The following is a 576,716-nucleotide window of genomic DNA, read 5'->3' as shown; positions in this document are numbered from 1 at the left end:
CATTCAAAGTAAACCATGTACTTTTAACCATGAAGCTGTAGCGACTTCTTAGAAGAAGTTTAAACTGTGAGAAGCGGTGAAGCCCCTTGAACATCCCCACAGGGAAATGCAAGAACAGCAGCTAAGACTGCAGCACAAGAAGAAAATTCTTTAGAGAGGCTTCTGGTTGGGTAACCAGATGTTAGATGTGACTTTTCTTGTGGTCTTGGAACGCTGGCCAACCTCCAGACACCATGAGCAATAAGCACCTGACCATCTATGCATGAGCTGCCGAGAGACTCTGACTCCAATTTTGTGATGCTGAGCCCAGAGCTCATCTCCAGGGTATATAAAGGGGAAGCGTGTGACAGAGTTGATTTAAAGAGCCATGGAGATGACTTCCTTAGAGGAGAGTTGTGAGATTGTTGCCAGACTTCACTGCCACTGCCCGTCTCAAGCCGTATGAGGGTGATTTCAAAGGAGCCACTCTAAGACTTAGCAACAGATCTCCAGAAAAATCAAAGTCTAAATGCTGCGCGCAGGCCCAGCAGCCACAGCTCACGGACCCAGCCGCTCCGCGGCATAGTGGGATCTTTGCGGACCGGGGCACGAACCCATATCCGCTGCATCGGCAGGCGGACTCTCAACCACTGCGCCACCAGGGAAGCCCCCTGTGCACCTTTAGATAAACAAATATTTACCACTTACTTAGCCCCGGCAGTAGGCTAATACCTTTTATATAATCAATTCTAATCCTCACCATACCATCTTGTTCAAGTAGGTATTATTTTATCTTCCATGCAGATAAGGACATTAGCTCACAGAATTTTAATGACTGGCCCAAGAATGATGCAATTAGAACTCAACTCCATATTTTTCTGCTCCAGAAAGAACTAGACTTTGGCAAAATCATGATTTGGAAATAATGTGGTACAGATGTTGGGAGGATCATAGTCAAGTTCCAAAAGGCATATTTAGGGATTCATGAAGAATACTTCAAAATATTAACTGAGGAATTAGATGGATAAAGACAGACAGAGGGAGAGAGCTTGGCTCTGGCTAAGAGCCCAGCAGTAGAAACCACCAGACACTATAAATTAAAGCCAACACTTGGACTTGTCCCTGACTGTGGACAAATATCCGTGTGGAGCAGCACGAGAGGGATGGAGTCCGCTTAACCTGATGCCTGTGTTGTTCTACAGGCACTAGTTGGAACTTCAAGATTCGTTCTCTAACAGAGCATAGCAGGGCACACAGTCAAAGGCGCCCACTCCAAACTCAAACTGAGTGCTTCTAAGTGATAGATGAAGGGAGCTTTGAAGGCAGATAAGAAGCAGGGCTTTGCTTTCTTCTCACAGGCTTCTTGCTATTTCAACCATGTGATTGCACTCCACTTTGGAGCCTAGCTGGGGAAAACCATACTGGTCATTGTGTGTTAACAGAGAATTTCATAGACTATATGAACCTTCTCAGTGTTACATGTGATGTTTCTCTATGGTACCCACAGTGGGTGTTCACTGAGAGTAACATTTTCTGCTCCAGCTGCAATTATGAGAGAGTGTGATGTGGGCAGGAAAGGACATTCAGGAGTCCAGCGATACATTTGCAAGTTGTTTCAGTGGCTACCAAACATTTGTGATCCTGGATATAAATCCTACAACAACAAATCTCTTTACCCATGATCTTTATAATCAATGACAGCTGTAACTCAGTACTGTATTTCAGATATGAATTCAAAAAGTATTAATAAGGCACATGAGCCATGCACTAGGTACAGAAATGAACAAAATAGACACAAATCTTGAACTTCACCATCAGCTTTCTGGCTACCAAATAAAATTCAGCAGAATACTAGTCCACTATAGATTTTTCTTGGTAATAATATTAATAGTAAAATTTACAATTACATTTGAGCAACACAATAAAATAGTACTGGATCATAGCCGAAAGTATAAAATAAATATCCATAGTCTATGTTGATATAAATAAATGATTGAATAAATAAATAAGTGGGGGTGAAGAAACAAATCTCCCATGAAGAAGAATTCCAAATAAATTATGTCAATGCTCCACCCTCAAGGACATGGCTGCTCGTAGTGACTTCCTTCCGAAGAACACGGTATGGAAAGGGGATAAAAAAGAGTAACTTTACAGTGGCAAAACCTGACAGACACTACGTCAGCCAGGTGGTCGAGGTTAACACCAACAGGGATGAGTCGTGCCGATAGTACGTACCCTTGCTATGAGGTGATGAAGATGACACTTCACCTCTTCAGTCTTTCCCCGAAACGCATAACCGCAATCTAATTATAACAAATCCCGGATGAGGGACATTCTGCAAAATACTCACCCAGTCCTTCCTAAAGCTGTCAAGGTCATCAAAAATAAGCAAAGTCTGAGAACTGTCACAGTCAAAAGGAGTCTAAAGAGTCATAATGGCTAAATGTTATGCAGTCCCATGGGGTGAGATCCTAGAACAAGGAACAAGAAAAAGGACATTACATAACAACTAAGAAAATGTTAATAAAATGCGGACTTTAGTTAATAATAATGTATTGGCTCATTAATTGTAATAAATGTACCACACCTGTGTAAGATTTAATACTAGAAGAAACTAGGTGGAGGTATATGAGAACTCTATGTACTATCTTCACAGTTTTTTTTAGAAAATCTAAAACTATCCTAAAATAAGTAGTTTATTTAAAAAAATAATTACTTTGAACTCTCTTTATAGTTTCCAAGTTACTTTCATATTCATTAACTTACTTTAACTTCATAAATTCAATGAAGAATTGATCCCTCCATTGTGCCAAGTACTCTTCTAGACACACAGAAACACAGTCCCTAATCCAAAGAGTGTATAATCTAGCATTGAATGTGGATAGGAGGATTGGCCTGGCTAGTGTTATAAATGCCCATTTTACAGGGAACTCTAAACAGTGGCTTAGAGATGCTGAGATTAGCCAAAACTACATAGCTTTTAAGAGTCAGAGCAAGAGCTCAATAGTAGGTGTTACAACTACAACTGTATTTCTTTCCCCATTAAAATAAATTTATAACTGGGGGAAATACTGTTTTACCTGAGAGGCTCCATCATAACATGGATTTCTAAGACCATGTTAGCATGGGTACCAGTTGGTAAAGGTAAGTTTTTTATTTTGTGTCATTGTCCTCTGGGGAGTTGAGTATGGTCTCTCAGGTTCAGACTTCGTACAGTTCTTTTCACTGAAACTTCTTAATTGACATGAAACAAAAAGACTTGAATTTAGTACCATACTCTATGGTCTGTGTATATCAATCCTTTCATCAAATGACATTTCTATCGAGTTGAATTCAGATATGCTCTGGAATTCATTTACTTCAAAAGTCCAAGTGCAGGCTTCCCTGGTGGCGCAGTGGTTGGGAGTCCGCCTGCCAATGCGGGGGACGCGGGTTCATGCCCCGGTCCGGAAGGATCCCACGTGCCGCGGAGCGGCTGGGCCCATGAGCCATGGCCACTGAGCCTGCGCATCCACAGCCTGTGCTCCACAAGGGGAGAGGCCACGGCAGTGAGAGGCCCACGTACCACAAAAAAAAAAAAAAAAAAAAAAGTCCAAGTGCTTAACTTCCAAGTGTTTGTTTTCAATGATGGAAGAGCAGTGTAACATAAAGGAAATACCACTGGCTTGGAATTAGAAGACATAGATTCAAATTACAGCTCTAACATTGACTAGTTTCATTATTTTGATCAAGTTAATATCCTTTCTCAGTAATAATTTCTTCCATCTATAAAATGGGAATAATATCATTTACTTAGAGGTGTTTAAAGTATTAAATAAATGTACGTGTGTGACTTTCCAAGTACAAAACCTGATACAAAGTAGGGGTTCAATAAGCCTTAGTACTGGCAATTTGCTAGGGAATGAGTTGCATGATCCAAGGTGAGGGAGGGAAGAAAAACAAGAGGAATGGGATAAAGATAAGAAAGTCTACATTATAGAATTGTCCAGAAGAAATGCTCATCAGACATGTAGAACACAAATATGTTTTCCCTCCTCCTGCCCAAACTGAGACCTCCTGCTATGTCACAAAAACAGGCTAACAGGATAATTTGAATTGGCATGGATCTCTTGACAAGTGTTGGGATTCTCTGAACACTTGAGGCCCAGAAGATAATCCAGAGTGCTTGAAGATATTTCTGTCAGAACAAGAGCGAGTAATTTCTTACTCATGCCTGACATCTTGGCAAATTGCATAATCCATTGTGCTAATCTAGAGGATGAGCCTTTTGAATAATAACTCTTGTTCTCATGACAGTTCAATACAACTACATCCAAAAGTAGTATCAGAAGGTTGTATAAGTGCTTCCTTTACGTTAAATGTAATTAAATCCCAGACTTTCTACATTATAAATGGTGTTTCTTGATGTTCCTTAAAACTAAAATATACAAAGAGAATAAAATCCCATGTACCTGGTCTTGTGGTGAAGGCCCCTAAACATTGTCTCTGCAGCCTCCAGCTTCTCCCATCTTCTTCACTGTGAGGGAGATGGTCAGCAATGGGAGACGACTTGGAGGGCATCCCTCTCCTTGAAGAGGGTGGGAAAGAGGGCCTCCAAAGGCCTTTTCCTTGCCTCTGATTCCCTGATCCCTGGCAGTTTTCCCTTTAATACATTCTTCTGACCTTTAGCATCTGCTGCATAATGTTTGGACTCTGAAATTTTACTACCCATTTTTCTGTTTGGAAGTTGCTGTATTTAGTTTAAATGTTGAATTTATTCTCTGTATGCAAGTTCTAGAGCTCTAGGCCATGAACATTTTCAAAATAAATCATCTCGATAATAAACGTGAATAATTTCCATTGTAGGTAATGACCTGTGTGGCTGAGGGCTGCCAAGTTGAGCCCCAGATCAACCTCCGGAACTGTTTTGAAGACCTAATATGTACAGTGGCATTACTGGTACTGATCCCAGCCATATGAGGTCAGTGTTTCAATTTTCCTTGTCAGCAGCTTCTTTGGCAGGACAAAGTATGCAAGGTTTGCCAAAGCTAACATATCAGGTAGCTGGGCCTCCAAACAGATGTGTTCCCATTTCCTGTTCTTCTCTCTTTGTCTTTCATTGGCAATTTCTATATGTGTACCAAGCCAAATTGTGATACTTACTCGGATGTGCTCAAAACCCATTGTAGTCCTTGGCCATATGTGACTGAACTTGAGAGTAGAATCTGGCCCATAGTTTGAAGTGGTTGGAAAAATTTAAGGCTCCTTATCCTATGCCTGAATTATCAGTTTAATCTTTTCTAGTGTTATCAGGGAAGCTGAGAGTTAGGGGAGAAAAGGTAGTGGAAATGAGCATTACCTGAACTACCTAAAGTTTTGCAAAGACCTAGATTCATGATATCTAAAGTTTTAGTCCATGCACCAGCTAAATGGCTGCATCAAAATTACCTGATATGGGGTTTCCCTGGTGGCGCAGTGGTTGAGAGTCCGCCTGCCGATGCAGGGCACACGGGTTCGTGCCCCGGTCTGGGAAGATCCCACATGCCGCGGAGCGGCTGGGCCCGTGAGCCATGGCCGCTGAGCCTGTGCGTCCGGAGCCTGTTGCTCCGCAACGGGAGAGGCCATAACAGTGAGAGGCCTGTGTACCGCAAAAAAAAAAAAAGAGCTTTAATCTCTTTTTGCTGAGATAGATGAGGTTCTAATTCCTTAGAGAATTTGTTTTCCTGCTTTTTTTATAGCTGGGAATTTTTCTGCTCACAAAACCTACCTAAAGTCTGTGAATTACAAGCTGCCTTGATCTCCACTGGAGAATATTCAAAGATTCCAAGAACTTCAGTAAGGAAAGATGCTAAGTACTCTTCTGGCAACCAAAATCTACTAAGTAGGTAAAATTTTGAATTTTGTTATGTTGTCATTTAAGAGGTCTTGCATCAAGAAGTCAGTGGTACAATTTCACATTATTTGAATTATGATTCCAACGATCTTATTGTGAACTCAGAGTTCAACTATTATAACCCTTGAAAAATCAAAGAAAAGCAATTTTAAAAAGATGTGTTTCCTTGAATACACCACAAATTGAGAATGGAGTATTATTCACAGCCATCATCAACATAGTAGGAAATAATTACCTTAACTTCAAAAGTGTCACTCACTATCACTGAAAAATTACCTGCTTAAAAGACAAAATAAAGAAACCAGCATTGACAGTTACTACTAAATTCCTCCCCCAGAAAGCTCTAATTTCTAGCTGCCACTAAAAGAGAAAAATGATTACCATACTCTCTTTCTTGCTTGGTAATAGTTTAGAAGTTGATTTTTCAGACAGCTTAGGAAAAATTTGATGAAAAGCCTCATTTTTCATAATTATGTAAACTGTACATAGTGAGCAGAAAAGAGGAAAAATCTTTTATGTGTGAGAATGTCATCAGCAGCAGAAGCCTAGGTATGGATGAATGACTTGGATGGATTTGAATCCCAATCAGTCTAAGGACAGAGAATAAAAAGGTTAAGAGGGAATAGAATAAAGCAACAAGATGCTAATTTGGAAGTTTCAAACGAGACCCAGAGAAAGGCTATAAAATAACAATGGCTTACAATGGGCCAGGCTCTGTTCTAAGCACTTTTCATATTATAAAACTCATGATAAAGACATGAGGCAGGAACTTCTATAAAGCCCATTCTTTAGGTGAGGAAACTGAGGCACAAAAAGGCCAAGTAACTTGTTCAATGTCTCACAGCTATTGTCATGGGTCTCAGATTCCAATGTAAACCCAGGCATTCTGGTTTCGAGTGCAGGCCAAAAATGTTGCATAAAATACTGAGATAGCTCTAGAGACTGACCATATGCAGAGATTTGCAGGAAACAGCCAGCCAGAAGCTGGTTTTACAACACTAAAAACAAAATCTTATTTACAAAAGGGTGATGAAAGAGGGTGCAAGAGAGTGCAGGTGAGAAAGAGGATTTTGTGAGGAAGTTTCTTTGGCAAAATCCATCTTTTGAGCCCCAACCCCTCTTCCTTCAGTAAGATTGATGGGTGGCTCCAGCTCCCTCAAAACAAGTCTAGGGATTGAGAGACGGTTGGGGAGAGGGGTTCAACAAGAACACTCAGAGAGCCATTGTTATTAGGGACACAGGGGACTGAGATCTGACCTTTGTCTCTAGAAATCTGGAAGGCAGCAGAAATAGGCCCAGGACCTGCTTTGACAGTGGGACAAAGGCAAGTTTCTGCAGCTTATTGAAAGTTACTACACTCTTCTCTTAAGGTGGGTCAAAGAATGTGTGATTTTCTTTTCTGTGAAACAGAATGGAGACAGAATCGACTTGGAAAATATATAAATCTGTGTCTGTTTTGTTCATGCTGTTTTCCTAGTACTTAGAATTTGCTTGTCCTAGTGGCTAGGGCAGATTGTTCAATGAGTATTTACTAATTTTATAAATTATTATTTTACTATAAAATATTATTATTTTATAAATTGTCATGATGAAAGAGGGAGAGGGAATGAGAAGGAAGGGAATGGTCCATTTTGACATCCTAACATTCCTTGCCCTTTCCTGTGGTTGAAGACCCAGATTTTCTTTTAGAAATCTATCCCTCTTCCATGACTTGCAGTGTTCCTTGGTGTTTCACTTAGGGAGCTAAGGATAGATGTGTGACCCAAATTAAGCAAGTCAGACTCTGGTTACTGGTATTAGGATTGTTAAAATAAAATATTGCATGGGACATACTAAAAATTATTGGTTGTTTATCTGAAATTCAAATTTAACTTTGTGTCCAGTGTTTTTATTTGCTAAGTCTGGCAACCCTACCTGTAATTTAAGTCATGGTTACTTGGCACAGATAGAAGCCTGATGGAGTCCAGCTACTCCAGTATCCATTAGTTTTTGCCTCCAAGATTCCCTAGCACTACCCAGGCTCTGTCCTGCCTCAAATCTGGTTATTTAGTTATTCCTCCAATTCTTTGTCTATCCCTACTCTTATAGCCTTCCAATATATTTAATTTTTTCCTTACCTTTTTTTGTATCAGATATCTAAATTTGTTTTTTATAGTTTGCAGCAAAAAATCCTGGTTGAAATATCACCAGATATCACCAGCAGAGACACATTGGTGGTCCCATGCTGGAAACAGCCAGGTGTTTTGGCCCCCAAAGAATCTTTAAACTGAATTTATTGCCACTAGGATCTAAGATAGGAATGTTTATATTAAAAAATGGAGACTTCTGGCTTCTCCAAAACCTCCAGTCTGGCAATATGGGGCTGCAATCCTACATGGTAACAACTGTCTGGATTGGACTAGTTGTTCACCTTAAACAGAGCATGTACTTATTTATTTATATTATCTGTCAGGCCCCAAGGGTATTTGAGTATGTAATCCATGATATTTGTAGTGCCCTCATGTTCCGTGGTTTTTTATTGCTTGCCTGATTCAGTTCAGTTTAAGTCAGTAAATCATTTAACACCTAAAGTCATTGGCACTAAGGAGAGTGAAATAAGTTATGGTCCAGACCATCAAAGAGCTTCTTAGTCTAATGAGGGCTACAGACACTTCAAAGTAGAATTTCATATGTGAGATAGTGAAAGAAATAATAGAGGTAAGTACAGAGTGGTATGAGAACCCGTAGAGCATCTCATTCAACCTGGATTACCACGGAAGGTTCTGGAGAAGATGATGCCTCACTGAGTTTAGAAGGATAGAGGAGAAAAGAATTCCTGACAGAAGAGCAGGTTTAATAAAAGGAAGAAGACATGAAGCACCAGGTAGACTATGAATAAGTGCAAGGGCTTTGTTTTGTTTTTTAACAATCGGCAATTTCTGATGCCACAGCCCTGTTTTAACCTCTGGCAATCTCTAACTCCTGTCAGACTAAACTTTAGCCCCAATTTCTATCTTTACTCCTTGCTTATAGGTGTTTCCTCAACCTTGACCCACTCTAGGATGTACTTGTTTCTACCAGTGTTGATTTTCCATTCTGTCTTTGTAGTCACCCTCCAGAGAAGTGTGAGTCCCCTCCTTAAAGAAAAAGTTCATGATGCCACTTCCAGGCCAATGGCTTTTCAGGGGAATCAAGCCAGTATGAGTCAAATTCATCTTCTTTTTTTTTTTTTTTTTTTTTTTGCGGTACGCGGGCCTCTCACTGCTGTGGCCTCTCCCGTTGTGGAGCACAGGCTCCAGACGTGCAGGCCCAGCGGCCATGGCTCACGGGCCCAGCCTCTCCGCGGCATGTGGGATCCTCCCGGACCAGGGCACGAACCCGCGTCCCCTGCATCAGCAGGCGGACTCTCAACCACTGCGCCACCAGGGAAGCCCCATCTTCTTGATCTACCTGACCCTATCTTCAAAACCAGATGAGGGTTCTATGATTTCTCTCCTGGTAGGCAACAAATCTTTTAAAATACCATGCATTTTTTAGTATTAAACTTCATAGATCAGAATCAATAAGATAATGTTACTATAAATTTGCTCCATTTGTTTCTCAACTCTTAGACTCCCCTACTATGATATGGCTGTTCTTAGAAGTATCATGAGGGAAGAGTTTTGTCTTGTTCACTTCTGTATCCACAGTTCTGCAAACAGTAATTGACACATAGTGCTCAATACATACCTATTTAATTAATAAATAAGGTTTGTCATGTACTTAGAAATATATATATATTTGTAGTTCCGCTTGCAAAGCTTTTTAAAATGCAACCAATTCCAATAATCTTTATCAAGCAAATAAAATTAGTATGACTGAATGGTTTAAATACAGACCATAAGCATTCCTTCTTGTTGACATCATCTAAAAGAAAATTTGGTATTGAAATCACAGGCTTACTTTAGAGAAGACAGAGGATCAGTTGCAGAATTATTTTAATCTTTTTGTATGGTGTAGGGATCCAAGCAACTAATATAACTAAATCTTTCTCTTCAAATTGTAAAATATATCAAGTGGTAAGCTGAGAGCTATTTTGTTGTGTTATTTATAAGGTATTTCAAGGAGAGAACCAAATAGACATATTAGCACTTTAGGGAAATAACCTACCCACTTACTTCCCAATAACCTATCTATTTATACCCAATCTTGTTCCAGAAAAGATTGAATGTGGCTTGCAAGGTTACATAAAATACTTAGCACAGATAAAAGCAGAGCAAAAGGAAGAAACAAAGGACATAAAATGCAACCAGGAAGAATACTAAAATGCAAAATGTACATCATGAAGACTCATGATTGCCGCAATTGAGTCATAAATGTGACCCTGAGCATTCTATCAAGTTCATGGGAAAATGCAAACCTGATCAGTTCCTCAATGCACATGGTGCATAACTTAGAAACAGCAATTTATCAGGATTAGTACAATGATTATTGTCCTAAGATCAGACAGGCTCTGTTCAATAATGTTCTTATATATTACTTCAGTGTAGGATGTACTGATGATTGCAGTAGAGAACAATTTAATAAAAGCAGTTCTAAAAGGAGGGAATACTTCCTGGTGACTTGACTCTCCTTATGTACTTACTTGCCATAATAGGCATGAGTAGCTAAGAATTACAGTGTACGTAGCATGCAGTTGCTGGAACAGTCTCTTATGTAGAATATTCCTATTTATTTTTGTTTCCAAATTATCATTTCATTTTTCACACGATATATTTCTAATCATCAAGAACAGAAATAAAATATACTCCTGTATCTTTAACAGTGTTATTCAAGAAAGAACCACCAATAATTTTAACTTATAGGCTTTTATGTTTGCGGCTGTTTAAAGAAAATTATGGTCTTTACCATTTAAAAACTGGGAAATATTCTACTATTTCCTTTCAATTTGTATCAAGTCTGTGGAGTTCAGCACTGCATCAGCCACAGAATTTTAAATATCCTATTGTTACTGTAATTATTTATGACAAAGAAGCATAAAGATTATATTGTTTGACAAAGTCATGATGACTAAGCAAACAACAGAGTTTTTTAAAAGGGAAAATGTGAAATTTTGCTTTTTGATAGATAACTGTTTCACCTTATAAAAGTAAGGTTAAAAAGAAAATAGCTGGGGTTTCCCTGGTGGCGCAGTGGTTGAGAGTCCGCCTGCCGATGCAGGGGACACGGGTTCGTGCCCCGGTCCGGGAAGATCCCACGTGCCGCGGAGCGGGTAGGCCCGTGAGCCATGGCCGCTGAGCCTGCGTGTCTGGAGCCTGTGCTCCGCAACAGGAAAGGCCACAAAAGTGAGAGGCCCGCATACAGCCAAAAAAAAAAAAAAAAAAAAGAAAAGAAAATAGCTTAGTTTTTAAATCAACCATTGGGAGGGGATGGAAATTTTAAATTCCAATTTAACAAGCATTTGTTGTGCAATGTCTATGTGCTAAGCACTGTACTAACGGTTTTCACACATGTATAGCACAGTAAGTATCCTAGCAGCAACCCAGTGATGTAGGTGCTATCACTTGTATTTTACAGATAAAAAGCTGAGGCTCTAATGCTAAGGTCAGTAAACTTTTTCTAAAATGGGACAGAGATTAGTTACTTTAGAGATTGTGGGCCGTTAAGTCTGTGTCACAACTACTCAGATCTGCTGCCATAATGTGAAAGCAGCCATAGACAATACTTAAAACTAATGGGCGTGGCTGTGCTCCAATAAAACTGCGTCCCCAAAACAGATGGCAGGTGCTTGAACCATAGTTTTCACACTGAAAACATTAGTAACTTGCTCTTGAAGTCACTAGCAACTTGCTCAAGATCACTTAGCTAATAAGTAAGGAAATTTGGAATAAAATTCAGATTTTCTGCTTTGAAGCTCAATATTCTTTTTACTCTCCTATAACTTCTTCAGTACCTAGACACCCATTTTAAAATAGTTATTTGTGGACAAGGTTTATTCAATTGTTTTTAATCTAGCCAAAATAATACCCCAGCAAACTTATTAGAAAAGTACTTTTAAATATTAAATCAATATATATATTTTTTTTGTGGGATTAAGAGCAGATTAAACAGTGCAGAAGAAAAAAATCAGTGAACTTGAAAATATAATAACACAACCTTCCAAAATGAGGCAGAGAAAGAAAAACAGGAATGAAAACCAAACAGATGCATAGGACAACATCAAGTAGTCTAACACATTGTAGTTGAAGTCCCAGAAAAAGAAGAGAAAGAAGGTGAGACAAAAACATTTGACTAAGAAATAATAACCAAAAATTTTATAGATGTGTTACAAATTATAAACCTATATTTCCAAGAAACTCAGTAAATCCCAAGGAGTGTATGCATAAAGAAAACATGGTAATAAGTAGAAAATCTTAAAAACAGCCAGAGGAAAAACTTATTATATACAGAAGAAGGAAGATAAGAATTACAACAAACTTCTCATCAGAAACTATCCAAGACAGAAGAAAATTTAGTGACATCCTTAAAATACAAAATTCTTTCAACCTAGAATTCCCTCTAGTTTATTCTAGGTAAAATGAACTTGCAACCTAGAATTCTTTACCCAGAAGAAATTTATTTCAGAAATTAACTGGAAATAAAAACCCTTTTTCAGACAAGCCAAAATGAAGAGAATTCATTGCTTGCAAACCCATAGTAAAAAAAAAAAAATTTTGTGGGGTGCTATTAAAGCAGTGCTTAGAGGGAAATTTAGAGCGTCGAATGTTAAATTTTATCAAGTAGGAATGGTCTAAAGTCAATGATCTGTGATCTATTCCACATTGAGAAATAGAAAAAAAAAAGAGCAAATTAAACTCAAATCAAGCACAAGAAGGAAAATTATAAAGATAAGAATAGAAATCAATGAAATAGAAAACAGAAAAGTTAATACAGAATATCAGTAAAACCAAAAGCTGATTGTTGGATGAGAACAATAAGTTGGATAGACCTCTAGACCACAAATATGGGAGCTAGATATTTTTGTCCTCTTGTCACAAATGAAGAAACCGAGTCTCAGACTGAAGAATTAATGTTCTTGTGGTCATTCACCCATTAAGTGATGGGGTCTTAACTCAAACCCAAGTCTGAGTCTCAATTCCATTTTATTTTCAATAAGTCAGCGATAAATAAGTAGATTATGGACTACAGGGTGGTATGGACAGACAAGTTTTCCCTCCTATTTTCCCTCACACTTAAATGAATGACCAAGCATTAAAAATGAAAATGAAATACTTTTAGTATCTGAAGTTAGACACACTAGCATGGATTACTATTTAGCAGAGAGTAACAGTATTAGTCCATTCCAGAGTCAGGGCATATGGTTGTACAATGGAGGACTCCAGTCAGCACTGTTCACACTATGGTCTACGTGAATGGTTTCCCTGCAGTTGTGCAGCAGGTCACCTTCACAGCCATACCTGGTGGCTGCTCTGGTTCATTCATTAATTAGACAAATATTTATTGAGTGTCTGGTATGTGCTAAGCTCTGGGCTACGTTCTGAGGACACAGAGATTAGTAGGGGTCTTAAAGTTTAGTGGGGAAAATGGGCAAAGGGACAGAAAATGGCAGTACGTTATAGTGAGAGCAGAGTAAAATGGTAACGCTTAGGAGAGACTTCTAACTCAGACAGTAGATGAATATCTGGGATTTGGCTCTATTCTCTCTCCGACTTTGGCTTTTTACTCCTCAACATCAACCCAGGGTTTCTGCTCCACAAAAGTTTTAGTGCACTGATGGTCAAGGCAGGAATGGTTCCTTTTCAGGAAGGTGATGGTGGACTCTTAGAATTATTGGCTCATTATAGAGCTCTTAGGCAAATTAATCTATTAGGTAAATTAATCTAGAAGGCTAACAGATGCAGGTTTCTTTTTAATGTGAAAATTATTAGGCTAACAGACTCTCCGCATTAGGGGCAAAGCTGAGAAGAAACACGGGAAGGGAATGGGATGGAGAAATCTCCTTCTGCCAGAGCTGTAAATCCCCTGAAGGGAGGAGCCATGAGAGTCTTGTTCAGCGCTATAACCGCCTCCCTCCCACACCCAGCATACACACTGGTGCTGGATTGTTCGTGAACATCAAATAAGTGAATGAATGATTGAATGATAGATGCACAAAAGTATTAGCCTGGGAATGTGGACATTTCAGGGATGGGAAAGACTATTCTAAGCAGAGAGAATAGAATATGCAAAAGTATATGCAAAAGAAAAAAAAGGACAAGAAAGTATGATGAGTTCCAGGAACTGATAATAGTCTAGTCTAGCAAGACTTGAGAATAAGGGGATTAAGGAATGAAAGCTAGAGATGACATTCTGCGTCAAAACACTGGTCAATTCGATCCTTTGACATCATGAACTTGTTGAATAAATTGTTTCCCTTTCCATAGACTGGGTTAGCATTCTCTAGCATGTCATAATATCTAGTTAATGAAACATTAAACCACCTTCTATATGTCATTTCAGCTTTTGGGAGTGTCACAACAAACAGATCTACCATTTTGAATATAAGCAAATATAATTATTTGAAACTTATTATGTATTCTAAGTTTTTCCCAACTTAGTAACTTTATCTGAGTTGTCATGGTTGGGAAGCTCATAAAATCAGTCTGTAATTCAGAATATTGTTAATCAGTCTGAAAATTAACATTTTTTTTCTTGTGCTTGCAGCAAAAGCTTCTGAGAGCTTCATTTCAATTAGATTTGTCCAATTATAATAAATGCCTTTAATGAAGATATAAAAGGACAGGAATAAAAGCAAAAAAACAGGAACACTGAAGAGATAGATCTAAAGGGCACCCATTATTCACTTTCTTGTAATTGACCTCAGAATTTACCATCTCCCTTAAAAGAAGGAAATAGGAATTATATATAATGTATTAGTAACAATTGTACTTTGGGAGTTTTTCCAGGTAGTTTACATAAATGGGAAAACAAGTGTATATGAGGTCATGCATTTCCATCTGAATACTTAAGGGTAATAATACTAATTTTAAAGTACACTAGAAAAAAAAGGGTTAATCCTTCCCCATTGCCCTTATATCCCTGTTGCCTTATTCAGGTGTACTTGTGAAAAACTTGCAAGAAGATAAATTGTCAAGGCCAACATTTATTCATTTTAATCTATGAGCACATATTTTAACTGTAAAAAAATTTTTAATTTCTCGGCCTAAATCCTTAATTACCAGGACTAATGTAATTAATACTAATGTAATTAATACAATACTAATGTAATAATACTAATGTAATTAATACAAAGTTAATACTTTGCCAGATCTGGGTTTGTGTGACACACATGTGAGAATATTTCCTGACTAGCTCTTAAGAAGCAATTAAAAATCAGGGTTTCTGGCTGAACTTGTAATCACACAAGTAGCATTAGCTAGAATCAAAGTCTATTTGAAACCTATAAGCACATTTTCTTTTAGCAAATTAGCATATGTTCAAGGATGGAACAGCACATTCTAAGTGCAGAGTCAGGGGAAACTGACAAACTTGTCCGAACTAATAATACTAATCAGTTTTGCTCAATTTTTTGCCATAAGAAAGTCTAGGGGGCTTTCCTGGTGGCACAGTGGTTGAGAGTCCGCCTGCCAATGCAGGCGACACGAGTTCGTGCCCCGGTCCGGGAGGATCCCACATGCCGCGGAGCGGCTGGGCCCGTGAGCCATGGCCGCTGAGGCTGCGCGTCCGGAGCCTGTGCTTCGCAATGGGAGAGGCCACAACAGTGAGAGGCCCGCGAACCGCAAAAAAAAAAAAAGTCTAGGATTTTTAGGGAACTTCGCAAGAGGTCTATGGAATGAATATATGCCTAGTATCTATTAGATTTTTTAGTTCCATGATTTAGTTTAACTCTCAAACCTCTTTGAGTTAGATAGGTTGGTTTTATCATCTTCATTTTGCTGGTAAAGGAAATTAGGGTGAAAAACTTGACCAATGACAGCCAGGAGCAACCAGAATTTGAATTCAAGTCTATCGAACTCCAAAGCCTCTGCTTTATCTTACATATCCACAAAGTGCCAGTCCTATATAAGTTTTTTAAAACATGAAGTTAGTGACTGGGAATATGTAGTCACTTTACTCCTGGTACTCGTACATCAGTAGTTTTCTTTCCTTCAGCATAAAGGCGATACTTTATTGTCACGGGGAAATAGTCTGAAATAACCCGTTTCTGTAGAAAAGTTTATGTAAAGTATTCTGAAGAGAAGAGACCCAGAATTAATATGTTTTTTTCTGTTTATAAAGGTTTGCATTTAAATATCACTCTATAGAAAAAAAATTTACACCTATGTCTCAATATAATCACAAAGGCAGAGAACATTTTCTCCCCTTCAACTCGAATATCAAACATCATCTTGAATATCATACCTTTCTACAGGAATGTAGCTATTGCTATAATAAATTAACCATTAATCCCCTCCCTTATTCCAATTACTGAAAATCTACCTCAACAAAATTCCATTTAAAAAAGAATAAAGTACAGAATGAACTACAGATTTCCTCAGGAAAACTGGGGTGGGGGGTAGAACTACCACGTGGATTTGACGTTTCCTTTTCTTCTAATCTTATTTAGGTATTCTAAAAACACAAGAGTTAGGGAAGCTCAGAGAATGCCACCCAAGGGAAGATTCTGCTTAATGAGAACACAAGAAGGGGAGAATAATGCCTCTAAGATTCCCATTAATAAGGCACCAGTCTATTGGCACCAATATATTACTTCCCAAACTCCATCTCTAACCCTCCAATAACACCTCCTCCTTGTGGCTCTTCCCAACTACTTTACTTCCTACATATTTGGAAATGATTTCAAAGGGAGAGCTATAAATAACGGAAGTACCCCACTTTCTGCCACACCCTTACTAGATGCAGCATAGAGGTTAAACACATGGACTCTGGAACCTTTTGGCTCGGTTTTTGTCTTCCTGTTTTGCCACGGTCTTGAGTATGTTGCATATGCCTCAGTCCCCCATATATAAAATGGGGATAAGAACAGTATCTCCTTCACAGAGTTGTGCTGAGGATTAAACGTAAAACATTTATAGCAATGCCTGGAACAAGAGTACGTTTTCAATCAGTGTTAGCTATTGTTAATATTTTGAAGAAGTTGTAAGTTTAATTCTCCAACTTCACACCAATATAATTATAAAAATTCCATTTATACTTTCAATTTAATTGTGAAAAACCGTGTTTTTGTTCCAGACTTCATCAGACTCTCACTAAATACTCAGGAGAAAATATCCCATCTGTCTCTGAACAATATTTCAAACCTCACTGGTCACTAACCTCCCTCTACTCAAAGTTTTTCCGTGCTTCTACGATTTATGATTATGTGTTTCTAATGAGTCGAAAGACGAGCATTCACAATTTGCCACATTTATTCCCTCCAGCTTTTAATGTGAATAATATTCTCATTTATTTATTAATTCACTTTTAGTCACAACCCACTGAATGGCATGCTAATCTTTCCATGGCTTTTTTTCCCCTATAAATACACATGGCCATTAAAATCAACAACTGTTGTTTTGGTTTCTTTTGAATTATATAAACAATTAGATTTACAGAAGGTAACCCAGTAGTCCCAGTTTTTTGGAGACTTTCTAGATTTAAGCACTGAAAGTCCTGTGTCCAGAGAACTCCTTGATCCCAGACAAACTGGGACAGTTGGTATTTCTACATCATTCATATTGAACAAATGTATTGCAGTTGTCTTTAAAATATTCCAAACCATTAGAAAATGAAGTGCGGTAAAAATGGCATTGGATTTTAGACTCAGAGTTGCAGGTTTCAGATAACATCCTGTTTTGCCTTGCACTCTGTGATTTCAGCAAGTCAGTCAAACATTCAAGGTTGTCATTTATAAAATGAAATTGGAACATTGGTCTTCATTACACTAGGGCTGTTGTGAAGGTCAAATGTAGTAATGGTCATGAAGACAGAATCTTGATGAAGAAAGTTTTACATATGTTATCTTTTCTGATCTTAAAATTTAGTAGTAAATGGTGCTCCTATGAATTCACGATGGTTACTAAAATTCAGAAGTTAAAAGGAAGTATTATACATGAAGTTTTTGTTCTTTCATACAGATATTTCATATCCAGCCATGTCTGTAAGCAACTCTATTTTATGTTTAGTCAATAGTAAGAATTCACATCTCTTCTGGTATTCTAATACTCTGTCATGAGAGTCCCAAAACCCTCCTTTTAACAGTTATAGTACAAATATCTTCTCAGTTCAAAAAGGATAAGTTAGGAGAGATCACTAAGTACTGCTCTCGCCAGTGAACATTTCACAGATACTTATAAAGATGTTTTTCTAGGATGACCATATTTCCATAAACTGGATGATATGCTGGCATGCAACAAGCTTCTGAAAACAGATTTCTGACCGTCCCCTTATGAGTTGTATGACTTTGAGCCAGTTGTGTAGCCTCACTCTGCCTATACCCTGCATCTGTAAAATGGGAGCAATAATAACACCTCCTACCTAGGATTGTCATGAGGACCACATGGTTGGATACAGGAGAAGAGTGTAGAGCATTACCTGGCACAAAGCAAGTATTCTCAAAAGTATTTTACCATTCTTATGCCTTTCAGCCAATCACAGCACTAGGCACTAAGAACAAGCTATTGAATAAAGGTGGTTACTGCCCTCAAGGAGCGTTATGTGAGTATTATAAATGCTTTAGGGGAGGCAGTCCAGGATCATGGTGTCAAGCAAGGCTATCCTAGAGAACACTATGCTTAGTCTCTCCCTTTAACTCAGGAAAGGGGCCTAATCTAAGCTTAGTAGACTCTCCTGTTGAAAACCTTAATTCCAAATCATTTCCAGGTTTTAAATGTGTTTAGTCTTCAATAATTTCTCCCCCCAATTTGAACATCAGGACTTTTGACATTTCAAGTACATACCAGGGTCAATGAAAGTAGCTTCTGTCTATGTCTCAGGGCCTTCTGTTTTGAATATTTGAGTTACTAATTTGATTCCTCAGCGCTCCAAACCAAAAGATTCTTTGTTTTCATCCTAACCTTTTCATAGCTTGTCTCCTGCAAGGAAATGTTGCCAGAACATCAATATTTCCTCCATTAGAAAGCTGAAGAATTGGTTTCCACGTAATTCAGTAAAAATGTGAGTGTAATTGAGGATATCTCACTCAGACAGTTAAGCAGACAATATCCTTTGTCATCATCTGTGGTCATGGTGACAGTTTGGGACAGAACCCCCCACCTCTACCCAGTCTCTTCTGTCACTGCTTTCCCACCCTCTCCTCAGTCCCTCACTAATCCTTCAGTGAGAGTCAACTTTCAGCACACAAGGGGGATGATCAGTGACTTTCTGCTCTGTACAATTATTGAAAGTGTAATTATTATTATAATATCTCCTGCTGAAATGAAGCCCATCATATCTCATTTGGTTTTATTAATTGCTAAACATTTTCTTTAATTCTCTTAACATGGCGCCTACTACTCAGTTTTCTTCATTGGAAAAATAAGTGTCTTAAAGATGGTAATTAGATCTTCTCACTTTCTTCTACCTTGTATATTTATTTATTAAGGGCAAATGGGGATGATTTCTAAGGAGTGTGCAGTGGCTGCAGGGAAGCTTGCAAGGCAGGTGCAACGCTTGGTGCCCATGTCCAGTCTCACACAGTTAGTTGTTCCATTAGCCCCAGCAGTCCATCATTCACCTGAGCCCCACCAGCAGCCAGGCTGCCTTCCTGATTCCCTTCATGGTCCAGTCCAGGTACCAGCAGAAGCATCATCCAAGAATCAGAAGACCATGAAGTTACACAGGCTTGGAATTGGGTCCCTCCAAACAAAAGTGCCTCAACCAGTCAGTTTTCATCTTGTTTAAATTTCTCGTTAGGGCTCTTGAGAGATCCGGGTTCGGCAACGAACCCTGGGTTTATGTTGTGGAGGGTCGCACATTCCTCCCTATGCCCATATGCACTCCTCCTTGCCACATTCCAGACTGCTTTATCATGTTTAGTTCTCCTAATTCATGAAGTTTTTTCTTTCACTATCTTACCAATAAGAGGACTATTTCTTTATTTTGTTTAAACTCCTCACATTCTGGAGGCCAGGATTCAAATCCCATTACTCTGTCTGCCCTTAGATATCAAGAGTAATCAGTTACTGAGTTCTAATGATTCCTATTCCATAGATTTTTATCACATCTTCCCCCTTCTTTTTTTATTTTTTAATTGAAATATAGTTACTGTGCAATATTATATGTTATAGGTGTATAATATAGTGATTAGCAATTTTTAAAGGTTATACTCCATTTATAGTTATTATAAAATATTGGCTATATTCCCGTGTTGTACAATACATCCTTGTAGCTTATTTTCTACCTAATAATTTGTACCTCTTACTCCCGTAGCCCTATCTTGCCCCACCTTCCTTCCCTCTCCCTGCCAGTGACCACTAGTTTGTTCTTTATATCTGCGGGTCTGCTTCCTTTTTGTAATATTCACTAGTTTGTTGTATTATTTAGATTCCATATATATATATATATATATATTTTATCTTCATGCCACAATTCTAATAAGGCCAACAACAATAACTATAGTTTATGAAAGGTCTTCTGTGGGTCAGATATTTTACCCACATTATCTCTAAATCCTTGCCACTTCCCACCATGCAATGAAGGGCTTATTACCTCTACTTGGTTTTTCTGTCTCACTTATTATGATCTGACATCTGCATATTTAATTAATTTATTTACATGTTTATTGGTTGCATCAGCCAACTCGAATGTAAACTCCATGAGGACAAGGGTATTTGTTAGGTTCATTGCTGTATCACTAGTTCCTAGAACTGGTGCCAGGCTGGCAAGGACCAAATCTGTTGCCTATTATTTTCATTTAGAACATAGCAAAGTGTCTGGCATTTATGTGTCACCCAATAAATATTTGTTGAATTAATTAATGAGATCAAGAATGACATACGAGACTCCTTTTCTGCTTCTGCCTAGTTATATTTTATTTTTGGCATTTCATCCCTAATTGGTCCACCTTTCATTTATTTATTCCTCTTAAATTTCAAACTGTTTTGGAAATGTGCTGATACTAATGATATTGATATCATTGCATCAGTCAGGCTTCAATCAGTTAAACAGAACCACTGGAGGAACCCATAATATGAAGAGATTTGTTACAGGGATTTGACCTTCTACAACTGTGGGAGCTGGTTAAGTGATCTTTGTAAGGTTATTGTCTTTGCGTCTGATGTTACAGCTTGAGGTTCGCTCATGAGCCAGTCAGGAAGGGAAGACGGAGATAAAGTGGGAGACAGCCAGAAAGAGCTGGAATTCATAAACACATCCTGGAATCCACGAAGAGAACTGAAACCTGTGTCATTTCCTGTTGCTTCTGACCTTGATGGTGTGGGTATCTGCAGAAATCTAGGCCTTTCATCGTGGAATTAAACACACATACCTGGTCCAGGATTCAGAGGCACTGAAATAGGATCCAAAGGAAGGCGGAGTAGTTGCAGGCCTGGCCACTGCTTCACGGTGATGAGGTGAGCTAGCAGGTATGTGACACGTTGTATAAGTTACGAAATGGCTATGGCTTCACTTCTGCCCTCACATATCCTACAAGGTTCTTTCTTGTGGCCGACCCTGTCTGGAAGTATACAGAAAAGGTAATCTGAGAAATATAGCTCATCCTGGCCAAGTTGACACGTTACGAAACTGCCTCTCATATCTTCAATGAATTGGTCATGACAACTTGTTGCATTCCTGTTTTGGCAGTTGTTAACAATCCCACCCTAATTTAGACTAGAAACTTGAGGAACAATGTTTCCTTCTTTTATAAAGGTACTGATAGTATTACTGAATTCTCATTAACTTCTTGCTGTTCCATGCCACTTAAAATGTAATTGGATATTCATTTAACTTCTCTGTTGGTTAGAAATGCATTTGTCTGCAAATTTGAACCCAAAACAAACAAATAAATAAAGTCATGCCTTAAGTAAAGTAAAAATTTATTTCTTTCTCACAAAAAAAAGTAGGAAGTCTAGAGCTGCTCTGTCCATGATCATCAGAAACCCAGGCTTTTTCTTTCAGTAAGTCTTAGCATCTTCAAAGTTATTTTATGATCCATGAAGCCTGCTAGATCTCCGACCATCACACTTACTTTCCAGGAAAAAATAAAATTCCAAGAGCTTACTTCCCAGATCCCTTGTAGCTTTCTTGAAGCTTTCCTAGAACTTCTGAAAAGCAATTTCCACTTGTATGTCAGAGCTTCAAGAGAAGCTGAGAATTATAGCCCAGAGCTGAGTACATTGCTCAAGGGAAAATGAATGTTGGGAAGCAAACAGCAATATCTGCCACAATTTCCAAGAAGAAATACTCCTGACACAAATCATACTAGCCCAGACAGTGCTTTCTTCCCTAGGGAATGAGGATATCATCAAATATAATGGTGGGCTTTAAAGCAGTTATTTTGTGGGAGGTGACTTCATTTAACATCGTCCACAAATACGTTGGAAGTACTACACGTACAATATGGGTGTTACAAAGAAAGTCCTCCAACTCTTAAGCTGAAGCAGTAGAGATAATACCGAGTCATATGCATGACGTGTTCACTACTTGAAAGCTGTGCGGAGTGCTAGAGCTCAGGCGGACCATGGGCACCCAGCAGCCTTAGGAACTGGAAACTGATTCAAAGAGGGCTGTGGCTGGGTGGCACGTTGAGATCCACATGAAGCCATCGTGATATGAACCAGGTTGTGGAGAGTACAGGGGTTCATTAAATGCCAGTGGGCATTTTTCCAGTTGAGAGAAAGAAGGGGCCCTGAGAAGAAAAATTTAGTAAGAATTCTGAGGACCAGCAGAAATGGAGGAAGCTATGCAGACTTGACTTTGGCCACAGCATTAGTGTCTATTTAATATCACTGCATGTAAACCTGAATTACCCACCTACTAAAGATAGTTATTCATCCACCTGATCAAAAACACTTCATCAAAACGCTTTTTGTCTTCATAATTAAGAATGTTACACCAGACAAAGCAAAACCTTAACGACACCAATATAATGTTCTGTCTTTGCTTTTACTGCCTTCCCCCTCAAGCATTTTAAGAAAAGAGAGAGAGAGAAAGTTGATTTGTCAAAATTTGCTCATCATTTAGCCCTTCTGATTCCTATATATGACATGTAACTACAGTGTAGTGAGACTAACGTCTCACAAACGGGGTGGCATTTATGCAACCCAGGGAATGCCACACCTCCTTCAAAGTGTCGTGGGGAAGAAGGCAGTTATGGTGGCTGCTACGGTTCCAAACATTTTGGGGGCTCATGTTTTAGAATTCAACAGTCTGTGACATTTTTTTGTTCCTTGTTTTTGTGGGGGGTTTTGCCACTCTCGTGTGTGCTTCTTCTTTTTCCATCCTGCTTGGGTAAAGGAGGACCCAAAGAATGAGTCTGTTCTCTATGGTAGGCATTGGGGAGACCCAGAGCATGTGGTTAAGAACACAGGCTCCAGGAACAGAGCATCCAAGTTCAAATCCCAGCTCTGCTCCACGTGAGCTGGACAATCCTGGCTGAGTTTCTTACCATCTCCTTGCCTCAGTTTTCTTACCAGCAAAGTGGGAAAACTAAAACTAGCTCTGCATCATAGGGCCTAAGGCAGGGCTGAGGCTTCAGTTAGAGTTTAAGTAACTTTAGCTGTCAGAATAAAATCCCTGGGAGTAACCAGAAGAGGAATATGGTATTGGTAAACAAATAAGTATGAACTTTAAACTTCTATTTTTACCTCATAAAATATTCTTAAGCAATTAAGTTAAATCTGAACAACCAAGTACTTACAGTTTTTTTTAAAATAAAAATGTAACACCTTTATAATTAATGTCTTAAATCTTTTAAAAATAACGAATTCTCAATAATGTAAAAGGGCTTCCCTGGTGGTGCAGTGGTTAAGAATCCATCTGCCAGTGCAGGGTACACGGGTTTGAGCCCTGGTCCAGGAAGATCCCACATGCTGCGGAGCAACTAAGCCCGTGTGCCACAACTACTGAGCCTGAGCTCTGGAGCCCGCGAGCCACAACTACTGAGCCCTGCACCACAACTACTGAAGCCTGTGTGCCTAGAGCCCATGCTCCTCAACAAGAGAAGGCATCGCAATGAGAAGCCGGCACACCGCAACGAAGAGTAGCCCCCGCTCACTGCAACTAGAGAAAGCCCGTGCACAGCAACAAAGACCCAATGCAGCCAAAAATAAATAAATTTAAAAAATAATAATGTAAAGAAAGAGCAGAATGAGGTATTTCTAAATTAGCATTACTGTTTTGAAGACAAAAGTTATTGAGAAGTTAAAGGCAGTCTCTAGTTCCTCATTAGCTTGCCTTCAGGACTGTGAAGTCTAAGCTCTATGCTTTGGAATGATTTTACTTCCTCTCTTCAATAATCCAATGTACATAAAGTTGTGTCAGTCTGACAGGTCAAATTTCGTTTGAGGGAACAAATTGGAAAAGTAGGATCAGTTATTGGATAGTTTAAAGATCTTCAAATTGTTTAATTGCAGCCTTTACTGAACTTAACTAAATCTATTTTTATTCCCCATTGAGAAGGGAGCGGTTATCCCCAAACCGCCATGTAGAAACAGGACTGCCATCTGCTCTACCTACAAAGCCCCAGTGCAGATGGATCCCTTGGGCTCCATGACCCACTCAGAGCCCAGGACAGCAGACCAATCAAGCATGCTGGCCATGAAACTGTCAACGTGCTCTAGAAATGTTCATTTGCATTTGGAGTTTTGCAGGAGTATGTGAATTCAGACTTGTGGCTGGCTATGGAAAAAATTAGCTTTGACCAAAAGTATGTTTCTTTATTACCAGGATTTGAAAAGTTCAAGTAGGTTCTTGCTTGTCTGTTTAAGCACTCTGTGACTCATGCTCACAGGTAGAATGTTCTGGTGGCTGGCCTTGGCCATGGCTGTTTCCTTCTTCAACAGGATACATTTGCTTTCAGGCAGGATATCCCTGCCTATGCATCGTGTATAACCCCTCTTTCTGATTGTGAGCATTGTAGAAGCAGTACCTGAAAGTAATTTATATCATGAGCTTGAATCAGACAGAAGGGAAACCTTTATTAATGCACAAGCAGAATTCTTTCAAATCCGAGATGAAAGACTGTTTTTGGAGTTGAATGAATTTCAACTACTGATTTTCCTATTATTTGCTTTCTTTCTTCTATTTCAAATTGTTAATCTGATGTGTTGAGAAAGTTTCCTTAAAAAAATTTAAGATGCTCATTATGAGTTAAAGCAAATTGCCCAAGGTCACACAGCTAGTAAGTGAAAGGGGTGTAAAAAAGTAATAAACAGAAACCTCTAAAATAGAGTTGGGAGAGCTCCCCCCACACCCTGTGAGGATAGCAGAGCCCAACAGAGAGAGGAAAGACTCTTCTTTTCTGGCAACAACTCGGCCAATGAAAAGTCATGAGCTCTATGCTTACTGTAACCCTCCCAACTTCTTTTCCCCCTCTATAAAAATGTTCTCCTTCCCTTGCTGTGTGGGGACTTGCATGTGCCTTGCCCTGAATTGTAATTCTCTGCTGATCCTGAATAAGCCCATCTTTGCTGGAAAAATATCTGGCAGTCTATTTGTTTCAGGTCAACAGGGTCAAGGTCTGAGCATAGTAGAGACAAATGAACTCCCTAATGAATAATTAAAGAATAAAAAGAGTTAACATTTCTTGAATTCTTATTCTGTGCTAGGCACCATTCTAAGAAATTTTTATGAATTATGACTTTTATTCTTTACAATTCTATGAGATGCGTGTGATTATTACCCTCCTGTAATATTACCCTGAGAAGAAAATTGAGCAAAGGGAGCTTAAATAACTTATTTAAAGTTACAAAGTTAGTAAATGATGGGGCCAAGATTAGAGCTGACTCCAGAGCCCAGGTTTTTATGATTTGAATGAATGAATAATATAATTAAGTTTTTTAAAACAGAACTAATTACAACACAACTCAGTAGGGAATCATCCACCTAAAAAATTTTTCATAGGAATCACAAGCCTATGAAAATCACCAATCTCAGAAAATGTCTGACACCATTTTTAAGAAACAATAAAAAGTGCCGTCAGCGGTCTCCATTACTAAATTCTCCAAATTGCCACCTGGATTTTCCTAAATTAGAATATTTTGGTACATCATTCCTTCTTATGGCTTGTGCCTTTAAAATAAAATTAATTAAGATTATGATTTGGCCTCTGGGGAAAACTGATTTGCAAGATTTGAAAACAATCATCAAAAAAGAAAATCATCAGAAGGATAACTTCAAGATATTTAAAAATTCCTCCCCCTCAAAACAAATATTCCTTAGCTCTAAGCTCCCCTAAAGGACCAGGAACCAAAAATAAATGGGAACAGTAAAACAAGGAGAGAAAACAGTAAACATCATAAAGACAACTTTGTATTTTCATGGACAACTCTGGAAAGGCAGTTATCTGCTGCCCAACAGCTGTGTGATGTTCTGCAAAAATCTGCCTCTCTGGATTTATGAGGTATAAAAAATGGCCATCATAAGATCTGGAAATGATGAGACCAGTCCTGAAATGACCATGCCAACACTTAGAAAGTGCTGTGGAAGGCAAATAAAAATGATTAAATTTTGTGTGACAGAAGGTACCAGCCATGCAAAGCACCAGCAGCCATTTCCACAGGGAAGCATTCATCATAAATAGGCCATAGATGGTGGGCGGTAGGTGGGCAAAAGGCAGCCTGTATTGCTTTGGTGACTGCGGAGGAAAGGAGGGGTGGTCATATTCTCACTGTAAGTCACCCTGGCTTTTTCCACACATGTCAGATCTTACGACTGACTTTGTCCCAGTCCCACCATGACAGAACATCTCCCCTAGTGCCCTGAGGTCCTCTGTGGATGATAATTACTCCTATTAGTGAGCTCCTACTGTGTTAAGAAGAATTCTAATCACTCTTATCTATCCCCTTATTTAAAACTTAAAAACTCCACAAGTAGGTATTATTACCAACTTCATTGTATACATGAAGAAACCAAGACAAGGAGAAATTAACTGCTCAAGATAAAACAGGGGGCTTCCCTGGTGGCACAGTGGTTTGAGAGTCCGCCTGCCGATGTAGGGGACATGGGTTCGTGCCCCAGTCCGGGAGGATCCCACATGCCGCGGAGCAGCTGGGCCCGTGAGCCATGGCCACTGAGCCTGCATATCCGGAGCCTGTGCTCCACAAAGGGAGAGGCCACAACAGTGAGAGGCCTGCGTACCGAAAAAAAAAAAAAAAAAAAAGATAAAACAGGTAGAATGGAAGAGTGCAGAATTCAAAGACAGACAATCTGACCCCAGATTCCACCCTGTTACCATTTTATAGTAGAGGAGAGCAAACAGCAGCCTACTGGCCCAATCAGCCCACTGCCTGTTATTTTAGTGGCCATAAGCAAAGAATAGTTTTTACATTTTTAAATGGTTGGGGGAAAAAATCAAAAGAAGTATAATATTTTGTGACACATGAAATTCACACGAGTCACATGAAATTCAAATTTGATTGTTCATAAACAAAAGTTTGATTGGAACACAGCCACTCATTCATTTATATACTGCCTATGACTGCTCTCATGCTACAATGGCGGAAGCGAGCAGTTACAACAGAGGTTGGTATGGCCTGCAAAGCCAAAAATATCTATTCTCTGGCCTATTACAGAAAAAGTTTTCCGGCACCTGGTCTATGCAATACTAAGAAAGGGCTGGGGAGGATTCTCCAAGTTTGCCATACCCAAGTGACAACCCGCTGTCCAAGCAAGCCTTCCTTTCCACCTACCGCCATCTATTGATATTTCATTCTCCAATCTTTGCTCTTGTGTGTGAACCTGACACGGTACCACATTTCTGACCTACCACCAGTAGGTTAGCTTATTCTGTCTTGAAATGTATGGACAGAAATGGAAGCATGGCACACCAGCAAAACTGGATGAGGGCATTCTACAAAATGGAACTATTGTAGAAACAAAACCAAGTTTCCAAAATATAATTATTGAGACTTTAAAAACATTTGAGCCAGTGTTCAAGTGGGAAGGGAATGAAGTATTTTTAAATCTCTTATTTGAAATTAATTATATTGCTCCCATCAAATAATGGATGGTTAAACTGTTGAAAAAAAAATTGCTGGTCCCTTCAGCTGATCCAGCCACTCAACTGCCTTCACTGTGGTCCAGCGATTCTCACCTGAGAATAAGAAAATACAAGTGAGTCACTCACTGAAAGCACCTGTTTGCATGAAACAGCAATCAAGGAGGAAAAGGCAGAGGAAAGTAAATTGGAAAGTAAAGCTTCCATGATCACCAAATTTCAAATATTTTAATAAATAAATTAAAATCCATTTTTAATTTAAACATTAGTTTAATAAAACTTGCCCCTGAATATTTCATGCCTGGCTTTTATCTCTCAGGAATCACTATAGCAACAGGACAGGAGCAGGATTTGGCATTTCCTTAACCACAGTCAAGTAGACAACCAATAAAAGAGGTGAACTTTCAACAAAAGAACCATAAAATATACATCATTAGACCAGTAGAGCTCTGGCTTTCTCTTGTGTTAATGTGCATTCCACAAGAACAGAAAGCAAGGAAGTAAATATAATAATTGTCTCCAAAGAGGAGATACTACCCTGTACTCTCAAGGGGATTTATCTGCAGATGTACAGTGGGTTTAAAGGTCCCCAAGAGCTTGATTCTTTGACATCACGTGGGTTGTTCTGCTCTGTTCCCTTATGCAGCTTTTAGCCTCTGCAGTCTCTGCAAGCTAGTGGCCTTACGTGTATGATGCACAAGAACTTGGGCATTTTCCACACTGAGGTAAACCAACACAGGAGACCCAAACAGAGCAGCCTTGTAGGCTGCCAGCAAATGCAGCTTTACAGACGTGATAAAATATCAGGGGCACAATCAGAGGGTCCCACTTCCCTGCCTAGGTCCAGAGGACAGCTTTGTCCAGTGTAGAGAGGAAACCCACTTTTTCCATTTTGGTTCCCTCAAGATGTCGGTGTAGGAGAGGCAATAGGGTAGGACTCTGGGCTACCTGAACCTTAAACATCATTTCTTTTGATTCTCAACAAGAGTCTAAAATAACCTCAAAATCAAACATTTAAAACCAGAACATGTCAATTATTCCAACATCTTCATTTTATAGATGAGGAAACTGAGGCTCAGAGAATTGAAGTAAATTGTCCAGGCTCATTATGGGACACTCAAGTCTTTTATGGGACACTCAAGGCTTTCCTTTCCATTACACATACACCTTGCCTCCCTGCTCTTCCTAGCATGAAGCCAATTATTTTTTCATATGACATTGGATCGCTTCACATTAAACTGAACCTGGTTTTCAAAAAGCTAATGTTGCTTGTTGAAATGTTGTTAAAAGCATGTGTCTAGAATGAGGAGAAGGTATTCCCCTGACTTGTTCTGCCCTGGAGAGGTGGCGAACACTTGCCCTAATCTGAGACCAGCAAGGAAAGTTGCTGCCTGCAGCAGCTCCCACGGAAGGCAATCAATCAGTCAATCGAGTTTCGATCTTTGAAGTACACTGAGCCCTTAAGTAAGCAGATTCAGCTAGAATTTATTAGGGACAGGCATAATGTTGTAGAAATTTTCTTTTTCCAGCTGCATTAGTATTCAGTTACGCACACGCAATAGAGCCTAGGAGAATGCAGCTATTTTGGCAAGGTTCAGTGCGTCTTCAAATATTAGGATGTTGTAGAAAAAAATAGAATGTTTATTCCCAAAGACATTCTCATTACTAGGGAATATGGTAGTGAGTAAGCTGGGACAACCCAGAGCTCTAGAAACATGCTCCACCTTCCCACCCTTTCAGTTTATTACACACATTCTTCCCTCAGCCTGAAATCCTCCCTCCTTCTACTCTCAAGATTCAGGTCCAGGATTGGCTTCTCCATGAGCTTTTCTCATCCTCCAGGCCAAGTTGGTGGCCACGGTTATGTACAACTGAGAAGCTCACTGCATTTCTTCTCATTTCTATTGTTGAACTTACAAGTCATAGTATAACTCAGATTTTGTGCTTGCTTGTCTCGCCCATTGGACCCTGTTCTGCTTATCTTTGCTTCCCACAATCCTTAGAATAAGAAGGTGCACAGTTAACATTTATTTTCTGAAATAGTGTTTTGTGCGGGATATTAACTGAATTTTTTGTAATCTGCACATCTTAGCAGTTCACCATTTTCTCTCCCTAAAAGCATGCCCTTGACGACTTGGACATCTTACTCTTTTGCATACACTTACCTTCCTCTTTCAGTCTTAAATTGATTAAATCATTTGGCTAAGATTCAGAAGTAACCTGAATATTAACACTGGCTGTGATTGCCAAGAGGCTGGAAATTCTACAGAGCTAGTGCATTCGCCCAGGGATGCTGGTATGGTGCGGGCTGCCTATCTTCTCTGCACCAGAGTGGCTTTCAAACCCATTTGACCCATACCCACGGTAAGATGTATATTATATATTATCACCATGTACCTCATACCATCTAGAGCCGGACTTCCAGGTCTGCACCCTGGCTCTGGAATATATCAACTCTCTGTCCTTGTGAAGTTGTTTAACCCCTTGGTTTTCTCACCTGCAAAATGGAGTTGGAAATGAGCTTTATCTCCTAGGATTGTTATGAGAATTAACTGAGTTACTATACATTAAAGTTCTTAGAACAGCGTCTGCCATCATATTATTGCTTATATAAATTAAGTGAAACTAGAAGTTTATGAAATAATACCCATATTATTTGCAATCTAAAATAAATTTGTCCTGAAATTTTAAATTGATTTCACAATTCAGTATTGCATCTCAACTTGCAGTTTGAGGATAACAATGCTTAGCAATTTCATACTCTTTTTAAATACTCATTTGATAGAGCTTGGTAAACATCAGTCATTTGGGAGAATCCCTTTAGAACAGGCAGAGGGACTATAAAGCCTCAGTCAGATGGAGTCATAAGAATGGGCATCCTAGTCTCTCTGACTTACTTCGAGAATTTTTTCAGCTGGATAGAAAGCCCAGAGATAAACCCACACACATACGGTCACCTTATTTTTGATAAAGGAGGCAAGAATATACAATGGAAAAAAGACAGCCTCTTTAGTAAGTGGTGCTGGGGAAACTGGACAGGTACATGTAAAAGAATGAAATTAGAACATTCCCTAACACCATACACAAAAATAAACTCAAAATGGATTAAAGACCTAAATGTAAGGCCAGAAACTATAAAACTCTTAGAGGAAAACATAGGCAGAACACTCTATGACATAAATCACAGCAAGATCCTTTTTGACCCACCTCCTAGAGTAAATGGAAATAAAAACAAAAATAAACAAATGGGACCTAATGAAACTTCAAAGCTTTTGCACAGCAAAGGAAACCATAAACAAGACCAAAAGACACCCTCAGAGTGGAAGAAAATATTTGCAAATGAAGCAACTGACAAAGGATTAATCTCCAAAATTTACAAGCAGCTCATGCAGCTCAACATCAAAAAAACACACAACCCAATCCCAAAATGGGCAAAAGACCTAAATAGACATTTCTCCAAAGAAGATATACAGGGCTTCCCTGGTGGCGCAGTGGTTGAGAGTCCGCCTGCCGAAGCAGGGGACACAGGTTCGTGCCCCGGTCCGGGAAGATCCCACATGCCGCGGAGCAGCTGGGCCCGTGAGCCATGGCTGCTGAGCCTGCAGGTCCGGAGCGTGTGCTCCGCAGTGGGAGAGGCCACAACAGTGAGAGGCCCGCCAAAAAAAAAAAGAAGATATACAGATTGCCAACAAACACATGAAAGGATGCTCAACATCACTAATCATTAGAGGAATGCAAATCAAAACCACAATGAGGTATCACCTCACACCAGTCAGAATGGCCATCATCAAAATACCTACAAACAATAAATGCTGGAGAGGGTGTGGAGAAAAGGGAACCCTCTTGCAGTGTTGGTGGGAATGTAAATTGACACAGCCACTATGGAGAACAGTATGGAGATTCCTTAAAAAACTACAAATAGAACTACCATGTGACCCAGCAATGCCACTACTGGGCATATACCCTGAGAAAACCATAATTCAGAAAGAGTCATGTACCACAATGTTCATTGCAGCTCTGTTTACAATAACCAGGACATGGAAGCAACCTAAGTGTCCATTGACAGATGAATGGATAAAGAAGATGTGGCACATATATACAACGGGATGTTACTCAGCAATAAAAAGAAATGAAATTGAGTTATTTGTAGGGAGATGGATGGACCTAGAGTCTGTCATACAGAGTGAAGTAAGTCAGAAAGAGAAAAGCAAATACCGTATGCTAATGCATATATATAGAATCTAAAAAAAAATGGTTCTGAAGAACCCAGGGGCAGAGCAAGAATAAAGATGCAGACGTAGAGAATGGACTTCAGGACACGGAGAGGGGGAAGGGTAAGCTGGGACGAAATGAGAGAGTGGCATGGACATATATACACTACCAAATGGAAAATAGATAGCTAGTGGGAAGCAGCCACATAGCAGAGGGAGATCACTTGGTGCTTTGTGACCACCTAGAGGGGTGGGATAGGGAGGGTGGGAGGGAGATGCAACAGGGAGGGGATATGGAGATATATGTATATGTGTAGCTGATTCACTTTGTTATAAAGCAGAAACTAACACACCATTGTAAAGCAATTACACTCCAATAAAGATGTTAAATATAAATAAATAAATAGAGTGAGATGCAAAAAATAAATAAAATAAAATATCACTGCCTCTTGAAGAAAACAAAAAAGAATTTGTTCAGCAAAAAAGGAGCTACGCTCTCCACTCCTTTCATCATTAAATAGATTCGAATCCTGTCTTTGCTTTGTCATTTCTTTGTAATACAGATGAGCATCCAGCTTCTGTAGACAGCCCTGCCACTTCTTGAAATCAACAAGAATTTAGCTGGGTACAACTTCGGAGGACCATGCCTCAAAAATCAGCAGATTTGGGCTTCCCTGGTGGTGCAGTGGTTAAGAATCCGCCTGCCAATGCAGGGGTCCCGGGTTCGAGCCCTGACCTGGGAAGATCCCACATGCGGTGGAGCAACTAAGCCCATGCGCCACAACTACTGAGCCTGCGCTCTAGATCCCGCAAGCCACAACTACTGAGCCCATGTGCCGCAACTACTGAAGCCCACGTGCCTAGAGCCTGTGCTCTGCAACAAGAGAAGCCTCCAAAGTGAGAAGCCCGCGCACCGCAACAAAGAGTAGCCCCCGCTCACCTCGACTAGAGAAAGCCTGCGCACAGCAACAAAGACCCAACGCAGCCAAAATAAATAAATACATTTATTTTTTTTTAAATCAGCAGATTTAGAAAACAGTCTTTTTCTTCTCCTCTAAATATAGTAGCCATTAACATTTACTCAGTACACTCTTGTGTGGGCATAGTTCTAATAATTTTAACTCGTGTTACTTCATTTAATCCTAAAAAAACCCCACACACAACCCTACGAGATAGCTACTATTATTATCCTTACTTTACAAATGAAGATATTAATGTGCAGTAAAGTTAAATGACTCACCAAAGTCCCACAGACAATAAGTGAACCGGGATGAAAGACCCAGTCAGTCTGTCAAGAACCATGGGCTTTGTATATGCCTTTGCATTGGGCTCTATGTTTTTCCAAGGGTGGAGGAGTCAGGCACTGCACGTGTGATAGAGTAGCATTCACCATGGGACATCCTCAGGGAGAACGTGGCACCTACTGCTGTCCACTGAGAATTTTCTATGCATGGTAGCTTCCCTACACCCCAGCTGATTGGTCAGGGGCCATTTGTCCAACTCTTTATTGCTTTTTTTCTCTCCTGGACCAAGGAGTCCTTCTGCTTGGTCTTGTGAATTTACTCCATACCATTTCACATAGAATTAGTCACTCCTAACACCTTACAGCTTTAAAAATATGTACATACCTCAATTATAGCAGCTAACACACTGCATTATAATTGGCAGTTTGTATAAGTCACCCCTGCCAGGCTGGGAACTCCTCTATGCTTTTCATATTCACATTTCTATCTGTAGAGTCTGGCAGAGAGCCTGTCAAATAACTGGCACTCAATAAGGCAGCATTTAACAAGTGTGAATGTATGAGCAGGTGGACTGACAAATGAACCTCCACACTGAAGGTGAGAAATCACTCTGCAATGTTGTCCCTTAATTCATTCACCACACTTCTTTCTTGCCATTCTTCTTGGAAAAGTATTTCCCAGAAGACTGAAAGTTTAAGAAACATTGTAACAAAATACTACGGAAGTATCTCACCTTAGAGGAAATTACTATGACAATGTCACAAACTGAAAATTTGTTCCACATTAATGCCTCTTTTTATTTTTTAAAAAATAATTTTCGGTATTGAGGTGGCCTTTGATTCTCTAAGATGCTATACTTTTGATTTTGGCAGATCTTACTCATCTCCTTCAAACAAACCCCTGTTTCCTATCACCGTCACTCCCAACAAGCCGCACCCACCTTCTCCAAGGGTTTGGCCCACCTGTGCGGGGATCCGAAAACATTTCCTCAGGGAGATGCATCCCTTCTGCACATCAGTGCTTGGGTGATTTCATCAGTAACACCAAATAGTCAGCTGCCGCTACAATCTAATAATTAAGTGACCGGATTTTATTCTTAACTACTTACTGTCTTCATTTTCCTTTTTCTTTTTTTTTTAAATATGTACAGTTTCAGTATTCTGTGCTCTCCTTTCTGTCTTAGCATACTATGTAAGCCAACAATTCCTGACAACTAAAACAAGCCATTTTTTTCAACGTTTCGTATCACAATTGTAATTTCGAAGGCATCAGTAAGAATTTCAATTCTACAAATTCCCTCATTCATTATGAACATAATTATGGTGAATGAACAAATGCTTGTATTTTGTTAATTAATTAATAAACAATTATGGAGGCATGAAAACATTTAATGTTATAATTCACATTTACTGGGTTTTAGAAGAATAAGAGAGATACGGCACTAGGATCTCCACAGAGATATATCTTAGCCAAACCACTAAAAAACCCCATTGGATTCAGCAAGACATATTTTATAACTTAGAAATTTTAAAGGTGGTATGTGGTGGTTTAGCAAATTTAATAATACCAGTTTTATTTTCCATGAACACATTGTGTTTATAGAATAATAAATATACTAAACTTTTATTATGTGCCAAGTACTGGACTGAGTGCTTGATATATATTATGTCATTTACTCAGCGTATCTGTTCTATGAATTAAGTTTAAGGCAATCATTTGGGAAAATTAATTCACTCATTCATACAACAAATTCATGTTGTTCACGAACTGCCTTTTCTGTATACTCTATGCATTCTCTCTGCTGCATGCTGGGGGACAAATACATAAAGCAGACTTCACCCTAAATGTGTACAGTTACTTTCTGCTTTGAATTTTTTATATGTAGCCATTATGTAGGTTTCTATGAAAACAAAACATTATGTAAATTTGTATGAAAATGGTGCAATCATTTTGGAAAACATTTTGGTGATTTCTTAAAAATGTAAGCATACACTAAATTTATGTCCCAACAGTTTTCACTCTTGGAATTTGGTAATTCTTATCCAAGAAAAATGGCAGAATGTTTTTACAGACATTGTATTTGCATGCATATTTATAGAAGTTTCACTCATATTAACCAAAACCTGAAAACAAGTGAGATATCCACCAACAGGCGATTGGATAAAATATGATATATCCGTATAGCCATACGATGGAATGTTGTGCAGCAATAAAAGGGAACAAACTACTGATTCAGGCAACAAAATGGGTCAATATAAAAAACATTATGCTGATTTATGTGTGCATAAGAGTGCGTACTATATAATTCCACTTATTTGAAACTCTTCAAAAGATAAATATAGTCTAGAGATAGAAAGCTGAGCAACATTTACCTGAACATAGAATTGTTCGGGGAATACAGAATTGCATGGGAAGGAACACAGGAAACATTTTAGGACGATGGAAGTTTTCTGTATCTTAATTGTGGTCATGGCTACAAAGTTATATGTATTTGCTATAACTCACAAAACTCTACATTTAAAGTGAATTTATTTTATGTAAATAGTACCTCGATAAAATTGATTTTTTAAATGATATATACATATCTGGGAAGCAGTGTTATGTGTCTGCATCTGTGTGTCTGACATAATAAATAAGAGCAGAGGAGGAACTGAAGGTCAAATACAAAGTTGATAGACTTAGTAAGCAAAAAAATCATTTTATTGATAAAGTCTTACACAACCATTTATGTAAGGATACAAATTCGGACTTGAAATTCCTAGCAGCCAGAGTCAGCCATGTTCAGCTTACAAAATGGAATTTTACAATAACTAAATTACAGTAACTTTTTAATATTATATGAATTTTTAAAAATAAATTTAGTGTTCCATAAAACATGCAATAAATCAAAATAATCAGAAGCTCAGAAGTTTTTTCTTTTTATTTATTTATTTATTTTTAATTGAAGTATAGTTGATTTATGAGCTCAGAAGTTTTGATTAAAATTCTTATTCTTCAATCTTTTGTGTAGGTCATGGCACTTTGGGGAAACTTCTGTAACTGGTGTTAACACTTCCTGAACATGCTTCACCCAACCAGATAACAAATGCTACAGACTGCAGAGGGTAAGAAGCTATGTATATATGTTTCTACTTTTTCATTTTAAAATATTTTTAGGTTGACTTCTACTGTACTTCATTTTTAAATCTAAGATCTTATTTTCTCCAGAAATGTGGACACTAGGGAATGGAAAAATAAGAGTATATATGGTTGAGAAATAGAAAGGAAGGGCACTTTTTGCCCAAAATATACAATATTACTGTACAACTTATTTACCTTTCAGGTTCTGTACCTTTTCCAATAAGCCCAAACACAACTTCATAATCCCATTTCATAAAGTATTTTTCTTTGTTGATCAACAGCCAACAGTTTTCTCTAGCTAACATTTAAATTTCAGCGAAAATGAATTTTGACACCTTTTCTATAATGTTTGCCAAATGCTTTCTTTTACTCAAAGCTCTGTGACCAAGCTTACATCTGAACAGGGAAATTTTGAAGGATACTTAGTTCAGTATCTAGGTGACTTAGCATCAAATCCTGAGTTGACTTTGTTTACTACTTCCAGAACCCAAACCTTCTATCCCAGTTCCAGTGACCCAGTCTTCTGTGGTTTCTGTGTCAGAATCTCAACTCGATAGGCTGTACCTCACTCTGCTCTTCTAAATCTAGAAACCTGTATAGTTATATAATTTTTCTCAGGAACCAGAGTCTGTGCTAGTGTTCTGTTGCCAACATTTTCTGTTGTCACCTTTCCAAATCTGGGTGGGTTACCCGCACCTAGTTTACTCACCTCCCTGGCCCTCCCGCAGCCTGGACGCCCACATACCACCACTCCCTCACCTCCAGAGACCAACATTGGTTGGTGTAGCTCAGTGGTTCTTAATCATCACTGTACATACCAAAGGTTAGGCTTCACTTCCTGACTAATTAAATAAGAATATCTGGGAAAGGGACCTAACTATCTATATTTTTTAAAACTCCCCAGACGATTCTGAAATTCAACAAGGGACGGAAAGGGAAAATTCATAATATTGATGCTGTCTTTATTTAAAAAGTTGATATTGTATTCATCATAGACTTTTTTGCATAAACTTTAATTTAAAAAATATTGCATTAAAATATTGATGGTATAAATTACTGAGGTTTTGGGTACCCCCTTAAATTTTGCCCTCTCCTGACCATGGTCTGGGTCCTGCAAACCGCTGACCTAGCTGGATGCTCTACAGTATCTCTGACCCCAGTGCCACTTGACCACAGTACCATAGATATTCTCTTTCGCAGCAATCCCCCACCTGCCAAGCCAAGCTCCAGGTATGATAGTAGAGATGAAAAAGAGTGATAGATACCGAGGAGAGCAAGTCAATTGCTTTTGTCCAGAGCCCCACTCTCTTTCTCAGGTCCTAGTCCAATCTGAGGACATATACCAAAACCCAAAATACTTAGGAGGGCTAAACTGATAGGTAAATTTTTAAAACTTTCTCTAGGTGATTCTGATTCATCATTGCTCCCACCTCCCACACCAGAACCGCTGAGCTAGATCATATAGTACAAGGTTGTTCGAAGTGTGGTCCACAGACAAGCAGCATCAGCATCACCTGGAGTTTATGAGAAATGCGTATACTCAGGTCCCACCCTAGGGCTACTGAGACAGCAATTTGGGGACGGTTTTAACAAGCTCTCCTGGAGATCCAGATGCACGCTAACGTTTGAGAAATGCTGATAGCATAAATAATCATCTTTCTACTAAAGCGTTCATGACAACCAGCTGATAGCCAGCTACTACCTAGACAGCTAAGATCACCTTCAGAGACCAGGGTAGGGCTTTCCTGAATTCCTCTTATGTAGAATTCTTGTAGAATTCCTCTTGTGTAAAATCATGTCAGCCACGGTGTCTCAGGGACAGAGACTTGGCCAAGCAGATGATTTCCTGGGGTAACTAAGAAAGGGAAAGCCAGATACCAAGAGCAAGCTCTCTGGGTGGGAATGCCAAGAGTGGGAAGCAGAAGTGCTAAATCTTTCCCGAAGCTTGAGGGTCAAGTCTGAGGCCAGGCCAAAAAAAAAAAAAAGAGTCCCAGCTTGGAGTCCGAGGGCGTTCTTACAAAGGAGCCTGTAAGTGTGATGCTCATTCTTATTGATGCTAGCCAAGTGGCACACGACTGAGAAGACCTGGCTAAAGGGCAGAGGAAATGGAGCAAAACTGAAAGTGGGCAGTGAGAAGTTCGTGCACCATCTACATGCTATAACCATGACTTAGCAACCTTTTTTCAAAACAGACGCCACTGAACTATTTTCAAAGGATGCATTTCTCTCTAGTTGGAATTACTCAAAAGATATAGAAGTCACAGTTGGTTAGAATTCAAGATATTATTGTGAGAAAAAAAAATCTCAACCCAAAATGTAAAGTGTAATCTAGTTGTACACTATTTCTTTTTTTTTTTTAACATCTTTATTGGGATATAATTGCTTTACAATGGTGTGTTAGTTTCTGCTTTATAACAAAGTGAATCAGCTACACACATACATATAACCCCATTTCCCCTCCCTCTTGCGTCTCCCTCCCACCCTCCCTATCCCACCCCTCTAGGTGGTCACAAAGCACCAAGCTGATCTCCCTGTGCTATGCGGCTGCTTCCCACTAGCTATCTACCTTACGTTTGGTAGTGTATATAAGTCCATGCCTCTCTCTCGCTTTGTCACTGCTTACCCTGCCCCCTCCCCATATCCTCAAGTCTATTCTCTAGTAGGTCTGTGTCTTTATTCCCGTCTTACCCCTAGGTTCTTCATGACATTTTTTTTTTCTTAGATTCCATATATATGTGTTAGCATACGGTATTTGTTTTTCTCTTTCTGACCTACTTCACTCTGTATGACAGACTCTAGGTCCATTTCTGTGCAGCTCTTTACACTTAGGGAGCATTTATTAGATATTATCTGATTGAGTTTTACAAATAAAAAACCTACCTTATGAAATCACAGTTACTTTGAAAATATAATTTTGCAAAGAGCATAAATTAGCTTGAAAACAGACAGGACCATAAGGGACAGGCAAGTCTGGGATGGTGAAAGCAGAAGTTTGTACTCTCTAGAGAGGAAAGAACTAGCTAAAGGGGAGGGAAGGAGGAGCCAGAGCAGAAAGGAGCGCTCATTACTCTGAAAGCTGCCTCGCGGTCACCAGCTCATACGCCTCACAGCCAAAGCAGAACCAGAAAATTACCCCCACAATCCTTGCCACTTTACACAGCTGGGCCTTATATATTCTATCTCCTCCAGTCAGAATATCTTCACTCATCCCACCCTTCAAAAAGAAACTATACTTTTCTTCAAGACTGTTCTCAGATGTGACCTTGCCGCGGAAGCCCTCACTGGCCCCTCCGTCTGTTGTGCCTACTGCCCACAAATGCTTTCCCCTTCACAACCTAAGCCCTCTCAACATATCTATGCATATTTGTAACTGTTCATAAGTCTGCTTCTCCCAATACACCATGACCTATCTGAAGGTAAAAACAAAATGTTATATACTAGATGCCTGGTACATAGGGAGAGCTTAACAATTAAGTGCTAAAAGAATGAAGACTGCAGCAGTCTGCAGCAGTAAATCAGCAGTCGCATTCTGTTACCACAATTGTTATGTTGGGAGAGGAAGAAAGGGGAAAAAAGGCAAATGCTCTCTCAGAAGCAAAAAAAAAAAAAAAAAAAAAAATCACAAGAAAAAACTGAAGAGCTGGGAAATAAAAACTAAGATTCCCTAAGCCCAACAGAGCTCAAAGGAAAGCAGAAGAGCTAATAGGAAGTAGAAGGAAGGCAGCAGATAGGCCCAGAAGCTGAGGCCAATCCTGTTCCTAAGGGGGGCAGGGGAGGGGAGAAGAAGCCTGGAGAAATGGTTTCCCAGCCCCAAGGCAACGAAACTGAAGACTCAGAATGGTGTCCTTACATAGAAATGCTGAAGAATGTGCTAAGATTTGGGGGGAGGTGGAATTGCCAGGGCAGGTAGCACTGTAGTTGTTCTCTCCCCTCATGTTTACTACCCAAGACTTAAAATAAGGTCTCTTCAGAAGGCCTGAAAGCTGACGAAAATCCTGGGGATAATGAGAGGGGACGATGTGCTTTATGAAGTGTGACTTTTGAAGAGGCCTTTCAGATTGGAGGTGGTGGGGTTGGGATGGGGTAGGGAGGCAATGCTTTCACCTGAGAAAGCACTTTTCATTCCAAAATGCAGGGGACTCGACCAGAAACAAGGTGTTCAGAGTAATCTCTGTCCTCTAGGGGAGGGAGAGGAGTAAAGCTGGCACCCAATCTGCTAAACCAGTTGAGGGAACAAACTAGAAGGTGGGCAGAAATCCTATTCAGGGTAAAAGAGTTTGTATTTGGCTGGTACCCTCCACTGTCTCTCTCAGGAACTGCATGTGATACAAGAGTCAAGACTCACAGAGGCCAGGTGTGCAGGATTACTGAGTGAAGCTGGCCTGTGTGACAGAAAAGAGGGAGGAAAAGAGGAGAGGACACATCCTGTCCCCCCACAGACTGCTACTCACAACCACTACTCAGCTTCAGATGATTATTTCTAGCAGGAATATGGACTCTTGGTTGCCAGATCTTTCCATGTTTATGAGAGGCAGAAATCCAGATTTACTATACAATCTCTCAATATTGAAAGGAAGACAGACGATAGTCTACCTTTGAGCCTACATTGTGCAGGCCAAACAGTACATTTCTGAAGCCTGAATCTGAGTCATGGGTCATTAATTTGTAACTCTGGTTGATTTAGAAGGAGAAGTAGATACTCAAGGAGCCCTCGATGGTTCAGAGGGTGGAATTCACTCAATACGATCCAAGCTTCGCCTTCATCCCATTGTTACCTAGCCTTGAACGTGACTCTGATTCCTTCATGGTCCTGTCTACACCGAATCTATTCTTCCATTGACATCTTCTAGAAAAAAGAACATCTAAACTTCTTAGAGTAGAGAATCAACCTGTTCACTCTATAGGGCATTAAGTTAAGGGCTGTTATTCGTTGTCAGTCTGAAATAAAAGCAGACAAACATTAACATTTGGTGTATTCAGTTGGTGCCTGGAGAAGAAAGACATATTTTCTGAGATCCCATTAAAAAGTATAAAGATTTGCCCATGGGCTACTTCAGAGAAATAAAAATCAAGCCGAAGTACACTTTCCTAAAAAAGATTGTTTATTAAGTTTTGTTTCAGAGGCGGTTACCAGAGTGGCCCTGGTTTAGATTTCCACCTAGAGATAAATTGACACAAAACATTGCTGGGGGCTACATGTTGGTTGGCAGTCCACAGGGTGGGTGAAGAGGGGAGAGGCGTCCAGAGCAGTTAGAGAGATCCTAGTAAGTGACGCAGAGCCAGAGGTGAAAAACAAAGTCCACAGATCATATGTGGGTTTAAATTGATGTTCTTAGCTCCAACAGGTTTTTAAAAAATAATCTTCATAAGCCTCAGAAGATTGCAGCTGAAATGGTTTAAAATCCATTTCAACTCATTTTCCATTCATATAATATGAGAGGAGGGAGTCAGTTTCACTGGTTCACTGGAGAAATAGTCTAAGGGTTTCCCTAGTAGGGAAAGAAGTTGATTTCAGCTCAGTCACATATCTCAAGCTTCAAGGGCTGTGTCTGGACTGAGAAGGATTTGCCGCCCCCAAGTCCTATCAAACAGGGAGTGTAAATATATTTCAGGGCTGCCTCAGGTACTGGAGTTGCTGTAGAACTTAGACTCTAAACAACTATAAGACCAGCTGCCTCTGGACCCCTTGCTGGTGATTTCAGCCTTCCAGATTAGAACTGTATCACTAGCACATTTAAAAGTAAATCCTTCAAGGGGAGAAGATTATGAATCAGTGAGGACTGACTGGCATTTGCCATTGTGAGTGTGTGTGTTTGCGCGTGTGTGGGAGGGGGGCGGGGGGAGACAGAGAGCGAGCATGTTCTCATTAGGGGACGATCTACGATTTGACAGGCTCTCTGCTGCTGCTTCTGCTGCTGCTTCTGCTGCGGCTGTATGGTCTGTCATCAGTTGGAAAGGCTGCAAGGGTTTAGAAGAACCGCAGTTCTGAAGACAGAGCACTGCTAAGTAGTCTCCCTGTCAAACAAAGTAGACGAGGTTTTCTGCAGCGTTGGAAACTCACGCTTAATACTGCCTCATCTACCTGGAAAAAGCAGGCAACGCTACAGAGGAAAAGGTAAGAGAAGAAATTGTTCTCTGTTGGGTCTGCAGGGCAGAGGGCATGGGGAGAGGTAGGTTCAAAGCCTTGCTATTTTGTAGCAAAGGGATCTCACCCTTTGAGAGCAGAGGAGGCAGATGCTCATTTTCTGTCAAGCTTGATCATTGAGCCTCTTGGCTTTTTCCCCCCTCGTATCTTTTTCTTCTCCATTGTACTTTTCCCAAGCATCTGAGAGATGCCTTTGTATTTATTTTTCAGGTAGCAGATATTGTTTCTTTTTTTTTTTTCCATTAAGCACTCTTTCAAAACAAGGAGCATTTTCTGTGTCTCTTTTCTTGAGCATTTTTCTCCATTAAGAAAAAAACCGGTCCCTCTTATGGTAAGGTAGTCAAAACAGTTATTCCATCCTACACTAGAGTTGCAATAAAAGGAGTTTCAGGGAGTACATATGAGCCCTATTACTGCGGAAAAATGGGAGGTGAAAGGAGAGGAGAATTACCTGTAAGTGACTGTGACTTGATCAGAATTGGTGATGCTGTGAATGAATATGAATTGTAATTCTTCACAGGGGGAGAGAACCACTGTGATAAAGGCAGGGCACTGGCAAGAAGATGTGTTGAGAAGTGTTTCAGAGAAACCTCAAGCCACTAAAGATGGAAAACGAGACAGTAAGTGAACTGAACCAAACCCAGCTTCAGCCTCGAGCCATGGTGGCCCTAGAATACCAAGTGGTCACCATCTTACTTGTGCTCATTATTTGTGGTCTGGGCATCGTGGGCAACATCATGGTAGTCCTGGTGGTCATGAGAACCAAGCACATGAGGACGCCCACAAACTGCTACCTGGTGAGTCTAGCAGTAGCTGATCTCATGGTCCTGGTGGCCGCAGGCCTCCCCAACATAACGGACAGTATCTATGGTTCCTGGGTTTATGGCTACGTTGGATGCCTCTGCATCACTTACCTCCAGTACTTGGGCATTAATGCATCCTCTTGTTCAATCACAGCATTTACCATTGAGAGGTACATAGCAATCTGTCACCCCATCAAAGCCCAGTTTCTCTGCACATTTTCCAGAGCCAAAAAGATCATCATCTTTGTCTGGGCTTTCACATCCATTTACTGTATGCTGTGGTTCTTCTTGCTGGATCTCAATATTAGCACCTATAAAGATGCTATTGTGGTGTCCTGTGGCTACAAGATCTCCAGGAATTACTACTCACCTATTTACCTAATGGACTTTGGTGTCTTTTATGTTGTTCCAATGATCCTGGCCACTGTCCTCTATGGATTCATAGCTAGGATCCTCTTCTTAAATCCCATTCCTTCAGATCCTAAAGAAAACTCTAAGACATGGAAAAATGACTCAACCCATCAGACCAAGAATTTGAATTCAAAGACCTCTAGTAGATATTTCAACAGCACAGTATCTTCAAGGAAGCAGGTAAGCAAATCTGAACCTCCAAGTCCACAGAGGAAAGGTGGGAGAGAGTTCCCTGTGAGATGGGATCAACTTTGCCCTACTTAGCTAATGGTAAAACTAAAACACAATCATGCAAATGTGTCACAGTGTAAGCTTCTGCTTTACATATTAAATCCACCTCTAAAACAACTGAAAATCTAAAAATAGATGGGAAAATGTTGATAGCACATCAGCAGATACCAGTTCACGTGCTATTAGGATATAAGGAGATATAACAAAAACCCTAGAATTCCACCTTTAAAATGTTTGCGCCTCTCTGGGAAATGTTATCAAAATATTTAGACCATTTCTGGCTTCTATAGGGAGCAGCTGGATATTTTTAAGAATTCTATTGTCTGACAAATATTTGACAAGATAGTTTGAGAAAAGATGAGTCAAAACAGTAATGAAACTGAGAGGGGTTACTGACTTTTTCCTTTTTTTTAGTCTTAGTGGAGAAAGATTCTACTACCTTCTCTTCCACCTCCCTACAAAGTGTCCCAGCATGTAGCAGTTCAAAATGCACTTTGCTCAGGAAATGTTCTAATAAAAGGCTAACACCAGGACTTCCATTTAAAAAAAATTCAATATTATTTGCAACAAATTGAGCTTGGTCTTAGCCTTTGCCTCTCACTGTTGTGGCCTCTCCCGTTGCGGAGCGCAGGCTCCGGACGCGCAGGCTCAGTGGCCCTGGCTCATGGGCCCAGCCGCTCCGCGGCATGTGGGATCCTCCCGGACCGGTGCACGAACCCGTGTCCCCTGCATCGGCAGGCAGATTCTTAACCACTGCGCCACCAGGGAAGCCCATGAGTGTACTTTTTAAAGTAAGCACATGAATCATCCACACTATCACTTCCTAAACTCTAGATCAGCTGAAATATGAAGAACTGTAATTGGACATTGGGCACACAGTGAAATAAGTTACTAGTAAATGTAGGTGTGTTAGACATGCATGAAGTGAATAAGGAGCTGTCACTAGAAAGAAATATATACAACATTTTAAATGATACCATGATACTTGATTTATATAACATTTAGTATTAAAGATGCCCAGGTGATAGAAAAGACTTGAGCAACTAGGGAAGAGTTGAGCAACTATTGCCAGCTCTTAGATTTCTGTTGTTCGAGTCTAGCAGTACTGCCTAATGCAAGGCATATTTACTGGGCCTTGTATTGGGCATCTATTACCCAAAACTTGATTAAGGGAAACTTAGAGAGATCTGTTGGCCATCTGCCAAGACAAACATTAAGAGAGTAAAGAATACAATAAGAGAGTAAAGAATACGTACCTCTCAGTTAGAGACTAAACATGGGGTAATGTCTGTAGCAAAGAAGGTCAAGGACTAGATTCATTCATTAGACTCTAATTTAGATCCTTGTTTTAAATTCTAAAAAATTGTTTGTCTGGTCTAATATCTTCCCTCTCAATTATAGTCATTAGCACCTATCAGCATTAATAATGTGCTTCAAATTGCTAATTGTGTTACACGTTCACACTCTTATTTCAAAGCTGTTACAAATAGGCTGCCCTTATAGAGGCTGAGTGGTAAGAGAAAAAGCCAAAGATTTGAGTCCAAACACCCTGGGCTTTAAAAGGCCAGGGCTCTAATCAAGCTTGGATGTGTGACCTTGGGTAAGCAGAACTCTCTGAGCCTCAGTTTCCTCATCTTTAAAGATAAGGATAAATAACAACCAGGGCTGGTGTGAGGGTTTAATGAAATACCTTATGAAAAACACCTAAAATAGAGTGTTGGTTCATCTGAATGTTTAATTAGTGTCATTCTGAGTTTTTTTAATATGTTGGCAACTGTAAGGGAAATATTTATTCTTTAAAATATGCATTCACCATTTAAACAAAGATCGTTTGTTGAGCAGGTGTGTATATGATATAGCAACTTCTCCAAGGAACTTTTTAATAATTAGGGCATTTGGAATTGTATTCAGAGCATTTGGGGTTGTCACAATAACGTCCCTGTCACTTAGCATCAGGAGCCTGGGATGCCAAATGACCTGAAATGTGCTAGACAGCCCTGCACAATGAAGTTCCCTGTTACAAATGTCAATAACACCCTCCTTGAGTAACAAGGGATGCCATATAAATCAAAAGAAGTGTATTGAAGTAATATGTCATGTAATTCAGTCTTGATTATAGATAGGAGGAGAGTTCAGAGAAAAGAAAGGAAATTGTGGGTCTAGAGGGATCAGAGAAGCCTTCATGGAAGAGGTGGCATTTTAGAAGGCTCTGGAAGGATGAGGATAATTTGGAAAGTAAAAGTCAAGAGGGACAGCACTTTACACAGAGAGGACATGGCTGGGATGAGAATGGTATGGATTTGGAGAAGGGGTCAGGAAGGGGATTTTTATAGTATGTAGTGATTTGGTTGACTAAAATGAAGTCTTTGGGGAACAGCAAAAAGTAAGATTGGATTGATGTGTGTGTGTGGGTGTGGGTGTGAGAGAGAGAGAGAGAGAGAGAGAGAGAGAGAAGGAGAATGAGGGGAAAGGGCTGTAGAGAGTCCCAGCTATCAGGCAGAGCAAGGAGTTTGAACTTAGTGCAGGGACAATGAAGAAAGTGAGTGATGAGCAGGCGGCAGCAATGAGGAAAGTGATGTTTGGGGACAATAAATCTGACAGCTGTGGACCAGGCAGGATTGGAGGCTGAGAGACTTGTGGCAGAGGGACCACTTTGGAAGTTGTTGGTAGTAATTCAGGCATGAAGTAGTACGACTCTCTATCAGGAGAATGTAAAGTAAGATGTGAACCAGAGAGAGCTTTCAAAGAAAGAGAGGGTGAGATGTGAACATATCAGATACAAAGGATGAAGAGGGAACAATTCAATGTGGCTTCAGGGTTCCGAGTCTGGAAGAACAGTAGTGCCTCCAATGAATGGAATGAGAGCCATGAAGGGGAGTCAGTTTTGTCCAGAATCAGTGACCCTTTGATCTGGCTCTTCTCTTCTGAAACGGTTCTTTTCTTAAACCTTCCAAAGGTTCTAATTCCACCTCCTATAACCCAAGGACTATTATTCTAATATTTTCTCTGCATGTTTTTTCTTTCAGGCAATTTTAATGTACATTTTAATAAATATTCTGTCTGGACCAGGTCTTTCTAACCAAGTAATGAAAGTCAAATGTGCATAGCCTAAAAGAACTACTTTTTAAGAAGAAATAAGAGAGTATTTATATGTAAGGGACAAGTGTGGGGTTTTTGTTCGTTCATTTGTTTGCTTTTAACTTATATCCCCTCTGCAGAAAATTCAGACCAGAATCTTTTTTCTTCCTATTATTCAGATTCAATTATGTTTTAGGAAACCAACTAAATATTTGGTAAATTCAATGAAACAAATTACTCAGAATAATGGCTTGGAATTGTGTAGACAAAAGAATTATCTGATTGACGAAATCTTTTGCTTTACAATTGGCTGTGATGATAATGGAGACATGGTTTAAATGGTCACATTTTTCCCATTTCAGCTCTACACACTCCCAAAAGATCTCTCTCTGTTCAGTCAGTTTAGGTGTTCAGCATTGTGTAGATAAAATATCTTTATCATTGACTGCATATATCGAAGGAATTGATTGGATCTTTCAGTATTTTGGAGACACAGAAATATCTTGGTAAAGGACTACACTATGGATAAACACATTCAATTCAAATATATTATTTCCATAGGATACGGGGTATGCAGAATATTTTACAGATCAGGCTATCAGTTTCATTTTCAGTTGAGTCACACTAACACACTTTTTTGTTTGTTTTTTACAGTATATCTGGTGGGAAACTGTGCAACATAGTCCAAGTAGCAACTCCAAAAGTTTATGGCAAAATTTTCATTATGGATTTTGTTTGGCTTAAAAAACCTTTGAAATGCCAAACAGTCTTTGTTTACATAAATTTCTTAAAAGACTTCTACCTTCCTAGAGGAATGTTGGTAGCCCAAGAGACAAAGGCAGCTTTCCTTTTAAAGCAATATATGCCTTTTGTTGCTGTTATTGCTGCTGATGATAGAAAAGCAGTCATGTATTATGGAAAACACAGAAAACTAGGAATAAGAAAAAAGGCATCCTTTACCCCCATCTCGCAAAACCCACAATTTATTAGCATTTAGTCATATTTATTTTCATATTTTCACTTGATCTTTTTTATATCATTATAGTCAATATACAGATATATAATTTTATATGCTGTTTTTACACAAAATGTGAAATTAATCTTCTCAAGGATAGCACAGAGTAAAAGAAAATGGATAAGATTGTGAGTCAGTTTTTCTCAGCCGCAGTTTTCTCATTAATAAAATGATACAATTCCTCATGGAGTTACTCAAATCAGATGAGATGCATCAGACAAAATTTGTGGGGTTTTTTTTTTGTCTCTCCTCCCTCCTGTACCATCAGCCACCCTTCCATCAGTCCTTTACTTCTCAGTGACTTCCATTCCCCTAGGCAGCCTCCTGACTCTGACTCTGAGTAAACCGAGTAGGATGTGCTCATGGAAAATTAAGAATTCTGCCGCAGGTGCGGCAAAAAACAACAAAAAAGAGTGTATTAATGATACTAAACTCTCCAGCATTAGGCCTAAATCAGAGGTTCCTCAAGTTTACTGGGACTGTTTTTGTACTGTTTTCACAGGTCCACCTTTCATTTTTAATTGTTTTATTTGTTCCATTTTTCTGGGTTCAACTATATCCTTAATAGTATAAAGATCTCTTAGATGGGAAAAAAGTGCAATTTTTGTAACTTAGCACAGAGTTATCTAAGTGTGCAATCTTATTTTATTATTAAAGAAAAGTTTTCCATTTTCCAATTCACATCCTATATAAGGAAAAACTACGTATGTCATAAATTGCCTCAGTGAAAGTGCCCTGCAGTTACATGTTTTGTGTCCTGTGGTTAGATGAGCGCACATTGTGTATTCCCAATTTTACGCCTGCAGCTTTGAGACATAATTTCACCAGTAAAGGAATATAAATTTTCCTGTATGCCTACAAAAAGGAAAAACCTGCACTCGTACAGAATTCTTGATTTTACCACACACCAAAAAACACCTTAAAATCAGCTAACCTTGAAAATGACAAAGTATATTTCTTTACGTAGCCTCTTGTGAATTCTTCAAATTGCAGATATTCCAAGTTCCAGACAGATTAAGTCTGGGCTGTTACCATGTTCTTAGTCTCCTTTACTTTTTTTATGAGTTGGGGGAAGGGTGAAAGGTAAAAAGCTAGAGCTAGGTCAACATCAAGCAGAATTTTGCAGTAGGTCACTTTATATTCACTGTCCTCCTCAACTTAATGAAACATTCACTCACAACCCTAAAAGCACCAAGTGCTGTCCTAGGTGGGGGCGCTACTGGGATATAGAAAGACACACTCTTCATCTTCAAGGGGCTCACTATTGGCCATGTACACAAATAATCCTGAGCAGACCACTATGTTCTACAATAGAGAACGAAGCCTCCATGAGGGGAAAAGCAAAATGGCGGAGAATGGAGGAAAGCTCTGTGGAGAACATGGCATTGATCTGGGCCTGTAAAGATGGGCAGAATGTCTAAAAGCAGCAATAAGGAGACAGAGAGAAAAGGAAGAAAGTTCAACAGAAAGAGAGGAATAGATAGGGGAGGGACTGGACACGTTCAAGGAGAGAGTAGTCTAGTATCATTGAAGTGGGGCAATGAAAGTGAACTGTCTACTGAGGGAAGCCTGAACCAGATTGTGGTCCTGCTATATCTAACTCCCATCTCTCCTCCCCATGCCTGACCTTTGTCACTCTACCTACTTACACCCACACCCATGATTACAGCTCCCAACTATGAAAGTCTAGTACACAGCTCTAGCAAAGACATCTTCCTGACCCCTACGCCTAATTGAGTTTTGGACATCGTGTAATTACATCAAATCCAATATGTCTAAAACTAAATCCATTCTTTTTTCCTTTGTAAACCCCTACCTCTTTTTTTCTTTCCTATTTTAGATTCCCAAGCCACAAATCTAGGAGTCCTTCTAAGTTCTTTTCTGTCCTATAGACTCACCCCAAATCCAAGTAATAGTCAAGTGCTAGTGACTCTAGCTGATAACTCATTATTTGACCTACTCCGTCACACTACCATTGTCCTAGTTCACTATTTCTCACCTGCTCTATTTCAGGACACACCTCACCAAGCCTCTCTGACTCCCATTCCTCTGTCCCCCCACATCATTCTGCACATTTCTCACTAGGGGGTTTCTCTAACAAACAGATATGTTATTAAAATGCTTTAAAGTTCCCGGAGGCCTAGAGTTTAAACATCTTAGCATAACAAGTAAGATCCTGGCTCCTTTATATGTTTTTAGCTTCATCACTTATGGCTTTCCTAACTCAGACTTTATGCTCCGGTGATACTGAATTATTTGTAGTTCTCTGAACTTGCTATGTTCTCTCAGCCAGAATACCTTTCATCTGGCAAACTCTCAGTTATCATCCAAGTCTCAGATCAAACGGTGCCCCCCATGCATCCCATCAAGCCTTCCCTGAATGTCTCAGGCAGATCTATGTAACTGGATGCCTAGCTATAACCATGTGTGTTAGGTATTCTACCTATGTGTCCACAGTACATTGCATATACTTCTGGTTTAGTAATTCTTATGTATCATAATTGTTACCTGTTGGTCTTCCCATTGCCACTAACATCTGTAAGAATAGGGCCTGTATCCCTAGTGCCCTCAGCACTGAATTTGGCATGTCACAGGCTCCCAGAAGAGTTTATAGATAGTCGTGTGTTGCAGCCAAAGAGTACAGGCTTTGCAATACAGCAGGTGGCTAGCATTTCTTCCCAAATCTATGTTCAGTGACATCACACTAGTTGCTTAAAATTGGTCATGGTTGGAGTACTAACACTGCAGAAATCAGCAAATATGACATTTCAGGGCCCCTCCCTTTTTTTGTGGAGAGCCAGTTGTTAAATACTGATCAGTACACTTCTCTCTGTGTGTGTATCATACATAATAAATGAAAGTGTAAAAGAGTACATACACAAATACTTTGGAGCTAAGTCAATTCCAACACTCTATTTTGCTCCCTGAAAAATTATTGTTTATTTATTCCATATCCTTCACTGATTTTAATTAAAATTTATTGTCTTTTATTGAATGTCTTTTGAATTCCAAAACAGAAAAACTAGCAACCAGCTAGTGTGATAGTGAGTTTGTTACTAGATAAGACTTTTGAGCAAGATTTCCCTCTTCCAGACAGAACAGACTGACTTAGAAACATGGCGGACTCAAATCATAATTTACTTTTTGTACAGAATCCTGTTGGCTTTCCAAAGAGCCTTTCAGATATCCTCCCCAATGAGACAGCTACATTGGACTGAATGCACAGAGATGCAGAAGGATGGCAACTTAAGGAAGGAAACAGTGTGAGCAGAAGTATTAAGATGAGAATAAATCTATCCGAGCACTCCTATGTTGCTAATTTTCCTAAAACAATTTGCACACATCATCTTCTTTCAAAAAGAAACATCCCCAATCTCCTCTGACTGGCTTTCAAAGCCCTCTAAAATCTGACCTTTTCATCATTTTTCTGGCTTTTTTCATCCATTGTTTCTTTAATTTAATAGACAATTATTGAGCACCAATTTCATGTCAGGCATTACACCAGAAAACCAATAATAATCACTGTCTTATGGGAACTTTTTGTAAAATACAAAAGATCACCATTCAAAAATGGTGATAGTATTGGGGTAGTATTTTTGTTTTTTTCAGATATATACCCAGGAGTGGAATTGCTAGGTCATATGGTAGCTCTATTTTTAGTTTTTTGAGAAACCTCCATACTGTTTTCCACTGTGGCTGCAGCAACTTACATTCCCACCAGCAGTGCACAAGGGTCTCCTTTTCTCTACATCCTCACCAACATTTGTTATTTGTGGTCTTTTTGATGATAGCCGTTCTGACAGGTGTGAAAAAACAAAAACACTAATTTGAAAAGATACATGCACCTCAATGTTCATAGCAGCATTAGTTACAATTGCCAAGATATGGAAGCAACCTAAGCATCCATCAACAGTTGAATGGATAAAGAAGATGTGGTTCATATATACAATGGAATATTACTCAGCCATAAAAAAGAATGAAATCTTGCAATTTGCAGCAACATGGATGGACTTGGAGGGTATTATGCTAAGTGATGTCAGACAGAGAAAGATAAATACTGTATGATATCAGTTATATGTGGAATCTAAAAAGTAAAACAAATCAGTGAATATAACAAAAAAGACATAGACTCACAGATATAGAGAACAATCTAGTGGTTACCAGTGGGGAGAGGAAAAGGGAGTGGGGAAAGTTAGGGTTAGGAGATTAAGAGTTAGAACTATTAGGTATAAAATAATCTACAAAGATATATTTTACAGCACAGGGAATATAGACAATATTTTATAATAACTATAAATAGAGTATAACCTTTAAAAATTGTGAATCACTATATGGTACACCTGTAACTTATATAATATTGTACATCAACTATAATTTTTTTTTAACTTAAAAAAAACACTTGGAAAATACAAAGTTAGGTTGCACAGTGCGTGGAAGAGGCAACAAGGAATGAGTGAACACCATACATAAGGCTGGAGAGCAGGCCCTCAACAGAGAAGAGTCACTTCACTTTAGAAAAACGAGTAGGTGTTCTCCAGGCCAACATGAAACCAGCAGAATTTACGTAGCCAAGCAGAGCCCAGGGTAAGACCTTGGAAGTACCTATGTTCCACTGAAAGCAACTAAATCTGGTTCTAAGGCACCAGGGAACCACTGAAGAACTCTAATAAGGACAGTGGCAAACTGGATTTGACTTTCGGGAACTTCACTCATAAAATTTTACAATGAAGCCAGCTCATAACCAGGGAAACAGAAATGAGGCTTTTGCAATCAGAGCAAAAAGCAAAGACTTGAATTAGGGCGTAAGAGTAGAGAAGTCTAGGAAGGATATACAAGAGTTGAATCAGTGGAATTTAACTACTAATCTGGCAAATGAAAAAGAAGTTCCTAAAGTGAGTCCCAGATTCTCACCTGGAGTGACTGGGCAGGCAGTGGTGTTAGCAAGCATGGCACAGAATACAAGAGGAAGAACAGTCTTAACTATATTTACTCCTTCCGCATAGATGCGGGCGTGTCTCACCAGATTCTCCCATGTATAATAAGCTCATTTGATTTTGCAACCTTGCTCATGTAATTTTTCCCACCTGTAAAGCCCTCCCCACTCTTCATACCTCCCACCTCTCTGAAAAGCTCAAGTTCCCAGCTCAGGCTGCAGTGAGAGCCAGGGGTCCCGTACATTGGACATCTACCTGAAGGCAGAGTCTAGCATGAGCTCTAGAGTCAGAAAAATGTAAGTTCAATTCTACTTCCTATCTCTGTAACTTTGAATACGTTATTTTACTTCTTGATACTTGTTTGCTCAAATGTAACATGGGATACTAATGATACCCACTCATAGGGTTGCTGTGAGGAAATGCTTAGTACATAGTAAGCATTTAAAAATGCTTATTTACTACATTTAAATTATATGCTATAGTTAAAATATTATTTACTCCGCCTTATTCATGAAATAGCAAAAAATACAGACTGGTAATTCCCCAAAACGACAAAGTTTAGAGGTTATAATAGAGATTGATCTTCCAGGCTGATCTAACAGCATATTCATAAGATCAAATTAATATTTCTTGAGCTCTGCTATGTGCCCAGAGAGAAATACATTAAGCACATTAAGTTTATATGAACGAACTCAATATATCTTCACAACAATCCTGAGAAGTAGGAACTAACTGTAGAAGAGAATTTGGAGGCAAATGAATGCAAAGTGACCTGCTGGTTGTAGCAAAGCCAGGATTTTGACCCAGCACACCTGCTCCATTTCAACCACAGGGCAAGAGAAAATCAAATAAAGGTGAAACTGGTGAGGGCTAAAGTAAGTTTCCTGGAGGTGGATGTTTGGGCCGGGTTAAAGAGACTGAGAGGAAAGAGGTCGTTCCAGATAAAGGAGGGAGATGGGAAGGATATGACAGTATTGTCAACAGGAGAAAAAAGCCCAGAATTTTAAAAAGCATTTTCTGTCTGAGGAATAGTAATGAGATTAGTCAGATGTGGGCCAAAAGTTTATGGGAAATAAATTTGGAGGACATGCAGACTGGGGCTGGAACAATGAGACCAGAAAACCAAGCACAGGACCACCACCTGCCTCCCCAAGCCCGTCATCAGGCTGGTGACCAACACCAGGGAAATCACATTCTATAGGGCGCAGCTATCCCAGCCTTGGAGTTTCCCTTCCAATGGGCCCTCGTTAACCTCTGCCGATCCATTTACAGGACCATCACCGGTTCCCTCTTTTCATGCCTATTTCAAAACTTTCTACTCTCCTGAAGTTGTCACACCTGGAATTGTTTTCCCTCTGAAATCTGCCCCCAACATCCAACCTCTCCTCTCTAATGCTACTTCCTTAATTCCAGTCTCATGTCCTCCCTGCACTGTAGACCAGGAGGCTGGTCTCTCTGCCTCGCCAAACTGTTGCATAAGCATTCTAACCAACTTCCCTGCCTCTTAGTTGCCCTCTTCCAATTCATCCCCCAGGGTGCTGCTAGAATCATCTAAAAGGCAAACTTGATAACAGCATCATGCTGCCTGAAGTCTTCCAATATCCTTTTTCCCTATAGGTTTAAATCCAAGGTCATAATCATAGCACACTGGGACATTTATGTTCTGCTCCCCACTTACTTTCTCAAGCTCATCCCCTTTCTGTCCCCCACATACCATTCTACAAGCAGTTTCCTTATCTGGCCACACTCTTTCCTGCCTCCAGGCCAGCTCGTGCCCCCTGCCACAAGCATTCCATACAGATGCAAGAACAAAATGCTACAAATGGGAGGGACAAACACCAATCCCTGCCAGTGGAGAAAAAGGAAGCCTGCTCTGCGTCATGACCTATGAGAGGGTCAAATGAGGGCCTGCGCGCACCGCATTGCTGTAGTAATTTGTTCAAATATCTCTCCCACCAGATTGTGTATCCCACAAGGGCAGAAACATTATCCCATTCATTTCTGTGTCCACAGTGCCTGTCATGGCGCCTAGGGACATACTGATAAATGACTAAACTAGTAAAGACTGGATATAAAGGTAGAATGGTCAAGTATGACTCCAAAGATTTTTTCAGGAGACCAAAAATGGTAAAATTGTTGAAAGAAATGTTAAGGGAAAAGATGTTAAAAACACTGTCAGAAATCTTTAGCTTAAGATGAGGATATGGAAATTTTACATTGTAAGTATTTAGGATTTGGAAAAATTTAGACTGATGAGTAGTCAGAATCAGATATGTGCATTTGTGAACCAGTAGAATCAAGGAAAGAAGGTATGACTAGGGTTGAATTTATTTATTTATTTATTTATCTATCCTTTTTATTGAACTACAGTTGACATACAATGTTGTATTCAATACAGATGTACAACATAGTTATTCAACATTTACATACATTATTAATTGATTACCACTATAAGTCTAGTAACCATCAGTCACCATACAAAGTTGTTACAATATTACAGACTTTATTTCCTATGCTGTACATTACCTCCCTGTAACTTATTTATTTTATAACTGGAAATTTATACCTCTTAATGCTCTTTACTTATTTCACCCGACACCCCACCACCCTACCCTTTGCTAACCACCAGTTTGTTCTCTGTATCTATGAGTCTGTTTCTGTTTTCTTTTGTTTGTTTGTTTTCTTTTTTAGATTTCACACACAAGCATACTTCATTTTTTGCACTTCACAGGTATTGCAATTTTTGCAAATTGAAGTTTTGTGGCAACCCTGGGTTGTTGGATGACGGTTAGCATTTTTTAGCAGTAAAGAATTAATTAAGGTATGTATATTGGTTTCTTTTAGACAAAATGCTATTGCACACTTAATAGACTACAGTGTAGTGTAAACAAATTTTATATGCCCTGGGAAACCAAAAAATACATGTAACTCGCTTTATTGTGATATTCCCTTTATTGCCATGGTCTAGAACCAAGCCCACAATAGCTCTGAGGTATGCCTGTATAAGTGAAGTCATATAGTATTTGTCTTTCTCTGTCCCACTTATTTCATATGGCATAATACCCTCTAGGTCCATCCATGTGTTGCAAATGGCAAGACATCATTCTTTTTTAAGGCTGAGTAATATTCTATTATATATAATAGATACTTTATATATATATATATATATATATATATATATATATATATATATCTCACATCCTCTATCCATTAATCTGTGGATGGATATTTATGTTTCCATATCTTGGCTATTGTAAATAATGCCTCAATGAACATAGGGGTGCATATATCTTTTGGAATTAGTGTTTTTGTTTTCTTCAGATAAATACCCAGAACCAGAAGTGGAATTGCTGGATCATACAGTAATTCTATTTTTAATTTTTTGAGGACCCACCATACTGTCTTCTAAGCTGGCTGAACTAATTTATAATCCCACCAACAGTGCACCAGTGTTCCTTTTTCTCCACATCCTTGACAACACTTGTTATTTTTTTTAATTTATTTATTTACTTATTTATGCTGGCTGTGTTGGGTCTTAATTTCTGTGCGAGGGCTTTCTCTAGTTGCGGCGAGCAGGGGCCACTCTTCAACGCGGTGCGCGGGCCTCTCACTGTCACAGCCTCCCTCGTTACAGAGCACAGGCTCCAGACGCGCAGGCTAAGTAGCTGTGGCTCACGGGCCGAGTTGCCCCGCGGCATGTGGGATCCTCCCAGACCAGGGCTCGAACCCGTGTCCCCTGCATTGTCAGGCAGACTCTCAACCACTGCGCCACCAGGGAAGCCCACCAACACTTGTTATTTGTTGCCTTTTTGATAATAGCCATTGTGACAGGTATGAGGTGATATCTCAATGTGGTTTTGATTTGCATTTCCCTCATATCAGTGCTGTTGAGCTTCTTTTCATGTGCCTGTTGGCCATCTTTATGTCTTCCTTGAAAAATGTCTATTCAGCTTCTCTGTCCATTTTTTTAAATCAGGTTGTTCTGTAAGAACATATATATGTGGTGTAAGAAAATGGTCCAGTTTCATTCTTTTGAATGTAGCTGTCTGGTTCTCCCAACACCATTTATTGAAGGGGCCTTCTTTTCCCCACTGTTTGTTCTTGCCTCTTTTGTCGTAGTTTAATTGACCACATAAGTGTGGGTGCATTTCTGGGCTGTCTATTTTGTTCCACTGGTCTACGTGTCTGTTTTTGTGCCAGTACTATACAGTCTTGATTACTATAGATTTGTAGTATAGTTTGAAATCAGGGAGTGTGATACCTCTAGCTTTCTTCTTGTTTCTTAAGATTGCTTTGGCTATTTGCATTCTGCTGTGGTTCCATACAAATTTTAGGATTATTTGCTTTAGTTCTGTGAAAAATGCCACTGATGTTTTGATAGGAATTGCATTTAATCTGTAGATTACTTTGTATATTTTATCAATATTAATTATTCCAATCCATGAGCACTATATATCTTTCCATTAGTTTGTGTCATCTTCATTTTCTTTCATCAGTGTCTTATAGTTTTCAGAGTAGAGGTCTTTCATCTTCTTGGTTAAACTTATTCCTAAGTATTTTATTCTTTTTGATGCAATTGTAAGTGGGAGTGTTTTTTTTATTTCTCTTTCTGATAGTTTGTTATTAGTGTATAGAAATGCAACAGATTTCTGTATTGATTTTATATCCTGCAACTTTACTGAATTCATTTATTAGTTCTAATAGTTTTGGGGTAAAGTCCTTAGAATTTTCCATATATAGTACCATATAATCTGAAAACAGCAGCAGTTTTAATTCTTTCTTTCTAATTTGATGACTTTTATCTCTTTTCTTGTCTGATAGCTGTGGCTAGGAATTCTAATACTGTGTTGAATAAAAGTAGTTATTGATAGAGGACATCCCTGTCTTGTTCTTGATCTTAGAAGAAAATTTTCAGATTTTTACCATAATGTTAACTGTGGGTTGTCATATATGGCCTTTATTATGTTGAGTAATATTCTCTCTATTTCCACTTTGTTGAGAGCTTTTAGCATGAATGAATGTTGAATTTTGTTAAATGCTTTTTCTGCATTTATCAAGGTGATTATATGATTTTTATTCTTCAATTTGCTTATATGGTATATCATTTTGATTGATTTTTGGATACTGAACCATCATCCTTGCATCCCTATAATAATAAATCCCTCTTAATCATGGTATATGATCCTTTTAATGTACTGTTGAATTCAGTTTGCTACTCCCCCTACCCCACATTGTATGTTTTTTACATTGTATTTTACATATTTTTATTTTGTTTGTTGCTTAACTAATTATTTTATGTATAGATTATTTTTACTACTTTTGTCTTTCAATCTTCATGCTAGCTTTATAGATAGTCGATCCACTACATTTATTGTATGCTTGCCTTTACTAGTAAAATTTTTCCTTTTATAATTTTTTTGTTTCTTGTTATGGCTTTTTCTTTTCTGTTTAAAGAAGTACTTTAACATTTCTTGTAAGACTGGTTTAGTAGTGATGAACTCCTTTAACTTTTGCTTCTCTGGGAAACTATTTATCTCTCTTTCAGTTCTGAATTGTAACCTTGCAAGGTGGAATATTCTTGGTTATAAGTTTTTCTTTCTTTCAGTACTTTGAATACATCATGCCAATCCCTTCTGGCCCATAAAATTTCTTTTGAAAATTTAGCTGCTAGACTTATGGGGAGTCTCTTGTACATAACTAGTTTTTTTCTCTTGCTGATTTTAAGATTCTTTCTTTATCTTTAACTTTTGATAATTTAACTATAATGTGTCTTGGTGTGAGTCTCTTTCAATTCATCTCATTTGGGTGTCTCTGCCTCCTGGATTTGATTGTCTGTTTCCTTTAACAGGTTAGGGAATTTTCAGCCATAATTTCTTCCAGTAGGTTTCTGTCTTTTTCTCTCTCTTTTCTCCTTCTGGGACCCCTATAATGTGAATGTTAGTACACTTGATGTTGTTCCAAAGGTCTCTAAACTATCCTCATTTTTTAAACTATTCTTTTTTCTTTTTGCTCTTCTAATTGGGTAATTTCCATTACCCTGTCTTTCAGAACACTGATCCATTCTTCTGCATCCTCTAAATAGCTGTTTATTCCCTCTAGTGTATTTTTTAGTTCTAGTTAGTTACTAAAAAATACTGATTGGTTCTTTTTTTATAGTTTCTACCTCTTTGTTGAAGTTCTCACTGAGTTCATCCATTCTACTCCTGTTGTAATCATCTTTACAACACTATTACTTTGCACTCTTTATCTGGTAAATTCCTTATCTCTGTTTCATTTAGTTCTTTTTCTGAGGTTTTCTCTTATTCTTTAATTTGGAAGGTATTTCTTTGTCTCCTCATTTTGCCTAACTTTCTGCGTTTGTTTCTGTGTATTATATATATCAGCTATGTCTCCCAGTCTTGAAAGGATGGCCTTATGTAGAAGGTGTTCTGTGGGGCTCAATGGTACGATCTCACCTAGTCAAAAGAAGCAGGTGCTCCAGGGGTATCCCCTGTGTGGGATGTGCATGTCCTCCTACTGTGATAGAGCCATGATAGCTGCAGACCTCTTGGTGGACAGAGTTGGTTCCCAGGCCAGCTAGCTGTGGGGCTTAGCCACAACTGCTGCAGACTCCCTGGTGGACAGGGCTGGTCCCCGTCCCAAATGTCTACAAAACCTGTCTGCAACTGCTGCAGGCATGCTGATATGAGGGCTGGCCCTCAGTGCAGCTGGCTGGGAGGTCCAACCTCGATTGCTGCTGGTACATCGATTTGTAGGGCTGGCTTCCTGTGGCTGAAGCCACTTTGAAGGGGCACTTTGCCAGCTAGAATAGCCTGACAGGTTGGGGAGGACAAGAGCCACTTCAGAGGGGCCAGCCAGGACAGGTGGGTTGAGTGAGGTGGGTCCCAGAGAACACCAGGGTGGGGAGCGCGGTTTTAGCTAGGTTGATGGAGTGTGACAGAAATGGCACTCGCCGGCACTGGGCCAGCTAGGTGAAAGGGAAGTAAAAGAAAATTGGCACCTACCAGTGCTTTCGCCCCCGGAGGAAGTGCCGCCAGATACCTGTGCCTCCGGTGCCTGCCCTTATGTTAGTCAATGATTCTCCTTTGTATATGACCCAGGTTCTTTTCAAGCTGCTGCCTCTGTGCTGGGATTCAGAGGGAACGAGTTTATGTGCAAGCCCTTTAAGAGTGAAATCTCAGTTTTCCACAGCCCTCCAGCTCTCTGGGCCATAAGGCCCTCTGGATTTCAAAGCCAGCTGTTATGGGGGCTCATCTTCCCGGTGCAGGACCCCTGGGCTGAGAAGCCCAGTGTAAGGCTCAGACCCCTAGCTCCTCAGAGGGGAATTCCATGGTTGTGATATCCCTCCCACGTGTGGATCACTGAATTGGGGTCGTGGGTTCTGACTGGACCACATCTCTGCCCCTCTTACCCATCTCGATGTGGCCTTTTCTTTATATCCTTAGTTGTAGAAATGCTGTCCTGCTAGTCTTCAGGTTGTTCTCAGAGACACTTGTTCTCTATATAGTTGTAGTTTGGGTGTGTCCCTGGGAGGAGGTGAGCTCAGGGTCTTCCTACTCCACCATCTTGATCCGGACTCTGGCTAGAGTTGAATTTTTTAAAATAGAAGGACAGACTGACAAAAACCTAGTTCTGGAGGAATGTCTGCATTTAGGAGGCTAGAAGATGACTGGATTCTTTGCTACAGATTAAAAAAAAAAAAACACCACACACAATTTCCCCGTCCTCGAACAGCCAGAGTGTCAAAGGCATAGCCATAGTGGATGATTCCAGTTAGGAGGGAAAGTAAAGAAAGAAGAATGAGCCAGGGAGAGCGAGGAGGTTCGGTTAAATGAATAAGTGGATTTATCTAAAACTGGGGCGTCGTGTCCTTGCCACCAGAGTCAAACACAGCTCTTCAGAGCTGCATGGGAGGCACCTGAAAAGAACTCGAATAAACTAAAAATTAAATTAGCTCTGAAAATTAAACAAGGCTAAATACATGTGCACATGGGATAGGATGAATAATGTAAAACACCTGACATCCATATTTAGTTGAAATAAAAACAGATAATATTATGTTGGAAAAGAAAATATTGCAACCTTTTGTAAACAACACTTTTAGCCAAAAGCTATCTCTCTTGGATAGATTGCCTGAACATAATTTTATAGTAGCTGCAAGTAAGTACAGCATCCTCTGCCTCTCCATTCCGTGCCTTTGTTGTTTGAGTCTTATGTGGATTTATGACTATGGGAGAACTCAGCATACTTTCCTCAGGCAGCAGCTCTTAGCTTTGAAAATAAGGAAGTGACTCAGTGAGCGAGGTGGCATGATCATGAGAATGAAAGAGGAAAGAGAGTAAATGCAGAGCACCCCATCACTTTTCAAAGATCATTTTTAAAGTCAAGCGACCCAAGTGCAGTATTGACACCCTGCCGTGTTTCCTCTGATAAGGGTTCAGCTTTGTGAGTGATTCTACTTGGCAAACATTTGAAATATTATGCATATAGAAAAATCTGGGTGGGAAGAGTGAGAGAAAAGTGTGCACTTTTCTACTGGGAAAGATAGAAAGAAGCTCAGATTCAGGGTGAATTTACAGGAGAAATATTTGACTAGATATTATAAAGTGCTAGAATGGACCACCAGGAATTTCTTTACAAATCAATTAGACAAGTCTCTGAATAAGTTAAGAGCGATCGAGTCACTACTTTTATATAAACCAACTGTAGTGCACAGTGGAGGTATGATCCTGGAATTAAAGATGGCCTTGTTCAGTTATTACAGTCCCTTCCAGTGCATTCTTATATGGAATGGGAAAATAGCGGAAGTAAGGACAAATTCGTACCTACTCATTTATGAGTCAATTGAAAACCTACTATATGTCAGGCACTATATTGGGCACTAGGGTATAAAAATGAAAAAGTCTGAGTTCCTGCTCGCAAAAAGATCACAGTCTAACAGGAAAAAACATGAAAGTAAACTGATCATTAAAGCCATAAAGGAATAAGTATTATCATGGGAAAAAGCACAGATTAGTGTTACCTGACCTAGATGGCTTGGGGAAAGGTGGGCATCAAGAAAGTCTTCTGGAAAAGAAGACTCCTAAATTGAGCCTTGCGAATTAATAGAAGCTTTGTAGGTGAAGAAGGGAAGGAAGATGGTTTATGCAAAGGAGACTCTACCGTTGAAGACCAGGAGTCCAGAAAGAACACAATCAGTCCAAAGAACTGCAAGTAGGTCATTAAGGCTGGGCAACAATAGAGGAGACTAAACCAGGAAATAAAGTCTTAATCTAGGATACTGAGAATTTGGACAATATTCTAAAGGCTATGAAAAGTCACTGGAAGACTGCAAGGCAAGGTGTATTATAATTACATTTGCGCTTGAGGACGATCACTGTTTTCAGTAGGCAAAGGATTAGATCAAAGTCAAGGGCATTAGTTAGGACAGTGCTGCAACCATATGGGCGAGATAATCGGAGTAATTCTGCAAAGGGCTAACATGATGAGGTAAATAGCAGTGAGGATAGAAAGAAGTAGATACATCTGGAATAGAATCAATAGATTTGATATATGCAGATGTGTAGAAAGGGGGAGAGAAAGGACTCAAACACCTGCACCATTGAGAAAAAAAGTGGTATGACAGTTGAGAGTCTGCATTCTGGAATCTCATGCCCATATGAGTACCTGGAACATGAAAATAATAAACGTTATTATTAATTGGAGAGTGCAATTTGCCTAAATGAAGACAATTGGTGGAGGAACATATTTCACGGGGTGGGGGTGAGCATGTTATTCAATTCTGCCTTCGCAGTATTTGAAGTGTCGGTAGGATACACGGGTGCAGTTAGAAATATAGAATTAGAGCCCAGAAGAAACATCTGGCCTGGAGATACAGATCTGAGAACAAATCAGGTTTGTGCAAGACTCCGGATTAAGTATAATTACAGGAAGAAATTTTGTGGAATGGAACGGAAGCCCTGGAGTAGCTAGAATTGTAGGGAGACTGGGATGAACAGCCTATGAAATAAACAGAAGAAATTGCCACGGGCTTCCCTGGTGACGCAGTGGTTGAGAGTCCGCCTGCCTTTGCAGGGGACGCGAGTTCGTGCCCCGGTCCGGGAAGATCCCACATGCCGCGGAGCGGCTGGGCCCGTGAGCCATGGCCGCTGAGCCTGCGCGTCCGGAGCCTGTGCTCCGCAACGGGAGAGGCCACAACAGTGAGAGGCCCGCGTACCGCAAAAAAAAAATTGCCAAAGAGGAAGAAGGAAGAACAGGAGAAGTAGAGTCCCAAAAGCCAGAGGAAGGGACTTTCAATAGTGATCAATAAAGAGGAAAAGATAAGAACTGAAAAAGCACCTAAAACATGCGTTGGTAACCTTTGTGAGTAGCGTTTCCATAAAGTGTAGGGGGGGATAAATCGGATCTCATGGAGTTGGTGAATGAATTTCTAAGCAGAAAAAGACTGGAAAGAGAGTAAGAGTAAACAGCTGTCTTAACAAACTTGATGATGAGAGAGAGAACAATAATGACAGTGAGAAACAGGGCAGGGTATTTATGTTTGTTTTACTTGTATTTTATTTCTTAAGATGAAGAAACCTGAGCCTGTATAAATCCTGATGGGAAAGAGCTGGTAGAGTGGGAGGAATTATTTGTAGATACACAAGTGAGACTGAGTATGGAGAGAGCACCGTTCCTGAGGATGCAACAAGGGATACCATGAAGAGTGTAGGCAAAGCAGTCAGCCTTGGAGAGAAAAGGGTGCCTCCTTGTTTTCCTTGTCAGCAGGGTTGGTCTCTAAATCACTGACCCGTTTACGTCACCTAGCACCTAGCACAGTGCCTGGCACATAGAGGTACCCAATAAATGTTTGTTAAATAAATAAATGGAAAAGTGAGTGAATGAAAGAGGAAATGAATAAGATACAAGGAAAAGAGATGAGGATGACTATGTTGCAGATCAGTTTTAAGTTCTGGGGCAGGAAGTGGTGAGTTCTCACAAGCTGGTCTCTATTTTCTCAGTGATAAGATGGACAATATTGATTGAGAATGAAGGGGCAATGGCAGAGGGAGGGGACATGGCAGTTCGTTGTGGGAAATGGGAAAAGTAGATGACAGGTAGAATGGTAACAGTGTTCAGTCACATTCCTGTTTAGAAAAAATGAACTGGAGCAGTAGTAAATTACAGGCGATCTAATTTCTTAGTGACGTCTGAGTACTTGCAGTGGACCTCCTCTGGGACTTATTCCAGTAAACATCTTCTCCAGCAAATTAGGAAAATCCATCACTTTGTTCGGACAATCAGAGGTCTTTATGCGTGGTGCCCTATTTAGATGAGCCATTTCATTGTCCTCAAGGTTGTTTCCTTTTCTGTTGCAAGTGACACATCCACAATGGGTACAATTTCACATTTAGGACTTCATTCCCCTTCATTGAGGCAAGGATCTTAGGACAAAGGGCCAGATCACATCAGATGTGATGCATTGCCACAGGGCAGGGATTTCTACATTTGCCAAAATTGCCATGGGGAGCCCTGCCTCCAAATGGAGAGGAGCCAGGTGCCTGGATAAACCCCTTACTCAAAAAATATCGTGAATAGGACCAGCTCATGGGCAGTAACTCCCTCCTCACCACCTAGAGCCAGATCTCTCCTTTATCAGCATCCTCAGCTGACATGCCTAGTGTTCAGTCTGTTTTTCCTTCCCCTCAAACATCTTGGCTCTTTCCACTTTATTTTTTTAAATTTTTATTGAAGTATAGTTGATTTACAATGTTGTGTTAGTTTCAGGTGTACAGCAAAATGAATCAGTTATACATATACATATATCCACTCTTCTTTTTTTGATTCTTTTCCCATATAGGTCATTACAGAGTACTGAGTAGAGTTCCCTGTGCTATACAGCAGGTTCTTACTAGTTATCTATTTCATATATAGTAGTATGTATATGTCAATCCCAGTCTCCCAATTTATCCCTCACCCGCCCCCCTTATTCCCTGGTGACCATAAGTTGGTTTTCTACATATGTGACTCTACTTCTGTTTTGTAAGTAAGTTCATTTGTACCCTTTTTTTTTTTAAGATTCCACATATAAGTGATATATGATATTTGTCCACTTTATCTTTAGAGGATTTTGGAAACACACGTAAAAGCAATTAGCCTTGGGACAAAAGCAACACACTCCATTTTGCACACAGTCCTTTACTTTAACTTTGCTCTTGACTCTATCTCAGAGAAAGAGGGTATCATGAGGTGCAGACACCCTTAATAAATAGGGATCCACACGATCAAGGGTGCTTGACCCTTCTTGTCCAAATGCAAAGCATACCAGCTTCCCGTGCCTCACCAAGACTCTTGAGATGCTAAAGGGAAAAGCCAGAGAGGCTCCACGTAGTAACACTTTCTTCTATCAGTGCGACTCTTCACACTTCAGCAGCACGCAGAATATTTCTTTATTCCTCAGGGGAGCTCTCCCATCTCAAGAAGTCTGTGCCAGCCACTCAAAATCCAGTGCAGACCCGAAATTCAGACAGGTGGGAAACTGCTGTTATTCACAGTGGCTCTTAAGCTCATGAATAACAGCTTCTGTTGCTGGCTCCTCCCCAACTCCACCTATTTCCTCAGAATAATTAATCAAAAGAGGTTATTAAATCATACCAGGCTTCTTGTCCCCTTCTAAACATGCTTTAAAATAGAAAATTATCCATGTACTCTGGAACTTTTTTTTTTAAATCATGAAAACTGAGGCACCAAAAGAAAACTCGTGGTCCTATTAAACTCAGCCAAAAGACAGAAATTTCTAGACTATGATGGTATGAATTTTCTCAAATAATCTTTAATGAGCATTATGAAACTCTTGGTAGCATTTAAGGAAGGCACAATAATTTTTGCAAACTGATGTAAATGCAGACCCACCTTCAGATGCTGCTGCTATCTTTTAAAGAGTTACAGAGTAAAGATATTATAACTAGAATTCTACTTATTCAATAAGGCCATCTTCCTGCCTCAACTAAACTGACTCAGTACAATCCCAATATTAAGGGTAGAGTCAAGTTATTTAGTAACATGGAGGAATATAAACTATTCTTTCAAAAACACCAATAATTTGTCATGAAGACAACCTGAAGCATGGTGATTAGCAAGGATAAAATTCACAAAACCGTTCATGGATATGCATACCCTTAATGGCCTGGGCAGTTTCCTGAGTGTTCTTAAAGTGAGCACAAAGATTTGAACCTCTTGACTCGCATGATTTTGTGGGGTTTTCTCGGTCAAATGAATAGTGAACCATTTTTAGCGGTCACCTCAGTCCGCTTACCGGAAAATGCTGAAACTTCCAAGAGATTCTTACAACCCTCCTCAAAGCCTCCCCACCCCAGGTGGAGAGTCACTGTTTAAATATGCTACCTTAGATTCTTCAGTTAAAATCATGCCCCAGGCCACTTGCCTTGTCTTCCTCCCACCAGTGTAACCAAGCAAGTAGTCTGTCCCACTTGCCTAGGTGTCAGTTGTTTATTAACCTTTTTGATAGGTAATATTATTGAGCTTTTGCTACATTGAGCCAGGCATGTTTCTCAGGGATTTTCACATCTCATCTCATTTGTGCCTCTGACATAGACATTATTTTCTCATCTCAGTTTTATAGGTGAGGGGTCTGAGGTTTAGCAACATTAAGCTCAGGGCCCCCAGTCAAAAATAGGAGGGGAAAGAGTTTAATCCTAACATCTGATCTAAGCCCTCTAATAGCAACGCTATACTCTGCTTGCTCACATACCTGTCCACGGTACTAGTACCTCAGAGATTAGGTACAGAGTGGGCCTATCTGCCTAAGAAAAGGGGAACTTCTTGTATATGTGACAGTTAAATTGATTCATTCATTCCACAAAATGTGTTGAACACCTGCTTGAATGATCCAGGCACTGTTTAGACCTTGAGAAACAGAGATGAAAAAATAAGACAAAAATCCCTGTCCCGTAGACCTTACATTCTAAAGGGGGAGTGGGAGGTGGGAATCAGGGAATAAATACACATAATATATAAACAAACACACATAGGGTATCAGATTTTAGAGAAAAATTAAGCAGATAATGAGGATATGAAAACTTGAAATAGGAGGGGTATGCTTTTAAATAGGACAGTCAGAGATATCAAATAAATAGCCCATTTGCAGAGTGCAGTGTTATTTTGATTCTATATGCAGGCATTAGTAAATGTCATTTATAAATCAATGCCTGAAACAACAGGGTTTTTCCCATTGATGAAATGTTAAAACAGGCTGGCTTAACATTAGTCATTTGGCTTTTATGCACAGGAAGTATAGCATTAGTGATACTATTTAATTATATTTCATAAACTTGTATAGCACTTATTCTAAAAGAAAATGAATTTTACGTTCTAATTCAGAACTGAAGTATTTCCCAGCGGTGGGAATAGGGACCTCTAGGTGGGTCAGTGATTGAGAGAGGTTTGTGACAAATGTTCCTTTACCCAAATACAGCTTTAGGCCTCTTCATTTTTGTAAGAGAAAGTCTGACAACCTCTATCTTCCCTTCTCAACTGGGAAAGAAGAGACAGTTGCCTTTTTAGGGACAGGATAAGAGAATTCCATTTTTTTGATGGCAGCCAGAGTGGTTAAAGAGCAGATTGGGACACACTGCCTGGATCAAATCCCAGTTTTACCCCTTGTAAGTGGTATATGGGTTCCCTCATTTGTAAAATGGAGACGATAGTACCTTCCTCACGATACTATTGTAGAGATTAAATGAGCTAATGTGTAAATGAAGCCCTTAGAACAGCACTTGATGCATAGCAAGTAATGAGTGTTTTCTATTATTAGTTTCAAAAATACCTTTCGCCGTTCTAGCATTTGCTATGTCCCAAGACCTAGCATAAGCACTTGATCTACATCATCTCGTGTTTCCACACAAAAACCCTGGGAGGGAGGTAACATTTCTTTCACCATTTCCCTGAAGAGAAAACTGAGCCTCAGAAGTAGTTTCAGTAGCGCCCAAGTCTAACAATTGGTAAGTGGTGGGACCGGGATACCAACACAGAGTGACTGTTGGAAAAGAAGAGTCTTTGACATTAGTAAATTAGGAGGGTTTGATATAAAAACCAAAGGCCTGGCTTGCTTAGGGACAGGAGGACCAACTACCAATCCACATGTAAATGCACCTTCTCCAACTGGCTCCTATACTGGTTTCTGCAACACTCCTGACTTAATCACCCGTGAGAGTGCACCATATCTTCTAGAAAAGTAGCTCCCAGGATTATTGAAAGTACAGTGTTAACATTACATTTTTTAGGTGATGTTTTTTAGAGAGGTAATGCTAACCATGCCTCTGTCATAAGAGAAATCAAATTTTAAATCAAAACTTTGGTTCAGGAGCTAAAAGCCAGCATTATTTGGTTTATGTTTCTCATAAGCTCTGTTGATAATGAAATGAAGAACTTGAAAAAAATTAGTCATAAAATACAACAATAGTTTGAAATACATTATATGCCATTTGTTTTTTTATTTAAAGTGTTCAACTCTTCAGTTGGTTGGCAAACTACAGTCATGGGCCAAATCCTGTTCAACTGCTTGTTTTTCTGAATAAAGTTTTAATGGAACAGAACTATGCCTGGTCATTTATGTGCTGTTTATGGCTGCTTTTGCATTACAATAGCCAGGTTAAGTAGTTGAGACAAAGACTATATGGCCCAAAAAAGCTAAAATATTTACTGTCTCACCCTTTACAGTAAAAGATTGCTGACCTCTGAACTATTCCTATTTAAGAGTTTGTAGGACTTCCCTGGTGGCACAGTGGTTGAGAGTCCGCCTGCCGATGCAGGGGACACGGGTTTGTGCCCCGGCCCGGGAAGATCCCACATGCCGCGGAGCAGCTGGGCCTGTGAGCCATGGCCGCTGAGCCTGCGTGTCCAGAGCCTGTGCTCCGCAATGGGAGAGGCCACAATGGTGAGAGGCCCGCGTACCACAAAAAAAAAAAAAAAAAAAAAGAGTTTGTAAAAATATTATATACTTAGTACAGGCACTGGTAAATGACAAGTGTTCAAAAACAAATGATAAGTACATATTAAATAAATATGTTTGAATTCCACAAAATTACTCAAAACAGAAAAGTTCAAGCTTATCACAGGCAGGCTAAGTTAGCAGCTAGTATATCCCCTGCCTTCACTTGACTCTGTATCTCCTAAAGAAAATGCTTTGCCTGTTACATGGGAGGATCCTTGATTTCAATAGACTCTAAAAATACAAATTTAAGATGCAGAGTGATATCTAGAAAAATAGTTTTCTACAGTTTCATGAGTGACAGAGAAGCCACAGATGACTAAATTTGACAGCAGCAGATAAGAACAGAACAAGAATGGCTGTAAAGTGAGATTTGTATCTTTTGGAGGCAAGCTTTGGTATATATTAACAGAGTACAGTCAACATCCAATAATGGGAAATGAACTCAGCATAAATCACATTGAGTTAGCATCTCTTTAGCTCTTTACATTTCATAAGTTCTTCATAACAATATATCCAACAATTCTTTATTTCTACAAACTATTCCCCAGAAATTTTTCTTCAACATAATTTCAGTCTGATCTATCATGACCCTTCTGGACACTGAATCTTTACACACTGATTTTAATTTTTAACTTCAAGCATTTTTTGATGCCAAACCTTGCCTCAGGGGCTAGAGATAAAAATGTGCACTGCACGTTATTCCCACCATCAAGATCTTATGTACCAGGAAAGAAAACAGACCCAAAATAAGAATGACATTTGCAATTAGGGCTGGAAGTATCAAACAACCACGTGGAATTCCATGGAGGGAGCAAAACTTAGAATAGCATTAGTGAATTGTTTCTTCATTTGTACATTCATTTCTTTCCTGAACATTTATTGCACCTACTCGGTACCAGACCTTCACGTTGTTCCTTGCATGTAAGGTAGAACAGGGATCCTCAAGGAGGCCTCACCATTCTAAGGACAAAAAAGAGACTATAAGCAAAGAACCAAATGAAGCAACAGGATCTCTTCAGAATGTGATTATTAGTACAGAAAAAATAAACAGGAAGAGATGAAAGGAGCTTAGAGAAGGGTTTATACCCACCACTCTCTATTTTTAGAGAGTATTGTTTTCATGTCCTCCTCGCAATTAATCTTCAAACATATATTTTCCTATATTAAATGCAGACATCAAGGCTCCAGAAAGCTTTGAATGGTAATGACTAGTGAAGCTAAAATTTCAAACCAGATCTTCTAAGACCCATGTTTAACACATCAGAAAGTTAAATTCAGTGAAAATGCTGAATTTATGGCTTGCTGAAGGAAAGAAACGTATCTCCCCCATTTTTGGCTGTCTCTGTGGGTTCTTTTGGGACAGCTAGAAAATTAGCTCTGTAACTCCAGATGGACCCAAGCATGGTACGGGCTGTCTCTCCAGGGACAGACACAGGTAGAGAAGGAGTTGGCTGCCTCCCAAGTGCTCTCAGCCCCATGATAAGGGACTTTGTCCAAGACCTTTAGAAGCAAGACAACTAAATGCCCACTAAAAGTTTGGCAGCCCTGAGAGCTTTACTGCTATTTAGAGATTACCTCCCTTCCCCTCCATCATTCATATTCTACATCTTAAAATATTCTCATTGATTTCCCATCCCCTGGTGGGTGAGCAGCTGAGGGATCACTTGTCTGTATTACAGTCTACAGTGTCTCCCGTAAGAGGCCAGAGAAGCACAAGGGAGAGATGAGATTGGGAAATAGCTCCCTCAGAAAGGATCAGTATCTTCATAGATGTGTGATAGCCAGTAACCGGATTCCCACCTCAGAGCCAGCCAAGATGCCTCATTCAGAACTTCTAAGGTCTCATTCCAATGAGAAAAATGATCAAAGGAACTAAACATACCCTAGGTACAAAGGTAAGGAAACCAAAGGAAGACTTATTAAGACAAGCTTTTCCACATGCTTAGCCATTCTCCAATAATTTACCTGGAAGAGCAAACACTCAGAAAAGACTAAATAGGACATTCAGCCCACGGCAGCGTTGTTCCAGCGTGGCTCATGAAAGAATTCAGACTGACATTTCATTTTCTAAATTGAGATGTTATTATAATTTGAATCCCAGGTATGCCAGCTGAGTTTTTCCCTTCCCAGCATGTTTCCAAATATTCTCCTCCTGTGAACAAGAAAACATCCAAGCCACAGGAAGGAAGCCAGCCTTTCATCATGCACAATAATCAGTCTCTGTAACCAGTACCGAAACCTCCACCCTACAGTAGTTGCTAGTGTTGCAGCAAGTTTTGCATCTAATCCTCAAGTCCAGCTGCACATGTTACCTAGCACACAGCTACTTTCTACTCTTAGCAGAAGAACTTGAAATCAGAAACATTCCAAAAATATGTTCTGTCCGGACTTAGTATTGCAGTATGAATGGGAATATCTTTGTTAGGTGCTGAGACATAAACACTGTGTTGAACTAAGAATGAGGCTTTCTTTTTTTTTTTTAACATCATCTCGGCCCTTTTTTTTAATTGGAGTAAAAATTGAAGTAATTTACAATGTTGTGTTAGTTCTGGTGTACAGCAAAGTGATTCTGATAAATATATATATATATATTCCTTTTCATATTCTATTCCATTATGTTTTATTACAAGATATTGAATATAGTTCCCTGTGCTATACAGTAGAACCTTGTTGTTTATCTATGTTATATATAGTAGTTTGTATCTGCTAATCCCAAACTCCTAATTTATCCCTCCCCACCCCTTCCCCCTTTGGTAACCATAAAATTTGCTTTTTATGTCTGTGAGTCTATTTCTGTTTTGTCAATAAGTTCATTTGTATCATATTTTAGATTCCACATGTAAGTGATACACATGGTGTTTGTCTTTCTCTGTCTGGCTTACTTCACTTAGTATGATAATCTCTAGGTCCATCCATGTTCCCGCAAATGGCATTATTTCATCCTTTTTTATGGCTGATTAGTATTCCATTGTGTATATATAGCACATCTTTATCCAATCATCTGTCATTGGACATTTAGGTTGCTTCCATGTCTTGGCTATTGTAAATAGCGCTGCTACGATCAGTGGGGTGCATGTATCTTTTGGAATTAGAGTTTTCGTCTTTTCTGGGATTGCTGGATCATATGGTAACTCTATTTTTATTTTTTTGAGGAAGCTCCGTACTGTTTTCCGTAATGGCTTCACCAATTTACAATCCTACATACAGTGTAGGAAGTTTCCCTTAAGAATTAGTTTTTCATCCTCCCTGCTCCCCTGCACATACAGCCTTCATCAATTCCAACCTTTAAGCAGCACGTTTTATGGGGGTTTTTTTTCTTTTTGGTTTTGCAAACTTCAGGAAAAAAGTATTTCTTCCCCAAATTCAAGGTATTATAGTAAGGAGGATAAGGAGACTTTGGAGTCAAATATACATGTTTATACGTGTTTTTAAACTGTGACTTTATTCCTTAACGTATGACATTTCTCAGCATCAGTCGTACCCTTTGTAAAATGCAGATAAAGTAGGGCTATCATGAAGAAAATGCCAAGCACATTGTCTGGTACATAGTAAGTATTTCATAAATCTTAATTCTCTTTCTCTCCTTCATCTACCAATTCCCATTGCTAGATTGGAATACCTTTCATTTTCATCCAGTTTTCTTCATTCTAGATTGAAACATGTTAAGAAATGCTGCACAGTCCCCATCTAACACAGATTCTCAGAGATTCTCAGAAAGTGAGGCTTACGGCCGGCCACTCAGGGTCTCTCTTACCCTGAGAGGTGTTGGTGTAATTTTACCCTGAACCCTAGCTCTACTAACGGGGACAGCTCAACATTCCATCACTTTTTCTAACGCTTCATGTGTCTGTGCCTCTGCCTGTCTTTGCTCTTGAAAGAAAGTACAAGCTTTGAGGGTTCCTCCCACATCAGAGTTGGGTGCAGAGCTCTGCCCGTTTCCCACAAGAAGTGACCCACACTTGGTATTTTTGGTGACGCTCAGTGATTATTCTGGAGACCTGGACGTGTCACAACAGAAGGGTCACATCGTCTTCTGCACAGAAGTATGCCACCCTGTTACTTCAGTTCTCATCTGTGCTCTTGTATCTTACCAACAGCAGTGGCCACTTGTGGCTCTACTGGCACATGAAGCCCCCCTGAGACACAAGAGTCCAGGTTTCTGTCCCCACATCGTCTCACTCAAGAAACAGCTCTGCTGGACAAGTCCACCTTCCTCAACACCCCTAGAATTGTGAAAAAAATTTTTTTCAATTTCACTGGATATACCACACTTACAAATTTATACTTGAAAAATCTTGTATCACCATTTTTTTCACTTAATCACTACTTCTCCTTCCTCAGCATCACCAAATACAACCACAGTTTCTCTACTGTGAACCTCTGCTAACATTTTTATGGACTTTTTTAATCAGAGTAGAGCCCAGAAAACACTTCAGAATTCTTGCCAGCATAGCTATTCTGAATAGAACATTTAGATATAGTACTTGACAGGTGGAGTCAAGAACCCATGCATTAGCATCCCTGTGTGGCTTCTTGTGAAGAAATCTATAAGTAATCCACGACACAGGATATGACAGTCCACAATCTCTCCACCGTGAGTCACCACTCAGCCTTTATTCACTTTTATTATACTTTAACTGACTTTGAGTTGATTCCAAGCCCTTTTCTGGCCCCATCATTAATTTTTAAATCCCGTCAATGATCTCACACCAGGATATGAAGCACCCCACATTGATTATAACTGTCTTTTTAAAACTGCCTGTGCAGATACTAAGTCAGAACAAAGCAGAACAAGCTGAAAGTGGAAAATTCCAGAGCACCCCAATCAGTGTGGAAGCTTGACTAAATTCAGATTTATATAATTGTCTAGTCAAGTTTTTCCTTCAATTGGCTCAACTGATGTAACAAAATACAAGAGGACATCGATCACATTGATCATAGGCCATCTGAAAGCAAAATATTCCCGGTAGCAGAACACTTTGCTAATATGCAGCAATGCAGGAGAACGTGGATAGTCTCCAACCACAGAATGTATTGTCACCCTTCAAAAAGTGGCATTAGAAGATTAAAGGCTAACTTTTATATCCATTAACCAACAAACTGTGTCCAGAAGGATGTACACTTCTGAAAATGGGGACATTCCAGTCAGAAGTGCAAGAACTAGAGCACTTCGCTAATTTAAAGAGCCCTGCACCCACACAGACCTCCACAATTACATTTTAACATTTGCAAAAAATAAGTATTTACTCAATAATAATTCAGCTGTTAACTGAACATTTATTATATCACAGGCATGCATACAAAGGCCTTCTCCCAACCTGTTATGCAATCCTACAAAAGTTAGTTGTTCATTTACTTTGTTCATGAAGCCAAAAACAGAGCTTTAGCATTATAGAATGTGGGATCCAATATTGGTAAAGAGCCTCTTTACAAACTGAAGTTAGCCTAAGATGCTCTTGATGATCACTCATAAAAGTGGTAAGAGTCCGCCTGCCGATGCAGAGGACACGGGTTCGTGCCCCGGTCCGGGAGGATCCCACATGCCGCGGAGCGGCTGGGCCCGTGAGCTGTGGCCACTGGGCCTGCGCAAAAAAAAGTGGTAAATATTCTTTGAGTACATTTACTGACGTGGTTGTCACTTCCTGTAATATGGCTTTGCCTTTTTAGTTCTAAGAAAGCTTTTTCAGATTGCCCTGAAATTTAGATATTCTGCCCCTAAATGACAGCCAAAGGTTTGCATGGGCCTTGGTACATTTTATTAAGTAATTTTTGTCTGGCTATTCTTTTTAAATCTTCTATAAATTCAGTTTTTAAATTGACAGTACCCCTAAAAAAGGATTTAATTATTTGCTTTCTTCTCAAAGTGGTACCTCTATATCTTTCTATAACTCCATGTCTTCAACAATATTTCAGTTATAATGAACTTTATTTTTTTTTATTTTATTTTTGGCTGCATTGGGTCTTCATTGCTGCACGTGGGCTTTCTCTAATTGCAGCGAGCAGGGACTACTCTTCGTTGCAGTGTGTGGGCTTCTCATTGTGGTGGCTTCTCTTGTTGCAGAGCACGGGCTCTAGGCACACAGGCTTCAGTAGTTGTGGCATGTGGGCTCAGTAATTGTGGCTCGTGGGCTCTAAGCACAGGCTCAGTAGTTGTGGCGCTCGGGCTTAGTTGCTCTGCGGCATGTGGGATCTTCCCAGACCAGGGCTCGAACCGTGTCCGCTGCATTGGCAGGCCGATTCTTGACCAATGTGCCACCAGGGAAGCCCTATAATGAACTTTAAAAAAGAAATAATAGTTGGTCTGGAAACCAGGGTCCTGGGTCTAGAGATGCACTGTGTTCTTAGATAGCCACAGGAAATTAATATAAATTCTAGTAATGTCTTCAACACTTCAAGAAACTTCATCACCTCTCTGAATGCAGCAATTAAGATGATTACCAACAATCACTGTGATTGGAACTCAATCTCTTCCTATAGTTCATCAGCATCTTGAGGGATACATATGTTCCCAGTGTTATTTCCCTTTGCCTGGCCTTATAATCCCCAAATAACAAAATCCCATTATGTGAAAAAGATCACAAACATGTCTGAATATTGTGTTACTATTAATAACATATAAGTTCGATTTTCTCAGAATGTTCAAGCTGGAGAGACTTTTGAGAGGAATCCAGATTGTGTATTTACTGGCTCGGAATATGAGGTTCAGACATAAGTCATGTGACCTGCCCAATCTCCTCAGAACTCAGAGGTGGATTGTGAAACCAAGATGCTGGACACCAATTCCAGCTCCTTCTATGCCCACTGCACTTTGTCCCTCACTAACACACAGAAGGACTATGCCACAGCATTTATCTCCCAGGGGAGAATGTCCAGATAATAGCAGGGCCCATGACCAGGCACAGGGTTTTTTCTGAATCATACATAGAATCAAAACTCAATTTTTTTTTCTGAATCAGTACAAGAATTCCAACTAAATTTCCCAGAGTACTGAGGTATCAACCATTCTCCATGACCTCCTAGGCAGACTAACAAACCAATCTCTGATAATTAATCAAAATGTCCTCAGGTTCTATGTAAGCAGATCCTCATAAATGGCATACTATTAACTGAGCTGTAACCCAAAAAAGAAGTTTCCATTTTATTTTTTTATTCCATTTTATTTTTTATTCTATTTTATTACTTTCACATTTTAAATTTTGTTTGTTTTTTCCCTAGGAAATTGGTATGAAGGATTCCTATTTGCCTTGATACGACAATTTTCTTCTCCCTAATCAGTACTTTCTAAATGTAACACTCCAATTTGGGGCAAAAAATCATATGTGATTCCAGGGCTACCAATGATTCCTGCCGATAATGTTATCCTTTCCAAATACTTCAAAAACATTTTTTTATTGGAGTATAATTGATTCACAATGTTGTGTTAGTTTCTGCTGTACAGCAAAGTGAATCAATTATACATATACATATATCCACTCTTTTTTTTTTTTTTTTTTTTTTTTTTTTTTGCTGTACGCAGGCCTCTCACCGTTGTGGCCTCTCCCGTTGCGGAGCACAGGCTCCGGACATGGCTCACGGGCCCATCCGCTCCGCGGCATGTGGGATCCTCCCGGACCGGGGCACGAACCCGTGTCCGCTGCATTGGCAGGCGGACTCTCAACCACTGCGCCACCAGGGAAGCCCCTATCCACTCTTTTTTACATTCTTTTCCCATATAGGTCATTACCGAGTACTGAGTTCACTGTGCTATACAGTAGGTCCTTATTAATTATCTATTTTATATATAGTAGTGTGTATATGTCAGTCCCAAGCGCCCAATTTATCCCTCCCCCCCACATCCCCCCAGTAACCATGTTTGTTTGTTTTTTACATCTATGACTCTATTTCTGTTTTATAAATAATTTCATTTGTACCATTTTTTTTAGATTCCACATATAAGTGATATCATATATTTGTCTTTCTGTGTCTGACTTACTTCACTCAGTATGACAATATCTAGGTCCATCCATGTGGCTGCAAATGGCATTATTTCATTCTTTCTCATGACTGAGTAATATTCCATTGCATATATGTTACAGCAAATTTGAAGGCTTCAGCTTACCATATATGTTGATTTTTGTAATTATCTAGAAAGAAAACTAGACTTAGAGTTGACAGACCTTAGTTTAATAACTAGCTTTGCTATTTATATGTGAGCTGTATGACCTTATTTCTCTGCTTCTCTGAGCTGTTTCCATTCATCAGTGAGATGGGAATAATAACACCTGTCCTACAGATCTCACTGGGACATGAACAGAAGTTGGTTTAAGGACAATGAAAGTACTTTGTTAATTCCAAGGAATTAAACAATTAACTGCTATCAGGACTCCATTCAGGATTCAGGGTATTGACAAGAAAGTGGCATTTTCTCCCAGATTATCTTGATTGCTTAGATCAAGTGTGGCTAAGAACAAAAAAAGAAAAGAAAAGAAAAGCAGATATTGAAAAAGTAATTTTGTGTCTACACTTGAGAAGAGGCCAACCACACCACTTAGGCACTGGACTCTGTTCCCTATTCAAGAACATAGTTCTTCCAATTGTCTTCTTTCTCTTTCTCCTGGATCATAGGATTTCCCCTGTCTATGGGGATTGTTCCCTAAGCAAACAAACATGCTGTGATGTCTCTCATCTTTAGAAAAATAGACTCTTCATCCCCCTCTGGCAGCCCTTCTGCTTTTCTACTGCTTTTCCCAGAAAAACTCAAAAGATATGTTTATAATCACTATCCACTTTTCCCATCTTCTCTTGAACCCACTCTAAACAGGCTTGCCTGATAAATTAAAGTTTTTATTTGTATAAATAAATAATGCTTTTCTCCAAAACTACTCATTTCCTCTTATTCATGCTATTCTGTCTTGTAGTTGTTCTCCAAGTTACAAGAGTAGCCTAAGAGGGTTGTCCCAAAACTATTTTAGTTTTGTCTTTTACTCTTTATCTTTCTCGAGTCTTGATCTGTAAAATCAGTTAGTACTTTTTACTAGGCATCATTGTAATGATTATCAGAATTATTTCAGAATTACATCAAATATTAAATGTTTAATATTCTTGAATACTTTGTAACTTAAAAAGCAATATGCAACCTGGCAATTCCACTCTTACTTATAGACCCAAGAAAAATAAAAACATACATGCACACAAAAACTTGTACACCAATGTTCATAACAGTATTAATCATTATAGGCAAAAAGTGGAAACCACCCAAATGAGTGGATAAATAAAATGTGGTATATACATAGGATGGAATGTTATTCAGCAATTAAAAGAAATGAAGTACTGATATAAGCCGCGACATGGATGAACGTTAAAAACATTACACTAAGTGAAAGACACTAGTCATACACACAAGACTGCATGATCCCAATTATATGAGATATTCAGATAGGCAAATCTATGGAAACATAAAGTACATTAGTGGTTGCCTAGGGCTGGGGAAGGTGAACAGTGACTGCTCATGGGTATAGGGTTTCTATTCAGGATGATGAAAATGTCCTAAAATTAGATTGTGGTAATGGTTGCACAGCTCTGTGGATATACTAAAAACACCTGAATTGAACACTTTAAGTGGGTGAACTTAATTATATGTAAATTATATCTCAATAAAGCAATGTACAAGGTTAACATCATTAGTCATAAGTCAAGTTGATATCCTGCGCCCCTGATATGTTGCGTTGAAAACGGCAGTTCACCTCTGTGGCCTTCCTCCAAAAAGTCCATAACTTCATTGTAACCATGAGGAAAACATCACCCAAACTCAAGTTGAAAGACATTCTATAAAATGCCTAACCAGTTCTCCTCAAAACTATCAAGACCATCAAACATAAGGAAAGCTAGAGAAACTGTCACAGCCCAGAGGAACCTGAGACGATGTAATGACTAACTATAATGTGGTATCCTGGATAGGATCCTGGAACAGAAAAAGGGCACTAGAGAAAAACTAATGAAGTCTGAATAAAGTATGGAGTTAACTAATTCTGTGTAAGAATAGTCATTAATTGTGACAAAGAAATGCACCATGCTAGCGTAAGGTCTTAGTGATGGGGAGACTTTGGTGTAGGGTATTTGGAAACTCTCTGTATTAACTTTGCAACTTTTCTATAAATCTAACACTATCTTTTTAAAGGTTATATACAAACGTTAGCTAATAGTTTTAGAACTTGTAGTAAAAGTCGTAGTACTAGTACTAGAGATAGTAGTTAGTAAAACGAGGTTCCTCAGCAGCCTAGAATAGAGAAACTAGTTCGCCTCTGGTTTTTTACCGACAGCACACGTAAGCAAAGCTGAGCTTGTGTCCACTCGGGGAAGTGTAATCTCAACCTTAACGGTCAGATAGACTTCTACCCAGTTCATGTCTTTTTTAAAGAAAACTTTAAAGGAAGAAAAGAAATCCTTGAATAGGGTCTTTATCTAGAGATTTTATAGATTACAAAATGATGTTTTGAGGACTGAATTAAACTCTCTTGTGAGAACTATATGGCACTTATTCCACATAATTAAATATCATAAAGAGTAAAATATATATAGTAGGGCTTGATTCTAAAGTTTCCAGCTGATACTCACGAAAAAGATAACCCTTCACCATGGTGGCCAAGGACGGGGCCTGCCCACCTTAGACCCTCCTGTTCCCACCCTGCTCTTCTCAGCCATCCCTGTAAGCAGTTTCTCCAGCTGAACACTATGTTTTAATCAACTGATTTTTATGACCTCTTTTCCTTGCCCTCAATATACTCTGCAAAAATGGCTGCCTACTTCTTCGTTGACTCTTTAGCTGCACGGAGCTGACCCTTTTAGGACTCAACACTCTACATCCCCTTTGGCAGCTGCATCTCCCCTTCTGTCCTAGCAGAAGGAATGCCAAGCACCCCACAGAAAATGATGGATTTTGTTATGATTTCCACAAGCTTCCTAGAGAAAAGAGATCGCTCCACTTCTTTCCATGGTCTGCAGAACTTGCACACTAAATTACTTCTGGTCTTCATGCTATGCCCCGCTATCTCATGCCTCCAGACTGTCACACACACCCGGTCTCTGCAGTAACACTTGTCCTGCCTCTCCTTATCTTCAGACTTCGGCTTAACTACCACTGAGACCGAATCCTCACTCACCAATCCTCAACCTCAAGTCCAGATCGGGGGCTCTCATAGAACCAAAACTTTCCCCTGTCTTAGCATTTGTCACATTGTATCAGATTATAAGATACATGAAGCTATTGGCAATGTGTCTCTGGGTCACTGTCGAATCCTCAACAGCCAAGATGTTGACTGGTACACAGTAGGAATGCCAATGAATCTCCTAGAGTAAATGAGTAAATTAATTCCTTCCCAATCAAAAATATATGGTTATATATATATATATATATATATATGGTAAGATCATTTTCCCCTGAAGATTGTTTCATGCTGTTTCTCAAAGACCTTTAGGTCCTGGGGCAGAGGCGTCTGTAAATAAGCAATCTTTCAACTCATTGTGTATCCCGTGCACTTCCCCAGTAAAAATGTCAATGCCTAAAAACAATGGCCCAACGATATTTTCAAATTTGCATTTTTGTCACTTATTTGGAACCACAACAGAAATAAAACTTCAGCAACCAACAGTGAAATTAATTGGGTATGGAAGACAATCTCTAGGACATTTCCTTTCTAGGTATTTGCTCCTGTATTAAGAACTATTAAAATCCAAGCTATGGCTACACCAAAAACTTGGGAATATTTTAGAAAGTGATTAAGCTCAATCAAAGATATTTGGAATTAACTAAAAATAATTGTAAGTGAGATTGAATGTATTCTCTATTATCCCACTGGAGACATATGTTCCTCCGGGACAGTCTTAGAAACATCACTGCATTTGTTTTATTTTAACACCTCCTTAACATTTAAAAAATGTATATTTCAAACAAAAAGCTGAAGTATATTAAGGACTCATTTTACTAATTAACCAATCTCTATTTAAAAGGGATTTTTAATATTAAAAAATCAAGTGTTTGCAAAAATCCTCTAACAATATGTTGGAGTATTAAAAACCCAGAAAAGGAATACTCGAGGAATGGTGTCTCCTCCAGGATGGAGTATGGAGTGAAGAGGGGTCAGCTCCAAGGGAACCAGGTTCATGAAGCCTCCCCTTCTCTGCAGGTGCAGTAAGTTAATCCTTCCTCAGAACCCTGGACTCATATATATCACAAGGCATATATCACAGTCTGCTTATTTTTAATGTATAAAGTCAGTGACTTCACAATGCATTGATATAAGCAACATGAAAAGAGGAGAGAGCCTTACTGTTCGAATCCCCAACATCTAGAAAAGTCCCTAGGATATGGCAAGTGCTTAATAAATGTTCACTGAATGAAAAAAAAAAACAGAAAAGGATCGTGATTACATATTTTGAAATAATTCTTTCCATGCCTGAATTTATTCAACATTAATTGAGGGCTATCTTATGTCACATACTGTATTAAATACCTGAGGAAAGAGAAATGAATAAACTTTACGCATGTCCTGAAGAAACTCACCATCTATTGGACAGGTGGACAAATATAACTCATTGCAATAAAAAGTTTGGGGAGTGATGCCAATGTATGCATGGGGGCCTGTGGAAGCGCATGGCAGAGATACTAACCTAGAAACAGATTGCTTTTCTTTGAGACAATGAAAGTTGCCCCCTTACATTAATTAAAAAGAGGTAGGTAGATATTATATGTGAATTCAGTGTTTCATCTGAAAATAGTAGGGGAAAATAAACAGATAAAATTCAACCTTTAAGTTCAGAAATTAAGCGGCAATAAGTATGTTGAAATTATACTTAGAATAGATTAAATGTTTTTGGCAACCATGTGGGAGTAACATGGTAGAAATATCATTAATGAAAATGCAAAAGACTTTCACAGGGAGAGCAAAGTATAAAGGAAAGAGCATGGGCTTTGGCTTAAGCAGACTTAGCTCGAATCATGGCTGTCACTTACTAGCCATGTGTCTTTAGACAAATCACATATATCCTCTAAACCTCAATTTCTTCATAGGCAAAAAGGAACCAATACTAGCTTACACACGGAGTTATTAAAAGCATTAAATAAGATTATGTTTACATATCTTTATGATGGGCCATTATAAAAACTCAAATGTGATGCTAGCAATCCAATTGTAAATCAAACCAGGGGCTCAAATATAAGATGCTTAGTCCTTGGCAAGGAGTGAGAGGATGTTGGTAAGTGTGAAGCAGTGACCTGATATCAGAGAACCTGGAGTACGAGGCAGTGGAATCAGGCAGGGATGTGAGTGATGATGGTGACGATGAAGATGATAATTACTATGGCTCCTTCCAAAGCTCAGACTATTTATCACTGAATTAAGCCTTTAGTTTCCTAGGATCAATTAAAGTATTTACTCATAATCTTAAAAGTCAGCTTTGAAAAAGCAGGCTTCCATTAACCTCTTGTCTGAATAGGTCCTCTTTATCTCTGAAAGAAGTCAAGAATCTCTGAAATGTTTTACTTGGTATTATATGAACCAATGTGAAAATCATACCTTCCCACTGAACAACTTCCCTACCCCAGTAAGCCAAATATAAAATGTAATTATCCTACATTCGGTGAGTCAGAAGGACAATGAACAGTGGTCACGCAGGGAACGGTGAGTGAGGTAGAGCTGGTGGGCGTGGGGCACATCCTTAGAGGGTAGGAAGGACTTCAAGAAAGTGATCAAATGGCCCTGGAAGAAGAGCAAACACAGTAGCTTGAGAGTAGGTGGATAGATAGCTCATAGGTGCCATTGCAAAGAAGTTGTAGGAGTTGTTCAAAAAAAGATAGTAGTGGTTCAAAAAACGATAAAGGCTCTGTGTGTCCCTAAGTGAGAAGTCTTACAGCAAATGATATGAGCCACGGAAGAAGGCAGTTACTATAGAATAACAGCAAGAGGGTAGCATTACCCCCACGATGTGGGATTCATGGGGAGTTCCTGGGGTGGACAAGATATGGTTAAGGGTAGGACAGAGCCCCAGTATCAGAAGGAGTGCTAGGAGGGGAACGGAAGGTATTCTAACACAGGAGAGCAAGATGGATTCTATTATCAGGATTAAGTACAAGGAGCTGAATTTATAGTAGATACTAATGACAGAGTGGGTATCTAGCTGTGGAATCCTTATTTCTACACTAAAGAACTTTTAAAAGCCCTGTGTAAAAACAGGATCTCTCTCAATGCCAGAACAAGATAGAGGCTGGTGGAGAGGGCTTTAGGAAAACAGCTGAGAGGTTGGGAAGGATGAAAGAGGAAGTATCAGTTCCTTCTATTTGCAGTAGTTTTCAAGTTCAGAACATCTAGAAAGTCTGGGCTGAGGAAGCTGAAATTTGTCAAACTCTGTAAGAGACTATAGATACTAAAAACTTATTTTAAAATATGTAAAGTGTTGCTGTCGAAGGAAAGGTGAGTAAAGATGGAATTAGACCCTAGGTGTCCTAGTGTTCACCGCAGACACTTTTGGTGCCCTGGGTCACATCCTCTGAGACAGACTGTGGTTTCAGCCATGATTTCATGGCTATTGTGGATGGTTCCTGCTTGCTGAGAACACTGCACTACAGGTATCCAATGTCCCCTGACTGTCTCTCCTCTTCTCTGCCTCAAGGTTCTGTCTAAAGCCCCTAGGAGTTTCCAGGTAGGTGAAACTTGGAAGTACCGTGCATTTAAAGCCCCTAAGGCACCTCTCAACAAAGGGGAGATGGCAGCCAGTAGATAAATGCCTCAGCTTCCCTGTCTCTGGACAGATGATCCCGAAACGCATTACTTGATCCACAGTTGCCCGCAGTGGGAGTTGTCTCAAAAACACACCGTATTTTGGCTTTTCCTCCTCTCTCACACTCTCTTCTATGCCTTTAATCCTGCTTCCTGGGTTCATCTCCCAAATACTGTAAACTGCCTACACTTAAGTCCTTGTCTCAGACTACATCTTGGGAACGAAATGCTGGAGGAGGGCAGAGGCGGAGTCGTTTTATTTTCATGTTTCGGTTCTGTTTTGTTTTAATTTGTGTTTGCTCTGCATTTCTGTTTCTCCACAGGTCACCAAGATGCTGGCAGTGGTTGTCATTCTGTTTGCCCTTTTATGGATGCCCTACAGAACTCTTGTGGTTGTCAACTCATTTCTCTCCAGCCCTTTCCAAGAAAATTGGTTCTTGCTCTTTTGCAGAATTTGCATTTATCTCAACAGTGCCATCAACCCAGTGATTTACAATCTCATGTCCCAGAAATTCCGTGCAGCCTTCAGAAAGCTCTGCAACTGTAAGCAGAAGCCGGTGGAGAAGCCGGCTAACTACAGTGTGGCCCTCAATTACAGCGTCATCAAGGAGTCAGATCATTTCAGCACAGAGCTTGATGACATCACTGTCACTGACACTTACTTGTCTGCCACGAAAGTGTCTTTTGATGACACCTGCTTGGCTTCTGAAATAACCATTAGCCAAAGTTGATTCATGAAGTAGAAGGAAATGGATGATAAAGAAAATGAGAATCTGTGCAGTTATCAACCCAAGAGAGGAAACAGCCAATACTGGTATGAGACGACAGAGCAGATAAAGTCCTCACCAGTGCTCTAACCTGCTGCCCCAAGACACTTTAACCCGTTAGAATGATTCACAGCTTCCTTCTCATGTCAGGAAAATGTATATCATAGAAAAACTGAGCAGATCTGTGGAAGACCCAAATGGTGGAAATTTTCCATTTAATTTGACACTTTATTTTCTGGGGCTGTGAAGTTTAGATAAAATCTAGACATCAGTTTACCTTATTCAAAATAACTTTATCAAATGTATTTTCTCACCCCTCCCAAATTATTTATACATGTGGTAATTTGGCAACATGAAAATTTTTAATGTTTTCATTTAGCATTTCATTTTAATAAAGTACAGTGCTATTTTCATGAATATTTGAAACTACAGGGGAAAATAGAAAAAAAATTTGAGGAGTAAAAATGAGATTTCAGACAAATATATTCACCATATGGAAAAAAAGTCATAATGCTTATAAAATTCTGAGTTGATTTTTATATCTTACAAAGTGTAGACGGTGAGTCACCGTTCAACTTTAATGTAAATAGCCAAACCCCAAAATAGCCAAAATTACTCACTGAGAAGACATGTAGATTTGATATTTAGATAAATCCAGCTCTGTACTCTGCAAGGCGTCTAAACGATGGGTGAGACAGGAGAAATATCAAGATTGAATAACTGTGAAGATACATACTAACATATAATTAATATTGAAAAGTAGCCAAGACAAGACCAAGTATTCAAAATAAGGTTTTACTTCTTCCTCTGAGACTTTTAAGGAAGAAAATCCTATTTGAGCATTTGAGAAGAAAATCCTATAAACTACTGAGCCATGCCAAGCAAATCCTTCTAGCTGAATCTAGCTAAAAGTCTGAAACATTCTCAAAAGCTTACTTGCTATTCTAAGTCAGCCAAAGGCTGACTATTACACTTCCAGCTGAAGACTCCCCACTGAGCATGGTAGCCTATGGATTTCAACATGTCTGCAAGTGTCTTTCCTTCCTGCCTGCTTGTCATTTGTAGGTTCTCTCTCTTTTTTTTTTTTTTCCAAATGCTTGTGACATTTTGTTTACAGATTCTAAATCAAAGCAATGCAAAATTTTGTTGGCTTTATTTCCAATAGAGCTAAAACTAATTTCATCTCATTATTAATATCTCTTTATAGTTATGACTAAGGCCTGCTCTTCTATTCCAGTGATTATTAGAGAGTTGTGAATGTGAATCTGTCAGGTCCTAGTTTAATCCCTTTCAATCGACTCACCTACTAAGATTTGGCCAAGTGTAAAAATCGTCCTTGGTGTCGGTTCAGTAATAACTGACTTTTTTTTTTTTAACATCTTTATTGGGGGTATAATTGCTTTACCATGGTGTGTTAGTTTCTGCTTTATAACAAAGTGAATCAGTTATACATATACATATGTTCCCATATCTCCTCCCTCTTGCATCTCCCTCCTACCCTCCCTATCCCACCCCTCCAGGCGGTCACAAAGCACCGAGCTGATCTCCCTGTGCTATGCGGCTGCTTCCCACTAGCTATCTACCTTACGTTTGGTAGTGTATATATGTCCATATCTCTCTCTCGCTTTGTCACAGCTCACCCTTCCCCCTCCCCATATCTTCAAGTCCGTTCTCTAGTAGGTCTGTGTCTGACTTTTAATGACTGGGTCAAAAAGTACTGTGTACTTCTAAGTGCCCCATAGACTGGCATTTTCCCTTTCCAGGGTATATACTTATCTTGTGGATTTTTCCCTGAAACCTAATTGCTAATGATAATTACCCACATAAACACCTTCTTTACGAAGAATACATCACTCTATTTTTCAAACTTCAGTTTTTAAATGCTGCTTCATGGAGACTCTGCCACCCAGAACCTCAGTCCCGAACATGCTTTGGTGAAAATTGCCCTCATCTGCTCCATGAAAACGTTCTTATCCTGTCACTGTTTCCGTAAACAAATGCAAGCAAACACTTACAGGAAATACACTAAAGGTCTATATGCACGACACTAAGAAAACTATTTTAACTGACTTTTCATCCTGGATTAAATATTAATTTTGGGATCATATAGATAGAGCACTAGAGTGACCCAACCCCAAATCACACATGCACGTATGCAGGTGCATACAGGTACATACACATGGATGCGTAAATTGCTTATCCATGGGGATTGGAATATATTAGATATTTTTCATTATGGAAAAGAACTGATATCATTGAGCATCTACTCTGTCTCAGGCATGCTGGTAGGTACTTAATCAACATTATCTTCATCACAGTCTCACTACAGCTGTGATTTTCTTATGATAAGACCAGGGATCAGGAATTAATTCCCTAAACTGTATAGATATTAGGGAAAGAAAATGAAGAAATGTCTTTCTTTTTTCTTTTTATAAGCCAGCATGCTGATTAAAATTCTTGTGACCTGATGGCTTAAATAATTTAAAAAATATTCTTTGCAGAGTGGTAATATCAGATGTTGAAAAAAATTATGATTAGTTTTATATGTTATACACAGAACACAATATACTCTTCCCACCTTTGGAAATTTAATATATGGGCTCAGTTTTTGTTTTAATGTTTAAAAAGTTATTTGCTAATAATCTGTTAGTTTTAGACCACGTGGGAAATTCAAAAGAACACAGTTCATAGCGTTTCAACTCTAAAGCAAATGCCATTATGAAATTAAATGTTCCCATGCAATATCCAATAGATATTTGGGTTTACACAGCAGAAATATAACTTTTTAAGGTATTCTTTATCACACTGTACTAAATCATAAAATATTGCCATAAATAATCAAAAGTTAACAAACCATCAAATGAAAAATAGATTAAAAATTGCTGACAGAGTGATGTTATTAAGGCCTCCCTTAATAAAATTCCTTGAGCTATTTTATTACTTCCAGTTTCATTAATTGCTGAGTGTCTTTGGTTAGATCTTGGACCTGAGGTAATTAGGTAAAGGGCACAGATCATGAATAAAACAAGCAGACATAAATTTCCTCTTAAGACTTCTCCATCAGTATTATGAGTTTAGTTCTAGAGCTTCACTCCAACACAAATATTCTAAACGCTAAAGAGAAATGAGAAAAGTGAAAACTCTGTAATCACTCTTAAACAGGCCAAATGCACGGAACAGTACACCTTGACAATATACCCAAACACATGGCTGATTTGTGCTAAACAGCTAGTTAAGTCAAAGAAAACTATAGCCATAAAACTTAGGTTAGTGTAACTAAGTCTTAAATAGATACTTGAATTGTTTCATTTTCAGAAGAATGTGTTGGAGTAATAATGACAGTATGTCATAGTAAAGCTGAGTCCACATGGTTATGGACTTACTCTTAAAGAATAAGAGTTACATCATTCCAAACTACGTTAAATCTATAAACATGAGAGAAGAGAGAAAAGATTAACTTTGGGGAGGAAAAGGAGGTTTTAAATAGCTTACCCATGGCTCTATGAATTCTATAAATAATATATGCAACATTATTTATGTCTCCCAAGTGCAGCTCACAAAGGGGTTGGACGATTTGATCATGGAGTAAGGGAACTGGATGTGAATGGTGGAACAGCCACAGACAACCAGTCCATCCAGGCTAAAAGGACATTTATTTAAAATATTTGGAGTCACTTGTTCTCCTTGGAAAAAGCAGAGTATGGACATCTCTAGCAATGTGTTTTCTGTTTATCTGTAGTTGTCCACAGCAAATAACCATCAAAACCAAGATTTGGCTGAGCGAATATAAGTTTTTAGAGTGATGCACATGAAGAAGTCTTACAGCACTCTGTAGTAATAAATATATTTTTCTCTCCTTCCCCACCTCCCCTATCAAACTCTTCTCCCTCCGCAAACATGGTTTTCCTCAGAGCAGCCAGTTTTATGTGACTTTATTCAAGACTAGACCTGGACATGAACTATCTTAAGTGTACTCTCAAATATATGTGATATGTATGTGTGTGTGTGTATATATATATATGTATATATATAGTTGCTCTGAACACTTGTGTGTTTCATAAAATCATGTTCAAATTGTGGAAGAACTGATGCTTCTAAAGTTTCTGTTTATCTCCCAATTTTCATGGTGGGGAGTCATGTGTAGAGTTGAGCTGCTCAATGTTTTTTCCCTCACAGATAAGTGGAAGTCTGGCATTTCAGAGCTGCACTGAGAAACCAATAAAAGAATACTCCATATGTGAAAAACTATTGCAGAAATTTAAGAAAATAAAAGGCTCTCCCCATTCTTAAGGATTTCACAATGCAATGAGGAAAAACTAAATCAATATAATATCATCTCAAGATATAACATTTTGGCAATATTTAGAACATGAATTAGAAACAGAAATGTTTTAAAGAAGCAATTAAGATCGTTCATGTATTATGATTCTATTTTATGAACTATAATTAGAAATATTGATTAATTTTTAACTTCATTGATCACACGGGGGAGAAAGGTCAGATACAGCTCTGTAATATTTTGTTTTTATGTTTAGTCTGTAATCTCAAGTCACTCAGCAGAAAAGCTCATTTACAAGAGTGCCCACTGGGGAATAGTTTTGTTTCTGAGACGGTTAGAACCAAATGGACTACGCTGATATAAACTAAATCTATATGGTTCTGATTTTAATATTCAAGTAATCTCTGTGAAAAGAATTGCCAAGAATGTTTGTAGACAGTGTTGTCAGGCTTGTTTACATTATTCTACACCGAGTACATTTATGGCAAATCCCACATGAGGTGATTGGTTTATATTTTAGAGATTACGTCTGGAAAAATTAAGCTGGATGAAATACTTCAGCTGGGACAGCACATTGTCCGAACTGTCAAATCTGGATCCTGCAAGGGAACAAAAGACAGTTTTATGGCCAATAAACAGCAAATCCACACAATGATCACCTGTATATCCTCGTGGAGGAGCATCTGGGTCAAGTCCGTACTACAGGCTCTCAACTGAAATAATGGAAATAAAAGCATTTTGAATGTTATACAAGTTAAAAGGATGGGATTAAAAACAACGGAGTTGGCTAGAGTTCCTGCAACTTATTGAGCCTCTAAGCAACACCCATAAGTGAATATTTCATTCCTCACAGAATAATGGACTTAATTTTTGTGCATATGGTCGTTCTCTGACTTGTAAGAAAGAGAGAATGAACTTTCTCAAGAATGTTATGAACTGATATTGATAAAGATGGAGACTTTCCAGAACAGAAAAATAAACACAACATGGCGGTAGAATAAGATTGAACTTAACCACAGGTCTGAGTTTAGAAGACAATTAAGAACATTTTCTGTATTCCTGAAATGGCACAAAATGCCCCAGTAAGGAGGCTAAATGTTTACACCTTAGCCAAGAATAATAAATCACTCCCACTTTAATATACATAAGAATTATCTGGAAGCTTATCTTTTTTTTTTTTTTTTTTTTTTTTGCGGTACATGGGCCTCTCACTGTTGTGGCCTCTCCCGGACCGGGGCACGAACCCATCCCCTGCATCGGCAGGTGAACTCTCAACCACTGCGCCACCAGGGAAGCCCTGGAAGCTTATCTTAAAATGCACTTTATTTGACGTTGCCCCAAGATTCTTATTAGGTAATTTTGATCCCTGGAGTCCTCTGACCATACCTTGAAAACCACTGAGTCATAGCCCCCAATGTAGACCTTCAAGGCTCTTTAATATCATAATTCTTTTTTTTTTTAATATCATAATTCTTAATAAACAAACTACATGAAAAACTCCTTGACAGTAAGTCTATTTCATCTTTGTATTCCACAGATTATCTAAACTTGGATGATGTCCCTAAGTATCTGGTAAATGTATGAATAAATCAATGAATTGCAAGCTAATATATTTTTTAATTTTCTGCTAATGTCCAATTTGCCTCTAAATCTTTCTACACAATAAGATAACTAGTTCTATCTGGTTTTTATTTTTCTAAACAGTTCTCCCAGCTCAGTGAAAGGCACTACATTAAGTGTACTAGATGAGGGTCAGAACAATTCCTTACATATGTGTAGTGCTTGACAATTTCAGTAGCACTTCCACATCCTAATTTAATAATTCAAGACTAATGCATTGCCTCTGCCCTCAAGGAGATTACAATCTCATGATAACATATTAACACAGAAACATAAGAAATACAGAATGCATAATTGGAAGCCAAATTGTGTGATTTCAGACTACAAACAATTGAACTCTTCAGAGGAAAAGGGACATCTTTGGTGCCTGGAGTCATTAAGGATAACGTTGTAGAGAACACAGGACTTCTTTCAAGGATACGTTTGATTTAGATAAAGAAAAGACAATACACGTGGGAGAAATAAGACGAGTGAGGTCAGGGAGGTACAAATAAACATTAGAGCAAGGCTTTGGACATTATGGATACGGGTCCAAAGTACGTCCATTTCATGAGAGATTAAGGAAGGCAGCTAGTCCTTTCATATTTGCCACCACCAATAAAACTCCAAGTAAAGAAAAAGTAAAGGAAGTCAAGACCCTACCTGTGCTTATATTTGGTGAGGAAATATTCACCCATACACTGGAATATAGAGTTAAAAAGCATATAGGTCAGCTATATTTACTTTCTAAATATTTCATTTATTATGTATAGAAAATATAGTACACTATTTGTCTTATAAGCATTATAATTCCAAAAGTACTCTTATAGTCTTAATTTTCGAAGTGGAAAATATGTGTATATATACATATACATGTATATCTTTGTTTCTATATCGTATCATCACCATATATTTTAAAGTATTTATACCTGTGTATATTATCCAGGGGTCCTTAACAACCCTGGATTTATCCAATTATGTTAACCATAGAAATCAGAGCTAGCTCAGGGACCTAGGCCTTTCATGAACTTAAGCTTTAAGATTAACTTTGTATTGAAAAGCGAGTAGTGATTAGTTTCAGATTACTTGCGACACCGTGGACTTGCATGTTGCTTTTGATGTGCTCCTGAATGCGTTGGCTTCCTTCTATCAGTTTTAGAAAGTTGTATGCTGACTCATTTCATCACTTGGGAATTAATCACTGTGTCCTTGTGGGACAAGGACTCTTCTTTAAGAAAGTACAGTATCATGTGCTCTGCTGTGGGAAACTGTCTGTACCAATATGTGTATTGTGAGCAATAAAGCATCAAACTGAAAGAACTGGCTCTTTAGTTTCCTTTGTCTTCCAAATTATTTCATTTTGGTGCAACTTGACTCTTAACCACTTGGTCAGAAGAACATCATTTTAATCCAGTGGCACCCAACATGTACCAGTGTGGTTTTTTGAGATGATTATAAGTAACACAGAGATAGACGTTTTCCATTTCAATCATCATTTTAATGTGTATTGGAGCAAATATGACTAGCTCATCAAATTCACGATGTCAATGATGTTAATGAGTTCGCTTGATGTTGATATTAGGTAAGACGAAAAATCATGAGGTTTAAACAAGTGGCTGAAGTGTGGACAGCACTGAAGTAATTGTTTCAGGTGTCTGTCCCTTTTTGAACAATAGCAAAGTAAACCCAGATACTTGTGTGTATCATTGAAAAGCAGATTGCTCCATTACCTTTGTAGTTCCAAGTAATCTCCAACTTACCTGGAATAAGCAAGGCAAAAATACGTGGACTGTAAAGTTCAGCTCTTGTAGAAGTGGATTTGGCTTATTCCTGGGGCCACTGCTCTAGTATACAGACTCTATTTGATAAAGTTCATCTTGCCATGTAAAAGAAAATGCTTGCTTAAGTAAATCTCAAACTTTGCTGGAATGACCTTATTCTTTCATACTTGGAGAACATGAGAAAAATAAAAAATAACATTTGAAGCACTGCAGCATTGAGTGAACAACAGTGGATTCTTTGAATCCTCTTTATTCAAGAATAAAACAACCTTGCCACCACTAACCCTATTTATCTTCCAAAACATTTGTTCTTATATCATGATGGGTAGCACCTTCAGCAATGTCACTTTTCCTCAGCCCCCATCCCAGGTCATTAGTTTAGTGGGGTTTTACCAAATAGCATATTCCTCTTTCCCAAATCTCCTAAAAATGCTATAAAAATCAATGAAGACACGTTTTCATGCACCATGGTCAGTAAAGTGCAACAACTAGCACACTACCTGGCACATAATGGACCCACCAAAAGTATCTGTTAATGGATGTGAATGAATATGTTTAGCAAATGGTTAAATTTAATGGACAGAAAGCATTTTATGCCACAGATAACTACTAAGAGTATAAGTTGCATGTGGACACTGAAAGTCTTAGATCTCCTCAGTCTCAAATACCATCCACTTATTTACACTAACCTTAAACTATGTTCAGCTTCATGATTTAATATTGTTTCCTCTGACATAAAAATCCACCAGGGAATTCCCTGGAGGTCCAGTGGTTAGGACTCTGAGCCTCCAATGCCATGGACCCTGGTTCGATCCCTGGTCGGGGAACTAGGATCCTGCAAGTTGTGCGGTGCTGTCAAAAAATTAAGAAATAAAAATAAATAAATAAAATAAGATAAAAATCCACCAAATGTGATCACTCCATCCACTCCACAAAACTGTGACCTCTGCTGATAGATTTGTTATAAAAGGTGAGATAATATTAGGTGAATCTATGCAAATCAACCAGTGGTAGCAGCCACCTGTGGAGACTTGCATCACGTCTCCTCTTTGGCTTCCGTGATTTCAGCACAGCTGTGGTGGACAGTTCCATGCACATTTCTTCCCTCGCAGCTCCAGCAAACCGAGGTGACTGCTTTGCTGCCTCACAACTTTCTTCAAAGCTGTGGGAAGCCACTCAGCTTGAGCATAGACTTCAAGGGAGTTAATGTCCTTGCGTAATTCTGGATCTCATAGGGAAACATTCTAGGTCATACTTAGATGTTTCTATCTCCATTTTACAAATGCAATGATTATATGCTGAGTTAAATACTTATAAATTACATAAGAGAGATTGAGAAGAAAAAAGATGAATTGAAATGACAGGATCCTTTATGGTAGTATAGAGTAGTATAGAGAAACAACTTTTTTTCTGTGATTCATAAATTTTGTGCTATATTAGAAGTTATTAAATTCTGAAAGAACTTCTTTCAATAAATCCAACACAATATGATACTTGGAAAAGTTATTTTCATTAATCCTTGTTTTATTTCCTTTTAGTTGTTGTTATTATATTTCTTCCCTTCGACTGTTGGGATACTGTCTAAAGATGTTTCTGTACACATCTGTCCAGTCATAGCTAATAGTACTAAGAAGCTAAACAAACAAACAAGTATTTTAATTGTTGCTATTGTCACCTCTTTTTCAGGTTTTTTTTTTTTCAGTTTAAGAGTTAGTCTTTCTTAGACCTTGGAAATTGCCACAACCATGTCACCTGCCATAAAAGCTGAAGACATAAGACGTGATTTTCAAGGTCTGGAGTGTGAGGTAAAAGTTGAAACACTGTTTTAATCAACAATGATGGAGTTTCTCTGAGGGTACCTTGGCAATGGCAGAGTCATTAGAAACTCCTTGAAGTCAACTAGTGTCCATTTTATAATACCTGTGAAGTCATGTAGTAGATGCATGATATATTTTAGTCAACGTATGGTTATATGGATGAAACGAAGAAGGCTGTCTATGGTCAGTTTGGTTTTTTAATTATTTTATGCTTCTCTATATTCTGTAATCTGGCAGTGTGTTTGTGTGTATTTGGGGTTAGGATGGGGCTTTTCTGGTTTATACTACTATATAACAAAATACGAAGCTAACTGATTCAAGTGAGAGACATTCAAAGAGCTCCTTGCAAAAATAATCCCTGCACTTGAATTATGGTTTGACAGTTATGAGCTTTGCTAGTGGTTTTGTTAAGAAGGTTTGCCTAATTTTGCCATTTGACTAATTTAAAAAACCATCTTAATACATTAAGACAGTGAGGGATGAAAACCAGTGGACAAAAGCGCCAGCCTCTCATCTTCTGGTGGAAGATGCTCATCTTTCTGAGCATCTTCAAAAGGTTCTTTAGAAGGTCTTCAGCCTGACCAGCCCCCAGTTTCCATATTGGTAACCCGCTCAAGCCAAATGGTGAACTACAGCTTCTTTCAAATTGAGCATTTGCTAAGTTTACCCACATTTCATATTGTTCTCCTAGGTTATACCTCACACTGTACTTCTGCTCACTGATCGGAAATGGCAATGGATACGATGAGTACGAATTGCTGTCCTTTAATTTCTTATATCAGTTACATGTGTTTGGGATTTTATAAAAATTAATATGACCATGTCTTATTACTGGTATGACATAATCAATAGAGTGGCACTTAGGAGACCCAAAGAGATTGGAACCCAGCACTAAAACTGCTTCCTGCATTTAGCAGGCACTGTGAGAAGGAAGTTGAGGTGAGGGTCCATCCATCTGTGGAAACAGAGAGGGAGTCCAGTCTATTAGGAAAAATGGCATCTACATAATTCAATTTAAGGCAACAAATGGGTAGTGAGCATCTACAACGTGCCAACACCATGACTGGTAGCATACATCTTACACTACATATACTTGATACTGGGAAGTTCATCATAATTGTTTATTGACTTAGACAAGGAGAGCACTTGAAAGAAATTAATGATATTCAGAGATCTAACTGGACAAATATCAATGTAAATAATCAGAGCCATGCTGAAGTGTGGGTGACTTGGTGCTGTGTGGAGCAGTACAGTCACGAGCTGTAAGTGTTTACATAGACCCAGCTGAAGTCACAACTTCTTTGAGAGCCTGGAATGAGACTGAGCTTTCAAAGTGATGTCAAGTGACCCCAGCCCTACAAAGGAGACTGAAGAGACTCAAAGACCAGGCAGACCTGACCAACATTAAGCTCCTATGTTCTCACTTGAACATTGTGATTACTATTCACATGAAGGGGAATTTCAGTGTCTTTTCAGGAATGGGATGAGCAGAAACACATGCTGCCCCAACTATCGATTGTGTATTTCCCAGAGCAAAGCAGGCGCATGTTTGAAGAATTTGATCATCAATGTTTTAAATATTTTAAATACAAGTGTTTATTGGGAAGAGAAAGAACCTCTTAGTTACGAGTTTTAAAATTCTGATTAACCACCAAAGTAGGAATGAAAAATGTCCCAGAAACCAATAAAAATTATTAAAATCTTGTGTATGTGTTTGTGTGTGTGTGTGTGTGTGTGTGTGTGTGTGTGTGTGTATTATAAAAAAATCTATCCCAAGTAACATGACAGACTTTAATTTGGGATCACAAGTAGTGACCCATACAGTTTATAACAGAATAACTGAAAGGATTATTTTGTTTTAGGACATTTTATATGCTGAGGCTTATATAGAGTTTTTAAAAGAAAAAAAAATGTTTTGATCATTATGGTAATGGAGAATAATCCAGGCCTCTAGTATGGTTCTCCAAAAGAAGAGTGTGTCAGGAATTAGACTCTCCAGACTTTTAGAATTCCAGCCAGTGGAAGAAAGGAGTCAACTCAAAGGGAAGATGATCTCAACATTCACCAGCTGCTACAAAGACTGATCAGTCCAGCTTTGGTGAATATCAAATCACAATGTGGGAGCTTACTTTTGAGACTTTAAAGTAGATGTTGGTTGAAATCCCACTAGTACAACTGTTAACTATGTAATCTCAGGGTGACTGTGTAATTTCCCTGAGCATCTATAAAGTGACCAAAACAACATTTAGGTAAATTTAAATAAGAACTGTGTGCAATGTATCTGGCACAGTGACACACACATGAGTCACGAAATAAGGATAGATAACAATAGACATTGTGAGAATTTTTTTTAGAATTTCAGAGGAATTGGAGCTTCCACGTCCAATAAAGTTATCTTTGTGAGCACCGTATAAAGCATAAAGATTACTGGCTCTATTCCCCATCATGGACACAAGGAAGACTACATATCCCAGCCCCTCTGCAGGCAAGTGGTACCATGTGACTAGTTGTGCTAAATGAGCTAGTATGCTACCTCCTTCTCCACCATCTATTTCTCGTAACCGTTCTCATTTTCTTCCCGTTCATTCTCCTCCTGGTCCCTCACGGAGCATTATTAAGGTCAGGATGCTAAAACATCAGCATGGTGCAAGAGTTCATTGATAGAGACTCTTTTTACTCTGATCAGGGACTATTTCCCAGAAAAGATCCTAAGTGTGTATTCAATTTACCACTGTTTTACCCACCAAAAAAGCAATATAAGTCATAAGTTAAATATACAATTTTTAAAATCAAAACCACATAAACATAAAGTTATAATTTTTCTGGTACTATAAATTGAAGAAAATATTCTTATTGTACTGAGGATTGACATCATATATTTAAGGAAGATAGATGGGTGGATGGATAGATAGATGACTGATAGATGACAGATGATAGAGAGATAGCTGAGCCAACCAGATAGGCAGCTATTTGAATATTTAAGCTATTAATGGGTGACAAATTCTTTCTTTAAAATTTTTAAGAGTTACTCTTGGTACCCTTCATCCTCTTACTGTTCTCATTGCAAGTCCACAATCTAGAAGACTCACCAAAACTCCTATGTGTTGCCCTTCCTACATCCCACCCCCTCCATTCTCAGCCCTCTGTTTAAGAAGGCAGCTGACTCATTCCATACACTACCCTTTGCCAAGAGGCAGCTTTCACATTTGTTCTTATCACCCCTAGGAGGATACCACTTTCTACAATCTCCTATTTTGATACAGCACAAAACAAACAGAAAAGTTTTCTCATCAGATTTTAGAAAAAGACGTTAAATGCAAATATGCTGAAACAATGGAAATGAAGCAAAAGAGGATGATCTTGTCTGCCAATAATGTGACATTAACTCAAAGTGCCCTAAGGCAAGAGTGCAGTGTCTCTGTTTCCAAGCAAATTGAAATCCGGTGTCCCAAACAGATAGTTGTGTCTAAAACAGAAGCAAATATATTCTGGATCTTCCTGGGATTCACCGGTCTCTGGATATAAATGAAGTCACAGTAACATTAGTATTATACATAATTTCACTGGCTGGTCAACCCGCCTGCCTAACAACAAGGCCTCAGTCTCCCTTTCAGTTATTTCTTGCAGACCTGGGGGTATATCGCTTTGCTCAGGACCTGTCTTATTTGTCTTCAACTTCAGCCTCTTTATTGAGGCAAAACAACAAGATAGTATCTCCTAGCTGATGTTCTCATCACGACAATGTAGATTTGCCCAAGGAAGCATCTCTTCTGACTTTGAAAGATGTAAAGTGTTAGAGTTGCCCAAACCCCCACCCCCCACAAAAGAACACACACACACAAAACCCAACTGCATTTTTTCCCTTACTCCATGTATAATCCCCTTCTTTCCCCTATTTTATACCATGTTTTGAGATAAGCTTGGCTCTGCATACCACTGCTTATGTTCTGTGTGTAGTAATGATTCCTATAAAAATAAGCTCTTGAAAGGCTGGGGAAAAGCACCATAATAATATCCTTTTCTTCTCCCCCACCTCTCCTCTCAGACACTCATCACAAAACTTTCCAACTCTGGCATCTTTTTCTCCTTTAATACAACTCAGCTCATGAATGTAAATAATGAAGGGCACTGGCCCACCAGAGTGGTGACTAAATCCCAGTTTCGGGTCCGTAAAAATTACAGCTGTATTGAAAACAGATTAAATTTGAGGAACAAAGTAGATGTGCTGGTTTATTTCTTCTTTCTGTAACTTGTAAGAACAAATGGGAAAAAACCCCCAAAACTCAAGGGATCCTTAGCTTACTTCAAATCTTAGTTCAATCCTACCCAAACAAGTAATACTAATGCCAGCTTCAGACATGATCAGTCCTGGCTTCAGATCATATCTCAGCCAGCAGTAGCCTCAAGCATTCAGACAGCTTGAGTGAGGGGCAGAGCCAGAGTGAAACATATATTTCTTTCATCAGACCCTAAATGACTGGAAAGAAAAAAATACTGCTTAGTTTGACCAACTGACACCTGATAAAAGTGGAATTTTGAAATCAAACAGGGAGATCTAGCTCTTAAGATGCTCAAAGCAAATGTATTTGATGATATTTATTCTACTTCCCAGCGGTTGTTTTGTTTGTTTGTTTTTAAATATTTATTTATTTGGCTGCACTGGGTCTTAATTGTGGCATGCGGGATCTTCATTGCCACAAGAGGGATCTTCGGTTGCGGCTTGCCAGATCTTTAGTTGTGGCACGCAAACTCTTGGTTGCACTGTGCAAACTCTTAGTTGTAGCATGTGGGATCTAGTTCCCTGACCAGGGATCAAACCCAGGCCCCCTGCATTGGGAGCACGGAGTCTTAGTCACTGGACCACTAGGGAAGTCCCCCCAGCTGTTGTTTTGAAATCCTATAGACTCTGCACTGAGATCGCAAAGCATTCTACCCAACAAACCTAGAACGGCTGGATTTGTTCAGTGCATTCGGAGGAAAGTCACAGAAGCTACACTCTACTTCCTCACAACCTGTAAACATTAACTGATAGATTCCCGTAATTCAATTTTATGGTGAAAACCTGCATTTTGCTCTCCATGTTTTAGAGACCATCCAATTATCCATTCCCTTCTTTCACAGTGATCTCAGGAGAGAGTGAGGTCTAAATCTTCACCTGCAGGTAAATACAAACTTTCATTAGCAAATGAAGAATGCAAACCAGAAGTTTAATTTTGGTTTGTACATGCAAATCTCAGCCTCAATAAGACCAGAGTCAAATAAGCATCCTTTAAATGGAATCCTGGAAGTCAATTTCCCTCTTTGCATCTTACTTCGCCTGGAGAAATTTCCCCAGCAATTAAAGGTCTTAAATTCATGGAGAGTGACTGTTACACTGATGAAACCACACACGGAGAATTGGGAGACACATGGCAGCATCAAGCCGTGTAATTAAGCAAACTGTCTTTATGCTTTTCTATGAATATGAATGAATGACTAAATGACTGAGCAGCACAGCCTCTTCATTACCGCGAGAGCAGAGGCAGGGGAAGCACCTGGGTCTCCAGGAGCGCTAAGGAGGGCTAGAAGGACTAATAGAGTCAGAAGCCAGTGCCTCTCAAAATGTAGGGTCCAGATGCTTACCAACAGAAGATAAAAATAAATGAAACTTGCAGCTCAGGTGCAGTCGTTGAAACATTAGACTGGGGCAAAAAGGAAATAAAGTAGAATATCAAATATCATCGCTGAAAGGCACCTAGGGAAAGAGTGGGATCTGTGCTCTGAAGGTGGGTGTATGGTCAGGCCACTCAACATGGCTGTTCTCTCGCTCTCTGTAATCCCCTTCTCGACCAGTGCCTGCTTCACCTAAGCCCTAGGCACTTGACTGACTTGCCTAGTACTTGCCCCAGGCCCCAGCTGGTGATTGTTCTCATCAAAGGGGCCGGAAGGGGCGTACCCCTCTGCTGGTTTCCCTGGTAACTAATGAGCCCACCTGCTGTCAATTCCCCCTATAACTAGCAATCTTCGGCGAAGAACGCCAAGAACGCCGCCATGTCCTGTCCGCGGTCAGCTGCACACGGTGGGGTGTCGCTCCAGGACCTTGCTTCAGACACGTAAGTTTCCCCCACGCATTAAACCACTGATGTCTCTGTTGCTGGTTCCAGGCCCCTTCTTGGGTCTTAAAGCTGGGCAAGTACAGGCCTTGCAGGGCCGGTGGGTGCAGCCCAATGGCGGGTTTTCCCTAAGTTTTCAACTTCCCGGCCTCAGCACTGCTCTTCAGCCTTCCCATAACTCCTGCCTTACTCAGAACAATTTAAAACCCTCGTGTGGTCACAGAGAGCTGGGCTGGGGCAAGCTGTCAGTTCCCAAAAAGGCTGAGGAAGAAAGCAGAGAGCCGTGGACTGGGCTCCCTGAAGCACCCCAGTGCCTGGCTGGCGGAATCGGAGCAAGGCCTTGGTCAGGAGTCACCTGGGGGGAGAGCAGAGGAAACACGAAAAGCTGAGGAAGTAGATGTGGGAGGCTAATAGGGCCCAACAGGACACAGCAAGGAAACGGTCAAAGAAGAGGAATGAGGGTCCATTACGCGGGTAGCGTTTGCCCTGAAAAGGAGCAGCTATGTGGTTCTGGCTCGTAATCTCTCTGGTAGACTTAGTGACACGTTCCACAATAGTCCCCATATTCATTTACAGTGATTCTGGATTTCCCCAAGGTCAGTTTGAACAGTTTTTTTAAAATGTTACCAGGAACGTTTAAACTTATGCATTTGGTGTTGTGAGGAAATATTTATAGAAGAGAAAAAAAAGAAACAATCTAAAAGTTCATCGTTAGAAGATTGATTTAGTAAATTATGGTATTCTTATAGATGGAATTCCATGAGACCTTTAAAAAGATATGGAACATTTGTGTAATGATCTGATTTTGCATACATATACATGTGTATAATTTGAATATGTGTTGTTTTATATAAATGTTAACAATCCTTTATAAAGTGCTGAATCACTTGTGCAGCCCCCTTGGTTGTTCAAGTGTAGGAAAGCAGGCACTCTTAGATTAGTGCTTTTTAAACTTGATCAAGTCAGGATCTCAAAAGCGTTACCTAGGAGCCCGGAGGACTTCTGGGGAATAAGGGACCACAGATCCAACACTGTTCCTGAGAACAGAACTTGGTGAGACCCGATGGGGCTTTCTGGGATTGCGCCAGTCAGGTTTCATCGACAAGCAATGCAGCACCTGAAATAAATTTACCTTGACAAAAAAGGGTAGCTATTTCAGCTGTTGATCCAGCCTTAACACCAGGGCCTAAGAGTTTTATGTGGGAGGGCTGATTCTGACACTGTATGTGGCTGATATCGGAAGTTCCTCTGGAACCAGCCCCTTGGGGCAAAGTGGCTGTGCTCTGGGAAAGATTGATTTCACCAAGAGAACAGTCATCTTGGGAATCCAAGTGTGGAATTTGGGTGAAGCAGAGTAGAGAAGATGTATACCCCATCTGCTCTTTCAATTCAAAATTGGCTGCATCCAGCACGTGCCTCAATGGAACAAGTTCTAAGCCACTCTTCCACATCTACTGCTCGCCATGACTGCATGACTCCAACTATATAAAAAGCACCCAGAAGACTGCTCGTCTTCCAGTAAGTACTCGATAAGCAACAGTCCCTTTCCAATTGGGAGCTGATTATTGATCACAAATGTATGTGGAGCTCCTTTTCTTAGAAGTAAGTGGGGTAGAACATTTCCATCCATAGTTCTGAATAAGGTAAGCTCTTCATTGCTCCATGTCACCTTCTCCCACCGTCTCCCTGGGAAATTAGTCATTTGTGTGCATTGTTTATAATTTATATCTAATTATTATGCAGTGTGATAACAATTACGTAAACCACTAAATGAGTCAGGTTAACTTTAAGTTTTGTTTGAGTACAACACAAAATTTTGTGTTCGCAGTTTCATAATTAGCTATTTTCATAATATATCTGTTGGTATGGTTTCAACTGCAGTAACAGAAGCCATGACTCGTCTAGGCTTAAACAATAAGGAACTGTATTATTTCGCATAACACGAAGTATGGCAGTAAACTGCAGGGTGATTTGATTCATGGGCTCAAGCTACAATATCAGAGACCCAGATTTTTCTGTCTTTCTGCTCTGCTGTCTATAGAGTGTTTGCTTTATCCTAATGGTCCTTGTTTTGGTCCTAAGATGGCTGCCAGCAGCGACTATAGCCATGTGGTCTCTTGTTCACATCTAGAAGGAGGGGGAGAGGGAGGGAGGGGAAGAAGGAGGGGGAAGGGGGGGGAAAGAGAGAAATCACTGCTCTCAAGGAAGGAATATGTCTTTCACTTTAAGCTCATTGAGCCAACTAAAGTCAGAAGCCCACTCCTGCATCAGTAATAGTTGCCAGGAGAATTCCATGTGATGATTCCTTTAGGCTAATTATTATCCACACTTGGTACTGGAGATAGTGTCAGTTTCCTCTTACTCATGTGCGCTGTGTGGTGCAGGGACAGAGCTGAGCAAAACCAGGATTTGGGCAGGAAGGAAGAAGGTGTGTTGAAGGGCCGTCAGCCAGCAGTCCTGGGTTTAGTAGTCATGTGGGGAGATTGTTTTCCTGAGGAAGAGGCTGTAGGAAAGAGAAACTATGGACCAAGAACCACCTGGGAGTAGCTTACACATTTTGCAAATTGCAGGGGTTTCTCTTTATTTTGAGCAACTTGGACACATTTCGGAAATTGCAGGGGTTTCTCTTTATTTTGAGCAACTTGGAAGAGCAACTTTCTAAAGGTCTACAGTTATTTCTGTCATCAGTATGCAAGTAGCATGAAAAAGAAAAATGGTTCTGGTCTGAGTTCACAGATAACTTAATTGATGCTAAGAGGGTTGAGCCATAAATCACACTCCTAAATTCAAAACGCCACATTGTATTCACACCAAGGTTTCATTCCGTAACTTTTCCTTCTTTGTGGGTGAGCTCCTCACAATGAGGCTTTCAAATAACCTCCAGAAAATCAGTTGCTGGTGACTCCCCACTGTCAGCCATTCAGACAAGGCTGGATGCACCTGGTCCTGAACCCCCTGTGGGTGCGCAGCCTAGGTTTCCATCCGGGACTCCACTATGTCAGCAGCCTCCAGCATCAAAAACAGAATTAAACCTGAATGACAGAATAACCTGCATATATCTAAGTCTAAGCTGTACTCTGCAGAGAATTGAATAAATGATTGTTCAAGCTAAAATCCATTTCACCGAATGGAAGAATGAATATGATCTGATTAGAGCATAGCCTGTTGAACTCCAAAGGCCAGTTTTTGAGTTTTTTTTTTTTTTTTTGCAATACGCGGGCCTCCCACCGTTGTGGCCTCTCCCGTTGCGGAGCACAGGCTCCGGACGCGCAGGCTCAGCGGCCATGGCTCACGGGCGCAGCCGCTCCGCGGCATGTGGGATCTTCCCGGACCAGGGCACGAACCCCTGTCCCCTGCATCAGCAGGTGGACTCTCAACCACTGCACCACCAGGGAAGCCCCAACGGCCAGTTTTTTTAAATCAGACTTTGCGATCTGAGGCAATGATTTGAGTTTATAAATCCTTCAGATACAAGCTGTCTGCAAGTGTTAGTTCCTGAGAGTTAGCTTAGATTACACATTCTCCGAGTCATCGACCCATGCCACCTGGAGTCAGTGAATTATATAATGAAAGCTCATTTACTAAGGAATAATTTTTTATTGAGCACCTACTATGTGCACTGTGCAAGGTCAAGGCCACCCCCATCCTCCGTTGTGAATTGACACATGCACAGCTACACTGAAATAAGCTTTTTAACCTAGCGATCAGCAAAGTATTTGGAATCACATATAATAAATGGTAAATTCTTCCTGAAGATATCAGGACAGCCATTACAAAGGAGGAAGCATTTAAGAAAGGTCCTTAAAATAGGTAAAATCTTGAGATAGAGAAAAAAACTGAAAAATACATTTTTCAGGAAAGGGAACGTTATGGGCAAAGCACAAAATATGAACAAGCATGAAAATGTCAAAGAATGTTAATGAACAGAAAAATTGCTAAGATTTCAGGAAAGAATGGATAAGTGGTGTAGGAATCAATAAAGGACAGGACTTAGATTCTAAGACACTGAACCCTTATTCCCACTTAACCATCAATCATCGGTAGATTACGAGTGTTACTCTACCTTAACTGAGTCACAAGATGATCCCTGATCACCTTGGGAACACGGAGAGCCCTTGCCCTAGATCCACCAGACGGACACTCATGTCAAAATAAATCGTCATTTTTATAAAGGAGGTTAAGGTATCGTGCTGTCCAATGAGGCATTAATTCATTTGCCAGATCCACTTGGAGACACTGACAGTACAAGTGGCTCCAAGAGGATTTTCAGAAAGGCTGGAAGAAAAAGCCTCTTTGGGCAGGCAGGTCTTTTGTCCCCGACCCATCATAGCATGTTGATAGCTGCCCACCCCATCACTAGCAGTATTAACCCTGTCTGCCTGAAAAATTGACTAACTTCTTGATACAACCTAATTCTTACCATGTGAACTGTTACTTAATTTGACCTGAATGTTTTTCAGATACGTAAAAGCATCCTTCTTTAATACATTACACTGCTTCCCATGATTCCTGGTGTTTGGGCACCAATAAGAAACCATAAATTAGTGTGCTACTTAGCAAGATAAGCAACACAGATTATTCATTCACTGAAGTGCTCTAATTTCATTTTCAGCCATAAAATGAGCATATTAATTCTTGCCTTCCAAATTAGGAATTTATATATATATTTTGTGTGTGGGGTGGGTTTATTGAGGTATAATTGGTGTACATTATAAGTTTGGGTGTCCAACATAGTGATTCACAATTTTTAAAGGTTATATTCCATTTATAGTTATTATAAAATATTGGCTGTATTCCCTGTGCTGTACAATATATTCTTGTAGCTTATTTATTTTATACATGGTAGTTTGTACCTCTCAGTCCCTTACCCCTATCTAGCCCCTCCCTCTTCCTCGCTTCCCACTGGTAACCACTAGTTTGTTCTCTATATCTGTGAATCTGTTTCTGTTTTGTTATATTCACTAGTTTATCTTTAGAGTCTACATGTAAGTGATATCATACAGTATTTCTCTTTCTCTGTCTGACTGATTTTTCTTAGCAGAATACCCTCCATCTACATCCACGTTGTTGCAAATGGCAAATTTTCATTCTTTTCTATGACTGACTAGTATTCCGTTGTATGAATATGTGTATATATCTCACATCTTCTTTATCCATTCATCTGTTAATGGAAACATAGGTTGCTTTCTTGTTTTGGCAAACGTAAATAATGCTGATGTGAACACTGGGGTGCATGTAGTTTTTCAAATTAGTGTTTTCATTTTTTCGTATATATACTCAAGAGTGGAATTTTTATATTAGAACAAAAGGTAGGCTTGCATGGAGTATATAACCCTTCTTATCTTCTCTTTCGATTTGTTCCTGGGATTTTAACTGTAGTGGGTTTTGAGATACCTTGGCTCATATTATTAAACTCTCTCAGGGAGCACTTTCCTTTCTTTTTTTTTTAACACCTTTATAGGAGTGTAATTGCTTTACAATGTTGTGTTAGTTTCTGCTGTATAACAAAATGAATCACATATATGTATACATATATCCCCACATACCCTCCCTCTTATACTCCCTCCCACCCTCCCCATCCCACCCCTCTAGGTGGTCACAAGGCACCGAGCTGATCTCCCCTTGTGATGCAGCTGCTTCCCACTAGCTATCTATTTTATATTTGGTAGTATATATATGTCATTGATACTCTCTCACTTCATCCCAGCTTACCCTTCTGCCTCCCCATGTCCTCAAGTCCATTCTCTATGTCTGCGTCATTATTCCTTTCCTGCCCCTAGGTTCTTCATGAAGCTTTTTTTTCTTTAGATTCAATATATATGTGTTAGCATACGGTATTTGTTTTTCTCTTTTCAACTTAAGTCACTGTGTGACAGACTCCAGTTCCATCCACCTCATTACAAATAACTCAATTTCATTTATTTTTAGGGCTGAGTAATATTCCATTGTATATATGTGCCACATCTTCTTTATCCATTCATCTGTCATGGACACTTAGGTTGCTTCCCTGCCCTGGCTATTGTAAATAGTGCTGCAGTGGACATTGTGGTACATGACTCTTTTTGAATTATGGTTTTCTCAGGGTATATATCCAGTAGTGGGATTGCTGGGTCATATGGCAGTTCTATTTTTAGTTTTTTAAGGAACCTTCATACTGTTCTCCATAGTGGCTGTATCAATTTACATTCCCACCAACAGTGCAAGAGGGCTCCCTTTTCTCCACACCCTCTCCAGCATTTATTGTTTGTAGATTTTTTGATGATGGCCATTCTGACTGGTGTGAGGTGATACCTCATTTTAGTTCTGATTTGCATTTCTGTAATGAATGATTAGTAATGTTGAGCATCCTTTCATGTGTTTGTTGGCAATCTGTATATCTTCTTTGGAGAATTGTCTGTTTAGGTCTTCTGCCCATTTTTGGGTTGGGTTGTTTGTTTTTTTGATATTGAGCTGTGTGAGCTGCTTGTATATTTTGGAGATTAATCCTTTGTCAGTTGCTTCAACTCATTTGTTTTTTCAGCAACTATTGATGTGCCAGCCAGTGAGCCAGGCACCGAAATACAACAGTAAACCAAGGGCTCCCTGTACATGTGTGATGTGATATGTTTCTGGGGGAAGTACCAGGTCCTGTGAGTACACAGAGGAGGGCCATGGAACTTATGAACATATGAAACTTATGTTCAAATTATGTTCTCATTTGTCTTCTGTTACAATATAAATTTTAATTTTTTGATTTTCTTTTCAAGCCAAAATTTATTTAGAAAAGATTAAATTTCTAAGTGATTAGAGTTTTACTATAAATTTCTTTATTTAATTTGATTGCATTATGATCAAATACTCCTTATTATACCCATTTTTAAAATAATTTTTCTATTTAGTTAGTGGACTAGTATATAGTCTCTTTTCTTAGTGAGACTTTCCATATCCATATATACAAAAAATGACTGTATATCTAATAAACATGCAGAGAACTTTGCATCCATGAACTGAAAATATAGTTTGGTAATTATTTATATCTGCTATATACTTTTTTATTCTTTATCAATTAATTTCTAAGAAAAATTTGTTAGATTTTTCTGCAACAGTTGTAGGTATATCCATTTCTTGTATTTCTAATATTTTGCCTTACATATTTTATAGCTATGCATTTAGATGTATATAGGTCATATTTACTTGTTTAATATAAAATCTTTTACTTCTAAAATATGCAATATCTCTTTGTCTCATCTAACACTCTCATCCCAGAAAGATCCATTATAGTAATTCATAGAAATATAATTTTTTCTCTACTAATATTGCCACATTCTCTTTTACTTTGTTAATATTTTCCTAGTACATTTTTTGTATCTTGTTATTTCCAGACTTTCTGTGTCCTGCTTTTTTTTCCTTTGGCTGAGTCCCTTGTAAACAAGAAATGGCTGGATTTTGTTGTGGGTTTTTTTGTTTGTTTTAGTTGTTGTTTTGTCCATGTGTGCTTTGGTAGTATTTCCTAATCCAAAACTTGAGGCATGGGTTATAACATATACATGGTATCTGATACAATAGCAGAAGATGGGAGATTGAGGACTGTTTTTGAAATATGGGGTATTATTGTATACGTGTCATATGGTGTTTGAGGATTTTACCCTAGTAACATATATGACCTCCATCATCTTTAGGATAAGTTGATGCTACGAATTAAAGCATCATCCTTCTCCTATCCTTTAGAGTAGTACCTATCCTTTAGAATAGTACCTATTCTTTAGAATATTCTTTAATATTCACTTTTAGGTATATACTTTTATAGCATACTTATTCTTTAGTGTATAATTTTAGGGGATTTCTAACCAAACGCAAATAAAGCATCAGAAGCCTTGGAAACAGTAAGCCAAGTAAATTACTTTAGGCAGAAATTCTCATGGAAAAGGGCAAGAGAAAATTCCTTTAACTAATGTCTTAATTTCTTAAAGTTTTTATATAAAAGTTTCCTTAATTATCATTAAAAGGGGTTGTTAGTTTCCTTTGCTCTAAAAAACTTAATTCAGAACCAGAACATATATATCCATGGGAATCCATTCTTCATTGGAATTCATTTCATTTCACTTCAGTGCAGTTAGTTTGTATATATGTTGACCCTTCATTCTTTTCCTTTCTGCAAGTGTTTCCACTTTTGGGCTTTTTCTGGTGATCAAACCAGAATGTTTTCCAACTCTTCATGTGGTATGTTATGAATAAACCTCAAAGGCTCTAGTTCAATGGCTAGTGAAATGTTTCCAAATAGAAGAAAGGTAGGTAGTAATCTGTTTCCTCAGGAAGAAAAGGAGAAAAAGAACTGCCAAACAATTTACTGGATAGCATTTCTTTCATTTAGAGAGTATACATCTAAAATTAGAAGGAGTTTTGACTCTTGGCCTAGACCAGACATGCCCCAACCATGGAGAAGATATGGAAGAAACATTGATCCAGGTTCAGAGATGCATGTCCATATTTTACAAACGACTGTGGAATGGCCAGGACTAGTTAATAGGTAAAACGGGAAGGAGGCCATGTTTGTTTTAGCATCATTTTCTGACTAGACATCTGGAGTTCTTTGATATATTTCTATATGTATGTATTTGTAAATGCATATGTAATATTTAATAGAGTGACGTGACCAAAGGAAGGAGAATAAAAGGTGGGGAAGGCCCTGAGGGAGGAAGGTAGGAATTCAGGGAGAAATACAATTTAGATGTATAAGTTTGGCTTATTTAGACATCAGATTGGAATCAAATTTTTAAAGTAATAAAAAACAATTTATAGTTGTTGGAAAAGGACATAGAAGGGAGCAAAGGAAATCAAATTCCTAAAATTACAATGTGAATATACTGAGTAGGGTGTGTTAAGTAATCCTGGATCTTGAACCACTTACATATCCCAAAGATGCTATTTGGGGAGGCAGAGTGATGAAGTGAAAGTGCCCAGTTTTAGAATCGGACACTGAATTTGCCACTTACTTTCAGTGAGCACAACTCTGCATCTCAGGGCTTCCCTCTGTTACTTCGGGTGATCAAAATACAAACTAAATCCAGTTGTTTTAAGGTTGAAATGATGTGTAAAACGGGCCAAGATCATAGAAGTCAATCAATAAACAACTGGCATATTAGTGTTTAATTATTCGGTTTTCTGTGAACCATGAAACAGTAAATAAACTTCAGGTTTTTTCTAAGCTGATTATCGAGTACATGAGATCCCTTCTGAAACACCTTTCATCGGAAAACAGAATTTGACAGTGGCTACCCACGGGGTCCAAGGACCAATGCAAGATGCCTTTCCATCAAAAACACTTTTTGTCCCTGTACTGCATTCCAGGATATTTATAAGGAGACTGTATGAGAGTTGCCCTGGAGTTTGGGAAGCTACAGGGAAAACATTTAAACGACTCTGTAATGAGCACAATGGTTACTCATGTGTCCTTTACAACAAATCTGTGAGATAGGTATTATGTTCCCTATGTTACATATGAGGCAACTGCATTCAGTTGAAGGTAAGTAACTCCAAATTCCCACAGCTCATCAACGGCCAAGCCAGGATTCAAATTAGACCTTACTGCAAAGCCTGCTATCTTTTCATCACATAATAATGCCACTGAGAATCAATCTTGGACAGGTTGGTCTTCTAATTTTCAATGTAACTATAGTTTAGAAGAACAAATACATGTGCACGCCAAGTTTAGAGAACAGAGTTTTGGATGACAGGTAATCAAATGAGAATGACATTCAGAATTGCACTCTGATTGTTTGTCTCAGGAGAATCTTAAAGATCAGTGCTCATAATAGAACAAAAACAATAAAATTGGCATGACGCAACAATATTGGTTTGTTAGCCATGAGAGCTGAATCTAATTCTCTTTTTTTAGTCTTGGAAACTATTTGTGAAACTGCTTGTGACATAGGTTCAAATTCTCTGTTTTCCAGTGAATGTTTTTGCTCCCAATAGTCAATTTCTAGATGCAACAGATGTTTTGTTCTAAATGACTCATTACTCGAAACTTGGAGAAAGTCTTCTGGCAAGTCAGCTTCTTTGCTCTGTCCTGTTAAGATTCAGAAAATTCAACGCATTCCATTTTTATATGGAAAATTTTCGTGTTTTTCCCCCAGTTTTCTCAAGAGGCTGAAAGTTCAGGATGGTGTGTTGCGTCCTGTCATTCATGCACAATGCGTCACTCTTAGCTGTTCATCTTCAGAGGGAATGTTCATAAAATAGCTACCTGATCCTCCTGCCTCCAAACAAGTCTTAATCCATGGCTTATATTAAAATAGCCAGAACTCCCACCATAATGTCCCCTATATTGAAAATTTAGACTATTTCCATTAGAGAGATCACCTAGAGGTTCCCTAGTTCTCCTTCCAGAATGCATAATCTTTGATATTTTTGTATCAGAAATTCTGTTGACTAGTGAAGAGTGGGCCTACAGTATTCCATTTGCAACCTTAAAATATTAGACCTGTTTGGGTGGTATTATGGTGAGTTAGTGTTGATGAAAGGATGGCTAGAGAGCTTCAGGGCTTTGTTGAAGCAAAGGATGAACTACTGCTCAGTAGGAATTCAATTACATGAAGGGTAATTGGATTATCTTTTAATAATAATTAGTAATAATCAGGCACAATTTCTAAAATACTTTATGCTTGGTATATCAAGTGCTATATACAGTATTTATCTCAATACATCATTTTATTTATTTTTATTTTTTTAACATCTTTATTAGAGTATAATTGTTTTACAGTGGTGTATTAGTTTCTGTTTTACAACAAAGTGAATCAGCTATACATATACGTATATCCCCATATCTCCTCCCTCTTGTCAATACATCATTTTAAAATTTAGGTATTATTATTACCATTTTACAGTCTAATACACTGAGACTTGGGAGATTAATTTACCTGAGTTCCCACATGTAGGGAATGACACATCAGTATGTTATTCCAAGTCTGTCTGACCCCTTAAGTTCAGGTTCTCAACCACTACACCATATTACCTAAGAGTCAAGATTTGTGTGTGTGTGTGTGTGTATTTAATTGTTATCCTGTGAACATCACATTCACACTCATACTGCATGTCCCTTAAACAGTTCAAATATCTTAGAAAATGTGGTAAAACTGGAAATTATTTGGTGGTTAAGGCATTAAGACCATTTCTACTACAGTCAGGAGTAGAGTCCACATTAAAGCAACCAAAATTATCTGAATGTTTTTCTTTGTCTAAGCTCTCATTCTTTCCACTATTTTGCCTTTTTACCAGAGTTGAGGTGCAGTGTGTGTTTTTTTAATTCTGCTGCAATAATATATGCAACCTTCATTTTTCAAACATTTTCTGAGCATTTACAACATGCCAGGCACAGTATTAGGCCACAGGGATACATATGTGAACCCTACCCCGTCCATATAAAGAAACTAACAATTGTGGAAATACAGGGCTTGCTCTAAATACTAGATGTTTAAACTTAAACAACACAGCATGCTCTTCTCACCACCACACACACTGATCACTATGCCTACACAGGATTCAGTTGAGCAAGAAACATACAGCAGCATAGCACAGGGAGATCAGCTCCGTGCTCTGTGACCACCTAGAGGGGTGGGATAGGGAGGGTGGGAGGGAGGCTCAAGAGGGAGGGGATATGGGGACGTATGTATGCATATGACTGATTCACTTTGTTATACAACAGAAACTAACACAGTGTTGTGAAGTAATTATACTCCAGTAAAGATCTGTTTTTTAAAAAAGTTTGGTAAATTTCTATGTATCAGGGATGGATTAGTACTGGTGACACAATGGAGAACAAGTTAGACACTGCCCTTACCTTCACAAGGGTACAAATGAATGCATGTGTTTTGAGGAGGTGCTTCAGCAAAGGCACATGATCCAATCTCAAAGGGGGGTGAAGACAGGAGTAGGAGTTAGCTGTACGGATGGAGAGAAGAGAACCAGGCTCTTCAGGCAGCAGGAACACCCTGTGCAAAGGTCCAGAGCTAAGACAGAGCCTTGGGCCAGTGTGTCTGGTGTACAGAATTTGATATGAAAGAGCAAAGCAGGGATCTAATCATGCAATCTGTGCCAGTCATATTGAAGAGTTTGGACTGTATCTTGAGCACAATGTGAAGTCCTTAACAAGTTTTAAGCATAATAAAAAAGGCATGATCAGATCTGCTTTAATAGAAAAATTCTTAAACCTGTCAACTAAAGAATGAATTAGAGGAAATCAGAGATTTACGAAGTCTAGACTAGAGTAGTGGCCATAGGATTAGAGAGAAATCTGTATAGTTCATAGATGTAAATGGGATACAGTCCCCAAGGATTGACATATGATTTGATGTACAAGATGAAGAATGAGGAGAAATCAAGGTTGTCTCCCAGGTTAATGGCTGGGCTGGTGGGAAAGTGTTCAATTCTGAACATTCATTCAACAAACAGTGAGCACAGGCCATAGACCCACATTGTCTTGGGTGCTGGGGCGAAACTGGTGGGCAAAACAATAGAGTCCTTGCTCTGCTGTGGCTTACAGTCTTTTAACATGCTGAGACATTCAAGTGGAAATGTTGGACAGCTGTCCTTAGCGTCCTGGAGAAAGGGCTCTGCTAAGGGGTGTCATTTGAAAGATCCCTCCGCACATGTTCTGAAACTTTACTTGACACCAATGTAGGTCTAATAATCACCAATCTAGGCTCTGGGAATGCAGTTGCAGACAAGATAAAGCCTCTGCTCTGATGGAGGTTGCATTCTAGTGGGAGAAGACAGACAATAAACAAAAACTCTCTGACGTGTCAAGGGGATGTAAATACTATGAAGAAATACAAAGCAGGGTAAGGGGAGAGAGAGTGACAGAGGTGGATGGGGTGATGTCTTAAATAGGAGGGTCAGCTTGTCTCTCCCATAAGGAAGGGAGGGATCATGCCATCCTCCAGAAGAAGAACCTTGCAGACCCAGGGAATAGCAATTACAAACTGAGATGCTCGGCGCATACCAAGCATAGCCAGGAGGCCAATGCAGTTGAAGCTCAGTGAGCAGTGGGAGACAGGGTTGCAGAACCAATGGGGTGCAGGTCCCATAGAGCCTTGTAGACCATGATAAGGACTTTGGACTTTCTTCTTAGTGAGTTGGGAGACCACTGGAGATTTCTGAAAAGAGGGGTGACATGATCTGACTCATATAACTAAGGATCACTGGTTACTGGGTGAAGAAGAGACTTCACACAGGCATAATCCGGATTATTTATATTGGGTAGCTCACTCCAAGTGGTTACCAAATAATTCAATGCTTTCTACCTCTGTCCTTTCCCCTTCCCTCTCTCCCTTTCTAGAGTTGCTTCCCACATAGCATCAACCGTTGTAGTTTAGGGGACTCTTTTGTTGCAGAATTGAACAGGGGTCAGGATGGGGCCCCAGAGATCGCAAGCAGGTCCTACACTGATGTAGGCTTTCAGGCATTAGAGTAAAGGAGACCTTTACAATTCCTTCTATATTAGGCAGGAAGTTCTCTAAAGATAGGGATTCAAGGCAGAAGTCTCTTTCAGAAGTGGGATGACATTCATTTTTGTGGGGGGCAGTATCTGGTCCCTCAGGGACCTGAACACAGCAGTGAGTGGGGGTGGGCTGCACTGCACACAGTAGTGAAGAACACTCCCCATGCTCCGCTGGGAACAGCTAGTGTGGCTGCCTTTCAGGGAGGCTCAGGTCTAACTGAAGTGTGCAAGGGGAACTCCAAATGCCTGAGCTAAGTGGAGAAAACCTAAAAGTGAGAAAGGAAAGAGGCCACACTGTGTTTTGCACTGACTTTGTTCTGCTGCTGTGATGCCCTCAGGGCCAGGGAACGAGCAGCTCTGAATTTGCTTTTAGCATGAGGAAATTCTTGTTCCTACGTGGTTGAAGGTATGTTTGTGTGTGCTTTTTTTTAACCAGGCATCAACATTGTTTGCTTACTGGTACAGTCCCACCAGAATCAAATAGGGTGTTTTTTAAGATTGCTTTTGTACTTTCTCAACCCTTAAAGCATGTAGCCCTTGAGGGTTCTATAAGGATCCCTCACATTTCTAGCTGGAGCTCCATGTTCTTAATCCTGTTACATGTTAAAATCACCAGAGGAGATTTTTTTTAATTGATGTTCCATCAAGAGAAAGAGAAGACAGAAACCACAGACTGGGAGAAAAGATTTTCAAAAGACATATCTGATGAAGGACTATTAAAACATACAAAGAACTCTTAAAACTCAGCAATAAGAACCTGATTTAAAAAAAAAAAAACCCTAATCTAAAAAGAGGCAAAATACCCGAACAGATAGACACCTCACCAAAAAAGATACACAGATGACAAATAAGCATATAGAAAAGATGCTTCACATTTTATGTCATTGGGGAAATACAAATGAAAACAATAATGAGATACTGCGACACACCTATTAGAATGGCTAAAGTCCAGAGCGCTGACAACACCAAATGATGCTGAGGATGTAGAGCAACCGGAACTCTCATTCATTGCTTGTGAGAATGCAAAATGGTACAGCCACTTTGCAAGACAGACAGACAGTTTCTTTCGAAACTAAACCTGCTCTTACCATACGATCCAGCGATTTGCTCCTTAATATTTACCCAAATGAGTTGAAAATTTACATCCACACAAAAACCCGTACACAGATGTTCATACCAGCTTTTTTCTTAACTGCCAAAACTTGGAAGCGATTAAGACGTCTTTCAATAGGTGAATAGATAAAAAACTATACATCTAGCCAATGGAATATCATTCAGCACTAAAAAGAAAAGAGCTATCAAGCCATGAAAAGACATAGAGGAAACTTAAGTGCATATTACTGAGTAAAAGAAACCAATCTGAAAAGACTACGTACAGTATGATTCCAACTATATGACATTTGGAAAAGGCAAAACTATGGAGACAGTAAGCAGATCAGGGATTGCCAGGGGTTAGTGGGGAGAGAGGGATTAATAAGCAGAGCACTGAGTACGTTTAGGGCAGTGATGTATGATTCTGCAATGTTGGATGCATGTCATTAAACATTTGTCCACACCAAGAGTGAACTGTAATGTAAACTGTGGACTTTGATAACAACGTGTCAGTATAGGTTCATCGGTTATAACAAATGTACGTACCACTGTGGCATGGGATGTTGATAGTGGGGATGGCTGTTGGGGGGTGGGCAGGGGTAGCTGGGAACTCTCTGTACTTTCTGCTCAGTTTTGCTGTGAATCTGAAACTGCTTTTTAAAAATTGTCTATTTAAAAGACAAAAAAAAAAAAAAATGATGCCCAGACCCCATCCCCAAAGATTCCAATTTAACTGGTCGAAAGAGGAGCCAGAGTTTAGGTATGATTTCATTGAAGCTCACCAAGCGATCTTGAAGTGCTGCTGGGTTAAGAACCACCATGCCAAGTAAGCACGTCAACCAGGTGTCAGGCAGATAAATAATTTCTGGCTTTTGGCTTCCATGCTGAATTCTAATTAAATTAGTATGTACACAGTTCTTTGTAATTCTCTACCAAAAGGCATTCATAAATTTTTTCCCTCTGCGGTACTAGCAAAATGCCAAGTAATCCTTCAAATGGAGGAAAATAGGAAAACAAAATTTCAAACCGCAAAATTAAAGCTGCAAGTTTATGGTTCATTTATGCCTTGAAATATCATTTATATTTCCTTTTGTCCTCATCCCCCTATAAGGCTTAAAAACCTATCTGTCTGCGTCTTAGCAGTGCTTGAGGCTCTGAAAGTGTATTGCAGCATCCATTTTGTCATCTTACTATCAAAAACGAAGGATATCAGAATAAACAAAAAACAATGATCAATAGTTAAGGAACAAATATAAGTACAGTCATTGATGATGGAGAGATTTTGTTGGCTGGGGTGGTGACTAAGGATAGGGGTGACAGATGGCATGTTTTGATGTGCAAAGGGCATGAGGGTTGTGGATGTCTTTTCTCTTCCAATTAGCCATGTCCTCCGTAAAGGGGGCGTGGGGGTTGGTGGTCTGAGAAATCAGGTCAGATGGTGCTTTGGAAAACTTCAGTAATTTGACAGCTTGGCAGGATGAGTAAATTATTCACAGCTTGCCTTTATGTGCTGTGATGTGGCTTGCCCCAAGCCACTGTACTTCCTTGGACTAAATGCCTTGTACACTCTAAAGAATAACTGACTGTGGACTTTGAAACAAGTACCTTAAGGATGTTCTCATGACAGGAATCTTTTAGGTCATTAAAGTTTCCTGTTACTAATAAAGCCAAAACAACATTATTATAACATTAATAGTAGCTCACATTTATTGAATACCTATTATGTGTCAGGCTTTCTGTTACGCATTTAATATGAATTATTTGATTCTCATAACAACTGTCTGATGTATTGATAGGTGTTATTTTAAGCCCCATTTTACAGATTAAAGAAAGTTTCCTGTGGTCTGACTCCAGGACCAGTCATCACTCAGCTATATTGGTGGGTGTTCTAATGTGTGCAGTGTAGTAATAGACATGATTCAAAGTTGAGGAACATATGTTAATTCTCTTGCAATAGAAATTTATGCCTAAAACAAGTTTCCCCCACCAAGGTGACATAGGCCACAGAGGCAAAAACTGCCCTAGACTGCCAGCAATCAACTAGAAAATCAAGGCACTGTTTCTCAACTTTGTTACATATAAAACTCATCTATAGAACTTTTAAAAAATGAGAAGCATCTCTGGTCCCAGCCTCTGAGATTCTGACTTAATTGATGCAGGGTAGGGCTCAGGCATTGGGATTTTTAAATGCTCACCAGACAGGACCAGCTACATAACTTGCAGGGCCCATTTTCAAATGAAAATATAGGACTCTTGTTTAAATTTAAGAGTGTTAAGATGGCAACAGCAGAGCATTAAATCACGGGGGGAGCCCCTCTTTGGACAAGGCCCGATATAGGTTCACATCCATGAAGCCAGCCCTGCCCCACATGATGCTAATATGCTAAAAACTTTGAAAGCCATCGGACCAAATGTTTCCCTGACCAGACCCCACTCCTGTAGCTTGGGTGGCTTTTCATCATCATTATGGTCATCACATATATTAAGCTGTTTGCAAGCATCCACACAGTAACATTATGAAGGAAAAAAAATTGTAATTACATCCCCATTTTTCAGATGAGCAGACTAAGGCTGTGCTAAGTTATTATTATTTTTTTTTTATTTTTTTTGCGGTATGCGGGCCTCTCACTGTCGTGGCCTCTCCCGTTGCGGAGCACAGGCTCCGGACGCGCAGGCTCAGCGGCCATGGCTCAGGGGCCAGCCGCTCCGCAGCATGTGGGATCTTCCCGGACCAGGGCACGAACCCGTGTCCCCTGCATCGGCAGGCGGACTCTCAACCACTGCACCACGAGGGAAGCCCGCTCAGTTAAATATTGTGCCTGACGTCCCTGAGTCGTCAGTGGCCCTGCCTGAGTTGAGCCCAGACCATGTAGGTTCTGTATCCCACACTCTCAATCATCACTCTACACTGCAGCTCCTTGAGAAAGTAATTTCTTTATAATTCTCTGTGTGCCCCCAGCCCCAAAGAAAAAGGAAGATACTATGAATGAAAACAGATTCATGCCCTAAAAGTCATATCACTTAATTTATTCCCTTGATACACCTGAAGGCGTCTTTGTTTATTGTTTCCTTATATTTTTATTTTGCCGTTGCATTGTGCATGCATTGGCTAGAGTATACAGAGACGTGAAATATACACAGGTAGGAATAGAACTTGTATAAAATTTCACTGATAAAGCTCAGAAAGGGAGTCAGAAGCCCCCAGGGCTTCCCTGACTTGGTGCAGCCCCCACTCTAAAAATGCAAGGAAGATCACGGCCATAAGTAGATGCTCATCCCAGATGAAAAGATAATATATGTTCCATCTCATTATCCACCCCGGGCTGTGTGTGTCACCACTATATCTTATTACAGCACTCATCTCACAGCCCTGCAATTATTTGTTACACGAAGGCCACACTGTAGTCTACTGTAGACCGTGGAATTACAGAAGTGCAGGCGGTGAGGTCTATTCATTTTCGTATCTCCAGCTTTTGACGTGGTATCTGGCACATACTTGGCTTTCAGTGTTTATTAAGTGAATCAATGCAAGCACAAATAAATACCTTTCTTCAAAAAGAGTTAATTGTGAAACTCATACATTCAATGACAATACGAAAATCCTTCAAAGACTGTATTCTCCCCCCTCTTTTAATGACTTCTGCAGCAACTTTCTATAACTTTTTAACATTTCATTTATTTTCACTTATGTTCCTCTGTGGGTTCTAAATAACTCCTTATTTTAACCACTGTCATTTGTATTTTATGGAAATTCTTCAAAGGGTTCACTTGTACAGCTTCAGAGAGTTGTCTTGGGAACTACTATTTATCTTAGCTTTCGGAAGGATTTGGACTCCCAGCAAAACCCTGTGGCCTTGGGAAGTATAAATTCATTACCATCCAAGTTCCTGATGGTGACTGGGGACTAGACTGTTAGGCTACTTTTAGCTCACCTTTCTAATTTTCATCCTCTTTTAGTCATATTCTCTCAGATTTTCTAGTTCTTATACTTGGCAATATAATTTCAAAAGTATCGACTATCACATAAGACAGAAATTTGAATATACATTCATAACAGTCACACAGCATTTTCATTTTATGTTGATTATCCATACAGTGAAACTTTTATTGCAAAGAGATTTGCATATAAAGACAATCTCTGGAATTAGTCATCTGCTTTTCTCAGCAGTTTTCAATCTGTGATGTTGTCTAACATAGAGTCACATACCCCAAACTTAGTCTTTCCATGCAGTGGTCCTTGGTACATAAAACTCTGGGTTATAAATAAGACTTTTTATCCCCAGAGCAACAGCAGCTTCCGTGTCTGTGTTCATCTGCTTCTGTGATTTCAGCATTCACTCTTATGATCTGGCCCTTTAAGATTTTCCATACTTGCCTGTGAGCTTAACATGTCATTTTGGAAGTGTTTTGCTGTGGCAGAGAGACCTCTAATAGTACCTTAGTCCATAATACTGTTAGAAGTAGGTCCTCATTCTATGGTTTTACTTGTGACCAGGATCCTGGTTTTAATTCTTTCCTCCTACCCAATATCTTCCCTTTGTTTTTTTGGACAACTCCTATTCGTCCTTCAAAACCCAGTTTAGAAACAACCTCATATGGAAGCCTTCCTCTACAGAGAACTGATAGCTTCTTCCTGTGTGCTGTTTCTAGAACGATACAATATTCCCTTTTTGTACTTATCACATCATATTGTAATCTGTTTATGTGCCTGTTTTTCTCACTCAAGTGTAAATCCCTTGATGGCAGAGGCCAAATAATATCTATCTTTCTTGCACAGATTCCTAGTATAGCATCTAGCAGAAAATAAAGAAAGGAAATATTACAGAAAGACTTAAATCCTGTTGCTTTCTTAAGATACATTGTAACACAACTGATTGGTCCTTCCACTGCTGACCATGTAAACTTATTCCGGAACAGTCTTCACTTGGCTGTTGTCCAGGGAAGGACGGAGTTGATCTTTATATACTTGATCAACCCCGCTCCAGTGCCTGGATTACCAAAGATAGGACAAGAACAACTAGCAGAGTCAAGGAAGAGTGCTTAGTTCTCTATTTTCTACACACACTCATCCCTATCACAGTAGAGCATCTTTGAAGCTGCTTCTCCAAGTAACTTCAGGAAAATTATATGCTGGTGACACAAAGGCACCACTTCTTTTTTTTGAGGCATAAACTCTGTTCTTCAGAATAGTAGCAGAGGAGGAAGAGCTGGTAGGTTTGCTGCAGGCAAAAGGCATTGGAGGCCCCACAGGAGCTGAGGCACAGGTCATCTTTGGGCCCAGGGTCTAGATCATTCCTCATAGCTCCTGGGAGGGGAAACTTTGAAAGATGTATTTCCAGGATGTGCACCCTGTGGTCTGGAGCTGGGGGGCAGAAGCAGGAAGTGAGTACAGGCCCAGATCTTAGTGAACAGAGTCCAAACCAGAAAGGTCAGGTTCACCATGAAGGTGGAGGAATGAACATGGAGCTGAAACAGAGACACTACCAAAGACTGTGAAATTCAGCAAAAAGTTGGGTAAGGGCAAGAGGTCAAGAGATAACAAAAATAGGCCTGGATTCCCTGGTGGCGCAGGGGCTGAGAGTCCGCCTGCCGATGCAGGGGACGCGGGTTCATGCCCCAGTCCGGGAAGATCCCACATAACGCGGAGTGGCTGGGCCCGTGAGCCATGGCCGCTGAGCCTGCACATCCGGAGCCTGTGCTCCGCAACGGGAGAGGCCACAACAGTGAGAGGCCCGCGTACCACAAAAAAAAAAATAGGCCTGGAGATCTTTCTTTCCCTCCCCTCCCCTCCCCTCCCCCTTCTCCTCCTCCTCCTTTTTCTTTTTCTCCTCTCTCTCTCTGCCTCCCTCCCTCCCACCCCCATCTCTCCCTCTCTTTCTCCCTCTCTGCCTCTCTCTCTGTCCTCCTGCCAGGATTGAGATAAACAAGTTGAAAATATTTCTCATCAGAAATAATGGGTGGGAAGCGCTAATAAAGGCAGCAGGTATTCTTGAGGAGCGTGAACCCTAGAAGACAGGAGATGGCCAAAGGAGGATAACAGACTTCAGTTAGATCCATAATTTCTGCACCCCAAGAGCAACTTAATCACCCACCGGGTAAGGATTGAGAGAGCACAGGTGGCTGTAAATCACAGTAGTTAAAAGTCATGAGCATTGGAAACCATCTACCTGGGATTAAGTTCCGACATTGTCCCTTATTAGCTGCATGACCTTGTGCAAGTTCTCTCTTTCTTCCTTAATTTCATCCTCTCTGCTTCAGTTTCATCCTTTGGAACATGAAAGCAGTTGACCATTGAACAAAGCAGGTTTAAGGGTGCTGACCCTCCACCAGTAGAAAATCCACATATAACTTATAAGTGGTCCTCTGTATCCAAGTTTCTTCTGTATGCGAGATTCCATATCCTCGGATTCAACCAACTGGGAATTGCGTAGTACTGTGGCATTTACTACTGGAAAAAAAAAATCCACTTATAAGTGGACCCATGCAGTTCAAACCACTGTTGTTCAAGGGTCAACTGTATCTACACAAAGGGTTGAGGATTAAAGGAAGTAATTATATAAAGTGCTTAGAAAAATGTCTGAATCACAGGAAGTGCTATGTAAGTTGGCACTATGATTGTGACTCAAAGAGGGTGTTGATGCTACTTATTTAAATTATATGAGAAGGAAGAAGTCCCCCCAATGGAAGCTGGGTGTCTCTTTTGAAAGAGCATGAGATTCAGAATCAGAGGTCAAATCCTCTGTCACTCACTCCTGGAAGTTAATTCTGTGTTCTGGGGCAAGTCTGTTAAACCTCTCTGAGCTTCAGTTTATTAATCTGTAAATAATAATAATAAAAAGTTAATACTTGCCTCAAGGTTACTATGAGAATCAAACTAATGACAGGCTGTAAAGCACTTTTCAAACTATTAAGTGACAAGAAAATGAACTGTAACTTACTCTTGAATTGGAAAAGAAGAGTTATGTGCATAGAAACACAGAAGAAAACTTTGACTCCCACCTTCTCCAAAATAATCTGTAACATTAGTGTAGTTTTATTGCATTTTCTTATCAAATTGTTGATTGCTTTGTCTATAAAGTCTCTCTTTTTGGTACATTTATCCCTCCTAAGCTCTGAGTTCATGGGCCTGTTAAGTAGATCATCACTTTTTATCTTTTGGTAGGAGCACAGCTTCTTCACCTCATCCCCAAAAGTGTATCAGTTGCCCTGTACGTCAGTTCCAGCTCAGCCATGGGGGTGAGAGAAAGAAAAGCAGTCCTTGATATCCAGGAGCTGGCCTTGTACTCCCAGCCAGGCCTTGGTGTTCTGCTGTTGAACATAAACAATTTCACAGAATGTCAATATCAGACAAGGCCACCCTGTGACCAGGATGGATCAAGACAAAAACAGGACCATTCTGTAATCGTGTCTAGACAGACAAAACATGAATACTGTCCGAGGCACAAAAAACTACCTCTCCCAGTTTATATGAGTAACTGCATCTTCTTTACCAATTATGGCTTTGTTCTCTATTTTTCCTCCTCCTAAAAAAGATTTTTTAAGATACTAAGTCACAGAGTTACCCGATTCCTCACAGCATCCAATCAACAGCAAAATTCTGCTTCTTTGAACCCTCCCCAAATCACCTAACACAAGCCCAAATCCTATAAGTTTCACCTAACACGCTTTTACTGCGACACCCCAAGGATTGTCTTCTCCCTCATGTCAATAAGTCATAGATCCAACTTGAACTTCAGGCATGTTCCTGGTGGTGTTTGACTGGAGAGTACTGGCAGGGATGCCTTTAAACTAATGGTCAACAAAGGTGGATACTCACTTTACTACAAAGCTGATGTGTCCATATGCATTAGAGAAAAAGCGAGAGATTAACAGGCAGGCAGGTGGCAAGGAGAGAAGAAAGGAAAGAAGGAAGAGACCTGTTACCCCTAAAAATAGGTTGGAAGAGAGGATGGCTTCCATCCTATGCTCCTGCATATCCACTCCACCCCCACCCCTAGGCCTCACTAAAGGGTGCCCTGAGGCTTGGACCAGGCCCTAGATTCTCTGACAGTTCAGCAGAGAGCTCAGTGACCTGCACCCTCAAACAGATAGCAAACTATCCAGAAACCAAATCTTCTATAGCACTGTGGCACTTAAGTTACTCTTGAGAAAGGTTTACAGTCAATAAATTGTGAAGCATATTTTAGTGTTTGCCTTGTGTGTGTGTGTATGTATGTATGTGTATGTATGTGTGTACGCAGGCATGTGTGTATGCATATACACACAACCATACTCAGGCCAAAGCTTCTAGAAATATGTTGTTTATCTGTATGGGTCTAAAATTCCTTTAGCAAGTATTTCCTGAAGATTTACTGGTTCTCAGGCAATGTGCTAGTTGCTGGGAAAACAGCAGGGAATACGGCAGATATGGTCCTTGTGCAGAAAGAGCTATAATAGTAGGTTTGACACTGCTGTCCTTAGAAAGCCCTCCTTGCAAAGTTGACCCTTGTCTGGCCTCTGAAAACTTGGCTTTCAAGTGTTCCCAGTCAACAGTGAACTGACAAGGGCTAGACTATGGCTAAAGAGTTTATGCTGCACACGTGTTTTCTTTCTGGGAGTCTGGAATTCTGTTATGTGCTATGCAGAGCATGCCTATGGAACCAATGCCCAGTAGGAATCCTGGGTATCATGTCTCTAGTGGGCTTCCCTGGGCAGAAACATCACACACAGTTTGCTGCATTTTCATTGCTGGGGGAAGAGCACATTCTATGTGACCCCTGATGGGATAGAGACAACATAAGGAATTCATGTACATTCATTCATTCAATGTATTATAAATGGGTTCCTCCAGACTCTGCCTGCATCTTTTTGTGTCTCCTTATTACACAGTTGTAATAAATCTTAGCCATGAGTACGTCTATACGAAGAGTCTCTTGTACATTTCTAAGGAATCTCCAAAGGTAGGGGAATCTTGGGAACTCCTACACAGTCCCTCATGCAGTTCGTAATCTACTGTGATTAGAGAGGACAGGTTGGTAAAAGACCCTTACATTACAGTATGAGATTTCTATGATAGCAGAGCTTCAGCTACTATGGAGTACATGGTACTTATCTCAGGACCCTATCCTTACAGGGTCATGAAAAGCTTCCTGGAGAAGTGAAGCTCCCACTGAATCCTGAATAAGGTACTAGCTACATGGGTGCAGTTGATCTTAAGATTCTTTTCCTTTCTCAAATATAATTTCATATAATATCCTTCAGTGTATCTCTGTAAACCATGATTGTCAGGACACCAAAGGCTTAAGGGTAACAGAGGTATGTCCTTTCACAGCAACAGGGTCTTATCTGGTCCAAACTCTCCATGGAAGCAGAAAGTCAATCAGCTGTTGTCTCCAACTGGTTTAGAATCTAAGTTTGGTTTGTCCATAGACACCGATTTTGAACTCTTAATCCTTGGATTTCACATTTTTTCCCTCTGACACACACTCTCCAGACTCTCTAACCTTTGCTCTCTCCTGACTCAGTTTGATCTTCATAGATAAGCAGTAGCTCCTGGTCTTCCCATCTTAGAATAGTAACTTTATTTTAGTTTTATTACTGCCCTCTTCATGCATTAAACTTACAAGACCCTTGCCCCACTATAGAATTGAGATTGAATACTGCTCCTTAAATGATTCATGCCGTATACAGCAAGTCATGTGCATCTTCTAGAATATGTGCAGCACACTGCCCTACTTTTATATTCTAGCCCAGGGCAGATAGTATCTCCTCATGGTCTAAGACAGTGATCTCAAACTGGTGTGCATCAGAATCACCTGGAAGGCTAAAACACAGGTTTCTGGGCCCCACTTTCAATATTGCTGATTTAGTAGGTTCAGTGTGAGGCCAGAAATTGCATCTCTATGAATTCTGGGGTGATGCAGATGTTGTTGGTTTGGGGGCAAACTTTGAGAATGATTGGTCTAAGAATTCAAGGAAGAAGCTACGATGTCTCAAAGATGTGGACATCTGGGGATCAAAAAACAGGCTCAAGGGCTCAGGAGCCCTCTATAAAATTTTTGAGTTTTGTGTATCTTTTTAATAATTATCTGAGGTAAATTATTATCAACTTACTTTAAAACATCCAGATAACCACCTTATTGCTAACTATTGTCGTATGATGTCAGTGCCCATATTTGCGTTTATGATTATAATTACATCTTACACCAAACAGTATTACTTTAATTGTTGCTAATAAGACTGGCTAATGGGATAAGGACTAAATGCATAAAGGGTGCATTGTTATTCAGTGAAGACCAAATGAAATTCTAAGTGCTATTTGAATAGAGATTTAGCAGTAATTGGAATAGAAAAATGTGCTAGAGCAAAAGGATCGGCAGAGTTGAACCATTCCATGGCACAAGAAAGTATATGGGTCAAATTCAAAAGAACTCAGTAGCAGTCAGTGTAATAGTCTCTTCACGAATGCTGCCTTAGTTTCAGGAAAATGTCAGTTGTCACATAAACTCAATATTATTATTATGAATTATATTAGAGTGAAGTATTGTTTGAATCCAGGTAAATGAGTGAATATATCCCATTTCACTGAGATGCTTTGGCATAACTTAGAAATAGCCAGAACCCATAATCTTTTCAGTCTTATCAGTCTTATCATAACCTTATCAGTCAACCTATGGATAAATTGGAGGTCGCCTTTGTGGAGCAAAGGTAGATCTAAACCACTAATTCTACAAACAGGAAGCTTACTATTTCAATCTTAAATTCAAATGCCAGAGAAATCTGATTTTTTAAATTCTATGAGGTGACAAAAACTAAAGAAAAGGAATGGATTTTAAAGAAAGATAAAAAGGAAATACGAATTGCAAACAGATGAGTATGGAAAAATAGGAGAAAAATGGAGAAGAGTGAAAAAATGGAAAAAAGAAAGACAGTAATACAGAGAAAGTCAGCAGAAGTAAATCTGGAAATAAATAATACATCTCTGGAAAGGTCAAAGACGTATTATGCCTTATATTCAATGATAATATAATATCTAATTATTATGACAAGGTTTATACAAGAAACCCATGCATCTTTTTCTTTCTGCTATGCCAGAATCATTCATCAACGTTAACTATGTATAAACTATTCAAACAAGCCTAAAAACCAACGTCAAACTGAGTAAACAAAAGACCTTATTTTAAAAGAGCAGATATATTTAAACAATTTAGCAATTCACAAATGTTGTTGAGGCCTTCCTATGTCTCAGCAATGGTGCTAGGCATTTGACATACAACAGTAAATAAAATGTACATAATCCCCATTTTAATGGAATTCATAGTATTGAGGGGGTTACGGGCAATACATCAGAAATCACTTAGATGGGAGAAACACAAGAAACTATGAAAACGTTAATAGAGACACTTGTCCAGACTTAGAGTGTTGGAAACGCTTCCATTAAGAGGTTGGAAAGGAAAAGATTAACCGCAAGTCTGAAATCTATTTTCTTCCTCTAAGGGATGCCTAGCAAGAGTTGCCACAGTCAAATCCCTTTGTAAACGTGAAGACCTAAGGGTATTTTCTAGGGGGAAGTAGAGGAATCGTTTCTAAGAGATGGTCTGTCAAGTTTGCTTTTTGTCGCTATACTTGGTATTTATAGGTCACTAGGAAGTGTCATGGAACTGTGTATTAACGGGCTATATAAAGGAGCTGTTCCGTAACTGAAACGGCTCCCTTTGTGCATATCCACCAAACACCTCTGAGAACGTCACATGTTCTGATATACATCCCAATATGAGAAGAACAGACTTTGATAGTTTTGTTGATGGGCTCAGACTTTCCCATGTTTCACTTGAGTGCTGTATGCTCCAAATTTGACAATTCAACCTTCAGTGTTGTCTCAGAAATGACAAGTTGTGACTTAAGAAATAAGCGGGAGTTGGCCAGATGAAATCATGGTGAGGGGTGGGGAGGGAAATGGACAAGGGGTGACAGAAAACGATTAAAGCGGAGGAAAGAGCACATTTAGGAGAGGTGAACAAGGTTTGGCTAGAGCAGAGCAAGAGGTGCAGGAAGGCAAATCATAGGAGGCCCTACGGGCCATGTAGAGTCTGTAATTTACCCCAGAGCAATAGTTCACAACTGAAGTGGTTTAAAAATATAAATGACAGGATCTAGTTGATTTTTAGAAAGAACATAGTATAGGGAAGGCATTAGAAAAAGGCAAGAAGACAAGATAAGAAGCTATTAAAATAATGATAATGTATCTAACACTGTAATTAAAAGGTGAAGACTATCACTTCAAAGAATTCACAGACAAATGCAGACCGTGTGCCACATGAAATTTGCAAGCGTGATTTGAGAAGTATTGTTTTCAACAGCTAAAAAACTGGAAACAATCTATCCATCAGCAATGAAATGGATACACATACTGTGGGATATACATGCAAAGTGGAATATTCAGCAATGAAAATGAACACACTGCTGCTGTTCACAGCAATAGAAGTGATCCTCACAGATGTAAATTTGAGCTAAACAAGTCAGACACAAATAAGTCATCCTCCATGATTTCGTTTATATAAAATTTGAAAACAGGTAGAGTATGAGAATTTGGATCAGTGGCGACCTTTGAAGGTGGACTAGTCTCTGGAAGGGGGCTGTGTTCCTGGGGTGCAGGTAATGCTCTATATCTGGATGTAGGTGGTGGTATCACCAGTAATCACTTTGAAGTAAGCCACCAAGCTGTATGCTTTTTCTTTTTTTTTGCACTCTTCTATATGTTTGTTAGGTTTTTATGTCAAAATTACTTAAAACGCATAGATCATAAACCTGAGGTTTATTGCCCAAGGAGAAAGAAGATAAAGCAAACAAGTAAGAAAAAAAGTGTCAAATTTGGAAATTTTTTTCCAAAATAATCTTGAAAGCAGTAACTTTCCATTACAAAAGCCAGGCAATTGAAAGAGAAAATAAATTTTACGTGGCTTGGTTTTCCTGTGGGCAGTTGCTGGTGGACTTCGGGGGGGAATTTTAAAAGCATATCTTTATTGATTAAAAGCAAAGCTTGGAAAAGTCAAAACATAGAGCAGGGAAGAATGTGTGATGGCACAAGAATACCCTTCCTAACACCCAGACAGGTGATCAGAACCTTTTATGGGCTGTGGGGGAAAAGGGAATTTGGCAAGAACTCAAAAAGTAAAGCAGAAGAGTTATATGTGCCTGTGAAACACCCGAGCCTCTGCCACACTTCTCCACCCCGTTCTAATCCCAGACGGCAGACCAGTTTAGAGGAATCATGGGGTACAGGGGACATGGCCTTTCTGCCCAGGGCTTAGCCCAAAGAGACTGCAAACCTCTGAGAGAAGCCCTGCATCCAAACAGCACCAGGCAGTAGAGGAGCAATGGGTATAGGATAGGTGGAGAGAGAAAGCAGACCTGATGCATCCCCCAAGTCTCCTCCAGATCTAAAGCCATAAGGCAAAGGATCTAACAGTTCTTAGGTCCCAAGAGGGGCATAAAAATTAACAGTAGACTGAAAGAAAGCTCAGGACTGACATAAGGCTACCACAGATGGTAGTACCCAGATAACTGAAGGCTGGGGAGGAAATTTACACCGTCAGCAGATACAGCAGTAGCAGATGCTGACCCCACCAGGCACCCATCGGGATGGGTGATGCACATAAACAGATGCCCAGTTTTGAGGACCCAGTTGTTATTCCCTTCACCTGCAAAAAGATGCTCCTTCCAGGGTATGGGGAGAAAAGTGTCTGTTATCTCTAAAGCAGGAATAATTATCCCAACTCATAGTGTTATTGTAAGGATTAAGGAACATTATGAAAGCAGCTGTCACCAAGCAAGAGTCAATAGGTACTAATCCCTTCTCCTGCGGAATGAAAGGATTGGAAGAGACCTCCAGGTGCCTTTTGGACCAATCACCTGTCTTTACAAAGGAAAATTCAGAATACTTAAGGCAAATCATTGTCTGACCTAGTTCTGTACGTTTCGGTCATGGAAAATTCTATAATCTATGCTAGTACACCTCACAGGTACAGTCAACAACACTTCCCAACTCCTTCCTAGCAATTTAAGCCACTTCTCATTAAAACCTTCATGAAAGGAGAGAATAATTAGCTATGTCCTTTTCTGTAACTTTTCTTTCATTGAAAAATTGTCATCAGATCATCACTTAATCTTCCTTTTTATGTAAGCTAAATGACTTCAATTCATTTAAGCTTTCCTCACTGGTTCTGTTTAAGATCTCATTGGTTTTGATTCTCAGCACTAAAAACGTCCTTTAAAATGCGAAGATCAAAACAGAACATGATGCTTTAGTAAGAAGGAAAATTACTTCTCAATTTTTATGACATAAACAACAAGGTTATTTTCTGAAACAACGAACATTGCTAATTTGTAGAAATTTAATATTTGTAAGAGACAACTATGAATTGAATTCTGTTCTGAATGTCGCATCTTTAACAAGAGAGGAAGTTAAGAGGCAGGAAAGGTCAGTGACTTACTCATGGCCAAACCGCCTAGTCACTGCCAGTTAGGGTTAGAGCTGTGATTCTAACTCCAACTGCTCTCTCGCCTGCTGACTTCCTAAATGATTTCCTGAAGATTTGCACGCGCTTAAATGATTTGTCGAAATCACCATTTAAACATTCATACCGGTTAACTTCTGCTTCAGTAAGCAGATTTCAGCTGTGACTCTCCAGTTTCACCTGTCTCTCCAGATGTCAGCATGACGCCTAGCCCTTGACTTCATTTCTCTGATGGATCCAAGAAAAGTCATGAATGTTCAGTTTGTTCAGCTTTTTATTGTTGTAATGATGGGAGTGAAAACTTTCAAGCTCTTTTCTTGCTGGAGCTAAAAATTTATTTACTTTTTGTTGTCCATTTTCTCCCTAACCCTAAGCCCTGTAAAGATAAGATTGTGTCTGTTGCTCACTATTGTCTTTAAGCACCTAGTTCAACTTCCGGTACACAGCAAATACTCAACAAGTACTTGTTAAATGGGTGGGGAAAAAATGAATAACTTAAGTTCAGATACAATTCCAATTTTCTTTCTTCTATGGCACATATGCCTCCCTGATCTCGTTCTGTCATCAGACAGTCTTGTTACCAATTCATATTGTTTGTTTCATAGTGCCCCTTTCACATATTTATAACAGTGGAAGAAATAAATTCTGTATTAATGACAATTCAAGTCATCATTCAGTGCCTTTTAAGGAAAAGGAATTTCATAATCTCTCTCAGTATCCTGTCTATTATCATCATTGGTAGGAATTTTTTCAGGCAGTAATAATTCATTGGATTCAGAATACAGAACCAGGTTTTCCTCTGCAATGTGTAAATAGTTTGTCTCTCTAAATCTGCCTCTGCTACTTTCTGACTTTCAAGTTAGTTGGCAGACTTTCTTCAAATAAAATAAGCCAGGCTTCAGGACTCTGCAGATTGTATAGCTGATCAAAGTTTCAAACTGCTCAGATGCTGAGAGCAAGACATGCTTTCAGGTGTGGCAGAATAATTATCTTGCCTGGTTTGCCACAAGTCAGTAGATATTTAAAGCTCTATTTATAAAGCCTATGAATACAGGAGCCATGAAGAGCCTTCTAAGAAAGGCAGAAAAACCAAAGGTCTCTGTAGTCTTCCATCTAGAAAAAGATTATTTACATGTACATGAATCAGTATGCAACTTACACACTCTCTTACCTCTCATATACACTCCTTACCAAAGCTTGATGTGTTAGCATTCCTCAAGTGAAGCACATAATTTTGTAAGGAGACTTCCTTATGTTACTTGTGGGAGTGCATACTGATACAACCTTTCTGGAGGTTATGTATCAAAAGACTCAAATATTGACCCAGAACTATCTCTTCTAGGAGTAATTTCCAAGGAAATAACTAAGGAAGGATGAGAAGATTTAGCTACAAAGATGTTAATCACATAATGTTTGGAATTGTGGAAAACTGAAAACAACTTAAACATCCAACTATAGTATATTGATTGATTAAATTGTGATTCAATCACACAATGGGACATTCTGCAGCCATTAAAGATTATGTTGTAGAGGTGAATTTATTAATGTGGAAATATGCTATTAATGAGCTGGAGAGCTAAAACTTACATTTTAAAACATCTTGCATTATATAATTTCAAAGATAAATTTATTTAGATAGATAAGGAGAGATAGAAAAAAGATACACTTCAAAATATTGTTATTTCTGAGTGACAGTATATCTCTTTCTTATTGTATTTTCTGATTTTGCTATTATGTGCGTGTATTTTATTTATTTATTTATTTATTTTAGGTTGCCTTGGGTCTGCGTTGCTGCGCGCGGGCTTTCTCTAGTTGCGGCGAGCGGGGGTTACCCTTAGTTGCTGTGCGTGGGCTTCTCATTGCAGTGGCTTCTCTTGTTGCAGAGCACGGACTCTAGGTGCACAGGCTTCAGTAGTTGTGGCACTCAGGCTCAGTAATTGTGGCTCATGGGCTCTAGAGTGCAGGCTCTATAGTTGTTGCACACAGGCTTAGTTGCTCCGTGGCATGTGGAATCTTCTTGGACCAGGGCTCGAACCCATGTCCCCTGCATTGGCAAGTGGATTCTTAACCACTGTGCCACCAGGGAAGCCCGTGCATGTATTTTATGATTTTTTTAAAAGAAGTACTCAATCTATAGTCATTGCCTTAGCACTCTGATTTGGTCATATTGCAGTTTCCTGTTGCTACTATGGTGCCCTTAAAGGACCACCATGTTGCACAACTAGAAAGGATGGCAGTGTTGCTAGAGACCCTGAATATGAGGTCATGGCCATTATCTGTTGAGGAAGAATATTATTAGAACTAACTCTTTTGTCCCTTGTTTTTTCAAAGATGAAGCTAATATATACAGAGCAGAATATAGAGCAGGTTTGGAATATCATACTGAGAAAGCAAAGTCAAGATAACAAAATTTCCGTGGTACAAACAAAGGTGGGGTTGGGACAGAAGTATAAGATGTGGTCTTCAATTGGGGTATAATTTTGAGAGGATCTATTTTTCAGATCCTCAACTTTCAGGGGTACTTTTTCCTATCATCAGGTAGATTCCATTCCCCTACTTCCCTTTTCAAAATAGCCCTTTCTTCTCCCACTTTACATAAGAAAGGCATCCCCATGACTCATCCTGAATCTAATTATGTCATTGTTCTGGGGCATAAAAACATCTAGGGCACCAGCAAAAGACAATTGAAATAGTGTAGAAAGTGTCCTTTGTTGGTTAATCAAGACTCTGTCTTCCTGTTTTCCTTTGTCCTACCCACATTTCTGATAAAACTAAAGTATATGGCATTAGAGATATAGTGGTATGTTGGCCCTTGTAAGAATTTTCCAAAATTACATGTATAATAGAGTAAGCAGTCTTCACCTCTTCCCTTCCCCAGACTCTTTTCAAAGCATACTTTACTCCCTGAGACAGAATCTGAGAACAAAGTGAAGAGAGCATTGTTAAGAAACACTAAAGGCTAAAAATTGCTTTTATAAAGGGACAATTTTTTCAGATATCACAATATTTATAAAAGAAAAGCACCTTTTTGCCAAAGCAGTATAGCTTGGTGATGCTGAGTCTTTTAAGAGTAACTGGAATATTTTCCAAGAGTATTCAATTCTTTCTAGTTATTATGGAGAGTACATCCACAAGTAAAGATTTTATGATTTCTTTTAGATTAATGTGCAATATTCAGTGAGGTCATTAAAGTGTAGTTTATCAAATCAGACCGTAAAATACTTACTCTAATTGTATATTAGTTCATCTTATAAAGTGGTTAATATTTTCTATCCCCTATTACGTAATATATAATTATATGTTAGTTGCCAGGTAAATTTAACAATAAAAATATTTTTCTTTCGTAAGGTCCCTAGAAAAATGCTATCATCATATCAAAAGAGTTCTGAATATTTATATACGATTCTTTATTTAACACTTCCCCAAAACTGATACAATATGTGCTTAAAAACCCATTTAGGTTAAAAACACACCATTAAAAAAAAAAAAAAACCACCATGTCTGATTTATTGTAATCCTCCCAACTACTTATTTTAGCTATCCATCACATTGCATTAATACAAATTAAATAATAAAAAAGTAACACATAGCTTCCAGTTTCTAGTTCTCCATGCAGGGAGCTTGGAAGCCACCACTCCTTTGTAATAACAAGTAAAAAATTGAACAAAGTGAAAAATCAATAAGTCTTCTTACATCTGTAAGAGAAGTGAGGTCACAGGGCAAACTGCTGCCCCCAGAATCATTGAGAGCAACAGGCAAACACAGAGAATCAAAACTTACCAGAGCAGAAACATATGAGCCAAAACCTCCATGGGAGCCAGTGCCAGGGTAGGAAAAGCAGAACTGTAATTGCACATTGCTGGAGGCTTAGAGTAGATGGTCTGAGTGTTAAAAATCACCAGGGAGACACAGTCATAGAGGGGTCTGCCACACTTGTGAGTTTTTCCTGCAGGAGTTTGACCAGGTTTTCACAGTAAATATTTGAGAAAAATCCCCTCATGGAGGGAGAGGAGAATGAACCATTTTGCAATATGTCAAAACACCGTTCTTCATGACAAGAAGAAGGCAGGACAAACTATTTAACCAAAGCCTAATCTTCTGAGGTTTTATCAGAACCTAAATGACCTGGGGAAAAGGAAATACCCAACTCCAGCCAGCTCTAGTCATCCTGTTCTACCTAAGAAGGTGGAGGTAGAATGAGAAGGACTCGGGCAGTTTACAGTCCAGAGGCAGTGAAAGACTGAGAGCTAATCATAGGACTACAGAACATTTCCTTTCCCTGACACCTTACAATCACATTCCTAAAGGCAGTTCCTTTTACCCAGTACCTTTTGTCTGGCTATCAAGAAAAAATTACAGGACATACTAAAAGGCAAATGCCACAATTTGAAAATACAGAGTAAGCATCAGAACCAGACATGGCAGCGATGTTGGAATTATCAGACTAAGAATATAAAACAACTATGATTAATTAAAACGCTAAGAGCTCGAATGGATAAACAGTACCCAAAAATAGATGGACAATGTAAGAAGGCAGATAGAAATCCTAAGAAATAACCAAAAAGAAATGCTAGAGATCAAAAACGACAACAGAAATAAAAAATGCCTTTGTATCAATTTACCTTCCCACCAACAGTGCAAGAGTGTTCCCTTTTCTCCACACCCTCTCCAGCATTTATTGTTTCTAGATTTTTTGATGATGGCCGTTCTGACCTGTGTGAGATGATACCTCATTGTAGTTTTGATTTGCATTTCTCTAATGATTAATGATGTTGAGCATTCTTTCATGTGTTTGTTGGCAGTCTGTATATCTTCTTTGGAGAAATGTCTATTTAGGTCTTCTGCCCATTTTTGGATTGGGTTGTTTGTTTTTTTGTTATTGAGCAGCATGAGCTACTTATAAATTTTGGAGATTAATCCTTACAGCCACTATGGAGAACAGTATGGAGGTTCCCTAAAAAACTAAAAATAGAATTACCATACGACCCAGCAATCCCACTACTGGGCATATACCCTGAGAAAACCATAATTCAAAAAGAGTCATGTACCAAAATGTTCATTGAAGCTCTATTTACAATAGCCAGGACATGGAAGCAGCCTAAGTGTCCATCAACAGATGAATGGATAAAGAAGATGTGGCACATATATACAATGGAATATTACTCAGCCATAAAAAGAAAGGAAATTGAGTTATTTGTAGTGAGGTGGATGGACCTAGAGTCTGTCATACAGAGTGAAGTAAGTCAGAGAAAAACAAATACCATATGCTAACACATATATATGGAATCTAAGAAAAAAAAAAAAGGTCATGAAGAACCTAGGGGTAAGATGGGAATAAAGACACAGACCTACTAGAGAATGGACTTGAGGATATGGGGAGGGGGAAGGGTAAGCTGTGACAAAGCGAGAGAGTGGCATGGACATATATATACTACCAAACGTAAAATAGATAGCTAGTGGGAAGCAGCCTCATAGCACAGGGAGATCAGCTCCGTGGTTTGTGACCACCTAGAGGGGTGGGATAGGGAGGGTGGGAGGGAGGGAGACGCAAGAGGGAAGAGATATGGGAACATACATATACGTATAACTGGTTCACTTTGTTATAAATCAGAAACTAACACACCATTGTAAAGCAATTATACTCCAATAAAGATGTTAAAAAATAAATGCCTTTGATGGACTTATTAGTAGAAAGGACACGACTGAGGAAAGAATCTCTGAGCTTGAGATTCTCCAAAACAAGAGAAATCCCCAAAACTGAAAAGCAAAGAGAACAAAAACTGGGAAAACCAGAACAGGATATCTAGGAACTGTGGGACAACTACAAAAGGTGTAACATATGCTTAATGAGAACACCTGGAGATGAAAAAGAGAAAGAAACAGAATAACTATTTGAAAGAATGATGACTGAGAATTTCTCTGAATGAATATCAGAAAACAAACCCCAGATTCAGGAAGTTCAGAGGATACCAAGAAGAAAAATGACCCCCGAAACTACACCTAGGCATATCATATTCAAACTACAGAAAAGTAAAGAAAAAATCTTGCAAGAAGGAAAAACGTACCTTATTTGCATAGAAGCAAAAATAAAAATTAGATCCAACTTCTCCTCAGAAACCAAGCAAGAAGAGAACGGAATGAAACATTTAAAATGCTGAGAACAGAAAGCCACCAATCTAGAATTCTGTGCCCTGTAAAGTTATCCTTCAAAAGTGAAGGAGGAAAAAAAAAAAGTGAAGGAGAAATAGACTTTCTCCAAAAAACAAAAATTGAGGGAATTTGTTGCCAGGAGACATGCCTTGCAAGAAATGTTAAAATAAGTTCTTTAGTGAGGATAAAAATAATACAGGTCAGAAACTTAAACCTATAAATCATATACATATGTTTATGTAGGTTTATATATAAGTGAAATGAGCAATAATACAAAAGATGAAAGAAAGGAATAAGGATCATTTTGTTGTTATAAGGTACTTACTGTGCCACTCACACTGTAAAATTGCATAGTGTTTTTTGAAAATGGACTTGGATTAGTTGTAAGTGCATATTGCAAACTCAAAGGCAACCACTAAAAAAAAAGTTTTTTTAAAAAAATATAACTGATGGTCTAGGAAAGGAAAGGCAGTCATATGATTAAAAATTTAAAAGGCAGAAAAAGTGTAAGACAAAAAAGGAACAAAGAACAAGGGCTACAAATAGAAAATAATAGCAAATATGGCAGATATTAATCCAAATACATCAATAATTAATTTGAATGACTGATCTAAATGCCTCAATCAAAAGAGGCAGATTGTCAGAGTGAATCAAAAAATAAGACCAAAGGTTATGTTGTCTACAAAAAGCCCATTTTAAATATAAAGACATATAAGTATTAAAAGTAAATGGATAGAGAAAGCTATACCATGCTAACACTAATCGAAAGAAAGCAAGAGTAGCTATATTAATTTCAGACAGAGCAGACTTCAAAGCAAGAAAAGTTATCAAGGATAAAGAGGGACATTACATAATAATAAAGGAGCCAATTTTCCAAGAAGACATAGCAATCCTTAACATTTACTCTTCTAACAAAGTGAAAATTAGATGAGGCAAAAACTGATAGAACTGCGAGGAGAAATAGATGAATCCACTATTATAGTTGTATACTTCAGCACCCCTCTATCCAAAATGGATAGATCAGAAGGCAAACAATCAGTAAGGACATAGTTGAACTCAACAGCATCAATCAACTAGATATAATGACATCTACGGACTATTTCATCCAACAGCAGCAGAGTAGACATTTTTCTCAAGTTCACATGGAACATTCATGAAGATAGACCACATTTCAAGCCATGAAGCACATCTTAACAAATTTTTAAAAATAGAAATCATATACTTTCTTGCTTTCAGGCCACAATGGAATTAAATTAGAAATGTCAATAATATAAAGATATCTAAAAAATCCTAAAATACGTGGCGTCTAAATGACACACTTATAAATAACAAATGTATCAAAGAAGAAATCTCAAGATAAATTGAAAATATTTTGAAACATGACTTATGAAAATGTGTGGAATGTCTCAAAAGCAGTGCTTAGAGGAAATTTATAGCATTGAATGCATATATTAGAAAAAAAGAAAGATCTTACTTTTGATTTAATTTGCTCTTTTTCTAATTTCCTAGGAGAAGAAAAGAAGTAATAAATATTAAAGCAGAAATTAATACAATTGAAAACAGAAGATCAAAAAGCCAGATCTTTGAAAGAATCAATAAAATTGATAAGCTTCTAGCCAGGCTAAACAAGCAAAAGCTAGAGAGAGAGGACACAGATTACTAGTGTGAGAAATGAAAGAGGTGATCACTGCAGACCCCATAGATATAAAAATGATAAAAGGAATACTATGAACAACATTGCCCACAAGTTTAAGAACCTTGATGAAATGGACCAATTCCTTGAAAGATGCAGCCTGCTAAAACACACACACACACACACACACACACACAAATTGACAATTTGAATAGGCCTGTATCTATTAAAGAAATAGAATGAATAATTAATAAACTTACAAAACAAAACACCAAGACCAGATGAGTTCACTGTTGAATTCTGTCAAATATTTAAGAAAAAAATGATACCAGTTCCTTATCCCTTTCAGAAGACAGAAACAGAGGGAATGATTCTTAACCCATTCTATGCAGTCAGTATTATCCTAATACCAAAATCAGATAAGGACATTATAAGAAAAGGAACCACACACCAATATCTCTCATGAAAATGAATACGAATATCCTCAATAAAATATTAGCAAATCAAATCCATCAATGAATAAAAAGAATTATACATCATGAACAAGTGGAATTTATTCCAGGTATGAAAGACTGGAATTGACGAAAATCAGTTAATGTCACAACACTGTAAATCATCTATACTTCAATTTTTAAAAATCAATTAATGTAATCCATCACATCAACAAGCTAAAGGAGAAAAGTCACATGATCATATTAACAGGTGCAGAAAAAGCATTTGACAAAATCCAGCACACATTCATGATAAAAACTCTAAGTAAACTAAGAATAGAAGGCTACTTCTTCATCTTGAGTATATCTATTAAAAACCTATTATCATACATAATGGTGAAAAACTAAGAGCTTTCCTGCCAGGATCAGGAACAAGGCAAGGATGTCCCCTCTCAACACTCCTTTCCTATCACACTAGAAATTCTACCTAATGCAATAAGACAAAAATAATAATAAATTAAAGGATATTTATTGAGAAAAAAGAAAACTGTCCTTGTTCACAGATAACAAGGTTATCTATGTAGAAAATCCAAAAGAATCAACAACAAAACTTCTGGAACTAATAAGCAAGTATAGCAAGGCTTTAGGATAGAAGGTTGATATACAAAAGTCAATTGCTTTTCTATATATAGCAATGAACAAATGGAATTTGAAATTATAAACACAATACCATTTACATCAGCACCCCCAAAGTGAAATACTTACATATCAATCTAACAAAATATGTACAAGATTCACATAAAGAAAACTACAAAACTGATGAAAGAAATCAAAGTGGAGCTAAATAAAAGGAGAAATATTCCATATTCATAGATAGGAAGACTCAGTACTGTAAAGATGTCAGTTCTTCCAATAAAATATTTTAATTTAGATTTATACACGTAGTTTTATTTAAAACAAGTATGATAGGGGATCAATAAAAGAATTTTAAGCATAATATATGTTAATATGAAACTCTGTAGGGGAAGTGGAATAAAATTTAGAGCTAAAGGGTCCCTGGCTGCAGGCTCCTGGGCATCCCAGGTCTAGTGCCTGTGCACTGGTGGGCAGGGCCATGTCCAGGGGTGAATGTGGGATCAGGGGGTCTTGTTAGGTGGGACTGTGTCCCCTCCCATTTAGTTGCGTGGCTTGAGGCATCCCGTTATTGGTGCCTACAAACTGGTGGACAGGGACAGGGCTGGGTTCTGAGGCTACAAGACTAGAGGGAAGATTCCACAATGATGCTTCCCAGCATCAGTGCCCACATGGTAGAACAAGTTTCTCCAAGTTGCTGCCACCAGTGTATATGTCCCCAGGGTGAGCTCCAGTTGCCTCCTGCCTCTCTGCAAGACTTTCCAAGATTAGCGGGTAGGTCTGACCCAGGCTCCTTTTCTTTTCTTTTTCTTTTATACATTCTTTTCCATCATGGTTTATTCCAGGAGATTGGATATAGTTCCCTGTGTTATACAGTAGGACCTTTTGGTTTATCCATTCTAAATGTAATAGTTTGCATCTACTAACCCCAAACTCCAACTCCCAGTCCATCCCTCTCCCTCCCTCCCTCCCTCCCCCCCCCCGCCCCCGCTTGGCAACCATGTGTCTGTTCTCTGTCTGTGAGTCTGTTTCTGTTTTATAGATAGATTCATTTGTGCCGTATTTTAGATTCCACATATAAGTGATATCATATGATATTTGTCTTTCTCTTACTGACTTCACTTAGTATGGTAATCTCTAGTTGCATCCATGTTGCTGCAAATAACATTATTTTGCTCTTTTTTATGGCTGAGTAAATTCCGTTGTATATATGGACCACATCTTCTTTATCCATTCATCTGTCAATGGACATTTAGGTTGTTGCCATGTCTTGGCTATTGTGAATAGTGCTCCTATGAACATAGGAGTGCATGTATCTTTTTGAATTATAATTTTATCCAGGTATATGCCCAGGGGTGGGATTGCTGGATCATATGGTAGTTCTATTTTTAGTTTTCTGAGGCACCTCCATGCTGTTTTCCACAGTGGCTGCAACAACTTACATTCCCACCAACAGTGTAGGAGGGCTCCCTTTTCTCCACACCCTCTCCAGCATTTGTTATTTGTAGACTTTTCAATGACGGCCATTCTGACTGGTGTGAGGTGATACCTCATTGTGGTTTTGATTTGCATATCTCTAATAATTAGTGATGAGCATCTCTTCATGTGCCTACTGGTCCAGGCTCCTTTTAAATCACTGCTTCTGCCCTGGGTCCTGGAACGTGTGAGATTCTGTATGCATCCTTTAACAGTGGAGTCTCTATTTCCCTCGGTCCTCTTGGTCTCCTGAAAGTAAGCCCTGCTGGGCTTTGAAGATATGTGTTCTGGGGTCTTGTCTTCCCAGCACAGGACTCCTAGGCTGGGGAGCCCAATGTGGGGCTCAGACCCCTCACTCCTTGGGGAGAACCTCTGCAATTGTAATTATTCTCCCATTTGTGGGTCACCCACCCAGGGGTGTTAGTCTTGACTATACCATGACTCCAACCCTCCTGCCCATCTCATTGTGGTTCCTTTATGGTATCTTTAGTTGTAGAAGATCTTTTCTTGTAGGTTCCAGTTTTTTTCATCAGTAGTTGTTGTGTAAATAGTAATTTTGGTGTGCGCATGAGAGGAGGTGGGCTCAGGGTCTTTCTGCTCCACCATCTTGGGAACTCCCCTTGATTATCCAATTTTTAATGCATTTTATTAATTCAGTGAATGTTTAGCAAACATCTAGAGTTCAAAAGTGAACAAGACATATGTCTTAGGTCCATGGGTAAGCACTAAAAGATTTTGTGAAAATAGGTGACATGATACATGCAAAAAGCTTTGAGTTTCTAAGGAATAAAAATTCTATATTTCTTGGATAAAAGGCAATTACTATTTTAGTAAGTGCCTGGCACGTTAAGTGTCCTAGGCCCTTTATGTGCTTTATCACACTGACTACTCACTGTAAACATGCATGGTACATACTATCCTTAAGCTATTACTATTTTAAGGTAATAGTATACTTTCAAGTCTCTTGGATAAACATCCCAAAATGGGATTGCTGGATCATATTTTTACTTTTTAATTATTTTTAATTTTTAAAGGAACTCCATACTTTTTTTGTATAGCAGCTGCACCATTTTACATTCCCACCAACAGAGCACAAAGTTTCCAGTTTCTCCACAACCTCACCAACACTGGTTATTTTTTGTGAGGGGGAGGGGATTTTTTTTTTTAATAATAGCCATCCTAAGAGCCGTGGGGTTATATCTCATTGTGGTTTTAATTTGCACTTCCCTGATGATTAGTGATGTCGAGCACTCTTTCATACACCTGATGACCATTTGTATGTCTTCTTTGGAGAAATATCTATCCAAGTCCTTTGCCCATTTTTAAATTGGGTTATTTGGTGTTCTGGGTTTGTTGTTTTTGTTTTTGTTATTGAGTTGCAATAGTTCCTTACGTTTTTTGGATATTAACCCCTTATGTTTTCTTCCATTCTGTAGGTTGCGTTTTTACTCCACTGATTGTTTCTTCTGCTGTGTAGAAGCTTTTTGGTTTCATGTAATCCCACTTGTCTGTTTTCGCTTTTATTGACTGTACTTTTGGTGTCAGATAGAAGAAATCACTGCAAAGACCTGGAGGTGGTTTAGTTTCGGAAATAAGGTGAACTTGCCTAAAACTGGGAGTAAGGAGCACGCCGTCCTTCTTTCCTCCTCTGCTCCTGTTGCTTTTGTGTTTGCTGTCGACCCAGATTGTGGAGACATTTGTTTTTCCATTGGCTATATTAGAAGAGGTTTCAGTGTCCAGTCATTACCTTCATGCGTGATACATACCGGGCATCCACTTTTCAGGTACAAGTACAGATTTTAAGAGGTGGTATTGTTCTACCTCTGGCAGCAGTTGCAACACCTTCCTACTGTAGGCTATTCTGACTGTAGCAATAGTGGTTTGGGCTGAAAACAACAGCTTCCTGATCACAGAAAAGGCAGCAACACTTTTTTTTTTTTTTTTAAGTAGTCATTCCTTGTTTATTGCAGCAAATGTTAGCAACATGCCTTAAGTATAATAGCATTCATCACAATCAAACATTTTGTTGCATACCCAGTACTATAACTGTGCACATTTGGTAGGAAGTGAGAGGGAGTCAAGCCTGTACAGTTTCATAGTGGTCAGGCTTGTGCATAGTTTCAATAATGGCAAAGATAAAATTCCTTTCTTCATGTGTTCTACAAATATTGAGTGCTATGTTCCAGGTGCTGACGTTAAGGAAATAAATAAGATTTATTCACTATCTATGAGGAATCTGAGATACATAAAACAAATAGGGGGCCTCCCTGGTGGCGCAGTGGTTGAGAGTCTGCCTGCCGATGCAGGGGACGCAGGTTCGTGCCCCGGTCCAGGAAGATCCCACATGCCGCGGAGCGGCTGGGCCCGTGAGCCATGGCCGCTGAGCCTGCGCGTCCGGAGCCTGTGCTCCGCAACGGGAGAGGCCACAGCAGTGAGAGGCCCGCGTACCGCAAAAACGAAACAAAACAAAACAAAAAACAAATAGGTAATTACAGTATAAAGGGATAATTGCTAAAATAGAGTTTTGCTTCCTAAGCCAAAGCCAAAGCTCCAAACCACTATGCGTTACCTTGCCACACAGCCCCAAAGAGGTTACACACAGGACAGAGCTGGCAAAAGAAGAGGAAGGTAGAAGAGCATTCCTCTGTACTGATAGGGTAAGAAGGTTAAAAGTACTGTTATAACAGTAAGGCAGCAACACTTCTAAAAGCCGAGCTTGGTGTGGGGCTTTGGGATTCTTTCCTAAAAGCACAACATAGAATGTGTTGCTTTATCCCACCCAACAATTCTTAAGCCATTTGATACCCTAGAATAAAATTCTTCCTACATAAATTTTCAGCCAGAGTAGATTCTAGCTATATAGCTAGAGTAGAATATTTTTTCCACAACTGAATGTCAAGCAATACAGCCATTAACGTTGTTACCTGGATTATAAATATCCTTTTCTCTTTTTCTTTTTTTTTTTTTTTTTTTTTACAGTGGAACAAAATGGTGGGGGAAGGGAGCAAAGGATTCATCTCTGGTCCGTAGGGGTTCTAGTTGTATATGACCTTCACACTTCTACCAGTCTCGCATGACTCTCTCTGTTCCCATATACATGACTATACCCTCCACAGGGTGCCCAGGGGAGACAGCTGGTAGCATGGCCCTCATGGAGATAAATCTACACGTAATAATGGAGAAGCTGTAGAACAGCTATGCTGACTATATTTAGACCTCACGAAGCACAACAGGAGCATTTAAATTGAAGCTGTGAAACCAAAGTTGAAAAGCTGTTTGTTCTAATGTAGTCATTTCATCCAGATATACCACCTGCACATACCCAAGAGGTTCTTGGTGTGTTAGGGATTTTGTGTTTAAACTGTTCGTGGGGTGGGTATAAATGTAGACTGTAGTAGTAGCAATGGATCGTGGGAAGGAGTGGGAGACAGGGCTGGGGGGAGAAGGGACCCGTTAGATAACGGGGCTTGTGTGTGTGGCCTTTATTCTTGCCCTCATCTCTTCATCCCAGCTCCCCCTTTTCCTTCCTCTTTTCTCCCCTATATGCCTGTCTTCACTTCAGATTATACTTCAGCCCCACAGCTCCTTTCTCCCTCTCCACCCCCCATCTTTATCTCTTTTTATTTTCTTCTCAGTCTAAAGAAAAAGGCAAAATAGCAATACAGAAACTTTTGTGCAAAGGATAAAGGAAGCTCCTACTCTACATATAATATCTGATTCTCTTTTCTCCTGTTACATTTAATTATTTTACATCTAAAAATAAATGACACAAATGAAGGTAAAGAAAAAGGAGAAGCATAAATAAGCAAAAGAGAAAGCGGTATTTAAACAGTCTCTACTACTTGCCTCTATAACTAGATGAGAGTACTTGTTTAATTATTGTTATTATTCAAAGTGCACACAGGCTCATTTGGCAGTATTTATTTCATTCCTACTCTGTGTCCACTCTGACAGTGGGTTAACAACTAGATAGAAAGTGATAAATAAGATCCAGTCTCTGCCCTTAATCAGCTAGTAAGACAAACATACTAATATAATTATGCTTAAATGTGATAAGTCAGTACTCCAGGTGGAGCCAGATATCTGAGTCATCTTTAATCCTTCTTGAATCCTTGAACCTTGGAACACTTGAACCTCCCCCATTTCCCCATTTCTTGATAAATAATTCCTTCATTATATTTTCTTGAACCTTCTGAGTAGAGATCATTAGGCTATGATGCTAGTTCATATTATCTCCCTGTTTCCACTCTTGTCCCCCTTTAATCCTTTCTTCACACCGTAGCCCAAGTGGTTGTTCTTAAAATAGAAATGCAATCACATCACTCTCCCACTTAAAACCCTCCAGTGTTTTCCCCATCACACTTTTTAAAAACCTCCTCACCGTGGCCCATAAAGCCCTATAATCCTGGCCTCCCCCGCTTTCTCATTTCTCAGACCCTATTACTGTTATCTTTGGTTCCTTTAACATGCTGATTTCGTTCCCCACCTTGAGGCCTTTGAGTGGCTGCTTCTTCCTTATGGAATGTTCTTCCCCATAATCTTCACATGGCTGGTTCCTTCTTATGTTTCAGATCTCATCTTAAGTGTCATCTCTTCAGTGAGGTCTTCCCAGGACACACCTGATATAAAATAACCTCTCAATAAACCTGCTTCAATCTTCTATATACAATTGTCACTTTTTCGATATTCCTTTTGCGTATTCGTTTGCTTATTGGCACTGCCCTTCGACCATTAAATTATAAGCTGTATCTGGTGGTCTAAAACACAAAAATTGGTTTATTGCATCCAGTTTGAAAGACACTTAGTGGCTCAGAGAATTGACAGAAAGCTGGAGGAGCGGGTTGGGAAATTAGGCTGGAACCCAGAGGCCAAGAACACTAAGCATCAGGAATAAGGATACAGGCCATCACCACCAGACACAGCTATACAACAGTCCTGCCCCTGGACACCCTCGCAGAACCTGGCAATCGCTGCCACTAGATGCATGCATAGCTAATGGGTAGTGACATTGGGTCCCTCAGCTGCTCCACCACAAATAACTTAGGTCTCTTATCATTCAGCTGAGAAAACAAAGGCATCTTCAGGCGGATACAACTATGTATGATATGGTGGATAAAACACTGGATTTGGACTCTCTTACTTACAGCTCTGACTGAGAATATAACCTGGACAGGTCAGCCTCTTCAGATATAGAACAGGGGGCACAAGGGTGTAGATTTGGAAAAACAAATGCTGATGCCCATCAAAGTGCTTTTGCTCTTTGGCTACTACTTCTGTCATTTATGTAATTGAAAAGTTGCTGTCTTCAACCCGGGTGAGTAAACTTCCATCATAAGTCGATATCAATTTGGTTACACTACTACCTGAAATCTAAAACCCTAGTTTTCATATTAGGTTGTAGAATGAAAAAGTTATTAATTAACATAAGACAGCTGCTTCAGTCCCCACTCCTAGAGCTGGTCAAGAGGCAAAAATTGCCTTCTGCCACTACACAGTCCATGTTTCTTTTACCCTCTGCAAGCCCTTCAGCTGCAAAAGGAGTTTTACATGAAAGGGTAACCTTTAGGATCCAAGTACTTGGTGGTTTTGTCGCTTGGGGTTGTTGCTATTTTCCATTGAGCGGAACTGCCAACAGAGGAAAGCTAACAGGCGTTTGAGGGAATCGCCAGGGTTCTAAACATAGTCCTTTTGAAAGATGAGAAGTCATGTTAAATCCTGGGGAATCCTGGAATGTTCCCTCCAGGAAGAGAAAGAAGCCCTTCTAAGAGGTCTATGTACTTATCTTTCCATATCCTCAGTTTTCCAGTTGTGTCTCCAAGTGCCTGATCACCTGGTCAGCCCATTAGCTCCTGCCCACAAGTCAGTTTGGATCTATGATGCAAGCACTGTCTTTCCAGACAAAGTGAGCAATCGGTCTCACCTAAAGTTATGCCTATTGGCTTGATGTATCTACCCTTTCACCACCGTCTTTCGGAGCCTCCCTTAAGTGCAGCTGCAGAGCAACAGCATTCAGCCCTGCCTGGTGCCAGTATCCCAGGCAGGTATATCAGTAAGTCAGGCCCACATGTTTTTCCTCCCTCATGAGTTAGTCCTGGGAATTCTCTGTGAGGCTAAAACTATGCGCTGAGAGAGGGGCAGCAAAGCAATAGAAACAGGTGAGTCTGAACCATCTGCTTATGGAGCTTCCTTGTGCATCTGGACCTCCTCAGATCCAATATCTATTAGCAGTTCCCATTTTACAGTAGAATCTTGCTGATCCCTTTCAGTTTTTATGATTCAGCAATTCACATAACACTAGTTAATAATGTAGTAATGTGCAGTTCTCAGGCATAGTCGCATCGTGTTGCGTGGTCAGACCTCGGCCTCTACCTGAGCCCACTAACAAGCATATGAAGTGGGAAGTAGTATCGCCATTTGCAGAGGTGAAGAAATTTGCACAAAGTTACATGTCTAGCTTAAGTGGCAGAGCTAGGATGCAAAGCCAGAGTCCACACTCTTAATTAATGCAGTCTATTATCTAGTAGTATTTTAATTTGGACTTTGAAAGGTGGCTGAAGTTTGGGCATATAGTATCAGCTTAACATTTATTATTTACATCATCAGTAAGTCCCAGGAAAGGTACTAAATGCTTTTCATTTATTGTCTCATTTAACGCATACAAATCCCCTATGAAGCAGGTACTATTATCATTACAGTTAACCCTTGAACAAAGCAAGGGTTAGGGGCACCCACCCTCCCCTTAGTGGAAAATCCACATAAAACCTTATGGTCAGTCCTCCATATTCACAGTTCTGTGTCCAGGAATTCAACCAACCTCAGACTGTGTAGTGTTGTAGTACGTATTTAGTGAAAAAAAATCCACATGTAAGTGAACCCATGCATTTCAAACGGTGTTCTCCAAGGGTCAACGGTACTTTCTTATGCATGAGGATATTACAATTTAGGTTGAGTAATTTTCTCATATCACACAGCGAGGTAATGGTAAAACAAAGATTTCAACCCATGCAGTCTGACTCCAGATCAACATGATAAACTCTGACAGACAAAGTAGAGTAGGAGAGCATTCAGACAGAAAGACTGCGTAATAGCAGGATGGAGCTAGAGAATTAGGTTGGAGTCAGAGCTACTGAATTAGGAATTACCACCTACTGGGGAGCCCCTAGGTAAAACCAGTAAAATTAATCTGTTTAAGGTCAAAGCTCATGCCCAATTCTCTCACTGCTCTTTGGTTATAGTAGGTCCAGGGTAATCCAGTAGCAGCTGTGAGAAGTGAACAGGACTGAGACAAACACCTTCTGCTGTGGGATGACAGCTCTTTGTGTATGGGAGGTATGCTCTAGATAAGAAGGGACGGTGACAACACCTTTAGCAAATAGTTCCAGACTTAATGGAGCTGGCCACCCATTTGGGATATAATAGCTACTCTTCCTGGTCATTTGTACCATTTTTGACATTGAGACTCAAGGTCCTCCTTTTCTAGAACTTAACGGTGCTTGACCACCGGATCATTTCTGGCTCAAGAATCCTTTGAGCTTCAAATTCTTCCCCGCTTAACCTATAAAACCCACTGATCTTTCTACCCACTCTATGCCTCTTTGAACTTGACCTCTCACTGGCTGTCTGCAACATTGATCCACCAGACCCCTTCTGGTCCTGATTTCTCCTGGTTGATCTCAAACTGCCGGCATTATTTTGGGATATTAATTATGGTGGAAGTAATACAACAGTCTGGAGAAGGAAAACATGTAATACGAGGAGGTCAGATGGGAAATTATTGTCGCTGTTCACATGCAAGGTAAGAGCTGCAACTAGAATGAAAGCATCAACAGGAAGCTGCCAAAGACTTTTTAAAGAAGCAACATTGTCAACTGACTAATGGGTAGAGGTGAGAAGAAATAGGAAGAATTCAGGGGTGAATTTGCAGTTTCCTGTCAGGGTAAGCTGGAGCATGGTACCACTGAAGTGTTAGGTTGGAAGGATGGGGATTCAGCTGTAGACACCTGAGCTTTAATGTGGTCGTTGGACAGCTAAATGTTCACTGGTCAGTTGGGAATGGGGGCGCTGAGCCCAGGAGCGAGCTCAGAGCTGGCAGTTGAGTGGGAAGTGTTTACCTAGTGAAGGTCAGAGAAGCAAGGAGAATGAAAGAGCTCTTCGAGGAAAAAATACGTTACTGTGTAGATTCCCTTTGTGTGTCCAGTAGATAAAACGCCAGCACAGTAGGCCTCATTCTCTTTCTCTCAATTGGTTTCTTTCACTTTTGAGGCTCAGATAAGGTTGTGTGAAAAAAAAGAAACAATTGTTGACAGAGATAGTGAGTGTAAGAAAAAGAATAATACTTGCCCTAAAAAATATTTTTTCCAAAACACCTCAATTCTAAATCTTATTAAAGCACATTTCTGCTTTCTGTTATGATGATGATAGCATGAAAAGCCTCTCGTTTTTAATCCTCTTGTTTTTACAATGACCTTGGTTATATATTATGGTAACAGAATGGAATGATCTAGTTATTCAACCATTTATTCTGGAATGATTATGTACTGTATACATGGATTAATAATTTTTAAAGAACTATAAAATCTCAAACTCTTATGTGTGAGAAAGTATAAGGCATACCATTTCATTTCCCTTTGGTAATTCAAAAGACGCATAGGGAATCTGAATTCATCAGGATCATCACTGAGGCCATAAATTTTCATTGGACTAGGAATGGGTTGTCAAAGCATAGGATTCATTGGATTTGCTGATATTAAAAATTCTAGGCCATCATTTATTCTCTACCTGATTAAAGGAGACAAATGAGTCTGGCCAGAATAATTTCCTGAGTAGGAGCAATAATAAATCCTCTAGAAATGAAATGCATTTATAATGAAGTTAGCTTTCACTATAACAAAGATTTATTTAATATGGTCATTAGAATGCTATCACTTTAAAATTTCATCTTCAGTACCACATTAAACACAATTAAACACAAAAAACCTTAGCAAAAGTCTATGGTTAATTTGTTTGATTGATTGACTGATCATGCACTATCTTTTATTTTTTACACATTTATTGGAGTATAATTGCTTTACAATGGTGGGTTAGTTTCTGCTGTATAACATAGTGAATCAGCTATATGTATACATATATCCCCATATCCCCTCCCTCTTGAGCCTCCCTCCCACCCTCCCTATCCCACCCCTCTAAGCAGTCAGAAAGCACCAAGCTGATCACCCTGTGCTATGCGGCTGCTTCCCACTAGCTATCTATTTTACATTTGGTAGTGTATATAAGTCCATGCCTCTCTCTCACTTTGTCCCAGCTTACCCTTCCCCCTCCCTGTGTCCTCAAGTCCATTCTCTACATCTGCATCTTTATTCCTGTCCTGCCCCTAGGTTCATGAGAACCATTTTTTTTTGATTCCATATATATGTGTTAGCATACAGTATTTTTCTCTTTCTGACTTACTTCACTCTGTATGACAGACTCTAGGTCCATCTACCTCACTACGAATAACTCAATTTCATTTCTTTATATGGCTGAGTAATATTCCATTGTATATATGCGCCACATCTTCTTTATCCATTCATCTGTCAGTGGACACATAGGTTGCTTCCACGTCCTGGCTATTGTAAATAGAGCTGCAATGAACATTGGGGTACATGTCTATTTTTGAATTATGGTTTTCTCAGGGTACATGCCCAGTAGTGGGATTGCTGGGTCGTAGGGTAGTTCTATTTTTAGTTTTTTAAGGAACCTCCATACTCTTCTCCATAGTGGCTGTATCAATTTACATCCCCACCAACTGTGCAAGAGGGTTCCCTTTTCTCCGCACCCTCTGCAGCATTTATCATTTCTAGATTTTTTGATGATGGCCATTCTGACTGGTGTGAGATGATATCTCATTGTAGTTTTGACTTGCATTTCTCTAATGATTAGTGATGTGGAGCATCCTTTCATGTGTTTGTTGGCCATCTGTATATCTTCTTTGGAGAAATGTCTGTTTAGGTCTTCTGCCCATTTTTGGATTGGGTTGTTTGTTGGAAGGAGGAACAAATAGAGCAGGACTTCTGTGCTTTGTTCCTATTTCCTTCAGCATTTCTTCAGTGGTAGCAGTTGCTCTCGTTTCTAGCTTCCTTTGGCACTACCAGAATCAACCCCGTCGTGGCCCCTCAGAGTTACTAGTGGCTGCCACACTGGTGGTGCCCCTCTTCAAAGGTCTGATCAACTCCTCTTGGTCTCTGCTCTGAGCTGCAAGCTAACTCCCACTGGACCCAGTTTTTTCCCTGGCTCCAGGAGGCAATGGTGGAAGGGCTTCTTCCCGGAGACATTACCTCTGGCTTATGTCAGAATCCCCTAGTTGTATTAAATCCCCTCTGTTTGAAATATCGAACACAGTTTCTGTTTTCTGAACTGGCCTTTGGCTAGTAGAGTGATAATGACTATAACCTTGGCATAGACCAAGCCACATAGCTGGTAGAAGCCGGGGATGTTTTTCATCATTCAGCAGACATGTATTGAACATCTATGAATAGACAGGCCCCGTACTCGGCTTGGAGAATAAAAGCTAAGAAATATGCCGTCCCTGCTATCTGGGCAGTAAAGAAAAGGCCTGTCAAGAGCCAACTGTAGATGGGTTAAGTACCTGCAAAATTGCTTTTTAAGGCAGCGTCTCACTTGGCAACCCACAGATCAGTGTCAAGGGGTATACTGTATTATGTTTCTCTTTACTGGTTTTAATTGTTTGGGGCACATGTCCTATTTCTTTAGTTTGTTTTTTAAATTGGAACTATATTCATCTTGACATACATCCTTTTATTCTTACCAAAACACAAGTAATTAAAATATTTTATAATTGCCAAACCATCGGCGAAAGTGGGAAGAGGTTAGAAAATATATGTTCTTGTTCTTTGTTCAAACATCTTTGTTACGACTTGGGGAAATAAGCCAGATTTATATATTTAAAAAAGGGTGGAGAGTGAGGGTAAGATAGAAGCTAGAAACCAGTCATGATAAACGTTTAAATTTTCACAAAATCCTTTACAATTGACTTGAGACTTCATAGGTTAAATAGTGGAGAATTTGCAAAAAAAAAAAAAATTTTTAAGTCTCCTGGTTTAATAAGAGTGAGTGTTTGAAGTAAAATTCCAAATTTTCTCCTATGCCTGAATATGCATGGTGAGACAAGGAAAGGACCTTATTTAGTCACTGTCTTAAATTCTGATCTTGTTTGTTTTGAGACCAGTAACTAATGGCCTCTTCTTTTTTTTCTTCTGTCAGGGAGTGGCCCTGCTGAGGCCATATGTAGGACACTTGCTCTCAAGTGCCAGCAGCTGAACTCAGGCTAACGAAAGCAAAAAGGAGGATGTATGATAAGAATGTTGGGATCTCACCAACACATTGGGTTTCAGGAATATTAGAACCCGGGTCTTGAATTTCTTTAGGACCCGATATTTTCTCTCTTTCCTACATATCAATGTCATTTTTTTTTTCTCTCCTTGTTTTTTCTAACAAAAACTTCCAAGTGTTACAGTGTCCAGCTTCAGCCACCAGAAAGACATTGATGTGTTCTGTTCCCAAGTTCAAAACTATGAGGGAAGAATCTCAGGTCTTAAACCAGCTTGTGACTCATCAGGTGTCACCAGGAGATGGGGTCATTTAAGAATAATTATAGAGCTCAGCTAATAGGGACAGTTAGTAATTATGCCTAAAGACATCAGGAAATGGTAACAAAGGTACATTTCACCCAAGCATTTAGGGATGAGCATGAGTTTGCCTAAAGAAAGGCACACTAAGCATCCTGACTGAAGGAGCCACCTCTGCCAAAGTACTGAGGCCTAGAAGGGTCTGGAGTATCCACAGAGTTGTTTTCAATGTGATCAGAGCATAGGTTGCCTGAAATGGTGCAGAGAGGTTGGAGGCTAGTTTTCAAAAGGTTTTATGTGCTGTCAAGACCCTCATATGCTGTATTAGAGATTAAACTCGGTCTACAAACAACAGGGAGATAAAAGAGGTTTCAGATAAAAGGCTCTCTCAATAGTCTCCGGATTCTAGCCTAAGATTGATTCTTAGCTGGGGGCAGTTGTGTCCCCCGAGAAGACATTTGGCTGTATCTGGAGATGTTTTATATTACATTACGTGGGGAGTGTTCCTGGCACTACGCCAGGGTTGCTGCTAAACGTCCTACAATGCACCAGAAAGCTGCCACAAGGAAGAATTACCCAGTCCAAAATTTCAGTAGTGCTGAGACTGAGACACCCCTGGCCTGAGATCGTGGCTGGGGGACTGTAACGCGTTTGTAAAGATGCTTTCAAAGTGAGTCGGATGTAGGAGTAACACAATGAGAAGGGTCCACCGTGACTCTGAGGTAGCTGTCCCGGGAGCTTAGGTGGCTATTGAAGCAGTTAACTGAGAACAGGTGAAGCAGGGCTTTGTGGAGATGCTAATGACCCATTCGGATAGGTTCCTGTCTGTCAACTGAAAAAAAAAACCCACAGCCTAAAAGTTGAGAATAAGTGTTTTATTTGGTGGACTTACTGAGGGCTATGGCCCAGAATACAGCCTTTCAGATAGCTCTGAGGGACTGTTCCAAAGAGGCAAGGGAAAACCCAGAATATACAGGAGCTTTTGCTTGAAAAAACAAACAAACAAACATGTAGTTGAACATCAAAAATTACTGCTAATCACAGAAAAACTAGACATTTCAAGTTAATGATTTTAGTGTTATTCTGTGTATGGGAAAATGCAAGAGTTGGGGCTTTTTGAAATTATTCCTTTGATATGCACCTTAACTAGGACCACTATCCTGTTTTTCTCCATCCTGAATTCCCCGTGGCGCAAGGGGAATGCTGTCCCAAGGCTGCAATGGCTGATGGCTTTAGGGTCAGCATTCTTTGCTTACTGAAATGGCAGGTGACATTCTTTGTCCACATGTCCCATTGCTATGATGCACCTGCCAGCAAAGTGAAGGTAGGTCATCAGCCAAAGGGGAAATTGCATGCTATTTGATTATATATCATCTCTTGCTGCAGTCATGTAGGGAAACAAAAACTGTTAGTTCTTCAACCTCTACATCAGAATAATAGTAGTGAATGAAGCCCACACAGTGTTTTATTAATTTATTTTTTATTGAAGTATAGTTGAACTACAATGCTGTGTTAATTACTGCTGTATAGCAAAGTGACTCAGTTATACATATGTATACATTCTTTTTCATATTCTTTTCCATTATGGTTTATCACAGGATATTGACTGTAGTTCCCTGTGCTACACAGTAGGACCTTGTTATTTATCCATTCTGTATATACCAGTTTGCATCTGCTAATCCCAAACTCCCAGTCCAACCCTCTCCCACTCCCTCCCCCTTGGCAACCACCAGTCTATTCTCTATGTCCCTGATTCTATTTCATAGATAGGTTCATTTGTGTCATCTTTCAGATTCCACACATAAGCAATATCACATGGTATTTGTCTTCCTCTTTCTGATTTACTTCACTTAGTTTGATAATCTCTAGTCACATCCATGTTGCTGCAAATGGCATTATTTCATTCTTTTTTATGGCTTAGTAGTATTCCAGTGTGTGTGTGTGTGTGTGTGTGTGTGTGTGTGTGTGTGTGTACACACACCACATCTTCTTTATCCATTCATCTGTCAGTGGACATTTAGGCTGCTTCCATTGTAAATAGTGCTGTTTACAATTTAGTGGCTATTGTAAATAGTGCTGCTATGAATATAGGTGTGCATGTATCTATTTGAATTGTAGATTTGTCTGGATATATGCCCAGGAGTGGGATTGCTGGATCCTATGGTAGTTCTATTTTTAGTTTTCTGAGGAACCTCCATACTGTTTTCCACAGTGGCTGTACCAACTTACATTCCCACCGACAGTGTAGGAGGGTTCCCTTTTCTCCACACCTTCTCCAGCATTTGTTATTTGTAGATTTTTTAATGATGGCAGTTCTGACCAATGTGAAGTGTTACCTCATTGTAGTTTTGATTTGCATATCTCTAATAATTAGTGATGTTGAGCATCTTTTCATGTGCCTACTGGCCATCTGTATTTCTTTGGAGAAATGTCTCTTTAGGTCTTCTGACCATTTTTCAGTTGGGTTTGGTTTTTTGTTGTTGAGTTGTATGAGCTGTTCGTGAGCCCATAGAATGTTGATCATCATATGGCTAAATGAAATACTCTTAAATGTTCCATTCAGGGAGATGATATTTAATACCACCAATATATATTTAAATTAATAGTATTTATGCTGTTTCTGCTCACCTGGTTATTATTTCTTGGTTCCCAGACACTTTGAATAATCCCCAACCCCTTGACTGACCCCAGCTGGGAACCTGGTAAATGCAGTCTTTAGGGGTCAACCACTTGTGATGCAGGGCAGGGGAAAGGCAAGGAGTGGCCCCCCCACAGCCGGGCAGGGTAGTTCACTCAGTATTTAATCTGGACAACACTCTCAGTAAGGTATTATCACCCACTTTTACAGTCGAGGAAACTTAACTCATTAAGTGACTTGCCCAAAGTCATAAGGCCCATCAGGGGCAAATCTGGAGGTTTTACCAAAGTCCGTCCTGATCTAAAGCCCCCGCTGCTCTCTCAGCAGAGGGTTGAACATCATAGCTGGACTTCCCAGGCTGTAAATCTTGAACAATTCCAAGGAGGACTGATATCCTCCTGGAATACAAAATAGGGAAATGATTTAAGCCACACAGAAACACTCCTGTAATGCAAGACTACAGGGCCCAAAAGAGCAGCTGTAGACCATGAACCTTCTTACTGAAAAAAAACAAAGGTCCTGGCCTAACTTCTTACATAAATCATTGTTCTGCTTAATGGGGCTGCCGTAAACCTAATAACCTGAAGGGTTTGCAAGCATTTTAATGAAAAATACATTGGCTTTTAGAGGAAACTAATTCGGCCCAGGAGGACAGAGTTTAGATACAGGGAGATTTATCCCTGGTAGTCAACAGTAGGTTCTGTTACCTGGGTGATGTTAACACATTAACACAGATGAGTTTATGCGATAAGCTGCTGCCAGCAGAGAGCAGAACCTGAAGACAAGTGGAAGGGCACAGGAGAAGGGGTTTCTATGGAGGATGACAGGAGGTAAGGGAGAGAGGAGGGAAGATGAGGTGTCTTACAGGGAGATAAAGGCGGAGGGTGGGAGGGAGGGAGACACCAGAGGGAAGAGAGATGGGGATATATGTATATGTATAACTGATTCACTTTGTTATAAAGCAGAAACTAATAAAAAAAAAGAATAGTGGAATTGCTAGGGAAGTTATTGGGTTTGTTGTTTGTTTAGCAGATTTCCTATGTACTGATTAATGTGTATTGCATGACCCTCTGGTTGTCAGTCTGTGTTAGAAAGTTACCTTGTATGGGTTTATAAGGTTAAGTAATGTGGGCAACTCTTCTTCTTGGATGCTTGTAGAACAGGTGTTCACGTATCCTGATCTCCGTAACCCGATGGGTTAATAGGTCTCAGTCCATAGTTTCAAACTATCTTTCCTGGAGCCAAATGAAAGTTCTTTAAATTCTGATTTACAATTTTTTTTTTTTTTTTTTTTTTTGCGGTACGCGGGCCTCTCACTGTTGTGGCCTCTCCCGTTGAGGAGCACAGGCTCCGGACGCGCAGGCTCAGCGGCCATGGCTCACGGGCCCAGCCGCTCTGCGGCATGTGGGAGCTTCCCAGACGGGGGCACGAACCCGTGTCCCCTGCATCGGCAGGCGAACTCTCAACCACTGCGCCACCAGGGAAGCCCTGATTTACAATTTTTTTGTACTCTTTGTGTTAACCATGGAGTTTTTATTGCTTGCTTGTTTGGGTTGTGAAGACAAAACTGGGTTCAGAATTCTCCCGTGGGCTTTGTTTGACCTCCTGTAATCTAGCATCAGGCCTAATTCCCACTCCACAGCTGAGCCATTGGAGAAACTTGCTCTTTTAGCCACAATGATTGCAAAGAGATGGGCACACGAACCAAGTCAAGCCCATCTGAGGCCATTGCTGGGATTCTTCCAATGTAAGCTAATCGCGAAGCTGTTAGGATGTAAAACCGTTGCCAATCACATTACAGCAAATGGAGAAATCCAATGAGCCGGAGGAGAATGAAGCTAGTACGCTGAGGAGGAGAGAGGACCAAGAGGGTGTGTATGTAAATGGTCTTTAAGTTGTAGTTCAAACTCCAAGGCCCAGACAGACCCTGGTTCCTGTAGCTCAGACCCTTCCAACAAGTGCTTCTGTCGCTTACAACCAAAGTCCTTGCTTGTTATGGTTTGTAATGCAGGTGTAAGTCTGGTGATTCCCATATAAGTGAAATTTCCTAAACCCCCTTACAAACCCATCATCTGTGGAAACCACAGCTGCACATGACCCTTCCAAAGACATTAGCTAATTCCTGGGAAGTGTACATCATCCCCACCACACCAGTGACTGGGACCTAGCATCCTTGCGTATTACCTGTACCACACCGTGAACAAAGCACACAATGTGACGGCCTTCACAAAAATCATATTGTGTGGGTTTAGGAAACTGTACTAAAGGTTTGGTGGAGACTGTGTCCTGAGGCACAGCCATGTCATATACCTCAGGGCCTCATTCTCTCTTGGCCTCTTCTCAGCAATACAAAAAACATTTTTAGTCCATTTTTCTCATATGTAGAAATTTACTAACCATTATCTGTTACCTACACATCTTGATATTTCAGTTCAACCCCAAATGTCTTAAGATAATTTCCTCATAAAGTCCTCTTTTAAAGTCTGATTCCAGCTCGAATTTTACCATGTTACATAACATTTTTTCTTGTCTTTGTAAAAAGTAGATACAGTTTTAGATATTTGAGATAACTTATCAGTATATCTAATTTTATATTCTACCTTCTTCACTTCACTTGAGAGCAGATGTGTTTTCCTATGTGAGTATAAACTCTTCAAGACCATATTTAATGTCTTCATGGTATTTTATTATATAAATATATGATAATTTACTTATAATTCCCCTAAATTTTGAGTATTTAGGTAACTTTAGTTTTCACTACTGTAAATGACAGTTCATCTTTATGCATGAATGTTTGTATTTTTTATTCATCTTCTGGAATTGTTCCCAAGAAATGAAATTACAGACTTAGAGGTTATGAAAAATATTAAAGCTCTTAACCAAATTACTCAGTTGCTTTCTCAGGAAGATTATGTAGGTTTAAAATCTCTCTGGCAGTGTATGAAAAGTGCTAGTTTCACTTCATCCCTGTTACCTTGTGTTTGTTTCATTTCATCTTGTATAAAAAATGTGTTCCTTTCGCTTCACCCTTGTTACCTGTGTAAACTTGGCTACCAAGTGTTTAAAGATTTTCTAATTGATAAGTGAAAAATAATCCATCATTATATTTCTTTGATTAACTAGGGAAGCTGAGAAATTTTTATACACGTTTTAGCTTTTTCTTCTTTTGTAAATGGTCTGTTTGTGTCCTTTGCCACTTACATAATAAAAAGCAGAGTCTCCCATCCCACCTCTCTGTCCATCAGAGAAAAACTCTTTTAAAAAAAAATTTATTTATTACTTATTTATTTATTTTTGGCTGCGTTGGGTCTTCGTTGCTACGCGTGGGCTTTCTCTAGTTGCAGCAACCAGGGGCTACTCTTCGTTGTGGTATTCAGGCTTCTCATTGCGGTGGCTTCTCGTTGCAGAGCACGGGCTCTAGGTGCGCAGGCTTCAGTAGTTGTGGCACACAGGCTCAGTAGTTGTGGCTCACGGCCTGTAGAGCGCAGGCATCAGTAGTTGTGGCTCGTGGGCTCTAGAGCACAGGCTTCAGTAGTTGTGGCCCATGGGCTTAGTTGCTCCACGGCATGTGGGATCTTCCTGGACCAGGGCTCAAACCCATGTTTCCTGCATTGGCAGGGGGATTCCTAACCACTGCGCCACCAGGGAAGCTCTAGAAAAACTCTTTTAATGTTACTGTTTGAATTTGTTCTGGTGGTTTTCACCATAACTGTATAATATGCTCAAACTGCCATTTCTTGTAGAAAATATATATCAGCTCCTGAGTATGAAAAAAGGATTTGAATCACATTTTAGAGTTTAGTTTTGTTCCCACTAAAAACAGACCCTGAGACAAGAATTTATGTACAAGTAGTTTATTTGGGAAGGCAATTCTGGGAAGCACAGTGAAGGAGTGAGAAGTGTAACCCAGAAGGGAGAAAAACCAATGAAAGGTGGATTAATGAGTTACCTGGGCAACTGGGCTCAGTATCTCAGGGGACCCTCTAAAAATGGACCACTTGAAGGTGTCTCATTGAAGACAGATTCTCATCCTCATTGGTTGAGGGTTATTCCTGTGCCATCTTCCCTGCACTTTTGGCCTGTCCAGCTTGCAGGCCAATCCCATCCCAGCAGAGAGAAAGAGACATAGGAGGCCACCAGGTCAGTGTGTGCAGGACCTGGCTGTGGTGGCCTCCAGGGTAGGCTACAGGGATTTGGGTAGGACATCACAGCATCCGTTACATTCTTCCTCCTAAAGTATGCTATTCATGCTTCAATTATTTTTTGATTGTTCTGTTGGTTACCTTGATAAGTTAAAATAGACACTCCAGATACTTTTGACATTACCTCTTATGGACTCCCTGCTTTGTGAGATAAGGAGATTAGCACCATGCCCCACTCAACCATTTCTCAACTTTTTCCTCCCTCTTTCTCTATCCCACCCTCTTTCACTACACATTTTTTTTTTTTTTTTTTTTTTTTTTTTTTTTTTTTTTTTTGCGGTACGCGGGCCTCTCACTGTTGTGGCCTCTCCCGTCACGGAGCACAGGCTCCGGACGCGCAGGCTCAGCGGCCATGGCTCACGGGACCAGCCGCTCCATGGCATGTGGGATCTTCCCGGACCAGGGCACAAACCCGTGTCCCCTGCATCGGCAGGCGGACTCTCAACCACTGCGCCACCAGGGAAGCCCTTTCAGCTACACTTCAACAAGGTTGTTAATATTTACGTGTATCTGGCAACCACAGTCAAGCCTTCTTTGTCTTTAGATTGACTCTAAAAATTGAGACCCAATAAACAACATTTCTATACAAACATTGTCATTAAAAACTCAAGTAATGTGTTTGGATTGTGTTTCCTCCATCATGAGTACAATAGCTTGACCTAAGCCACTTGAAGAGGAAATTAAAGTTAACATGCTTAACTTCCTACCACGTATCACTTACCATCACATATGAGCCCTGACTTTCTTCTCCAAATTTTTATTTTGCTCAGGAATTCTATTCATAAGTTTTTCTCTTGCATTATTTGTATTTAGCATACTGTGACTCTGAGCCTTTTCTAAGTTCAAACTGATTTTATTTTAGGAAGCTCTTTCTCTCAGTGCCCTCTGTCTTTTTTTCCCTAAATGGACTATTTGCTCTTACTCTGCGGGACACTGACCTCATGAGACCCTTCTTATTGCTTTATTTGTTGGGCCCACTGTTTTCAGTATTTCATGTGCTTCCCTCTCTTGGTTTATTCTCTCATCTTGTGGGACTACATTTGTACTAAGCAAATATTCAACTCTCTGGGAACTTACATGCAAGAAAGTATGTGTATATTCAGCCCTCACACTGAATGGATAATTTGTTGGATACAAATTTCTAGATTGAAAATAACTTTATGACAGAATTTTTGATGTTTTGCCATTGTTTTCTATTCTCTAGTATAGTTGGCGGCGGGGAGGAAGTATCTGTATGACTTTTAATTCCTTGTAAGTGATGTGGGTTTTTGTCGTTGAAGTTTTTAGGATCATCATCTAATCTTGGTATTCTGAAAGTTCATGGTACGCTCTAGGTGTGGGTCTGTCTTCACTTATTTTCCTGGATACAGGTGGGTCCTTTGGCCTGAAGACTCTTCTTTGGTTCTGGAAAATTTTTTCCTATAATTGTTCCACGGAGCTTCACCACAGCTTTTGCCACTGCAAGTTGTCCATTTTTCTTTAAATCAGATAGGCAGGTTGCTACTGTGGATGTTCTATATTGGGTGTCTTTGTTCCCTTTTCTGACGAGGTCTTCACTCCTGCAGAAAAGTTTTGACTGGAACTCTAGTGAGGAAATTCAGGGTATGTCAGTTAGTATGATACACCTCATTGTGAGCCATCAGAAAACCAGTTGTTAGGCTACAAATCTGCCCAATTTCTAGAATGAGAAATATTTTTCTTGCAAGGTCCAGAATCTTCACTAGAAGTCTTAGTTGTCTCTAGATAATCAGTTTTTTTTTTCTTCCTTCTTAAAAAAAGGCAACAAATGGTTTGCCTTGGAAAATACCATCTGCTTCTGCTCCATGAGCAGGATAGAGAATAGGGACACCTACAGGTACGGTTGACCCATATAGGGACATGTAATTAATCCCTCAGATTTGTCTCGTTCACTGTCCCACTTGCCCAATCTGATCCCACAGCCTCAGTGCGGTTCTCTTTTGGTAAACTGGCTCCTGTATCTTCAGCAGGATTCTCATGGTGTATTACAATTGTCATCTTCTCTAGCTGTTTCATCATCAACCCACTTCCAATTTCTGTTTTCCAGAAATTGTTTCAAAATGTGCTTAATCCGCTATCTTCCTGTTTATTTGAGGGTGATCTTTAGGTTTTTATTATCCATGTGTATGAGCATTTTATATATGAATTTTTGTTATAATTATAGGAAATATTTTTACCAGTTTTACATTTTTATTTTTTTGTTTATACATTGCCTCATTCAAACAGGATTTTAGAGATTGCTTTATATATGTGTGTGTGTGTGTGTGTAGATAACAAAAATAAATAATAAAATAAAAATATTGATGTAAAAATCTATATCTCTAGGTAGGAGACTGTAGACAGCTGTAGGCAGTAGATTAGCGCCCCTCCCACCTCCAAAGATGTCCACATCTTAATCTCCAGAACGTGTGAGTATGTGAGTACAAGGCAAAGACATTATGGCTGCAGATGGAAATAAGGTTATTTAATCAGCTGACTTTAAGATAGGGAGATTATCCTGGATTATCTGGGTAGACCCAGTGTAATCCAAAGGGTACCAAAAAGTGGAAGAGGGAGGCAGAAGAAGACTCAGTGTCAGAGTAAGGCAGCATGAGAAAAGCTGCACCACCATTGCTGGCTCTAAAGATGAGACAGGGTCTGAGTCAAGGAAAGCAGGCAGACTCAACAGGCTGGAAGGGTCAAGGAAACAAATCTTGATTTTAGCCCAGTGAGACCCATTTGGGACTTTTGACCTCCAGAGCTGTTAATGTAAGTTTGTATTGTTTTAAGCTACCAAGTTTGTGATAATTAGTAATTAGTATCCTAATACAACAATAAATATACCAAGTTAAAGAATCTTTTTAGGATTCCTATTGCAGTTAAGATTCTGGAGTTCAGAATGGGTAAAACCAGCTTGGCAGTACTAGTCAGAGAATGCTGTCATTTAGCATATTACTTCCTTCTGGGTGAAAAAAGAATAATAGTGTCAATACATAATAGGTTTTTTTTTAAATGTGATTTTCAATACAATTCTTAGAGGAAATTAGGGAATACAATTGCCAAAAGCTTCTCTTCAAACAACTTAAAGTGCTTATGGCAATGTTGAATTCTCCTGTTTATTAAAAGCAACATTTCCTACTCATCCCATTATATTTGGTGTTTGATGATTGCGAACTGACTTTGGTTTCTAATTTCACATCAGTTTGAAAAGTTGGCATACTTGCCTTCATACTGCTGTCAGACCTGGAATCAGTATTTGTTATCACCAAAGTGAGAACATTTGCTGAGGGACAGATGGCTTGTACCACTCCTTTCTTTAATTTTCTGTAATGATTCAATTCTTATGAATCATCATTCCAGAGTCTTACTAGGAATGCAGTGGAAACCACTAGTTAAATCCCTACCAGAGGAGTTCTTGCATCTCAAAAATCTGTCACTGCAACTGGCTCCAGAGCAGACACTTGGCAAATAGGTCAACAGGCTTTCCTGCTTTGTTAGAATGACTCATGAACACCGGGTGGATCGGGGAGCTTAGCTGGCTGCTATCTTTGTAAAACAAAGTCTTTGGGTAAGTAAACAAGTACTTTTAGCCCAGGATTCAACACAGGTTGAAGTGATACCTTGAGAACTAAAACACATCAAGTGACATTAAAAAAAAAAAAAAAAAAAAACCAGGAGCCAAAACTTGGAGAAAAGAAAGTCAAAAAACTATGAAAAACAGCATTGCCTGAAGGAAGGTTGTTCAAATGGATAGCAGTTTTTCTTCTCATTGTACCAAACTGTAATAATCCTTTTAGGCCTAATTTGGAATTATCATACAGCTGGGGTCAGTCACTCATCATCACTGGGGAAGCCATTAAAAAGCATGCATTTGGAAGGAGTTCAAAAGCACTGCTATGGAAACCACAGTGGAAATTCTCTAGACCCACCCCACCAAGCATGGGGTGAAATCACAAGTTTCTAAATGTTCCCATTGATTTGAATATTTTTAATTACTTTCCCAAAGCCTCTGTCTCTGAAGATATTGAATACTGACAACAGCAAGAAAAAAAGCAAAAGAAAAACAATGAGAAATAAATTGTGTCCCAACTCCATCTGCTTAAAATCTGAGAAATTTAAGACATATATGACTTAAGACATCACCAAGAAGTATGTGGACAAGTCACTACCTGTGTGTGCAAAGCAGATTTAACAAGTGGCTGCTAAAAGCTCACTAGAGTTTATACTTCCTTGTTTCAGATCCAGACTCTGCCACTTACTGGCTGAAGAACTAATGTGTAACTAAGGCAGGCTACTTAACTTCTGTTCCCAGTATCCTCTTCTGTGAAATAATAATAGGGTTGTTGTGAGAAAAGAGTTAATATGTAAAGTGCTAGAACAGTGGCTGGTACATAGTAGGTGCTATTTATGTACTAGTTGTAATTGTTAATGCCTTTAAGAAGTAGGATTTTGAAATGCCTGTGGCTCCTATGAACATTAAGGCAAAGATGTCAACCTGTCATTTAGATAAATGTGTAAGTTTAAGACAGTACTATTAATCTATCTTCTATTTCAAGATTCCACAGTTTTGTTTTTTGTTTTTGAAGGGAGAATTCTGTCTTAACTTGTGAAAAAATTCAAAGAAATTTAAAAGGTTGGACTTAAAAAAGTTTTTTTAAGTATTTTATTGAAGTACAGTTGATTGACAGTGTTGTGTTAATTTCTGCTGTACAGCAAAGTGATTGTTATACACATATATACATTCTTTTTCATATTCTTTTCCATTATGGTTTATCACAGGATATTGAATACAGTTCCTTGTGCTGTAGAGTAGGACCTTGTTGTTTATCTATTCTCTATATAATAGTTTGCATCTGCTAATCCCACACTCCCAATCTGTCCCTCCCCTGCCCCCCCCCACCTCCTTGGCAACCACAAGTCTGTTCTCTATGTCTGTGAGTCTGTTTCTGTTTTGTAGATATGTTCATTTGTGTTGTATTTTAGAGTCCACATATAAGTGATATCATATGGTATTTGTCTCTTTCTGACTTATTTCACTTAGTATGATAATCTCTAGGTCCATCCATGTTGCTCTGCAGATGGCATTATTTCATTCTTTTTTATGGCTGAGTAGTATTCCATTGTATATATATATGTAACACATCTTCTTTATCCATTCTTCTGTCATTCGACATTTAAATTGTTTCCATGTCTTGGCTATTGTGAATAGTGCTGCAGTGAACACTAGGGTGCACGTATCTTTTCAAATTAGAGTTTTCTCTGGATGTATGCCCAGGAGTGAGATTGCAGGATCATGTGGCAACTCTATTTTTAGTTTTTTGAGGAACCTCCATACTGTTTTCCATAGTGGCTGCACCAATTTACATTCCCACCAACAGTGTAGGAGGGTTCCAAAAGGTTGGACTTTTAACATGTCCCAAATTAAAGATGGTGTATTCCTTCTACAACTTACTCCTAATCCTGAATGTGTGATAAAAGGAAAATGTGTACTGTTCTTCCTACTTTTTCTTGTCCTCTAATATGGTCTCTCTGTCCTCTCTTCTTGATTGCCACTGTCATTACTCCAGATCAGTTTCTCATGAGCTCTTGCAGTTTAATGGCCCTCATGCTGGTCTCAGGCCTCCAGTTTCTCCGTTGTCTACATACTTTTACAGATGAAGTATGTTAGACATACTTGTAAGCACTGCTTGAATCTCACTACTCTCCAGCCCCAAACTTCCTATAGTTCCCTCTACAATTTCCTGAAGACAGTAGAAGTGCATGGTGGTAACAGAGGTTCTGCTGAACACTGACGCCTCAGCAAGCCCTCCTACTCTCATAGAAGGTGCTCCCCCAGGCCTATCAGGTAGGGTGCTTAGCAAAGCAACCTTTGTTTTCTTTCTGGGAGCTCCTCCATTAGTCAATGACAGGAAAAAAAAATCTCATTAAACATCAGATATCAAGCTGTCAAAGTCATTTCTTATCTCTTGTATATTTTTTAAGATATAAAACCTTTTGAGGAAACTAGCACACATTGAAAACTAGACACTCTGCATAACATATAACCCTCACCACAACTCTCTGGGGAATGTATTATTGTCTCCATTTTGCATAGTAGGTATTGGGGAAAATCTGATTCTCTAAATCATGTTCGTTTTACCAAACAAAACTCCTTGAAGATCTCTGTTTACATTTTGATCATCCTCAGCACGTAGCAAAATTACCCGAAAACATATAATTGCGACACAAGAAATATTTGAACAATGAACTAATGTACCTGAAGCTTGCTCACACTTGGGAAATGGCTCTCTCTTTGGAGAATATTTAATTATCTCCCACATAGAATAGCTATGATACTGAACACAGCCAGGTTCTAGCCGTTACCACTAACAGATGGATTATAGATATAGATATCTTCATAATTATGCACAACAAAAATCATCTGAAAGCAGTTTCCTCCCATACATAGTGTAAAATAAAGCTGACTAGGTGATTATGAGATCAGGCCCTTTTGTCACCAACCTCTTCTTTCAAACAGTTTTCCAGGTACTCTGCTCAGATGTCAAGCACCTCTCATTATCTAAGACCTTCACCCTCTGCTATAGGAGTGTTAGTTTTTTACAGTGGTTTTGACATAGGATGTTTTAATAAAAAAGAAGTGTCTTTGTTAACAGAGGTATAAACTGGTAAGTCTTTATGTATTAAGGAGATCAACTTAATACACCAGCAGTCAAATGCATTCTCTTAATTTTTTTGTGTTAGTGCTGATAGATTTTGCTATTAGATATTGGGTCTCTCCTGGCAGGTGTACAGCAGATGAGTACGTGAGTGAAGAAGGGAGGAAACTTTGCTGAGGCTGTGGCTGCCATTGGCGGGTGAAGGTTGGGGAGAGACAGAGAGACAGGGACAGAAATGAGAAGGAAGAGGAGAAGCAAAGGAAGGAGGAAGATAGGTAGAGAAAGAGGGGGAGGAAGAAAAGAGAAAGAAAGCCAGAAGTTCTAGATCATGAGAAACTCCAGTGCATGGATGTTTTCACTAATGCTTTTCCCTTATCCAAAGGGCCTTCATAGGTCTCATACCCTTGCATATAATTTGTGATATTTCTTCTAGGCCCCCTGCAATGACTTTCAACTAGACTCTGGACATGTAAGCAATGATTGTTTTCATTATTGGTCTAAGTCATTCATTACCAAAAATATATAAATGATAAACTCAAAGTAAATGGAAATATTATTTTTAAACTATAACATGTTAAGGAAAACTTTACATATCAAAGTTTGCTCTAAGGACAGAACCACTTAGATGGTCCATGGATTTTTGCGGTCTTGAAGTCGGGAGATAGGTTCTGTTTCTAGGATAAAGGGTTAAATACTTGTAATTTTGGAGACTCTGATCCTAAACCAGAAATGTAGTATTCTTTGTGGGTTTTCATAGACTCTATACGTTATCAAGAACAAAAATGCTAATAGGTTTAAATTATTTCTTATAGATCCACTAGTTTTAGATAAAATGTAAATATCAGTAGAATATAACAAAAACACTAAAATAAAGAGGGTGCTTTCATCCAAATAACTCCTCATAATTTTACAGGAAAAGTATTCCAGCTGAGAGCTTTTGGCAAGAGGGGATCACCACTGTATCTAACCAGTTTCCCCCCATAAAATTACATGAACAATTTGATTCTAACAATTTCCCTACCAAAAATCTTTTCAAATTTCTTTAAAAATAAGATACTTCAAGAAGCCAAAGGCAAAAATACCAAAACTGTTTTAAAAATCCATCCATATTTAGCATGGAAGATGACTACAGACTTTCTTTTAGTTCATTTCTCTCATGTTGTTGTTTCTATAATAGTTTTTTATTGAGATGTACTACACAATCCATTTATTTAAAGTATATAAGTCAGTGATTTTTAGTGTACTCACAGAGTTGTGCAGTCACCCCAATCAATTTTAGAACAGTTTCATCATCCCCCGCCCCTGCCCAAAATGTATACCCACTAGTAGCCACTCCCTGTTTCCCCCCAGTCCTTGGCAACCACTAATCTCCTTTATCTCTCTAGGTCTGCCTATTCATAGAAATGGAATTATACAATGTATAGCCCATTGTGACTGGTTTTTTTCACTTAGCATAAGGTTCATACATGTTGTAGCATGTATCAGTATTTCATTCTTTTTATGGCTGAATAATATTCTGTTGTTTGGATATATTGCGTATTATTTATCCATCCATCCATCTGGGTTGTTTATGCTTTTTGGATATTATGAATGTTGCTACCATGAACATAAGTGTACAAGTTTTTATTTCTTTTGGGTATATACCTAGGCATGGGATTGCTGGGTCGTATGGTAACTCTATGTTTAACCTTTTGAGGAACTGTCAGACTGTTTTCCAAAGCAGCTTGCGTTGTTCATAGCTCTTGATTTCTCAATTATTTTTTCTCACACCTGATTCTAACTGGTTTCCTGAAGCACCAGTAATTAACCTCCCAGCAGAACATACTATTACCAACATTGTAGAATAATATGCTTCATACTTTTATTACCCTGTTCCTCCACTAAGATAGCCTCACCGTTCTCATTTTTCCTCTTGTAAGGTATATATTTGCAGGCAGAGAGAAACACTGAATACATATTTTCTATTTAGTAAAGGACCTGAGAATGTAGTTTCCTTGAAAGTTCTTCATTTTGTGACTCCAGTGACTCAATTAATGTTGCATGCTGAACTACATTTTTCCTGGAAAAAAATAAACATGGCAGATGAGGGAGCAATATGGGTAAGTGGAAAGTCTGGGTCATATGGTAGATGTAAGTTTAACATTTTAGAAAATGCTATTTGCCGTTTTCCAAAGTGGTTCTGCCATTTTACACTCCCACTAGCAGTGTATGAGATTTCAGATGCTCCACATCCTTGCCAAAGCTTGGTATGGTCAGTCTTAAATTTGAGGCATTTCAATAGAAGTGTAGTGACATCTCGTGCCTTCATTTTGCAATTTCCTAATAACTAATAATGATGAGCATATTTCCATGGGCTTACTTACAGTTCATATATCTTCTTTAATGTGATGTCGGTTTTAATACCCGACATAAACTTTAAAAAAGTTTATTCATTTGATTATTTTCTTATGAGTTTTGAGGGTTCTTTATTCTGGATACTAGTCCTTTATTAGATATACGCGTGCAGAAGTTTCTCCCAGCCTGTGGCTTGTTTCTCATTTCCTTAAGACTGTCTTTCCAAGAACATGATTTCTTAATTTTGACAAAGTTCAATTTATCAGCTTTCTCTTCAATGGATCTCACATTTTTTGTTACATCCAAGAAATCTTTGCAAGGAGATCTTTGCAAAGATTTCCTTTTATGTTACCTTCTAGAAGTGTCACAGTTTCAGGCTTTACATTTAGATCTGTGATCCATTTTGAGTTCCTTTGGGTATAAGGCTATTAGTTTCATATGGCTACTCTAATAAATTACCATGATATCTGTGACTTAAAACAACAGAAATATATTATCTCATAGTTCTGAGGACAAAAATCTAAAATCAAGGTGTCAGTGGGGCCATCCTCTCTCTCCATGTTCTGGGAGAGATCCATTCCTTGCTTCTTCTCACTTCCGGTGGCTGTCAGCATATTGGGTTGTGGACCCATCACTCCAGTCTCTGCCTCTGTCTTCACATGGCTTCTTCTGTGTGTTTATAATCTCTTTCTCACTTATAAATATACTGTAATTGGATTTAGGGTCTACCTAGATAGTCCAGAATAATCTCTCAATGTAGCTAAAGATCCTTAACGTAATCACTTCTGCAAAGACCCTTTTTCTTTATAAGTTAACATTTACAGGTTATAGGGATTAGAACTTAGTATCTTTGGGTAACCATTATTCAGTCTACCCCAGAGGCAAAAATGGATACCCTTTCTCCACTGCATTGTCTTCACATTTTTGTCTAAATTAATTGACCGTGTATGTCCGTATATGCATCTGTATCTCGACTCTGTTCTGTTCTGTGGATCATCAATTTGTCTATCTTGATGCCAGTACCACATTGTCCATTGACTTGATTACTGTAGCTTTACAATAAGCCTTAAAGTCAGGTGGTGTAAGACCTGTTCGTTGTTTTTGGTCCCTGCTAGGATTGACTGATCACATTGAATCTATAGATTCTGTTGTTATTGGGTAATGTTTTCTGTAAATGTCAATCAGGTCAACTTTGTTGATAGTGTTATTTGAATTTTCTATATCCTTGCTGACTTTCTGTCTACTTATTTTATCAATAATTGAAAGAAGGGTATTCAAATCTCCAGCTATAATTGTTGATTTGCCTGTTTATTGCTGCAGTTTTATCAGTCTTTTTGTATTTGAAACTTTATTTTAGGTGTATAAACATTTAGAATTATGTCCTCTTAAATGACTAATCCCTGTATTATCATGACATAATCTTCTTTATCCTTGGTAGTACTCTTTGGTCTGAAATTGACTTTGTGTGATATTAATATGGCCACTCCAACTAATCTTATACTGGTGGTTTCATATATATGAATATACATACAATGTACATATTATTACAGATGAATACTTTTAAATCAAAATATATATTAAATATATTAAAACTGATCCAATTGTACATGTTAAATGGGCAGTTTATTGTGTGCAAATTATACCTCAATAAAATTTATTTTAAACGTTGATACAGTGATAATATGTACATTTGAAATATTAATAATTATAGATTTTAGATCTAAATGGCCCAGTATATTTTTCTAAATTAAATTTTTTTCAATAATTTTGATTTTTTTTTTTTTGAGAATTGAGTACAGCACTTAACTATAATTGGCAGTCTTTTCAATGTATGCACACACCTCTTTATAGACTTTACATCATTGTGCTGCAAATAGGGTACCAGCTGCCTAGATATCTAGGCCCTTGGATAGCCAAGGTCACTTGTGGCCAAGAGCAGCTTCATTTTTTTGCCCCACTCTGCCATATAATTTTCTGTGTGCCATGAAGTCGGGGTGGGGGAAGGTTAGAAATCTATGATATTGCTGGGAAATAGTATGGATATGTGTGGTAGATTTCAAAGATGGTTCCAATTTTTCACCTCGTCCATTTTCATGTCTTTACCACATAACTTTGCAGAGTACTCCACTCTGACTCTGGGATAAACTCTGTGATTTGCTTTGGCCAATATGATATCAAAAAATGTGACACAAGCAGAAGCTTGAAAAATGCTTGTGCAATTGCTCTTGCCTTCTCGCATTCTGATACATAGCCATAATACATGTTTGGGCTAGTCTGCTGGAGAAAGAGACAGGTGGAACAGAATCTCAGGATGGATGTGGCTAGCAATGGATCCATCATAAGTTGCTTCTCTTGAAACATGACTTGCCTGCTTTTAAACCCAAAATACTTGCTGAAAGCAAAGTGAAAGGGCGGCTCCTTTGATTTCCTTCCCACAGCAGAAACTTTGGAACCCAGGTGATATTCAATCTCAATTTTCTTATTTCCTTTGAGACACTAAGGGGTGTTTCCCTCTTATTTTCTAATAGATGCATTAAAGAGCAGAAAAACATGTTTTTATGAACCAAGACTTTTCGCAGGAGTATCTATTTTCTTAGAAAACAGCACACAAATCTTGTTGTAAATTGCCAATATGTTACAATTTAACTCCATCTTTCTTCAGTGAGAAAAGGAAAAAAAATATGACTTACATATGAGTGTCAGGAAGTTTTCAGGCCCATTAAGAGGGATTTAACCTATTCTCCTAAAAAACACTAATACATAGAATTCTAATATAAAAACATACTGCCGAGCTTCCCTGGTGGCGCAGTGGTTGAGAGTCCGCCTGCCGATGCAGGGGACACAGGTTCGTGCCCCGGTCCGGGAAGATCCCACATGCTGCGGAGCGGCTGGGTCCGTGAGCCATGGCCGCTGAGCCTGCGCGTCCGGAGCCTGTGCTTCGCAACGGGAGAGGCCACAACAGTGAGAGGCCCGCGTACAGCAAAAAACAAAAACAAAAACAAAAACAAAAACATACTGCCAAGTGTCCTTCACATATACCTATTTATACCCGCCCCCCCCCCCCCGCAAGAGGGTAGGAGAGTTCCCATTTTCCTATATCCTGGCCACTATTTACTATTATAAAACTTAAGATTTTTTTACCTATTTCTCTGATTACCTGGAAGACCAGGCATTTAAAAAAAACTGTATTGGCCATCTTTATTTCTTTTCCTATTGACTTTTCTTTCTTTTGCATGCTTTTCTATCGTGTGATTTGTTTCCTTTTTTATTATTAATAGTTCTCTTTGATAGTAGTTCCCTCATATACTATGCACTGGCAAAGATCTCGCAGTCTGTTGCTTATCTTTTACCACTGTTAGTAGAAGAGGGCATAAAGAAATTTTACATTTTGTAATGATCAAATTCATTAATCTTTTCTTTAATTTATTTTTGCTTTCTGGGTCTTAAAGAAGCCTTCTCAACCTTGAGATTATAAACATTTCCTTCTAGTAAGTAAATAGAAATTAAATGTGTATTTGTTTACTCATTCAATGATACCACCTCATGTAATTACTGCTTCATAATATATCTTGGTATCTAGTTGGCTTGGCCGTTTTTGCCTATTTTTCTTTCATACTAATTTTAGAAGGGCTTACTTCTCACTCGTTTATTACTCCAACATCCCAACATTAGGCCTAATTTTTACTAGCTCAACTACTATCACTTGTTCAGTAAGACACAGTACTAAGCAATTAAAATATTCTTCATTATCGTCAATGACTAGTACAATACCAATTTTATTTATTATTTGCCACACATAAACTTACCATTGTTCTTATCTCTAGATAATCACAAATGTTAGAAATACCTGTGCAATGATAATTTAACCTGTAATTTCCATTCTATGTAGAAATGTGATAGTTGTATATTATTTCAAAGCATTATTTAATATTGTTAACCATTCTTAATATTTTTTTTAAAAATCAGTTATTTAACACATATATTAAATACTTATTACACATTAAGACCTGTATCAGGCCCTGGATATAAAATGGTGAAAAGGGATCCCTTAATCAACACTTGAAATTTTGGGGGTTATCCGGAAGAACAAGGCAGAACTAGATAGCAGCCTGTGAAGAAAGGCGGGAATATGACCATGAGGAGGTGGGCAGGCGGGAACTAGACCCAAATGCTGCCAGTCCACAGGTAGCTCCCTAAGCACTTTAACTTCCTTTACTTCACACCACCAAGTGCAGTTCTTACGTGTGCTACAGTGCATTGCTGACCTGTCTTCCTAGTGGGCTGGGGCCAGAAAGAAATGGGATCTCTGGGTCCCATTTGGAAAAGACCCCTTGGAGAGCCCTGCCCCAGCAGCCATTATCCCTGCCTGCCCTAGGATCATCCCTCAGGCCCTTTTTGTTTTTTTTTCTTAATGTGGCAACTGAATTGTGACTCAATTAAATATTCTGCAGATTGTTTTCATAATTATTTTTCACGCTCATTTTTTAAATTGACATACACTATATTAGTTTCAGGTGTACAACATAATGATTTGATATTTATATATATTGCAAAATGATCACCATAGTAAGGATAGTTAACATGTTACTATAGTTACAATTTTTTTTTCTTATAATGAGAACTTTTAAGTTCTACTCTTAGCAGATTTCAAATAAGCAGTGTGGTATTAACTATAGTTGCCATGCTGTACATTACATCCCCATGACTTATGTATTTTATAAATGGAATTTTGTACATTTTGACTCCCTTCACCCATTCAAATCCCCCACCCCACCCCATCCCACCCCCACCGCTGGTAACCACCATTCCGTTCTCTTTATCTATGAGTTCGGTTTTGGTTTGTGTGTGTTTTTAAGATTCCACATAAAAGTGAGATCATTTGTCTTTCTCTGTCTGACTTATATTGCTTAGCATGATGCCCTCAAAATCCATACATGTTTTCATAAATGGCAAGATTTCCTTTTTATTGCTGAATTATATATATATGCCATTATTCACCCATCAATGAGCACTTAGGTTGTTTTTATATCTTGGCTGTTGTTAACATGGGGGCACATATACCTTTTTGAGTTAGTGTTTTTGTTTCCTTCAGATAAATACCCACAGGTAGAACTGATGGATCATATGGTAGTTCTGCTTTTAATTGAGGAGCCTCCATACTGTTTTTCATAGTGGCTGCACCAATTTACATTTCCACCAACAGTGCACAAGGGTTCCCTTTTCTCTGCTTCCTTACCAACACTTGTTATTTCCTGTCTTTTTGATAATAGCCATTCTGATAGGTGCGAGGTGATATCTCATTGTGGTCTTGATTTGCATTTCCCTGTTGATTAGTGATGTTGCACTACTTTTCATGTATCTGTTGACCATCTCTGTGTCTTCTTTTGAAAAATATTCAGATCTTCTCATTTTTTAATTGGATTTTTTTTTTTACTTTTGAGTTGTGTAAGTTATTTATTTGGGATATTAACCCTTTATCAGATATGATTTGCAGATATTCTCTCCCATTCAGTAGGTTGCCTTTTCATTGTGTTGATGGTATCTTTTGCTGTGCTTTTTAGTTTTATGCAATCCCACTTGTTTATTTTTGCTTTTGTTGCCTTTGCTTTTGGTGTCAGATCCAAAAAAAAAAAAGAAAAAAAAAGAAAAATCATTGCTAAGACTGATGTCAAGGAGCTTACTTGCCTATGTTTTCTTCTAGGAGTTTTATGGTTTCAGGTCTTACATTCAAGACTTTAATCCATTTTGAGTTACTGTGTATAGTGTAAGACAGTGGTCTATTTTCATTCGTTTGTGTGTGGATGTCCAGTTTTGCCAAACCATTTATTGAAGAAATTTTCCTTTCCCCTTGGTATATTACTGACTCTTGTCATAAATTAATTGACCATATATATGGGTGGGTTTATTTCTGGGCTGTTTTGTTTCAGTGATCTTTGTGTCTGTTTTTATGCCAATACCATACTGTTTCGATTACCATAGCTCTGTAATACAGTTTGAAATCAGGGAGCATGATGCCTCCACCATTGTTTTTCTTAAGAGACTGCTTTGGATTTTTATAGTCTTTTGTGGTTGCATATAAATTTCAGGTTTGTTCTATTTTTGTGAAAAATCCCATTAGAATTTTAACAGGGATTGCATTAGAGCTGTAGATAGCTTTGAGTAACATTTGCTCCCAATCCGTGAGCATGGGATGCCTTCGTATTTATTTTGTCTTCTTCAGTTTCTTTCACCTCCTTGACTAAATTTATTTGTAAGTATTTTGTTCTTTTTTAATGCAATTGTAAATGGGATTGCTTTATTTCTCTGATGGTTTGTTATTAGTGTATAGGAACTCAACAGATTTTTGTATATTGATTTTTTTTATCTGCAACTTTACCTAATTCATTGGATCTAAGTTTTTTTGGTGGAGTCTTTAGTGTTTAATATATATAGTCATGTCATCTGTGAATAGTGAGTTTTACTTCTTCCTTTCCAACTTGGACACCTTTTGTTTCATCTAATTGCTATGGCTGGGACTTCCAATATTATGTTGAATAAAAGTGCCGAGAGTGGGCATCCTTGTCTTGTTCCTGACCTTAGAGGGAAAGATTTCACTTTTCATCATTGAGTATAATGTTAGCTGTAGGCTTGTCATATACGGCCTTTATTATGTTGCGGTATGTTCCCTCTATACTCACTTTGTTGAGACTTTTTATCATAAATGGATGTTGAAATTTGTCAAATGCTTTTTCTGTATCTAAATTAATGTGATGTATCACGTTCATTGATTAGCAAATATTGAATCATCCTTACATCCCTATAATAAATCCCACTTGATCATGGTGTGTAATCCTTTTGATATATTGTGAATTTGGTTTGCTAATATTTTATTGAGAATTTTAATATCTATGTTCATCAGGGATATTGGCCTGTAAGTTTCTTTACTTGTGGCATTCCTGGTATAGTTTTGGTATCAGGGTAATGCTGGCCACCTCAAATGAGTTTGGATGGGTTCCCTCTTCTGTATATTTGGAAGAGTTTGGGAAGAATTGGTATTAATTCTTTAAATGTTTGGTAGAATTCACCAGTCAAGCCATCTGGTCCTGGTCTTTTGTTTGTTGGGAGGTTTTTTATTACTCCTTACTAGTAATCAGTCTATTAAGATTTTCTATTTCTGCATGATTCAGTCTTGATAGGTTATATGTTTCTAGGAATTTATCCATTTTCTGTGTTACAAAGTTGTTAGCATATAATTGTTCATAGTAGTCCCTTATGATACTTTTCTTTGGTTAATTTTTTGAACTTTATTATCCTCTTCCTGACCCTTCCCACTGGCAACTCTTTTGTTTGTTCTCATATGGGTTCCAGACCTGGTTAAATGTCTTTCTAATAGAGCAACTCCACCTACCCCCCACCTACTTCTTTACTCAAAGAGAAAATTCACCTGGAAACCACTAGAATATCTGTCTTTAACTTAACACTGTATTATCATTAGCCCTGAAAATATGTTATGGTACATAGCTGATGCTTACTAAACGTTGATATAATGAATATTGTTAAATGACTCCATATGAAAAACACAAAATACTATTTATTACTATCATAAATGTTTTATAAATTCCCATTTATAATTTATGATAAAAAAAATCAACAAAACACAAGCTACTACGTTCATAGCACTTGTATATATCTCTTTAGAACATTATTCAAACTGAGTTAAATATTTGTGGAATCCTTGAAACATTTCAAGAAAACATTACTTGGAATCACTGCTCTAGACCTGTTACTCTCTTAACATAGATCAATATGCAAAAATATTTAGGACTAGTTATCCTGATAGGTTTCAATTCAACATTAATCATGTTAAAAATCACATATACAAAGGAAAGAAATTACCATATGTAAATTTGCATATATATATTGTCATATGGTTAATTAAGCACCACATTAATCTGTATTTTTCTTAAATTCCCTAAGAGGGTATTTATGATCTCTGAGGTAAATTTTAAAGAAAATGTAAATGTACTATCACATAACAAAGGCTTTTAATAGTTCACTGTCAAAATAGTCTTGTTTCATTAAATTTTACAATGACACTAAAAAGTTCTGCAAATATCACTGTTTTGTTTTTTGGTTCAGCCATACTTTTTTTTTTTTTCTGTGTTCATGATCTCTTGATGCTTGATAGCTCTCTAGTCCTCTTTCCTAGTACTAACAGAGTTCCATTAGGACTCCACTGTCACTACCAGTTCTCAGGACTTTTCCCAACTTTTTATCTAGCGTCCCAATACTTCTCTCCAGGAAACCGCTTTCTGACATAGTGTTTAGAACATGCATGTAATCCCCATCTTTTTCCTCCTTTTCTGTCTCTCAAACTTATTTTTCCTTCTTTCACTAAAATTTAATTCAGCCAAACCCTTGTCTAGATAGGCAAGAGATATGTTAGGAACAAATGTTTCCTATCTTGTACTCTTTTCTTCATTTTCTGCCTCTTATATTAAAGTCTCAATTCCCCTATTATAATATAAAATTTAACATGAAGTATATATAAGAAGTATACAAAAATGGTATAAAAGTAAACAATTTTCCAGGTAAATGCACACCAAAAGAAATCCAAGGAAATAATATAAGAAGCTAAAATTCATGGCAAAACATATTTAATGTATAAATAAACAGGATTACTTTTTTCTTAACTGTAGAAATGTAAGGAGAACTACCAGGATGAATTATAATTTGTATGGTAGACTGCTACATAAATGGCTCCCAGTGAATCATACCACCTGCTATCTGTATCCTTGTGTACTCCACTCTCACACTGACTCTAGAATTGCTTTGTTCAATGGAAGATGAGCAAATATGATGCAAGTGCAGGCTTGATAAACTCTTGTACATTAGGGCTTGCCCTCTTGTAATGTTTTTTTCTGTCATGGGAAGAAACACGGTCTAGCCTACTGGAGGAGGAAAGGCCATGCAGACCAGAGACAGTCAAGTCAATGAACCATGAAAAATTATAAAACATCCTGTTTTAAGCCACTGAGTTTTGGAGTGGTTTGTTATATGGCAATGGATAAGAGCTACACTTCGTAGAACCTTATCATCTCTCTTTATTTATGTCTGTGGAAGACCAAATGGATAAAAGTTAAATAAAGTTATATTTAATATGAAAAAACACTTAAGGTCTCTCAGCAAACTTTAACAGTACTAGACCTGCTGTACCTGTTATATTTCTCCCTCTACCCCAGCTATTCAGTCCATTTAAAAAGTATTTACAAGAATCAACACTTTAACCATTATCCTATACATTCTATAGGTAAAGAAGTAGAAACTGTATCAGTGAACAAAGAATACATGATAAATATTTTTATTTAAACATGAATTGTACATCTTTCATATAAAAGATGAGATTCTAGCCTGTTTTTAAAAAATTAATTATACTTGCTAATACTATCTTTACATTTTTTACAGAAGCTAATTTTCTCTAAATTTGCAGCTTCATTCCATAGCTTTTATAGACTCATAATCTCGAATATATTTCCAATATCCTTTAAAAAATAAATTCATACAAGATAATTTTAACACAATAAAAACTTAACAGATTACAGCACAACTGCCCAGCCTTCCAGCTACCACTGAATACTTTTCCAGTACAGGGAAGCCAACATGTTGGAGTAATTAATTCTCTGTATTTACCTTTATTAAAAAGAGGTTTTTGGTAGTGAGAACAAATAATCTCTCATTTGTTGCTTGAAAGCCTAAAATAGGATCACTGGTTTCTAGGCTTGCTACTTGCTGCTTAGCAACCTGCCCTACTTGCCTGCCTTCCTTCCTATTGTAAAGTACAGTGGACATGGGAGTGGGCTGACGATAGATGAAAACTCGTCGAAGGCACTCGCAAAGGGCTGCGTAAGAGTAATTTGGAGCACAGGCAAAAAATTTTTTGTCTCTCTTTGATGCTTGGACGTAGCCTGCCAAGAAATATGAGACAAAAAAAAGAGAAAAACTATATATTAAACAGAAGGGGAAAAACAGTGACTTAACATTTAATAGTTCATAAATCTTATTATAAATTGAAAGGATTAAATAAAAATATATATCATAGATACTCAACAGTGGTTAAATTCTGAGCCATTAATGACTAGCCACAATCAGTCTCTCCCAAATGGTGCAAAATTAAAGCATTAATTCCTAAGGAACAAAATAGTGTTTCATCCCTTCAAAAAAAAGCACAATATAGTTCCTATCTAATTTCCATGAATAATTAAAACATTAAAAATCTAACACACTAAAAACATGCCAAAATATCTTTAAATAATAGAGTACATCAATCAGAGATGTGGCATTACAGCATCTTCTTATCAAATAAATGGGAAAATGTTTATAGGATGTATTATAAAGTTATTTTAGGAGTGTGTTATAATGCAGACCCCATCCCCAAAGGTACTAATATGCACAGTGCATTCCCATTATTTCTGTAATGTTAGTGGTATTTTTATACACAAATACCAACACTGTAACAGGATTTGTACTTCACCTCTCAGAAGAAGCAGAGCCTTGAGACCACTACAAATTCAAAGAAAATTCAAGTATCTATTTTAAAAAATTCCATTGGGATATCCCTTGAAAACTAATTAAACTTTGAAATAATCTTTTTAAAAATTATCTTTATAGTCTAAAAGAGCATTTATGTTCTGAAATAAAAACTAGAATCTTCAGATTGGGACATGATTACTGAACATTATAACATGTGAGAGAGGAAATATAACACTAATGTAAATTGAGACCTCATCAAACAATGAATGAGCAAAGGAACCACTGAGCACAGGCAGATCAATGCTGGTTTTTTAATATTAAGCCAGGGCTTGAGGAGGAAAAATTAGAAAGGACACAGACACCTATTTGAGAGCCTAGATTTAGCTCTCCAGGCTAATCTTGACGAAATAATGTATATATAACATCTCAAGACTACACATCTAATGTAATGTTGATTTAACTTAAACTCAAGCATAATAGAATTCCATTATACTAGGGGATTTAGGGATACAAAAGGAATATCTGAAAATTAAGATAAAGCTTTCCCTCTTACTGAAAAAAATAGAATAAAAAATCAGGAATTTTAGTAGAACTAGAAATTATGTGGCTAAATTATTCAAACTTTATTTCAGGTCACAAAAATCCATTTGGAGTCTGAATTACCAGTTTAACAGCCCATATTATTAACTATAAGGGATAATTGAAAAAAATCTCCTCTACAATTAGGGTTGTACATATACAGCAATCACAATGCATAATTTTACTTCCTGCTGGCAGTTTAAAATAACCTTTCAATAAAGCAATAGCTGTGGTCAATTCATATAAAAAATTTCTCCCACACAATACTAATGTATTATTTTATCATTAAATCAATTATTGCGTAAGTCTACAATTATGTAGCTCAAAATGTTTCAACCTCTAGTTTTAAAACCAGTATTTTCCCTTTTATCCTACAGAATAAATTTCATTTCTGCTTATCATCATCTTCCCTAAGTGTTTTCATTATAATGGCTGTTTTTCACATAAGTTCCATGAAAGATGTCTCATAATGTGCTTTACCTTAGAGCAATTCCATGATTACCGAAGACTACTCTGAAGAAACCTGAATACAAGTTCCATGTAGGGTACTGTCAAGCCCCTTGTTCATATTCTGATATTGTATAGCTTAGTTGGAATAAGCAAATAACTGATTAGAATGATTCATGCAGTTAGATAACCACTTTGATTTCTATTCTGTGCTGATCTTCTGCACAAGCATAAAAACAAATTAGTCCTACTGTTCCAAAAGTACTAACATTCATCAACTATGTGCAAGCAACCAAATTATAGCACAAATCAATCCAAGCATACTTAGGACAGCTCAAATTTAAACAAACCCAAAAACTTAAAAAGAATTGACTAATTTTCAATATAAAGGAAAAAGTTGTCAAAGAGCTTGCTTATACCTAAAGCATTGAAAGTTGCGATATGCTCCCACATATCGTCTTGGTTGCCAGAGTGTGGTTGCCAGAGAAGGGCATCAACATCATGGCGCAGACAGAAGCAGGGCATTTCTTTAGGATCCACTATGACAGAGAAAAGGTACTGGTTGCTTCCAAGATTCACCTGAAATAAAAAGTGACAAAAAATCATTTACTCAACAACAAATTAATAATAATACGGATGACAGCTGACACACAGAACTACATGTCAACAACTGTTCTAAACTTTTTACACACCTAAAACTGATTAATAAATCTTCATAATGCTCCTGGGAGAAATGTGCTATTGTTAGGTCTGTCTTAAAGCTGAGGAAAGTGACGCACAAAGAATTTAAGTAACTTGCCCATGGTCAGCCTGGTAGTAAGTTGTGCCGCTGAGATTTGAATCTGGAGTCTATGTTCTTAACCACTACACTATAGTATTTGTCAACTGTTCGTAACTCGTTTACAACATGCTATAAAGCACCAATTTTATAGGCAGAATATTTTTTAAACCACAGAATACAAATATGAAGTTTACAAATGCTAACTTGTGATAATAACTACCAAGAACGACGATAGCTACTATGATTTATGAGCACAATCTATGTGCCAGACACGTTATAAATATTAACATCAATAACCCACAAGGCTATTATCTTCATAGATGGAAGAATATACTTGAGAGAGCTTGAGTAACTTATTCTAGGCTACACAGAAAAATCACAATGCTAGGATTCAAACGCAGATCTGTTTACAAATTATTGACTTTGTATTGTCTATTTACAATAAAATGTCAAGAATGTTCATTATGTTAATAATTTTATTGCAATATTGATGGCTAAAGGAACTCATTTTACTACAGACTCATTAGGTTGAGGCTCATAACTGGATTCCATCTATAGGAATACTTTTTTTTAATGGAAAGAGGTTGCAGTGACATTCTTCATTACAAATGCTGTTTATCAGAGTTAAAAATGCCTAAAAACCAACAAAAATCATATCAAATATAGAAAACATAAAGTATGCATAGCACTTAATAAACAATGAATTGCTTCCATGAGTTTTAGAGCAGACTGGAGAATAAAATGTTGAGTTGAAATTAAAGGTGGAGACCTGACCTGTGTTCAATAGGGAAAGCTGTGAAGTGGCTCTCCCACACAGGCTACTGGTCACAGGAGCATCCAGAGACAGAGCAACCTAATTTGTGTTGCTGCAGCAATGCCAAGGGATAGGGCTTTTGGGTGGGGCCGGTACTTGTTCTCTGCAGAAGGGGAACAGGCTGGCACACAGTGTTCACAGACTATTTCTTCTCTCCCTTTGCTCCTGATAAACACTGGCTAAGTGAGGTTTATTTTCAAAATCACTGCCAACTGACTGGCCTTTCATATTACATTTTACAGTAAGTTTTATTGTCAAATTCAGTTTTTCTGTAGTTTCAACTGTGTTCTCATTACTTTCAGTTTTATACTTTCATAGTTTGTGGATCTGCCCCTCAGAAAGTGGACACATTATTCCTCAAATAAGATTGGGATGCTTTAAATATACTCAAAACTAATTATCTGTAAGTTTTACAAATTATAATACACTAGTCTGATGGAACTAACTGCAAATATAATTTACTGTGAGATAAAACACTCCCTTTAAATGAGATAATTTTTTCTTTATGTAGTAAGAGACTGTGTGATATTCATTTAATAAATTCTAGCCTTCCTATTCTTCATTTTAAAATCAAGTATTCCATACAGATAAATAAAAAAGATTACACCACTTAAGATGTATGATACTTATTAGGTTGGTCAGCAGCCATGTTAGGAAAATTTATAATTCCATTCAAAGGTTGCAAGCTAAGAGTAGACAAAGGAACTGCAGATAAACACTGCTTTTAAGATAACACCTAAAAATGGTTTCATCTTTCTCATGGTAGTTACTGAAACCTCTTGATAATTCTTTATACCTTTTACTACTTTTTCTTGCCTCACTGCATTAGCTAGGAGCTCCAGCATGATGCTGACTAGGAGTAATGAGGGCAAACACCCTTGCCTATCTTTTGCACAGGCTCCGGATGCGCAGGCTCAGCGGCCACGGCGCACGGGCCCAGCCGCTCCGCGGCATGTGGGATCCTCCCAGACCGGGCACGAACCCATGTCCCCTGCCATTGGCAGGCGGACTCCCAACCACTGCGCCACCAGGGAAGCCCGCCTGTTACCAATCTTAGGGGAAAGCATTCTAGTATTTTTACCATGAAATACGATGTTAACACTAGGTTTTTCAAGGAGGCAGTCACCTTCAACTCCTAGTTTGCTAAGCACTTTTATCATAAACAGATACGAAGTTTTGTCAGTTCTTTTTCTGCATCTACTAGAATGGTCAAATATTTTTCTTCTTTAGTCTGATGATACACTGAATTATGTTGATTGATACTTGAATGTTGATGAATCAGCCTCGAATTCCCTGGGTAAACACTACTTGGTCATGATGTATTATCCTTTTTACTTACTGCTGGATTTCATTTACTAATATTTTACTGAGGACTTTTGATCTATATTCATGAGGGATACTGGTGTGGTTTTTAATTTTTTTCCTGTTTTCCTTTCTGTCATGTCTTTGCTATCAGGGTAATGCTGGCCTTATAAAACAAGGTGGGAGGTATTCCTTCCTCTTCTATTTTCTGGAAGTATAGAATTGGTATTGTGTGTTCATTTGGTAGAGCACACCAGTGAAGCATCCTAGGTCTGGAGATTTGTCAGAAGGTTCCTAACAATAAATTCAGTCTCTTTAACAGATATAAGACTATTAAGGTTATCTGTTTCTTTTTCAGTGAACTGTGGTAATGCTTGTCTTTCAAGGAATTAGCTTCACTTAAATTGTCAAATATATGAAAATAGAGTTGTTTATAACATCCCATTATTACACTTTACTGTCTTTTGGACTTGTCCTGACATGTCCATTTTTATTTCTGATATGGTAATTTGTGTTCTTTTTCCTTGGTTACTCTGCCTAGAGACTTACCAATTTTGATCTTTTCATTGGTTTCATTATTTTCAGTTTCACTCATTTCTGCTCTTTGAAAGTTTCCTTCCTCCTACTTGCTTTAGACTTGGTTTGCTCTTCTTTTCCTGGTTTAAGATGGAAGCTTAAATTATAAAATTGAGACACTTTTTCTATTGTAATATAACATGTAATGCCATAAATTTCCTTCTAAGCACTGCTTTAGCTGCATCCCATATGTGCTGTTTCATTTTCGTTCGATTCAAAATATTTCTTACTTCCTTTGTGAGTTCCACTATGACTCATATGTTATTCAGAAATGTATTTAATTTCCAAATACTTGTGGATTTTCCAGATTTTTCTATTATTAATTTCTAATTTAATTCTGTTATGGCCAGAGAACATTCTGTTCATGATTCTTATTCTTTTAAATTTATTGACATTTATTTTATGGCCCAGAATATGGTCTATTTTGGCAAATGTTCCATGTCCCTTCTGGGATTCCAACTAGATGTATAGTAGACCATCTGATATTGCCCACAGCTCTTGGATGCTCTGTTTTTTTGTTTGTTTTTAATCCCACCCCACTTCCAGCCTCTTAGGTTAGTAAAAATTAGCAGAACTGAAATCAGTCTTCAAGGTTACTGATTTTTTTTTCCCCTCAGATGTATTGAGTATACTGATGAGTTTGTTGAAGGCATTCTTCTCTTGTTGCTGTGGGTTTTTTTTTTTTTAAACTTCAAGCATTTTTAATCGACTCTTTTACAGTTTCTCTCTGCTAAAATTCTGTATTAATTTATTCACCTTTTCTACTAGAGGCTTTAACATATTAACCACAGTTATTTTAAATCCTTTGTCTGGCAGTTCCAAAATAGGGGTCATCTCTGAGTCTGGTTTGTTTCCCCTTGTTTCTTGACAGCAGGATATTTTTTACTTCTTTTTGTGTGTTTTACTTCTTTTTGTGTGTCTTGTAACCTTTGACTGAATACTGGATGTAAAAAACTGTAGAGACTGAGGTAAGCAGTATTTATGCCTGGTGATGGACACATTTCTTCTGCTAGGCCATTCGTGTGGGTGGTCATGACAGGGAGGTTGAGAAAGGGCTGATCTGAGCTTGAATTCTGTTGTTGCTATGGTTACCTTCAGTGCATCACCAACTTCAAATTCCTTCAGTGTACTTTGCACTCTGGTGGGGACTGAGATGCTGGAGGATTTTCCCCAACTGCACTGTTCCACCCCTAACTTTAGGCCTTCACCATACATCCGCATTTCAGAGTCTCTCTATGCTCTTACTCCTTCCCTAGTGGTAGATTATTATTGCCTGTTACTTGGTGCTTCTCAGCCTTGATGATGGTGGATGGAAGGATATAGGCAGAGGGTTCTCTTGGTTCAGCTTCAGTAGTGGGCCTTGTGTCCTTGGGTTTGGGCCTTTTTAGTGATACTGCCTCATCTCCAGTGGTAGGAGAATTCTGATAATCTACCCTTGATTTCCTGCCCCTGCCCCAGGCATAGCAGTGGTGTTTTAAAGTTATTTTTATTTTCCCCCGGCTGCCGTGGGTCTTCTTCTGAGCCCTTAGGATAAGATCTAATGCTGTTCCCTCAGCAGTTTAAGGCTTTTGCTACTTAAGGAAAATAAACCAGGCAGGACTTCATTCTTCTTTCACGGCAGAAGATACTTCCCTCCTCCAATGCTGCATCATTCCCCCTGTCCGGCTCCTCCCCTGCTCCCCGTCTTCCGCATCAGGCCCTGGTCAAGGTCCATAAAGAGGATCTGTAAATCCCATGGGTTCTATACTTTCTTGTTAGCCCCCACTAGGCTTTTAGCAGTTTGTTGGATTTTCCTTACCCACTTATATGGCAATCCTTTCTTCTTCCTATGTTCAGATGAACCAGCTCTCCTATCCAGTCTCTCCTTGGTGGTACCTGTTTTTCCCTTGGATTTCAAGCTAGTTGATTGCACTGTAACCTCAGATCGCTGAAAATTTTTTTTTAAGTAATGATTCTACAGATTATCCAGGCTTCTCTTGTTGTTACACTGGGAGTGACACTCTTTCCAGCTTTCCAGACCCTAGACTGAACTGGAAGTCCCCTGCTCACTGTTTACAAACTTGCCTAAAAAGCAAGCCACTTATAATGAGCAGACTGGTGATAGTTCAGTATCCACAAGAGCTTCCATATACTCAAGTAGGCAAACTGTAGGATCCCACGCCCTGGCTTCTACCAGAGTGGATAACTAACTTAAAGGCAAACATCTTTTATCCATTGATTTATGAAATGGTTAGACTGAAGTTTTTTCTTGAACAGGTGCTTCCCATAGGGGATGGTGGCTGGCCAAAAACAGTAAATCCTCTTCTTAAATGCCAAAAATGAACAATAAACACAAACATACAGCCAATAAGAAAGAGAGGCAAAAGACATACCCAGAGAGACTACAGAAAGCAGAAATCATGAGGTAGGAAGTGAATCACAGAGGTATGAGCAGCAGAAGCAAGTAAAGAAGATGGTGATGTGATGATAATGGCGCAGCACTACAGTAGACAGCAAGGGACACTTGACTGATTCTCAGGAGACAAGGAGATTACCTTGTCATCAGAAATATGTGCTATTTTCTAAACAATGTTTCCCTTCTCTTTTAGGTCGAACTTGCAAATGCATTTGTTTACAGAATGACCTTCTATTTCTCTATGAGATCTAAAGAGATTGTTTCCACTATTCCTTATAGTCTCCACATATGTTCACACTAAATATCTGTGACTTGAGGTAATGAGAGGTCTTCTCTGCTCTTTGCAACCTTTGAAAGTCCAGATGAAAGGATTTTGTCCAAAAAAGAAAATCAGAATTAAGGTTACAAACTGAAGCAAACTAGTTTTGCTAATAAGTTAATTAACTGAATGAAAATAAAGTGCAAAAATTAAAAAGTACAATTCAAATTAAGTGCACTTTTTGTATGATGCTATAGAAACAAAAAAACTCAATATAAGGCAAAGAAAATGTTTGAAGAACAAAGACATATCATCATTAATTTGAAGCAGACAAAACAGGGAAATAAGATGTTATTCATTATCTGGCAATTACCTGTAAGAATCAACCTGTGAGAATCAAGAACAAGATGTTCAATTCAAAGTCTTAAAATAGAAAAATCTGCAACCTAGAATACTCTACCCAGCAACATTATCATTTAGAATAGGGGAGATAAAGAATTTCTCAGTCAAGCAAAAACCAAAAGACTAAAGCAATACTAAACCTATCCTAAAAGAAATAGTGAAAGGTCTTCTCTAAATAGAATGGAAGCAAGAAGATACAGGAAAGAGAAGCTCACAATTGGAAAGTAAATCACTTAAATAAGCCAGTATACAGATCAAAAAGAAAAAAAAAAAAAGCTATTTGTGAAAGTGATGATAAACACAAGGGACAGCAAAAGGATAAACATAAAGATGTAAAAGAGGACATCAGAATCATAAAATGTGGGGGAGAGTAAGAAAATGTAATTGTTTTTTTTTTTTAGAATGTGTTTGAGCCTATATGACTATCAGTCTAAAGCAAGCAGCTATTGGAAGGTGTTAACATACTGGAAAAAACACGGTAATCACAAATCAATAACAACAGATTCACAAAAACCAAATAAAGGACACAAGCATAAAATAAAAGGAAATCATCAAACCACAAAAAGAACAACAAAAAGAAACAAAGAAGAAACAGAATCAACTGGAAAACAAAGTTTAAATGGCAATAAATATAGTTATCAATAATTACCTGAAATGTCAATGGACTGAATGCTCCAATCAAAAGACACTGTATGGCAGACTGGATAAATAAACAAGAGCCGTACATTGTGCTGCATACATAAGATCCACTTTAGGGCAAAGGACACACATAGATTGAAAGTGAGGGGATGGAAAAAGATATTTCACGCAAACGGAAATGACAGGAAAGCAGGGGTTGCAATACTCGTATGAGACAAAACAGACTTTAAAACAAAGGCCATAAAAACAAAGAAGGACACTATATAATGATAAAAGGATCAATACAAGAAGAGGACAGAGACCTACTAGAGCATGGACTATGTGGAGAGGGAGGGGTAGGCTGTGACGAGGTGAGAGAGTGGCTTGGACATATATACACTGCCAAGTGTAAAGTGGATAGCTAGTAGGAAGCAGCCGCATAGCACAGGGAGATCAGCAAGGTGGTTTGTGACCACCTAGAGGGGTGGGATAGGGAGGGGTGGGAGGGAGGGAGATGCAGGAGGGAAGAGAAATGGGAACGTGTATATGTATAACTGATTCACTTTGTTATAAAGCAGAAACTAACACACCATTGTAAAGCAATTATACGCCAATAAAGATGTTAAAAAAAAAGGATTTTACACTCTTTACACTCGTCAACATATATGTACCTAATATAGGAGCACCCAAGTATATAAAACAAAAACTAACAGACATAAAGGGAGAAACTGATGGGAATACAATGATAGTAGGAGACTTTAACACCCCACTCACATCAATGGACAGATATTCTAGACAGAAAATCAAGAAGGCAAAGATATCCTAAATGATACAACAGAACAGTTAGAGTTAATTGACATTTTCAGGATTACATCCAAAAAACACAGAATACACATTCTTTTCAAGTGGACATGGAACATTCTCTAAGATTGACCAAATAGGGTGCAAAACAAAATCTGGTATAAAAATTATTTCAAGCATCTTTGACAATGGCATGAAACTAGAAATCAACCATGGAAAAAGAAATGAGAAAAAGATTACATGGAGACCAAACAACATACTAAAAAAGCAACGGGTCAATGAGGAAATTAAAAAATATCTGGAGACAAATGACAATGAAAACACAACCATACAAAATCTATGGGGTGCAGCAAAAGCAGTTCTTAGAGCAGTTCATAGCAATACAGGCCTTTCTCAAAATACTAGGAAAATCTCAAACCGAACCTACCACCTAAAAGAAAAAGAACAAACAAAACCTAAAGTCAGTAGAAGGAAAGAAATAATAAAGATCAGAGAGGAAATAAGAGATTAAAAAACAATAGAAAAAAAATCAATAAAACCAAGAGCTGCTTCTTTGAAAGGTAAACAAAATAAGAAATGAAAAAGGAGAAATCTCAACTGATGCCGCAGAAATACAAAAAAACCATAAAAGAATACTATGAACAATTATATGCCAACAAATTCGACAACCTAGAAGAAATGGACAACTTTCTAGAAACATACAGCCCACCAAAACTGAATCAAGAAGAAACAGACAATTTGAACAGACCAATCATTAGAAGTGAAATAGAATCTGTAATTAAAAAAAATTATCTACAAACAAAAGTCTAGGACCAGATGGCTTCACAGGCGAACTCTACCAAACATACAAAGAACTTTTACCCATCCTTCTCAAACTCTCCCAAAAGACTGAAGAGGAGGGAACACTCCCAAAGCCACTATCATTCTGATAGCAAAAGCAAAGACACCACCAAAAAAGAAAATTACAGGCCAATTTCTTTGATGAATATAGATGCAAAAATTCTCAAAAAAATACTAGCAAACCAAATCCAACAACACATAAAAAAGATCTTACACCATGACCAAGTGGGATTCATCCCAAGTTCACAAGGATGTTCAACATATGTAAGTCAATCAATGTGATATACCACATGGACAAAAGAAAAGATAAAAACCACATGATCATCTCAATAGATGTAGGGAAAGCATTTGACAAAATTCATTCAACATCCATTCATGATAAAGACTCTTACCAAAGTGGGTACAGAGGGAATATATCTCAACATAATAAAAATTATAACAAACCCACAGTCAAAATAATACTCAACAGTGAAAGCTGAAAGCATTCCACAAAAATATGGAAGACAAGGATGCCCACTCTCACCGTTTCTATTCTACATAGTATTGGAAGTTCTAGCCACAGCAGTCAGACAAGAGAAATAAAAGGTATCCAAATTGGAAGAGGGAAAATTGTCACCATATGTAGATGACATGATACTATATATAGAAAACCCTAAAGACGCCACACAAAAAATTAATAGAACTGATAAATGAATTCAGAAAGGTAGCAGGATACAAGATGAACATACAGAAATTGGTTGCATTTCTTTACACCAACAGTGAAATATCAGAAAGGGAAAATAAAAGAAAAAAAAACCTTTTAAAATAGCAACCCCAAAATAAAATACTTAGGAATAAACCTCACCAAGGAGGTGAAAGACTTATATGCTGAGAACTATAAAACATTAACAAAGGAAACTGCAGATTATTCAAAGAAATGGAAAGATACCCCATGCTCTTGGATTGGAATAATTAATATTGTTAAAATGGCCATACTACCCAAAGCAATCGACAGATTTAGTGCAATCTCTATCAAATTACCTATGACATTTTTCACACAACTAGAACAAATAATCCTAAAATTTATATGGAACCATAAAATATCCAGAATTGCCAAAGCAATCCTGACGAAAAAAAAACAAAGCGGGAGGCATAAACCACCCCCCAGACTTCAGACAATACTACAAAGCTACAGTAATCAAAACAGTGTGATACTGGCACATAAAACAGACCTATGGATCAATGGAACAGAATAGAGAGCCCAGAAATAAACCCACATACCTATGACCAATTAATCTTCAACAAAGGAGGCAAAAATATAAAATGGGAAGAAGTCTTTTCAGCAAGTGGTGCTGGGAAAGTTCAACAGTTGCATGTAAATCAATGAAGTTATAACAAACCCTTACACCATGCACAAAAGTAAACTCTTAAAGACTTAAATATAAGACAAGGCACCATAAAACTCCTAGAAGAGATCATGGGCAAAACATTCTCTGACATAAATCATACCAATGTTTTCTTAGGTCAGACTCCCAAGGCAATAGAAATAAGAACAAAAATAAACAAATGGGACCTAATCAAACATAAGTTTTTGCACAACAAAGGATACCATAAACAAAACGAAAAGACAACCTACAGAATGGGAGAAAATATTTGCAAACAATGCAACAGACAAGCGCTTAATTTCCAAAATATACAAGCAGTTCATACAACTTGACAACAAGATAACAATCCAATTGAAAAACGGGCAGAAGACCTAAAGAGACATTTCTCCAAAGAAGAAATACGGATGGCCAATAGACACATGAAATTATGCACAACATCGCTAATTAGTTAGAGAAATGCAAATCAAAACCACAATGAGGTACCACCACATGCTTCTCAGAATGGCCATCATTAAAAAGTCTACAAATAACAAATGCTGGAGAGGGTGTGGAGAAAAGGGAACCCTCCTACACTGTTGGTGGGAATGTAAGTTGGTGCAGCCACTGTGGAAAACAGTATGGAGGTTCCTCAGGAAACTAAAGTACAATTACCATATGATCCAGCAATCCCACTCCTGGGCATATATCCAGATAAAACTGTAATTCAAAAAGATACATGCACCCCTATGTTCACAGAAGCAATATTCACAATAGCCAAGACATGCAAACAACCTAAATGTCCATCAACAGATGAATGGATAAAGAAGATGTGGTATATATATACAATGGAATACTACTCAGCTATAAAAAAGAACGAAATAGGGGCTTCCCTGGTGGCGCAGTGGTTGAGAGTCCGCCTGCTGATGCAGGGGACACGGGTTCCTGCCCCGGTCCGGGAGGATCCCACATGCTGCAGAGCGGCTGGCCCAGTGAGCCATGGCCGCTGAGCCTGCGCGTCTGGAGCCTGTGCTCCACAACGGGAGAGGCCACAATAGTGAGAGGCCCACGTACCACAAAAAAAAGATAAAAAAACGAAATAATGTCATTTGCAGCAACATGGATGCATCTAGAAATTATCATATAAGCGGACAAATACCATATCACTTATATGTGGAATCAAAAAATGGCACAAATGATCCTATTTACGAAAGAGAAACAGACTCACAGACATATAGAACAGACTTGTGGTTGCCAAGAGGGAAGGCAGGTGGGGGAGGGATGGACTGGGAGTTTGGGATTAGTAGATGCAAACTGTTACATATAGAATGGGTAAACAAGAAGGTTCTACTGTATAGCACAGGGAAAATATTCAACATCCTGGGATAAACCACAATAGAAAATAATATAAAAATATATATATAACTGATTCACTTTGTTGTACAGCAGAAATTAACACAACACTGGAAATCAACTATGCTTCAAAAAAAAAAGAACAGATGCCAAAAATCCGACTGAGTTCACAACTTGGTAGCCAAAAGCAAAATGCGACAGCAAATAAGAAAGAAGGAAAAGGATGACTGTTTAGGGCATACACTGTCAAAGGTAAGCATAATACCCAATAGCTTATTAGCAGTGGAAAGAACAAAAACAAACCATGCAGAACCAGAGAAGAAATTTTTAAATGGAGTACACTGAGACTACTTAGCGTGCGAGTAAAGAACCCAACTTAACTTCAAATGCTTCTAATGGTTTTACTATAGACATATACAGCATTGTAATTAATATTCACTCTGATGACATTCGACAATCTATAAAATGTTACTTTCTCTTCAGAATGCTCTACATTAGATTTGGGGCAAATAATAAATTTTAGTAAGATTCCATTAAAAAAAAAGCTCTAAATATAGTTTTAGCACTTAGAAGAAGTAATTTATACTAGACAATTTATTTGGAAAACTCATTCTTTGTTAAAGCCAAATAAATAACCTATTGCCATACGTATCGATAATTACCTTAAATGTAAATGGACTAAATGCTCCCACCAAAAGACACAGATTGGCTGAATGGATACAAAAACAAGACCCATATATTTGCTGTCTACAAGAGACCCACTTCAGACCTAGAGACACATACAGACTGAAAGTAAGGGGATGGAAAAAGATATTACATGCAAATGGAAACCAAAAGAAAGCTGCAGTAGCAATTCTCCTATCAGACAAAATAGACTTTAAAATAAAGACTATTAGGAGAGACAAAGAAGGACACTACATAATGATCAAGAGATCGATCCAAAAAGATATAACAATTGTAAATATTTATGCACCCAACACAGGAGCACCTCAATACATAAGGCAAATACTAACAGGCATAAAAGGGGAAATTGACAGTAACACAATCATATTAGGGGATTTTAACACACCACTTTCACCAATGGACAGATCATCCAAAATGAAAATAAATAAGGAAACACAAGCTTTAAATGATACATTAAACGAGATGGACTTAATTGAACTTTATAGGACACTCCATCCAAAAACAACAGAATACACATCTTTCTCAAGTGCTCATGGAACATTCTCCAGGAGAGATCATATTTTGGGTCACAAATCAAGCCTTGGTAAATTTAAGAAAATTGAAATTGTATCAAGTATCTTTTCCGACAACAACACCATGAGAATAGATATCAATTACAGGAAAAGATCTGTAAAAAATACAAACACATGGAGGCTAAAAGATCTGTAAAAAATACAAACACATGGAGGCTAAACAATACACTACTTAATGACAAAGTGATCACTGAAGAAATCAAAGAGGAAATAAAAAAATACCTAGAAACAAATGACAATGGAGACACAACAACCCAAAACCTATGGGATGCAGCAAAAGCAGTTCTAAGAGGGAAGTTTATAGCAATACAAGCCCACCTTCAGAAACAAGGAAACATCTCGAATAAACAACCTAACCTTGCACCTAAAGCAATTAGAGAAAGAAGAACAAAAAAAACCCAAAGTCAGCAGAAGGAAAGAAATCATAAAAATCAGATCTGAAATAAATGAAAAAGAAATGAAGGAACCGATAGCAAAAGGAGAAGTAACAACTGACACTGCAGAAATACAAAAGATCATGAGAGATTACTACAAGCAACTCTATGCCAATAAAATGGACAACCTGGAAGGAATGGACAAATTCTTAGAAATGCACAACCTGCCAAGACTGAATCAGGACGAAATAGAAAATATGAACAGACCAATTACAAGCACTGTAATTGAAACTGTGATTAAAAATCTTCCAACACTCAAAAGCCCAGGGCCAGATGGCTTCACAGGCGAATTCTATCAAACACTTAGAGAAGAACTAACACCTATCCTCCTCAAACTCTTCCAAAATATAGCAGAGGGAGGAACACTCCCAAATTCCTTCTACAAGGCCACCATCACCTTGATACCAAAACCAGACAAGGATGTCACAGAGAAAACTACAGGCCAATACCACTGATGAACATAGATGCAAAAATCCTCAACAAAATACTAGCAAACAGAATTCAACAGCACATTAAAAGGATCATACACCATGATCAAGTGGGGTTTATTCCAGGAATTCAAGGATTCTTCAATATATGCAAATCAATCAACATGATAAACCATATTAACAAATTGAAGGAGAAAAACCATATGATCATCTCAATAGATGCAGAGAAAACTTTTGGCAAAATGCAACACCCATTTATGATAAAAACCCTGCAGAAAGTAGGCATAGGGGGAACTTTCCTCAACATAATAAAGGCCATATATGACAAACCCACAGCCAACATCATCCTCAGTGGTGAAAAACAAAGCATTTCCACTAAGATCAGGAACAAGACAAGGCTGCCCACTCTCACCACTCTTATTCAATATAGTTTTGGAAGTTTTAGCCACAGCAATCAGAGAAGAAAAGGAAATAAAAGGAATCCAAATCGGAAAAGAAGTAGTAAAGCTGTCACTGTTTGCAGATGACATGATACTATACATAGATGCTACCAGAAAACTAGTAGAGTTAATCAATGAATTTCGTAAAGTTGCAGGATACAAAATTAATGCACAGAAATCTCTTGCATTCCTATACACTAATGATGAAAAATCTGAAAGTGAAATCAAGAAAACACTCCCATTTACCACATTTACCATTGCAACAAAAAGAATAGAATATCTAGGAATAAACCTACCTAAGGAGACAAAAGACCTGTATACAGAAAATTATAAGACACTGATGAAAGAAATTAAAGATGATACAAATAGATGGAGAGATATACCATGTTCTTGGATTGGAAGAATCAACATTGTGAAAATGACTCTACAACCCAAAGTAATCTACAGATTCAATGCAATCCCTATCAAACTACCACTGGCATTTTTCACAGAACTAAAACAAAAAATTTCACAATTTGTATGGAAACACAAAAGGCCCCGAATAGCCAAAGCAATCTTGAGAACGAAAAACGGAGCTGGAGGAATCAGGCTCCCTGACTTCAGACTATACTACAAAGCTACAGTAATCAAGACAGTATGGTACTGGCACAAAAACAGAAAGATAGATCAATGGAATAGGATAGAAAGCCCAGAGATAAACCCATGCACATATGGTCATCTTATCTTTGATAAAGGAGGCAGGAATGTACAGTGGAGAAAGGACAGCCTCTTCAATAAGTGGTGCTGGGAAAACTGGACAGGTACATGTAAAAGTATGAAATTAGCTCATTCCCTAACACCATACACAAAAGTAAGCTCAAAATGGATTAAAGACCTAAATGTAAGGCCAGAAATTATCAAACGCTTAGAGGAAAACATAGGCAGAACACTCTATGACATAAATCACAGCAAGATCCTTTTTGACCCACCTCCTAGAGAAATGGAAATAAAAACAAAAATAAACAAATGGGACCTAATGAAACTTCAAAGCTTTTGCACAGCAAAGAAAACCATAAACAAGACCAAAAGACAACCCTCAGAATGGGAGAAAATATTTGCAAATGAAGCAACTGACAAAGGATTAAACTGACAAAGGATTAATTTCCAAAATTTACAAGCAGCTCATGCAGCTCAATAACAAAAAAACAAACAACCCAATCCAAAAATGGGCAGAAGACCTAAATAGACATTTTTTCCAAAGAAGATATACAGACTGCCAACAAACACATGAAAGAATGCTCAACATCATTAATCATTAGAGAAATGCAAATCAAAACTACAATGAGATATCATCTCCCACCAGTCAAAACGGCCATCATCAAAAAATCTAGAAACAATAAATGCTGGAGAGGGTGTGGAGAAAAGGGAACACTGCTGCACTGCTGGTGGGAATGTGAATTGGTACAGCCACTATGGAGAACAGTATGGAGGTTCCTTAAAAAAACTAAAAATAGAACTACTATATGACCCAGCAATCCCACTACTGGGCATATATCCTGAGAAAACCATAATTCAAAAAGAGTCATGTACCAAAATGTTCACTGCAGCTCTATTTACGATAGCCCGGAGATGGAGACAACCTAAGTGCCCATCATCGGATGAATGGATAAAGAAGATGTGGTATATATATACAATGGAATATTACTCAGCCATAAAAAGAAACAAAATTGAGCTATTTGTAATGAGGTGGATGGACCTAGAGTCTGTCATACAGAGTGAAGTCAGTCAGAAAGAGAAAAACAAATACCGTATGGTAACACATATATATGGAATTTAGGGGAAAAAAATGTCATGAAGAACCTAGGGGTAAGACAGGAATAAGTGCACAGACCTACTGGAGAACGGACTTGAGGATATGGGGAGGGGGAAGGGTGAGCTGTGACAAAGCGAGAGAGAGGCCTGGACATATATACACTACCAAACGTAAGGTAGATAGCTAGTGGGAAGCAGCCGCATAGCACAGGGAGACCAGCTCGGTGCTTTGTGACCGCCTGGATAGGGAGGGTGGGAGGGAGGGAGACACAAGAGGGAAGAGATATGGGAACATATGTATATGTATAACCTATTCACTTTGTTACAAAGCAGAAACACACCATTGTAAAGCAATTATACCCCAATAAAGATGTTAAAAAAATAAACGATTATGTATATATTACAAAAAAAATAACCTATTGCCTTAAAAAAAACCTCCTAAATTCATAAACCCTTTGATAAATAAAATATAACCCCACATTTCTTCTATTCTCATGTTTATCTTTGAAGTACCAGTGAAGATCACAATTAGAGTAAAATATTCTCTAGAGAAAACTTTGGAACATGAATTTCAAGTAGTCGATTGTCTTTTTCTTCTCTTTGTAGAACACTTAGCAATTAAAGACTTCTGAAGATTATATGTCAAAGTGAAGACATTTAGACAACCTTTAATCACTGCTATTACCAAACTGAACTGAAAAGTAGTATTAAGAAAAAGGTTTTATCTATTCATAAATAACTTGTCTGTTGGAGGTCAGATTGAAAAGTTGAAACTTTAACTCCAAATTCATATTCTGTACGTAGAATAAATTACTAAAATTTACTCTGTTCTACTTGTATAAGGAAAAACACTCCCTGGTGTTTCTCCTTTACTCACAATACCACCACACTCAAAACATTTCTGACCCCAGATGTGTAGGTTTTCCACACATCCAGCAATTCTGACACCAGGTGGGTGTCCTACAATTAATTCAGTTCTGACACGATCTACCTGGAGATAGCATCAGATTACACAGGTTAAGGGCTCAGTCCCACAAGACTGAGTACCACTCCCCTGCTCTCCCTACCACCCCACTTCAGATACCAATCACAAATCCCAAGTTGTCACCTGTACTTCCAACTGACTGCTATATATCAAGAATTTCAACGACTCTCCTTGGGTTCAATAATTTGCTAAGATGGCTCACAGAATTCAGGGAAATGCTTATATTTACAAGTTTACCATAAAAGCATATGATAAAGGATAACTATGAACATTCAGATGGAAGAGATGCATAGGGCAAGCTTCTGAGGAAGGGGAACAGAGCTTCCATTCCCTTGCAAGGCACGCCACCCTCTTAGTACCTCCATGTGTTCAGCAACCCAGAAGTTCTACAAACTCTGTCCTTTTGGGATTTTTATGGACATTTCATCACATAGGCATGATCATTAACTCAGTCTCCAGTCCCTCTCCCCTTCCTGGACGTTAGAGGAGGGCTGCTGCTGAAAGTTCCAATCTTGTAATCATGACTTGGTCTTTCTGGTGACCAGCCCCCATCATGAAGCTATCCAGGAGCTCACCAAGAGTACCGCCTCATTAGCATAAAGGACACGCCTATCACCCAGGAAATCCCAAGGGACTTAAGAGCTGTGTCAGGAACTGGGATCAAAGACCAAGCACCAAAATATGCTCCTGGTCTTAGTGCTCTTATCACTTAGGAAATTACAAAGTTTTTAGGACCTCTGTATCAGGAACTGGACAGAGATCAATATATACTTTTTCACAGCTACCTTACTTAATCCTATTGAATCTTCACTACCTGAGAATTCCCATTTTATGGAAGAAGAAACTCAAACTCAAGAGGTTAAGAGATTTAGGTTAAGAAGCTGATAATATGTATATATTCTGTTTGGTCAGTTAAGTTGTGTTGATTAAGTTGTACATGTGTGATATGTCTAAAATTGATGTCTGAAAACTTCAGAAAAGTCTTATAAAATCCTGAGTTACATTTTTGTTTGAATATCCATTCATAAAGTTAACCATATAATTAAAGACGTCCTAATACTCACTAGAGACTGTAGCATAGGAAGATGTCAGATCTTAGCTAAGTGGTGTAAAATGAAATGGGGGGAAATGCACTTACATTTTAAAATAAAAGCCGTAGAAAGAAAATATTACTTAGAAATATGAGGAAAAAACGCTGATTTTTTTTTCATTTTGAAAATTATCAAGTTGGATCTTTACCTGTGTGTATCATAATTAATATCAAATTTCACTGACTATTCTAATGGAGGATATATATATATACATATAAATGTAACAGATAACAGAAACACATACCAGAAAATAGAAGGTGCCGTGAGAAAAAAAAAGAGCAAACAGGTGAGTAGATAATGGGGTTGTGGTTCCTATAGGTTAGTAAGGATGGAAGCTAACATGTGAACAGAGGTGTGAATAAAGTATGGGAACAAATGAGAAAAGGAAGAACATTTCAGGTTCAGACAATAACAAATGCAAACACCCTCAGGGAGAAGCATGTTTAGTACAAGGAATAGCATGAAGGCCAGTGTGGTTTAAGAAAAGTAAGCTGGGGAAAACATGGTAAAAAATGAGAGGCAATAAGTACTGGAGGGCAGTGATTTTTAACTATGGGTTTCAACATTGGTAGCAAAATCAATTTAGTAGATCAAGAAAAGAATTTTCTATTTTACTTCACTAACAATAGTATGGAGTAGAGTACTAAAATATGTCTTGTACAATAAGGATAGTACTGTTTTGTGAAATCTTTGCTTCAGATATGTTCATGTTATATGTGTATCCTGACCTCTCAATTTAAAATATACAAAATACAGTGAGTCATAAGGCTGCTTGTAGACCACAGTGAGGATCCTAGACATTATTCTAAATGTGACAGAAAGCCAGTAAAGGGAGGAAAGAAACAGGGGAATGACAAAATCTAAGCCCTTTACGACGATTACTTTGAACTTCACACAAAGTACTTACTAATTCAAAGGGGAAGATGATAACTTTAAAATAGGGAAATCTGGTGGACACCACGTAATCCAATTTAACACCACAATAGTATGAAAACAGTAGATGTCAACCAAGTACCTCCTAATGTGATACACTGGAAAGGAAACATCATTTATGTAATATTATTCCTGGCAAAAATGCAAAATCAGAATCTGATCTTGAGGAAATACTGGACATAGTCTATAAAAGGTAGAAAATAAAGTCAATGTCATAAGGCTGCATAATTGAATATTCCAAATTAAAGGAGACTACAGACACCACAACTCAATGCAATATGAGACATGGGATTGGACCCTGAATCAGGAAAAGAAATTGCTGTGAAGTACATTATTTGAGCAACTGGTAAAATTTGAATATGGACTCTATATATGAGATGAAAGTATTGATATATACTAACGTTAAATTTCCTGAATTATATTGTGGTTCTACAAGAAAATATCTTCATTTTTGTGAGGTACTGGGGGTAAAAGAGCATGGCATCTTCAACTTACTCCTAAATGTTTAAACAAAAAGAAATGGAGAAACAGAAAAAATTTGGCAAATGTTAATATTATAGTTACTAAGATCTAAGTGAAGGATACTGTTATGGGCTGAGGTGTATCCCCTCCCAAATTCATATGTTGAAGTTCCAATCCTCAGCACCTCAGAATGTGACTATACTTGGAAAGAAGACCTTCAAAAAGGTATTTAAAATGAGGTCATTGGGGTAGGTCCTATTCCAATAGGATTGGTGTCCGAAGAGGAGATTAGGACGCAGATACACAGATGGAAGGCTATGTGAAGACAAATGCAGAAGACAGCTATCTAACAAGCCAAGGAGAGAGGCTCCAGAAGCCAACCCTGCTCAGACTTCTAGCCTTCAGAGCTGTGAGAAAATAAATTTCTGTTGTGTAGCCATCCAGTCTGTGGTACTTTGTTACGGCAAGTCCCAGAAAACTAATATAGGTACATAGTAGTTTGTTATTTTTGTAACTTTTCTGTAAATTTGAATTTTTTTGAAAACACAAAGTCAAAATTTTAAAATGGGTCACTGTGGCTACAAAATATAAAACTGGTTTATAAAAATCAATTGCCGGGGCTTCCCTGGTGGCAAAGTGGTTGAGAGTCCGCCTGCCAATGCAGGGGACACGGGTTCGTGCCCCGGTCCGGGAAGATCCCACATGCCGCGGAGCGGCTGGGCCCGTGGGCCATGGCCGCTGAGCCTGTGCGTCCGGAGCCTGTGCTCTGCAACGGGAGAGGCCACAACAGTGAGAGGCCCGCGTACCGCAAAAAAAAAAAAAAAAAAAAAATCAATTGCCAACTCACTCTGTAAAGTGGGAAATAAAATGGAAACTTCCAAGACTGAATTATAAGGATTAAATGCAGCTGTGTCAATGCTAGTGTTACATGAACAGTTTATATTAATAAGTTATACATTAAGATACACCTTTAAGAAAAATTAGCTAGACAGAGGCTGGGTTACATACTCTATTTTGCAGAGTAATTTGAAATCTCACCTATTCTAGAGTTTACGATTTAAGGTTAAAGGTTTAAGACTGATGTTTCCATGTGTTAAATGTATACCAAATCTTTCTGCTGCCCATCAGATACTCACTGCCTTCAGAGATGTAACATGGACAATCCTATCCTACACAAACAACAAAAATGAAACAAATATTATTTGCCAGTAGGTCTTTTTTCTACTGGTCATTGTTTAACCTCAGAATTCAACGCTGACTACAGGAAGTCACATGTATTGTGGACTCTGTCATCACACACACATACTGTTCTACCTATTAAATTTAAAATTAAGAAATGGCTTCTCTGCAAAGATCACATCCAGGGTACTCTCAGGAAAGCATAATCTAAAGATGAAAGCAAGGGTATAACTGTAAAACTCTTTACTCAAAGAACTCAAAGTGCAAAGAAAGCACCACTCAGTCAGACAAAAGGCTCCCTAAAGACTTAAAGAGTATGCCTCACTAATCCAACAACGGGCTTCTAAATAGCTTAAGGACATTGTTCATCAGCTGAATCTCAACAGAAACTCAAGGTAGAGAAAGGCCTTATCTACAAGATATTGTGGGTGTGGCTTTTGTATAATGGAGTAAATCCTAGTAAGATTAACAGAATCTCCACAAAATTTTAAGAAAATTAAATCAGCAGGAATAACAACAGCTTGGACTGAAATGGACACAGCACAAAATGAAAAGTGGTCCTTAGATTCCCACCCCCACCCCCCACGCTTGCAATTTCTACAAGTTCCAGGAGGTAGGCTATATTCGTTTGCTAACTATACTTAGTTATAGACTGGATGGCTTAAACAACAGAAATTTATTTTCTCACAGTTGTGGAGGCTAGAAGTCTGAGATCAAGGTGTTAGCATCGTTGGTTTCTTCTGAAGCTTTTCTCCTTGGCTTATAGATGGCGCTCCTCTCCCTTTATCTTCACATGGTCCTTCCTATGTGTATCTGTGACCTTATCTCCTCTACTAACAAAGACACCAACCCGTACTGGATTAGGACCCACCATAATGGCCTCATTTTAACTTAATTATCTTTTAAAGGTCTTATCTCCAAATATAGTCACATTCTCAAGGTTAGGATAGGACTAGGGGCTAGGATTCCAACATATGAATTTGGCTGGTATACAATTCAGCCCATAACACAGGCTGAGAAAACTATTAAAGTGCAAACACGTATAAGCCTACCTTGAAGACACTGCAGGTTCGGTTTCAGACCACTGCAACATAGTGAATATCAAAATAAAGCGAGTTTTTTGGTTTCCCAGTGAATATAAAAGTTATGTCTACACTATACTACAGTCTATTAAGCACACAGTAACACTGTGTCTGAAAAAATAAATGTACCTACTTTAAAAAATATTGGGTTGGCCAAAAACTGACTCTTCCTTTCATGGACGACTGATTTCTCTGTAGCATGCAGTGCTGTTTGACAGCAGTTTACCTACAGAACTTCTTTCAAAATTGGAATCAATCCTCTTAAACCCTGCCACTGCTTTATCAACTAAGTAATATTCTACATCCTTTGTTGCCATTTCAGCAGTCTTGACAGCATCTTCACCAGGAGTACGTGACTTGTCACCCATTAAAGTTTTATCATTAGATTGCAGTAATTCAGTTACATCTTCAGGCTCCAGTTCTCTTGCTATTTCCACCATATCTGCAGTGACTTCCTCCACTGAATTCTTAAACCCCTCAAAGTTATCCATGAGGGTTGGAATCAACTTCTTCCAAACTCCTGTTACTGTTCATATTTTGATCTCTTCCCACAAATAATGATGTTTTTAATGGCATCTAGAATGATGCATTCTTTCTAGAAGGTTTTCAATTTACTTTGCCCAGATCCATCAGAGGAATCACTATCTATGGCAGTTACAGCCTTAAAAAGTGTATTTCTTAAATAAGACTTGAAAGTTGAAACAACTTCTTGATCCACAGGCTACAGAATGGATGTTATGTTAACAGGCATGAAAACAACATAAACCTCATCATGCATCTCAACTGGACCTCTTAAGTGACCAGGTACAATGTCAATGAGCAGTAGGTCTCAACAGTGGGCTTAAAATATTCAGTAAACCAAGCTGTAAACAGACGTGCTGTCATCCAGGCTTTGTTGCTTCATTTACAGCCAGAGGAGATCTAGCATAATTCTCAAGGGCCCTAGAATTTTGGGAATGGTAAATAAACACTGGCTTCAACTTAAAGTCACCATCTGCATTCACCCTAACAAGAGAGTCAGCCTATCCTTTGAAGCCAGGCATTGACTACTCTCTAGCTATCTTCTTCCCATATAAGGCTGTTTCACCTTGAAAATCTGTTGTGTAATGTTTAGCTGGGTAACTTGCTGCAGCTTCTACATCAGCACTTGCTTCTTCACCTTGCATTTTTATGTTATGGAGATGGCGTCTTTCCTTAAACCTAATGAACTAATCTCTACTAGTTTCAAACTTTTCTTCTGCAGCTTCCTCATCTTTCTCAGCCTTTATGGAATTGAAGAAAAGTAGGGCCTTGCTTTGGATTAGGTTTTGGTTTAAGGGAATGTTGTCACTGGTCTTATCTTCTATCCAGACCACTAAAACTTTCTCCATGTAATTAGACTGGAGAATTGGACTTCCATTAGACTATAATTAGACATCCATTCATGTGTTCACTGGAGTAGTACTTTTAATTTCCTTCAAGAACATTTTGTTGCGTTCACAACTTGGCTAACTGGCACAAGAGGCCTAGCTTTTAGATTATCTTGGCTTTCGACATGCCTTCCTTACTTAGCTTAATCATTTCGAGCTTTTGATTTAAAGTGATAGACATGCAATTTTTCCTTTCACTTGAACACTTAGATGCTCCTGTAGGGTTATTAATTGGCCTAATTTCAATATTATTGTGTCTCAGAGAATAGGGAGGCCCAAGCAGAGGGAGAGATGGGGGAACAGTAAACACTAATCTGCTAATCAGCAGAGCAATCAGAACACACACCTTTATCTCTTAAGTTTGCCATCTGATATGGGCATGGTTTGTGGGTGCCCCAAAACAGTTACAATGCTAACGTTAAAGATCACTGATCACACATCACCATAACAAACATAATAATGAAAAATCTGAAATACTGTGAGAATCACCAAAATGTGACAAAGAAAGACAAGGTGAGCAAACGCTGTTGGAAAAAAGTTGCTGACAGACTTGCTTGACACACACTTGTGACAAACCTACAATTTGTAAAAACAAAAACATGCAATATCTGAGAACTACAACAAAGCAAAGCATAATAAAGTGAGGTATGCTTGTATTGACAAATTTAGGCTTTTTGGAACACCAGCCATGGTTAGATTTGTACTATAGTGGTAGCTTGTACAGTGCTTGTTGGAAGCTCCAGGTGCCAGTTTCTATAGCTACCATCTTCTTCCCAACCACCAATCTTCACCCAGGAATAGTTACTGCCCTGGCCAGAAGCATGTGCATATCAAAACTGAGGAATTCAGATGCTGAATCTTAAGTTGTCAGTTCTAAAATACCACCTCAATTAAGCATGTTACTAAAAAAAAGAGCCAAGAGTCAACTAGAGGATACTTCTCAACACAGGGTTGCCATAAACCTTCAATTTGTAAAAACTGCAATATCTGCGAAGTGCAATGAAGTAAAGCACAATAAAACGAGGTATGCCTGCAATCTCTCAGGAATAAGGAAAGATGACCTAAAGGGTGGAATCAAGAGCCCAGAGGGCAGAAGAAAGAACCAAGAGCCAGGGAGAAACACTTCCAAATAAGAGTAGGGTTGAGTCTTACTTGAGAAACTTCCAACATTTTGCCTGGCTAGATTTTGGAATTGCTTTGGACCTGTCACCCCTGTGTACCTTCCATATTCCCCCTTTTGTACAGAAATGTGTACCGTGATAATCCTATGCTTATCCCATCATGTTATATTGGATATACTGGTGCAGATAACTAGTCTTTTAGTTCACAGGGCTACAGATCAAGAGCAACTGTACCCAAGGAGCTGTCCTTAAAGGATCCTCATCTATACCCGGACAAGATTTAGGTGATGATATACTTGCCTTTGAGTGAATGCTATATTAGAATATGACTTTAAGAGACCTTTGCAGGGTACCTATTTTGCATGTGAGAAGGCCATAAATCATTGGCAACAATGGGTATGCCAGTGCCCCCAATGCCCATATCAGTGGCTATGATAGCCAGCTACCAAAGTGGCACCCTTTGATCCCTGCCTTCTTTTATTCACAGCCTTATGTCTTTCCCACTCACAATGTACTAGGGTGGGCCTGTGTGGCCAACAGAATAGAAGAAATAACAGTATATCACTACCAAGATCTAGTTATAGAAAACATTACAATTTCCATCTTGGTCACTTCTGTTCTCCCCACAACCCTCCTCAGATCACTCACTCTAAGGGAAGGCAGTGGCCATGTCATGAGCAACCTTATGAAGGGGCTCACATGGCTAGAAGCTGAGGTTTCCTGCCGACAACCACGTGAGTGAGCTTGTAAGTGGATCCTGAAGCCCCTGTCAAGCTTCAGATGACTACAGCCCAGGCCAACACCTTGAGTACAACCATAAGAAATATCCTGAACCCAAACCACCAAGCTAAATGCCTTTCACATTCCCGACCCACAAAAGTATGAGAAAATAAATGTTTCTGTTTTAAATCACTAAGTTCTGGGATAACTGGTTATATAGCAACAGATAACTAATAAACATGTTTTAAATATTAAGACGTGTTGCAGGTTAAGGATGGAAAAAATTTAATCCTATAAATACTAATCACAAGAAAGCTGTTGTGGTTACACTAATATCAAACAGAGTATGTTTCATGACAAGGAGTATTAGCCAGAGATAAAAACAGGCATTTCATAATGATAAAAGGGTCAGTTCATCTAGAGAACAAAAAAAAAAACTTAAATGTGTATGCTCCTAATATTATACAGCTTCAAAATACTTGAATTAAGACTGACAAGACTAAAAATTAAAAGGAGAAACTTTAAAATTCACAATTACAGTTGAAGATTGTAACCCTCCTCACCTGGAAACTGTAGTAAGTAGAGAGAAGGACAAAAGGGATATTAAAAGTTCAACTAACTGAGAGGAGGCAGAGCTGCAGCCACAAACTCTGCTGACTCGGCAGCAACCATGAGGACCACCTGCCCCTGTGAATTCAGAGGCTCAAGAGTGTCAAATGTTGGGTGGAGACAAGATGGTGGAGTAGAGGATGTAAGCTCACCTCCTCTCACAAAAACACCAAAATAACTGCTGAACAACCATCAACAAAAAAACCACTGGAACCTACCAAAAATGATATCCTACATCCAAAGACAAACAAGAAGGCACAACGAGATGGGGGCAGACAGCAGAAGCAAGAAAAACTACAACCCTGCAGCCTACAGAATGGAAACCACAATCACAAGAATTTAGATAAAATGAGACGGCAGAGGAATATGTCCCAGACAAAGGAACAAGATAAAACCCCAGAAGAACAACTAAGTGAAGTGGAGACAGTCAACCCAAAAAAGAATTCAGAATAATGACAGTAAAGATGATCCAAAATATCAGAAAAAGAATGGAGGCACAGACCAAGAAGATACAAGAAATGTTTACCAAAGAGCTAAAAAATATAAAGAACAGAGATGAACAATACAATAACTGAAATTAAAAATACAATAGAAGTAATCTGTAGCAGAATAAATGAGGCAGAAGAACGGATAAGTGAGCTTGAAGACGGAACAGTGGTAATCACTGCCACAGACCAGAATAAAGAAAAACTGAGGACAGTCGAACAGAACTATGGGACAACATTAAACTCACAAACATTCACATTATAGGGGTCTCAAAAGGAGAAGAGAGAAAAAGAACCTGAGAAGATATTTGAAGAGATAATATCTGGAAACTTCACTAACATGGGAAAGGAAACAGGCACCCAAGTCCAGGAAGCACAGAGAGTCCCAGGCAGGATAAACCCAAGAAGGAACTTACTGAGACACATAATAATCAAACTGACAAAAATTAAAAACAAAGAAAAAAAATTAAAAGCAACAAGGGAAAAGCAACAAATAATGTAAAAGAGAAGTCCCATAAGGTTATCAGCTGATTTCTCAGCAGAAACTCTGCAGGCCAGAAGGGAGTGCCACGATAAAGTGATGAAAGGGAAGAACATACAGCCAAGAACACTCTACCCAGCAAGGCTCTCATTCAGACTTGATAGAGATATCAAAAGCTTTACAAACAAGCAAAAGCTAACAGAAGTCAAGACCACCAGACCAGCTTTGCAACAAATGCTAAAGGAACTTCTCTAGGTGGAAAAGAAAAGGCCACAACTAGAAACAATACATTAATAGGATAATACACCATGACCAAGTGGGATTTATCCCAGGGATGCAAGGAGTTTTCAATATCTGCAAATCAATCAGTGTGATAAACCAAAATAACAAATTGAAGAATAAAAACCATATGATCATCTCTGTAGATGCAGAAAAAGCTTTTGACAAAATTCAACACCCATTTATGATAAAATCTCTCCAGAAAGTGGGCACAGAGGGAACATGCCTCAACATAATAAAGGCCATAAATGACAAACCTACAGTTAATATCAATACCCAGTGGTGAAAAGCTGAAAGAATTTCCTCTATGATCAGGAACAAGACAAGGATGTCCACTCTTTCCACTTTTATTCAACATAGTTTTGCAAGTTCTAGCCATGGCAATCAGAAAAGAAAAAGAAATAAAAGAAATCCAAATTGGAAAAGAAGTAAAATTGTCACTGTTTGCAGATGACATGATACTATACATAGAAAATTCTAAAGATGCTACCAGAAAACTACTAGAGCTCATCCATGAATTCGGTAAAGTTGCAGGATACAAAATTAATACACAGAAATCTGTTGCATTTCTACACACTAACAAAGAAAGATCGGAAAGAGAAATTAAAGAAACAATACCACTTACCTTTGCATCAAAAAGAATAAAATACCTAGGAATATACCTACCTAAGGAGATAAAAGACCTGTACTCAGAAAACTATGACACTGATGAAAGAAACTGAAGATGACACAAACAGATGGAAAGATATACCAAAGCCCAGAAATAAACCCACGCACCTATGGTCAATTAATCCACAACAAAGGAGACAAGAATATACAATGGAGAAAAGACAGTCTCTTCAAAAAGTGGTGCTGGGAAAACTGGACAGCTACATGTAAAAGAATGAAATCAGAACATTCCTTAACACCATACACAAAAATAAACTCAAAATGGATTGAAGACCTAAATGTAAGACTGGATACTGTAAAACTCTCAGAGGAAAACATAGGCAGAACACTCTTTGACATAAATTGCAGCAATATCTTTTTTGATACATCTCCTAGAGTAATGGAAATAAAAACAAAAATAAACAAACGGGACCTAATTAAACTCAAAAACTTTTTCACAGCAAAGGAAACCATAAACAAAACGAAAAGACAGCTCAGAGAATGGGAGAAAATATTTGCAAACGATGCAACCGACAAGGGATTAATCTCCAAAATTTACAAACAGCTCATGTGGCTCAATATCAAAAAAACGGGCAGAAGATCTAAATAGACATTTCTCCAAAGAAGACATACAGAGAATTCCCTGGTGGTACAGTGGTTAGGACTTGGCACTTCCACTGCTGGGGGCCTGGGTTCAATCTGTGGTCAGGAAACTAAGGTCCCACAAGCCATGCGGTACAGCCAAAAAAGAAAAAAAAAAAGACATCCAGATGGCTAAGAGGCACATGAAAAGATGCTCAATATTGCTAGTTATTAGAGAAATACAAATCAAACTACAATGAGGTGTCAACCTCACACCAGTCAGAATGGCCATCATCAAAAAGTCTACAAATAATAAATGCTGTAGAGGGTGTGGAGAAACGGGAGCCCTCCTACACTGTTGGTGGGAATGTAAGTTGGTATAGCCACTATGAAGAACAGTATGGAAGTTCCTTAAAAAACTAAAAATAGAGCTATCGTATGATCCAGCAATCCCACTTTCCTGGGTATATCCAGAGAAAACCATGGTTCGAAAGGATACGTGCACCCTAATGTTCATTGCACTGTTGTTTACAATAGCCAATATATGGAAGCAACCTAAATGTCCACTGACAGATGAATGGATAAAGAAAATGTGGTACATATATACAATGGAATATTACTCACCCATTAAAAAGAATGAAATGCCATTTGCAGCAACATGGATGGACCTGGGGATTATCATACTAAGTGAAGTAGGTCAGACACAGAAAGACAAATATCATATGATATCACTTATATGTGGAATCTAAAAAAATGATACAAGTGAACTTATTTACAAAACAGAAACAGACTCACAAACTTATGTTTACCAAAGGGGAAAGGTTGGGGGGGGAGGGATAAATTGGAAGTTTGGGATTAACATATACACACTACTATATTTAAAATAGATAACCAACAAGGACCTACTGTATAGCACAGGGAACTGTACTCAATATTCTATAATAACCTAAATGGGAAAAGAATTTGAAAAATAGACACATGTATATGTGTAACTGAATCACTTTGCTGTACACCTGAAACTAACACAAAACACTGAAAATCAATTATACACCAATATAAAATAAAAATTTTTAAAAAGAAAACCTCAGCTATTGAACCTAATACAACTTGACCAAACAGAAATTGAGGTCACCCAACCACAGCATATACATATTTTCAAGTATATATGGAAAAAATACCTACAGAGACCGTGTATGTACTCGGCTATAAACAAGTGTGCATAAATTTTAAAAGACTGGTTATCCCTAACCACAATGAAGTTAAAGGAGAAATCAGTTTAAAAAAAAAAACCTGTATACACACACACACATCACAAAAATCCCTACATAGTTGGAAATTAAAACACCACCTTATAAATAAGCATGGGTCAAAGAAGAAATCTCAAAGGATATTAGAAAATATGTTAAGCTGAAATAAAATGACATATATGGAATGAAGGTTAAGTGATACTTTGATGGAAATCTATAGCTCTAGATGCATTTATCAGAGGAGAGGTGCTACAAATCAATTACCTATGTTTCCACCTAAGAAACTAGAAAAAGAGGAGTAAATTAAACCCATAATTGGTAAATAGAGGGGCCATTACTACAATCCTACAAACATTAAAAAGACAATGAGAGAGTATTCTGGAGGACTTCTGCAATAATTCAACAACTTGGATGGAATGGATTAATATCCTGAAGGACAACAACGATCAACACAAGCTAAAGAAGAAAGAGAAAATCGGAATGGCTCTGTATCTACTAACAAAGCTAAATTCGTAACTAAAACCCTTCCCACAAAAAATCTCCAGGCACAGGTAATTTCAGTGATAAATTTTACCAAACATTTAAGGAGCAAATAATATCTACCCTATACAAACTCTTTCAGAAAATAAACCTCTCAATTCATAGTATGAGGACAGCATTACTGTTATCTAAAGAAGAAGTTACAGGAAAACCATAGATTAATATCCCTTATGAATATAGAAATAAAAATCCTTAAAATAATGCTCATGTTACAATTTTGTAATTAAATGATAAAACTGAACATATTAACAGAAAGAAGAAAATCCATATAATCAAGCAAATGCCCCAAAAAGCACTTAAATTCAACACACATTCACGATTAAAAAGATAAAAATCTCAGCAAACTAGACTATAAGTGAGTTCCTCAACCTAACATACACGTAAGCCCTAGAACTAACGTCGTATTTGATGGTAAACCACTCAATCCTTCTTCCTAAGACTAGGAATAAGACAAGGATTTCTGCTCCCATCAATGAAATTCAATGCTGCATCTGATGTCCTACCTAGTACAATAAGACAAGACAAAGAAATAAAAGGTGTACTGACTGAAAAGAAATGTTAACTATCTTAATTCACAGGCATTATCCTGTACATAAACATACTGACGTATCTACAAAAAAGCACTGGAACAAGAATTTATAAGTTACAATATAAAGTCACTCAACCTTATTTCTGTGTAAAAGACAAAACAAATTGGGAATTAAAAAAATATACTAATTACAACAGCTTCCAAAATATGAAATACTGGTGTTAAACTTAACACTAAAAGCTTCAAAATATTGCTAGGAAACATTAAGGGAAACCTAAATAAACAGAGACATACAATGTTCATGAGTGACACAACTCAGTATTATTAAGATATCAATTCTCCTCAAGTTGACCTACAAATTAAACACAATCCCAATGACAATCCCAGCAGATGTTTTTGTACAAATTGAAAAGCCGATTGTAAAGTTTTTACAAAAACAAAACCAATTTAGGAAAATAAAAAAAAGATCAAGACTAACCCTATCTGAAATCAAGACTCGCTACATAGCTACAGAATCAAGCCAGTATAGTACTGTCTAAAGAAGGGATCAGCAAACTTTTACTCAAAGGGCCAGATGGCAAATATTTCAGGCCTAAAGGCCATATGGTCTCTGTTAAAACTATTCAACTCTCTTGATGTAGTATATTAGAAGCCACAGACAATATACAAATAAATGTCTATGGTTGTGTTCCAATAAAACTTTTTTACCAATCAGGTGGCTGTAGGTAACCAGTACGGTTACTGACCCTGTTCCAGATATGAACCATTTGTCAAACACGTGTATTACAAATATCTTCTCATTGCAAGAGTTTCCTTTTTCACTCTCATAATGGCATCTTTTGATAAACAGATGTTTTTAATGTTTTTAATTTTGATCCAACTGAACATCTTTTTTTTACAGTTAGTGTTTTACATGTCCTGTTCAAATGATCTCTACCTGCGCCGCAAAAATGTCTGTTTTCCTCTATATGCTTTATTAAATTACTGTTTCATGTTTAGACATGCAATCCATCTGTAATTGATTTTTGCATATGGTGTGATGTAAATGTCAATAAATTATTTTTCCTATGGATATCTAACAGACTAAGAGCCATTTATTTTGACCATCTTTTTCCCCACTATATTGTAGTATTATCCTTGTCACAAATCAGGCTAATTGTATTCCTGTGTTAGGCTTATTGTCCATAATAACAAACAAACAAACTACATTTATTGTCAAGTATCTATAAATTGACAATAATAAATTATTGTCAAGTATCTATAAATTCCCAGATAAGGGAATTTCCCTTATCTGGTGTGTGAGGGGCAATCATCCTGGGGAAAAGGCTGCTGAATAAAGAAAGAAAAGAGCCATAGGTTGTCTGATAAAAGGTCTTCCAACTGGGATTGTCACTTAGGATAGTTTCTGAAAATATCCTTGTCCTTTAAGATTCTAGATGAAAGTTTATTAAATATTCTATCTAAAACAAAAACTTCTGGGCCTTCCCTGGTGGCACAGTGGTTGAGCAGCTGCCTGCTAATGCAGGGGACACGGGTTCGAGCCCTGGTCTGGGAGGATCCCACATGCCGCGGAGCAACTAGGCTCGTGAGCCACAACTACTGAGCCTGTGCATCTGAAGCCTGTGCTCCGCAACAGGAGAGGCCGTGACAGTGAGAGGCCCGCGCACCGCGATGAAGAGTGGCCCCCACTTGCCACAACTAGAGAAAGCCCTCGCACGGAAACGAAGACCCAACACAGCAAAAATTAATTAATTAATTAATAAACTCCTACCCCCAACATCCAAAAAAAAAAAAAAAGCCTTTAAAAAAAAAAAAAAACAAACTTCTAGGAAGAGTTTCTTCCTGTAGAGATGCTCAGTATATATGAACTCATATTCTAAGAAAAAATTCTGTCAGTCAAGTAACAATCTCATTGATATCTCAAGGGAAAGGCTAAATTCTAGTGGATTGAGGGCTTGATAACTGTGTAGAAACTTTAAGAATCAAGAAATATGTGATATGCAACTAAAATTATCTTTCCTTTCAGAGAACAGAAGGTAAAAATGGAATTGAAGACTACTTCAAATAGGTCCGTCACAGGTAATGTCAATAATAACCACTGGCAACAAATAATTGACATTATCCATTATATTCTCATAACCCTGAAAGAAACTGAAGTGCTTTCAGTTGAATCACACTCATTATGACACCAGTATTACTGTGATACCTGAACATTAACTTGCAGGGAGACAGTTATCTTAAGGACTCTTTCATTTCTGCACATCTTTCTAGCAGAAGCACTAATGTGTTCTAGACTACTACTTCAAGGTGTTTTTAAAGCAAACAACTGTGGAAGGTAAACTGTCTCCCTCCAGAGCAAAAGGCAGGCTTTTTTTACTGTCCAGTGGCATGAACATAAGCTCTCTCTCCTGAGCAAGGTCAGCCAAGCTTTCTGGTCATCTGCATATTACACTGTGGGAACTGGGGCACTGGGAATTGGTCCAAATGTTGATACTCTAGCTAATATTACTGCTGTAATAAACTGTCCTTTGTTTCTGACCCAAGAGTCTCATGTCTTTTACCAGCATCTATGAAACTATGGCAGGTAACTTGCTAGTTTATGGGAAAGTTAAAAATCTCAAATGCACTGCGATTTTGGAGAGAAAGATGGGATGCTGATAGAGACATGGCTCTCTTAAAGAAAAAATATGAGGGCCTTATGGTTCAATTTATACAATTTGAGGTAAGTCTGTGGGTACTGGTAGCAAATTCTCTGACCAAATTGTATGGCCAATCAGGCAACAAATGGTCCTCTATTTTACTGCCTGGTAATTAGGAAGACTTGGGGAGAGGGGTGCAGACTGCTTCCAGGGAAGATGGTTCATAGACAGCTGCCTGAATGGTGCTCTGGTTGTTTCTAACTCTTCCAGAAGAGAATACCTCCTCACCAACTTAATGGTGAGCCTCAGGTCCATCCCATAGTAACAACTAGCACTAGGATTTGCCTCCTCCCACTTTCAGGCACTGTTACAGAGATATATACCTACTCTGAGCATGAAGGCAGGGAAATTATTATATAGCTTCATTTCTAATATAGTCAAGTTTGATATAATCAAGTAAATTATAAATTTACCTGAAGGAGCTTAAAAGCTTGAGAACCACTGATTTAGATACTTTCTGATTTTAGATACTTTCTAAATGTACTTCCTTCCTCTATAAACTCTGATCCTTGATATTAATTCTTAATATCTTTTTGAAGGAATTAGTATACTGAATACACGCCATTTCTACTACCTTTCTTAATGACATTAATCTAAAAGAATTATTTCCTGTTTGTACTTCCTCTGCTTACTGTCTCAGTGAGTTTATAAGTTACAAATATTCTTTTCAACTGTTTCATTCTCATGTTTTAAGCAGTAAATGATGAATACCACCTGATATGCAAAATTCACTGTAATTTTTTAAAAACATCCTATCATCTTTTGATTGTTCAAGGCTATATTTAATTTGATCTCTATAAATCAGTGTTGTCTGGCAGTAATAAAATGCAAGGCAAATATATAATTTTAAGTATTGCAGCTCTATTTACAATAGCCCGGAGATGGAAACAACCTAAGTGCCCATCATCGGATGAATGGATAAAGAAGATGTGGCACATATATACAATGGAATATTACTCAGCCATAAAAAGAAACGAAATTGAGCTATTTTTAATGAGGTGGATAGACCTAGAGTCTGTCATACAGAGTGAACTAAGTCAGAAAAAGACAAATACCGTATGCTAACACATATATATGAAATTTAAGAAGAAAAAAAAATGTCATGAAGAACCTAGGGGTAAGACAGGAATAAAGACACAGACCTACTGGAGAACAGACTTGTGGATATGGGGAGGGGGAAGGGTGAGCTGTGACAGGGCGAGAGAGAGTCATGGACATATACACACTAACAAACGTAAGGTAGATAGCTAGTGGGAAGCAGCCGCATGGCACAGGGATATCGGCTCGGTGCTTTGTGACCGCTTGGAGGGGTGGGATAGGGAGGGTGGGAGGGAGGGAGACGCAAGAGGGAAGAGATATGGGAACATATGTATATGTATAACTGATTCACTTTGTTATAAAGCAGAAACTAACACACCATTGTAAAGCAATTATACCCCAATAAAGATGTTAAAAGAAAAAAAAAAGTAAAGAGAAATGGGATATATTCATTTTAATAAATGTATTTTACTTAACCAAACATAACCAACTATCATTTCAACATGAACATTCATATAAAAGTCATTATTAATAATATATTTCACATTCTTTTTTTCATGCTAAGTTTTCAAAATCTGGTTGTGTATTTTACACTTACAGCACATCTCAAACAAACTAGCCACATTTCAAGTGCTCAAAAGCTGTGTGGCTAGTGACTAATATTTTGGATAACACAGCTCTAGAAAAAAGCAAAAATAATTCATCTTCAACTGTATCTAAATTCTGATTTGAGCTTTACACCCCAGTGATCATATCTTATTACTTTTCTCCTTCGCTTCTGAAATTTAATATTTCTCTTTTATTCTGCTGCTACATATATTCATTTAACATTTTACTTTCCAAATGCCAAATTCTAACCCTAATTTACATTTCTTTCAGGGAATTTTATATTTTGGAAAATCTGTCATTTACAATATAAAGTTCTGACCTTTTTGTTACAGTATTTTTTTTTCTTCTAAATTAAGGACATATACTGACCTTTCCATGTACAGGTAATTTCAAATTGTCCAACGTCATGACAAATGAAATCAAGAAGATAAATCTGAAGTAAACATTGCAGAAAGGAGTACGAATTACCCATATAGTACTATCTGATGCCTAAAATGGATGTACCACTGAATATCCACAATATTGGAGCCTCCTTCATTCCCTTCCCCAATGACATGCCAACTGGTATCCTCTTAGGTACACCAAGAAACTATTTTTGAACAAGCTACATTTGACCAGACAGACCTTGACTTTCATACAATACACTGACCTACCAAATCTGTATTTTTTATTTTTACTTTTTTAATTATTATTATTTTTTTGGCCACACCGCACAGCACGTGGGATCTTAGTTCCCCGACCAGGGATCGAACCTGCACCCCCTTCACTGGACCTCCAGGGAAGTCCCCAGATCTGTCTTCAGAAAGAAGATGGACTTAGTACTTAATTGTTGTTCCAGTTATTACCATTCCACTTATTCCCAAACATCAATGTTTATGCATTTTTACTTCACTGAATCTTTGCCTTATATTCATAAAAAATGACTAATGATAGAAAAAGTGCTTACCATTATAAAAAGAAACTTTGGCCTCAAATTTAACTCAGTTGAGATACTGGTTCAAGACAGAAAGATACTAACTCACCTCCTCCCAAGAAGGAGGGGCAAGCATCTAGTTCAACACACATCTGAAATATACTTCAGGGAGAGGAAGTAAGTGCCATCGTTTGCACTCTTCCTCTGCCTCACTTCAGAGCACCAGTAATCTCCCAGAGGGAACCTTGTACACACATCTGGTGCTCTGATTTTTGTGGTTTCTGCCCAGGGGATGCTCACTGATTGCCTGGTTCTGGTAGCCAGTAAGGCTCGCATTCCTGGTGCCATGGGACTATAGCAATTAGAGACAGTTCCTGGCTGACTACCACTACAGGGCTCAACGGAGATGGCAGACCGAAACACACCCCCAGTCTTTCTGTGAAAAAACCCTCTCTGCTTGTCCTAAAGCTTCAGAGTAGTGGTAGGTTTCTGGTGTGACACACACCTAGAGGCTTACTGAGGTGCTGCTGCTCTGTGTGGACAGAGGCCAGTGACTGCCATCTTCGCACATTCCCTGTGCCTTACTCTAAGTCACTGGTATCTCCAGGAAAGGAGCTTGCATACTCATCTGGTGCCTCAATTTTTGCGACTGTCACCCAGGGTATACCTCTAGACCATCTGGCTCTGGTGGACAGTGGGGCTGACTTACGTTTGTGATCCCACAGGACTGTACACATTTGTGTACTTCAAACCCTGATGCCTGAGGGTCTGGCTTCCAACCAGCCTGAATTCAGGTGCTGACCGAGATCGTCCGTTTTGGGACACTAACAGGTCTTGGCACACCCTCAATTACTGGGAGCCAAAAAAAAAAAAAGCTGCTCAGACAATCACAAAGTCTGAGAGGCAACTAAGAACTAGGGGCAGAGTTGAACAATAAGGTTCATCTCCTATATAAGACCACGTCTTTAACTGGGAGAGATGGCTATTTTATTTAACGGATAGAAACCAACACAGCAAGTCAAGGAAAATGAAGAAACAGAAGAATATCTTTCAAAGGAAGCAATAAGATAAAACCTCAGAAAGAGACCTTAATGAAACAGAGATAAGTGATTTAACTGATAAAGAGTTCAAAATAATGGTCATAAAGATGCCCACTGAGCTTGGGAGAAGAATGAACAAAGTGAGAACTTCAACAAAGCTTAGAAAAATAGAAGAGAGTATATATTTATATAAGTATATAAGTAGTAGTATCAACTTCTTCCTCTAAGGAGCTAGAGGCCTCAGGGAATAAGATGTTTACACCGCTCCACCAGGGTCAGCCAGATCTGGTTTGGCACTGCCTGTGAATAAGGTTATTGCTAAATTCTAGGATTTAGTCAGCAGATGGGGCTTTTGTACCCTAATTTGTAAATAATAAATGTTTTATTTTGGTCCCCTTCTGTTACTCCTTGGTTTTAATTTTTAGTATGCTTAAACATAGCAAATAAAGAGAGGTATCATTAACTAGATGCCTCTCAATGACCAACATTAAACTACTTGATCAGTACTACTTAGTAGTGCTATACTAAAATGAAATGAAATTCTTGGAGGAGCTAAGCTTAAACAATAACATTTTACGACATCTAAGATCAGGTGTCTTCTCTATAAAAGTTAGGCAGGAAACAGTACCTAAAAGTTATAGCTCCTAAGACTATAACTTTAGGAAGAAAGGCCAGATTCTTCAAGAATAAATAATCTACAGTTAGTCAGATTGAAGAGTCTTTCATCAGTCACACTTAAGAATGATTTTCTAAAATCTAACCCAAGGAAGTAAGAGTAATTGTGTAATGGCTCTTCACTCACCATTAATGGAGTTATCTATGGGATTATGTCAGAACTAAACAATATCTAAGAAGCAAAACGCCTAAAAAAATCTAACGACTTTGATCATCTGGGCTTTGGATCAATGCCCAGATTGCATAAAATAATATGACCAAGAACTTTGTTTACTCTTCAGTTAGAGGAGTGATTGACAAAGAAGGGAAATATAAAAGTGTATGCAAATTTCTTGAGATCCAAGATGCACCTGAAACAATTTCTGTTTCTATGACTCTCACCAAGAGATCAGTCTAAAAATGTTTTTAAGCAGTTATCAGAATCAGAACCTTTGGTGGGTGTTAGGTACACTGTGGTAAGCAAAATGTCATCTCTGTGCTTTTTAGAAATTATTGGAGTTAGTTAGTTATAGGAGAGCAAAGCAGATGCAGAAATTAATCAGAAGAGTAAGTAATTTTGGTACAAGCTTGAATGATACCTCTTTCTACCCACTGGTCTTATGCCATTCCACCTCATTTGTCTACATAGGTATAATCAAAAAAATGCTCATTTTTATAACACCTTTGAGTATTGTAATACCCAGCCATTAGTTAAAAAAATGTTAAGTATCCAAAAAAAGTTAGGAAAGGACAGTGAGAGGAAAGTCAGATATTAAGTTGTTATATATTACAGGCACAACTACACATAGAAAAACTGCACAGAAAAAAAGCCCACTGAAAGATATCAATATGCAATAGTGCCAAACATACAACATTGTTTAATTAGGGATGACAATATAAAATGATGGCTACTTTAGGGAGTGAAGAAATTTACGTCACAGCCAGTAACTGACAATCAACCTGTCTTTGCAAAATAGTATTTAGTCAATCAATTATCATCTCATCTGAATAACTTTTATTTATTCACAAATTTTTAGAAATATCATTATCAAGAACTTACCACATGAGTAGTTTTTAATGTACTGCCATCAAATCTGCATAAACTGGAGCTCTCTTCAAAGAAAATATCACATTCTTCTAACTCTTGAGCATTACAAGGAGGTTTACCTTTATCTGGATTTGGATTCTTAGACCATAAAAGAAAATAAATAACAACAAGAGAATGAATTTCTTCATACTCAACAATGTTAAGATTACAGCAATAATATTAAATTTCAGACTCATGACCAATAAAAACTTAAAAACAGACACAAAAAAGAGAATGATGGAATCAGCAGAGAAAGATATGAAAACAGCTATTATAAACTTGTTCTATATACTCAGAGATGTAAAGAAAAACAAACACATTGAGAAATATGGAAGATATAAAAAAGAACTAAACTGAAATTCTAGATATGAAAATACAATATCTGAAATGGAAAACACAATATTAGATGGGATTGACAGCCGATTAGACATTGCAGAAGAAAAGACAACCAGTGAGTTGGAGTCTATCTAAAATGTAACAGTCTATCTAAAATAGTAATAGAGTCTATCTAAAAATGAAGCAGAGAAGACAAAAATAAAACACACACAAAAGATGAGAACCCTAGTGACCTGTGGAACAATATCAAATGGTCTAACATATGAGTATTTGGAAGAATGCAAGAAGAATGGAAAAAGTTTTGAAGAAATGATGGCAATTTTTTTCAAATTTGATGAAAACTATAATCCTACAGATTAAAGAAGGTCAAAGAACCCCAAGCATAACAAACATTAAGAAAAAAAAAAACACAGAGCAAGTCACATTACAATGAAATTGCTAAAAATGAGAAAAATGAAATTATTCTCCAAGTAATAAAGAGAAAATCTTAAAAGTGGTTACAGGAGGGAAAAATCACATTACTGACAGAGGAACAAAATTACAAATGACAGCTGACTTCTCATCAGAAACTACACAAGCCAGAAAACAATGGAGTATATTTGAAGTTCTGAAAGGGAAAAAAACCGTCAGCACTGACTTACACCCTTAATAAAAATAGCTTTAAAAGAAGGAACTCAAGTATTTTTGCAGACAAGGAAGACATGTATTTCTGCAGACAAACAAAAGCTGAAAGAATTTATCCAGCAGAACTACATTGCAAGAAATGACAAAAGAAGTTCTTCAGCCAGGAAAAAAATGACACCAGATGGCAATCTGAATCAACACAAAGGAATGTAAAAAAGAGGAAATGACAAATATTTGGATCAATATAAGGCTTTTTCACCCTGCATTTTTAATCTCTTTAAAAGAAAACTGACCGACTAAAGTTAAAATAATAACATATCATCAAGTTTATAACATAGAAATAAAATGACAAAAATAATACAAAGGATGGAATGGAAATATACTGTAAAGTTTTTAAGTTATGAGTTAAGTGATATATTTTGAGGATAGATGGTGATAAGATGAAGATGTTATACTATAAACTCTAGAACAACCACTAAACACACACACAAATATCCACCCAAACAAAAACACAGAGGTATCATGAAAAATATGCCCAAAGTAGAGATAAATGGAATCATTAAAGTAATTTTAATATGTTCACTGTTTGAATGCAAAAATCACTGTTTGGTCTTATAGCCCTCAAAGAGTAAAAAAGGATCACTTAAAAGATAAGTTATACATTCACATGCATATAACAGAAATACAATTCTATAACAACTGATAAAATGTCCACACAACTAGTTTGCCAAAATGCAGTCATGTTACTGAGAACCTAATGTGAAAGGACCAGAGAGTCTGTGAAACTAAATGTCTGGAAGTTACAGACATTATCAAATCTGTCCATTTTCCAGCTGGGACATGGAGCCAGCTAGCTGTGGTTGTCTTCTCCTTTCTAAGTATCAATGGAAACAATTCTGGTTGCAGTGGCTGGCTGAGAAGGTAATTCCAGCAATTAGCTGGGGCCATTTTGTCACAGTATCTCAAGAAGATATACACATCCAGCAGAAAAGAAAGCCCCCAGGTAGCTGTGGCTGTCTTCTCCTTTCTAAGTACCAATGAAACAATTCTGGTTGCAGTGGCTGGCTGAGAAGGTAATTCCAGCAATTAGCTCGGGCCATTTTGTCACAGTGTCTCAAGAAGATATATACATCCAGCAGAAAAGAAAGCACCCTCCCCACTCCTCCCTCCCTTCTCCTTTCAATTACCCATATGTTAGAGATGGGAGGGCAAAAATTAAAAGCTAAGGACTATCAAAGTAGCCAGTATTTAACAGGACAAGATTATAGAGAAAAGGGAATAGCAAGGAGAACCCAAGACTATGCTGCTTTCCTAGAGTTATCTGTTATTTCAAGCTGAGCTGAAAAAGACAAGTGGAAAGCAGAGGATAAGGGGCTAAAAAGCTGAGTTCTGATAATTATCAAAGTGCTTGGGAGACAAAAATTAGAGATCAGGGCCCACACAGGAGGAGAAACCCTGGTAAACATTCCAGACTTTCAGTTGAGATTCATGAAAAGTTCCACCCTAGGACTAAGAACAAACAAAGAATAAACCAGCCATGCAAAAAACTGAAATCCAGCATCAAATCAAATCAATCAGTAACGGGATTAAGAAAACAGGCAGAAAATGTTGGGGATGCAGCTAATGTAGTATTTAGAAGGAAGTGTATAGCATTACATGCTTTCATTAGAAAAGGAGAAAGGTCAAAAATCAATCATCTAAGCTTTCACCTTCAAAAAAGAGCAAAATAAATCTAAAGCAAGCAAAAGAGAGAAATAAATGTAATAACAGTCTGGATGAAATTGGAAACTGAAAAAAAAAAAGGAAAAATAAAGTCAATAGAAATAGATGCCCCAAATAATCCTATAACTATTAAAGAAATTAAATTCATGGTTTAAAACCTTCAAAAAAGAAAACTCCAGTCCAGATAGTTTCACTGGCAATACCTATTAAACATTAAAGAACATATAATGCCAAGTCTACACAATCTCTTCCAGAAATAGAAGATAGCAACACTTCGCTACTCATTTTATGAACTCAGCATTACCCAGATACCAAAAGTAGATAAAGACAGTAAAAAGTCAAAACAAAACAAAAACCATAGGCCCCAATATTCCTCACAAACATAAATGTAAAACTCTTCAATAACATATTAGTAAACCAAACCAGTGATATGTAAAAAAGAATAATAATACATCATGACCATCATGATAAATACTCTTAGCATACTAGGAATAGAAGAAATTTCCTCAAAGTGATAAAAAGAATCCATCATACTTAATAGTGAAAATTCAGTCTTCTCCCCAAGATCATGAATAAGGCAAGAATATCTGCTTTCACTATTCACCATTCCTATTTTACAGTGCATTAGAGGTTCTAATCAATGAAGTAAGGCAAGAAAAAGTATAAAGATTTGAAAAACACAAAACTGCCTTCAGTTAGAGATGACAAGATTCTGTTTTTTATTTTAAAAGTAACAACCACACTAGTGTTTAGGCATAAATAACTTACTCATATATATGAATATTCATTTGAAATCATCAAGTTTAAAAGACAGTTAGTAGCAATTATCTACAATCTCAAAACAAACCCCCACTACTGTCACTATAATTATATCCCCAGAGCCCTATCACAATAAATACTTGCTGAATATTGAATGAACACAGAGCAATGCAGTCTGCATGGCTTGTAACAAGAGGGCTATGAAATCAAAGTTCTAGAGTCATACATATGAATTCCAGGGATTCTTGAAATTTTCCATTATGCTAGAAAATGTGAAACTTGGTTTCTCCATTTTGGTCATGTTTTTTTTTGTCAGAGACATTGACCCTCAATATTCTAATCTTTCCTTTCTACCTTAGGATGCAACTAACCTACAGTACAAATACTTCTTTATATAATCTTCCTCATTGCTATAATTCCAGATGGCAATAAATCAGACATTTTACATTTGCTGATATGTTTTGGTAAAGGAACATAACTGAAGTTCTGGTGTATTGCTGAATTTGTTCAAATTCTTAACATTATCTTAAATGTTATCGGAGTAGGAACATACTCAACAAAAATCTCACAGCTGTATGTTTTATATGTATATACACACACATACACACAAACACCCCTTGTGATATTCTAAGAGCACCCAGAAAATTTCAATGACTACACGTAGATTATTAGCAAGGTAGGGGGTAAAATCATAATTTTTGTCCCTGTCAGCTTTGGTCAGTCAATTCTTCTAAAAGAGAATATAGATATACACAGAGATAGAGTTGACACTTGAACAACATGGGTCTGAACTGGAAAGGTCCACTTAAAATACATACTACAGAAATATATAATACCCAACTGGTTGAATCTGAGGATGTGAGCAGGAGATACAGAGGACCGACTGTAAAGTTATACTTGGATTTTTGAGTGCACAAGGGTTGGTCCCCTAACCACTGCATTGTTCAAGTGTCAACTATATATCTCTTTTTTTCTCTCTGTACATATATTGAGAGAGCGAAAGATACATATATACATACAACCATACATGCACACCCACCCTATATGTACAACATGCCCACACACATATATATATTCACACAGTATAAGGAATATATATTAGAATTTTAAGCCATATTCAAACACTAGTCAGTGATACCTAATCTGTCTCTTACATTAGGAAAAGCAAAATAATGTTTGAAAAACATGGTGTAATCCTCACATAACATACTTCTGGATCCTTGGGAAGTCACACTGCTATTGCAATTGCTTACCAGTTCATCAGAGGTCAAATGCATCAAACGTTCAGCTATTGCAGCACACTGGGCTGAGTCTCTAATAAATTCCCCCTGTTTATCACCGACCACTAGCTCTGGCCATGTCAGTCCTTCATTCTTCTTAATCAAGGAAATCTCCAAGCTAGAAGTTTAAGATGAGAAAAGTAATGTTACATTAAGCAACTATACAAATTATACAACCAATACCAAACAGAAGAATCTTCCACAGAAATTACCCCTCTGATGTCCAGAGGATGTTTTACCAAAAATCATGTTCATTTTCATTCTGCATATGATGGAAAACCTATCATCCAAGGGTAAACAATATAGATCTAATAGACAAGAAGGCACCACTGGAGTGATTGGAAAGAGTAACACCACTCAGAAAGTACTGCTGCAGTTCAGGTGTGCTGTGTGTTACCAATCTTCAGTAATAGAAAAATGCAAGCAGCATGAATCTATGAGCTATTTCACTGGGGAATGGTCGGGGGGGCACATAAAGTTAACTGGAAAGGGCCTATAACTAAAGGTACCTCTTTGTGTGTGGAGCCAACAATTACCTTCATTATCACAAACTAGTAGCCATAATATATTATTAACCTAAATATCAGGAAGGTTAGTTAAATCAATAAAAAAGGACCCATCGGGGAACACTAAGATTAAGGACTGATGCAGCAGAAAAGGGAGAGAGAGCTGACTCAGGGCAGACTGTGGACATGGGATAGGGAGTTGCCCATGTGCCTCTTGAATAGGAAAGGAAATCCAGGTAAGCTGGCTGTTGCTATAATACAGAGAAAAGTGATGTTGGTGGTAGCTGTTTCACAGCAAAGCAACCTTTTCCATGTGCCATCTCTGGTAAACATGGGCCATACTAACCCATGCCCTGGAACACAATTGCAAGGAAACAATTGCAAGAACACGATAGTAACTATTATCGTAATTATCAAATAGAACATGCAAACTTATCAGATATTCTTTTTCAAGGCTATTATCACTACCTCATGAATTAATTACAGTACTTTAAAATTTTCTAAAACTTCTTGTATTTTAAGAGACTATACAAAATAATATCTTTCTTATGTAATGAGTTCCTATCATTAGCATTAAAAACTACCACCATGGTCAATAATGCCCAGATTTAGTTACATTTTCTAAGGAGAAAGCTAATCTTGAATGATGATGATGATGGTGATAATGATGATAATAAAAATAATGACAGCAGCTTATACTTACCTAATGCTTACCGTAAGCTAGGTGCTATCTTAAGTACTTTACATGTTTTAACTCATTTACTGCTCACCACAAACAAATAAAGTAAGCACTATTATCATCTCCATTTTACAAGTAAGAAAAGAAAGCACTGAGAGGTTAAGTAACTTGCCAAGGTCACAAGCTAGTAAAGCAGTCTGGCTCCAAGTCCATGTTCTTCACTACTGCACTATTCTGCCTCTCTGAAAAAATATATGTAAATAACTATTAAAGAACTTGTACCTAGTGACCAGAATGCATTAATACTGTTCTTAGTCAGTTGCTAGCTAAAGAAGTTAGAATTCGTACAGTTTTAGTTATAAAGAATTTATGAACCATCATTAAATTGGCATATCTAGTCAATGTTACTCTTTTAGCACAAATGCATTTCTACATTTTAAAACTAGAATCACATCCTATCATCCAAGCAAAAAGGAACACACAGCCCCATACATAATAAACTACAGATTAGTTAACAAATCCTTCCAAAACTACAAGGAACATTAACTACTGAAAATGAGACGAATAATATAATCAAGTACAAAAAGATCATGTGTTTTTAAACCAATGATACCACCAACACAGCACTGTAATTATCTTTTGTAACATAAAATAGTAATCAAGCACCTCAAATTTAATGAAAAAAGAATACTGGTCTATATTCATGTGTTAAATGCTGAAACTATTTGCATAAGGTCCAGCTCTTCTCCTAAACCTTGGCTGGGTTACTGCTTGATGACTTATATTTAGCAGTATGTTCCAGCTGGTTTGCCAATTTAAAAATGCTATCCTCATCTCTCACACACACTAGTAAGATATGTTTAAATAGAATATATGGAAATATAAAATATTTTTGAAAGAACCTTTCAGATATTGAGTTTTTAAGATAATACATTAAAAAGTATAACGAAGTCACCAAATCTCTCCATTAATAAAATGATTTCAGGGTATCTGCTTAATTTAAAAACAATTTTGAACTAGATATATATTTCTTAGACTAGCAGAATTCAGAGTCACATCAAGACTCACATGGATGGGTAAAATACCACTAACCAAGAATTATATTTAATAAAAATATTTAATTTTAACCCACTTCTGACAAAATTTGACCATTTTAAAAATTAAGTGCCTAACACCATTCATTAACCATCACTGAATTCAATAATTACTAAGACTTGATCTAAAATGAAAGAGACTAATTTTATTAATCCAAATGATTAGGGAATGAAGTATCTGGAACAATAGATTTACAAAGAGGAACGGTAGTTGGGACAGAGGATTATAGTCTTACAAGACACAACCTTTGTTTACCTTTTATTTACATATTCTTTTTACTGAGGTGTAATTTATAGATGCAATTCATGGATTTTAAGTGTAGAATTCATTGTTTGACAAATGCATACGCCCGTATAACCCAATAAAGATAGTGAAACATCCAGGAAGTTCCCTTGTGCATTTTTCCAGTCAATCCTCCTGCACCCTAGAGGTAACCACGGTTCTGATTTGTATCACCATAGATTAGTTCTGCCAGTTCTAGAACTTCACTTATGTGGAATTGCACAGGGCATACTTTTTGTCTCTGGCTTCTTTCAGTCCACGTAACGTTTTTGAGGTTCATATTGCAGAGTAGCATTCCACTAATTAGCAAATTAAAGTTAATAGAAAAATATTATTTCTATTAAAAAGTTTAAAAAGCACAAATTTAAATAAATGACCACTTTCACCTATTTATTATTATTATTGTTTCTGTTATTATTATTATTGTATCCAGAGCTGGTAATGAAAAGCACGCAGTATAATGTAAACAATAACTATAATAGTATTTTTAATCTTAACTACAGTAATTTCATTTTTAATCTATCTTAAGAAAAATAATCAGCAATACTGATGGACCTATTGTAGTATTCCCCTATGATGTAACCACTGCAAAAAGTATAAAAAGAAAACAAGGAAAAAGTGAAATAATAAAAAATAAAATTTTAAATATAAATATAACTATAAAAATACCTATTATTCTCTTTAATTATCCATGTACTGCTTTCATGATCAATAGATGAATAGAGATTTCCTTCCAAAAACCTCTGACCCTTCAGCACAACGTTGACATGATCAGGCAAAAACTGTATTTGAATGTCTTCCTTAGTACAGTCTTCTGGAAGCGATATTGTTACTGTCAAATCATCTTCAGTCTGTTGCCAGTAATACAGAGGTTCTTTTAGGAAAAGAAAAATGCATTATGTAATTAAAAAGCTGAGACTAGGTCATACAAAAGAAAACCTATCTTAGCATATTTTCTAGTGATCGTCTCACAAAAAAATAATTATGAACAAACACACAGAGATGTCCATGGGGAATTTTCACTTAAAGAGTTGTAGCAATTTACTTGACATTTTCCTGTTCCAGGATTACCTCATGCTCCAAGAGATACACATTCATAAAGTACAAATCATAGCAACTCTTTCATCCCGATTCCTTCTCTCCCTGCCTCTCAGTATCCCTACTTCCCTACTTCTCCCTCTTCCTCTTATACACGCACATGCACACACACACACAGTGGATTCCGATTTCAGAAGAATACCAAATATGTCATAAACTCCTGTCTGAAACTTTCACCACAGCCTTGATTTGCCAATGCTGGAGCAATATAGTAACTCTGTGATACAGGAGACTACTGTTATTTGGTGGGATACATGTCCACACAAAAATAAAAGATATTTTCCTTATAAAGGTATTGGCTATTCTACCTCATTCACAACATGAAAGCAATTTCATAGCAAATTCAAGGGCTGTCAGTATATTTTGTCTAAGTTCCCAATAAAAGAATCCTGCCTTCATCACCTTCTCTTAACTCCTCAGCTTGTCTCCTAAAAAGCTACCTACTAAAGAGACACTTTGAGACCCATCATACTATCACCACGGAAGTAGGAAAATAGGGCTTAAATGCAAAATGAATAAATATTTGCTTAATGGCATCCATAAACATTAATCTGTCTATCCACTCATCAGAAAGGAATATAACAGGGCTGTTAGGAACTAGTGCTCCAGAGTTGGCTAGTCCACGGTCTGAATCCTGGTTCAACCATTTAATAATTCTGATACACAACTATACCTCTAATCCTCATTTTTCTAATCTGTAAAACAGTGTAACAGAATATTACACACCTCTTAGGACTGACTGGTGACATTTAAATGAGTTAATGCATGTAAAACATTTAATATCAATTCTGTTACCTAAATATATTATAAACTCTCACTAAATGTGGGTTATTACTCTTTTTATTTTTGTGTGGTTTTATGTTAAAACTTGGGGGGGTACTTGATATGCTGAAAGATATAGCATAAGCATGGTGTGTCTCCTGGAAGGGTCGCTTTTATCTGAAATTAAAATTTTTCTTTTAACAAATATGATAATATAGAAATAAATATAAAACATGCAGGCTTCCCTGGTGGTGCAGCAGTTAAGAATCTGCCTGCCAATGCAGGGGACACAAGTTTGAGCCCTGGTCTGGGAGGATCCCCCATGCTGCGGAGCAACTGGGCCCAGGCACCGCAACTGCTGAGCCTGCACTCTGGAGGCCTGCGAGCCACAACGGCTGAAGCTCACGCGCCTGGAGCCCGTGCTCTGCAACAGGAGAAGGCACCGCAATGAGAAGCCCGCACACCGCAAAGACAAGAGGCCCCTGCTCGCCACTAGAGAAAAGCCCACACGCAGCAACAGAAGACCCAACGCAGCCAAAAATAAAATAAATTAAAAAAAAAATGCATGGGGGGCTTCCCTGGTGGCGCAGTGGTTGAGAGTCCGCCTGCCAATGCAGGGGACACAGGTTCATGCCCCGGTCCGGGAAGATCCCACATGCCGCGGAGCAGCTGGGCCTGTGAGCCATGGCCGCTGAGCCTGTGCGTCCGGAGCCTGTGCTCCACAAGGAGAAAGGCCACAACAGTGAGAGGCCCGCGTACCGCAAAAAAAAAAAAAAAAAAAGCATGAATTTTTAGGATAAAATTGTTACTTCGGGGTAATATCTAACTTGCATCACATTCCTTTAAGTCTCAGATCCTCTATCTTTTGCCTTTCAAAGTACTTTTAATAAAAACTTACTGAAAATGCTTGAAATATAGCTTAAAAGACATACTATAAGCTCTCTAAGAAATGTTTTACTCATCCCTCGTCTCGCACAAACATTAACAAGGCAGTTTATACATAATAATCATGCAATATAGAATTTCTGCCAGATATGGGGATGGGAGGAACCTGCAAAATCACATGAGCTTTTAGTATAGATTAAGGCCATGGACATAGACTAAAGAGAAAGCCAGAATTTTCTTACTCTCCTCTCCATCAAAACTATACAGACACCTAAATAATTTTTTCCATTGTTGGTTGCTTTGAGTACCTTTCTATATCTCTACAGACTGTATTAGGTCTTCAAAGAAAATATCATTATTTATAATATCATGACAATACCAAATGGGTAATAGATAATATCAGTCTTCTTGAAGTTTATAGAAAATGAAACCGGTATACATACTCAAAAGAGTGCTTAAAAGAAAGCATACTAATTAACAAACTATGCATAATTTTTAAAAATTAGAACAATTTTCCTTTCTTATTGTGAAAGTCCAATGATAAAATAAATACAGAAGAAATTTCCCAAGAGAAAGTGGGTACAAGAAAGGGCTATTTATTAGAAAAGAAACAGAAAAATGGAAGGGACTTGTGGTTTACACTAAAAGGGAAAAACGAATTCAGGAGGAACGCAAAATATAGTGTGAGATGTCAACAAAAGAAACACTGGACTAGTGGCTAGTGATTTAAACACATGATGTGTCCCAACTAGCCTGCAAATCTGTCTTGGAACCACATGGTCCTAGCTACTAGGCAGACTGGTTCTAAGGATTAAGGCAGTCTTTCATTCTTCCACAATCGCTCACCAAAGGAGTTCTAAAGCGCATGTGGTCTAGAGATATGGATAGCTGCTCTGGCTAAGCTTTAGGAGAGTTTAACATTATAATTAAGACAAAATAGTAGAATTTATTCAGAAAGGGATCTCACATAAAAACATCACAAGACGCTAAATAAAACGCTACCAAGCACAACCCTTATAATTGGAGTTGTACATGTTTACAAACCTGGAAAAGTATATAAAAATATACTTATAAAAATAGTGAAACTAATTTTTATTTTAAATAATTAAGTTGTTAAAGTAATAAAAAGGGTAGATTCAAAGAGTAATATATATAATTGTTAAATATTGTGAAAATCTCTGTTAAGTAAAATATACTAGTCCCTGGCTATAAATACCACAAATATAAACAGTAATGATTATAGAAAAATGTTCTCTGGAATACTTTTAAAGAATATGTACTCTTTGTATACAAATATAAATTTCTCCTGAAAGACCTTTTTACTCTTTTCATTCTAAAACATTACCTTCATTCATTCACTCATGCATTCATGAATGAATGCAACACTGAGAAAACTTAGTGATTCTACCCCCAAGGAACCTTCTTTCAGTTTAGTATGAAAGATAAGAACGTGTAATTAGGACACCTATAATGAACAGAGGTTAGCTTATTTTTAAAAATTATTATTGACAATACTAATATGCTGGATTTTCAAACACCAACAAGTAGACATTAGTATTTGTTTATTCATTCATTAAGTATTTATTAAATATCTAATCAGGTAAGATAATATATAGGTTTTAAAAACATTTTTGGTAATTACAAAAGTATTAAATTGAACAGTTCACACTACTTAGGTGGTATATTTTATAAAAGACCATTCTGGGAAATATAAAGGAAAATAAAGAAAAATTAAGCACCTATCTTGACCTGGTAAAACTCATAACCTAGCTGGGAGGACAAATCAGATATATTTTACACAGGAGCTCTATGGATATTTGAAGTAAAATTACCTTTGATTTTCTCTGACATGTCTTCATCCTTACTTTCTTCAAGATTTTGACCAACTTGAACAAATGTAAAGGACTTGTAAGAGACAATCATTAGACCATTCCCATTGGGCTCAATAGCGGCATAATGGGGCACTGACTTTCCACGGAGAATATTACGCTTAGTAATTTCATATTTTTTTTTATCTGTAAGAAAATAAAGCATTTTAGAACAAAAAAATTACAAATAAAAAACTATATAATAAAAATATTTGAATATATTTGTATATTAATTCTAATTTAAACTAAATATTTTAAATGTACTATTAAAAAGCACACTATTAGGTACCTTTTTAAAAAGGATAAAAAAAATTTACAACCTAATATTCTGTAAATAAATCCCTATTTTAAAATACTGGGTCTGCACCTCCTAGAGAAATGGAAATAAAAACAAAAATAAACAAATGGGACCTAATGAAACTTAAAAGCTTTTGCACAGCAAAGGAAACCATCAACAAGATGAAAAGACAACCCTCAGAATGGGAGAAAATATTTGCTAATGAAACAACTGACAAAGGATTAATCTCCAAAATTTACCAGCTCATGCAGCTCAATATTAAAAAAACAAAAAACCCAATCCAAAAATGGGCAGAAGACCTAAACAGACATTTTTCCAAAGAAGATATACAGACTGCCAACAAACATATGAAAGGATGCTCAACGTCACTAATCATTAGAGAAATGCAAATCAAAGCTACAATGAGGTATCACCTCACACCAGTCAGAATGGCCATCATCAAAAAATCTACAAACAATAGATGCTGGAGAGGGTGTGGAGAAAAGGGAACCCTCTTGCACTGCTGGTGGGACTGTAAAATAGATACAGCCACTATGGAGAACAGTATGGAGGTCCCTTAAAAAACTAAAAATAGAACTACCATATGACCCAGCAATGCCACTACTGGGCATATACCCTGAGAAAACCATAATTCAAAAAGAGGCATGTACCACAATGTTCACTGCAGCTCCGTTTACAACAGCCAGGACATGGAAGCAACCTAAGTGTCCACTGACAGGTGAATGGATAAAGAAGATGTGGCACATATATACAATGGAATATTACTCAGCCATAAAAAGAAACGAAACTGAGTTATTTGTAGTGAGGTGGATGGACCTAAAGTCTGTCATACCGAGTGAAGTAAGTCAGAAAGAGAAAAACAAATATTGTATGCTAACACATATATATGGAATAAAAAGTAAGTGGTTCTCATGAACCTAGGGGCAGGACAGGAATAAAGATGCAGACATAGAGACTGGACTTGAGGACATGGGGAGGGCGAAGGGTAAGCTGGGATGAAGTTAGAGAGTGGCATGGACATATATATAATACCAAATGTAAAACTGATAGTTAGTGGGAAGCAGCCGTGTAGCACAGGGAGATCAGCTTGGTGCTTTGTGACCACCTAGAGGGTGGGAGGGAGATGCAAGAGGGAGGAGATATGGGGATATATGTATATGTATAGCTGATTCACTTTGATATAAAGCAGAAATTAACACACCATTGTAAAGCAATTATACTCCAATAAAGATGTTAAAAAAAAAATACTGGGTCTGATGAAATCTGTTCTAGATTGTGGTGTCCAAGTGGTAGCCACTGGCCAGAGTAGCTATTTAATTAAAATTAAGTAAAATTTGAAATGCAATGCCTCAGTCACACTAGCCACACTTCAAGTGCTCAAAAGCCACACATGGCTACCTGCTATCACACTGAGTGGCTCACATATAAACACGTCCATTTTGGAAAAATTTCTATTGAAGAGCAGTGCTCTAAATCATAAAAGTGACTGCCTTATCTGAAACATCAACCTCTGAAAAAACTACCCGTTCCTTCACTATAGCCAGCCTGTCTACTTTCTCAGCCAGTATATGATAAGTGTCTTCTGAAAAAAGCTACAAACTGATGATACCAGGAAAAGTGTGGTGTGGACTATTTTCTTCCCATTCTAGCTACTGATAAGGGTTTTTTTTTAAATGAAATATGTTTATGGTAGAAATGATTTTTATACACATTCAGATATAGATCTATTTGCCTACTATAACCAAATATAAATAACTGTACTTGGAATTTTTAAGATATAAATAATTAACTGTATTCTGAGTTTCTGGTAAATTAACTGAATTTATTCTATGAAAATAAGGGGTTTTTGTCTTTGTTTTTTGCTTTAAAAAGTACCCAAACATTTCAGTTGAGTCCGTACCTTTACTTATATTGTTACTGTGGGTAACAAATTTTTATTACAGTGGGTAGTGCTTGTAAGCTTCATAATGAAGTCAAAAATCATAACTCAAAGTCATGAGTTACACATAGTAACACATATACATACATAATAATACAATTTGTTCTAAAACATCTGTCAGTGTTTTTTCTCTAAATCCTCACCTACATTCACACATTCACTTCATACATATTTAGGAATAGACTTTTCATTTCATGAATGAAATAAAAACTCCTATTTTTCCTCCACAGGTACATGCACAGCAAAGAGTCCTAGCTTCCTCTAAAGACCCAAACTTAGACACTGTATATTTTATTGGATGGTTTTTCCCAACATGTGTGGGACAGAAAACAGTAGGTCTCAAGTGAATTATTCCATGGCTAAATGAGTTGGGAAATGCTGGGTCAAAATTAAATTTTTTCTATTCAAAATTTCTAGAAACTTGAATATGCTTAATGTGAAATGGAGATATCGTATGCCCACATTTTCAAACTTACTTGACCATAAAATATAACTTATCAAATGTTCCACTCAAAAGAGTTTAGAAATATAACACTGCTCTGTAATGTTCAGGGAAAATAAAAAGTAACACAATTATGTTAGTAATTCAGGGACAAGAGGAACTGAGATATTAAGAAAAGAAAGTTGTGAGCCAAAGAATGAATTTTATATTTTTAAATCACAAAAAATCAAAAGAATATTTAAAAACATGTAAAAATTATATAAAATTCAAATGTCAGTGTCCATAAACACCAGAATACAGCCTTACTCATTCATTTATGCATTCATCTATGGCTGCTCTTGCACCACAACATCATAGTTGAGTAGTTATGATATAAGTCAAATGGTTACCATCTAGCCCTTTACAGAAACTTTCTAACACGTAATCTAAAGTCTTCAGTTACTGTGTTCCTCCAGAGATAAAACTACAACACTGGAAAGAAAAAACAAATTACATTAAATATTTCGAAGAACAAATCTTGTGTCTATATGTGTGTGTGTGTGTGTGTGTGTGTGTGTGTGTGTGTGTGTGTGTGTGTGTGTGTGTGTGTGTGTGTGTGTGTGTGTATACATACACATACACATATTAACATATACTTTTGTATATATTAAAAATATACACTTAAATTATTCCAAAATTATGTAATAGTGTCTCCTTTTACACAAAAAGGCACATCTGACTATGGAAACACATTATTATTTTTTTATAATCCATACCTAAGGAGAAACTATCTATAAATATTCATTCCACTGGGTGGCAGGTACCAGAATCCTAACACAGTTCCTAAGAAAAAGCAAGTAGCATTTACAGGAACTTCTTTGCATTTCAAAACCTACTAAATTACGGCAACCACTACAGAGAGATCAGATTTTTGTTGTTTTACCTTTACTTTTCTTATTAATAGTGACCCACTCCAAGGAAACATAGAAACCACTTCCTTTCATATCCAATTCCTCTTTCTCTATTCGAAGAAGCAGGGTAGCTATCGAATGTTCTTCAGCTTTCAGCAATGAGATACTGTGAATTATGATAAAAGGATTTCCAAGCTCTTCATTAAACATAATCTACAAAAAAGAAAAAAGATGACACTCACAAAAATGTATTAGATGAATGTATACGGCACAGAGGAAATATACAGAATTCTGACAATCCAACAAATAACTCGGATACTATCCATATTTACTACAAGGATACAAAAATGAAAAAAGCCCTTAAATAAAGCTTACAAGTTTAAATCATATTGCTTGAAGAAAGAACTTTTGGAAAATATCTAATTGTTTAACAGAAAAAACTAATCAGTACTCTTGGCTTAAAAACAAAGAAAACAACAGGGCATCCAAACAGCATCTAAAGGAGAAAGGGAATTAAAAGCAATCTTCTAGAAAAGAATTGTCAAGTTTAAAGAATGTTCTGTACAGGACATGAGCAAGTCAACATGCATTACTGCATCTCTTCCCCTGTCTCATCTCTGATATATTTCTGCTTTCTTCCTCTTAGTTTCTGAATACAGTTCGTGTGTATTTGTGAGTGGGTGTGTGTATGTTTTTTTCCTTTTGTTTTTGGTTTGGTTTGTTTTTGTTTTCTGGAAATTTACAAAGGTAAGAGTCAAAGGAATTAGAGAACAAATCACAAAAACTTTCTTGTTCTTCAAAAACAAAAGAGCCCACTTACATTTAAAAGGTATAATTCCACCAACTCTATTTAAATACTGAAGCTCCTTTTTAAAAAGCGAATCAAAGCATTATGCAAAGACACACAAAATCTTATCAAATTCTTTTTATAAGACAAACACATAATATAAAGGACAATTATATTTTTATTAAATACCAAATAGGAGAGGTTTTAAGACTGATTTCTAAACAAGCTTTTCAAATAAATGAAAAAATAAATAGCTGAATACTAATCTGAGACAAAAATTAGCTTTTTTATTCTTTTTAAACCCATTATCTGGAATCCCCTCATATCAGCTCCTACCTGAAAGCCTTGTAAAGAAAAATGTGCTTTACTCCAATGTTCACAGCAGCACTATTTACAATAGCCAAGACATGGAAGCAATCTAAATGTCTACTGACAGATGAATGGATAAAGAAGATGTGGTATACATACAATGGAATACTACTCAGCCATAAAAAAGAATGAAATAATGCCATCTGCAGCAACATGGATGGACCTAGAGAATATCATACTAAGTGGAGTAAGTCAGACAAATACCATATGACATCACTTATTTGTGGAATCTAAAATATGATACAAATGAACTTACTTACAAAACAGAAACAGACTCAGACACAGAAAACAAATTTATGGCTACCATAGGGGAAGAGGGATAAATTAGGAGTTTGGGATTAGCAGATTCAAACTACTATATATAAAACAGATAAACAACAAGATCCTACTGTATAGCATAGGGAACATATTCAGTATCTTGTAATAAACTATAATGGAAAAGAATATGAAAAAGAATATATATATGTAAAGCTGAATCACTTTGCTGTATACCAGAAACTAACAAAACATTGTAAGTTAACTATACTTCAATAAAAAATAAAAGGGCTTCCCTGATGGTGCAGTGGTTGAGAGTCCGCCTGCTGATGCAGGGGACACGGGTTCGTGCCCCAGTCCGGGAGGATCTCACGTGCCGCAGAGCGGCTGGACTCATGAGCCATGGCCACTGGGCCTGCACGTCCGGAGCCTGTGCTCCGCAGCGGGGGAGGCCACAGCAGTGAGAGGCCCGCTTACCGCAAAAAAAAAAAAAGTAAAAGAAAATTAAAAAAAAAGAAAAGTGTGCTTTAATATCATCATTTTCTCTTTGTGTTTGAGCAACTCTGCCAAAATTATTTGAATAGGAGAGCTTTGAAATCCATTCTAAAGTCTTCCATAAGCAGGGATAAAAAACCAAAAACACCTCAAATACTCAAAACAGAGATGACAGACATGGTTTTTTATAGTTGGTTGACTGGGTTCTGCTTTTGTTTGGGGGACAAGAAGAAATAAACCACAGGGAGAAAAAACTGAAAGTTCTGCCAAGCACAAGTGGCCAGTTTACTGTTTCCTTCTCTTCTTTCTCTCTCATGAGACCAGAGGAGTAGACGTCTGGACTCTTAAAAATTCTTAGGCTGAAGTTTCCAGTCTTCTGAACAAACCTAGCAAATCAACTGTGATATTGTTGATATAGAGCACCCCCATCACATTAGAGGCCACACATTTGGAAACAGGCAGTCTTCCTTGCCTTCTTTTATTTCTCTTTCTACATTTGAGTCATCACCACCACGCTTGCTTGGCCCCCGTAGGCCCTACCATGCCCCCGTCATGCTCACCTTTAGCCTCCTCTCTTACACGAATTCCCCCAAAGTCTCGAAACTCTACTGAGTTATTTCTCTCAAAGCGACCAATATCCCTCAGTATTCCTCCCACCTCAGTAATGCCCAAGTCCCATCCCTTTTCCACTCCCCCAACCTCCCCAGAGAGTGTTGATTTCATTATGATAGTACAAATACTGAAGAGGATGTGGAGTGAATTTAAATTTTTAATTCATTTACAAAATATTATTGAAAGCCTAATATGTGCCAAGGAGATATACACAGCAGAAACCAAATGAAATATAAACCCATATGAATTTCCTTCTGGTGGAATATGTGGTGTTATTTTTAATCTGAAGGTGAACAAGTTCAGTGTGTTTCTTACTACTGAAAACCAACAGAATCCACACGGCTTGATAACAGATAAATTCTCATTCATATCTCTCCTGCCCATCATTCTCCAAATTCCCTCCAACTATTTCAGGTAGCTGTGCTATATACCACATTGCCTCAGCAAGAAAAAAAAAAAAAAAAAAAAAGTTATTACTGGAGGCCAGAACAGAAAATGTCACCATGTCCAATAACTATTTGAAACTGTGACTACAAAGGCCCCCCCTATAAACAGGTTATTGTTGTTCTGATAATTTACTGTGTTTTTTGTTTAGTTTTTTGAACATACTACAATTTGGAAGTATAGCATTTGGTATAACTTAGTAAGAAAGGTAAACCACTAAGGCCTTCTTGGTTTTTCTCAAATAATTAAAGCCTGGTCTTTGTAGGCATCTATTGGTCTAATAAAAATATTTTATAAGATGTAAAATATTAAATTTATATCGCTTTAGCTACCCAGAACGAAAGGCCACCTGCTGAGATTTAGACAGTAGCAATATCACATTGTACTTATTAGCACAACTCAGTGTCATTCTTCTCTACCTTCAAAAACTGTGGCTCTAGAGAAAATAATTCCATATTTATTACTATTAAAATCCTAACACCTGCCCCTCAGATTTAAGTCTGTTACATTGTTTTTAAAAAACTGAAGTAAAAATGACATCTTGGAGACTGGTACGTAACTATAGTTATTTATTCTACAGTATATTTTTCTAAGTTGGGAATACTCTGGTATAGTTACTATTTGACCAGTTTAAACATACCAGACAGTTAGCAGAGTGGTGCAGCAGTGTGCTGGGCCCTTAAACATACCAGCAAATAAAACAAGAGTAGAGGAGAAAAGACATGACAATGCAATTTTCTGGCCAACTCTTCAAGAAGAAGGAGGTGGCAGCATCATTGCTTAGTGTACTGCTTTACACTTATAAAACACTCAATAGGTATTTGCTGAAAAGCAAATGCAATTCTTGACAACTGCACGCACCCCAGATCAAAACAGGAATAGCTAATATATCAGTTTCATAAAAGGTATACATTTTATAATTTAACTTAAAAAGATATCCAAAACATTATATATTATAAAAATCAAGAGGTCACATGTAAACTATCCCTAAAAAAGTGTTATTTCAAAATCATTAAGATCTAATTTGAATATACTTTCCAGACTTTGCTCAGTCTAAAGAAGAAAAAAAAAAACTCACCTCCCATTTTTCAGAAGCACTATTTCCACGTTCACCCGTTCCAATGAGATACAATCTTCCAGTTCCATCTGACAAGGTAACCCAAGTAGAAGATGTGAAATGCATGGATGCGCAAAGGCGATTGTCATATGCTATCAAATCTGTAGGAAGTCGAAACACCTCTCGTGGTTTTCCTAAGGCAGTGTCCTGAAAAGAAGCCAAACATAAATGAATCCCGCCCTCTCCATGACCCATACACACACAGAGTAAATATCTTCAGTGCACTGGTTACGCTCCTCTTCAAGAGTAGGTGCCTAATTCCCCTGCCTTTCAGTGTGAGCTGTCCCATTGACTCACTTCGAAGAAATAAAAGTGATGGTATGTGACTTCTCGGACTCGGTCATAAAAGACTTTACATCTTCTATCTTGCTTTCTCTTGGACTGCACATGGCAGACACACATGAGGAGGAAGTGAGGGCTCCTGACAAAAACCAGCACCCTGTGAGTGAATCATTTTGGGAGTGTACACTTTAGCCCTAGTAAAGCCTTCAGATCACTGCAGTCTTGGCTGACACCTTGGCTACATTCTCTTGAGAAACCCTGGAACAGAACCACCCAGCTAAGCCACTCTGATTTCTCACTGAAACTGTGAGATGACAAACATTTGTTTCAAGTCACTAAGCTCTGAAGTAAGTTGTTACACAGCAATATGGCAGAAAACTAATACAATGCAGTAATCTAGTCTTCATTCTTCTAAGTTTAAAATTAATGATCAGTATTTTTAACTAATTGGAAATACTGCATCATGTTCTAAATGCCGACACGGACATTCCTGTGGTATGAAAATGCTGTATTATGTTATTAACAGCTTGGGTTTTTGTTGACACATTTTTATCATGTATATGTCCTTACAATATGAAGTTGTAAGATGGATTACACATCATTAAAATGTTTTACAAGAAAATATATAAAAAGGGCTACAACTGAGAAAATAAACTTCCTCTCATACACCAAACTGTATTCAATTCAATTAATTTTTTTTAATTAATTAATTCATTTAGTTTTGGCTGTGCTGGGTCTTCGTTTCTGTGCGAGGGCTTTCTCTAGTTGTGGCAAGCGGGGGCCACTCTTCATCGCGGTGCGCGGCTCTCTCACTATCACGGCCTCTCCCGTTGTGGAGCACAGGCTCCAGACGCGCAGGCTCAGTAGTTGTGGCTCACGGGCCTAGTTGCTCCGCGGCATGTGGGATCTTCCCAGACCAGGGCTCGAACCCGTGTCCCCTGCATTGGCAGGCAGATTCTCAACCACTGTGCCACCAGGGAAGCCCTCAATTAATTTTTTATTGTTGCTTTAGTTTTTAGTTAACAGGTTTTCCTGCAGTACAAAAATAATCCTTGATTCGTGTATTTCATTCCCTACTCCTAGAACTGTTTAGATCAATATATGTACATATTAAAAAAAATTAAACTATGTCCTTATTAGGCTCAAGTTTTTTAGTGACCCACTGTTTCTTTCTAAAGCATGCAATTTTCTTTAAAACAGCAACTTTCCTTCTTTCTGTACTCATATTTTACTGATTTACATAATATTGCATTAAATAATGAAAATGCAACGACAAACACAGCTGGCATAAAGTTTTTAGAATGACAAAATCTGGGTATTAGTGATGTAAAGCTCAACTAACAGAAACAGAATTGTAACAGCATAGTACTGAGTAGCCTACTGGCAATAAACATAAGCTTACAGTGGTCTTCAGTCAGTATGTTATTCAAAGAGAATAGAGAATATCAGTTAACCCAGTTAGTTAAGTGAAGGTCAAGTAAGAGAAATTTTACTGCAGGCTGACGTCTACGTAGGCATTTAGAACATGATGTGGTATTTCCAATTATTGTGAAGGAAATGGACTGGTCAACAAATGATAGTGGAACACTAGGGACCTTTAGGGAAAAAATTACACAAAAATATTCCTTACTCCAGATAGATTAATAAAATAAATGTCTTAAGGGAAAAGTAAAATAACTGTGCTAGAAGATTAATAATGTTTTAATAATCTCAAGGTGGAGAAAGCCTTCCTATGTAAATAAAAGACATATAGGAGGTAGAGAGAGAAATACTTGCCACAAATATAAAGCAGTACTAATATCTATAACATACGAAGTACCCTTAAAACTCAACAAGAAAGACAAGGTTATTAAAATTTTTTTAATGGGAAAAGAATATGAACAGGAAAACTATGGCTTTAAAAAAAATGAGCAAAATGCTCAAACTCACTAGTAAAAAAAATATATGATTAAAATAATAAGATATCTCTATTAGCCAGAAAAAAAAATATCAGACTGTTAATGTCTATTCTTGGCTAAGGTGCCCCGTTGGTGGGAACAGAAATAAGTATAGGCTTTCAGCAATGATTATAAATCAAATTTTATCACGCATTATATACCATTTAATATAATTCCACTTCTAGGAATTTATATTATAAGAATACTTGCACATGTACACTAAGATCCATATAATGAGAATGTTTATTTTAATGATGAAAATGAAAAGCTGTGTCAATAAAAACTAAGATACAACCTAGCTATTTATCAACAGTAAGTAAGAAAATAGCAGCCCTTGGCATCCCAGTGCTAGCCTGGTAGTATCACCTAGGCCTTGGTTTTGCTATGAGCTGGTGACACTAACAGCTATGTTCTCCTGATGAACATAAACAACTTCACAGAACATCGTCATCAGACAAGGCCGCTGTGTGACCTCTGTCACCATAACAGAACAAGACAAAAACAGCTTCACCCTGTAATGGTATCTGAACACAGATAAAACATGTACATTGCCAAAGCTACAAACAGGACCCTAATCCATGCCACTATTACTAACCACAGCTTGAGCCTTGGCCCAGTCTTCTTCCCTCCTTCTGGATAAGACTTATTAAGATATCCATCATAGAATTATCCAGTTTCCTAACAGTATCCAATCCAGAGCAAAGCCCCAGTCTCTTAAATCCTCCCCCCAAATCATCTAATATAAGCTCAATCCTACAATAAGTCCTTTCTAACATCTTCTGAGATACCCTATGGTTCCGCATGGTATGCATTCTCCTCTGCTGCGAAAAGTAATAAATCCAATGTGTTCAACTATAGATGTGTACCTGGCATCACTGTCTGGAGAGCATTGGCAGAGGAATGGTTAACTGTGGAATAATCATCCTTTGGAATACCAAATAACTGTTAAATATACTGAAGTAGATTTACAATACATCAAAAAGATCACCAAGATAATAACAGGGAAAAAAGATACAGAATATGTATAAATCCATGTACGTTTAAACAAACACTGCGATATGACAGCACAGAGTAAGCTGTAGACAGACACGTGCTATTCTGTTAATAGCGTTTACTATTAGGAAAATGAGATCAAAGTGCAACTGGTGGTAAGGGAGATTGGGGGTAAAGAAGAATTTTCCATTACTGCTTCAAATACATTGCTTGACTGTTTTTTTTTCCATATTGAATAATTTACGTGTGATATACATAATTAAAGGATGTGAATAAGATAAAATAAAATGGAACTTCTTCCTCAGAATAGTTGTTTCAAAGTAAAAGTTTCTAGTGGTCTCCTCCATTACATGCTCTTCACTATGTCTAATCTAGGGAAGCATTATTAGGAAGCCACTATTCTTCATTTCATATTCAATTATAAAGGTGGCTTTAAGCCATCTTCTTTTAAATACAAGGTTCCACATAACTGAGATTGCTAGGTACCTAATTATCAGATAAATGAGTGCAATATCTAGTAGAATGATTAAGATATTCAAGTCTATAAATGTAAAGCCAAAATTAAATTAAAATTCAAAAGAAAACATACAGTACCTTAAAGTTATATGATAGTTTATGTGAAAGAACCTAAATGTTCCTGATTTTTGAAAACTAATTCTCAAAGAGTACATTTTAATTTTAAATGGACTGTACCAATAAAATATTTTCTTGTGTAAATTAGAGTACTAAATTATTTCTGAATAACCTTCAATAACAGTTTTACAGTGTCCTAATAATAAAGCTTTATGTAATGTGCATCTATAATGTCCTGGTCCCACCCAATCATTTTCTTCCTCCAGCCAAAAAAAAAATTAACGTAACTATGTTCAAACCTGTTGAAAATCATTCTAACATTTCACAGGTGAATTGCAAATGAATTAAAATTTCATTGATAAATGGAGCACTTATTGAATGACTACAATGTACAGTATTGTATTAAATAAGTGCTTTGACTTGTTGCCATCTCATTTAATTATTTCCAAACCCTATGAAGTTGAAATTATTATCCCACTTTAAGAAGACAAAGAACTCTGTGCAAAAAGATTAAATAATTTGCCTGGAATTCCACTGCTAGAAAATGGCAGGGCCAATATTCAAATCTTGGTTGACCACACTCCAAAAGCTGGTCTTTCCTGTATTCCACACTTTCTTGAGAAGAAACCAATTATCAAGTTTTTCTAAACAAATGATACCCCAGAACTCAATGCAACTTATAGAATAACTCCCCATCCCGCCAAAAAAAAAAACCCTAAAAACTACCATATTCAGTTTTTCTTTCAGGCTAATATATTACGCAGTATTTTAATTAGATTTCTGAGTCAACAAAACATAATACAAAAATCTCAATGTCCACATACTGTATATAAATGACACTAAACAGTAAATAAGTACTGTTTTCATAAACTGTACATATTTATGAAAACATCTCAAAACCATTTGGGGATCTCTTAGTTACAACTACAAGGAGACAAGCTCTGAACTAACAAAGCATTTTTCTAATACATGTACATTTACAGAAAACACTATTCAAAAAACTGGTCAAGCTAAATTAAATAAGGATGCCATTTACTAGTATTATTAGACATTGACATTTAAAATTTTGCCCTTTTAAAAGGGAGTGATCTCTTTCTGGAGAAAGGCTTTTATCACTAATAACTATTAATTTTATTTGGAAGAAAAAAAAAAGTCTTCCTTTTTCTGCCCCCACCCTTTTTTTTTTTTTTGCTAAAGCTTTAAGGAAGGGTGTTTTAAATTAATTGCAATTTGACTGAGTAACATCTTTATGTACCACAAAGCTTTCAATAATGCATTAAGCACACACAGTTCCAAGAACTTACTCCACTCGTTTTTCTTTAACCAGGTAAATTACTGGCTCCCTATTAATAAATTCGGCTGTAGAAAATAAGCTAGATTCAGGTCTAGATAAGAACATATTGGCATACAACTGAGCTGGACTAACAAGCAACCTCACAAATGCATGCTTCAAATGGAATCCAGTAACTCTCCTCTCCATCTTTACATGCAATTTAAAGAGGCACCACAAGATGACGCTCTTCTTTAGTAGCAAAAACATGAGTTTTTCAGATAAACGGAAAAATAAATTAGGACAAAATTAATTCCATAAATATTAAGAAACAGAACACATTACTTTAAAATAAGCCCTAATATCATAATAAAATGACAAAATAATAAAGAACCAAATTTTAAAACACAATTTATTTTTCTTTCCTAAGGAATTTTCTACTTCCTAACTGTACTTCCTCCCAATTGACATTTCTCTAAAATTAACAATTGTAAACCACAAGTTAGACTGACTTAGAAGTGTAATGCCTCTATAAACCTGTGTGTTGAACTGCTGCCACCTGCTGGCTCCTGACAAACCTAACGGTCAAGCAACTTGTGGATTTCCTTTCTTGGGCCCTACAGCCTTCATCTTGACCACAATAGTGTTTAGCCCAGATTAACATGGATGGTCATTTTTGTAAATCAGCCACAAGAAAAGAACCTCTCTGGGATTTGTGCATGTGTGCCTTTGACTCAAAAAAAAAAAAAAAAAATCAGACAATAAAATGTATCTTAGAACTGTTTTCTGCTTTAAAAAAAGTCAATGAGTATCGAGCAGCCAATACTCTCCACCTGCCACCACCACAGTTCAAAGAGCAAGTCAATTTCCTTTGTTGCTGATCAGAAAAATAATAACAGATTATTCCAATCTGAAACTATTCCAGTTCCAAAAAGCTCTCCAATTCAAGGAAGCCAGAAAAAAACTTTAATCAAAATCTGACAGATATCAACAAAATCAAAACCAAAAACCAATATAACTTGTGAAAACAAATACAAATATTACAAATGTCAGCAAATAGAAACCAATAATGTATCAAAAGAATAACACACTCTAACCAAAAATAATTTATTCCAGGAACTTAAGGAATTACGAAATTAATTTTAAAACTACAATATATCAATTTAATTCACTACACTGACAAATTAATAAAAGGCACACAATCATTAATAGGTGGGTTCTGAAAAGGCATGCAATAAAATTCAGCAGGCATAATAAAAACATTAAACAGAAACAGAAACTCAAAGAAGCAACTTTAGAACAATAAAAGCTATTTATCTAAAACTGACAATAAGTATTCTCTTAATTTAAAAGCCATTACAATTAAAATCAAAAGCTAAACAGAGATACTTGCAGTCCACATTATTATTCAACATTGTCTCAGAGGTTCTGTCTACTAACCTCAATAAGACAAAAATAAAATGATGCAGGAATGTTATTTCTACTTTCATAAATACTGGAAAAGGAGAGATAAAACCATTTCCTTTTGCTAAGGATGGAACTGTCTATGTACTTTGAAAACCTAAATGGGAGTAGGTAAAAATTACTCAATTGTCAAATAAGGTGACTGCTTATACAACAAATTGTCTTTATCAATAAGCATCTAGGAAAGAAAACAAAAAACTATATTAATGAGAGGCAGAAACCATAAAATATTCAAGAATAAACTTAATAAGCATAAGATCAAGGGAAAACTATAAAACTCTTACTTAAGGACATAAAAGAAGATCTAAATAAATGAAAGGACATACCATGTTCTTGGGTAAAAAAAAAAAAAAGCCAATTCTCCCCAACAAAACAAACTATCCACTCTAGCAAAACACTGGAGATTTCTCTAATGAAAGTTTTAACTAGACTGACTCTGGCCATCAGGCCTAGCTAAGCACAGGGGTAAAGGACACCAATGAAAGAAAACAGAGGAATTAGCAAATCCCCACATATTAAAAGATGAGACTACAAGCTCTTTTCTTTCCTTTGGATCCCAGAAAGCCAAAATCAGGCCTTAATGCTTCTCAGACAAGAAACCAGAGGACTCCTCTCTGAGGACACCTGCCAGCCCAGGAGATATAACTTACAAAAACTAACATTCAGGTCAGGGGATTCTCACTCAAACATACAGTTGTCACTTAACAGTTGGGGAAAAAAACAAAAAAGGTATATATAGGTATATGGTAGGTCTTTTTGATAGAGGGTCTAATAAACTATTTTTAGAGTGGGTATTATATCTTTTTGACTAAATAATTCAAGGACTTTGTAATCCAATTGCTAAAAAGAGAATACATATGAAGTGCTAAAAGAATTCAGGGATGAGAATGACAACTGAGAACTAGGAAAGAATGCACCTTGTAGAAACTTTCCCAGAAGTCATGCATTCTAAATTATAGTTTCCTTATTGCTTTCGAAGAGGAAAAAAAAACACAACTTTCCAATTTTACCAGGAAACTAAACAAATTTAAATGTACAGTATAATTAGGAAGATGTACATTGCTTTGAACATGTACAAACATACAAAAGAGGTTGTTATTTCAATGTTAAGTTCAAATTGGGGAAGAGAGGGAAGGAAGCTGTTCATATTCTACTGTAAATTAATAAGCTGGAAGAGACTTTACTTTGTATACTGCAGCATTCCCAGTGCCTACAATAATGCATAACATATAGCAAGTATTCAATAAACACTTTGAATGTTGAATGAATAGTATTAAATTAGACTATGTGACTGAGTTAGGCTCCATAAGTAAATATTCTTAAAGAATATCCAGATTTTAGATTTGTCTTTCTAAACAAAATATAACGGAATCTTAAAAAAAAAGTAAAATCCCTTAAATTTAAAACACACAATAAAATACTAACTATGCATATGCAGAGTATGGATGTGTATGATCATGTATGGGCAATATAGCACACATGTATGTCTATAGGGCATCTGGCTGTGTGCATATACTATCCAGTATATAGTGTATATAGAGTGTGTGTGTATTTAGTGTCTTTAATGAGTCAACAGACAGGCAAATAGAGACTAAACCAAATAAGGAACTATAACAAATTATTCTAAGGTGTCCACAGAAGCTAGACAATAGGACAGGAAAAGGAATCAAAGACATATTAGTCTTTGCTCTGATTCATGTCAAGTAAGCTATCAAATAAAATTATTTTGAGATAGCCTCACCCACCAGAGGGCAGACAGCAGAAGCAAGAACTATAATCATGCAGCCTGTGGAACAAAAACCACATTCACAGAAAGACAAACAAGATGAAAAGGCAGAGGGCTATGTACCAGATGAAGTAACAAGATAAAACCCCAGAAAAACAACTAAATGAAGTGGAGATAGGCAACCTTCCAGAAAAAGAATTCAGAATAAAGATAGTGAAGATGATCCAGGACCTCAGAAAAGGGCTGGAGGCAAAGATCGAGAACATGCAAGAAATGTTTAACAAAGACCTAGAAGAATTAAAGAACAAAGAAACAGAGATGAACAATACAATAACTGAAATGAAAACTACACTAGAAGGAATCAATAGCAGAGTAACTGAGGCAGAAGAACGGATAAGTGACCTGGCAGACAGAAGGGTGGAATACACTGCTGCGGAACAGAATAAAGAAAAAAGAATGAAAAGAAATGAAGACAGCCTAAGAGACCTCTGGGACAACATCAAACGCAACAACATTCGCATTATAGGGGTCCCAGAAGGAGAAGAGAGAGAGAGGACCTGAGAAAATATTTGAAGAGATTATAGTCGAAAACTTCCCTAACAGGGGAAAAGAAATAGCCACCCAAGTCCAGGAAGCACAGCGAGTCCCATACAGGATAAACCCAAGGAGAAACACACCAAGACACACAGTAATCAAATTGGCAAAAATTAAAGACAAAGAAAAATTACTGAAAGCAGCAAGGGAAAAACGACAAATAACATATAAGGGAACTCCCATAAGGTCAACAGCTGATTTTTCAGCAGAAACTCTACAAGCCACAAGGGAGTGGCATGATATACTTAAGGTGATGAAAGGAAAGAACCTACAACCAAGATTACTCTACAAGGATCTCATTCAGATTTGATGGAGAAATCAAAAGCTTTACAGACAAGCAAAAGCTAAGAGAATTCGGCACCACTAAACCAGCTCTACAACAAATGATAAAGGAACTTCTCTAAGTGGGAAACACAAGAGAAGAAAAGGACCTACAAAAACAAACTCAAAACAATTAAGAACATGGTCATAGGAACATACATATCGATAATTACCTTAAACATAAATGGATTAAATGCTCCAACCAAAAGACACAAGCTTGCTGAATGGATACAAAAACAAGACCCATATAGATGCTGTCTACAAGAGACCCACTTCAGACCTAGGGACACGTACAGACTGAAAGTGAGGGAATGGAAAAAGATATTCCATGCAAATGGAAATCAAAAGAAAGCTGGAGTAGCAATTCTCATATCAGATAAAATACACTTTAAAATAAAGAATGTTACAAGAGACAAGGAAGGACACTACATAATGATCAAGGGATCAATCCAAGAAGATGTAACAATTATAAATATATATGCACCCAACATAGGAGAACCTCAATACATAAGGCAACTGCTAACAGCTATAAAAGGAAATCGACAATAACACAATAATAGTGGGGGACTTTAACACCTCACTTACATCAATGAACAGATCATCCAAAATGAAAATAAATAAGAAAACAGAAACTTTAAATGACACAAGAGACCACATAGATTTAATTGATATTTATAGGACATTCCATCCAAAAACAGCAGATTACACTTTCTTCTCAAGTGTGCACGGAACGTTCTCCAGGATAGATCACATCTTGGGTCACAAATCAAGCCTCAGTAAATTTAAGAAAATTGAAATCATATCAAGCATCTTTTCTGACCACAGCTCTACAAGATTAGAAATGAATTACAGGGAAAAAATGGTAAAAAACACAAAGACGTGGAGGCTAAACAATATGTTACTAAATAACCAACAGGATCACTGAAGAAATCAAAGAGGAAATCAAAACATACCTAGAGACAAATGACAATGAAAACACGACGATCCAAAACCTATGGGATGCAGCAAAAGGAGTTCTAAGAGGGAAGTTTATAGCTATACAAGCCTACCTCAAGAAACAAGAAAAAATTCAGATAAACAATCTAAACTTACACCTAAAGGAACTAGAGAAAGAAGAACAAACAAAACCCAAAGTTAGCAGAAGGAAAGAAATCATAAAGATCAGAGCAGAAATAAATGAAATAGAAACAAAGAAAACAATAGCAAAGATCAATAAAACTAAAAGCTTTATTTTCTCAAAGAACTAAAGTTCTTTGAGAAAATAAACAAAATTGATAAACCATTAGCCAGACTCATCAAGAAAAAGAGGGAGAGGACTCAAATCAGTAAGATTAGAAATGAAAAAGGAGAACTTACAACAGACACCGTCAAAATACAAAGCATACTAAGAGACTACTACAAGCAACTCTATGCCAATAAAATGGACAACCTGGAAGAAATGGACAAATTCTTAGAAAGGTATAACCTTCCAAGACTGAACCAGGAAGAAATAGAAAATATGAACAGACCAATCACAAGTAATGAAATTAACTGTGATTAAAAATCTTCCACAAACAATGGCTTCACAGGTGAATTCTATCAAACATTTAGAGAAGAGCTAACACCCATCCTTCTCAAACTCATCAAAAAAATTGCAGAGGAAGGAACACTCCCAAACACATTCTATGAGGCCACCATCACCCTGATACCAAAACCAGAAAATTTACTACAAAAAAAGAAATTTACGGACCAGTATCACTGATGAATATAGATGCAAAAATCATCAACAAAAGACTAGCAAACAGAATTCAACAACACATTAAAAGGATCATACAAAAAAAAAAAAAAAAAAAAGATCATACACCATGACAAAGTGGAATTTATCCCAGGGATGCAAGGATTCTTCAATATACGGAAATCAATCAATGTGATACACCATATCAACAAATTGAAGAAGAAAAACCATATAATCATCTCAATGAATGCAGAGAAAAGCTTTTGACAAAATTCAACACCCATTTATGATAAAAACTCTCCAGAAAATGGGCACAGAGGGAACGTACCTCAACATAATAAAGGCCATATACGACAAACCCACAGCAAACATCATTCTCAATGGTGAAAAACTGAAAGCATTTCCTCTATGATCAGGAACAAGACAAGGATGTCCACTCTCACCACTATTATTCAACATAGTTGTGGAAGTCCTAGCCATGGCAATCAGAGAAGAAAAATAAATAAAAGGAATAAAATTGGAAAAGAAGAAGTAAAACTGTCACTGTTTGCAGATGACATGATACTATATATAGAGAATCCTAAAGATGCCACCAGAAAACTACTAGAGCTAATCAATGAATTTGGTAAAGTAGCAGGATACAAAATTAATGCACAGAAATCTCTTGCATTCCTATACACTAATGATGAAAAATCTGAAAGGGAAATTAAGGAAACACTCCCATTTACCATTGCAACAAAAAAATTAAAATACATAAGAATAAACTTACCTAGGGAGACAGAAGACCTGTATGCAGAAAACTATAAACACTGATGAAAGAAATTAAACATGATACCAACAGATGGAGAGATATACCATGTTCTTGGATTGGAAGAATCAATACTGTGAAAATGACTATACTACCCAAAGCAATCTACAAATTCAATGCAATCCCTATCAAATTACCAATAGCATTTTTTACGGAACTAGAACAAAAAATCTTAAAATTTATATGGAAACACAAAAGACCCTGAATAGCCAAAGCATTCTTGAGGGAAAAAAACGGAGCTGGAAGAATCAGACTCCCTGACTTCAGACTATATTACAAAGTAATATAGTAATCAAGTAATACAGTAATCAAGTAATCAAGGCAGTAATCAAGACAATATGGTACTAGCACAAAAACAGAAACATAGATCAATGGAACAAGATAGAAAGCCCAGAGATAAACCCACACACCTATGGTCAACTAATCTAAGACAAAGGAGGCAAGGATATACAAGGGAGAAAAGACAGTCTCTTCAATAAGTGGTGCTGGGAAAACTGGACAGTTACATGTAAAAGAATGAAATTAGGACAGTCCCTAACACCATACACAAAAATAGACTCAAAATCGATCAGAGGCCTAAATGTAAGACCGACGCTCTAAAACTCTTAGAGGAAAACATAGGAAGAACACTCTTTGACATAAATCACAGCAAGATCTTTTTGGATCCGCCTCCTAGAGTAACGGAAATAAAAACAAAAATAAACAAATGGGACCTAATGAAACTTCAAAGCTTTTGCACAGCAAAGGAAACCATAAACAAGACAAAAATACAACCCACAGAATGGGAGAAAATACTTGCAAACGAATCAACGGACAAAGGATTAATCTCCAAAATATATAAACAGCTCATGCAGCTCAATTTTAAAGAAACAAACAACCCAATCCAAAAATTGGCAGAAGACCTAAACAGACATTTCTCCAAAGAAGACATACAGATGGCCAAGAAGCACATGAAAAGCTGCTCAACATCACTAATTATTAGAGAAATGCAAATCAAAACTACAATGAGGTATCACCTCACACCAGTTAGAATGGGCATCATCAGAAAATCTACAAACAACAAATGCTGGAGAGGGTGTGGAGAAAAGGGAACCCTCTTGTAGTGTTGGTGGGAATGTAAACTGACACAGCCACTATGGAGAACAGTATGGAAGTTCCTTAAAAAACTAAAAATAGAATTACCATATGATCCAGCAACCCCACTACTAGGCATATACCCTGATAAAACCATAATTCAAAAAGACACATGTACCCCAATGTTCACTGCAGCACTATTTACAATAGCCAGGTCATGGAAGCAACCTAAATGTCCATCGACAGACGAATGGATAAAGAAGATGTGGTATATATATACTATGGAATATTACTCAGCCATAAAAAGGAACAAAATTGGGTCATTTGTTGAGACGTGGATGGATCTAGAGACCGTCATACAGAGTGAAGCAAGTCAGAAAGAGAAAAACAAATATCATATATTAATGCATGTATGTGGAACCTAGAAAAATGGTACAGATGAAGTGGTTTGCAGGGCAGAAGTTGAGACAGATATAGAGAATAAACGTATGGACACCAAGGGGGGAAGCCGCAGGGGGATGGGGGTGGGGTTGGGGGGGGTAATGAATTGGGCGATTGGGACTGACATGTATACACTGATGTGTATAAAACTGATGAGTAATAAGAACCTGCTGTATAAAAAGTAAATAAAATTAAATTAAAAAATTTTAAAAAAAGAAAGCTGTAAATAGTCTCCTCAAAATAAATAAATAAATAAAATAATTTTATTTTCTATGGAAACTCTGCAATAGAAGAAAAATATACTAACCAGTCCACATTGCTTATCTACAGTATTGCAAATGCAGTCATGAACTTTAATTCTAGATTTCCAATCTTTTGATTTAAGTTGGAATTAGTATCCCAAATCATGATTATCAATGAGTGAACTGATAAAACCAAGCTTCTGGCTCTAAAATGTGACCCTATCCACATCCCTCTCCTAGCCATGCATAGTAGTAAACTATTTCCTCTTCCATACTACTTCTGCATCTTATCCTTACTTCCGCTGTGACATTATCAGTTTATTTGTGTGTGTGGCTACAAAGCATGCAGCAGTATTCAATACATGTTTGTTGAAGAAAAATAAATCTTTCTTATTCAGTAAAATTATCTCAACAAACCAGACTCATACTTGTACCTGAAGAATAAAAAGATCCTATCAAGAATGTAAAGCCGGGCTTCCCTGGTGGCGCAGTGGTTGAGAGTCCACCTGCCGATGCAGGGGACACAGGTTCGTGCCCCGGTCCGGAAAGATCCCACATGCCGCGGAGCAGCTAGGCCCGTGAGCCATGGCCGCTGAGCCTGTGCGTCCGGAGCCTGTGCTCCGCAACGGGAGAGGGCACAACAGTGAGAGGCCCGCGTACCACAAAGGGGAAAAAAAAAAAAAAAAAAAAGAATGAAAAGCCAACTCCAAAGAGTAAGAACAAGCTTTAAACAACTGTTATCCATTGTATAAACATACTGATTAAGCCTTCTGCTGGCTGCTAGGATTACAGAAATATAAGAAAGACCCACAGCCTAGACCAAGTGTTGGCAAACTATAGCCCATGAGCCAAATTAGCCTGTTGGTTTTGCAAATGAAGTTTTACTGGAACACAGCCACAATCACTGTTTACATATCGTGAACTGCTGTTTTCACATTACTACAGCAAAACTGAGCACCTGTGACATAAGACTGGTCCATAAACCCTGTAACATTTATTATCTGGCCCCGTGCAGAAGAAGTTTGCCAACCCCTGGCCTAGCAGGAATTCAAAGTCCATGCAGATCTGAGAGCCAATGGTTTGAATATCCCTGGGGGAACAAAGGGAGGACGTCATCAAGCCTCCTAGATGAAACAGTTAGCTGAAACTCAAGTGAAGACTGGGAAGCAACCTGACACACAAGTAAGAGAGAATGTTTCAGGTAGAGTAAATTATGTGGGAAAAGGGCTGGAGGGAAAAGGATACAGAGCATGTTTCAGTAACTGCAAGAGTTTAGTATTGTTAGAATGTAGTGTACAAAGTGGTGAAGGACAAGGCTGGAGAAAAGGGCATTATAAGCTGCATTTGCCAAGGTGAGGAGTTTGTATTTTTTAAACAAATACATCACTTTATGCTTATACTTGCCAGGAAAATCAAAATCAAACAAACACACACACAAAAAAAACCCCACCTCTGGAAGAATATACAAGAAACTAATAAGAAGAAGTTACAGAGGGAAAAGGGGTACTGAACACAGGACAGATAAAACTGGGGTCAGAGAGACTTTACTAAATACCTTTTTAAATTTCTTGTTTTTTAAATCACATGAATGCATTATCTATTCTAAAATCACATACTAATAAGTGTGGATTTTGTCATAAAGGAAATATTTAAGGAATTTAAATGAGAAGTGATAAGATTAAACAAGCAAACTGGATAGATTATTCTGTAGATGCAACACAAAGGAAAGCTGAAAGGAGCAGAGTAGTCAGGAAGCTACTGACAGACCACTGATTACTTAAAGCAAATACATTAACAATGTATTGTGAAGCTTACAACATATGAAGAAGTATAAAATGTATGACAATAGCTCAGAGGATGGAAAAGTAAAAGGAATTATAATATCATAAGATTTTTACATTTTTTTAAAAGTGCAATAACATTAATTGGAGACAAAGTAGGATAAATTAAGGATGAGTACTACAATCTCTACATTAACCATTAAAAATAATAACAATACAAACAGGTTTAAATAAAAAGCTAAAAGAGAAAATTAAGTGGAATTTTAAGAAAGAAAATTTTTAAGAAGAAAAACTGTGATGAATTAAAAAAACAGATAGGAAGAGAGACACAAAGGAACAAAGAGCAGATGGGACAAAATGGAAAGAATTAGCAAACGGTAACATAAACCCAGCCATATCAGTAATGACATTAAATATAAATGTACTAAGCCAATTAAAGGACAAAGATTGTCATTCTGGATAAAAAACAAGACCCAACTATATGCTCTTTACAAGAGATACACTTTAAAAATAACAACACTGACAAATTCAAAGAAAACGGAAAGAAAAAGACAAATACTAATTAAACAAACAAACAAAAAAAGCCAGGACAGCTATATTAATATCAGAAGACTTCAAGACAAATTATTCCCAGAGCCCAGAGATAAAGAGGGATATTTTATAATGTTATAAGGACGTTGCATAACAGACAAAACAATCCTATTGATAAAATGTCTGCACCCAATTAACATACTTAAAAATACATAAAGCAAAAATTAACTAAAAGGAAAAAACAGATAAATCCACTGTCATAGGATTAGCTACTCACATAGAAAAAGCAGTTATATCAATATTGAGATATACAACACATCAGAGTAGTTGCCTATTGGTAGGAGTGTAGGGGAATAAGTAAATTTAAGTAACAGGAATAAGGGGAAAAATTAAAATTGAATTAAACAAAATGAAGTCTTACATAAACTGATGATAGGATTCCATATATTAAAGGTATGTGTACCTCAATTCTCTAGACATTAGATGAAAAGGGAAAATTAAGTAACAAATTTATTGGAAAATCCTAGTATTACAAATTTTTTTCTTACCAGCATCACTGTTAAATTCATAATTCTTCCAAGGTTATCAACATAGTAGACACTGTCTTGATACCATGAATCACAGTGTAGGTAATTATACATTCCAAAAGCATGCATGTGTTCCAGTGTATACTGATCATCTCGAAGTTTTACTTCTGCCACAGCTGAAATATAAGAAAAATAAACAAACATCAAGAGTTCTGCCTCAGATTGTTCTTTTCTGCAGAATGCCAACAAGGCAAAAAAAATCACAGAATACTAATTACCAAGGCCTCAGGACAATTCACTACATTTTTCATTTCAAAAACAATTTCTGGGCCCCTACTAGGCACTGTGCGCAGAGGATAAACAGAGAGTAAAACTGACAAGGCCCCTGCCCTTACAGAACTCAGAATACAGTGGCCAGAGGAGATAGAGCTCTTCATACCACACTCTTTTCTTTTAGGTACCTCTTCCTTGTAATTATAAATAAAAAGAACAGAGAAATCATAAAACTGAAAGATTTCCTGTTTTCTGGGCAAATATTAAGTACACTTTATAAAGTGTGTGCTTTTTAAAATGCTCTACCTCTATCACCTCATTCATTTTTTACCACACATTAAGAAATAAAGAGAATGTTTTTATTATCCCATAAAATAATTATGGAAATAAATGTAAGTGCAAATGGTGACTTCTCTAATGCTATACTACATCTTTCCCAAGAGTACAGAACAAAACAGTGATCATATCTGGAACAGAAACAAGGTTTCTTATTTAAAGAACAGTGTTTTTTCCACTAGGGCACTGGAAGCTTCCATAACTTTATTTTACCTTGTTCTAGCTTTAGTGAGATGTAGTTGGCATATGACATTGTATAAGTTTAAGGTACACAACATAATGATTTGATATATGTATTTATTGTGAAATGATCATCAAAATAAGTTTACTTAACACAGACATCACCTCATAGTTACAACTGTTCTTCTAGTTATAAGAACTTTTAAGATCTACTCTCTTAGCTGCTTCCATAATTTTATGTTTCCTTTTTATTTATTTATTTGCTTATTTATTTTATTTTTGGCTGCATTGGGTCTTCGTTGCTGCGCACGGGCTTTCTCTAGTTGTGGTGAGCGGGGGCTACTCTTCGTGGCGGTGCACGGGCTTCTCACTGCAGTGGCTTCTCTTGTTGCAGAGCACGGGCTCTAGGCGCGCAGGCCTCAGTAGTTGTGGCATGCGGGCTCAGTAGTCGTGGCGCATGGGCTTAGTAGTCGTGGCGCACGGGCTTAGTTGCTCCGTGGCATGTGGGATCTTCCTGGACCAGGGCTCAAACCCTGGCAGATTCTTAACCACTGCGCCACCAGGGAAGTCCTGCTTCCGTAATTTTAAATCTGCCAAGCCTGATCTCTGCCTCCCACTCCTCCTTTCCTTCTATGTAGAGAGAAACTTATAGTTCAGGGCTACCAGTGACCTAGAATTAATTTCTGCTCCAACAGGAGATACATAAGTAGACTATGCTGGGCCAATATTTTACCTTAATTATGAAGCTCACCTTACTGTATTCTGATTGCAAGTATTTTCATCTTTTTTCCCCAAATGCTCACCTGTTCATACTTCTATTACCTGCCTTGAGGCCTGGCTGACTTACATTTATTCATTCATTTATTTACCAAATATTTTAATAGGCACAAATGATACAATGATGAGAAAAGAGCACAGAATCTACCTTCTTAACACTTATGATCCAGTGGGGAAATGGACGTTAGTCAAATAAATAAATATATAATTAAACTGTAATAAATGTTATAAAGGAAAATTATTGGATACTGTGAGAACAAATAACACTGGAAGCTGATCTACTTGGGGAGATTAAAAAAGGCTTTAAAAAATTTGAGCCAAGCTACAAAGGACAAGGTAGAGTTAACTTAAGAAACATCTCTACACACACACACACACACACACACACACACACACTACTTATCACAGGCAAAATGAGAGCAGGCGAAAGTAGAAGGAAACACTTGTGTTCAAAAAACTAAAAGTCAGCCAGACTGGCTGAAATACAGAGCAACATGGAGAACTGCACAAGGAAAGGCAACAGATGAATAAAGCTAGAGAACTGGGCAGAAGCTGGATCACAAAAGGCCTTGCCTTTATTTATCATTGTTGATAAACTCAATGTAATAAGAGCTCATTTAAGAACTTTTAAGCGGGAGAGTAAAGTCCAGATTCGAATGTATAAAATGTTGCTTATAGGGACTTCCCTGGTGGCGCAGTGGTTAAGAATCCACCTGCCAGTGCAGGGGACACGGGTTCGAACCCTGGTCCAGGAAGATTCCACATGCCGCGGAGCAAATAAGCCCACACGCCACAACTACTGAGCCTGTGCTCTACAGCCTGCGAGCCACAACTACTGAGCCTGCATGCCACAACTACTGAAGCCCGCGTGCCTAGAGCCCATGCTCTGCAACAAGAGAAGCCACTGCAATTAGAAGCCCACGCACCGCAATGAAGAGTAGTCCCCGCTTGCCACAACTAGAGAAAGCCCACGCGCAGCAACGAAGACCCAACGCAGCCAAAAATTAAAAAATTAAAAAAAGGTTACTTATAACTACCTATGGAAAACAGACCAGAGCAAAGTAAAGTAAGCCCAGGAAGATCCACCAGGAAGCTACTGCAGTCATCCAGGTAAAGGATGGTTGCAATTTGGAGACCTATCAGAGGTTAAATCATTATAACTTTGTGATGGATTTGATAGAGGCTGAGGAAATTATTACATGACTCAAGGAAGTGTTTATTTTATAAGGAAGTAAAAATACATATTCACTGATTAGAAGGGAAACAATCATTAATTCTTGTTTTTCTAGCACCACTGTGTGGATTTAACTCGACGCTGCAGGAAGTGTACGTGGTAACAGAATGTTCCAAAGCAGTAATATTAGGCAATGATACAACAAATACATTTTCTTCATATTTGTACCAAAGACCCCTGACCAAACCTGAACAAGCCAGAGACTTCTTAGCCCTTTGCCTTGATACAACACCTCGTCTGTAACTGTATTGATTCTGGAAAACCATTATTAGGAAACCATGAAATAGTCTAAGTCTTAGGTTGCTGCATTCTGACAAGATTAATTTATGTAGGTTATTAGGACACAAATGAAGGGCACATTACATACTTGCTATTTTGCAAAAGCTGACAGTGCTCAGAAAAAGGCCACCTCTCTGGCCCCAAATGAGAAAGGAAAAGTTATTGCATTTACCCTGTCAATCAACTTGAGTATAAAAGGGCAGGCAGAGAAAAATGAAAGGAGAAAAGCAATGTCCAGAATGTGACAGAGCTTAACCACTGATGGGGCTCTTTTGTAAAGACTAAGGGAGGGGTGGACAGCAGGGAGTCTCCAATCCAGCTCGATCTTTGATATGACTGAAGAAGAGGAACCTCTTTAACAGAGGGCTAAGAAGCCACTGTAGTAAAATATTTTATTAACATTATCTTACATTAGAAATAAAACAGTTTGCTGAAAAAGCCTTCTCTCTTATTCTATGAAAAAGAACTTAGGGCCTAACAAGAAGGGAATCTCCCTTAATCTTTACCTATATTTCTTATAAAACATGCATGGAACCTCAAAAACCTATAGTTTTTCATTCACAAATTATTTATTGAATGTCTACAACGTGCCAGACATGGTGCTTGGCATTGGGCAAATACTCGTAAATAAAACAGACATGATCCGTGTCCTAATCATGCTAACAATGGTCACAATTACTGCTTCTTGTCCTTTCAAAATACAGTTAGGTTGAACCACATGAAATTGTCAATATTCAACTCTTTTGACACCAACTGAATATGATTCAATCTAATACTTACATAAGCAAAGTACAGTATTTTTTTTAAAGGAGGGGAAGGGCCAAAGAACGTTAACTCACAAAGGTCACTTCTTAGACCATTTATCTTCTAAAAATGATCAGTTAAGTCTTCTGTTCACCTAGTTACTGTGTTTGCTCTTTGCATATAAAGATGTAAAAAAGCAAGAGTACAGGTGTGTATTAGTTCTGAAGCAAAATGTACAGAACAAGGCAGGGCTAGAATTAGCAGCATTGCTCCCACTACTCTTCTATACAATGCTTCTGCACCATAACACAGTGATCTGCTTCTCTTCCCCAAATTTTCCTCCAGAAGAGTAGGCATGAATTTTATAGTAAACTTACATAAATAAGTTACATGGCTCTTCTATCCCTTTATTCCAATTATAGCCTAAACCTTCGCCAGCTTTTATTCTCCCTGCCCTGAAGAAACAGCACAGAGACCACAAAGTACATTAGAAAAAGCACGAGCTGTAGGGTCAGGTTAGCCACTGATGGCTAAGGTTAAGTTACCTAACTTTCTACCCTGATTCCTCACCTGTAATAAAAGTTAATAATACTTACCTGTGAAATTATTGACAAGTTTAAATTATGTGAAGTATTTGCTATGTGACACCTAAGAAAAAGAGTAAGTGTTAATCTCCCGGTTCCTCTTCTCCCTTCCAAGGCTAATTCTCACAGCTGTTTATGATTCCATTCTCTCCTGCCTCTTCTAGGCCTCTCCTCAGGTTATCTCCTCTCCACTGGCCCCTTCTCCTCCACTTAAATATGCTGAAAACTTCCCCACTCTCAAAACACATGAAAAAGATTTCCTCTTCTTCGCTCTGCACTCAAAGCAGAGCTCTCTCCCACCATGTACTTCTCAAACTTCTCTAGAAAACAGTCTACACTCCCATTTTCTCATTACCCTCATTAACCCATTTTAATTTTGTTTCTAGCTCTACTACTCTATAAAATTATTTTTCCCTTAAAAATATACATTGAGCAGCCAAGATGGAATAATAGTAATCAGATTTATCCCTCCCTCAGAAACAACCAGTAAGACAAAATAAAATGAACCAGACAAAATTACATGAAACAATAATTTTCAAGACACAAGACAACAGGCAACAAAGGATAGTGATCATTAAGAGACGAGAAACAAATGAGGTGAGCTCTACTACTGCCCCAGCTTAGTGCCATGAGTGAGTTTCCAGCCCACAGCACAAAGAGGGGAAAGTGAGGTAGAACCTGACCAGCTCCCTGGGTTGAGGAATCTGAGCTGAAAGTCTGGGGAGACCAAGACAGCTACAGTTCATCGGACAGAGTACCAGAGAAGAGAGAGCCATAGAGAGAGAGAACTCCAGAGATCTGCAGAGAGTCTCTCTCAAATATTCAGCAGAGAACTAATGGCATATGTCTGAGCAAACTACCCCAGACTAGGGAAAGAACCATCTGAACGGATTAGAGGGAACAGTGTTGGGTACTCACACAAGGCTAGGAGCTGTCACTGTTCCCACTAGGCAGACCAGAGAAAACTCCGAATTCATAGGCAGAGTACACAGAAAAGTCTTGTCTCAGTGGTGAGGAATAATCAGCCATAGACTGAGCATTGCTCCAGACAAGGCTAAAAAAGCATAAACGCAAGACCTCGTGGAATTAATCTAATTAATCCAAGTAACTCAACTGCATCACAGAACAAAGTTCAAGAAGATTTATAAGGATACAAAAATGTCTTACACTCAGTAGGGTAAAATCCACAACTTTTTGCATCCAAAGATTACCAGGCATGCAAAGAGGAAAGAAAACAAAACCCACAATGAGAATACCCAATCGACAGAAGCCAACACATAACTGACACAGAAGTTATAATTAGCAGAACAAAACATTAAAATGTTTTAAAACATTAAAACATTAAAATGTTTAATGAAACATTAAATTAAAAAAATTAAAATATTTATTAAAGTACATTCCAAATGTTCAAAATGACAACCAGAGACATGAAAGGTATTAAAAATCATTTAAGTCAAACTTCTAGAGATGAAAACTACAATAGCTAAGATGAAAAATACACTAGATGGAATTAATGACAGAATAGACATTGCAAAAAAAAGATTAGTGAAATTAAAGGCATGAAAATAGAAACTATCCAAAATAAAACAGATTTAAGTGACTCCCCTGGTGGTCCAGTGATTAAAACTCCCATGCTTTCACTGCAGGGGGTACAGGTTCAATCTCTGGTCGGGGAACTAAGATCCTGCATGCTGCACAGCAGGGCCAAAAAAACAAACAAAAAAACCCAAAGAAAGATCTAAAAAAAAACAGAAAAAAATAAAAAGAACATTGATGAGCTGGGGTTAACTTCCAGTAATCCAAAAATGGGTAACTAGATTCCTCAAAGGAGAAAACAGAGGAAAAAAAAAAAAAACTGGAAGAAATAATGGCTGAAAACTTTCCAAACTTGATGAAAACTATAAACCCATGGATCTAGGAAGTTCAACAAACCCCAAGCACAAGTATCATGAGGAAAACCACATCAACACACAACATAATCAAACCGCTCTAAACCAATATGAAAGAGAAAAGTCTTAAAAGCAGCCAGAGAAGAAAAAGATATTATGCATAAAAGAACAAAGGCTAACATACAGGGCTTCCCTGGTGGCGCAGTGGTTGTGAGTCTGCCTGCCGATGCAGGGGACACGGGTTCGTGCCCTGGTCCGGGAAGATCCCACATGCCGCGGAGCGGCTGGGCCCGTGAGCCATGGCCCCTGGGCCTGCGCGTCCGGAGCCTGTGCTCCGCAACGGGAGAGGCCAAAACAGTGAGAGGCCCACGTACTGCAAAAAAAAAAAAAAAAAAAAAAAAGCAAAAAAAGGCTAACATACAATTTCTCATCAGAAACAATACAAGTAATAAGACAAGGGTAACATCTTTAAAGTACTGAAAGCAAAAAGCTGTTAACCTAGAATTCCGCACATAGCAAAAGTATCTTTTGAAAATCAAGGCAAAATAAAAATGTTTTCAGACATACAAAAGCTGAAATATTTAATCACCAGAAGACCCACACTGCAAGAAATATTAAAAGTCCTTCAGGTGGAGGAAAATTATACAGATAAAAATATGGATCTACATAAAGGAATGAAGAGCACCAGAAATGTAAATATATAAGATTTTTTTCTCTACTTTTTATTTCTCTTTAAGAGATAATTAACTATTCAAACAAAAATAATAATGTATTACAAGTTTATAGTAATATGTAAAAGTAAAATGCACAACAATAGCATTAAAGAAATGGAAGTATACTTTTGTAAAGTTCTTATACTACACATGAAACAGTACAATACCATTTGAATGCACCATGTAATAATTTAAAGATGTATACTATAAACCCTAAAATAACAAAACAAAGAGCTATAGCTAATAAGCCAACAAATGTGATAAAAATGGATTCATTTAAAAATACTCAATCCAAAAGAAGGCAGAAAAGCAGGAAACTTCCATTCTCCCAAAGACTAAATGGGACCAACAGACTACCAACAGCAAGATGAAAGACCCAAACCTAACAAAATCAATAAACACATTAAATGTAAAGTCTTATCACAAGATAAAGACTATCAGTTTGAATAAAAAAGACCTAACTATTTTTGCCAAAAAGAAATGTATGTTATCAACACAACATTGTAATCAACTATACTGCAATAAAATAAATTTTTAAAAAAGAAAGAAATGCATGTTAAATACTAAGACACAAATAGGTTAAAAGTAAAAGAATGGAAGATATATATGTATACACTATGGTAACGTTAATTAGAAGAAAGCTGAAATGACTATTTTACTATCAAACAGGAGAATTCAGGGCAGACTATCGCCAAGGATATAAAGGTTCTTTCATAATGATAAAGTGGTCAATTTATCAAGAACATAATAATCAATAATGTTTATGCAACATAAAATATATGAAGCAAAAACTGACAGAACTGCAAGGAAGAAGAGAAAAATCCACAATTATAGCCAGGGATTTCAAAATCTCTCTCTCATGCAACAAGAATAAATTCAAAGTAATTATCCTGAGTAAGAGAAGCCAGACAAAAAAGTACATACTGTGTAATTCTATGTATATAATACTTTAGAAAATACAAACGAATCTACAGTGACAGAGCAGTTGTGGCTTAGGGACTGAGAGGGGAGAGGGAGGAACAGAGGGCCAGTTACAGAAAGGCACAAGGGAACTTTTGGGGATGGTAGCTAAGTTTAATATCTTTTTTTTTTTTGCGGTAGGTGGGCCTCTCACTGTTACGGCCTCTCCCTTTGCGGAACCGAGGCTCCGGACGCGCAGGCTCAGCAGCCATGGCTCATGGGTCCAGCCGCTCCGCGGCCTGTGGAATCTTCCCTCCTGGACCGGGGCATGAACCTGTGTCCCCTGCATCGGCAGGCGGACTCTCAACACTGCGCCACCAGGGAAGCCCTAAGTTTAATATCTTGATTGTGGTGATGACTTCATGAGTGTATATGAACACATGTCAAAACTTATCAACCTATACACTTAGATATGTGTAGATTATTGTTATAGCTCAATAAAGCTGTTTAGGTTGTGATATAAAATCTTCTATTATTCATCAGTCATGCTGCAGCTCCAGAGATGAAACACTGAAAAAGACGGACACAGGACCCTGAATACAGAACTAGCAGTCTTAGCAGAGAAATGGATATAGCAGAGAAACACCAAATGCTAAAGTGTGATAAGGTCTATGAAGAATCAGGTACTGTGGAAAAGTACAGATTGTAATTTGTATAGATTCTATAGTATAGATTTTTACTAGATAGTCAAGAAAGGAATCTGAGTAACATGTAAACCAAGATGAAAGAACAGAGTATGAGTTAGCTAGGTGAAATATAGGAGGAAAATATATACGTTTACTTAATGAAGAGTCTAGGGAAAAAATATAAGATAAATGTCCAGAAGTGGAACTGCTGGCTCAAAGGGCAGTTACAATTTTATACAGAAGGTTTTTTTGCTTAGTTCTTTGGAAAAGAAAAAGACAAAGTGACATTTACTGTTTATGTAGCATAGGGGGTTTCAGAACAACTTAATAACATTTAAGACAAGAGAATAAAACTCAAAGCTCCAAGCAACTTGAGACCAGACACCACATCTTCATTCTCACATCCCAATTGGGAAGCTTCACACACCACAGGTGCCCACCAACAGTCTGCTGAATTAACATGAACCCCTTAGGTTGGTTATAAAAGAAATCAAACTGTCAGGAGGAGTAGCTCAATCACACCTCACAATATCTCTAGAAATGGCAGTTTTTAAAAGAATTAACCTCTTCTTCATCCTCCTCCTCAAGTAATTAATTCTTAATGAAAGCTCCTCATGTGAACTGTTGCAAAGCCTCCAAGCTGGTCTCCCCATCTCCATTCCCTTCATCTTCCAAACTCAATCTCCACAGAGCCTAGGAGTGAACCATTCAATCCCCAAACCTGCCACTTCCCTTCCACACTTAAAACCCTAAATGGCACCTCATCACCTCCACCTGTGCATCCCAAACAGAATCTAAGACCAACACTGGTGAAATGAGGGGCGAAAAAGAACAACTCAGTTTTTCATAAAGTTAATGTATTCGATTAAGAGGACTATTTATTGTGAGATTCTGCTTCCTGCTTTTTTGGTGTCAAAATATCCTTTTGTTTATGAAAGGGTGGGTGAGTACGTGACAGTTCTTAAGAAACACCTGCACTTAGCAAATTAAAAAGTTGGTAAATCAATGACAGCTGAGCTTTATTTTTGATTGTAATTGCCCATGGAAAAGTCTGGGAAACACTGACTCACAGGATAAAGTCCAAAAGACAAAACGTGCCCTCACCTAAGTCCTCTCATTTTCCCAGTAGATTTTTTGCTCACGCAATACAGCAATAGTGCCCTGCACACAATCTAATTTTTTCCCTTTGCTCATGCTTCCCATGAATGGAATGACCTCAACAACCTCTCTTCTTCATTCACTCAATGTATTGAGTACCCACTATGCCAAGCACAAGAGAAACACCACTGTATCCATGGAGCTCACAGTCTAGTGGAGGAAACAGATATCAAACAAATGTAGTTATCAATAAAAACTATAAGTACTGCCTTCCAAAGAATGGAATGAAGGAGCCCAAAATCGAAGGCAGGAAGCCTAGTCAGGAAGGTACTATAGTTCAGGTAAGAGATAACAAGGATTTGCACAATGGTAGAGGCATGGAGAAGTCAAGATTTTGAGCTGACTAGATTTGCTGAGAAACAATAGGGGATAAAAGAGAAGAAATACACCAAAGGTGACTCTCGCATGAGCAATTATGTCAACCTGCACTAGTAGTCCCAATTTTTTATGCTTCCCTGGACCTATTATGCCCTTTGGTTTGAGCTTCCCATATTGACTCTAAGCTTGATTATACAACTTGCTTTGGCCAACGGGACAATAGCACACTTACTGCAATCAGAGCTTGAAAAACTCTTCAAGACAAGACTCTTGGAATAACCCTGTGCCAGCATGCTGAAGGATAAAGACCATCTGAAATCATCTTAAACCAGCCTACAGCCAGAGAAACCCCAAACATATGAGGAAGTACAGTAATGACTAGAACCACCTAGCTGACCTGTAGACTTGTAAGCAATAATAACTGCTTACTGTTTTGAGCCACTGAGTTTTGGGGTGGTTTTTTAATGCAAGGCTAACTAACATGGTGGTATCATTCATTTATATGGGGTGGGAGAGAGAAAGGAAGGGAATGAAAAGAAACATCAAGCTCATTTTCTCTTACCCTGATCAACTACCTATTCTTTAAAGCTCAACTTAGATATCAACTTCTTTTGGAAGCTTTCCCAGATGTCCCAGGCTGGTTTGGGAAAGATACTGAAACGTTATCAATATGTTTTGTACATATCCCTATCACTGCCTTACTGTCTTATAATTATTTGCTTACACTTTTCTTCCTAACTAGACAACAGCATTTTTATGTTACTGGCTGTATCATATTCATCTTGATTGTATCAACATGTAACATAAAACAGGCTCTCAACAGAGATTTCTGAACTTATATAATTTATATATTAAATGAATAAACACGTATTTGATTCTATAAAACTTATTAACTCTAGATTATTTCTCAAAGTGTGATCCACTGACAACATGCATCAGAATCAGCAGGGCTGTGTATTAAAAATGCAATCTTTGAGCTCTTTATCATTAACAAAAATGCCATTCTTTACCTTGTAAAAACAAGGATGAATATTCCCGCCACCTACAGATAAACAAAACAAGTAGTAGAAGTGTGGGTACTAAACCAACTTTTCCTCAAATATTTCTCGAGATGTAATCTACGATAGAGTCCTTAATCTGACGGCCCGTAGGTAATTGAAAACGCTCCTAACTGCAATGGAGTTTCTCTTCTAAGAACTGGGTCTCGGCCAGAGGAAACAGAAGCAGAAGGTCCTCCAAAAAGGTGTGACTTCTCAACGCACACGTTTACAGGGAATGCTCCAGGAGGAAAGCCTGCCCTGAGCTCTCTCCGCAGCAGGGGCCAGGCCAGGAACGACAGGCGGGCGGAGCCCAGAAAGCACCCGCATGCAGGACCTCGGAGCACGGGCAGCGGAGCCTAGAGCCGGCCCAGGGTCCCTCTACGGCAGAGCCACTCGAAGGCGGCTCCCTTGGGGGCCGGGGATGGGCATCATTCTCCAGAACCAGCCACTCTGGTCCACCCCTGCCCGGCAGGCCGTGAGGAAGGCCACGGTCGCCTGGCTACCCGGAGTCAGAAAAGAAGAAAATGCGGGAAGCGTCGAGTTTCGGAAGCCAAAAGGAGAAAGGAACATAGTGCTAGGGGGCACCGCCGCTACCCACCTGCGTCAAGCTCCAGCTGGTAACAGGGCAGTGGCTCGAGGGAAAGCTTATAACCCTCGAAGCGGGGATCCAACAGAGGTCTCTTCACCCGCAGGGAGCAATTAGCGGCCACCTCCATCGCCTTCCGGGGTCCTAGCGTGAGAATTAATAAAGTTCGGGTTGAAAGGTCCGCGCTTCACGCATATTACCGTGGCTGGGAGGCGGCGTGCTTCCCATCCCAGAAAACACTGCGGCGTAACATCCCTTCTGGGTAATGTAGTGCCCACGGGGAAGTTGGCTCTGTTGCATATTGGGATATGTAGTTTTTAGGGAACTTAATGCCCGTGTGACAGCAGGATCTGGACTCTCTTACCCAGAGGGCTGAGCGACCAGGAGGCGGCCCGCGCTGGTTAAATTCTCACATTATAGGCAGGGTGGCGAGACCCCGCCCCGGAAATGCGTGTGCTAGCTTTCTGTGTGCTTAGGTGCCCGAGCTACTGAGGGTCTAGGTCCGGGCAGCCGAAGAGTGTGGTAGGTAACGGTCGTCAGCGCAAGGGTCATTTCGTCGCTGGGAAGGGACGGCCCTCGCCCGCGGTGATGGTGGTGAGCTATGCCCGTGGTCCTCAGGGCCGGGACCCGGGCCCAGCCCAGGCTCCTTTCGATGTGCTGTCTTTCGTTAGCTTCCCCGACCCGCGCTCGCGGGCCTGTAGGGCTCTCCGACAGGGCGTGCTACCGGAGTTGGCCTGAAGCCAGTCCTCGCTTTGTTTTCTGGCTCCTCCCCTCCCGCCTCTCCCGCTGTCTCCGCCCTATTCTGTTTTCCCAAAGACTGTCTGAACTGGGAGGGATCCCCTAGCGCCCTTGTTTTACCAGTGAGAAAACTGAGGCCTTTAAGAACTGACTTGTCCAAGGTCACTCTCCGTATTTTGGGGGCCAAGGCGAGATCAAGTTCAGTATTCTGCTAATGGTACGGACTAGACCTTAGTATTATTTTGAAAATGTTAGCCTCCAACTGCAAAAGCAAACATATCCTAGTCACTTCTCAACCTCTCCTTTTTCCTGTTCCATTAAAAAAAAAAAAAAACAACTCTGAAAACTCACTGCCAGTCTTGAGTCTTCATAGAGGCGGCGAGCGAGGTTGGGGACAACAAAAGTAGTCTCAAGTTGGTGACAGATAAGTGGAGTAACGTTACCTTATTCCAAGTTTTACAGTTTATCCTCCCTGTCCTTTTTACACCGTTTTGGTTTTCCGTTTTTACTGAAAACTGAGAATTTTCTAAGTTAAGAATTAATTTGGTATTTGTTTTCTCCTTAACCCAACCAGCAAGCTTTGATAAAGAGCATATACACACACACATACTTAAAGCTAGTTTGGCAGTTGTAATTCTGGGTACATACTAATGGAAAGTAAAGTAAAGCACTTCAGATCCTTACCCAGGAATTTCATTTTTCACAAACTGTGCTTACTCTTCTATTGATATTTAGGTTATATAGCTTCCCCCAAATTTTGAATACAGTTAATTAAGATGCAGAAATGATTAGCAGTCAGTTATTATGTGTGGTTAAAGTATTTTGCGGCTTCTGGGGTCACAGAACCTGAGTTCAAGTCCTGCCTTCACCACTTTTCTATCTCGGTGCCTCAGTTTCCTCATCTGTAAAATACAAACTATGTTAATAGTACTTGCATAAAAGAATAAGATCTGGGAATTAAATGAGATTAAAAACTCAGTGCGTTAGCTCAGTTCCAGGTACATAAGTGTTTAATAAATGTTACAGTAATTGTCATTATCTAGAGACTTATTAATAAAGGGTACATGGGGGAAGAAAATTGTAAAGTCATGATCATGACTTCTTGGGATGCAGTAAATAATATTAGGAGTAAGGACCTTGTTAACACATTGTTGAAATTTATCACCCCTTCAGTTGATAGACAGAATGTTAAATGTGTTGAGGTGCTTGAGAGGATTTAGAAGAAAATGCTTTGTAAGTGTTCTATATCTGAAAATACATGTTGATGTTCAGGTTAGCAAGATGAACAAAGATGCGCAGATGAGAGCAGCAATTAACCAAAAGTTGATAGAAACTGGAGAAAGAGAACGGTAAGTAATCGATTGTGTTAATTAATTACATTTAACATCTTTAAATTACAGTTATAAGAATCTAAAAAGTAACAAAACTGATGTCAGTGGAAATAATTACAGAAAATTGAGATTATCAAAAGCAATTCCTAACATCTGTTAAAAATGCTTAGGTCTGTTCAATATTGCAAGACTTGGAGGGAAGTGGATCATGTACAAAGATGAACAGGAAGTGACTCTCTCTCAAAAAATGTCTAATCTAATGGAGAAGAAAAATACCCAGATAACTACAATTGAAGATAAAATGTTACCCACTTTTTAACAGGGAGACAACATGATGGACCAGTTTCAGTTACCAAGCTCTCTTAACCTCAGAGCAATGTGTGCTATTCCTACTCTCTGAAACATTCTTCTTCCTTCCCCCCATCTTTAACTAATTCTAGCTCATTATCAGGTCTTAATTTAAGTATCATCTCTTCTAGAAATCTGTTAACTCCCAAATACCTTGTTCCATCATAGTATTTAATCACTTTGTATTATAATCACCTCCTTTGCTAGTTTGTATCAATAGAATCTGAGTTCCTTGACAGCAGAAATACTACTGTATACCGAGCATCGTGCCTAGCACATAATTGGCCAGGTAAATATTTGAAGAATGAACAGGTTTGGAAGTACAGAGGAGAGTCTAAGGAATCAAAAAAGGCTTCCAGGAGCAGGGTGATAAATTGTATGAGAGAAATATATATAAGGAACAAGAGGGATCTCTCAGTTCTACCTGGGGATTAAGGTAATCAGTAAAGCTCTCACAGAATAGTAGAAGTGGTACTTCAGCTGGATAAGAAGGATTCGCAGTTCCCCAACCCGGTAAAGGAGAAAGGACAGTCTAGGCAAATGGAACCGAATATGCAAAGTCAAAGAGATTTGTTACAATATGATAATATTCTGGGGAACTGTGCAGTTAAAATGTGAAAGACAGTGGACAGGAGAAATGTGGCTTTTGTATAATCAGAAATCTTTCCATTCACAATGATAAGAAACTGAACTCAGAACTGGCTCAGCCAATTTCCATATAAGATCGTGTGACTAAAAGTCTAGGGCTTGAAGGTGCTTCAGGCACTCAAAAATTGTTGCCAAGAACATGTCTGTCTTTCCGTCTCTCATCTCTGCTTTCCTCTCTGTTGGCTTTATTCTCAAGAAGGCACTACCCACAAGGTGGCAGAAATTAGCAGTTCAAAATTTACATCTCTCCACCTGAGACTACCGTTCTCCTAGTAGTTTCAGCAAAGGACCTAGCTAGATTACCATCCTACTTAAGGTAATAGGCCATTCATAATCAGCGTTGCCTAGGTCACATTTCCATTGCTAGAGCCCTACCCGGATTTCTTACACCGAGAGTTGTGGAGTGTTTTTACTGTCAAAGAAATGGCAGGAAAATAGGTGGTAGTTTGCAAAAACATCTGTTGTTGATTTTATCCTTGGGTGGTGGGAGTCATTAAAAAATTCTAAGAAAGGGACTGACTAGATCATATTTGCACTTTAGGAATGTTATTTTGGCAGTATGGAGGATAGACTTGAAGGGCTAGAGATAAATTGCAGAAGATAATAGGTTAAAAGTGGAAAACAGCAAAAATGGAAAGGAGAACTTACAGGTTTTTTTTTTTTAAGTAAAATCAACAACCCTTGACATGAGGAATGAGGAAGAAGAAAGCCTCTAGAACAGTGCCTTGGGAAACTGAGAGGATAGTATTGCCAATAACGGGTGTAGGGTATTATGTATTACTGTTTTTTTATCTGTTTTCATTCATGCAGCTTAAAGTTACTGAGTTTCTACCATATGCCATGTCCTGTTAGGTGCTGGAGATATAGTAGTGAACAAAATGAAGCCTGTTCTTTTACACAGCTTACATTCTAATGGGAGGAGACAGAAAATAATATGTAATATGTCAGATGGTGATGAGTTCTAGAGGAAAAATAAAGCAGAGAATAATCAGGTGTGTTATTTTGGATAAGAAAAAAAAAGTAGTCTTCACTGAGATCAAAAGGATATGAGGGAGTGAGGGGACTCTTAAGAGCCATGGTCCTGACACAGTAGCTTTCCTGGCGTTTTTTTTTCCTTGTGTGCCTTGTGGGACCTTAGTTCCTGGACCAGGGATGGAACCGAGGCTCCAGCAGTGAAAGCGCCAAGTCCTAACCACTGGACAGCCAGGGAGTTCCCTTGCCTGGCATTTTGAGGAACCCATGGAAACTAATAAGACTGAGTCAGCTGGGTGTAGGAAACAGTAAAGTCAGAGGCATTGCTTCGGAGGGGGCAGACCATGCAGGGTCATTTAGGTTGTAGTAAGGACTTGAAATTGTATTCTGAGTAAATTGGGAAGCCACTGGAGGGTTTTGAGCAGTGAGAGGAGAAGGACGTGTACAAGGGAAGTAGCAGGGGGATGAGTTAGGAGGCTTTGGCAACAGTCCAGTCAAGAGAAGATGGTGGCTTCAACTAGGTAGTAATGGCAGAGGTGGTGAGAAACATTTGGATTTCAGGTATATATTTTAAAACTGGAACCAATAGGATGTGCTTATGGGTTGGACGTTAGTGTTATCAAAATTGCTGAGTGGGGCTTCCCTGGTGGCGCAGTGGTTGAGAGTCCGCCTGCCGATGCAGGGGATGCAGGTTCGTGCCCCGGTCCAGGAGGATCCCACATGCCACGGAGCGGCTGGGCCCGTGAGCCATGGCCGCTGAGCCTGCGTGTCCGGAGCCTGTGCTCCGCAACAGGAGAGGCCACAACAGTGAGAGGCCCGGGTACCGCGAAAAATAATAATAATAAATAAATAAAAATAATTGCTGAGTGAAGGATGCTGCCAAGGTTTCTAGCCTGAGGATCCGGAAGAATGGAGTGGCCAGTCTGACAAGGAGAACAGCTTGAGATGGAAGAAAAGCAAGAGTTGGGTTTTGTCCCTGTTACGATTAAATGACTTAAACATCTAGATGGAAATGTCACATAGTGGATGTTAGGAATACTGAAAAAGAAGCAGTTTGGTTTGGGACTTGACATGTTTAAGCTGAGAAATGAGGTGATTTAGGTTGAAGATTGAGGTTTTATAAGACTAGGTATTGCAGAAGGATAAAATATTTTATTGCACCCATGATGCCATTAGTTGTAATACCCACCAATATTTTTTTAACCTTTAAGAATAAAGAAAATACTGCCAATTAAATTATGATAGGCATGCCAATTACTGACTTGTTAAAATGTGGGAAAGCACAGTCTTAGAATTAATGAAATACCATAGTTAATGTGTAATTTAGAAGGATAATGAGAAAAAGGGAAGGGCAAGTCTGAGATTAGATATATAACGGGGCAATAAGAGAGCTAATGGGTAAGAATTTGTAGTTAAAGAATGGATTTTGGAGTTTGAAGATTTCAAAAGTACAGCTGCTTCAAACTCAACTAATACCCTTCTGAAGTTGTACAAAACCCACAATATTCCTGTTGGTGGAGGGAAGTAGAAAGTGTGTAAGAAGGCCAGAGAGTAGGGTTTCTTAAGAAGAATTGTACCCCATCCACTTCATTGAATTTTACTGATGACAAAAATGAGGCCCAGCATTTAAATGACTTGCATAAGACCAAAGAACTTTTTAGTGGTAGAACCAAGATTAGGCCATGGTTAAAGTTTTATAACTGGAAGTGGGATTTTTAATTGAACAGTTGAAGCTTTGCTTCAAGCATTCCTATCTAAGATATTGTACACTTGAACACTATCGTAGTTTAATTTGGAAACACTTCTTTTTCAACAGCCTCAAAGAGTTGCTGAGAGCTAAATTAATTGAATGTGGCTGGAAGGATCAGTTGAAGGCACACTGTAAAGGTAATCTTTCATTTAGAAGATAAGCTAATTCCATAGCTCTCAACTGTGTTGGTTTGGAATTCATTAGAAAAATTATAGTCAGTATTTTAAGATATATTGAGTGCTCAAGCATAATTTTAAACAAATAGAAAATTGAAGCTTGATGGTAATAGATTACCTCCTCTCAGTGATAATATGTAGACCTATTCCTTAATTTTTAGAAATTTTCTTTGTGTTTCTCTTAAAACAAGTGAGGCAAGATTTCCTCTGGCATGGAATATGGAATCCCACCTTTTTTGCTGTGCCTACTCAAAGTGAAACATTAATTATTCCTAGTCTGTTTTTCTTAACACATTGAGCACTTTACGGTTGGCAGACTTACGGGAATTATATCTCCTATCTTTAACAGTGTTATTTTTGAAAAAATCATCTATAAAAGCTCTTAGAAAATTGCATGTATTTTTAAAACTATAAAATGGGAGCTTGTTAAATTGCAATTAGGTATTGATGATTATGCCATTAGATACAATTACAAGTGTCACTAAGATGAGCCTCCTTCCTTTCTGGCTCAGCTTTTGGTATGCTGGAATTCTGGATATTTATAATGAATTCTCGTATTGGTTTCTACAAATGATAATAGAAACTATTTATATCATTAACCGGAAGAAGGCAATGTGCCAAATTAATAAAAGCATAGACTTTGAGGTCATACAGACCTTCACTGGTAAGACTAGAGCTGGATTTCAAGTCGTGTTTGAATGAGTTATTTAATCTTTAAGCCTCACTTGCCTCACCTCTGAAGTGGGAAAAATGCCCAGCCTGTCAGCTTATCGTGAATATTAAATGATGCAAAGCACCCAGCACATAATAGGGGTCCAATAAGTGTAAACTCCTTTCTCCTTCTTTTGGCCCAGCCTAGAGAAGAGAAAGGAGCAAAGGAGTTGTTCTGTATTTTAATTTGGGGCTGTGAAATTACAAGTTAGACTTAAATTACAGTTTTTTCCCCTCCATACATTCAAGAGCTGATATGATTATCGTGAAATAAGATCTGTGCAGTTGTAAGTTTCCAGTTTTTTACAAATATTAGATTTGAATTTACAGTTCAGATTCATTCTAAGTGTTATAATTATTTTATGTTTTTGATCTGGTGAATACATACTGTGTTTAAGGTTGAAATAAACCTTCATTAGAAAAGAAAAAAAGAAGTGTCCTCTTTTTTTTTTAAAGACCAGTCTGTACTCTAAAAACATGATCTTAACCCTTCCTCTATGAAAATCTTTCTTACAGATAATGATTTTAAATGATATGATTTGTTTTTTGCTTTTGCATAAGAGGTAATTAAAGAAAAAGGACTAGAACACGTTACTGTTGATGACTTGGTGGCTGAAATCACACCAAAAGGCAGAGGTAAGGAATGAATACAAATTGAGTGAAAGAAATTGTGGGCTAAGACATGATTTTTTTTTCTCTCTTTTGCTGGTGCAGCTTTTCTTTCTTTTTACAAGGAAAAGCACCCTTTCCAAAATTATGTGGGTACTTGCATCTCCTCTTTCGGAAGAGTTATAGTTGCCTTACCAACTTTTGTGCATGGTCTTGAGTAACAAACAAGTTAGAGGTGTAAAACGTTTTTGCACTGTTAAAACAGTACACAAATGTAAGTTGATGTGGTTGTTAGAACAGATCATTTTTATAATACAGGATTTTGTAGAGGCAAATATTACCTGAAGCTAGGATTTGTAAACTTTAGCCTGATATTTAATAATTCAGAGCTTTACACCAGCCCCTGAGTCATTGCTCTCTTTCCTTACTAAAAATAAACAAAAATGTCTTCTTGAATGTCTAATTACAAATTTGGTAGCTCCATAACTTCATGGTCAGGGTAATTCATATTTAAGACTCATACTTCAACTACCTTCTTAATTTCTCCCTTTAATACCTTGTTTAGAGAAGCCAAAGGAAAGAGAGGAAGTAGTATATTAACAAACTATTAACAAAATATTTATATGTAATAAGTATTAAGTCAGGAATTACATCATATAATTAAGTGTAACGAGATTACTTTCATCATTTCATTTGAGGAAGTCAGTGGGGGGAGGGAGAGTTGTATTGTAAGTGGAAGCAGGTAAATTAGATGACCCGTTAGTTATTTCCTCACACAGAAATAGTAAAAAGAATTTAAGTGTGAAAAGTAAATGATTTTAAAATTATTACTAGGGAATACTAGTCCCCTGAACTGCTACCATGTGGAAGGAGCGACAACATCTCGTGGTCCTTTCCAGCCATCTTTTTAGGGCTGTTTACAGCTAAACAACATGACTTTTTTGGTCAATCATGTCTCAGGAAAAGGAGAGGGAAAAAGCAGTATTTATTGTTCTCCCCATGGATTTATGTTTTAAAATAAATTTCTGTAATTTCTTTTTCTACTTTTCTTCTGTAATTTATGCTTAATCTGTTAACATTTAAGAACTTAATCTGTTAACAGGGTAGAAATCATCCTTTGCTTCTCCTTCAATACTTGTGTGTTGGACATTTCAATCCGTTGTAGCTCCCTTGCTAGAGAATGAGCAAAAAAGAAAAGAGAAGTAAAAATAAATCTTTTCTTTTATTTTCATAGTGTTATTTTTATTGTCAAGAGAGGTATTTGTTTTTATTTTTTAAATTAACATACAGTAAAATTGACCCTTTTTTAGTGTCAGTTCTATGAACTTTATACACATGTATAGATTCACTCTAAAAAACTCCCTCAAGCTGTTCCTTCATAGTCACACCACATCTCTAACCCCAAGGCAGCTGATCTGTTCTCCATCACCATAATTTTGATTAAAAGTATATTTAACATACATAGTGATCACACTTGCAGTGGACTTGAATTAATTATGTAGTCTTTATTTCTAGGCAGGCTTACAGTAAATTTATAAAGAGGAGTATCTGTATAGTTAATTCCCTATTGTCCTTATTTTTAGTAGCCAAAAAGGGGGAAAATAGTGTAGATTTATTTATTGACATTTAATATTAATTTAAATTTCAAAGAGCAGGGCTTTTTTTCCTTTTTTTTTTTTTTTTTCCATGCCACACGGCTTGCAGGATCTCCGTTTCCCAACCAGGGATTGAACTCGGGCCACACAACAGTGAAAGCCTGGGATCCTAGCCACTAGGCCACCAGAGAACTCCCATTTTCCCATTTTTAGTTTAATATTCTGAGTAGATAATACAGTTACATGGTTCAAAATTTTAAAAATAAGCCTATAACAAATACAGCTACTGTTGAAGCTTTTGCATCTTTGCTCATTCAAGTATATGCATTTATTTCAATACAGTATTGCCAAATTACATTCCCCAAAATGTTTTGTCAGTTTATTCTCCCACCAGCTAATATGAGAGGGCCAGTTTTCCCTCAGTCTTGCCAATATATACATTACTGACCTTTGGATTTTAGCCAGTCTCATTGGTAAAACATGCTATCTGAATGTGGTTTTAATTTTCATTTCTGTTGTGAGGTTAAACTCCTTTTACATTCAAGAACTATATGCCTCTCCTTTTCTTCATCTCCTTTGCTCATTTTTCTGTAAGCCTGCTGATCTTTTTCATATCAAATTGAAGAAATTGTGTAGTAGAGAGATTAGCAGTGTTTTCTCAGTTTTTGTTTTTGTTTATGGTAATTTTGACCAAGCTTATTAAGTTGTTGCATTTGAATCAAATTCATTAATCTTTTACAGCCTCTGTTTAAAAAAGGCCTTTTCTATTCCTAGTTTAAAGAATTTTCACATGTGCAATATATTTTTAGGTATTGGATAATTCATTCAAATAATGAATTGCAAATATACTTTATTTTCTCAAATGTCTTTATTTTTTTATTGAAGCATAAGGGTTACTTTTGAAATTATTTTGTTGGTAGTCCTGAATAAAATACCAAATCTCAAATTGACATATATTAATTGGGATCTTCTTTACTCTTATGTTTTTATTTTTATATTTCAGCCCTGGTACCTGACAGTGTAAAGAAGGAGCTCCTACAAAGAATAAGAACATTCCTTGCTCAGCATGCCAGCCTTTAAGATTGAATTAGATTGTGTTGTTTTGTGGTTTTATTTCTGAAAGTAAAACTTGCCATAAATTAGGAATTGATTTCCCAAAATAAAATCCTTTTTTGTATGATGGTATACAGTTTTCAGTAATGATGTATACAATTGTATTGATTTTTTTCCCTAAATGTGTTATTTTAATAAATATCTCATGAATGAGTTTGAAGTTTCCTTGGATTTTGGAATAAATGGGACTTTATTAATAGTTCACCAGATTTGTTAAGAGAAAAAGTCAAGCAGTGAATATAGTTTAAGTGTTAAGTATGTAAATGTTAAGTAAGCAAATCTCTGTAATAACAGTTGAGGAGAGGTAAGCAGCCTCTTCTGATTGTTTGGATGTAGTGTATGCCTCTTTTGAATTCCTATAATATTTTATAATATATGTCCCACCTTGTACTACAGATATCTTATTTGTTATAAACGCTGAGGGTTAGGACCGGGTCTTACTCATCTTTATGTGCCTTCCTTATTCCTCAAAGAATTTACCATCTTATTGGAAGAGAGAACATTTGCAAACTGGCTCCATACCAAGCTCCTCTCACATACTCTACTCATCTGAACTTTGAAAGCAGAAACTAAATTGCATCCCCACTTACTAAGGTCAAGAAAGAACTTAATGGGAAATAATCTCCACCCATAGCTTTACTCTGACATCAAGATTGGCAAATCCATGGACTTTTGTCTATTCTTATGTGACCTCTGCTGGAAAACAAGAATGTTGACCATCCGGCCACTTGGAACTCTTCCCACTACTCACGTTGTTTATACCTACCACTGGAAGCTCCTTCTGTTTCTTGTGGATACCTTTTGCTGTATGGAACTTTAAATAATGGTGTTTCTTAGTGCTCCCTCTGGGCCCTCTGCCTAATGATATAATTTCCTGGGCAGATACCAGGAAAGTTGGGTCGGACCATGGCTTCAAATACTAACAGGTTGCTAAATGTTAAATTGCATCTCCAACCCAGCCTCCAGATCCATACACTCAACTGCTATGGATCAGCTTCCTTCAATGTTCCATAAACACCTCAAACTGACCCCACCTGAGAGTGATTTTCTTTTTCCTCCAGTAACTGCCCCTACTGTGTGGTGCCTCCCAGACATACAGATTACCTGAGGAGCTTGTTAAAATACTGATTCTGAAGGTAAGGGATACGGCACAGGATTCTGTATTTCAGGCAAGCTTCTCAAACATGCTCGTGCTGCTGATCAAGACCATTTTGAGTGTAGCAAGACTAAATTGTCCCCCTGCCTGCTTAGGCCCTCTTAGTTCAAGCCCAGATTACTTCAGTCGGCTCTTAATATTTCTGCACTCCAGTTGCTCCATGTTTCCTCCAGTATATCTTCCACATTATTGCCTAAGTGACCTTACTAAAATTCAAGCCTGGTCATTTTATTCCCCTACTTGAAATTTCTCAATAACTTCTTAGTTTGCAAGGTAAAATTCAAGCTCTGCCGTACCACCTAGGCCCTTCTTGATCTGCCATTTACTTATTTCTCTGGGTAAAGAGTCCCCAAAAGTACCAAGTTGTTACATCTGTAATACATTGGAAAATCCACGAAAATGGAAAGCCTTTCTACTTACGGCATTCCTACTTGCCCTTCAAAATTTAGCTTGAGTCATTGCCGAAATATTCTGACGTTTCTTGCTCTGGTTTAGATTCCCCACCACTGTTTTTCGGTAAGAAGCACCTGTGCCTAATTTCAACACTGGTTTTCCAACTTCAACATGCATCTCCTGGAGGGAAGGAAACATGACTAATTTTTACTTTGTATGATACTCATTTGTGGGTGAATGGACAAAGGAATATATGAATGCACTAGTGAATGAACATTATAGGAGCACCAAAGAAGGTAACAATTGAGTGTAGCTGAGGAAAGCCTTTATGTTAATTTTTGGTTCATGTCCTAGAGATACAACTTTATATTTCTGATGAATTTATAGTTTAAGTGTAGTCATTGAACCAACTAGACTTAATTATGTAAATTTTGAGTCCAAGATACACACAAAAAAATCATAAAACTACCCCAAAGAATTTTTTGTTTCGCCTCATCTCTTGTAAAGCAATGATCCAAAGTAATGATAGTTATATTCACCATTCTGCTACCGATTATCAAAAAGGAAACAATCTTAAATGGTACATAAATGTTAAAAATGAGTAGTTTTTATTTCATACTACTGTATATGAAAGCGAATCAAAAATTGCTCATAGAAATAACTTTTAATAGCTCAAAAGCAAATATGAGAAAATGGAAAACAAGTTATTATGAAAATATTTTGAAATGGAACAAAAATAGCTGAATCGAAAATATGTAATAGCAATTCAAAATACTAAAGAATCTAGATTTAAAATAATAATGCTGAGAACTCCCCCACCACCTCTAGGGTTTTTTTTGACATCTTAGAAATTATAGTTTGCATCTAGAACACTGATACCTTTTAAATAAACCGACTTTGTGTATATTTTGACTCACATCACTGATTTATGTAAACTAGGAACACATTCTTTAAAAATCTTGCACCCTTTCGTGCTCAATGTTGGAAATTCAATAGAAGATTACTGTTACATGACTGTGCTGGGTGAGTAAAATACTAATTAAGATTACCGTAAGCTTCTCTTGTATAGGATTAAAGAAGATCTAAGTAAATTATTTATGTAATCGCTTTGCTCTGGCATCACAAGTGTATCATTTGGTTGCACAGTGCAAAGCCAGGGCCTGGGTTTTCTGGGGATTGGTAATTGGATATGGGACATTTCATAACTTGAAAAAAGACTCCATCCAACTCAAGAGAATTGTGACAGCTGCTCAGTAGCTGATGTTGGAAATGATCCAATGTGTGTGTGTGTGTTGTGTGTGTGTTAACCCTTCTTGTAAATGGCTATCTCATGTTACTCAGTGACTCCATAAAAACCCCTCATATTTACCATTAGAAACCACACAAAAGTCATTGGATGAATCTTCCAAGAAAACTAAGGTGCAATCAGACAATTTGAACTGTGGTCTCATCTATTATACTGAATTATCAGGTAAGGCTGACTCTTCTGCCTCAGTTTCCTCGTCTGCTCAACAGATCTGATAATGCTGACCTGGAAAGAATGAAAATAATTTTTAAAACTGTAAATATTATTAGGATAATTATAAAAAGCAATCTGGGTAATCAGAAAAAGCAATATGGATTCACATTACTCCTAGGAAAAACTAAAAATATTTATTTACTATGTGTCTTCTAGATTTATTTAGATACATGAATTACACTTGTGTGGAAAATAGCTGCTTTTATTTTTCAGGAATTTATAAATAATATTAATTGCCTGAGAATACCTACAAAAATAAAGACCAGCATAACTTGATCAGAATAGAAAAAAAAATCACTATAATGGCACTTAGCAGGGTGAGTTGAAATTATCTTTTTACCCTCGTTTTACTATGACACAAACTGTATCCCACTTCTCTTTTGATCTTCGGTGTGAAACAGTAAATTCTTGACATGTTCTTTTGAATGAATTAAAAAACCTGTTTATTCCAGACTTCGAATTTATTTGGTTATTCTGCTTATCAACCACCAGGGGGCATTTGAAACCTGTATGTTGATCCTCTCTGGGGCTCACTGAAATGTGTTCTCATTTCAACAGGCCCAAAAGCAGGCCAGTCAGCTTTTTCAAGATGAAAGTGTACTTGAATTAAAGCTTAATATGAGGACCTCAGAATGTGCTTCTAGTATAAATTAAGATGAAGCTACACTGATATGTTATTTTACTGGGATAAGAATAATAATAATGTAGATATTATTTTTCTGGGATCATTTTCTGAAGCCAATTTAGTAATTCAGGCAGCAAATTGATTTAAATAGCATACACCACAACTGAAATGGTTCTATTTCAGCTATTTTATCAAAAAAGAAGCACAGTATGTACATTAATAAATAAAATAATTTCCAGTATATTTTCCGTCATGCTCCTCTCTCAGAACGCCCTTTTAAAAGGTAATAATATTCATATTTTCCTTTTTCTTACTATGTAACTTTGTTAAAAAATATACTATGTGCATAAATAGAGCATTATATAGTTCCAAACCCTGTGGACATTCAGTGAACGTTGGCTTATGATGACAGTGGTGAAGAAAGCCAACAAATGAAGGCAGGCAGAATCTGCACTCATGGTGCAATGTTGCTCATAAAATAGTTTCAAGTACAGCAGCTGGTACTTACCACATCTATAAATGCTTTGGCTTTGTGCCTGGGATCACCAGAATTAAGTGATAATAAATGCCGTTCATTTACTTTATACCTTCGTATTCTAAAATTACTTGTGGAGGGCACAGCTTTGAGAATTTATCCTTCCTAGGCAGCTAGTTGCATCAAAGTTGGGCTTTGGCAGGGTAAGAGGCACTAAATAGAGTAATTGAAATAGAGATGTCCATTAAACCACAGCCTGTGTGACTGGGTGATTTAGGTAGCGATACACATCGTGTCATTTGGGGAGTGTTCAGTGTGGCTAGTACAGTATGTAAGTGAGTGCTCTGGTCTTCTCAGTTCTACCACTATTGTGCTTAAAGACTTCATTAGTCACTTAAATGTTCTACGTGCAGTTGCCTATCAATAACACATCTCCTTTCCGCTAGGGATGCTGGGAGTATAATAAAGTATGGGAATTATGGGCACTCCTCTTCGGAGGTGTGACATAAAGTCAAAGTTATGGTAAAGGACTTCACAAGTCCTTATATATATGCTGTACTTTTCTCCTTGTAACGGTGCTCATAAAACAGTTTTGTGTATGGAGTCTATCTCCCATATTTTACCCCATCCATAAACATCGGGCTTTCAGCAGACTATTTCATGAAAAAGCACTGAGGCTTTCACTGATCAGCTGCATTTCCTATGTTCCTGATACAATTCTTTCACTTTACAGAGACTTTGTAGAGACCTCGTCAGTTAATGACCCCTTTATCATTATTATCCATCACTCCCTTCATGTTCTCTCTTCCCTCCCTACCCGCTTAGATTTGATGGTTTATCATTAGAACTCCTCTACAATTACCCTGAACTTCTCTCTTCTTTTTTTCTAATCTCACACACAGTCGTGCTTAAACCTAGTTACCCTGAGCGCTTCCTCGCTGCGTGCACCTGATCACCTGAACTCTGTTGAGGAAAATCACACAACCCTTCTGTAAGTTCCGCTCTAAAATAACGACATTCTCAAAAACAACTGGCATGAACTTTTCAAAAATGTTAATGTCAAGAAAGAATGAAAGACTAAAAAAAAAAAAAAAGACACAAAGGTCAGGAACCATTCTATGTTAAAAGAGAATGAAGATACATTAGTATTTAAAGCAATGTGTAAATAAAGAAATAAAACAACTATTAAGAACATTATTAGGGTAATTGGAGAACTTTAAACATGAACTGTGGCACTTAAAATTCCTGAATGTTACATTTGTATTCAAGTAGAATGACCTTGTTCCATGGTGAAGCATTTAGGGGTGAAGTGTCACATTGTAACTAACTCTCCAATGGGTTCAACAACAGAAATGTATATATGTTTAATATGGAGAGAGAGAGAAAGAACATGTGAATCTAACAGAAGAGGATGTAAATGCTTATTTCAGATAGGTTTGAAATTTTTCAAAGTAAAATTTTGAGAAGAAGAAATGATCACAAATCTCAATGAACACTTTTCACTGCTTAAGAACTCTCCTACGCTTTTCTAGTATTGAATATATACATTTTCCCACCCCCCTGAAATGCTTATTTCACACTCCTCCCCTGTACTAACAACACTGCCTTATGCTTTATCAAGGGACAGCTGCAATCAGACAAGAACCCAGCATCACCAAAACTTCCAGCCTTCCTGAATCTGCACCCACACATCCAGCCTTTCCTCTGCCTGTGCTCTGTGCTTCTCTCTCTTTCTCAATGATTGATTGCCCTCCTGTGGTTGTCCCCTTCTTCCGTCAGAAGTTTCTCTCTAGCAGCACAGTCACTTAGCGCAGCAGTGTCCCTCTTTTATAAAAACCATGCCTTGATCACAGATCTCCCTCAAGGAACCGCCCCATTTCTCTGCTCCCATTCAAAGCAAGGAAGGCGGCATCACTGAGTTGTCTCTAGGTACTGTCTCCATTTCTTCACCTACCACTCATTCACTCATGGAAATTACATTCCAGTGAAACTATTCATGTCAAGGTCAAGAGAGACTTACTACCTTAATCAACCTCTTGGCAGCACCGTAACAAGTGACCACTCTCCTTCCTCAGACACATTCTTTCCTTGATTTCTGAGCTACAAAACTATCTGACTTTCCGCCTAACTCACAGCTGCTTTCTGTCTTGTTTGCTGACTTCGGCTAGACCTCTAATTGTTAAGAGTTTCTCAAATCCTAATCACGTGATTTAGTTTTTTCTCTATCTGCACTCTCCCTAAATCAAGGGTTCTTAGCTGTTTTTGTGTTACTTTAGCAGTAAAGTGAAGCCTATGAATTCTCTTCCAGAATAATATATTTAAATGCACAAAATAAAATGCTTAGAATTATGCAGGAAAACTATACTAAAATATAAGATATTTCCAAATAAATGCATGATATTCCTCTTTATTAACGCAAAAATAAGGCAATGTATTTCAAACACAGGTAAGCTTCATGTATTATTATTTTAAAATATCAGTGTAAAGGCTTATTCAAGTTATTTATTAACTTGTATAAGAACATTAAATTGTGAGATGGTATTCAACAGGACAACATATATACATCATCTATACATGGTATGTTGGACATTCCATCAATTTCAATTTTTTGTTTTAATGGTTGCAAGTATTGAAACTCTTGATTGGTTAAGATATATATATTTTTGCAAATGGAGTTAAAGCTTCTTTACCTTACTCTGCAAGGCCAAAAATCTTATCTCAAAGAACACCAGAATTCTCAAAGCCTTTTTGTGTTTAACTCTAATAAGATTTGGTTCTAAGATCAAAGGTCATAAGCTAGGACAAAATCTTTTTTAAAAAATTAATTAATTAATTTATTTTTGCTGTGTTGGGTCTTCGTTTCTGTGCAAGGGCTTTCTCTAGTTGGCGGCGAGCGGGGGCCACTCTTCATCGCGGTGCGCGGGCCTCTCACTGTTGCGGCCTCTCTTGTTGCGGAGCCCAAGCTCCAGACGCGCAGGCTCAGCAGTTGTGGCTCACGGGCCTAGTTGCTCCGCGGCCTGTAGGATCTTCCCAGACCAGGGCTTGAACCCGTGTCCCCTGCATTGGCAGGCAGATCCTCAACCACTGTGCCACCAGGGAAGCCCCAAAATCTTTGATAGAGTTTATATCAGGAAGAAAAGGGTTATAGATCTGTGGTTCAGCTTTAATACAATCAAGATAGAAGTAACTTCTGAAGGAGTCCTCAGTAGTTCCTAGGTGTCCATAGATTTCTTTTTTTAGAAAAATTGATAGCCATCTCAGGGTAAAGCACCTTCTCCAGCATTTCAAAGTTTGGAAAGGATGTCAGTCTCTGTTCTGGTGTTCCCAATCAGCTGCTAATCCTAGAGAGCTTACAATTTTTTATTTTAAAGTAGAAACCATAATGGGCTTGAAATGAATGCTATATCTCATTCATATGATTAAAAACTGCCAGGTGAGTCAGCACAAGGATAAATCATTCTTTTCAAGGTATTGAGTGCGGAATTTCTTTTCTTTCAGAAAAACTAAAGCAACTGTCTTTAATTCAAACAAGCCCTTAGGTCTCGTTCTCTGAGAAAGCCAGTAAACTATTTGGTAAAGATGGACTTCCTAACCCGGTCCTCTTATTGACACTCTTAAAAATGCAATGATTCAGAGGAATTATCAGAGGATAATGTTGATGACTTTTCTGATGGTTGGCAAAGCTTCTCCCAAGATTAGAAGAAAAGTTTTAATTCCTGGTGCATGTCTGTGTAAAAAAACAAGAAGTGATGACATCATGAGGTGCTTCCTATTCCATTAAGGTGGCAATACCAGATATATTACCAAGCATTGCTGGGACCAGTCATGTAAGGAGTATAATGCTTTTTTTCCAGTTGAAGTTTTGTTTGGAAAAATAATTTTTAAAAAATAGAGCAATAAAACAACTTTTCACCATTTCCAACATGTCAACAGCCTTGATAGTTTCCAAAGAAACTCACAAAATAAGAATTCTTCTTCCAGGTGCATACTCAAGGGGAATGGTGAGGCTGTTAATTCCTCCATTGCTTGTTTCAAAATGTTAAGATATTTCCATAATTCTACAATGTATCAAAACATTTGACATTAGAACCTTTCCTAGATTTCTGTTGGTTTGAAACCTTGGAAGCTAACCAGGTGAAATTTGAAACTGGCCCCCATACATGGAGGGCAAGGAGAGACTAAAAAAAGAGGCAGATGACTCCAGATTGGTAGGTGGAAGGTTTAATAAATAAGGGAACTTTACATGTGAGGCTTATCTTGGGTGGCTTCAAGACAAGTAGATTTCTGCACCTGCCTCCCCCCACCCCCTTTTTTTAAAGTGTAATATGGAGGCCTTAACGGAGTGCAGTCACATATTCAGTCCAGATGGTCTCAACAACACCTTACTTCTCAAGGCTGCATCCTTGAAAATGGCTCCCACTGTGGGAACAGTGGGCAGAATATATATTCCAAGGACAGGGGTGGGGTTGAGGAGACTGATTGCTTGGGTCCATCTTGAGGGTCATCCAATGGTCATATTCTTGATTCATTGACCTCTTCCAACAATTTCTCTTCTGTTCCAGTCCAAAAACCAACTTGAACATTTTCAGTGCACATGGTTGAACTAAAGTCTCTCTTTAGTTTACAGGATGTTAGAGAAAAGAAATTTGTTAAATGGCAAATCCAAGTTTGGGGAGTATCCTAGCTCTCTGTCTTGAGATTTTCTTGCATGAAAAAGCCTGCTGTTTGCAAGAATTTTTAAAAATAAAAACACTGTGTTGGCACACAAACCATAAAAGAACTAATCGATAAACTGGACTTCATTCAAATTTAAAATTTCTGCCCTGCAAAAGACACTGTCAAGAGAATGAAAAGTTAAGCCACAGACTGGGAGAAAATATTTGCAAAAAAATATTTCCAGTAAAGGATTATAATCCAAAATATACAGGGAACCCGTAAAATTCCACAGTAAGAAAACAAACAACCTGATTTTAAAATGGACCAAAATCCTTAATAGACACCCCACCAGAGATCTATAGATGGCAAATAACATGTGAAAAGATGTTCTACATCATGTGTCATCAGGGAAATGCAGATTAAGACAATAATGACATACCATGACATACCTATTAGAATGGCCAAACTCCAGAACACTGACAATACCAAATGCTGGGGAAGGTTGGAGCAACATCAGGAGCCCTCACTCATTCCCGGTAGGAATGCAAAATGGTAGAGCCACTCTGGAAGATAGTTTGATGGTTTCCTACAAAACCAAACATACTCTTACCACATGATCCAGCAATCACACTCCTTGGTATCTACCCAAGGAGAAGAAAATTATATTCTTATAAAAATCTGCACACAAGGGCTTCCCTGGTGGTGCAGTGGTTAAGAATCCACCTGCCAATGCAGGGTACACGGGTTTGAGCCCTGGTCCGGGAAGATCCCACATGCCGCGGAGCAACTAAGCCCGTGCAGCACAACTACTGAGCCTGTGCTCTAGAGCCCGTGAGCCACAACTACTGAAGCCCACACGCCTAGAGCCCGTGCTCCGCAACAAGAGAAGCCACCACAAGAAGCCCGCGCACCACAACAAAGAGTAGCCCCCGCTCGCCCCAACTAGAGAAAGCCTGCGCGCAACAACAAAGACCCAACGCAGCCAAAAATAAATAAATAAGTTAATTAATTAATTTAAAAAATCTGCACCCAATGTTTACAGCAACTTTATTCATAACTGCCAAAACTTGGAAGCAACCATGATGTCCTTCAGTAGGTGAATGGATAAATAAACCATGGTACATCCAGACAACAGAAGATTATTCGGTGCTCAAAAGAAATGAGCTATCAAGCCATGAAAAGACATAGAAGAAACTTAAATCCATATTACTAAGTGAGAGAAAACAATCTGAAAAGACTGAATACTGTATGATTCAAACTAAATGATACTCTGGAAACGGCAAAACTATAGAGACACTAAAATGGTCAGTGGTTGTCACGGATTTGGGCGAGGGAGGGATGAATAGGAGTGCAGAGGATTTTTAGGGCAGTGAAACTACTCTGTATGAAACTTTAGTGGTGTATACATGTCATTATAAATTTGTCCAAACCCATAGAATGTACAAGGGTGAACCCTGAACTATGGACTTCAGGTGATAATGTATCAATGTAGATTCATCAGTTGTAACAAATGTACCACTCTGATGCGGAATGTTGATAACGGGGCAGGCTTTGCATATGGAGGGGCAGTGGGTATATGGGAAACTTCTGTACCTCCCATTCTATTTTGTGAACTTAAAACTACTCTAAAAATAGTCTATTAAAAAATAACACCACTGTAGCCTTTGTGTACCAACACATTAACTAATGCACAAGTGTCTGAGACAGGAACAGTGTAGTCATGTGTGGTCTTATTGTGGGTCTAATAATTCCCTTAAGTAGCGATGAGTGTAAATGATGTTTTAAGATACCTCCACTGTAATATCATATGAAAATATCTATGCTTTCCTTGGGTGATACTGATGTTGCAGATACTGAATAACAATACTGTGGTTTGTTGTCTACATTAATAATTAAAGGAAATGGAAATTTTCACTTAGAGGAAAGTGAAAATAAAGCTGTAGTTTTTTCCCATCTAAGTTCATGAACATCTGCCCTCAGGGATCTCAGCCATTTTTGTGTTTTTAAATTCCATCTATATGCTGATGAATAACTCCCAAATTTGTTCACTTACTTGACATTTACACTTGGTTTGTAAGAATAGTTAGCATTTGTTGAGAGCTTACGATATGCTAGGGACTATGCTAAACATTTTACACTTACTAAGTCATTTACTTCTCAAAACAACACTAATCAGGTAAGTTCTGTTATTCTCATTTTACATAAAAATGTTCAATAGCTTGTCCAAGGTTTCCCGGCTACTGAGTGGCTGTGTGAAGAATGGAGCCCAGGCACTCTGCCTCCCAAACACGTACTCTTAGCCTCTAAGCAACCCTTCTCCTTATTGGCACCTTGAGCTCAAGTTGGGCAAATCAGGAGTATGGACCTTCTACCCCAGAGCAGAACCTCCTCCAGCCTTTCCACATCATAGTAAGTGGCACCACCATCCACCAGGCATTAACACCCAAAACCTAGAGCATCCCAGGCTTCCCTTACCCTGTGAATCCATTCCAAAAGTTAATAGCAGTGCTATCTCCAACCCATATCCAGGAATCTGCCCCTTTTTTAACAATTCCAGTACTGCCATTCTAGTTCCATCTTCACTATCTCTAGTCTAGACCACCACAATAGCATCCTAAACTGATCTTATTTCCATTCTTGTCTCCAATTTAATCCCTTAACATGTAGCAGCAACAGAGCATTTTCTGAAACATGAATCAGTCAAGTCACCCACCTCCACTTAAAGTTGGACAACTCCTTACTTGAGTCCTAAAAACTTTTCTGATTTGCCCCTGCCTCTCTCTCCAAACTCATCTCGTGCTACCTTCCCCCCAATTTGCTATCACCAGCTACACTGGATTTTTGTTCCTTCCCAGTGTTTTTTTTCTCACTCAACCTTCTTTGCCATTTATTTTAAAAGGGAGGGAAGAGGGCAATAGCGACAAATTACAAACCATCAGCACTTACTTGATCAGGAAATACTGTGGAATGTTTCATAATATAAAGTCAAGATTAACGGCTTTTTGTCTACTTTGAAGCATTTGTTTATTACCCTTTGGCAAAAGCTCAAAGGAGGCTGACTTGTTCTCAGTTCTGTACTAGAAAAAGTTTTCTCAGCTAGGATTACCCTACCATGTAGATAGTTATTTGAGGAAGGGAGGCTTAATAACTTTGTGTCTAAAAAAAACTGGGGGTCAATTTAGCTTTGATATGTAAATTTATGTAGGGTTTTGGAAAAAAGAAGAATTACCAAGTGATTCAGCCCTCTGAGAACACTGCTACCTTATTAAATCATTTTACCCAGTGCTGTGTTTTTCAAAATGGTCTGTCTCATTTTCCAGGGCTTTTAAACAAGTTATACTAAAAAAAACTGGGGGTCAATATAGCTTCCACATGTAAATTTATGTAGGGTTTTGGAAAAAAGAAGAATTACCAAGTGATTCAGCCCTCTGAGAACATCGCTACCTTATTAAATCATTTTACCCAGTGCTGTGTTTTTCAAAATGGTCTGTCTCATTTTCCAGGGCTTTTAAACAAGTTATACTTGTAAAAAGTTTATTTGTTTCTTTCAACTCATATATAATAAAAAGAAATAAGCATGCACAAGAAACTTTTGAGCCACGATACAGGGCTAATTTCTACTATCAGTCCACGTAGCTAGGTACCAATGTGGCTCATTCACTATTACTAATGTTATATTTTTCCAAAATTTGTTCAAGAAAAAGGTACTTGTACTGCTTGCTACAACTATCTAGAGTTCTTCTTTTACATGCCTTTTAATCAAATATTGCATAGTGGTTATAATGTCAGATCTTTTCCATCCTGTCAAATAACAAAATATGAAAATAAGAGAAATAAAGAGAAGAGAATACAAAACCTCCCCTCCCTCCCTCTGAAAGCATGATTTACTGATAAAAATGTTTTCTTAATTAGAATTTTGGAGAGTTGCAAACAACCGTAACTGACTGGCAAACTACAGAACTATGGAAATTTATAGGAAGAATATCTAAAACTTACATTATCATTGGGAAACCTGGCAAATCAAAATGTGGAAAACAGGAAGGAACTAAGGCATTTTCTAGGACTGCAAGGAAAGAACCTCTGAAACAGTGCTTGTGTGAACAATCTGGTCAGGTCACTTCCAAGGCAATAAACAAACTCCAGCATTCACACTCCTTTGTTCCTCTGCTTGAGATTCAAGTTCCAGGGAGAATCTGATTGGCCTACTCTAGGTCACCTCCCCCAACACCACACACACACACCTTGACTCAACAGACTATATCTAATGGGAAAGAGATCATTCCACAAAGGAGAAATTGGGATGATATAAAAAAAAGGGAGAAATAAGAGTGCCCCCCCAAATAACAACTGCCTACTTCAAACAATGGACACAAAAATTCCCAAGGCAGCAATAACCAAAACCAAACCCACAGGCTTGCTCGAGAACAGAGGTTTAATTCTATCAGTAGGTTTTAGAGCCTCTTTACGCCTTAACATCTTTCTAGTTTCCTGACTTTTTATCTGAGAATGCTGCTGCTGACAGTGTCATCTTAATATAGGAAAGCGATTTTAAAGTCTAGTGAGTAAAGCCACTAGCTTTCCCAAAGCTGCCTACTCACTTGCTTGTACCTGCACATTTCACGTAGCTGGAGAAAAAAATGCTACCATTAAAAAAAAAAAAAAAAAATGCTACCATTCTCATTGATTGCACTTCAATTCAAGACCACCACCCTTGGCTCCCTGCAGTGACTATTTTTCCCTGGGCTATTGATTTTCCACCTCTTCTAGCTTATCTTGGCAGGCAGCCCCTAAAAGGATCCCCAATTATCCCTATTCTTTAAGGAATCCACTCCAATCGGGATTTCACCCCCACCACTTTACTAAAACCACTCTTATCAGTTTCCAATAAGCTCCACATTGTTCAATCCAAAGGTGATTCTCCCGTGCTCTTCTTGCTTGACATGGCAGGAACAATTGATGGTTATTACTTCTTCCCACAATACTCTCAAGTGATTTTTCTGCTGCCTCTTTGATCACTCCTCCCCAGTCAGCTTTGCTTGTTTTTCCTCATCTTTCCCATTACTAAATATTGGAGTTTCCCAAGGCGCAGGCTTCTGATGTTTTCATGTTTCCATCTATATTCTACTCTCTAGGTGATTGCATTTGGTCTCACTGTTTTTAAAATATATGCTCATCATTCTCAGATTGATATCTCCAACCTGGATTTCCCCTTGAACTTCAGATTCAAAACCAAACTTGCTATTTTACATCTCACTTGATGTCTAATAGGTCTTAAACTTGATATGTCCAAAATGAGCTCTTCATACACTCACCCAAACCCACCCCTTCAACATTCTTCCCCTGCAGTTAACGGCCCCCGTACTTCTAGGTGTTGAGGCCCAAACCCTTGCAGTCATGTTAGACTCCTATTTTTCCTCTTACCCTCCATACTCCTTGTCAGCAAATCCTGTTAACTCAGCTCTCAAATATATCCATAATCTGACCACTTCCCACTACCAACACTGTTCCCATCCTGGTCCAAGTGACCATTATTCTTGCCTAGATCATTTGCACTAGCCATTTAATTGATCTTGCTGCGTTTGCCCTTGCCCCAGTGCAACAAAATAGCAGTTGGTGTTTCTTTGAAACCATAAGTTAAAGCATGTCACATTTCAGCTCAATATTCTACAGTGAATTCCCATCTCACTCAGAGTCAAATCCGTGATCCTCCATGACCTGCCCCTCTTCTCATTACTTCTCTGACCTCACATCTTATAGCACCTAGCTTGTTCTGGCCACTCTAGCCACTCTGGTTTTCCTGCCCCTTACACACCAGACACATTCCTTCCTCACTCATTGGCATTTGTTCTCCCAGTTGCCTAGAATGCTCTTCTCCCAGATGTCCACGTGGCTAAGCTACTCACTTCAGATATTCAGAACTTTACTCAAAATTCACTTTCTCCACGACAACTTCCTGTTCATCCTATCTAAAACTCCATCACACCCTACACACACACATACACACACTATTCTTCCCTGATTTATTTTTTTCTCTCTAGCATGTATTACTTCCTAACATACTGTATATTTTACTCATTTATTTTGTTTATTGTCTGTTTCCACTAAAAATATAAGTTCCATGGGAACAGAGATTTTTTTAAAAAAATTACTGCCATATTCTTAATGCCTAGTATACTGAATAATTGTTGAAGGCAAACTATTGTTTTGTAGGTACTTCATTTTGTTCACCATCTCTCACAATTAGGTGCAGGTTCAAAATCAGGCTCCAGCACACAGCTCATTTTCCAAGTCAGTGAATTCCTTATTCATTCTAGTTCTGCAAGAATTATCACTTTTTCTTATTATGTTTAAATCGAAGGATCAACAAGTTAAAAATCTGTCTTTTTTTTCATCATAAGGGCAGGCAGGACCATCTATATAATTGTGAGATCCCAAACAAAATGAAAATATAGATTCCCCCTCATTCAAAAAGTATTAAGGATTTCAGGATGGTGACAGCAGAGGACTAAACCAAATGTGGGGCCCTATGAGACTGCACAAGTCATATTCCCATGATGCTGGCCCCATAGGCAGGTTTTTGTTAGAGCTAGATTTTTAAAAAACTTACAAAAGAAGCACATAGATTGGTAGTTAGGATTCTCTTTTCATGTTTCCCCATGTCCATGTTCCATGATAAGTCTGTATTGTAAAGGTTTAAAGATTCTAAAGATGAATACAATTTAAATCATTAGTCATGTAAGCTATGTAACCACTTCTTGTGGTTCCAAGTTGATGTTTTAGTTATACAAATTTCCATCTAGTTATAATTATTTATTGTCACTTATGTTAATTTAAGATTAAAAATCTCACTGCTGTATTTTTCAGGACATTGATTTATCATATAAATACACACTATAATAGAAATGTTAAAGATCCTCATTCATTCAAGAAGAATTGAGTAAAAATCTATAAATGTAAATTACAGTGATTGGCTCTTTAAGAAATTTACGTATTACATGACAGGAAAGCAGGCTATTTGTTGAAATATCAGTTTTCCTAAAGCCAATTAGCCAAATGATCAGTTTGTTGAATGAGTAATTTGCCAAGTTTGCTAAATTAAATGAATGCAGCTTAACATAAATATTTAGCACCTTGAACAAGACTATTTGATTTTGGTTACTGATGGTGAAATATATAGAAAAACTATACACACATTTTTCATATTACAATATGTACTATTCATAATGTCATATTATATATGGATATGTGTATATATTATGTACATATACACATATATAAACGTATGTTTGTATATATATTTGTACATACGTACATATATAGCTAACTTGTTACAAGACTAGGTGTACAGGAAGTAAAAATATCTGGAAGGGACCATTTTAATCTAGAAGGGACCGTGTGGTTAGTACAAGTTAAGTAGAAAAATGAAATAAAACACAATAGGAATAACCATCTTATATATTATGCCATTTGCTGGTGGATGCCATTTGCTGATGGATATACTCGAAGAATTTTGTGAAACAATCTTAAAAATATCAAAAGTTTGGCAAAACAGAAATCAACATAAAAAGGTCCCTAATCGGGCTTCCCTGGTGGCACAGTGGTCCGCCTGCCGATGCAGGGGACACGGGTTCGTGCCCTGGTCCGGGAAGATGCCACATGCCGCGGAGCGGCTGGGTCCGTGAGCCATGGCCACTGAGCCTGCACGTCCGGAGCCTGTGCTCCGCAACGGGAGAGGCCACAACAGTGAGAGGCCCGTGTACTGCAAAAAAAAAAAAAAAAGGTCCCTAATCACTTTATTGATATATCCAAAACTTAAGAAAAGTTTTCCTTTTTGTTATAAATAATATAGATCCTTTCTTTAAAGAAAGTCTACCTATTTCAATAATTCCTGATTAGAAATCATAACTTCAGTATATGTCTGACAAGATTTTTCACCTACTTCTTTTCCATAATACTTTTGAATGACATTTTCTACTTTTTTAATACTAAAAGAATCGTAAATATTCTTTTTAGTATCATTTAGCTTATGTCTTATATTCAATTTAAATTTATAAATTTAAAAGCATGTGCAAAAATCAGGATTTTGAATAAAATTGAATTCACTTTTTAGTGAAGTCATCTAAAATTTAATTTAGATTAATTTAACTTTAATTTGAAAGCACCAGAAATAAATCAAAATTAACCAAACAATTCCATATAGAAATTCCCACATTAATTTTTATTTTGGTTATTGATATTGAAATATATACTTCTACATATTTCACAGCTAATAACCTAAAGTGAATATTTTTGTTAAAGCTGCTTATTATTTCTCTACAACATTGCAATCTTTAAATTTAGTAAATTTGGCAAATAATGAGCAAATTGGCATTCAATTAGCTGATTTTCTGCTAATTGGTCTGCTTCTAGATAGCAGAGTTCGGGAAGGGTGAAAAAAAAACCTGCAGGTATACCAATTTCCAAAAGAAGATGGAAGAGAAAAATATTAGAAGTGACTGGAGAAGCAGGAAGAAACCCAAGGCTATTAGGAGGGATGGAATTTCAAGAAAGATGTCGACAGTGTCACATGCTACAGAGAGTTCCAAAAGAAGTAAGGAAGGTCAGGGTACCTCTGCTGGCACTGCTTTCAGTAGAGTGGTGACAGTCCGTTTGCACAAAATTATAAGACGACTATAATTAACTAAATCTAACAAAAAAAATTTAACCCCAATGAGGTAGATAAAACTTCTGAAGAGCAAGGACTTAATTTTATTTATTTCACTGATTTTAAGTTCTCTCTTCTATTTCTTCTCTCTTCCCGCCCAACCAGAGTTTTCAGACTTAGTAAATAAAAATACAGAATGCCGAATTAAATACGAATTTCAGATAAATAATGAATAGTTTTTAGTATAAGGATGTCCTAAGCATTGCAAGCGTTCGCTAGAAGTCTGCCAAATAGGGGCCAGTGGCGGGCATAAGAGCCCTGGCTCTAGAGTCATTCTGCTTGAGTCCTCGCTGTACACTTAGGTATACAGCCTCGGGCAAGTTACTTAACCTTCGCCTCAGTCTACGGCTTGTAACGATGGGGATCATAATAACAGCGCGTGTTTGGTGACGTGCCCAGAGACCAATAAACCTTAGTATGATTGTCAATAAAAGGGAGAGCACGAAATTATATGAATGGGAAGGGGGAAACTGTGTGGGGTTTGCGTATTAGGTGGACTTTGAGGCTCACCTGGGGATGATTAATAACCAAGGCAGACCGGCAGAGGAAAGTGTACAGGTCCAGAAATGGCCGGGGGCGGGGAGGAGGGAAGAAGAAGAGAGAATAGAAGGAAGGGAGGAAGGAAGGGGGTGAGAGGAGGGGAAGGACGGGAGGGAGGACAGAAAAGGCGAGATTGTCGGCAAACTTGCCTGTTGACCTCTCTCGCCAAGAAAAAGTGGGGCTCTTACACCTGCGGAGGCAGCCGTGGGGCGTTAGCAACCAACTCTGAGTGTGGAGGTTCCATGGTTACTGACGGGCCGGGGCCGGCTGTGTTCCCGGGTGAGGGGTGCGTGCGTCTGCGCGTAAAGCCAGGGGCCGCCCGGGCGGGCGGGGGCGGGGCGGCCCTGGGGCGGCCGAGTCCGCCTGCGCGCGTGGGACGCGGCGGGCGCGCTAGCCAGCAGAGCCGGGGCGCTGGCGGCGGCTGCGAGCGAGCGGCGGGCGTAGGCTCTGCGGAACTGGCGCCGCGATGGGACACCTGTGGCTCTGGGGGACGTGGGCCCTCTGGGGGCTGCTCCTGTGCGTCGCAGACCCCCGCACAGGTAACCCAGTTGGGACTCCAGGGAGGCAAGCCGGAGAGGTCCCTGTAGACACAACCCCCGCTGCCGGGGTCGCGGGAGAGGCTGCACCGTCTGGCACTGGCCCTGGGACGAGGCTGAGCGTGCGGCTGCATGGAGATCCTGGGGACTAGGTTAAGCTCTTGCCACGAGGGTTGCTGCTTGAATTATGGAACCTCACCCCCTCCATCCCTGGTCACTCAGTTGAAAAAGAGACGGAAATTTGGCTGGGGCTTGGGGACGCAACCCAACTCCTCCCTTTTCTCACTCTTCTTGGGTCCCTTCCCCTTTGAAGGGAGGACAGGGTCTCCCAGTAAGATAGGAATGGGTCTTTGTGGCGGGTGTCAGTCATTTCCAAGGGCAGCTGCCCAGGGCCTTCAAAGTAATACCCAAGAGAGGGCTGGGAAGAGACTGATAAGATAAGAAATTGGAGTTGTCCGTGGAGATAACGGGGAGGATGAACCTGAGATAGGTGAGGAACCGCGCTTCTACGAGATAGGATCCAGCTCCCTCGCTGGAGTTTCCTACTCTTGGCTGTGGGCTGCTCGAAGTTACAAATGTGCCTGCAGCATGAGCAGCCTTGCCAAAGACAGACCCACAGCGCAGAGTCATTGGGTCTGGGGGGTAGTCATCTTTATGCTGGAGAGCTTTTGCTATTGTAGGTGAAGTCCACACTAAATTTTTCTCAGGCAGGAATGAACTCAATCATAATTTCTTTACCTTTTTCTCATTCATCCGTTTCAAACAATTTAGGTGGCTTTTCTCTGTGTTCCCACTTAAATTTTTCCACCTATCCTGAGAATTTGTTACTGGATCTAATAATTACCAGATCTGTACAGTTTAAGCAGAAAATAAATCCTTTTAGCCATGATGTAACTTTGAGTTATTTTGAAGCATTAATTTCAGTTCACCAAAGAAGCTGCTCACTCACCCCTGTATTTGCAGAGGCGCCTCTTTGTCTAGAAGTCTAGAAGTCTGTCTTTCCCGTAGTTGGTCCAGTCTAGCTAATTCATGTTTACTCTCCCAGATGCAGCAGGAACACCCTTCTTTCAAGAAGCAGTGTGGATGAAATGCCCTTCTTAGTCACGTGGCCCCTGTGCTCTCTTCTGTCACTCTGGGCTCCCTAAGCTGAGCTTTTGGAAAGTTGGGACTGTCACAGATTTTTATTTTTATTTTTATTTTTTTTTTTAACATCTTTATTGGGGTATAATTACTTTACAATGGTGTGTTAGTTTATGCTTTATAACAAAGTGAATCAGTTATACATATTGTCACAGATTTTTAAATGCCCAGGAACCTAACACTGTTTGTTGAATGAATTAGTGACCTTTACATTAAGAACTCACTGTCATCAGAAGGCTAAAAACGTCCCAGAACTGATCTTCCCTGAAGTCTTACTCTGTCACAGAAAACAATTACTTCTTAAAACACAACATTCCTTTTTTGTACCTAGACTATTCTTTCAATTTACCTGGCTTTGCATTTCTTATGGGCTTTCATAATGACCTATTTCTCCACAGAGCTATTTCTCCAGCGCTGTCTGCTGCTGTGTGGGCTGATAGCTGTAGTTACGGAACTGCAGCTAGCAGAGCACTACATGAAATTAAGGGTCTAATAAATGTTTTATAATATGATAGGTAAGAATAATGAAAATGATCATGTATTATTCCTCTTCTTTGTAGCATGTAAGACAGTGCTTTGCATAAAGCCAGTGAGTATTAACTAAGTTAATGACTGAACTCCCTGTCAAGTCACTGGTTAGTAATAGAACCAAAAATAAAACCTAGGTGTATTTACTTTCTGTCCTATAATCTCCATGATGTTTTTCTTACACCATTGTAATTTGTGGTACAAAATTTGATGCTTGAAATGAAGTACTTGATGCTTTTACTTCTATTGTACTTTAATATCTTTCAGATGGCTCTAAAATAATTCCCAAAGTCACAGAAATAATACCTAAATATGGCAGCATAAATGGAGCAACAAGGCTGACTATCAAAGGAGAAGGTATTGTTGCCTTTTTTTTTTTCATCAGGGTTGAGGTATTTCAAAGGCTGTTTTACATTTAGAGATTTACGGTTTTTTTAAAAAATCCACTAGAGTTGCTCCTCCATTTGGCCAGAGGAGTGAAACTCTATCCTCTTTGACACCTAACAAAACCCCTGAAAGTCTCTATCAACCTGACCATCTGAATTTGTATCATAATTACTTGCTGAACTCCAAGGTCTGGAATATAATGATTGAATTGAAAGAAACCTCTTTAACCCAAGTCTGCAGTTACTTACTTTGTTCTTCATGGGTCTAATAACATTTATCTTTATATTAAATATTACATTTTGGGGGGTTCTGGGAGTAGGATGTTAGTAGGAGGGTATGATAGAGAAATAGAATGGTAATGAATGGAGAAAGACAACTGAAAGCAAAGCTTTGGATCCCTTCTTCTGCCACCCAATCCTTATCATATGCTTCATCAAAACATGGGTTATGTATAACTCTCCTTCCCTCGTCTTGGGATGAAAACAAAGTAGGCAATTAGGGAATATATTTAATAAGCAACTGTTCCTAGGATTAAATAGAAATATGTGGTTCTTTTAGCCATTAGGCCTTTACGATCTAAATGATAGTAGTATTCAGATGCTTACAAATTTTTGAAGGATGGGAAAGAAAAATTTTTTAAGAATATTAATAAAAACTATTATTTAGTCTTTAAAATAAGAAGAACAGTGAGAAGTTTTTGGAATCAGAAAATTGACAAAGCAAGATATTTAATAATTCTGTTGTATGTATTGAAATGTCTTTCAATACTTCTAAGTAAAATTTCTGTAGAATTTAATCTCAATGATATACTTGAAATGGTTTGTGCCTCTAAATTGTGAACAATATGTTTTGGATTAAAGTGTGTTTTTGTTTTTTTAGAGTTAGACACTTGGAGACAATGTGTTTGTTAAAGACTTTTTAAAATGTCTTTATCCATAGCTCCCTTATATTGTATATTGCTGTTAACATTTGGTTAGATAGTGTGTTTGAAAGCTATTGGGTTTCTAACAGAGATTTAAATGCCATGAGAGAAATGTCCAAAACAAACAAACAAACAAAAAAAACAATAAAATTGCTCAGCTATTTCCTTCTGCCTCAAGACCTGCACTTTTTCTGATCCAGGAACCATGGCTTGAGTTTAGGTACATAAACTCAGAGCATCCCTAGTTAGAAATAGGAAAAAACAAAACAAACCATTCCATTCTTAAGGCATTTTGGAAGAACATCCTTATTAACCTAGCTATAATCTTTGCTCTTTGGTGGACTTTCTGAGGCTCAGGAGTAATCCTCTTACTTAGGAAGCACAGAGTGTCACAGTGAATTTCTAGTTTTCCCATCAGTTTGTATTTCTGGATGCTTTTGGCAAAGAATTATAGAATAGTTAAATCCTATTTGAATTGCAGGTACCTGCACCCCACCCTGATGTGTCTTCCCTCTCCTTGCTTTAACCACACACTATAGGGACTGAAATTGTGATACCTTATGTCTTTCTAAGAGGCTGAGTCTAAATACTGTTTGGGGGGCCCATGATATATACAGAATGTGTGTAAAGTAATGGTAATGAATTTACAAAACACACCAGACCTCCAAAGCTACATGAATGTGGTACTTGAACAAAGTTTATTTGGAGGAACTACATTTACATCATCCATCAGTGCTGTGTCTGACCCATGCTCCATGTTTAGAATTGAATACAGAGATAATTTATTAATCACAGAAGAACACTTTCTAAATGGAATTGTAAATGCTGGATCACCTAAATGTTGGTCCCCTATGACTTTAAAATTTTTTATTTTTGTAAAGGCCACGATGAAAATGTAAAATAAATATTTGACTTGAGTTCTCTGAAATTCCACCCTCTGAAAGATCTATTGTTAATGTTTTTGTGTATTCAAATGACTTTTGTCTATTTTCACACCTAATGAAACTTTACAGGCAAAAATTTCCTACTGCATTACTTTGTTCTAAAGGCTATCTTCAGGAGCCAAAGGTAAAATTTTACAATTATGTAAATATTATGTATTATGTATAATTTTACAATTATGCTGCCCAAGTAAAAGCGTTTTGAGGGCTTCCCTGGTGGTGCAGTGGTTGAGAGTCCGCCTGCCGATGCAGGGGACACGGGTTCGTGCCCCGGTCCGGGAAGATCCCACATGCCATGGAGTGGCTGGGCCCGTGAGCCATGGCCGCTGAGCCTGCGCGTCCGGAGCCTGTGCTCCGCAACGGGAGAGGCCACAACAGTGAGGGGCCCACGTACAGTAAAAACAAAAAACAAAAAAAAAGCGTTTTGAGCAGTGGCATGACCGTGGAAATCATTGTATTTCCTTCTAAGATGACTGATTGGATGAGGAGTGTTATCATTTGGTAAGTTCTGGAGTGTTTCTAACTTTATTGTGTTTATTACTTTATATTCATACCTTGTATTTCTCAATTGTCTTCTTTGATATTTATCTTTGTTAAAAAAAAATCTGTGAGCCGGAAGGAATAACTTTTTACTTTTGGTTCTTTTTTTTCTAGCTATTTCCCTATTACAATGTCTAGCACATATATTGTTGTTTAACTGAAGTGGTGAGTTATGTAATTTTTGCAATATTATGGAAAGCATATAGACTTTAGTCGGGTCCGACTGGCTTTCAGCTCCAACTTTGCCACTCCCGCTAGGGGACTGGGACAAGTTTCTTCTCTAAGCCTCAGCTTCCTCATCCGTGAAATGGGATATTAATTCCTACCTGTTGGGTCTATTATGAATATTGAAAAGGATGATGTATCTAAGGCATCTATACATAATATGTGCTCCATAATTTAGAGCTATTTTATATTTGTTATTCTTTTGCATTTATCTTATACAGATGGTTTCATTCTTTAGAAGTTATGCTCCGTCACACTGCACCATTTTTTCCCATTGTTTTGAATGTTATAGCTTTTAAGTAGGTTTATACACTCTCAACCCTGCTTTTTTTTTTTTTTTTTTTTTTTTTTTAACCAGAGAAACCCAAAACAGCCTGCATTGTACATGGCAACTGCTGGCTTTGACAACACATGCATTTTTCGTGATAGCAGCACAGGCTGCTATCAGGAGACCCAGGTTTGGGTGCCTGGCAAGTTCTGTCTCCAGTTTTTCTGCAAAAGGAAAAAAATACATCAACATGTCAGGAATTTCCATCTGAAGCCTCGACCTTTTCTGTTTCCAGGGTACACCCATCCCTTCCTGTAATCTTTGTGCTTTGGAGTACTTCCAGAGTTATCTTCTTTATACCCAATTATTTATTTAGAATTATACTTTTAAATTAAAATTATTTTTTTAAAGGTGATTCCTTTCTATTGCTTTTTAACTCTTTGGAGCTAGCTACAAAATTAGAAATATTTCTGTAGTTTTTTTTTTTCACTAAAATTTATAATGAGAATATTTACAAATCTTATTGATTTGGTTCATATTTTCCTATATATTTTACTCCCAGGAAATATATATATATATATGACATATATATCACATATATATGAGACATATATATGTGTGTGTATATATACATACATACACATATAATATTAAAACAATTCCTAAGCTAAAAACAATATATATCATCTTTTGTTGGCATTATTTTTTTTAATTGGTTTTTTCTTAGGAATGCTGAAGAACAGATCTGCTGTTACCATATCACTGATGTGACATATGCCTAATAGGAAAACAAACACATGTATCACTTCCTGAGCCACGCTACAAGTAAAACTTTCTATTCTTTACTTAGTTGCCAGCAGCCCTTCTGTGTATTCCAAACTCAACGTGAACGCCAAAGATAAGCAGAAATTGGCAAAAGGAAAGAGTGGTTTTACAAATAGCTTGCTTTTCTCTGTTTTCATGTATCTTTTCACAATTCCATTTCAGTAGTAACTGCCTTCCTATATTCAATACTGCAAACTCAATGCAAATATGTTTCACATGTTAAATTGATATGTTTGTACTTTAGCCTATGCTGGATGAGTCCTGTTCGGTTAGGTTTTAAGCTTAGAATAAGAGAGCAGTGTTTATTAAAATCCCTATCTTTTGTTGAGTTTCTGCTTACTTCTTCTATGTATAAAGAATAGGAGAGGAGCTAAGAACATAGGGTCTGGAGGAAGTTACGTTGGATAACTGGAAATAGCTTTGTAATGTGCATTTTTAAATATTACTTTTCTCTGAATATCACAGGGGTGCCAAGCTGGCATCTACAACCTGGGTTCGAATCCTGGCCACCCACTTATTTGTTCTGTTATTTTTTAAAAAACGATATTAATACTGACTAATAATAACTATTTTGTGACTTATTATATAATAAGGATATATATTAATTGAGCTTTTAACCTGTGAGCCAGGTACCATGTTAAGTACTATATATAAATTCTCATTTAGTCTTCCTGATAATTCCTGCTAAGTAGATTATTATGGTCATTTTCCTGGTGAGGAGACTAAGACTGAGAGAGTTTATGTCTAAAACTAATGCTCAAGTTCATACAGCAAGGAATTCACTGGAGCTGGGATTCCAACCCAGGATGTCAGGGTCCAAATGCCCTTTCCTGTACACAACACTGTCACCTAACATGCAGTGTTAACCAGAGCTGTGGCACAGGGCTATGGCATTTGATGAACATTTGGCATAGCGAAGCCCTACTTCCAGTCCTGTGTTAAACCAGGCAGTATTCATGTTGTCTCCTAGACCTTTGTAGAACACTGAAAACGTTCAGTAATTTAAAAAGCCACACCACAAACCTTTGGCAACCCCAGTTCAGCCACTTTAACTAGTAAAGGTTAATGTGAGCACGTGTTGTAGTGGTGATTGTTTTGTTGAAACATACTTGAAAACTACTGACAATTTAAGGTAAATACCTACTATTTATTTTTTTCTAACATTAATAATATAAATACTTAGGATTTAGAGTTTAGTGTACCTCTCTGGGTTAACCTTTTTTTCCTGCTGATTTTATTATTGTACTGTGGGACAATGTGATCTGTAGCTAATTAAGTTATGACAGTTACATAGCTTATACATTTACACTAATGACATGGATGCAGATCTTTTAGTGTAAAAGAAAATGTTTCATAATTTCAAAAATATTTTAGTCATCAATATGGCTATATTGGTTTCTTAATCTTTAGAATTTGTGATATTCAGAGAAAAATAGTATGTAAAAATGCACATATTTTTAGAACTCAGAATTTAGGGATTTTAGATTTTGAAGTAATCTGGGCAAAACATGTTTATTTACTAATTTGACTTTATTCAAAAAATAGTTTATAACCTAGACAACTTTGTAGATTCACTGTGCATACTAGAATAGTATTAAGTACCTTTTTAACGTTTTTATTAGAATACTTAATTTTAGGATTTAATCAATAGAACATTATCCGATTATCTTACTCATAGGTTTTATTTCTTGGGTTTATTTCAGAATTGAATGTGGTTTCAGCAATATAAAATACTTTAAAAATTATTTTATTGAAGTATAGCTGATTTACAATGTTGTGTTAACTTCTGCTGTGCAGTAGAGTGATGCAGTTATACATATATATGTATATATATATTGTTTTTCATATTCTTTTCCATTATGGTTTATCACAGCATATTGAATATAGTTCCCTGTGCTGTATGGTAGGACCTTGTTGTTAAAATACTTTTATGTGGCATAAAAATAATTGATGTTTACTTCCAAATCTAGTTTGAATTTTCATATATTTATAGTAAGATTAAAATAATCTTCTGCTCTGTTTCACATCATCCATTTCTCAGTTTCTGTTGGATCATACCCATCAGCCTGCAAACATACTATTTCACCCACCTGAAAAAAAGCAAAAGCAAAATCATCAACTGTCCCCTTGGTCCACACCACCCCCTTCAGCTACCCCATATCTCTGCTTCCCTTTACAGTAAAACTCTTTTAAAGGTTACCAGTATTGGTACTCTTTACTTATTTTCCTCTATCTTCTCTTGAACCCATACCAAGCAGTCATTTATACATTGCTCACTGAAACAGCATCTTCACCCCTGCCCCCAGTCTATTCTCACCCTGCCCCATTCTATTTTGGGAGCAGCAGCTTGTGAATCTTGAAAAGTTTAAGTTAGCTAATACCACTTCTCTGTTTTAAAGCCTCCAATGTTTCCACACTCATAAAGACAATCTAAATGCCTCCATTTCTAATCTCATCTCCTACTGTTTCTCCTGACTCATACTAATGCAACCACACTTGTTAAGTGTTGAATCCACAAACATGCTCCCACCACAGGGACTTGGAACACCCTGTTCTAACTAAAATCTATTTCCCATAGATATTCTCATGGCTTACTCCTTCTGAAAAGCTTCCATGACCATCTATGACAAGCGCCTTCTTGGCATCACCTCTGATATCATAAATGTTGCAAAGTATTCCCTGGGCTTTTAATTTACTTTCAATGTCAGCCTCCCTGGTAGGCAGAGCTGTGAGTAGTATACATCGTCAGTAACTTTATAAGGAGGAAAAGGTGGTCCAAGGTAAAGATATACATCAGCTCCTGGGCTGCGGCAGATGACTTGACCAGTACAAGATTGGAAAATCAGAAATAAGAAAGTCTTGGAAAGAGACTGGTGAATGCGCTCACGATAGCATGCAAATCTATAGGTCTCAAGTTAATTTCCACAAGAGAGTATCCCCAGCAGAGGAAATGGAACAACTAGGTCGATTGGATGACTTGTTCAGGAGCTCCTCTCCTTGGCCACCTGAGTGCTTGTGCAATGGGCCTCTGAACAGAGGGCCATTGGTGAAGGCTGTGCATGGACCAACACCAGGGACTCCCTTTTACCAACACTAAGCTACCTACCGCTGTTGCTGAATACCTCTTCTGTCAGTAGCAGAGACCAATACTGACTCTCAATGGGGACTGTCCCTCAAGAAGTACACCCAGCCACTCAGTGACAAGTCGACTGCATCACTCTCCTTCCCTCATTGACAAGCAGAGATTCACTGTTTCTGGAACTGACACCTATTCCAGATATGGGTTTTGCCTTCTCTTTCCACCATGCCTCTGCCAGCCTCATCTCCTGAGAGCATACAGAGTCTGAATTACTGCCATGAGATGCCATAAAACAGGGCCTCAGAACAAGGAACATATTTTATAGTGAAAAAGTAGTGATAATGGACACATGACCATGAACCCTGCATCACCCTGAAACATGTGGCCTAATAGAATGATGGAACAGCCTACAAAAGGCAAGACTAAGAACCCAGCTTGGGAACAACATCCTGTGGAGTGGGACGCTGTGCTCCATCGTGTGCCACATGCACTGAGCCAATGGCAGATCCACACTGTTGTCTCCCAACAGATAGAATACATGGAGCTGGGAGTGAAGGGTTATTCCCTGTCATTGTCACTCCCAGTGATCCAAAAATTGAATCTGTGCTTTCTGTCCTTGCAATTTTAGGTTCTGCTGGATTCTGGGTCTGAGTTTCCAGATAGAGGATGCTTCTGCCAGGGGTCCCAATATGGGTTCCACTGAACTGAAACTACCACTACTAACCGATCAGTTTGAATTGAGCAAACATAAGTAGTAGACTGGTAGAGATTGTCCATTCTGATGATTGTGAAGAGGGAGGGTTGCTTTCACCTAATGCAGTTAAGGAGAAGTATGTCTGGAATTCACGGTATTCCTGGAGCATCTCTTGGCTTCCATGTTCAGTGATAACTGTGAATAGGCATAGGTGGCAACCACAACCAAACATGGGCAAGGCAACTTTGGGCTCAGATCCTCAGGACAAAGGTTAGCATCACTCCATTAGCTGAAGTGCTGGCTAATGGTTAGGGAAATTACAATGGGTGATAGAGAGGGGACATGCATATTAATTATAGCCTCAGGACCAGTTGTATTACTGTGCCCTGTTGCATGTCCCACTAACCCTCTTGTATTACATCTTTAGCAGAGCTCTTAGGTGGCTACTGCCTTGTAGACCTGACAATGGCTTGTACTTAAAAGTAGGGTCTGAGCATATCTGTATGGTACAAGGAATCAACTGTGTCAGATACCTTTCTTACTCAGCCTCACATCCTGGTTCCCACCTCTTATTCTAGCCACAGAAGTGGCAAAAAGTTCCCCATGTGCTTTGACTCCATCTGTGCTTCCAGCTCTAGCCTCCAGGTCCCACAGCATGTCTTTGTCCCAGGGCTTCTTTGATGCAGTGACTTGGGACGTTGGAACCCAGATGGCATATACCTATGTGCAGCCTGAAAGTGCAGGAAAAGCCATTTCCCCCACAGGGAGCTGTCAGCTAATGGGACAGGATTTGATGAATAAATGCTTCTTCCCATTGATTCTTTGCTTCTGAGAGGCAGTCTATATTTTCCTTAAAAGTCTTTTCCAGCAAGATTGAACCCCAGCTGTTTTCAGTGGTGTCCAGGTTTTCTTCTTCAGGTTTTCTTCTTTCTTGTCCCTAAGTGATCACCACCCAAATAAACTATCTACTTGCAAGTCCTTACCTCACACTTTGCTTTATAGGTACTCAAGGTAAGGACCCCATGTCTTATAAAATCGTGTTCCCTTTGTCTCCTCTTTCTATGCCCTTTTGCCTGCTGTTTTCATAGCAGTTATCTCCACTAGACATAGCATCTGGTGGTGTATATTTGTATATTGTCTGTTTCTCCACCCCTCCCCACCCTATTACTGGGATATAAGCCATTTGATTACAATGCACTTAACAACCTGACAAATAATAGGTTTTCAAGCATTGCTTTTATGAATAAATTAATTAAAGGCTAATTTTCATGTTTCCAAAGAGGATTACAATCATAGAGGTGAATATGAAATAGATTAATTGCTGACATCAGTACTATTTCTTATTATTTATTCAATGATTCAATACAAAATAAGTGTTGGATCTTTGAAAACAGAGTTCCATTAATAATAATTGAGTGCTTTCATTCTTCCAGGTTTTGCTCAAGCAAACCAGTTTAACTATGGAGTTGATAATGCTGAGTTGGGAAACAGTGTGCAATTAGTTTCTTCTTTCCGATCAATTTCTTGTGATGTAGAAAAAGATTCAAGTCATTCAACTCAAATTACATGCTATACTAGGTATGTTTTAAAGTATCTTTAATAAAATCATTTTCATCATATCAGAACCACAGTTATGCATATTAATATTATAATAGTTTTATCACTCTGGCTATTACAATAATGTTTTTCTGATTATCAGCTATTTTTTTCAACTATTATTTTTGATTTCATGATGTTTAGACTATTTTATACCTTTATTATATTCAGTTATAATACTCTTTCCATATATTGGCATGATCAAAATATATTCTAGGGCTTCCCTGGTGGCGCAGTGGTTGAGAGTCCGCCTGCCGATGCAGGGGACACAGGTTCGTGCCCCGGTTGGGGAAGATTCCACATGCCGTGGAGCGGCTGGGCCCGTGAGCCATGGCCACTGAGCCTGTGCGTCCGGAGCCTCTGGTCCGCAACGGGAGAGGCCACAGCAGTGAGAGGCCCGCGTATGGCAAAAAAAAAAAAAAAATACTATATCCTTTCCCAGGTTATTAGAGCTACTATCATTATTGATCTTTTTTAGAAGATAAATGGCCACTATTAAATTGTGATGATGCTCTTCAAAATATCAAAATTATGCCTTTCTGTCCAGTTTGATTAATTTTGTTCAGAATCTTGACATAGTCATTAAGATTAAAGATGATCATTTTGTAGATTGACATTTCAAGTTCTTTACTATCAGCTCAAATTGATGTTTGTTATTAGCAACTTAGGAGAAAAAAATTAATCATTGTAAATGGCAACTTTCAATACTGAGACAGGTAGCCCATATTTCAGAGGATTCCATCTACATTAGGGTGTTTTTCAGCTTACTTAGGGAGAAACATTATTAAAACTTTTTAAAAAGTAAAGCATAAAATAATTGTACTGAGATATGTTACTATTTTAAATGATTATTATTACACTTGTTTTCCTTTTCAGTAAGCACCAATGCATTAGTCAGAATAAGCATTAGCCTGAGGTCTATGATGTTAGAATTTGCAGTACAGAGTTCAGGATGGAGATCAGCTTTCCATAATATAAAATTGAATTTAATTGTACAACAATTAGAATTTCAGATATTTTTGTTCAAAAATGACATGTACATTAATGCTATACATTAAATAACAGAGTTTTGCATTCCTTATGTGTTCTTCATTTGCTTTCCAGAGCAATGCCAGAAGATTCCTACACTATTAGAGTCAGTGTGGATGGGGTTCCTATTGCAGAAAATAATATCTGCAAAGGTCACATCAACAGCTGGGCCTGCAGCTTCAATGTACGTGGTATCTCCTCTCTAACTTACGTATAATTGATCGTACGCTTTCTTTCTTGTGGAACTGGGTTTTTATTTTTTAATTTTACAGATTGTTATCTATTTCCACATTAAATAATTTACTAGCATGTAGCTAAGTTTAATTTCACCCACTGTTAATTATCTTCTATAGTAATGGAAGCTCTTTTATCATTTCGTGTTTACCTTTTTAAGTAAATTTTATTAATGAATTAAACTTGTATACTTCCAAACTATTTTCTTGTTCATACTATTTTTTCTCTTTCTCCATTTCTGCTCTTAGTTTGATTTTCCTTTTTCTGTTTTCATCAGACTCACCTTCATTTTAAATAGAGACATAACTCTTTTCCCTTTCTTTGTACTTTCTAATGCAATGAGATAAGATGTGACTGCATGCAGCACAGAGCCATTCAAAATTTAGTTACCCTAAATATAGGTGTTCACTATAATAAATTTTCTTCTAAGGACCATCGCATATATTTTAAAAAATTGTATTTATGCTTTAAGTTGTCAATTACCAAGTGCTATAACGTTCCAATGTAAGATGAAATGCTGAAGAAATTAGTTACGACTTCTGTCCTGAAGAAGCGTCTACAGTTCCCAAATATATTGCCAAATATGAATCCCAAATATCTCTGGCTCCCTTCTCTCTCCTTAAATGTGGAGCCATCTTTTGTTTCCTAGAATAAAATGCCAAAATGGCTCCAAAGCAACCTAAATTCAGCAAATCTCAAACTGGACTTCTCGTATTCCTCCTTAACCCTACTTTTTGTCTGGTATTTCTCACACATCTCAAGCTAGAAACCTGTTACATCCTTGGTTTCTCCCTTTCCTTCATCTTCAGCCCCAAACCATGATGATCCTACCCTGCAAATTAGCTCTAAAGTTCGTCGGCCCCTTATCTTCTTTCCTGACATGGCCTTGGTTTTGATTCTGGCCTTGTCATTTCTCACCCATTATCGCTGTAGCCTGTTGGTCTCTCTGTCCTTCTTCATTACACTGTTCACATGCAACATTCAAGACCATGCATGTTATTATTCCTTTCCCCGTTCTAAAGAAGAAACATATTATTTCTAATGTATGTACAAATAATGTTTTATATGATTTATTGTGGTATTTATAATAATAGGCTTCTTAATTAGAAATATATTTATAGCTATTTCTGAATAGTTAAACTATCAATATTATCTATTGATAATTCTTACAATGGAAGATGAGAATTTAGCACCTATATTCTTACATCTATTAACTTGTACTGTGTAACACAACTCGCAAGCTTAGCTTCAAGCAGCAATAATGTATATTGCTTATGTAGCCATGGATCAGCTGTGTGGTTCTTCTGTTCTGGGCAGAGCTACACTGATCTCTGTTGGACTTGCTCGTGTGGCTGTGGTCAGCTGTGCATTAGGTAGGAGGCTTTGCTGCTCTCGGCTAGGTGCTTTCACATTCGGGAGGCCTCAGCTGGAACAACTGAGCTGATTAGGCTTTGTTCTATATAGTGTCTGTACCCTCCAAAAGTAGCCCAGAGTTATTCATATGATGGAGGCAGGGATCCCTCAGGAGAGCGGAAGTATGCAGGGAGCCTTTAGCCCTAGGCTCAGAAATGTCACGCTCCTTGAACCACATTCTAATGGCTGAAACAAGTTCCAAGGCCAGTCCGTATTCAAGCCTCCATCTCTTGATGGGAAGAGCTGCAAAGACATTGCAGGTGAGGATACAGGGTGAGGAAAATTATAGCCATGTTTGAGATGAAACTGCTACCCCTTCCCACCTCCAACACACACAGATATCCTACCACTCCTTCTCTCAATTAGATTTGCCCCAGTTTTGGTTAGATCAATATTCATTAACATGATTATGTCTGTATAAGTAATATTCATAGCTGAAACAAGTACTGTACTGTGACTACGTTTCTCTCTCATACAGTATTTTGTTTTGCTTGGAGTTAATAACTGGGTTTTTATGTGTGTGTAGATATTTGCCTAGTTTTCTGTGTATCAAACTCTGCACCAGAAATATGACATTTTTTCAATGTATTTAAATCATTAGGTAATTTATCAAATCATCTTTGCCTAAAAGACATCACTCCTGAATTCTTCTGTGCTCCTTCTCCAGTCTGGACAGCCTGTTCTCTAGATGTGCTGCACAGCAGTCAATCATCATGGGGTCTCCCTTCACCAGCTTTCTGGGGACTTCCTGCCTCTCTCCCTCATGTCACTACTTGCTCCCTAAATCTTATGTCTTCCTTTTTCTTGATTTACTACTTCCTCATGTTAGTTGAGCAAAGTGTACTTAGAAAATAAACTCCTTCTACTAATAGGTTAAAGTAAAATCCTTCCAATACTAAAACTTCCATGCTACCTCACATTTGGTTGACAGTTTAGTTGGGTATAGAACTCTAGTTTGGAATTTTGAAATCATATCTCCATTGTTTCTTGGTCCTGTGTCTTAAACAACCCATGGTGAAGGATCATCGTTTTAAAAATTTCCAGTCTGTTGTGGCTCAATATTATGTAAAATACAATAAAAATGTCACAGCAACGTCCAGTTGTTTTAAACGTCTCTAAGTGCTTACCCTTACTTTTTGTTCTTATCAGGACCAATAACTTTTGCACACTTTTATTGGGTTGTTTAAAACCCTTTACAAAATTGCATACTTGTAGCATCTAATTCTCATACTATTTTCTGATTTTATCTTTAATACTTTTTATCATTATCCTTGACTGCTGTTATTATTCAGGCTAATTATTCTTAATTTTCAGAACCTTCTCCCTCATTTTCTATTTTCTATAAAATAACTTGCTCTGCCATCTTCATTGATTCTTTTCTTTGTAGATGATATATTAAATTGAAAATCTGTTTCTAATCTAGCTCCTCAAATAATAATAGTAACTAATATGTTGTTTAATATGCACTCTTCAATTATTTTTTGCCACAGATGTAATTTATATGAGTGCACTGTGGCTTAGAGAGATTGATTTACACACAACTTGGTAGTTCCTATAGCTTTTCCCTTACTACCTCTAAAAATGATATTTTGCCCAAAGTCCATTTGACTAGGTATTATATTACTTATTACTTTTACATAGATTCTCCATTAACCATTTCTGAAGTGTGAAAGAATGAGTCTGAAGTCATTCTTAGCCTCAAATTTCAAAAATTTATCTCTTCTTGGAAGTCTGAAAGAAATCTGTCCTTTTACTTTAAGTATCTGGGCATCTTTCTTTTAGGTTATTCCTGAATGAGAATGAGCGGGGGGACAGCTGACATTTAGTGAGAGTCTAATTTGTGTTAGGTTATTTTGCTTATATAATTTTTGTATTCACGTAGAGGCCATCTTTTTCGCCACCAGCAACCTTCCTCCTCCAAAAAATTTCAGTTATTCCTTAAAAATACAGCCCGTGTTTCTGTCCTCTTCTGTTTTTCTGAGGTACCCTTGTGTTTGTGCAGATGGACTGTTCTTGATCTATTTCTAGCTTGTTTTTCTCCTACATTATTTGTTTTTAGGTGTAGATGTTGATCTACATGTATGTAGATCATACATGTAGATGTATGATGTATCCCAGTTACACAATAACTAGATGTATCCCAGTTATTGAGGAAACTTTGTCTATCAGCTCTGCTTTTTGCCTGTTCAGAATTAATTTTGTTTTTCAAATTTCCCTTTTGTGGTAATTATTTCTCATTTTGTCTTTTAAAAAGAAGTTGGCATATGTTTACTTGAATAATAATAGCCAATGTGTCAGGTGGTGTTCTAAGTATATTTTGTATAACTCTAGAAAATTATCGTTAGCTTAGTTACTAAAGCTTACTCTGATGAACTCTTTCCAAGTTTTGCTTCTATGTTTTTGAAAAATGCTTTGTTATTTTTTCTTTATAATCTTAACCCAAAGTAGGCTTTCTTTAATTTTATTCCACCAAATTCTTAAAAGTCTTTACCAGAGAGCCTTATTACTGTGGTTTGACTTACACTGATAACAAAAGGATGATTGAATTTTAAAATTCCAAGTAGAAACACTTTGAAATGAAAGAGGATTTTTAGGGGGTAAGGAAAAGATTTTGAATAATCGGAGTAATATTCTGAACTTTATTTCTCATATATAAAAGGAATATTTTGACAGTCATATTATGGATATTGTTCAAATATAAATAATGTAAGAAGCCGAGATATTTCATAAAACTAGGACCAAAATAGAGATGACTGCTTATCAACAATATTATTTTACAGGCAAAAAGTTTCAGAACCCCAACAATAAGGAGCATCACACCTTTATCTGGAACTCCAGGTCTGTTATATGACAGCTGAAATATCTTTTTTGTTTATAATAGTTAATTAATTTTTAGTACATAAACTTATTATGATACCTAAAAATTTATAAATAGCATTTTCTGATTATAAAACAACTAAAAAATTTTTTTAATGCTTTTTAATAGCTGCATCTGAATCTATTATAATGTATTAGACTTTCTCTCTATTGAGCATTAGTTTGCTTCCAGTGTTTATTATAATAGCTATAGTTATACCAGTTTATAATTCCAACAGGAATATATGAAAATGCCTTTTTCTATAACCTTAACAATTCTAGGTACTCATTTTATTTCAAGAATTTATGTGAAAAATTCTACTCCTATACCTTCTTCTAGGGCGCTGGCCCTGGCTCCACCCGCTCCAAGCCCAGTGGACACTGGGTGCTGGAAGGCAGGAGGCCTTTTCTCCTTTTCTTTTTCTTTTAAAAAAAGAATTTATGTGAAGAATATAGTTGGGTTTTTTTTGAATATTTCCAGTTCTTTGACTTATGTAATTAATTTTGTATTTATTAACCATTTGTATCTCTTCTTTTTATAAATTATTGGTTCATCTCTCTTTTTAAGGCTAGTCATTTTTTTTCATATTAAGTTGCAAGAATTCTTTACATTTTAAGAATATTAACCATATATACGTCATATAGATGGGAAATACGTTTTGAATTTATTATTTGCTTTTAAAATTTATTAGTGATGTTTCTGTCATTCAGACACTTAATTTTTATTATCTAATCTGTAGATCTTAACCTTTGTTATTTCTCCCTTTATTTTTATGCTGTAGAAGATCCCACCATCCCGATTATACAAATATTATATAAATTTTCACTTATTTTTCAAGAGTTTGTATGGTTTTATTGTTTATATTTAATTTTTATTTCACCTAGAATTTATTTCACTTTTTGGCATAAGGTAGGGATCTTATTTACATTTTTTTCAAATAAATCACCCATGACCCAAGCAATATTTATTGAATAATTCATCCTATCTTCCACGAAACACCTCTTTAAGCTATAAATACTTATAGATATCTCTTTAATACTATAATTATTTGTTCATGGTTTATTGTATTAGAACTTTCAGAACAATGCTAAACAATAGTAGTGAACACAAGATGTAAGGGTCTGGATGCTTGTTTTATTGGGAAAACCTCTAAAGTTTTCATATTAAGTGTATGGGTATATGGATAGATAATCTTACACAGAGCTTTTTCTTTGTTTTGTTTTTAGGTACACTAATAACAATCCAGGGCAGAATCTTCACTGATGTCTATGGAAGTAATATAGCACTAAGCTCAAATGGGAAAAATGTTAGGATTTTAAGGTAAGTTTTCGATGTGGAAACGTATTCTTATAATTCATAAATGAGATATGCTATCCCATGAATAATGGGTCCAATGATATTAAAAACCACTACAATGTGATGGGATTAACGAGTGGTTTTCAGCCATATTAGAGGAAGAAAAATAGACTGTTGCCATGATTCATTGACAAAGAAGCAATGGCCAGTATACCTTTCTCTTTTAGTATGACATAATTGCTTATTTTTCTATCATGGATTTTATTTATAGAAGGTACGTGGAAGCAAGTCCAATAGTAATTAAGCTAAAGTCACAGAACTTCATCACTGGAGAATTTTGTTACTTAATCTAACTGCCTCATTTTGTACATATTAAACAAAAACCTCGGAAGCCTGGAAGTCCATCACTTAGTCAAGGTCAGGAGGAGAACACAAGTCTCCTAACAGGCAATTTGGCACTTTTTCTACTGCATGTCATGTATGGGACAGTGCTGAAACTTAAAACTGTCAATAGTTTATTAACAGACTAGGATGTGAATCCTGGTTCCTCCATATACTAACTGTGGACCAGATGGTAACATTGGCTGGTTACCTAACATCAAAAAATACCAGTTTCCACCTTTTGGGTAGGAAACTAGCACTGTCACTAGAGTTATCTTCCTCTAGCATAGGTGGGGTTATCTCAGTCCTGCCTTGAAAGACTGAAAGTCCTGTTCACTTCCTACAGAATCAGTATCATAGCTTTCAAGATGCTTCATGCTTACTGAATACATATGTAAAATGAATAAATGGATAAATAATAACTCAGACAGCACACATACACGTACATATGCATATATAATTTTGTAAAACATGCAACTTGAAAGGTTTTACTAAATGAAATAAAGATAATTTATCTGGCATTCTGTGGAGTAGAACTCTCAGTTAAATCACATTTGTATGAATCTATAATAGTCTAGAAATATTCATGTTGATCTTATAATAAAAGAACTACTAAAATAGAGAAACAAATATTTAACTTTTCATATGGACAGTTTAGTATAACTAAAGATTTTGTGTATTTCCATATAGTTGAGTGTTATGAATGTCTTTTTTAAAAATTGAAGTATAGTTGATTTATAATGTGTTAATTTCTGCTATACAGCAAAGTGACTCAGTTATACATATATATACATTCTTTTTTTATATTCTTTTCATTATGGTTTATCCCAGGACATTGAACATAGTTCCCTGTTACACAGTAGGACCTTGTTGGTCATCCATTCTATATGTAGTAGTTTGCATCTACTAACCCCAAACTCCCAGTCCATCCCTTCCCCACACCCCCTAGTGTTATGAATGTCTTATATTCCAATTCTTAATTTGGGTTCTCTAAGTCATCCTTTCCCTAATGATGGCAGAAAATAGAAAGTTTAACTTTCAAAGTGATTCCTTTTCTTTCTCCACTGTAGTTGAATACAACTACAGTTGAATACAATACAACTAATACAACTACTGTATCTGTTTAATACAAAGGAATGGATAAAAATTATTTCATGAAATCACAGCATCACAGTCAGAAGAGACCTCAGAGGACAGGCTACCCAGCCCCTATACTCTGGTAACCCTGAGATACTATATATAAATAGAAAAAAATTCACACACCTATTAATAGGAGGGACAAAGGTTTTAGAGCTGCATTTATCTCATTTCTACCACATTCATTGTGACACTGGGGCCCTCAAGGCATTTCACTGTGCCTGAATTCTGTTACTAGGAAACAATGGGCCGAGTCCTGGGCAGGACGTCAGGAGACCCAAGTGCTCAAGCTGCTTTTGCTTCTCACAAGTCTTGTCAATTTGGCCAAATCTCCAAATTCAGACCGGGTGCAAATGATAGAGGACATACAAATGACTGAAGGACCTAGTGCCTACTAAGGCACTTTTGGTCTAAGAGATCAGATGAGAAAAAAAGTTAAATATATGTATTTAAGGCCAAATAGGTTAGTATTACCATAGAAAGGCAAACCCAGACCACTTTGGGAATTACGGGGTGCGGTTAAGAGCACACATTGGAGTAGGACTGTCTGGGTTTGAATTCCTGCTCTGTCCCTTACTGGCTGCAGGCTTGGGCAAACTACTTAACCTCCCTGCCTCAGTCTCTTCGTCTGTGAAATGGAAGGGTAATAGTTACTAACCCATAAGGTAGTTGCAAGGACTAAATGTGGTAAGTGCCTGTAAATGTTTGCTGCTAAATGTATAATTTAGTTGCAGTGAGGCAAGAAGTTAGAAAGAGAATATGAATTCATAAATCTCTAAAATGGTTACAGTAATTCAGTTTACTTCTTTACAACCTAATGTAATGATCAAATGAAAGAATTTGTGTGTATATTAAATGTTCAAAGTTCTCTGCAAATAGAAGTCCCTATTTTTTATAGTTGAGGTTTGTATCTGGCCTTATTTTGAGTATGGGATTTGCTGTCCCAGAAACTGGGGGTTTGTTCTGATGGTGCAAAGAATGTGATAGCAGTCAGTTACCTGCAAGCCTCCGATCTCCTTGGGTTCTATCAGCCTTAAAGCAATGGGTTGACCTAGTCAGCTGGGGAAACGTGAAGGCAGATTTTCCTCTCAGCTTCTAATCCTTTGCAGCTTCTTGTTCACATTTCATTGACACTGATGCTGTTAGACATCCTTTTCATCCAGTTACTTTGTGGGACCTCTGCTGTGGGCCTTGTTTAATTCTTATAGTATGAAACTTAACTAGAAAATTATATTTTGTATTTGAATTAATTGAACTTCAGGTGGAAGAGTCCCCATTATCTACATTTTCTATTCCCATAGTATTTATCACTTTCTAACACACCAAATATGTTATTATTATCATGTTTATTGTCATTCTCCCCAAGTTAGAATGTCAGTCCTATAAGGGCAGGGATCTTTGTTCTGTCCACTGATGTGTTCCAGTACCTAGAGCAAAAACTGTAGCATAATAAGTGGTCAATAGGTGTTTGTTGAGTGAATGAATGATGGATAATAATAAGTGATTGGGAAAAAAATATAAGGTAGCAGTAAACTTGGTGGGAGGAGAGCATTTTGAAATAATGTATTAAACACAATTTGATCATTTCCAATAAAATATTTATACAGAGTTTATATTGGAGGAATGCCCTGTGAACTTCTCATACCACAATCTGATAATTTGTAAGTAATTCAAATAATTTTCTTTAGAAAAATAAATAGTAGATACAAACATACTAGATTTAAATAGTAATTTCTAGCAATATTGCATAGCTGAATGCTTTATAACAGTATAGATTGTAATATTTTTATAGTAAATTATCAATCGTTTATATAGTTAGATGTAACCTGATATCTACTATCTCCCGTATAGTATGATATGAACTGCTTTTAGATTATTTTGAGAAAGATGTTTTGAGAAATACCTTTATCAAATAATTGTTTCACTTGGTAATGTTTTAAATTCTTTGAAAGGAATATCAATGGGGATAACCAAATTAATTACAAAATATTTAATTTTCAAATGAAGTTTTATTCAAATAACTTCAACCAAGACTGGGAAGTATTTTCATTTTACAAAAATTTTTGTTGTAGCAACAGTTTCTATCCTGATATATATTCTGAAATTCATAAGATGTTTTTAAGGGAAACACAATATTTTAAAACTTTAGTGTCAATATAAACTTTGAAATTAACATATATATTTTATTAGGTATGGTCTAAAACTAGATCACCCAAATGGAGACATGGGTTCTATGATTTGTAAGACGACTGGAACTTACATTGGTAAGTGTCAGTCGTCATTCTTCATTGTTCTCAGAAATGCCTATTTCCTTGTTTTGTATTCTCTTAGACCTCTCCTGTGGCCTCATCCCTTTTTTTTAAAATTAGCATTTCCTCTTTACCTTGGCTTCTTTTCAGTGTCATGTAAGCATGTATGAATTACCTTTTTCTAAGGTTGACATTGAAGTAAGCTTCTTCAAGTTTCTTTTTTCTTTTCTTCTGTCATCCAGATGATGCCATTACTAATCTACCTGTAGCTTTACTTTTACTCTGGTTTTTTCTCCTTGCTCTATGTACTTCAGACTCATAAACCTTTCAGTTATTGAATGAGCTTTATTCCTTCTGTCTCAGGACCTTTGCAAACTTCCCATCCCGAGAGTTTCAGATAAAATGTCATGTCTTCAAAAAACCCTGATCCCCAGCCTTACATTCTCAAAGTTCGTTCTCCTTCTGATTGATAGCTTTATCACAGTTTTTAGTTCTCTGTGTCATTGCTTTTGACTGACTGTATCCTCCACTTGGCAGTGTGCTCTTTGAGAAGAGCAAACTGTGTGCTCACCCTGCATCTCTCAACCCATAGCTGAGTGTCTGACTCAATTAAATAGCTGTTAAATGAATGAAAGAAAATTGAGGGCAATATGGTTACATATATATTCTTTTCTTCTCCTTCATTCATTATTATATTTTGTCAGGTTTTCCTGGTTATAACCTTGAGATATATTATTTTGTATATCTTAAAATACTAGGTACTTTAAGATATTTCAGTTTTCATTTCTTTGAGGATTAGTAGACGGTTGCATAATTACAGTGTTAATTTTATATTTCTTTTCTTTGTTTTAAATCAGCTTTATAATACAGAGTTATTGTTCTCCTGTGATTGAGAATTTAATTGATTGCATATATTAATTAATTCCAGGTCATCACAATGTCAGCTTCATCTTGGATAGTGATTATGGAAGGTAGGTCATTTTGTAAATAATAATTTTCATAATTAATTCAACTGGGTAAATAAAATAAAAGTGTACATTTACTTTGTGCTATATAGATCCCTAGATTAAAAAATTAATCATTTTCTTCCCCCAAATTAACATTTAAGGGATCTGTAACTCCTGGTCACTCATAATTTGTGCCTCAGACATGGCCTTCCAATTGTTGGGAAATCTAGCATTACCTAAAACAATAACTAAAAAAATCTTTGATTGTGATATTATAAAGTGTTATTTTATGTTTTGTCATCCTTCTTATTTAATTAAAATTGTTTTGATAGCTAAGTAACTAAATTTTGATTTGAACTAATGTAAGAATAAATAAAACCTCATGGTTAATATTACCTGATAATGGTTTTCTCTTAAAGTGTCAGGACAAATAGAGTTTTGAAAGATGGTAGTTATAGCTTTTAATTGTTCATTTTAACACCAATGTTAATAACTTATATTTATGATTTTTAGTAAAACTAAAACTTATTTCCAGTTATCCTAATTTCAGTCAGAAAGACCATCACACGCTTACAGAAATATCAGAATATGCAAGTCTCAAAACATGTTGCAAATGTCATATTATAGATAATAATAATGAACATTTAGTAGCAGGCATGGTGTTAGGCACTTTACATATATTATCTAGTTTAATACTCCCAAAGAACATATAAATTGAATGTTATCATCCACCCCATATTGCACACTGGGAAAATGAGGCTTAGGAACATTAAATAATTTGCCCAAGGATATTCAGCTGGTAGGAAGCAGAGCTAGAATGTGAACCCATGCAGTCTGACTCCAGGGCCTAAGCCTTTTATTCCAGTGCTCTGCCATGACTGATGGAGGGTTTCAGTCACAGAACCACATCTCATCAGTATTTAACATCCTGACTCAGGATTCTCTAACATGGTGGGATCACCCCACTCCTGGAGTATTTGCAAATGTGGGGGGGGTGGCATTTGTTGGCAGTCCCACTAACTATAGCATGCTAATGGCCTTTTATGGGCAGGACCATGATGTGCCAAACCTAAATGAATTATTCTTCCCAAAATGTCATAGCATCTTCCACTGGGAAAATGAACTGGTTGATAGAAATCCAAATAAGTCACAAGATTTAGCCATCCAGTCCTAATATGTCAGTAGTAGACCAATGATAAAATAGGTCTATTGATTTCTTTTTTGTCTCTGAAGAGAGACTCAGTGCTTAGAAGTTTGGAAAGAGTGGCAATATTGTAATCAGAGTAGATGTTATTCCTGTTCATTGTTTACAGACTGCAAGAGAAGGGTGAGATTTGGTCCCTGCATGTATGGAAATGCAGTTGAGTCGGTGAAACCAAATCCATTATCACTGTATTTAGGCATGAGCTAGTTCTAGACACCTAGAGGCAATATGTTTATTACCAAGTTATAAACCTGGGCTGGACACTGTTTTTTTTAAATTGTGGGTCCCCAAAGCACAGGGACTGTATTTTCTTTTTAAAAAAAATTTTTAACAGTTTTTTGGGCTGTGCCACGCAGCTTGCAGGATCTTAATTCCACGACCAGGGATTGACCACAGGCCCTGGCAGTGAAAGCACCAAGTCCTAACCACTGGACCGCCAGAGAATTCCCACTGGACACTTCATTATAGAATAATATATACTGTTCTAAAACCATGAAGAATATTATAATTCAAGATAAGCCAGAGTGGATGATATGTAAACGGTGCTAAGATTTACCTTTATGATTTACATGGGGAAATGACACAGTCCCATGACTTAACTGTGATTTGCTGCAAGGACATGGCCTACTTACATATAATTTGATAAGATTAGACAATAGGATTTTATTGAAAATACTAGAAAAATATGTCAGAAGCAACAATTACTCAGTTTTAAATTATTTCATGAACTATATATGGTTCTTTTATGCTCTCAATGTGTGACTTCTTAGTCCTGAGTCTGTATGAAAGGTACTAATTGCCAAATCCATCATATGTCTCTCAGAGAAATAATTACCCCAAAATAGAACATTTGAGTGATCAAGCTTGAATGTGATTAATAAGTATACATAAGTCAATATGTGGCATTAACATGTCCCCAATTTTCAATTTTAAAAAGTCAGAAAATTTGCACATATACAGGCAAAAATATTGCATAAAATTGTTAATTCTGTGATCTTGACTTATAATCATTTTTTTCCTTTTTAAGTCAATGGATTTCCTTTTGTATTAGTGTCTCAGAATTTAAGAAATTGTGTTTCTATATAAAACAATCTTATGAATTTAAGATAACTGTTAAAAATATGACATTTACTACTTAAGAGCCTAGTTTTAAGATTACATGGCATTTAAAAACATTGTCATTTTATAAGTTATAAAATCCATATTTTACAAATTTCAGGAGTATTCCTGAATATCAGATGAACCAATTAGACAGTATTGTGGCACCCATTCTGTATTTCTTTTTTTTTTTGAAGTTTAGTTGATTTACAATATTGTATGCATTCTGTATTTCTTTTAATAACCAACCTTCTCTCTTCTATTACCCCAAGTTCAAACAACAGCTGTTTCAAACTGATAAGGTTTAGATGAGGCTCGCTTAATTGAGAAATGCCTAGTCATTATCAATGAATTAGTGAAAATCACCTCAGTGTCATACCAAATAAATTACATTCAAATTTTATTTCAGGAGGCAATTTTCCCACCAACTTAAAAAGCAGAGTTAATTTTTCAGATGCAGGATCTGACCCCAGACAACATTGTCGGAACTGGCATCATTTCAGATCTTTGAGAAATCAGCTGAAAAGCTTATAACATAAAAATATAAAATCTAGTATGAACTTCTTAAATAACTAATTTAGCATAAAATATTTTCAGGGGCTCTTTAGCTTTGCAAATGCAAATTATAATGCCTGTGTTAGACTTACAGGGAGTTAACTCTTGGTCTCCACCACAAGATTTGCATTATCCTTTTAGATTCCAGTTCATTGTGTTATAATTAGGGTGAATGGGTTTAGGTCTTAATATTAGAATTTCTTAACTTTTCTAATTATGAATTTAATTGAGGTAATTAAGAGAACAGCATTTAATTTTAGGATCAGATTCCTTCCTTTCCTAATCCTCTAGACTATGGAAGTGCAAGTATGTATCTGTCAAAAATATGAATAGGTTCTGTGTTTATTAAGGGTGACTTAACTCTGGTGGACTGTTGTGAACTTGCTGTCATCCATTTGTATTCTCATGTAAGTTAGTGGCAAGAGAGGAGAACTGTGTAGTATAGTACCCAGGGCTCTGGACTCAAACTGCCTGAGCTCAAATTCTATTTCTGCTACTTACTGTCTTTGTGATCTTGACTAAGATAAAAATTCTCTGAGTTTTACCTACTTCATGGAATATGAAATTGAAAATTTAATAGCGTAATAAATTAAAAGCTTAAAAAATCTTAGCTTAAAAGCTTAAAAATCTTAGCATACCTGATAAGTGTTCAATAATGTTAGTTATTCTGACAGTAAATGGGTTATAAGAGCATAGAGCACTCTGGGGTGGTCATCAGTAGAGCCCAGCTTTTATGAAGGGCAGTCCTCCTGTCTGTTTATTTTTTATGTTAATATAAATTCTTACTTTATTGAAGTATAATTTGCATATAATAAAATGTACATATTTTAAGTGTGCAGTTCAGTGAGTTCTGACAAATATATCTTCATGTATTTGTGTAATCAATAACTAAATCAGGATGTAGAACAATTTTATCCTCCTGAAAAGTTCTTTCCTGCTCCTTTGTAAATTATATGATTTCTATCACTAAAGTAAAAAAAAAAAAAAGAAAGAAACAGTTTCCTAAAATAAAGGTCATTTTTAAAGCAAGAATTTTTACTTTTTTTAAACAGGAGTTTACCACAAAAAATGGCATATTTTGTTTCTTCTCTCAATAAAATTTCAATGTTTCAAACGTATGCAGGTATGTGACCTTTCTGTGTGTGGGGTGGGGGGCGGGAGAAGAGATATTTCATCAAATCAAATACAACAGTGACTGTAAAGTGTACTATATTATGTTACGTAATTCTAAGAAAGGAAACACACCTAAGATGAGGAGTGAAATAGGAAGTCCTGACATTAAGCTACGATCCCGAAAACTACATTTCTGGTGTAAGGTTGATTGAGAAATACACTTATCACTCTAAAAGAGACAGCAGGGAAACTTGTGCATCTCAACTTGGGCTGTTGATCAAGGGAGGAAAAAAAATCTCTGCTGTCAGTTGAAACCACAAACCAGCACTCTCTGAGATTTATGCTGTCAGTGTGGTCCAAAAGAATCCTCAAGCAGATCATAATTTATTTTAATTTAATGAGGTCTAAGGTTGGTAGTGCCCCTAGGCGAGTGTCAGAAGCAAACACAAACCCTTCTGGAAGAATTGTACTTCCTTCCAGGTCTGGGATGATTCAGATTTCAAAGATGTTCAAATGTGAAAAAAATGTATGTCTTGGAATCAATCAAATATCATCTATCCTGGCTTTTTCTAGAAACTTATTTAATGTGAAACTCCTATGTAAAAATACATAGAACTTTGATAGATTGAACTAATAAGGATAAATTTTAATAAGAATCTACCATATGTTATGCACTGGGCTATTTTACCAATATACCTAAGACTTTTATATATAAAGCCACAAGAATTCCAATCATAGTTAATATATTAGTATATGAAAAAAATATAAGATGTTGGCCCATAAATATAAGGAAGATTCATTCTTCAACAGCATAGGCTGTTCTCTTTGCCTTCCTGTTTTCTTTTGGAACCAAACATCTATGCTCAGCCCAGGTTTTCCTTGTTCTCTGGATCCTTCTGTTACCAGTGTCTCTTTAGTACTAGTTACCACTAACGCCTGGTCCCCAGAAGATGTAGGTCTCTGTGAAAGCCATGTTTATAGTCCTCTTTGCAGGATTGCATCAGAGACAAAATAATGAAACACCTGATACTTTCATTTGGTAATCCAGTACCTTCACTGTGTTATGTACTATGGCTAGGCAATTTGGAAAATTGGTAAAAATCAAACATTTGTGTTTATGTGTAATATTCATGACATTGTATTTCTTGTCCTTCCCCTCCCCCTCCCAGAGGTCACTAAGGTTTCACCTTCACAAGGAAGCATTCAAGGCGGCACCATGCTAACAATAAGTGGACGGTTCTTTGATGAGACAGATTTCCCAGTCCGAGTTTTTGTTGGAGGTAATTTTCATGATTTTTAATAAAAGAACCAATCCTTCCTTTTCTTTAATAACATCTAAGAAGAATAACAGTCTTTTCTTAATTAATGCTTAATTTAAAAGCTGTGTATTTTCAGATGGGCATTTGGTTCTGGGGCTTGATGCTTTTTCCCACTGCAATTCTCCAGTGAGGACCACTTCTTGCAGCCTTTATATGACCAAGATTTGGGCTTTGAGGTCAGCACCGAAGGGCACTGCATGGCAGCATCATGGCTGCCATCAACAAATTCCTCACCACACTTAGCGACACACGTACCCTCTATTTAATAGACTCTTAAATTACCTTTTTGAACTGTTATTATTTCTTAAAGGGTTAGGTAATTATGGGAAATTTAAAGTGGTATTTAGGGATACTCTCCTCATCCCCTTGTCATATACGGTGCCTTATCTGGACATCAGTAATTATAGATGATATTGGCCTTAGAAAGAGCATCAATTAATGTGTTATATGTTCACAGCTGCACATCAGGTTTGATTCTCTGGTTATGCATCACTTTTATATGTCTGGTCCAGATCTGTTCAGAGGTAGGGTGCTAGGCAGCTCAAATAGGAAGTTGGGGATGAATGTAACAGTGGGGGTCTTCCCACTCAGTTATGATGACCTTACCTACCTTGACGTGCAGGGGACAGGATGTCCGCCCATGCACCTGGCACGTAATTTTTCTGATAGAGCCCGCTGCTTAGGTACTTTCTGCTTTTAAGGAATCTGCTAATGAGCCAGCCAAGATGTGATTTCAAGAAAAGAAATTCATAGAAAGCAACCTTGTGTAACATTCATATAATGTCTTTCCTATCCCCATGAATCCTTGCTGGCCACCTGCATAGGCCAAAAGATTTTAAACTTTCATATAATATGTTATTCTGATCAGATACTATATTTTAAATATTAGAAGCAGGGACATAAAATATTTTTAATATATATAATATGTTTTACGATCTGATATTATGATACAGCTGATATGCAAAGGTAACATGTTAAATTTTTTTATATTTCATTGCCATTAATGTTACAGCCAGATTTGAGATTTTGAATCCTCAATAATTTCTTGAAAATAATGATCAGTTTTTGTATCTTTGCTCCAAACAAAATGGGTTAAGTTAGTTTAATATACTGTTAAAATGTACTGTTTTCTAGTTCAATGATCTTGCATTCACAAAGCATTCAAAATAGTGAAAGGTTGTGTTGAAGTATCCGTTTTCCAGGCCACCAAACAAAATGTGGCAAAGATACTTTCCTCCATTTCCCTTGCTTCACTGTTCATGGGTTATTTCCGTTTCAGTAAATAGTTAATGAGGGCTGACCTTACATGAGGCACTGTGAGGAATACATGGGGGTCTAAAACGTACACTCTTACTGAAGTCTAATTGTGCTTATGTGTAACAACTGTTATTTAGAATCTTGTCTGTTTTGGTTTCCATCTGTCTGTGGAAATACCACTTACAAGTTATTATTCCTTTTGTTTTCATTTGAAAAAGTTGGACAAAACCACCATTAACCTAAGAGGACCGGGATCATCTGCTTTTGTAAATTCTGAACATCATTGATTTATTCAGAAACTTTCTCCAAGGAACAAAACATAAGGCTTTGCTTTGGACCCAGATAAAATATTTCACAGTGACATCATTTTATCAAATTTCGTATTTTGTTTCTCTGAAATTATGAAATATTCTAACTCAGACTTGTGAGATTTTGCCAGCAAAATGTAGCCTGTGGAAGTATGACAATTGATGAATGCTAAAGCTTTCATGGAGAATATGTAAAAGAAATTAAGACCCTTCAACTTTGCCTCTTGCTTTTGTAACTTAGCTTTAATTGAAAAAGCACTCCAAGATAGACTGATGTGATTTTCATTCTGAAGCTCTGTAGTAACAGTTCTGCCCTTGCTTCTCTGTAGGTCAAGCCTGTGATATTTTGAATGTCACAGAAAACAGCATATGTTGCAAGACACCCCCTAAACCTGATATTCTTAGGACTGTATATCCAGGTAAGTCAACAAAAGGGAGAACGACCATTTCTGTATTTGTGTAAGAGGAATATTATTGACAGATATCTTTAGTGTCTTAGTCCGTTTAGGCTGTTATAACAGAATACCATAGACTGGGTAGCTTATAAACAACATTGATTTCTCACAGTTCTGGAGGATAGGAGTCAAAGGTCAGAGCACTGGCAGATTGGGGATCTGGTGAGGACCTGCTTTCTCACAGATGAGGCCTTCTCAGGGCTAGGGAGAAGAGACCTCTGTGGGCTCTCTTTCATAAGGGCACTTATCCTATTCATTAGGCCCTACCTCCTAATACCATCACATTGGGCATTAGGTTTCAACATCTGAGTTTTGAGGGGACCCAAACATTGAGCCCGTAACATAGTAACAAAAAATATTATTTGAATTTTTTAGAATTTGTAGTGAGAATTATAATAAATTTCTTTCTAGTTTTTATCTTTATACTTTCTGGATTAGGAAATTTTTCTATTAATATAGCTGCATCAAGGCTGCACCAGTGGAGGTAAACCTGGCCTAAATTACTCAGATACCCTATGAAAACTCTATTGATAGAGTATAAGGGTGCCTTTATTTCAGATCAAATGATTATTACTAAATTTTGGTACAGGCTACATGGAAAATTTTAAAATGCTTTATTCCTGGTTAAAAAATAAACGTCAGAGGTTAAATCCTTATTTGTCTAGAATGATTTAGGCATGATCACAGGGATGAGAGAAACGGAACACAAAATTCTTTTCAGATTTTCACCTGTGACCAGTTAAAGTGCACCTGATGGCCTTGATATCTGCAACTAGACCACCGTGATGCTGTGCATGTGTGTGCATGGATTCTGTATCTCATCCTGTGCACTCAGTGAAATCAGTTTATAATTGTGTCATTGATTGGTATTTGAAGCCAAGTAAATTCATTTTATTAACCTCTTAAATGTCCTTGTTTTGAACAATATTTAAAAATTGACCGGTTTAAGAGGAGAATTTTGATATTTATAATTGATTACTTTAAAGAAAGTTGTATATACCAGAGCATGCTGCTGCTATGAAAGGTTGAAGTGCTCAAGCTTTTCTCTCACCAGACTCAGGGGAAGAGTAGTACCCATTATTTTCCAGATTCAGGCACTCCAGACAAGCCTAAGGCTGCTGAACCAAGGCCTGAGCTGATTGTTGTTGTATTTTAAAGAAGAAAAATAAAAAGTGAGACGGCTCATTATGATTAGGAGAAAATTACACTGGCAAGTGTAAGTTCACTTTAATGAGAATGTTCTCTCTCTGATTCTGTCCAAGAAGGAGGAGAAATCCTAGAGCAAAAGTAATGTTAAAAAGAAGAAAAACAAATACTGACAGAAGTGTTAAGGCCAATAGTGTCTGTTCTTTGAGCCATTAATTGAGTAACTTTTATTAGAGAGAATAATCAGGGTGAAGATTTTGTAATCAAATGGTCTGAATCTTGAAGTTTTGAGTCTTGACTATATAAAGCAACATCAGTCATATCAAAAATCATAATTATTATATTATTACTATCTTATGTGAAGCATTCACTAAGTACCAGGTATTTTACATATGTATGATATCTAATCCCCATAGTAGCCTTGTCAATCATAGTATTACTCTCATTTTACATATGTAGAATCTGAGGGACAGATATGTGAAACAATAAATTGCAGACTGTCGTAACAGCAGTCTGTCCTCTGGGTACAGATACACGTAGAGATATGCGTAATTGTTTTGTTTACACACATGCTGTAAAAATGTGAATAGAAATAGAATACCTATAATCACCACCCAAGTAAAAGCCATTGAGGTACTGCATGAAAATTCTGATGAAAGCCTTCTTTTATTTTGTTACGTTCAGGTGGGAGAGGCCTAAAGCTTGAGGTATGGAATACTAGCCGTCCAGTACATCTTGAAGAGATACTCGAATACAATGAAAAAACTCCAGGGTACATGGGTACCAGTTGGGTAGATTCAGCTTCCTATCTTTGGCCTATGGGACAAGATACATTTGTTGCACGCTTCAGTGGATTTTTGGTGGCTCCAGCTTCTGATGTTTATAGATTCTACATCAAAGGTGATGACCGTTATGCTATCTATTTCAGCCAGACTGGACTTCCTGAAGATAAGGTAGGGAAGCCACAGAACACTACTTGATATTATCGAAACACTATGATAACCTTTATACATATCCCATTTATTCTACACCAAAACCAGTGAATATGTTAACGAATTTATGTGGTGGGTTCTTGGCTATTTTAACACATGTGGTATGAACCATAAAGTTGTTAGAAAACCCATTGTCTAAAAGAAAATGCTTTACCATACCTAAGTTTTCTGTAACCAAAAAAGAAAACACATATGTTTCCTTTAAAATGGAAGATTATTTTTATTATGAAAGAATTATGGTCACACATAGGAAATTTGGAGAAGAGTACAAGTATTTCACTATCCTGCTAGATCTGTTTCACTATTACTTGGTCATGAGATTAAAGTCTATTATCTCCTTTTGTCTGTATTTTGTTTCTTACATAAATAGGATCACACATCCAATTTTATAGTCATTTTTGTCATGTATCAGTATTTTCACATATTATTAAATAATTTATATAACACCATTTTTGATGACTAAATAGTATGCTATTGCATGACTTTACTACCTTTCCCCATACTGATAAGTTTTTAACTTACTTCTGATTTTTTATGACCACAAATCTTACTCAATTGAACATTTGTGTTCATTAAATTATTCTGTATTTTATGTTATTTCTTTAGGACAGTTTCACAAATGTGAAACTAATGAATCAAATCATAAGAACATTTTATGAATCACTATATATATGGCAAGGTTGTCTCCCAAACTGGATGAACAAGTTTAAATTCCTGCCTATAACACATGAATTCCAATTTTACCATAGCTTTTCAGCATGTTTCCTTTAAAGACAGTCATTTCTAATGGGAAGCCCAAAGTCTTCTCTTTCTAGTGTGCAGACCCAATTAGTAATCTTTGGCATCTTTCAGACCTCCTTTTAATGATCTCATTTGGATTAAGTCCCTCAAAGTTCTCAGCAGAACAAAAGAATATTTTATTTAACAGTAACAACCTCCTCCCTGTATGGATCTTTAAATTTCCCATTTGCAGTTCTAATTGTGGAAAAGCTATGTTCTGTGTGTGTTCATGGAATAGTGGAGTTGATGTTAGTTAAGGGTGGAAGGGGTGAAGTGAGCTTTGGTAATTTTTTAAAATCCATTTCATCATGAAAAACAGATATTAGAAGAAAAATGTGAAATATTTTCACATTTTTCTGTTCATAAAAGTTCTAAGACTGACAGAAAAAATAAATGATAAATAAATGCTGAACAGGCTTATTAATAAGTTCTTTTCTCCCTCTCTCTCTCTCTCTGTCTCTCTCTGTCTTTTTGGGATAAGGTGAGGATTGCCTATCATTCTTCCAATGCCAACAGTTATTTTTCCAGCCCAACACAAAGATCAGATGACATTCATCTTCAAAAAGGAAAAGAGTAAGGTTTTTTTCTTTTCTTTAAATTATTGTGTAATATTTAAAAACTATAATTTTATATATAAAAATATTTTCAATTTGTTTTATTGGTAGAAGTGATACTAGTTTATTGGTTTAATTTATAATTGGTCATTCTCTATAATTTGCTAAGTTTTGTTTCTATATTTTCAAGCATACTGGCATTCAGCTAACCAGGAAAATTTGAAATCTAAATTATTCCTGTTGCAGAAATTACAATTCTGTGAAATTTACTTAATCCTGCTTTAGTTTCTTATTAGGACCTTTCAGTCAATCCAGCCATCTAATTTCTCTTCTCCTATTTTCTGTATTGCTAGAGAAAAATCACAAAAACCACATGGATTTGTACCATAATTAATATATATTTAATATTCTCTTGATTTATTCCAGACCCTGGACCAGGTACTAGAAATTTAATACAAAGGATATTAAAATATATTCCCTGCCCTTAAGGAGTACTTATTTAGTGCTGAAAGGTCAATTCCAGGGAGAAAATGAGGATATTATTCAAATAGCTAATAATCCCATTCGAAAAGTCAATTCAGGATTCCTAGAAAACAGGGAGGTAAAAGCCGATATATGCAAAATAGCTAAGTTACATGGAGAACATCAAAAGTTTCATTGAAATTTTCTTCCATTTACCATTTGTATCTGTTAGGTTTTGCTGCGTAAGAAACCATTCCCCCAAATTTAGTAGCTTAAAGCAACCCAGTTTTGTGATTAGCTAGGTAGTTCTTTTGATCCTGACTATTTAGTTGGTGATTAATGGTCCAGGATGGCCTCATTCACATATCAGGAGGCTCAGCTGTCCTGATGGGAACTGAGATATCTGGGATGTCTCACTTCACATGGTCTCTCATCTTCAAGGAGGCTAGCCCAGGCTTGTCACAGTGTCCCAGCAGTTAAGAGGGCAATTCCTAATGCACAGGTACTTTTTAAATTCTGCTTGTATCATATTTGCTAATATCCAATTGGCCAAAGCAAATGGCCAAACTTAGATTCAGTGGGTGAAGAAATGCACTTCACTTCTTGATGGGAGGAGTTGTTTTTTTTTTTTCCATTTACCATGTCACCTTTACAGATATCGATTAGATTATGCTCATAGGCAGCACCATGAAGATGTGATGGAGCTGGACAGAGAGGGTTGGGATCAATGGTACCTGAGAGAAATCACACTAAGTGTTCTCACTAAAGTCTTAGGAATAATAAGCTTTCCATTCTTTTTCTCCTCCTCCTTCTATCACTTCTTTCTAAACTTAAGCATTTTCTTTTTTAACCAAGTTCCCTGGGCCAATTCAGAGTAAATGGAGTATCTCGTTAATACCTATTGCTATTAAGTGTCAATACACCTTCAGGCTTTGCCTTGACCTTGGAAAATGAGTTCAGTTTACCTGCTTGGCAAGAGCACAGAGCTTGCGTGAAGGTGACTTGTAATACATCTTGCCCCCGGTATCTGTGCGTCTGCAAACTAGCTTGAAATTTACACTGGCACTTATAATGATGGTTGTGTATTCTGAAATTGAGGCCACGCAGGATGGTTTATTGCACAGTGGTCCCTGGGACCTTTCCAAAGGTAGCTTGGCTTGCCAGTTCATTTTACTCAAATAATATAGCCTTATCTCTAAGTGCATATCGCTTTGGTCACCCCCTTTCTACTTTGAATCCTACCTCAGTGACTAACTTTTAAATAATTTTTCAATCTTTAAGTTCTTTTAGTCTCTGTTATTCATATGATCAAACAGAATAATAATAGATATTTTATAGGATTTTGTGAATATTAAATATAATAATGTCTGTGAAGTGCTCAGTTTAGTGTCTAGCACATAGAAGGTGCCTTAAAATATTTTTAAGCTGCCAGTAAGGATACAGAATTTAATGGTTCTTCTCCGAATCCTGCTCCCTAATTAGTATTGCCCACCTTGATTTGACAGAGCTGGCAAACAGGTTCTCAGGGCAGCCAAAAGCCTGATGTAATCCTCCAGTATCAGTTCTATGAGGGAAATGACCCAGAGCCCCAGCATCCTTGCCAGATGGGAGGTAATAAGTACCCCTCATTCACAGTCTTACATGAACTGTGGATACTTATTCTCCATTTACAAGAGTATCTGTTGAATGATGTGAGGCAATTTAAAGGAACTCCTAGCTGGCCTCTCCAACGATGGGAGCAGTAGTTACACTGACAGAGATTTAGATAGGGAAGCAGTAGCTTTTCACTCACCTGTAACAGCTGATTAGTGAACACCTTATCCTGGATAGGCATTTGGATGATGGGCACGGGGCCTCAGGAATCAAGACTTCCAAAGTTAAGGTGTGAATCTCATCCAGCTTATTAGAGGGCCATCATCAATCTAATCAGTAAAAGTTTTCTGCGGCAGTGTGTTGTTTCCCAAGTTACAAGTGGAGGCAATATTTGAGGAACTTAGAGTAAGAACTTTCATCGATGACATACAACCACTCAGATACAAAATATATGGTATGTCTAGGTCTGCCTGACATTTTCTTACACACGTTAATGTATTTAACCTCTGTGTGTCCTCTGTTTTATGCCAGGAAGATTATGTTATAACCTACAATGTAATTTTGTTTTAAGATCCTTGAAGATAGGGGATAGTATCTTTTTCAATAAATATTTATTGACAAAACTGAATGAATTCATCGTTCTCTTTATCTCTAATGCAGATATCTTACATAATTCATTTTCTTTTAGCAAACTGCTATGAAACTTAATATTTTAATAATTAAAATCAGGGATACTACAATATAAATCATTTAACAAGCAGATGTTTTATATCATATTGAAATTTTATTCATTGAAAGAAAAATTCATGACAAGTGCTCTGGAGAAAAAGTTACATTCTTTAGTTACACTATTTTCCAGATATTACATTGAAATCTTGCTGCAGGAGTACAGACTAAGTGCTTTTGTGGATGTTGGACTGTACCAGTATAGAAATGTCTATACTGAACAACAAACAGAAGATGCAGTGAATGAAGAACAAGTGATCAAATCCCAGTCGACAATTGTCCAGGAAGTACAGGTTTGCTATGATTATAGATCCACTTTGTAGAAAGTAAATGCTCAAATATAGGAGCTCTATTTGGTTATTAATTTTACTAGGTAAGATACTGTTTTGGGGGAAAACAGTCATGGAAAATTACTGCATTGTGCCTTGGAATATCTGTAATTATAAACCAAAGAGTCTGTTATTTGATGACTTACACATTAAAATAGTTTATCATTTGCAATAAGATAGGGCAATGTAGAGGCATTGAATAGCTGACTTATGATGCTTTTAAAATGTATTTTTCCATATAGTAAATATATGCTTTTTTAAATTGGGAAATAGGTTATAACATTGGAAAACTGGGAAACAACTAATGCAACCAATGAAGTGCAGAAGATCATAGTAACCGGCCCATGTGTGGAGGCTAATTTATGTTCACTTTACCAATATAGATTAATCTATAACAAGGAAAAAACTGGTAAGTTGTAAATAATAAGGGAGATTTTATTACTCTTCATGTATAGACAAAATTATAAAAAGGTATTTGCTCTAGTCAAATTCTACTGTCTGAAAAATATAGTTTTAATAGTATGCTAGACAAAGAGGCAAAAAAATATATCATGAAGAAAACTCTTCAGACTGGGATAGAAAATGGCATCAGTAAAAACAGCTTTCAGATATATACTATTATTTTCTTCTGTAAGGATCATGATAAATGCATATCTAAACACACATAAGGAATTTATGTATCTGTGACTCACAGGTGTTAAGTTAATAGGAATTAAGTTCATCATTATAGAGATAGGCATTTCAGTTTCTCAAAAGACCTATGAGACACTAATTTATCTGTTAATGAAGATATTGCATTTCTATATTTTATAAAAACCCAGAAAAAATAATTTTGCTATTTCTGTTAATTGTTTCAATGAGTAAATATTGAAGAGTGCTTGCTGTTTGCCAAATACAATGCTTATTACTATGGGAATATTAAAACAATAAAATATGAGCCCTATCCTCAATAGATCACAGTCCAATTAAGCAGCCAATATTATTGAACTTGAATCAATTTCAGAATGTAATTTCATTAAGTGATAACTGATGGTACAGACTATAGGTACTTAAAAAAATTCAAATATGAGACATCAGTGCTGGCTGTGATAGTGCAGAGATTTCAACTCTTTTTTTTTTTTTTTATTAAAACCCCTAATCATTTGACTTTAATTTTTTGTTAATTCATCGAAAAGTCTGGCTACCTGCTGACGCTTCTGACTTCATACTGCAATCAGCCTTGAATGACCTCTGGTCTATAAAACCGGATGCAGTTCAAGTAATAAGAACACAAAATCCTCAGAGCTATGTTTACATGGTAACCTTTATATCAACTAGAGGTAAGCATGTATTTCATTTTGCAATTCTGTAAAGTTTTTTCTAGGAAATAAGTTTGTATCCTGTGCAACTCCACTGAAAAAGGCAAAACCTGCATAAAATGACAGGGGAAAGTAAATGCATATTCATAGCCTTGATCACCTCCAGGAGAAACAGAAATAAATGGTTAATTTTGTTCTACTGTAATTTAAATTTTAGTTGTACTTCAAGGAGTGTACAACTCCAGTGCATGAGGTATACACGCTATATACTACAAATACACTGTAAGTATAGTAGCCTACTTTACATTTAGCAAAAATTAGTGAAGATATTAATTCTGGAAATGAAATTTAAGCGAATCAGTATTTCTCAGGAGACACTAGTCTGGCTAGATCTTGTTTGATAAAAGGATTCTCTGGTCAAATCCCTGTGGGAAGCTCTGTATACCACAGCTTCTCCTTGAAGGTTGATAGAGCTCATTATAGAATATTAAAATCCCCAAGGACTCCGGCAATGAGCAACAAACAAAAACAACAATAAAAACAAAACAAAAAAAGCAGTGCACCTGTATTTAATACAGCATTTTCCAAAATTATTTGACTTCTTTATCCTTTTCAAGTAATGGCCATTAACTTCTTATTACGTTTTCAAGTCTTACAATTTTTTTCTTTTAAAATTTTCCAGTTTTTCTTCTGCAAGTTTTATAGTTTATTTATTTGTTTATTTTTGGCTGCGTTGGGTCTTTGTTCCTGTGCGTGGGCTTTCTCTAGTTGTGGTGAGCGGGGGCTACTCTTTGTTGCGGTGCGCGGGCTTCTCATTGCGGTGGCTTCTCCTGTTGCAGAGCACGGGCTCCAGGTGCACGGGCTTCAGCAGTTGTGGCTCGCGGGCTCCAGAGCGCAGGCTCAGTAGGTGGCACATTGGCTCAGTTGCTCTGCAGCATGTGGGATCTTCCTGGACCAGGGCTCGAACCCATGTCCCCTGCGTTGGCAGGCGGATTCTAAACCACTGCACCACCAGGGAAGCCCTCAAGTCTCACAATTTCAAGTGTCACATTTTCAAGTCTTAAAGCCAAGTTTAGCAACCAATTTGGGTATTTGGGATATTTAGCTCATGAAATAGGTCCCTGAATATGTGTTTCCTTTCTTTGCACAGTCACTATTTTCCAATTCATATAAGTAAACTGTTACTTCAATGTTTATGTCTCATTTTATGAAGTTGTTAATTTGATTGTTGAGCAGAGAGTAAAGAGTTCTGTTTAACATGAATTGAAGTTCTAAAAATTTCCCAAAGGTTAGATTGTCAAAATGCTATCTAAAGAAGATATGGTTATCTTTGTTCTCTTAGAGAAAGTCAGTAGGATTCCACTGTTAAAGCATCCTCCCAAAGAAGAGAGACATGTGAGGACAAGGCCTTATTTCTTTCAGTGAGATTGTATAAACAAGGTTCGCAGGCATGGGGCTACTTCCTGGAATTCATCTTTGTACTCCATTTGTAACTAAAGAAAATAGCGATTTCCCAGGCTAGCCCTTTATACTAAGATGATGGTACCGGAAGAAAACTTAAATAATTTTTGGAATATTTTATTGCCCATTGATTTTTACCTCATGATCCCAATGCCAACTTTTGTTTATCTTACAAAACTTTTTACACTACAAAAACAGAACCTTAAATATATAGCGCTTTATCTGCTGTTTTGCTGTTTCTACTATGGCTAAATATCAGATTCAAGGATCTGCATCTTCTCCATTTATCTTTTTTCTTGTGATAATACAATTCTAAATAAAACTAGTTTTGTTACCTCTGAGTTTCTATTATGGGTATATCGGTATTTAATTAATTAACTTCTTCAAATTCTGTTTGGTACTTCATTGCAGGAGACTTCGATCTGCTCAGTTATGAAGTATTTGAAGGGAACAATGTCACACTGGCTATTACAGAACAAACCAAAGGAAAACCCAGTTTGGACACATTCACACTGAATTGGGATGGGATCACTTCTAGGCCTCTTATGCCGCAGTCATCAGAAGCTGAAGTATGCTCTGTGTTAGTTTTTTAAACAGAAAGCCACTTAAGCATCAGCCTTCTATAAAAACACATTTTAAGGAGTAGTAATACATCTCCTCCTTGTCATGGTGGGTTGGAGCCAACTCATAGTGAGTGGAGAAGGGAGGAAATATCACAATGACAGAGGGAGTGAGAGGGGAGTTCTTGGATCTGTGCCAACAGGATCCAGGTATCTGCATATGGGGCAGCTGCTCATGAGGAATGTTTGCTTGTGAATTACTGCATTTCAACAACTACCTGTACAATGAGTTTGAGTTAATATTTGTTTGATGACTGAAGATTGTGCACTGTTTCAAGTCCTTAATTCTAAATATCTGTGCTTTATCAGAGAAATATGGTATGGAAATTATAGACCTCATGAATGTGTGCCAGTTCCTATATAATCCAGAGTTATTATTTCTTAAATAATAGTAAGAGATTACAGTATATGTATCTCTTCTTTTGAGAAACAATGCATTGGAGTATATATTTTTTCCAGTTAATTTTGCATTAATTGGGAAAACTATTCATTTGGAATCTGTTTAATTAGGTGCTAATTCATTTAGGTTTGCCTCATTGCTGTCTTTAAAAAGCTACTAAACCAATATGCCTCCCTTATGTAATAACTAAATAAGCTAAGATCAGCCAGTTGGATATAACTATTATCATTCTAAAATAAAAGTCTTGAAACAGTCATTGGATACTGAAATTATCACATATTAACTTGAAATTATTTAGGAAATGACCTCATAATTATGGCTAACATGGGAATAATGAAATTATTTTTTTAATTAGTAGAATTAGTAGTTAAATTAGTAATGTTCTAACTCTTCATAAAGAAGTTACTAAAGCTCATATTGTTAATTTAGTTTCAGGCAGCAGTGGAAGAAATGGTTAGCGCTAAGTGTCCACCACAAATTGCAAATTTTGAAGAAGGATTTGTTGTGAAATACTTCAGAGGTTATGAAACTGATTTTAACCTGGTATGGAATATTTAATGAACTGTGAAATGGACCAGATAAATCATATAAATGTTTGGAATTTTGTCATTTTTTGAATTAGCATTAATTCCTTTAACATTTAAAGTCAAGTTTCAAGTATAATTTTGTCATACATTTATTGGTAAGGTCTGCTCTAGCATCCTCCTGCATTATAAAATGATTCATTTGTAAAAGCACACCTGAATTTTCTTAATCAAGAGAAAGTAGGCAAGGTGGGTAAATGTGAGATCTGTAGTTTTTTTTGTTTGTTTTCTTCATTTAGATGCAGAGTATATTCTTTTTCCTCATTGGCTTCAGAGAATACCATTTGTAGTAGAGCGTTATACAGTAAATTGCTTCCCTTGCTTCTGGTCAGTTAGTACAATGCCTAGTCATTATTTACTTCTTGATGAAATACAAAGATTTTTCTTTGATGTACAATAAATTTAAAATATACTTAACTTCCTAATTCTTATTTTGAAGGCTTGAGGAAGCCAGATATTCACCATTTCCAAATGAATACCATAGGAATAAGAAATATATAGGCTAGTTATTCAATTCAGATCAATACCCCAGAAATGAGTCCTTAAAAATATATATCATGTCATGCTTTATGCAGACAGATTTATTATTGAAGAAAAGGGAAAATCATTTAATGGGTTACGTTTTCAACCTGTTTCAATAAGTATACATGTATTTGGGTTCTCCTATCCTGAATGTAGTACTTGCAGCCAAGACAACTGAACAAGTAGTTTACATTATACTCCTTTTGTACTTCATCTCCCATCATCATCATCATCACAACACACATTCTTGGCTACACTTTACCTTGACTCTTTGAGTTTCCCAGCACCACTCTCTCACGTCCCCACTTCTTTGCACATATTTTACGCTCTCTCTGATGCCCCTTGGCTCCCTTTTCCTATTAAATTACTCCTGTTTATTCTTCAAGGCAATTCATTTGTTACTTCTGCGAGTCATCTGTTTTGATTCTTTTATGTGAGTTAGATGTCTCCTTTCAGCCTTGGTTTTATAATCCTTGGTTCCTTTGTCCCAAACTGGTAGGCTCCTGTGTGTAGGGATAGGGTTCTTCACTACTGGAACCCTGAAGATTAAACAAAAAACAAGCAAATGAACAAAGAAGTAAAAATGTGGCATGGAATGAACACAAAAAATCATTTGTGGAAGGAGTGAATAAATATCCTTAAGGAGTTCATAATATAAGGGGAAAGAGAGGACTTGGGAAATAGTCAAATACAGGTACGAGGGATTATATGAGTATGTATCTAAATGACTGTTATAAGATGAGAGCCTTAGACTTTCAAAGAAGAGAGAAAACATTTCAAGTTAAAGCAGTTTGGGAAGCAGTGGGATCTGAGTTGAAACTTGAATGACTTAGGTGAAGATGTTGGGGAGTAAAGCAGGGCAATAAATCATGTTTTCATTTGAAATATTATTGTTTCTGTAGGAGCATATTAATAGAGGGCAAAAGACAGCTGAAACTGATGCTTACTGTGGTCGTTATTCCCTGAAAAACCCAGCTGTTCTTTTTGACTCAGCAGATGTTAAACCAAACAGACTACCATATGGAAACATTTTATTATTTCCTTATAATCAGGTAAGCTCAACAAAATTATATGCTAATTAAATTTGTAAAATACCTTGGTAATAAAATTTCATGAAGTTTTAAGAGAAGGAAAATTGCTTGTCATGTGAAGTCACATCACGTTGGACAGGCACCATGCTTCAATTCTGTGCTTGTGATTTCCTTGTCTGTTGATACTCAAAAAACGAAATTTTAAGAATACGTAGTACCGTGCACATGTATTCTGCTTTATCTTATAATTTCAGAAAAAAAGCATTATTTGCACACAAATGTAGATACTAAAACAATTTAAAATATATAATCTCATTATTCCTTCATTAATTAAGAAGAAACAAAAATAGATAGCCGTCATAAAGTGATCTTGGGTATCCAGTCATGGAAAAGTAAAGGAGGATCACGAGCAGAGGAGACGGCAGTTTTAGGATAGGTATCTAAGACTAGCAGTCATAGATTTACCCTTTCTCTTGTTTTAAAATTCTCAACTTGTAACACATGTTCTAAAGTTCTAAGTTCTAAATACATCTGGCATTTTTAAGGAGTTGTAGACCATTAAAATTAGTATTTAATAACTATTGTATGGTGACATCTCTAAATGTTCAGCTGCATTCACATCCTAGTTAATCTACCTGAATGTTTCTCTGTCTTCTCTGTGTGTAATGGAGTTTTAAATTCATTGAAGAGTTTAGTTAGAACTGGCCTGAATCCTTATATAGCTCCATGACTAGAGGGAGTGAATTATTTCCATTTTTTTAAGGAAATCATATCTAAGAAAACAATAAAAGAATTAATCATTAATTGTGAGGTCACATCAACTCCTTCCTCTTCTATAAAATCTTCCCCAATTCTGCATCTTATTGTCTGAAATTAATCATTCCTTCCTCTGTGTTCTGATACATTTTGTATAAAAAATGCTCAATAGATATTTATTGGATTGGATTGAATTCATTTGAATTGCTACAAAACAATTTAATGGTAAAATATTGTTACTGATTTTTTTTTAATATTTTCTGTGTAGTTATGTTTAGCATACAAAGGATTCTTGGCAAATTATATTGGTCTAAAATTTCAATACCAAGACACAAGCAAGATTACTAGAAGCACTGATACACAATTTACATATAACTTTGCATATGGAAACAAGTAAGTTACACTATGAATTTGAAATTTTTAAATTATAGTATGTAAACTATGAAGGTAAAATCTGTTTGTTTGTTTGTTTGTTTTTGAGAAATCATGTGCACCATGGATCTAACTGCAATTTTTTCTGCCTTCTACATAAGCTTCCTAACAGAGACATTTGTGCCAAAAATAAATCTATAGATTATGGAAATAAAAATTGGTCTAGTGTCATCATCACCCATGACCATTTAAAAGACAAAACAGTGGTAAACCTTAGAATTTAAATTATATATTATTAAATCTAATAATGTTTCTAGATACTGAAGGAAGGTAGAAAGAAACTGCCTTAGCGCCAGATTATCATTAGACTTTGATCACTGAAAAACAAAATGAATGTGTAAATGGAGAAAATAAAATATTTTGATGAACATACCAAAGTTAAGGGAGAAAAGATATTCTTAAATACTTGGTTTGGTTGCCAAAAGTTAGACACATAAAAATGCAGATAGAGAAATATAATGCGAGAAACTAAATGAGTCTAGAGAAAGCTGTTTAATGACTGTGATTGTCATAACCTCAAGCACAATTTAGTTCTGCAAAATGATTTTTGGTTTTCATTAATTATTATATCTTCTGAAATTTGTCAATCTTGACTTTGAATTTTCATGTACAATACACACAAAAATTTTACATACAATAAAACAATGACGACACATACACATACATACAACTTTTCTATTTTAAAAAGTATTCCTCGGGCTTCCCTGGTGGCGCAGTGGTTGAGGGTCCGCCTGCCGATGCAGGGGACACGGATTTGTGCCCTGATCCGGGAAGATCCCACATACCACGGAGTGGCTAGGCCCGTGAGCCATGGCCGCTGAGCCTGCACGTCCGGAGCCTGTGCTCCACAACAGGAGAGGCCACAACAGTGAGAGGCCCGTGTACCGCAAAGAAAAAAAAAAAGAAAAAAAGTATTCCTCATAAATTTTAAAGTCATGCTTATTGAAGTGTAATTTACATAATGTCATAATTTACTCTAAGTGCATAATTCAGTAAGCATGACAGATGTATACAGTTATGTAATCATTACCCCAGTAAAGATATAGAACATTTCCTCTCCACAATTTTAGAAGGTTTTTTTTCATGTAAAGTTTATGTCATAAAACACCCATGGTATGATTTCCATGTCTTCAAAAATATTTCTAATACGTTTCTTTTGTGTTTTTTTTCTGTCATAGCTACATAAAAAATCTTCTGTATCCTGTATCAATCTATATAGTTTTCATTGTACTTTAATACATATCATTTAAGTTGCTGCCATTCTGTAATATAGAGAGAGGACTTTTCTATTCTCATCATAGGAGTGGGATTATGAACATTCAGAACTGCTGTGTATGGAGCAAGTGTGAGGCAGAGTCAGTGCCTCGGCTTAACTGTTCAGACAGAAGGGAAGAGAAAATGATCCAAAGTTAGAAATAGAACCAAATGATACCCATAAACAAAACAAAACAAAGACAAGAAATAACAGGTAAGATGATGAGGGAGATTAGAATAACTAGATGGAAAGAAAAGGCAGTTTTTTTCTTTTCTGGCTGCACTGCACGGCTTGTGGGATCTTAGTTCCCCAACCAGGGATCGAACCCGTGCTCTCTGCAGTGGAAGTACAAGTCCTAACCACTAGACCACCAGGGAATTCCTGAAAAGGTGGTGTTGATGGGGGAGTTTGCTTCTGGATGGAGAAACTACTTCCAACTCCGCAATTTCAAGCTTCCTGCTTTCTTGATCATCCCACCACTATTTTCAAAATGCAGGGACCAGCTTTCATTCCATACCTTTAGAAATGTGTATACTCCCAAACTCATAGAAATATGTTGGACTATAAGGGGAATCTTATTTGTTAAAGGTTTAAAAAACTTTTCAGATGGATCCCTCATGAGTTGGGGGAAAGGGGTAAAGTGGGGAGACAACCAGAGTTGGGGCCTGTAGATGCTCCCTCGGAGCTAGGTCCCTGAATTCCATCAGGAGAAAACAAGATATGCCCACTGGGTCAGTGACAGAAGCAGTGACAGGCGATGGAACAGACAGGTGGGTGGGAGCACACAGAGCCTGTTGGAACTGTGGGACCTGGACGTGGATATCCTTAGATACATCCCCCTCCTGTGCCCCCAACCCAGCTTTTTAACCTGAAATTTTAAAAGAAGTTTTGCCAGTGCTTATGGCTTTCTCCCTGAAGAAGTGGAATGACCTCTTGTTAAGGGAAGAAGGGAAGTTATAGTCTTCAGCTTTCAAAATAAAATATTGTATTTGATGCATACCCCTCTGGCATCATACCCTGAACATGTGGCCCTAATGCCCTTCAGATTTTCTGATCAGTTGATAAAGTGAGGGCAACTGGGAACCGATTTTAAATATAGGTGTAGAATCTCTAACCATGAGGTAGGTAGCCATAGTTAAAATGTAGATACCCAAGAGATGTTTGTCAAAGAGAATATATTTAAGAAGAGTCTTTCCAAGAATTTTTCAGGACACATTAAAATTCTCCCACTGAATATTCCTTAGATTGTTGGAATAAGCATTAAAAGATACTTATTTGTGTTTTACCCCACGAATAAGATCTAAACATGCTTCCATAGGATGTAAAGAAAGAAAATTTTTTTACATACAGAGACAGAAAGTTCATCAGATACTGAAGTTTGGTAAACTTGGAATGGACTTCAAAGGACAGAGAGCTGAGTGAGCTCTGTGTATGAAGTGGACAGTGTTGGCACGAACTATAAGAAGCTGCTCTCTGAGAAAGTTGCAGGACACTCTTGGGTTTTGTTTTCTAACAAAAACTTAAGAAGTCAAAACCGATTCCCCACCCACCGCCAATGAAAGAAAAGTAATCTTCCTGAATTAATGCTTTAAAAAATGTCCTTTTCCTGGCAGTTCAGATTTCACCCTCCAGTGGCATCTGATTAAACAGTGTATGGCTCCTGTGTTTGCACTTTTGGCATGTTTTATACATTTGATCCATCTTTGTTTTCCACAGAAGATGAAGAGGAAGATAGGCAGAAAGAGAAGCAGAGACAGAGACAGAAAGAGACAGAGGAGTATTGAAGAAAGTGCTGATTCCCCCTCCCCATGCATAAATAGATCTTTTGAAGCTATTGCACAGTTTAATCCAATATATAAAATGGGATCGAAGTTAGCTCCTGGAATGAATGAAGTGAGTGGGAACAATTCTGCAATTCCCTAGGGTAATTGTTGACTCAGAAGAGGCCACAACTACTCTCTGTTGGCCATCACATAGGAAGAAACAATGCCAGGGGTTAAGACAGTCCTCTCCATGTTAATAGGCAAGGAGCATGGAAAGTCTATGCACAGCATGAACGTATCCCACTGCCTCATACCCAGTTTGATTCAAATCGGGTAATCCCATGATGGATCATTATGAAGTGAAAGTCCTTCTTGAAGGGACATCCCTACGTGCCCAAATTGAACAATGGAATCACAATTTTAATTTTGATCACCACCACCTGTATGCATTTCACTCTTCTATTGCAACAGGATTTTGGAAGATTTTACAGATCTCAATTCTTCCATGTTAGTCAAACCATCACTTAACCATATCACTAAGTAGGTCCTTCCTTTAGCCTGCAGTTTTTCTGCTGTGCCGTAATTTGAAGATGCCCTACATTTGATGGAGCTAATGGGCTTCCTTTACCCTAAATGCTACAAGATCTTTCAACAAGAATATCATGAGTTTTAAAAGAGGTTGATTCTCTGATTAAAAACTATTACCAATCAAGGCAACGTAAACTCTCCTAGCTGGTATTTCTAGACCTGCTTTTATGTAGGTCAGACAGTCTACTTAGATCAACTAGGTGTGTTAGCATTAGTTTATTTTCAGTACATTGTTAGTGTCAAAAAGCATTGTTCTATAACCCTCCAGAACCAGTGATGTTTGTAGTTGTAAATCAAGCTTCAAAATCCCAGAAGTAAAATCTGGTTTTCCTTTGGAAAATGGAATTATCTAGCCACAAAAGCACCATGTGCTGTTTAAGTTTTGATATCATTTGTAGTCTCCATTTCTCTTATATAAAGGGTCCTGCTCAGTGTACCATTTTTTCTAAGTAGTTTTTAGAACTTCGGAATCATAATTAGTAGTAGAAGTGTACTTAGAGGCCCAAAATACTTTTTTTAATTTAAGGAGCACTTTAACTTACTGTAGTTATGCGTATAATTTTCTAAAATGCTGTCAGTCTAAGCTTTGATGCACTAGAGGTGGATCCCATGATGAGTTTGTAAACCATGAAGTTTCAAAATGAGAATAGAAGGTTCCCAAACTAGTCAGTTAATCAGTACAGTGGTAGCTGACGCAAAGATTATTGTTGAACTGTATTTAGTTTTTTGAATGGCAGTATTTATCTCTTTATTGCAAACTCCTGTAACCAAATTGCTTATGTAATTTATGAGATTCCAATGCAGTTAATATTTAATGGAAACTCTGAATCTAAATTATACGTTTAAAAGGCACTCTGCAACCATTTGAATCTATAAATAACTTAGCACCTTTTGTCCCTTAGTTATAGGGGACAATGCAACTCCACTGAGCTCTTCCAGAAGTATTATCAAGCTCCAGTTTTGCTTCTTAGTATTGGATTGAAATTGCTGCTCTGTCCCTGGCACCACTAAAATGGTTTGCTTCATTCTTGTGTCTTGTTTCTGTATGCTTTCCACCAAGGTGCATGCTCCTTAGCTTACTTACCTGTCACTACAGAATGTTATTTTACATGCCTATGTCTACTGCCAAGGTTACAAATAAAAGAAAACCTATCTTTTGAATACAACATTAAATCTTTCACTGCCAATGTAAAGTTTCTGCTTGCTGTCCCTTGTGGCTGTTTTTTTGTGCTAATAAAGCTTGCTTATGGTCTTCTTGTGGGAAAAGAAAAACTTTTACTGTTCAAGATTTTAATGCTTTTTATAATGTATTTGTTTACATTGAACATTATAACTGATCTATACACCTAATTAAACAACCATATTTCAGCTGGACCTACACTTGTATAGACCTTCTGGATCTCATACAAACCAAATACACTGGGACCAGTTTTTCTCTTCAGAGGATTAGTTTGCAGAAAGCATCAGAATCACAGTCTTTCTATGTGGATATTGTATACATTGGACAGACATCTACAATTGCAGCATTGGATGGTATATTGTATCATTTCATATCTAAAACCTAAACCTTCTAAACCTACTTTGTACTAAAATCTTATTGTGGACGTTATTTATATTCTGTAGGTTAGATAGAAACATTAATCTCTAAATATTGTTATTCTTTCATCTCAATAATACTATGGTTTAAATCATATTTTTTTTAATGAATAGGACCAGGTGATTATTCTAAAGATAAATGCGTCCTTAATGTAAACTTTGTCATTAAAGCAGGAATTAGTTTTATAGTCCTGGATTCTGTTTACAGGTAAACTGTGGCAAACATTCTAATTTTGCCTTGTTTGATTTTTGAGAAATCAACTACCAAGATAGAGATCTGTTCCTGAAAGGCAGCTGTTGACATTGACGTCTGTCTAGTAAGAATGAGCTGAAACTTTCCGTGGACTTTATCATGATAATTAGTAAAACTGTAAATGAAAACTTTATTTCTCAGAGTTTTAGTATTTTTTCTAGTTATGTTGATAGACTCATATATGTGAGGTATGCTAATAAAATAATAAAAATTAAACTGCAGTCTTTTTAAAAATCAGCCTAACTCCAAACAGTCACCTTAATAAGTGACTGTTACCATATTTCAGAGGAGTTTTGGAATCCTTTCCTTTGGAACAGTTTTCAAGTGCAAGGTCATGGTTCAACTGGCTAAAAACTAAATGTTACTGTACTTTGAGTCACTCTTTTTGAATCCACTATCACCAGACCTATGTTGTGATTGGTGGAGCACATAAGACAGCTGATCTGTGCTGAGATAAAGGTTTTAGTTCCTTCAGCAACATTCATTTCGCACCTACCATGTGGCAGGCAATGTGTCTAGTACCAAAGAAAGAGCAGAGGACCAGGCAGTCCTGGTCCTGCCCTCATGGAACACACATCCTAGTGAGCACCACGTTCAGGGACCTACAACAGAGCAAAACTAACTGGCCCACAGAAGGCTGCATAGAACCCAGAGCTTGGTGGCTTTTCAGTATTTCGTTTTGCCCAATAAGGCTCATATATCTAAAGACTTTAAAGCTTTGTATTCTAGAAGTGAAGGTTTGCCAAGCTTCACAAACTACTTTCCTTAAGATCTTCTTTCTAAAATTTGATTTTAAACAGCTTATTCCATGACACATGGATATTATTTGATGCTTTTCTTTTTAGCAGCACAAGCTATGCAATTTTATCTCCCATTTACTTTGTTTATTTATGTTCTTTAGAAATGCCAAAGAGAAGACTTCCAGCATTAGCAAATAAAGGAATATTTTTAAAGCACTTTCAGGTGAATCAGACCAAAATTAATGGATCAACTATGACCAACCAATATTCTGTCACCATGACATCATGTAATTGCAGTTATAATATACCCATGATGGCTGTGAGCTTTGGGCAGGTAAGCTTAGAATTTTATGAGTAGCTATTTTCAACTTACGAAACATTAGCCTTTACCTAGTAAACTTAAAACATTTTTTTTATGAAGAACTGACACACAGATTAGACATCTTTTAATAGAACAAGACAGTTATTCTAAGGATAAAATGAAGATTTAGAGGCTTGTTGAACTTGAGCGTGAAAATTCACTTTAAACATTAAAAATTTTTTAACGAAATATATTGATGGGGAAAAAAGCAGGAGGAAATAGCCTTAAGAATCAGCTAGTCAGATTTAAGTAGAGTTTTCTCTGTTGAGGTAAAAGAAAAATTTGTGGGCTCTCCCAATAAAGATCTTTGAACAGAGATTATTGAAAGAAAATTTGAGATTCTGCATATGTTTTAAAATTGTTTCTGTTATAAACACCATTTATTTTTTATTTGTATCAAAATTGATACAAAGGGAAAGAGATGGTTTTCCATAATTCCAAAAGGATCTGGACAGTATTTTGTACTGTTTGGGTATAAGATCTGTATTAAATGTTACAATTATGAGGAGTATTCTTACATTTAATTTTTTACAAAAATATACAATTAGTTAATATAATTTCCTACAGCAAACCAAAACCAAGTATAGTAAGTTCAAGACTAAAGGTTAAATAATAATTAAATATTATAATTTGAGTCTCACAGAGAACTTTGTGTTAACAGTTTTATGAGTAAAAAGACTGAAAAACTATAAGTGTTACACGAAAATTGCTTTTACCCTATCCAGGCCCAATGTTTTAGTCTTAGTATATTCAAGATAAATATCTTGTAAATGTTTTTCAGTCTCTTAGCTCTCTAACAAAATGTAATAACAAAATGTAATAACGTATGTGCACATATGTTAAATGTCCAGATTAATGAATTGTTTTAAAAACTGTAACTTTGAGATAATTGTAGATTTATGTGCAGTTGTAAGAAATAATACATAAATATTCCCATACCCTTCACCCATTATCCCCCGATGGTAACATTTATAACTATAGCATAATAGCACAGCCAGAAAATTGACATTGATACAATTTACCAAACTTATTCAGATGTTACCGGTTCTACATGCTTTCATTTGTGTGTGCCTGTGTATGTGTAGTTCTGTACAATTTTTATTGCGTGTGTAGATTCAGCTGACCACCACAGAACAGTTCCATCACAAGGATCCCTCATGATGCCCTTTTATGTAGCCACACCCACCTCCCTCCCTTCAGCACAGTCCTATGTCTGGCAACCACTAATGTCTATAATTTTGGCATTTAACAATGTTGTGGAAAAGGAATCAGACTTTATATAATCATACTAGTGTTTAGCCTTTTGAGATTGGCTTTTTTCACTCAGCATAATTCCCTTGAGACCCCTCCAAGTTGTATGTATCAATAGTTTGTTCATTTTTGTTACTGAGTAACATTTAATGGGATGGATGCACCATAGTCGATTAACCACTTACCCCTTGAAGGACATCTGAGTTGTTTCCAGGTTTTGGGTGTTATGAATAAAGCTGCTATGAACATTCATCTGTAGGTTTCCATGTGATGTAGTTTTCATTTTCTGGGTTAATTGCCCATCAGTGTAATTATGGGTTCATATGGTAAGCACATGTACAGTTTTGTAAGAAACTATCGTACTCTGTTACCAAAGTGGCTGCACCATTTTACATGCCCACCAGCAATGTATGAGTGACCCAGTGTCTGCACAAATTCGCCAGCATTTGGCATTATCACTATTTTTTATTCTAGCCATTCTGATGGGGTATATACTGTTAGCTGATTTTGGTGTTAATTTGCATTTCCTAATGGCTAATAATGTTGAACACCCATATATCCTCTTCTGTGATATCTGTTCGTGCCTTTTGCGCATTTTCTAATTGGACTGTTTTCCTGTTATTGAGTTTTTAAAGGTCTTTATATATCCTAGATATAAGTCCTTTGTCAGGTATGTGGTTTGCATATATTTTCTCCCAGTCTGTACCTTGCCTTTTCATCATCTTCATAAGGTCTTTCATAGAACAACACTCTTAATGAGATCCAGTTTATCAAGTTTTTCCTTTTATGAATGGTGCTTTTGGTTTCAAGTCAAAGAACTCTACTCTTATCCCTAAATCCTGAATATTTTTCTATTTTTGTCCTGAAAGTTTTATAGTTACACATTTTACATTTAAGGCCGTGATCCATTCTGAGTTAACTTTTGTATAAGATGTGAAGTTTTAGGTCCAGGTTCATTTGTTTGCCTATCCCTCCAGTTGCTCGGGCACCATTTATTGAAAAAGCTATCCTTCCTCTGTTGAATTACCTTTGTACCTTTATCAAAAGTCAGTTGGGCATATTTGTGTGGATATATTTCTGGATTCTCTATTCTGTCCCATTGCTCTATGTGTCCATCCTTCCACCGATACCACACCCTTCTGATCACTGTAGCTATGTAGTGAGCCTTAACATTGGGAAGAGTGATTCTTCTCACTTTACTCTTCTTTTGAAAAATTGTTTTAGCTATTCTAGGTCCTGTGTCTTTCCATGTAAATTTTGAAATAGGCTTGTTTATGTCTACAGAAATCTTGCTGGCAATTTGATAAGAATTGCATATAAACCTATAGAGAGAATTGACACCTTTACCATGTTGAGTCTTCCAGTCTATGAACACAGTATGTCTCTCCATTTATTTAGGTCTTCTTTGCTTTTTTCTTGTCCAACGTATTTTGGTCTTCTTTGATTACATCTTGCATTTTGCAATTTCAGGTCAGATTCAGTACATTTTGTTAGATTTGTATGTAAGTATTTCATTTTCTTTGAAGCCATTGTAATGGGTCTTGTATTAATTTCAGTTTCTGCATGCTTGTTATTTATACATAAAAATGTGATTGGTTTTTGTGTATTGATCTTGTATCCTGCAATCTTGCTGAAGTCCATGAATTTTTACAAAGTAAATGCACTCATGTAATCACTACCCAGATCAAGATAAAGAAAATCACTAGACCCCCCCCCAAAAGCTTTCTTTATGCCTTTTCTTTGTCATGAGATTACTTACCCCGCACCCTTAGATAACCACTATTTTGACTTCTACTACCATTAATTAGTTTTGCTTGTTTTTACTTTTTTAAAAAACATTTATTAAATAGTAAAATATTCATTTATTTATTTATTTCCCTTATATTTTTGGCTGCATTGGGTCTTAGTTGCAGCACGCCAGATCTTTGTTGAGGCAAGTAGGATCTTTGGTTACAGCATGAACTCTCTTCATTGTGGCACTCAGGCTTCTCTCTGGTTTCGGTGTGCAGATTTCTCTCTAGTTGTGGCGCAAGGGCTCCAGGGCACGTGAACTCTGTAGTTTGTGGCTCGTGGGCTTTCTCTTTGAAGCACATGAGCTCAATAGTTGTGGCGTGTGGGCTTAGTTGCCCTGTGTCATGTGGGATCCTAGTTCCCCGACTGGGATGGAACCCACATCCCCTGCATTGGAAGGTGGATTCTTTATCACTGGACCACCAGGGAAGTCCCTGTTTTTACTCTTCATATTAATGAATAATACAGTGTGTACTCTTTTGCATCTTCTTTTATTTGATAAGGTGAGATTCATGCTGTTGCGTATAGCTAGCTATAGTTCGTTCTTTTTCATTGCTATACAATATTCCATGGTATTAATATACAACCATTTATCCTTTCTATTGATGGGCTTTTGCACTATTTCCAGTTTGGGGTTATTATAAATAAAGCTGCTCTGAACATTCTTGCATATGTCTTTTGGCACTTACGTTCACTCCTTTATGTGGGCAATAGAGCTTATAATTTTATTTTATTTATTTTTTAAAAATATTTACTTATTTGCTGCACCCGGTCTTAGTTGCTGCACATGGGATCTTCGTTGCCATGTGCAGGATCTTTCATTGGGCATGTGGTATCTAGTCTCCTGACTAGGGATCGAACCCAGGCCCCCTGCATTGAGAGCGCAGAGTCTTAACTGCCAAACCAGCAGGGAAGTCCCCCAGAGCTTATAATTTTAAATTCCACAAAATTAGCAGGGATCAGAAGCAGGAGAATATCATCTTCACTCTTAGAGTTACAATCTATGAATTTTTATTGCACATGTTTCTTCTGTCAGTTGACTGACACTCAACATTAGACAGGTATTTCCTGAGTCTGGATCAGTCACTGTATTGATCATATACTTCCTTTTATTGTTAGTTAGGTTTTCAAGCTTCCATATGTTATTTCTCCAAAAAGGTGTTTAATTTTTTGATAGCCAAGACCGTATCTCATGTTTCTTTGCCTTCCCATTGTGATTAGCATTGTACCTTGAACAGAATGCCTGCTCAATAAATATTTGTTCCTTGAGCGATGGTAGGTGCACTCTGAATTAATGAGGTATTACTGTGGTTCCAGCTGACTGCTGCACAGATGACTGAGTTGACTTGGGCCTCATTATCGCAGCTATATAGGTATAGCCTGTGTTGATTTATGTGACTCTCCTTAACGTTCTGAGGAGTCCTGAATACCTGAGGCTCATTTATGTCATGTCACAGGATTGTATGCCGGTGAAATAGAAATCTGGTTAGCCATTGTTATGTTTAATCATTTTATCAATATTTATTTTGGAAACTAGACAATCACAAACGAGACAGAGAATGAGTCTGTTTACAGAGGAAATAATTGGCCGGGGGAATCAAAGATTCGTATTCAGAGAGTTCAAGCAGCATCTCCACCTCTGAGTGGCAGCTTTGACATTCACGCTTACGGACATATTCTCAAAGGTATATGAAAAAAGTTCATAACTTTGGTCTATGTATCAGTGGGACTGTACTGATCTAGACAACCATCATAAACATTTTGGTGTATTTCTTTTTAATATTATTTCTCTATGTAATTTATAGAGCTGAGATTATGTCAGTAATGTAAAACTAAATTGTTCAGAAAAATGACATTTTCACATTTTCTTCATCACCTCACCAGATATACCAGGTTAAATTCCCAAAAGTTTGTTTCTCTTTTACATCCATAGCTTACTGGTTATCTATAAAGTTAACTGATTTTTTTTTTTTAAGTATTTGAGCCAAGGCTCAATGTCTGAGGTACGTTACTCATGTAATTTTTATTTCTCAGAAATACATAAATGTGTTGCCTAAGTAATATGCAGATTTCATTTTTTCTGTATTTGGAGGAGGACAGTTGGTTTACAAGTGATAAAACACATTTCATGTATGTTAAGGGCGGCCATAGGTTTGTGAATTTTTGACTCCCGCTGTTTGCCATCCTTCTGCGAGTGCAGGTATTCCCGCTGCTGCGTCAGCTGCAGATTTGCAGTTTGCTCTCCAGAGTCTAGAAGAAGTGGGACAAGTCTCAGTTACACGAGAGGGAAGCTGTGCTGGATACTCATGGCACGTCAAGTGGAGAAGCACATGTGGAAGGCAGAATCTGCTGCAGGTTCCCTTACTTTGCCTGGTTTCTGTTTTCTTCTATGTGTTCATTGCTTATTTGCACCCTGCCTCATTCCAAAAAGAAATGGAGACTGTGTGTATTTTAAAACTGCAAGCTATAGCCTAAACAGTAATAAAAGGAAACAGAAGAAGATTGTTGTAAATTAAGTTGACCAGGCATTCTCTTTCATGGAGAGTAGCTGTTGGTGCTTTATTCCTGATCCCTTATGGGAGAATATGCCGGTTAGAAGACCTTTGACAGGGGCAGGAGGGGCACAGGCAGGGGCAGTCTCAGAACTAAATCTGGGTATATGTAAGAGGGGCCAAGCATAACCAGCGTCGCTGTCATTTAATTCTACCACTGTGCACTAGAGCTGTGTTCTAGGACCTTGGATACTTTTCTGGTTTCAAAGATGACCTTTTCAAGTTCATAACAGAGCCACACCTTAAGAGCTCATCTAATTACTTTTGCTTCGAGTGTGGTTGGGGGCAGGGAGGGAAGTCAGGCTCAGAATATGTGACAGAGAAGGGTCTAGAAGAGACTGGGGGCTCAGATATCAAACATCAAAAATACGATGCTTTGTAGTGATGATGAGAGTGTGAGATGCACTCTCATCCTCATGCACTCTTGGTGAGACAGTAAGTTAGTACGAGCTTTTGGAAGGATAATTTAATTGTATCTGAATATAGATACCTTATGATTCAGCAGTCTCAGCTGTGTTACTCTCTTCTACTGAAATAATAATACAAATATGAAATGAAATAGGCACAAAGTTAGTCACTGCAGCATTATTTGTAATAGTAAAAAAACCTAAAAAAAAAAAAAAAAAAAAAAAAAAAAAACCTAGAAACCGAAATTCCCATCAATAGAAAAATGGTTGTTAAAATGATACAAACGGTGGAAATAAATACAGAACTCTACTTATAAAACCAATTTGGGTAAAACAGAGGTGCTGGGGGACAGGAGACTCAAAAAAAGGTATATAAACAATAAACATAGAATATAATGTACCATACATAGATTGTATAGATGTCATAAAGATATGGGGGTTATTTTAAGGAAACATATGGCCAGAAACTAGAATAAGAAAATTCTGCAACTGAGACAGCTCTAGTGACTGATCTCCTCTTGGTCCTCTGCTGGTGCCTGCACACCTACTCCCTTCACTCTTTCCTGACCAGTCTCCTCTGCTTTATTCATCATTTCTGCTCCTGGTCACTTTGGCTCCCACAGGCCCAGCATGGAGACTCCTGTCTCTTTGCTAGACCCTGTATGCATCTGAGGGCTACCATATTGGCAGCACGATTTTGGAATGACCAAATTATACATATTGATCTGATTTGGTTTCATTTTTACCATTGGCAGAAAATATAACTCCGTGAGTGGATGAAAAACCAACAGTAGTTTTGGTAGAGGCGAAAAATGCTAAAGGGGAGAAGTTGACTCTCGGGTGGAAAGAGGACTACATTTTTCAATTATTTAAGAACCATTTATCAAAATGGTCATATTCAGAAAGAGTATAGAATATTTTGAAAAAATCAAATTAAGTAAATTCATGTTCCTTAGACGTATTTTATCCTAAATATTCAAGTTAATTTTAGTCATTTAATTCAAGTTGTAATTGATGCAATATATGATACTGCAATGATGTTAGCAGTTTTTTTCTTGGGTAGATTATGATCATTTTTGAATAGGCTTCTTTTTAAAAAATGTGATTAAATGGCTTTGAATTTTTTTCATCCTTTGGCTTTTCACTTTTAACCATGCTTAAACTTAAAAAGAAAAACTACTGTGATCATATTTATTATAACCTTTCTAGTAAAATAATCTCATCTAAAAATAGATCAATGATTCCAACATTTTTGGAGAAAAGGCTAACGTGATGGTTACAAGGATAAAGGAAGGTGGCTTATTCAGATGGCGCATACTGGGAGACCTACTTCGTACACCCAGCAAACAGCCACAGGTATTTTTGAAAGTTTCCTCATGATGTAATTTTAAATGTATAACTATTTTGTAACACATTAAAGACCTGGTAAAAAGAAGAGATGACATCTTTATTTTTCATGTGACTATTTGTTAACAGATAATCAACTCAATGATATTATTTTGTGACTTTTGGGAAAATTATCTTCCTTATGATAAAAGATTTTAAGCTCTACTGTTAGTATTTGAAAATATATTCTTTCATTTAATCTTTATAGTAACTCTGTAAAGTAATTATTAATGTTACCACTTACTGATGAGGAAATTAAATTGTATGGAGTTTAGGTGACTTTCCCAAGAGCAACCTTTATTTTTCTTCATAGCACTTATCACCCCCAGGGCATAATGTGCATTTTCTTTTTTTTGTAAGTTTATAGCCTTATGCAAGGCTCTCTGTCCTACCTCCACTAGAATATAAGTTCAGTAACAGCAGGGATGTCATCTGTTTTGTTAAATGTGCTTGATACGTTTACAACTGTGCCTGACGTATAATGGACACATTCGCTGAATAAATCAATGAAGTGTCAAAACAGGAAAAGTATAAATAGAATAGACTAATTTTTGGAAACTAACAAACCAGCAAACAAGCAAATTTCCATTACTTTTTCTAAATCCTATGCATAGTCTATTTAAGCATGCTACTCTTGTTACCTCTGTGTTTCTTTATTTGAAGGTTGAAGTCTATGTTAATGAAATCCCAGCTAAATGTTCAGGTGACTGTGGGTTTACATGGGATCCCACAACTACTCCTCAAGTCTGGGCCATAAGCCCTTCCCAAGGTAATCTCTTGCTTTCAAACTTAGAGTATGGGGTGGAAGACAATTAGCAAAAATGTAAACTCTGATAATGATTTTTTTATATTCTAACTAAGGCAAGCAGACAGTTCTACATAGTGAAAAAAATCTATCAGATCAGAAAGCTATGGAAAGATCATTAATTATCTTTGCAAAAAATATCACTGTTGAAGTTGGACTCACTAGTATTCTGCTTCTCCAGTTTCACCAACTTCTAGGAGATATAGTACTAAAATGCCAGTAAAAGAGAGCTGCTGTTTAGTAAAAGAAAATAATTAGGTCCTAGATTTGAGAATAAGAGATAGAAAAATTATTGACAAGAACTCAGTCTAGGGGGACACATTTTAAAATACCCTCATAGTATGTGATTGCTTTAAAAAAAAAACAGATTATATTATGTCTGAACTCCCAAGGATTGAAATAAACAGCACGACCAAGGATTGTAAGGGGTGGCTTTTTTTCAGTCAGAAAGGTAAGCTCAGATACTATAGTCATATATTTAGTCTTGTTGACTAGTATGAAAATTCACCTGCTAATTATAAATCAAACGAAAAGAAAAAACCCATTGAAATCTTTAAAATAACACAACTTAGTGTTGAAAGAATATATTCTTCAGACTTTTTTATAATTCTAGTTCTCTCTAAGCACCATGCTCAGTGTTAGTCCCCTACGAACTTCCCCAGAGGCAATCACAATAATTAATTCTGTGTGTATTCTTCCATGCCATTTTATTTGTTTGATTTTTTTTTTTTTTTTTTGTGGTACGCGGGCCTCTCACTGTTGTGGCCTCTCCCATTGCGGAGCACAGGCTCCGGATGCGCAGACTCAGCAGCCATGGCTCACAGGCCCAGCTGCTCCATGGCATGTGGGATCTTCCCAGACTGGGGCACGAACCCGTGTCCCCTGCATCGGCAGGCGGACTCTCAACCACTGCCCCACCAGGGAAGCCCCGTGCCATTTTAAATACCTTTTGTGTATAACACACATATGGTAATTTTGCCGGTTTTTTAAGTTTACAAATGAGCTATTACATTGTAAATATCATTTGCATCTTTTGTCATTCAGCATTCATTTTGAGAAATATTTATATGGTTTTATGTATATCTAATTCATCACTAAAATACTTCATGGATACACCAATTTATTTGTTCTTCTGTTGATGGACATTTACATCATTTACAAGTTTTTTGTTTTTACACATGTCTCTATTGAGCTTTCTTGTACAAATCTACTATAACATACATGCTAGAGCTTCTTTAGGGTTCATACCTACATGTGGATTAATGGGTATATGTGTATTCAGTTCATTAGGTGACCAAATTACTCCCCAAAGTGGCTGTACCTCCAGTGGGTATGAGAGCACCATATTCCTCACATCTTTGCCAACACTTCATATGATGAGTTTCTAATTTTGGTCAATCTGATGAGTGTAAGAAGTTATCTCATCATTGCTTTAATGTTGTCTATTCCCTGATTAGTAATGCACAGGAATATCTTCTTGTATGTTTCTTGGACATTTAGATTATTTCTTCTTCTGCAAATTGCTTGTTAACATCTTTTATCCGCTTATCAGATTGTCATTTTTCTATCAACTTGCACTGTATATTGTATGTTTGCTGATCCTTTGCACACATATTCTCCCAGTATTTCACTTATGATTTTTTTTAGTATCTTGTTCATGGATACATTTAAATCACTGATTTATTTTAATTTATATATCTTTTCCTTTATGGATAACCATGGCTTTTTGTATCTTATTTAAGAAATCCATCTCTACATTAACGTCATTAAGGTATTCGGTTATGTTTCTTCTAAAATTTTGAAGTTTTGTTTTTCATTCTTAGCTGTTTAAATCCATTTATAATCTGTGTTGTGTGTGATGTTATGGGAGTTGGGTGACCGTGTCATTTATCGATCAAATCTGGATACCTTTAAGAGTGAATGGAGAACATTCAGTATAGGATGCTGGGCCAGCAAGTATAAACCTGGAATAGCCGAGGCACTTTAGGATGGGTATCATCACAGATAAAGTAACCATATCCTATTTCAAATGGAAAGTGTCTACTACACTTATTGTACAGTTTATTCTTTTCTCAGGAGTCTGTGATGGCGGTTCTGTCCTAGTCTAAGTTACCATATGGAAATGTCTGTTTAATTTCTTTGTCATAAGAATGATTTTCCTTTCCTTACAAAATTCTATACTTAGTCAGATAATTCTTTCCACTCATCTCTATAAACACACAGATTCAAAACATGAAGCACTGTGCAGTAATTCAATTGAAAAAAAGTACCATTGCTAAATAAATATGTCTTTTTTCCCTGCTTGCTTATAGGCTTATTGTTTATATCTTTTAGAAGATAGGCTCACTTCTCTCTGAGAAATACCTGATTTCATAACAACAGATTCTATGTTTTGTCGTTTTAATATTGTTATTTAAATTTATCCTTTTCAGGGTCCTATGAAGAAAGCACAATTCTAACCGTATCAGGCTCGGGATTTTCTCCTAGTTCAACTGTATCGGTCTCAGTTGGACCAGCAGGTTGCTCTCTTCTTTCTGTGAATGGTAGATTCTTTTAAAATCATTATTTTTCAGTCTAATTGTTTTTCTCTAAGAGAAAGTAGAATCAAAGAGCAGTGTTATAATACTGATTTTCCTATAGAGTATCTTTGGGGTTATGAAATTGGCAAACTGCTCTGGATAAATACCTTACCTTTTTAATCTTTGGTTATGACTACAGACTAATTCTTTCACTGTGGTACAGTGTCTTTATCCCATAATAGTTTATTTTTATTCTTTTTCCTCATAAAGTGATTACATGAAATCTTTCCTTCTTTAGTGTGTCTCTGGGACACAAAAATACATGAATTGCAGCTCTGATATTGCATGGTCCCCTCTGCCCATGCTTTGAAAATGCCTCATTAGTCATAGCAAGAGGACATAGCCATCTTCCTGGACTTCTAGTCCAAACTTCATAGTCCTCTATGTATTAATGTAGAATTTAAAGATCATATTTTCTATTTATGGAAAAATGAGGACCATAATCATTTGTCTCCCTAAAAATTCTCTTTCATAATCCTAGGTATTTTTATTAATTTTAATAAGTTGGAATTACATAAGCAAATTCACCTTCCATATCATTTTAGTTGTTTTTTGTTTTGTTTTGTTTGCGGTACGTGGGCCTCTCACCGTTGTGGCCTCTCCCGTTGCGGAGCAGAGGCTCCGGACGCACAGGCTCAGCGGCCATGGCTCACGGGCCCAGCCGCTCTGCGGCATGTGGGATCTTCCCGGACCGGGGCACAAACCCGCGTCCCCTGCATCAGCAGGCGGACTCTCAACCACTGCGCCACCAGGGAAGCCCTAAGTTGTTTTTAATTTACATCTTCTATGCATTCTTGAGATCTAATAGTCAGTATTGCACCTGTATTATAAGTGCACATATGCTGTTCTAAATGAAGTGAAGAATGTTTTTCACTTAGTTTTTATCAGTTTTCTTGTTGAAACCTAATATTTTACTCAGTTTGGGACATAAACAATATATTGGACCAAAGGGTTTAGAATTATTCATATAAATGATCTTATAGGTTAGGATTTAAAATTCTTATAGTAACTTTTTTGCCACAGTGTAGTACTCAGGAGCAAATTGTTTACTCCACTTTCACTATTATTTTACCTTACTCTTTTCTAGCCCTGTCTGATTCGTAACATGAGGTAGTTCGTAAAGGTTTTCCTCCCATTAATATATGAGTAGTCTTCCTTAGATATATTTCTTGGAGTATAAAAATGAAGGCCACTGTTTATATTTGAAAATATAAAATTTCAGTAATTTTATCTAACAAAAGCATTTCTTGACCATTTTCTTCTTCTTTTATCACAAGAAAATGAGATCAACTGCCATATTCTGAATGGAAGTGCTGGACGTTTCCCAGTTGCTGTGTCCATAGCTGATGTTGGACTAGCACAGAATACAGAGGAGGAGGAATTACACTTCATTTATCAGAGTCAGATCTCACACATCTGGCCTGCTTCTGGAAGCCTAGCGGGTAATAGTTAATTGTTCCAAACAAAGAAAATTGCATACATTTCCATCATTTATTGAACTGTTTCTAGAACAGGGTGAAGGGCGAGGACTCCAAACCTTCCTCATATAGAACAAAGGAGACTCCTCTTTTAGAAGGCACAGCGACTCAGTGGATGACTAATTCTTTCCTTATGAAGCACAAGTCAGGGTGACTGCTTCTACTTACGTCTTAGGTTATTGAATTAATATCATCAATTATTACATGTGTCTATAACAAGCTCATTAATTATGTCAAGATAAGATTTATTAGTTATTATTCTGCTTACCAGCTGCTCCATTTATAATCACAGTCTCAGTGGAGCTACTAGACCCAGAAAAAGTTCCAGAAACAAATCAGGGAAAGGGATGCTGATGCAGAAGATGGAAAGAAAATAACACATTTTTCCTATCCTGCTTCATTTCCTTTGTGTTTTGTTTGTTTGACCATGCTTAAGTGTGGATTTTGTGCTTTGGGCTTGATCTTTTTGGTGTGTTCTGTTTATATATATGTGTATATATACATATATATATGTGTGTGTATATATATATATATGTTTTTTTGTTTTGTTTCGTTTTGTTTTTTGCGGTACATGGGCCTCTCACTGCTGTGGCCTCTCCCGTTGCGGAGCACAGGCTCTGGACACGCAGGCTCAGCGGCCATGGCTCACGGGCCCAGCCGCTCCGTGGCATGTGGAATCTTCCTTCCAGGACTGGGGCACGAACCCGTGTCCCCTGCATCGGCAGGCGGACTCTCAACCACTGCGCCACCAGGGAAACCCTGTTTTTATATTTTATGTTATTATTATTTTGTTGGGATTTTTTTTTAGTTTTTCTTTTACTTAAAGGTATTAAAATTTGGGATTTTGTATGAGTCTTAATTCACTCTCATTTCCCACTGGTTGAGTAAATAGAAATAGCATAATTTCTCTTTAGGATGAAGACACAAAAACAAATGTTAGTTGCAAATCTGTGTTATTTCATTAAATCACTTAGCCCAACCCCTTTACGGCTCCAGACTCCAGAGCTCAGACTCGGGTATGTGGTGATGATTCTATATATCTCGAGGCTGGTCCTTGATTTATTTGCCAACCTGTCTCTTGGATGATTAGACAATTCTTGAATGATGTTAGATGACTGCCACAGTGTCTTTTTGTTATAGTTAATCTAATGTGTTTTTGTTGTCTTATTTTGTGTTTTTACTTATGAAGGTGGTACTCTTCTGACTGTATCTGGATTTGGCTTTAATGAAAATTCAAAGGTATTAGTCGGCAATGAAACCTGCAATGTAATTGAAGGGAATTTGAATAAGATAACCTGCAGAACACCAAAAGTAAGGCATCTGATTTCAGTCATTTTTCTTCTAAGTCTGAACTTGTATGAATTAAGGAGCATCTCAGTAAAGGGTTAAACAAATGCCTTATTTACCTATAGCAAGTGCAGAGTTTCAGTTATGCTCTTTAACAATTATTTCGTCAACATTTTTTGCCGAGATCCAAATACCAAATATTATCTTCCACATTCTAGATACTTAACATCATTAAGGAAGACATACATATAAACCAATGTTAAATAGTGTGTTCCATTTGAAATGATAGAAGTAGACACAAAATGAAGATAAAATACAGCGGGGAGAGGGTGTCAGGAAGAGTTTCATGGAAAAGTTGATGTCCTATCAGAGGTGGAAGGATGATGAATGGGAGTTGACAAGGTAAATCCAAGGATGAAAAAAATATAGCAGTAATAAATAGTCTAAAAAATTCAGGGAAGCCATTCTAGACATTTTGGGGTTTTTTTAAGGAATACATATTTTAAATATGTTAACATTTCAGTTTGTTGGCAAAACACACACAGTGTAAAGTTTCCCATGGAATATTACATCTCAGGACCAGTCATCGTTCTTTATTTTTTAAAATAGTGTTTAAATTTAAACCAAGACTGTTTTACTTACTATGTGCAAAAGGAGTGAATTCAGTCACTAATATTTAAAAACGTAGTAGATTAAGGGTGGGAATTATTATGTAGTTGATATAGGAGAAGTGAATTTGACCATGTGTTGGACTGAATGGTGGAGATGAGAATCTGGCGGATATACTAAATTAAAGCTTTGTTTAAATTATGTCGTTCAATTAAACACTGAGTGTGCACTAAGTACTAGATGCTAGGAAAATGACTTTTCCTAATTGGGAATTGTATAGGTGCTATATTGGTGAAAGCACCAAATATTTTTCTTAGGTTTTAGTCTTGGATTCTGGAACTATGTCAGCAAAGTTTATAATAATGTCATTTGTCCATGAAGAGGAACAAAAATTACATTCAAGCCTATTTTAAGAGCAAAAAGCTCAAAACTTTAAGTATCGTATGCTTTATTAATTAGAGAATCACTTGTCTAGGGACTTCCCTGGTGGCACAGCGGTTAAGAATCCGCCTGCAAATGCAGGGGACACGGGTTCAAGCCCTGGTCCGGGAAGATCCCACATGCCGCGAAGCAACTAAGCCCATGTGCCACAACTACTGAGCCTGTGCTCTAGAGCCTGCAAGCCACAACTACTGAAGCCCGCGCTCCTAGAACCCGTGCTCCACAACAAGAGAAGCCACCGCAATGAGAAGCCCGCGCACCGCAACAGAGAGTAGCCCCCCCCTTGCTGCAACTAGAGAAAGCCTGTGTGCAGCAAGGAAGACCCAATGCAGCCATAAGTAAATAAATAAATAAATAAATTTATTTTTAAAAAAGAGAGAGAGGCTCACTTGTCCAGAACATCTGAACTATATTGCGGAACCCTGGGAAATCCAATACTATAGATGCATTTGAATTGATCAGAAATACCCACAAAACCACTATATCATATAGCTTTATCTAAAGAATTCAAACATGCAACCTACATTTGACACCACAACTTTCTAAATATCTGATAGTTAACTCTGATTCATGACTTTGAGAAAAAAACATCTTTGGAAGTTTATTTTGAATAATTCTATTTGGTTTTAGCCATTGAACTTCTGTATCTCAACATTTAATATTTTCTAATTGTTTTATTTTTTTCCTCTTATTTCAGAGAATTGAGGGTACAGTTGATATATCAGTTATTACCAGTGGATTTCAAGCCATGGCAAAGAATGCTTATAGCTATAATTGTTTACAGACTCCAGTTATAACTGATTTTAGTCCCAAAGTGCGGACAATACTGGGTAAGAAATTCTTCAATAAGATTAGTCATTTGATATATATGTATGTGTATACCATTTCTAAAAGAGCTTTTGAAGCAGTTTCTCTGCAGTTGTTTCTTAAAGCAACACCTGTCACAGGTTTTCTTTTTTAACCATAAATTGGTCTGTTTATTATATCACTTTGAGCATGTGCAATAATAAGAAAAATATTAATTTTTAAAGTTCTTTGCCATATTTTTCCCTGTTAAACAATTAAACATGAATTTTATCTCCATGTGGCAGCTATCAACTCTTTCATTGATTTTCTTTTACCTCTGAAAGTGTTAGGATTTCCTAAATCCATTGAAACAAGAGATGAGTTGGTTGACTTAATATTCAAATTTTGCGCTAGATAATACATTGACTCTTTTTGTAAAACTTTTCTTTTAAAATAATAGGAGAAGTTAATTTAACAATTAAGGGTTATAACTTTGGAAATGAACTCACACAAAACATGGAGGTCTATGTTGGAGGAAAATCCTGCCAGGTCCTTCACTGGAACTTCACAGATATTAGATGCCTTTTGCCCAAGTTGTCTCCTGGAAAACATGATATCTGTGTAGAAGTCAGAAACTGGGGTTTTGCGTCAACAAGGTATGGTAATGACCATAAACTTTGACAGAGCTGTGGAACACATGGTGCTAATATATTGAGATAGGAAGAGAAATAGTCATTAACCTTATCATATTTCAGTTGCTCTCTTCACCTTTCTACAATTCCTTTTGCAAAAGATTCTGAAAATTTCTCATAACATACAGTATGATGCTTAGGTTTGAGACCAATACCATTCAGATTAGGTTGTAAGATTTCTCTGCAGAACTAGGTTTATGTATATGTCACATGACTTTCATTCATTCTGGAAATACTTATCAAGAAGTTACTGGGGGCAGGCACTTTCTCAGTGCTGGATTTATAGTGGGGAATAAGAGGGATGTGTCCCCCACCTTAATGGTGCCCACAATTTTGTTGGGGAGGCAGATTTCAAACAGATGATTACATCAATAACTGGATTATAAATGAGAAAAAGGCTATGGATAAGAGGTCCCAGGTGCTACAAGAACATATAATAGAGCTAATTTTTCCTGAGGGACTGGGGACTGGAAAGAGTTCTCTGAAAAGGTGACAGGTAAGCCAAGAAACGGGTGGGAGCTGCCAGGTGAAGGAGAGGGTGGAGAGAATCCTCCTCCAACTCTTAACTTTCCTTTAACTAGGTGTTTAGTATTTTCTTCCCTGAAGCTGCTTGTCAGCTGGTAAAATTTTAGTTCTGGCATAAGGAAGTTACTGGTTTAGAGCACTTAGAAAAAGAGAAAACTAGAATTTAGGGATTAAAAAAAGGCAAGTAAAACTGATGACAGAGTAGGAGAGATCATTGTAGAAGAGTCTTGTGGGAGGTGAAGAAAGAAGAGCAACAGTAAACATAAACTTCAGCACTACATCCCCTCTTAGATTCATGGGGCAGAGCTCACATGGTTCTAGAAGAGCTATTGGCTTGTGCTTTGGCTTGATGATATAACGGGCAGAATTAACAGCATACAAAACTGGGTACTTGGGTGGTGGTTCAAAAACTACCAATTCAGTTATGATGAGGAAGTTAGATAAAAATTAACTCAAAAACTCATTTAAGTTATGGTGGGAGCTGGGATGTGGAAGTCAACTCTATATGTCGGGTCAGAAAAGCACTGTACATTTTGATGTCCTCCTAGCAGATACATTGTAATGAAGCAAAATAAATTAAAAACCCTCTCCTTGAAATAGTGGGAAGGGAGATCATGACAGGTTTTCAACAAATATAGAATGATAAATTCAAATTAATTGCACAAAACTTTACTTATATTAAATGTATGGAATTTCATTGCTATTCTTTTTTATAGATAATGCTGCCTTTATGGGGGTTTTTTGGGTTTTTTATGCCTTTATGTTTTATTCTAATAACTAGATAAAATATTTTAAAGGATTTTCTGTATTTCTTGTGACCTCAGTTCTCATAACCATATTTTTCCCATAGTATTTTAAGTTCTTCCATCTCAAATTCTCCTGCCATGGGATTTTCAGAAATGTTATTTTCATATTTAGGGAAATAACTATTATATATGTATATGATCCAACCAAATTGAGGTCATGATAATTATCAGATTATCTAGTTTGAGAAAGTAATGTTTTATTAAATATTCAAGTACTTCCTCTTAAATGAATTAGGTCCTAAGAAGAGTTTAACAACATGACCCCATGGAATGCTCATTGAAATATCTATTAATTTTTCTTTTACAGAGACAAATTAAATGCTTCTATACAGTATATTTTGCAAGTGACCAGCATGTTTCCACAGAAGGGCTCCTTATATGGTGGAACTGAAATCACTATAATGGGTTTGGGATTCAGCACAATACTAGCTGAGAACACTGTGCTTTTGGGTAAGAGTTTCATCCTCACAGGAGGGCTGTTATCATTTTTCTCATCTTAAATGATGTGCTGTAGGTGCTGTGTTATTACACAAATACTCTCAGTCATGGAAGCTTTGTTTTTCTATTAGCATGTAAAAGGTTAAGTGTATTTGGTTAGGTGGTAAAAATAAACTAAATAACTGCTTTTGATTTCAATAAATAATTACCAAATGTTTAATGTGTATAAAACACTTTAAAAAAGGAGAGGTCTCTGTTCTAAAACTAGTCAGTACTCAAACATGATTGCTATCAGAAAAAAGTACCAAAGATCCTACTATGTAATGGGGAGCTTTTGTAGGGCCTTGACTACTTACTAATTATACTTCTTCTCTGTATTTCACAAAAACTATTTGAGAAAATGTTTTTTCCCCCATCCTTTTTCTTTCTAGGGTCCTTTCCTTGCAATGTGACAGCATCGTCAGAAAATGTCATAAAATGTATTGTTCATTCAACAGGGAAAGTATTCAGGATTACCAACAGTGGGGAAGATTCAGGTATCAGACAACATTTATCTGCTGTAAATAATGGAGACATGTTACCTTGGAATTAATTTGATTTTTACTTATAATACTTCAAAGTATTCAGAGAATAATTATTGTTATTTCTTTGTATAAGTTGTTGATAGTTTGTCTAGAATTTATCCACTTGACATAGGGGGCCACATATAGAATGAATCAGCAAGCAGTAGAAGGCTAGGCTTAGGATTTCCAAGTTCAGGAATTGCCACTTGGTTTTACTGCGGTATAGAACCTCCTGAATTACTATAGTTTGTTTTCCATTATGGGTTTCTAAATAAATATTCAAATAGAAATTATATAGATTTTTGCATGCCTCAATGCCTGAGAAAATTTTTGTGTTTAAAGAATTGATCAGAGGGCTTCCCTGGTGGCACAGTGGTTGAGAGTCTGCCTGCCGATGCAGGGGACACGGGTTCGTGCCCCGGTCCGGGAAGATCCCACGTGCCACGGAGCGGCTGGGCTCGTGAGCCACAACTACTGAGCCTGCGCGTCTGGAGCCTGTGCTCCACAACGAGAGAGGCCGCGACAGTGAGAGGCCCGCGTATCACAAAAAAAAAAAAAATTGATCAGAGCTTTTAAAAATATTCCATGTGACATTTCTCAACAACTTGTTTATTGACTCTGATTTTTTTCAAATTGCCTCTCGGTCATCAGTTTTGGAGTTGTGTGGTTTATCTTTTCCTTAGCTTCTCATTATGTTACTTTCCATTATTTCTGTTTATTTTTATTATGTGTTTAAAGTAGACATGTAAAAGTTTTACAATGTTAATTAAAAAGTTTTTTCACTCGTGGCTGTATAAAAAGGAAATATTTTCAAAGATAATTATTAAGAATTTGTACTCCTTTTCCTTTTTTCTTTAAAAATATGACTCAATTCTTGTTCCCAGTACACGGATTAGGTTATGCCTGGTCACCGTCCGTCTTAAATGTGTCTGTGGGAGACACAGTGACATGGCATTGGCAAGCACATCCATATCTCAGGGGAATAGGATATAGAGTTTTCTCTGTCTCCAGTCCTGGAAGTGTAATTTATGATGGCAAAGGATTTACCAATAGAAGAGAAAAATCTGCATCAGGTATGTTTCCACTTTGTTGCGTTTTGCATCATGCTTCTTTTTCCCAGATATAATAAAAAGAAATTTGTTTAGATTTAAAATACTTTTGCATAAATAATATATACAAATACACAAAATGATTTAGCTGGCATTTTATTGCTATAGTAAAAATATTACAAATTTATAAAATATTCCAAATGAATGTCAGCAAGGTATTTTATACATCAGAGATGAGTTCTGATATCAGAAATATCTCTATTCATTCTGGAATAATCAACCAGAAAAATATATTGAAACAAGCAAAATACAAAAATTGAAGTACGTGTTTTAATCATACCAATCTGATAGCAAGTATGAACTTCTGTTGATTGGAATCAGCTTTAAAATCAGTCTTTCTTCTAGGACAACTTAGTGTACAGTGTGCCTTTTAGACTGCCTGTTTTGTTCTACACATGTAGCAGTTTGAACTTTTTACTCATGAACACAAACTGTTTTTCATTGCATGTTGAGTTTTTCTTTAAGATTCTGTGAATTATGCCAGATTTAACATGGTTTCTCTAGAAAAATTAATGCTGGATCTTGCCTTCCTAGAATGTAATTTCATTATACAAGACAGTTCTTTTATAGACATTTTATAGTTGTTTTATAGTCATTTCCGTACTACTTCCTGTTGAAATATCACATGCATGAAAAATAAGAAACCTGTTGCCTGCATGCGCGTTTGAATGATTATTTCAAATTTCTTTTCAAAGATGCATTAATTGCTTGTATTTATTATGTGCAATCTCATTTTATGGTAGGTTCATTTTCTTACCAATTTACTTCACCTGGAATCCATTATTATAGCAGCGGGTATGTTGATGAGGCCCACTCCATTTTTCTCCAAGGAGTCATTAACGTTTTACCAGCTGAAACCAGGCACATTCCCCTGCACCTGTTTGTGGGTGGCACTGAAGCCACATACGCTCAGGGTAAGAAGGTTAAAGGTAGAAACCCTGTCACTTCGGTGACCCAGGGTATATGCAACCTTTCTGGAGTAGGAGGCAGATGACTGGGGCTAACTGTCTCTCACTAGCTGCATGACCCTGAATAGGTCGGGACTGCTCTGAGGCTAGAATTTATTCTATAAAATAAGGGGATCATGTTAATGTTGTCCTGTCAGTCTCCCAGAATCCTTATGTGCCTCAAATGAGATGTTAATGTGAAAAAGTTCTGATACTCTGTAAGTGCCTGAAAATACATTAAAATGTGAGATGATGTTGTTTTATTTTCCCCATAGGGTCTGGCCTTAGACAAATTGAAAAATAAATTAATTTTTTATTCACTCTTTACTGTATCATCTTTGTCCAGGTCTTTCTTTTAACTTTGAACCGCCTGGGTCTCCTCTTGTCATTTGGGAAAAAAAGACTTACCAGAATATAAACCACCATCATCAAAATTAGAGTAATGCAGTCTGAAAACAATTCTTGTTTTAGAATTTTATCCATGACTTACAGGCAATCTTTTGTCTAAAGGAGGACCCATGAATTTGCGCTTGGGAAGCTCTGTGACAGGCTGCCTGGCGACAGAACCCCTGTGTGGCCTGAACAGTACCGGGTTTGCACATTCAGATAGATTGCTCTTTGAGCTTTCAAGTTGTTTTTCACCATCTATAAGCAACATTAGTCCATCCATTGGAACACTAAATGAATTGATAACAATTACTGGACGTGGCTTCAGTAATCTCACATGTGCTAATAAGGTAAGAATATAAAGATCTCCTTTTTACTTCTGTATACACAATGAAAGGAAGATGTTTCATCCATAACCTCGTAGTTTAATTTATGACAGCTTAATTGTGATATAATTCACACACCATACAACTCGCCCATTTAACGTGTACAATTCAGAAGCTTGTGGTATGTTCGTAGACTTGTGCGTCCATCACCACAGTCAATTTTAGAACATTTTCTTTGCCCCAAAAAGGAACCCCACAGTCCTTAGATATTACCCCCAACCCCTCCGTACTTCCTGGCCCTAAACAACCACTAATTTTTCTGTCTCTGTGGATTTGCCTATTGTGAATATTCTTATAAATAGAATCGTACAATATGTGGTCATTTGTGACTAGCTGTATTCACTAAGCATAATGTTTTCAAGGTTGATCCATGATGTACCATGTAGCAGTACTTCATTTCTTTTTATGACTGAATAATATTCCACTGCATAGTGTATACATTTTATTTATCCATTCATTAGTTCATGGACATTTGGGTTGCTTTCACCTTTTTGGCTATTATCAATAATGTAACTATGAACATTTGTGTATGATCATAATTTAAGATTAATCCAAGATATGCCTTAATCAGCCCCCAAATTAATTTCATGAAAAAAAAGTTTGCACTTCATCAATTTTTTTTTAAGTTATTTATTGATTGATTGATTTTTTGGCTGCGTTGGGTCTTTGTTGCTGTGCACGGGCTTTTTCTAGTTGCGGAGAGCGGGGGCTACTCTTCGCTGCGGTGCACGGGCTTCTCATTGCGGTGGCCTCCCTTGTTGTGGAGCATGGGGCTCTAGGCATGCGGGCTTCAGTAGTTGTGGCTCGAGGGCTCTAGAGTTCAGGCTCAGTAGTTGTGGTACACGGGTTTAGTTGCTCCACGGCATGTGGGATCTTCCCGGACCAGGGCTCGAACCCATGTCCCCTCCATTGGCAGGCAGATTCTTAACCACTGCGCCACCAGGGAAGTCCCCAAATTTTTAAATTTAGTTGTTGCTAATACAAAATTTAAATTCACACTAGAGTAATGTATTGACTTGTTTTCATGTTCATTTTATTTTCAGGTTACAATTGGTAGCTATCCCTGTGTTGTAGAAGAAAGTAGTAATAATTCCATTGTGTGTCATATTGACCCTCAAAACTCAATGGATGTTGGCATCAGGGAAATTGTCACAGTAACTGTCTACAATCTGGGCACTGCTATCAACACACTGTCCAGTGAATTTGATAGGCGATTTGTACTTTTGCCAAACATCGACGTGGTATTACCAAATGCAGGGTCAACTACAGGAATGACAAAAGTGACCATAAAAGGCTCTGGATTTGCAGTTCCTTCTGCTGGTGTACAAGTCCTTATGGGTCATTTTCCATGTGAAGTTCTGTCAGTGAATTATACAGCCATTGAATGTGAAACATCTCCTGCTCCGCAGCAGCTTGTGAAGGTAAATCTTCTGATCCACGGAGTGCCTGCCCTGTGTCAAGGGAACTGCAGCTTTTCATACTTAGAAAGCATCACTGCTTTTGTAACAAGAATCTCCCCAAACACCATCAAAGGATCTGTAAAAGTTCTTATTGAAGGAGAAGGTTTTGGCACTATCTTGGAGGACGTTTCTGTTTTCATTGGAAACCAACAGTTTAGAGCAATTGATGTTAATGAAAAGAACATCACTGTTCTTGTGACTCCTCTTCCGGCTGGAATTTATCCTCTTAGTGTTGTGGTGGGAATGAAAGGCTTAGCTCTGGGAAACCTTACTGTTAGCAGCCCCCCAGTAGCATCTGTCACACCAACTTCTGGAAGCATCGGTGGTGGCACTACTTTGATGATCACTGGAAATGGCTTCTATCCAGGCAACACCACAGTCACTGTTGGGGATGAACCTTGCCAAATTATTTCTGTCAATTCCAGTGAAGTCTACTGCCGTACCCCAGCAGGGACAGCTGGAAGGGTCAGTGTAAAGATCTCTGTGAATGCAGTCGCTTATCCACCTCTGTCATTTACGTATGCCTTGGAAGATACTCCACTTCTCAGAGGAGTTACCCCAAGTACAGGTAGGCCAATACCTGCTTTTTTGGTGTCTTGATATACTATGATCAGTAATATTTACTAGCATAGAATTGGAATAATGTTTACAAATGATTTTTAGGATGTGTTTTTAGACAAACCCTCTTAGTCAATACATGGGATTTGAGTTCTGTGTAGTCTCTGTTGTGTGATTATTTTTTGCACATTCTTGGGATAAAATTTTTGGCCAAATTCCCATTTCTGTTTTAAAACAAAATCCTCATTAACTTCACCTAAATTTCAAAATGAGGAAGAAATAGATGGATGCCTGTGGACTAAAATTGGTCATTAATTTATGTCATTAATGTTAATATGACAGGCAATACCTGTTAAAATTCGTAAGTAGTTCATCTTATTAACATTGAGAATTTTTTAGAGTATCTTGTTTCCAGGAAACTACAATGATTATTAACTTATTAATACAACAGAATTCCTTTTAAGGGGGTAATTGGCCCATTCAGGTGGAAAAAATATTATAAAATAGGATTTACTTAATTATTTAATATGACTTGGTCTTCTGAGCTAAGAATAGATTGAGATGTCTTCCTGATCCTTTGTCATTATGTTATGCTGTTTCTGATCATCTTCAAGCTATTGGAATGCTTATCATCTATGTAATGATTTCTGAAGAGGCAGCTATCGTCTAATGGCTGAGAACATGGCCTTAATACCTGGATTCACACCTTGGTTCTTCTACTTTCCAGTGGTGAAACTTTGGACGAGTTTCTTAAAATATCAGTTTCCTTACACATGCAGATACCTTCCTCATAAGGTTAAAAAATCTCATTCATATAATGCAACTTAAAAGTTTCCTTTAATAAAGAACTTATTAAGGGACTTCCCTGGTAGTGCAGTGGATAAGACTCCGTGCTCCAATGCAGGGGGGCCCAGGTTTGATCCCTGGTCAGGGAACTAAATCCCACGCGTATGCCGCAACTAAGAGTTCTCATGCCACAACTAAGGAGGCTGCCTGCCACAACTAAGGAGCCAGCGAGCTGCAACTAAGGAGCCCGTCGGCTGCAACTAAGACCCAGTGCAACCAAATAAATAAATAAATATTTTTAAAAAAATAAATAAAATGAAGAACTTATTAAATGTTGGCCTTTTAAAAAAGTCTTTGTTAATTGTTAATTTACAGTGCCAGGAAATGTATCAGGTTTGGGTAAGATGTATTCTGTGCCTTCAAGAAGTTTGCTATTGAAATTTTCTTTTAGACATCAAGTTTTCTCATTTAGAATTTTAAAAAGCAAATATTAACAGTAGCAATGGCATACTTCCTCCCATATATTTGCAATCATTGCAAATGAAGAACATATTGGCATATGTTCTTTATTTCCATGAACCATTTCTGTCTCATCTCTCTTTGAATGTATCTTTCAAAACAATGTATCTGAAGATAGATGAGACTTGTAGACAAGTGAGAACTGAGCTATTGGGTTGGCCAAAAGGTGCCTTCGGTTTTTAAGTAAAAATAAAAAGCACATTTTTCATTTTCACCAAGAACTTTATTGAACAACGTATTCACCCTTTTGTTCCAACTACTTTTGCCGTTTTTCAGGCAACTCGTAATTCCATCTTCCCAAAACGTTTTGTCTTTTTGAGCAAAGAACTGGTCCAGGTGCCTTTTACAGTCTTCCAGGGAATTGAAATTTTTTCCATTAAGAGAATTTTGTAAAGATCGAAATAAATGGAAATCCAAAGGTGCAATGTCTAGTGAATACAGCAGGTGAATCAGAACTTCCCAGCCAAGCTGTAACAGTTTTTGCCTGGTCATCAAAGAAACATTTGGCCTTGCGTTATCCTGATGGAAAATTATGTGTTTTCTGTTGACTAATTCTGGACGCTTTTCATTGAGTGCTGCTTTCACTTGGGCTAATTGGGAGCAGTACTTGTTGGAATTAATCGTTTGGTTTTCCAGAAGGAGCTCATAATAGAGGACTCCCTTCCATTCCAACCATATACACATCACCTTCTTTGGATGAAGACCGGCCTTTGGTGTGGTCGGTATTGGTTCATTTCACTTGCCCCACGATCTCTTCTGTTTCATATTATTGTACAGTATCCACTTTTCATCGCCCATCACAATTTGTTTTAAAAACAGAACGTTTCTGTGACGTTTCAGTAGACAGCTGCATGTGCAAATATGGTCAAAAAGGTTTTTTTCGCTTAAGTGGAACCCAAACATCAAAGCGATGAACATAACCAAGCTGGTGCAAATGATTTTCAACACTTGATTTGGATATTTTGAGTATGTCAGCTGTCTCCTGGATGGTATAATGTTGTTCTCAATTAATGTCTCAATTTGATCACTATCAACTTCAACTGGTCTCCCCGACCATGGAGCATTGTCCAGAGAGAAAGCTCCAACACGAATCTTCGCAAACCACTTTTGACATATTTGATCAGTCACAGCACCTTCTCCATACACTGCACAAATCTTTTTTTTGCGTTTCAGTTGGCATTTTTACCTTTCTTGAAATAATAAAGTATAATATGCCAAAAATGTTGCTTTTTTTCTTCCATCTTCAATATTAAAATGGCTACACAAAAATTCACCAATTTTGATGTCTTTTTTAAAATGCACGCTGATATGACAGCTGTCACATACAGTCTAACAAAATTGTTTCAAATGAAGTTAAAGACAACTAAGTGCTACTAGAGCCATCTTACGGAAAAAAACGTTCAAACCTTTTGGCCCACCCAATATTTTATTTACTGAAGAGGCAAGGTATACATCACACTTAGAACACTTCCATATGAAAGGTGAAAATACCAGAGAAGATTAAAAACTTCAGACCTGAAAACATTTTTTAATCTTGTATCTTAAAACTATTCGTAACATGAAAGATCTCAATATCTATGGTCTTTAAAATGGCAACTTACATTTCAGTGACACTTACTATGGTCAATTATTTAGTTATTTTCACTGTTACTACTTGAATTAAAAGCAAACTAATACGTGGTGACTCTGCATTTGTAACAAGTTATGTTGATTAATAACTATTCACTTATTATTTAGGTACGTAGGTCTGTGTTTGGATGCTCTGTGAAAAATTCCATGTGTGTAATGCCCTCAATGCTTTTTGTCAAAAGAAGGAAGGAAGAGAACAGAAGGATTGAGATACTTTATTCTATGTACATTTGTTCAAGGCATTAACATCAACATTCATCTTTAAGTCTTTAAATTAATTCCTTGTTTCTGTATTTACTATCTTATACCTAATTATTTATATATCATAATTTGTTTATCAAGTCATATATATTGAAAATATTTGAATTAAGAAAAATAGTCCATTCATCAGAAGAGTTGCAAATATCAGGAAAGTACCAAAAGTTTTAAAAAGTAAACCTCATCCCTAAATATGCTCTAACCCACCACCCACTGCTCAGGCATTCATTCATTCTCCAGACATTCTAGATCTTCTCTCTTTTCCATTAGCCTGAATTATTAGTAACTTACAACTTTCATCTGTAGAATGGACAGATGTGCTAGAAAATAATGAACATTGAGATAAATATCTTATAATCAAGATACCATAGGGTGCAATGAAATTGTAGCCAAAATGTATATGACATGACATGTACTGTTGGTATTTATATTAGTTTTAAAATACTGGATATTATTTTGTTTATGTAAGTACATGGGTATATCTTTAAATGCATGTGCAAGTATTGGAATTTAGGTATATATTTATATTTATATGGTTTGCTTTTTGTTTTTAAGGTCCTCCAGGGACTGAAATTCAGATCAATGGGTCAAATTTTGGTATTGATATCTTGGAAATTTCAGTGATGATAGATAACATTCAGTGTAATGTGACCATGGTCAATGATACTGTATTGCAATGCATTGCTGGAGATCATGCTGGTGGCACTTTTCCTGTTACGATGCATCATAAGACAAAAGGCTCTGCTGTGTCCACAGTCGTCTTTGAGTACCCACTTACTATTCACAATATCCATCCAAGCCAAGGTAGGCATGAATGTACCAGAACCTAGCAATATTTTATATTGTTTCAGTAAACACTTATTTAGAAAGAAACATATTCTTCAAACCCTGCTAAAATGTGTAGTTCCTATAACACACTAACATATTTTTGTTTATGCATCAAATTAACAAGCATGCAAGGGTATCAATCATTTCAAAATATTTGTTTAATGCCTATATTTCTCTTGTGCTGTATAATTTATTTAAAATTTAATATTATTGAAAATGTCCAGGTTTTATTTTGAAATTGTTTTTAAATCATGTTTAGATATCACTGGCCTGTAATTATGTCTATCTAAATAAGTATTTTTTTTCTGTTTGAAAATTATTTTAGTGGTTAAAAACCTTAAGCATAACCAATGTGCTTTTAACTAAAATGGTAGCTTTACATTTGTGTTTTGACTATTCAAATTCTTTGTGACATTTCTTTTAAATAAAATTTTAGTTCCTAGAAGTAGTTCAAATAAATGACCAGATGTGACATTTACTCAGTGAAGGTTTTAAAAAACTACAATCAAAAGAGATTCTGTTGCACTAATATAATATAATATAATATAATATAAATAATTCCAGTTCTGCGAATCTTTTCATTTAATGAAACTTGCTTCCATTTCAGGTGTTAAAATAAAGTTAAATATATGTACAGAGGAGGTTTTCTTTTCATTAACTTTGTCTTTCCCTTTTATATGTCTTCACTAGGGAGCTTCGGTGGTGGTCAAACCATGACTGTGACAGGCACTGGGTTTAATCCACAGAATTCAGTTGTATTAGTTTGTAGCTCCAAATGTGCAGTCGACAGACTGAAATCTAATCGCACAACATTATTATGTGAAGTTCCACCTAGTAATGGTAAGTAGTCAGAAAAAAGAATGGAAGTCTTTGAGAACTGTTGAATTTTATAGAGATCAGTCTGAATTTCTTTTTTCAATTTTTTGTGTTCATTTGGGGCAATTGAATCAATCACCTTTATGAATTTCCTGATTTTAAGCAATTGCTTCAGAATTTTGTTTTCTAGGCTTATAATATTTTCCAAGATTCATGACATTTGGGTTAAACTGAATTGTTTTTAGTAAACTGCAGTTTTTCAGTTTATCACATAAAGAGCATGCCAAACGGAGAACATGTTTTTAGTTCCTATTGGAGTATTAACTTTCCCTTAAAGGGGGGATAGCATAATGGTTATGAGGGTGAACTCTGGTAATTCGTTGCCAAGATTCAAACGCAAGCTGTGTCTTTGGGCAAGTTATTCAAGCTCTCTGTGTCTTTGTTTCCTCTTCTGTAAAATGAAAATGATCACATTAGCCTACTTATTGTGAGGTTTGATAAGTTAATGTATGTGAAGTGGATAGAATGGTATCTGAAACATGATATGTGATTTGCTATTATTATTACTCTTATTTATTTTTACTTAGTGGTTAAAAGCCTGGGCTCTAAGGAGCCCCTGAATTTGTTTTGCCACTAACTGTCACCTCAGCTAAGTAACTTAACTCCTCTCTGTTTCAGTTTGTCCGTCTATTGAATGGAGACAATATTAACCCTAGTTCAGTGGGTTACTGTGAAGTTTAAGTATCTGGTATTTTAAGTACACAGCAGATTTTCATTATCTAACAAAATTTAAGAAGAACTAAAGAGAATAATATAGATGAATAAAGGATATGGTTTATGGACAAACATTTTTTAAAACATTAACAAAATGTGATGAAGCTTTTCTAAACATTTTTGCTTCTTCTGACTTCTTAAAGAATACTGAAGAAAATGTAACACTTTTGTGACTGGGCTTACTTATCATTTCAACATCAGAGTTTGTATTCTGATTTTTTTTTTAATGCAGTAATGCTATAAAGATTTGTCAAGGTTTGTTTACCTTAACAGTAGCTCCGCTTCTTTTTTCAGCGTTTTTGTATTGAGTTTTTGTAGCTTTTCTGTCTGTTACCTCGCTTTCAGCTGTCAGCGTGCTTGCTATTAGCCGTTCTTCCTTCCGTCCTCTCTAATTTGCAGTGTTGAATCCTCTAGCACTGGAAAACCAAACAGGCAGGTTTGTAGAATTGTCTACAATAAGAGGCTCTGAGGGAGGATCTAAGGGTTTTTCCCCTGTTGATAATGTGCGTGAATTTTGTGATGTGTTTGACTATTGCTAGAGATCTTTATTACTTCACATAGAGCCTGTGAAAGTGACTTTGGGAAAAGGAAGATGTTATTTAAAATATTTGGGGGTTTTGGACGTGAATAAGGGCCTAATGGCAGAATCAAACTCAGTTTGATTCCTCTTATCATAGGCAGGGGACCCAAGCAAGCCTGTGAAGTGAGTGTGGTCAATGGGAAGAATTCATCTCAGTCCCCGGCTCCTTTTATATACACCATGTCAATGACTCCACTCATCACTGAAATAGCTCCCAGGAGAGGCAGTACAGCAGGGGGCACCAGACTTACAGTCCTGGGATCAGGCTTCAGGTACTGTCTTCACGTGCATATACATCGGTGAATCTTTCTGGCTCCAGCCGTTATGCCTGCTTTCTCGTGCGCCAGGACAGTGTTTGAATATAGTCATGTAAAGTCTACCCACCTGCTCAAAAGCCACACTACATTTACTGACCACATACTCTGTGTCAGGAACCTTCCTACCCCATAGAAACTTCCTGCCTTACCTTCTTAGGTATTGTTTAATACCATTTTATGGCTAGAAGACTAAAATTAGAGAGGCTAAATAACTTTCCCCAGATCTTAGTAAGTAACATCACAAGTATAAGTCACCTTACTGTTAATGCTTTCCCCAGAATCTCATCTCCAACCATCATCTGCTTCATTGGCTCAATGAAACATCTCTTCATCCATTTCACTGTAACTGTTTAGGTTCCTTCTTCATAAACATATTCATTATTTTGGCTCAAATTTTATGTACTGCCCTATCATCATCCTTCAAGTACATTAAGTTTGACTTCAAAACCCCAGATCATTTAAATCATAGCGGGCAATGTTAATTCCTCAAGTACCTGTAACTACCTTGGACTTGCATTTTTACATGGAGATTAAATTCCAAAGTCTATGAATGTGACAAAAAATGTCACATAGGCAAGATAATCGCTGAAAGTGTCTTACATAGGTGGCTGTTTGGAGACCAATGTAGACTTTCTCAATAATTTGAACCCAAGCAGTTTTTCTCCAGCACTGCAGTACTTGCTAGTTTGTACAGTTTTATTTCCTGACCTCTTAATCGCTTTGTTTACTTTTTTCTCAACGAATATTTTGAAGTTTTGCTACTGAAAAAAAGTGTCAGTCTGCACTTTGATAGCTCATAGGTAAGATCATTAGTTTTACAATAATGCATATGAATAATAGGGTTTGACAATGGGACCTAGACATTTGAGAAAAACACCAATGTTTTGTTTTCCTTTTTTTACTTTACAGTGAAAATATACAGGATGTTCTTGTTACCATAGCTGAAGCCAAATGTGATATTGAGTATTCCAACAAGACATATATCATCTGCATGACAAACGCCCACACTCCTTCAGGGTGGGCTCCAGTGCATGTCAACATCAGAAGCATCGGCATGGCCAAACTGGTAACAGTGCTGTTGGATAGAGTAGTCTCAGCAATAGAAAAACTAGCCTTATGGGAGGTGAAGTAATTGGTAATGGAGTTGCTGGGGTTTTTTTTGGCTGTGTTGGGTCTTTGTTGCTGCGCATGGGCTTTCTCTAGTTGTGGCAGGCGGGGGCTACTCTTCGTTGTGGCACGCGGGCTTCTTATTGTGGTGACTTCTCTTGTTGTGGAGCACAGGCTCTAGGCACGTGGGCTCAGTAGTTGTGGCTCGTGGGCTTTAGAGCTCAGGCTCAGTAGTTGTGGTGCACGGGCTTAGTTGCTCCACGCCATGTGGGATCTTCCTGGTTCAGAGATTGAACCCGTGTCCCCTGCATTGGCAGGCGGATCCTTAACCACTGCGCCACCAGAGAAGTCCCATTAATGGACCTTTTACTTTGTTAATGTCTCCAAAAAATAACTAAGATGTGACTATAATAAATTTAAGGTAGGTTATTTTTTTTTGCTTGCTACTAAAATTTTATTATTTCAGATTTCTAATTATTCTGGATTGCAGGGTAATTGGTAATAGCTTTTTTAGTTTTTTATTATTGTGAAATTAATCAACAGGCAGCTCTAACATATTTAAAGTAGGTTATACTTAATGAAAATGTTCATTGTTTTAGATTTCTTCATTTTGAGGAATTAAATGAAGAATTGTGATAAAACCTCTAAATTTAAAAGTCTCTCATTTCTATTACAGGATAATGCTGACTTTCTATATGTTGATGCTTGGTCCTCCAACTTCTCGTGGGGAGGAGCATCGCCCCCAGAGGAAGGCTCACTAGTTGTTATTACAAAAGGACAGACTATTTTGCTGGATCAGAATACTCCTATCCTGAAAATGTTGCTTATTCAGGGTAAATTTCGAAAATCTGTTTATTAGACTCTGCCTGTGAAATGGTTCTGTGAAGTTAATTTAATCAAAATTCATGATTATGAACATCCATAGTTGTATCAGGTTTTGAATACAGAGTTTAGTACTGAGTTCTTTAAATTGAGTATTATAATCCATTTGTGGTTATGATTTTTTTTATTGCGTTGCAACCAGAATCTTTTAATGAAATAGAATAGAAAATATCTGAGTGGGGGCTTCCCTGGTGGCGCAGTGGTTGAGAGTCTGCCTGCCGATGCAGGGGACATGGGTTCGTGCCCCAGTCCGGGAAGATCCCACATGCTGCGGAACGGCTGGGCCCGTGGGCCATGGCCGCTGAGCCTGCGCGTCCAGAGCCTGTTTCTCCACAACGGGAGAGGCCGCAGCAGTGAGAGACCCGTGTACCGCAAAAAAAAAAAAAAAAAGAAAATATCTGAGTGTACTGCATCTTTTATATGGGTAAGCGTCTTTTAAAGTCAAGTGTTTCATGAAACTTTTGTTTCAATAACCGTGTGTGTGTGTGTGTGTGTATGTATATGCCAATGAACATGGAGTGGATTACAACAGTAACAAGGTATTTCCCATTTAGAAAAACACTAGTATAGTGGGTCCTAGGGGTTATAAAAATCATAGAGGTTTGTTAAATTCTATACTAATGACCCCCCTGACTCCTCTTGGATGCCAGGTTGTGATTTAACCTTTGCCTGTGAACCTGCTTTCAACTGTTACACGAAGTTCTCTCTGCTTCTTAATATCCTATTTTTAATACAGCAAGCTAAATAACCAGAACTGTGACAATTGTGTGTAAAAGAAACAATAATTGGCGAGAGTAAAACACTTGAGGCTTTAGTATATAAACTTTGCCATAATGGTTTTAGCTGTTCATAGGCCTTTGCGCTTTGTTTTTGTTTTAACTTCTGGGACGACAGCAGTGTTTCAGTTATTTGAAGTTATTAACTACTGAACCTTTGGACAGGTAAAGTTTCACTGTCCACAAATTTACATCAGTCTCTTAAAAAATGTATCTCAGCACATTCTTTAATAATGCTAATCAGGCTATAGCTGTTGCTAGTGCAAATTAGTGGATAAAAGTTCAGACCTAATGTTGGCATTACAATAGTTTATGAAAAGTGTTTTTCTTTTATTTTAATTTTTGGTTCTTAATTTATATTTTGAGGTCCTGTGTTTGTAGAACTAGAATTCATGTAGCTGCATTATTTAATAACATTTAAAATAACAAATGATCAAGGGGGAATAATCTGCCCTGGGGTTTGATTTCCTAGCAGCTCCTTGGGTCTTGTCTGAAGTTGTTGTGTTTTTTTTTTGCGGTATGCGGGCCTCTCACTGCTGTGGCCTCTCCCGTTGTGGAGCACAGGCTCCGGACGCGCAGGCTCAGCGGCCATGGCTCACGGGCCCAGCTGCTCCACGGCATGTGGGATCCTCCAGGACCGGGGCACGAACCCGTGTCCCCTGCATCGGCAGGCGGACTCTCAACCACTGCGCCACCAGGGAAGCCCTTGTCTGAAGTTTTTATACTTCATGTTGCCAAAGAGCTGAAGTAAAGTGACATGCATAGTGACAGCAGATAGGAATAAGAAGTTAAATTTTAGTGTATAATTTAAGAAATAGCTTTTAATAAGACTATTCCTTGTGATATATTTCAAAATTGTATGGTTTTTAGGTGGAACTCTAATATTTGATGAAGCTGACATTGAACTTCAGGCAGAAAATATTCTAATTACAGATGGAGGCGTTCTTCAGGTATACGAGAGAACTTGATCTGTATTCATTGCTAACCTCTCCATTTCTTTTTAAAATATTATGTGTAAAATGGACAGTTAATTACGCTAAACTCTCACTAGTTTATCTTTGTGTAGGTCTCTGTTCTTAGCATAAAATCTTTTTTCTGGATTTTAAAAGTTCCCTAGAATACTTTTGTGCTTTTAATGGGAAGATAAAGCATATTTTCATAGAGCAGAATTGTAAATAGAGCAGAAAAAAAAATTAGCTCTGAGATGTGGCTAAAATCAATCAGTATACTTTCCAAAGGTCTGGCATCGTATATTTAGCTGACTGGAAAATGTAAGGTTTATCTTTTGGAGGAAAGATACTGAGAATGGAACAGTTGATTCTCAAAAGAGAGGGGAGAAAAGAAAAGAATTTCCTTTTGAATGATTAGAGTTGTGGATAATGAGTTTTACTTTCTGAATGATGCTTGTGAAATCCCTTGCAGATTGGGACGGAAGCCTCCCCATTTCAACACAAGGCGGTCATTACCTTGCATGGGCACCTGCGATCTCCTGAGCTCCCGGTATATGGCGCCAAGACGCTGGCTGTGCGGGAGGGAATGCTGGATCTGCATGGTACGGGCCGAAAGGATTCAAGGAACTGGTCCAGGAGAGACTAGCCAGGAAGCCAGAGATAATCCTCCTGATAACTCTCTTTAAATGAAACCTTGCCAAACTTCTCCTGTCTTTACGTGTTCCCTCTTTACCCCTCTTTGTCTCTTCCCTCCTTTATCCAGGTTAGGTCAACCCCTACAGACCACCAAGACTCACAACCAAGGTCACTCCTAGGACGCCCTTCCTTCACATCCTTTGCCTAATTTAGCACTTGAAACAGTTCATACTGATTGTTTTCTTTATTCATCTATCTAAACAAAAAGGCATTAAGTCTAGAAGCAGAAATTATAACTTCTTATATTTGTATTTTAAAATGGGCTCTTTCTAAAATATAACTATAAATTTATATTTGCACTGTTCTATAACTATATGTACTGTGGAAAATTATCAGCAAATAAAAATGATAATGATCATGTTTGAGGTATCAGTGTAGCATTATTTAAAGGAAGCATGGTGTGAATCCTTTTTATATGAAGTCTTCTATATTGCAATAATCTACCTCTTTTATAAGTTTAGAGTATATAAGGATGATACCCCACTATGATCATAAATGTCCTACATTATGCTAAATCTATACACTAATAGAATTTTCAGAAATTTATACATTTCATTTGTCTCCAGATTATCAATTTAAGCAATTCCTATCAACAATGACAAAGATAATAGGCCTCTGCCCATTTTAACAGTAGTATCACACAATTTATATTGAGTTCATTTAAAGATTATCATAAATGGGATATGTCATTGCAGAAGGATTTTTTAAAAACGTATAGACCTATACATGTTATTACAAACCTGATTATTACTTTTATAAAGCAAGCACTCTAAATGTTTCTTTTTTGAGAAAGGTATAAGATGCTAAGGTAAAATGAACGTTCTCAAAATTGATTCAATCCAGGCAAAGATTAAAATGCATGAAACTCTCAATAGCCAAGAAAACACATCTGAGGAAATTCTCGGTTTGTATGTTGGCTCCAGGTCTGCCTGTTCCTGTGATTTGGACTCATTTGGCTCATACTGCAAAGGCAGGGGAAAGGACTTTGATTTTACACGAAGCAGTAACGTGGAAACCAGGAGATGAGATTGTAATTGCAAGCACAGGACACAGGTATGATGTCTTCTGGACCCGCTAATTTCGATTTAGAATAGAGACTTTTTTAAACTATGTAAACAAGGGATGATTCAGAAGGTCCACAACTATTTAATTTAAATTTGAAACCTAGAATGAAGAAGCGTGAACAGCCGAATATGTATTTGACAAATATTAACATTGGGTTGACCCCCAGTGTGTTGAGTTTCCACTGACTGAATTTACCATGAGAAAAAGTATGAATATATACTAATAAAAGATTTTAGTCATTTTCACGGTTAAGTTCCCATGTAAGATTTCGTTTGACAAAAGCATTCTGCTATTAAGTCAGTTGAAAACCTCTGAGTGAGAGCTTTAGCTAAATACATCAACGCATGCAAACATGTAAATGAGCTTCTTTGTTTGGCGCCACCAAATGACACGTTTGAAGGAAGCTAGTGAACTCTTTCTCATCTTACAGTCTTGGCAGTGGCTCTCATGGAGCAAAATTGTTAGTAATGATTGAATAAAAGGGAGGAAGGAAATTATAGTATGAGTGATGATTAACGTGACCTTTTACATGTCTGACATTCTACAGTCGAGGCTGCTTATAACCCTTAATTTGTTTAATTATATATTTTAGCAAATAAGAAATAAAACGAACAAAACTAACACAGCTACACCAAGAATACTGGTGGGGAGAGGAAGCAAGAGGAGCCTTATTTTTGCTTTATTGTTCAAATTATAAGCAATAGCAAAATTGGATCTAGTCGATGCTCATCAGGGAACAAATAGTAATTTATGACAAGAAACAGCTAAATTATGTTAAGATTGTGACTCAGTATAGAATTAGAATTCAAGGTGGCATTTTGGGTTTGTCATTTTCCAAGTTAAAAATAGACTTGCAGACATTAGGAAGTGTTAAATATATACTTAGCTTTATAAGTGCCCTTTTTTTCTCTGCCCTCGGAATTGCATAATGGCAAAATTAAAAAGCAGCATAATGACAGGGCTTACAAATAGAATAGAAAGTCCTCATTTATAGCTTTTCTGGATGAAATAAAAGAGTAAGTTTAGAACTTAGTTTAGGGATATTTCATTTTAAGAAACAAGAATTGAGGAGTTTCCCATCAAATCTAACTCATTGTTCACTATTTAATTCATAAGTCCCATTTCAGAGTTTGTAATGTAGGTGGTTAAGAATACTAATTCTAGGGACTTCCCTGGTGGCGCAGTGGTTGAGAGTCTGCCTGCCGATGCAGGGGACACGGGTTCGTGCCCCGGTCCGGGAAGATCCCACATGCCACAGAGCGGCTGGACCCGTGAGCCATGGCCGCTGAGCCTGCGCGTCCGGAGCCTGTGCTCCGCAACGGGAGAGGCCACAACAGTGAGAGGCCCGCGTACTGCAAAAAAAAAACAAAAAAAAACCCGAAAAGAGTACTACTTCTAAAGTCAGTCTGCCTGGGTCCAACCCCCGGCAATACCACTTACTAGGCCTGAGGTCATGTTATTTCACCTCTCTGTGCTTCTCTAAAATTGGAATGCTGTTAGTATGTATCTCAGAATTACTGTAAGGACTAAGTGAGTTAATATGTGTAAAACAGAGCAGAACTTGACTCAAAGTTAGTGCTAGATAAGTGTTAGATATTATTACAAAGGAAGAAAAGGTGCATTTAGGTGCATATAACATATAAAAATACTTTTTTAGAATCTTCTTTTGTTTTTTCTGTTTTGTTTTTGTTTTTTTGGCTGCATTGGGTCTTCGTTGCTGCGTGTGGGCTTTCTCTAGTTGCAGCGAGGGGGGCTACTCTTCATTGTGGTGCACGGGTTTCTCATTGTGGTGGCTTCTCTTGTTGTGGAGCATGGGCTCTAGGCACGCGGGCTTCAGTAGTTGTGGCACGTGGGCTCAGTAGTTGTCGCTCACGGGCTCTAGAGCTCAGGCTCAGTAGTTGAGGTGCACGGGCTTAGTTGCTCCACACCATGTGGGATCTTCCCGGACCAGGGATCGAACCTATGTCCCCTGCATTGGCAGGCAGATTCTAAACCACTGCACCATGAGGGAACTCCCTGGAACCTTCTTTTCTAAAGAAATCTCTGTTATCTGAATTCAAGAGAATTCAGGAGAGGCCAGTCCAAATCACCTGAGGGATCTTGTACTATTGATACACCCTCTCTCAAGCATCCTTAATCTTCACCTCCCCCTGCCCTCTCTCCCTACAATTCCTTCCCTGGGTCTTTTGGAATTATGGGTTTCCCCATCCACCCACCATCTTGGAAAAAAAAATAATAATAACTTTGGTCTCCTGTCTCTTGTAGCTTCTCTCTCTCTTTCTCTCTGTAAATTATTGAACTGCTTAAATATTATGCCCATTTCTTCCATTTCATTCTCACTATCCATGTTTTCCCTTTAAATCCTACAGTCTAATTTTGATCCTCATAAAAACTTTCCTAGTGACCTTCTGACTATCATCATTCTTCGCTTCCTGCATATCACCAGGTTCTCTTGGTCCTTCCCTTGAAATACCTCTTCCACCAGCTTTCCATGCACTCAGTTTAATTTAGACTCTCAGCCCCTCACCCTGGAATATTCCATCATCTTCCTATTTGGGCTCCATTCCTCTACCTTCTTACTTCAGGAATTCATTCTGCATTGATTTATTCAGTCAGGGAAAAACTGTGATTGAATTGTGACACGTACTGGACCAAGTGCTCAGCATACAGAATGATTTAACGGGTGTCTTACCTAGAGGAGCAGACAGGTATGGGAAGGACAGAGAAGTAAATGGGTGGTAGGACTGCAGTGTGGTGACCGTGAGTGCTGATGGGGCCTCACGCAGAGCTTACTGGGAGTCCAGAAGAAGAGTTGAGAAAGGTGAGAGAGGTGCCTTTCAACGTGTTTCACATGCGACATTGTTATTTAAACTGGTAGTTAAAGGAGGAAAAAGATTTGCCAAGGGAGAGAGGAATCAAAAAGGAATGTCAGGAAGATACAGAGGTAACTCCTCTAAGGGCACCTCTGTCAACAGCACCAATCACGCTTTAGTAGATAATACACAATCAGCTATAGAAACACATGTCTCTCTGAAGTCAGGGGCACTTTCTGCTTGGTATCCCCAATACTTTGCTCTGTGCCTAGAAAACAGGATGGACACTCAATAAGTCTTTGTTGGAAGGACTCAGTACATGAATGTGTATATTATAGGTTTGGCCAGTCCTTTTGCTGGAACTTGGTATGTGTTGAAGGAATGGGTAGAAATGAGAACTCCTGAGCTCACCTCAGTCGTTTCTTTTCCCTGCTCAGGAACCTCCAATGGATTCCCTCTGTAAGGGTTTCTCAGTCTCAGCACTATTGACATTTTGGACCAGATAATTCTTTGTTGTGTATCATAGGACATTTGGGTACATCCTTGGCCACTACCTTCCAGTAGCAACATAGCACCCCCAACAAGTTGCGACAACCGAAAATGTGTCCAGGCATTACCAAATGTCCCCTGGAGGGATGAAAGCATCCCTGATTGACAACCACTGAGTGTGATCCTCAAAGTTATAAATGAATAGTACTTTTGAATACTTTATAGAATTAGTCCAGTTCTGTGAACAAGTATAGCACTTGGAAAATATTTATTTAATTGAAATGCATCTGTAAAATTTATTCAGTTACTCTAAGAAAGAGTAAAATACCATCTTGGAATTCCTCTTCAGAATATTGTATGACATAAAAACTTTTCCTGTTTTACAGATGAGTGTTCAGAATAGCATAAAACAAATACAGCAAAACACTGTTATGTTAATTTATATTAATTTTGAGAGTTTTTGGTTCAAATTTTTACAGACACAGCCAACAAGAGAATGAAAAAAGGACCATTGCATCTGTATCTGCTGGTGGCAGGAACATAACGCTAACTAATCCGCTGAATTACACACACTTAGGAATCACTGTCACCCTCCCTGATGGAACTCTGTTTGAAGCAAGGGCAGAAATTGGAATTCTTACAAGAAATATTTTAATAAGAGGATCTGACAACGTGGAGTGGAATAACAAAATTCCAGCATGCCCTGATGGATTTGACACAGGTAGTCTTAGCAGCCTTAGTGTGTCGCCTAAAATGTTTATAGACACTGCAAAAATATTCCCTGTGTGCAAAATCAGCCCCTGCTGAGAACTAATGGACTTGGTTATGCTCTAGCAATAAATAATCCCCAAATCTTAGTGATTAAAAATGATAAAGGTTTATTTCTCATTGATGCTACACGTGTCCAATATGGGTCAACAGGGGGGCTCTGCTCATTGTTATTTTCCAGGATCTAGGCTGATGGAGACTTAATCTCAACATGGGTTTCCATGATCTCTGAGACAGGAGGTGAGAAGGCTGGAGAGTTAAGCACCAGCAGTTTGTTACTTTGGTCCTGAAGTGACATGTGTCCCTTCTTCTCAGGTGTCAATAGTTGGAACTGGTTCCGTGGCTATAATTAAGTTACCACAGTTCTCATATATATTATATATATATGTATTTATAAAACTGTGTATAACCATATAAATGTATGTGTGTAGTTAAGAAGCACAGTGCATTTCACAAGTCTCTTTTAAATATTTTATGTAATCACTACTACCATTACAATCCCATAAGTACTTGAATAATAGCTGATACAGCTTAGATATAGCCTTTTCTTCGATGGGAAGCATAAGACAAAGCTTACTGATCAATGTCAAAAGACCTGCGTTCTGATTCCATTTCATCTGCGTGGTCTCACGATGTCCATTGTGAAACCTAGTTTCATCCTGTTTAAAATAAAAATACTTCCTGTTCTGCCAACCTACTATAGTTGTAAGAATTAAGTGAGATAATGCATGTTCTAATCTTGTACCAGTGTAAGATCGTATTAGCTATGTTAATCCCAAATCTTGGGGAAAATAAATTCAACGATAATAAAACAAAATACCTGAGTACTTTAGGGGTTGCAAAGGTGAACAAGACAAGGCACTTACCTTCCTTACTATGCAGAGGAGGAGATAATGTGAATGCAAATAATTATGTTCCAGGGTGAGGTTAAAATTGTATGTGAATAAAAAGATATAATTAGGTATGAGAAACAGTCTTTATATAATTAGAGGATTTTGACACGGTTTTTCTTTATGATATCTTAAAAAATATTTTTAAAGGTGAATTTGCTACACAGACATGTCTACAAGGAAGGTTTGGAGAAGAAATAGGAAGTGACCAGTTTGGTGGATGCATTATGTTTCATGCTCCGATACCTGGTGCTAACATGGTAACTGGAAGAATAGAATACGTAGAGGTAAGAGGCATTATCGTTAGCGCTTTGTCCAAAGTTTTCCATACGATGAATGTGAATTGAGCACCTGCTTTTTGCCAGATGCTACTTATAATCTGGTAGAGGAGACATAAACAGATGATTTTAATACATCCAATTATTCATTCACGTAATCATGCCAAATTTTTGTTTCTCTGTTTTTATCACACCCCACATCAAATTCATTAACAAGGTCTATCCACTCTGCCCACAAAATACTGTATCCTGAATGTACTGTTTTTCTACCTTTTTCACCTGGTCCCTAACCCAAGCCACCATCACCTCTCACCTGGTCTACTGTGCTTTTCTCCTAACTGGTCTTCCTGCTTTCACCCTATCTGCAGTGAAGTCTCCACACGACAGCCAAAGTCCAATTTTTAAATGTGAATCGGATCTTGCTACACACTGTTCAGAGCTCTTCAGTGGCTTCCTATTACACCTAAAACAAAAAGTCCAAGCCTTTTCCAAAGGATCCACGTGATCTGACCCCTTGCTGGCCTCTATCTTGTGTGATCTACCCTTGGCGCCTGCCATGCCAGCCACATAGACCTCCCTGTGTCTCTTGCCCATGTCAGGCACACTCCTGTCTCAGGTTCTTTGCACTTGCTCTTCATCCTGCTTGGAATGCTCCTCCACCAGGTGCTTAAATGGTTCACACTCATTTCAGTCAGGTCTCTTCTCAAATGTTATCTCTTCAGAGAGGATGTTCCTCACCACTTTTATTTGAAATAGCTGCCCAAACACCTGTTTTTCTTTATTAACTCATAACTCCTGATATATTTTTAATTTGTTTTTTATCTCTTCCTCTAGAACATAAACTCAGTTAGTTCAGATATTTTTGTCCTTCTGGTTTTCTGCTGATTCCTCTGTAGCTGGAACAGTACTTAGCCTATAGCAGATTCTCAATTGACTATTAACTGAACAAATATATAAATAAAAGAATAAATATGCAAGTTATGCCCAAGAGGTCAGGAGCTCCTCTGTATCTTATTCATGTTCAGCCTATATAATCTGGGTTTAGCACAGTTTCTATCAAGTATTCAGTAAAAGGAAGGAATGGAGGAAGGGTGGGAAGGAAGGTCAGTAAAATCCATAAATCCATTAAATTTGGAAGAGCTCACTCACCTGCAGTGAGGGTGGCAGAGTCAATGACTGCATACTGTAAAAAATAAACCTTCTCCTAGGTTATGTTACACACATGTAACATCTGGATATGGAGTGAGGTTGCCAGTGTCGATCTGTATAATAAATATTATTAATAGTTAATTTTTATTTTTAGATGAATGAAAATAAATAAATGCCCTACCATTTATTTCCAAACCTTATGAGATCATATTCCACACACACACACAAGCACACGCACACGCACACACACACACACACACACACACACACACACACAGAGGCATCTTCTGTATTAGCTTATTAGATCGTAGACCTATTGAAAATATAGCAGAGTGGTTAATAAGAGCACCAACTCTATAATTAGACCAGTGAGTTTAAATGAAACTTTGTGACCATGAACAAGATACTCTAAATTTCACTTTCTTCATCTGTAAAATGAAGCTTATGGTAAGTGGCTACTTCCTAAGATTGTGGTAAAGACTGTGACCATGCATATAAGACATTTAGCAGAATATCTGGCACATGGTAAACATTCAAGAAATGTTTCTTATTATTAAAAAAGAATCAAAGTAAAGGAGAAAAAGAAGTCTTTTACGAGGTATTTTGCTGAACACGAAAGTTTCATAATAGCAAGGTGAAAAGCAGAAGAGTTGAAGATGGTTTTTGTTCATTCATTCATTTGATAACAAGTATGGGCTGTTATAGATTGAATAAAACAAGGTGGGTTGGGGATCAGACAACACTTTTTAATGATAAACAGGAATAATATGGGAGATATAAATGCATTAATAATAATTAATGTAAAAGTGGATATTATTTTGAAACAAGAAAGTATGAGCCAGGCAAACTCTGAGTCTGTGTATATCACTAAATAGCTGTGATTTCTGGGCTTGACAGATATTCCATGCTGGACAGGCATTCCGGTTGGGGCGATATCCAATACATTGGCACCTGCTTGGAGATTTACAGTTTAAATCTTATGTAAGAGGCTGTGCAATTCACCAGACCTATAACAGAGCTGTTACTATCCATAACACACATCACCTTCTGGTTGAGAGGAATATTATATACGATATCAGGGGGGGAGCATTTTTTATAGAAGATGGTATTGAACATGGCAATATCCTGCAATACAACTTGGCAGTATTTGTACAGCAAAGTACTAGTCTTCTGAATGACGACGTGACTCCAGCTGCATTTTGGGTAACCAATCCGAACAACACCATACGACACAATGCAGCTGCTGGTGGCACTCACTTTGGCTTTTGGTACCGAATGAACAACCACCCTGATGGGCCATCTTATGACCGAAACATTTGCCAAAAAAGAGTTCCTCTTGGAGAATTCTTTAATAACACTGTTCATTCTCAAGGTTGGTTTGGATTGTGGATATTTGAAGAATATTTCCCCATGCAGACAGGATCTTGTACTTCTACAGTGCCAGAGCCTGCAATATTTAATTCACTCACTACTTGGAATTGTCAAAAAGGAGCTGAATGGGTCAATGGAGGTGCACTTCAGTTTCATAACTTCGTGATGGTCAATAATTATGAGGCTGGAATTGAAACGAAGAGGATCCTGGCTCCTTATGTTGGAGGATGGGGTGAAGCCATTGGAGCAGTGATTAAAAATGCCAAAATAGTTGGTCATGTTGATGAACTGGGAATGGGGTCTGCATTTTGCACAATGAAAGGCCTGGTTCTCCCATTTAGTGAAGGGTTGACTGTATCTTCCGTACACTTCATGAACTTTGACCGTCCCAGCTGTGCAGCTTTGGGAGTGACGTCCATCACTGGCGTTTGTAATGAGAGATGTGGAGGCTGGAGTGCAAAATTCATTGACATCCAATATTCTCACACAACAAACAAGGCTGGCTTTCGATGGGAACATGAAGCGGTACTGATTGATGTTGATGGTTCACTTACAGGTAATGTGATGTTTTAATTTCCGATAAAATACTTTGGAAATATATATTTTTGTTTGTGTCAACACAGAGAGTTGAATTGTCAAAGCAGACTCAGATGAATCACAGATCTTAACTGGTGCCGAACTTTCCTAATGACTTAAGGATGTAGGTCAACACTAGGCATAGATGAGATATCCTTTTCTAGCAAAGTCTCAAACGATCAGATGCAGCCTCCAAATATGTCCCTTTTCTCCTGCATTTGCACTTTGGTTTTGAATTAACAGCAGATTTTGAGCAATATTTATGGAATATTGATCACAATAGGAAGCCATTTCATTTGAGAATACCTCCATTTTGTACTCAGTTAATTACGCAGAGGAAACTGCTTTTACATGGCTACCCAGATTCTCCAGCCAGTCATGCCCAATAAATGTATAAATTCCAGGTTTATTTACATAAGCAACAGACTGGATGTATCCTGCTCAAGTACCTTAGAGGGAAGTAATAAGTCACAGGCCTGCTGTTAGCCTTTTTCTTTCCAATCTAAATTCTGAATTTGGAATTGATTCAAAGAATATGGGAACTCTAGTACAAAATCCAACATTCTTTGTAGGTTAAATCTTTTCTACCATTTTAAGTTCAGAGTAAGTCAAATCCTTTTGTAAATAATCATGGTTTCTAGAATTTAGCATTTTTATAAAATTTTAATGATAATGACTTGGCAAAATCAGATAGGAAATGTGTCTGTGTGTGTGTGTATCATTCTGCATAATACTTTATAAGAGAGAGACAATTGACAAGTAAAGCTACAGATATTTGAAAGCCTTTGAAAGATGGAAGGTTCATCTCAATATTCAAACAGACTGAATTCTCAACTACAGTTGTTGACTTGTCTCCTGTTCTAACTGTGGCTTTAAGAGGGAGAACATTTAGATGGTTCTAATATTCAGAGCTTTGTGTGACCTTTATTCACTTACTTAATTCAGCTTAGATTCTTAAGTTTGTTGACAGTCCATTGGTTGAGAGCACAAGCTCTGTGGTCAAACTGCCTGGATTTGCATCCTTCCGTGAGTCCTTGACCAAGTTACTTATCCCACATCCCATCCCCTTCCTTGGCTCTCATGGGTGCTTCAGATCCCATTTTTCAGCTGTGTCCATGATAAGCTCCCAGACAGAAGAGTCCACTGCAAAGCCTTTGTAGAGGTCCCCTTACCCCATGCCAAAAAAACCCCCAGGAACCTAGACTTTTAGATTGTATTTGTGGCACTATGGGTTATAGTAAATGTATGTTTTAGACAGTTTAGCTTTTTAGTTTTCTAACATGAAATAGGAAGTCAGCTGTTTGTGTTCATTTCCTAGGTCACAAAGGACACACCGTCATTCCACACAGCTCATTGCTGGACCCTTCTCACTGCAGTCAAGAAGCCGAGTGGAGCATAGGATTCCCTGGGTCTGTCTGTGACGCCTCGGTCAGCTTCCACCGGCTGGCATTCAACAAGCCTTCTCCGGTGTCTCTGCTTGAAAAGGATGTGGTTCTCTCAGACTCCTTCGGTAAGTAGAACACAGTCATTTAAACCACTCATTTAAATATGTTTTCCTCAATTTTCATCATCATCTTCTTGAGAACACTGGGAAAAGCATAATATTTATATCAGTCAGAAACCAGGCAGGAAACAAATATCACATCCCAAAATGGGCTTGTGAGGAGTATTGAATAAACGCCTGGACCAGCATGACATTCTGCTGATTAAGGAACCTCCAGCCAATATTATGACAGACAGCAGGAAAGTTGACATAGCTTTAGGATCAAGACAGTAAAAATATACCATTTTTTCTGCCACTGAAAGCAAATTATTTTGATTATCTTTGCTGATTGAAATAGGATGGGGGGAGCATCTGCTAGGTCAATAGCTGCACAGAGACTGTTGATTTACTGATTTGTTTCAGAAAAGCTAATGTACCTGGAACACCAGATGGGCTTGACATAATTGCCTGACTAGATTGCATTAATTTACTGTCATTATTCATGATGCATCTGGCATATGCACCAGCCAGACAAGCAAGTTAAATGGGGATATAGTAGTAACCCTGATTCTCACGTCTCAGATTTTTCACTGTGGCGTTAATATCTGCATTTTCCCCCCTCAAGGTTTTAGAATTGCTTTTCTTTTGTCTTCGTAACAGAGTGGGCGAGCATGGTTCCTAGAGTGTTCACTCAGTCCTTCCTGTGTGATTTTCCCTCCCTCCATTAGGAATTCTTCCAGTTACTAAGTATAACTATTCTCATCACATCTGACCTGGCCTGCCCTGATTGGCTCAGATCTTTATATCATTCCATCCATCCATTCATCCACACATCCATCATCTGTCTATGAATTATTAGTTAAAATATCTATCTACAATTAATCCACTCTCATATCACTGTTCTGACAGACTGCAGATTTTGGAAAATAGGAAAGGCATTGATGAACCAAACATTTGCTATCAGATGATTCTCAAATACAGTTTTCTACATTTTCTGCATAAATCTAAATGATGTAGCTTCTTGATGACAGCGTTCCCAAATTTCCACATTTAATCATATTTACAAGGTAGAACCTTGCAATTTGAAACTAAAATTATGTATCTCAATATAGGCCAAGTGAATTTTGAAAACGTGTAGCATAATTATACCAGCCATACTGTAACTGCTAAAATTATAGCTGGGTCAAATCCATCAGGACATGCTGGGGCTTTGGTATTCCACTCCATGTCATCAGGTCCTCTTGGAAGGATATTTCTTGTGAGAATTTCAACTTCTGCCCTTCTTCCAAACAAAGTTCTATGCCTATTCCCACTATACATTTTGGAACTGGAGGAATAACCATAAGATGAGCCGGTGGCCTCAGTGGACCAGGCATGAGACTGAGCAAAGACTCATTCTAGGGCCTGGCCTCCATAAGCTGCCACTCCAGCTGGTAGACCATGGTGGCATTAGGGTGTCTGAGGGTTAGTATCAGTTCAGAGCCAGAAGCTAACAACTCTTGGAAGGTCTGGAGAGTTTCCTCTCCTTAGTATGCAGTAGCCTGATAAATGGCCACAGATTTCTCCCACTCAGTGGAGCTGCTTCCAGTCTGTGAATTGGCTTGGATCTAGGAAATAGGTAAGAGGTAGCAGATTTCCACTTGGGTAAGTTGAATTAGATTTCTGTCCTCCAAGATCTATATAACTTTTCTGCCTGCATATGCCAAAGGTCACCTTAGTATGCTACCCACTATTCTCCTGGGGGAGCCTCTTTGCATTGCAGTGACAGAGCCTCAAGAGGGCATGTTTCACCCAGCAAGCACTTTTAAGTCTTTGCAGTGTCAATTCTGCCAATAGCCGAGGGACCAAAGAAGTCACCCAGTATCCACAGAGCAGGGAAGTCTATCCTGCCCTCAAGGAGGGGAGAGGAGTGGATATTTGCTGAATAATCCAAATTATCATGGTTCTTCTCTTACTCTGCAGGTCTTTTTAAACTGTGAGTTTTTAGTGCCTCTGATCATGGGCTTTTCAAAACTTAATGCTAATTCATAAGCCAAAGAATTTGTTCCTGGGCTTCCCTGGTGGCGCAGTGGTTGAGAGTCCGCCTGCCGATGCAGGGGACACGGGTTCGTGCCCCGGTCAGGGAAGATCCCACATGCCGCGGAGCGGCTGGGCACGTGAGCCATGGCCACTGAGCCTGCGTGTCCGGAGCCTGTGCTCCGCAACGGGAGAGGCCACAACAGTGAGAGGCCCGCGAACCCAAAAAAAGAAAAAAAAAGAATTTGTTCCTCCTTTATATTGAAATTTGTTTTGCCTTATCCCCAAAGGAAAAGAATGACAGTTTATTTTGTAATCTTGCGCCTAGCTTCTTCCACCTAACTTTGTAAGGGAAGAGGTTGCAAATTTAACATAAAATTCAATCAGAGATGAAAAGAAAGAGAGAAGGGAGAGGAAAGAACAGAATTAATTCATTAATCACAGATGTTTTTCTTTATATTGTGAGAGATCTTTTCAGATCTTCAACTGAAGTTGTCAGGCATTCTCTCAAATTAAATTTTTTCCCATTACAGGTAGTTCAGGTTCCAAGTTCATCATTCACAAAATTTAGGGTCTCATGGCCAGTGTTAGAGGTAGGTCTACTTTAGTCTAGTTCCTTAAGGGCTCTGAATCAAAGCTTTGTATTCATACTTGCTAGGCTGATTTTGATTAACACAACCCATATAGGAGAATCTAATAAAGTTCAGGACTTATATTTGCATATTTTGCAGATCAAGGATTCTGAAGAACTAAGTTCTTAAAAGAATAGAAATGGAATTATATTTTAGATCGATGTATTTTAAAAATTGCATTGATATATTTAAGCACTTTTGTCTTAGTGGTCATTATTGTCATCATAGTTCAGTTTTTTTGGTTTGTTTTTTTTTTTTGTGGTACGCGGGCCTCTCACTGTTGTGGCCCCTCCCGTTGCGGAGCACAGGCTCCGGAAGCGCAGGCTCAGCAGCCATGGCTCACGGGCCCAGCCGCTCCGCGGCATGTGGGATCCTCCCAGACCGGGGCACGAACCCGTGTCCCCTGCATCGGCAGGCGGACTCTCAACCACTGCGCCACCAGGGAAGCCCCATAGTTCAGTTTTATTTTTCCCTAAGGAATAAAGGCTCCATCTCAATTCAGAACTCCAAGTGAGAAAGCATTTTATGTTTCAGTTAAGTGTGATATTGAACAGTGGGGCCTTCAGGTAAACAAAGACATTTAGAACATAAGTAATGAAATACTATACTGACCTCTTTAGAGACTTCCATAGACTAGAGTAATATTTACCTTTGCGCTTGTTCATAAGAGAAGGAATTTTCTAGATGTAGAGATTACTGTGATTTGTTTTATGTTCTATAGGCACAAGCATTGTTCCCTTTCAGAAGAAACGACTGACTCATATGTCTGGATGGATGGCTCTGATTCCAAATGCAAAGCACATTAACTGGTATTTTAAAAGTGTAGATCACATAACCAACATTTCCTATACGTCAACATTCTATGGATTTAAGGTAAGCAAAGAGTTGCATAATCCATCTTCTAATAATTTTGATTACATATTACTCTAAAGCAGCCCACACACTCATCCGTACACCAACCGTGAGGCCCAGAATGCCCTTGCCTCACATATTGACCTGGTAAAGTCTGCACACTTTCTATTACCCATCCTAAATCTCAGAAGCAAGCCAAAAAAAAAACCCCTCCTTTCAGAATCAGAAGTAAGCCATCTTTCTGCCACATCCCTGTAGTACTAAGCTTGTGCCCTGTTATTATTACCATGATAATAACTAACATTTATTCAGTGCTTATGATGTTTTGGGCACCAGTTAAAGGCTTTATTATTTGTATTCTGAAATATAGCAAATACAGAAAATAACAGGCCGAGTCCTATATTCCCACCACCTAGCTCTATCTGAATCTAACCTTCTGTGACTATGTACTTCAGATTTTTTTAAGAAATACACATTTTTAGGTGAAGTGGAAGTCCTCTGTATGGCTTACTCTGAAATCAGTCTCCACTCTTCACTGCTAAGGGTCACCTGAATTGGGTGTTTTCATCCCTGTTCATATTCTTCTACTTGTACCATACATGGGCAGCAAAAAAAACAATACCTAGCACTGTTTCAAATGTTTTGAAACATTATAGAAATTAAATATTCTCTGAATGTATACATATATATGTATGTGTATGTGTGTATATATATATATATAGAGAGAGAGAGAGAGAGAGAGAGAGAGAGGGAGAAAGAAAGACTTTCATTGCCTTAGTGATAGAGTTAGCGTTATTACCATAGACAGGTAAAACGTGAATAACCAAAATATAAATGCAAGATGAAAACCAAACTAAAACCAAAAGTTAAGTTTTAATATGGGGTTAATTAATTAATGTCATCAAAATTAGCATATAAAACAAGTCACTTTTTTGCAAACTTTCATAGGAACAAGACTATGTAATCATATCTCATAACTTCACTCAAAATGCTGATATGTTTAATATCATTGATATGAGGAATGGCTCTTCAAATCCATTGAATTGGAATACTAGCAAGAATGGAGACTGGCACCTTGAAGCAAACACTAGTACTCTATATTACCTGGGTATGTATTCAATAGGCAAAAGTGATTGTTTTATCTATTGCTTCATCTAAAGGAGGAGAAAAATTGCTTAATGGGCAAATGTGTTATATAGTGCCTTGTATATAGCAGGATTCAATAAATGTTTGTTGAATTAAAGAATGGAGACTAAATTCACCCTGGAAGAGGCTTGAGTTGAATTAAGAACTTACATTTTATGTTTGGAGGTAGCACCAACGCTCATAATTGACCCCAACATTTATTTCACAAAATTAGAGGAAATGAGTACAATGAACTGTCATATATTTTGTTTCCATTTTTATTATTTAATTATTTTTGGAAAATAAAAATATTTAAGAGTACAGTTTAATCGAGTTCTAAAATATTTGTTTTTGTCAAGGTATTTTGACTCTGCTTCTTAATCAGACATGTGCATTTTGTCAGAATTTTTTCATACCTATTCCATACATTTGAATTATACCAAGTTACTCTCCAAAGAATATTTTCAAATTGCCATATTTTGTTTACATTCAAGTACTTTGATCATCATGTTAGTTTAAACTGCTTTTACTTCACTTTCAGTGTCAGGAAAAAATGACCTTCATCAGAGCCAGTCCATTTCTGGGACCCTGGATCCTGATGTGAAGGATGTTGTTATTAATTTCCAAGCTTACTGCTGTGTTCTCCAAGATTGCTTTCCTGTACATCCTCCATCAAGAAAACCAATTCCCAGGAAGCGACCAGCCACATATAAGTATACAGGCCTTTTGTTCGTTAATATACTTCAATAGTTCTTGACAGCATCCTTTTCATATGTCATCCTGGCTGAGACACTGGTGCCCTCCTCCTGCACAGTAGGTCCCAAAGCACTTCCACACTCATTGCTTCACTTGAGCCTTACAACCACCCTGATGACAAAATGGAAAAAAATCTCACAAAAATTATGTGTGAAAGTTACTGGGAATCTCATACTTGCAGAACGTTAGATCTGGATTTTTAGACCAACTCCCTTATTATATAGGTGAGAGAGCTGAAGCCTGAAGACGTTAAGTGAATTACCTGAGATCACAAACTTCCAACAGCACCAGAAACTATGTCCTCATTGATCCAATGCTTTCTTAGCAGGTGGCATCTCTTTCTCTAGAATAACTTTTTGTGTCTGTGTATGTGAGTGTTTTTATTTTTATTTATTTTTTTAAATAAATTTATTTATGTTATTTATTTTTGGCTGTTTTGGGTCTTCGTTGCTGCATGGCAGGCTTTCTCTAGTTGTGGCGAGCGGGGGCTACTCTTCTTTGTGGTGTGCGGGCTTCTCATTACAGTGGCTTCTCTTGTTGTGGAGCACGGGTTCTAGGCACATGGGCTCAGTAGTTGTGGCTCACGGGCTCTAGAGTGCAGGCTCAGTAGTTGTGGCGCATGGGCTTAGTTGCTTCGCAGCATGTGGGATCTTCCCGGACCAGGGATCGAACCCGGGCTGACTGCATTGGCAGGCGGATTCTTAACCACTGTGCCACCAGGGAAGTCCCTATTTTTTATTGAAGGATAGGTGATTTACAGTGTTGTGTTAGTTTCTGGTGTACAGCAAAGTGATTCAGTTACATATATATACATTTTTCAGATTCTTTTCCATTATAGATTATTACAAGATATTGACTGTAGTTCCTTGTGCATACTTGTTTTTCTATTTTATATATGGTAGCTTGTATGTGACAATCCCAAACTCTTCATTTATCCCTCCCCACCCCCTTTCCCTTTTGGTAACCATAAGTTTGTTTTCTATGCCTGTGAGTCTGCTTCTGTTTTTTTGTTTTCTTTTAATTTTTTAAAAATTTTGGCTGCGTTGTGTCTTCATTGCTGCACATAGACTTTCCCTAGTTGCAGCAAGCGGGGGGCCACTCTTCGCTGCGGTGTGCGGGCTTCTCATTGCTGTGGCTTCTCTTGTTGCGGAGCACGGGCTTTAGGTGCACAGGCCTCAGCAGTTGTGGCACACGGGATCAGTAGCTGTGGCTCGTGAGCTCTAGAGCGCAGGCTCAGCAGCTGTGGCACACGGGCCCAGCCGCTCCATGGCATGTGGGATCCTCCCAGACCAGGGCTCAAACCCGTGTCACCTGCATTGGCAGGCGGATTCTCAACCACTGTGCCACCAGGGAAGCCCTGCTTCTGTTTCATAAATAAGTTCATTTGTATCATATTTTAAATAGAATAACAGTCTTGGTCAAGTCTCATAATACAACTTATTTAATTTTATTTCAAATATTCAATTTCCTAAATATATATTAAGTCTTGTAGTTAAAAATAATTTTTCTGTCTTTGAAACTTATAAAGTCCTTTACCTTTATTTCTCATATGCAACATAACTTTCTACTTTATATTATAGTAATTACCATACATGATGGTACTAGTACACAACAGTACTAGTCTTTAAGACCCTTAAAGGCATGATCCTGATTTGATGTATATTTGTGTCCCTTATGGGCAAATAATAACCATAAAAATAACGATGGTGATGATAAAAGTTAACAGTTAGGGGGCATGTAAGAGCCCACTCCTGTGCATCAAGTACAAATCAATATTATTTATTAAGTGAATTACGATTTCAGAATATACAGATTCTGCGATAACATTGCACAAAAGAATAATAATTGAATTTGTTTATATGTTCATTCAACCATTAAAAAATAGCACCTGCTATGTGCCAGGCACTGTGCTGAGCTCTGAGATTCAGTTGTGAGCAACATAGATGTGGTCCCTGCCCCCATAACACTCACATTCTGTCCGAAGAGACAGATGCCAACACAAGCAAACAAACAAAAAAGTAAACAGAAAATAAAGCACATGCGTTTGAGTTGTGATAGAGGTTGTAAAGGGAATGGATAAGGGGCTGGGACAGAAGACAACATGGCAGGGGCCTCCTTTGGGTGGATGGTTAGGAAGAGCCTCTCAAAGGAGGGGATATTCTAGCTGAGACCCAAAGGGTGAGTAAGAGCTGGCTGTATGAAGGTTGGGTTCGAGGCCAAGGGGACAGCTTGGGCAGAGGCCCTGATGTGGGGACGAGTGCGGCATATCCAAGAACTGAGAGGAAATCTGCATGGCTGGACCCTTGTGAGCAGGAGAGAGTGGCCTGGCCATAGCATTGGAAATAGGTGGACATCAGACCATTCAGGTCATGCAGGCAGTTAGTGTTAAGAAATATGAGAAGCCTTTAAATGTTTCAGCTGATAAGTGACGTTACATTTTGAAAAGGCCACTTTTACTACTCTGTGTAACAGAGGGACAGTAGAGAAAGCAGGGAGGCTCATAAAAAGAGTCTAGAGAACTTCAGAAGAAATATGGGCCATAAAGGTTATTGGCCAAAAAGTCCTAGATAGTCTAAGGTAGATAAAATTATTCAATATTTACTTAATAATTATTATGACTCATTAATAGATTTAGATTGGTCTAGACCAGGATGTGATAGAGGTATGTGTTGATACACTACATGTATATGTCATAGGATAGGTGTTTTTCCTCTCACAATATGAGCTCTGCTCGCTGGAAATAGCTATAATTGGAATTATTAATTGGTATTTTGCAAATAGCTATCAGTGAAAACAAACAGAATCTTGATCCAAAACTGGTACCTCAGGACTAGAATATACAGGTCTAGCTACACAACACACAAATGCTTAGTTTAAGAAGTACTGGGCTTTTTTGATCGTAACAGTGGGCAATTAGTAGAAGAGTGTATAACATGTGGTATAGTGCTGCTGGGGATAAGAATGAAAGGCTTGAGAAAAGCTAGGTGAACTCAACTATTGAATCTGCACAATCCTGATCAATTTATTTATTTAGATAGTTACAACCTTTAAACAAACCTTCACTGAGATTGCGTCATGAAAAATGTATTACTGTGAATCTAAATAATCCTAAATGATCGTTTAATTGCTAACCTCTCTTTTAAATCCATGAAGACAAAATTTTTATGACAGGATTTTTGATCAACAGAGTTTTTAGTAATACAGCTCAGTAATTCAAATGTGTGATAAAAATATACTTTTAATGAAACAAACTGTATTGGTTATTTGTAAAATTCCTGCATTAGTATCATAGAATTTTGAAACATTTTTACTAGTTCAGGAGAGCAACCCCTGTGAACATTTTTAAATGGGAAAATGCAGTCAACTTTATAATAACATTCTTTGTAACAATTTGCACTGAGATAGTTTCAAGCAGGCATAGTGATGGAAAGTGGAGGCCGTCTCTCTTCCAACTGTGCTTTCCATATTTATTTCAATGTAACGTAACCTTCTTTCTGGTTATAGACCTGCCGTCCTGCCCACAGCCCAGCGGCTTGCCCTCGTTGACCCATCCTTGCCTATTCACAGACCATTCTTCCAGCCTTCCCTTCATAGAATCTAGGCAACTATATACCCTCCTGTCCCTTTCCCTATGAAATAGCGCCATATGTAAGGGTCTTTAAATGGACAAAGGATGCATTTTTCACTTTTCCACCATGTGAAATCTTATAAGGAAGTTAAGTTATTAACATTTTAGAGAAAATTAGGGTATCACAATAAGGATTTAGTAGGAGAAAATGTGATTCGGATTGTGGGTGGAAAGGAAGTTTTCTTCAATGGAGAAAAAACTATATATGTAATTGTGTGTGTTGAGTACCTTACTAATAGCGTACATTAGCTTGTCTATTTACTGAAATTACAAACTATCCAATTTGCATTCTGTCATCCCAAAAACATCTAGTATAGTGCTACACTCTAAGGAGATGCTCATTAAATAGACAGAGATAAAACTTAATGGAAGTACTTCTTTTCTCTTTTCAGCTTATGGTCAAATGATTCTTTTTGGCAGTCATCTCGAGAAAATAATTACACCATACCTCACCCAGGAGCAAATGTTGTTATTCCTGAAGGTAAATGCATAAATGTAAATAAATAAAATGCTGTGTTTATACCACAATAGTTAGCAGTTAGGGTAGATACCTTTATGCAGCAAGAGAAAGAGAAAGAGAAAATGTGAAGAGATGGATTCAGTTGTTGTATCCTGGATGTCAGACGTCGCTTCTGGGTTTTATGTGGATTTAAACCTGAATATTAAGAATAATGGATTTTCTGAGAGAGAGGAGAATTAGTCATTGTGTGGAAAAAGGCTCACCAACTTCAAAATTAGGACTCACTGATAGGGCTGTCAGTGTTTTATCTATAGGCTATAGTCTATGGATTATGTTATATTCCTTATATTAAAGTCTTGTTTTATAGGAACATGGATTGTGGCAGACACAGATATTCCACCAATGGAAAGACTCGTTATTTGGGGGGTTCTAGAATTGGAAGATAAACATAATGTGGGAGCTGCAGAGTCTTCTTATAGAAAAGTTGTTTTGAATGCTACCTACATATTACTGCAGGTAAGAGTGACAGTCTTATAATTTATACCCTTATTAGCCAAATGCTAAAATGTTGGAGATTTACTAGGCAAATTATAAGAAAGCATATGCACCTGATGTGATTAAAACACAACTGGCTCTACCCCATGAAATGCAAGCCTAAGTTCAATATATTTCTGCTCTCCTTTAAATATTAATGACACATTCCTAAAGCAGTAATTATCATGCTACTTTTTAGTGTGAGGTTTGCTCCATTTCAATCCTTTAGAATATTTGTATTATTATTAGGTAAATTTAAACTCACAGCTTGCTGCAACTAACAGAGAATCCACTGGAGTTCTGAGGAAAAAAAATTAAAAGATTTCAAGCCTTTTTTTTAAGAAAGCAAACAGTATTTCTTAAAATGAATGGATGTAGGTGGGATTATGAAAACCAGGAGCAGACTAATAAAAATATTTCAGGTGTTTGGAATAATCACCTCATTCTCTCATAAATCTCAGATGGTCTTGAACATGTAATAGTTTAGTCAATTTAATTGTTCTGTCAGTCTGTTATTGGTATTCATTTAAAAGAATAGCTTAACCAAAAAGGTATTAAGCACCACTAAAGAATAAGTGGGAGCCTTTCTTTCATAAAACTAGGCCTTTAATGCTTTAAAGGTGTTAGATACAGAGCTTAGAGGTAAATTAATGCTACAATTGAATCCTTACCTCACTGTTTAATAGTTTGGTAACAGGTTACATTATCTGACTTCTTTCTGCATCAGTTTTCTCACCTATGAAATGAGAATAGTAATTCCAATTCATGGGTTTAGTGTAAAGGTTAAATGATATAAAATATGTAAAACCTTGCATGTTATGCCTGGCATAGAATCAGCAAGCATTTAGTAATAGCAATTTTTATTAATAGTGATGGCTCATGAATAACATAGCTTAGATATAAATAGGAGAGTATATTTTATATATGCCGCATTATTTTAAAGTACAGTGTGATCTGTTCAAACAGCACTAGTTTAGGTTTTAGGAGGTCTCAGTTTCAGGTCCAGTTCTGACAGTAAGTAGATGTTGAATTTGACCTTGGAAAAATCATTTAAACTGCCCATCCCAAAGTGGATGGGTTAAATTAAGGTCACTTCTAGTTACAGTACTGTTCTTTGTAAAACAAAAATTCATTCATTTTTACTAGGGGAGGCTGCCAGTCTTCCTAATTCCTTTCTTATGGGGAAATTTCTCCTGCTCAGTTTTGAAGTATTAACAATTTTCTGCTTCACTGCAGGGAGGTAGATTAATTGGTGGCTGGGAAGATAACCCTTTTAAAGGAGAATTACAGATTGTTCTTAGAGGGAATCATTCTACTCCAGAGTGGGCTCTTCCAGAAGGACCAAATCAAGGATCAAAGGTCCTAGGTATGTGTTTCCAGATACCAAAAGAGTCATGTTAGTTTTGCAAATCCACTTTAAAACGTGTAGCACTGAAAGACTTGTTATGAGTTCATGATGTTATGGTTTCAGAAGTTTTTACAGACATTGATTTGTAGTAAGAGGTTATAAAAGTTGCTGAGGTTTTAAAAAATTAAATCATGTCACATTAAAATAGATACAGATGTGCATATTTCCAAAATGTAACTTATTGCAACACTAACATTAGTGAATCACTCCATATGTATATTGTTTCTCTAATCTGGTTTTCTTCGTAATCTTTCTTTTATATAAGCAAAAATATTTTTCATATTTTAGTACTTTTCCCCTAAAAGGTAACTTTCTTATGCATTATTCCTACACAGTATTAAAAATCTGTGGATCAGTTGGCTCTGCTGTTGATCTCGGGTGTTGAAGCAGGGCTTTGGTTCCCCGCCAGTGATTGAGGTTGTGTCGCAGTGGTGAGAGCACCAAACCCTAGCCACTACACCAGTGGTCAGTGACAAGGCCCTGGCCCTACAGCTTTACAGAAAAAGAATTCCCACAAAGACGGAAAGTAGTGAAACAAGTAAAGTGTTATTAAGAGAAAAAAAGAGTACAGTACTTTTGGATAGACACACGGGTGAACTCAGAGAGAGAGTCGTACCCTCGTGGCAGTTTGAATCACTTTTATGGGGCATTTCTTCCCTGTTTCCTTTGACCAATCATTTTGATTTGCCTGGTTCAGAGTCCGTATTTGGTGTATCTCAGGATTTTCCCATGTGTGCGCGTGCATCTCTTAGCCAAGATGGATTCTACCGAAGAGGCCTATGGGTAGTGAGCATTAGTTGCCATCACTTAGAATCACTCCCTTTTGACCTCCAAGGAGCCTTTCTGCTCATGTGTAGTCGGGGAGGTCTCCTGACTTCAAGAATGAAGAATATGTGGTCTCTTATCTTCTATCTGGGCAGGACCCAGCCTCCTCTCTCAATTGTCCTGTTATTCCCACCGCGGAGTATCCGTCCACAAGGAATGAACTCAAACCATTTGTCCTGGGGGCCCTTATGTCTCCTGCCTCGCTATCAGTTATCCAGTCATAACTGTTGCTAAGTTTTAATTTTCCGGTTGCATTTGTGTGGCTGTACATATTCCTATTCGAGCCTAGAAATCAAAGGACCTGAGAGGGTTTAATTTGGTCCTAATAAATAACTGCTTTTATTAATACCACTGCACATTTATTTAAAAGACACATAAATGTGCTTCAGTTGCTCCCATGTACAATTTCTAAAACAGTGACAATAAAAAAGGGGATTAAAAAGTGGCTTAAAATTGAATTAGCTCTTGTGAGACAGACAAATTCAAATCTTAAAGAAAAATTTCCTGAGGCAAACAAATTCAGTCTTAAAAAATTTTTGTTTGCTTTTATGTGTTTATTTTTTTATTTCAAAAATAACATTTCTAGCAACACAGAACCATATCAAGAGAAAACATACATCTTCTACTCTCCCCTTGAGGAAACTAACATTAGCAATTTTTACATGTGTTTTTCGTGCTTTTTATCTATGCCTGTATTCATATTACATAAAATGACTTGTGGTGCCTTATACAAAAACATGGTCAAACTAAATATATTACCGTGCAATTTTCTTGTTAACATATTATGAATATCTTTCCAGATTGATACTTAACATGTAACACTCTTCATTTTTATAGCATATTACACTACAGTATTAGTAATATATTCTAATTTACTCCTTCATTCTTATAATGATATACATTTGGATTAATTCTAGTTTTTCTAATATTTCCAAATAGTGTTGTATTAAACATCCTCATTGATGTATCCTTGTATACTAATTCAATTTATAGAGACCAGATTCCTAGAAGTAGGGCAAAGGGCCAAAGCCTTCTTATATAGCTCTGAGCAGATAACCCCAATTCTTTCCATTCATTCTAAAATGTTCAGTCGCTTATTAAAATATATCTACTAACTGTTTCATTTTATACTAGCACGTAACTCAGTTCTATGCAGTGAATAAATAGGAGTGTGTTTTTTTCCTGTAGGGGTGTTTGGTGAGCTGGATCTTCATGGAATTCCACGTTCGATATATAAAACTAAGCTCTCAGAAACCGCAGAGGCAGGTTCCAAAGTCCTCTCTCTGATGGATGCTGTGGATTGGCAGGTAGAGGAATTACTATGTGGTGGAAAGTGAAAACACGCCATGGGTCAACTTAAGGTTTCTTCTTTATTCCAATGGACATTTATTTTGTCACATGATTAACCAGAAGAGAAACGTATGTTTTGCAATTAGCTTGCACTCAGAAAGCTGACTTGATAGCAGGCATTTAAAAATTGTGGTGTCAAAGGTTCTTCAGAACATATAAAGAACATTATGTATATATTAGTTATGAAAGGAAAATATAAAAGTTTGGGGGTAAAAAATATTTATTTACAAATTCTTGCAAAACAGAAAAAAGAATTATTTTAAATACCTTTTATTGTTATCTTGGTTATCTCTTTACTTCTAATTTGTGATTTTACATGTTAAGCATTTGGGAAGAAAACAAATCCTGATGCCCAGTGATATTCAAAACATGCCTGAGTTAAATAAGAGATTTTGGTAAAATATGAATGGTGGCAATTCCGATCTCTACTAGACTCCCAGGCTTGCATAGGCCACAGACTCACATGTTTTACAAATACTCTTTTTAATGCAAAAGGGTCAAGGAAATAGATGGATTACTTTTCCGGGCTCTCAGATTTCAGCCAGTTCCTTTCTGCTGAGAATAAGCTATAAGGTCACAGAACAAAGTGAGGCTTAGTCTGAGTAAATGAATACAAATCATCAAAACATATGGGGTTGGCTCTCTTAATGTAGTGTAAAATCAGTAAATAGAAGGAGGATTTGTTGAGAGTTATTATAAGCTACTTACAATATATTCATATTTGTGATAGTTGAGGTGTGATTACGTTTTAAAAGGTGATTAAATGATTTAAATATCCCTATTATTCATCCAATTATCATTTATTAGTATTTATCCAGTTAATATTTTCTGCATATTATTTATATAATTAATATTTAGCCTAATGTCAGACATTTTCTAGGCATAGAGGATTCATTTGTGAAGAAATTGGTCAAACTATAGGGGAAATTGCATTGAAGTGGGAGAGGCAGACACTAAATGAACAGATAAATGTGTGTTATTTCAGATTATAATCTTTGTGATGAAGGAAATAAAACAGGGATGATAGAGACTGCCATGGTAGAGGGTGGCAGATAACATTAAATAGAGTGGCCAGAGAAAGCCTCTCTCAAGGGTATGACAGGGTTCAGGACATGCTACCCCAAAATATGAATAGTTTAAGGGAAGAAATTTCTGCACGTGCAGGAAGGACTTTCTGGCTTTCCCCTGAAGCAGGTCACAAAACCTTCATGTGAGAGTTGCCCTCCTTATACCCAGAGGAAAGAGACATCCTCAGCTCTGAAGACAAAGTGACACAGAGAAGAATCTGAATGGCCAACCCTTGCTGTTTCTCCCAGTTTCCTACACTTAGCTCATACCCTATCACAATTTTCCTCTACTCTCCACTCTTCCATAAAAATGCTCAGGTTTAACCATTTCTTCAGGGCTTCATTTCCCGTGTCATGTAAAATTTATATTGAATAAATCTATATGCTTTTCTCTTGTTAATGACTTTTGTTACAGGGGTCCCAGCTGAGAACTTGGAAGGGTAGAGGAAAAAGTTCTTTTTCGTCCCCTGCAAGTACTTTTGAGCAGAGACTTGGTTGACAAAGAGGAGCTTGTCATATATGATATACAGAGATTCTAAGACTTGACCGTGCTCTGTCACTTATCTCTGCCTTTCTTACCCTTCAGGAATATCCAGTGATAGTTAACTGTGTAAAAAAAAAAAAAATCTGGGGGAAATTTTTTAAGTCTTAAGGGTATTATCCTGAGCAATTTTTAATAAAAATATGAATGTATTTGCTTTGATATATCTAATTTTAAAAATGTATATCACCTGTGATTTTATTAAGTGACTGAATTCAACTTAAGGAAATGTTGAGATAATTCAAAATATAGAATTCTTGCTATCAAACAAAAGCATATTTATTTTAGAGACCTAAATGTATGATTTGTTCTCGCTGATAATACCATGGTTGTAACCAATGTAAGTTAAATTAGAATTATTTAATAGTTATTAAGAAATATAAACCTATTTTTTAAAAATTGTTCTTGAATTTGGCACTTGAATTTTTCTAAGGAAGGAGAAGAGATTGTGATAACAACCACAAGCTATGATTTCCACCAGACTGAAATTAGAAGTATCGTTAAAATCCTGCATGATCACAAAATTCTCATTCTCAATGATACCCTTTCCTATACTCACTTTGGTAAGTGGCTGTTCTTTAACCAAATAGATATATAATTTAAATGTCTCGAAATATTCACAGTTTAGTGCTCTCCTCTGTAATTACAGTCATTTGATGAAACATCTCAGATTTTTAGAGGAGCATTTCACTTAGATTGGCACTGGTACCCAAAGGATGCTACTGTTTGTGTGTTGGCTGCAAAGAGTCCCTGCTGTGTGTATTAATTCATTCAGCAAATATTCAGCAGTGACCATTACATTCTACGGGATAAGGCTGACACTTTCTGTTTTAGGCAAGCTTCCAGAGATTCTTACGCACACTGAAATTTGAGCACCCTTGATCCAAGAGCATCTTTGTCCTGATTTGTTTCATTGACACATTCCTCAGCGGTAACTGCACTTAGACAAGCTGCAGCAAAATGGTAAAACTCTAATTCTCAAGGAAAGAAGGAATTAATCAGAATCGGCTGAAGATGATCTTTCAACTTGTAGGATCAGGGCTTTCCCAGCACCCCAGCCTTTCCCCATTTCACATGCTACCTTCATCTGAATCCCAGGAAGTGGAAGCTGACAGGAGTGTAACGTTAGAAAAGCCATTCAGATACTTCTGATGCTCCTGAGAACTACAGCTAAGGTGGCATTATGCACTGGTGGATATCAGACCTGCATGAAAAAGAAACTTAAAAGAACTTTTTAAAGCAGTATTTTGATAGAAGCACGTGTCTGTCATTCTATATCACATATTTTTTCTTTAAATCAAAAGAAAAAGGTTTCTTTGAAGAACACTTTAATCGTAAAACAGTGTTTGAAGTTCAACAGTATAGATTCTTTCATTTAAAGTACCAAACACTTCTCTCTGCTTGAAATGTACCTGCTTGTCTTAAAGTTTTGGGTAAGACTTCTAGAAATGTAGAATGTAATTTAGGTTCTGTTTTTTAAAATTTTATTTATTTATTTTTGGCTGTGTTGGGTCTTTGCTGCTGCACGCTGGCTTTCTCCAGCTGCAGTGAGCAGGGGCCACTCTTCATTGCGGCGTGTGGGCCTCTCACTACGGTGGCCTCTCCTGCTGCAGAGCACGGGCTCCAGGCGTGTGGGCTTCAGTAGTTGTGGCACGGGGGCTCAGCAGCTGTGGCTCGCGGGCTCCAGAGCGCAGGCTCAGCCGCCGTGGCGCACTGGCCTAGTTGCTCCACAGCACGTGAGATCTTCCCGGAGCAGGGCTCAAACCCGCGTCCCCTGCATTGGCAGGCGGACTCCCAACCACTGCGCCACCAGGGAAGCCCCTAGGTTCTGTTTTAAAATTATTAAGATGTAAATGTACAGACTATGTTTGATATACTACTACATATTTATAAAGAATTGTAGTTGGTACAAAATATGTCACAGGAAAAGAGGAACAAACCAAGGTTTAGGCATCAGGAGAGGTAATACCTACGTATTGCTGACTGTCTACATGGCCCTGGGCAAGTTCATTTACTTCTCTATCTCATTTCCTCATCTGTTAAAATTACAGTAAGCTTCCCAACTTGTCTCGAAGAGTGTTTTTGTGTATAATTTGAAGTGTTTGCAAAACACCTATGAAGCAGTGAGTTTGTAAGTGCTGATTATAATAACCTTTTTGCTGTAAATAGGAGAAATACATTTGATTATATTTATTTTATAAATAAAAAGGTATAATTTCCAACTGCCATCTGTGTACATTTAAGCGTGTAACTCTAATCAATTCACGTATTTGTGTTGACTTCTGGCATATTAGAAAGTTACGTGGTCTGTGAGCTGCAAAGAAACTAATAAAGACAGGTATTTCTTAGTGTTGGTAGTAATCTAACTGTCCTTCCGCTGCAGCTGGAAGATACCTTGTTCCTGAAACCGGTCAGAGCTACACGTTAGCAGCTGATGTTGGGATACTGAATAGGAACATCAAAATACTTGGTGAGGATTATCCAGGTTGGCTGAAGGAATCTTTTGGTGCACGCGTCCTAGTCAGCTCATTCACTGAAAATATGGTGACATTTAAAGGTTAGTACAAATTCAGTTTATTTTTCTAAATGAAATGTAGCAGGGTCTCTTCCGTGTTTAGTTCTTAAATAATCCTCACTCCTTTACAGGATCATTTGTGTTAAAAAACAAAATCCAACTGAGGAAATTTTAAAGATCTTACTGGCTTTATTCAAGGATTCATGAATTGGGCAGCATGCAATCTAACTGATACAAAGGAGCGTCAAAGAGCTGTGCAAAATTAAAGACTTTTATAGGCAGAAGGGAGCAGGAACAAGGTAGTTTTACTAGGCAGAAAAGAGGATTGGTTATTGCAAGGTTACTTCCCGTGTAGGGGGCAGAGGTTTATCAGGCAGATTACCTAACCAATGCTGATCAGGCAATTCGTGATGGACCGGTTTAAGGTTCCATTTCAGGAGAACTGAAACTGTAATTAAGTTTGTTTGATGATGGAGGGTTTAGCAAAAGTGACTCCATTTTGGGCCTGATGTCTTGTTTTTAACACATTGAAAAATAAAGGCTTGAGAGGGATGATGCAGTCAGGTACCACCCTCCAGAACCAAATTCCTAACATTATTCTACTAATTTTATCTTTAGAGGCAAAATAATTATCAAATTAACAAGGACCTTAGGTAACAGCTAGCCCAACCTTGCCCTCAAACAGAAATCGTTTCATAACAAGCGCACTGATCTGTTATTTTTGTTTGAAGGAAATTTTCAAATACATTTCAAAGATAGAGAAATGTATAATATAATGCTTATCATCACCAATTACCACAGGTATCAACTTTGGCCAGTCTTGTTTGATCTCTGAGCCCACCGACTTTCTTCAAGCCCACGGATTATTTTGAAGCAGCAAGCATATATTTTTTAAGATATATTTGACATATAACATTGTGTAAGTTTAAGGTCTACAATGTGTTGATTTGATACACTTATATATTACAATATGATTACCACAGTAGCATTAGCAACATCTCTATCATGTCATATAGTTATTATTTTTGTGTGTGTGTGGTGAAAACAATTAAGAGCTAGTCTCTTAGCAACTTTGAAGTTTATAATATGGTATTTTTACTGTATCCCTAAGTTGTACATTATATCTCCAGGACTATTTATCTACTAGTTACAAGTTTATACCCTTAAACAGCTCCCTATTTCTCCCACCCCACAGGTCCTGATAACCACCTTTCTACTCTCTATTTTTATGAGTTCAGCTTTTTTAGATTCCACATATAAATGAGATCATACAGCATTTATCTTTCTGTCTCTGACTTATCTCACTTAGCATAATTCCTTCAAAGTCCGTCCATGTTGTCCCAAATGACAGGATTTCCTTCTTTCTCACTCATGGCTGAATGATATGATATATGTATACACACAGTGGAATGTTTTAGATAGATAGATAGATAGGGAGGTATCTCACATCTTTATCCATTCATCCATTAATGGACATTTAGGTTGTTTCTATATCTTGGCTATTATGAATGAAGCAACCATGTATTACTTCATCTAGAAATATTTCAGTGTGTAAATCTAAAAGACTTCTTTAAAAACATCTCTAAGAATCAGATTTTAAAATGTTAGTAATAATGTCTAAACATCAAATGATTGTTCAGAATCCTCCAGTTCATTCCTTCTTTCCCTTCCTTCCTCCCTCCTTCCCGCCTCCCCTTTCCCCTCCCCCTCCTCTTTCCTTCTTTCTTTCCTTTCCTTCCTTTCTTTCTTTCCTTCTTTCTCTTTCACTGTCTTTGTTCATCGGGGTCTAAATAAAATCCATGTTGCAATTGGTTATGAATCTTAAATCTCTAATTCATTTCTCTTTCCTTGCAATTTATTTATAAAAGAAGTTAAGTCATCTGTCCTATAGTGTTTCCAATAGTCTGAATTTAGTGATGCATCCCTAGAATTTAACTAGTCCCTGCCTCCCTTGTATTTTCTATGCATAAGTAGCAAATTTAGAACTAGCAAATTGACCAGACTGGGACTCAGTTTTTAGGCAATAATTCCTCATAGTTGGTTGTTATTTTTCCATTAATAGGCATATAATGTACGATTGTTTTTCCTTTTGGGATGTTAGCAGTTATTATCATCGCCTGGATCTATTGAATCACTGAGGTTTAAAATGGTGATATTTTAATTCTACTATTCCCTCCTCATTTATAATCTCAAATATTTCTCTAAAGAGAAGCTTCCCCAGACCACTGTTTGACTACCCTGAAGGATAGTTTAGATAGAAAAAATGTTGATTCTTTCCTCTTATTAACTAGTTTTCAAAACAATGAGTTGGTTGCCAAGCATCCTCCAAAGGTAACAAGGGGTTTTTGTTTTGTTTTGTTTTGTTATTAGTATCATTATTAGTTCCATGGATTTAAACATATTTGTTATGTTCTAATCCATTGTGAACGTTACCCTTATTGATACTGAAAATGCCCTCTCGTTGACCTTCAGAACCTTTTCATGTTGGTGCCTAAGCCCTCCGCCTTATGACGGTTTTTTTTTAATTACAAATTTATGTATGTATGTATGTATGTATTTATTTATTTATTTTTGGCCACGTTGGGTCTTCATTGCTGTGCACGGGCTTTCTCTAGTTGTGGCGAGCAGTGGCTACTCTTTGTTGCAGTGTGCGGGCTTCTCATTGTGGTGGCTTCTCTTGTTGTGGAGCACGGGCTCTAGGCACGTGGGCTTCAGTAGTTGTGGTGCGTGGGCTCAGTAGTGGTGGCACAGGGGCTTAGTTGCTCTGAGGCATGTGGGATCTTCCCAGACCAGGGATTGAACCCATGTCCCCTGCACTGGCAGGTGGATTCTTAACCACTGCGCCACCAGGGAAGTCCCTGACTGTTTTGGGTTTTTTTTTTTAGCTTCTTCACTTTCTGATATGACAAGCACATGTTATAATTTTTTTTTTTTTTCCTTGCTGAGACTGGGAGTAAGTTCTTCCTCCAAGTAACCCTGGTTCTTTTTATTGGAAGCTGGTGTTTCAATCTCACAATCTGGGTACCAGGAGTAATCCTCTATTCTTGACTTGAATTGTTTCAGCAGGAGCTCACTTGGTTACAATACTGCCTATTCCATTTTGCAACAGCTCTCATTTTAGAAAATCTTTATATTGAGCAAGCAGCTGTGCCACTATAACTTCTACCTATTGGTCATAATCTGCCAACAGAAGCTTAACTGACGAGGAGAATAGTAATGAGGATCATAAAGTAATACAAGATTCCAGACACTGTGCTAAGCACTTAACACATATTATGTCATTCAGTCCTCATAGTATTATGGCATAAATATTGTCCTCTTTTTAAAGATAAAGAATTAGATGATTAGAGGGATGAAATTACTCTGATCTTGGATACTTAAAGTCCCATGATGGACCCTATTCACATGTCAACCTTTCCTTGCTCCAATAAATTATTTTGTGATGTAAGTAAAGAAAAAGGATCTATAGCTTTTGTAGGTCCAGGGTCAGTAGTAATCATTTCTTCTCTGTATCTATCTTATTAATCTTATGTTCTCCACCATACACCTAATCGCTGGCTCATGGATTTCCAGACAGGCTTTTCCCTTCTAGTGTAAAATAACTCTTCTCCAATGTATTTTATTAGATATCAGTTTTTGAAACAAGGAATACCCTCTACTGTATTTTTACCAGCCATGAATCTCTGTGCCTCAGTTTCCTTGTATAGAAGACAGGAATTATAAAAGTTCCGAAGTCACAGATGTTGTGTGAGAATTAAACCACACATTGCCTGTTAAGCACTTAGTACAGAGCTTGGCACAGAGTCATGGCTCATGGATTGTTATTGCTGTTCTTAATAATCTATGAAATTGCCTTTTGTCACTTCAGTGGCACTTACGACAAACTCGATCAGCAGATACTTGGCAATGCATATTCTGGAAAAAATTATGTAAAGATTATGTCCTTAACAGCTCTTTAGAGCATCAAAATTGAAATGTCAGGTAAATTATAACTTGTGCCTCATGCCATGCATTCTCAACAGGGACTGTATCACTACCAATAGGTGAAAATTGACTCTTGGGGGAAAAAAAAACCAGTTTGTGGTCCTCCAAAGGGCCTCCATACCTTGACAGATATGTAGTATATCTGTGGTATTAAAATGTCATGGAGAGGGAACGCTATTCAGAAAGAGAAATGTCTGAAAAGGTTCTTGTGAGGGGCAGTAAAAACACAAATTCAGAAACATTGCCTTATTTGGATTAAAAGGGCAAAGAAAAATGAATACAATTTTCATGAAAAAGTTGAAAACAAATTTGTCATTTGGAAAATTACAAAAACTTTAGCAGTTTTTCAAAAATTTTTATTCAGCTTCAAGGAAAAAAAATGTGTAACTCTTTTCCCCACTAGGAAATGCAAGAATAAGTAATGTGGAATTTTATCACAGCGGTCAAGAGGGCTTCAGGGATAGCACGGATCCAAGATACGCTGTAACATTTCTTAACCTGGGACAGGTTTGTACTTTATTTTAATTTTTGCATATACCCAAAATTAAGTATTTTGATTTGATTTTCATTTAACTTTACTAAATGCCCATATCTTAGAATTGCTAAGACTATAATCTAATATAATAAAACTTTCTTAGATGTATTTCCCATTAACATTTTTAGACTACAACAGTATTTGATGCCAACCATTTCATGCATTATTTAAGGTCAGTAAAAAAAAAAAAACGGAAAATGGAGCATAAAAGGTGAAAGAATTGAAGATCTATAATAGTATTTCACATTTCTACTTTACTTTACAATGACGAAAAATATTTCCAAACAGTTACTATTAAACAAAGTGAGTGTTGCTTAAATTTCTCAAATGAAAAGCATGTCTGTATATCCATGCCTCTGTCAAAAGTGGGAAAATAAATATGCTTAGAGGGCTGCTGATTTAAGAAAAAATGAGAAAGAGCATATTTCTTATATAGAATTTGAAAAAGAATAGATACATGTATAACTGAATCACTTTGCTGTACACCTGAAACTAACAGAACATTGTTAATCAACTATGCTCCAATATAAAATAAAAATATGAAAAGTAAATAAATAAAATAAGATTAAAAATATATATATTATGGAGGGGAGATAAATTGGGAGTCTGCGATTAATATATGACACTACTATACATAAAATAACAAGGACCTACTGTATAGCACAGGGAACTATACTCAATATTCTTGTAATAACCTATAATGGAAAAGAATCTGGAAAAGAATAGATATATATGTATAACTGAATCACTTTGCTTACACTTGAAACTGACACAACGTGGTAAATCAACTATATGTCAATAAAGATAAATAAATAAAAATTTTAAATCATGTAGGTTTGGAATTGAAACCCCTAAACTACTTATTGACTGTTTCCTACAGACATTTGAATTGTAACCCCTGCCTTGAGTATCGACTTCTGTGGTTAAAACAAAAAATCCCTGCTCATCATATAATAAACTGTTATGAAAAATAATTTTTAGTTCCTTAGCATTTTATAGGTAATGATAGAAATATAAATGCATAGAAAAGCACTTGAGAATTTTTATTCACATTTAAAATAAGCATTTCTTTTTTGCTCTTTTTAATCATAAACCGAAGGTATATGGACATTTCCCAGCATTAAAAGGTCTGCTGGGAAGTCATCTTCTTTCATGGAATGTAAATTGAGTATTTTGTTTATCAAGATTTGTTTTCTGAAAACACCTACTTCAAATTTTTTTCTTTAAATATCCTTTAACTTTGTTTTTAAAATGTTCACTGAATCCTGATGTTTTATAGATTCAAGAACGTGGCTCAGCTTATATTCAAGGCTGTGCTTTTCACAGTGGCTTTTCCCCTGCAGTTGGTGTATTTGGGACAGATGGATTGGACATAGATGATAACGTGATTCACTTTACAGTGGGGGAAGGTAATATGATAATATTTCAGTCCAATAACATGTCTTCTGAGACAGCCTTGTCTGCAAACTCTAGAGCCAGGGTGTCCAATTGATCTTTCTTCAAGAATGGAAATAAAGGGTCTATGTTTGTGCTAACATGGTAATTACTAAACTGCATGTGGCCATTCAACACTTGAAATGTGGCTAATGTGACTGAGAAACTGGATTTTTAATTTTAATGGTACTTAATTATGTTACTTTACATTTAAGTAGTCACATGTGGCTATGGCTGTCATATTGGACAGTACAGCTCTAGAAGAATTATTTACCAGACCATGATCTTATGTGAGTTATTTAATCACCAATAGTTTAAATTCCTGACTTTTAACATACTTCTCACATATAAAACAAAAAGATTATTCACAAATAAAGATAATTTTTTAAAAATATATATTTGATTTGATTTAGGGGGTTGTCCTTTCTTGAATATCAGTCTAAAGCATAATACAAATTCATTTAAGGTGTATAAAATTTGTGTGTATATTTGTTAAAATCTAAGGTGGAGCCTGTGAACCCACATATTTAACAAAAGATTTTAATTCAGGTAGTCTATTAAAGAGGTAGAGTATCAAAGAGTTCAGAGGGTTCACTCTAAAATCAAAAGGGTTTGTTTGTCAGGTTCAAATGAGAAAACTAATTTCACGGAAGAAATGAAAGACATTCCCTATAGTACTCATTTGGGGGAATTTTCTTTTTTTCCAGGCATGAGAATATGGGGGGATGCCAACAGAGTCCGAGGAAACTTGGTTACACTTTCAGTTTGGCCAGGAACCTATCAGAACAGAAAAGACTTGAGCTCAACTCTCTGGCATGCAGCAATTGAGGTAGTGTGAACAAATTTAAAATTATAAGTAGACAAAATTATAATTTGTAATTCTCTTATTGAAGATTATAATTTCTGTAGAATTTGTAAATCTCAAAATGTCATTGAAAATGATTTCTTCCTTAGATAAAGATTGTGGATAAAGTGAGCTGATTAAAGGAGTGAATGAACTTTCTTTAAAGATGTTGTGAGCTCCAGTAGCCATTGGATTTTTCTCTGTGTTGACGTCCATTGGTTTAAATAGTTCTCTTATTTACTTGCTTCTCCAACATTAATTATTGCTTTCAAGTTCCATTACAGGGTCTCTCTGCTTCTAATTGACTGAATGCCTTACACATTTTACTATTTAACTCTGAATTTAAATGCAAAATTATAATGATAGACTATAAAATCTCTAAAATCCATTTCTCATCTAAAACTCTTATGATTCTATATGCAAGGTTATTTACTCTTATTGGATATTACTAATTGGACCTTTCTTGTTTCCCATGAAGTTTCTTCAATTACTATAGGTATTTATTTAGATGTAGAGTGAGATTGTAAGCAAGAAAATAGAAAGTACAGAGAGGATTTAGAGGAAAGATAGCTTCCTCTTGTTTTTATCTTACTTACTTATACCATAGGAAAGAAAAGGAATTTAAAAAGCTCTCTTTGAAAGATAGGGTAAGGATTGAATTTTGTTTTTGTACAACTATTAATAATTACCTTAAAGCAAAATCTGAAAGCCTGGAACTTAATATACATTTATAAGGTAATAATGTTCTCTTTTTGTCTATTTATAGATGTTAGAATTGAATCAAATGCCAATTCCAAATCTTTAAAGTTATCTATATCTTTTGAAAGGCATTTTTTTTAGTTTTATGAATTCCATTTGACTCTATTTTTATCATAATCTTTAAAAATAAGGCTGTTTAACATGCTTTAAATAAGTGAGATTTGGACCGTTTTGCTGATTCTATGTAGGCAAGAACTAAACCTTCTGTGCTCCATACTTTTCATTTTCTACCACTCTGATTTGGCTCATAAAATAAATTTGTTTAGTAATTACCTACTTGTTCTAACCCAGTTTTTTATTATAGCAGATTTTCTTTAATGAATGCCTCTACTGAATTTTATGGTCCACTGTAATTGCCTTAGTTGTCTTTTTCTTAATAAATCAAATTGGTAACAGAATATAACCAAAAAAGAGTGATAAAATTTTTGTAGCCTTGTTATAATACTGGAATTTTGTCTATGGCTTGTTAATATTCAACCACGTCCAGTGGATTCTGTGACAGAAATGAAAAGTAATCTCTTTAATTTAATGAAGAGTATAATGAAGTCTAAAGTATAGTATCTAGTGGTAGGTTTACACCAAGAAGCTAAGGTAATTTCAGTACTTCATTTGTATTATAAATTTGAATGGGGTGAATGTGAATTAAATTTTTACTCCTGGAAGTATCGTCATAATTAGTTTTCCAGTGTATGTTGCATACCTGCTCTCATTGCATAATTGTGTAAGAGCCTGACCCAAAGCATTTTCTTTATCGTTATACTAGATAAATAGAGGGACCAATACAGTCTTACAAAATAACGTAGTGGCTGGATTTGGAAGGGCAGGATATCGCATCAATGGTGAACCTTGCTCAAGTAAGTCTTTGGCATAGAGTCACTAAAATTAGGAAATAACTTGTCCAAATTTGTTCGAAACAAATAATTATTGCTTGTGAGTTGAAAAGTAATATTGCTTCTTCCTGGGCACTGAAAGAACTCAACAAACTAAATTATTTCCATATAATATTGGGTTTAAAGAAAAAATTAAAACCAATTTTCTTCTCATCCTTCACCCCTATCACCCTTCTCCAGCAGCCCCAGGATGCCACGCTCTTCCCTGGCCCTAGGACACTGCAGCCCCAGGTCCTCTCTTGAGACCCTGTCCCCATCCTCACCCTTTTGAGACCGGGCCTTGCTGCTCCCCAGGCCTCCCCTTCACAGTCACTGCCTCAGGGAGGTCCCTGAGCCCCAGGCTGAGGAAGGTGACCAGCCCTGTCCTTGTGATACCCTCATGTCCTTCTGTCCAATCCCATGCCACTAGCTGTGCCTGCCACAGCGTGTTTGCATTCCTGATCCCACTGGACATGAGCTCTTCCTTGACAAGGGTATCTTTATTCTATCCCTGTGACTGTAGAGGAGATGAGAAGGAAAGAGAAAATCAGAGGGATAACCAGGGAGACAGAGTGAGCCAGAGAGTGTAAGGGAGAAAAAGAGGGGGTAAAGTAGAGAATGGTGGACAGTTGGGTCTGATGGACTTGGGAAGACACGACAAGAGTGAGAGAGAGTAGTCCGGGCGAGAAGCAGTGGGATGAAAATAAACAAAAGGGATCAGCAGAGAGATGGGGGAGGACAGAATAGGATAAGGTGTGTTGACTAATAGTATCAAGGGAATAAAAGAAGGATAGATCCTTTAAAAACAGGCTTTTAAGATAACTATTTTCCATGTTTATGATCCAAAAACTCTTAACAACAGCTTCAGTGCTTGTTTGATGGTACTGAACAGTGATTATCTTATCCCACCATCACTTTCCCAAAAGCAACTTGTAAGCATAGAGATACATGCCTATAGGGATATGTCACTACTTCATGCTTCCGCTTTAAAGGAATACATGCTCACTATTCATATGATAAAGCCTGCAAGCATGAAAAAAATCAAAGGACATGAACAGAGGGTTCTCAGACACATTTCTATCAGATTAGTAAAAATCAAGAATTAACTGAACAACTGCTCTCCTGACAAGGCTGTAGGGAAATAGTAACATTTACACTTTGCTGGTTGAAGGACAAAATGATATAACCCCTACAAAGGGGAATCTGGCAATAGCTACCAAAATTATAGAGGCATTTACCTTTAACTCAGCATTTCTACTTCCTGTAATCTAACAGTTGCCTCTACAGCAGTTAGAAAAAGAGTTGTGAACAAGGTTATTCATCACAGCGTTGGCCTGTACTGGCAGAAAATGGAAAGCTACCCTGTGTCCAGTTCCTGTGGGCTAGTTGTATAAAGTCAAACACTGGAACACTGGGCCCCTCTAAAAAAAAGAAGGAGAAAAGATGCATACTAGGTATTAATATGGAGAAATCACCAGAACATTCTAAAATGATAAGTGGAGGTTACTTAGAAAGGGAACAAAAGAATATGTATGGTATATGCATTTACATAAAGAAACACTGAAAGTGTAAAAGCAAAAAGTCATTGAAGGTGAGTAGGAACAGGGTGACTGGTCACTTATTACTGTATAACTTTCTATAAACTCTTGACTTTTAAACCAGATAACTTAATTATTGAATCAAAAAAGTCAAAGAATGCTAGACCTGCTGGCTTTACCTCTTGGGAAACTTAGCTAAAGGAAATGGAATTTTCTCTGAAAAACGTATAGCCCTTCTACAGTTGATTTTTTCAATCTCTATAGGTATTTTTGAAATTCTTTGAATAAGCATTTTTTTCTGTAAATTCAAAAATTGTTGGACTTCAGCTAACTTTTTTCTTGTACAAAGTACATTTTGAAGGAATAAAACAACTTCGCCACAGATATAACTGATTCCTCGATGTATGTTCTTTTTAAATATTTTAGTTCCCAACAGCTTAAAGTAGCTTTTCTTTGACTTAAATTTTTAAAATATAGGGCTTCCCTGGTGGCACAGTGGTTGAGAGTCCGCCTGCCAATGCAGGGGACACAGGTTCGTGCCCTGGTCTGGGAAGATCCCATACGCCGCAGAGCGGCTGGGCCCGTGAGCCATGGCCGCTGAGCCTGCGCATCCGGAGCCTGTGCTCCGCAACGGGAGAGGCCACAACAGTGAGAGGCCCGCATACCACAAAATATGACCTGTGAATGTGAATATTTACTAATATGTATAATGCCACGTAATGCATTTTTCACTGAATATATTGATCTTCCTAAATAATCGGGAGTGTTTATAAGGAGCAACTGAAATATGAGGCGTCACAGAGGAACTGAGGGTTTAAGTTCCCGGAATGGGACATCAATTTACACAGTTCATCTCCCTAACAAGGGACAGGCTGGGATGCTGGGAAGGGAGCTCTGCCACACGTGGGTCCAAAGGTGGAGCCATCCTTGTCCATGGGGCTGCATTGTGCAGAACCAAGGTGTAGCCATGCAGACAGCTTCTGAGGGAGGAAACAATAGAAACCAGGCCGACGACCATAGGTGAAATGTCAATCTCAAAGGACACTAGGAAGAAGGGAAAAGCAATCGAAGATGGAGGAAGTCAGATCCCGGGGAACTTGGACAAGAGAACTGGTACAAAGTACAGTTTAGGAGGCAGTGCTGCTCTTTATGGGGAATCCTCAAATTTATGCATGGTTGGGACGAGTTTTTAAGGCCACTGATCTGATTTGTACATAAGTAAAACTTTCGTGAAAATCCACTTTAATTATCCTGTATATTAATAATGGGTATAGCTTCCATTTATTGAGGCACTTTATGTGGGTTATTTCATTTCATTTTGAAACAACCCTGAATTAGACATTATAATTTTTTATATATGAGGAAACTTAAGTTATAAAATGCTAAGCAACTTTCCCAAGATCATGCATACATTAATTCAAGAAGTATTTGATGAGCACCTACCTCTGCATTACTTTCTAGGCTCTAAGAATCTGGCCACGAAGGAGCTAGACAGTTTCTTCTTTCATGAAGCTTACGTTCTTATAGGAGAGAGGAGATGAATAATTCACAAATAAGTAGTAATTAAATATCAAAGTGAAAAAAATTTTAATTGCCATGTTAAGTGACTGAGGTGCTAACTATGAATCCGGTAGTCAGAGAAGGCCTTCTAAGGAAGTGACACTTAACTTGAAAATGGGCTGACCAGAAGGAACCCGTAACATTTATAGACAGCAAGTGGTATCATTGTGTTTTTCAAGTTTAGCCTTGTTTGAATTCAAACTTCATAATCTTTCTAAAGAAATTCATGTTTAATCAGATATAATAAGTTAAGGGTGCTAGCACAAAAGTAAACTTTTGCAAATGAATATACAATTATTCTGAGTAACATTGAAGAGACAAATTAGATAAGAGAAATACTAAATAGAATAAACTGTAAGTAGCTGAACCATACAAATATTTGATCATGTTATTAAAATTTGCATCAGACTCATATATTTAACTTTTAAAAGAATTTCAACTTTAACTGATACTGCTTATAACTCTATGACTTGATTCATAATGTTAATTTACTGGTTCCATATTTCCTTCAAAGGTCAGTCTTATTCTCTGGAAAAGTGGTTTGACAATGAAGCCCATGGAGGTTTATTTGGTATCTATATGAACCAAGATGGCCTTCCTGGATGCTCTCTTATACAGGGATTTACCATTTGGGCATGCTGGGATTACGGAATTTATTTTCAGGTAAATGGATCCCAAAACAGTGATTGTTTATTTTCTTTTATGATTATATTTCATACGATGTAACCTCCAAGTTCTGTTACAGACCACGGAGAGTGTGCGTATCTATAACGTGACCCTGGTTGACAATGGAATGGCCATTTCTTCAATGATTTACACGCCACCTGCTGTATCTCACAGAATTTCCAGTAAAACAGTGCAGATTAAGGTAAGAATTGAACGCAGCCACACAAAGCAGAAAGAGCAACTCTGACAAGGGTAGAATTCTTGAATACAGATGATTTTCTTGACCTCTTTGCCCTACTAGCCACACCTCCTGCCTCTGTGCTCATTGCCTTCTGCCAAGAAGCTCTCCGTCCTTCCCTCTCCCCACTCCTTCCCTCAGCTCTTCTTGCTTATCACCTGCTAATCTTGCCACAATTAGTTAAGTTTTCACTATCTCTATGAAGTCTTTCCTGAACCAGCTTAGGTAGTTTTGACACTCCCTCCTCTTTTTGTTCCTACTTGCCTTGCACATATTCCTATCATGGAAACATAACATCTCTTTAAATATAATTATTTACATGCCTGTCTCCCCCCTCTGACTTTGAATGTCATCCACTTGGGGCAAAAATCACATCTTTTTTAACTTGGTTTAATGAATGATCCACTTCTCAAAGTTATACAGGTTGTGTTTTGCTACAGTGGCATTCATTACTATTCATTATTATGTTTTCTTTTAAGAAAAGTTATTATTAAAGCTTACTGTTTGAACTTTTTTTTAAAATAGAACTCATTAATTGTTGGAAGTAGCCCTGAATTTAATTGCTCTGATGTCCTAACTAATGATGATCCCAATATTGAACTTTCTGCTGCCCATCGAAGTTCTAGACCTCCCTCAGGTAAAGATTTTAGAACTTTTAATTTTGGGGTTCATATGAGTGCATATTCAAATTTCATTAACTTTCTTCTTTTTATAAAAGGTGGGAGAAGTGGGATTTGCTGGCCTACCTTTGCTTCAGCACATAACATGGCACCGCGGAAACCCCATGCAGGGATCATGAGTTACAATGCCATCAGTGGTCTTTTGGACATCTCAGGCAAGTTTAAACATAGTCTTTGAAAGTCTACTCAGTTAAGTTCTGTAAAGAATACGTAGACTATAACTAGTGATGTTTCATTGTTAGTTAAAAAAAATAATGATTAAATTAATCTGCTCAATACGACAAGCAAAGAAACCAGACATCAGAGTCAATTTCAAGAATAGTTCCCTGGCAACATTCATACATATAAAAGAACTGACATTTCATTTTCTTTTTAAAACAACAGAAAAAGCACTGGTCTAGTGATTTAATATTAATTAGTTTCTCTAAATCGTAAAGCCCTTTTATATAATTAGGGTTATATTTTATTAGAAGCTTTTATGACTGCAGAAATTTTAGTTCATAGAACTTAAATGTTTTGCCAAACTCCCACAGCTGCTGGCAGAACTAGGATCAGAATCAAGATCTCTTGACTTAAAATCTGCTGCTTTTTCACTGAACCAGGCTGCATCCTTAAAAATGTAAAATAATTAAAATAGATGTAGTAAACATACCAAGTATTTTCGCTTTGCCCATTAAATACGCTGAGCCATTCTCTATTTCAGTTTAGCAAATCTCCCTTTCATGATAACTTTAACCAGTGTCACCTGAAAGAAAGCAGTTCAATAAATTAGACATCTAAGTTTTGACATATTATTTCTCATAACTTTAATTCCCAGAAATGCAGAACAAATTATCATTTTTTAGTGTTACTTGTAATGATACCCCTGCCAAAAATTATTTAACATGCTACATAGGTTTAGGACCAATAAAGGAGATCTACACAGGGAACAAACCGCATCTATTACTATAGTATTTTATTGATACTCATCTACAGGCTTATATTCATGTGTATACAATATTTTCTTAGGAGAAAATACAGTCAAGCAGGGTAGTATATAGCATATAACTAATTTAAGAATTTTTTGGACTCCCTTTTTGCTGTTTTCAGTTTTGAGTTACTGGATTTTAAGTGCAAAAGGGATCGTTTTTTGATCTAATCAGTTTTATCTTTTGGCCACATAATATATGCAATAAGACCAGGAGAGCAATAATATTTCAGTTAGCCTTTGCTGCATAACAAACCATCCCCCAAATTCAAAGCCTCTAAACAACCGTTTATGAGCTCATGATTCTGTAGATTGGCAATTTGGGTTTTGTTCAGCTCTGTGATTCTTCCGCTAATCTTACCTGGGATTATTCACTGAGCTGCCATCACTTTACAAGATGTGTAGGGGCTGGTTAGTCTGGGACAGTCTCACTTCTGTGTCTGGTGGCTGGTGCTGGCCCTTGATGGGGTAATGAGAGTGCCAAATGTCTCCTAGGCATATTCACATGCTGGTAATCACAGAATTCCCCAAGAACACCAAGAGAGAGTGAGCCCTAATATGCGAGCACTTTTCAGATCTGTTTATACTACAATTGCTCTTGTCCCATTGTCCAATGCAAATCACAGAGAAAATATGCCAAGCTCAGAGAAAATATGGGAGAGGACTACTCAGTGGTGTGGATACAGTCCACAAATAGTGGTGGACTTATCTGCCACATAAGGTAAGAGTTCCATGTTCAAGGTAATGTTAAATGATGTGTTTGGTGGAATATACATGAAATGAAACTGATTTTACCCTTTCTCTATAGGAAATAATTGTGTTTCTATTATTTATGTTTTAGGTTCCACATTTGTTGGATTTAAAAATGTTTGTTCAGGTGAAACTAATGTGATATTCATTACTAACCCTTTAAATGAGGATTTACAGCATCCAATCCATGTGAAGAACATACAGCTGGTTGACACTACTGAACAATCAAAAATATTTATACATAGACCCGATATAAGGTAAAATATATGATAACTCAGTTTCTTCTTTTCTGTCATCACAGTTTTCCATTGTTTTCTTCCCCTGCCATGGATCTGAGAAAGTTGCTAAATTTAAAGTAACTGTTTATGTCTATGAAATTTCAATCAGCATTATGAAAATTAAGAGTATTTAACATATCTGTGTCTTCAGGTAAGTTGAAGAAGCTAGGCCTTAATATGTATATTTTCTCATACTTTTTTTTCCCATGTATCGTACATAGCACCATCATTAAACATAAAAGATAGAGAATGGGTCAGAAGTATATTTGTACATTAATATCTCTCCATTAATAGTCATTAGGAATGAAAGTCATGTCTATCATTTCTTCCCTTTCCCTTCCCTCTTTTGTCTCCTTTTGCTTTACAAATATCTTATTATATGCACCCCAACATGTACTTGGAAATTAAATGGGAATCATTATAATCAGTGTGACTAAAAATATGCAGAAACTTTGAACAGTGATTTTTTTTTCAATCACAGAGGTTAGTTGGTGTCAGGATATTTCTAGAAGCTGAACCACGTAGATTCTAAGTCTTGAAAGAATATAGCCAATAACTGCTACTCTTCAAAAAATTTACATATAAGACAATATTGGAGGAAAGAAAGTTTCCATTAGAGCTCTTTGACCATTTTCAGTATAGAGAGAAGACAAGAAATAATGCTAATTAAATATGCATCTCTTCAGAGAAATGCAGTGTTTCATAAATAGTTTGACTTCATCTGATCTTATTTTGATGACAACCCCATACCTCCTCATTTAATAATTGTTGAACTGCAGTGTTTTTTGGCTCAGTAGAGCTTCTCCCCACTAGAAAGCTGTTACCTCCTATTTAGTTATCATTGAATCTTTCAGATTTAATATATAATTTTAACATCTACGTCATAAAGAAAATATTACATTTAAAAATATGTCTTTGAGTCCTGTGCTTTTATTGGGATACTGTTAGCACAATCCCAGATCTCTTTTACTGAGTAGCTCACCCAGTCCCCAGATGCTCTAAATGTTGGCCAATAATGACCTACATTTGCCTGCTTTTCCGGAAGATTGCTCTTAGCCAAACAGGAATAGCTGTGAGAGGCTAAAACTCTCCCTACCACTGCCTTCTTGTAGTCCACAAAAAATGACGAATTTATACAGGAGGACGGAAGGCCAGCCCCCTTGTCTCAAAGTGGAACAGCTCTGGGTGTAGTTCGTGATCAAGAGATTCTCCTGGGATCAGATTGAAGCTAGTCTATAGACCATAGTCATCTCCCTTTTCTTTCCCTTGCCCTATATGGCTTCTCTCCTTCCCTTTTCTCTCCTTCCCTTATTGAGGACTCCCTTAAAAACTCACTTGAACAAAAATCCACATCTCAGGCTCTGTTTCTTTGTAACCTGAAGTAAGACAGAGCCCTAAACCATAATGTAAGAGTGCCACTGGGCAGTCTATTCACAGACTTGCTCACAAAAACACTCTGCACACACTTGAACACAAAGAACACATGACCCACAGAAATATTTACTCAAATCATCTCCAAAACTAATACAGTAGAGTAAGGGATAAGTTATAGCTTCATGTCTTTCTTTGCAAAAATCTCAGATCTATTAGATAGTATTTTGCTGCTATAACTGTAGAATGAATTTCTGTTTCCCCATGGTGTATATCATATAGTGTAAGTATGCTGTATACTATATATAATATACAATGTATAGTACATTGCAAATTAAGCAGCCATTTTATTATTATAACCAGTTAACAGTCAACACTCCAGGTAGTTCAGAACGAAGGCAGAATACCATCTACGATTGAACTGCATGATGAGTTTATAGTATTTCATCTCTTACAGTTCAGGTGTCTACAGAATTGTTATTAAAATATATAGCATAAAAATCATAATTTAAGTATATCTGTTTGTATATATATATAGGCAAAAGTCTACAAGAATATATACTAATCTGTAATTGGTGATGAGCCTAAGAGCTTATGATAGAAAGGCGAAGGGGACTGAACTTATATTAAGTATTTAGATTATTTTATAAAAAGCATATGATACATTTATAAATATTACAGACCCATTAAAAAAAGAGAAAGAAGGGAAAAATATAAAGACTTCCCTGCTAACACAAGGATTTTGTATGTCTGCACAACTGAGTAATTTACCTGCTCTTTGGGCAACGTTAGTATATTTTGAGCAATGCACAAATATGAAATCTATCATTTGACAAAGTATGGAATAGCAAAATGGAATTCTAATTTTATTTCCCACAGGTACAATTTGTCCTTTTGAAATGTTAATGGATTCATAATAGTAGACCAAATCAACACAATGGAAAATCAGGCCTCATTACAATGCTAATTACATATGCTACTTGGTCCCACTTTGAATCCTTTCTGAAATAAGATTCAATCAATTAATTTTTTTGATACTCTTATCAAATGCGCAAGTATATTCAAATGCTCTCTAGAGACAGGGAGGTATACCAAATCTAAGTATTCATGCATTTCACCTTTTCTTCACAGTAAGGTGAATCCATCTGATTGTGTAGACATGGTTTGTGATGCCAAAAGGAAATCTTTTCTTAGAGATATGGATGGCTCCTTTCTGGGGAAATCTGGTTCAGTGATACCTGAAGCAGAATATGAATGGAATGGAAATAGCCAATTTGGAATTGGAGACTATAGAATTCCTAATGTGATGCTCACATTCCCAAATGGAAGTAGAATTCCTGTCACTGAGAAAGCACCTTATAAAGGTTTGTTGGATCTGATTCTGTTAGTCCTCTGGTTCATGAAACAAAATATATCTTTTATTTTTAATGATTGATGTACTCAACTAATTTATATTTTCTACTTATTAATGTTATGTAACAAGCAAAAGATAGTATGTGGAAGCTTTTGTAAGGAGATTCTGTTTCATTTCAAAATGTGTATTCCTGTGTTTCTAGGAATCATTAGAGATTCAACCTGTAAGTACATTCCAGAATGGCAGAGCTATCGGTGCTTTGGGATGGAATATGCAATGATGGTTATTGAAAGCCTGGATTCCGACGCAGAAACTCGCAGACTCTCCCCAGTAGCTGTAGTGAGCAATGGTTATGTTGATCTCATTAATGGTAGGTATTCAATGTAAGCAAACTAGGGTTACTCAAGGCATTCACTATTTACTGCATTCATGGACGTGTCTCATAAATTATCTGTCACGTAAAACTAGTAAACATAGGGATTTCCTTGCCTTCTGTTTGTAAGATCTATGTGCAGGAGGGAGACTTGACTCTTCAGTAGTCCCCCACATTAGAAAGCCAGGACAATTACTCCAAATAGACCATTAGAAAAAGAAGAGGACATATGTATATGTATAACTGATTCACTTTGTTATAAAGCAGAAACTAACACACCATTGTAAAGCAATTATACTCCAATAAAGATGTTAAAAAAATAAAAAAATAAAATAAAATGCATTAATATCAAAAAAAAGAAAAGAATAAGAAGAGGAGGAAAGTTATTCCTTGAGTAATCTTTATAGGTATGAAGGTGGCATAAATATATTTAAGAAAAAATTGATCCAAGAGTCTGCAAAAAAAAACAATTTTCTTTACATAAATTTAAAAAATGATAATATGATATTTGGAATACTTGAGAATGAATATTCTCAGCCTGCTTGTTTTTCATTCTCATGAATACTTGGAAGAATTAATCTTGAATCAGTGTGTTGTGGGGTTTTTTTGTTTGGTTGGCTTTGGTCTTTCTCATTCCTAATTCCTTTGACTTGTCATGACTATCTTGTCAAGCTCCACAGTCTAGGTCTCTTCCATTCTGGTCCTTGGTGGCTGTAGCCCAAGGAGAGGCAATGGTCTCCATGAGTCTTGTCATCCAAGACTTTTTGAATAAATAGGTGAACTTCTAAAAGTTACTGAAAACAGAGGGCAGGGACTCATTGTCTATTCCTGAAGTGCCACTGGGGGCTCAAAGATTAGTCCCTAGTCAGGCTTAGAGTCTTTGAAGTGCTGAAGAGGCACATAACCTGGATCTGAAAGGTCTGTCCTGACGATGTCACAACATGTACTAAAATATTCTAAGATTCCCAAAATAGTCAATACCCTACAAGTTCATTTCTTTTTAACTCGTTGAAGAGAATAGAAGGAACTAAATCAGAAGTGTCTCAAAGTTACATGATTTTAAGTCACTCCCCACTTCTGCCCCAACATGCAGTCTGCCTGGTTTCTATGACCTATGATCAACCCAATTTCAAATGCTGCCTTTCAGATCTTATAAAGCAGAGACTGTGGGAAGAATGTTAGACCAGTCGGTGAATAATGAAGATGTTTTCGAATTGCTCTGTTTTATATGGTGGAGAAAGGTTTCGTTCTGTTTTTTACATTTTCCTTTTCTGAAAGGCCATATGAGTTTTCCATTTACAATAGTGATATGACATTTCTCTTTTAAATAAATTTAAATTTTTAAGATGTCTCAATTTAATGAGAATGTAATTTAATGATAATGTAAACGATAGAAGCATGGCAAAAATTATGTAGGTGTTAGAAGGATTATTGAAGCTTGGGATGCACTATACTAGGTGGAAAGAAAAATTCCCAAGATAAAATTTGTACATACCACTCGAGTTTCCCTTTAAATTTTAGTACTCAATTTTATTTTTAAAATATGGCTTTTATCACTCTAAATTTTTCATTTTATACATAGAAATTTCTATTTTCAAAACCCACAATGAAGGTTTCTTCAAAAGTGGGATTTATATTTTGGATAATAAAGGATAGGTTATGCTCTACTTAAGCTTCAGAAGTTTATATTGGTTTAAAATTCAATCAAACTTCATTTATAAATATTGATAATAATTCCAAGCAAGCTAGGAAATTAAGCAAAGCTTATGAATAAATACATCAAGAAAATTCATCATTCCATGTCTCACTCACTGTTTTATACTTTAAAACTGAGTGAAATAGAGACGTTTTCTATAGCAGTCATGTTACATGTGTTCTGGAAATGTCTGGATTCAGGTGCAAAGCATCCACTTTCTTTTGGTTTTCTAGAAGGTTTAATGGAGTGTTATTTCTCAGATTGCTTCAGTTATTTAATGACGTTGGCCCTCCAATAGTACCTATAATCACAGTCTTTAACAAAAATTTATTAATATAACAGTGGAGGAAGGTTAAAGGCAATAAAAAACCACAAAAGAGTTTGTTGAATTTACAAATTAATGAACAAATGAGTGAAGGACATAATTAATAAATCAGTGGTTCAGACATACAAATGTCCCTGTTTTCTGTGTACAGGCTTTATTTTTAACAAATTATCTCTGTTATAGCATAGTTCTCAGCAAAGAGTCTGAGAAAGTTGGTTCCCCACCCAAAGTCACATTTGTTAAACAGGAGAAAGCACCAAGCATTTTCTTCCTCTCCATGGGGCCTGGACTTAAATGATTATTAAAGTAGAGATACAAGTAAATCTATTTCCTTCAATGACCTTCCAGCACAAATCCTCAACATAGACCCTTCTGACCCTGGGCAGTCTAAAAGTAAGGATAGTAGAGAGGGAGTTGCTTCCCTGCCTTCCTTTTTAAGGCAAGGTTTGAGAAATAGCTTAGATCACTGAATGGATGGGTGGATGGATAATGGCTGTAAATGCTGAACTTGACCACTGCAATTTATTTTTAATACAATTACTCTTCTGGCTTTGCACTAATAATATTCATAGCACAGAACATGAACTTTCATTTGTTTGGATGTAGGCCCACAGGATCATGGCTGGTGTGCCGGGTACACATGCCAGAGAAGATTGTCCCTGTTTCATAGCATCGTGGCTCTGGGCAAATCTTATGAGGTCTACTTCACTGGCACTAGTCCCCAGAATCTTCGACTGATGTTACTTAATGTTGACCATGACAAGGTAAGGCAAGATAGAAATTATTTCTTAAGAGTAATTGGTTTCAGGTGCACAGGCAAGTGATTGATTCAGTTATACTAATACATGTATCTATCTGAAACTAACACAACATTGTTAACTACACTCCAATATAAAATAAAATTTTTTTAAATAAAAAAAATTATTGATAGCTATGTGAAAAAATAAAACATAAAAATTATCTGTTTCATTTATTGACTGTCAAGAAATGCACTTTGTCATTCAGTAATTCTATGAAGATTATTTCTGTTCAATTATTTGAAGTAATAAATTTTTTTAAATCTAAAAAAGAAAAAGAGTTATTGGTGTTATGTGCATATATTTCTATCCGCTAAGGACTTCATCTCCTTCCCTGTCCTCTGGAACATCGTCAGCCTTACAGCTCATTTTCAAGGACCAGTAGGGTACCATAAAAATACTGTGAGTCCAGACAGTTTTCATCAGCCTGAGAGCACATATGAATTCCAAACACCGCTCCCCATATGCACTTGTTTGTGCTTCTGCATTTGAGGGGTAACAGTGATTTCTGACTTGTGTGATTAGCAAGCACACCTGAACCTTTACATAAAAATAGCATGCATCTAAAACTGGTCACTCGGGATTATATTTTCATTCTTCCATGCTGCTATTATTATATATGTCAGAAATACACCTTTGGAATTTACTTCAGAGATCACAGCACATTATCTGAAGTATCTTCAATAATGTCAACTCTGCTATAAACGGAATTCAGCCGGGATGATTAACTTTATATACGCTATGTCAGTGGAAAAAGAGTATGAGGTCAAGCAGAAGTCTCATAATATAGATTTTCTTTTCTAAGAGTATGAGATTTGAAAGTCCCAGAGTAGAACGTGAAGAAAGGACACTGATAAGAGGAAGCAGAGAGAGGAGTAAGGAAAGGAGACACCTGAGAACGGCGATAGCAGTTCCATCCTCTCAGCTGCTCAAGATAAAACCTTGGAGTCAGTCTTTTTGTGTGTGTGTGTGGTACGCAGGCCTCCCACTGCTGTGGCCTCTCCCGTTGCGGAGCACAGGCTCCGGACACACAGGCTCAGCGGCCGTGGCTCACGGGCCCAGCTGCTCCGCGCCATGTGAGATCTTCCCGGACCGGGGCACGAACCCGTGTCCCCTGCATCAGCAGGCGGACTCTCGACCACTGCGCCACCAGGGAAGCCCTGGAATCACTCTTGATCCCTCTCTTTCTCTCACATTCCTCATCTAGTCCATCTGCAAATCCTGTTGAGTCTTCCTTCAAAATAACCAGAATCACCATCACGTCCAGCACTACCATCTGGTTTGAGCCAACATTATCTCTTCCCTGGATTAAGGCAGTTGCTTCCCAACTCCTCCTCCTGCTCTGCCTTTGTTCCCTCTGCTGTCTGTTCTCACCTCATTAGCCACCGAGATACCTTCAAGACATAAGTCAGAGCACGCCATTCCTATGCCCCAAACCCTGCAATAATTTCCCTGTTGGCCTTTGCACAAGAGCCAGAGTCCTCACAATGGCCTACAAGGCACCCTGAGACTCTCCCCCAACCCTTAGCTCTCTGACTTCTTCTACTCCTCCAGCCATACTGGGCTCCTTGCTGTTCCTCAATATACCAGACATGCTATCACCGGGGCCTACGCTTCCAATGGTAGTCTGCCTGGAATATTCTACTCTGGGTGGCTGACTCCCCCACCTCGTCAACTCCCATTCTCCTCCGTAGGCCTACCCTGACCACCCCTCCCTGCCTGGCTCACCCAATTACTCAGACTCTGATCTACCTTTTCTTTTTTTCCATAGCACTTATCACCTTCTAACATGCTTCATACTTTAATTTTTATTTTTTCTTTTATTTATTGTCTCTCCTTATTCTAGAATGTAAGCTCAAATAGGGCAGAGACTTTTGAGAGTTCCTAAAGTAGTGAATGAAAGAGAATATTTTTAATTTTAAAAATAAAAATGGTAACTCTGAAGTAACGTGACTGTTAATATTCTGAGCCTCTGCAAACAATCTCAAAAGAAGATTCCAAAACTACCTGTAGCTTATTAGATTCCTTATAAATTCCTCCCCACCTTTGCAAAAGCTAAGTCTCCTCACTTTATGATTATACCTGATAGCATGAAATGTGGGGAATGAACATGAAAAATGACCAAAATTTAATGAGGATAGTTTTTTGACTGACTTTTTTTTAGTCTTATTATCAAAATCAGAGATAAGCATTTTTTTCAACATTAAGTGCCTAATTGTGTGTGGTTGCATTGTACAGAGCACTGCTAACTCTCCTGTTTCCCCTGCCCCTAGAGTTGAAAGCCTGTATTGAACATTATCTTTTAAAGGAACCCTCTCTTTAATTTAGAGATTGTCCTCTAATATTTTTTTCTTACATTACATTCTTTTCTATGAATGGTTGAATGTAAATCTGTTTAAAATTTTTAACTCAATATGTATCCTGAATCCATAAAAGTTAGTTTTAATATTCTCCAGAAGGCATGTATAAAGGATATTTTTTAAGTGCTAAATTCTAAATACTCTGTTTCATTGTTCTCTTAAGATGCAAAAATGTTGTTTATTTTTAACAGGTTGTTCTGGTGGGAATTTTTTTCCCCACACGTCAACGTTTGGATGTCTATGTGAACAATTCATTGGTCTGCCCCCAGAATACAGTATGGAACTCCCAAAAGAAACACTGTGAACTTAATCGACATGTGTATACAGGTATTTCCTCAGAAAAATACAGCATACCTTGTATATGTATACTTAATTATGCATAACATTCTTTATAATGTTTCATTATAATATTTTTAGTTCCTTAGCCCTTGACAAATATAAGAGAAAATAAATTTTTACCCGTGGTCCACCAAACACTAAAATGTGTTCATTTATAACATGTGTGTCCTGAAAGATCACTCCAGATGGAATTCTTACCTATCTGCACACATGCAGATAGAAGTTTGTGCATGTGACGGATATTCCTTTGCCTCCTGAGAACATTTACATTCTGCACATTTAGTTCACTTATTCCTGCGTACAGGAGAGATTTTTTTGCTTAAAATTTTCACCCTATCTCTGCTTTACTTCTGTTTCATAGAGGTCAGAACCTAAGTTCATTGGCAGTCACCAGAAGTATTGCCAAGAAAGCTAGCATAACCTTAGTTGAGCCCCATGAGGTAAATATTATGACGTAAACTCTGGATTTAAAGGAAATATATGGAAGAAGCTAACTTACCCATTTACCAGTGTTGCGAGACCAGGATTTATCTCTATTCATTGAATTTTTTTATTAAACAGGTACTAATAAGGCCAATCCATTCCTTTCCACATGTGCTACTTATCATCATTTTTTAGCTGTGCCCCATAATCCTGGCTAACGATTACATAAATGTGTGCTGTAGATCATAATATAAGCTTGACGGGAGAGTGTGAATGGATACCCATATTCATTACCATCTGTGAAGCAAGTCCTACTTCTACTAATAATATGAACATCTGATATTTCCAGAGACATTACTATGTGTCAGGCACTGTTCTAAGTGCTTTGTATATAATAACTAACGGTTACTATATCCTAATAACACTTTGAGGTAGGCGCAGATGAGTAAACTGAGACACAAGGGAGTGAAGTAGTTTGCCAAGCTTTCTGTCTTAGCTTGGGCTGCCATAACAAAATGCCGTAAACTAGATGGCTTAAAAACAAATTTCTTTTCTCATGGTTCTGGAGGCTGCTAGTACGAGATCAGGGTACCAGTATGGTCTGGTTCCAGTGAGAGCACCCCTCCTGACTTGCAGGTGGCTGCCTTCTCACTGTGTTCTCAGGTGGCAGAGATAGAAAGTGAGGGAGAGAGAGAGAGAGAGTGCTCTGGTGTCTCTTCTTATAAGGGCATTAATTCATCATGAAGTCCCCTCCCCACCCTCATGACTTCATCTAAACCTAATTATTTCGCCAAGGCCCCCATTTCCAAATACTGTGACATTGGGGGTTATGGCTATAGCACATGAATTTTGGGGGGGCACAGTTCAGTCCAGAGCAGTATCGAAGGTGGTAGGGGCAGAGCAAGGTACCGATCACAGAGAGTCTAGCTCTAGAACCCACGCACTTAGCTATTATGCTACATTGCCTCTTTAGAAGCTAAGAGAGTGTGTTATTTTTACTTACAAATGATTGCACGTATTTACAGCTTAATTTTCATAAATTTTAACTCTTTTTTTTAAAACGGTGCTTTTGGTACAAAGTACTCTATCGTTCAAGTCAAGAAAATAAAAATTATCTCAACAGGCAGAATTTAATACAAGGAACTGGTTACACAAGTCTGCAAAACAACACCACCACTGCCCTTTTAGAATTATTTTTTTCTGAAATAGCATTGCTTTTAGATAAACATTTTTCTTTGATACTTGGAATGGAAAATAATATCCCTGTATTATGAATCTATACCTATCTTTTTAGATTACCCAAAATGTTTATTATTATCTATATCTCTGATTCCTTCCATTACTGTGAAGACATGAGAAAGTTAGCTTGGATAAGTGGTGTATGCACCTGTAACAGTAGTTTGAGAGCAGCTTCAATTTATAATACAAAAACACATTTTTCAGATTCACAGAATGTTTAAGCCAAATTGCATCTAGAACTTATACTAGAAGATATTTTTTAAAATGTAGTAATAATGAAATGGCTTCTTAATGCCATTGCCATGAATATCTATTACATTAATAAGAAATTACCTCTTTTTTCTAAGATTCTAATTTCTTTTTCTTAGTAAGCCTCACCATGAAATGTGGTAAGAAGCTACATGTCACATTCCAGTCTTACTATACTGTCAGACTTTGGGCCCAATATGTGTTTGTGGATTTATTATTTCTTGGATGTTGTTTATACTCTGCCCTGAAATCAGTAATATTTATTCATTACATACATATATATGTATATATAATCTCAATCACTTTTACAAAATTCAGTGCCCTAGTAGAATTTGTTTTGTGTTGACCGTTTTCAGGCTGAAATGTAAACTTCTTTTATTGATGTAAAAGCCTTCTGAGATGTTTTAGTATATACTTCATTTGTATTACATACTTTTGTCCTTAGTAAAAATAGAAGCACTGAATCATTTTTCCTTAAGAGATAGCACTGCATAAACTAGATGGCTGTTAAACTTACATTTTTAAATTACCAAATGCCTTTGGTCAAGGCTTTAAAATTCTGAAAATATAAATAGTGTTACAACATAGGCTCCTGGTTCATAATTAGATTTTATTTCTCATTTGTACGTGTCTATAGCTAATTGTTTTTTAAAATAAATTTCATGTATAATTATTAATGGTATTATTTTTAAAATTGACTTTAATTTTGCATGTCAGTTCTATAAGTGTTTTTGTTTTTAATATGCACATTTTCCTATGAAAGAATGATAATGTTGAACTTTTTTGAAATTTCCTAGATTTAAACAAATATTAAATACTGCATGGTAATTATGATAATGTAAATAAATTTAACTGTGCTATTTTGGCTTTTTTCGTTCATAGAGCAATTCCTTCCTAACCTGAATTCCACTGTCCTTGGTGAAAACTACTTTGACAGAACGTACCAGATGCTTTACCTTTTGGTTAAAGGAACTATACCTGTTGAAATCCACACCACCTCAGTCATATATGTCTCTTTCCAATTACCTGCTGTAACAGAAGATGACTTTTACAGTTCTCATAATCTGGTTAGAAATCTTGCCTTGTTCCTAAAGATATCAAGTGACAAAATCCGTGTCAGCAAAGTAATACGAGGGGAGAGTCTGCGAAGGAAGAGATCCACGGGACTCACAGTTGAACTGGAGATTGGAGATTCTCCCCCTCAGTTCATAACCAGTGACACTACAGGTATGAAAAGTAGACATTTGAGACAGAGTAATGTAATTCAAAACCACATCCATAAATAACCCTATCAAGGCTTGGTAAACCGGGCCTCAGGAAATCCCACCAACCCCACATCCTGAACCCTATAAGGGCCTAGAGACCCTTCTCCCTGCTCTACTCCCAAACTATTTTTAATTATGAAGGAACTTCAACCTCTGTTTTGTTATTGTAGCAGTTAATTACTTCAAAAGAAGGATTTGACCTAACATAAAAGATCCTAGAGGTGACCTAAGGGAGTGACCTTATAGCTGAGAGATTAAGGGTGAAAGGAGCTGGTCAGTGAAAAGTGGGAGGTGAGAGGCTGGAGGCTGAGGAAGTAGTTGGTGAGTTTGGTACATTTGAAGAACTGGAGTGGACCCAATATGTCTGCAGCAAAGGCATCAGGAAGGACAAGCTGCCAGAGACAAGGCTGAGAAGGAGGCAGATGCTAGATTGTGGGAAACCACAAGAAGTTCTCCCCTTTGTAAGCGAAGAGAAGGACAGTGGATGTTTTCCTAAGGGACATAATAGATGATTCTGAGAGGTCGAGTGGTGGGTTAGATTTCCAGAGTAAAGTCACATATTTATACTAACAAGTGCAAATGTACCAGAATATGTTGTCTTTAATTTCTATGATTGACCTAATCAGCCTTACCAGCCATCACCCCTTTCTCTGTCCCTCACTCCTCATACCCTATTTCCTTTTTTAAAAAATTTATTTATTTATTTATTTTTGGCTGCATTGGGTCTTCGTTGCTGCGCGTGGGCTTTCTCTAGTTGTGACGAGCAGGGGCTACTCTTCGTTGCAGTTTGCGGGCTTCTCATTGAGGTGGCTTTTCTTGTTGCAGAGCACAGGCTCTAGGTGCATGGGCTTCAGTAGTTGTGGCATGTGGGCTCAGTAGTTGTGGCTCACAGGCTCTAGAGCACAGGCTCAGTATTTGTGGTGCACAGGCTTAGTTCCTCCACGGCATGTGGGATCTTCCCAGATCAGGAATCGAACCTGTGTCCCCTGCATTGGCAGGCGGATTCTTAACCACTGCGCCACCTGGGAAGTCCCTCATACCCTATTTTCTAGGTATCAGAGATAAAAATAAGCTCAGCTATCCCATCAGAGGAAATTTTGTTGGCTTAAATTATGATTTCCTTAAGGTGACTCAGTTTGGTTGGGCATTTGGGTAAATGTTCAACCCTTCAGATTTTCTTCCTCTCCATCTGTTCAAGTTGGTATCTGAATACCAAGGGGCTTTCCTGACCTCAGGCCCTCTTGTTGCCCTCTTGTCTTCATAGTCTTTGCGACAACATAGGTGGTCTTCTCTGCTCTGTATCAGCCTCTCTTGTGGTGCAACTGAACTTTTCTGGCCTCTTGACATGGAATTGCATCCCCAGCTGCTAATTCCCAACTGTACCGTTGTCTCTAGTGGTCAAGCACAAGTACTCTCACCTAGGCATACCCCTCTCCAAGAAGACGAGATCTGGGTCTCTGTCAGAGGAATATTACCATCCAGCTAATGAAGCTTAAGATAAAAGACCCTTTACTTGTACAAGTCCTGGGAGGGGCTTTAACTTTCAAGGCCCTGGGAGAAGGGTCCACTTAATAATGTGGTCAAATAATTGACTATTACTATAAAAGTTGCACAAATAAGACTTGTTCATAAAGAGAGCCTCCACACTGTATAAATTTCAGACTCAGAAAATCCTGATCTACCCTATTCCTGTCCAGCATCTTTTTCATTAAACTCCCAGGCTCTCTTATGTGTAAACTTATGTACTGGGTGAAGTTCTCATCTTCTGCCACTGGGGGTCATCACTCATTTCTCCAGGAGGTTTGCTTCTGAGCTTTAACCCCATGCATCTGCCACATTGCTGTTCTGGAATTCTACCAGTTAGGCAGGCAGTAGGTTCTTCCCTTGTGGCGATAAACCTGTGAAAAGTCTTGCGTGAATGGAATGAGGTGCTCATCAACTCTCTTTGTTGAAGGAAACAGGAAGCATAGGCTTGTGCTGCAACCAGATCTTACAGTGATGTTCTCTGCCCAGTCACAGGTTACTTTCCTTCGTCAAACTTGTATTTCCTTGTAGCTACAGAATCAGGGCTTTGGGCTCAACATAGTCTGTTAATTTAGTCTATGAGTTGTAGCAGGTCCATGCCATATATATAGATTGCTCACTGACCCTTAGAAATCTCTGGTAAACTCTTATTCAAACATAGTTTTGGAAGTTTTAGCCACAGCAATCAGAGAAGAAAAAGAAATAAAAAGAATACAAATCGGAAAAGAAGAAGTAAAGCTGTCACTGTTTGCAGATGACATGATACTATACATAGAGAATCCTAAAGATGCTACCAGAAAAATACTAGAGCTAATCAATGAATTTGGTAAAGTAGAAGGATACAAAATTAATGCACAGAAATCTCTGGCATTCTTATACACTAATGATGAAAAATCTGAAAGTGAAATCAAGAAAATACTCCCATTTACAATTGCAACAAAAAGAATAAAATATCTAGGAATAAACCTACCTAAGGAGACAAAAGAACTGTATGCAGAAAATTATAAGACTCTGATGAAAGAAATTAAAGATGATATAAATAGATGGAGAGATATAGCATGTTCTTGGATTGGAAGAATCAACATTGTGAAAATGACTCTACTACCCAAAGCAATCTACAGATTCAATGCAATCCCTATCAAACTACCATTGGCATTTTTCACAGAACTAGAACAAAATATTTCACAATTTGTATGGAAACACAAAAGACCCTAAATAGCCAAAGCAATCTTTTTTTTTTTGCGGTACGCGGGCCTCTCACTGTTGTGGCCTCTCCCGTTGCGGAGCACAGGCTCCGGACGCACAGGCTCAGTGGCCATAGCTCACGGGCCCAGCCGCTCTGCGGCATGTGGGATCTTCCTGGACCGGGCCACGAACCCGTGTCCCCTGCATCGGCAGGTGGACTCTCAAGCACTGCGCCACCAGGGAAGCCCCCAAAGCAATCTTGAGAACGAAAAATGGAGCTGGAGGAGTCAGGCTCCCTGACTTCAGACTATACTACAAAGCTACAGTAATCAAGACAGTATGGTACTGACACAAAAACAGAAATATAGATCAATGGAACAAGATAGAAAGCCCAGAGATAAACCCACACACATATGGTCACCTTATCTTTGATAAAGGAGGCAGGAATGTACAGTGGAGAAAGGACAGCCTTTTCAATAAGTGGTGCTGGGAAAACTGGACAGGTACATGTAAAAGTATGAAATTAGAACACTCCCTAACACCATACACAAAAATAAACTCAAAATGGATTAAAGACCTGAATGTAAGGCCAGACACTATCAAACTCTTAGAGGAAAACGTAGGCAGAACACTCCATGACATAAATCACAGCAAGATCCTTTTTGACCCACATCCTAGAGAAATGGAAATAAAAACAAAAGTAAACAAATGGGACCTAATGAAACTTCAAAGTTTTTGCACAGCGAAGGAAACCATAAACAAGACCAAAAGACAACCCTCAGTATGAGAGAAAATATTTGCAAATGAAGGAACTGACAAAAGATTAATCTCCAAAATTTACAAGCAGCTCATGCAGCTTAATAACAAAAAACAAACAACCCAATCCAAAAATGGGCAGAAGACCTAAATAGACATTTCTCCAAAGAAGATATACAGACTGCCAACAAACACATGAAAGAATGCTCAACATCATTAATCATTAGAGAAATGCAAATCAAAACTACAATGAGGTATCATCTCACACCAGTCAGAATGGACATCATCAAAAAATCTAGAAACAATAAATGCTGGAGAGGGTGTGGAGAAAAGGGAACACTCTTGCACTGTTGGTGGGAATGTAAATTGATACAGCCACTATGGAGAACAGTATGGAGGTTCCTTAAAAACCTACAAATAGAACAACCATACGACCCAGCAATCCCACTACTGGGCATATACCCTGAGAAAACCATAATTCAAAGAGTCATGTACCAAAATGTTCATTGCAGCTCTATTTACAATAGCTAGGACATGGAAGCAACCTAAGTGTCCATCAACAGATGAATGGATAAAGAAGTTGTGGCACATATATACAATGGAATATTACTCAGCCATAAAAAGAAGCGAAAGTGAGTTATTTGTAGTGAGGTGGATGGACCTAGAATCTGTCATACAGAGTGAAGTTAAGTCAGAAAGAGAAAAACAAATACCGTATGCTAACACATATATATGGAATCTAAGAAAAAAAAAAATGTCATGAAGAACCTAGGGGTAAGACGGGAATAAAGACACAGACCTACTAGAGCATGGACTTGAGGATATGGGGAGGGGGAAGGGTAAGCTGTGACAAAGTGAGAGAGTGGCATGGACATATATACACTACCAAACGTAAAATAGATAGCTAGTGGGAAGCAGCCGCATGGTACAGGGATATCGGCTCGGTGCTTTGTGACCGCCTGGAGGGGTGGGATAGGGAGGGTGTGAGGGAGGGAGACGCAAGGGGGAAGAGATATGGAAACATATGTATATGTGTAACTGATTCACTTTGTTATAAAGCAGAAACTAACACACCATTGTAAAGCAATTATACCCCAATAAAGATGTTAAAAAAAAAAAAAAAAGAAATCCCTGGTAAGCCCTTACATGTATTGGAGTCCAGTATTTACCACACTAGCCACTCAGATGTCCAAAGAAACTGTGATTTATTTCCTATATGTGATCTAAACTGCTTCACACACAACTTCTCCCACTCTCTACTCCCTTAAAGCAGTTTTTTCTTGTTAGATTTGTCCAGATATAGGCATAATACAGTCTAAGAACATGGAAATAGGGGCAGGAGGAAGGACAGATCAATGGCCTGTTTCCCAGACTTAGATTGAGGTAGGGTTTGAGGTCTTGAGGAGAGGCCTACAACCTGGCAAGGGGTGACATCACAGCAAAGTATTGGGAAGTGGCAAGAAAGATGTGCATGTATTCATAGTAATACTCCTAACTCCCCACAGCCTTCACATAGTGTCAGGAGATCCAGAAGTTCCCAGATGTCCTAGAAAGCAGTTACTTAAGTACTGAGGGGACCTCTGGTTAAAGAGTCATGTCAGGAATAAGAGCTCTTCAAGTTAAGGTCTTTGGTTTCTAGAAGGCAGTCGGCAGAAATGGATGCCTTCACACATCCAATGGTCAGAGAGAACCTGTTAGTGCAGCCTGGTCAGACTGGCCACCCTGCACCGAAAACCAGTGAGGAGAGGTGGCAGTAGTAGTGTATGGACGTGAAGCTCCTTTGTACTGCTGCTACGTGAGCCCGCCTACCTGGGAGGCCATCTTGCAGGAGGAGAGTGTGTGGAGGGAGTGGCGGGGGGAGCCCGCTAGACTGCCATTTACCCCAAAGAGTCTGAATCAACCGAAGAGACCTTTCCAAGGGACAGGGACTGAAATTCCCCAAGGGTGTGATTTTCAAAGTGTCACGTGAAACCTGCTGCCCAAGAGCGTTGCCTCCTTCTTCCCGAGCGCACTAAGCTTCAGGGCTTAGCCTTCATGGAAGAAACTCAATGATTGAAGTCCGTAAGGCATGACTCTGGATGTAGAAGGTGCTAGAATCGTAGGAACAGTACACCAAAACATCCTGGCTGCGGTTTCTTAAACGATCACTCTGACTACACTGTATGGAACGGAGTGCAAGAGGGAGAGAATGGACACAAGAAAGCCAGTTCAAAAGCTGTTTTAGTATCTCTGCTGCTGATGGGTTAACTAGGATTTGCGCAGTGGAGGCAGATTTAGAGATTGAGAACTGATTAAATGGTGTGCGAGAGAGGTGAAGTAGAAGAAGGGTTCAAGCAAGAGTTCCAGGCTTCTGACAAAAGGAGTACAGCGTGTAGAGGTGTCCCTTCATAACATAAGGAGTGTTAGGGGGGCAGTAGGTTTAAGAGGAACTGCCAAGCTAGAAAAAGGGAACAGAAACTACCTACCATGTTAGAATTAACCTTGAAAATTGTCAATGTCCAGAGCAAATAACAATTTTTTGTTAGTAATTTAATGCTAACGTTAGCAACTGATTAATTCATACTATAAATTCGATGATGTTAATTATCCTTCCATTCCACAATTAACATTCTATTTTTAAAAAGTGATATGCGATGATAGACATACATGATAGTACTTCACTTCTAAACAAAAGATGACATAGGAAAGTAGTTTTCTCAGCATGCTCTCACTCATTTTTCTTGAATTTATTTTATCTACCTTTGTTTTTTCTTTAATTCCAGCTTAAGAAACATATTCTACTGAGTTTTTTATTTTCCTGACCTCCTTAGTATGACTTAGGCATGTTTAGCTCATGTACAGTTAGAGAGCTGTAAAATTCTATAATTTGGATGGAGCAAGCAGCACAAACAAAAACGAAAGTGAGATATTCTCACATGCTCCCACTATTCCATATTCTTATAATCCTCATGTCATAACACTGTTTCCTCATAGGTCACATGCTGTTATCTGAACTCCAAGAAACTGCTGCTTCTCTTGGACAAGCTGTAATTTTAGGAAAAACCAGTAGTATCCTTGGATTTAATATCTCTTCCATGTCTATTACCAGTCCTATCCCCAGCCCAAGTGATTCTGGCTGGATTAAGGTAAGAAAATGTGACTAGAAAAATGCATTTTAGCTATTTAAAACGTTGCTTATTTCTTATTTTAACTTTTTCTATTTCAATACAATAATTTAGAGGGCATGTCTTTCTAATTTATTGTTGATTTTTTTTTTTACAGTATTACTAAAATGATAAAGTAGTTGAAAAAGGAGCATATCTTCTAAAAATTATGTATTGGTATAAAATGTACTTTGCTTTGACTATTTACAACAATGCTTCATAAGTTTGCTCTAGAGGAAATATTATAATAATATTGACTTAATGTATTAAACATACTTTTAAATAAACAATGATATAACATTTAGCCTGGCTAAGATGAGTTTGCTACTGAATGTAGTTTATCATATGAAAACCACTTCATCACTCATGACCATTTACAGGTGGCTGCCCAACCGGTTGAAAGGTTTGCATTTCCTGTTCATCATGTGGCCTTTTTGTCCTCGCTGTCAGTGATCACTCAGCCGGTGGCAACACAGCTGGGACAGCCATTTTCTCAGCAACCTTCCGTAAAGGCAGTAGATTCTGATGTAAGTTATAACTCAAAGATTTATTTAAGTGGAAGAATTAAGCTATAAATTCTGGAGGGTGAACCGACTTCACTAATCCTGGTAGACTGGCAACCTAAGGATTGCACTGCGTTTTCCAACTTGGACTAATATCTATGACTATCACCTTTTACTGTTTTAAAAATGTTTCTTTTCAGTGAACTTGCTCCACTGCCCAAACTCTTTGTGCAGGAAAAGGAGCTTCTATAGATCTAAAATTTGAAATGAGGCATTAAAAAAAATAAAGTTCCAAATATCTTTCTTAAAAAAAGCATGGGAACAGGACAATTGTTATAATTCTCTACTATTGTTTTCTTTAGGGTAATTGTGTATCAGTTGGGATTACTTCACTGACTTTGAAGGCCGTACTAAAGGACTCCAGTAATAACCAAATCAGTGGTCTTAGTGGAAACACAACAATTCCATTTAGCAGCTGTTGGGCCAACTACACAGATCTTACTCTTCTTAGAACAGGTGAGTGTACTATTTTGGTTCCTCACATATATACCCAACTTTGGGACAATTATAATTTGCTTTTAATGAGCAAAGCAGTCTATACTACACTGGTCAATAAATTATAGAAATCAAAATGTCTGGCTTACAAAAATACATTTAATATGCAAAACAAAGTGAAAAATAAAATAAGCAATTAAGGGAATTAAAACAGGTAACTTGGGCTTCCCTGGTGGTGCAATGGTTAAGAATCCGCCTGCCAATGCAGGGGACACGGGTTCGAGCCCTGGTCCGGGAAGATCCCACATGCCGTGGAGCAGCTAAGCCCGTGTGCCACAGCTACTGAGCCGGTGCTCTACAGCCCGCGAGCCACAACTACTGAGCCTATGTGCCACAACTACTGAAGCCCGCGTGCCTAGAGCCCGTGCTCTGCAACAAGAGAAGCCACCGCAATGAGAAGCCCACACACCACAATGAACAGTAGCCCCTGCTTGCTGCAACTAGAGAAAGCCCGTGCGCAGCAACAAAGACCCACCACGGCCAAAGATAAATAAATAAAATAAAATAAACAGGTAACTTGAGGATGTACATCAAAATTATATCATGATTCGTATTTTCTTCTTTATCCACGTGTGTACTTTTCTAAATTTTCTCACTATGTGTGTATTACATTTATAATAAGAAAACTTAATATGTAGATTTTTCAAATTCAAGAAAAGAAAGGATAATATAGTGTCATATAATTTTAATGGCCCATGCAGGAGTTCAGAGTTGGGCTGGAAGGTGGGTTCTAGTCTTTCTGAAAGCCAATGCAAAGGAGAAAACATGAGCATTACCATGATTCACAGTCCTCTGCAGATAGACCAGTTTCTGTGGAGAATCACAACTTGCTCTGAGGTCAGAGCAGATGTCTCCTATGAGTTCTCATGAAGTATACTCATGATATCGCCAACACGTAAATACGTGATATCTTCAACAGTAAATACAGTCATAACTTCCACAGTGAGGTTTCTTATATTATCTTCATGTGGATTGATGGCATAACTCCAACTGGTAATTGGAGTAGATTCTCCAATTCTCCAAAAGCCTTTCTACCAAGGCAAAAATATGTCCACAAAACAGGTCTCTACTGATGATAGATTATTCAGTATCGAAAAGAATGAAATACACCATGAGAGAAAACAGCCTTATGATGATGCTTACCCATGGAAGGCAGAAAAAGCAGGTCATCAAGGACAACACAGAGCCACTGGATCAACCTCCTCTGAAGTTCAAACAGTCCCCAGATTTAACAAATTTGACCTAATCATTAAATAGCTACAAACTGAAAAAAAAAGAGAAGAATGAAATAGACTCCTTGTACTGGAGACAGGCCTCCATTAATCTGTTTACCTCAACCTTTATAGGCCCTAACTCCTGCAGAAGTTTTATGGTGGTCCTCACTCTTCTAACCACTGTTATTTCAAACACACACACACTACAGGTCAGAATAAAAGCCAAAGTAAAGAGTAAGAGAAGTCAAAGAATATCTAACAATAATCTGGGGGTTTTTTTTCCATAAGAACTAAATATCAAAAGCCAAAATCATTCCAAAAGAATTTTTTTCTTATTTGTTGTTTCCTCGTGCTTTGATGATGCCCTACACCAGAAAAGTTTGATCTGCCTACTGGGCAACAATATCTCAACCTAGAGTTTGATGGGAATCCAGTGGCAATGAGTTCAACATTGTGCTCTGGGACAAGTACCTGAAGTGTCCAGTAAGCCTGGTGACTAAGGACAGAGCCTAATTCGTTAACAGTCAGCCTAAATGGCGGTAGGACTGGGAGCCTTTTATGGGAAATGAGGAACTTGACAAGAACCCTGCCTGAGAGAAGGTTACCCACCTCCCCAGGAAGGTGGACTCAAGAGGTGCGCAGTGACAAAGACCCAACCTGAGGATCAAGGTCTCCAAACTACCACTTCCAAAGGCAATGTTCCACAGTAACGAGGGTCACTGGAGTGCTGAAGCAGTAATGTAGGTTTTGACGTTTTTATGATAAAAAATAGTGCTCTCCTTTTATCCAGTATATTTTCTTTAAGAGTTCAAAGCTTCCCTTGGAGTGTCTATCTTATTTGCTATGGAGAACAGTCATTGTTTCTAATTCCCTTCCTTCCTTCCTGCCTTCCTTCCTTCCTTCCTTCCTTCCTTCCTTCCTTCCTTATTTCTTGCTTTCTGTCTTGCTTTTTTTCCATCAAGTGTAGGGTTTCAGTTCTCTGGTTGTGTATAGTAAGGAAGGTCAAATATAGTCATCTCTTTATTATTTTTAAATCAATTAGCCGGTTTTTAGATTAACTGTAAAACTGCAGTAACAACAAAGCAAATGAATAAAGCGTCTTGTAACACTTTCTAGTAGGTATCCCACTCAATTACTGCACTGTGGGAAATCCCCTTGCAGATTAGGTGAGCCTGACCGTGTGGTACCACACCCTCTTCTACTTATAACTCCATACAGAGCAAGGCAGGGGCCACTGGGTAGAGAAGGCATGGGTCTCACACAGAAAATAAAAATGTGAGAATTAGGTAAGAAAAAAGTGCAAGAAGAAAATAAACAGCTGAGACTGCATCTTTTGAGCAATCTGGATTCAAATAATATTACTAAAGGATAATAACATTGGGGACACGTTTATTTAGCGACCTATGTGATACACAGCGCTTGTTTCAGTTTCTAATGCTACTTAACAAACCAGCCCTAAATCTGATGGCTCAAAACAACAACGATTTCATTTGCTCACAATAACGAGGGTCAGGAATTTGGGATGGTTCACCTCTGTTGGATGATGTCTGGGCCTTCAGCTGGGATGGCTTGCTTGGAGTCGTGTCACTGAGGTTTTGATCTTGGATTTTGGCCGAGTTCTTCACTTCTCCTCCATGGAATGGCCTCTCCACTAGCCTACCTTGGCATTCTTCACAATACTGCAGGAGAAAAAAACATAAAAACAAAGCAAAAATATCTAAATTCTTCACACATCAAAATCTTTAAGAAAATACATACCTGCCACAAAAATTCAGTTTTTTCAAACTGAAAAAAAGGAAAGACTTAAAAACACCATTGTCATGAATTGTAACAGTGGCAGAATATTCTACGGAACAATGTCTATCCACCTTGAAAGTTATAGAACGCATTCCTATAGAAAGCACAATGTGGTCAATACATTGTCTCCTGAAAAAGAAAAGACGAATGAAAACAGAAATTATTTTTTTTTAAGATAATAGAAAAAAAACAGAAGAATGAAAACTTTGGAATTATGCCAAGTATGGCACCTTCTGCTCTGTATGGTAACTACTTTTTTTTTTTTTTTGGCAGTTCATTTTATTTTATTTTTTTTACATCTTTATTGGAGTATAATTGCTTTACAATGTTGTGTTAGTTTCTGCTGTATAACAAACTGAATCAGCTACATGTATATATATATTCCCTCCCTCCCTATCCCACCCCTCTAGGTGGTCACAAAGCACGGAGCTGATCTCCCTGTGCTCTGCAGCTGCTTCCCACTAGCTATCTATTTTACAGTAACCACTATTAATGATAGCAGTAGTCCAAGAAGAAATTACGTCATGGAAAAATATATTGGTTAACTGATATTCAAAACTATGGGAAGATTTAACATATGGATTAAGAAATATTTAGATGCGTGTTTCACACTCTAAATATATCTAGCATGTGTTTCCTCAAGCTTGTCTACCTTGGGTAAAAGGAAAGGGATCACTATCTTGCAACACGCAAATAGCATCTGACTTAAAGCAAATGTGGAAAACAGTTAAAAATTGCTGAGTCTAAGTCGAGGGCATATGGGTGTTTGTGGTACCATGCTTTCAACTCTTACGTTTGAAGTTTTTCAAAATAAAAAGTTCAGTATCCATCCCCACCTACCCCAACTGAGGCTGCAGCTTCTTCACTTCTCAGTCAAGTGTATGGGGATCAGACAGACGTTCAGCACCCTCACCTCCCTTCCCTACTGTCCTTCATTTCAAACAGCCTCTGGGCACTAGGAAAGAACCCCTAAGAAGTAGGTACTGATGCTGCAGAAAGAAAATCTACCCAGAGTCCTCATGCCCATAGTTGTTGGGCAGATAGAACTCTTCTGACTCTGAGACCCTCTCTACACTTGTTTATACTTTAATTTATTTGACTCAGTTTCCAAAAATACTTCGTTAAGGGTTACACAGTATTTGTAATGTAAGTCGATGAAAACCCAACTGGAATTGTACGAAAACAAACAAATAATAAAAGGAAGTCAGACACTGTGATGATTTTTTTTTGCCCTAGGAAAAAATTTTAAGATTGAATTTATCCTGGATGACATCGTTCAGGTGGAGTCCAGGACTTTCAGCCTAGCCGCGCAGTCTGTGTCTAGCAGTGGCAGTAGCGGCAGTGGCAGTGGCAGTAGCGGCAGCGGCGGCGGCGGTGGCAGTAGCGGCAGCGGCAGTGGCAGTAGCGGCAGTAGCAGCAGCAACAACAAAGTGTCTACTGTGGGCACAGCTGCCCAGATAGTGACTACAGTAGTTAGCTGTCTGGTGGGAAGAGTGTTGCTCTTGGAAATATTTACGACTGCAGTTTTGATTTTGAACTGAATTCTCGGTAAGCACAGTTCACTTTTTCTATGTTTGTCTACACATACTGAGGTACCAGAAAATGTTTACTAAATAAAGACTGAGTGCAGCATAGCACCACAGACAGAGAGACACGATCTCAGCCATTGAGAAAGTTAGAGCTTCGATGGTAGAGACAAGACCACCCTATGGAAATGTTATTCACACTGTAGGATGGCGTATAAGAGTGCGGGGAATGAGAAATGCAGGTTACATCGGACTCTTTCAGTTGCAAAGGGCAGAAGCTCAGCTCCAATTGGTAGCTCCAAGCTCAGCAATAAAGTGAACTCACTTAATTGAGAAGTCCAGAAGTAGTCTGATTTCTGCCACAGTGAGAACCAAGGGCTCAAATGACATCATCTAGAACCTGTGTCTCTCCGTCTCTCAACTCCATTCTTCTTGGTGGCAGATTCACTCCCAGGCAGACTCTTCGTCAGGCGCCCCAACCCTCATGGTACAGGTACCACCAGCATCTTCATGTTTACAGTCTACTGGCCCAACAGCTAATCCAGAAAGAGCAAACCTCTTTCCCAGCACTTCAGCAAAAGTCCCAAAGCTATGTCATTGACCTGGCTTGGGCCACATACCCATTCCTGAACCATTCGCTGTGGCCACGAGTTGCCGTGAATTTGAGATGGGGTAATAATTTAGAAGAATACTGAAGTATTTCAGTAGTAGAAGCCAAGACTAGATTTTAAATTTAAAAATAAAGAAGGTCAGGATGAAAGGAAACAATAAGGCTGGTTCTGGGAGTAGCAGAACGACTGGAGGCTGGGGCTTCAGGAAGAAATAATCTGTTCTTCCTTCCTCATGGTAGAAACTAATTAGAAACCAGCTGTCAAGGGAGAAGGACGGTTTGAAGAGACCCAGCCCTGGCCTCTTAAAACTAATATAGCAGGGTGGGTTTGGAGCTGAGGGACGAAAGGTAAAGACCAACACACAGTTATTGTATTTTAATGCCTGTTTTCCTGTCTCCAGAATTCTAATAAAAGTAAAACTTGTTGTCTATTTTATAATAGCGTGATAGGTATTGCTTAAGTTCATTTGTTTCTTCCCAGAAGCATTAAAATATAAGGTATAAGTACTCCTTATTATATATTTGTTCATTTTGTGTTTCCTCATTAAATGCATTTTTTTTCCTAATTATCTTCACTGACTTTCTTCCTACTCGTACTTGACAACTTTGGGATTTTACAAAATTCAGAAAATTCTATTTTCAAGTCATTAGTAAATGATATTCTTCTTAGTGTTTTTTAGGACATTTTTTCCAGATAAAAAGTTAATCAACAGCTTCCCCTTTGCTACTAAATAATCTATCATTCTTCAGTTAAGACATAAGAAGACTTAAACACTATTGTCTTAGTCCTTTCAGGTTGCTATAACAAAATACCAAAGACTGAGTGGCTTAAAAACAACAGAAATTTATTTCTCACAGTTCTGGAGGCTGAAGTCTGAGGTCAGGGTGCCAGCATGGTCAAATGAGGCCCCTCTTCTGGGTTGCAGACTTGTCACTGTATCTTTACATGGTGTAAGGCGGGGGTTCTGTGGGGTTGCTTATAAAAATACTTATCCCACTCATGAGGGCTCCACCCTCAAGACCTAAGCACCTGCCAAAGGCTCTACCTCCTAATACCATCACATTGGACATTAGGCTTTAAAACATATGAATTTGGGGGTGGGGCATGTTCAAATCATAGCCCATTGATGAAATGAAATTATGGGTTTTTTATAACTTTGCATTCTGAATTAACAGTATTTTACTTTTAAGAGAGTTATGAAATTACACTAAATAAAATGACAAAACTTGAATGTGAAAAATACAATATATAAGCACCACTATTCTCTCTCCATGTTACCACACAAAAGCACATTAAATTGGTAAACTCTGAAATACTAAGTTTTGCCTTATTAACCATACCATGAAATATTAGAAAAAGTTAAAATTAATAAAACATACTTTAAAATCACACTATATTTTCTTAAAAATATTTGTATTGTTTTCGCTTTTCAGGAAGCGACTGAAGTGCTATTCTGAAGAACAGGTTGAAAACACAAATACAAGAACTGCTTATTTAAGAAGTATTTTGTTGCACAATAAAAAGTCTGTAGCATTTTCAAGAAAATATACTAAAAATATTTTTCTAATATATAAAATGTATTACTTAGTTTTAATCACAAAAATCAAATTTCTTCAAAATACAAATTTCTTTTGATTCCTTATGATCGTATGTACTTATTTCATCAAAAAAAAAAAAACTTTTAGAAATCTTTGATTTGTAAGCAGATATACCACCTCCAAGTTGCTGTACCAACAAATCATGAAATACTTTAAATAGTTGAAAGAGCTTTCGAGTTTTGACTTAACTTCTTTAGATCAGATTGGAAGCATTCTGAATTTTTGTATGTACCGGGGGATCTGCTTTTCTCTATCCATTCATAAGACTCTAATTTTCATAGATCTAAGCCATTTTCATTTCTAAGGATTTTGGAGAAATGAGATTGTTTTAGACGATCTCATTTCAGATTGTCTAAGTTGCTGTTTTTCAGATCCACAGGAATTCTAGATTATCCTAGATTTCTGGGCCTGCCAACACTGGCCAGTCGTCTAAGAAGAGTTTCATTGGTGTCCCTTGTTTGAACAAGTCCAGACTCCTCTGCTTACCCCTCCTTCCCACTCAAAACTGTCACTACTAAGAGTGTGACCTCCTGCAACCCAAGGCTACACCAGAAGAGATACTTATTTTCAAGAGGATAAAATTAGGGAATGCAAAAAAAAAGCCACAAATTAATGTAGCTAAACTAACCAAAAGCTCTCATACTATAAAAATTGGAAAGAAAAGTTGAAAAAGAAAAATTGAAATAGGAAAGTCTAAAGGAAATGCTATATTTAGAGGAATAACCCCAATCAAAGCTTTGTGGCCATGTCCTGAGCAAGTAGAGTTGGTATTCACAAAAGTTACCTTCCAGCAAGTGACACTCAGGAAGCATTTGGAACAGCTGAGAGAATTCAACGAAACCCAGAGCTTTTTCTACTGTGTACCGTTTCCTAGAATGCTCGCCCCAGGTCATTGTTAACCTTGCTTAACAAAAAATTATTAACATTTACCATGTAGTAAATCCAAATATCTTTGTAGATATTTGGCATTTTGTTCAGTCAAACAAACATCTATTTAACATTTGCTAGATACCAGGCATTCTAGTGAGACTGCAAGGAATAAGATGCTGTCTTCACCTTCCAAGGATCTACAAGGTAGTTGAGGAAATAGTGGTGGAAAAGGTGATACACAAAACACAGAGATACAGTATCGTATGTGAGAGAAAGAGACATAGGGTGCTGTAGGGGCACAGAGGAGGGGCACGAGCATCCTGTGAGGATGGAGATGGACGAGGGACAGATTGCAGAAGAATATGATGCCTGAGATGAGTGGTAAGGAATAAAGCATGAGATTAGCCAAGGAAGAGTGTCCTGACAGAAGGTGTGGGGGTGAGAACTAAGGCTGAAATACCATTAGATAGTGAGTTCCTTGAAGGCAGTAAGGCTCTTCCTTAGTAAGCATTTCTCTTGCCCTCTTACGAAATGTCTGGCACTAGTAGACGCAGACTCACTGTTGAGTGGATGAATGAAGCATGGAGCACGGGGGAATCAAGAAGCCGTCTCGTTACTGGAGCACCAGTACACTCCCTCCAGTGGGAACAGCTTTCATGTCCAGAGAGCACAAATTAGTCCACACCACTGGTTAATTGAGGACTCTCATACTTCCCTCCGTTCCAACCTTAGAGGTATGGGGAGGAGGACAGAGAGACCCAACAAGAAAGACTTAAAAATCAAGTTTTCTAATGCAAATTCAGTTTACTCTCCATTTCAGGACATTTCCTTTCACTGAGAAAACTAAATTCCAAGAACTACAATTGTAGCATCTATGGAACAAATTCCTACATTCGGTTTCTGGGAGATGCAAAAATATTCTTCACATCTGAACACTGTGAAAGCCACAAAATTGGCCACTATCTGTAGTCCTTCCTTACCTCAAGTTTTAATTCAGTCCACTGGAAACTTCTTGTCAGAAATTTTCCATTGGGGCTTCCCTGGTGGCGCAGTGGTTGAGAGTCCGCCTGCCGATGCAGGGGACGCGGGTTCGTGCCCCGGTCCGGGAAGGAAGATTCCACATGCCGCGGAGCGGCTGGGCCCGTGAGCCATGGCCGCTGAGCCTGCGTGTCCGGAGCCTGTGCTCCGCAACGGGAGAGGCCACAACAGTGAGAGGCCCGCGTACCGCAAAAAAAAAAAAAAAAATTCCATAGATTTTTAATAAAGAACTTTTCAAACGTAACAGAGCAAGGGCTTGTGGGCCTGCAGCACAAAAAGCCAAACTCTGACAGGGGATGTTTGCTGCAAAGTAAGGATTTATTTGCAGGGTGCCAAGCAAAGAGAAAGGGCAGCTCAAAAGACTCCCAAACTCCCTTATGGCTTTCAAACAAGTGTTAGGGGAGAGGGTCTTAGGATGCCTGATCAGCTCCAGGACATTCTGGCTCATTGGTTGGTGGGGAGGTGATGTTTCCGGAATCTCATTGGTCGGTGGCTCCAGTCAGTCTGGGGTGTATGTGCTTGTAGTCAGCACGTAGTCACCATCCTCCACTGGGTGGGGGGTGGGGGTCTTAGTTTTTACTAAACAACTCATAGATATGCATCTGATTGTTATTTATATTCCTTCAGCAGGAACTAGGGGTCGAGTCTTGTGACTCTTGTTCTAATGATCAACCGCTCCAGTCTGCTCTTTGGAACTTAGTAAAGGCCTAGGAGACTAAAGCCTTTTTTCTGCAAATAAGAAATGGGGGACATGGAGGGACTTTTGTACCTGGGAAGGCCCCACAGGGTCCTGCTTGGTTTCAGTTCCCCTTTTTCTTTGATACTTCTCCATCCTGAGGGGAACAGGGATGGGACAAGAAAGGGAATAAGGTTTTAGATAGATTAACCATAAACTTCGCAGGGGAGCTCGGTTTTAAGGGGACTGGGTTTCACTAATACAAGTCATTTGAGAATAAAAGGAATTTCTAAATTTTTGCTTCTTAGCCACAGACTTTGTTAAAAAGTTCCTGATTTAACTTCTTTAGGTTTCTGGCTGTCTGCTTTTAAAATTTTTCTAAACTTATTATAGTACATACCCATAATTATTTATGCCAGATAAATTACAATTTTAACTACTAGTTTTTTTTTTTTTTACAGCTTTATTGGAGTATAATTGCTTTACAATGGTGTGTTAGTTTCTGCTTTATAACAAAGTGAATCAGTGGTACATATACACATGTTCCCATATCTCTTCCCTCTTGCGTCTCCCTCCCTCCCACCCTCCCTATCCCACCCCTCCAGGCGGTCACAAAGCACCGAGCTGATCTCCCTGTGCTATGCGGCTGCTTCCCACTAGCTATCTATTTTACGTTTGGTATTAACTACTAGTTTTTAAAATGCCTAATTGTTAAAAATCCGTGGGCAATATGGCTTCACATAGCCTTCATTCACAAGCTGGCCACTTTTTTTTTTTTTTAATAATGTTTCTCTGAACAATCCTGCCTTAGAAATTTGTGTTTAAATTTTTAAAAATACTTCTAAACGGAACAAGTGGGTATTTAGCTATTGAGCAAGTCATTTAAAAATACTTTGTGTGTTAGTACTGTTTCTCCAGGATCTGAAAGATTCATAAAGTAAATATGATGTTCCCATTTTGGTCAATATAAGGAAGAGAGAATAAAGAGGTAGTAAGAATATCTTCCTGTATTTCTGATAAGTAAAACGTTTATGTCTTGTACTATTGTCTCTACTCTTTTCTCAGCTGCATCACCTTCTGATCATTGCAATGATTTCTAGGTGGTCTACCTACTTTTACCTCTTCTCCATTTTATCCTGAAGAGTGCTAGCTAAAATACTACTAGTACTACTACTAATAGTAATAACAATAACAATAATTAAAGATTTACCACATCTTTACTACATTGAGTGTTCTACGTGGACTCTTTCCTTACATTTATGCTATGAAGATATTATCCCCTTTTCCAGATGAGGAAACAATACATAAAAAGATTAAATTAAATGCCCCAGTTCACAGAGCTTTTAATGGTAAAGGCTGGGATTCAAATCTAACTCCAGATCTCAGCTCCAACATTTAATTGCCTCCCACTTTTCCCCAAGCAGGAGAAAGTGTTTCACTGTGAAGAGAGTTTTCAGAAAAACATATTTAGGTCCAAATTCATGTTCAAATTCTAGTTTAAATTTTACCACCTCTATGCCCTCAGGCAAGTTCTTAGTCTCCTTTATTTTCAGTATCTTCACCTATAAAATGTGGGAAATATCTACCTTGCAATGTGGTATTTGAGGACCGATTATCATATATAAGGCACCTAACCCAGTGCCCAACAGGTGGTAAGCTCTCAGTAAAAGGTAGCCACTCCTGTTATTGTTATAACCATAATGTTGCCTATATTATGTCATTCGCTGGCCCATAAACCATTAGGCTCCTTATTGTACCAGAACAGTACCTAGCATGTAATGAACACAATGTGAGTGTTAATTATTAGAAACACTGGCCAGGTACAGGGCCATGAAGAACAAAGACTTTCTCAGCAGTGAGTGCAGCGAAAAATGACCAATTTGTGTACAGTGAGGTTTTTGTTTTGTTTTGTTTTGTTTGTGGTACGCGGGCTTCTCACGGTTGTGGCCTCTCCCGTTGCGGAGCACAGGCTCCGGACACACAGGCTCAGCGGCCATGGCTCACGGGCCCAGCCGCTTCACGACATGTGGGATCTTCCTGGACCGGGGCACGAACCCGTGTCCCCTGCATCGGCAGGTGGACCACTGCGCCACCAGGGAAGCCCTGTACAGTGAGTTTTTATAAACAATATTGTGGCATATTCTAGGGACTTTCCTTAAAAGATGGCTATCATGCATCCCTTTGCCCTTCTGCATCCTTTCCTGTCTTTCCTGCCTAATGGAGCAAGACGTCTCCTTGCACCAGGAAAACAAATGCCAGCCCCTTTGGGGAGGGTATAGAGAACTCAGGTAAAAAGAGTTTGGGCCCCTGACCATACCAGCCTTTGCTGTTTCAGGGTTTCATTGCTACTCTGCCAGAGTCCTAAGCCTAACTGATACATCTCCTGGTTTCATCAGATTCCTGAGGTGGCAAAACATGGAAGGAACAAGAGCATAGGGAATTCATCCTTTCTACAGGGGAAGGTGGGCAGAGGCAATGCCAGGGCAAGGAAATTGTTTCAAATAGCTCATACTTTTTTTTTTTTTTGGCTGTGTTGGGTCTTGGTTGCTGCACGAGGGGTTTCTCTAGTTGCGGTGAGCGGGGGCTACTCTTTGTTGCGGTGCGTGGGCTTCTCACTGCGGTGGCTTCTCTTGTTGTGGAGCACAGGCCCTAGGCGTGTGGGCTTCAGTATTTGCACCTCGCAGGTTCTAGAGCGTAGGCTCAGTAGTCATGGCGGCACGGGTTTATTTGCTCTGTATCATGTGGGATCTTCCCGGACCAGGGCTCGAATCCGTGTCCCCTGCATTGGCAGGCAGATTCTTAACCACTGTACCACCAGGGAAGTCCCAGCTCATACACTTTTGAAGTTATTATCTGTATCCTCCAAAACAGAGATGCTTAAACCTTGATCTGAATCCATGTGTATTTGGTTTGGGAAACCCCTCAGAAACCATTGGAGGGGAACTTCTCAGGTGGCCCAGTGGTTAAGAATCCACCTGCCAACGCAGAGGACACGGGTTTGATCCCTGGTCCGGGAAGATCCCACATGCCGTGGAGCACCTAAGCCCATGTGCCACAACTACTGAGCCTGTGCTCTAGAGCCCACCAGCCACAACTACTGAGCCCACTTGCTGCAACTACTGAAGCCCGCGTGCCTAGAGCCTGTGCTCTGCAACAAGAGAAGCCACCGCAATGAGAAGCCCGCGCACCGCAACGAAGAGCAGTCCCGGCTCGCCGCAACTAGAGGAAGCCCGTGCACAGAAACAAAGACCCAACACAGCCAAAAATAAATAACTAAATTTAAAAACATTAAAAAAAAAAAAAAAGAAACCATTGGAGGGTCACACCCTTCTTCCATTCTCATCAGTGGACATTTTCAGCTTCCTCAGGTTGCCACCAGCTGACAAGAAGTGTTCAATCTCTAGTGAAAGAAACATAAAGATTTATCCCTGCCAACTTTGCCTCCTCAGAGAGTAGCTACAGGCACAATGTGTAAGACCAAAAAAGAAGGGGCCTGCTGTCAGCGTTATAGTAGGTATTGATACTCGAATACTTGTGGGCAGTCTGCCCAGCTACAAACCTCTTACCACATTAGTTGCAGGCTCTGATACACTACTCTAGTTATTATGATCAGATCATGCTAAAATTAGAAAGCTCTTTAGGAAAAACTGTTCTTCCAAGAATTCTGTTTACCCCTGACAAGCTGATTTTATTAGGGAAATTCCTTTCAGTTAAGGGCTGTGTGTTCTATTGATTCCTCTAACATGCTTAGCACACACTGTGCCCATGGTAAGTGTTGAGTAAACTGTTTAATTAAGCAAGTGAATAGACAGCATGGTGAAACTTTTCCTCTATGAGATTTTTGAGATAAAGAAACCCTACCAAAATATAACAGAAATTGCACTTTACCTTGACTTACTGCCTTAACATTTCAAATAGCAGTGTATAAAATTCACACCCAGTTAGAGACCACTAGTTACGATTGCCATGGTAATGGGCTCTGTGCCTGTGAGCAGAAAAAAATAATTCCTTTTGGGCAGGATACTTATGAGTGTGTCTGGCTATGTGGCAAGATATTTTCCTTTGGTTTTTCTTGAGAGTAATGTATGTATTTAAGCAGATGATCCTTTATACATGTAAATTCTCCCTAGGAAGAGAGAAAATAAATAAGTTCTTTATACTGAAAACTTCTAGGATGATTATAATATGGATTTAATTCTCACTTATAAAGGGTTTAATTTCAAATAAAAATTAGAGCAAGGAATACATATTTCACTGTGAGGAGGTAATTTTCACTGTATGAAATGTACATCTTATACAGACAAATACCTTTAACAAGAATTGCTGATATGTCTAATATTGTAAAGGGCCAGAGGTGGTCAGAGAATGATCCAAGAGCAGCACTTTGAAATTAAGAGATTAAAAAGCAACAGTCAAGGGACTTCCCCGGCGGTCCAGTGGGTAAGACTCCTTGCTTCCACTGCAGGGGCCGTGGGATCGATCCCTGGTCGGGGAACTAAGATCCCACAAACTGCGCAGCCAAAAAAACCAAAAGCAAAAATCGAGACAGTATCCTCCTAAGTGAATTTGCATTAATGGACAACAACAAATCTCTATTTTGAACAGGAGCATTAGCATGAAGAAGTATGTGCTTGAAAAATATTTCTATTAATCATGCAGTGATGTACTGAGCTGAACTAGAGGATCAAAGATGATTATGATAATCCTGGTGTGCTAAAATAATAGACACTGAGAAGAAACAATGGACGAAATTTGGCAACAGATAGTATTTTGAGAAAAATATCCAGTGAGTAGTGAGAAACAGCATGAAGAGGGAAGGGTAGGGCTGTAGGTGCTTTTGTTCTAATAGCTGCTCTTTCACCCTATATCTTTAAAGCAAAGAGGCAAAGGAGGTGGGGGGTGAACTCAGAGCACAGCTTCAAAGTTGAGTGTTCCTTCCTCTTTTCCCCTTTTTAACGTGTTACTAATAAATATGTCTATTTCTGCTTGCTGATGACACAAAATTCACCTCTGTTTTCCTTAGAAGCACTATTCCTTGTTGTGAGCTAAAAGAAGATTCAGGGACTTGAAGAGGATAAACCTGTACATCTAAGAGCTTTCATTGATTTTATTGCTTTGTTTCCAACACATTTCCATGTACATTATGCCACTTACTTTGCCAAATAAATCCATAAGGCAGGAATTATTAGCCTGATTTTGCAGGTGAGAAAAGGCTCAAACTTGTTCAAGATCAAAGCCATAATGTCCATCATGCTATAGCTGAATGGAGTAGGCTTTCATTGTTGATTCAGTGTTGCTTTAAGTTTTCAATTCACATGTTAGTCATGTTATAAACTGTTATGTTATATTGGTTGAATGAATCATATTTACTGTTAGAAATTGTAAATGGCATTAGATTGCCAGGTCCACTCAGATCAAGTCTACTTATAATATAGCTGAATTATATTATAGCTCTGATAACAATATGGACAGTGCCAAGAGGTATTACACTGCTGAACGTCACTACTGAAACATAATAATGAAGAGTTCACCCCATTTTTTCATATGAATCCATTTCTGAAAATAAGACATGGATTATTTTTCTCCATTCCTATCCAGGCATCTTCTGAAGGGACTTGGTTAACTCTTAATTATTCTTAAGCCTTGAGTCTTCCTGTATTTAGCAATAAAAATTACTACTAATTGAAGATATGCTATAGAAATAATGATGAAACATATTTATTTAAATCCTTCACAGAATGTTAATTTTCTTTTAATAGAAAAGAAATTAAAAAGCTGCTTCAGGGTTTTTGGTTTCTCTATTAAGCAATTGATCCTAACTATTAAATGGTGATTATGGATATTAAGAAATAAATTATAGTTTTCCATAACATTAAAATGTACTATTTTGAAAGCAAGCAAAATTCTCTAGAAAAGAAAGATCAATAAATCAATCCATTAAAATTATCACCAGATAATCCTTTGCTTTCAAATGTATCTGTTCAAAACTGTCACTCTATAAGCTACAAGGCTTTGTTTTGCTTGATCAAGAAATTAATGTGACTTTACGATCCGTATTCAACCGTGAACAGCTGCTCATCAATAAAAAGCCATTAATGTCCAAGTCAGAACAGCAGGTCTAAGATTGTGCTTAAGGAAAAAACCATCCCTTCAGTGAAAAGCCAGGGAACTGAGTTGGGAAAGACCTGGAAGCCCTGGGCTGTGTTTGCAAGCTCTGCCCTACCTCCCAGGCAGGGATGGGAGGTCAGTTGACAAGACACTACTCAGAGCCAGCTGGAGAATTCAGAACAAGGAAGCCTATCCAGGCTTTGAACTGGGAGAGTAAGTGGTGTGTTGGAAGCTGATAGAATGAAAATAATCAAGCTGGTGATTGGGGATTGGGCAGGCAAATTAGAAGACTTAAAGTGGGCAAAATGGTCCTGACACAGAGCAGGTATAATTAACTGTACCCCATGAAAAAGAGGCAATCCAAAAAGAAATATTTCATATATCAGGTTCTATCCCTTACGCCCCTCCCACTTGACATTTGGTGGTCCTCCTCCCCACTCCACCCAAGCCTTGGGCAGAGAACAGGACTGCAAATTGCACACTGCCAAGAGTGGTCCCCAAGCAAGACCCCAAATTATTGGCACTTATGATCCCCAATTGTGGGATTACTACTCAACAACTAAAGATGATTTTTATTTTATTATTTTTTTTTTGCGTTACACGGGCCTCTCACTGTTGTGGCCTCTCCCGTTGCGGAGCACAGGCTCCGGACGCGCAGGCTCAGCGGCCATGGCTTACGGGTCTAGCCGCTCCGCGGCATGTGGGATCTTCCCAGACAGGGGCACGAACCCGTGTCCGCTGCATCGGGCAGGCGGACTCTCAACCACTGCGCCACCAGGGAAGCCCTAAAGATGATTTTTAAGTATTCTTTTATAGGTATTTTTAAAGTAAATTTTAAGTTTGCAGTCTTTAGCAAGCTTTCTGTTTGTTTTGTTGTTGTGCTGGAAAACAAGTATTCACTATTTGTTTCTGGAAAAATATGTACCTTTTGTTTCATTTGCAAATGGAAAATTTAATAAAGAAAACTGAGGAATAATTAAAAAAGAAAAGGAAGAAAAGACCATAGGGATATAATAAATAACTTGAAGCAAAGATACACATCACTAAGGAAAAGCATTTTGAAAACATGCTCATATCAAGATGTAAACTAGCCTGGATTTTTGATTTTGGGAATCAAAAAAAAATTCTAGAAATTTTGAATTATTGGAATTTAGGCATTTGAAGAGTTTAAGGGCTAGAACAGGTGTTTAAGGGATTGTGGAGGGTCAAGTGGACTTAGGGAGCTGTAGTTACTGGGAATGATTTAGTAGTAATGTAGTACTAGTAGCAGGCAGTAACAGCTCTTATTTAAGAATGCTTGCTATGCACCAGGGTCTGCCCTAAGAGCTTTGTAAGCATTGCCATGAAGTAGGCACTATTATGGCCACTTTACTGATGAGGAAACTGAAGTTTAGGGATATAATAACTTATCCAAGGTTACACAGAATAATTCCAGAGCAAAGTAATAAACATTCTTTTTCTTCCCCTCCTGAGGATAAACAAGTTAAATTATTAATAGAAATGTGGTAGAGACTGGGGTGGGGGGAGGGTGTGGAGGTACTGGAAATTTAAGTGGGTAGGTAAGTGCTGGTCAGGGTGACAGAACGAAGGTAGTTGTAGCCAAAAAAGAGGTTTAAAAAAAAAAAGTCTGGTTGAGGAACAATTTGCATGAACAGCTTTCAGTCTTTGACCAACATAAACTTCTAACCTCCCTCACCAGTCACTTTACAACAGTGGAGCAGATACTTTTCTGAGGGCCCCTTACCAACAATAGCAAAGGATCCTAGCCTTTCAACAGCATACAGGATGAAAAGAAACAAAAAACAATCAGGCTTCAAAGACAGAACCATAGAAAAAGAACACCTTAATTTGGAAGAGTGGCTAGCTCGGTAAGCCAGGAACAAATGCAGGGACACGGTGAAGTAACACTTTTTAACTTCCAGTTAAAGGAAATTCAATCAAAAATTACCAGCAGGAGCCTAAATTCTGAATTAAACTCAGCGCTTCGCACCCCTAAAGTTGTGGAATGATTGAGATCTGGCCAGATCCATCATTTTGAGACAGCTACGGCTCCCTCATTTTTTGCAATCTAAACACGTATTTCTCTTGGTCCCATCTGGTAGGGGGATTCTGTGGATTTAAGGAAAGGAGGCATGGTTGGAGCGGAGGCACTGTGTATAGAAACTAGAGCAACACGGGACGAGCCCAGACACTCAGCAAAAAAAGTCTATATAGCTAGCAACGGTCACAAAAACCCTACTCCTGACCAAGCCCAGGCAGCTGCCACGCCGGCCTCCGCCACTCACCCCGCCCCCCAACGCTCATTGGCTCTCAGCCCCGAAGCCGGACCCGCAGCCTCTCGCCTATTGGGCCAGACAGGACCTGGGGCGGGGTGCGGAAACAAGAGTTTGGGACTACTGAGAGCCGCCTTCGAGGGCTAAGGAGAGGCAGGAGGTGGGACTGGGGGAGGGTTTCCAGACGAGGGGGCGACTATGGCAGCTGCGCGGCGGCAGCGGCGGCTGAGACGGAGCGCGCGCCCAGCTTTGAATGAGCGGGGCTGGGACTGAACCGGCGGAGCGCAAGCTCGAGGAAGCGACCGGCAGCGCGCGTGCGCGCGCCCTGTGTGCGCGCGCAGCCCGCGGCAGCTCGGAGCCTCCGCCGGGCGGGCGGGGAGGGGGAGGGGCAGGTGAGTGTGTGCGGCTCGCGCGCCCTCGAGGGGCTTCCCTCCCCCACCCCCATCCCGATCCGGACCGGGGTCTTGGCGGGGGGGGTGTCCTCTGCCCTTCCCCAGTTAGCCCTCGTCTCTGCCCCGCACTTCCCGCCCTCCCACCTTCCTTTTCGGCCCTCCACCCGGTTTCCCCCCACCGAGGCCGACTGCCACTCTGTGGTACTGTTTCCGGGTCAGGCTGACCTCTGGGGTGAGGGAACCGCGACCCCGAGCGGGCCCCGGGCGTGCAGCCCTCACCATGCGGGCTGACGCGTGGGAGACCGTGCTGCGGGGCTCCAACCGGAATTCCCGGGTCCCCAGATTCGTCCCCCACAGGGAAATTTGTCCGTTCTTCCTGCCCTTCCTCTACAGGCCTTGCTCCTTCCCAAGCAGATTTTTCTAAAATCCAAGTCCCAGTCCACTTGGCACCCACTTGGAGCAATTGAGAGCGTTTTCACCAAACGCCGTACATATGGCGTCGGATTGTGCAACCTGAAAACGCTCCTGTTGTTTTTCGCATCTGTACAGTGGGTATGATTTTTTATTATCAGACAATTTCAAGTGGGTAATCTGAAGTTAAAACATTTTAGTTATGAATCTCGTTCCTTTTGAGCCTTTCAGGAGACTTTACTCTGCCTTTGTAAGAGCCTCAGTGGTATTTGAGGGCCTGACTTTGAGTTGCCTTAGATGGTCCAGTGTTCGCCCGCTCTCACGTTCTACTTCTAGTTCCCCTTCTCTTGCCGCTACCGAACTTTGGTTTTTCAAATTTAAGTGAGGTCAGGTGGTTTTATTTTTGGAACCTTAACCTACTTCAGAGATTTACAGACTTAATTTGAGGATATTCTGTACTGTACTAGATTATATGGTGTTTCAAATTTTGGTATTAAAAACATTCAAAAATATAGTTTTAGAAATACAGCAATTAGTGACTTGTTTAGTGTGTACCAACATAGATTTCGGCTTGGCTTATTTAACAATTTGTGAGATAGTGACTCTACTGAAAAGATCTCGCCAGCAGTTTACATGGAATTACAGGGAGGAAGGATACATTTAATCTTTCAGTTTCTAATGCATTTTTTTTTTAAATTGTAGGTGAATCTTTTTCACTTGACACAGCCAAGCTGTCACTCCTGTTGACTTCCTAGAGATGTCATTTGTCCAAAAGCGCTGAGGGTAGGTTGCTTTATGGTTCTGAACCTTATTTCGGCTATATCTCAAGTTTTTGTATTTTTGTAGTAAGTTTTAAGGAAACTTTAACTTTAAAATTAGATTATATTAGTATTTCTCAGTTCTAGAAAGTATTTCGACAGAGTAAAAATGCAAGTAGCTTAAGATGTGTACTTCTCAGATTGGTGATCTAGAGAGCGTTTCAAAAATCAACTGAGGCAATGAGTGTAAAATTTAAGAAGAGGTTTCTTAAATGGGATGTGGTGTGGGAAGAGCCTGGGCTTTGGGGTCAGTCTCTTTAACTTCTGGGTGAGTGAATGTGAACTTCACTAGCAGTTGAGCGTCATCTGTTAAATGGGAATAGTGAAACTCACCTCCTTTGTTTGTCTTTAGAATTCCAGTGAGGCCATAGAAGGTACATTGTCTAGAACTATATTGAGTGCTCAAGGAATGATAATTTCCCTTCGTTCAACAAATATTTGAGTACCTACAATGTGCTTAGCATTGGCTAAGACCTAGAAATACCAACTGAGCAAGACTGATGGGGCCCTGCCTCCCTAGTTTCTTGCATTGTCACTGGCTTGTGACAGTTGAGCAGCGTACACAGGGTTTCTGTGTACTGGGTCAGTAGTGTTTCCCATCACCTGGGGTAGTATCTGTTACATAGTAGGTGCTAAATATACGTGTGTGTGATACACACACACACACACACACACACACACACACACACACAGAGAGAAATGAATTGGAACATTAAGTAAATATGGGTCCCAAAGAACTGATTCCTGCCTTTAAGTCAGTGTAATTGATAAAATCAAAAATGTTGCTTGATGGTTAACATGATTGCATTTTCCCCCATTTCAGTTGCAATTGGTTGGAAAATTTATCTTGGAAATTATAATACCATCACTGAATTACTAAAAATGTTTATTATTAGTGAGGTATTCTTGGCTTTTGAATTAAATAGACCTAGATTTGAATCTAGATCATTGGGTGTGGGAACATGGAAACATGAGCTTACTCTCTGCTTCAATTCTATGAAAAGAGAGCAATAACATCTATCTCATAAGATGGTTTTATGGTGAGATAATACTTAAGTAGTGCTTGGCACATAGTAGCTAGTCAGTGAATATTAGTTTTTCTCTTTTATTAATCACAAAAGCAACTTTTCCACAGAATGAGGATATTCTTAATTGCTAGGGAGAGAATTCTATTCTGGTGTCAATAATAGTCCCACTTTCTGATTTACTATTGGAACAAAACTTTAAATTTTATTTTTAGTTACCATTAAAGTCATTCAATTTGACAAATACTTATTGAACAATGACACACAGCAATATTTGTGGCAGAGCGATGACCGTTGTTACCAAGCCTTTATATGAAACTTATTCTCAACTCTTCATTCATGTAAATCCTGAGACGGACTCTTTTCCCCAGTCCTTAAATATTAAACGTCTTCTCCCTTCAAAACATCCTGATAGAGTATCTCCTCAACTCTTTCCCCTTTTCTCCCTAATGCCACATGCTCTACGGTCTCTTTTCTAGCTCTTTTTTTGTTTATAATTTTTCTGAAAATTTAGGCTACATCTTCATTTAAGGAAGTTTGCTTTCTTTTGGTTGAGAGTTTTATTTTTGACAAATTAGCTTTAAAATGAAGCTTTTGTTCATCACCTTAATTGTTCACATCATTCTGCTCGTACTGAAGCAATCAAACCTTTCTTTCACGTCTTATTTTGCAAGTAGTAACCGGAGGTAACAGATGAATAAGATCCTCATGGGAAGGATTGTGCAGGATGAATACAGTATATAGAAATAACTATGGTACAAAATAGAAAATACAGGTGCAGTAAGAGAAAAATCCTGCAATTAAAAAGACTTTGCAATAGTTCAGCAAGAAATAATAAAGGCTTATGCTAGGGAGATTGCAGTGGAAATAGGGAAGAATATGGATAGTATTAGGAAATGGAATTAGGTCTTTTTGGCAGTTTGCATGTAAGGGGATAAGAGAAAGGAGTCAAAAACGTTGCATTTTTTGAATCCTTTCAAATTGCTGTTTGGGGATGTTTTGGACAGAAATATTTTAGTTACTTGAACAGTGAAATTGTTAATATTTTCTTCGTTCAGTTTATTTTAGAGTCACGTTCTTTTCATCCTCGCAGTTAGTAGGCCAACTCCAGGCATAGGCATTCAGAAAATCATTCAACGCATATGGCGATACAACTTGCACATGTACAAAATGCATGAGCATTGCTAAGGGAGCCTTTTGGAACTCTTCTTACTGAAAAGAGTCTACTTGCCCTTTACACCCTTCTAACCCTAGAAGTAGAAAGTGTTTTGCCTTTCTTTAGAAGGGATTGGCAATAGTGGCTCTACAGAGCAGTTTAGGATCAGGTACTGCAAGAGTTAACTGCATTTTCCTTGCTTTCTGGTTTTGTTTCGCTTTTATTATTTTTGTTTTGTTTTGAACTTTCATATCAAGGTATAATACACAAGCAGTGTATACAGTAAAATAAACTGGTGTTGCCACCACTCAAATTGAGATACAGACCTTAGTTCCCTCATGCTTCTATACCACCCCCCAATCAGAGGTGAACACCATCTTTTATTATGTAATTTTTAACCAGTCAGTGTAATATCTTACTAGTTGAGAAAATTATTACATGCTCTTTTCAAGACTTTAGGAGGTTATTGCTCATATCTAGTAATTGAAAGCAAAGCAGTGCTCTCTCCTTTAATCCACTTGAAATACTTTTTAAAATAGCATATTAGTACAGTGATGGTATATTTATCCAGGGAGATTTAAATATTTATGTTATATTTAAAATTTCATTGCTTATCTTATATCCATATAAGATAATTTTAAAATAAAAGTCAGCATCTCAGTTTTGCGTAGATGGAACATACAGCTATCTTTTTAATTTGGCTCCATGATCATTATTACTTAAGTTACATTTTGTTCCCTTTTAAGTAAATATGTATAGAACTGAAGTCCAAATATACTGTTGATGTTTTCTTATTTTGGAAAAAAATATTAAATTATGTTTTCTTTTTTTGTTTTATGGAATCACTCTACTCCAAATATTGGTGTTAACCGACTATAATGATTGCTTGGAAACTTTCTACTGATGGCCTAGGAGTAGGATAAGTTTTAGTTGTGACTTTGTTATTGGTTTTTGCCTCACCTTGAACAGAAAAGTTAACTTCAGTGTATCTTAAGTCTGCTGGTTGAGAAAGCTAAGAAGTTGGATGATACATTGATGTATTCAAATTATCCCAACGTAAGAATCATGATTCTAAATGCTTACTCAGTAATTTTCCTCTTTTGACAGATGAAAGGCAAGGAAAAGCTAAAACATAAAATTCCATTGTCAGAAACATCATTCCTCTGTGTGTGTGTGTGTGTGTGTGTGTGTGTGTGTGTATACATACCTGTAATTTCTTGTGACTTGATTTAACATGTGATCTACTCTACCTCTATACTGGAAAAATAGCCATCTCTCATGAATTAACAAATTTTAGTTTCCTTTTACCTCTTGTGTATTTATTTTGAGTCTCTGAATGAGGAAACTTATGGTTACTTAATATATTTAACTCTAACTTATGCCAAAACTCATTTTAAGAAATATTTAAATTAGTGATTGTTAGCATAATATATGTAGTACATATATGGTATAGGTGACTAAAATGTGTAAAGAAATATTTGGAAATAATGACCATGTTTAAAAGGCTAGCAAAATGATACCTGTTTTGCCATTTTTGAGAATTTTTTTTGTCCTCTTGTTGCCATGGCTTTAACTAGTTCCCAGTTCCTTAGCATTTCTTTTATATAAATCATATCTTTTGATTTAATCATAGGGAGGCAGTATGAGTGTGATCTTTTAGGACTCAATCATTAGACTACCTGGGTTCAGATTCCACTTTTGTAACTTAACAGCTCTGTGTCTTCGGGCAGCTTACTTAACCACTCTGTGCCTTGGTTTCCCTATCTAAAATAGGAATAAAATAGTACTTAGCTCCAGTCCTTCATAGGGTTGTTCTGAGCATTAAACGAGTTATTACATGTAAAGCACTAAGAAAGCTTGTATTAGAGTAAGAGTTAGCTATTATGGTATGTTGAAATGCTGCTGTGAAATCAGAGTTCCATTCCTAGAGAAATTCTGTAATATGTTTCTTGTCACTAATTGACTTAGTTTCCTACTGAAAATTGGCTCTCCATAGTTGCAACTAATCAATATAAAATAATGGTCTTAATGACTTCTTTTAAGATTCTAATCAGAATCTGAAAACTCATGACATAATACTGTTTTTTTAATGTCTTACTAGATTGTTTTTACTAGATTTTTGAGCTACAGTTGACACAAAATGAACTGCACATTTTTTAAATGTAAAATTTTATCAGTTTTGATTAATATATACACTCCTGTGAAACCATCACCACAATCAAAATAGTAAGTATATCCAGTACCTCCAGTACTCATGCTCCTTTGTACTCCATCCTTCCCACCCCTTCCTGCCCCATCTCAAGGCACCACTGATCTATTTTCTGTCACTAGAGATTTGTTTGTCTTTTCTAGAGCTTTTTTTTTTTTAATAAATGGGATCATATAGTATATATTCTTTTTTTGTCTGGCTTCTTTTCATTCAGCTTAATTATTTTGAGATATATCCATGCTATTGCTTGCAGTAGTAGTTCATTCTTTTTTATTGTTGAGTAGTGTTCTATTATATGTATATACCACAATTTGTTTATCCATTCACCTGTTGATGTACATTTGGGTTGTTTCCAGTTTGGAGCTATTAAAAATAAAGCTGCTGGGCTTCCCTGCTGGCGCAGTGGTTGAGAGTCCGCCTGCCGATGCAGGGGATACGGGTTCGTGCCCCTGTCCGGGAAGATCCCACATGCCGCGGAGCGGCTAGGCCCGTGAGCCATGGCCGCTGAGCCTGCGCATCCGGAGCCTGCGCATCCGGAGCCTGTGCTCCGCAGCAGGAGGGGCCACGACAGTGAGAGACCCACGTACCGCAAAAAAAAAAAAAATTAAAAATAAAATAAAGCTGCTATTCAAAAACAACACGTTTTTGAATGGGTGTATGGTTTCATTTATCTTGGGTGAATTCCTAAGAGTAGAATGGTTGGGTCATATGCTGCATGTTGGTTTAACTTTGTAAGAAACTGCCAACTGTTTTCCAAAATGGCTGTATCATTTTACCTTCCCACTACCAGTGTATGAGAGTTATGGTTGCTTCACATCCTTGGCAGTACTTGGTATTTTTAATTTGAGCCATTTTAACATGTGTGTAATGGTTTTTAAGTGTTTTTCTTTTTAACATCTTTATTGGAGTATAATTGTTATACAATGTTGTGTTAGTTTCTGCTGTATAACAAAGTGAAAAAAAAATGGAATGCTTCACGAATTTGCATGTCACCTTTGCGCAGGGACCGTGCTAATCTCTGTATCGTTCCAATTTTAGTATATGTGCTGCCAAAGCGAGCACTAAGTGTTGTTTTAATTTGCATTTCTCTGATGATTAATGATGTTGACCATTATTTCAATGTACTTATTTACCATTGTATATCTTCTTTGGTGAAGTGTCTATTCACACCTTTTGCCCAGTTTTTAAAAATTAAGTTGTTTTCTTACTGAGTTTTGAGAGGTTCTTATGTATTCCAGATACAAGTTCTTTATCAGATATATGCTTTGCAAAGATTTTCTTCCAGTCTGTGGCTTGTCTTTTTATTCCCTTAACAGTGTTTTTGAATTGTAGAAGTTTTAAATTTTGATGAAGCCCTGTTTATCCTTTTTTTTTTATGGATTGTGCTTTTGGTGTCGTATCTAAAAAGATATTTGCCTAACCCAGGTCACAAAGATTTTGTCCAATTTTATTTTTCTAGAAGTTTTGTAGTTTTAGTTTTTGTTTTTTTTGTCTGCGTTGGGTCTTCATTGCTGCTCATAGCTTTCTCTAAGTGCAGCAAGCGAGGTCTACTCTTCTTTGTGGTGCTCAAGCTTCTCATTGTGGTGGCTTCTCTTGTTGCAGAGCACAGGCTCTAGGTGCGTGGACTTCAGTAGTTGTGGCATACAGGCTCCGTAGTTGTGGCTTGCGGGCTCTAGAGCACAGTCTCAGTAGTTGTGGCGCATGGGCTTAAGTTGCTCTGTGGCATGTGGGAGCTTCCCGGACCAGGGCTCGAACCCATGTCCCCTTCATTGGCAGGCAGATTCTTAACCACTGTGCCACCAGGGAAGTCCTAGTTTTAGATTTTATATTTATATCTGTGGTCCATTTTGAGTACTTTTTGTAAATGGTGTGAAATATGGATTGAAGGTTTTTGGGTTTTGGTGGCTTTTTCTGGCATATGGGTATCCAGTTTTTCCAGCACTATTAGTCAGAAAGACTGTCCCTTCTCCACTGAATGGCCTTCACATGTTCATAAATTTCAGTTGTTCATATTTTGTGGGTCTATTTCTATACCTTCCATTCTGTTCCATTGATCTATTTATCAGTCTTGACTCCAGTTCTACATCATTTTGATTACTGTAGCTTTATAATGAATCTTGAAATCAGGTAGTATTAGCCCTTCTGCTTTGATTTTTTTCAACATTGTTTTGACCATTATAGGTCCTTTACGTTTCTATATGAATTTTAGAATTAGCTTATCAAATTTTAGAGAAAAAAGCTTGCTGAGATTTTGATTGGGATTTCACTGAATCTGTAGTTCAATTTAGGGAGATTTGATATCTTAACAGTATCAAGTCTTTGAGCCATGAAAGATCTTTAAGTTAATAAGGGTCTTTTAATTTCTCTCATCAATGTTTTATAGTTTCTGATAATAAGTCTTTCATTAGATTTCTCCCTAAGTACTTTATATTTTCTGTACTCTTATAATTTTTAAAAATCTTAGTTTGTGATCATTTGTTGCTAACATAAAAATACAGTTGATTATAGATTCCATTAAATTTTCTACATAGACTATAGATACAGTTTTACTTCTTTCTTTCCAGTCTGAATGCCTTTTATTTCCTTTTCTTGCTTGATTGCACTGGCCAGAACCTCTGCTACGGTGTTAAGCAGAAGTGACAAAAGCAGATGTGCTTATGTTGTTCATAATCTTAGGTGGGAAGTGTCCAGTTTTTCACCACTAAGTCTCATGTTACTATGGGTTTTTCATAGATGTCCTTGGTCAGGTTGAGAAAGTTCCCTTCTATTTCTAGTTGGTTGTTTTTAAGGAGTTTTGTGTCTGTTCATAAGCTACTGGTCTCTAGTTTTCTTTTCTGATAATGTCTTTGGTCTAGATTAGTGTCAGTGTAATGGTAGCCTCAAAGAGTGAGTTGACAAAAAATCCCTCTCCTTCAGTTTTCTGGCACTGTGTGTAGAATTGGTATTACTTCTTAAGTATTTGATAGAATTCATTCATGAAGCCATCTGGGCTTGGGTGATTTTTAACTACAAATTCAATTTCTTTAATAAATACAGAGATTTTCAGGTTATCTGTTTTTTCTTGCTGTGCTTTCATAACTTGTTTCTTTCAAGGAATTTGTCCATTTCATCTTGTCAAATATAGGCATAAAGTTATAATACTTTCTCAATATACTCTTCATATTTGTAGACTCTCTAGTAATGTCACCTCTCTTTTATGATATTGGCATAATTTGTTATTAGGGACATGTATTTTGGGTTCTTATGTACTTTTGATTAACTGACCCCTTTATCACTATGAAATGAACATTTTTATGTCTGCTAATATTATTTTCGCTAAAAATCTACTCTCTGACATTGAAATAGTCAATTTAACTTTCTTTCAATTAGTGTTAGCATGGTATATTTTTCCGTCATCCTTTTGCTTTTAACCTATTTGTGTTTTTATACTTAAAGTACATTTTTTGCATCCTATCTAACAATCTCTGGCTTTAAATTTGCATTTAACGAGATTATTGCTCCAGTTGGGTTTAATTCTATCCTCTTGCTATTTGTTGTTCCATCTAATATTTGTTCCCCTTTACCTTGTTTTCTACTACCTTTTCTATTGAGTATTTTCTATCTTCTCTGTTGGCTTATTAGCTATAACTGGACTTTACCCCTCAGAGAATATGATTTAATTGATTTACTAGGGGTGGGCCCAGTTATCATTATTTCTTTAAATATGTGTGAACTACTGGACTAGATGATCTCTATAGTTCACTTCCAGTTTATTAGCTATGTGCCCATAAGTTATTTGACCTGTCTTAATTTCCTCCTCTACAAAATGGGTATGATAAAATGTATCTATCTAGAAGTTAAAAGTTTTATATATTTTGAATAGTATTAATATGTTCATATGATTCAAATTTCAAAAGGTACAGAAGACTCAGTATATACTGTTTTATACTTTTTTGATTTTTCATTTTTTAATAGAAAAATTATAAATAAGTTGTAAATAGATGATTTAAATACAATTTAAAAAAACATTCTGAGAGTAGTTTGAAAAGGTTTTTTTTCCTCCCAACTATTCAAAACTCTTCAAAACTTTCTTGTCAATATGATTTACATTTTAATTTTTAAATTTACTGTGTTATATTTGTACTTTCTAAAGGAAAGTAAAAAATATGTCTGATTTTTACAGTTCATAGTAGGACTTTTCAGGTTGACTTCAGAACATGAGTATAGCTTATGAAATCACCTTAATGCATTTATTTTTGTGCTTTTTTCCACAGGTTTTGATTCCCACCATGGCTATCACACAGTTTCGGTTATTTAAAGTTTGTACCTGCCTAGCAGCAGTATTCTCATTCCTAAAGAGATTAATATGCAGGTAAAGAAATTTTATGTTCAAATTGACCTGGTTATCTTCTTGCTGATTTTAGATACCTTCATAACTACAAAAAGGCAGGACATACTATATTTAAGCTAAATATCTTGATTGCAATATTCATTTATTAATCTCTAGTATTTTTTATATTTTTTTCAGATTTTTATATATTTTTTCAGATCTAGAAAGTAGAGGTTCAGTTCTTCTCTTTCAAATTCTTACATCTTCCATTAAAATAACATTCTTAGTACTATAGAATTTCAGAGATAAACAAAGTAACTTTCATTGTTGTAATCATCAGGAAGTTTTTATGTACATAATTGTTTTATTATCAGGATATTTTAAGATGGTTAGGTGGAATTAGGCATAGGTATTTCTTTTTTTTTTTTTAATTTATTTTTGGCTGCATTGGGTCTTTGTTGCTGTGCGCAGGCTTTCTCCAGTTGCGGCGAGCGGGGACTACTCTTCTTTGTGGTGCACGGGGCACTCATTGCAGCGGCCTCTCCCGTTGCAGAGCACAGGCTCTAGGCACGCGGGCTTCAGTAGTTGTGGCTTGCAGGCTCTAGAGCGCAGGCTCAGTAGTTGTGGCACACGGACTTAATTGCTCTGCGGCATGTGGGATCCTCCGGAACCAGGGCTCAAGCCCCTGTCCCCTGCATTGGCAGGCAGATTCTTAACCACTGCGCCACCAGGGAAGCCCCCATGGGTATTTCTTTACATATTACATTATGAGTGTTATTTTTCTGTTAAAAAAAAAAAACAAAACACTTTAACAGAGAAACCCCAAACAGAATAGATTTTTTTTGTCTCTTAAATAATATTCCAGAATGTACAGGTAGTCCAGGGTAGATAAGTCCTTCTGCTTCAGTAAGTCATTCAGAGACTCAGATTCCTTCTATTTTGTCATACTACCGGACCCTAGAGCTATAGTTCCTAAACTGTATGCCAAGGTACTTCAGGGCTTGCATTACACTCATGGGGTACTGTAGGATACTTCAGATTTTCCAACAAAACACAATGAATGTGATAGTGTCTATTAAACACTAAACAAACTGTTGGCTCAAGGTAGTTCACATTTGCAACATTAGATCCTGCAGTATGTTTTGATGATGTTCTTGAATATTTGAGATAAGTTTTTGTTTACTTGTATTTTGGGTAACCTATCTTGGCAAAGCTAGGTTGTAATTAAAAGCAAGTACTAAACCAAAATTAATATGGAACAGAAAATAAGGGTGAGTCCAAGGCTTGAGGAGCTGTGCAGTATCCAACAGGCACACACATTCCATTAATAAGTAATTGTGGTTATTAAAGAGTGACATCAACATATTATTTTTTCTTTAAATTCATATGTATTTTTTTCTAATGGCTACTAAGCAGATAGGACATACATAAGTATTAAATTGTTTGGGCCTAACTACTTAATCAGTGGAATTGTTAGGTATTTCTTTTGGCCTAGAAGTACTGTGAAAGAAGTACCGACACAGTAAGAGCAGCATAGAATAAAAAAGGAAATGGAGGGCAATCAGCTCTTTTTTTTAGTGGATATGATTTAGAAGTTGCACACAATTCTGTTCACAGCCTATTATCCAGAGCTTAGCCACCTAGCTGCAAGGGAGGCTAGGAAATGTAATCTCAAGCTAAATGGCCATTTTATAACTACTAAAACTCTGAAGATTAAGTGGCATTGAATTTATTGTTAGAAGTAGCATAGCCAGAAAAAAAACTAGGTTAAAGCAGGATGAGTGTGGGTATTAATGCCAGGAGGCTGGAGGTTAAAAAGAAGTAGTTGTGTTAACAGTGGTGATAAATTATAGGTGCTTTTCTCTTTGCATCTGTTATTTTCTAAAACTTTTGTTGAATATAGATTACTTTTAGTATAAGATACTGCATTTGATTTAAAAATATTAAGGACATTTTTGTTGTCACTATGAACTTCTCTTGTCAACGTAAATATGTTTAGGATTGATTGTATATTCAGTTTTAAAGAAAACTGACCCTTTGTTAGAATAAGCTTTTCTTGTCAGAAAGAACCTAGATCATGTGTTCTAAAATACCAGGTTTACATCATAAATTTAGTAGTAGACTGTATTACTTTTTTTCTTCATCCTTTAAACAAAGTATGATTTCTAAACTTAGCTGATTTTACCAACTAGTTCTAAGCAGATGCTTCATAGATTATTTGAAATGAAGCAAGTGACTAATCATTTATAATAGCTACCATTTTTTAATGTGTTATTAAAAAGCAGGCACAGTCTAGTGTCTAGCTATTTTAAATGTCAGTTAAATCCTTACAACAACCTTGCAAAGGTAGGTTTGAATACCTGCCTTTTACAGATGAGGATACTCAGGCCGAGAGATAGGTAATTCTAACTAGATTCATAATTAATAGAAGTAACATTGAAAACCATGGTTTACACAGATTCCATAGCCCATGCTCTTAACAACTCTGTGACAATACTTATCTTCTTTAATATAGTACTTTTCCCACTAATCCTTAAAACTTGGGTACAGTTTATAGTTCAACCCAGTGATTTTCAAACTTCTTAATAGTTTAATAGTAATCTTAATGAGAAACCAACTATGTAAAGCAAAAGCCAGGCCACCCTGGTTAAAATAGCATAGGTATCTGAGAGCTTCACTTACAGAATTCACAGTACTCTTAGGAGCATGGTTTGAAATCAGTTTGTGTTTTTGTTTTTGGCTTTATATTCTTCCTGAGTTTGACTATAATTCTGAATCCTAAGCCAAAAAGCTGTTGGGTTATCCTGTCCAGTACTTTTAAAATATTTAAAAGATATTTGATACATGCCTTTTCTTTTCATATCTTAACAAATTTTTCTTTTCATATCTTAACAATTGTTAATTATTAAAATAAATAATTCAAAAATTGAAAAAGACCTTCTCTTATAAGCCTTAAGTTACTGTCCGTAGTGCTTTTACCCATGCTTGTTTTGGTAGTTTCTTGAAATAAATTATTTCATTTTTGTTTTAGATCTGGCAGAGGACGGAAATTAAGTGGAGACCAAATAACTTTGCCAACTACAGTTGATTATTCATCCGTTCCTAAGCAGGTAATTTTTTTTTGAATGTTGAATGAATGTTCCAGAACCATATTTTTCAAACTGGATTGCCGACCATTAGTATGTCATGAAATTAATTTGGTAGTCAGGGTCAGGATTTTTATTGTTGTTATTAAATTTTTTTATTCTAAAATTTTTATTTTGTTCTTTAAGATTTTCTGTTACTTTGCTGAGGATTTCTTTTTTTTTTAATTGGTTTTAATAGTGTTTGCTATTGCTTATTGAAGCATTTTTATAATAACTATTTTAAAGTCTTAGATAATTCCAACATTTATATCATCTTGCGGTTTGTGTCTGTTGATTGACTTTTTCCATTCAAGTTGAGATTTCTTCATTGTTCATTTGCAGGTTACTTCATGGTTATGTTGAATATTATGTTTGGGACTCTATCTTATTTAAATACTATAAAGAATGTTATTATTTATTATTTTATCAGGCAATATACCTGGTTAAGGTTAGATTGCAAGTTCCAAGTCTCCTTCTGTGGGCTGTAGTTTTAATGTCAGTTCAATTTTTAAAGCAAAAAAATTTTCTTTTGTTTTGTTGTTTGTATTTTTTTAATGGGTAGAACAGAATGTCCAACTCATAGAATATTTCTTTTAAACTTTTCATCTAGTTTTGGTATGTGGTATAAAATTTGTATTTTCCCATTGGTCAAAAAAGTTTGAATAACCAATGTTTTAGAAAACTCATTTTTCTAATAAATGATGAATTAAATTTAGACAGATGTTGAAGAGTGGACTTCCTGGGATGAAGATGCACCCACAAGTGTAAAGATTGAAGGAGGGAATGGGAATGTTGCAACACAGCAAAATGCTTTAGAACAACTGGAACCTGACTATTTTAAGGACATGACACCAACTATAAGGAAAACCCAGAAAGTATGTTAAAGATTTGTGCTTTTGGAGATAAAACTATTAAACCACTCTTCAGATTCCTATAATTAAAATTAGTATAATTGGTATTTGTTAGAAAGCCTATTTCTAATTAGCAATTGTGTTTTCTGTCATGTTAAAGAAGCTTATATATTCAAGTGACCTGGACACAGATCTAGTAAATTGTACCCCCAAGTCTTTTAAAATTGTGTCTAAGCATTTATAGAAATCCTACTGTATGTCAGATTCTAGACTCCAGTCTCTGCTATGGAGACTAAGCTGAATAAGATACAATTCTAACCTTAAAAGATTAGTTCACAGTTTAGTGATGTCTACAAACTGATAAGTAGTTTCCATTGTTTATAACCATTATCAAACTGATGCAAGGCTCTGAGAACTTAGTGTAATTGTTGTGGGTTTGTGTAGTCATCCACACTTTATTTTATCCCTTTTGAGTTATATAGTTATACATGGACAATCACTTAAAGATGCAGGGAATTATTAGAAAAAGAACAATGGCTGAGTATTTTCCTTTCTTTTTATCAAAATAGTACATGTACATTTGAAAGTTGTTTCTAAATATCTTTCTTTCTTTCCTTTCTTTCCTTTCTTTCTTTGTTGGGTCTTTGTTGCTGCGCGCCGGCTTTCTTAGTTGCGGCGAGCCGGAACTCCTCTTCATTGCGGTGCACGGGCTTCTCATTGCGGTGGCTTCTCTTGTTGCGTAGCATTGGCTCTAGGTGCACGGGCTTCAGTAGTTGTGGCACACGGGCTTAGTTGCTCTGTGGCATGTGGGATCTTCCTGGACCAGGGCTCGAACCCATGTCCCCTGCATTGGCAGGCAGATTCCTAAGCACTGTGCCACCAGGAAAGTCCCTGAAAATTGTTTTTAAATCAAAGAATATAGAAGAGCTTATAATGAAAAGCAATAGGGCTTCCCTGGTGGCTCAGTGGTTGAGAGTGTGCCTGTCGACGCTGGGGACACAGTTCGTGCCCCGGTCCGGGAAGATCCCATATGCCGTGGAGTGGCTGGGCCCATGAGCCATGGCCGCGGAGCCAGTGCTCCGCAACGGAAGAGACCACAACGGTGAGAGGCCCGTGTACTGCAAAACAACAACAACAAAAAAGAAAATCAATAGACTTCTGCCCCATCATTCTTCATACCAGTTCTACTTTCTAAAAGCAGCCACCCGTAACTTTTTCTGTTTGGGCTTCTAGCATTTTTCATCATATCTGTATATAGTATTCTTATATTGCTATGTCTTGATTTACCAATCACAGATATTGTCCACTGACTGCATACTATGGTAAACGGGGGTTTATTTCATATCCTCTTACCCCCTTTTCAAATACGGTAATGTTTTTATTCCAATCTACCTCATCAGTCATCCTGCTGTTTTCAAAAGAAAAAAATACTTAAAGTTCCATTGTTCAATCAAGCATAGAAAATATTTTTTATAAATATACTTATAAAATGAGGACATTATTTATTCCACAATTCTCTAATAGGGTTTTTCACCCTCTTCTACCTTCCAGCCAGTTTCATCTGTATATTTATTTTTAGATTTTCAAGGCTGATAACATTTACATGCTGTAATCATAGTTGTTTTTGTTGAGTTGTCCAAATGCATTAAGTTATATATTTTTCAAGGAGTTTTAAGTGAATTTCTTAGTAGATGAGTACCTTTTATTTTGAAAGTCTATTTTGCTGCTCTTAATAGGAACTCAGTATATTGCAGTAGTACCTGAATAAATTAGTTAGAATGAAAATACTTTTAAGCTACAAAACTAATACTACTGGCCTGAAAGAGTTAATGTATTCATAGATACCCACATACTTAGAGAACTGGTTATACTTCTGGTAGGATATGATACATGTTCTTGTTTAATACAGTGACTAAAAATGCCTAATTATATTTTGGGGGGTCCAGGGAAAGTAGGGAAAGAGGAAAGAGGAAGAGGAAAATTTATTGTTTTAGAAAAAAGTGAAATATAGTTTTTCTTAGTATGCAACTGATTTGTGTGACAGTTGCCTAAGAATTTTGGTGCTCTATATAGACTTTAAAAAAAATTTTTTTACATTGTAAATTTTAAAAGAAGAAAGGTAGAACATATTTTAAATAATTATAAAATGCTTTGGTCAGTTAATTTGTCTGTGTTTATATAGTGATGTGTAAAATGTTCCTATAATTCTCTTTCGATTAATCTTTCAGATCATTATTAAGAAGAGAGAACCATTAAATTTTGGCATCCCAGATGGTAGCACAGGTTTCTCTAGTAGACTAGCAGCTACACAAGATATGCCTTTTATTCATCAATCTGTAAGTATGCTAATGGTATCTAGGCAAGAGCTTTTTTTTCATTTCTATTTTCTTAAAAGAAGAAAAAAATTAAAATGAATTGAACATTGTATTTGTATGACCTTGAAACAGGTGTAGCAGATCAAGAGAGGTTACCAATCCTGTCCTTTTATGAGATTATAAATTATATCAGATATGAAGATCAGGGTCCATTGTACACATAAAAGATAGAGACAAAAATGTTATTGAAAAATATGACCTTTACATTTTTAAGTCTTTTGTCATTTACAGACAGTTCTGGGTGTACTCTGATGCTTTCGCAAAAATGTTCCTATAAAAGGGTTTCATCTTCAAGGAATTCATGGAAAAGACTCTGACAAGTACACGTTTCTGGTAACTGCCTATACTGCTGAACTGAATGAATAAGCATTTTCAGAACTCTAATGGAAAACTGATGAATTCATAAAAGTGCTAACAAAAGATCAAGATGGAAAAAAAATTACATGGGACTGAGTGAACTGATGAGGATGATTATAATTTTTGTGACTTTCTGTTTGAATAAAAATAAAAAAATCCCACAAGGACTCAGAGGCAAAAGATATACAAATCAATTTTCACTGCAAAGTAAAGGACCTGTTACAGTGGAGGATTACTGGACTGAATGTCAATATTGTGACATAGTGTGAGTGTGAGTGTTTGTTAATTGCAGTCGTTGCTTTTGTTGTGGTCATCCATTTGCAATGCTTGGTGTCAGTTTATTTATCTCTTGTAAAAATAAAATACAATGTGTGTGTGTGTGTGTGTGTGTGTGTGTGTGTGTGTGTGTGTGTGTGAAAAATATGACCTTTAAAGAGATTACCACTAAAATTTAACCTTAATAGCAGGTTATTTTTAAGTAAGTTATGAATTGTTTCCCTAGTAGAGTATATTTACATTTAAAGTGTGGTTTAACTTAAAATAGATTTGACTTAAATACAACACTTCTATGGACAAAAGTAGTGAGGAAAGTATATAGCTGTGATTTTCAACCTTGGAGGCTATCAGAATCAACTTTGAACTTTTTTTTTCTTTTTTTTTTTTGTTGATACAGAGATGTCACATTTAATTTATTTGAAACAAATTAAAGGGAAAAATCATTGTGGAAACTCTCCTATAAATGACTGAAATTCTTATATCAAACTAAGTCATTTTTTTATCTGGTGTTGATATGAGAAAACTCTTTTCTCAGTAGAAGTGCTCTATTTCTTAAATTAGCTCCATAAATCTCTACATTCTTTCCAACTGATTAAGACAAGTTCACATTTGGAATATGAGGAGTCTGAAATGGAAGTCGAAGGTACTCAAAAGTATATATATAGTACTTTCTAGACTAAAAGCTTTCCTTAGAACTGCGATATAAAAAGCAGTGACTAAATATATAAAACGATAGCCAGATTACCAATAAGTGTACATCTCAAACACAAACCATTACTTTGCATTTAGGGAAGAAAAATATTAAATTCTTGCATCTTGCTTAATGTTCAATCTGCTTATGTAAGTAGATATTGGTTTTTTGGGTTTTTTTGTTTTATTCAAATAGTCACAAAAATTAAAATCATCCTCATCAGTTCACTCAGTCCCATGTAATTAATTTTTTTTCATCTTGATCTTTTGTTAGCACTTTTATGAATTCATCAGTTTTCCATTAGAGTTCTGAAAATGCTTATTCATTCAGTTCAGCAGTATAGTCAGTTGCCAGAAGCCTGTACTTGTCAGTCTCTTCCATGAATTCCTTGAAGATGAAACCTGTTTATAGGAACATTTTTGCAAAAGCATCAGAGTACACCCAGAACTGTCTGTAAATGACAGAAGACTTAAAAATGACCACGGTTAAAGATTTGATGAAAGTTCATGATAATACAATTGACAAGGAAATTTAGTTATTTCTGAGATATACATTTTAAAGTAATAACTAGGATTATGACTTATAACATTCTACCAGTACATATAAGATTTTTAGGAATTTCATGTAATGTCTGAAACATTTATATTAATATATTTCCATACAAATAACCCAAAGAAAGTTTAGTATTAGTTTTTGTTTTTAATAAATTTATTTATTTTTGGCTGTGTTGGGTCTTCGTTGCTGTGCGCAGGCTTTCTCTGGTTATGGTGAGTGAGGGCTACTCTTCGTTGCGGTGCGCAGGCTTCTCATTGCGGTGGCTTCTCTTGTTACGGAGCACAGACTCTAAGCACGCACGCTTCAGTAGTTGTGACAAGTGGGCTCAGTAGTTGTGGCTTGTGGACTCTAGAGCGCAGGTTCAGTAGTTGTGGTGCACGGACTTAGTTGCTCCGCGGCATGTGGGAATCTTCCTGGACCAGGGCACGAACCTGTGTCCCATGCGTTGGCAGGCAGATTCTTAACCACTGTGCCACCATGGAAGCCATTTTTTAAAAAAAATTTTTAAATTTAATTTTATTTATTTTTTTATGCAGCAGGTTCTTATTAGTCACCAATTTTATACACATCAGTGTGTACATGTCAATCACAATCACCCAATTCAGCACACCACCATCCCCAGGCCCCCACGGCTTTCCCCCCTTGGTGTCCATACGTTTGTTCTCTACATCTGTGTCTCAACTTCTGCCCTGCAAACTGGTTCATCTGTACCATTTTTCTAGGTTCCACATGCATGCATTAATATACAATATTTGTTTTTCTCTTTCTGACTTACTTCACTCTGTGTGACAGTCTCTAGTTCCATCCACGTCTCAACAAATGACTCAATTTTGTTCCTTTTTATGGCTGAGTAATATTCCATTGTATATATGTGCCACTACTTCTTTATCCATTCGTCTGTCGATGGGCATTTAGGTTGCTTCCATGACCTGGCTATTGTAAATAGTACTGCAATGAATATTGGGGTACATGTGTCTTTTTGAATTATGGTTTTCTCTGGGTATATGCCCAGTAGTGGGATTGCTGGATCATATGGTATTCTATTTTTAGTTTTTTAAGGAACCTCCATAATGTTCTCCATAGTGGCTGTATCAATTTACATTCCCACCAACAGTGCAAGAGGGTTCCCTTTTCTCCACATCCTCTCTAGCATTTGTTGTTTGTAGATTTTCTGATGATGCCCATTCTAACTAGTGTGAGGTGATACCTCATTGTAGTTTTGATTTGCATTTCTCGAATAATTAGTGAGGTTGAGCAGCTTTTCATGTGCCTCTTGGGCATCTGTATGTCTTCTTTGGAGAGATGTCTATTTAGGTCTTCTGCCCATTTTTGGATTGGGTTGTTTGTTTCTTTAATATTGAGCTACATGAGCTGTTTATATATCTTGGAGATTAATCCTTTGTCCGTTGATTCGTTTGCAAATATTTTCTCCCATTCTGAAGGTTATCCTTTCGTGTTGTTTATGGTTTCCTTTGCTGTGCAAAAGCTTTGAAGTTTCATTAGGTCCCATTTGTTTATTTTTGTTTTTATTTCCATTACTCCAGGAGGTGGATCAAAAAAGATCTTGCTGTGATTTATGTCAAAGAGTGTTCTTCCTATGTTTTCCTCTAAGAGTTTTATAGTGTCTGGTCTTACATTTAGGTCTCAAATCCATTTTCAGTTTATTTTTGTGTATGGTGTTAGGGAGTGTTCTAATTTCATTCTTTTACATGTAGCTGTCCAGTTTTCCCAGCACCACTTATTGAAGAGACTGTCTTTTTTGCATTGTATATCCTTGCCTCCTCTGTAAAAGATTAGTTGACCATATGTGCCTGGGTTTATCTCTAGGCTTTCTATCTTGTTCCATTGATCTACGTTTCTGTTTTTGTGCCAGTACCATATTGTCTTGATTACTGTAGTTTTGTAGTATAGTCAGAAGTCAGGGAGTCTGATTCCTCCAGCTCCGTTTTTTTCTCTCAAGACTGCTTTAGCTATTCGGCGTCTTTTGTGTCTCCATACAAATTTTAAGATGTTTTGTTCTAGTTCTGTAAAAATGCCATTGGTAATTTGATTGGGTTTGCATTGAATCTGTAGATTGGGTAGTATAGTCATTTTCACAGTATTGATTCTTCCAATCCAAGAACATGGTATATCTCTCCATCTGTTGGTATCATCTTTAATTTCTTTCCTCAGTGTCTTATAGTTTTCTGCATACAGGTCTTTTGTCTCCCTAGGTAGGTTTATTCCTAGGTATTTTATTTTTTTTGTTGCAATGGTAAATGGGAGTGTTTCTTTAATTTCTCTTTCAGATTTTTCATCATTAGTGTATAGGAATGCAAGAGATTTCTGTGCATTAATTTTGTATCCTGCAACTTTATCAGATTCATTGATTAGCTCTAGTAGTTTTCTGGTGGCATTTTTAGGATTCTCCATGTATACTGTCATGTCATCTGCAAACAGTGACAGTTTTACTTCTTTTCCAATTTGTATTCCTTTTATTTCTTTTTCTTCTCTGATTGCTGTGGTAGGACTTCCAAAACTATGTTGAATCATAGTGGTGAGAGTGGACATCCTTGTCTTGTTCCTGATCTTAGAGGAAATGCTTTCAGTTTTTCACCATTGAGAATGATGTTTGCTGTGGGTTTGTCATATATGGCCTTTATTATGTTGAGGTAGGTTCCCTCTATACCCACTTTCTGGAGAGTTTTAATCATAAATGGGTGTTGAATTTTGTCAAAAGCTTTTTCTGTGTCTATTGAGTTGATCATATGGTTTTTATTCTGCAAGTTGTGAATATGGTGTATCACATTGATTGCTTTGTGTATATTGAAGAATCCTTACATCCCTTGGATAAATCACTCTTGATCATGGTGTATGATCCTTTTAATGTGTTCTTGGATTCTGTTTGCTGGTATTTTGTTGAGGATTTTTGCATCTGTATTCATCTGTGATATTGGTCTGTAATTTTCTTTCTTTGTAGTATCTTTGTCTGGTTTTGGTATCAGGGTGATGATGGTGGCCTCATAAAATGAGTTTGGGAATGTTCCTTCCTCTGCAATTTTTTGGAAGAGTTTGAGAAAGATGGGTGTTAGATTTTCTCTAAATGTTTGATAGAATTCACTTGTGAAGCCATCTGGTCCTGGACTTTTGTTTGTTGGAAGACTTTTTTTTTTTTTTTTTTGCGGCACACGGGCCTCTCACTGTTGTGGCCTCTCCCATTGCGGAGCACAGGCTCTGGAGGCGCAGGCTCAGCAGCCATGGCTCGTGGGCCCAGCCACTCTGTGCCTTGTGGGATCTTCCTGGGCTGGGGCACGAACCCATGTCCCCTGCATCGGCAGGCGGACTCTCAACCACTGTGCCACCAGGGAAGCCCTGTTGGAAGATTTTTAATCACAGTTTCCATTTCATTACTTGTGATTGGTCGTTTGTATTTTCTATTTCTTCCTGGTTCAGTCTTGGAAGGTTATACCTTTCTAAGAATTTGTGCATTTCTTCCAGGTTGTCCATTTTATTGGCATACAGTTGCTTGTAGTAGTCTCTTGGGATGCTTTGTATTTCAGTGGTGTCTGTTGTAACTTCTCCTTTTTCATTTCTAATTTTATTGATTTGAGTCCTCTCCCTCTTTTTCTGGATGAGTCTGGCTAATGGTTTATCAATTTTGTTTATCTTCTCAAAGAATCAGCTTTTAGTTTTATTGATCTTTGCTATTGTTTTCTTTGTTTCTATTTCATTTATTTCTGCTCCGATCTTTATGATTTCTTTCCTTCTGCTCACTTTGGGTTTTGTTTGTTCTTCTTTCTCTAGTTCCTTTAGGTGTAAGGTTAGATTGTTTATTTGAGATTTTTCTTGTTTCTTGAGGTAGACTTGTATAGGTATAAACTTCCCTCTTAGAACTGCTTTTGCTGCATCCCATAGGTTTTGGATTGTCGTGTTTTCATTGTCATTTGTCTCTAGGTATTTTTTGATTTTCTCTTTGATTTCTTCAGTGACCTCTTGGTTATTTAGTAACGTATTGTTTAGCCTCCATGTGTTTGTGTTTTTTTACATTTTTTTCCCTGTAATTGATTTCTAATCTCATAGTGTTGTGGTCAGAAAAGATGCTTGATATGATTTCAATTTTCTTAAATTTTCTGAGGCTTGATTTGTGACCCAAGATGTGATCTATCCTGGAGAATCCCGTGTGCACTTGAGAAGAAAGTGTAATCTGCTATTTTTGGATGGAATGTCCTATAAATATCAATTAATTCTATCTGGTCTGTTGTGTCATTTAAAGCTTCTGTTTCCTTATTTATTTTCATTTTGGATGATCTGTCCATGGTGTAAGTGAAGACCCCCACTATTATTGTGTTACTGTCGATTTCCTCTTTAATAGCTGTTAGCAGTTGCCTTATATATTGAGGTGCTCCTATGTTGGGTGCATATATATTTATAATTGTTATATCTTCTTCTTGGATTGATCCTTCGATCATTATGTAGTGTTCTTCCTTGTCTCTTGTAACATTCTTTATTTTAATGTCTATTTTATCTGATATGAGTATTGTTACTCCAGCTTTCTTTTGATTTCCATTTGCATGGAATATCTTTTTCCATCCCCTCACTTTCAGTCTGTATGTGTCCCTAGGTCTGAAGTGGGTCTCTTGTAGACAGCATATAGATGGGTCTTGTTTTTGTATCCATTCAGCAAGCCTGTGTCTTTTGGTTGGAGCATTTAATCCATTCACATTTAAGGTAATTATCGATATGTATGTTCCTATGACCATTTTCTTAATTGTTTTGGGTTTGTTTTTGTAGGTTCTTTTCTTCTCTTGTGTTTCCCACTTAGAGAAGTTCCTTTAGCATTTGTTGTAGAGCTGGTTTGGTGGTGCTGAATTCTCTTAGCTTTTGCTTGTCTGTAAAGCTTTTGATTTCTCCATCGAATCTGAATGAGATCCTTGCCAGGTAGAGTAATCTTGGTTGTAGGTTCTTCCCCTTCATCACTTTAAGTATATCATGCCACTGTCTTCTGGCTTGTAGAGTTTCTGCTGAGAAATCAGCTGTTAACCTTATGGGAGTTCCCTTGTAGGTTATTTTGTCATTTTTCCCTTGCTGCTTGCAATAATTTTTCTTTGTCTTTAATTTTTGCCAATTTGCTTACTATGTGTCTTGGTGTGCTTCTCCTTTGGTTTATCCTGTATGGGACTCTCTGCGCTTCCTGGACTTGGGTGTCTATTTCCTTTCCCATGTTAGGGAAGTTTTCGACTATAATCTCTTCAAATATTTTCTTTGGTCCTTTCTCTCTCTCTTCTCCTTCTGGGAACCCTATAATGCGAATGTTGTTGCGTTTAATGTTGTCCCAGAGGTCTCTTAGGCTGTCATCATTTCTTTTCATTCTCTTTTCTTTATTCTGTTCCACAGCAGTGAATTCCATCATTCTGTCTTCCAGGTCACTTATCGGTTCTTCTGCCTCAGTTATTCTGCTATTGATTCCTTCTAGTGTAGTTTTCATTTCAGTTATTGTATTGTTCATCTCTGTTTGTTTGTTCTTTAATTCTTCTAGGTCTTTGTTAAACATTTCTTGCACCTTCTCGATCTTTGCCTCCATTCTTTTTCCGAGGTCCTGGATCATCTTCACTATCATTATTCTGAATCCTTTTTCTGGAAGGTTGCCTGTCTCCACTTCATTTAGTCATTTTTCTGGGGGTTTATCTTGTTCCTTCATCTGGTACATAGCCCTCTGCCTTTTCATCTTGTCTCTTTCTGTGAATGTGTTTTTGTCCCACAGGCTGCAGGATTGTAGTTCTTCTTGCTTCTGCTGTCTGCCCTCTGGTGGATGAGGCTATCTAAGAGGCTTGTGTAAGTTTTTTGATGGGAGGGACTGGTGGTGGGTAGAGCTGACTGTTCCTCTGGTGGGCAGAGCTCAGTAAAACTTTAATCCACTTGACTGTTGAAGGGTGTGGCTGGGTTCCCTCCCTGTTGGGTTTTTGGCCTGAGGCAACCCAACACTGGAGCCTACCTGGGCTCTTTGGTGGGGCTAATGACAGACTCTTGGAGGGTTCACGCCAAGGAGTACTTCCCAGAACTTCTGCTGCCAGTGTCCTTGTCCCCACGGTGACACACAGCCTCCCGCCACCTCTGCAGGAGACCCTCCAACACTAGCAGGTAGGTCTGGTTCAGTCTCCCCTGGGTTCACTGCTCCTTCCCCTGTGTCCCGATGCACACACTACTTTGTGTGTGCCCTCCAAGAGTGCAGTCTCTGTTTCCCCCAGTCCTGTCAAAGTCCTGCAATCAGATCCCACTAGTCTTCAAAGTCTGATTCTCTAGGAGTTCCTTCTCCCGTTGCCGGACCCCCAGGTTGGGAAGCCTGACGTGGGGCTCAGAACCTTCACTCCAGTGGGTGGACTTCTGTGGTATAAGTGTTCTTCAGTCTGTGAGTCACCCACCCAGCAGTTATGGGATTTGATTTTACTGTGATTGCGCCCCTCCTACCGTCTCATTGTGACTTCTCCTTTGTCTTTGGATGTGGGGTATCTTTTTTGGTGAGTTCCAGTGTCTTCTTGTCGATGATTGTCCCTTTGAACTTTTTAAAACATACCACTGTCCAGACCCCTCCCCAGACCCTAGCTTTTAAGTATGTTTTGATTGATTAATTATTGATTAGTAATTATTGACTGCTTGATTACATTAGTTATCCATTGTTGTATAACAACCTCACACTTAGTGGCTTGAACAACAATAAATATTTTTTTTATCTCATAGTTTCTGTGGATTAGGAATCCACAGAATTCCTAATTCTGTGATAGCTCTTTTTATACTAAGGATATTAACTCTTTTCTGTCATCGTTTACAATTTTCACTTTATTATCGGCTTTATAATTTAGTTTGGATGTTTTTAATGGGCAGATGTATTTAGTTTTTAATGTAGCAAATCTGTTAATTAAAACTTTTTCTTTACTTCGAAGACCGTCTCTACTAAAGGATCAGTTACTCTTTTTTTTATGGTCATAGTCATTTCACCTTTTTTGTATCTAAATGTTTTATAAACTAAAAGTCAAACACCTCAGTGGAAAAATGGATAAATTTACAAATAAGAAATAGACATACCTGATAACATGAAGAAAAGTTTGATCTTATTAGTTCTCAAAGAAATTCAAAGTAAATTAACAAGACACCATTTAAAATCTTAACATATTAGCAAAGATAGAAAAGAAGGCAATTACCTACTCGTATTGACAAAAATGCAAGGAAACAAGACTTCCACCTACTGCTGTCAGGAGAATAAGTTGGTATAACTTTTCAAGAGAGTCATTCAGTGACTTTGAAAATCCTTTTCTTTGATTTAGCTAGTTTACTTTTAGAAATTTACATTAAACATACAATCAGAAATTTTTTAAAAAAATTTTTTAACAGTGGATTGTATCTCATTTATGGTTAAGAGCAGAAAATTCAACACTTTTTATTTCGGTTTTAGGTCTAAGTGCTCAAAAGAGAATATAATAAATCTGTTCACAGCTTGGTGCCAGTTATTTTATGCATGTAATTATTTCCCCACCAACTAAACATTCTAGAATGAGCATTTTCATTGTTTGTGGAAGGAAAAAGTGAACTTTTAGAGGTCTGGCCTGGGGAATAGTAGAAGGTAGTGTGGCCAGCCTGATGGTATCAAGTAAGACAGGCAAAAGGAAGCACGATATAGAAGTACTCCAATAAATAGTAAATTTTGCCTGACTTGTCATTTTTCCCTGGGACCCAGACAGTAACTGCCACTGAAAAATCTAGAAAATTACTTGTGCTTAAATGGAGATGACTGTGCTAGTTTGGAGACGTTGGTTCTTCCAGTTCATCTCCCCAGCACAGAGTAGTCCAGTCAAGCATCTCTAATCCAGCCTGGGATCAGTCTGTCTCTTCTCTTTCCTCCACCCCCCACTCCTTCTTCTTATTGAAAAGAGAGATAACAGAGAGAACAAATGTTCTATTCTTGTCTATTCCAAACTAAAGTAGGCAAAAAAAGAAAAGTTAATATAAAAGGAGTATCGTTTAAAACATAAAATAGGAAGAAACCTGGACTTGCCAGGACTGTTGAGTATGGAAGATCATGCGTCTCAGGAAATCCCTCAGTTCCAGGCAAACCAGGGGCAACCATTTGAGCCTATATAGGATGTGTTAAGAAAGTGGAGAAGATACAGGGCAATGACAAGGTCTGAGTTATGCTTTAAAAGATACTCTTCTTGGGCTTCCCTGGTTGCGCAGTGGTTAGGAATCTGCCTCCCAATGCAGGGCACATGGGTTCGAGCCCTGGTCCGGGAAAATCTCACATGCCACAGAGCAGCTAAGCCCGTGCACCACAACTGCTGAGCCTGTGCTGTAGAACCCGCGAGCAACAACTACTGAAGCCCACGCACCTAGAGCCCGTGCTTCGCAACAGGAGAAGTCACCACAATGAGAAGCCCACGCATCACAACAATGAGTGGTCCCCGCTCACTGCAACTAAGAAAGCCGCGCGCACAGCAATGAAGACCCAACACAGCCAAAAAATAAATAAATAAATAATAAATTCTTTTAAACAAAAATACTGTCTTGACCACTGAGTGGAAAAAGGATGGCTCTTGACCATTGTAATTTTGCTTTGTTTTGTTTTATTGTAGCCTGAATTAGGTGACTTGGATACCTGGCAGGAAAATACCAATGCATGGGAAGAAGAGGAAGATGCGGCCTGGCAAGCCGAAGAAGTTCTGAGGTATTTGAGTAATATTCACACTGCAGCCTGAGTAGAAGAACTGGTTTTGTCCATGTCGCATTTAAGGTCAAGAAAGCTTATTCTGCCAAATGTTGTATTTTTCGTCATTCTCATTTGAACCTTGATAATATGGGATAGTTTTTTTTGTATTTCAGACTACATATGCTATTTTATATGATTAAAACCTCACAGAAACCAACAATTTAAAGCAATATAGATACAAAAGAATAATTTATTAATGGAGAATGAAACCTTTTACATATATACACGATATTGAACTATATGCTTTATACTTCATTCCCTATAAAATATATTTATCTCTTGAAATGTCCTGCCGTGAAATGTGAGTCACAACAATGTATGTTCTCTAGGTCAGAAGTTATACCTTTAGTTTTGTTTCCCCGTGGTCTGGCATAGTGCCAGCACTGCTCATTTGAATAGAGCAGTGAATAGCACTGCTATTTGAAAATAACTTGTATTTTACTCTACATTTGTATGTGTACTTCAATTTATGTACTTGAAAGCCCTGAGGTAGATAAGATAAGTCATATACTTACTGCCTGCTCTACAGAAAATATTATTCTGGAGGTTTTCAAGTTTGTTTTTGTTGGTTATGTTCTTATTTTTTTGTTTTTGTGAGCAGTAACTCAATTCTTGCTACTACCACATTAGGTCAAAAAGAAAATTTACCTTGAGAGAGTCTGTGACTCATCACTGATGAAAACTCAGATATGTAAATGTATCTAAATTACTTTTGCATTTTTCAAGATGATAAAGTAAAATATAGCAATGTGTTTTTTTCAAATATGGCTTTTATAATTGGGATAGAAAATGAATTACTCTTGGGCTTCCCTGGTGGCGCAGTGGTTGAGAGTCCGCCTGCCGATGCAGGGGACGCGGGTTCGTGCCCCGGTCCGGGAAGATCCCACATGCCGCGGAGGGGCTAGGCCCGTGAGCCATGGCCGCTGAGCCTGCGCGTCCGGAGTCTGTGCTCCGCAATGGGAGAGGCCACAACAGTTAGGCCCGCGTATCGAAAAAAAAGAAAATGAATTACTCTTTATTTGACTATCTTAACGAAACAACTGATTTCATTTTTGTGTTGTCCTTTCCTCTCTTTACCAATAAATTATAATTACCTTGAACAACCAGCAGAGGGTGTAGTTAAATAACTGGGAGTTAAGGCTGACCTCTTTTTGATCTTGTGCTTACTGTTTTCAGCATTTTTTTTTTTAAACAGGAAGGGGTCACATTAGTAAATTTGTGAGAGTTTAAAATATTTAGTTCCTGCTTGATAATTATTCAGTATAAAGGAAATAGTTTTAAAATTGTAAACATTTATGTTGCATGGATTTCAAGAAAGGTGTCACTTGTTTTTTCATTTTTTATTTTTTACTCTGTTTCTTTTGGATAAATCATAGATACAGAAGTCTGGGTATTTTAGAACATTTTGGGGATTCTAGTGATGATTGGTGTCATCAACCACAAGGATGATAAAGGAAGGAGCTATTCATTTTGAATCCAGTAATCTTAATGCCAACACTGTAGAGTTTATGAGTTCACAAGTAGCTGAACATTCACTGTACAAAAACCTTTTCTTTTTCACCCTATCTTCTTGCACCCTGAACAAAACAAAACCAAAAAACTCAAACTTAGTGCTTTTGATATGACAGCTTGGGAGAGGGATCCTATTAGTCAGTAATAGACATGTTTCTTGCTTCAGGTTGCATAAGTAGAGCCAAAAACACTTCCATATGTTGTTACCGCCCTCAGGATAACACTGAGAATTTTAAAAGTGTATCCATAATCCATAGCCTCTAACCTAGCCTGTTCCCCATTGCCACTTTAAATACTGCCAGTACTATGATCAGTATCATTAAGGAAAAAGATTCTGGTACCTTAGTGATTCCAGACATGTATCTGGACAGGAAAAATATATTTTGTCTGCATTAATGTCTAAGTTGCCTCTTGTACCAGAAATATTAATTGCTGATGTTTATATATCAGCTAGTAACTAGGTCAAAGCTCAATTATCTTATGTTTGTAACCTAGCCAGCCCTTTTTAATTCTTTTTCTCTTTCTTTTTTTGCCACAGACATTTTGATGTTTTTAGTGCAGATATCAGTTTTGCTTGAAAGTGAGCAGAGCTATTGAAAAGTAGATTTTTTAAAACTATTCTTTTGAAATTTTAGTTAATTGATAGTGATGGTCAAAATGTTGCCTAAACTAAGGCTCTCTACTGTCTTGAATTTTGGTCATCCATACCTCTGCTTACTCCCATTTGTAAGTATGATTGAGAAGTGTATATACATTTCACTCACTATAGCCAGCTTTGAGCTGTCCCATATATGGGTAATCCACACTAGATTTTTCTCTGTATAATCCAGTGTTGCCTATCTGCTGCCCAGCTGTGCCCTACAGCTTCCTTCCTCAGCCTTGTGTGCTTCTTGACTTACTTTCTCATATCCTAAACCTTCAGACCCAGGACCAACTTCTGTTCTTCTTTCTCCTATTTCATCACCACACTCCTACTCCCACTTCCCATACAAATCAATAAGATAGAGCACTTAGATGTGGAATCTAAAATATGACACAAATGAACCTATCTACGAAACAGAAACAGACTCACAGACATAGAGAACAGACTTGTGGTTGCCGGGCGGGGGTGGGGGTGGATTGAGACTTGGAGGTTAGCAGATGCAAACTACCATATATAGAACGGATAAATGACAAGGTCCGACTGTATAGTATACAGACTATATTCAATATCCTGTGATAAACCATAATTGAAAAGAATATTTTAAAAAATGTGTATATATGCATAAATGAATCACTTTACCATACAGTGGAAATTAACAGAACATTGTAAATCAACTCTACTTCAATTTAAAAAAATCAATAAATATAGAGGGGTTTAGTGATTCTAGATCAGTGGAGTTAGGGAGGGACTGGGGGAAGGTATTTCATAATGTGTAATTAGTAAATACCCACCATTCTGCCCCTTCATTAGTAGAGCTAGTCAAATCTTTAAATAGATTTCTAGCTTCTAGTTGGAAGTCATGTCTTAGGTTTCCATTTTCTCTTTGCTTTGTGCTCTGTACATCTGTGTTCTTGACATCCTTTAGCTGACTATTTTTAACTATTATAATAACAGTATTTAATCCTAAATATCAGGCTTTTCTGAATGGTACCAAAAAGAAGGTGTGGTCCAATGGAAGTAGTGTTTTAGTGAAAATAATCTAAAGAAGAGGGATCAGGAGATGTGGGTTCTTAACCTTAATCTTATAATTTTGGACATTTCACTTAACCTGAATGCCCCATTTTACTTTTTTTTTTTTTTTTTTGTGATATGCGGGCCTCTCATGTTGTGGCCTCTCCCGTTGCGGAGCACAGGCTCCGGACGCGCAGGCTCAGCAGCCATGGCTCATGGGCCCAGCCGCTCCGCGGCATGTGGGATCTTCCTGGACCGGGGCACGAACCCGTGTCCCCTGCATCAGCAGGCGGACTCTCAACCACTGCGCCACCAGGGAAGCCCCCATTTTACTTATTTTTAAACCAGAGATAATACCTTTTTTATTTTGTAAGTCATGTTCTAAAGATTAAAAAAATATATACTGTTTTTGAAAATCTTTGAAATTTCAAAGCAGTGAGAAGAATGAAGACTTTTTAACCTTAAATTTGATGATAATAAAAGGGCAGTGCTGTTTCTTTCTGGAATTTATTCACCATTTTACCTGTGTGGTGTTTTCTAAAAGTAAAAATACGAATATGTTTCTTTTCAGGCAGCAGAAGATAGCAGACAGAGAAAAGAGAGCAGCAGAACAACAAAGGAAGAAAATGGAAAAGGAAGCACAGCGGCTAATGAAGAAGGAACAAAACAAAATTGGTGTGAAACTTTCATAACAAAATGTCCTTCAGATGCATAGTGCCAGTGGGAGAAATATGAGCTCCACAACCCAAGCAACATTTGTATGGAGCTAAGAGTATTTCCAGAATACAAATACTCTGCTGGATTTTGATGCATTCATCAGGCCATACAGGACACCAGGATTCTCTCAAAGTCCCTTGAACTCTTGGTGATTGAGACTCAAAGAACACAAAAGACTTGTGAGACAATATTTTCTTCAACATGTTCCAACTGTAAGACCATTGTTTGCTGTAGGTAAATTATTACAAATGAAATATATCAGTACCTCTTCAAGCTAGTGTTTCTAGCTGATTAAATGGGTGTAAATTTTATGGTGGGAAAGAACTCTGCTGTCTATAATGCTTTCCTTCATTGTGCATAATGATAAAATAAATAATTTTAAATATTCTTTTGTTTCCATGATTACCTGACCTAAATCAGACAGACTTGCAGAGCTTTAACTTCTTATTTTTGTTGTCAGAAGCTGGTATTGGCACACATTTCCTTTAACTTGAACTGGTATTCATTAGGGATCTAGTAATTTCAGTTTTCAAGAAAATGACATTAAATGCAATAATTTTATTTAGTACAAACATTTTGTACATCATTGTTTTCTTTTAGATGGTGTTGTTATACATATTTGTCATTTATATTACATGTATAAACATATTGAAAATCAGTTAAAATGGCAAATTTGTTTTACATTATTATAACTTGTGAGTTTTAAAAGCTAGTATTAGTAGTTTTTCCCTGTCATTGTAGATTTTAAGATGTTATGGTATCTTTAAGTACCTTAGTTCCTCCCCACCAAAAGGTATTAATTTACAAATGCATATAGCCTTCAGTTTTACTATTTCAAAGCTTTTAGATAATTTCTGTATCAGTTTTATATATCTGACATAATACAGGTTACCTATGTTGTTGACTAAGGTAACATTATTGATTTATTAAAACAAGATAGGAATAATAACACTTCTATTTTCAGATGTTGACTAGCTCCAAAATAGTTTTCAGGAAATAGATATAGACTGTGTTCATAGGGAAAAATGTAGATTTGATAGTTTAAAATCTCATTAATTTTGTCTCCACAATTAAAATACATCCAGCCTGACCTTCTATGGCTTTAGAATTTAATATTTTTACTTTCTTAAAAGCTGTTGCCCAAATGAACATTTTGTGGATTTTGAAAATGTCGTAAATACTCTACAGGCCAAATACTGCTAATTTATTTGAATTAAAGTGATATTTCATGGTAAAATCACAAACTATACAATGAGCTAAGTTCTTACGCCTAAGCTTCCAGACTAAATGCAATTTATTTTTTATTTTTAAAAAATTTTTATTGGAGTACAGTTGATTTACAGTGTGTTAGTTTCAGGTGTACAGCAAAGTGGAATCGGTTGAAATTTAACTTTGATAAAAGAACTTCCTGTTATAGCCCCAAGCTATATTTTCAGTTATGTTTATTAGAGAGTTTTTGCCAGTAAACTCCCAATTAAATAGAATTAGACTCAAATTTTTAATAAAAAATGAATTATCTTATGTCATTTGTATTTATTTTAGTTATTATAGGAATGCTACATGCTTTCTCTAAATTGGGGGTTCGAAAGGATAATTTCTCCTTTAGTACAATCAGTCTTACTGTTTTTCCCCCATAGTTTTTTTTTCTTTTTTTTCCCCCATAGTTATTGAAGTCTGCTTTGGTCATGATTTTCATGTGTGAGATTTTGTTTTTTGTTTGGTTTTTTATTTTTGTTTATTTAGAAATAAAGACTGGATAGAAATTATAGTCTGTATAGATTAATTAGGAAGAAAGAGATTTTTCTCATGGAAAGAATAGATATGAATTCTTGAATTTTTTGACCTCTGTTGGTATGTAAACTAAACTCCTGTATTAAATTGGTTATATTGTTCCAAAAGAAGTCATGGAGTTAAATACATATGATAAATCCTTTAGTAGCAAACTGGCTCCTTTAGCTTCTAAATTTATGGTTTCTTAATTTTAGCAAAGGATTATCAGTTTTAGAAGCTTATTAGTAAAAGTGAAAAAGAAATATGGATAGGCATAGACAGAATTAGTGCAGTGCTACCCATCATCTGAATTGTGCATTTCATGTACTGAGATAACAAATAATCAAAAACATGTGAAACTTATTCTGTGTTTTTTATATATATATTTCATGGTTTCTAGCCATCTCCTTTTATTAAGCTTTAGCTAGGGATATCCTCTAATTGAATCCTGGCTCTTTTTTAGTAGCATCTTTAATTGAGTCAATATTCAGCATCTGAATTCCTCAGTTTCAACATGTACTCGCCTCTGGCCAGGGCAGTGACTGTTCCTGGATGAAGATTGGTGGTTGGGAAGAAGGTGGTAGCTCTAGAAACTGGCATCTGGATTGATCTTCAACACCACTCTACAAGCTTATCACTAGAGTATAAATTTAACCACGGCCAATGTTCCAAAAACCCTAAACTTTGTCAATACAGGTAGGTATACCTTGTTTTATTGCACTTTGCTTTGTTGTGCTTTGCAGATACTGTATTTTTAACAAATTGAAGGTTTGTGGCAACCCTGTGTTGAGCAAGTTTATCAGCACCAATTTTCCAACAGCCTTTGCTCACTTCTTTACATTTTGGTATTTTCACAGTATTTCAAACTTTTTCATTATTGTATTTGTTATGGTGATCAGTGATTTTTAATTTACTATTGTTTTTGGGGTGTGAACCATACCCATATAAGATACGACAGTGAACTTAATTGATAAATGTTGTATGTGTTCTGCCTGCTTCACCAACTAGCCCTTCCCCCGTCTTTGTCCCTCTCCTCCCACCTCCCTATTCTCTGAGACACGGCAATATTGAAACTAGGCAAATTTAAAACCCTACGATGGCCTCTAAGTGTTCAAAAGAAAGGAAGAGTCATACATCTCTTACTTTAAATCAAAAAGCTAGAAATGATTAAGTTGTGAGGAATGCATGTTGAAAGTTGAGATAGGCCCAAACTAGGCCTCTTGTGCCGAACAGCCAAGTTGTGAATGTAAAGGAAAAGTTCTTGAAGGAAATTTAAAGTGCTACTCCAGGGACCATACAGATAAGAAAGCTTTATTGCTAACATGGAGAAAGTTTTAGTGGTCTGGATAGAAGATCAAACTACCCACAACATTCCTTTAATCCAGAAGCCTTATCCAGAGCAAGGCCCTAACTCTCTTCAATTCTGTGAGGGCTGAGAGGTGAGGCAGTGGTAGAAGAAAAGTTTGAAGCTAGCAGAGATTTGTCCATGAGGTTTAAGGAAGAAGTTATTTCCCTAACAAATGTGCAAGGTTAAGCAGCAAGTGCTAATGTAGAAGTTGCAGAATGTCATCCAGAAGATCTAGCTAAGATTATTCATGAAGATGGCTGCAGTAAACAACAGATTTTCAATGTAGGTGAAACAGGTTTACATGAGAAGAAGTTGCCATGTAGGACTTTCGTATGTAGAGAGAAATCAATGCCTGGCTTCAAATCTTCAAGAGACAGGCTGACTCTCTCGTTAGGGGCTAATGCAGCTGGTGACTTTAAGTTGAAGCCAATGCTTATTTACCATTCCCCAAATCCTAGGATCTTCAAGAATTATGCTAAATCTACTCTGCCTGTGCTCTACAAATGGAACAACAAAGGATTGATAACAGCATGTCGGTTTACAATATGGTTTACTGAATATTTTAAGCCAACTGTTGAGACCTACTGCTCAAAAAAAAAAAAAAGATTCCTTTCAAAATATTCCTGCTTATGGACAATGCTCCAGCTCTGATGGAGATGTACAATGAGAGTCATATTGTTTTCTAGCCTGCTAACACAGCATCCATTCTGCAGCTCTTGCATCAAGGGAGTAATTTCGATTTTCAAGTCTTATTATTTAAGAAATACAATTTGTAAGGCCATAGCTGCCATTGATAGTTATTCCTCAGGTGGATCTGGGCAAAGTCAATTAAAAACCGTATGGAAAGGATTCACCATTCTAGATGCCATTAGGAGCATTCATGATTCATGGGGAAAGGTCAAAATATCAACATAAAAGCATTTGGGAGACGTTGCTTAAAACCCTCATGGATGACTTTAAGGGGTTCAAGACTTCAGTGGAGGAAGTCACTGCAGATGTGGAAATAGCAAGAGAACTAGAATTAGAAGTGGAGCCTGAAGATGTGACTGAATTGCTGCAATCTCATGATAAAGCTAAATGGATCTGGAGTTACTTCTTACGGAAGAGCCAAAGAAAGTGGTTTCTTGAGATGGAATCTGCTCCTGGTGAAGATGCTGTGAAGATTGTTGAAGTGGCAGCAGAGGATGTAGAATATCACATACACTTAATTGATAAAGCAGCACCAGGGTTTGGGAGGAGGGACTCCAATTTTGAGAAAAGTTCTACTGTGGGTGAAATGCTATCAAACAGCGCTGCATGCTACAGAGAAATAATTCCTAGAAAGGAAGAGTCAATCAGTGCATCAAATTTCATTGTTATCTTTAAGAAATTTTCACAGCCACCCCAGCCTTTAGCAACCACCAACCTAATCAGTCAGCAGCCATCAACATGGAGGCAAGACCCTCCACCAGAAAAAGATTATGACTCACTGAAGGCTCAGATGATGGTTAGCATATTTAGCAATAAAGAATTTTTAAGTTGAGGTATGTACACTTTTTTGACATAATGCTATTGCACACTTAATGGACTACAGTATAGTATAAACGTAACTTTTCTATGCACTGGGAAACCAAAGCATTCCTGTGACTTGGTTTGTTGCAGTATTTGCTTTATTGTGCTCATCTGGATGATGTATTTACTAAAGGCATGCTCTGGGCCACATAGAGCTAACATTTACATTTTCTTCAATCCTTTGTAGTTCAGCTTTGAGATAACCTACTGAAACGATTTTCACACTCCTTAGCCTCTTGTTCAGAGGAAATCTTTCATAAGTGTGTCAGCGAATACAGCAGTTACCAAGGTGGGTGCTTCTGGCTGAAGTCAAATTGGGAGGTTGGGGTGCTCTAGGACCTGCAGATGGCTGCAGGTGAAGGAGCTTCTCCCCTCTCTTACAGGTGAATGGAGGGCTGACGAAGATGGTGGATCCATTAAGAGCTCATTTTAGTAGCTAATAACTTAATCAACTTGTTTTTCCCATTATGCAGATTTTTAAAATTTAAGTTGTTCTCTCCTAATATCAAAGACAGCTTTTTTTCCTTTGTGTAATTTACTTCCATTTTCTTTAATACAACCAAGGCTGTTTCAAGGTTACATCAACAGCTAGTAACTTTCTTTCACTTTGCTTTCTTTTTTAAAAATTATTATTTATTTATGTTTTATTTTGGCTGTTCCAGGTCTTAGTTGCGGCACGCGGAATCTTCCTTGCAGCCTGTGGGATCTTTAGTTTCGGCATGGGACTTCTTACTTGCGGCATATGGACTTCAGTTGCAGCATGCATGAGAGATCTAGTTCCGTGACCAGGGATCGAACCCGGGCCCCCTGCATTGGGAGCATGGAGTCTTACCCACTGGACCTCCAGGGAAGTCCCTCTTTTACTTTGCTTTCTTTTTTTTTTTTTTTTCCCTTAAATTTGTGTATTCATTTATTTTATTTTTGGCTGTGTTGGGTCTTCGTTGCTGTGCGTAGGCTTCTCATTGCCGTGGCTTCTCTTGTTGCGGAGCACGGGCTCTGGGCGCATGGGCTTCAGTAGTTGTGGCTCGTGGGCTCTAGAGCGCAGGCTCAGTAGTTGTGGCACACAGGCTTAGTTGCTCCGCGGCATGTGGGATCTTCCCGGACCAGGGCTCAAACCCGTGTCCCCTGCACTGGCAGGCAGATTCTTAACCACTGTGCCACCAGGGAAGTCCCTACTTTGCTTGCTATCTTTTATTTTCAGTGTCCCTTAGTCGTGGCCATTGGACTGCTCAGTAACTAGAGTAAGTTTTGAGAGTAGTATGCTTTTTCACCAGAAGCCTCAATCTCCTAAGCTGGAAAGAGACACTATTCTAGAAGACCCCTCATCCTCCACCCCATACGACAGATTTCTACCCTTGCATAACTGCTGTTGCAACTGCTAATCCACAATCAGGAGTGTTACAGAGAAACTCACTAGCAGTCTTTGACCACCCAAGACAATCTCAGCCTTTCCCTTCAGGGAACTTCCATGGCTATTTTTGCAGGGACCTTGCCTATATACTGCTCTGATCCATCAATTTTGAGAGCTTCTCAGAGTTCTCCAGCTGCTGCAGAGATGGGGCAGTATTAAACAAATCGCCTGTGATTGCAAATCTTTTGAATGGTGGTGGTGGTTTTAAGGGTTAACTGAGACTGAGTGTTCATTATAGTGCCTGGCAACATATATAAGTGCTCAACAACGGTAGTTGTGAGCCCCTGCACACACTTCCTTATGAGCCCCTGCACGCACTTTCTCATGGGATCCTGTGCACACCTCCCACCTCTCACCACACACTGATGTTGCAGCCCCTTCCCTGAGGAGAGTGGGAGAAGTTGACTGATCTTACAAAATTAATTTTTACACACCTTTAAGTTGAACTGCAAGTTTAATAAGAAAGAGAATCAACATTGACTGTGGCTCGGCACCATCAGAGAATTTTAACTATCAGTGACTCCTCACATCCATTGAGGTGGACATTATCCCCACCTGACATGTAAGGAAACCAAAGCTTAGAAGGACGATTGTGTGCCAGCTTAATGGAAAGGAAAATAGCAAGCTTTGAGAGCAGCTATATTAGTGTTTAATCAGCATTCTAAATGGACTATGAAGGCCTATCTTCACTTGATGAAACTACGAGCTGCCAAAGAGTGAGCTTTTAGTCATTCCTCTCTGGTTCTTAAAGAGCTCAGTGATGTTACAAATGATAGTAGATAATGTGTTTCTAAGAATTTATTTAATAAACATGAAAGAAATTAGCTTGGCTTTTATTTTCATATAAATAACAACTGTGGTTGAATGTCAATGCCATATAATTATGTATTTCCAGGTTACTTGGGTCAGATGTTATAATCAAGGCAAAATGAAGTGTGGTTTATATTCACACATTTGCATAGGCCAGTTAGCTCACTTGATTGGGTCACATTTCAAATGAGGCCAAGGTCACAGGTTTCATACATGTGCAGACCAGTACTACACCCAGAGACCTTCCTGCTACAAATTGTGTCCCTGACCTTGTCCGGGTATCTTCCTAACACGTGTCTTCAGGATCTGGTTCAGAGAGTGATTGGCACAAAAAAAATCATCCCCGTGAACGGGGACTCAAAGGACATAGTCTGAGTTGGTGGTGTGTTGAGAGAAATTGCTATGGTTTCTTATTCTTGGGTCAATTTTGGCTCATTATAAGATATTAATATCTTCTTGTAATTGGTTTCATTTGTTAAAATATTCAGACCTTAATTTGAATCCTTAATTTATACAGCAATGCAGTTTCCAAACCTGTTGACTATTCCTGGGTAAAATGAGTGGTTACCTATTTTATGGAGAAAAGTGACATCATCATTAGATATACTGGCCCTTGAAATAAATGAAAAAAAATTTTTTTACTCTGTATTTTATTGTAGTGGTCAATAAAGTAAGCTGTGCATAAGAATAGAGATATGAAGTGTGCCCTATTTAAGTTTAAAGCACACAAGTGATTTTGATTCCTTTTTGAAGCTCTGCAGTGCATCCAGGCCTCTTTAGTTGCCTGTCTTGATTCGAAGGAGCCCTTGTGGAGTAACGTGGTACCTGGGTGATCATCTTTAAAACTTTTTTCCATGCACTGCTTTCAGTGTGAAAATTATTAAGACTGCTTTCAAGTTTTTCATTTTCTCCATACAAGCCAGAAATAATGCGCTGGTTCAGAAGAATTAAAGGTCAGTTTAAAATGCCAGCACCTATTGTTTACTGTAGAAAGTGAGGCTGGCAAACCGTTTCAAACCCTGTGAGCTATCTGATTGCAAGGAAGGAGAGAAAGGATCTTTCTTACTGCACCATCAAATTAGAGAAATATTGCAGTTGTTAATAGTTTTCATATTCCAGTCCATTAAAGCTACAGTCTAGCAAAAATTTAATTTTTCAGTTATTCAAATAGCTTTGATCAGAAATGCTACTTTCAAGGAACAAGGGTGAAAATATCTCTGAAGGTGGGCCAGATAAGATTACCATGGGAGGAACTCTAGGGCCATGAGGAGGAAAGCTCTGACGCCTGCCTTTAACAGCATTCACTAGAAAGCCTGGACTGTGGGTTTTACATCATCATTTCACATCCATAATCCCAGATGCTTCCATTGCCTCTGGAGATGGAGTGACTCTCTTCCCACTCAAATCAACAGAGCAGAGGCAAACAAAGTTTTGTGAGAAAAGGTTAGAAAACATCTCTATTAAGCATTAATTTGTTTAGGACAGTAGAAGATCGAGTCCTTCACCATTATCCAGAGTACTTACTCTTCCAATGAACTGAGAGTTACCACATAGGAGATCTTACTTGAAGTGGCAGTTTTCAAAGAACCTGGTATATAGTGAACTGGTTTTTAAACTGTTCGCAGAGGTGACACTGGAACCACTGCAGGAGATGAGAGGGAGGCAAATGGGAGGTCTCCAGGCCTGGTGCCCTGTTCCAAACACTGCACTTTTATGTGTTTTGTGTATTGGGTTTTTTTATGTTGAAAATTTATTTTTGAGAGAGACACACCTTTTACAAAACTTAAATGCTGCTGAAATATTCCGGTCTTCTAACACAAACTTTTGAGTAGCATTTAAACCTTTTTTAATTTTAAAATTCTTTGGAATCATTGTTATAACCATTAGTTACCACAATCATCGTGATTGAGGGAGAATCAGTAGTCACAGCAGAGAATGTCTTCCAGTGGTTTGAAAATAATTACCTGATATAAACATGTTGTTTATATTCTATTTGGACCTTCCAATTGTTTTTTTTCTCCCAGGACCATTGGGAGTTTGTTGACATTCTTTCAAGATTTGATTTCTGTAAACTGCTATTTTTAATTGCCTAGGTTACTGCTTCATTGTACACATTTTGCCTGGTAAGACTGGGAATAAGTGAATTTTGTAAAAGTGCTCACTGAGCCAAAATGGAAGTCGGAACCTACCCCCAAACTTTCAAAATCCTCAAGAGAAAAACATATTGGACCCAGCCACTACTTAGGCAGGGCCTATGACAAATGCAAATCACAGACTTCCTTTTTCTCCTGCCACAAATGTCAGAAACACTTGGCATCTGAGTGTATTGCATTTTTTTCCCCTTTCTGAACAGCTCAACTTGGAAAGGTCAGCATATCCCTTTGGGAAAAATCTTTTCTCATAAATTGGAATGTTTGCACACATAACTGTAGGAAATGTTTAACATTTGCTTTGATGGGACAGCAATTTATTCAATAGAGTAGAATTGTTCTTCTTTTTCCATCTTCCTGCCTGTTTGTACATCACAGGCACCCAAATTACGGAAAGCAACTTTGAGGCAGTTCTTTCTATGAGATCAGATCCTCCTGTCCACAAAACCAGCCAACGCCTTGGGCTTCCGAAATGCAAGCTATGACCCATCTTTTATTTACTCTGAGGGACTCATTTGTGACAGACTTTGTTCTGAGTAAAAGCAGTAATTTTCCACAATACATATCGAAACCCTGGGAAAGAAGGAGGAGGAAAAGGTGGGGGAAGGAGGCAGGGAGAAAAAGAAAAACAGAATAGCCACTGCCAGGGTCTCCTGTTTTACCTTCACACAGATTTGTTTCCATGTGTATAACAAGTTACACTACACTGTGTCCACTGTTGCAAATGAGTTAACTTTCTTTGAATCTTCTGGTTTGAGTAAAAGAAAAGATACAGGTCATTAAGACAACAAAGCAAGTTGCTGTTTGGGATCAGCTGCCTCCAGTGTGGTAATCAACATAATCATTTGCAGCTCACAGAGAATTCTTCTTCACCAGCACCCATCTTGCCATCCATCTTGAACTGATGAACAGTTCTGAGTTTATGTGGTTCTATTTGTTTCTGTAGCAACAAACGGATACCAAAAACACGCTTGTAATTTTTCTTAAAAATGCTTAATTTAGCAATGATGAAAAGTAAACACGAGGAGGGAGTGTAAGGAAGATAGCAGTATCTAGGTGTTGGTCTGGGCTAGACTACAGGAAGGAACCTATGTCAGCATGGCTCATTAGTTTGGGAAGCTTCCGATTATTCACTTCCAGAAACAGCTTCCCTTCCATTTCAGCCAAGTCCCTCTGCTGCTGAGCGTGTGCTGTGTAAGAGCCCATATGTGTGCCTGAGGCACGTGTGTATCCCACGGAAGAAACAGCCTATCTGAGACAGCCCACCTCGCTCCACAACTCCATCCTGTCCCTTTGTGTCTTCTCAAGGACTTCCCTCCTTCAATTAATTCTTTCTCTCCTAGATCATCAGTTTCTTTCTCTTCATTGGCTCAATCACAAAAACCTACAAACATTATCTCCTCTCAATATTGAAAAATAAAACAGATCCTTGCAACGCATATCCCCTTGTAACTGCTACCCACTGCCCTACTCCCCATTCACGGTAAAACTTCAAAAAAAATTAGCTGCACACATTGATTTCCGCTTTCTCTCTTCCATTCACTCTCCAACCCACTCCAGTCTGGCTTCCATCCCCATTTTTGCAAAGAAAATGATCTTGACAGTCACTAAGACTTTGTTGTCAAAGCCAGTGGACATCTATCTGTTCTCATGTTACTCAGCTTCCTAATAGGATTTCAACACAGTTGACCATTCTCCGCTCTTGGTTTTCAGAATATTGCAGTTATCTAGTTTTCCTCCTGCCTTTGGGCTGCCTCTCTCAGCCTGTTTTGTTGGTTCTACATCCTCCACCTCTATCTAGATGTAGAAGTGCCCTTGGACTCAGTCCCTGGCCTTCTTTTCCTCTTTACACTCTCCCTGGATGATTTCATCCATCCCATGGTTTTAAACAGTATGTAAATGCTGAAGAACCCCTGTTTTATAACCCTAGCCCTGATGACTCCTGTGATTTTCACATTCATACATGCAGTTACTCACTTGACATTTCCACATATTTAACAGACTTCTCAAATTTATTGTCCCAAACTAGCTTCTGTTGAACTTTTCCATTCTCAGTAAATGACACCACTATTGACCTAGATGCTCAAGTCAAAAACCTGAGTGATCCTAAATTTCTCTCTTCCTTAAACCCTACCCCATCTCCTCCCCACATCCCATCTATCAGCAAATTGCACCAGTACTATTTTCAAGATCTATCTTTAATTATTCAACTTAATCTCTATATCCACTTCTACCTCCAAATTGTCTTCACTCATCTGGACTATTACAGTGGTCTTCCTGCTGCCACTCCTGCCTCCGTACAATACATCCTGCCCATAGCAGCCACAGAGTCAAAAAAAGAAAAAAAAAGAAAGAAAGGAAGAAATCCAGATTGTATCATTGTCCTGTATAAAGTCTGTTAATATTTCTCATTGCAGTGGGAATAAATTCACACCAACCCTACCATGGTTTACATGGCCCCATATGAACTAGCTTCTCTTCCACTTCTCCAGCCACCCCCGTGCCCCTCACTCTGCTCTAGCTACGCTGGTCTCCTTGATGCCCCTCTAACATGTCAAGCCCTTTTCTGCCTCAGGGCCTTTGCCTCTGTTCTTTTTGCAAAATTTTACTCCCCCATATCTTCCCACAGCTGGCTCTTTATCATCCATTAGCACTAATGGTATTTCTTCGGACAGGTGTTCCTGGCCTTTGTCCCCATCAGTCTTGGTCAAAGCATCTGATTCCCTTGGAAGCACTTACACTATCCAGAATTAATTTGTTCATTTGTTGGCATGTTCTGTGTCTTTCACAGACAGAATGTGAGTTCCCTGAAGGCAGAAGCCTTGTCTGTCTCCTTCGCTATCGACGACAGGCCTAGCGAAGTGCCTAACGTGTGAGCACCCAGTAAGTATTTGTTGGATGAATTCATTCAACAGCTATTTTTAGAACCCCTACAATATGCCACCTACTGTTCTAAGTGCTTGACATTTTTCTGTGAACGAAACAGAACACAGATCTCTGCCCTCAGAGACCTAGTATTTTAGTGGGGGAGATGGGCAATAAGCAAGACATAGTAAGTGACAATACAGTACGTTTAAAGGTGATATGTGCTGTGGAAGAGGAGTTTCTGGGTGAAAACTTAGGATATTCCCCAGTCTCTTCCATTTGTGTGTAAAGTGGAAAAGTCATTTGCTTTGCAGACCCTTGAAATCTTGGCTTCTAGAGATGAAAGATGAGATCCTGAGCAATCTACCTCTTTAAGGCTCAGCGCCCTTATCTGTAGAGTAATACCCATATCACAAGATCGGTGTGAGGAATAAAGTAATCCAGATTTAATACTGTCTCATCCCTTCCCAGCCACCCACTCTCACCCTATTATTCCAAGGGGAGGACACATACGGTGCAGCATTTTCTCCCTCTCTGAACCCCCAGCATGCTTTAAAACAAAATCAGCCCAACTTTCCTGAAAATACCCAGTATATCCTTACTGAATAAATATGTGGACTAACAAGTGTATGGATAATTTCAGAGCAAACAAACAATCAAAGCTACTTGTCTTCAAAAACAATGCTTTTTAAAAGACAGAGTAGGAAGTCCTCACCTTTCTTTAATAATTATTTTCCCTCTTTATCATTTAATTCCATTTTTACAGATCCCTACTGTTAAAGATGGAAGGATCTGCTATCCATTTAGTCTTTCTTACCATATGTAAAAGTAAAATCCCAGAGATAAATATTTTATAGGAGGATAGAACATTTATTTAAATGGAAACACTAATCTTTATTTTCATCATGCTGAAGTGTGTGGTTACAAACGATTTTCAATAAAACACTATATATAATAAGCAAAAAATAAGTTAATACAATGTAAACCTTACATATAGTTTCATCAATTGACAGGTTTAAGAACAGACAAGCCATTTAAGACTTTGGAGCTACGTCTAGTAGAAAACTGCAAACACTCAAACCTTATCAACCCCAAGTAAGACACTAAAGAGCTATCAAGACTTCTTCAAACCAGTTACACAAATACATTTTTCTTTTTGGTTACAATCCCCTGCTATGCACAAGACCACTGGAATGCTGTAACAATTACACATTTTTAAAATAACGGCAAAAAGCAAAGCAAGGAGATAACATGCCAGCCTTATAGAAGCTGTCTTGAAAGTGCAAACTTTGCATTTTCTCTACCTGCACCACTAGGATAAGTACGGGTACCTCAGACGACACGGCAAGATCGTGAGCATGCTTTCTATATCACACTGGTGGGACATGTACTGGAACCAGGTCTCCATGCCTTCGAAGATACCTCCCGTTTTAAACAGTGAACAGGCTTCAACTAAATATAGTGCAAATCAAATACCGAGGAGCAAAAACGACAGAACAGAGACCGCCACAGGTCGACCCGCTGCTTCTCCACCTAGCATCAGGCCACACGGGACAGACTGGCACACGGAAGTGACATCTTCTGTCTAGGGTTTGATATGACAGGTGGTGCGGCGGAGCGAGTGCAGGGCCACCATGCAGCAGCCCCGCAGCAACGCCCCGATGTTGTAGATGGGATCCGTTCCCCCCCTCTGAGTACTGAACGCCCACAGCACGGTGGGGACCACGGGGGCCGCCACGGCCAGGAGATCCACCAGGAAACTGCTGCTCCAGTACCGCCCCACGACGCCCCCGCTGCACAGCGGGACCAGGCTGTTCAGCCTTTCCTCCGCGGAGCCTGCAAAATCCAGCTCTCTCATGAGGCGGTTCCCACGTGCCTCCGGACCCACCTCGGCGGTCGGGGTCTCCACGGGAGACAAAAGGATGGCGGAGTTTGGATTTCTTGGAGTTAAATCGACCATGATGGCAGAGATGGACTCCAGGAAGCTTTCCATCGAGTCGGCACTGGACTCATCCTCAGGGGACGTGGAGCTGGAGGGACAGGGGTCCTGGAGCTTGAGCACATGCCGGATGAGCTCAGAGACGGCAGGGCTGTAGGGCACCACGTCGGTCTGCACGGCCTGCTCTGCCACCGCGCTGCCCTCTTCCTGACCCAACTCGAGGACCTTTGCCCCAGGGCTGGCATGAAGCAGCTCCAGGTCGCCGGCCTCCACGGTGGTGGCTGTCACCAGCTCATCGAACACATCTGTGCCGTGGCCTGCGCTGTGTTCCCCCAGCAGCTCGCTGTTGGCCCCCGGCTCCTCCGGGGTCAGCGCCTCGGCCGTCGGGCCAGAAGCCGTGCTGGGGGCTAAGCCCTTCTCCAGGGAATCACACGGAAAGTCGAGACACAGCTCGTCCCTCAGAGAGCCACTGTGCGCCATCTCCATGCTCTGAAGTAGAGACTCCAGCTTCTTGTTTTGAATGTTTATGTCCACAAAATATTTCTGAATGCCTTTGTCCTTATCGGCCAAGCTGCTCCTCATTGTTTCGATGACCTGTTTGAGCTGTTGGATCTCCTTCCTGGCTTCCTTGAGGGCCAGCTGGGCCTCCACCCGGTGGCACTCTTCCTCAATCCAGTCCTCCCGCATTCGGGCCAGCTGGGACTTCAGCTCCACGATCTCACTCTCCCTAGAGCCAGAGGAGACAAGCCCTGCTCAGAAAAAGGCCAACTGTGAAGCAGGCAGCAAGCAATTCTGGCGCCCAGCCCAGCCCATGCTCTCCCACTGGAAACATACAGGTTAAATCAGTTTTGAAATTTTATTAGCCCTGAACTGCCCCCTTAACTGTAAAACAGCTAAAATAATAACAGTAACTAGAATCAGAATAAAAAATGCTATTATTGTTTGTTTGTTTTTTTCTTTTTGAGTGCCCACCATATGTCTGATATTTCACTAAGTACTTTTCAGGCATTATCCTCTATTCGATACAGACAGACCTCATTTTACTGCACTTTGCTTTATCGTGCTTCGCAGATAGTCTTTTTTTTTTTTTTTTTACAAATTGAAGGTTTGTGGCAACCCTGCTTTGTCAGACGCTGGTTAGCATTTTTTAGCAATTAAGGTATTTTAAAATTAAGGTTTGTGCACTGTTTTTACATATAATGCTACTGCACCCTTAGTAGACTCTAGTGTAGTGAAATAACTTTTATATGTGATGAGAAGTGAAAAAATGCATATGACTCACTTTATTGCAATATTTGCTTTACTGCAGTGGTCTGGAACTGAACCTGCAACATCTCTGAGGTAGTCCTTTACTTAATATTGGAAATTGTTTTATTGGAACACATTAGTGTCTCTTAGCTTGCTTTTATCTCCATAGTCTACTCTTTCCTATGTCCACAAAACAACTTGTGGAAGGAAAGTCCGTATCACTTTTAATTACCTATCAAAGGCAGAAGGCAGACTGATAAGCTTTAGCAGTGCAAAACAGTTCTGATCATATACCAATGATAATTTCTTAAAAATTTATTTAAATCATAAAAAGCTACATGTTGCAAGGACTTTGTGAAATGTTGATCATTCTGTCTCCTCTCAGGCAGGATGACACTGGATCCATCCTACACTGAAGGGAATCTATTTTTTTTTTAGATCCTTCACAGGACCCTATTTCCAGATATTTGTCAAAAAATTCTTCCTTACATATAATTTCTTCATAGTCCGTGTAAATATATGTCCTCATATTCTCAGTGTTTATGAAGACCAGGTAGTCAGGATCCTGACATATTTGAAGAGATGCTGTAAGTACTGCTTCTTTAAGTTTAGGCTTGACTCTTCTCCAGTTTCACTGCCTTCCCATACCTCCCTCCCATGATTATTCAAACCCTCCCATAGATTCCTCAAATCATAAACCAAAGACTTCCAGGGCTTCCCTGGTGACGCAGTGGTTGAGAGTCCGCCTGCCGATGCAGGGGACACGGGTTCGTGCCCTGGTCCGGGAAGATCCCACATGCCGCGGAGCGGCTGGGCCCGTGAGCCATGGCCGCTGAGCCTGCGCGTCCGGAGCCTGTGCTCCGCAACGGAAGAGGCCACAACAGTGAGAGGCCCGCGTACCGCAAAAAAAAAAAAAAAAAAAAAGCTGGACACACCCAGAAAAAGCAGAGGATCCCTTCCAACCCAGGAGGGTTCCCTGGACCCCTGAAACAGCAGGATTATAAAATAGCTCTTTTGAGAGACTGATTTAAGAAATGTGACAAAAATTAAATGAAGTCATTTGTCTTCTTTTCTTGTGTCGGTTCATATTTCATTTTATGGAAAAAGAAAATGTCCTAAACCACAGCGTGCAAGGAACGTGGATTCACCTCTCATGCAGTCGGCGCTCAGACTCCTTGAGCCTGGTCTTCAGGTGTCTCACTGTAACCTCTTTCTGCTGCAGAGGAGTCAAGTACTGCTCTGGATTTGGGGGTTTGACACCATGATTTTCACCACAGGACATGTACCTTCCAGATCGTCTGAAACAATCGAAGTAGCGACATGTTACTTTTTCTATAAAAACAAAAGTTAAGGCACAGCTAACAGGTTGAGAAGAAATGGCAGCCGTTTGCTGGGACCTTAAACCCCAGCGGCATGTGACCTCACTTCAGAAGGGGGACAATAATCCACCTGTCAATCTTAGGACTGTTCAAACTGGGAAGATTGGGGGCGGGGTGTTTGTGGAGGGGGCGGGGATGGGAGAGGGAGATTTTCTGTGGCCTAGGGATGATCTCATATAAAACAATGCACAATTGTCCACCGGCCTGCCTGGCAGTTCAGAGTAACAGGCTATTATGTTAAAGGACAGTGAGTAGGGGCAGGTGGGAGGGCAGGAGGGAGCAAGGTGACCTCGCTTCCACACAACGTGCCACTTGCCTAAAGGTCCCGATTGTTGTTAGTTGAATTCAGATTGTTCTGACATCAGTCCCTGGTGTGAGTGTGCTGACTTGGTGGAAACCTCGTTCTTCTGCAGGGAAAAAGGCTAGTCCAGTCTCACCAGATAGGTTTTGTAAGAGAGGCGCCCAGTGCTCTACAAAACTTCCCTTGCTGGAATCTTGGCCCCTCTTAGGCCTGGCCAAGAGTTCCTGCTCTATTCCCAGTGCTTGACACAGTACTGGGCACAACGTGGTGCTCAATAAACATCTGATGTTTGAATGAATGAGCAAACACACGAATGGCTCTTCTCTGTTCGGAGGGAAATGCATAGGACCCTCCTACTGCCGCTCTGCCATTTTTACTGCCTAGCCAGGAACTCCTGGGACTGCGGAACCTTATTAGAAATGAAACTGTGGCTCGTGTCCTTTCTGCAGCAGCCCTTGAAGGATTAGCTGAGTGTGGGAAAGGAAAGAGAAGTGTTGTATGACAGAATAAGGCAGGGCATCAAGAGTTGTATCATTTAAAAAAAATTTTTTTTTTAAGAGAAGCTTACCAAGTAGGACAAACTAAGAGTCATGAATTGGGAGACAGACGGCACTCACCTCATGATGGGGCTGCAGTCACTTCCCTTGTAGGAGCCGGAGTTGCTGCTACTGGGGGAAGAAGGCGCATAACTGGGATGGATGTTAACGGGACTCAGCTGATTCCTGCACAGCATGGACAGAAGGTCCTTCTCCCGTGGGGAGGGTGGGCTGTTGCCAGTCTTGTACGATGAAGCTCCATTGCTCCGCCCGTGGGGACCTCGACTGGGAGAGAAGCATGAAGAATGTTAGAATCCTTGGGGCTGTAGATACCCAAATGCGAACGCTTTGTTCCTTCTTAAAAGCTAGTCACCACTGAGGAAATCCAATCTATAGGGTTGAAAAGGGCAACATAATTATTAGAGCAGTTTGGCTTTATGAGTCACCTTCTTCCCACCTGCCCGATATTTTCTCTCCTGTGTCACCAGCACAGGCAACCTCTCCCTCTTCTATTCTTTCAAATAGTTTCTGACCATAGATTAAACCCAGCTGCCTGCTAAGAACACAAACCATGTAAAATATTGATTTGGTTTCGTTTCGTTCCAGAGGCCATTTTGAAGATGTGGCTTTTGTTCCAGTATACCTGTTTCTGTGTAAAAATATTCAGGTTTGGCTCACGTTGGGTAAGAAAATTAGGGTGTTTCATTTGGAGGATGGGGGAGAAGGGGTTTGCCCGTAAAGAAGAAGGAAAAAACAGGATAAACATAACCCACACAAATGTATTGTCTATAATTTTAACCACCTATTTTTTTCTTTTTTTTCCCATCCCCAATGACATAGCACAACCTTTATCATTTAACTGCTTAAAATGTTAGCCCCCTTTTTTTCCCTGCCTCTTGTCTTGCCCCTCCAGCAAGGAGGCTGTCCCTGTGGTGAGAGTGGCTTTTCCAATATGGAATTTGAGTATCGCTGGCCTCCTCAAAGCCATTCAGTGATTCCCCGCAGCCTCCAGAATAAAGGCCAGACCCCTTAATACAGCTCACAAGGTCTGACCCCACCACCCCATCCAACGCATCCTCTGCTGTTCCTCCCCCTGCATTCCAGACGATGTACAGTTTCCTGATGGTCCACGCTCTCCATCATCTTTTTATTATTCTCTCTGCCTAGAATTGTTCTTCTGCTCCTACCCTGAGCCTCTGGGTACCTCCTACTTCAAGACTGATGGGAACCTACTCCAAGCAGCCTTCTCTGGACCCCTCACTCCCTCGGCCAGTGTAGGTACTGTTCACCGGCGCTTTCCAACACCCTGTGCAGGCTTCACCGTGGAAATTATCACAGTGCATCACCACAGCACGTCTGTCTGTCTTTTCCACTAGACTAGGGCATCCTGAGGGCAGAAGCACAGCCTGTGCTTTTACGTCCCCACTACCTCCTGGCACATGCTAGGTTCTTCCTAAATGACTGCTAAGGGAATAAACTGGGTTGAAGTCCTGGCACTGCCACTTACTAGGAACTTAGGCAAGTAAGCCACTTAATATTGGGGATATATGATAACTTTCACAAAGTTGATGGGCAAATAAATCAAAGAATGGATGTTGAGTACATTGGACAAGCTGTTAAGGGCAATTCAACTGCAGGGTGCTGTTTCTGGATAAACTGTTTGAACCTCCCTGTTAATCTAGTTCCATTAAATTTGATACCCCGGAGTGTAAGGAAGCATCTAGAGAATGTTGAAATTACGAACAAGATACTTTTCATATAGCAGGACTTATTTTTGTCAATCCGTCTTTGCAATTTTGATTACAACTGTATCCAACAGACACATCTCACTGAGAAACATGAGTGAATGTGAGTATGAGTGTGTGTGTGGGTCTATTGGCTCCAAAATCACAATTACTTACTTAAAATCGAATACAGTTTGAACTAGCAGTCAACCCAGTAAATCACATATAAATGAAACATCACCAAATTCTAAACTTAAAAATCTTTCCTTTTGAAATCATCCACATGGACTCTGCCTCCTTTTTTGTGAGAAGAGGACATTTTATATGGAACAGATGGGCTGGTGGCTTTGTGACAAACCAACTTCAGCAGTTCTTTGGTGGGTGTGGGGCAGAAAAGAATATGTACTCTGGCTTGGATGTGCCTCTCTATGCTTCACTTCTGTTGGCCTGACTATTTCTTAATGTGGCTGTGAGAAAGATGGAGAGTCAACCATTACAAGTTAGGAGAAAGAGTAAGGAGCTATCCCTCATGTGGACCTGGGGAGTTCTATTCTGAGTTAACCTTTGCTGAGAACCTTCTGTGACCCAAGCCTTGTTGCAGGTGCTCTATGAACATTGTTTCACTTAATTTTGACCATCATGGCAATAAGGCTTATGGCAATAAGACTGGTACAATGATCATTTCCCTTTTATATTATGTGAAGTACAGGCAGTACTCAGTTATGTGAAATAACTGAAGCTCAGGGGAAAAAAAAACTGGTTCAAGAACTCACAGCTCAACTGGGATTTAAATCTAGGTCTCAACTCTACAGAAATGTCTCCAGCTTTATACAAGTGGAATATATTGTTTGGGTCTTGTAAACAGGTATATTAGGTACTGGCTAGGTATGTGGTTATTACCTGAAGAATTTACCACTGACTTCTTTAGTTTGATGCATGCACTAAGATGCACGATTAGTGACATACAAATTAAATGAGATGAGGATTTTGTAAGAACTCATCTGCTATACAGAAAAGAGCAAAAACTCTTCAGACTATCAAACATTACTAAGGTATAATTGAGTCTTGAAATATATTTCAGGAAATGAGTTATTAGGCTGTTTGTAATAGCTAACTTTAAAAAAAGAAACTACATGCTTTAAATTATCAGTTCTGTTCCTTACATTTAGTTTAGTTCAAATGCTAACATGTGGGTACAAACTCATTGTGGATGATAATAAAAAACATTTGCAATGGAGAAGACAGGATTCCATGTTTGTCAAGGCCGTGCACAGGCAAATCTGACGCTACCTTCCTAGCTCTCCCCAAATCCCTTGGTCTGATGGACAAAAAGAATGCAGCCCACAGAGAGGAGATAGAATTCTGGTACCCCGCCCCCTTCCTGCAAATCTTCCTGCAAAACTGGAAAGTGAGAGAAAGGGAGAAGTGAAGAAGGGATCCTCAGAAGGCTCCCAGGTGACTATTCTCCAGGCATTGCCCTTTCCTTCAGGTAACATCCTCACCCTCACCGTCACCGTCACCACCACCATCACCATCACCATGCTCACCAGCACTATTATGGGCTGAATGGTGTCCTCCCCAAATTCGCAGGTGGAAGCCCTAACCCCCAGTACCTAAGAATGTGACTGTATTTGGAAACGGGGCTTTAAAAAAGGTATTTGTGCTAAAATGAGGCCCTTAGGATGGGCTCTAATCCCAATTTGACTAGTGCCCTTATATGAAGAGGAAATTTGGACACATACAGGCACAGAGAAAAGACTAGGTGAGGAAACAGGGACAACACAGCCATCTACAAGCCAAGGAGCAAGGCCTCCACAGAAGCCAGTCCTGCTGACACCTTGATCTTGGACCTCTAGCTTCCAGATTGTGAGAAAGTACATTTCTGTTGTTTAACACCCCCCCCAGTCTACGGTATTTTGTTATAACAGCCTGAGCAAACTAATACGATCACATTCACCACCATCAGCGGCAACAACGGCAGCATCTTGCCCATTAGTATTATTTTTATCACTATTGACTAAAACAAGCATGTAATGGCTCTTTTCCTGAGTTCTGGGCACCGTGTTAAGCATTCATATCTATCAGTTCTATTAATCAGTGAGGTAGGTGCCATTATTACCCCATTTTCCAGAACAGGAAACTGAGGCTCGGGGCCCTGGGTCTTGCACCTAATAAGCAATGGATGCTGAACTCAAGCCCAGGTCCATCTGACTCCAAATCCCGAGCTTTTTTTTTTCTTCTTCTTACTTCTCTCTGCCTCTGATTAAGATTAGAGTTTTAGCTTTGTTGTTGTTGTTTTTAAATTAATTTATTTTTGGCTGCATTGGGTCTTCGTTGCTGTGCACGGGCTTTCTCTAGTTGCGGCGAGCGGGGGCTACTCTTCGTAGTGCGCGGGTCTCTCATTGCGGTGGCTTCTCTTGTTGCAGAGCACGGGCTCTAGGTGTGCAGGTTTCAGTAGTTGTGGCATGCGGACTCTAGAGTGCAGGCTCAGTAGTTGTGGTGCACGGGCTTAGTTGCTCCGCGGCATGTGGGATCTTTCTGGACCAGGGCTCGAACCTGCGTCCCCTGCATTGGCAGGCGGATTTTAACCACTGCGCCACCAGGGAAGCCCTAGGGTTCTAGTTTAAGAAAGAGAACTCCTCAGAAATATCAGCAGAGTTGGCCTTCTCTAAGAAGAGATGGTTTATAAATCTTTTAAGTTTTGTTTTTAAAATTGCCTGTCAAAAACATTCCTTCCAACTACCTCTGTCCTTCATTTCCCCCACCCCTTCACCACATGTTCCTGCTAGCCTTCCTCCCAGGATCTAATTCTCCACAAAGAAAACTCATCTACTACAGGAGGAACCAGCCAATTAAAAGGATCATAAGTTATTTTAAAGTTTTGCATGGTACCCGGCCCATCTAGAGGAGCTATCCTCAATGCATGGTCCTGTAGAACACACAGATTACGTGAAACACCTGAGATGCTCCAGACCCGCTATCTACTGATGGTGCTCTGTGCCTGGGTCAGATAAAAAAGTGAACATAACGGACAGAACATTTGCCTATTTCAATTTCCTACTGAGCATATATCTATTATGCATATATTAGTCTGTTAAGCATATATCTGATTTGCAGATAACTATATTTAACAACTTTATGTTTAACACATCAATTTTTCATCACTGAGAGAATTCATGGATTCCAGACTAGAATATTTTCTCTAAGTCACTCAGTATAACTGACATTACCTTGGAATTTAACCACAAGCACAAATTCCTTTGAAATGCTTAACAAAATTGGCTTGCTCTTCAGGCCGTTTCTTTTTTCTTTTGCCTCTCTGTTCTTTGATGCCTTGTACCCATGGGTATGTGCTAATTTCTTGAATGGGTGAGATAAATGGCTTATTCTCAGAGCAAGCCACGTCTGATTTGTACAGAGAATGTTTATAGTTACATCCTGTGATCCCAGAGGCACTTTATTTCCAAAATAAATGGTATTTATCGATTTTGAAGAACAACTGTGCTTCTTCACTGTGGACTTCACGCTTTAGTTACAAGTTTGTTTGGCTTCAGCTTTAACAATAAAACTCTGCACTGGGGATCTCAGGTCCCTTTATAAGTATCAGCCATATCTTCTGCTCACCTAAGAGAAGTGGGAAACATTTGCTTGCTCAGTCCTGGAAATGCAAGCTTTTAGAAACTAAACAGCTTTTCTTCAGCTAGGAACCTTAAAAATCATGTGGCCCAATCTCCTTTTTACACATTTGGACACTGCGGCCCAGGACAGTCAAGTGACAGTCACCCCTGTGTCGTGTGGCTCACTCCATCGCTTTGTTCAGGTCCCTGCCCAGAGCTCACCTCATCACAGGGTCTCCAGGAACCAGCCTATCTAGAATATACCAAACATCCTATTACCCTCCATATCCTTTCCCTGTATTAAAAAAAATATATATTATTTATATGCATTTATTATCCTTCTTTCTCTACTAGAATGAAAATAGTTTTTCGTAAGTTTTGTTTACTGCCATATCTCTAGAAACTGCCTCACAGTAGATGCTCAATAAATACGTATTGAATGAATAAATGAAGCCACTGACGGCAGCAGAGAATCCTGGGGCTGACTAGCTGTCCTGCCAAACGTGAACAGTGGCTCCCATTTCCCTCACAGACCTTCTCTCCCCCAGTCCAAACAGCACCAATGGCGAACACCTGCTGATGTTTCAAGCAATGACCTCACACTTTACCTGAATTAACTAAATTAACCCTAACAATAAACCCTACCAGGTGGGTATGACTGTAGCCCTATTTTCCAGGGGAGAAAACTGAGGCGTAGAGAAGTTGAGCAACTTGCTCAGGGCCACACAGCCTGTAGATGGTGGAGCTGGCATTCAAACCAAGGTAGCCTGGCTCCAGAGCCCTCACACTTAGCTATTCTGTTCTACTGCCTCTTTCGGTGGGTAGGGGGCACCCAGGCCTATGAACTCCAAACTTTCTTCACCCCTTCCCCACGTGAACGTTGGAGGTGGCCAGAGGGTCGCTATGCTTCTTTCACAAAGACGAAAAAGGAAGCTCAGCTAGAGGAAAGAAAGGGTGAAGTGAGAGGCTTTGCAGCTAAGAGGACAGATTCATGAAGGGGCGGCAGGGTGGGAAGTGGGAGCCGACTAGCCTGATCCTCAGGTGAGCACACAGGTGGGTGAGGGAAGGAGAGAGATGGGAGGGAAGGCGCCAGGGCTGCACGAGAGGGCGTCGCGGGCGGAGGAACACAGGGCAACCACGTCGTGACCAAGGTAGGTGAGGCTGGGAAAAGTACCAACTGTGAATCACTGTAAAAACCAGCCAAGCAAAAAGCACTCACTGAATAAGCATAAAATCGGAACGCACAGTAATCCAGGTGGTTCTAGAGAAACAAAGTACAGGTCAGTCGGCCGCGTAACGCGTCTTAACAATTACAGAGCAGGGGGCAGGAGGCGGGCCTACTTGCGTGAGAAAGAGGACCGCTTGCTTCCCGCAGCAGACATGTGGACCTCAGGCGCCGAGATGCTGCCCGTGCTGCTCGAGGAGCTAAAATCGGCTTCGCTACCTGAAAAACAAAGGGGGAGAGAAGCATGAAGGAAATGAAACCCGAGAACACGCTGGCCAGTTCCCTGCCCTCCGACGTCCCTGGCTCCCCGCGTTTGCACACGGACTCGGCAAGTGGCCGGGTTCCAGCGCTCCCAGGCTCCCAGCGTTTTCCGCAAAGCAGACGAGAGAAGGCGCAGGCATGAGGGCGTCGTTTCATAAGCACAGCTTGGGAGCACAGTGAGGCAGGTTTCATAGATGCCGGCTTCCTGCAGAGGAGCAGCGGTGACCCGGGTCCGGCCCCAGTGCCCGCCTCTCCCTGTGCGCCAGCACTCCCGGGAACATCAACGTGCCGGCCCCAACGTTCAGCAGAATGAAAAGCCTGCTCGTCACCCCCAAAGAAGTTTTTCCCAGAGAGTTTATCTTTAGGCTTTGTAGTCGTCTAGCCGTACTTGAGTTTGGCACGTTAGGGTCTGGAGATAAGCAACCGTCTAGAAGCTGTCATGGGGAAAGTCTGGGCTGCAGATAACTGCTCCAACCGGCACTATCTGATTATCCACCTTCTCTGGCTGCAGCTGCAGTTTTTCTATGAAGAACAGAACCTTAACAAATAGCAGGAACTGAACATTTCCAAAGAGACTGAAAAAAGTTCACAGTGACAGTGACAGAAGCTGTGAATGAAATTGAAATTTGAATAGTTTGGGGGGTGAGTGGAGGGGTCTATTAGTTTACAAATATCACGTTACATTTGAGCACAGACTAGAGTTCAGTGTGTAATTGGAAACATGCTGTGTGGTAGAATAACTAATATAAATTCACTTTTAACAAAAAAAAATACATAGTTCTGAAATAGTAATAATGAAAACATTCCATGGATTGCCTGGGGAAGTGCAGGGGCCATGGAAGAGGTAACAGAACAACAGGAAGAAGAGAACCAGGATTTTTTTTTTTAAAAGAAGAAATTCCAGATGTTTTTGGAAAAATCAATCTGATAGGTACACAATTTTATTTGACCTTGTTTCTCAACTCCTATGCCACAATTTGTGACTCTTCTGGTCTAAAACCCAGAGCCAGATCACATTTCTGAGTTGAGGAAAATATGAATAATCTAAATCCCTTGCATTTCTAACAAGCAGTGATCAGTAATCCTCATTTATTGATGATCGCAAGTCTTTACTGAGAGCACACTAGGTTCCAGGCCCTGTTCAAAATTCTTTCTATACTTTGTATCTGTTCATCTTGACAGCTTTGTAAGGCAGATATTAATCTCACTCTTCTACTATTGAGGAAACCAAAGCTGATTTACTTGTCCAAGACTTGTGGGTGATGAGTCCTGTCCAGGACCAGATCCCATAATACCCCTGTGATAACATGTCCTCAGGAAGGCAGTGGTTAGAAGCAGGGGCAGGAGAGGTTCCTCTATACACTGCCATCTCCCCCACAGTCAAGATGAGCCATAGGGACAAGATGCAGCCAGACCAGCCCACTGGTGGACAGGTGCTCTCACTAATGGGGTGTTTTAGTGTTGCTGGAGGGGAACGTCAATGACAGCAAGGCAAAGAGAGAGAAAAATCCCTTCCCTGGTTTCTAGGACCTCTCAGGAAGGTCAGCCTCTTCTGGGAAATAGATCGAGAAGGACCCCTTAGTGCAGATGACAGCAGTGAATCCCAACTCCCGCAGAATTCTGGGAGGATTAAGGTAGCAATTTATCAGAACTGGGACTGGCTATTCCTCCTGGATTTCAGAGACTTTTGTCTAATGATGTAATGAACTCCCAGAAGCTCCCTGAACCTAATTAGTTGCCTCTGAGTAATGTGTTGGCTAACCTGTAGTATTTAACAGTCTCAAGGACTCATGATTGGTAGTGCTATCCAGGAACACACTAGTCCTGACAGCCTAATTCAACCAGCCTTGTCTGCTAGTACATTACCAGGCTGGTTATTAAATGATAGAGGTGGACAGTTTTCAAAAATAGATCCCATGGTTGCAGCCACCAGGTGTAAGATATTATTTTCTAATGTAAAATTATTACTCCGAAACACCCAATTTTCACTCTTTAAAAGGTATGCAGAAATCCATCAATTACAATTTAACTGCCTGCATAAAAACGGAAATTCTAGAACAGAAACAGACAATTGCTGAAAATCCATTGTTACCTCACGATGCCTCTGACCTGCAGTAATTATGTACCCTGAACTGAAGGGACAACTTTGTTCTAAACTTTATTGCTCATGGCACTCAATATATTGACTCTTTACTGTTTGAGTACTATGATAGTGAAAATTGTATATGCTACTTAACTATTTCTGTTTATGATTTTTAAAAATATAAACTATTTCCAGTTTGCTCATTGCCATGTAAAGTCAATGCACTCTTTTTAAGGGATACACAGAAAAGGCAATTTTACTGTGTGATCTGAATATATTCTCCCCATTTACTAAGAAAACTCAGAATAAGGCTGGAGGCCTGAAAACCTCTTATTTATCTATTATCTGGCAACAAAGACACCAGGAGTGAGAGGCACTCCTTAATGCATTTCCTTTAAACAGTGTATGCAACTAGGTGATTGCCATGGGTGCTGTATGTAGTTCAGTGCTCTTTTGGGTTACTAGAATCATACAAAGAGAGTTCCTAACCTAAAAACATAGGCCCTGAGTCAGATAGCCCAGGTTCAAATTTCACCTCTACTGCTTGCTAGACGTAGGCACATTACTTCACCTCTCTCTGCCTCAATTTCTTAATCTGTGAAATGGAGATTGACGATCATAGCACCTGCCTCGTAGGGTTATTGTAAGCAATGAATATCTATCTGCCATCTTAGAAAAACACCTGATCTGTTGTAAGTGCTCAATAAATGTTAGCTGTTATTATTATTCTGCAGGGGTTAAAAAGACAACTTTTGTTATACTATACATCTCCTTTGTGGAAAATTTAGAAAATAGCAACGATGCAGAGGGGAAAATATAGTCTATAATTCCATCACCAAAAAATAACCTTTTGGCATGTAACTATTCAGCATTCATACTTAATACATTATTATGTAACCTAATTGTTTTTCTTTTACTATGTGAATATCTTTAAAACATGGCACATTTTGTTTTATTAAATCAATGAATATGTAGGCTATGTCCAATTTTTCTATCATTAGAAGCAAAAACGATGTGCCAGAAACCATCCTGAGCATCTTTTACATATTAATTCATTTATTTCTCATGACAGGACAGACCCTATGAGGTAGGGACAGCTAAGGCAGAGAAGTTGAGTGACGCTCACCAGGTGTCACAACTAATAAGAAGTAGAGCCAAGAGGGAAACCAGGCCGTCTGACCCCAGCGTCCATGCTCTTTTTTTTTTTTAATTATATCTTTTTTTTAAGTTAATTAATTATTTTTGGCGCATTGGGTCTTCGTTGCTGCGCGCGGGCTTTCTCTAGTTGTGGCGAGCGGGGGCTACTCTTCGTTGCGGTGCACGGGTTTCTCATTGCAGTGGCTTCTCTTGTTGTGGAGCACAGGCTCTAGGTGCATGGGCTTCAGTAGTTGTGGCTCGCAGGCTCTAGAGCGCAGGCTCAATAGTTGTAGCTCACAGGCTTAGTTGCTCCTCGGCATGTGGGATCTTCCCGGACCAGGGCTCGAACCCGTGTCCCCTGCATTGGCAGGCGGATTCTTAACCACTGCGTCATCAGGGAAGCCCAGGGTCCATGCTCTTAAACAAGGGCTTAATGGCTAGCCTTGGGCACACAAATTTACATCCTTGTTTATTTCCTTAGAATAAATTCCTAAAAGTAGAATATTTAAGCCATAGTATATACTCATTTTAAGACTTTTAGTATATATTGCATAGGGATTTTTTGGATGGCATCAGCCGAAAGCAGTTTTGGTGGACAAGGAAGTGTTTGCCCCCATCTGCCCGTGTGTAGACACCTGATTGGTAAATCTCTGATGCCACAGGGAATACTTCGACAAAGCACAGGAAACAGTATTTGGCCATTGAAGAGCTGTGCTTGAAAAGCTGAAGGGAATTTTAAAATATGCATATCCAAGCCATCCTCATCAACACTGTCTCCAACCAGCTGCTGGGGTTGGCGGAGCAGGGTTCCAGGACTAAGCAGGGAGGATGCACTTGATGACCTTTAAGATAGCTGTGATGCCGATGTCCTCGTGATTACACACCCTTCAGCGGGCTTTCCAACCATCAGGGAGCTAAGTTTTTTGTTCAGTGGTACTGCTGGATCCTCTTGAGAGGCTTTACTTTTATTCATAACCTTAGGGTAATAAGCATTCTGTGCATGTGATGGTAAGGCCGGGAATTAGAGAAGGAAGGGTCAATGGAAACAAAAAGAATATGGGCAAAGACTGATAACTAGATGTAGTTTTTAAAAACACTGCCTGTGATTCAGTCTCTTAGGACGTTATTATTTTTGCCTCCTTTCAGGAGACTGTGAATTCCTCATACATCAGAACATCACAGGCCTCTGAGAACAGAGCCATCCTGACGTCTACGAAGCTGTATTAAGCCAGCCTAAACCACTGCTTTAAGCAGCCCCAAACCTTCCTTTATCCTTTGTCACCACAAAGCTATCAAATTAATTCAGGTTGGCCACCTATATCCCCAACTCAAATAGAAGCAGCAAATTAAAACAAAAACAAAACAAAACAGTCCCCCATCAATTCATCCTCCTATCCCCCATCCCCCCCCCACAGCTACACAGATCTTTTATTTAAAGGTCTCTAGGGAGGAGAGAGAAGCCATTTTCACTGCAAGCAAGCAGCACTATGAAGGAGCAGCTGCAGCAGTGGACACATGTAATTACAAAAGGAGCTACTCCAAGTATGTTCAGTAGCAGTGACTCTTAGCTGCAGAGCTTTGCGGGCCCAGCCAAGGAATCCAAAAAAGGCTTCACAGGGGCTTCCCTGGTGATGCAGTGGTTGAGGGTCTGCCTGCCGATGCAGGGGACACGGGTTCGAGTCCTGGTCCGGGAGGATCCCACATGCCACGGAGCGAATGAGCCCGTGCGCCACAACTACTGAGCCTGCGCGTCTGGAGCTTGTGCTCCACAACAAGAGAGGCCGCAATAGTGGGAGACCTGTGCACGGCGATGAAGAGTGGCCCCCGCTTGCCACAACTGGAGAAAGCCCTCGCACAGAAACGAAGACCCAACACAGCAAAAAAAAAAAAAAAAAAAAGTAAAATGGAAATGTTATATAAAAAAAAAAATGCTTCACAGCCTAAAGAGGATTTTTGTTTTAGCTTTTGCAAACTATTCCCAGAACCCCCATAGGTGTTTATCTCAGAAAAAAACATATATATATATATATATATATATATATATATATATGTTTTCTTGCATATCAGAACATGTCTTTCTGAAAAATTGTAAATACCATTTCCATTTTATCATAATTTCAGAAAAGATTTATCTTCATTCTGATTGATGTCCGTATGGAGCTGCCATCCAGTTAAAAGCATATATGTAGGGCTTCCCTGGTGGCGCAGTGGTTAAGAGTCCGCCTGCTGATACAGGTGGACAGGGTTCGTGCCCCGGTCCGGGAAGATCCCACATGCCGCGGAGCGGCTGGGCCCGTGAGCCATGGCTGCTGAGCCTGTGCGTCCGGAGCCTGTGCTCCGCAACGGGAGAGGCCACAACAGTGAGAGGCCCGTGTACCGCAAAAAAAAAAAAAAAAAAAAAAGTGATTCAAACTGCCATGAGGGCATGACTCTCTCTCTGAGCCCGCCTGTGTGTCTATCCACACATACTGCACTTCTTTTTTCTCCTAATAAATACTTTACTTGTTTCACTACTTTCTTTGTGGGAATTCTTTTTCTGCAAAGCCGTAGGGCCAGGGCCTTGTCACCGACCACTGGTCTAGTGGCTAGGATTTGGTGCTCTCACCATTGTGACCCGACCTCAATCACTGGCTGGGAACTGAAACCCTGCCTCAAGCTGCTGCAGGCCCAGGCCACCCAAAATCATATTAAATCAGCAAAAAAAAGAAAAAAAAAAACCCACAGAAAACTGGGCAAAGGACATGAACAGGCAGATGGCAAAGAAAGAAAAATAAACAACCAATATACCTGAAAAGCCATACAATCTCACTTATAAAATTAAAAATGTAAATGAAAAAAGATTTTTTTCATCAGATTGGCAAAAGAAGAAAATCAAAGTTTGATAACACTGGTCTGTTAAGGGTTTGGGGCAAAACACTGATAAGATTTAGCGAGAGTGTGAATTGGTGCAATGTACATAAAAAAGAAAACTATACTGCTAGGAACTTATCCTGCACATAAGCGTTCAAAAAGACAAGTAAATTGTCCTTCAATACTGACTGGTTAAGTCAGGTGGTACAGCAACCTAAGAGGATACTCTGCAATCATGAAAAGGGGCGACGTGAACCTGTGTGTGCTGAAGTGAAAAGATCCGGAAGACCTGTTTGTTATTAGACAAGAAAAACAAGATGCATAAGGGTGGGTGTGGCATGCTTGCTTCTGTGTAAACAATTCTTTAAATAATAAATAACTTGCTACATGCATAGAACATTTTTCTTGAGAGACAAAATAGAGATTTGTTAATAATGGTTTCCCTTGAAAATAGGACAGTGAAGATATAAAGAGACTCTTCATTTTATAACTTCCTGAGCCATTTGGCTTTTCTAACCATGTGCTTATATTACACTTGTTATAAAAATTATAAATAGGGGTACAGTGCAATTATGGACAATTGACTTTCTTTCTTTTTTCCTTAAAAAAAATCTAAAATTTTTAAAGGAAAATCATTATATAATAAAAGTAATCATGGACTTCCCTGGTGGTGCAGTGGTTAAGAATCCACCTGCCAATGCAGGGGACACGGGTTTGATCCCTGGTCTGGGAAGATCCCACTTGCCGTGGAGCAACTAAGCCTGTGCGTCACAACTACTGAAGCCTGTGCGTCACAACTACTGAAGCCTGTGTGCCACAGCTACTGAAGCCTGTGCGCCTAGAGTCCATGCTCCGCAACAAAAGAAGCCATCGCAGTGAGAAGCCTGTGTGCCACAACGAAGAGTAGCCCCTGCTCGCCACAACTAGAGAAAGCCCATGTGCAGCAACAAAGACCCAACACAGCCAAAAATAAATAAATTAAAAAAATAAAAAGTAATCACATCACATAGTGCAGTATTAAGAGGGCTTTGGAGTGAAGCCACTTGGGTTTGAATCATGGCTCTTCTACTAACTCTCTGGAGCTTTGAGCAAGTTGTTTACCCTCTCCCTGCCTCAGTTTCTTCATCTGTAAAATAGGGATGAAGATATTAATAGCGGGTATTGCTAAGGGATTGTGGGGATTAGGCGAAACATACAAAGAAATTAGAACAGTGTCTGGCGCATAGCAAGCACTCAATATACGTTAGCTTTTATTATTTCTAACTAGAATTACTGGTACGGTGGCTTGAGGTCCAGAAGACCTTTCCCTTAAAAAGCCCCACAATAGGAAATGCCTTACCTCTCTCAAGTCAGGCATTTGTATAGTCACTCTTTACAAAAAGTGGTCTTCCCTCAGTGGAGGGCATGTTTCTATTTTTAACCGTGTGTGTGTGTGTGTGTGTGTGTGTGTGTGTGTGTGTGTGTGTACATAATAGAGTATGTATAAAGATCCATGGTTCTGAAACAAACTCCCCATGGACGCCTCCCAATATCTCTAGAGTTTCCCCTGGGTTAATGCACACAGGTTTGCTGCTCAAGTCTCGACAAGGCCAGTCCCTGGAGGAAGGGAGGAAGGGAGCATGGAAGAGGAGGCACAAGAGGGCCATAAGGTCAAAGACAGCTCCATCATGGTCACTCCTTTATCTCGGCCCGGCTCAGCCACCTGTCCTTGGCAGAAATACAGACGGTCTACCTGCCGACCAAGAAAAGTAGATGAAAGAATTGATAAGCAAAGAGGGTGTAAAGAAACTTCAAGAGGGAAGGAGGAAGTGAATGTTTCAGAGCAAGGCGAAAAGCCTATTAGTCTCCCTCAGGGACTCAGGATCTAACTAGTCTCCTGCCTCACTCCCCAGGAAAATTAAGACTGCACTGGCCAACCTCAGCAGAGTACAGGAACGGAGAATGGGTGCTGTTTGGCTTCATGAATGACCGCCCAGCTTCCCTGGGCCTCCTCTTGTCATTAGTAATAAATAAATAAGCGACCGTGTCAATTCACCAGAGTTGGCCAAGAGGGAAATGCTAGAGAAGAGATCAATCAATTCAACCCAAGGCCCATCGGATGCTTCTGGGGTCCTCCAGCACCGCTGCCAGGCACAACCCAGCATCACCAGAAGGGGGCGCCAGCCTGCAAGTTCACACACCAACAAGCTCTACCCAGAGAAGGCTCTACAAAGCCTGGCTACACCCCTCACTAGCCATGTGTTCTTGGCCAAGTGTTTTTAACCTCTCTAACCCTTAGTTTCCTTATTTATGTATATACGTATATATACATATATATATATATATATATATATATATATATAAAAAGGATAATTTATTGTTTAACAAAAATTTATTGAGCATCTGCCATGTGCCATGAGTCAGGCCCTGCTCTAGGTGGGTGATTCCTACCTTGTTGATTTGTTGTGAAGTTGAAATGAATGGGAAGTGAAATGCATGGAAAGTGTTTGACATGCTCATAAATATTAATCTTATAATTATTAATAATAATGCAATGATTTCTAAACCTTACTATGCATAAGGGTCACCTGGGAAATTGAATAATAGTGCAGATTTCTGGGCAACACTCACAGAAATTCCACTTCAGAAGGTCGGGGGAACCCAGGAATCTGCATTTTACATAATTACGATATATGATTTTGCAGCAGATGGTCACGGACACACTGTGAGGAGGGGCGCTCCAAAGATAAAGAGCACAGGGAATCTCTCTCCAGTCCAGCCAACTGCAAGAGCTTTCTTCGATGGGAAGTGGAAGGTGAGTGAGCAGAAGTTAAGGCGGCCAGGCTGCCAACACGAGTTCATTCGTTCAAGGGCAAGGTACACAGGAGAGAAGAGTTTAACTTACAGAGTGATCTGTTCCCTCACCGCTCTCCAGAAGCACCTTCCTGGGCTAAAGGCATTTTCAGAGGATTGGAAGGGAAGGGGGGACATACAGACGGTACCAGTTCCAGCCAAACTCAAGTGCACACATGTTCGTTTGTAAAGCTAGTAGGATACTTAGCAGTTGGTTTGAAGTCCTCATAGTCCTGTTTTAAAGAGGAAGGACCGAACAGTTTGGACTTGGGGGTGTCCAACATCATTCAGCAGAAACACCGCACAATCCAGCCAGCTGTCCTCTGGGGCATCCCATCAGCCCTAACCTGCTGCCTCTGGTGTGGTCAAGGTGTCCCTGGCCGACAGGCTGAGTGGCACCAAAGGAAGCACACAGGCATGCGGAGCCTCCCACACTGAACAAGCATTGGGCACAGGCCCTTTAGAAGGTGGGCTTGAGGGGCAACCCTCTCCCCCACTAAATGGGTCTGGGAAGGGCTGCATCCACAGTGGCCATGAACTTCATCTATATTGATTATCTTGGGGGCCTGGTAATAGCAAGAGCAAATCCTCCTTGAAGAAGTTTTCACTCTTACATTTTCCTCATCTCTGATTTGTCGAATTTACTCAACTGAATTTCTCCCACTTAAAAAAAAGCCAGCTGGTGAGCCTGCTGCTTCTGTTTAAGGAGAAGTGTTTATCCAGTGTTTATCAAAGTGAGGCGCCTGCCCTCCGAGTCTGGGAAAAGTAGCGCTCAAGGGAGCAGGGGTGTCACCATGGGGACAGTTGACAGGGGAGGATGGAGACTGTGAAGGGGTGGGAGAGAGAACTGGGGACTGACATGCCACCAGCACTACAAAGTCAGAGCAGGGCTGGGAATTGTGTCTGGGACTCTAAGTCCAGAGTATAAGGGAGAAAGTTAAGGATGGATCTTTTTCCAAGTCCCCTCATTTTCCACCCTTAGTAAGGCTGAGCCAGTGCTGTCTGAAAGCAGTTTGAGACCATGAATGGAACAGAATCACCCACTTGCTAGGAAGAAGATGACATAATTTATAATTTGCTGCAGAGACATGCAAGAGGGTTCTAAAACAGCATTTCTTTCTTTCTTTTTTTTTTTTTAAACCTCACTCTGTCCTTAAGCACAGTTTTTAAAATTGACTCCAAGACCTAACAGCCTTGATGGCCTCCCCTATTCCTTGTCACCATCACGGCTATGTGACGGCCTGCAGGGCACACCATTCAAGGTCTGCTCTCTGCTCACAGGCTCCTGGGGGGCCACCACCCACCTCCCACACTGAAGCCGCAACTCACAAGGCCTCACTCCCTTGACTTTCGCAGCATCACTGACCTTGCCCTTTGCTCCATTTAAACAGTCCACCAGTGGAGTTACATCACTGGACCTTGTCAGCACTTGGCCGTGCTCCACTTCTAATATCTTGACATCCTTTCACCTTGGTTCCTAAATAATCTGTCCTTTCTCTTTCTCTCTCACATTTTCAATCCCCATGAAGTTGTTTCTCTTCACTTTTTATGAGGTAATATAGTTTAGTAGCCTCCGTTACTAGCTGTGTGACCTTGGGAAAGGCACTTAGCCTCTCTGTGCCTCACCTTCTTCTATGGAAGGAGAATGATAACAGTATCCTTCTTACAGAGTTGTTGTAAGGATTATGTAAACTAATATATGTAAAAGCATGTAACAAGTAGGGCCTAGCACTCGGTAAGCATTTTAAAATATTGCTATTCTTTTTATTTTTCTTCTCACGATTTCCCTCTCTGAATCACATCTGGTTCCCAACACATGAAAGGCAAAAATCGGGAAGGGCTTGGAGCAGAGGCCAGGAGTGAGGTGAGGCTGGTGTGGGGTGTGAGTGGTGAGCAAGGATTCAAAACAAGCAAGAAAATAAACAAACAGAAAAAGATTCTGACAGGAATGTGGTAAAGATTCTTCCTCATCCCTTTAGACTGTAAATCAACGAGTAAATCCTCAGACTCAGGCTGTATTGACTAAACTCTCCAATTTCACAGGAGAGCCTCAAGCACACTAAACAATAGAGAGCTAATCATCGAACCTTCTCGTAGGGTCTGGGGGGTCACAAATAACGCACTCAGGAGACAACATCTCCACAAGGGCAAGATTTCATCAGTTCATATCTGTACATCCCACAGCTCTTTGCACACCTAGCAAATGTCAAGTTGAGGTGCTGACCCTGTCTTCAGAAAGAGGCAAACGTCTTAGGAGGAATATAAATTAGATGCTAAAAGCGGCCAACAAAGGAAAATACTATTCCCTATTGGAAGGATTAAGATTCCATGGAGATGCCCAGTGAACTAGCTAGCCTTTGAAACTATTCACGACAATCCAAGACTATAGCAGGAGGAGTCATAGAGATGGGCGTCCAGGGTGAAAGCAACAGCACGTGGAGACAGCACTGGAGGGAGAAGCAATGGCGGGAATGAGGTGATAAATTCAATTTAGAAGCAGGCTGGTTTAAAATCCTTCTAAGACACAGGCCCCAAAGTTTTATTGGACACATAGATCTTTTTAATTTCTAAAATTCCTACCTTTGCTTCTCTGAGAAAACATGTAAACATGTGACCTTTCTCAGACAGGTGGATATAAAAGAAAAGGAAGCATACATGTTTTTCCTACTCCAGGGATACTAAAACCTTAGTTTTGTCTGAAGTCACTCTACTCACAATCTTTGATGATCTACTGATACCCACCCCCCTCCTTAGTGATTTCCATCTGTAAGCTGTACCAACTGAGACAAGAGAGTGGAGGAAGTGGCCAAGACGTCAGGTCACATAGTGCTGTGTGGAGCCCAAGCATGGACCTAGGGAGCAGCGTTGCATTATTTTCTCTGCAACCCAGAGAGCTATTTTCCCACTTGCCCCCCCACCCATTTTTAAATCTTAGTTTCAGAAGCACAGAACTGGATTAACCAAATACCTTGGCTCTTGACACACACTCATCATTAGCTCATGTGAGACTATATTTTTACTTACTGACTGGTTTATCTATTTTTGTTTATTTCTTCACACCTAATATTATAATAAATGAAGAAACCAGCCCCATCATAAAAACTAGAACGTCGACACCAACTTACATCTACTTCCTCATCCTATTGCCTGTTCACCACTTGCTGCTTTCATTTTTACAAAGAACAATCACATCTATTTGTATTCCTACAAGGCAGATTTTTTTCTTGTTTTGTCTATTTTTTACTTTTTAATAAACAGGTTATCATGATATGAATAATATTGGGGATGATTTTCACTCAAAATTATGTTGCTAAAATTCTCCATATAGCTGTAGTACATTCATTTGACTGCTATATAACAGTCCACTCTATGACCTACACCGTAATTTACGTCTTAATTCTTCTGATGACGAGAATATGAGTTGGGTTAATTCCAGCTACTCATCTAGCTAGGTTTTCCATTCTGAATAAACATCTACTTACATTTCCAGAGGCTCAAGTCTTCCAAAGAAAAAAAATCAAAAGAGTAAATCCACTTTTATGTAATATATTCCATGGACAAAAAGCAATGCTCTGTGAATCATTTGTTTATACACATTTGTCTTTATATCCCTTTCCCTCTCATTGTTATGGAGAATCAAGAGTTAAATGTAAAACTAGACTCTGCATTACCCTAATCCAATTTTAGGACCCAACATGCCCAAGGTGACCCTTTGTCCTAGCGTCTTTTTGACCTGGAAACCTTATAATTTCAAGAATTACCTGATGTCCTATTGGATTTGGCTTGGGTCACTCCATGACCTAGCCCCTTAGCTTTGGCAATGAGACCAGCCCATGGACATGAGAAGCTGACCCAGAGTTACTGGACCATGCATATAACCTCACTGAGGCAGAAAACCCTTGTCCCTCACAGGGTAGAGGAAGGGGGACAGGTGGCGGCTTAACGCAGCCCAGAAGGTAGTTAAGTACCTAGTTCTAAGACCAAATGCTGGGTTTGAGTCACAGGTGAGGGACGTTTCCGAGTCTTAAAGCAGGTCCCACTGTTTAGAGAAGGGGGAGCTACTGTATAAACGTCTCTATGTTAGAAAGCAACTGGCTTGGTTTAGAAATGTTAAAGGCAAAGCAAAGATGTCCATCTTCTTTCGCATTTAAGCCTCTACATGGTAGAGCTGATGTTTGGTCGCTTCAAATCATCTTTGTGAATTTAAATAACTAGGTCTGTGGAGCAGGTCTGCTAATTATAGAGTAGATTTTAAACCATCCTCTGCCCTAGAGTCACCAATCATCCTCCTATTCCTCTAAGACAGTGGTTCTCAAAGTGTTGCCCAAACAGCATCAGCATCACCTGGGAACTTATCAGAAATGCAGATTCTCAGATCCCACCCCAGGCCTACAGAGTCAGCAACTCAACACTAAAGTTTGACAAGAACCCCTATTCTAACGCACCCTCTGACTGAGATCACTCATATATCGGCTTCCTGAATGGCTGCCTCTGAGAAATAGAGCAGCTGGCTTGACTGTGATTTAAAATATAGCTGCGGGGACTTCCCTGGGGGTGCACTGGTTAAGAATCCGCCTGCCAATGCAGGGGACACGGGTTCGAGCCCTGGTCCGGGAAGATCTCACATGCTGCGGAGCAACTAAGCCCGTGCACCACAGCTAGTGAGCCTGCGCTCTAGAGCCCGCGAGCCACAACTACTGACGCTCACGTGCCTAGAGCCCATGCTCCGTAACAAGAGAAGCCACTGCAATGAGAAGCCCACACACTGCAATGAAGAGTAGCCCCCGCTCGCTGCAACTAGAGAAAACCCGCGTGCAGCAGCGAAGACCCAACACAGCCAAAAATTAAATAAATAAATATATTTTTAAAAAGAATAGTAAAAATAAATAAATAAAATAAAATATGGCTGCGCATCACAGCATACATTTTGGGAATCATTTTTACATATTTCACATTCAAAATGTGTCAGTTTCTTACTTTGCTTGGCACAATACCGAGTGTTACTAGCCATGCTTCATGAAACTGACAATACATATTTAACAGCTGTGGTTAAAAGCAGATTCTAGCATTGATGGGTTCCAAGAGAAAATATTTGATCTTTCAGTTAGTGATAGTGTGGCCTTGGCAATCGATTAACCTCTCTACCCCTCAGTTTACTCACTCTAAAGAGGGATTCCATGCCTATCGCATGGGACCGTTGTTAGGATTCAGTGACATAATGGGGACCGCCGTTAAGTGTGCATTAACATTCCTCATTATTATTATTGGCCTACTTACCCCTATGTTTGGTATGTGTTGCTAAACACTAAGTTTCTCTAAGCATTTCTGCATATGGGCACCATACTTTTTTTTTTTTTAGTACAGTAAGTCCTCTACATACGAACAATTTCCATTCCAAGAGTGAGTTCATAAGTCCAATTTGTTCGTAAGTCCAACAGAGTAGGTACCTAGGTACCCAACTAACACAATTGGCTATATAGTACTGTACTGTAACAGGTTTATAATACTTTTCACACAAATAATACATAAAAAACAAAGAAACAAAAAATAAAGAAAACATTTTTAATCTAACAGTACGGTACCTTGAAAAGTATAGTAGTACAGTACAACAGCTGGCATACAGGGGCTGGCATCGAGTGAACAGGAAAGAAGAGTTACTGACTGGAGGAGGGAGAGGAGGTGGGAGATGGTAGAGCTGAAGGATCCTCAGCAATAGGAGACGGAGGGAAAGCTGCAACGTCACTCATGCCTGACGTTGATGGAACACACGTTCGCATCTTTCAAAGTTCACAACTTGAAGGTTCGTATGTAGAGGACTTGCTGTACCATGACTTAAATAAGAAGGTGAAGACTTTATTACATGACTGAACTCTTAATATAAGTGATGAGTTTATTACAGGTCACCTGGCTTCTCTCAGTAATGGTCAGAAATGGCTTATTACGTTCGCATACTATTCAATGTGCTTTACGTGTATTCTCATTTAATCCTCACATCAAGCCTACGAAACAGGTACAGTTTTATTCCCATTTTACAGATGACAGAGGAGAGAACAGGTGATTTGCTCAAGGTTAAACAGCTTGTATATAGTGAAGCTGGGGTTTGAAGGTGGGCATTTAGGCTTGAGAAATACCACAATAGGAGATGCATCTAGATATGCCCTGAACACTGAGAATGCACACCTGCACAAAACTTCAACTCTACCTTCCCTGTAAGTGCCTGTTTGCCTGCTCTTGTAAAGGGCTTGCTGAAACCTTTCAAAATTCATGTACAAACCATCTGCAGCGGGGGTCTTAATAAGATTATCACCCTCTGCTCTGCATCCCTTACCAGAGAGCAAACAATTAGCGGACACAGGCCACGCTAGCCAGGAGACAGCTCTTTATTCTTTTTAGCACATGAACCCATGGGGCTGAGCCATTCACCTATTTTCAACAAAAATAATAGGACTGAGCCTTCATTCTGAAATGAGAAGTTAATATATTGTGAATACACTTAAAAGATTGCCATTTTAAAACATCGAATAGATAGGGGTTTTTGGTGGTGTGATCTGAGGCCCATCTGCATCAGTGTTACCTGGATACTTGCTGAAAATAGATTCTTGACTCATATCCCAGATCTGCCCACTGACATTTCCTCAAGTCATTCCTGTAATACACATTTTTACAAATGCCCAGGTGGTCTTTTACGACGCTGAAGTTTGAGAACCACTACAATAAATGGCCCTGGTTTTCAATATTTAATTATAGATTGCAGCCACCTACTCAAATCGGTCTGTAGTAACTCCGTGATCCGTCTGCTTCTTCGCATCCTGAACGCTCCACCCCAGGCCATGATCATTTCTTGCTGGAACTATGACAGTCACACACTGTGTCCCAGCTGCTCTGTGTGGCTCCAAGCATTCCATCTTCCACGCTGCTCCAGAGCGTAAATCTGACCAGGTGATTCCCCTGTTGAAACCCTTTAATGGTGCCCGTGTCCTTTAAGATAAAGTCCAAACTCCATAGCATGGAGTGTCCGTACAAGTCCCCCATACCTGGATTATTGTCCTGTCCCTCTGGGACTGGCTAACTACTACCTGTTCTTCAGGTCTCAGGTCAGCCTTGATCTTTTACTCCTTCGGGAAAGAGATTAGAAGCCCTTCCTTTATGCTCTCACCCCACCCAGAATTTTAACGAGCATTTATCTCATTGTACTGCAACCGTCTGCAATTTCCCAGCACACTGTCAGCTCCTTGAGGACTCGGCCATTATTGCAGATCCCAGTGTCTAATGCAGCATTAAACACACAGTAGCTGCTGTGGCCTTGAAAGATTTCACAACATCAAAAGTTCCTCCATACTCAGTATTTAGCAATGGCTCCTGGAAAGGCTCTCTACTGTGTTACCTTCCTCTTTCTCTCCTTTTAGGTTGGGTTGACAGCCTGGTGTTATTTACAGTTAGGATAAATATTCCCTCCAATTCTACCTACATCCTATATGCCCAAATCCCTTAAAATTCAAGTTTTCAGCCCAAAACGTAGCATGCAAAAACCATGCAGTCTGGGAAGATCTCTGTCTTGTTCATCACTGTATCGCCCACACCAAGCACAGTGCCTGGTATAGAACAGACTCAGAAGAATATTTATTGAATGAAGGAAGAAAGGTAGTAAAAGAACTTACAGAAATAGTTGTGGAAATACTACCAGTTTTTGAGAAATCACAAAGCAAGAGAGATAGCCAGTTGGAGATGGATGAAAAGTTCACAGATTATCAAAGCAGAGGAAAAAACAAATTCTGGAAATCATAAACTGCTTAGTTTGGCGTTTATCTCCAGTAAAATTGTAGAAAAGGTCCATCCCTTTAATAAGGCAAGTAGAAGCCAGCAAAAGTTCACTAAGAACCTATAGATAGAAAAAAACAATTCTCACTTCCTTTCTTGATGAGAATTATGCTTTGGGGCTGCCACATAATCAGCTACCTGGAATTCAGTAGGCATTTAGTCACAACACTTAGGAAAGTCTTATGAACAAGGGTGACGTATGCACTGGATGACGGCACAGTTCAGGACCCAGAGGATGTTGACTAATGGACTGTCTGCCAACCTCAAGGGAAATCTCTAGTAACGTGTCACCTGGCTCCGTCCTTGCCCTTGTCCTATTTTAACATGCTTTATTAATGACACGAATGAAAACATGGACGGCCTAGTGCTGACGGCAGACTAGAGATTACACAAACCTTGAAGGGAAAACTAAAACAACAGATGACAGAGTCAGACAGTAACATTACTAGCCGTTGTGTACTAAAAGCCTACTTCATCAAGGACTCTATCTCTGCTATTTTCTTGAATCTAAAGACGTATGTTCTAAAGACATACAGGGTGTAGAAGAGGAAACTGAGGTTCTGAGTGGTGATGAGCCTTGCCCAAGTCACAAAGCTAGTAACAGCAGAGCTAGCCCTTCTGGCTCCAGAGTTGGCTTTCTTCTTTGACCACTCTTCATGGGACCTTGTCATCAGAATTCACAAAGATCTAAGAACTGGAAACCAAGATGATAGCATTCAATTCAGTCCATTTCAAATACGTATTGAGCTGTGCACAGGCTAAGGCACTGGAAGGGGGGAAAACATGGAGAAGTACAATCCCAGTGCTCAAGGCTCCTTTCAGGAGGAGACAAGCTATAGAGACAAGCAACTAGGATACGAGAGGACATGCTGAGTGCAATACAGAGAGAGGGCACTAAGGTACCACAAAGGAGGAAGAAATACTCTCAGACAGGGTGAGTGGAAGAGGGCAGGGACTATGTCAGGGAAGAGATACCACTTGAGATGGGCCTTGAGCAGCCGGGGGAACACGACCAACTGCTGGGGGTGCAGAAGGAAGCAGATCTTTAGTGAACGGGGGTGGCATGAACTGAAACCCAGAGGAAGGAAAACACAGGGCATATTCAGAATATACTGAACTCCTTCTTTGGCTGGAGTACAGCGATCAGATGAGAAGAGGCAGCCAAAAGGGTGAGTTGTAGAGAGCTGAAGAATGTAAAGCTACGCTAAGGGCCTCTACTCTGAAGGCAAGAGGGAGCCATGGCGAGTTTTGAACAGGGTGTTCACGTGAACAGAGTGGTGCTTTATGGAGATCTTGCAGCAGTAGTATCTGGAGGAGCGACTGCAGGCTGGAAGGCAAGGCAGGTGACTATTACAGTTAGAAACTGGGCCGTAAGGGAAGGGGGAAAGAGTCCTGACTACAGAGTCCCTCTCCACATAGCTCTTAGGTTCACAAACTTAACCACATAGGTTCAAAATTATTTAAAACCCCAGGTGAACTAAAGGATTGAAAACGGGAAAAGCATAAAGCAAGTTAAACATTAAGAGACACCTCTTCTTATGTTACACACTTGACTGCAGTTCTACCCACATAAAAGAACAACTGAATGGCGATGTGTATATTTTCTGTACAACCAAAGAGACAAAAAGCAAAACAGGAATTATCTCAGTCAAATGCAAGGAAAAAATGTCTCTTGTATGGCCCGAGGACTATGTGAAAAACAGGATAATCTAATCAGAATGGATTGAGCTGCTCTAAGACCAATGCTACATTTACCACTGTGTAATCCATGTTTAACGCAAATATTTTTTATTTGCAAGCACAAATGTCAATCAAATAAAAATAAACAAGCTGGGTAAATTCTGGCCATTTCTGGCATCTGTACAGAGTGTTAGAACAAAAGCGAATGGAGCAATGGAAGGCTTCATGGGGTTTGTTTTAATTCAGACATGTGTTCAAGGAACTAAAGTGAGAACTGGGGAGGCAGGGAAAAATGAAGTCACCTGGAAATGTTTCCAGAAGAAGGCCTGGCAACACAACAGAGAGGATTTCTGGATGAGGGGAGGGACGGGCTTGGAAGAAAGCAGATGCGAGGCAGGTGGACCAGCTCCCGCACTCTTGCCCTGGGACAAGCAAGGCCAGCGAAGCCTGGCACCTCCCAGGGAGGGGACTTCACCCAGACGCCACGCTCCCACTGTGCCTTCAGAGCTGGGTGCTCGCTGGGCAGAGAGGCAAGGCATTCTGCGAACCAGCTGAGCTGCCAGCAGTAAGCTCCCACGGTCACCTCACCCCACTGTTTAACCCAATGAAGACTATTTAAACTCTCCAGCTTCTGAACGAAATGTTTCTGAATGTCCCTCTGAAAACATTCTCTGCTGATTTTTGTGTGCTGCGTAGCATTTAGAAAGAATGAAGCTCTCTCGTGATCAGATTGTACCCTGCACACAAATTATGCTCTGCATTGCCATGGATTTGTTTAATGGAACCTTCCCTAGGATCTCAACTCAAAATGACATCTGGCACGGAGCACACGTTCCCCGGCCAACACTTGGCTGGCCCAGGTCCTCTACCCCACCCCCAACACATGTCAACTTTTTTTTTTTTTCCCCCGCGGTATGCGGGCCTCTGGGATCTTCCCGGACCGGGGCACGAACCCATGTCCCCTGCATCGGCAAGCGGACTCTCAACCACTGTGCCACCAGGGAAGCCCACAAGTCAACTTTTAATTCAAGTGTACTCGGTGTTCTCTAGTCTCTCCACCTCTCTCCTCCCCACCCCACAATGTTCTAAGAAAAGCCAAAATGGAATGGAAAAGCAAAGCTGATTATTACAAAACTATTAAGGCCACTCTCTTTAGGACCACTGGAGAGTGTTCGCATGGTGATAAAATGAGGAGGGTAAGTAGGAAATGGTAGTCTCGAAGTATCCCCAAACAATTCAACAGTATGTAACTAATTCCTGTGGCCTGCTTCTATAAGCACCCCAAAGAGACAAAACCAACAAGGCTCAAAAGGAACAAATGCACTAAAACTGAATTCCAAAATCTCCTTGGTGTAGAGCATCACAAAAATATCTTCTAGGCTCCAGCAGGGCATATCCATCTGTTCACAAATATCTAGTAAGGACCTACTAAGTTTTAGGCACTGTGCTAATTATGGAGGGCACAAAGGCAAATGGCCCCATGTTCAAAGTTTACCCCTGTGCGCCAACATATTTTTAGGGACACATACCTAAGGTGGTAAAAATTATTTTTTAAAGGCAAGGAATTGATAAAACACACATTTGAAGACAGTAGTTACCTCTGGGGAAAGGCAGAGAATGGGATCTGGGAGAGCACACAGGCAGCTTCGGTGGTGGTAATTCTTGAAGTGAAAGGTGGGTCACAGTGTTTGCTTTATTGTTATACTGCATAGCTTACGTGTATGTTATATCTGTTCTTTATCTGCGTCATATTATATACATAATATTTTAAAAGAAATAATGCAGCATAAATAAATTTTAAATAAAAAATAAAATGGGGGTGTGGAAGAAGGAAGAAAGGAAGGAAGGAAGGGAGGAAGGAAGGAAGGGAAGGAAGGACGGAAAAAAGCATGGTCCATGTCCTAAAGAGGCTCACATCCTAGTAGATGAAAGAGCCGTCTAAAAAATAAGTATTAAATACAACATGGTGGGCTTCCCTGGTGGCGCAGTGGTTGAGAGTCTGCCTGCTGATGCAGGAGACACGGGTTCGTGCCCCGGTCCGGGAAGATCCCACATGCCGCGGAGCGGCTGGGCCCGTGAGCCATGGCCGCTGAGCCTGCATCCGGAGCCTGTGCTCCGCAACAGAAGAGGCCACAACAGTGAGAGGCCCGCGTACCGCAAAAAAATAAATAAATAAATAAATACAACATGGTAACCATGACAATAGAATTTTTTTAAAACTCTAAGGAAGTATACAGTACTAAAGTTAACGGCAATGGCATGTAAAATTCAGATCCCCAAGTGTCTTTGCACTTAAAACCGAGTCTTACCCTTTATAAGTGTCAATATAGCATGACTTCCCCTGGGACTCTTTTCAGAACCCCAAAGTCTGGGTTCCACGGCCCTCCTCTGTGTACTCACGGGACCTGGTACTTCCCCCAGAAACATATCACATCACACATGTACAGGGAGCCCTTGGTTTTACTGTTGTATTTTGGTGCCTGGCTCACTGGCTGGCGCATCAATAGTTGCTGAAAAAACAAATGAGTTGAAGCAACTGACAAAGGATTAATCTCCAAAATATACAAGCAGCTCATGCAGCTCAATATCAAAAAAACAAACAACCCAATCCAAAAATGGGCAGAAGACCTAAACAGACAATTCTCCAAAGAAGATATACAGATTGCCAACAAACACATGAAAGGATGCTCAACATTACTAATCATTCATTACAGAAATGCAAATCAGAACTAAAATGAGGTATCGCCTCACACCAGTCAGAACGGCCATCATCAAAAAATCTACAAACAATAAATGCTGGAGAGGGTGTGGAGAAAAGGCAACACTCTTGCACTGTTGGTGGGAATGTAAATTGATACAGCCACTATGGAGAACAGTATGAAGGTTCCTTAAAAAACTAAAAATAGAACTGCCATATGACCCAGCAATCCCACTACTGGGCACATACCCTGAGAAAACCATAATTCAAAAAGAGACATGTACCACAATGTTCATTGCAGCTCTATTTACAATAGCCAGGACAGGGAAGCAACCTAAGTGTCCATCGACAGATGAATGGATAAAGAAGATGTGGCACATATATACAATGGAATATTACTCAGCCATAAAAAGAAATGAAATTGAGTTATTTGTAGTGAGGTGGATGGACCTAGAGTCTGTCATACAGAGTGAAGTAAGTCAGAAAGAGAAAAGCAAATACCGTATGCTAACACAGATATATGGAATCTAAAGAAAAAAAAAAGGTTCTGAAGAACCTAGGGGCAGGACAGGAATAAAGACGTAGACATAGAGAATGGACTTGAGCACACGGGGAGGGGGAAGGGTAAGCTGGGACGAAGTGAGAGAGTGGCACAGACATATATACACTACCAAATGTAAAATAGCTAGCTAGTGGGAAGCAGCTGCATAGCACAGGGAGATCAGCTCGGTGCTTTGTGACCACCTAGAGGGGTGGGATAGGGAGAGTGGGAGGGAGAGGTAAGAGGGAGGAGATACTGGGACATATGTATGCGTATAGCTGATTCACTTTGTTATACTGCAGCAACTAACACAACAATGTAAAGCAATTACACTCCAATAAAGATGTTAAAAAACAAAACAAATGAGCAGCATTACTGGGTTCAGGTCTGTTAAGTGGTGGCTGAGACTGAAGAGAAAAGGAAGGGTGGAAACGCTAAGCTGGAGAATCCCATCCAAGACTCAAGAATGCCCCAGCTTTGCACAGACAAAACCCCTTCATTGTCCCTGATAAGCTGGGCTCGGCAGTGCAGAAGACCATAGCACCGCCCGCAGATCCTGAACCACTGCTCTCTATGCACTAATGTTTCTCAGCTTGGATCCTTCGCTTCTTCCACAAACGCTAAGGGGAAAAACATTGGATGTCAGGCAGTAACCCAGTATCAGGTTCAGGCATAGCCTCCATCTCTCAAGAACAGTCAGGCCTGCCAGTCGCCTGGGCAGAAATGAGATCTTCCTGGCAGAGGCTTGCAGAGCCTGCATATCTCAGCCACAGGGGTGAGCACAAGAGGCCAAAGATGCGGGAAGATCCAGTTTCTCTGAATAATGTGTGCTGCCACACAAGACAAGGGGACATCCTTCCCTCTGAAATTGCCACAAACTCCCTCAGATGCAAAAGGACTAGGCAAATAGAACTGTCAACTGAGACCTCAGAATGCTCCTCAGATGTCAACAAAAGGATGTGATCCCCAGCTCATGACAGCAGCACCAAGCACCTAACAAACACTTGACAAATTGTGCACTGTCAGAGCATGTGCCTGTCTGATTAGTAACAATGGAAAAGGAAGTGGGTCATTATTTTGGTCACGGACCAGTATCATACAGATAAAAGGTCACCGTGCCAGTGGGGATATTGCTATGGATTTAACTTTTGCCTTGAAACATTGCAAGAGACGGCTTATTCTAGCTTGATTATCTGAGTGATATTGCAACAGAAATCGTGTTTAGCAGAATATATTTAGCTCTATGTTTGGACATACAGTGAGTCCCAAGTTCCCAACCTCTAGAGACCTCATTTTAAATTGCATCCTACAAATGTCCTCCCCTTTTTTTCCATTCAAGCAAATTGGTATAGCCCTTGTTCTACTTGCCACATTCTTTCCAGGGCAAACAGATGGAAGGAAGAGAACATGCCAGAAAGAAGAAATGGAAACTGAAAATGACATTACAGTGAAAATAAAGCTGCAAAATATTATCTGGGTCAACTCTTCATACGTTTTAAAATCAGCACCAGCAGGCTCTGCACATATGGCATTGGTTTTATATTTTTTTGGTTCAGATGTCACACAGGATTAGTGCAAAAGGAAAAATCCCAGCATGGAACCTATTTTTATACAGATTAATCAATCATTTCGCATCTCTTCCTTTCCCATCATTCCCCAAACTTTCAACTTAATGAAACTGCTCTCATTCAAAATATGTCATTTACTGCACTCTGAACGGAAATCCTTTCAGGAAAGGAAGTGGGCTTAGAATTTGAACCTAGGTTTTTAAATGTCACATTTTTAATTCAAGTTATAAATATTAACTAGACTTATGCTATGGCCCAGCCCCTTTTAGCTTATAGCCATTGTGGAATCCTACATATCCATCAGTGGCAGCAAAGCAAATTGGCGAACATTTTATTATGTAGATATAGATATAGCCATTTAACGAAAACAGAAAGCCACACATTTGAAAAGAGAAACCTACTGCATATTTCACGTTTTGTTCTGTTGTCTACATTTTCAAGTACACTGAATGTCATAATTCCCATCGGAAAACCAAGCACACAGTTAGGTTCTTAGTAAGTATTTGCTAGGAAATTTGATAGGCTGAATGGCATCAAACCAAAGAATTGTTCAAGTTAGTCGCTACAGCCTCCCTTAACTACAAGGCATTGTGAAAATGATGATGATGCTGCTTACAGTAATCATAATACAACAGCAGTGACTATTTAGTGTACGTCATGTGCCACTGATGATGTCATTGAATTTTCAAAGCAGCCTTGTGTCACAGGTACTATTATTATTCCATTATACAGATTAGGAAACAGAGAGGAAATTCCGATATTTTGAGGTTGAAAAAAATCCCATACAATGCTGGTTTTCAGAGATGGGCAGGAGAATTGATCACAGACACATTGAAAAAGGGAAATGGAGCCTTATAATACTCATGAGGTGAAAAACTTTGGAGAAAGTGTCATCGACATTGTTTCCAGGTCTCCAAAACCATGATCACTACAGAGTTCATCATGCACCTTTATTTGTCTGCTGCCCCTTTGATGGGTGGAAATTATATTTATAAAATATGAAGGCAATGACCTAAAGCTCGACCTCAGTGACAAAGTCAGAGCCAGAGGAGCCACCAGTAGGTTCACATCCTCAAAGGGTGGTACCTTTTCACCATTTGGGGCAATTAAAATTGAGCCATGACTAACAGAAGAGATGACATTACACTGGTTGTCCTTTGCATGAATGGTCAGTCATGAGTACAGAAAATAAGAGACATTTACAGTCTAGTGTAATACTCTGTGCTCCCTCTTTTATACGATTAAAAAGGAATCTCTCTTTATACCAATACAGTACATGTTCTGCTTTTTATTTAGAGCTGCTAGATGCCAGCTACCTTCTGTGGACAGCCTGAGAATCTAATTTTACACAATTTTAAAGTTATTGAACTAGACTTGGTGTTACCATACACACAGTCTTTTGTTTCCACTAATTAATTTTAACACCACAGGCATTAATCATTTGCCCAGCAAATGAAAATTGCTTTAAGATGACTCATGTGTTTTACAACATTGCAAACCCAACCCTTATGCTCTTGGAATGTACAGTAAAGAGGAAGTATTAGAGCAAATCAGTTAATAAAAAGAAAATTCTTCCACATCCCAATTCCACAGTCATGAAGAGTTTTAGAATTTCTACTGGATGCTACATGAGAAAAGTAAATTAAAACTGGTTAGAGAGATGGTCTCCGAATAATTTCCATGGTGAACTGGCAGATATGAACACATGAGCGAGATCTCTCTTGAAAATAAGCACATCGAGTTTCAGTCTACACAGAGGCCCACTGCAAACTCTGTGCAGTGCCAATTAGCATTAACTGTGGCTGTGCTCATCTATTCCCATAGCACGTTGCTGGGTAAGGCCAAGCTCTGCATTTACAAATGCAGCAAGCAATGCTCAGAGTTAGAAGAGCATTCTAAAATGTAATCGTCCATGGTCAATCTAATTTTTCCCTTTGGCTTCGAATGGCAGACTCACAAATGACAAGGGGTATTTAAAACAATATATGTGTGTATTTTTAAAAGTTTAGATCCAGATTCTGCATTCAGAATATCTGGAAGGCGAGTGGAAAATTTGTTTTTAGACTACACTTTTAGCCTACCACAACTAACTTGACACACACATATACACAAAGAGCATATGCTCTGGGATCCAATATAATTATTTACTTACTGTGACTAATATGACTTACTTAGAAGGTAAGCTCCGTAGACTTTCATGGCAAACACTGCCTCTGCAAACAGCCTCCCACCACAGGCTGGGCTATGTCTTGTGCAGAAATACAGTGTGTGCAGCTCAGCTCATCTCTCCGTGGAGTACAGTCTCAGAGTGGGGTATCCATGGAGACCGAGCCTCCTACTTGTGCAGGGCAAGGAAGTTACTCCGCTGGGCACCATAGCAACAGGAGGCAGAGGGGAGGTTGGCCAATCAGGGAAGAGCACAGGAGCTTCTCCCTGGTGACTGCAGCATTTCAAATGAAACCATCGCCCTCATGAATGAACACAAAGCATTTAAGGAAACATCAAATTGTCAAACAGAAGTAAATGCGTACACAACAGTCAAGGCTAATCCTTTGACAATTACGGAGCAACACTGTGAGTCTTTCCACAATGATTAAATCCCAAAGATCAAGGAAGAAATTACATCCAAACCCCACACAGTCCTACATTTAATGGCAAGCATGTGATGCTTTGAGAAAATACTTGGTGTACTTCGTGAATTCCAGCTATTTAAATATGCAACGCACTTCACAGTGCTTCCCAGGAGACAGGAACAGGAGACATCCATTGTTCTGATGGAGGAGAATGGAGTCGAGCGCTCCCTAGGACAACTGTTGGCATAGCGCTTCCAAACAGGAGTTTGCTTAGAGTAATAAGCACGTTTATCAAGCTTCCAGCAAAGCCCTCCATTGTATCAGAATAATTCTAACTAAGAAGGCATCCATGATAAAATAGGGCCAATGCAGACAAGATGGTGAGTGAACATTCAAATGCCTTGAAGCTGTGCTATTTGTAAACTCTCTTCATTTCTCATTTAATCATGGTAACGATCATTTATTGAGCACATACTGTAGACCAGGCAAATACTGTAACTAGAAACACAACTTCTTACCAGATGCAGACTCTGATCTTTGCAAAGATACAGGATGCGCATGTTTACTTCTTAGCGCTGTGCAGTATTTACTCCACGCATATACAGGCCTATCTCATTTTATTGCGCTTTGCTTTATTGCACTTTACAGACATTGTGTTTTTTTTACCAACTGAAGGCATATGGTAACCCTGAGTTGTCAGATGATGATTTGCATTTGATAGCATAAAGTATTTTTAAATTAAGATATGTATATTTTTTAGACATAATGCTATTGCACATTTACTAGACTACAGTACAGTGTAAATATAACTTTTATATACTCCGGGAAACCAAAAAATTCATGTGACTCACTTTATCCCAATATTCACCTTACTGCAGTGGTCTGGAACCAACCCACAGTATCTCTAAGGTAGGCCTGTACTCTGTTATATACTTAACATATTTTACGATTCTCACAGCAACCTGAGAAGGATAAGCATTAATTGTTCCTCCATATTATAAAAAAAAAGAGAAAACATTTCCTTATGTTTACAAAAGAAACTCTCCTGCCCACTGACTCCCCCTCCCCTCACTGCTGGGCAGGTGACCTGGTCCACCCTATTCAGTGTCTAAATACAAGGTGAGGTACCTTCCTCCTTATATTAAAGTTGTTCCAAAGCCTCTTGTTATAGAGCTCTCTCTTATAATTACCTTCTTTGAACAAAAAGTGTCATCTGAAAAAGATACATCAGTCTGAATTGACCTCAGTCGGTGCTAGTTTGGGCCGCCTTCAGAGATCAACTGATGGGATTGTTTAAAATGAAGAAGGCCAAGAAATTCAAAACCAGATTTTGTAATTATTCCTGTCATATGACTTCTCCAACCTTTTAAAGATCAATTTAAATAGCAATAGTCAATGGTTAAGTTGTAGAGACTGAAAAACATATTCTTTGCTAACTAAACTCAGGAACTGAATAGCTTTGGGTAGTGACGGATACTTACATTGCATCTACAGGAAAACAGAAAAACCAGCTGTCCCGTGCTATCCATGGATGTTGTGATAGCCTGCTCTTTGCCCTCCAATGTCCACCTCATTCTCCCTTCTTCCATAATAATAGGTGCCCAGGTGACTAAGATGTCCTGGGATATAATTGGAAACGACACGTGTCACTTCTGTGCTCTGACCTTAAAATGACTGGGTGAGTATCCCCCGGTCCCTCTCCCCCTTCCTTCTGCCTGGTATAGGACAGCTGACCTGACACAGCTGCCTACCAGCCTCGGTCAACCAAACACTTATGTACTGTTTTATGAGACAGATCAACTCCTGTCTAATTTTAACCTCTGGATTTGGGGGCGTCTTTTTACATTAACTTAACTCATACCCTCACAGTACTTGTAGGCTTGAAAACAATACCCAATAAAAGCACCAGACATGCCTTCGAAACTGCTTTATATTAAACAAATTGGGCAGCAGTGAAGATAATTTGCTCTGGAAAAGATGGCTGAGTTGAAAGGTAGCTCGAACGATAAGCAAGACAATAAATTTTTTATATTAACTATGAATAACAAGATCAATGTTACTAAATTAATAAGAGTATAAATTGGTATGTTTAACTAAAAAAATAAATTTAAAAAACCTATCGGATATTGACTGTTTCATCCATCTCTAAAGGTTTACTCCAGTTAGCAAATAAAATAAAACATTTTTAATCTCATTAGGAAAATGCAGGGCCTTATATTCTGTCATATAACTGTTTCCCTACACTTTGCTATTTTCACTGCCTTCTCATTAATGTACCTGCTTCCAGTTTCATCTCTTGATAATCCGAGTTCCACAGAGCAGCCAAAAGGATCTTGAACATATACATTAAATCGTCTCTCTTAAAACCGGCCAGAGGTTCCCATTGCTCTAAAGACACAAACCTCACCTGCGACAACTCTTCTCCCTTCCTAGGTCACTGCTCTGCCCACTGCCCCCCAAACCCTCCCCAAATGTGAAGGAATATGACTAAGTTCTCAGCTCAACTGTCATCTCCCCAGACACTCCCTGCCCCATGCCCATGACTGTCTATAGCATTACCCTGTTTTCCTTGTCACTATCTGAACTTATCTTGTTTGTCTGCTTGTGTGTGTATCAGCCATCTCCCCCTGTTAAAGGCAGGCTCCAAAAGAATAGGCATCTTTTCCCTTTTTTCCACTCCTCTATCCCGAATGCCTGGAACAGTGGTGTCAGCACAGCGTAAATGCTTAATAAACACTTGTTGAGTGAATGAATGAAAGCTGGTCAATCAATGTATAGCCAGGATTCAAACTGAGGTTTAGCAGAAACCTGACACGTGGTGAAGTGAGGGTTGCCGTCCTTCAGACTCCTACACAGTGATCACCTTCCTGCAATGCCACGCTCTAATCCATGCATCTTGGAATGTAAGCCCATTGCAGCCAGCTTCCTGAAGCTTACCTCACTTAACCATGGGCTGCATTCACGTAGCTTGCTGCTGTCCCTTGGCTGCTCTCAGATACAGCTTCAGGTGGTAGTAGACCTTAATTCATTGAATTACCCAAATGAACTTACACGACTTTTGCTCAACACGTAACTTTTGTCAATAACCCTACTGTCCACCCATATGCCACACAACAGATTATACTGGTGAGGAAGAAAGAGAGGTCGGAGTACTTATCCCTCTGCTTCCTTTCTTGTCAGGTGCTTTGTTCCTCTACCAAAGTACACGGTTCCCTCACATGTAGCCTGGGAATTCTCTCCCTCTGGGTCCTGGGTATCTCGACCTTCCTCTGGCCTCTGGCCTCTTCAGGATGGGGGAAGGGCTCCAAGCCATTACCATCGCCGTACTTGTTGGATTTCCTTAATCAGGCCCATTCCTGTGTATGCAGTCTCTTCAATAAACTCTTCTCAATTAGGACAAAAAAAAAAAAAAAAAGCCCAACCTAAAGAATGTATCTGCATGATTTATAACTCTTAGTTTATAGGTTTGTGTGTAAAAGAAGTTTCCAGGTTTATTTCTCTTATGCTGGTAGTTGATAAATATCTTTAATGGTGGGTGTGTGGTCTGCTGGAGTGTCTGCTACGTATGAGAGCCCCATAATGCTTCGTTCTTAACACATTAGAGCACTTAGCATCTGGCAGGCTCTCACACCGGTAGCTAGAACACTGTACATGCAGTAAATCCTCGTAGACCTGGGATCTGGATGGCAGGGCCTCTGGGAAGAAGAAGATTATAATTCACTAATTCTTAGGGAAAAACCATTAGCAGACCATTTGGCACCGTTACACTGATTGGGTGCATCATCAAAAGCACAGATGGGAGACAGGCATGAGAGTAAATATGTAAGTAATCCTGCCATAAAGATAAATACTCAGGTCTCCTCATCATATTTAAGCTTTTTTTCACTGGTCTGGTCTCTGCTGGGGGGAAGGGATAGACTATAAAATAGTTCACCATAAAACATTCTCTGCTGTATCCTGGGGGAACGTTGTTTCTCTCAGAGTGAAAGAAAGTTTCAGAGATTGATTTCGGTATCAGTGCAAAAGCTCTTGTTTAAGTTGACAAAGCCTAATGATCTTTGTTTACGAAAGTATTTTTTTTTTTTGCGAAAAGTATTAATGACATGCAGGGCAGCACATAAAACATTGTGACAAGTACAGAAAGGACTAGTTCATGATTAAGCAGAAAATCCTGAAGACCTTAACATTTCTTTGATGTTGACATCCTCAGGGTTTATTTTACTGACCTGCATCCAAACAGCCTCCTGTGTTTAACTTTCTGTATTTCATTGAAGTTACACTGAGGTTCACTGATTCTGTTACCAGCAACAGCCAGCATGATCTGTATACGGACTGTATCAGCTAATCTATAGGGCTCTACAGATATTTTTTAAAAATCCCTGTCTTATATCAATACATCTTTCTCAATTGTCACACTCTCCTATTAATTAGGAATAATTAAAATTATTCCTTTGAAGTCAGACCTTAGACGCAGTGCAGTAGTTAAGAGTTAGAAGCAAGACTACCCTGTTTAAAATCCATTTACAAACTGTGTGACCTTGCATGAATTAACCTCTCTATGCCACAGTTTCTCCATCTGTAAAATACGGGAGAATGATTTCACTTTCTCACACTGATATTGGATTAAATGAGTAAAGTCCTTGGAATTTTGCCTGGGACAGTCAGGGCTCAATAAATATTAGCTAAAACAATTTTTAATCAACCTTCAGAGTCATGCAAGCCCACAACATTTAATATATTCTTCCAGATATCTTCGGTATCTGAAATAGACTTAAGCCTTTATTTGAGGCTGGGCTTTGCTGCTGGAAGAACTTTGATTGAAACTGTAAGCTATTAGAAAAGTACTGCCCCTTGCCAAAGAATGCAGCATGTTTCCATTTAACCAAAATCTCTTTTAGCACTAAAATTTTAATTTTTCCACTCTATGAAAACATTTCTAAAATGTTCAAGACGTTTTCCTGCCCTCATACACATTATTTTCTGCCAACTCCACCATCACACTGACTCAGTCTGTTTCTGGAACATTAATTATTGCATTAAGTGCTACAAAACATTTAAAGCCTGAAACACTTAGAAGGCCACTACGCTTTTCAGTGGTCTTTTGTCTGCTTTTTCATATTTTCCCATCTCTTTCTTCATTGTCAAGCCAACAGCTGTCAGTTAATGCTCTTTTCAGTGCCCTCCTGTAGCAAACTCCCCCCCATGTTATGTGAATTGGGAGACACGACCTCCTAGAATTTTTTTGAAATAAACATATAAGTTCTGTGGACAGTTTTAAGGGTTTTCCTGTAAACAAAGTGCAAGGAATTTCTGATATCTATTTTAAGAGCAACAAATGACCATTCTTAATATTTACTAAGGAGTTACTTTGTGCTAGGTCCAATGCTGGGCATTTTACATTCTTTAATCTGTTTAGTTGTCACAATAACCCATTTTACAGATGCTGAATACCAAGTTTCCGGAAGATAACAAGTAGCTGAAGAGTGCACAGTTATAAAGAGGTGGTATGGAACTGTGAACCTAGTACACTGGGCTCCTGAGTCTGGTGGTTAGAAGGTGTCCCCCCAGCCCTGCCCTCCCCCCACTTTTTTTCTGAAGAAACAAACTGGGTAAGCTGTGAGTCTCCTCTTTGTAGCTCAAATTATTATAAGAATGTATGTCCCACCCGCACCCCATCCTGTAAACTGTCTCTTTTATTTCACAGAACTAACTTTGAAGTGAAAGGGACAATGCTTGTGATAAGCACGGGAACAGCTGCAGGCTATCGGCTGTGTGTGAAAGAGCCTCAATCTACTAAGGGAACCAGTGTTGATTAATCATTAACCCAGTTGGTGCCTTCAGAGTTTTCCAGCAAATGCCTCTGAATGTGGGAAAGCGTCTTCTTAAAGTAACCCATCCTCTGTTGTTGTTGTGAGGTTATTACAGTTCATCTGGCCAGGTCTCTGATTTCAAAAGCCTGGGTGGTGTCTGATGACAAGGGAATACTAACTTAGTCTGAATGCTGATGGCAGAGGTGACATCTTTCAAATGCAGATTTCAACATTTCAGTTTCTAAATGTGGGTTTCTTTTCAATTATAGTGACCCTAACCATTTGCTCCTGACCTATCTCCTTAACCGGGAGGTGTTTTTTTCTCCCTTTCACATTCTCTAAATATTTGTTTAAGTTGTGTAATTCTTCCCCCGCTCTCCCACAAGCCTTGTGTAGGAAGGATTTAGTACTTGCATTTGTAGAACAATAACACTGGGTCTTTTTCTCCTTTGGGTTAAGATGCTCCCCAAGTAGAAAATCAAGCATTAAAGGAGGCCCAGGAATGTCATTTAATGTCCTAGCACAGAAATCCAATTAGGCCTTTCCTTTCTAGGTGAGAAAAATCTCATCAGGAAAACTGACTGTGAACTACATATAGGAAAAGCACCTGGGAGAAGGAATGGTAGCACCGCAGATCCCTCAAAAAGTATTGGGATTTTATATACACACTACTATATATATAAAATAGATAACTAATAAGGACCTACTGTATAACACAGGGAACTCTACTCAATAATCTGTAATGACCTATATGGGAAAAGAATCTAAAAAAGAGTGCATATATGTGTATGTATAACTGATTCACTTTGCTGTACAGCGGAAACTAACACAACATTGTAAATCAACTATACTCCAATAAAAATTAATTATTAAAAAAAAAAGTTCCCAATCAGAATGCCTTCATTCCCTTCCTTTTAATCTGTACTGCAGCCCAGATTTATTGTAGTTTTCTGCCTTAAACGATAAGGTCCCTAAGAGCAGGGATGATGTTGAGGTCATCTTTGCTTATCTTTCCCATGTTCCCCCCACACTACACGTGATTCCTTGTGCACTCTATTCTCAGAGAAGTATTTACTGAACACCTACCTGATGACAGACATTGTATTACACTCTGGAGATTCAGTCTTAAATGTGTGCTGAGTTGACATGAAAAAGGCAAAGCCATTATTCAACTGAACTGCAGGGGTGTTTTCTTCCGCTCTTTGGTGGTAATTTTTAATTAAATCTGCATAGGCATTAAGTGATAGAAGCCAAAATGACAGAAGGCTCACTGCCTCCAAGAAGTTCCAACACGAGTCCTGCTTGGCGGAAAGCAGGGCTTTCATGCTGGGCGCGTGCCACAGTACCCTGCTGGAGAGGTGCTGGCGTGCTCAGCTCACCTTTCAGAGCCCTTCCTGGCATCCTGTGACACAGTTCTCTTCTCCTTCTGCATTAGATACTCAGTAAATATTATTAGCTCTTTATCTGAATGACCAAAGGGGCATTTCTATAACTCCCTTCTGAGATGAACAGCAGTTTCCAGAATCTAGAACAACGGACCTAAAATAAAACGAGCCCAGGTTAATGTTAAAGGGCCCTTGAGCATCTGTATAAGAGACACTAATTGCTTGCTATTTTAATAAACTGGTATTGGTCCTAAGGAGTCGATTTATTTAAAAAAAGTAGAGCGCACATCAAGAGCGGAAGATGAGTTTAGGCTGAGGGGAGATGGTCACCTGGGGACAGAGGAGGTGGAACATTTTAACCGGAGAGCAGTATCTTCTTGTGGTTTAACAGATTGTCTCTGCATTTTATAATTTTTGGAGTCACCCAGGGGCCTCGGTTCCAGGATTTCCTCTCTTCCTATTTATGAGAATGACAGATTTATTCTGCTGAAAGTTCAGAGAACTATAGGTCACGGTGCAGATTGTTCTAAATACAAAGAGCTTACTGTCCAGAACTGGGGCCCAGTCAAAAGCTCGAGCAATGGTTTTTAGTGATGACATTAGGAATTTCAGGCAACTAAGAAATAACCTTTAGGGACCCCTGTGACCTTGATAAAATGCAAATAAATCAAAAAACCACGAGGTCAGCACTACTTAGGTGATAAGTTTGCCTCTGAGCAATTAAATCAGAAGCAGTTGACAAAGGCCCTGTTTCAGGCTCTGCCTCTGGGCAAGGGTCATTAAACTAGGAGTCATAAATCCTAATAAAGGAGACCCATGAAACCTCAGAAATAGTATGTGATATTTTGTGTGTGTTTTTCTGGAGTATGGGTCTGTGGCCTTCATTATTCTCAAATGATCCATTATCAAAACAGCATGAAGAACAACTCTTGTTTTCTTTCCTCCCTTCTTCCCTCCCTCCCCCTCTCCTTTTTATTCTTTTTGTCTGCATGTTCTTCATGAAAGCATAAGGCTTAAACATTCTCAGCAAGACAAGTAGTTGATCTTTAGCAAGTATCTTCTGTAGGAACCAGACTTGCTGAGGGTGGATTCTGTACATACACATAGGGTTTTAAATCTTTCATTAAGATATGATTATTCTTATTATGATTATTGAAACAAGGAAGGGCAAGGATAATCTTAACTGCCATTTAAATTTAGGTTGTTCTTGCTGCACCACACTTGTCTCTTTTTTCACTGTTTCTTTGTATTGTCACCACCATAAAATGTTTTTGGAATGGGGCCAGGGGGTGGAGGCATGGTGAATAACAAAAATGAAATAATTTCAGGTTGCATTCAAGTCCTACAATACCTTCACAATAAAAATCTACCTTTTCTTCACAATCCATGAAGAGGACATTCTTTCCTGCAGCATTTCATATTCTCAATCCCATAGCCTACCTTTGCTGTTGAGGTCAACCAATGTTGATTGTGCCCTCGATACACACCGGCCCCTGTGTGCTAGGAATACAAAAAGAGGATGACAGGGCTTCTGCTCTTAAACTCACATCCTGTATGCTACAGAAGCAGACTCCATTGGTGACTGCTCCCAGGTTAAAAGAAAATTGAGAACATTTCTCAAAGGAAGATACACAAATAGCCAATAAGCACATGAAAAGATGCTCATCATCGGGCTTCCCTGGTGGCGCAGTGGTTGAGAGTCCGCCTGCCGATGCAGGGGACACGGGTTCGTGCCCTGGTCCAGGAAGATCCCACATGCCGCGGAGCGGCTGGGCCCGTGAGCCATGGCCGCTGAGCCTGCGCATCCAGAGCCTGTGCTCCGCAACGGGAGAGGCCACAACAGTGAGAGGCCCGCGTACCACAAAAAAGAAGAAAAATGCTCATCATCTTTAGCCACCAGGGAAATGTAAATCAAAAGCACAATGAAATACCACTTCACACTCACTAGAGTGGGTATAATCAAAAAGATAGACAATAACAACTGTTGATAAAGATGTGGAGAAACTGAAACCCTTATACATTGCTGGTGGTTTGTAAAGTGGTGCAGACATTTGGGAATACAGTTTGGCAATTCCTCAAAGGGTTAAACATACAGTTGTCATATGATTCAGCCATTTCATTCCTAGGTATATACCCAAGAGAACTGAAAGCATCACAAAAACCTGTATATGGATGTCCATGGCACCATTATTCATGATAGCCCCAAAGTGGAAACAATCCAAATGTCCATCAACTGTGAATGGATAAGCAAAATGTGGTCTGTCACCACACTAAGGCAAGATGTTAATAACAGGGGAAACTGGAAGTAGTGGTAGTGAGGGGGGATATAAGAACTCTGTTACTGTCTGCTCAATTTTTCTGTAAACCCAAAATTGCTCAAAAAAAGTCTATTTTAAAATGTGGTATATCCATACAATAGAATATTATTGAGCCGTAAAAAGAACGAAGTACTAATACATGAACCTTGAAAACATTATGCTAAGTGAAAGAAGCCGAACACAAAAGGCCACATATTGTATGACTCCTTTAGATGAGATGTCCAGAACAGGCAAATCAGACAGAGGGTAGGTTGGTGGTTGCCAAGGGCTGGAAGAAAGGAAAAGCAGACAGTGACTGCTAATGGGTATGAGGCTTCTTTTGGGGGAGATTAAAATGTCCTGAAATTGGACAGTAGTGATGTTTGTATGATCTTTTTTCTTTTTTTTTTTTTTTTTGCGGTATGAGGGCCTCTCACTGTTGTGGCCTCTCCCGTTGCGGAGCACAGGCTCCGGACGCGCAGGCTCAGCGGCCATGGCCCACAGGCCCAGCCGCTCCGCAGCATGTGGGATCTTCCCGGACCAGGGCACGAACCCGTGTCCCCTGCATCGGCAGGTGGACTCTCAACCACTGCGCCACCAGGGAAGCCCTGTATGATCTTTTGAATATGCTAAATACCACTGAAATGTACACTTTAAAAGGGTGAATTTTATGGTATATCAATTATTTCTTAATTTCAAAAAAGGAGAACTGAGCTGGGGGAGGGAGGAAGACAGTTCTGATTCTTGAGTACACAAGGTAATGGTTTATTTCTTGGCTATAATTACAGGACACTCTTCAATTCATTGTCTCTGTCTTAAATATTGGGGGTACCCAACACCTTTTTTACAATGTCCATCTTTCTCTTTTATATGCTGTCTTCTCTATTGTGTACCATTCTCTTTCTTTTTTATATTTTTCCGAAGCAAAGGACTGTTAACAATTTCATCATGACTAACATTTACCAGGAACTATTAGGAAACAGGGGATTTCTTCTTCATACAGTTTAAGTTTTGCTCTCAGACCAAACAACATTCTCTTTGGTTGACCAAAAGCAAGACGAAGAATAATCCATTAAGATATGCTATGCATGTCAATTATTCAGGAAGAACAAAAGCAGAGAGAGATGGAAGAGGACACAGGACCTTCCAATGGCAGCGTACACAGGACCAACCTTTGGCTCCATTGAAATAAAGCCATCTATAGCTCCTTGCACAATAATGATATCACCAAACAAAAATCAGAAGACAAATGTAAGGAATGGGGCTCATGCAAGCCATTAATCTGTCTTTTCAGGCTCATTAATATGTATAGTACAACTGGTGATACTGAAGAAAATAATGCAATATAGGGGTTGTCTCTCAATGCCAATACTCAGGTCCTTTTATTTTCAAGTTATAACTTTAATTTCACTAAAACTATATTTGTTCATATACTGTATATATTTCTGAGATGGAAAATATTTATTTATATATTGCAAATTCTGAGAACTGACCTTTTCTGATGTTCATGGCATCTCATTCACTGTAATAAAAATCTCCATTTCACCTCATAGCTTTTACTATTTTGTAATTATTGAACATTCTATGTATATATATATTGAATATATAGCATCATATTCATATTTAAATCTTTAAAAGCAAATAAAATAACTAGGTCAGCAAGTATGCCCAGCCCTACAGATGTGCATCAAGATAACCTGTTCTTTTCACAATGTGTGCACACTTTAAATGGTACCAAGTAATTTCTTAGTATAATTTATGCTAGACTTAATTATATAGTTTAAGTGTCTGTTAGACCATTCAGTTAACATTTCTTCAAATTTCCTCCCTTTTTTACATGTCTTTATAACGGACACATATGTCACTATGCATTCTCAATTATTAACAACTAGTACAGAAAATATTCCACTCTATGCTCTACCTCCTTCACTTAAAAAAAAAAAAAAAAGATGTTTCTGGGTGCTAGGTACAGCATTAGTGTTCCCTACCTTGATAGCCAGGTGTTTCATTTCAAATTTCATTTGAAATCCCTCTAGTCATATTGCTCCAATAAGAACATGAAGAGTTTACATACACTCACCTGGCTTTACAAGGCCTGACTTTGGTTCCTTCTTATGTCGAGCTGACTGGATGCTTCCCTCACCAACCATTCCAACTGTGCATTTCTTTCTGATAAAGTCTTCATCACTTCCAGGGCAAAAGCCAACAGGGCTGCTGCCAGCATCCGAGGGCGTTTTCACGGGAGATACTGACTGACTACTAGGACAGCCTGTGTCATCTGGAAGACAAGAATCAATGAGTGTTTAATGAAGAGGGAGGAAATCAATGATGGCAAAGGGAGGGCAGGCAGTGAGCCATGCCCACATGCGCTCACACACGTACTCTGCTCAAGAGGCCCGGGTTGACTCCTGTGGGTGACTTGCCTTTTATTTTCCATATTCTGGCCAATCATGTTAACAAAGGAAATATCAGCTATTATAAAACATATTTTAAGGCAAAACCTTACAAGATTTTGCATCACAAATATTTCTGTAACATTCTTGTTGTCAAAACCTAACTTAGTTTGTTTTGACCCTTGAGGTAGTATACTTTCGGGTCATAATCGTCCATACATTTTTGATGGGGTAGGTAAATAAAACGCTTGCCAGAGCAATTCAGGATTATTCATATGAAGTCTTCGGGGTTGTCGGGGTTAGGAAAAAGTTACTTGAATATTATTGACCACACCCAGTTTTTGATTACTGGGCCCATCAAGTGGTTAACAGAATTTGATAGAGGCGAGAGCTGGCTTTAGGAGTTCAAGAAAGCAGAAGGCAGTGATCCTGTTTTATTATAAAACGCACTCAACCCAAAATACATCAGTCAGATATATTGCTGCTTGGGGTAAATGGGTAAAATAAAAATGATATTCAAATTAAAAATATTCCCTTAACTTTCAAGTTATATATTACTACCATGGTCATTACTATAAGTTAATATGCATGATATGAAGTGACCTGTGTAGATGCTTATAAAGCAAACAGGAAAGTCGCATTGCTGACTCCTATAAATGCTTTCCATATCTATTAAATATTTATAATGGTTGGTTAATTCAGTTATACTGTGGTGAGAACTGTATGGGAATTTAAAGCCAATCAACATTACTTAACAGTATGTCTACTCAAACTAATCAATTAGTGGTAAATCTTCACTGCTAAATAATTCTTTATTACATGGAAATATTTTGATGTCAGAGTTATTTTAGTAACTAAGTGGGCAAAAAGTGAATAAGGACATTTAGTACTAATAACTTTTAGGACTCTTACACTTTTATAAATATTAAAGGAACTAAAATAACTTGCCATCTATCAAAGGCTATCTTAAAACTTCATAGCTTGAATGAAGACAGAAACAGAAGTAGTTCTGAATAAAATATACTGGTTGCCTGAATTAAGATGACTAGAATCCATCTAAAAAGTAATTGCCTTTGCTTCACTTTTGGCCTCTATTTCAATTTTTATTATGAAATATCTAAGTTCCTAGAACAAAGTGAACTTGGCACTAGTAAAATGATGTATTTCTCTTGTATCTTTTTTGACTTTTGGACATATTAGTCTATATAGGACCTCAATGGTCTGTTTCTGGAAGTAAATGGTTTTTAGTGCACGGTTCATACCTTCTGTCTTTGTTGCTCTTTTAAATGTGCTATGTTCTTCCTGAACTGAAGAGACTTTGTCCCTGAATCACTGTGATGAGACTCCTCTTGGCCACTACTGCTCAGCTATTTCGCTATTGTCCCTGGCTTTCTCCTACATTTGCATGTCCCATTGCTTCAATCCAAAGAAATCTGAGTGCAAAGTTGCTAATTACTCAGACAGATTCCAGCACTTTTACAAGGTTCAACAGGTCTGCACATGGCCTTGGGAGAGCCTGCCTGGTTCCTGATTCCTATCCCAAAGCAGAGAAGCTCAAATGATTGAGGTCTAATCATCCAAAATTACCTATTGTCTTTAAAAGTATTTCCCTATGAGTCAGTTCCATAAATTACTTCTTTTCAAAGAGAGATGGCCCAAATTAACAAAAATCCATGCTTCAGATTCTCTACCCTAAAAGGTAATTTTTCTTGAGAACTCTCAGACTCAAAGGGACAAAATTAAACAATTTCCAGTACTGAGAAACATCGTCGAAATTGTAATTTAAGTAAACAGAAAATGAATGTGTTTTGTTTGGTTCTACTATCATTTTGCCAGAGTTAATAAGAAGGAATGTGGATATGCCATGTTTTCAGTACTAGTCATTTCAAGGATTAAGTACTAGGGTCTGATTAAAAATTGGGGACTGAAGTGATTCAGAATGGTGGCAGTTTAGGGAACGCAGTAGCAATTTTTCACCTGGCATGTATGCCTCACCTGTCATCAATATTTACAGCCAATAACTCTGGGGGCAAGGACTGAGGAGATGAATACCTAAATAAATCTTTAACTTCAGGTACCTCGTACAGCAATTTGAATCATTACCTAGTAAACAAGTGTTCATTTATCACCTCTTAACTGTCTGGTACTGCACTTCACATTGTGGGGGAAACGAGAGGGATTTGAGACATCGTCTTTCATTAAACAAATATGTATCAAGTCCTGGCACTGAACCAGCCACAGGCACTGTACCCAGCCCCCATACTGATGGAGCTTATAAGTAAGTAAAAGGGGTTGGTAAATATCACTTCCAGCACATAGTTCCTGTAAGCTGCTAAGTCTGTTAAGGCAAATCCATACCCAAGAAAAACTGAGTTATCAGAGAAGCTTGGGGCATGTGCCTGTTTTGTGTAATGGGACCAACACTAACAAAGGAATCTGGTTTTGGAAAGGGCAGGGCCATTAATTTTCCTACTACAGAGACCACACTTTAAGTTATGCAAAGTAAGCCCCGAGCAAAAGCGACAGAGCTTCAGTACCAGAGAGTCATCTGGTCACCTGTGGCACCTGAGGTATTCTCCTCTGTGCAGCACTGAAGAAGTGGTTATTTTTCCAACAAGTCTTGTTTAGGGCCCCTTCCCTCCTCCCCCTTCCCCTTCCCTCCTCTTCCTCCTTTTTAACTTCATGATCAGAGCTGGAAGCAGACCACAAGCCCAGATGAAGATAATATTCCTTTCCAAAATGCACTGCAAGATACTCTTAGTTCACATTTACTCCAAGATTCTAAGAATAGGAAACCAAGTTGATGTTCTTTGCTTGTTCACGTCTAATCTTACTATGTGCCAAACTACATGTGGATCCAGCACATATTAAAGAGATTTATTTATTAAACCTGATTCAGTGAAGCACTTTGTGTGTGCCCTCTGTTCTTTGCTGCTACCTTGACTGTTGAATTTGTCTTATAGAATTATAGCTTTTATTAGTTATGTTAGTATAAAGAAATTATCAATGAGAAAAACTTCTAATATGACACCATGAGGAAACTGTTTCTGGGCAGGAAACGGCAGAAATCCTGAATGATTTACCCAGAAAAGTGTGGGTTGTTTCAGATTTCCAGAATGGAGAAAAGTAAGAACATTTCAGCCTGGTTTTAGCATAAGGGAAGCTTTCCTCCAAGGCTTTATAGGAAGAGAGTGTAGGAGACTCTCAATTCTACTGGAGAGAAATGGGTTTTTCTTTTAAAACACACTTAAACACGCACCCACACCAGCTCTAACATAGTTGAGTTTTTACATTTCTTTCTCACTATTCATGGTTAAGTATAACTTCATTAAAATAAATACACACGCAATAGGACCATTTTCCATGTTTTACACAGTGTGATCCATTTGGGATGGATCCATACGAGATGATTTCCTTCCAGGATCAACAATTTAAAATCCCATTTACTTGGGTCCGGGATGGCCCCTGGTGGATCTCAGGTGGTCTAAATGATCACCATCTGCACTGAAGGAGACTAATTTACATGCCCTGTTTTATTTATACTGAGGAATAAGTTCTTCCGCTGATTTGTTCTTGTTTATTTGCTTTGAATACGTCAACCCACAGGATTAAGGATAACTGAAGAATATTTACAGATCCAGGAACCTCCAGAAGTTGTGGCCCACCTCAAGTGCTGTAAGAAATATAATACTGACTAGTTTCCAAATTGGTTTTAAGGGAAAAAATTTTTAATGTCTATAAAGACAGATGAGAGAAGCAGACATCTCATATAATTTTGTAGTCTGGAGGTTGTTAAAAAATGATTTTTAATCTACTTTCCTCTCCCTTTACATTACAAGCTTTTTGAGAATACAGGATATAGTTAATAATTGTAAAATGACTCTACTTATAATTCTGAAAAAAGTGTGTATAAGTATCTTTTAAGATAATTTGTATCTTATTCTAAATGGACTAAAGAAACTTGCTAAATTAAAGAAAATCTGTTGGGTTGTTAAAATTTTAACAGATTTTTAAATTATAACAGTAATAATCTTTAATGCAGAAGATGTAGAGCACAGAAAAGTACAAAGAAGTGAAAAAAAAAGGGGGGGGATAATATTTTCCTATAATTGTACTGCCCAGAAAAAATATTTAACTATTTGGCGTACTTCTTACTGATTTTTATACATAGGATTTACTTGCTTGCTTGCTCTTTGTTTTGTTAAAATTTCAACATACATTATAGTTTCATCACTCTGTTATCGAAAATTTCTCCCTGGAATTTGTCAGGCTAGAAAGAAAGAAGCTACTAAGACTAACAGTAGCCAACACAAAGGGGCCCCACTGGCCAAAGATGGAATAATTTGAGCATCAGAAAGAATAATAAATGCAAATGACTGATAATCATTGGATATACTTTAAAGGTCTATGAGTTCATAGTAATACAAAATAAAACTAAAAAAAGAAAGGCCCTTTCAACTCCCCCAAAATCCCAACCCACTGGAAATCTTTGGAAGTGACCCAGGGGCCAATTCTTTATATTGAAATTTGGCAATTAAAAGGAAAGAAAGAATTAATATATATCCTGATTGTAGAAAATGTTACTGGACAAATTGTATTTCAGGATAACTTAAATCGCTCATTGACATTGGAAAGTTCTCCCTTACAGAAGCATTCTGGTTAATGAAAGTAGATGGAATAGCAGAAAATTACTACAGTTGACCTTTGAACAACATGCGGGTTAGAGGTGCTAACCTCCATGCAGTCGAAAACCCACGTGTAACTTAGCAGTGGCCCACCACATATGTGGTTCTATACCCAAGGATTCAACAAACAGCCGATCATGTAGGACTGTAGTATATCTCCATTTTAAAAATCTGAGTATAAATGGGCCCACACACTTCAAACGCATGTTGTTCAAGGGTCAACTGTATTTTGCAATTATTTATAATGAAATACTTGATTTAGGCAACAAACGTAACGGATGAAACCATCAGACAAAAGGCTGGTGGAGAGTCTGCAGTAGAGGGATCAAGCCTTACCCATTTGTACCAACTGAGTATTCTTAGCATAGCTGACAGTGGGGTAACAGACATTATATACCTTCTGATGGGATGTGAGATGAAGCACACAGGATTCTCCACATTCTCGCCACAAAAAAACTGTCCCTGAATCTAATCAAGCTTTAAAACTAATGTCCACCTTATAAAATAGATGGAGAACAGTAATGGGTTAAATCAGGGGTTGGCAAACTGCAGCCTGCAGGCCAAATCCTGTCAGCGGCCTGCTTTTGTAAATCAAATGTTATTGGAACACAGCCCAATACTTTACATAGTGTCAACTGTGGCTTTCAAGCACAAAGGTGAATAATTACAACAGAGATCATCTGGCCAGCAAAGCTGAAAATATTTCCTAGCTGGTCCTTTTCAGAAAAAGTTTGCGGGCCTCTGGGTTAAATGATACCATGAGGAAGCAAACGGGCACTTTTGAGACAACTAGGGCTAGTAGTTTCAGTGTTCTCTAGCGTACCAAGGAATTATGTTAAATTCCTTGTTAAATCATGTTAGTAATGAAAATGGCACTGTGATTATGTAAGAAAATGTCCATTTTTTTTAAGAAAGCATGCTGAGGTATGTAGGTAGACATGAAATAACATGATGTCTGGATATATTCTTTAAAATGCTTCAGCAAAGTAAAGGAGAGAAGGGAAAAAGGGATAGATGTCGCAAATATGACAGCACCTTGCTATTAATCTGGATAAAGTGCACAAGCAGCTTATTGGTGTTCATTGTGGTATTATCTCTTCTTTGGGTATGTTTTTAAAAGTGTCAAAATGTTTTATTTAATTTCGCAAAAACATTATTTTAAATAAGTAACTATTTAAAATAGGAACACAGTGTTTCTAAAAATCAATTCCTTCTTGTAGGGTATTTTAGGATGTTTCCAGTTTTCTCACTATCATTGAAATTGCTTTAACACCACATTTTACAGATAAATCTCTTGTCAAAATTTTTATTATCTCATAGAACATATCTCTAAAAATGGATTACTAAGACTTCCGAGAAATTTGAGGCAATTTATATTCCTATTATATTGTATGAGAGTATCCCACTTATTCAATTCCTGCCAATAATGAATACTAGTTTGTTTGCATTTTTGCCAAGTCAATGATGCAAAGTGTATTTCTGATGTCTTAGCTTGCATGTATTTAATTATCAGTGAGGCTTAATGTCCTTCATATGTTTGCTGGCCTTTTACTTTTACACTTATCCTATGTATTGTTCATGTCCTCTGACAACTCTTCTATTAAGGTGTCAAGGAATTCTTATTGATCTGTAAGAAATCCTTATACATGAAAGGCGTAGCCCTTTGGCACATGTCACCAAGTTTGTTTGCTTTTAGTTTATAATGTTTTTGACAACCAACCTTTTCTAATTTCTAGTTGTCAAATCTCTCCATATTTTCCTTTGTGATTTCTTCCAATGCTTTAATGCTTAGAATGTCCTTATTAACTCCAAGATCAATTAACTATTACCTACTCTTTCTTCTAGATTTTTATAATTTCAGTTTTTATTATATCAAATCCATCTGGAATTCATTTTAAAATGCAGTGTAAGGTTAGATGTTAACTGTACTATTATTTTCTTAATTTTTAGGAAATTTATCCTTTCCATATTACTTTGAAATGCTTTTCTGATAAAATTTTGAAAGCAATGAATATCTTTTGCAAAGCGAGTATATATATACACACACATATATACATCTGTATATATATATATTTTTTAATCCACATTTTAAAATATTAGGATTGCCCAAAGTGTGTGTGTCATATAATTTCCTGATATTTAACTAAAGTGTCTAACAACCAGTGCCACCCAACACATTTGGTGGCAATTAGGATGACCAAGTTCCTACTTCAACTTCCTTGTAACCTAAAGATTACATATAAAATATTTCTTCAAAGTCCAAGACACATCTCTAGAACTTCTGGTTCACTTCTGAATTTAGATCTCAAAGCTCATTTGTTTTCCGAAATGCTGAACTAAACAATTCCAAAAGACATACTTAAAAATAACATCAGGCGGAACAAAACGTGGTTTTGTGCCACAATGTCTTGAAACATTCAGTTATGGTTTGATGCTGTTCAATGTTCAGTTGCATAATGTGGAGGAAGAATCATTTCTATTTTAAGGAAACATTACTTTAAACTATACAGAACTCTAGTTGATTCTCATGAATGACAAAAGTGTTTACTGCCTATTTATTCATCCATTCAACAAATATTTACTGAGTATCTACTACGTGCCAGACACTGTTATAGGTGTTACTAGTCTTACTGATCCAGACACTGACATTTTTTAAGATAGTCCAATGGAGACAGATAAAATGTCTATAGCTTAAACTCATGGTTAATCTGAACCCTGTGAAATTCTTACTACTAACCATGCTCTGAAAGGATGTAGGTAGGTAAGAAAGGATGCTCTGAAAGGATGTAGGTAGGTAAGAAAAGTAACGTTTATTAAGTAGCTATCATGTGGCAAGGACACTAATTTTTATCATATAATTTTAATAATATCTCATTTTTATAGGTGGAAAAACTGAGGCTCAGAGAGGTTAACAAATCCAGCCACACAGCTACTAAGGTATGGACCCAAAGATTCAAACTCAGGTTTGTCTGACTGTAAAGTCCTTGTTTTTCTCAGCACCACAAGCTAACTGTTTTCTAAGTTTTCCTACCTATGTTTGTTCCAAGAGGAAACAGCAGAAATTCTGGGAATGCTCAAATTAAAAACAGACAAAGGAAGCTGTTAGAAAGAAGCCATCCCATCATAAACAGACCACAAAATTTGAGACAAGAAACTCTAGTTGTTTCCAGTTTTTGCTTCAACACAGTAACCATTTAATGCATGTCGTTCAGATAATTTGCATTCTAGGCTTTCAGTAGCCAAATTTGAACTTCTATTCCTTCACCTAATTTTAGCATCTTTTCGGAGTGAGAATTCACAAGTCTACAAGTCTCCACACTAATTTTGATTCAGTATTATACAATGTGACACTACACAACTGCCAATGTTGAAGTGTAGGAATCTCATTCATCCATCCATCCATCCATCCTTCCCACAAATGATTAATGATTTCCTATTGTGTGCCAGACAGTCTTCAAGATATTAGAAATGTAATGATGACCAAGACTCCAAGATCCCCGTCCTCAAGGAGTTCCCATTCTAGTGGTGGAGACAGTTAATGAAGAAGTAACAAAACACACAGAGAAGAAATTTTGATTGTGATGTACTGTTAATGAAACAAACTGGGTGATACTATAGAGACTAGCTGGGTGGGAGGTCGGAAGGTACTTCATTAGACAGGTTGTCATGGAAGGTCCTGAAGAGGTAATTTGAATTGAGACCAAAAAAAATGAGAAGGAACCAATCCTGAAAAAGGCAGGGAAGAGAAAAGTCCAGGAAGAGGGAACAAGGAGTTTGGTGCATTGAGGAAACTGAGAAGAGGCCCGGAAAGCTGAGGGCAGAGAAGAATTGCTGATGAGGCTGAAGGCATGTGGAGGATTATAGGCAGGAAACCTACATTAATCTCCAGTGCAACGGAAGCCATCGTGTGCATTAAGCAGGAGATGACCATGATTGGTCTGTGGAGAACAGACTGAATTAGTGATGTTATGTCTTGCTAATATTTATTGAGTGCCTACTAAGTACCAGGTATGTTTAGAATACTAAGCACTTACTTAACACATTTAGTTAACTTAATCTCTTTGAGACAGACACTAATAAGACAGGCATACAAAACCAGCACTAGAGCTTAAGACACCTCCCTGAGGCCACAGTAAGCCGCGGATATGAGTCCAAAGAGGCTATAACTCCAGAGGCTCCTTCTTAGCCCCTATGCTGTGTGGCCCCTTTAGGAATGAAGGTTTAGAAGCAATAAACCCACGTGGAGACCACTGTCATAGTAGAAATGACAGATGACAGTGGTTTGGGGTGGTAGTAGTAAAAATTGAGAAAAGGAGATGGATTTGGGATACATTTTGGAAACATAATTGGCAGCATTAAGATATGACAATGAGGGCTTCCCTGGTGGCGCCGTGGTGAGAGTCCGCCTGCCGATGCAGGGGACACAGGTTCGTGCCCCGGTCCAGGAAGATCCCACATGCCGCGGAGTGGCTGGGCCCGTGAGCCATGGCCGCTGAGCCTGCGCGTCCGGAGCCTGTGCTCCGCAACAGGAGAGGCCACAGTGGTGAGAGGCCCGCGTACCGCAAAAAAAAAAAGATATGACAATGAAAAGTAGGAAAGGGTCAAGAATACCTTCTAGGTTCTTTGCTTAAGCAATGGAGAATATGGTGGTCACTTCTGATTTTGGAGAAAAATGGGTTTATGCGTTTGTGGGGGGTGAAATTAAGAATTCTGGTTTTGATACGTTAAATCGGAGACACAAATTAACCAGGACACTGGAGATATCAAGTAGGCAGTTGGATATGTGAGCCTAAAGCTCAGAGGAGAGGTCGGGCGGCGGAGCATCACCATCCTACAAGTGAGGAATTTAAAGGTTTGAGCCCTTGGGGAGGGCAGGAAAAGAGGGCTGAAGACTGAGGCACCTGACACTGTGACGGGGGAAGGGATGGGGTGGAGCTAAGACTCTCAGAGGGCGGGACCTCAGGAGCCAAGGAGGAAAATCTTTCCTAAGAACGAAGCTTGTTCAACCGTGTTGAGTGCTGGGAAATCAAGGAAAATGAGGACAAACAAGAGAACGTCAGATTCGCCAACGTGGTCACTCACGTGCTTGACGAGGGCAAATTACGGAGATAGGATTTTGGAGTTTTGCTTGTGAAGAAGGAGCAGGGAAATAAGATGGCAGGTGCAAGGTGATGAGGGGTCAAAGGGAACTTAATTTCTCTGAAGGATGTGTAAACGCGAGCGTACGTGTGTGCCGATGGAGGTGAGCTTGTTAAAGTAATTGGAACGAAGCCCCTCCACGAAGACATGCAACCCACGTCTATAAAAACCAAGTGGAGAACTGAGAAATTATTTAATGAACGTTTCCCTGGTTTCTTGGAAACAAAATAATCATTTCCCATATAAACATTCCCGGGATTTCTGAGCTATTTTGGAGCCTTGAGTACTCCCATAAAAGTCATTCTGGTGCAGCACTCGGCAGCAAAGGAGCACGTGAAGTGAAGTGAGGTGAGGCAGGTCCATTTCTTCACAGGACTCGTGCTTTCTCTCAAACAAGGGTCTCTACTTGGTTTTCTACCAAGCGCCAAGTTGTCTGATTTGTACGAGCAACCACAGGAGGAATTTGCAGGGGAAAATATCTTGGTTCAAATAGTCAATGTAGTATAATGACACATTATCTAGGAGTTTTGGTGAGGGAGCAGCCGATGCTGAAATTGGGAACCAGGGTGGCTCAGTCACTGCCAGGAGACAGGTGAGCCCCAGCAGGGGGGTGGGGAATTCTGTCTCACAAGCTTTTATTTCTCTTGCTCTTTCTTTCACAGGGTTATGATCTTTCCAAAACAGGGATGTTACTAATACTTCTGATCTTCCCTCTTCTTAGTAATATGAGTTTATTTGCAGTCTCTAAGCCATATCTTTATAAAGATTTGTGTTTTTTTTAAGGTTCCTTGTTGGGAGAAGATAGCAGAGAGGGAGAAGGGGAGAGGGAGGGAGGCGAGCTGGAAGGTAGGAAGGAAAGAATAGAGACACAGAGACAGACACTAAGAAGCTATCTCTTGATCTCTTGAGAACCTTGTAAGAAGGAAACTGCAAACCACTCTTAGGACACCTGAATTACAGTGAGCTCTTTTGCAGCAATGTAAATCCTTTCCCCCTTCCTTCTATTTTTTCTCACATTGAGAATTTGAAGATAGTGCTTGTCAAGACGGAGTAAGGCATAAAAATGGAGAAATATTAAAGAACATTAAGGAAAAAACAATGCTTATTATACCGTCTGTGTAACTGCTACATGTCAATTTTTTTCTATTTGGAAAAAAAGGAATTGTTTTAGGGAATATATGTGAAGCATGGTATTTATTTCACTTTAAAGAAAAGGTACAAAGAAAGAAAAGAGAGAGAGAAAGAAATACACTCAGGAACAAGTTAGTTCCAGTGACATTCACAAAATGAAATTCCGAATTTTGAAAGTTAGCCTCAGAGATGAAACGTCCATCCACAGAAGAATGGCTGAATAAATGAAGGCCCTCCAAACAGTGGAATACAAGCTGTCATTACAATGAATGGGGTCACTTCTATGGACTGACAAGCAGTGACAGGTACAGGGACTGCCTGGAATACACGTTCCTGGAGGTCAGGAGTCCTGTCAGGGTTGTTCATCCCTCTAGTTCAGCTCCTAGGATAGCACCTTGCCCACTACAGGTGTTCAGTAAATATTCACTTAAATAAACAGAAAGGGTCATAGGTCAGTACAGCGTGATCTCACTTTGGCAAAAAGCAAAACAAGATAAACCCTATAAATGTGATTACGTCCACTCTGACATGTGTTTGCACATGGTTATTAGGTCTGAGCTGAAAACATATAATAATTAGCATTAAGGAAAAGATAATCCTCACAAACACCTCAGAATACATAGAAGGGCAGGTTAAGGTCCACAGGGTCTCAAGAATTCTGAGAATTGGGTCAGCGTCTAAGATGAATCCTACCTTCAGGGACTCCCACACTAAAAAGGAGAGAATAAGAGGGAGCCAGCCAGGAAAGAGGAGGCGCCCTGTGAAAATTCACACGGAGCAGGGAAAAGTTGAAGGATGGGTTTCTAGGGGATGGGTGTGAGTGCTGGGCAAGCCCCCATCATGGGCACTGGGAAGTTTGGTTTGGGTTCCCTCAAAAGTGGGAGCAGTCAGCCCAACACGACTGGCTTCCTGGAGCCAGAGCAGTGTAACCCGGGCAGCGACTGGAGGGCGGGCGCCACGAACAACCAGCAATGCGCAGAGAAGCTGGGCAGGATCTCAGCTCTGGCAGACGAGGGGCTGGACTGGGTCTCCAAAGCAGGAGATGTCACAGTCCAAGCCCGACAGCAGCAGAGGTTTAGAGCGGTTACTGTGAGCAGACACCAGCAAAGCCACCTTACAATACAGGCACGCCCAGCAGCCTCATGGACCCCAAGTGCATGCATCACCCCTGGGGTTTCTCAGAGTAAAATCCACCTGGGCGGTGGGGCGGGGTGGTGGCCAGGGTCAAGTTGAGTCCTGGGAAACGTGGGTATGTGGCCGAATTCCTGCTTGACTCTAAACTGGGCTGCTGTTATCTAGATGAAGCGGGTACCATTTACTGAGATGGGAATTCAGGGGGGATGAAGAGGTGAAGACAAAGAAGCCACCGTAAGATTTGGTGGAGGGCACTGAGAACTTGGCAGGTGTCACTTCAGTGGAATAGGAGGAAAGCCTGATTAGAGTGGAATAAACAGAGCTCAGGCATCACTTCCTCCAGAAAGCTTTGCTGATACCCAAACCTTCCAGTTCTCCCACCACCAGGCACACAAAACGTGTGCACACCTCACACACTCATATACACTCATACACATGTATATCACTCATGACATATCCACACACACACACACACCAATCACACACACGCATGCACCTCACACACACATCTCACACTTACATATACACACAAAAAACTAAACAAATAAAAAATAAACCGGGCTGCTGTTTTTCTCCTGGCTTCCGAGTACCAACTCTTGAGTGGGGGATTTTCTGATTTTCTTAGCAAGAGAGCTCTCTTCTAGCTACCACAGCACTGGAGGCATGGTCCTGTTACGCAAATGACTCTTTTTGACATTTAGAGATGCTGAACTCCTCTGGACAGGAATGTTTCCTTCACTGAATAAACCTATTACATTGAGTACTGGGTACCGTTCTAGTTGTTTTACTTCCCCAGCAACTAAGTATCCTGCTCTCAATGCATTAAATGAATGAAAATATTTCACTTGTCCTGTTCTCCAAAATTATACCTTCTACCAAATTCCAATAAATACTCATTAAGCAACTGCTGTGTGTCAGGTATAGTGCAAGGAATTATAGTGTTCCTGCCTTCATGGAGCTTACAGTCTACTGGAGAGTCAGGTAACTAAATATGAAAATTTCAAACCAGGTCACGCAGTCTGATAGAGGGAGGATAAAGAAGAAGCACCTAACCTAGACTGTGAAATGCATCCTTCAGCTACCTACCCTGACCTATGAATAAACTTACCTATATTCACTTCAGGCCTTTCTTTTCTTTCCATATGTGTCTTTCTTGGTCTACCTTGGTCTTATTACAAAGTTATCACTTCTCTACTATTTTCAATCTCTCTCTCTCTCTTTTCTTGTCTATTTTCCCTCAGCCTAAAAACTTTATCAAAATGTCTCTGATTTGATAAACACCCTATCTTTACTTTAAATGCAACCCTTGTTTTTATTCTATTTTCTCTTTCCCATCCCTGTTAAGCTTTTTTTTTGCGGTACGCGGGCCTCTCACTTTTGTGGCCTCTCCCGCTGTGGAGCACAGGCTCCGGACACGCAGGCTCAGCGGCCATGGCTCACGGGCCCAGCCACTCCGTGGCACGTGGGATCCTCCCGGACCGGGGCACGAACCCGTGTCCCTTGCATCGGCAGGCGGACTCCCAACCACTGCGCCACCAGGGAAGCCCCCTGTTAAGCTTTTTAAAAAAGTTGTCTACACCCTATTTTGTACCTCCCATTCACATTTCAGCCTGGTGCAATGTGGAGTCCATCCCCCCAGTTTTCTGGGACTGTTTCTACCTAAGATCCCTGATAACCTAGTGGTGCCATCCTTGAGCACTTTTACAAACACACCTTACTTACTCTTGCTGCGACTGACATCTGAACCTCTTGGCTGCTTTCTTCTGGGAACACACTCGTCCTTTGGGATTGGAGACACGGTCACTCCTGGCTCACCTCCTCCCCCTCTATTGCCCGTTCTCAGATGCCTCGGTGTCCTTTTTCTGCGTCCTCTCGTTTTATCTCAGAGTTCTAGCCAGGGTCCTCTAACCTTCTTCCTCCATGTTCCCCCCTTTGGGAATGACAGCCATCCCCCATATTTAGAAAGTTTGCTTTACAAAAAAAAGTTTGCTTTTCACTTTCAGGAAAGACCTACGTTTGCATTGTTTTCGATAACCGAAAGAAATCCAAAGAGAACGTTTGCTTTTATGAAACAACGCAAATATCGAAAATAGCATTCAGCATCTGTTTTGTATCGATCTGTTGTAGAGGTAGCGTGCAGCCCGAGCAGTGAGTGTGGCTGCAGAGCTGGTCCTCCAGGAACTACACTCGGCATCTCAGCATCACGCTGCCAGAGCTTTGAACTGTGCCTGTTGCGTCTGTGCTTTACCTTATTTTGGGCATCCGTTAGCAAGACGTGTCCTAAGATGACTGCTTCTTCACTCTATGCCTTTTCTGCTTACAAAAGGTTTCCTAGGATGTTCTACTTTAAGATAGTGGGGAAACCTGTATCACCAAGTCCCTTCACTTCAGCTACCAGCATCTCTGACTTCTCTTCACAGCTCCAGACCTTCATCTCAAATGCAGCAAAGCCTAATCCGAACTCAGTCACCAGACTCATCCCTCTCCCCAGTCCTGCTCCTCTATTTGGGTTCGTCCGGTGGAAATGTAGACACCATTCCACTTGTAATTGGTGATTCAGACACATATGTTCTGGGGCCAACCCTCACACATATTGCTTTATCATTTTTCACTTAGACTGTCACCACAATGGCCTTCAGCACAGGCAGGTTCCTTCCTGTCATTCCCTGTTTCCTCCTATCCACTCTCCAACATGTGATTAGAAAGACTTTTCTAAATTATAAATCTAGTCATAAACCAGACAACCCTTCCCTGCTGAAAACCCTTCACTGGTTCTGAAAGATGTTTAGCAATTGCGAAATGGCAGCCCGTGTGCCGTATCCAACTACTTATGTGTGCTATTTGGCCCAGATATTAAGAGAAAAAAAAAAGCTGAATTTTAAGAATTCTGAATATTGTTAGAAGGGGCACACACTGTCCAGTTCTAGACTCTAATTCTATTGTCATCTATCCAGGTGGCCTCACTCTTTACGTTTCTGGTCCAACTCCTGTATAGACCCTGGATCTCAGGGGTCAAGTTTTTCACACAGCAAACAAAGTCGTCCCTGACCTGGCCCTGCCCACCTTTCTAATCTCATTTCATGCTTTTAACTCAGGTCTGTTGATGCCAAGGCTCATGTTTATCTACTACACCACACTAATGAATGCTGCTTCTTTGAACCCTTGGGCTTATGAAATGTGAGAGGCCAACGCAGATAATAAATGGAGCAACAAACTCAAATGACAAGGAAGGAGTATGTGTGGAGTGGGTGTGGGTAAGAGGGACCAGACACAAAGTCAGTGAGATAAAGTCAGTTGTGTGGGAAACGCATCCAAAGATGTGGCATCCCATTTATTTTGGTGTCAGGGCTAAGGCAGTAAAATAATTGATTTTTCCAGTCCCTGTGTTTTATTCATCTTTGTAGCCTCAGCCTGATCCTTAGCAGGCACTGAATAGATGCTTAACTGGGTAATACATTTTTGTGGACATTTGCAAGAAGCTCAATGTCCTGCTACTCCCAGGCCTCAGTTTCTCTTTTTTCCATCTCTCTCAGTATACCTACTGGGTGTTCAGGGTACATTCATGTTGTACCCAGTACACCTGCTTTCAGTGTACCCCAGATAATCCTAATACCAAAGTAAGTAAATGAAAAAGAATTAAAAGTATGGCTAGGGCTTTCCTGGTGGCGCAGTGGTTGAGAGTCCGCCTGCTGATGCAGGGGACACGGGTTCGTGCCCCGGTCCGGGAAGATCCCACATGCCACGGAGCGGCTGGGCCCGTGAGCCATGGCCGCTGAGCCTGTGTGTCCGGAGCCTGTGCTCCGCAACGGGAGGGGCCACAACAGTAAGAGGCCCGCGTACTGCAAAAAAAAAACAAAACAAAAAAAAAAAGTATGGCTAGAGATAGTAAATCCAGGGAGAGGATTCCATAGGAAAATAAAGGAAGGAAATGCTTTCTCCTCCCTTTTGCTTTTCTACCACTTGAACACAAGCTAAACCCATTATGTAGACATAAATAATATTATTGCTAAGACTAATGACATAGGAATTGTAAATATAGAGTGAGAAGCTATAATTCCCAGGGAATGTGGAAGCATTTTCCTTGCCTCATGCTATGAGTTTAAACAGCTTGGCTGGCCACCACTTCTGCCATCTTTGATCCTTGTTCATCTTGGGATGCCACTGGGGCATACACCGCCCATCCCTCACACAAAAATCTCCAAACACATACAGAACACAAAGCGTGAGGCTCAGACTTCAGTAGGCATAAGAGTCATCCAGAAAGCCTACAAGATACGGATTCCTGGGCCCTCCCATCCTGAGACAATAGGCTTGGGTGGTGCCAAGTCATCTGCATTTTAAACAAGTTTTCCTGGGGATTCAAAAGCAGACAAACAAAATTTCTCGGAAATTGCGAAACAATGTCATAAACATGAGTATTGTACAACATAAAAGATTTTCACGTTAAGAACCATGATTTGCTCTCAGGCATGGTCCAATTCCAACATGATTATCTTTTACTGTTCCCATTGCTAAGTAATTTTTTAATTAAATGTCAAAAATTTTGCTCTTGTCCCCCTGATTGCAGTTACCACATCCTCAAAGAAACATTGTCTGTGTGCCCTTCATCTGTAACCTATTTCATTGGGTACTTATCTCTGACACTGAGGCAGCTAAGCACTTGAAATATATATTATGCAACAGTGCCTAGGTCCCACGCTCATTAAATTCATACTAAATTCTTAGGGTTTTTGTTTTTTTTCTTCCCAGCATGTTGGCAGTCATTCACTTATAGTGTAATTCAGTACTGCAGCTCACTCCCATCAGTTCATCTCAATTCTGATCATTATGTTCAAAGGCTTACTCTATCCAGATGCCAAGTTTCCTCAACTGGACAAAAGCATAGCAGAAATATTTCTGTTTGGCAAGGCCAGGCAACTTTTTGGAGGCATTATCATGCCGCAGCAGGGCACCAGTCAGGTTATAATTTGCCGTAATTGTTCTTCCCACAAACAGCAACAATGATTACCTCTAGGTCACTGGCACTCAAAGGATTCCTCCTCGGCCACTGTAACCACCAAAGTACTTTCTGCAAACACCCTACTCAGGATTAGACTGCGAAGAATCTTGGATTCTGTCTTTCAGTTGATTGATCTGGTACATGTTTCTTTTTTTTTTTTTTTTTTTGTGGTACGCGGGCCTCTCACTGCTGTGGCCTCTCCCGCTGCGGAGCACAGGCTCCGGACGCGCAGGCTCAGCGGCCATGGCTCACGGGCCCAGCCGCTCCGCGGCATGTGGGATCTTCCCGGACCGGGGCACAAACCCATGTCCCCTGCATCAGCAGGCGGACTCTCAACCACTGCACCACCAGGGAAGCCCTGGTACATGTTTCTTAATGGGTTAAGTCATAAACTTGACTGTGTATGTGCGTGCACATTAGAAACATGGATATAACTCAGGGAAATCACTGGTCTCCCATAAAACCATCAGCGCACTATATGCATCATTTCCCCCACCTGCCATGTTTACAAGACACCCCAAGGAGAACTAGCCTAAAACCCAGCAATCCATCTGCCTTCTAGTTCTAAGGGGTAATTATTGCCTCATCTGAGCAAAGAGAAATGTATGTCATGCTGCTAACCACGTCAGGTGACTGCTGTATGTGACAGACTTGCCCAGGTCATTAGCTTTTCTAATAGAGGCTGGAGTTGTGGCACAATGACAAACATGCATAACAATGCACTACCAACAAAAAACAGGGAGAAAAATGCACAGAGGCCTAGATTCAATGGGCCACACCCAGAACACAAATCACAAATAGGGGTTTTATCACTTCTCTGGGCACTTAAAACAGGAAACATGGGGAGGGGGAGTGAGAGGGAAGGAAGATAGGGTGATTTGATGTCAAAATATTGGTTAAAAAAAAAACTGACTAAAAATAAAAGAGAGGACATGAAAGCAGGGTTGTTGGTTTTTTTTCCTATTAACTTACTAGTAACTGTACTTCCTTATGTATTCTTTTTTTTTTTTCTAAGAAAGCATTAGTTAACATTCATTAAGAACGTACAATGTTTTCCTTGCCATGCACACAAAATAGGGCCTGGTCTCCAATACAATATAAGCTTAGCTGTGCCCACCTGAGGTCATAGTGACTAAGACCCAGCACAAGTTGTAAGGAATAGACTCTTTTAACAGGAGAATGACGTCCAAGTGCAAAATGACACGTGCTGATGAAATGCACAAAACATATGCATCTCTTCAGAGAAATTCTCCTAATAAGAAGCTATTAAAAGAAAAGCTCTGGGGACACGCCCTCAATGAATTGCAAAAGTCACATACAGCTTCTTCCCTCTGAAATGAGATAGAGACAACATACAAATTAGCACATAGAATATCAAATCATTAAATGTTCCTCTCAAGGCTCCTGTGGGAAGGAAAGGGAGAAGAAGGCAGTGGAGGGAGGGAGGAAAAAGCAGGTAAAAACAGACAGGTCACTCTGAAAATAGCGCCCGGGCTTTTAATTTCACAGACCAGTAAAAATTAAAGGAAAAGCATGAGGGTGAGGGTGGAGGACATTTCAACATAGAGTTGTCATTTATTTTACTGAAGTATAACTCCAACCACTGTTTGGATTTTTTTGTTATAATACAAACGATAGGAAAGCCAGTCTCTCAAAATAAAGGATAGCCCTTTATAATAAGTAAAGTTAACTTTATGTAAACTCAATGCATTATCCTTCTTTTAAAAACTGAATATCTTAGGACATTTGATGCTCTTCACAATTAATACAGCCTTTGATACAGATTTAGGGAAAGACTCCAGTTTGCAGTTTTAAAACTGTAATTTTCAAATTAAATTGCATTGTGTTTGAGTAACATCTTCGTCTCTAATTTCACTATCAGATTGTAAGAACCCCTCTAACTCTTCATGCCCTCTTTCACATGAATGAATGTGATGATTTATAAAGAAAACAAACTAATGCACAACAATCACAGTAAGGTTATGAAGTTACAGCAGCAACAGACATCTCTAAATTATCTGAGTTTCATTCTAGCAGAGGATGGTAGTTTTAAGATTTGCATGTACCTTGGTCTCTGATCTAACTGCCATGATAACCAACATGTATTGCAGCTTCAGTGTTGAAGTGGCTGGACTAAAACCAGCTATTTCCCCCTGCTGGTTGGACGTGTTTTACAGTCTCTACCTCATTGCCTGCAGCTTCAGTACTCCCCATAGTACTAAACCCATTTATTTCCCATCCATCAGCTGACCTCCTAAAGCATCATTAACATGCCCCCCAAAGACCTTGCTCCTGTCAATTTTAGTCAGCACAGCACTCAAAAGCCATCATGGGGCTTTACCAGGGCTCTTAGGAAAGGAAAGCAAAGAACGACAAGGCATCAACCCAAACCTTGGGGAATAGCCAAGCAGGAAGATGAGACCCAGGAACAGAGGGAGTCCTATCTGGAGGCAGGATTCAAGGCTCAAGATCGAAAGGTAGGTTTATAGACACCCATCATTAGGTGCTTCTGCCACTCAATTCTCAACTAGTTAATGGCAGAAGGATCAATATCTACTTTCAATTTTCATGGACAGCATTATGGCCTTGGTGGGAGACAGGTCTCCTGGGAAGGAGGGTTGATCCAGGAAATGGGTCTTGGAAAGAATGATTCATGGCCAAAACTAACAATTTTATTTGTTTCCCAAATATATTTTCTAAGATCTATTTGGGGATTTTTCTTTTGTTTTGACCAACTTTTTCTTTTTTGCTGGTAACACTGCTCACCGTGAAGTCAGTCAGAGAGAGAATGATTATGTGGAGAGAATTTCAGGAATAAATGTGGAATTGAGTTATGTAAACAAAGCCATGTCAGTGTGAAATGATATTCCCCTGGGTTCATCCACATTCAACCAGAGTGATTCCTGAACTCCAAAAGGGAGTGAAAGTAAACAGCATTACATTCTGCAAATACGACTCTGGGTTTTTGGAATCTGCTCCAGCAGTTTTCCTTTCTCTTTCTTCCTGGGAGAGTGTCAAGCAAACCATCAGTGGGTTTCCATTTTACACTGGATTCAGCAACACGTTTTAAAATAAAATACTTCGATAGAATTTTTTCAAAACCAAGTAGAGAATCTGAAGTCTTGTAGAGAAAAAAATATAAAAATAAGCGGCACAGTATTTCTAATATACAACTTATGCATCGGGTGGAATTATTTTGTGAAAGTATATAATAAATCTAAAGCTACACTTTTAAAATCCCTGAAAATGTAATCACCAATACTAAATACAATGGAATATTGTATCCTGCTAAATTAGGGCATTAATCATAGCACCTTGATTCATATGTCCCTTTTCATGCATGTGTTAACCTTCAAATTACATTTTTCCTAAATAAATTCTAAAAATTATCCTCTGTGAAACATTCTTCATGAACCATAAGACAATCACTCCTTTAAATTTTACCCAAATTCCTAATACTTTTCAAAGAATACAAGTCCTTCTAAGTCATGTGCTTCAATTTGTATAATAGGCTCTGTCAACAGGTAACGGTGGCACCTTCAGGAAGAGATTTATGCCTTTACCAAATATACTCACAACTCTAAGGAAACATCCTCAAACATGTATCGAAACTGACGTATGTTCTTTGTATTAAGGAACATCATTTATTAAGCACATCTACAGGCCAGGACCTGCACTAGGAATATACTTAGGTACGTGGTCTCTCTCAACCTCTCGGCTACTCTACAAGGTAGGTATTATCATCCCATTTTATGGATGTAACAACTGAGGCTTAAGGAGATTAAGCGACTTGCGCAGGGTCACACAGCTTGTAAGGGTAGAAAGGCCAGGGATTCCGGCCCAGGCCTGTAAGGTTACAAAGCCTGTGCTCTTTCCCTCTAAAATACAAGGTCAGGCTGGTCCTGGGAAATAAACCACCTTGATCCTGACCTCATTCATTAGGAGTTGCTTTATCTTTGAGGATTCCATTAACATAAGTACACAGGCTTACAAAGATTGCTAGTATAAAATGTAAGCTACTTTTTCCAGATTTAATGGAGGAATACATTCTACAAACAGTCATAGAAGCAAGGAGTTAGATTTCACAAAGTAAATTATCAACTAGAATAACATACAAAAACAGGTATGAAATTTCATTAGGCTGAACCATTTGAAAATGCTGTGTTCGTAGGTCAAAACAGCCAAAAAGATGCAAGCTCGTATCATTCATCCTAATAACTAACGTCCAGTCCTAGACTCTAAGGGGCCCTCTCCAGATGCATTTAAAATGCCAGGCAATGTACACACTTCCTGCCTTCATTCCCGCGGGTGCTGTACCTGAGCAGAAGCTGTTGCTAATGGTCCTTGCTGAGCGTCCAGAGCTGCTGGGGTTGAACTCTCTGCTCTCTTCCTCCGAGAAGGGAGACTCAGACGCTGGGGACACTTGGTGCTGTTGCCGAGGCAGATGGGGCCGAAGAATCAAACGGGGAATCCGGCTCCGGGAAATCTCCTTCTCATGATGCTGCACTCTCTGCTCCTTCTCCAAATTGAACATCAGAAATAAAACAAAAGAACATTTGTTGCCCCCTCTGAACTCCAGTCTGCTTCTGAGCTCAGTTTCTAAGAAGCCACATTTCTGAATATTGAATCTTCACAGAGTAGTCCTTGTTTCAGTAGCTAAAATGAACTCCAGAACTCTTCTACTCAGCTAAGCTTTCTAATTTACTGAAGAGCACACACTCCAGCACGGATGTACTTACACACACACACGCACACACGCACACTTCCAGCCGCTAGCAGAAAGGCTATTCCGTTCTCTCAGGCAGCTCCTAACTCACCTTCTCATTCTGGCTTTTCCTATCACATTTAAGCTTTCCACTCTCTCAAAGGCTCTTCATAACTCACAGCACACTCTGGTTATTACTTGATTTCCTCCAGACTTCCATTTTGCTTTCTCTGAATTAGCTGTGAAACTTTCACTTCTGTTTTCCTGTCTCCTCACAAAGTAGACCCCTATACCTGAAACAAGTCTTTCCTGATAGATCATGCAGCCTGATCTTTCAAATCCCCTCTCTTCCGGCCAGGATTTTAATTATTCATTAATATCCTGGTACACAAGGCTTGTTGCCAACAGAAAAGCAAACAAAAATCCAATACCCAGTAAGATGGCTCCACCTTTTACATCACGTTTAGCTTTTGTTTTCCTTACAGGTCACCCATAGGAAGAGATTTTTCTCTCTCTCTCCTTCAAAACACAGAATTAAATGCAGAGGGCCGTGCCTTCCTTGGCTTTAAAAATGCCTAAAAAGCAGCATTTTAGCGATATTTTTCAATTTTTAAAGTGCTTTCCCAACCATTATCTTGTTTAATCTTTACAACCGAGGCCATAGGGAGGACGCTAATTTGTGTCCCTATTTACAGATGAGGAAACTGAGGCTAAAAGAGGCAAAGATGCTTAGCCAAACTGCTGCACATCATCTAGAAGCAGAACGGGCCTGCAGTCTGTCCAGTGCTTTTCGGGGTCACCACCACCCTTCCATATTAAAATGGACTCCTAGGAGGAGCTCTTCGCAAAAAAACCCACTGCTCACTCCAACCTCTGCAATTGAAAAAGGGCTTTGGATTAGGTAACGAACACTATTTGGAAATATGACCTCCTGCTCATTTCCACGCGGCTTACCAGGAAGGGTCGCTGCCAAAGTAAACACCTCTGGGAGGCCCTCACAGTGCATAATTGAAGGGAAAGCCCCAGCCGCGGGTTAAGTCCCGCGGTCGCTCAGGCATCCACCCTATCCAGGGGAGAAAGCCGCACCCAGCCTCGGGGTTTGTTCTGCACATCAGTCACCCAGCAGGTATCACCCGTCAGCCACTCCGCTCGGCACAAGGCAGACCCTGAACCAATGCTGGAGTCCTTATTTCTCAGTCCCCAATACATCAAGTCCTTTTTTATCCACATCACACACAGAGGACATCGACTGAGAGCTAGATCCCAAATCTCCAATTTCAGGGGATGGGATTAACCATTCAGAGTCAGTCTTTTTAATCCTCGGGCCAACCCTCCAAACACAGTATCACCTGCCCATCTCCCAGGTCTCATCACCTGAGCAACTGTCCCCTGCCTTCTCATCGTGCCCACCACCTCCTTGTCCCCGTTTACCACAACTCTAAACGTCACCCCTCCAGCTCTCACCTGACTCCCTTCCCCGCAGTGCACACCACTCCTCTCCCCCCGGCGCTCGCGGACACTGCCATCCGCGCCCGCAAGACGTGCCCTCCTTACCTTGGTCTCCCGAAGGGGTCCCATCGCGCTGCCGCCCGCCGGCTCCTCCCGCCGCCGCTGCCGCCGTCCAGGAAGAGGCACCTGCGGGCACCGGGGCGAGGAGACTGTGCTGAGCCGGCGCGCTCTGCGGCCGCCGGCTGCTGCGGGGCCGACGCGCCGCCACCGCTGCGGCAGCTCGCGCAGGGCCCCGAGGGCACGCCCGGCCGCCCCGCCCCGGACGGACACGTGGTGCCACCGCGGCTCCCGCTCCCCTCCCCCGACCTCCCTCACCTGCCTGCCCCTTGGGAGGCGCCTCGGCGCGCCCCGCCCGCCCGACTTCGCCGCGGGCCCTGCCCACCAATTCCGCGCGCCCCTCCTTGTCTGCCGAGCCCGACCCGGAGAGGGCTTGCGGAGGCTCGGAGCATCTCCAGCAGGGTGACGCCCAACACCCCCTTTTTGGCACCTGGTATCGGGTTCGAAGGGGGTGCACGTCGCAGAGAAGAACCCAGAAAAGCTGTGACATCACTGAGAGCCAAACTGTAGAAAGGGAAAGTTTTTGCCTCGCGGCTGCTCCCTGGCCTCTCGGTTTTAAGTCAACTTACAGCTCCCCACACAATTACCTCGCAGGAGAGAGACGGGGCGGTCCCCCTCCACCCGGACCCCAGCCAAGCGAAAGCTGCACGACTGACACAGCATCTGGGTTCCGGAATCTCAAAGGCTGCGATTCTCCTTGGGGGATTTGCATCCGAAGGGCCTGGCGTTGGCAGCGCAGCACCGCAGGGACAGAACGAAGAGGCCAGTTCCCGCGGGCTTGGGAAGCCAGGTTGCCGAGGGCGAGAAAGCCTTTTTCTCCAGCTCTGGCCCACAGACGCCCGGAAATGAGTACCAGGCACGCTGCTTTGGGGACACCGCACTTGAACTCAGAAAACCAGTTCAAGGCAGCACTCCACTACCTTCTAGCGAAGTGCCTATGTGCCTAAAGTTCTTGACCTCTCTGAACTTCAAGTTTATCCTCGTTAAATGAGGGATAATAATAATAATACCTACGTCAAGGATGGCTAGGAGGATTAGATGAGGAAAACAAAAAAACAGCTATACCCAGCGGATTCAAGAGAACTTTCCAAAGGGCAGTCAAATCACGTCCAGCTCTTCCGGTCAATATTTGCTGAATCCTCTTACGTGACAGACAGAAAAAGCATTTGAGGCAGACAGATTTGTTCAAAATAGCTCAAAAACCTGTTCAGCTGAGGAAGTGGAATAGGGATCATCCTTCGTCTGGGTCATGGGCCTTGATTTATCACACTTATTACTGTAGTTTCATCTGATGATGCAACTCTACATGTATAATAATTTAGACGCCCTTTATTTCAGAATTGGAGAATATTCTAAGTAGCAGTGTGGATGGGGAACAGCCCGATCGTTACACCCAGTGTTCTACACGGAAGGACTGTGATCCTTGAAAATGGTATCTGAACCTCCACCATCTCATTTGTCTGCCCTCTGAAAAGCATTTTTCTGAGTCCTCAACTTTCAAATCTAGGAATGTACAGTGTGAGTCTAGAGAGAGCCTGAAATCAGAGGATTAGTGAAAGCAGTTTGCCTCCTCTATACCCATAAAGAAGTTTTATTCCATACATGTTCATGTCTTTTCAATCTACTTAGATTTGTTAAGTGAAGTTGATAACCTTACGATTCTTTATTTTGTGGGAAGAGCTTATTAATTCACACTTGTATACCTACAGCTGTCTCAGATACGGACTTCAGGAAAGTGATGTTCCAGGATGATTCCTACAGTCTATTATTTCCAAAATTATGAGCCTGAGGACATATACTGTGAGATAGGCTCGAACTGTTAACGTCAAACTGTTAAGGTACTTCTGAGGTCCCTCCTGAGAATTAAATCTGGGGGCCTAACAGCAGAAAACACCCTCCACGGAGGTGTCCAAGTCAGAACCTCAGAGTCATTCTTGACTTCTTCGCCCTCATGTGGCCCCGCATAGCAGAAAGCGTGAATGATCTCCACCCTACCCTAGAAATAGTGTCTTGAATCGGATTACTTCTGGCCTCTGTTTGAGTGCATTTTCTTTACTTAGAGCCTAAACCGCAAATATCCTGGATTATTGCAAGAGCGGTCTAACTAAGGTTGTCTTGCTTCCAATCTTGCCTCTTATTCCTGTCTCGCCAGTTTTGCTATTTTTCCACAAGGCC

The 576,716-nt window shown here is 38.3% G+C and overlaps 6 protein-coding genes across 14 annotated transcripts; 4 read left to right on the top strand and 2 right to left on the bottom strand.

The window, feature by feature from the left end:
* Positions 1-43,232: 43,232 nt before the first annotated feature.
* On the top strand, positions 43,233-84,611 carry TRHR (thyrotropin releasing hormone receptor; the record flags this gene model as incomplete). The annotated part of the gene is made up of 2 exons (XM_082675060.1): positions 43,233-44,061; positions 84,204-84,611. The coding sequence occupies exons 1-2, from the start codon at positions 43,273-43,275 to the stop codon at positions 84,609-84,611; spliced, it is 1,197 nt and encodes a 398-aa protein (XP_082531186.1). The 5' UTR covers positions 43,233-43,272.
* Positions 84,612-176,377: 91,766 nt separating this feature from the next.
* On the bottom strand, positions 176,378-264,578 carry NUDCD1 (NudC domain containing 1). Of its 2 annotated transcripts, XM_082674698.1 has the most exons (10): positions 264,372-264,578; positions 252,684-252,838; positions 236,346-236,531; positions 232,338-232,518; positions 228,701-228,883; positions 224,793-224,997; positions 221,535-221,679; positions 216,814-216,939; positions 179,008-179,167; positions 176,378-176,997 (listed from the first exon to the last, which is right to left on the bottom strand). In XM_082674698.1, the coding sequence occupies exons 1-10, from the start codon at positions 264,487-264,489 to the stop codon at positions 176,705-176,707; spliced, it is 1,752 nt and encodes a 583-aa protein (XP_082530824.1). In that variant the 5' UTR covers positions 264,490-264,578; the 3' UTR covers positions 176,378-176,704. The 2 variants fall into 2 exon arrangements, with proteins under 2 accessions (XP_082530824.1, XP_082530825.1); XM_082674699.1 differs by lacking the exon at positions 216,814-216,939.
* A 223-nt stretch (positions 264,579-264,801) lies between these two features.
* Positions 264,802-274,422, top strand: ENY2 (ENY2 transcription and export complex 2 subunit). 2 transcript variants are annotated; one of them, XM_082674769.1, is made up of 5 exons: positions 264,802-264,881; positions 266,370-266,446; positions 270,213-270,283; positions 271,595-271,669; positions 274,241-274,422. In XM_082674769.1, exons 2-5 carry the CDS (start codon positions 266,379-266,381, stop codon positions 274,315-274,317), a joined length of 291 nt encoding a protein of 96 aa, XP_082530895.1. In that variant the 5' UTR covers positions 264,802-264,881; positions 266,370-266,378; the 3' UTR covers positions 274,318-274,422. The 2 variants fall into 2 exon arrangements, with proteins under 2 accessions (XP_082530895.1, XP_082530894.1); XM_082674768.1 differs by having other exon boundaries at positions 264,814-264,953.
* Positions 274,423-292,884: 18,462 nt separating this feature from the next.
* Positions 292,885-445,216, top strand: PKHD1L1 (PKHD1 like 1; the record flags this gene model as incomplete). Its single annotated transcript, XM_082674767.1, has 77 exons — positions 292,885-292,957; positions 294,890-294,979; positions 303,937-304,081; positions 305,204-305,312; positions 309,556-309,613; positions 310,859-310,952; positions 314,054-314,107; positions 314,637-314,710; positions 315,624-315,666; positions 319,552-319,622; positions 320,782-320,892; positions 322,826-322,915; positions 324,782-325,050; positions 326,351-326,442; positions 329,338-329,497; positions 329,807-329,942; positions 330,709-330,852; positions 332,704-332,861; positions 333,742-333,855; positions 335,321-335,470; positions 336,474-336,598; positions 341,613-341,776; positions 342,994-343,166; positions 347,773-347,920; positions 348,436-348,590; positions 350,428-350,550; positions 351,244-351,349; positions 353,818-353,928; positions 355,242-355,406; positions 356,632-356,753; positions 358,477-358,609; positions 359,026-359,221; positions 360,896-361,038; positions 361,458-361,562; positions 362,474-362,662; positions 363,442-363,612; positions 364,156-364,382; positions 365,462-366,446; positions 370,184-370,432; positions 371,147-371,300; positions 372,728-372,898; positions 373,853-374,009; positions 374,727-374,883; positions 376,579-376,658; positions 377,131-377,260; positions 378,278-378,407; positions 382,201-382,442; positions 383,530-383,666; positions 385,704-386,733; positions 388,072-388,263; positions 391,606-391,757; positions 392,685-392,844; positions 393,403-393,574; positions 397,638-397,726; positions 398,073-398,221; positions 399,476-399,605; positions 401,661-401,779; positions 403,864-403,993; positions 405,814-405,987; positions 410,333-410,436; positions 411,744-411,873; positions 412,606-412,727; positions 414,265-414,355; positions 417,983-418,131; positions 418,214-418,336; positions 418,898-419,009; positions 419,091-419,207; positions 420,861-421,026; positions 423,550-423,782; positions 423,975-424,142; positions 426,773-426,930; positions 429,515-429,650; positions 432,456-432,800; positions 439,277-439,428; positions 439,827-439,973; positions 440,312-440,465; positions 444,752-445,216. The coding sequence occupies 77 exons, from the start codon at positions 292,885-292,887 to the stop codon at positions 445,054-445,056; spliced, it is 12,792 nt and encodes a 4,263-aa protein (XP_082530893.1). The 3' UTR covers positions 445,057-445,216.
* A 13,140-nt stretch (positions 445,217-458,356) lies between these two features.
* EBAG9 (estrogen receptor binding site associated antigen 9) lies at positions 458,357-489,948 on the top strand. Of its 3 annotated transcripts, none has more exons than XM_082674809.1 (8): positions 458,357-458,375; positions 459,721-459,801; positions 468,480-468,577; positions 471,567-471,645; positions 472,377-472,535; positions 474,740-474,847; positions 485,366-485,457; positions 489,237-489,948. In XM_082674809.1, exons 3-8 carry the CDS (start codon positions 468,495-468,497, stop codon positions 489,355-489,357), a joined length of 642 nt encoding a protein of 213 aa, XP_082530935.1. In that variant the 5' UTR covers positions 458,357-458,375; positions 459,721-459,801; positions 468,480-468,494; the 3' UTR covers positions 489,358-489,948. The 3 variants fall into 3 exon arrangements, with proteins under 3 accessions (XP_082530935.1, XP_082530934.1, XP_082530936.1); XM_082674808.1 differs by lacking the exon at positions 458,357-458,375 and adding an exon at positions 459,045-459,159; XM_082674810.1 differs by lacking the exons at positions 458,357-458,375; positions 459,721-459,801 and adding an exon at positions 464,215-464,243.
* Positions 489,949-502,152: 12,204 nt separating this feature from the next.
* On the bottom strand, positions 502,153-574,721 carry SYBU (syntabulin). 5 transcript variants are annotated; one of them, XM_082674502.1, is made up of 8 exons: positions 574,530-574,721; positions 572,588-572,789; positions 550,870-551,067; positions 547,933-547,992; positions 513,373-513,475; positions 506,772-506,975; positions 505,623-505,772; positions 502,153-503,953 (listed from the first exon to the last, which is right to left on the bottom strand). In XM_082674502.1, the coding sequence occupies exons 1-8, from the start codon at positions 574,551-574,553 to the stop codon at positions 502,873-502,875; spliced, it is 2,022 nt and encodes a 673-aa protein (XP_082530628.1). In that variant the 5' UTR covers positions 574,554-574,721; the 3' UTR covers positions 502,153-502,872. The 5 variants fall into 5 exon arrangements, with proteins under 5 accessions (XP_082530628.1, XP_082530630.1, XP_082530629.1 ...); XM_082674504.1 differs by having other exon boundaries at positions 572,588-572,786; positions 574,530-574,700; XM_082674503.1 differs by lacking the exon at positions 547,933-547,992.
* Positions 574,722-576,716: the final 1,995 nt, after the last annotated feature.

Source organism: Grampus griseus (assembly GCF_964374135.1).
Source record: "Grampus griseus genome assembly, chromosome: 17".
NCBI classification, from domain to species: Eukaryota; Metazoa; Chordata; class Mammalia; order Artiodactyla; family Delphinidae; genus Grampus; species Grampus griseus.
The sequence above is the reverse complement of the archived record's forward strand: the minus strand, read 5'-3'. Positions and strand labels throughout refer to the sequence as shown.

What these genes read in the sequence shown, in the direction of transcription:
- NUDCD1 (XM_082674698.1), bottom strand. Translation starts at nt 264,489, where the DNA reads ATGGAGGTGGCCGCTAATTGCTCCCTGCGGGTGAAGAGACCTCTGTTG. An exon ending in GTGCTTCTGAAAAATGGGAG is followed by an intron (nt 232,519 to 236,345) that starts GTGAGTTTTTTT and finishes TCTTTTTTGTAG; the next exon opens with ATTATGTTTAATGAAGAGCT. An exon ending in CATGTCAGAGAAAATCAAAG is followed by an intron (nt 224,998 to 228,700) that starts GTAATTTTACTT and finishes TTTTCCTAAAAG; the next exon opens with AACCTCTGTATTACTGGCAA.
- ENY2 (XM_082674768.1), top strand. An exon ending in GAAACTGGAGAAAGAGAACG is followed by an intron (nt 266,447 to 270,212) that starts GTAAGTAATCGA and finishes CTTTTTCAACAG; the next exon opens with CCTCAAAGAGTTGCTGAGAG. An exon ending in AATCACACCAAAAGGCAGAG is followed by an intron (nt 271,670 to 274,240) that starts GTAAGGAATGAA and finishes TTTATATTTCAG; the next exon opens with CCCTGGTACCTGACAGTGTA.
- SYBU (XM_082674502.1), bottom strand. Translation starts at nt 574,553, where the DNA reads ATGGGACCCCTTCGGGAGACCAAG. An exon ending in GGTTGACCTCAACAGCAAAG is followed by an intron (nt 513,476 to 547,932) that starts GTAGGCTATGGG and finishes TTTGTTTTTCAG; the next exon opens with GTAGCGAAGCCGATTTTAGC. An exon ending in GACTGCAGCCCCATCATGAG is followed by an intron (nt 505,773 to 506,771) that starts GTGAGTGCCGTC and finishes CGATTGTTTCAG; the next exon opens with ACGATCTGGAAGGTACATGT.
- EBAG9 (XM_082674809.1), top strand. Translation starts at nt 468,495, where the DNA reads ATGGCTATCACACAGTTTCGGTTATTTAAAGTTTGTACCTGCCTAGCA. An exon ending in ATTCATCCGTTCCTAAGCAG is followed by an intron (nt 471,646 to 472,376) that starts GTAATTTTTTTT and finishes AATTAAATTTAG; the next exon opens with ACAGATGTTGAAGAGTGGAC. An exon ending in TGCCTTTTATTCATCAATCT is followed by an intron (nt 474,848 to 485,365) that starts GTAAGTATGCTA and finishes GTTTTATTGTAG; the next exon opens with CCTGAATTAGGTGACTTGGA.